At 43.8% G+C, this 551,569-nt stretch overlaps 2 protein-coding genes, 4 long non-coding RNA genes, 2 other non-coding genes and 3 pseudogenes across 23 annotated transcripts; 6 read left to right on the forward strand and 5 right to left on the reverse strand.

Moving 5' to 3' along the window:
* The first annotated feature begins 29,079 nt into the window (after nt 1–29,079).
* A330032P22Rik (RIKEN cDNA A330032P22 gene) lies at nt 29,080–42,829 on the forward strand. Its single transcript, NR_169108.1, has 4 exons — nt 29,080–29,109; nt 39,650–39,721; nt 41,019–41,109; nt 42,400–42,829. It is a non-coding gene; the product is annotated as an RIKEN cDNA A330032P22 gene (long non-coding RNA).
* Nucleotides 32,234–70,475, reverse strand: Gm30164. 2 transcript variants are annotated; one of them, XR_003948984.1, is made up of 3 exons: nt 65,999–70,475; nt 49,123–49,240; nt 32,234–32,448 (listed from the first exon to the last, which is right to left on the reverse strand). It is a non-coding gene; the product is annotated as a predicted gene, 30164 (long non-coding RNA). The 2 variants fall into 2 exon arrangements; XR_003948983.1 differs by lacking the exon at nt 32,234–32,448 and adding an exon at nt 41,223–41,413.
* Plekhg1 (pleckstrin homology domain containing, family G (with RhoGef domain) member 1) lies at nt 51,173–278,225 on the forward strand. Of its 7 annotated transcripts, XM_011243078.1 has the most exons (18): nt 51,173–51,462; nt 51,745–51,929; nt 113,662–113,722; nt 183,849–184,363; nt 214,479–214,579; nt 230,058–230,127; nt 241,129–241,175; nt 244,519–244,669; nt 248,772–248,903; nt 251,091–251,273; nt 251,360–251,455; nt 251,556–251,648; nt 256,813–256,846; nt 258,442–258,525; nt 260,589–260,627; nt 263,233–263,255; nt 267,468–269,127; nt 274,323–278,225. In XM_011243078.1, the coding sequence occupies exons 4-18, from the start codon at nt 183,956–183,958 to the stop codon at nt 275,372–275,374; spliced, it is 4,173 nt and encodes a 1,390-aa protein (XP_011241380.1). In that variant the 5' UTR covers nt 51,173–51,462; nt 51,745–51,929; nt 113,662–113,722; nt 183,849–183,955; the 3' UTR covers nt 275,375–278,225. The 7 variants fall into 7 exon arrangements, with proteins under 7 accessions (XP_011241380.1, NP_001153414.1, XP_011241379.1 ...); NM_001159942.1 differs by lacking the exon at nt 51,745–51,929 and having other exon boundaries at nt 51,299–51,462; XM_011243077.1 differs by lacking the exon at nt 51,173–51,462 and having other exon boundaries at nt 51,543–51,929.
* Nucleotides 179,994–180,548, reverse strand: Gm16149 (predicted gene 16149; annotated as a pseudogene).
* On the reverse strand, nt 257,113–257,988 carry Gm16148 (predicted gene 16148; annotated as a pseudogene).
* A 5,588-nt stretch (nt 278,226–283,813) lies between the features above and the next one.
* Mthfd1l (methylenetetrahydrofolate dehydrogenase (NADP+ dependent) 1-like) lies at nt 283,814–478,003 on the forward strand. 4 transcript variants are annotated; one of them, NM_001170785.1, is made up of 28 exons: nt 283,997–284,400; nt 289,556–289,640; nt 291,138–291,188; nt 291,273–291,326; nt 295,006–295,130; nt 296,488–296,588; nt 300,783–300,919; nt 318,664–318,775; nt 326,436–326,527; nt 327,646–327,743; nt 329,348–329,521; nt 339,317–339,453; nt 341,612–341,658; nt 343,154–343,261; nt 344,211–344,285; nt 346,138–346,240; nt 352,695–352,771; nt 358,753–358,893; nt 359,122–359,190; nt 367,672–367,783; nt 394,659–394,798; nt 399,156–399,197; nt 400,217–400,317; nt 400,918–401,095; nt 414,158–414,265; nt 417,299–417,451; nt 458,931–459,048; nt 477,403–478,003. In NM_001170785.1, the coding sequence occupies exons 1-27, from the start codon at nt 284,177–284,179 to the stop codon at nt 459,018–459,020; spliced, it is 2,934 nt and encodes a 977-aa protein (NP_001164256.1). In that variant the 5' UTR covers nt 283,997–284,176; the 3' UTR covers nt 459,021–459,048; nt 477,403–478,003. The 4 variants fall into 4 exon arrangements, with proteins under 4 accessions (XP_006512512.1, NP_001164256.1, NP_758512.3 ...); NM_172308.4 differs by lacking the exon at nt 477,403–478,003 and adding an exon at nt 466,464–467,052; NM_001170786.1 differs by lacking the exon at nt 477,403–478,003 and adding an exon at nt 466,572–467,052.
* On the forward strand, nt 303,016–305,906 carry Gm16074 (predicted gene 16074; annotated as a pseudogene).
* On the reverse strand, nt 386,585–400,221 carry Gm40591. 6 transcript variants are annotated; one of them, XR_003948987.1, is made up of 5 exons: nt 400,023–400,221; nt 395,502–395,619; nt 394,645–394,821; nt 392,284–392,677; nt 386,585–389,023 (listed from the first exon to the last, which is right to left on the reverse strand). It is a non-coding gene; the product is annotated as a predicted gene, 40591 (long non-coding RNA). The 6 variants fall into 6 exon arrangements; XR_003948985.1 differs by lacking the exon at nt 400,023–400,221 and adding an exon at nt 396,656–396,689; XR_003948986.1 differs by lacking the exon at nt 400,023–400,221 and adding an exon at nt 395,842–395,978.
* Gm25515 lies at nt 415,235–415,391 on the forward strand. Its single transcript, XR_003949122.1, has one exon. It is a non-coding gene; the product is annotated as a U1 spliceosomal RNA (small nuclear RNA).
* Nucleotides 478,004–480,808: 2,805 nt separating the features above from the next.
* On the forward strand, nt 480,809–480,940 carry Gm25369. Its single transcript, XR_003949074.1, has one exon. It is a non-coding gene; the product is annotated as a U8 small nucleolar RNA (small nucleolar RNA).
* Nucleotides 480,941–517,347: 36,407 nt separating this feature from the next.
* Gm30570 (predicted gene, 30570) lies at nt 517,348–524,042 on the reverse strand. Its single transcript, NR_152620.1, has 4 exons — nt 523,978–524,042; nt 523,516–523,865; nt 520,024–520,463; nt 517,348–519,149 (listed from the first exon to the last, which is right to left on the reverse strand). It is a non-coding gene; the product is annotated as a predicted gene, 30570 (long non-coding RNA).
* Between the last annotated feature and the right edge of the window lie 27,527 nt (nt 524,043–551,569).

Here is a 551,569-nt window from a genome sequence, read left to right on the forward strand (position 1 = left end):
GGCTATGCCACTCACAAGGCCACCAAAGCAGGATCACTTCAATGGGTAAAGCCCAACTCGTTCTACTAAGAGAGTGGTTCTCAACCTTCCTAATGATGCACCCCCACCCTTTAATATAGGTTTTTGTGTTGTGTTGATCCCCAACCATAAAATTATTTTTTCTGTTCTTTCATAGCTATAATTTTGCTACTGTTAAAAAAATCATAATGTAAATATCTGTGTTTTCTGATGGTCTTAGGCGTCCTTTGTGAAGGGGTTGCTCAACCCCCAAAGGAGTCACAACTCATAGATTGAGAACCACTACACTAAAAGTTCCAGACTCATAGCAGCTGTGGGAGCTTGCAGAGCAGGCAAAGGCTTTCTTCAACTCTAGAATCTCTAGTAATTTCACGGACCCCTGTCCACAATCTCTCTTCAGCTTCAAGAACAGTGATGAATGTAGCTATTTCTAAACACTTTTTATTTTGGTCTAATTTCCTATGAGATCAAAGGAAATCATTTCGTTCTTTTCTCTATTCTTCCTGGAGTTAAACTATTGGCAGGACATGACTATCATGAAGGTTATCTGCCCTTGTTTTAGCCAGCACCTGGTCTTCCTGTGTCTCTCACCTTTGCTCTGGTCCCTGCTGGTAAGCTTTAGCACACACTTGACATTTGACATCACCCTTTGTGGTGGCTAGTTTTATGTCTAGTCTTAAATCAGCTTGAAAAACAAACTAGAGATATCTGAAAGAAAAGAACCTCAACTGAAAAACTACCTTCTCCATAAGATGGTGCTGTAAGGCATTTTCTCTATTAGTAATCAACGGGGAAGGGCCCATTGCATTGTGGGTGGTTCTACCCCTGGACTGTTGGTCCTGGGTTTTATAAGAAAGCAGGCTGAGCAAGCCATGGGGAGCAAACCAGTAAGCAGCAACCCTCCTCCCAGTACTATGGCCCCTGCATCAGCTTCTGCCTCCAGGTTTTTGCCCTGTTTCAGTTCCTGTCCTGACTTCCTTCAATAATGAGTAGCAATATGGAAGTGTAAACTGAATAAACCCTTCTCTTCCCAACTTGGTTTTTGATCATGGTGGTTCATCCCAGCAATAGAAACTAAGGCACCACTTCTTAAAACCAGACTGCTGAGCCCCATTGGAACCTCATAAGCAAAAGATGATATAAAGAGTTGATATTCAAGAGACTACTTCAAAAGACTGTAGAGGAAGCACTTGTAGTACCGATATTAAAAGATTATAACCTAGTTGAAGTGACAAAATTAAGACCCATGAATTAGAGAACTCTGAAGTGAGAGTATAATCCATCTTTGCAAATAGCTTCCAATAAACATATAAGATAGAACTATAGAGTTCCATCTTAGCAAATAACTTATAAACATAGAGTCCATTTCAAGAAATAATGTATAAACATATAACATAGAAAAAGAATCCATCTAGTGAATAGCTTACCATAAACACCAACAACTTGACAAGTGTAACTAATTCTGATATCTATTGTCCCAACTTCTGCTTTGAACTTGTCCCTGCCTTCTCCACATTTGTTATTCTTGTCTCAGCTCTACAGGTTAACCACCACACCACCACTACCCACTTCCACCAAAGTCAGTGATGGACATGTTTGCTTTTGGTAGTCTGGAAATTGGCAAGTGCTTTCCAGTAAGACAAGGCAGTGAGGAATGGTGTAAATACTTCAATTGCATTACAGGTTGAATGGGCTTTTGTGAAATGACTATTTATAATCATGTCTTTGGAAAGGCTGTTCTGATTCTGAGTACAAAATGACCTGTTTCGGATGAAATTTCAGAGCACAGACCCTTCCTTTAGCTGAGAACACTCAAAAAAAAAAAAAAAAAGCACTCAGGAAGTGTGGCCTGCCAGTTTCCCTGATGTTCTTTGTACTCATTGAAAAGAATAAAGTATGGACAGGGTGGTCAACAAAGCATGATGGGGTTCATTTTCCTAGAGACAGTTTCTCTCATGAGCAAGAAGATCAAAAACATTTCAAGAGAAGCAAGAATGCAACAGACTGGCTTTCTGTATGCTCACAGCACTTGGGACCAAAAGACAAACAATAGTATTAGCCTAACCTGAATTTAGAATGTATACAATTCATACTTCAGAGGTTGCTGAATGACAGATTTAGAGCCAGCTTTAAGGATGAGCAATTCCCAGCGTGGTTTTTCTGGCATTATTCAGGCATAGCCATTGGACCTGTGACAACCTGGGAGGTAGTTAGAACTGCAGATAGTTGACTCACCCCCAGAATCTTTACAATCAGACTCAGTATCTCGGGCTTCAGCAAGTTTCCCAAATGATGTTTATGCACCTGAGAGAAGGGGGACTAGGCTTGTCTTCCTTCTCCAAACACAGTAGAAACAACAGTTGTGTGGCTCCTGGAGAGAGGTACCTTAACAGGTTGTGATGGGTAGTGGTTTGGCCAAGCTTAGGGCTGAATACCGACCAAGAACTCCATGGCTATAAAACGAGTAAATCCAGTTTGTCTCCATGTAGCTCCTGTGTCTTCTTCTTCAATATAATAAAGTTATATAATAGTTTGATTAAGCCACCACAGTGAACTACAGGCTGAGTTGTGTCATCTCAGAATTCATGGGTTGAAGTCATAGCCTCCAGGATCCTTTCTGTGAGATCATGTTTAGAGACAAGGTCATTAAAGGGGTAATTGAGTTAAAATGAAGTCAGTAGTATGAGCACTCACACAATATGGCTGGGTCCCTCAAAGAACAGAGCAGGAGGACACAGGCACACACAGAGGATGGCCTTCTAGAGAGAGAAGAAGACACTCATTGAGAGAGGAGGGAGGCTTAGGAAAAACCAACTCTGATGTCTCCTAACTTCGTGACCTTGAGGAAAAATTCCTGATATTTGAGCACCCCAGAGTCTTTCCATCATAATTTGTGGCACTTCATTGTGGCAGCCACAACAGGCTAACACAAGGCCCCATCTTGTTCCACCCCAGAGCTTTGTACAAAGCTCTGCCCAGACTGATTGCTAAGCTCCTACAGTCACAGTATCATTGACTATTCCAGAGGGAATATCTAATGAATTATTTTCTTATGGGTCATTTGTATAGAGCACCTGAACCCAGTCCTGACTCTGGTAAGACAATTGTATACCCTGCTGTCTCTCTGGGAATGGGGACTTGACAGGCCAAGAGCAGCAATGGTCTATCAGCCCAACACCCTAGATCCCAGGCTTCACCTGTTACCACAAACTATTTTCTATATGTCTGCTACAACGCCCTTTTAAGCTCACTGTGTTACATGTAGCATGGACATAATAACAATTTCTACATTGACAATTCTCTTACCCATGTGGACCAGATCAAATAAGATAGCATGTATAAGAACTATAAGTCTGTTATAAATAGAAAATGGATATGTGACTGCATCTGTGACTTTTCTGTGGCTGTGAAAAAATACCATGAAACTCGCTACTTATAAGAGGGAACATGTACTTTAGTTTACAGTTTTGAAGGGATTAGAGGCCATCATGGAAGGATGGAGACATGACAGCAAGAAGTAGGCATGGTGGCAGGTCCAAAACACATCTTTAACTATGGGCATGAAGCAAAGAAAGCAAATTGTGAGACAAGAGCTACAAATTCTAGTCTCCAGTGAGCCATCTTCCTGGGAGACTGCACCACATCACCAAACAGCATTACCAACTGGGAACGAGTGTTCAAACTCAGGAACCTATGGGAGACATTTTCAATTAAACCACTACAGTGGGCTTGTTGTTGTTTGTTTGTTTGTTTATTATCATTATTATTATTAATTATTGCCATCATTAACAAACATCCTAGGGACACATCCAGAGCAGAACAGCAGCTGGAAGTCATTGCAGAGCCTCTACTAAGTCACTTCTTAGAATTCAAGTGCCCCAGATTCAACCTGGCAGCCACACGCCTGGAAATTTGTCAGAGGGTCATGTAACTATGTATTTTTATGATCTGTTAGTCACTACATTGTCTTTACTCAACTTCAGATTGTAAAAGAGGGGGTTGGGTTCCAGAGGGTGGGAAGGAAGTTAGCTTTGGGGGAAAGATGCCAAATTAGGATATTTTCAGCCTGAGGTACCATCAGGTCAGTGAGAGCCATCTTGTAGGCAGCTGAGCACAGAGAATGAGATCTAACTTGTGCTGAGTTTAATTGAATTGAGTGGGAGACATAAAGGATTAACACTGGGTGATGATAAGTTGAGGTTGCCAAACAGATGAAAGGTCTTGGGAGAAGACAGGGAGAAGGATGAAGGCAGATAGTAGATACTTATAGGTCTCCTGGATAAGGAACAGGCACTAAAGAGAGCTTCAGGGTGGTGCAGGCTCAGGCAAAGGAAAGGGCCAAGAACACAGATGTGATTTTAAAATGTTAAAGACATAATTTTACTTTAAAGGCATAGCTATCAATAAGAATTCCATGACCAAAGGAAATATGAGAAGAATGATATAACAACCAACCCAGAGAAGTGACAGATACAGGGACAGAGTCAGGCAGAATGAGACAGAGTCTATGGTGAGAACAAGTTATCATGTGTAACAGACTCCATCTCTCTTGTTTCTTTAATTTGAGACACCACATTATCTCTTCCTCTCTGTTTTAAAATGCTTGTATCGTAGATCAATATGGATACAATTAGATTGAAAACAAAGCCATCCTTATTTCTGAGTTTAGGACATCAGGAAAAACAGCAGCAGCATCAGCATCACATCAAGACTCCTTTCAGCCAGGAAGCACAGCAAACCCTGTGCTAATTGACACCAGACAAAGCAAGAGATGCTCTTGAAAAAAATCACTGTGGAATTTCTACTCAAAGACTTCTATTTAATTCAAACCACATACAACCAATGATGGTGATATCATTAAAATAAATATCCCACATGGCCTGTATCTCTCCCTCCCATAAAACAGCACTGACATCATTTTTGCATATTATATTAATGGCATTTTCTGTATTCTGCTGAAAGGTCGCAATTCTATCAGTAATGAGATTCAGCCCCGAGTCAAGCTGTTCCAAGACACCGCCGCCCATTCCCAAAGCAATCTGGAAGCCAGCCTCCCGGCAGTATAGATCCAAAAAGCAGATGGCTCCTTGGGTGTGAACCCTGAGTTGAAGCAAAAGGAGTCCACTCTAGAATACTCTTGTCCCTGGCACTGTTTCAAGGCCACATAGGTGGACACATGGAAATATATGCTTCTGAGGAGTCTGGGCTTCTTCAGAAAATATGGCAGTAAATCACAAAGGGCCAAAGGGCACAGTTCAGGGCTGAGTTCAGAATCCCCAAGTGCCAACATGATTGTCAATTAATCCTAAAAACCAGACTAAGAAGAATCATGTGCTTAAAGATTAATAGTGTGAAGGTGTTCAATCCAAATCTTGTGGGCATTATGTGGCCTAGAGTAGCTATGAATGCAGCTAACAGAAAATAAAAAAAACTTGCTTAAAACATCATGAAGTGTGTGTGTGTGTGTGTGTGTGTGTGTGTGTACGTTCACACGCGTGTGCGCGCTGGAACATATGTATGATCAATTGCAAGGTTCAGGTAGATAACAACATTGTGTCACAATGTCACAATGTTGCACACACCTGGTAGAGTGAAGAACTAAATTAGCTGTGGCCCTGTCCCCTGCATATCAATGTGGCTTTAAGCAAATTGACAGCCTGTCTATGTCTCTAAGACAAGAAGCTAGTGGCTCTGTCTTCCTGGCATTGGTGGGTGCAAATTATGATTTATTGCACTTAACACTGTGGTCAGAAATGTCACCCAAAATTTTACTGTTAGCAAGGATGTTAATATTGTGCTGAACTCGAATATGTCCTATAAGGACCTGTCTTCCTCTCCTAACGCCTGCTAGGGTAGAAAGAAAGGTGTATTTGGAATGCATTGATCTTGCTGTTTCTCAGACTGAAGGGGGAGTAAGCAGGGGCACAAGGATCCTCGTGGGTTTCTGTTTCTTATTGCAAAATGTGGTTCTGCACAGAGATTCATTTCTGAGCTTGTTCAATGGCCTGTGTTGCTTACCCACGTGCAGCTGCACACCTCTAACTTTTCTATCAAGCACCCTTCTCTGCTTCTCCAACAACTCTCTCGCTCCCGCCTGAGTCAGAAAGGAGTCTGTTGGGTCACTAAGACTCGAGGGCAGATTAATGCGACTTGTTCATCTTCTTTGAGAGGGGAGGGGATTTCATTCTGAATGACAGCACTCGGGAAGGACAGAGGCTCTTTTAATGACTTGATCAGAGGAATGCTAGAGGCAGATACCTGGATTTCAGTAGGGGAATTGACAAAAACTCTCCAAACTCCCATCTGGAGAAATCATATAGCAAAAAAGAGCACAGTTCTATTTATAACCAACTCAATGGCCCTGGCATAGAAAATGCTTAGTAACAGAATAAGGATACAACGGGTTGGTGTCCTTGGATAGGGTCACAGGGCTCTTATCCAGCCTACATCCTGGTCAATGTTTTTATCAATAACTTCAATGACAGCATAGACATCATGCTGGCTGAACAGGCTCTTGGATCGTGGATCTGCAGCTGCTGCTCTTTGATGACCAAAACCATCCCATGCTCTTATTTGGGTTAATAATAGCATGGCCTGGCGGGCCCATCGAGTTTCTGCTCAGCCCAAGGGATGTGCCAGGCAGGCTGCCTACATTACTGCCATAACTACAAAGACTCAGTGTATTCTCTATCGTGATTGAAAAAAATCTGTGCTCAGCATGCTTAGGAAGATTGAAAGGACTCCACAGCCAAGGAGGATGGAAGAACCAATATTTGATGTACTGAGTGCATAGGCTTATAAGACCAGCACTTGAGAGGCTGAAGCAGGAGGTTTTGAAAGTTTAAGGCTACCATTGAGGGACTCATAGCAACCTCATGTTCCAACCAAAAGAAAGCTGCATAAATTTTGTATTTGCCTTTAATAGTCAAGTCACTGTGCTGTACAATGGAGGGAAAATGTCTCTAGCACAATTTCTGGCACTTAGATGCAGAAATATTTGTGGAAAGAGGGAAAAAAAGAGAGAGAGAAGGGAGGGAGGGGCAGATCTGCTTTAATCTGTGTTGGTAATCATGACCAGTGAAGGACATCTGAAGATATTCCGTTTGGCACATGAAGACACCCTGGTCCTCTCCAAATGCTTCAAGGACTGTGTGTAATAAGCATCAAACAGATTTCAATTCAGTGGGAGCTGGAACTTTCTAAAGTAATGAGTACTGTCTGTGCATGCAGGAGGCTGACTTCTGGGCTCACATCATGTCCCTGGGAGTCTTTTAGGCTGTATCAGATCACAGCTCACTGGAGGCAACAGAGAGGAGACCGAGGAAGGACGGGAGAGGCAGAATATGGGAGCCTTTCCTTTGGAAAACTGTCCCAGCAGCATCTCAGAGGCTTTAGACTGAACTTGACAATGTACTGGGAAGCTGAGGTTGGTGGAGTGGGATTGGTGGCTCTATTTTATTAAAGACTACCCCTTTCTATTTCCTATGTAAAAGAATGAGGATCCAATAGATATGCCTTACATTATGCCAAATGCCAGTAAAAGAGTGTTTCATTCTCCGAAGCAACAAGCTAAACAAGCTCAAGCAAGCTTGGGGGGTGGGGGTGGGGGGCGGCTGGGAGAAAACCCTCGAAAGTCCAGCAGGCACTTCTAAAGGACAGAATGAACTTTGTCTGCTGCTGCGAGGCTGAGCCAGATCAGTGAGGGAATGGAAAAAGCGCCCCAACACGAATGTTTATCACCCACACCATCTTGAACGGTTCACAGACGCACATATACAGACTTTCTTACTGGGGTACTTGTGGTGAGGAACTTGAGCTGTATAAAGTATTGTGGGCTTTTTTTTGCTTTCCTTTTAATCTTCAAGGCGATAAACCAGGAAAAGCTTTAGACATCCTCCCAGGAACTGGAATACTAACAATGAAAGCTCACCGAGAGTGCGGGCTGCTTGGTGGTTTCCTAACATTCTCTTTATGCTGCTTCCAGCCCAGGGTCCCTGCCAGATGCAGAACACTTCCCTCATGGCAGCACAAATAGTTTCCATTTCCCAGTTCAGAGCCAGCATCCAAAAGATCCTCTCATTTGAAACTGAATGAAACAAAAGATGGCCCAGAACCCAACTGTAGCCAGGAAACAGAGGAGCCCATGCCAGAAAACCCTGCAGTGTCCCAGAAATCTCCAGGGCCAGAGGGAGGATACACTGCCTATTCTAGGCAAGTAACCATCTTAGAGGATGGTGTTCCAGCTGTTAACCTATCTCAAATGCCTTCAGGGCTTGAGATTCTGTGTAGACACTTGATACTCTTAAGAGAGTGCCCTAGCCTTCTGACTTCTCATTCATCTTTTCAGGACTTCATTAATTCACCCCCTCAGGCACCTGGGTCTTTTTTTTTTATTGCCTTCTTTAATGGTTTTCAACACCGTCCATATATGCATCTTGATCCACTTCATATTGCTATTTCAAAATGTCTAAGGTTTAGCAACTTATAGAAAAAAAGGAACTTTACTTGGTTCCTGATTCTGATGAATCGAGAGTCCCCAAAATGTGATTCTGATACCCTGGCAAATGGTCTGGTTTTGACACAATGTGATGGAGAAGTGCCAAGGGAAATGACCACATGCACAAGGGACAGGCATGTAGGGTGGCCCCATTTCATAACTGCTCTCACGAGAGCTAAGCCATTTTCGCAAGCCCTGATCTATTTCCACAACATAGCACCAATGCACTCACGAGGGCAGAGCCCCTAAGACCCAGTTACCTCTTACTAGGCTTCAACTCTCTCTTTTAGCAAATACATAATTTTGTCCATTATAACCATAATCAAGTTCAGGGGGAGAAAATGTTTTCATATACATCTTCACATTATTTTTATTCCTTATTTGAGAATTTTATGTGAATGATGTATTTGTATCATGTCCACCCCTCCCACCCACTCTCTCCAAATCTCCCCAGGCCCGCCCAACATGTCCCCATACCAACTCTCATCTTCTATATTTTTGAATAACCCCAAAAGCCCAACTAGTGCTGTTCTTGTGTGCATGGGTGGGGCATCTATTGAAGCATGGGCAACCTACCAGTGGTCACATCCTCACAGGAAAGAAAAATGCCTCTCTCTTCAACAGCAGCCATCAACATTTAATAGCTCCTTAGCTAGGAGGGGGAACGAGCCCTCCCGCATTCTGCTGGACTAACTTGATCTAGTGCAGCCCTTACATGAGTAACCACAGCTCCTGTGTGTTCTTAAGAACAGGGTCTCTGTCAGGGTCAGAAGATGACATTCTCTTCTCCCCATCTTCCAGCTCTTATGTTCTTCCCACCCCACTCTTCTGTAATGTCCCCTGTGCCCTGCCTGGGGTTGGAGTTGATCTAGACATCTAGACACTCACAGTCTCTTGTCCCCTGCATTTTTGATCAGCTATTAATCTCTGTGTTGATTGATGCCCACTGCAAAAAGAAGCTTTCCTTTAGTAACTGCTTGTTTCTTTTGTCAAAAGATGAAGGTAAAGTTCAGAGACATGAATCCTGAATTTTAAAAATTATTTTATTTCCAGGATATGTCTATGAAGCAATAGAAATTAATTTTCTCAGTGGGGTCCAGTGTGGTTGGCCCTTTAAGGGCCTTCTTCCTGCAGACATCTGCTTTCTCACTGTGCCCTCAGAGGGTGAAGACAGAAAACAGGACTCTTCTGTGACGTCTAAGGGCATTAATGTTATCCAGTCACAGGTCTCCATCCTTGTGACATCATCTAACCTTTATTATTATAGCAAAGACCCTGTCACCAAATACAATCACATGGGAGAGTAGGTCTTTAACATGAAGATTTTTAGATTAGACATAAAATATTCAGTTCATAATTACTCTCCCTTTAGTTCTCTGCATGTGTCTGTATATGTGTGCATGTGTGTGTGTGTGCACACACATGCACCTGTGTGCACATGCCCCTGTGTATGTAATATCATCAGTTAGAAATACCAAATAACAGGGGCTGTGGAAACTTCAGTGAGTCAAGTGTTTACTTTGTAAACATAAAGACCTAAGTTCAGTACCCACGTGAAAAAAATAAAGAAGGCAGAAGATAGCCCAGGCTTGTAATAAAGCACTGGAGAGCTAGAGACAGGCAGATCTCTGGGGCTCACTTGCTGATGAGCCAGTGACCTTAGCCTACTTAGTGAGTTCTAGGCTTGTGAGAGATCCTGCTGTACACATACCGTAAATCAACATCCCATGAGGTTGTCCTCTGACCTCTACACCCCTCCCCACAAATTCTGGTACCTACCACAGGTGGATAGCTGGATACACTCGCAGGCATCCATGTGCACTTACACACACCAAAACCCCATGAGGTCATCGCTGGGACTCACAAGAGCTTTTGCTTTACTTGAGTCCCTGCTGTCTGTCTCTCTGGTCTGAGATGAGGAGATAAATGAGCTGCTCTGCCACCATAAATCCCCAACACACTATTTGATATGCTTCCTCAGCCTTAATGCTATGCTTTATAATATTGATAGCAAGTGGGCTTTATTTCATTTAATAATATCTTCTGAAAACAATTCAAAAGATATGAATATCTTCCTATCTTGTTCCAAGCAAAGGTGTTGGACATAGCCTACCAAAATGCAGATGGGACAACAAATTTTAAATTAAACTACAGAAGGAAAAAGATATCAGGAAAGAAGATAAAGTCACAAAGAAGGATAAAACATGAAAAATTGACAGAAATACCAAAGCAATTACCAGCGAAAAAGACCAGTTTAGAAGCTGAGCTCCCTAGCAGCAAAAGCAAATTAGGAAAGTAGCCTTATACACTAATGATTTCTAGCAAAAGCATGTTCTTGAATGGGAGGGAGAGGGAAGGAACATAGCTGGCATCTTTTAAGGAGATTATGATCCTAATTAAACGCAGTCCAGCCACAGGATACTGAAACTACAGCTATGACTAATCCCAATATTTTCTTATCATCTTTTTTCCTTTTTGGCATATAGTTGGGGCTCTAGAGTGTTTGTACTCAAAACAACAGCCTAGAGTCCATCTCTAGAGACCTATAAGGAGTTACACACAAATCTATGTTTTCCATGAGCCCAGCCTGGTGTAACAAGTTAATTCTGGTGGTCCACAAATCACCCCCTTTAAAAGATCACACCAAAGTATGGCTGTAAGAATTCTGTCAGGAGAAATGTTCAAACAAAATGCACTAATCCCATTCCCATAGTACACACACACACACACACACACACACACACACACACACACAGCTCAGCACAGAAATCTAACTTAAAGCGGTGCCACTCCCTGGCTAAGCCTCCAATATAAACAGGCTGTAAAATGCATCCATAGGAAGCTACACAAGTTGATTTTTCTATACGTGGGTATTGGAGAGAAGCCAAGTAAACTCCCCATCATCTTTTACATGAACTGCACTTGAGTTATTGATTTTTTTTTTCAAACTCAAACACAGAACTTTACATTGATTCTTGTTTCCATCCGGTGTGCCATCTGATTGGTTGGCCCGTGTCCATGAAGCTAGCTAGCCCCATTTGACCTATGCTCTCAACAGCTGAATTCATAAAGGAGAGGCCCGTCGTCTGAACTTGTGGAACCTGGAGTCGGTCCACTTTCATAAACTGGTAATGAACAACACATTTTCTTAGAGTTTCTTCCTTTCTTCCTGAGTTTAATTCCTTATCTGAAAATTCAGGAATAAAACAACGACAGTAAAGAGCTGCACATTGCTTAGAGACTCTGGGTGTTCCCCAGGGTCAGAGCTGCATCCCAGTCAGCTTCAGGTGTACACACCACACCTCTCCATGAGATAGCTCAGTGACTGCCGGATGTGGCCATAAAGGAGTGACCTCACGTCCAAATTTTCTGCAAAACAGAACTAAACTTTTGTTTTGTTTTGTTTTCCGATACAGGGTTTCTCTGTGTAGCCCTGGCTGTCCTGGCACTCACTTTGTAGACCAGGCTGGTCTCGGACTCAGAAATCCGCCTGCTGAGGTTTTGGTGTATGTTTCCTATTTATAAACATTTCCCTTCAGTCAAAACCAAAATTTACATATTGGATTCCCTATATTTGATGAACACACATGCCCTGTAAAATAGGAAAGTATATTGAATGACCTACTCCAAATCTGTCAGACATAACAGATCTTAGTGCATGTACGTACACTAAACTGGGGAAAGTATGTCAAAGGGCAACAGAACCAGGAATGGGGGGGGTGACGTCACCTTAAGTTTACACGCATGTTGTTTTAATTTTTTAGAATGTAGAAATAAAAAAAGAGGGAACAAAAGGCCTGGAAGCAAAAATATTAAAAACTATATTGACAATTCTGGATGAGGAAAATATGCCTGTAGCACATTTATTTTATCTATTTTTATCTATTTTTAGAACAAAAATATCTATATAAAATATAGGGTATAGATTTTAAAGTAATGAACCGTCTAAACTGAGAATATGTGAGTCCCAAAGAGATAAAGCCATTTTTCTGAGCCACTTTTAATAAAAGTAACACTTCCTTGAAATCATGTAACCACTGAATATGGAGACTGGATTGAAACAGACATGGTGGTCATATCCTCAGTCCACCCACCCACTGCTGGAGGGTGCCACCGGATCCCTTGCCATTCACAGTGCCATCTGTTATACTATTAGTGATGAAACAGGAAATCTGATTTATTTATGGGGGTGGGGGAGCATGAACGGTAGAGCTCCTGCACATCTGGCTAGGACAGCTGCAGAAATAGAGACATATCTAATGGGTCTGAACTACTCGGGAGTCCAATCTTTAAAATAGCACCTGACAAACAAGGCTGGTAGCTCATGAACTGGCTTGGATTCCCCAGTGTGGACTTTGGGGAAAGTCTAAGCTGGCCTTGGGCTCAGCCCAGAAGGATGCTCCCTTCAACACAATCAACTTCCTGGCCCCTGCCTGGAGATAAAGCCATCCTCAAGGAAGGATGCCAACAACAGGAAATCTTAAAATACAAAGGAAACCAACTGTTTACCCCAACGACATTGATCGTCTTAACAAGAGCCACCAGAAGAGAAGTGTCCCCTAAGAGAAGAGTCCTCCAAAATAGGGGGCATCAGAACTGCACCCCTGAGCACCTAAGAGGTGTTTTGGAGATTCTCCGGTATCCATCTGACCACATCATAACTCTATGCCCCCAACAGCTAGATATCAGCATCACTACCCTCTCTAGGCCTCACTTACTTTGACAGCAGCTTTTCACGCTGGGATTTACAGGCCAACACTAAGCATGACATTGTAGTTCTCTTCCTGTGTCTATGCTTAGATGTGAAAATGTAGAGCTAGTTGTTTACTTTGCCTGCTCAGCCTGGATGGCGGGTAAGTCAGAAATGAACAGGTTGACTCTCCAGCAGAGGGACACATCTTTGCTCCGGGCCCTGGTCAGCTCATTTAAACCAATAGTCTCTATACTCCTCCTGGAGTTGGTAGGGTAAGGCTGGACTCTAGCAAAAAAAAAAAAAAAAAAAAAAAAAAAAAAGAAAGAAAGAAAGAAAGAAAGAAAGAAAGAAAGAAAGAAAGAAAGAAAAAGAGACATTTATTCAGTGGGGCCATGTGTGGGGAAGAGGACGGTGATGTTCAGTGACTGCCTGAAGTCTGTCTGCAGGGTCCTGACATGAGGCTTAGGCTTAAAGCTAGGGGAGGCTACAGGTGTGCATAACTAAGCAGTCCCAGAAAAGGCGTGGCCCTGTGCTTATTTGAAGTGTCTTGTCTAAGCTCCAGTTTCTCCTGCAAGGTAGTCTGACAGGCTGTCAGAACTGTGTGACATCTTTTCCAGGAGATAAAAATTCCTCCTCTGGCTGGCATCAGGCACTGGTCTATTCCTTCCTGCCTTAGATTCCTGGGGTAAATTTGAATTTATTGGGGCTTCTATTGGTTTGCTTTCTATTGCTGTAATAAAACATTCTGGCCAAAAGCCACTCAGGGAGGAGGGGTTTATTTGGATTTCCTGTACCAGTCCCACTCAACCACCAGTGAAAGTTGGGGCAAGAGCTCCCTGGTATGTTTCTTGCTACTTTTGTTCCTGTCTCAGCTTCTCTTTCCTGAGTTATGGAAAAGAACGGGAAAGGGTCAGGGGAGTGAGAAACAGGCCCAGACTAGGAGAGCCCAGGAAATGGGGGGGGGGGGGGTGGGGTGGGGCAGTTCCTGATGCATCTCCTAAGCTGTTACTGTATTTTTGAATTCTGAGTTGTGACCTCGTTTTCCAGAGAATATCTCTGTGTGGGTTGTCCATGATTCTCTGGTGGGGTTCCCAACATTTCTAGAGCCAAAGGATCCAGCTAAGTGCTTTCTGTAGTGAGGCATGTCTTGGGGAATTCTTCTAGACTTTTCATATTGCCTTGGTAGACAAGTCTGGACAGACAAGAAAGGCTAAGCCACAGACAACCTCAATGACATCACCTAATGCTGGAGCCATCTTCTGAGCTATGGCTTATTTCCCAGGCCTGGTACCCTTGGTCACTTGATTTTTTTCTAAGCCTTTACCTTTGTTAAACATGTTCTGTTCTTAAAAGACCAGACTTGGACATCTAACCTATCCATGGATTGTTTTTGTTGCTCTCCAAATTCTTTCTGGCTTTAATGTCCCTGAACCAAAAGTAAATTAGCTAAGGACATAAGTGCACCCACATGTGCACACACTCGGACACACAACCCAAGCTCCCCTTATCAAGTGAGCCACCATTACTGTCATACTCACTTGTTCATTTTGTTGTTTGGCCAGAGAAGGGATTCTAATTGCATTTTCTTCAAGCCAAAAGGGCAGAAAGTCAAATGAGCTGATAGGAGACAAAGCCATTTGGACAGGTGAACTCCTTTGGTGCAATATTCGTTGCCATGTTGCTCTATAATAGCCAAGATGGGCTCGGGACTCCTTCCTGGAACCTAATTGATAAGGATGGTTATCCATTACTTCCATGGTCAGGTAAGATTAATTTATATAACTATCCTCTTAGCCCAAGAATCTTCATCTTATAGAGTTCAACTTCACGTTTTTGCAAAAGTGCTTCAAGTCAAGAAAGTTTTCATGGCCCGAAGGCAAGAAATTGTCTTCTTTCATTTCCCAAGATAACAAGACATCCTATAGAAAGGATGATATTAAAGATTTTTTTTCTTTTTCTGAAGCTGTCTTAGTCGGGGTTTCTATTCCTGCAGAAACATCGTGACCAAGAAGCAAGTTGGAAAGGAAAGGGTTTATTCAGCTTACACTTCCATACTGTTTTTCATCACCAAAGGAAGTCAGGACTGGAACTCAAGCAGGTCAGGAAGCAGGAGCTGATGCAGAGGCCATGGAGGGATGTTCCATACTGGCTTGCTCAGCCTGCTCTCTTACAGAACCAAGACTACCAGCCCAGAGATGGTCCCAACCACAAGGGGCCTTTCCCCCTTGATCACTAATTGAGAAAATGCCTTACAGTTGGATCTCATGGAGGCATTACCTCAACTGAAGCTCCTTTCTCTGTGATAACTCCAGCTGTGTCAAGTTGACACAAAACTAGCCAGTACAGAAACTAAACCAAAATCATTCTCTTGGAACTTCCAACCAGGTGCCTCTCTTAATTTAAAGGGTTTGATTTCAAGATCAGAGTAGAGTGTCTCTTTTATGGGATCAGCTTAGTCATCCAATCACTCAGTTAGTACTGCATATCGGCAACCAGGATTGAGAGAGCAAGACAGACTTGCCATGTCAAAGCTTGCAGTACAGAAATGCAACCAACAAAGAATTGAACAACTATTCAATTGGCATTCATTGTTCATGGAAAGTAAAGAGCAAAGAAATGGAAAAGGGTCCACCTGTCATAGGATGGAAGGAAAGGGGATTTTCCAAGCCAAGAGCTCCCTCAGCCAAGGAACCTACAGGTGTAGAGCACTGGAGAGTTAGAGAGTTAAGAAAATGAACCCCTGTGTGTGAGTTTCTTGGGCGTGGCCTCCCCCAAGATTCTTCTGGTTGCTATCCCTGTTAGCATTCTGTACAAACTCTATCCCACAATTACCTGGCAACAGCCAGGTAGACTCCTCCCCACAGTTAACTGGCAACAGCCAGGTAGACTCCTCCCCACAGTTAACTAGCAACAGCCAGGTAAACCTGACCCACTATAAAAGGGACTGCTTGCTTGCCTCCCTTTCTCTTGATCTCTTGATTCTCTTGCTTTCCCCTTCCCATTCCCTCCCCCCACCACCTCCAAGTGTTCATGGCTGGCCTCCATTTCTCTACTCTCTCCTCTTCTTTGCCTTTCTCTGCCTGTACTACCCTCTTAATTCTCCTCCCCATGCCCTAAATAAACTCTATTCTATACTATACTATACTGGTCACTCAGGGGGAAGGGATGCCTTGGCATGGGCCCGCTGAGATATCCCCTTCCCCATACCTCACACATTCCATACAACGTATCCCCCTTCTCTCCTTATCTTTGTATAAACACATCAACCCCTCTCCATGTTCTGTTTACTATTGGAAGTCTCTTTGTAGAGAGGGTGGCGTTTGGGTAAAAAGAAATGCAGGAGACTGAGCCTACCCCTCAGCAAGCTTGATGCCATCAATGTCCCAGTGAAACTTGGGCTTTTACACAAGATATTAAATTTGATATTGACAGTCACAACTATCTCATTACTAGTTGTTTTTAGTCATTTTCAGTGTTCTAAGTCGTCCAGAAAGTTCTGTGAAATTCTCAGCCTTATTAAAGAAATTCAGAGAGAAATTGAGTTGGGGCCTACTTTGGAATTTTTCTGAAGCTAGACCAAGAGTTTTATGTCTCCCCAAAAGCCAAAGTAGTGGCCACTTCCTGAAGTCAAGTGGACTGGGAGCCCATTGTACCTAACCATCCTCCTAGCCCAACAATTTCCATCTTGTAGACTTCAACCTCACCCCTTTGCAAAAGGATTATTCTAGCTGGGCTTGTGGTTTGCACCTCCTCGTGGAAGGCTGGGAAGAGTCACAGGACCCTCATCTTAGCATCAGCCTCTCCCCAGTTCCTGGTGTATATAATGCTTCCTTAATTGCATGTGGCCTCTGTAGCTTTAAGTTTTTCAAAGCCTAATTTTAATGATGGTTCTTAAATGCGTTAACCTCTCTTCTAGCCCACCACCCATCAGAGGTAGTAGGGAAGAAAGGATACGGAAGAAGTGGGCCTGTTTAGAAAGAATATTTGGAGCAACTCCTGTCTGTGTTGTCTGGAAATCAGCAGTTCAGTTCACAGGTCAGCAGCAGCAGCTTGATCCACTGAGAACTACTTCATGGATATGTCAACAGTCCAGTTCAGTCGTGTCAGAGTAGCAGCAGTGCTGGCACAACCTAGCACGAACAGCCAGGCCTCTGTCGAATTGGCAGAGGTCAGCAGAAGGGACTAGGGCCAACAGGAATGTCCAAACAGTACTTAGCTCTCTGCTGGTACAGAATTAACAATTGAATAATACAAAGACAACTGTTGTAGTAAATGTTGTTTTGGATTTTTTTAACCCCACTTAAACCATCTAGTTACCAAATAAGACACACACACACACAAAGCCTTTAAATTTATAATAAGCTTAAAAGCACTAGACCTTAGCAGATACCAATCCTCTACGATAGTTTGTCTACTTCCCTGTCAATAATCCTGAGGTATCACTTGCCGAGTTCCTCCTGAGCCGCACCTATTCCATTAGGCCCTCCTTCATGGCTATGCACTAACAATCCACCTACTCCTTGGCGACTTCGACCCTTCACTCTGTGCCCCACCCCCATTCTGCCCAGCACAGGCTGTGGGCATCTTTTTTAGCCAATTGGGGATACCTTGAGGGGCAAGGTTTATACAACAATAGCTGGTACACATGAAGAGTCACTCATCTGGGAGCAACCAGATCTTGGGGACCAGTATTTAGCATTTTAATACTTCACATAATACACAAAAATCTTACTGCAACACTAGCTGGAAGCTTTTGCGGGGAGAATACTCACATTCCTTAGGTGAGCCCTTACCTATGTTCTGTAAGTAAGATCAAGAAACTCACTGGTTCTCTACAGTGACGTTTGGTAGAATTGTGTCTTGGTTTGTCATTGGCACCTTGGGAGATAGGGTAGACATTGTTTGTCTCCCCCAGGAAGGAAATTTAGCAACAGAGCCTCATGGTTGATATATTCAGTAACATGGCATACTGACAGGCCGGGGATTGAACTGGAAAGTGAAGGTGCCTCAGAGGAGCTCAAAGATGAGGTATTGCAGAAAAGATATTGTCCAGAGGCTTTGCTGAGCGTCTCAGGTATAAAGGGGTCAGAGGACGGGTAAGGCCATAGTCATTCAATTTCTTCATTGAAGCACATGGCAAGTGCATTCCTCACTTTAGCTGCTTTTTTCTTCATTTCTATTTTTGAGAACCCTTAGCCCCAGTTGTCACCTTACATTAGAGAGACACTCCTGCTGGCCCTTGGGACTTAGTGCTGGGAATGATGAGGAACTTTTAGACAGTGTTTGAGAAGTGGGTTAGCTGTCTATTGCTACAGGAAAATCCCTGAGAAAATGCATCTGAAAAGACAGGATTTGTATGACCTGCTGATTTTGGAGGTTCTGGTTCATGGTCAGTTGACCCTGTAGCTCTGGGCCTGTGACAAGGGCACAGAGGGTGGGAGAATGTGGAGGAGCAACTCATCTCACAGCCAGAGAGCCAGACAGGAAAAGAAATAGGGTGGAGTCTTACAAGCCTCATCAAAGGCACAATCCTAGCCTACCCATGATCTCACCCTGGTCTCAATAGCATACACTTTGGGGACCAAACTTTCAACACACTGGGGACTGGAAGGTCCAAACTCTATCAAAAACTTTAAGACATTTTCAAAATTTAATTCCTAAAATATATTTAATTCTTTATAAGTGTTTTCTAACGGACTTAAAAAAAAAAAAAAAAGCAACTAGCGTAGAGTTTATAGCAAGATTGAATGAATGTTGGAGCACACTGTCCTCCAAACATCCCAACAATTGCCATCTTTATCAGAGCAGCTGTGTCTACCTGCAAGAGACTCTCAGGCGTGTTGACATTCCGCAATAAAGAAGCAGATGGCAAGGGTCATCAGACCCTCATCTTAGGTCCTAGCTGTGTCTTCCCACACCCCTCCTTTCCAGTTATATGTAATTCTATCCCCACTACCTGTGATCCTGTGGTCTCAAAGTAGAAGAACACAGCAAAGGAGGCTAGCTGAAGGGTAGACATAGTCTATGCTGCTACAGGGAAATTCTCACTCAATGAGAGGGGAGACTGTTCAGTGATGTAGGAAGAGCCAATCACACTTCTGTTAGTAACCTGACATCTGTGTGCCATAAGGAAGCCCAAATAAACTCACTGTTTCACCAAGTTGGACTGTGGTAGAATTGTTCCTTTGCTTTGTTGTGTGATGAGTAGACATTTGTCTGCATCTCCCAAGGAAAATGTCATGCAACTATGAAGTACACACAGTTTCCACGTAGCTCCCTACCACTGTGTTTGTCTCCTCACTGCATTCACGATCTCCCTACCATTGTGCACATGATCTTCCCACCTTATACACACATGATCTCCCCAGTACATGTAGACATGATCTTCCTATCACATGCACACATCATCTCTCTACCACATGTACACATCATCTCTCTACCACATGCACACATGATCTCCCCACCACATGCACACATGATCTCCCCACCACATGTACACATGATCTCCCTACCACATGTACACATGATCTCCCTACCACATGTACACATGATCATCCACCACATGCACACATGATCTCCCCACCACATGTACACATGATCACCTACCACATGCACACATGATCTCCCCACCACATGCACACATGATCTTCTCACCACATGCACACATGATCTCCCCACCACATGTACACATGATCTCCCTACCACATGTACACATGATCACCCACCACATGCACACATGATCTTCCCACCACATGCACACATGATCTTCCTATCACATGCACACATGATCTCCCCACCACATGTACACATGATCACCCACCACATGCACACATGATCTCCCCACCCCAAGCACGTATGACCTTCCCGACTGCACGTCACCCACAAAACACTGTAACGACACCTCTTTTTAAAGAAATCACGACTTGAAGAAAGAATGTTAAAGCTTTGGGTTTGCTTACCCCAGAACATTTACTTTCCCTTTCTGAAGAGCCACACAGCCACCATTTTCCTCTACTGAAATATTCTACCCAGGTTTACTTTTAACAAGCTAGAAGAGACAACAGCCCTTTCTGTGGTATCTGAGACACCCATAAGATGCCAGTGAGGATAAAGCTTGGGGATAAATGAGAATTTGAACAGTGTTTAGCACTTAGGGGAACTCTTGGGGTCAGACTGGATGCTAACATTCTGCAAACTCAACTGCTATGAGCATTTGAAAGCTAAGGTTTTTTTGGTGGGGATTGTTCTGTTATTTAATCTTCCTTCCCTCCCCCAAGACATGTCTCAGAAGACTGGTCCTGAATAGCCCCACATCTCAACTTTCTCACGAACCAGGGATGAAGCCCTCTCCAAAAACATAGTGCACTATTCTTATAACGAAATGCTCTCTGACTTGGGTGACACAAAAATGGGCTGCAAACAATGGCACTGGCTCTGGCCAGGGTTTCTGGACACTGCTTCTTAACATAAAGCTCACTTACAAAGCCCCGGCTTACATCTGGGAGGATATCAGATACTTTAAATACTGTACACTCTTGTGTCCACATATCCAAAGTCAAGCAGTAAATGGGGGCAATTATTCTTTCAGTCCCAGGGCTCCCCTCCCCACAGATGCAGTTTAGCTTTAATTATCTGAGCAAAGAGTACCCTTCCTCCTCATTGATAACATGCTTTATTTCTCTACTCTGTTCCAAGCACATATGTACATATAAAATCCCATCCTTCACATAGGTACAAATGAGGCAAGCATTTGCAAATCAGCTATTCTATAGTCACAGGTTGTTTTTCTCTATGACAATCCCCATATATGACTCCACAGGCAACAATACAGTTTACCTGGGAGGTCAGAGTTTCACCCAGGTAAGGATATCATGTCTTCCCATCCCCAGGTCTTGAAGAGCAAGAATTCTGGCAGAGCCCTGGGGATCTGACAGCAGCTGTCATCCAGCAGGCAGGAAGGCAATTCACCTGTGGCCTGCTTGCTCTTATCACAGGGTGTGTTGACAGGCTGGGGGATGTGGGATGATGGAGGTGATGCCCTATGCCAGCTGAGAAAAGGATAACAGGTTTTCTGTACCATCCAGCGGGTGCTGCTGTCAGCACCAAGGAATGGCGAGAGCAGTCCAAGTCAAGCACACGATTCATGGATGTTTTGTAGAGTCTTTCTGAGAGCTCCATTGTTGAATACACATACTGTGTGGTTTGTGCTGACCCAAGGCTATAGAGGATTCATCTGTTCTCCAGCCGTCTTTTCATGGTTGTGTGTCCTTTTTACTAAGCTATGAAGGAACCTTGTGGATCTCTTTTTAAATGGTGTGCTCATTGAGATGGTCCTCCTTTCACGAGGAAGGACCACAGTAAGGAAGAGGCACACACATGTAAGATGCATCAGTACTCATGTCCAATATGCTTGACCATGACAATGACAGAGGCCAGGATAGTCTTAAAAAACAAACACTCATACAACTGAAAGGAAATTATAGTTATTCACACTCGGGAGGCTCTATTCCTCTTTGCCTTGAACTTCTGATCATTTTGCGTCCCAAGTTGTGCGATTACAAGTGTATACTGATATACCTACTATTTATCTAATGCTGAAAAGCAAAACCCAGGGGTTCGTGCTTTGATTCGCAATAGGAAAGCCAGCTGCTGACTCTATTACACCCCCAACCTGAGACTTTAAAAGATTCTTATTTTCTTACTTCCCTTGACAGCAGGAGAGTTTGTTGATTCCTAAAAGATGGGGAGAGGGTGGAGAGAGAGAGAGAGAGAGACAGACAGACAGAGAGAGAGAGAGAGAGAGAGAGAGAGAGAGAGAAAGTGGTGACTCCTCTTCAGAAGTCACCTCCTAGGGCTACAGAGGTAACACAGTGGCAGAGAACTTGTCTCATATACACAAGGGCTCTCTGCAAAAGGGCTCAAGGGCTCCTTCATAAGCCAACTAATCATGTAAAAAAGATGCCTTTTATCTGTCAATGGGGAGTCTATGCAGCCAAACAGTCAAGAGATGTTACCAGGGTCAGTCCATCACAGCTCTTAAGGACATGGTGCCTGGGGATTGTCAGAAATTGCTGTGGCTAGCAGGATGAAAACATTATGATGTTGAAGTTTTCATTTTCTGATCCTAAATTGATTTGTTTATGTCAGTGTACCTTAAATGGAAAATTAAGTCACAGTAGACTTTTAAAAAGTGATTTACTGTTGCCTTAGTTCCAAAGTCTCAGAAGGCAGCCAAAGGTAAGAGACAGAATGAATCTTTGTCTGACCTGACATCACTCAATGTCAATATCAGAGCCAGTCTTCAGTTACTTCTCCTCCCTCAGTGATGTGAAAGGATCCTCTAACAACACCCTGCCCCTGCTTATATCTACTAAAGCCACCACCATCTAACCTCTGCGGCTCTGATTCTAAATCCTCCAGGCTGTGTCCAAGATCAGTTACTGTGTGTTTATCCAATTATCTTTCTTCAACCCTTGGAATTCCCATTTCCAAATCCACATAGAACCTGGGCCTTTAAAGTCTTCCACAGTGCCAGCCCCCCCCCCATCTTCTTCTTCCTTCTTCACCTCTGTCTCTGTCTCTCTGTCTCTCTGTTTCTTTCTATTTCTGTCTCTCTGTCTCTTTCTGTCCCTCTCTCTGTCTCTCTGTCACTGTCTCTCTGTCTGTCGGCCATATCTCTTACTTATGATGCCTCCAAATATCAACGTTTTGTATCATCCCTGTCCTTCATCTTCTTCCCAAGACTCTCATTTAATGCACAGCTCTACCTAAAATATCACTTCCAGAATAGCCCCTCTTCCTGCTACTTGGGCAACTCAACTCAGTTCAACATGGACTGGGCCTCCTCCCGAGTGCCCAGCTGCCTACAAGGTTTGTCCCAGTTATTGGCTGAAAATGCCTATACTGGACATCTTCCTCCTAATCGTTCCTCCTGGTGCTCACCTGGTACAACTCACTGCACTTCCTGTCTTTGAAGATACAACCACTGACTTCACATTCCCCTTCTCCAGTACTGATGCGCAAGCTGTTGTACCTATTGCTTCAACAAGTCCTAGTCCGTGACTTGTCCAGGCTATTGGTACATGGAGTATCTGATTGGCCAGCATCTTAACCCTAACTCTGAGTTGTAGGTTACTAGAGGTTTTATTACCTGCATATATCCTTATCCTATCATCCTTATAACAACCGTGTGTGGTGTAGCAAACATGTGCAGAAGTCAGAGGATAACTTGTTGGAGTGCGTTCTAGAATGTGAGGGCTAGGAATCAAACTCAGTCTATCTGGCTTGGCTGTAATGAGTAAACCAACTACAGCCAGATAACAATGCAAAGTCTAGGGTGACTCACTGGTGACTGGAGGAAGCAAACCTCATACCCCAACCCCAGCCTCGGGGACTTGTGTGTTTCCTTGTCACTTTCTTCAGATAAACAATGAACTTGGTGAAATCTGTGCTTTCTTGCTGTCTGCAAAATAGATGTGAATTTCTTCTCCATTAAAAACAAACACATTTATTTCATGTGATGAGGGGACAAGTACACAATGCCACAGTACATGTGCACAAGGATAACTTGTAGGAGTGGGATGTACCATGTGAGGGCTAGAGATCAAACTCAAGTCATTTGGCTTGGCTGCAAGCATCTTTACCTGCTAAGCCTTGGAGCCTTGCTTCCTTAGTCTGTCCTCATTCAAGGCAGAATTCCTTTGCTCTAGTTGCAAGCTGTTTACCCTGGTATAGTTCCTGGAAAGGTTAACCAATTCCCTCATTGTAGGTTTATATTTTTCAAAACCTGCCTTAATAATTGTACTTAAATGCTTTAAACCTCCCTTTTAGCCCACCACCCACCAAAGGTAGTGGGGGGAATAAAAGGTTAACAGGGCAAAGAAGGATGTGGACTTGTTTAGAAATAGTCCTTTGGAGCGATTCCAATTGGCATTGTCAGGATACCAGCAGTTCAGTTCACAAGAATCAGTAATCAGCGGTGGTAACTCAATTCACACAAAAACACGAGTCCCAAATCAGCAATGGCATTCTGATCCAGCAGAAACCGTGAGGCTCTGCCAATTGACCCAAGTTGTGGCAAGAAGCTGCCAGAACACCACCAGAAGTTCTCTGGTGTTTTTTCTCTATATGAAGTCATGACAAATGATGACCAGCAAAGAGTGGCAAGGTGAACCAATACCACAAGTCATCGTCTTGGTCTTCGTCGTCGTCCACTCTCGGTTTGGGTTATATTTATACCCTTTCCAAACGTTTCATATTCTCTCAAGTTTCTGCTCTAGCAAAATGTCACATGCTCTTTTTCCAGGCTACTTTCCGAAAAACACTACATGTATATTCTTAGCAAAATACCCCCTCCTAAGACAGTTTCCAGAAAAACATCATATGGCACAATTGAGTCTCCAAAGAAACCAGAAATTTCCACTTCAACTCACGTATGATGAGTGTATATGATATGTACTTCAGGGAATATATCCATGCAGCTCATCCCCCAGCTTCAGCTTCATAATCCGAGACCCTGAAAGAAGCCACAGTGATTTCCTACAAGTATGAGAAAGTAGCTCAGCCTGGAAGGTGTACACCAGTAACCCAGCATCAGGAGGCAGATGCAGGGGAATTGCTCAAGGGTCCATGAAGGCCTGATCTACACAGAAATTCTGTCTCAAAATTTTAAAGAAAGAAACAAAAGAAAACAAGAGAGTGAAGGAAGGAGAGAGGGAGTATTTCTAATTCAAAATGAAATGCTCCAAAATCCAAAATTATTTGACTATCAATGTGACACCACAGGGAAAAATTCCATACCATGAAATTTTACATTATTCACAAATGTACTAAAATATTAAATAGAACTACCAAGGCTCAGTGGTTAAGAGCACTTGCTTGTCTTGTGGAGGACCATAACTCTCTCTCTCCAGCATCTGCATGGTGGCTCACAACCATTTGTAACTCTATTTCCAGGGGATCCAATGCTCTGTTTTTGCCAGTGCAGGGTGTGCATGTGGTGTACATATGTATATGCAGGTAAAACCCTCATGTACATAATTTTTTTAAACTAACATTGAAGTATGTGAGTATAAAGTATACATGAGACCCAGGTAAATTTCACCTTGAGACTGGGGTCCATCCTCAAGGCAATCTGTGATGTATTTTCAAATATTCAAGAAGTCTAAGGATCACACAACAAACAAGAGACCTGCAGTCTGAAACATTTCTGGTTTTCTGGGCTAATTGGTAAAAGATACCAAAGGTAAACAGAGAGGGAAACTACCATTGTGTGTTGTTCCAAGAGAAGCAGAGAAGTAGATATTTTCTTGATTTACATTTCATTTCCCAAACCCCCCTATGCCCTACCCCCTACCCCTGCTCACCAACCCACCCACTCCAGCTTCCCTGTCCTGGCATTCCCCTACCCTGGGACATCAAGCCTTCTCAGGACCAAAGGCCTCTCCTCCCATTGGTGTCCAACAAGGCCATCCTCTGCTACATATGCAGCTGGAGGCATGGGTCCCTCCACGTGTACTCTTTGGTTGGTCGTTTAGTCCCTGGGAGCTCTGGGGGTACTGGTTGGTTCATATTGTTGTTCCTCCTATGGGGCTGCATGCTCCTTCAGCTTCTTCGGTCCTTTCTCTAGTTCCTCCATTGGTTGTGCTCAGACCAATGGTTGGCTGAGATCATCCACCTCTGTATTTGACAGGCACTGGCAGAACCTCTCAGGAGACAGCTATATCAGGCTCCTGTCAGCAAGCACTTATTGGTATCCACAATAGTGTCTGGGTTTGGTGACTGTATATCAGATGGATCCCCAGGTGAGGCGGTCTCTGGATGTCCTTTCCTTCAGTCTCTGTTCCACACTTTGTCTCTATATCACCTCCCTGTCTATATCCCCTCCCATGGATTTTTGTTCCCCTTTCTAAGAAGAACCTAAGTAGCCATACTTTGGTCTTTGTTCTTCTTGAGAGAAGCAGAGAAGTAAATGTGAAGGAAAGAGATTTGAGTAGTGGAGGTGCACATGTAACAAGCAGGAAGTGGGAAAACCAAAAAGGCATGGAGATTTCTTACCCTCCCACAGTACACACTGTTCTTCTGTTAGTCAAGCCCTTTCCTTGGGAAAATAACCTGGAGACTGTCCATGGTTGGTTTCAGATGACCTGGATCTCCATGTGCCCATTCAGAGTCCTGGGTGGCTGTGTGGGAACGGGGAGAGCTGAGCTATTGAGGGATGTCTATCTGCCATGTGAAGGGTCTGCTCTGCCAGGGCCCATGATAGTCAGCATTTTCCAGCAAGCCCTGCTCACATTGTTCTGACACAACCTGTGCTCCACCAGACAGAGCACTGACCCCTAACTAGCATGGGTCATATGTCCTCTCCCAGTGTCATCAGAGATCATTCTGGGTTGTGCACTGACCCAGGACAGAGGCCAACAAGCAGTGGTGTCCCCAGCAGGAGTGGGACAGTGCAGCAGACCCAGAAGAAAGCAAAAGCTGTGACAGAGCGTGCTCTCCAGCAGGAGTTGGCTTTGGCACAGCATCCCAGGAGATTCAGCTCATGCAAAAAGAGGGGTGCTGCTGGTTGCTGTAGCTGTACTGACAGTTGGCCAGCTGCTATGCTGGCTTCGTTCCTGCATATCCAATGCCAGTCATCTTTTGCCTTCACCTCCAGCTCACCTTCTCTGGTTCTAAAGCCCTCTACCTTCACTTCCTCCAATGTAAGGCAGTATAACTAGGAACCAGACATAAATTCTATAACAACAGAGTTCACAAAGGGAGCCAGATGACCCTTATACTCCAACTTTCCCATCTGCAGAATGGGTAAGAGACTATGCTTAACTCGTCACTGAGGATCCCCTTAAAATCACTGGGATACAGGTGCTGCTGATGATACAAGTGTTAGTGCCCTGCACCCTCCCAGTCTGCTCAGTTCATATTGTCCTTGTCTTTTCTTACCAGTTCCTCAACAAATTGTTTCCGATAGTAGCAAATGATGGTGTAAATGTGAAATTAGACCAAATAGAAAATGGTCAAAATCGCTGAAAATCGACTTTGAGCTTATGAATAACAACTAAAAGAAAGATGTTATTCTTGTTAAAAATTCCAAGATGTTATAGAACTCACTGAAAATTGGTGAGAAATGGGTCACATTAATGGCTTTTCAAATTCTCCTCCATGGGGTGCAGAAAATGAGTTTGTTCCATATATCTCGGCATCAAGTCTGGGATTTACAAATAGGGAGTATTGAGTCACTCTGTGGGGTAGTTCCAAGTGCCTGGAGGAATGGCTTGGGGCTAGCCTGATGCCTTCTACTCCTAAACTTCCATCTATCCAATTAGTAGTATCTACAGGGTATCAGTTAAGTAAATAGAGCATTCCAAACTATTGCTGATTTAACTCATTTCTCAGTAACTTCCAATAAAATGAGTCAGAGTGTATACATCTGGCATATAACAGGATCATTCAACTCACACACACATACACAGACACACACACACACACCATATAAAGAAGAAAGAACAGGGAAGAAGGGCTGGTACAACTCAAATCTGCAGCTGGCCTCAAAGAGCTCCTGAGGGTTAAGAGAACATGCCTGCTCCAGAGCCAGTGTCTGTCTGGTGTGGAGATCCCTAGCAAGACCCCTTGAAAAACACCTCATCCTGACCTATTAGTCAGACAGCAGAGGGGTTTGTTTGTTTGTTTGTTTGTTTGTTTCATCTAGTTGTGATGGCTCTTCTTGGTTGTCCAATTGACTACATCTGGACTAACTAAAACCCGAATGGCTGGACATACTTGTGACAAAGTATTTTTCTTAATTAAATTATTTGAAGTAGAAAGACCCACTTCTAATCTGGACCTTTGAGAGGGAAGATCCTTCTTTAGTCTGGGCCACACCTTCTGCTGGCAGTGTATTTAAAAGACATGGAAGAAGGAAGTTTGCTCTCTGTATGCTTGCTCTAGTTCTTGCTAACAAGACTATTTATTGTCATTAGAGCCTACTTCTTCAGGATTCTGGCATAGACTAAAAACCAATTGGGATATCCAGCTTCCTGGACTGAACGACTACTGGGTTCTTGGACCTTCAGCTGGTAGACAGCATTGTTGAACTAGTTGGACCACAGCCTGTAAGCCACTCTAATAAATGCCTTAGATAGATAGATGATAAATAGATTTGTGGTAGATAATAAGTATATGAATGATAGATAATGGATGATAAAAAATACATAATAAATATATGAATGATAGCTAATAGATGAATGAGAGGTAGATACATACATACATACATACATACATACATACATACATACAAAGTCATTCTTTAAGTTCTATTTCTCTAGAGAACCTGGACTAACACATTAATAAAAATGTGGGATTTCTTCAATCTTGCATCATATGCTAATTAAAGCTCTTTGCCTTTAAGGACCCCATAGCTGCTCTCTGAGGAGATCCAGTTGCTTCCCTGCTTCTTAGATAGGAAGATGAAACTGGAGTCCAGAACCTTTAAGTTAGCAGCTCAGGGATCTCAACCTGTAGAAGAGGGAATCCAGGATTCCAGCCCAGGTCCCTGGACTGTAGGCTCCACTCTCAGACAGATGCTGCCCCCACTCCTTGCTGGAGACCAAAGGAGGATTTTCGTTCTCTTGAGACCCTGACAAAGCCAGGAGTAGATCGTTGTTACTATAGTCTCTCGCTGAAGAGTACCACCCCTTTCCTTCCCACACTGAAGATCAAAGAGACTTTCCTGAAAGCCTACAGCAAAGAGCTACTCAGGGAAGGCTGACTCTCCACTCCGCTCTGCCTGGTGGGGAGCCAATCTCTAGGGCCACCACAGGAAAATCTAACAGGATGCCAAGGCTCTGTGTCCAGAGCCAAGCCCTTCCCATCTGTGTCACATGGGATGAGGACTTTGAGCACGGTGAGTTTACAATCGCTTCTCTTCAGATCCACTTGATCATACCTAAACGTGGGAAGGGAACTGGCCAGACAACAGTGACAGCTGGCCAAGAACATGGAGGGAGGCTAAACGCTGGTTCTGATATCAGAGCTGTGCCTTGAAGGACATGCAGGATCGCAGTAGGCAGAAGAACAGACATGCTGTGCTTTGGGGAGGTACGGAACCCTCAGGAAATTGGAGGGCAGTTCCTTCCGCTGGTGCTTGAAGGGTGCTGGTCACCTCGGACTGCGCTGAATGGGTTTGGGAAGCAGGAAGGCCTGAGAGCAGGGAAGAGGGGTTGCCAGCTTCCTTCCGTTTCTCTCCCCGACTCCTCTTCCTGTGGTTCTGAGAATCAGCTCCTCCTTCGAAGTGGATGGAGGGACTTTCCTAGCCTCCTATCTGGACTGAAGCTAGACAGACTGGAGCCTGCAACAATGGCTTTCAATCGAGAGCCAGAACTCGGACTTAGGGGCAGCATTCTCCATAGAGGAGGAAGGGACTGTATTGTTACCTATTTGTGGAAGGCCTCCACACAGAGCATAATGCTTCTAATTATAACCAGCTTCAGCAGGCTGCTTTCTCTTGTTACTGATATAAAACTCTGTTCAGGACACATATATGCATACATGTGTCGTACAAAATCTGAATTATTCAGCTGTACTCCTTGTTGGGGGTGAGAATAACTGGAGGGCCTATAGAGCAGTGTCTTGAAATAAGTCAGAGATTACAAACTCTTCTCTACGTAAAATGTGAACATGATATAAAGAAGGCTGAAGCCCCCTTGATGATATATTTATGTTGCAGGTGTGTTTCCCCACTCATCCCCCTCCCTTCTCCATTGAGTCAACTATTATTAGTATCGTGCTATATGTAATTCCAGAATTCTTTACTATATCTTTATGTAGCTGAACATATGTATCTGTGTCATATGTTCTTATGGACTTGGAGGATGAAGCATGCCTTCTCATAATATAGGAGACAGAAAGTTCATTCCGATACAATGTCCTGTCGTCCTCACTAAAGATAAGCCTTCATTCTTGGTAAACTAACTACTAGTTCTACTTCTTAAAGAGGCATGACTAGTTGAACCTGAGATGCCCTCATCTGAGTGTGAGCTAAAGGGATGCTGCTTTCCCCTGATAATTTGTCTTCTTTTTTAAAAAATTTCAATAAAATGGCATATTGGTGATTGTCAAATATTAAAGAAATTCTTTTGCCTTTGTTGTAAAGAACAAAGATAAATTTCCTTGGGATCTGGATTTATGGAGATGGTAAAAGTCCTCATAAATGGGTTCCAGGTGATAGACCCAACTGGCTGTCAGGCCACCCTTGGGTTACTACATGGATATTAGCATAACTCAGAAATATTGGCAGAACAGGTATGCTGATGTTTTTCTTCTACCATGTCTTTGGAAGGATTTCCACTGAAGTTACAATGCCCAGGATAACTTAGGAACAGGGAAACACTGCAAATCCCAACCTTCCTCCAAGATTTCTTTCTGAGTGATCACAATCTTCAGGATCAGTTTCTTCCATGACCTTGCTAGTACAGTGAGGAGGCAGCCCATCCCTGCATGGAACCAAGCCTCATGTCTCATCAGCAAGTGGGTCGCATGTTGTGATATTCTAACAACATGCAAAAGGTACCTGGCTCTGGATGTGAGACAGTCCTTGGCTTCCCAAGACCTACTTCTCCATCTAAGGAAGACGGAAGCTGTCTTCAGGTTAGAGACTCTAGGCTGTGATGTCACAGATCAATATCAAGAAATTCTGTTGTAAAAGAAAGAACACATACATGAGATAAAATTGTGTCCCCATTATTCCACTTTTGCAAATGACAAGACACCAATGTCACTTAACTCCTGCTTCTCTTTAAAACCCATACTAAAATATTGAAGATACATGTGGAATATTTATCTCTAGGCGATGAAAACCCTGAAGATCTAAGAGAATATAAGTTTAATTGTTACATTAGTCATGCCAGAAAATGACAGTCACAGGCAGCAGCACCCCAGAGTGTCTCACAGGTGTGATGGCAGAGCTCTGTTAATTCCCACAGCAGGGAGCAGAGACTCTGGGAGCCTCACCCTGCAGCTCTGCAGTTCTTTCTAGACAGTGCAACTAGAGACCTCACCCTTTGCCCAGGCTCCTCTCCACATCACCCCATCCCTGGCTAAAGGGAAGAATCAGAGGCCTGTTCCCAAAAGCTTACCCTAAGTGGCTTCTGACAGCCCCTCTGAAGTGTCAGAAGCCAGTGGTGACAGGGCTATGGAGTCACACCCTGTCAGAAGCTGGACCCCAACCAAGCCTAACCAAAGGGTCTCTGTGCATGCCTTGTTTGTCTGACGGAGTTTTCCTTTTCCAAAGAAAAGGCCTTTCAGTTTCTTTGGTTTTGAAAGCCCAGGGAGGTTGCAACACGCTACTGCATAGCACATAGGGGATCATTGGTTCAGTGTTGAGATGAGTGTTCCACTGGACCATTTACACAGCCTCTCTAGTACTCTTGTGTTTTTACCCAGAAGACTCAGGTCGTGTGAGGCTGATGCTGACAAGTTATGTCATTTGCATAGTATGTGTGGCCCTAAGTGAAATCACACAAGCAAAGCTCTCAGTAATACAGAAATCTCAATAGCAGCCATTAAGTGGTCTTTCTCACCACTCAGATTCTATTGCGTCCCATAATATTTGAATACTTGTAGGCCTTCTATGCATTTTTCAACTTCAATACAGGTTATTTTTGTTTGCTTGTGCATGTGCGTGTGCGTGTGCGTGTGTGTGTGTGCATGCAAGGTTCCTGAGGAGGCCAGGAGGGTGTAATGGGTCCCCCTGGTGTTGTTGTAAGCTGGACCGACCTACATGAACTGGGTACTCTTGGAAGGCAGGCTGGGGCTGAAAGAGACTAGACCTCGAGAGAAAATAATGAGGCCAAGACAAGTTTTCTCTGATCAAGGCCTGTGAGTTTACTAAGAGACTGCTTATAAAGGGGGAAGGCCCACCCTCTCCCTCCCCACCCCCCACACCCCCAGTCCATCCTTGGTGCTTTGTCACCATGCTGTCAGGACTTGGTCGCCAGGCTGTTGCTTATTCAGGAAGACAGGTTCAGCCTCTCAGCAGGTAGCAGCATCTCAGAGAAGAGCAGGGCAGTTGTCACTTCAAAAGGAAGCCAGCCAAGTAGGAAAGCTGCACGGCAGGTGGCCCCACCTCAGTGGCGACAAGGTCTGCACCAGCCTGCTTCAGGCTGGGGAGGCTACACCCTGGAGCTTGAGTAGCAGGTGTTTGTGAGCTGCTTGGTGTAAGTACTGAAGAGCAAGTTTGGGTCCTCTGCAAGAACAGGAAACACACTAAGCTGCTGAGACTTAATGTACCTGACAGCAGCTTGTTAGACCACGCATGTGTCCAACATCTGGATACTGAATAGTACTCAGTTTCATAGAATAACAATATATGTTACTTTAAGACAGTGGTTCTCAACCTTCCCAAGGCTGCGGAATATACTTTAATATGCTTTCTCATGGCAACCCCCAATCATAAAATTATTTTGTTGCTAACTTCATCATTGTAATTGTGCTACTGTTATGAATCAAAATCTAATATCTGATCTTTGAGATAGCTGATTTGTGACCTCCCACCCCCAAAGGGTTGGCAGCTCACAAGTTGAAAACTACTGCTCTAGGGGAAAGCAATATTCAATGAAATGCTTTCAGATAAACAGCATGCGTATTATTTAAATGGCCTACCCTCGTCACATTTTTAACATTACAATAAGAATAAATATGCTAAGAGATGAACCTGGGATATTACAAAGTCTGTACTAATGAAGAAAAACACCCAAGTACCTCGAAAAGATGGCTTAATGAACATGTACATCTAATGATCTTTCCTACATATTGCAGAGGAAAAAGAATTCTAGTGGACTCCCCCGAATTCAATAAGATATAACATCCCTTTTCACGAGACTTTTATTTCCTCCAGGCTTTATCGAATTGAATAAAGAATGCCTATGGACTGAAAGATCTCTGGCTGGGTGTGGTTGAACCAGCATACATTACATTTGTTTTCTATGTCTTCCTATGAGAGCATGTCATTTGTCATTATTCATGGCTTAGGTCCTGGGGTAGAGCACGAAAGATATAATTATCAAATAATGCACTCTATGCAAAGCATTTTTGTTCATACTTTAACCCTGAAAATAGGCCTCTGGGCATATAATAAATGCAGAAATGGCTCTGCCTTTTGCTGGACAGACAAGGGATAGACAATAAGCCCCTGAAAGGCTACCGACACCTTCAGCAGGAGGCAACCCTGTCTGTAATGCCGGTGTACAGGCCTCTGCTGACACCCCACCCCCACCCCCTCCTGTACAGCCTTTGAAGAGTTGCACAGAGCTGTGGTTCTGACTTCAGAGGGAATCAAACTGATTTAGGGGAGAATGATCATTTGGGGGAAGCAGTGCTTGGCCCCCCTGGCTGAAAGCACAGTGTCCCATTCACTGAGCTGATCCTAAAAGGACTCAAAAAGCAGCTACTGCAATTTAGGGCCAGTTGATGGATTTAAGGGCTGCTGGCTCTTTGTTGAAATGCATATTAATAAAGAAGAGGGCTTTATAAAAACTCACTGTTGCGTACAGGGATCCACAAGGGATCACAGTGCAATGATTATTATATTCACACAACTAAAGAGGTAGGTAGAGTGGGTTCCCTTGTGTTGGGCTTTGCATTCTTAAAAGGAAGTAGGCTTTGGAAGAACTTATCCATAAAATCTGCAGAATGAACTCAACGCCAGCAATTAGATTTAAGCCATCTTTTCTTCTTATCCACTACTGCTACCAAAAAGTTACTATTACTGTCAAGACTCTGCGTGTGTGTGTGTCGGTCCAGAAATTAACACACTAGGGCTGAATTGAATTCCAGAGAATTCTCCTTATCTTCAGATTCTTGGTACACGCCTAGACAAACTACACTCCAGCAAGGACAGAGAAGTGATATAGTAGCAAGGATCTCTGAGACAGCCTGAGCCATGCAAAAGGCAGGATTTGCCCCTTTTTTAATAGACTTGTGCTGGTGCTGGAAGTACTAACTGGGTTCCCAGTAGACAAAACCCAAGGGGAGAAGGCAGGAAGTGTGCCTTCACATTTGAGGTGTGTTTGTTATGATCTAGACACAAAGGCTGCCTTATTTAACTTAAAACATAATTGTCTATCAAACTATGATGGATGAGGAGACTCAAATGGAAAGAGGGTGGTAGGTAACATTGTCAAGGTCACTTTGAGCACTGTGGTAGATATCTACAAATGGCTCTGAAGAGCCCATGACCTAATCCCCAGAACTTGTGAGTATGATCTCACCTCTGACTTTGCTATGATGTATGGCCCTGCTGAGCTTCAGGTAAAGAGATTATTCACAAAGCCCAACTCCATGACGGAAATCCTTAAAAACAGAAAACTCTCTGTCACTGGAAGAAGTTAGAGAGATTTGAAAGTACCAGCTATACCACGGTTGACTGTAAAGGAGAGTGGAGCCTTTAAGAGCTGAGAATGACCCTATTTTAGGAACTCTTTCCCTGGGGAGATGCAATCAACCATTTATGCCCTCCTTATAGGTGCTAACGAAAAACCAAAGGACAATGCTTCCAAAGTCCAACTTAGAGAAGCTGGAAATGTTGGGGGCTTACGGAGTATAGATGAGGAGCTATTTACAGAAGCAGGGTGACTCCCAAAGCACACTGCCCAAAAGTCACACTGCGGCATGGAAAGCAATGTCCTCTCAGCTGTATATATGGCAGCGCTCCTTCAGTTCATCCCATAGACCGTGTCCTCAGGCACCTCCTGAGACTGAGAGTACCTGAAACAGCCAGTGAGTGTCCAGCAACTTTCCCCATCCTCTCCTTCTGAGAGGGGGTTTCACCAACCAGCAGGCCTCATCCCGGGACTCTCCTACAAGTAGCCACAGCTACTCCAACAAAGATGGCAGCTGTCATGCTCAAAGGACAGTGTTCTGCAGCAGACCCCAAAAAAGAAATGGGGACCAGAGACGTGAAACAGAAGCAAAGCAAGCTCTGTTGGCCATGTGAATGAGCTTGGAAAGCCTCCTCCCAGAACCTCAGATGGGGCCCAGCTAGTCAACACCTTGAACCTAAGGTACCTGACAGAGACTCCAGTTAAACCAGATCAGACCCTGGACCTGCTTGTGAAATACTAAATGCTTAAAAGGTTTTGTTATCTGGTATCTTTTTTTAAATTGTATTAATAAAGAATAGATCAATTTCAGACAATTCTGGAACCTGGGAGGTGCAACACATGGAACCAGCATAAGGCATGGGATTTCTGCTATATCATGACACCACAGAGAACATCCCTGGATGCTCTCAGCAGAGCATGCTCCAGCTGCTGTGCTGAGCCACTGAATTAATGGTACTATGTGGTGCAGTGATAGACAAACAACCACAGCAAGCAAGTGGACTCTCAGCTGCATTTCTATGCCACCAAGCAGGTAGAAAAACTTTGCTCCAGTCATAAACTGATTAAAATAAGTGAAGGCAGAATAAAGAAGAAATTTATTTCCAGAACAAGTTAGAAAAATTAGCTCGTGATTTAGTATTTCCTGCCAGCATACCCCAGATTCTTTCCTTACATCTCAATCTGTGGTCAGATGACCTTTCACAGGGGTCACCTAAGACCACTGGAAAGCACAGATATTTACATTACAATTCATATCAGTAGCAAAATTACAGTTATGAGGTACCAATAACTAATTTTATGGCTGGGGTCACCAGAGCATGAGGAACTGTATTAGAGGGCCACAGATTTAGAAAGGCCAAGAACCATTGCCTTAGATATCCATGGTTTGGCAGACCACACTGTGATTGCTGTTGTGTGCATGGTTTTGTTATGAATGTCTCATATCATGCTTCCCAGTGTTTTAGAACATGCTCGTTTGTGATCATATAAATTGTATTATTTCCATTATTATTATTAATTTATCTGTATAAGTGTGTTTGTCTGTGCTATACATGCATGAAATACCCAGAGGCTAGAAGAGTGTGTCAGATCCTCTTGGACAGGAGTTACAAAATGTTGTCAGCTGTTATGTGGATGCTGGGAATCAAACCCTGGTCCTCTGGAAGAGTAGCAGGTGATCTTAGCCACTGAGCCATCCCTCTAGCCCCATGTTCCTTCTCTCAAATCACTCTTTGTAACTACCCTGCCCAGGGGATTCGACGGGGATAGTTATACACATTCTCAAGATGAAAGATTAAAGAGCTAAGGACTTAACCAATTTTTCTAAGACTCACCCAATTTGTAGGTAAGAGAGCAGGGGCCAGTCCTGACTTTTATTTAGGTGCACTCTCTTGGTAGAGATTAAGAAACTAAAAGTCCTGACACTTATAGAGGAGAAAGTGGGGGAAAGCCTCAAAGATATGGGCACAGGGGAAAAATTCCTGAATAGAACAGCAATGGCTTGTGCTGTAAGATCGAGAATCAACAAATAGGACCTCATAAAATTGCAAAGCTTCTGTAAGGCAAAAGACACTGTCAATAAGACAAAAAGGCAACCAACAGATTAGGAAAGGATCTTTACCAATCCTAAACCAGATAGGGGAATAATATTCAATATATATAAAGAACTCAAGAAGGTGGACTCCAGAAGATCAAATAAACCTATTTAAAATGGGGTACAGAGCTAAACAAAGAATTCTCAACTGAGGAATACCGAAAGGCTGAGAAGCACCTGAAAAAATGTTCAACATCTTTAATTATCAGGGAAATGCAAATCAAAATAACCCTGAGATTCCACCTCACATCAGTCAGAATGGCTAACATCAAAAATTCAGGTGACAGCAGATGCTGGCAAGGATGTGGAGAAAGAGGAACACTCCTCCATTGCTGGTGGGATTGCAAGCTGGTACAACCACTCTGGAAATCAGTCTGGCAGTTCCTCAGAAAACTGGACATACTACTACCAGAAGATCCAGCAATACCTCTCCTGGGAATATGCCCAGAATATGCTCCAACTTGTAATAAGGACACATGCTCCACCATGTTCATAGCAGCCTTATTTATAATAGCCAGAAGCTGGAAAGAAGTCAGATGTTCTTAACAGAGGAATGGATACAGAAAATGTGGTACATTTACACAATGGAGTACTACTCAGCAATTAAAAATAATGAATTTATGAAATTCGTAGGCAAATGGATGGATCTGGAGGATATCATCCTGAGTGAGGTAACCCAATCACAAAAGAACACACATGATATGCACTCACTGATAAGTGAATATTGGCCCAGAAAATTAGAATACCCCAAGATACAATTTGCAAAACACATGAGACTCAAGAAGAAGGAAGACCAAAGTGTGGATACTTCGTTCCTTCTTAGAATGGGGACCAAAATACCCATGGAACGAGATACAGAGACAAATTTGGAGCTGAGACAGAAGGAAAGACCATCCAGAGACTGCTCCACCTGGGGATCCATTTCATAAACAACCACCAAACCCAGACACTATTGCATATGCCAGCAAGATTTTGCTGACAGAACCCTAATAGAGCTCTCTCTGGTGAGGCTATGCCTATGCCTGGAAAATACAGAAGTGGATGCTCACAGTCATCTATTGGATGGAACACAGGGCCCCTAAAGAAGGAGCTAGAGAAAGTAACCAAGGAGCTAAAGGGGTCTGCAATCCTATAGGAGGATCAACAATATGTGCTAACCAGTACCGCCACAGAACTGTGTCTCTAGTTGCATATGTAGCAGAGGATGGCCTAGTCGGCCATCAATGGGGAGAGAGGCCCTTGGTCTTGCAAAGATCATATGCCCCAGTATAGGGGAAAGCCAGGGCCAGGAAGCGGGTGTTGGTGGGCTGGGGAGCAGGGCGGGGAGTGTATAGGGGACTTTGGGGATAACACTTGAAATGTAAATGAATAAAATATCTAATAAAAAATGTATTTAAAAAAAAAAAAGAAACTAAAAGTCCTTGAGATGGAGCCACTAGTCTGGTGACTCCACGTTTCTACAGCATACTCACCTGGGAATCATCTCTCTCACTGCTCACTCAACCTGTGTCACCAATTACTCCAACCAAGCACCCACGGCCTCTAATGCAGGCCTTCCTCCTGCAAGGGTCCCATGGCTGCTTCCACTGCCTCAGAGCAGTACAGGTACCACAGGCACGCTCTGGGTCTCTGCTTCTCCTTTGCTGTGTTAGCTTTACTTATCCTTGAGATCCCGCCTTCCAAGTGTAGTTTCAAGGGCAATTTCCTGCCACAGTGCTAGGTTAATTTTCTGTAGATTGTCTCATATCACCCTTTACTTTGTCCAGTTACTAATTTATAATGACTCAGACATTACCTCACTAAGGTCTGCTTCCTCCTTTATGAGGAGAATCTATAAGGACAGGAACAGCGCTCCTTTGCCTCATACCATGTCACCTGTGGCTCAAGTAGTCCTGGCACAAGGGTGGGACTCATCAAATGTCGAATTGTTAATGGGCAAGTGGCCTGCTGCTGATGTTGTTTGAGGCAGGCTAGCCGTCTCTCCGGTAGGCAAGGGATGGCTTTGCCAAGCAGCCAACCTGTGTGGGTTCCCTTGGCAACTCTAAATGGCATACTTCTGCTTCCATTATCCCTACATCGAGCCCAAGACATGACCATAGGGCCTTCTCAGTGAAAACATGACATTGCCAGCCACTCAAAAGCCCTCCAAGTTTCTGCCTGGAAAGCGCCATCTACCACCATCAGGCTAGATCCACTTCTCCCTTGATGGGCTGCATGGACCAGTATCCCTCAGCTCCTCACACAGAGAGCCCTGTCCACAGAGCTGCTCCTAGGTGGCAGCTGCAACCAAGACAGCCAAGAAAAGCCACAGCTCCCCATGCCTTCTCACTGAAGAATTCAGTCAGCAAACAAACATCCTCCTCACTGCCATTAGGCAACCTGTTGGATTGTACGCTAATTTAAAAGGTGAGTTAATTAAAATGTCTTCGTAATTGAAAACCGATTAAGATAAATTCTAAGGCCACCAACTTGCCATCCATGAGCAGACACTTCTCTGATTTTCTCTTTTCTTTGGTTCTTCTGTCCCATTCTTTTCCTCCCTCTTTTAATTTAATTTTATCTCCTAGGAAAGAGTTACATGGAGAAAGGTTTGAGAAGCTGAAGGAGGTGCTCTGGGTTTCCCTGGGTTTGCACACAAGCTCAGCCCAACAGGGTAAGATACTAGATAGCAAAATCGCCAAGTGTTGAGGACCTGCTTCTCCAGAAAACAGATATGAAGAGGATGTTTCTTTTAATCTAGCCTAGGCTGATTTATCCCCTAAACATCTGCCAGTTGGCCAGCAGTCTGGTAGAAAACACTTTTGCAGAAAGACTTTAACTAGCAAATCCATCAATGAAGCACTTGGGTTTTATGAATAACTACCTTCAATTACATAAATTCTCTTTGCTGAGCCTTTGCAGAAAGCACAAATGTGTGTACTCGAAAGTCTCGCCATTATGAAATTAACTAGGTCTCACTTGCCTTCCTGTAGCACTGCCAATAACTACACAGGGAGAGTGCACGAGGCCAAGCCCCTTCGTCCTTGCTGCCATCACAAGAGAAGGTATGTAGCCATGGTATATTTTGGGCATTCGGATGGTATTTGGAGAAACCCTGATATGTTTCTTTGGAACTGGAGCATCTCCCTGGAGAAGGAGTCACCTCACAGAACCCAGGAAAGCCTACAGTACCTTCAAGAGCAGAAACGTGTGTGATATGTCCAGTGAAGGCTTATTCTACACTGGTAGGATTGGTTTGAAGTTTGGGTGAGGGAGAAACATTGATGCTGAAGAAATTAAAAATGAAAGGCTCTATGCCCAGACACCTGCTACATTAATAGACTCAGACTATAAGGTTAATGGGTTTGAACTTTATTCAACACTAGGAAGTCTCGGAAATGTGTGCGAGGGATATAGCTAATGCCTTCATTCATGAGGTCCACCTCAGCTCGTTCCTATACAAGAGCATGGAGGCATACCTTACCTTTTTAGCACCCACTGAGCTGACAGTGAGTTTTCCTAGATTCAAGTCACCTTTGTTAACAACCCTGGTGGGCCCTTTAATCGTACAACATTGTGAAGTCATCAAAGAAGAAATCGATTGAAAGCTGATGCAGTTGCTTTATGGGATGGCTCTTCAGGTACAGTTTATGCATCAGTGAATGAATACATGAAACCATCATAGCATAATAGACAGGCCAGCAAGCAGTTGCACCTTTATTACAAGAAATTTGTGCAACAAATAACTTAGGGGATGTGATCTCTTAAGGGTGATATCTTTATCCCTGACCTATAAAATTCAGCTTTCCATCTGAGTCTGGGTAATGTGAAACTGTTTAACATCTATTCACCTGAGTCATATTCCACAGTAATTGGCAATGGATGGATTATTTCCTTGCAACAGAGTTAAAAGAGGTTATAATTTAGAGAATTAATTCCCAATCAAGTCTGCATTTCCCTAAAAGGTGTAAGTGTCTTTCCCCAGTGGCGATTTTTTAAACTCAGTCACAAACTTAATGCCTGAGCAAGTCTGAACAATGTTACCATTTAATTAGGCGTATGCTTTTCCAATGCACACCCTGATAAACCACCTGCCTGGCTCACTGTGACTGGCCAGGAATAGCTTCCTTTCTGGCCAGGGCAGCATTAACTGGGAGGGTTGTATACTTTGCAACACAAAAGGGCTGCAGCCAGAGTTTCCAATGGGGACAGAAAAGGTGAAGGTGGCAGGCTTAGCCTGTTTCCTGGTAATGGAGAAGCCAAGCCCATGGATTCCCTCTTTATTCCCTGCATCCTATTGTCAGTCTCTGTACCACAGACTGGATTCGCACTGAGACAAATGGACTCACATGTGTATTATAGCTATGCAAGCGTATTCCAAGTGGGGACCTCGAACCACAAAGCTGGAGTAAGAGAAACAGAATGAAAGGAATACATGGCCGCATTTGAGGAGGTATGTTCGAGAAGGGATTTCATCTTAGGTGTTATATTTTGAATTGCGTGGTTACAAATGTGCTTGTAAACTTCATTAATCCCTATCAAGATTATTTTTCTCATTCTTTTTATTCTTTCTTTTTAAAATAAAAACTGGCAGAATAGTTTTAAAAGACTATTCTATTCTTGAAAATTGAAAGGGTCCATGTCCTAAAGGAAATAGGAGATCAAACATCTTGCTAGGAATGTGGCAGTCAGCTCAGGCAAGTATTGGGTTGCTGGAAATTGATCCTGTGCTTGGATTCTTCAGGACGGGAGTCTTTCTGTAATTATAGGGGGAAAAAAGGTTACTTTGAAACCAGTGTGCTGGGCGGGTCTTCGGTTAAAGGCATCCCAAAGGAATTCAACCTACACAGGCAGCTGGGGCCCACATGACTTGCAGGGTTGTCCATCTTCCCTCATATTCCTGACTAGATCTTTGGCAGATCGTTTATGCCAGTGTGCAAGTCACTTGTTGCATGATTGAGAGTCCCAAGAACAAGGAAGTTGACTGTTTCAAAGAGGGCTTGTTTTTTGTTTGTTTGTTTTTTGTTTTTCAAGGCAACAATTCAGGGAGGAAAAACTAAATTTCTTTTGCCTTAATTTATTTTTTAAAATTCCCAGAGTGAGTGGTAGTCCTCTCTGTACATAGGCACACATTGTGTGTTGAGGTTACAGAATCAGCTTTGCTGACTGAGGCTGGAAGAGAATTGTTAGTAAGATCGAAGATTTTGGTATTCAAAATAAAGTTAAGTTTTAGAGCAGTGGTTCTCAGACTTCTTAATGCTGCTATGACCCTATAATAGGATTCCTCATGCTGTGCTGAACCCCAATCATAAAATTATTTAGTTACTACTTCATGGCTGTAATTTTGCTGCTGTTATTAGTTGTAATGTAAATATCAGATATACAGGATATCTGGTGTGCGACCCCTGTGATAGGGTCACTAGACCCCACCAAAGGGGTTGTGACCCACAGGTTGAGGACCACTCTTTTATGGGGCTTGGAGAGGTAGGACTCGGAAATTTAAAGCCAGGAAGGAAAGCTGGAAGAACACAGACTGTTGAGAGGCAGAGATCCAAGAACAAATGTGACTATGGAAGGAAAAGATTTTATTTCTATCCTTTCAAGAATGATATACACCACTGAGACAGGTAATTCCTCCAGTCCTTAATTGATGTAAAATGAAAATGTAAATATTTAGGGTAAGTTCAATGAGCACACACTGAAGAATCGATCTATAGCCAAAATATTTTGTTGGACCTTACAGTGCAGGATTATATCAGCACTTGGGATGAACAAGAAGAAGAAGAAAAAGAAGGAGGAGGAGGAGAAGGAGAAGAAGGAGGAGGAGAAGAAGAGACCAGACTTTTGAGAGCAGCCTGACTGGCATAGTGAAACTGTATCTTTAAAAACAAGACAGAGAAATGTTTATATTTTTTTTATTTTCTCCTTTTATAGTTATATGTTATTTATTTATTTTTTAGAAAATATTTTTACATATATATACACATATTTATATATCTTACTCTCTTCTCTCTTTTGGCACCCTCAGGTTAGTATCCTTTGTTCTTCTAGACAGTATTACATATTTATTGTATGTACTTATTGTATTATATATTTAATGTGCATATATATGATTTCATGCAACTGTACAAAATCTAGGAATCACAAATTAAAGAAAACTTATGATAGTTACACATCATTATTCTTAGTAATTCCTAAGTGTATCAGATACTCTAGTTTAGTAAACATTTTGTATGTATAGACTCTATTTTATTGCTATCAGTAATATATGAATAACATTTTCTTGGGTTTCCTATGAGGAGATTTGGAGAAAATGAATCTGAAATATTTTATTATTAATTAGCACACATGACAAAATTAGGCTCAGTAGAAAGCAAATCAGAGAATGTGGCCGGCCGTTTGGATTGAGGAATGTATGTCATGGTTCAGTGGTGGCACCCCAGTGCTCACAGCAAAAACTTCCAACGTGGCATGGAGAGGGGATCTTTGTTCCCTCACGACTCAGTTTACCAACACTCCCCTGTTGCCATTCTGTTTCTCCAAGACCAAGTTTCACATACCTGCCAGTAGATCACCTCCTCCTTCATTATTAAGCTCTGTTTACATTTCAGGTCCTTAAAAAATGTCAGTAAGAGTATTTTTTTTCCATCAAAAGTAAACAGTCTGGTGGGTGGCAGTTAGTGAAATGGCTCAGTTAGTAAGTACTTGCTGCACCAACATGAGGCAACAAGCCCACATCTTTTCTACTCGTGTAAAACATTGGGCATGGCAGTGGGGTGGGAGGCAGAGACAGAAAGGTCCCAAGGGCCTGCCATCCAGCCACATGAGTGAACACGAGAGATGTTTGCTAGCCAACAAATCTAGCCAAATCCATGACCTCCAGATCCAAGCTGCTAGGGATGTTACCCAAGTTGACCCCTGATCCCCACACATGCATGCACATGCATACACTCATGCACGCACAGACACGTGACTGTACATCATAGACACACGTACCTAAACATTTGATTTTTTTATTTAAGTTCATTTTAAAAATCTTTTGGGCATGTTTTTGCAGGGTTGACCAGTAGTAAACTACATTTGAAAGTATTGTATTTGAACTTGCTACACATAGCACACACTAGGTCATTTCTTCCCTAAACGTTAATCAACATTTTGCGGTCAATGCAAGAGCAACCTTGAAAGCCTGGTCCCTCTGGCATCTCTCTGTCTGGAGTTTTCCTCTAGTTAATGAGTTGTCACAGAACAGATACCTTAGTGGCAGCCTCAGATCGTTATTTCTAAGATGTTTCTGGACAGACGCCGCCTCTTTTCAGTGGTCTTGGATGAGGATAAACACACAGTGGCCCCCACCCTGCTGGTGATTACTTTATCCTTTATGGTGACCTGTCCCTTTTCTTTTCTGTCTGCAGTGTGTACAGTAAGATCTTGAATGTGAACTTCCTTCTTTCATAGGACTAAGCCTGAAGACAGAGAGAGAACTAGCTAACCTCTAAATCTATCTGCAGACACAACATACAAGGGTTCTATGGACTAAAAACCTTTCTCTCTGTATTTGTGTCAGCCAATGTACAAACAAGCCCTACATATGTCCTCCTTGCATCCCTGCACTCTGGCTAGAAAATAAGACCTATATATCATGTGTGGGTTGAATAAGGAGATAGGGAGTTCAAGAATCCTCGTGGATAGACCACTGAATGGGACATAGCTCACTGGTCTTGCACCATCTCTACCAATGTCTTAAGGAGACTGGGCTTCACAATGGTCTTTGATGACCCACCTTTGAACAGTAAAAACCTCAGTCACACTGCTTATCTCTTAAAATAGAGACAAGAGAAGTAGGGAAGGAATCCATACAGCTCTCTCTCAGTGGGTGCAGGCTTGTCATGGTTGATCATCATTTTTGTAGCACTTAGCTCCCAGGAAAGGACCTGAATGGGTGTTCCAAGACCTCCTGCATTTAGGCGTTGGGAACTTGCATCTCAAACTGACACTTTTTATGCCTGTTCCTAAAAATCCTTACACTGGACCAGGTTCACACAACCCTTCAATAAGCCCAGTGTCCTATAGATCTCCTATTATGCCCCATCTATTGAAAGGCTTCTCAAAAGGCTTGGGACTAAGCCTTTAACATCAGGTCTTTAGGGAACACTTATTCCCAACCTTGACAGTCCCCTGCAGCTGAAGCTTCATTGCAAATGACTTGTCAAATGAATTTTGAATTGGGGTGGGGGGGCAGGAATCCCATCCCAATTGTAAGTCACTGGCTGTAGAACTGAAGATCAGAATTAATGTAAAGTTCCCATGGGTAAAGTAGTCTCGTCCACTCCCTCATTTCAGCACCATAGCATTGAATTCCAGGGGAGGGAAAAGCTCACCTCCCTCAGCCAACTGCACTGTCTGATTTTAAGAAAGAAAAGGATGAGGAGGAGGAAGCGGGCAGGAGCTGTGAAACCTTTTGTCCTTGTTTGAAAACGTACTCCCAAATGACTGGGAATGAAGGAGAAGTAACAAACTGAAGAGTTGATGTAAGGGTTGTTTGGTTGTTTTTTTGCTTTTGCTTTTCCTGCTAAAACACTATTTGAGGACATTTGAGCTCCCACTCCTTCATGTATGCTCCACACCCTGACAACTCTGACCTGCTAAGAAGATACTTGCTTTTAACTGTTCTGGCTTCTAAGGGCATTTACATTTAAGATGCCCATTTGAAAAGCTGCTCAGTATATGTTCAAGATGCTTCTGGAGTTTGGGTGAAATACCTCTCTGTCTTGAATGAGGGTCTAAATGATGTAAAAAGTTCAAGGGACCCTTCCATCCTACCACCAAACAACAGTAGACAAACCCTTCCATGTGGCAGACTCCCCGAATTTCCAATCACCCAATTGACACTAGAAGGTGTACTGATATTTCATGGGGGTTTCCTTTCTTTCTTTCTTTCTTTCTTTCTTTCTTTCTTTCTTTCTTTCTTTCTTTCTTTCTTTCTTTCTTTTAATTAGATATTTTCTTCATTTACATTTCAAATGCTATCCTCTTTCCTAATTTCTGCTCTGAAAGTCCCCTATACCCTCCCCAGCCCTGCTCGCCAACCCACCCACTCCCGCTTCCTGGCCCTACCATTCCCCTGTACTGGGGCATGGAATCTTCATAAGACCAAGGGCCTCTCCTCCCAATGATGGCCAACTAGGCCATCCTCTGCTACATATACAACTAGAGACACAAGCTCTGGTGTGTGTGTGTGGAGGGGGTACTGGTGGTTAGTTCATATTGTTGTTCCTCCTATAGGGTTGCAGATCCCTTCAGCTCCTTGGATACTTTCTCTAGCTCCTTCATTGGGGGACCTGTGTTCCATCCAATAGATGACTGTGAGCATCCACTTCTGTGTTTGCCAGGCACTGGCATAGCCACTCAGGAGACAGCTATATCAGGGTCCTGTCAGCAAAATCTTGCTGGCGTATGCAATAGTGTCTGCGTTTGGTGGTTGCAGTCTCTGGATGGTCTTTCCTTCTGTCTCAGCTCCAAACTTTGTCTCTGTATCTCTTTCCATGGGTATTTTGTTCCCCATTCTAAGAAGGAATGAAGTATCCACATTTTGGTCTTCCTTCTTCTTGAGTTTCATGTGTTTTGCAAACTGTATCTTGGATATTCTAATTTTCTGGGCCAATATCCACTTATCAGTGAGTGCATATCATGTGAGCTCTTTGTGATTGGGTTACCTCACTCAGGATGATATCCTCCAGATGTATCCATCATGGGGCTTTTCTAAACACATAATCGTTAAGGAAAGAAACGTAGAGGTAACATCTCCCTTTTACAAAGCCAATAGAGAAAATAGCTCCTCAGAAAGACTGTCAATGTCTTCCAAACAAATTGCTTTGGGAACAAAACATTAAGTGTGAAGCACAGGGTGAACTGTCCAGCCGTGCTTTAATAGAATCTCCTTAAGGACCCTGTCATTGGTTAAATGTGAAATGTCCCTGAGAAGCTTGTGTTTCGAGTGCTCTTCCCTGGCTGTGGAGGTTGTGTTATTATTAAGGAGGTGGGGCCTGGTTGTTGGGAGTAGCTCAATAAGGCAGGCCTTTGAAAGTCCTACCCATTTCTGACCTTGTCCTGCATGATGTGAGCAAGCCTCCACCACAGGTTTCCAATGCCTGTGTCCAGCGACCGTTGCTATCTTGCCTTCTGTACACAAATGACCCTATGAATCTGTGTACCAAAAGGTTTTCCTTCTTCGTTTCTGTCACTGGCCATGTTTCTGGACACTTGGTCTTTACCTTCTCGGTTAGCAGATTTGGGGTTTTAGATTCTTCCTAAACAAGGCAGGATAGCAGTGGAGAAGATTCATATGCAGTACGATTTCTAGGTTCCTCTAGAATCCAGATTCCAAATTCCTCTATCTGCTTTTAGGTTCGGCTCAGCAAGAGTGTAAGAACAACAAACATTTCTTATTTTATCTTTTGCTTTTTGAGGATAATACCGCATGTAAATCTATCCAACCACAGTCTGGAGAGAAGGAAATTCCTTCTGAATCTATCCACCTGAGTGCTACACTCAGTTGACTACCCTGACTGAAGAAGATTTGAACACACTTCATCTTATACACACTTGCGTACATTATTTCCATGAGACTGGTATTAAATACTTTCCTTCTGGCCTTGATGACAAGCTACATAACAAGAGCGACTTACAGAAGGAACTGTTTCTTTTGGCTCACAGTTCAAGGATGCAGTCTTTCATGGCAGGAAAGCCAGGGCTGCAGGAGCTTGGGGAACTTGTGCATGGCATCTGCCCTTCAGAAATGGCGCAAGGGATGCTGGTGCTGAGCTTGCTTTCATTCTTTTAACTCAGTGCAGGCATAAAGCCCATGAAATGGTGCTCACAGCTAGATTGAGATTTTGCACACAATTAACTATATCTAGATAATCCCCCACCTACATACCCTCCTAGCTGGTTTTTGACCATATGAAGTTGACACTATTAGCCACCACAGTACACATTCCTAAAGTGTCACCATAGGACACTTACCTTAAACATTTACATGGCTGGCCAAGGTACTCAGGAATGTACTTATCTTTGAGCTAGCAACATTCTCACCTCAGCCTTCCTACTGCTGGAACTACAGGTGCTATGAGTTTTAGAGAATTTTTATCTTTATTTTTTTTACAAAAGGGTTTTTAAGCCTCACAAATCTAAATTTGAAATTAAAATAGCTTTTACCATTAAAAAAAAAAAGGGCTTTCTCTGAGGTGTTCCATCTATATTCCAGTAGGCATGGTTTTTCTATCTTGCAAAATCATACATTCAATGCAGTCATTGTAAACACCATAAAAGTGAGTTGCAGGACAGCCAGGGCTATACAGAGAAACCCTGTCTTGGAAGAAAAAAAAAAAGTTATCATCCTAAGTCATAAAATTAAAGCATAGCATGCTGGAGCCATTAAACCCGGCGAAGTGTGCAAACATCAAGCCCCTCCTGGGCCTGGATGGGATAATCTACAGCAGATGCCATGCTGGCTGCCACCCCTCAGAACAGCTGAGTTAGTTGGTGAACTGGGAACCACATGCAGAGCTGTGTTTGCATTCTGCTAGAGCCAGTTAGCAGCGTCTGGCCACACCAGCAAGCTCCAGAAACTTCCTCAGAGATCTGCCACTTCATGGATTACACTGTCTGTGCCTTAATAGTTCTGTCTGAGGAATAAGTAAGATGCTACTGGAGACAGTTAATAATCTCAGAAAGCAAACATGTTTCTTCTGCAAACATCTAATTGACAGACCCGGTCTTCCTTGAGAGGGAACAAGGTATAATTTGAACATAGACCAGGCCTGGGCCTGTCACCCTCAGATCCTTCTTGCTCTTCTCTTTCTGCTGCCCTCTGTATCTGTGGGGGTTAGGGAGCATGCACATGTGTGTGTGTTTGTGTGCAAGTTTTCCTGTAGGTGTGTGCATGTGTATACCTGCATATGGAAGAAGGAGGTCAATGATGGGTGATTTCCTCAATCACTCTCCACCGTATTTTGGAAGCATAGTTATTGAACTCGTAACTCACAAATTCAGCTAAACTGGCTGTCCAGTGAGCTCTAGGAATCCTCCTGTCTCCACCTCCCTAACACCAGGTTTACAGATACATGTCGCCATGCCCAACCCTTTTGGGGGTTCTGGGGATCAGAACTCAGGTCTACATGCTTGCACAGCGAGTACTTTCCCTACTGAACCATTTCGCCAGACCTCCTTCCTTCTTTTCTCTTACTCAGTTTCCTCTGATGTGGGGCAATGGACTGCAGACTGTACCCCAAGTTCTCTTGTCGGTAGGGATCAGTCAAGGAGGACATTGGCTTAGAGAAAGCCAGTAAATGTCTCCTTTCTGCCAGGTTCTGTGGCTCAGACCTACAAGGGCCTGAGAGGAAAGAACCAGAGAGAGTGGGGAACCCCAGCTTTGCTCACTTCTTCTCCAAGTACCCCCAATACTCACCAAATGGCTTCTCTGAGTCCTGGGTCTTTATAGAATGATCAGTGACAACTCGCAGGCTTGATGTGGAATAGTCTTCATGAATCCTAGACAGGTATACTCTAAAACTCCAAGTCAGTACCTGAAGTCAACCATACACAATATAACATTTGCCATTCATACTTACCTACCGATGAGAGAGGATGATTTATAAAGTAAGTATATTAAGAAAATAGTGAGGGCCATTAATAAGATTAATTGTTATATATATATATATATATATATATATATATATATATATATATATTAGCTGGGCAGTGGTGGCGCATGCCTTTAATCCCAGCACTTGGGAGGCAGAGGCAGGAGGATTTCTGAGTTCAAGTTCAGCCTGTTCTACAGAGTGAGCTCCAGGATAGCCAGGGATACACAGAGAAACCCTGTTTCGAAAAACAATATATATATATATATATATATATTCAATTAACTGTTCTAACAATACAGTGAAATAAAAGGCCTATGTATCCTTACTCTTGGACACTTGGACATCAGGACCATCAATAAGTAAAGTAGGGATCACTGAAACACAAGCACTGTGATACCACGGCAATTGATCTGAAGAGTGAGACAGCTACTAGTGAGTTGTAGTGTATACAGTATATTTGTGCTGGCTTGTTTTATATCAATTTAACATAAGCTAGAGTCATAGGAGAGGAGGGAGTCTCAACTGAGAAAATGCCTCCACAGGATACAGCTTTAGGCAAGCCTGTAGGGCATTTTCTTCATTAGTGATCCATGCAGGAGGGCCTAGCCCATCATGGGAGGGTCACTCCTGGCCTGGTGGTCCTGGGTGCTGTAAGAAAGCAGATTGAGCAAGCTAGTAAGCAGTCCTCCATGGCCTCTGCATTAGCAGGTGACTCCAGGTTTCTGCCCCGCTTGAGTTCCTGCCTTGACTTCCTCCAATGTTGAATAGTGATGTGGACGTGAAAGCCAAGGGTTTCCCTGCCCTCTTGGCTTTTAGTTATGGTGTTTCATCACAGCAGTAGTAACTATATGTTGGACAAAAGAATGACTTGCATACCAGGGGGAAGCAGGCAGGACGGCCAGAGTTCATTATGCTACTCAGAATGTGGACACATTGAAAGGTGAATTGTTTGTTTATTAAAAAAGCAAAACAAGCAAAAAACAAAAAACCCTCTCACCCAGTACCATAAAACTTTATAATATGTGGTGTACTACAGGGAGATGAAGTTCTTAGAATCAAGCAGAGTGCGTGGCTGTGTCTTACTACGCCTGGTGAAACACAGGCATATCTGACACACCTGTTTGAAAGGTGCCAAGTGCTACCAAGAATGTCACCAAAAAGGCACCTGTGATAGAGGTCCTATTTTTTATTGTCCTACCTTATGGGTGCCTTTAAACATCTGGCTGTCGCAAAGGTCTCTGCCTCCTTTTCCACTTTTGCTTTCTCTAATCAAAGGTCATCCAGTATGTTCACTGGGGTGGTGGGGGTGCTGATGCCTGAACCCAGTAAGCACCCTTCTCCCATTTCCTAGTGTTGTGACATCATAAGCTACAGTGTGAAATTCGAGTTTGGATGCAAAGAAACGGTGTTGGATCCGATTTCAGAACACTCTGGGAAGTGGCCATGTCCAAGGCTTAGCTGTACCCCAACAGCCCAGAGAAGAGAAGAAAAAAGAAAGCGATGTGGCTGTTAACACAGTAGCAGGGAGTTTTTTTTTTTTTTTAAAGAAGAGAGAAGAGAGAAAAGAAAAACAAAAAGAAAAAGAGGGAAAGGAAAACGGAAAGAGAAGAAAAGGAGAAAAGAGAAGAAAAGGAAAGAGAAGAGAAGAGAAGAGAAGAGAAGAGAAGAGAAGAGAAAAAAGAAGAGAAGAGAAGAGAAGAGAAGAGAAGAGAAGAGAAGAGAAAAGAAAAGAAAAGAAAAGAAAAGAAAAGAAAAGAAAAGAAAAGAAAAAAGAAAAGAGACAAAAACTTTCCCCCCAGAGGCTGTAATTTGACTGCTGTCTTTGGCAAAGCTCCAGAGAGCAAGCTTAATCTCTTTCTGAGCTGCCTCCTCCTCTCTGCCTCTTTCCTCCCGCAGGGCCCCGTGGAGGCGGGCGGGGACCGCAACCCGCTGCAGCGGACCGAGGAGCGGGGCGGGGCGGGACACGCCGGGAGCAGAGTGGGAAAGAGGAAGTGGAGCCAGGCGAGCTGCAGGGCTCGGGGCCGCCGGAGCCGGCGCTGGAGCGCAGCGCACCGCGGAGCCAGCGCTCGGGAGCCGCCCCTCTCCCGTAAGCTCCGCCGAGACTATTCCAGGGACCAGACAAGGGAAGCCGGGGACCTCGGCCACGCGCCCCGAATCTGCAGGTGGGAAGAGCGGGATCGCAGTGCCTGGCCCTGGGCGGGGGGGGGGGGGGGGGGGGGGGGGGGGGGCGGGGCGGGGGGTGTCTCTGAGCGCTGCTCCTGGGAGGGGACTGATGGGGTCGTTGGCAGTCGACTGATGGGGTCGACTCAGGCAGGACCTGCTAGCCCGGCGCTCCCGCCCCTTGCTGCAGCCACCCGGGTTGCAGTTTGCAGCTCCGCGAAGTTTGCTCAAGCGCGCCGTGTGCCACCCGCGCCCCCAAGTCAAGCGGAACTATCCCCAAATAGGACAGTCTGGACAACACCCCAACAGCGGTGCGGGCGCGATGGCGGGGAGTGCTGTGTGCTCCAGCTAGGAGCAGTCCTGCGTGGGGCAGAAACTCGCGTGGGCGCCCCCAAATCAGCAAGTCAGCGCTTTATAGGAGTGACCCGGGAGTCTAGAAGCTGTGCCCCATCCGTCACCCGGACACACGGTAATACCTAGCTGGCTACGACTGTGTGGACTGTTGGCCAGAGGAAAAGGTTGTTGGGGGGCGGGCAGCAGGCCCCGGGGTGACTGCTAGAGCAGACCCCCTCTTTGTGTCCCCCATGGAGTCTCAGAGCTCTACAGTCCAGGACGCCCAGTGAGGAGAGGGTGGTTGGCTTCCTCAGTTTCACAATGTTCCTGAGAAACAATGATGTAGCTGATTGCTTGGATGTGTTGTATGAAGTTGGTATGTGTAAAGCTGACTGTGTGTGCAACCCTGGAATTTCATTAAGCTCTGGCGGCTCTTGGCGCTCTCTTTGTACCACCTTCAGGTGGCCAGAGCTTACTGCACCTATTTTGACAGCGATTTTATCTTCTCAGGAAACCCAGTCACCTCGGGAGGGTTGTTTTGGGGATTAGGGGCACTCTGGATACAAACTGAATACACATTGGATACAAAACCAGTAGGATGCCTTAAGTCTGGGTCAGATTTAACGTTTAATTGAATTCCAGGCTTAGATTGCGTTAAAACCTGTGGTCAGCCTGTTTGAATTCTCAGTTTCTGGAGTTCGCATACTTTCAAAGAATAGATGAGTTTTGGTTTTTGTTGTTGTTGTTAAACTGATGTTTTTTTTGTTTTTTTTTTTTGTTTTGTTTTGTTTTTAAAGTGTATCCAAGTCTATCGTGTCAGAGATCTAAAACCTCTCAACTTTAGCCTTACACTGTGTGGGACGTGAGGAAAAGCAATCCTGGTAGCTTGTACTTCCTCACTGTTAAAGCAGTGTATATGAACCACATAGTTTTAATTGGTTTTACCCCTTTCAGTCCAGGGTATTTATTTATTCTACAGTAGTTAACACTTCTATACAAAAGTGATGGGCTAGTGTTTGACCCTTTAACATCTTTGAGTCTGGCTTCCTGATTCCTGACTTAGCTTTTTGTCTCTTGGAATTGCACCCCGTCTAAGCCGTTAAAACCGACCAGGAAGAAACTTTCTTTTCCAGAGTTCACTGACCTCCCTGGCTTCCTCCGCAAGTGGGACCCCACCAGTAATCCTTGTGTGACCTTCCTTCCATTTCCCTTGCATGACAGATTCCCCCCAAAGCCTTTTGCAAAGGGATAAAACAGAGAGAGAACGGGAACAGCTGTTTGGTAGTCAAACTGGTGCCCAAATCTGCCTTTCTTTGATAAAATTTGTCTGCGCCTGTCCTTCCCCTGTGATTCCACTTTCCTCAATGCCTTTAGTATAGATGATTGTTAATATATATTAATATATTCTATATAACATAAATACTATAGTATATAAAATATAAATCTATACTATAATGTAAATATAATATAAAATACATGTAAATATATTGGTATATTGTATAAATATATTAAATACAAAAATATGTTATAATATATAATAACAAAATATGTGTAATATATTATATAATATATACATATATTCATTTATACATATATACCTTTTAAACTTTCCATGGGAGATTACAGCTATCATTCAAATGGGTTAAACAGTCACACTGTAACCCATAGAAATTGCCACTCTCATTTTTTCAAAACCAAAGACAACCAGTAGTATTTTACTCTGCTCACTTGTGGTTATGATTTCTTTTTGTGATTTAATTCAACTTTACTAATTTGTATTCTGACTTGAAAAAAAGATGGAAAAATAACTGAGTAGCTGCAGTCTTTGGAGCCTTTAGTAAACTAACAACAGTATCTGATCTATAGCCTGGGTGCTGCAATCCTCTTTGTGTGGCGCTTTCTTCTTTTTACTGCTGGTAGTAGGGTCTTTGAAACAATTGTCACCTTGTAATCCTGCTGCAGACATGATTAGATCTCCAGGCTCTTCAAACTTGGTTGGCTCTTGGATGATGTGGGCCAGCCTCTGAGTCTTGGAGATTTAGAGTGATTGGGAGCACACGTTCTAGGATTAGCCTTGAATTTGATGCTCCTGTCTGTGCCCCATGAGTTTGCAGACCGGGACCCTGCTAAGGCTCTGAGCTGACATGGATCATTTTATGACTAAGGAAAGTAACAATTATTTGCAAACAAGTAACCAAACAAACATTATTTGGCTTTTCTTATCTTTCCTTCTTCCTTCCCCTCCCCCCACCACTTCCTGCATCTATTTCAGAAAGAATGCCCCTAAACTTCAGAGCTGGGCTGAGGATTGAGTGGAGTAATCCATATTAAATGTTCCACACATGTGGTGTGCTTTGAGGATGAGACTTGCTGATAAGCTGACCCCTGGGGGGCGGGGATTTTGTTGGACCGGCTCCATTGGCAGAACTGTGATTGAACTCAGCTGTGACTGAGACCTGTCCTCTACTACTGCCTCAGAGTGATAGTTGTATAGGGACACATTTTCATAATTATAAACTATTTATTTGTTTCTTTGGGTTTTTTCCCCCTCAATTTTCTTAAGCAAGGTCTTTTTGTTTTGTTTTGTTTGTTTGTTTGTTTGTTTGTTTGTTTTTCGAGACAGGGTTTCTTTGTATAGCCCTGGCTGTCCTGGAACTCACTCTGTAGACCAGGCTGGCCTCAAACTCAGAAATCTGCCTGCTTCTGCCTCCCAAGTGCTGGAATTAAAGGCATGCACCACCACACCCGGCAAGCAAGATCTTATTATGGAGCCCAGACTGGCCTTGAACTCACAATTCTCCCACTTTAGCTGGCCTTACAAGTGAGTGTAACCACACCACTCTTTAAGGGAGAGAAATAATAATCTTTTGACATAAGAAAAATGTGATTTTAATGCAAAGCATTAGCATATTCAGGCACAGACAGAAAAACAAACAAACAAACAAACAAACAAACAAACCAAGACAACTTTTTTCTTTTTGACAGTCTCTCTGTGATGTGTAGCAGGCATCTGAGATGCTCATGTTTCACTCCAAACCTCCTGGATCAATCTCTCTTGATGAAATGAAAAGTTGAGTCCGATCCATTGGGCCATTCAGAGTCATGGGCAGCTGTGCCAAGTAGAACTCACTGACAGATGAGGGAGCCCCACGTGATTAGAATCTGGCTGACTATGTAGTTAGCAATGGACCGCCTCAGCGAGGATGATAGGCATGCCTGCTGATCTGGCAATGGGCCCTGCTTCATCACTGAACGGCTTATCTCTAGGGAACCTAAATGCTGCAGCTTCAGGTGTGTCCCTTGCAGTGACCAGGGCTTCTGTGCAATGCTAGCTCTCATGTTGGGGTCTGAGTATCTTTTCAACCTGTGTATACATAGGTTCCTGAATATTTTCCAATGACCTATAGACCAAGTAAAATATTTCCAAACCAAGTCTTCGTTAGGTGAGCAGAGGCAGCCTCTGTACCTGTGAGGCTTTTCAGCCCCCTCCCCCCCCCCCAAACCACTGGAAGGATGAAGGATTTGACTTTATTTCCAAAACAACGAGGGCCACAATGACTTTGTAGCCTTTGCAGTTCATTGGGTATTACAAGTAATGCAAGACATGTGAAAGTGATTTAAAGTATACAGGGATCCCCAGAAACCACAGAGTTGGTGGTTAAGAGCCCTTGCTACTCTTGCAGAGAACTGTAGTTCCATTCCCAGCATCTTGGGGCTCACAGTTAGCTATAACTTCAGATTCAAGGGATCTCACACTCTTTTCTGAACTCCTCTGGCACATGGGCACACACACACACACCCCTAAAGTATATAGGAGGCATTGAAGATGTAGCTCATTGGTAGAGCATATATTGAATTCTCATTCTGGCCTGGGCTCAATCCCCAAGTACCTTAGGCTCTAAACTGGAAAATGTGTATAAATTGAAAGTTTCATTCAATTTTCTCTAAAGGATTTGAACATTCATCGGGCAATCCCATCAGAATACCAAAAAACCATCTGCATTAAATTACTGCTTGACAGGAAGCTAAAGCCTGCTAGATCCATGATTCTATAGCCTTTCTCTTCCTCCCCCCCCCCCCCCCATACTATCTAAGAAGAAAGTCAGTTTGAAGAGTGTTGATGCTAGGGTAAATTATTTTTAAACAAATTCCAGCTATGCCTACTTGTAATAACTCGATGGTGATGGGGTGGAGGAAGAGCTGGGGTTTTCCATGAGCCTTTAATTAAGAACCCTGTTTTGGTAGCTTTAATAACCACGGTGCTACAGAGGCCACAGAAGTAGCTTATCAGCACAAGCCAGCCTGACTGTGATTTGACTAAGAGTTAAGCATCCCTTTGACTGGAGGAGGGGGGCAGCATCCTTTCAAAATGTCAAAGGGAAAGAGTTGGGTGAGTATGGGTCTCATGATAACTAAAGCTTCAGTAGGAATGAGCAGACCCATCGCTATCCTGCTATTGAGTTAGCTATAGCAGTTACAGTACTATGTGCAGGGGCGGGGCGGGGGTGGGGGGTGGGGGGAGGCCGGCGTCACAAAGGCACATAAGTGTGACCTGTGGGTAGACAGGCATAGAAAAGGACCAGAGAGGCTTTATGTAGCTAAATGTAACTTAATGGCTAGCCTGGGCTACATGAAACCCTGTGTTTAAAAAAAGATGAGTAGGTTACAGCAAATGAAGGGAGGAGTCAAAACTTAGCTTGGTAGAATGTCTTGATAGAACATTGATAGAGTGTCTACCAACAGGGATCCCATTTTTCTGGACTCTTAAAAGCTTCAGCTATAGGCTTCTGTATAAGCATGCTACATAAAGCCCTATGTAGTTAAGGGTGGCCTTGAACTTCTGATCCTCTTGCCTCCACCTCCCAAGGGCTTGGATTTCAGGGGTTCACCACACATTGGCCTTATTCAGTCCTAGGGGTCAGACTGAGGTTGTAAACATGCTGGTCAGTCACACTACCCATTGAGCTACATTCCCAGTCCCCAATTTTCCCTTCCTACAGTAAGTGACAATGGACTCTTGGTAGAAATGGCGGAGATTTCCTGCTGTAAAACATCCGTTTTCACATCAGTAATTTACCAGTCTCACATTAGTAATTGATCAGCGAGTGTTCAATTTTATTCAGCTCAGCTCCATTTATTGAGAACCTACCTCTACTTTTACATCATTCTGCTTTGCCTACAGTTGTGTCTGACCAACTCCATGGTCCCCATCATGTTGATAGTCTCCATGGAGACAGAATAAAGGTGATGGGAAATTCAGAGTGATGGATGGGCTGTTCTGCCTTGGTGGTCTAGGAGTCTTCTAGAGGAGCCAACATTTACTTTGGACCATAATGAGAAAGAGTTCTAGGTGTCTTTGAAATATACTGTATGATGTGCTGGGAATCAAAATGCTGGGCAGGCACTCCACCACTGAGCTGAATTCCCAACCTCCAAATTACCATTTTCTATTGTTTTTAAAATTACTGTCTGCGTTTAGGGTCTCGCTTTGTAGCCAAGGCAGCCTTAGGCTCTGTGCCCTTTCCTACATCCACCCCAGAATCCTGTAATGAACTGGGTTTTGATTTGTACTCTTTGCATATCTATGGCTGCCCAGTGACCCACAGTCACCTGGCATGAAAATGGAACTTTCACTTTTGTCTCTTAGCTCTCCCTGCTGATTTGGATTTGACAGAAAGCTTAATTCAATATTAGCATAGTAATTAAAAATATTATATCTATGACCTGATGTATTATCTTAGTAGTTTAAAAATTCTCTTTGGTCTGGCCAATGGGTCTCAAGTCACTCCTTCTTAAGTGACTTTGACCTACATGTAACTTGGAAAGGCTGAGGCTGAGTGGCTCCTACAGCCAGCTCATTCCTTTGGCAGATGTGTGCGAATCCTTCCTGCGGTGTAGCTGCCTTTCTAGAGCTCCAAAGGCGTGAGCTCCCAGCTGGCTTTGGCTTTCTTCCGTTTGTTTAGATTGTATTTAACACGAATTGTGCCTTTGGCCCTCCCTGTCCTGGAAGGCTGACTGTCCCTCTGATGGAGAAGGTTTCTTTGTACAATCAAGCAGAGGAGGCTCAACTTCACTCAGGCCTCCTTCCCTGCCCTGGCAAGAGCCTGGGGTTACACACTAAGCTGACTTCCTTCCAATAGAGCTCCACCCTCCTCCTGGTGAAGGAGCCATGTGCTGCTGAAAGGTTTGTTTCTCTGACCACCCTCCAAACTCCCAGCCCTGGTTGAGACCTTTGCTCTCCACTCCTATTGGAGCCTGCTTGGGTTCCCCAGCTCTTAGGAGTCTTTGAGTCCCAGTGAGCATGTGTGTTTCCTTCCAGCTGTGATCAAATGCACCCTTGGGCTGGTTTGTTTTTCTTCTCAATAGGTTAGCCAAGTCCCTAGCCCCACAGTGTACCTCCAACCACTCTCTCCTAACCTAGCTGCTGATATCAGAGCAAAGTCCCCTTCTTGTACCCTGTCTGACAGGGAGAGTAGATCAGTGCCTGACCTAGAAGGAAACAGAGTGCAGGGCTCTCTTATCCCTGAGCCACCCTTGCCATGTGATTAAAGGTCCCATGTCCCAGGAGGTCTTCGGAACAGACAACCAGTCTGACTAAAATCTGAGTCTTTGGAAACAAGTAGATTAAAAACAGAAGTCACTCCTAAGCATTTCGGGGATGCATGTGAACCACAGACAGGCCCAAATCAAGGTGATTTAAAGCTGTCACCAGCCTGTGATGAGAAAGCTAGGAAAGAGCTGGGGCCACCAGGAAAAGAGAAGGGGCTGTGGCTATCAGAACTCAGCTCCCATGGCTGTGTGATTACAGGCATCCTGCAAACCTGGCATTTGCACATCTCTGAAGTGCTGTGAGAGAGGAAGACTCTAATCTGAGGCATAAGTAGTGCCTTGAACCATGTAACCCTGTTATTAGCTTAAGTATCTATGTGGTGCTAACATGTTAGAGCTGCCTCAAAGGAGGATACTGCTCTCTTTCTGAAATAGTGTTAAACTATTCGGGGATCTCACACTCTTTAACCTTTGAAACCATTGAACACAAGAATGAAGGAGCCCAAGAGTGAGTCTAACTCAAAGATTTGGGATCACTGAAGGGAAAGATATGTTGGAGGGATGTTGTGGGGAGATGTAGGCTTTTTTAAAAAATGAACCAGTTGTATCAGGGACTTTCCCATCCTATAGAGGAGGCTTGGTAAGAAATAGTAAGGGTGGGCTGTGACATTAATGAGATAGTCTGGTGACAGATGAGACATGGGAAGGTGGCAGGGTAGATCAGTATTAGCTCTACCGAGGAAACTGCATTAGGAGTTATTTGAAAGCTTCTGGGACACGTTTACGGAGGAAAATCTTGATGGTCTTGGCTCTCATCTGCTTTTCCTCGCTATCTATATAAGATAATCCACGCCCACACCATACACATGTGCCCTTAGAAACTGGGAGTTTGAATTTGACTATAAAGAAGGCTGTTTAATCCCAGTCCTTCATGCTATCTGGCCTTCAAATTAATATCACAATGACATCTTGGTCCACAGGTGTGCCCTGCCCTGAGAATGCAGAGAGCCTAGCTGGCTTCTTAATGGTGTTTGCATCATGAAGGGCTCTTCCTTGTTCCTAACCACTTCTGTTTTGTGCTTACCTGGAATGGTGACAATACTATGAGGTTATAAAAACAGCTGGAATGAGTTCCATAATTAGCAACAGCTTTCAAAATCCACAATACCCCTGAGGGAAAATAAAAGGAAGACTCATTCTGTTTTTGTGATCTGTCAAGATTCTTGTGTCAAGATTCTATCTCACCTAGTGCTTAAAGAGTTTCTAAACTGGAAGTTAACATTTCTTTGCTCCTGAAGTCTTACAGAAGTAAGAGGACTGGAGAAATGGCTCCATGGGTAAAGTGCTTTCTGGACCGTAGTTCAGATCTCCAGTGACCACATAAAATATAGGTGTGGCAGTGCACACTTCTAACTGTAGGACTGCGGGAGGGAGGGAGAAAGGCAGAGACAGTTGGGTCTTCAGAGTAGCATGACCAGCCTGATTAGCAGACCAGTGAGCACAAGGTTCAGTGTGTGACTCTATCTAAAATAATAGCAATATCATCATCATTATCAATAACACAATGTAGAGAGTGATTCTAGAAGACAGACAATATCAACCTCTGACCTATACTTGTGTGTCTGCACCTATATGTATACATATGTATATTCAAGTATGTCTGCCCATGTCTACACATGCATGCACACACATACATACATACACACACAGAGAAAAAGAGAGACAGAGAGACAGAGACAAACAAGAGAGTCAGAAGGAGAGATTTCTGCACTAGCTAAAGACATACCAGCAACAACTGTTCCAAATTTCTACTCAGTATTAGGTTGCTCACATATGCAGAAAACACTTTGTAAATCATAAAAAAAAAAATCTTCCAGTAGAAAATTCGTATCTAGTATCATCTTGCTTTTTCCCTTCTTTATTGTAATCTAAATTTAAATACTGTTTTGGGGTAATTCACCACGAAGCCATTGTGTACATGAACAATACATGTGTGTCTTCCTAACATCTCAGTCAGAATTGGAATAAGTGATCCACTATGAAGTTAGGAAGGGTGCATATGTCCCTGGAAAGTTAAATGCCACCTAAACTAGAGGTTTACAACTATACAATAAAGATTTTATGAAGTTGGACATGGTGAAAAACAGTTGAAATCCCAGCACTATGGAGGCAGGAAGAATCAGTAGTTCAAGGATAGCCTGGGCTATATGGGAAGATCCTGGCTCAAAAAATATTGAAAGGAAAGAAGAAAAAAAATAATGTTATGAGTTCTAAGTGCACAATAAACCCATGGTAAGGAGTGGCAATCCTACTGCCTTTTCTACACATCATATTAGTTTTATGGTCTGTTACTAGATAGCTGGAGCAATAAACCAGCATGAAAGTAACCTGGCAAGGCTGTCTTGGTGTTTTATAAGATTGTGCCATGAATTTCCTGAGGCAGCAGTCCACCTTTCAAGACAAGGAAGTGCGTTTGGTTTGTTGTGGTAGAGATATTCAGGTTGCTAGTTCTGGGTGTACAGTGGACAGAAGAACAAACCAAGTCTGGGGTGAAAAGGTCGACTCCATATGAGTGTTTAAAAAAAAAAAAGTTGAACAGACAACTTGATGAAATTCAGTTTCAATTTGAGCATGGTGAGAAGGCTTGATTAGAGGATGCATATTACACAGCCATTATTCTAACTAAAACTTGAGATGGTCACCTGAGAAGGTCTGTGATTGGTCAGCCCATTCCTTTTTTACCTTTGTGGAAGTATGGGAGAAACCACAGGAACAACATGCCTGTGGAGCAAAACCATTCATTTCACCAGGAAGCTAAAGGAGCAAAGAAGGCTCACTTGTTCCTTTGAGGACATGACCCCAGTTACCCAGAGAGCTCCCACTAAGCCTTATACATGACATCCCCATCACTTCCCAGTAGTGTCAAGCTGGGGGCCAAGCCTCTAACCATCATGGGCCCTTTAGTGTTAGTCAGCTTTCCATCACTGTGACAAAATACCTAGGACCAGCAACTTATAAAGAGGACAGGTTTGTTTGGTTCACTATGATTGGCCTGTTGTTTCTCAGCATGTAACAAGGCAAAATACTGTAGAAATAACAACAGGGAAAGCTGTTCACATTACAGTCACTAGCAAGCAGAGAGGGGATTCCCCAATATCAGCTTCAAGGGCAGGTTTCCAAAAACCTCATTTCCTCCAGCTAGGTCCTAATTTCTAAAGGTTCTACTATCTCCTAACAGCATCAGAGGACGGTTGAGAGACTTACAGACCCAGTAATTTAGGGACTAAGCATCTAATACATGGGCTTTGGTAGGACACGATTATCCAAAAGATAACAGGGACTTTCTAAAGCCAAAGCACAGCAGGGAATAGCCTCTGAGTCAAAGTTGAGTCAGAACAAATGAGTGATTTTGAGGAGATCTGAGAAAAGAATGGTCTAGAGGGAAAGATAAGTATGGAGAATCTTATAGAGTGGGGGAAACACAGATGTGTGTGAGAAGGGTAATCTGTAAGGGAGAGACAATGCTGAGGAGAGAGGCAGAGGCTAAGTTGTGCCCGTTTGGGGGATATGCAAGATGTTTGCCGTGGTTCAGGATGTGACATCAGGCTATGGGAGGGTTTGAAGCATAAGAGTCACATACCCTAGTTAATGGCTAGTTATTTCTCTGGCTACTCAGAAGAGAGATGTATTAGAAAGTTCTGGATTCAGACAGAGCTACAGTGATACAGAAGAAGGTCAGTCACTGAGGAGTTGGTGAGGAGCAGGCAGCTTAGGAACTGAATGTGGTCCAAGATGGTTGCTCTAGAAGAGACGCCTGGGGTCGTGAGAAGCATTGTCACTAGGATTTGCTTTGCGTCCCCTACTCAGATTTCACTTCTGTTACCTTCTGTGTCTCATCTACACACAGTAGAGTAGCATATGCCTGACACTCTTCATGACACCATGAGCAATCTCATCTCACTGCCTACTCACAAGGCCAGTCCCCTTTCTTTCAGCTCTTAGCTCCCTCTAGCCCACCACTTAGGATGTGGTTGTATATGTACAAGTGTGTATGGTTGTATGGTTGATAAGTACATTTCATGTGCACACATGCATAGCAGGCATGTAGTGGTCAGGTTTTTGGGTAGAGTGGTTTCTAGTGTAGGTCTTTGGGTGCCTTCCACATTTGTTTGTTTGTTTATTAGCTTTCTCATTGGCCTAGAACATTGCCAAGCAGACTAAGTTAGTTAGCTGTGAACTTCCAGGATCCTCCTGTCTCTGTCTCCTATCTCCTGGCTATGATGGTGTCAGGGGCTCACACCACTGAACCCAACTTTTAACAGGGGTTCTTGGGATTCAAATTCAGGCGGTCATGTTTGTGAGGCAGATGTTTTCCTTACTGAACCATCTCCGCATCCCTTGATGTGTTCATCTTGATGTTCATTTAATTAATCATCTTCCCTCTCTAGATCACCAGCTCCTTGAGAGTAAATACGGGCCAACTCACTTTTCCTCTTACTAAGGAAATTAGCTTGATAAAATATTAGGGAAAACAAAGCCCCGTTTCTATTTCAGTTGAGAGCTAGAAATTCTGAGCAGGTAGCAAAAGATATAAATAAGAGAGAAGGAGGAAGAAGAGAAAGAAGAAGAGGAGGAAAGGGTTTAAGTGAGATAAGGAAAAGAGGAGACTAAGAGAGGAAAGAGAAAAAAGATGGAAAGAAAGCTTCCCAGGGAGAACTGAGCTACTAATTCATTAACAGTTCTTTAGAAAGTGGTTTTGATCTACCAATGTTCTTTCATGGGCATGCTCTCTCACTTTAAACATCTTGGGCGTCTGTAGTAAAGGCTGTGCTCTGTAAGCGTGCCTGTTCATTGCTGTCTCTCTTGTAGAACTCTGCCCTCTAGCCATGCTATGGCCATTGCCATTTACCCACAGGAGATCCTCAGAAGGTCATGCTTACTAATATTCCCCCATAAAAAGGGTGGAGGGCTCATGAGTTATAAATGATTTCTTTTCCCTAACAATTGCTGTTGGGGGAGTGAGGAAGACTTCCTCAGTAGTGTAGCTGACCATAAGTTGCCCATGATCATGTAAGCAGCCTCTAACTCCTGGTCCTTTGAATAACCAACCTTCACCAATGATCCTGTAAGAGACCCTTCACTGGTGCTCCCGTAGTCAGTCTCAATTAAACCCATTGAACCCATTGGTTCATCAAGATAGCCTTAAATGAAGTCTTTTTTTTTCCTTTTAATCTGTCTTTGGTGCCCTGTCTTAGTCAAGGTTTCTATTCCTGCACAAACATCATGACCAAGAAGCAAGTTGGGGAGGAAAGGGTTTATTCATCTTACAATTCCATACTGCTGTTTATCACCAAGGAAGTCAGGACTGGAACTCAAACAGGTCAGGAAGCAGGAGCTGAGGCAGAGGCCATGGAGGGATATTCTTTACTGGCTTGCTTCCCCTGGCTTGCTCAGCCTGCTCTCTTATAGAACCAAGACTACCAGCCCAGAGATGGAGCCACCCACAAGGGGCCTTTCCCCCTTGATCACTTATTGAGAAAATGCCTTACAGTTGGATCTCATGGAGGCATTTCCTCAACTGAAGCTCCTTTCTCTGTGATATCTTCAGCTGTGTCAAGTTGACACACAAAACCAGCCAGTACAGTGCCCCATCTGGAACATTTGTCTAACTCTGGTAGTCATACAAAACTGCCTGTCTCTATCTTGCTGTAAACTTGCAAACTCAACAGAGGATTGTGTCTATTTTGGAACAGAAGTAACTACCAGAGATACTGTAATAAAAAGAAATTTTTGTAATACCCCAAATCAGCTGAGTGACCTTTATATACTTCTAAATGAAGTATCAACAATGGCCAAAGATGACACACATCCCCTTTTGCATCTGGAGAAGCATCTTGAACCTTTCTTTGGTAAGGAATGTGTTTGTTGGGACATAGCAATCACACCCAGTTCATCCTTCTACTCACAGCAGAGACTACCCTGTTGACCTTGAATCAGTGGTTTGACCTTGAATTGTCACCCAGTCCTCTTTTCTTACTCTCTGGTAGAAGTCTGTTCAATGGCTATGCATGATTATAATGTATGGTAATGTTCAGACTGGAGTACAAGGTTGCTAGCCTGTGAATGCAATACCAAATGTGGAAAGGCTGCTTTTATTATTCTCAGGATCAGAATTAATCAGTCTTATTATAGGAAAAATATGCCTAGATCAAACTGAAGAATGTTAAATGGTACAGTAATTTCCTTACGATGAATAATCTCAGTTTGCAAAGGCAGGTCTAAGATGCCTATTTATATTAAAAGAGAATGGATTCTACTAGCCTGGTTTTAATGATTACACTGATTAGAAAAATCGTCAACTTCTGGAATATTCTGACAAACTTTCTGACTCAAGTAGTAAGGCTCAGTAGTGTTTCAAAATAAGTCAATAAAAAGAGGGAAACTCTGTGATGCCATAGGTTGGCCTGAGCCTCCAACTTCTATTCTAATCTTTTCTGAGATCTATCTATCTGGCTTTTATACAGCTGACTCAGTCACCCACTCACAGTCTCACTTCCAGACAGACCCCTAACTTCTTGCCCCTCCCCCACATCATTTTTGCAATTCTTTTTAACAGCACCACAATTCAACGATCATAGCAAGGCATTTTTTCTCTTTCCTGCATGCTCTAGCCAATAAGCAACAACTTATAAGGTCTTCAATCTATATTCACCCACCCATGTGTCTTCACCATCCTTTTAGAATCCTGCCTCTTAACTGAACTATTAGAATACCCTTTATGGTCACACTAAAGGTTGTACTAAGACCAAATCAGAACACTGAGTGCATTTCCAGGGGTCTCTTTTGTTGGTTTAATTCCTGTGAGGTTTGGTAGGAAACATAAAATAGAGATAGATATGCAAGTCCCAGATGTAAGGTATTTAGGGCTTCTTGGTCACATCCCTCTCTTATAGCTGAGCATGAGCCCATAAATAGGCTTTCTTTGCAAAGTCCCCAGATTCCAACTATTTTATCTGGTCTTCAGTGATTTCATTTGGTCTGGTCATGGTCACCTCTCCCTAGGGTATTGCCATAGGTCTAATTTGTCCCCTTGCTTACATCTCAATTGAAAACTCTCTGTTTTCTGTACAGCACCAAAGTGACCCTGTCCATTGTTAGTTATATTGACCTTATCTGTGTATCCCCATCTCATTCGGCAGAAGCTAGCTCATGGGGCATCATAAGATATACTCCCTAGCCTAGTCCTATACTAGGTCTCATCTCCTATTGCTCTCATCTCATCTCATCTCATCTCATCTCATCTCATCTCATCTCATCTCATCTCATCTCATCTCACCATCTCATCTCCTGGTACTCTGTTGTACTCTCCATTAGCCCACTGTCCTCCTTGTGACTCTTAGACATTCTAAGCTCCAGCCCATTTTTATAACCACTGCCTGGAACATTCTTGCCTGCCTACCAGGGCCTTGCTGTCCCTGTCTCTTGTTGGTCTCGTGCTTAGGTGTCCCCTTACTAAAGAAATGCCTGATCCCTTTTATAGAATTAGAGTGCATAAAATTCTCGCAAGTACATCCTTCTTGCCCCACTTCATTTTTATGGCTACCTTTTATCAACACGTATAATAGGAATTACTTGACTATTGCCTGTTTTCCTCACCTTTACCAGGGGAAAGGTCACAGTTGTTCACTCTGTGTTTCCAACACTTTAGTGCAGCACCCATCATGGAGAGAAGGTTAAATGTTTGTTCATTGAGTTGACGTTGCTTTGTAATAGATGTTGGGTTGCCATCTGTTTGGTATGTTCTAGTGCCCAATTCTTTTACATCATATTCTAGAACAGACACTAACAGCCTGGAATATTGTGAGTGGCTGAATAGTGATGGTGACAATGGAGGTGGTGGTAATGGTTGTGATAATGCTGGTGGGTGTGGCGAAATTGATGGTGATGGTGGTGATGATAATGGTGATGATGTGAGAAGGAGCTGGATATAGAAGTGAAAAAGAAGATAGAAAACCCCTCTCCCATGATTCCCCCTTCTCCATTCTTGGTCTCAATGTCTTGGGCTTATGGAGAAGTGTCCAGAGGAATACCTTACTCTTTGCTGGAAAGTTTACTTTCTAGCCTCATCTTATCTAGATTTTCTGTATCACTGTGCCCTACATCTTCCCTCTGCTCCATTCAGCTTCTGCCTTCTAGGTCCTCATCAAAGCAAGCAGTGCGGCATAAGGTGTGATAGTTGAAGATTTCAACTCTGGAGCTAGACCTGGGTTCAAAGCCAGCTTTATCATTCAGAGGTTCACTTGTCTTGAACAAAGTGGTCAGCCCCTGTAGGCCTAGGCCCATCGTCTTACACATGGGAAATACATAACAACTTCCTGGAGTTGTGCTGGGGATTGAATCAGTCACCCTTTAAAATGCTTGCAGAGCCCTGTCCTAACAAAGAAAAAGTTAGGTAAATGTTAGTCATTATTTTCATCAAATTTCATTAAAGCAACTTTTATAAAATTCAAAATATCCTCTTATTTCTCAAAAACATATGTATTTATTATTTTTATTATTTCTTGGGTATTAGCTCCTTACCCTAATATAGATTGTCAGCTTATCCATGTCTTGTATTTGACAATTATATAAAATAAATATCACATGGATGTGGGAAGGTTATGTTTATCTACCCACCTCTCGCCTCCCTTCTGTGATCTAATTGACATACCATAAATTGCTATTTGTTTATTATCTTTCTAAGTTCCTTGGAGGGAGGAATGAGTCCTCTAATTAGGGAAATTTCCAAGCAGAGGTAAGCAGAGAACACACTGTAATGAACCCCCACATTCCCGACCTCAACATTCAGCAGTCACAACTCCATGCCAGGCCTAGTTCATCCATTTTCCCTCCCCTACTTTAAATTAAAAGTAAATACTAAGACCGGGGTATAGTTCAGTACTAGTGTGGGCTTAGTGAGTGCAAGGACCAAGGTTCTGTTCTCAGCCCTTTCCAAAAAAGCAGTTTCCAGATGTGTTATTTTGCTTGCAGATACTTCACTTTCTGCCTGACACACTTGACTACCACTGCACAACTCTGATGAAAACAACACAACTCCTTACTACTCACTTCTACCCTGCCTTCAGTCTATTTAAGTCTCTAGGAGCAAGATCACTCATGTTTAGCTTACAGTTGTACCCCCAGCATATAATAGGTAAGGCAATGCTTAAACAAATCAATGAACAGTTATATTTAAACATAACGCTATTTAACAAAACAGTGTAAATGATGCTTGTGGTCTTGGGTTACTGGTTTTTGATTCTTTGGCTAAGATGAAGGGCGGGGGGGACTGGGGCTGAACTGATAATGTAGGCCACAGGACTTGTATGGTAACTGAGGCGTGGTTGCTAGGTCCTTCCTAGAGGAAGAAATGAAAGCGCAAAAGTGTACATACATGAGTTCACAAAAGAAGCCCAGATGATCCATAGCAGTATTGATATCTGCATGTATCAGACTGTCACAGATTCTGTGATCCTTCTAGGTGTGGTATTGGGAGTTAAGGTGAAGGGGAATTCAGTAGTGACAAAAGGAGAGATTAACATTTCCTCACAGGTCTGAATTAGTTCAGGGCTAGCAACTGACCTCTACCTAAAAATTCAAACTTCTGCTTTCCTATCCTGAGACATGACATCTCACTCATGAGTAGACACAAACCAAATTAAAATTAAGAGCTGTGCTATTGCAGAAGGAAAAGGTGACCATTTGGAAGGCAACTTGTCTGGCAATAGAGGAACAATGAATCTGGTAAGATGTGGCAGACCAGGAGGGACTGTGGCCACAGTCCTTAGGCTAACCTCTTCAGGTGCTTATGAGCTGGGTCTTACAGACCTAGCTGACTATGGAGGTGTTTTCTTCTGGGGATAAATCTGTGTCTAACATGTCTATCAGCTGTTGGGATGCCACACTTAGGGAATAGTACATGCTAGTGTTGACCTAAGAACTGGACACTTTCAGCTAACACTTCCAAATTCTGCCTGGAGGAGAAACCATTGAAGATGACAGTCATCAGAGGCTTGCCGATAATTCATGGTGACAAGAAGCACTTGAAAACCAATGTGAGCTTTCCCACTTGGGTAATGTCCTGTCAGAACAAGTTTCACCTGAAAACAGAAGTACAATCTCTAATAGCTCAAATTTGGATTGACCTGATGAATCAGAGGAATGACTGGATATTCTCAACCTACTACGATATAGTCAAAGCACGGGTAAATGTGGATGTTTAGAGTTTATGGCTTGAACAGAGGGAGGTACAGTTTGAATATTATTAAGAAGACAAGAAACCAAGCAGCCAAGATGAAAGAATTGAATTTTCAATGTGTATTTTCAGAAATGTTAATTCTGCCTTTTTTCTTCTTCTTCTTTTGCACATTCCCAGTGAATTACAGGAAATCTTTGTAACTGGGTCTCCTGGGTTTGGACAGCTTGTTAGTTAGAAAAACACTCATTTGGTGGTATGCTTTGGGTGAAGATTATAGCATCCATTATGCTCCACTGATTTTGAAGAAAAACAATCCATTTAATCACACTTGTTTTTGTGGTGGCCTTCAGAAGAATTAAGAGACTTCCTTTAAGGGAAAAAAAAAAAGTTTGTGTTAAAACAGTACTTTTATCACACCAGAACTGTTGTTGCTTCCGGAATTTCAAAATGTGATGTTCAAGTGAAATTTAAAAGCAATCAAGGACTAGTTAACCAGTTAATTGCTTGCCCGGCAAAATTGACTCATATTTTCAGATGTACCTCAAATGGCCCTTAGAAGGAAGGGTATCTATGTTTTTATCATGAACCTCTATACAGAATGCTGTATCTCTTTGGCAGAATTTCCCATAGAAATCAGGAAGGCTGGTCTGGTTTTATAGGTTATTTCTTTCTGAGCTGCCTAAGGAAGTTACAAATGTCAGTGTGGATGGTGAGCTCTGAATGCAACCATCCAACTGGTCTAAGTCAGCCTGTGAGGCCAGGCAAGAGAGTCAGGCAAGAGAGCCCTCCCCATGGCTTATAAATGCAGGGGATTTCCTTCCATTCTCTGAGCACAGACAAACCCATTGCAGCTCACTGATGGTCATATCAGCAAGCATTGTTTCATGGAAGGCCTGGGGTGTGGGAACAAGTCTACAGAGGGGAGGGAATTCATTCAAACCCAGGAACAGAAGAAAGTGGATGCAGAGAACAGAGGGAGTTAGGCGTGAGGTCTCTTTGTGTGATGTGCTGTGTATGGACAGTGGTTGTACACAGGAGACATACATATACATACACAAGGTTTACTATAAATTACACTGACATGTAATGCAATTTTGAAATAATAACATAAAGGGGGTGATTTTATGGATATGTCTACTGATGCTTGCCCAGCTTATATTTACATTCAACATAAATAAACAAATATAATTTCAACATGAATACTGTTTCATGTTTTCTGTTATATTAATGAGTAGGCCAATGAGCTGGGGGCAGAGCTTAGTTGGTAGAGTACTTGTCAACTGTGCACAGAGCTCTGGGTTCCATTCCCAGTGTTGTATAAACAAAGTGGAGAGGTACATACCTGTAATCTTAGCACTCAGGAGGTAGATGCAGTAGAATCAGAAGTTCAAAGTCCTCCTCTGTTGTACAGTGAGTTCAATGCTATCCTTGGATACACTGGACCTCCATCTCAAAACAAAACAACAAATAAGACAAAAGTGAGACAAGAAAAGTCTGTCTTAATGTGTTGCTCATTCATCAGCCACAGAGGCTGTTTTGAATCAGATAATTAGTGTCTAATATAGCATTTGATTTCTTTAGTGTAGCAACTCCATATACTACATTGTTTATATTTAATCTGTATTGTTATTTACCCTATTGCTTGCTAAGACATGAAGAAATCATGGGAGGAGGCAGACCTGTGCTCATTCAGATCTTTGACTGACCCTAGTCAGGTGCCAGACATCTGTGACACTCTCAGCCTAGCAAAAAAAGGTTGATTCAGGAGTGACTCAGTTCTGTGACTCCTGGTCACATTTAAGCCTGCTCTGGACAAGAGATTGCAGCAGTAACCTGCTGTCCTTTGTCTCTGTCCCCAATGCTCCTCCAGGATTTGTGCAGGAGTGTACAAGTCAATCCCATCGTCCCATTAGTGACCATTGTGTCTGCCCAGTTCTTCTTAACCTAAGGGAGGGGTAAACAGGATATAATATCATGTTTCATGTGTTTTTATTTGGTTGTTCTATATTTTTTAAGATAATCTGGCTATGTTGCCCAGGCTGCCATTGAGCTCACGATCATTGTCTCAGTGCCCCACATCAACGGGACTAGAGTTAGATACCATACAGTTGGCTTTTGATCATCTTTGAAATGGCCATTTCTTTTTCTACTTGGCTTCCCTATGGGTTTTTCTTGTTTATTCTAGGGCTCATCAATAGAGGCATAGATGCACATTTTTATTCATTAAGTTGTCATATATCTTCTTATTTCTGTTTAATCCATTCTTTGCCCTTGGTACCTGGGATGTAGGGCTGATTGACACTGAGACCACACCTTTTGGGACTTATGTTCTGTAGGAGACAGAGATAGACAAGATTATAACCATTATTCTCAGGAATGATCAGGACAGTGAAGAATGTAGAGAGGAGTAAAGATTACGGAAGAGAAGGCCAGGCATGATGGTGCATTCCTTTAATCCCAACACTTAGAAGGCAGAGATAGGTGGATCTCTGTAAATTTGAGGCCAGCCTGATCTACATAGTGAGCTTCAGGCTAGCCAAGGCTGCATAGTGAGACTGTGTCTTCATAAAACCAAAACAGAAACAACCATGATTAGGAAAGAGAGTTTCTTGACTTACCAATCCCACTATATCATGGATGCTGAATCTTATCTGTTGGTGTGTAAGGTGGTCGACAGCCCATTCATTCTGCTTCTGCCAAAAACAAGAAATCCGCAGACCCAGTGGATTAGACCTTTAACACCTTTGTTACTTTACCTCCCTTAGTTTTTGAACTTTAAAAGGAATTTAATAATTCTGGACTCCAAATGTAACTGATCTGTAATGATGCTCAAAATGTTTCTGATTTGGGGATTTGGTGCTTCATAGGGGTGCTCAGACAGTAGGGGTCATGCCATGCAAAATCCAAATATCCAAACAGCAGCAGTGAAAAAGACCTCCCAAGTCTCAAGCAGTTGTGGTCTAAGCATGTCAGATGAGGGAGTCTTAGTTTGCAGTACTGAGTTTGAAGAGGTGCTAAGAAGAATAATGGAGTCAAAACCTGCAAGGTACTCAGCCAGTGTCTGGTAGGCAGTCCTCACATGTTAATTCCAGTTACAAGTAATAGTGATGGTGGTAACTGGTGCCTTTGGCTTACACAGAGACCTTGTTCCAGAATGACCCATACTGATATTCTTCTGGAATCAGAAGAGCATGACAATCTCTCAGAACATCAGCTTCCCACTGAAAAATGAGATCATACTAACCTACCTACCTCAGATAGTATGCATGTGCATGCCTCTGTGTGTGTGGGTGTGTGTGTGGGTGTGTGTGTGTGGTGTGTGTGTGTGTGGTGTGTGTGTGTGTGGTGTGTGTGTGGGTGTGTGTGTGTGTGGTGTGTGTGGGGGGTGTGTGTGGGGTGTGTGTGTGGGGGGGGTGTGTGTGGGGGGGGATCTGGTAATAGCAGAGACCCAAACCAAGCAATACAGACTCTAATTTTGGATGTTTTTCTTTGCTTTTGTGCTCATTTCTGTTCTTGTGACATCTTATCAGAGGAATACACTGTGTGGGACTGTGGTTGACTTCAGGTGGCTGTTGACAGAGGCATATTGAATCTAACTCACATTTCAGTCTCCAACCTTCACGACCCACCTTGACACAGCTCCCTTTCTACAGTTCTGGCCCCCGCTCAGATCTGTTTACATGAGCCAGTCAAAGTTTCTTATTATTTGATGATGAACAGGCTGACGAGACTATCATGTTGTCAGGACTGGGCATTTGTTAAAGGAGCACATCTTGATAAAAGCAGACCACCACAGGGGTGTTGCTCTGGGCTCTATTCCAGATGTGGGAATGAATGTTTCCTTCAGCCCAAAGGTAAAGAATAAACAGTTCATATGTTTTACTACCTATTAACCACCAAGAGAAACATTCCTAGTGACAGGCTTGGTTTTGAAATGTATAAAAGATCAAAATGAGCAGAGATGCCAAGTTGTGCTCAACATGTGGGTAGCTTAGTAGGTTACCTATCCTGTCCTCTGTCTACTGCTCACCCACATGGGTTAATCTTCAGAACCAAAGCTTTTCAGGCCCACAGAGTGGTACCCCAAGATTCTCCTGCTGCACTGCCACTTTGAGACAAGTGAGAGCTAGAGCCACAGGCCCACTACCACATAGGCCATATGCATTCCTGGCTTCCCCTTTTCATAAAGTGAGCGCAAGACTCTGATCTGTCCCTTAGTCCTCCCAACTAGTTTACCTCCGGGAAGCTCTTCACTCAGGGCATGTGCTGTGAGGAACACCCTCTCTCTGCAGCCCCTGGTCACCCGGGGCTGCAAGTGCTTATCCCATCAGGAGACTGCACACTTTTCCTTTAGGTTGAATAAGACATCAGTGTTGGGTTCCAGGGACTCACACACATGCACACCTTGGCGCCCAAGCCTGTGCTAGGACCTTTTATGGAATAGAAAACAAAAGGGGAATTTTAGAGGCGCACCTGATTCTCTCAAGGAGGAAAGCCTGGCTACCCTGCATTGTTCCTTTTGTGTCCAGTAGACATGGATTATTAATTAACATCTTGATTTTTCCTGTGGGAAATGAGCAAGCGCCTTGTAGAGAGCACGTCTGTTATTTGTGTGAGGCATCCAGTGTGTCAGAACACATTCTCACAGTTTTGCTTTTCTTGACCCTGACCTCACTGCAGTGCCACTCCTCTGATAACTCAGAAGTCAGATCCGTCTGATGCCATCATCCTTTACACCACACAGGTGCAGACAAAAAATAAAAAGCAGGAGGGGAGGCCTTTTGTTCTGTTTTCCAAGTTGGGAGGCCTTTTGTTCTGATTTCCAAGTTAAACAGCCTTGAGAAGATCACTTGACCACTTTTGTTAGCTGTGTAGTGAGGCTCTATGGCAGTCCCGTTTGCTAGTAGGATTGCAAAGAGCTGGATAGTTGAGTTCTTCCATTGCCTCCTCATCAATGGAAGGTGGGTGTTCATCACATGCCTAACAAGTATTGCTTGCTTGGCCTGTGCCTAGCTTGTCTATCTCATTTCCCTATGATGGACTTGGGAGAAGAGATGTGAGCTGGCAAATAGCTCTCAACCTCAAGAGACTTCGGGGCATGGCAGCCATTGCTAACATGATGTCATAGCAGCTTCACTTCACTGGGCCTGCTCCAAACGAGACCTGTCAATAGCTAATTACTGATTGCGAAGGGGCTCGTAATCCCCCTCCGGACCCCTGCCACACACACTCTGAATTATTGTCAATGAGTAGATTCTGGGGAGGGAGAGTCATTGCCTTCAGTTGTATCCCAAGCAGTGGTGAACCCACCAGGTCATGACTAAAGTCAGAGGGTCACAAAACAAAACCAAATGAAGGGAATGAAAACAGGAGCCTGTGGGGAGGGAGTGGAAACCACAGGGTAATGAAAAAGAGAAGGTTCTATTATTCATGTACAAAACTGTCAAAGAACAGGCTTAAAACAATTAAGCAAAGTGGTGAGGAGGAAGGATAGGGAAGAAGGAGGAAGAAGAGAAAGGCAGAGGGGGAGCAGGAAGGAGGAGAGAAGAATAGAAAAGGATGGGGAAGGAGGAGGGGAAGGAAGAGGGAAGGGGAAAGGAGAGGGAGGGGCAGGGAGGGGGAGGAAGAGGAACAGCAGCAGCAGATTGTCTTCCCTTGTCACCTAGAGTGTGGCCATGGCTCGACTTGAGAATAGACAGTTCTATGAAGCCAGAGCCACCCCAGGCCTTTCCTGTTTGGGTGTGTGTATGTTCTGATCTCATCTGCTGTTACCTCTGGCTTACTCTCCAGCCCTGCCTGCGTGTCTCCTGACTTGCTCACTTTGCCTGGAAAGTGAGCAGTTTTCGATCCTGCCCAGTTTGGGTTTGGGTATTAGTGGTGTGTGTGTGTGTGTCTGTGTGTCTATGTGTCTTTATGTGTGTCTATGTGTGTGTGTGTGTCTATGTGTCTTTATGTGTGTCTATGTGTGTGTGTGTCTATGTGTCTGTATGTGTGTCTATGTGCGTGTCTGTGTATGTGTATGATTGTGTGCCTATGTGTATCTGTGTGTCTATGTGTGCCTATGTATGTATATTTGTGTGTGTGTGTGTGTATATCTGTCTGTGTGTCTCTGTGTCTGTCTGTGTCTTTCTGTGTATCTGTGTGTGTCTCTGTGTATCTGTCTGTGTGTCTCTGTGTCTGTCTGTGTCTTTCTGTGTGTCTCTGTGTGACTATCTGAGTCTGTCTTTGTATGTGTGTCCGTGCATCTGTGTTTATATGTATGTGTGTGTGTGTGTGTGTGTGAGAGAGAGAGAGAGAGAGGGAGAGGGAGAGGGAGAGGGAGAAGGAGAGGGAGAGGGAGAGGGAGAGGGAGAGGGAGAGGGAGAGGGAGAGGGAGAGGGAGAGGGAGAGGGAGAGAGGCGGATGTTTTTATCAACACAAAGGCTTTAATTCAAGAACAAAAGCAGATTTTTAAACTTGCATCTTAAACTTGTAACAAGGCTGAGCAAAGTCATCACAAAGTGCCCCAGCTGTTGAAGTGGATGGACAAAGACCACCTCAGCAGTTTTCCACTGGAAGGTTGTGCATGCTCTGTGCCCACATAAGTCATTCAGGGAGCACCTAGTATCTATAGAATTTCTCATGAATGTCTCACTTGGATCTTATTACCTGGGAAAAGACCCAGCCTCTTCTTCTGGGACTTTCTTCCAGTCCTGCTCCATCAAAGCCCTATGTGTACTCCAGGCAGACTGCAGGTGCTCAAGTCTTGACTCAAACACTCTCTGACTTAGCCCATCTCTCCCTCCTGTCCCCAGCCCCACCAAGAGTCTTCTAGTCTCTCATCCTGACACCTGGGCCTCACTTCCCTGCTTTGTAATGTTCACCTAGCATTACTGTGGAGAACAAATGAGTTTCTAAAGTACACAGGACTATGAGGGTTAATCTTCATTGCCACTGTGATTTAGAGTCACCATGGAAATGAATCCTTGGGCAAACCTGTGGTGACATTCCCACACTAAGCTTATTGAGATGGGAAGACCCATTATAGATATGGGCTGCACTATTCCCTGGGTGGTTTAAAATTAAGTAAAACAGAGAGGGAGCTGACTATGCTTCTCTTTCTGCTTCGTGACCGTGGTTGCAAGTGACCAGGCACTTCACCCTCCTGCCATCATGCTTTTCCTGTCCTAATGGACTCTAGCCTCAGTCTGTGAGCCACATGAACCCATCCTTTCTTAGGTAGCCCTTGTCAGGCATTTTGTCAGTACAATGGCATAAGCAACTGATACAAGACCTAACCCAATGTGAGTGCCACGAATGGCCTTCCATCACCACAAATGGAAGCATTTAACTATACGCTTATAGTCTTATAGACTACGTCATAGAAGAAGAACTTCTTCATAGAAGTCTCATCCACCTCATGGTACCACAGTGTTGTTGCTGTAGGGCATTGTCTGCGGAGGGTAATTTTACTGTGCAAATAGCAGTTGTGTACAATTGTTATGCTGCCACCAGGCGGAATGGTCCAGTGCTCACAGTGACTTCAAACACATTTTTGGATTCATGTATAGGTTAAGGAATAAGACAGGCAGTTACCAAAAATGTTCCACCCATTTATATTTATATTTTATTGTATTTATATTTTTGTTCTGCTTTTGCTTGATGTCTCTAATGAGAACACCGAAGCCCAGGAAAAGAGAACTGTCTTCTGGGTACCTTACACCAAGGAGGGACTCCAAATATGAAGTGTAGAAATCAAAATTCTCAAGACGAAGGGTTCTCTGAGGTGAAAGGGTCCTTTGAGCCATCACAGATGGTAGGTAGAAAAGGACCCACTTCTGAGACAAGTTCCCCCCTGGGTAGTAGGAAAAAAATGTTTCTCTTTAATGAACGTTGGAGGAAGGAAAGCATGTGTTTATTTAGGCCTGTGCTGTCTATGAGCAAATGACAAGGGGGGGTGGGGTTCTGGAAAAGATCCCGATCCATAAAAGGAGGGTCCCCATTCATAAAAGGAGGGTCCCCATCCATAAAATGAGGGTCCCCACCCATAAAAGGAGGGTCCCTACCCATAAAAGGGGGGTCTTGCTGCTTCTGGCTTACTGAGATTGGCAATATAGAGATGTATGTAGGTGACCCTGAGTGTCATTGCAATGGTATTAAGTCAACAGGACGTACTTTGGGGAATGTGAAAAGTCTCTTGTTGGCTTCCCTATCTCCCCACCCACAACCTCTGGCTCTTATCATTTATTTAAGACATGGCAGATATTTTACTGTTATCAAAACCCAAGTTGAATGAAATAAAGCCTGTGGGGTTTTTTTTTTTCATAAAAACTAATGTAATAAATGAACTTTGACTAAATCTTAGACCAACACCATCACTGCCATATGTGTAAAGCACAACTGACAGGCTGCTATTAGATCACTAGAGCCATCACAGAAAAGGACCAGAAGAAGGATGGCAGAAACCATTGAGATTTCTTCCTCATGTTTCTGGATCCTGGCACTCCAAGAAAAGGGTGCTGACAGAGTCTGTCTCTTTGTACACCACTCTGTTTAACTTAGCTCTTGTCTTTTTCCCCATCTTCCAGTCTTTTTGGTATTCTAATGTGTAAAAAATAATTAGGTTTTCCTCCCAACCTCTTAATTCCCAGAAATAGCAACTCTGAGACTAATCACTTAATAAGTGTTTAGGCCATAATCTTTGGCTTGTTCTCAGAGTTGTCCTTAACTTAGTGTCCCTTTTATTCTAACCTGGGTTCAGCTATGTGGCTGGTTTCCTCTCCTTGTCTTCTTACATTCAGCTCTTCAAAGTTCCTGGGGCAAATCTCCCCTTGGTTCTATCCTGAATTCAGCTACCTGCTGGTTTCTGCCTGTCTCTTCCTCAGAGTTCCAGGTGAATCTCTCCTTATTTTATCCTCAGAGTTTCTGCTCGATTATCTCTTGCCTCTAACTATTTTCCAGAATTTTCTCTATCCCTGTCGGATGTCTCACCTATCTTCAGCCTCAGCTCATTGGCTATAAGCTTTTTTATTGACAGGTGATGCATATGAGATATTCTCTCTATACTAATGTCTCCCTATAAAGACATCACTTATATTGGACTGGGGTACCCTAATGACTCCATTTCAGCAGGATTCCCTTTTAAAGACCCTATACTGACATATAGACACTGTCTCAGCTACTAGGGGTAAGAATGTCCTATGCAAAATTTGGGAGACTTAGTACAGCCCAGGACAGACAGATGGACAACTGCTAAACTATGAGCACAAATATTAAGTGGTAATATGGAATTCTTGTTAACTTTTCTAGGTGTAATCATGGGTCATGGTTCAGTAGGAAAGCGACATTTGTGGGGTTCATTGTGTAATGCATAGGGGGAGGGGGATGGAGAACTGCCCCTTACCTTCAAGTGTTCTCTACTAACAGAACTATTTATGGGTAGAAAGAAAACTGACATAATGAGATGGGATGGTGGGAAGGTAATAAAACAGAGGCAACAGACAAAAAATTATGCGAGGAGGGAGTGTTTTCAGAAAGGAAGCATGCGCAAAGACATTTCAGCTATAGATTTGCTGAGAGGAGGGGTGGCTGCTTCAGGGGGCTCTAGGCAGAGGTTCAGAGGGCTTTGGCCTGGCTGTGATCTATCTCTCTTCAAGGCAGGCTGACTGTGCCACTCTCCAAAACCGCAGTACTATCTGTGATCAGCCGTCAGTGTGCATTTGTGTGTCAGTCTGAAGTTCGGATTGAGGACTCTCTGAAGGGCACTGCCTCTGTTCCTTCCTGAGGCTCTCAGGTGAAGGTCACCATTCCCATGTTGAAAGAGCTACTCTGACTCCATCAGGCTGTACATGTGCTCACTGGGCTGTGTTTTCTTCTTTGGCTGTTTTGCTAAGCATTATGGGTTAGATAAGGAGAGGTCCAGGAATAGGTGCTTAGCAACTCCGAAAGGCTCATGCAGAATGCAAGTCCTTAGTTTAGACTCTGTAAGGAGCAATACGCCATTAGGTATGATAGGTAATCTTTTGTTTCCTGAAACAAAAATTAACCTATGTGTGTGTAATTTACCTATGTCTGTGTGTGTTTATAGTTTTTATCCCAATGTAGGTCAAGGCTATGTAGAGCTATTTGAAGTTAACAGTCCTTGAACTCAACTCTCAGTAAGTCCAGGAACACTTATGAAAGAAAAGGTAACGAATAACTGTTCTTTCTAGTGAATAGAACACGCTGAGGAGAGAAGATGAAAAGCCATCGTCTAGGCTCGGGGCATGGCCAGTTTGTTGTAATAGATCAAGGGAAAAGTTTGTTCTCAGGCTCTAGAACTGTGATAAAACCAGGCTAAGTCAGTAAGCCTCTAACACTTATCTTTAACATTTCAAATTTAGGACAAAATATTTATTTAAAAGATAAAAAAATATGTTATGTCTTGAAAGGTGTTTTTGTAGCAGTCAGAGATGGAAACGTTTAAATCATCTTTCTTCCTATACTGTAATTTTAAGCTTCAAAGGCTGCTCCTTAAGAGGCATGCGTCTGTGACAGGCTCCCAGGCCTTACTCCCTTCTGCATGTTTCTGTCTTTGTTCCATTTTCTGCTCTCACTAAATGTTTTCCTTTGTTCAAAAATAAGGGTATCATGTTTTGTTCTGTTAAGATGAATGGACCCTCTCACCATCTAGGGGGGTATCAGTCTCACAGTGAAGAGAAATTGAAATACAAACTAACAGATAACAGTGCCCTCTATTATTTTCAAATTTGTTTATTTATTTACAAGCAAAAATATGTGTGTATGTTAAAGCCATATGTGTCAGAGTACCCAAAGAGACCAGAGATATCAGATCCCTAGAGTTGGGGTTCTAGACAGCTGTGAGTTAGGAATCAAACCCAGATCCTCTGTGAGAGCAGCAACTGCTCTTAGCTGCTGAGTGATCTCCCCAGTCCCCTGTGTTATTTTTGTAAATTAATACTAATATAATTTTAAAGAAAACTTAAGTATTTCATTTCCCTCAGAAAATTTAATGCTTTTAATATTAAAACATTAATCTTGATTTTTAAAAGATCTTTATTATAGGCTAGAGAGATGGTTCGGCCATTAGGAGTGCTTATTACTCTTGCAGAGGACTCAAGTTCAGTTCCTAGCAGCAACATAAGATATTTCACGACTTGTCATAACTTTGACTCTGTAACATCTTTTTCTGGTTCCTTTGGGCATCCACATAAATATCGGTATGTATACACACATGCACATTCAGGCACATAAAAAAAAAAAACACCCAGAACATTTTTATTATCCTGCCTATAGGAAGATTCACTATAACCAACAATGGCAGGTTATTTCAGTACCATTACAGGGTTGACGATGATTGATATAGATTAGTACTTCCTTAGAGGAACTTGGTAAGCCCCCAAGTGCAACAGGCAACTTTAGGAGCAAACTAATATTAACACACCTCAGAAGCGGCTTGTCTTTTCCTTCTGTGAAATGGTGGCGAAATCAGCGCATGCTCAGAGGTGTTCCTGTCGGCCATCTTTGACTCAGTCAGTACGTGTCCCAAAGAGTTCCTGCCTGCCATGCTAACCTTTCAAACACATGCTCCATAGCCTTGAGCCAAGTACAGACCAGAATGTATCCACTGCCTTTCATTCTTGGACTATGACTTTCAACTGAACGTGCTTGGGAATATAGTCTTTAACTCTGCGAGCTTAGGAATGTGCTGGCTCCTACGGTGTTTCTCTATATAAATATTTATGGGCTCCCTTCATAAAACCTCCATACTTTCCATGGTGAAGGATAAACACTGCTTTGAAATACCTCCATTCTCTCCCTACCCACTGCAGGGAATAAGCCTATCTCCATTCATAAAAGAAAGAATAATAAAAAGGCATTTATGGGTCTACAGGTATGAACTTAGATTTACTGTGTTCTACACTAACACATAGATTTCATCTTTTAGGGCTGTGGGAAGTTCATGTGTCTTGTCTGGAGAGCTGCTTATAACGATCTGTGTCAACATCTGCTCCTGCAGTTAGGAAAGATCTCCGCCCCTTCCTTGAACACTATTAGTGTTTATTACCATCTGTGATCATTAGAAACTTAAATCCACAATTACAGAGATAATAGTAAAGAACCGCTGTCCTCCTGATTTCTAAAACATGTTCCTGTGTAACATAAGGCATTTTATGGGATACATGGCTCAAGCTTATGCACAAAGAAATGGTATAAAATTTATAAGTAGCCACACGAAGATGAGATTTTTATAGAGAACCTGTTCTTGTAAGGGTGAGTGTCCTAAGTTTAACTCCTCCTCTGTCTGCCATATGGATAGCAGATTGAGTCCAAAACAAATGTTTTAGGTGCCTGGTACTCCTGCAATGACCATCAGGGAGAACACTGTTGTTGGGGTAATGACTTCGGCATTTGAACTGCCACATTCAGAGTTTGAATGGAATATGGTTCTGGTCGTATTCTCCCCAAAGTTGGATCATTCTGTTTTGTGGTAATTTACCAACACTGGTGTGTATGTGTGTGTATGTGTGTGTATGTGTGTGTGTGTGTGTGTGTGTGTGTGTGTGTGTGTGTGTGTGTGTGTGTTTGTGATACGTTTCAAAGGAGATGTTGAGCTGATAGAAAGCCTTTGACTGTGAGAAGAGGGTAGAATGGTGGCTTTCTGTAGCTAAGGCTTCTCTTTAGAGCCCATTGAGATCAGTTTTTACAGTGCTCTCAGCAAATAGACATTTGTTTGAGGATGGTATGTAGGTGAGAAAACATGTAAACACAGACACACAGACACAGAGATAAACACACACACACATATTCTTGCTCTGATATGTTACATTATCCCCTCTCAGTCATAATTATGGCTTGACTTGATTTGTGGAATTCAGAGTTGAATTTGGCTAGTTCAATGGAGTTACATAATTTCCTGTCCTTACTATTGGTGATATTATAATTTTTCAGGGAGAAGAAGGCAGTTCTCAGACCATTAATTTATCTGAAGAATAGCAATATGTACTGTACCAATATCCCCCCAGGTGATTGACAAGCACCCTGGATTGAGAGAAGCTATGCCCAGCTGTGGAGCAAGGACTGAGCACCATCATCATCTTTATTCAAAGATGCTGATGGCTAGAGGGCTGGATGCCAGTGGAAATGGAGATATCAGGCTGGAAGCATACAAGAGGAAGAGAGAAGGGATCAGCTGAAAGGAGAGTAGGAGGGGAGGAAATCAGGGGAGAAGAGAGGAGGGCAGGAGATTTCTATTGAGACATTGGAGTGAAGAAACTGGAAAACTAGCCTCTTCTCCAGTGTTCTAGAATACAGACCTTGGGCTCATTTGCATGTGATGGGTAAGATTCTCTGGCACCAGTTTGGAGCTTGTACCTTCTGCATGTGTGAGCAATGCTTGCCATGGCCAATCTAAAAATAAGGACTGGACATAGATTGCCTGGCAAGGTTTGAAGTAAAACCTTCTCGAAAACCATTTACTGACTTTTAACCTGCTATTTTCATTTGGGGTAAACGTACTGAACAGAGGAAACTTTTGATACACTTGATCCTAGTTATGGTTTTAAGCCACCATAACATGAAAATAACCCAAAGTATCAACACTAGAGGACAAACCAACTAGAGGACAGTATGGCACACTCATACACACAATTGTATGTATAGTTGAGATTTTCCAGAAAAGAGCAATGCTAAAGGAAAACCTTTAAAGTGTGTAAGAAAGGGTACAATTAACCCTGAATAACCAACAATTTTTAAAAAGTCACTACTATATAAAATAATGATATAAAATTAACCAAAAATAGTAAGGAGACTAGTAGTTGGCTTTGGGATTTGACACTTGTGTTTGTTGTTTTGTTTGTTTGTTTGTTTTGTATTGTGTTTCTTGCTATTTTTTTTCAGGATTTCCATATTGTTTAAGATTTTTATGGTCAGGGGAATGTTACTTTATGTGTTCAGTACAAATTAAAGACACTATCTGGACAGCTTTTTCCTAGCAACAGTGCTTGGCCCGAGAGACCGTCTGAGAGAGTCTCTCTCCTCCCATGTAAACTAGTATCCTAGAGGGAGACAAGTGGAAGAGGGATACCAGGAAACAGGCTCTACTTAGCATGGTGGCTTTGCTCCAGGTACAGCAGCCCTAGAGAAGTCAGAAGCCATCATCAAGCATGATCTTGAATGTGAACAGAAAGCCACTGGCTTCTATGTGTCGCACCCATGTCAGAGATGCACAGATATCCTTCAGAAGCTATCCCAGGAAGTGGGAGGTGACTGTCACAGTCCAGAAGGAAAGGATGGCAGCTCAGGTCAGCAATGGAAGAGATTTTAACTGAGCGCAGAACTGAAAGGATTTGTCAATAGTTCAGTTGTAGAGAACATAACAAGAATAAATAAATAAATAAATAAACAAACAAACAAACAAAATAAATTTAAAGGGGTGAAGCCAAGGATGTAAGTCTGAACATCTGAGGGTTGTTAGCACTTCCGTTTGTGCTGTTTGCTGAGGCTGTGAATGTGGGAGAAAAACAGATTTGCAAGGACAAGGACTTAGGAGTCTGATTTAGTCATGTTGGCTCATAAACAGGCCTTCGATGTATGAACCCAGGATTTAGAAGAAAGCCAAGGCAGGAAGTACCCAAGAAACTATCAGCAAAGTGATACTTTCTATAACCCTAGTGATGATATCTCTGAAAGTCAGCATGGAGAGAGACTAATCCTGGTCACCTTAGCACCTCTAGGGTGGGATGGGAAGAAAGACCTTATCTAGTGGAGGGGGAGGGAACAATCAGAAAGAAAGGAAAGGCAGGGAGTGTGTCAAACTGCAGAAGCAAAAGAGACAGAGGGAGAGACAGAGACAGAGAGAGAGAGAGAGAGAGAGAGAGAGAGAGAGAGAGAGAGAGAGAGAGAACATTGTAGCAGCTGAAAGAAGAAGAAGAAAGGTGCAGGAAACCAGCCACATACTTTGCAGTGATGATGTCACTGGTGACCTGAATAAACCATTTCAAAGAAGGTGGGGGTAGCACGGGCCAGGGAGGATGAAAGGCTGATCCATTCCTCTTGCTCAGAAGAGAATATGGAAACTCAAAACCCAACTAAATATTATGACCCAGAAAAAGAAGCAAAGAAAATCTCTTCTGTCCAAAGTCTACAAGCTTATAGATTCTAGTTACTCTTTAGTAGCCACATCTTCAGAGTCCTGGACTCAGGTTATTGTGCAACATGCTTGAACTAGATGTCTACATGAGCTCCATATTTGCAGACACCTGCATGGTGCGGTATGGTGGTGGCAGGCCACCACAGTGTCTCCATCTAAGTGATTCCACCTGCCTTCCATCTGCCACCTGCTCACCAGGTCTGCTTTCTGAGATGCTTCCAGATGATACAAAAGACTGTGAAGAATGGTGCAATGGGTGTTGTTGGGCGTTCCATCCCCTACGCTCAAGGGATGTTAAAATGAAAAAGGACCCACATAACAGCCACACTGTCTTAGGTAGGGTTCTTGCTGCATGAAAACATGACCAAAAGGCAAGTTAGGGAGGAAAGGTTATTTCAACTTCTACTACCAGATCATAGGTCATCACTGAAGGAAATCAGGACAGGAACTCAAACAGGGCAGGAACCTGAAGGCAGGAGCTGATGCAGAGACCATGGAGGGGTGCTGCTTATTGGCTTGCTCCCCAAAGTTTATTCAGCCTGCTTTCTTTTAGAACCCAAGACCACCAGCCCAGAAGTGGAACCACCCACAATGGACTGGGCCTTCCTACATCACTAATTAAGAGAATGCCTTCTAGCTGGATCTTATGGAGGTATTTTGTCAAAGAAGTGTCCCTCCTTTCAGACAACTCTAGTTTGTGTATCAAGTTGGCATAAGAAGCCATCACACACACACACCTTACACCCCATGTGGTCTGACCAAGCATTGTGGTATGGACATTTATTCTATGATGGAGACATCTTTAGGCCACTTAAGATACCTAATGTAGCACAGACAGTAAGCGAACCAGAGAAATCCAAGTTCTAAGCTAATGTTTCAGATCACCTCTTCATCTGCTGTGATAGATTCCAGCAACCTTGCTTCTCCCCTTTCCCCCTTTATAGATACTTCAGAACTTGGTTAGAGGCTCCTAGAGAGGATTGCATTGTCTGGCTTTCTGTTACTCTAGCACATACCTGTGATAACTGACTGACATAGATAAAAGCTTCACTTGATTTCAGAGCTTTATGGGTGTCAGCCCATGGTGAGTTGGCCTTGTTGCTTTGGATGTGGCAGCCTGGTATAAATGGCCATAATCCATGGCAGAAAAAAACCACCTATTACATAGCCAGGGAGAAAAGAGAGAGACAGAGACAGAGGAGGGAGACAGGGTTCCACAGTGTCCCTCAAGTGCATCTCTGGTGACCTAGTGACTTCCCACTCTGTCCTACATCTTAATGTTTTCACCACCCCCTAATAGTGCCAACCTGGGACCAACTCTTTAACACGTAGACCTTTTGGTCATTACAGATCCAGATCCAAACCATATCAAAGTGGGAGGGGTGGGATGGGACAAGGCCAGAGAAAAGAAAGCGTGGCATGTGTGGGCTACATGGAGTATGCATAAAATGAGAGAACTCCTGGGACCTGGAAATATGGAACTCTCTAAAGAGGAGCTTTAAGGGGGAGATTTTCTGTCCAAGTTGTCACAGGGTGGTCCTTCGCTGCCATTGCTGCAAACCTGCCTTCAGAGTTGTTCTGTTCTCCTGCATCTGAGAATCAAGACAGCCCTACAGCCTCCAGAACGTTCTGCTTCTTAAGACAAGTATACCACACAGCTTCTATAACTCTGGCTCCTGAAACAAGCATGTGGTATTTCTGACATTCTTGAAGAATTTTTTTGTTGCAAGTAGCAAAAGGTCAATAGTTGAAAGCCCTCTTATAAAAATGCCTGTGCTATAATGTTCAGTGGGGAAAAGGTCAGACAACAGCTAACACTTCAGTTTCCATTATAAACAAATGAGAAAAAGTAGAAGGAAATTACCCAGAGATTAACCACAATCCTCTCATTTCTAGGTAGTGATGGCATTTTCTGGGTTTTCTTATTCTCTTTTCTTGATTTTCTAGAGTGTATATCTATTGTTTTTTGTTTGTTTGGTTGGTTGGTTTGTTGTTGTTGTTTTGTTGGTTTTGTTTTGTTTTTAAGTTAAATGATATCATTAAAGATTTCCTCATAGTTTGATTCTTTTTATCTATCTACTATCTATAAGTCTTGATGATCTGTATGCAAAGGGCAGCTCTTGAGGGTCTTAAGTGCTGTGGTAGCAACCAAGAATGGGAATGAACTACAGTCTTATGAAGGATAGAAAGTAAGAGGCTGGAGCTGCTGTACAGGCAGCAGCAGACTCAGAGACATCACTGCCCAGGATAGCCAAATCTGTCCCTCCCCCTCCTCCAACCCTCCTCCTCCATCCCCCTTTCCTACCGCCCTTCCCCCTGTGCCCCCTCCCCCAGCTCCTCATCCATGTCTTATCCCCAACAGCATGATGAGGGCATGCACTGACTGATGTAGAAGGAAGTCCTGGAGCCATTTTTCAGTAGTGATATCAAAGTCAGGACTTGTGTGGAATATCTCATTCTGTGTTCCAGCAGCCTGTAAGATAGATGAGAAGGGTGCTCCTGCTTCTCAGTTAGTTGTAAGAAAGCTGACTTCCAAGGGGTACTGCCTACTGAAAATTCAAAATAGAGACCAATGTCCTGACCCCTGGTAGATTTATGATAATCGGTGATGGGTATGTTACTTTTTTCATCAACTCCTTGTTCAAACCAAATTATATATGGGAAAATATACATAGATACAATAAAGTAAAGTTGAACAGATTGAGGCAGAAGTAAGAAAAAGGGTTCCTTTCCTCTTGAAGGAGCTAAGGGGGTACACTCTTCTTTGTTTTCAGATGCTTCAAGGAACAAAGATGGAACCTATTGGTTAAAGCTACCTCTGCTAGAAGGAATCAAAAGAGTAAAGAGTTAATACCAAACAGCAAGGATAGCAGGCTTCAGACAAGTTTAGCATCGGTGTCAACAACCAGAAGAAGCTTAGGCCAAGTTCAGCACTGTTAAACATTTTGGAGAGATCAAAGAGGGTAGGGACCAAATAAGATGTAAACTTAGAATAAAAGCAGGCCAGTGTAATGTGCCAGAGACATTGCTTAGTGGTCAAGAACACTGATGCTCTTCTAGAAAAACCCAGGATTGATCCCCAGCTCACACAAGATAGCTCACAACCATCTGCAACTCCAGTCCTAGGTAACCCAACATTTTCCTCTGACCTATGCAGATACCAGGCGTGCACATGATGCATAGACATACATGCGTGCAAAACATCCATGCACATAAAATTAAATTTAACTTAAACTTTTTACAGAGGTCACTGTGAGTTCTGGAGTTGTCTGGAATGGAAGGACACTCAGCTTAAGGAAGTGATGCCTAGGAGTATGTGGAGTTTTCTGTTCTGTACATGTAGATTCTGTACATGTTTTCCTTGAAAAAGGAAGAAAAACAATTAGCTCAGTTAGCAGGCATTAGAGGAGTGTGATCAAGCAAAGGAATAATAAGGAAGAAACCAGAGAGCTGTTGAGCTGATTAATGAGAGTGTATGGGAAGATGAGAGTGTCAGGTTTTTTGGAGTTTTTCATTTGTTTGTTTGTTGTGTTTTGTTTTTTCAAGACAGGGTTTCTCTGTATAGCCCTGGCTGTCCTGGACCTCACTCTGTAGGCCAGGCTGGCCTCAAACTCAGAAATCCCCCTGCCTCTGCTTCCCTGGGATTAAAGGCATGTGCCACCACTGCCTGGCAAGAGTGTCAGTTTTAACTGCCAGCCTGACAGAACCTAGAATCACCCGGGAAGAAAGTCCCAATGAGGAATTAGGTGGGTCTTCGGGCATGTTTGTGCATGGAGGGTGGAATAGGGTGTTTGTCCATTGAGTTAATTGGGATGGGAAGCCCTGCCCACTATGAGTGGTGCCATCCTCTAGAATCCTGAACTGCATGAGAGTAGAAAAAGATAGCTGAGCACAAACATGCATTCCTTGATCTTTGCTCCTCAACTACAGACACAATGTGGCCAGTTGTCTTGAGTTCCTCTCTTTGTGATTTCTCCATAGTGATGGGCTGGAACTATAATAATCTTGAACTATATAAACCTTTCTCTCCTCTATGCTGCTTTGGTGAGGCAAGTATTTTATCCCAGCAACAGAAATACAACTAAGAGTATATGCAAATCTCTGTGGTTTCAGAACCACTTTATTGAAGGGAGAAAGCCCTTCCTCTGAAAGGGCGTGTGAAGATAGGGCTTTGTTGAGGCAAAGTCCAGAGAGTGCAGCCGAGGGCAGCACCTTTTCTTAACTCAGAAGAGACCACATTAATGGAAGACAAGTACAGAGGAGGAGACAGGCAGATTCTAAGGACCAGGCTTCTTCCATGTGTTAGGAACATTGGGTTTATCTGCTTGGGTTGCCATTGAAAGACATCATGGGTTTGGTATTTTCAGCAAGAGAAATTTATTTCTCATAGTTCAGGATGATGAGAGCCTGAGACCAGGGAACCAGGATGGTCAACTTCTAGTGAAGGCTTCTTCTTGCCCTTTTTTGACCTCTAGTGACACAGGCATGGGTGGGGGTAGGGATGTGAGCATTTATGCTCCAATGTCTCTTCCTTTCTTATGAGGTCATTATTCTAATCAATTGAGGCTCTATTATTATGACCTACTCATCTCCCAGATTCTTCTTCATCTCTAAATACATACAGACAAATCTACAACAGACCTTTATCTATCTATCCATCCATCCATCTTCTCTCTATCTATATCTCTATCTATCCATCCATCCATATGTCTGTCTGTCTGTCTGTCTGTCTGTCAATCATCTGTTTCCTCTGACTATTGAACATGAGGATTTTATGTACAGTTTCCAAAGCTTCTCATTGGTCACCACCTCTTTCACAGTGTGGTGAAATCTGAGGTGGAAAGAGGCAATCCCCAAGAGCTCAAGAGCTGATCTCCCCCAAGCTTTGGCTTTAGTTAGTTAGTTAGTTAGTTAGTTAGTTAGTTAGTTAGTTAGCTAGCTATTGGTATAGTTCACTTGGTATGTATTGAGTTCCATATGTGTGCTGAGACCCTTGGCTCTTTAGCTTTTACAAGCTATCAGTTTCTTAACTCTCATACTAGTCCAGTGACTTCCTGACCTGTTTCTTTCTATCTGTGACTCTGTCTACATAGATAACATTTGGCTTATCAGCTACTGCCAATCCTCCAACTGACCTCCATAGTCCCCTGTCCTGAATATAAATTGCTGCTGTTGCCTACTCACCAGGGAGAGAGAGAGAGAGAGAGCTCAGTGAGCTTGTTCAAGGCTATCTCTAAGGTTCTGAGGCCTGAGAGTGCAAGAAGGTCAAAAGCCAATGGCAGTTTCACAGAAAGAGGAAAAAGGTATTCCTGAGAACAGCATCTGGAATGGCCTTTGCTCTTAAGTTCTAACAAAGAAAGCAGGAGTGAACCTAATATGGTGGCTAATCCTTGTCATCTCAGCACTCACAGGCAGGAGGATTGCTATGACTTCAGGACCAACCAAGGCTAAGTTGTGAGTGAGTTTCTTATCAACCTGAGCTATAGCTTATGACCTTGTCTTCAAAGAAAAAGGAAAAGGCAGAGGAAGGTTGAAGATGTGGCTCAGCAGGCAAAGGCTCTTGCCAGCAACCCTGGTGACCTGAGTTGGAGTTCTGGAACTCAGATGGTAGAAGGACAGAGCTGATTCCTTTACGGAATCCTTTGACTCCAACACATGTGCTGTACACACACACATGCATTGATTAGTTGATTGACTGACTGACTGATTAATTGATTGATTAAAGAAAAAGAAGTCAGTCAGTGTTTGGGGTGTATGTGATGGATGGGATCTATAAGGAGGCTGTGACTAAGAAGCTACTTCAGATCCAGAGGCCACAAATGCAGGCCAGCATCACCATGGTGTAAGCCAGTGCAGAGCTCTGAGTCACCTTGACTCTTCATGGGAATCACCCAGGGAGCTGGCTGAACTGTGAGCATGCTGCTTCTCTCTGGCTATGGCAGGACTTACCTCTGTATGTCCTGCCACCTCCCAAGGAATTCCAGTGATGCTTGTGGTTGAGTGGCCCTCTGAGTAGCCAAGCTCTGTGGGACAGACCTGGGCTGTGAGAGAGGATGACAACCTAAAACACAGTGTGTTTAGGACTTGTCTTAGGGTTACTATTGCTGCGATGAAACACAAGGGCCAAAGAAACATGGAAAGGAAAGGGATTATTCAGCTTATGTCACCATGTCACAAGTTTATCATCAAAGGAAATCAGAATAGGAACTCCAGCAAGGCAAGACCCTGAAGGCAAGAGCTGATGCAAAATCTGTGAGGAAGGGCTGCTTACTGTCCTATTCTTCTTGACTTGCTCAGTTTGTGTTTTTTTTATCAAACCCAATGTTGCCATCCCAGGCAAGGAACTACCCATAATGGGCTGGGCCCTTCTCTATCAGCCACTGATTAGGAAACTGTTCCACAGGCTTGCCCACAGCCTGATCATATGAAGGCATTTTCTCAATAGAAGTTCCCTCCTCTCTGATAACTCTAACTTATGCCAAGTTGACATAATGCTAGCCAGTGAAGGAGTCTCTGTGACAACGCAGAAGCTAATGAGGAAGGAAGGCTAGAAGCCAGGCATTGTGAGGCTAGAGCAGGAAAACTAGCATGTCTGAGTTTGAAGCCAGCCCGGGCTATAGTGTGAGATACACTGTTCCCCTTTCTGACCAAAAAGCATGGGTAGAGTTGGGATAAAGAAATCTTCAGGTATGTGATGTCAGCAAGAGCCCTTCCCTGGGGACTGGCAACAGCACACTCATATCTGCTGTGGGAGTTGGAAGAAAATCCTAATGTTAGTGTTCTTCACCCCAGCTATGGTTTATTTCTTTCTCTTAATGGTTCACGGTGCAGCTTATTGACTTTAGTTGGCTTCTGAGTTGAACCTCCATTATTTTGCTGAATAGTAATGCTTCTGTCAAGAGAGTCAATTTGGGAGTATAAAGAGTGTATTATTTGCTGGTGAGCAACTTACACATACTGGAAAAATACTGGCTACAAATTCCCTGAACTTTAAACCACTTGGCTTTCTGTGTCCAGATGTTAAGCTTTGCTTTGCCTGTGTATGTGTGTGTATAAGGCACAAGGAATGTTGGTGCTAAAGTTAATTTAAATGTCAGTCCAAAGCTTTCACTTGGACCATTTAGACACAAGAACATTGAAAACCTTGGGCTTATGTTTAAAGGTCATATTCTGAGTCTAAAGGATGAATGCAGCCTATACCATCACTTTGTCTTTACTGGATGAAGCTTTTGTCCTCTGGGCTTAAGAATAAGGTTGAATTTAGCTCTTCCATGGCCACTATTTGCTGGAGGTACAAGTAGGAACTTCAGTAATGAAAAAAAAAACTTTTTCATTCTTATAATTGCTTTTTATTATAAGCCTGTCATTATTTCAAAAATAAGAGTCATTTACTTGTGCATAGAATATGCATCTCGTGCTCTCTCCTCACTTTTTGGAGTGGCAGCCAAGACTTTCAATAGTCCCTGTTGAAGTAACCTGTTTTAGTAAACATATATGACAGACTGTTGAACAGTGGAAATGAAAGGAGCAAGGAAAGCTGCTCCTCTCTGGCAGCAGATGTGGACAGATGTGTGAGTCGCCCTCAGTCGATAGGTCAAGGTCTTATGAGTAAATTTACTAAGACAACAGAGTCACCTGAGGCTCCTGCCAGGCAAGAGAAATTAATGTTCAGAAGAGCCACCTGATTTAGGACCCAGGACCCACTGATCCTGCAAAACCTGAAGTCATAGAAGTCATACCCTTGACTATGTAAGCCTCCCTGACCACTGTACCATGGGCAGTGTTCATGGTTCTGTAATGTACTTTCACATCTGGTGAGACAGATGAGATTCTTGCTCATACATGTTGGTCTAACATGTTTGAGTATCAGTGTTGTGAGTGGCATTTGGGAATTACCCTGAGTTAACATTTATAACACTTTTCTCTAGCATCCAGAGTAGGATAAAGGATGTAGATCAAATGCCCCCTCTATAACCCGAAACAAAAATATGGAAGAAGTCGTCTGTGATATAGAATAAGAACAAAAAGCTTATGGATGCATTGGGGAGAATGGCTTGGTCAGTAAAGTGCTTGCTTTGCAAGCAGAAAGATCCTAATTCAATACCTTGGAGCTTATGTTTAAGAGAGAGGTGGGTATGGGCAGATATAATGGCACTCATCTGTAATCGTAGTTCTGGTAAGGCAGAGACAGACAGCTCCCTGGGTCTTACTGTCCAGCCACAAAAGTCAAATCCACAAGCCCCGGGCCAGGGAGAGACACTGCCTCTAAAAACAAGATGGGTTGCTCCTGAGAAGTGACACATAAGGTTTGCCTGTGTCCTCCACATATACATACACATATATGTGCACACAAGCATTGCACAAAGACATACCAAAGCAGAAGGAAAAGAGAGAGAACAAAAAGGTATATAGAAAGAGAATCGTGAGCAAAGCAACAAAAGAAGTCACCGTTGACTGAGGAGCAATTACATCCCTTGTTTCCTAAGCTTCCCTGTGAGAGAGACAGGATGATGGTAATCACAGGGGAGGAGCTAGGCCGGGTTTTTTTTGTTTTTTTGTTTTTTGTTTTTTTGTTTTTTTTTTTTTTGTTTTTTTTTGCAGAGGGGGCAGGACTTATAGAGGAAGGAGATCTTTTGCATGTATCTTTCTCCCAAAACCACCTTGATTTTCCTGCTCCAACCATTGCTGTCAACTCTACCAAGAGTCCTGCTTCTCAATCTTGGCAGAGACCTGCTTGGGCTTAAGACACACCCATTGGGTATCCCTGGGCTATCCTCATCTAACGAAAGCCTCCTGGCCTTATTACTTGTAAGTTCATTGAATGTTTCTATCTTCACAGCTACTGGGGAAGCAGAGAGCGTTACATACATGTTATGGGAGGGTATCTGCTCCAAACCCTCTGGATGAAGTGGTGGACGCTCTTACAGGAGCAAAGTAATCTATTTTCTGTCACTTGTCAGATACTGTTCTGAGCCAAAGGACAAGATGGTCACCCTGTTGGAGCTCTGAGCTAAGTGGGGAGGGTGGAGGGATTGTGCAGCATTCTAGAGCTAACAAGAACACTTAGCCCAACTCAGGCACTTGTGAGGAGTGGGGTGGGGTGGGAACATAGGTTCTTGGATGAAATCATATGTAGATGAAGTTTTAAAGTATTCAAGGCTAAATGATTTAAAATCTGTTCATAGGACATGTTGAACACAGTTAGAAATCCTTGTCAGTTACATATACACCGATGGCCTAGATGTCAATCCCTTCTCTGTGCTACCCTTATAATTCTCAGTCCTCAGAACAATGATCTCCCTCTTCTTGATCCGCTGAAAGGCTGAACCCAGGGCTTAGACTGATGCAAGGCTTCTTCCAGGGACCAGTGTGAGGAAACCAGAGGCTGTGCAGCCAGAAGTGGGATGCAACCTAGTCAATTGCATCTCGTTTGTCATTATTTTACAAATCCTCTGTAAAGTATGTGAGTGGTGCATGATGGTTGGGTTGATAGTTGAGGGAGGGAGCAGCCTTAGAGCCTTAACTCTCTAGCTGGAGAGAATTCCTTAAAACAGTTTCCTTTTATATCCTTCCAGATGTTTCCCTACGAGCATGTCTCCCCTCATCCCCTGGAAATCAGTTTCCATACCACTCCACAGCCTGCCTTTTACAATTAATACATGACAATGAGCACACAGAATGTGTCTTAGAGTCTCTGTCTTGAAGTTAGTTCCAAGTGGCAGTTTCATCTTGGCAGTTGGGGTACTTTGTGATCCGTGTCTCTCAATATCATGTGTGGAGAGACAAGAGAGAGCTGAGAGTCACCCTTTTTATTCTCTTGTGAGTAAGCCATGGGGACAGTAGGAAATACTAGTGATCCGAAGACAAGGTGGGGATCGTTAAGGAATAACTTACCTTTAAGTTCTAATTTAAAGAGTACTTTATAATTATACATATTATGCATATCACTACTTATAGGGGTGTGCAGGTAGAGGTCAGCCGTCTTCCTCAATTGCCTCTCTGCCTTAGTTTTTGAGACACCGTCTGCCATTGAACCTGGAGCTCACTCAGTTCAGCCACATTTGTTGGCTGGTGAGCTTTTGGGAGCCTCCTGCTACACTACCCATCCCCAGGACTGGGACTGCAGGTGTTTCCTGCCAAGCCTGGCTTTTTGTGTGTAACTTCTGGGAGACAGAGTTTAGGGCCTCGTATTTGTACCAGATTTTACTGGCTGAGTCCTTAGTCCCTAGCAAAAGCTTCAGGAGAACCAAGCTGAGTTAGAAGTTAGAGCATATCAGGCTAAATGTCCCATACATTTCTATTACGGATTCATTTGAATTCCTTACCCCCCCCCCAACCCAGTTGGCATATTGAAAGCATTTTCCTCTTTAGGGTTTTCAGCTACTCTATGGAAATACTATCCAACACCTTTTGTGGGGGGTCTGCATGCTGCTATTACTAAGCTAAAAGGTAGGCTCTGTATCTGGAACAGTTGAATAGCTAATATCTTGCTTTGAAGACTCAAATTCAGCTCAGCATTTTTGAATGAAGTCCCTGGACCTGGGATCTAAAGCTAAGCAGTGGCTTCTGCCTTTAAGAAGTTCCAGTTGTAATCAAAGAGGCAACGGTGGGAGGAAGCGCCCTACTCATACTTGTTGGGGCTGTCTTGAAGGTCAAGAATCAGCCAAGGGGAGAAGGCAAGACGATACTAAGAGAAGCACACCATATCAGGCAGAGACAGGAGCAGGATAGAGTCCAAGGGACTGTGAGCAGGCACAGCAGACAGGCCAGCAGTGCAGAAGGAAGGGCCTGGGGCTTGAGGGAGTCATGAGTGCAGCTGGCCAGGATCAGGCAGAATAGGGCTTTGCCCTGGGCAGTGACTAGCCAGGGGCATGGCCTGGAGCTGCTCTCCAGTCCCTGGAGATTCTTGGCTGAACGCTTTGGTTCAAGCTGCAGACTGAGGATAAGATAGCAGAGCCAGGTGTGATAGATGTCGAGTAAGGAGAAGATCCACGATGGTATCCTTGAGAAGCTGTGGTCACATTAGGAACACTGTAATAGTCTTTCAGCAACAGGAGTCCGAGGAGTATGTATGGGTCATGGAGGAGTGACCATAAGAGCTGCTGCTTAGGATGTCATGTGGGTAGGATAGAGCAAAAAGTCAAGGAAAGGGAGGAATTGAATAAATGGAAGAAAACAGTATGTGGCTGCCTGTCCCACTTCTCAGTCCTCATCCCCTATGCCCCAAGTCTAGGGGGGAATGGAGGACAGAAAGTCAATGCTATGGCTCCCATAGTTCCAGTTGTCAGGAAACTGAGTTCAGAAGATAGCTTGAGAGCTGCCAGGGAGAGCTTGAGCCAAGCCCTGAGAGTTTATCCATAGAATTGAGAAGGACGGGGCAGAGGGAGAACAGGGAAGGCAGAGGTCAGTGCAGACACAGAAAGTTCAGGAAGCTGAGTTTCCTGCCACTGACTTTACTTTCCTCAGCATGGCAAGAGATTCTGCGAATAAAAGGGATGGAGGATTTGAAAGAAGTGGAAGCTATTCCTGCTGCAGAGACAAAGCATGGAAGGGGATGGATACGGATAACACACAATAGTTATTCAATTAGCACCCAATAGTAACAATTAATGGCAGTGGTAAACCGTTAGTAGAGATTGTTGAAGAGCTTTAAGAACATGGCTAAGACTAATGGCCTGGGTTTATCACGGTGATTCATTCTGTGTATGTAGTTGGTCTAGAGTCTTCTTCAGCTGCTGAGATATGTAAGTTAAAGCAGAGACACAGACGGTGGTTCAGCATTGTCTATTGACATTCGTTCGTACTGGGTTCTTATGCACAATCACAAGCATACGAGGATGGAAAGAAGTGAGGGGACACTGTTGAGACTAGTGCCCAGGGCCTTCAGAAGCTAGATCAAGTGGGAAAGGAGAAATGGTGAATTAGCCACGAAATGTATAACCCACTAGAGCAAAGGGAGGTGGAGAAGGGAAGGGGGACTGAGGGGAAGGCTCAGCTGGAAAGACACTTGCCACACAACTATGAGAGCAAAGTTCAGAAGTCTAGCACCCATTTAAATGCCAGGTGCGCGTGGAGGCCTGCTTGTCATTTTAATACTGCAGAGATAGAAGCAACAGAAGCAGGAGCAAGCAAGCTTGTTTATATAGTGACAGGCTCTGAGGTTAACTGAGAGACCCTGACTCAAAGGCTAAAGTGGACTGCACATAGTATGACCTATTAAGCCATCTAGCACTATATCCAAGTTTTAAAAATTCATCGAAGCAAAGAACACCATCAAGGCAAAAGCTTCAGGAACAAAACTGATTTTAACTTACCACAAGAATAAACCATTTTCCCATCACTAGAGCAAATGGTTTACATACAGGCATATGGAAAGATTTAACTTTCAATCCCCAAGTCTAAGCCTACTTCTGGGAGAAACCCATTACAATAATGGAGTAATGAAGCAATTGGACAATAAATCTTGATTTTTGTAGAGAATATAGAAAAGGCTTGGAGGTATACCATCATTTCCGTGCTTTCTGGTTATTCCAAACGCCCATGTCTTTGCCCGTAGGTGGACTGTGGTTTGTAACTGATTTCAGGGAGTGGATGGAGTTTGTGGAATATTATCCAAACAGTTAGTTGCACTGGGGTGGATGGATGGGAATGCAAAAACTTAAAGCAATCCAGGTTTTAGAGCAGCTGAAGGACACTTCCCTGGAAAAATAACTAGGTCAAAATCCTGTCTGGTCTGAGTATTCAACACAGCCGATGGGTGTGGCTCCTCCGCTTCCAGCCCTCCCACCGGAAAGTTCCAAATTCACACAAATGTTTTACATTGTTTCAGCAAACTTACTCCAGCACCTTCAATTAGTTTCCTGGAGAGCCAGTAAACTGTAGATTTCACCAGCTTTTCTTTTTAATTCTCCCCCCTTCCCCCCACCTCCCCTTTCCCACCCCCACCCCCACCGCAGCACCACAGCTGTGGAAGCTGCAATTTTTACTTAAAATACATACTAGTGAAGTGTCTTAACTCCCTGATGATAATAATAACTGAATATGATTTTTAGTAGTTAACAATGTGAGTCCATGGATGGACATTGTAATCCTTCTGTTGTTTCTTAAAACTCTAGAAACTGGGGCTCAGTTATATGTAATTCATGGTTCAGCACACTCACAAACATGTGCTTGCTTTGTTTTGTAGTTTGAGCTTTTTTATTATATGTGTCTATTTGTTTATTGACCTATCTGTCTGTCTGTCTATCATCTATATCATCTGTGTGTTTGTTCATCATCTATCTCTATCATCTGTCAGATTGACTATCCTCTATGTTATCTATCTATTTATCTATCTATCTATCTATCTATCTATCTATCTATCTATCTATCATCTATCTGTCTGTCTATCATCTATCTGTCTGTCTGTCTGTCTATAGTGGGGCAGGGCCATGTGCCACAGCTTGCTCATGGACCTCAGCGGAGAACCTGTGGGAGCTATTTCTTGCCTTTCACCACATGGAAGGAAACTCAGGTTGGCCATCTTCCGGGCAAGTTTTCTTACTGGCTGAGCCATCTCACCAGTTCCCATCATGCTTTTTTGTCAGAGATTTATTTTAATTGTATTATATGTATATATAATATATAATAAAATTAAATTGTATATTAATTATATATTGTAATGAATATATTAAAATATATTGAGTATAACACACACACATTTTGCGTGTCTGGGTGAGTGTATATGCACATGTTCTGGGCCTCTCAGAGGCCAGAAGAGGGCATTGGATGCCCTGAAGCTGAAGCTGGTGTTCCAGGCATTTGTGCGTCACCATGTGAGTACTGGGAACCAAACTCCAGTTCTGTGCAAGAGTGGCACTCCTAACCACTGAGCCACCTTCCCCACCCTGTGCTGTCCCCCTTCCCTCCTTTTGCATGTCTGTGATCTGAACAGTCATTGCTCCACATACCTGCACTACAATTTCGCAAGCTCAGATATCAGAGTCATCAGCAGCCATTTGCAGTGAGCTGTGTGTGCGTGTTTTCTTTCCCCTTCTGTTTGGGGATTAGAAGTGTGGGACATTTAAGATACACAATGGGTTTAACAGCTTTATGGGGAACAGAGCGGCAACCAGTCACACTAAATTTCATGTTAATTATAAACTACATAGTGATTTCAGGTATTCTTTCAAGATGTTAGGTGTGCCTTAAAATTAGGGCGCTTGATGGATGTCCAGTGGTTTGGCTCCTCCTTTTATGCAATGAAGAATACTGGGATGGATTTTGATTATATGTTCCATAGTTGGTGATTTACAAAAGGCAGAGTTGCAGCATTTTCTAGAGGAGATTTAAAATAAACTTATCTTTGGGTGTTAACAAAGTGCAAGCTCAAGGGAGAAGGCATGAAACGGTTATCAGCTCTAGGCCTGAGTTATCATTTATAGATAAGCTGGTAACTGCCTGTGCAAACGACTGCCGACTCAGCACGCCTCTAAGATTTACACTCTCTGTTAAAGACGCACAGAAAAGTTATCTATATGACTCCCTCTTTGGGGTCATTAGACTTCAAAGTGTTAAGGCTCATGAAAAGAATCATGTTTTGTTTTGTTTTAAAATGAGAAACATTTTGCCCTAAAATGACATGCTTAGTGGCTATCTTTAAACCTTAGGCTCATCAGGGACAAAGGAGCGGCATGAGCATCTCTGAGAAGCTTCCACTCAGACGAGCTCAGGTTCTCCTAGAAGCAGCAGATGGTAGCATGGTCTGGGGACGCCATGTGTGGATTAACATGGTTCCTGTGACCATCCACAGTGACCACCTACAAATGTAGCCCCTGTACCACACAAGGGAACAGACCTTCCTGTCCCTGGTTTTGTGGATAAACTTGTTTTCCAGTGGTGTTTGGGTATTTTTTAATTCTCTACTTAATCCTTTTCTAGTTAAGTGGACATGTTTGGAGCAGAACATGACTCCAGTTTTTGGAGTATTCTTTTTGTTAGAAGTTAGATGCCTCACGAATAGAGGATGACTATTCCGAATAAATGTATTGTTTTAAAACTCGAAGTGCATTGGGTAGAGATAAAACCAAATGTGGAAAGCCCATTCTCCAGGCATACACAGGCCCATTCTGTGTTAATGTTACTTTCAGGCATTTCCTCTCTGAAGCACCTACTGAACTCCGGCTCAGACAGGAGAACATAGCTATAGCTTATTCATCTCTTCGGCCTGGTTTGCACAGGACTTTCCCAGTTTCACCTCTGAAACTCACTTCTGGGAACCCCCTGGCCCTAGGACAGCCAGTCACTCTACCTGTGACATGTCTGCTTGTTAGACTAACATGTTTTACAGTCTCACAGTGGAACACTATGGCATCAGGCCATAGCTTGATTATAATTGTGTGTCATTTTCTTTTGTTGCTAAAAAAAAGAAGGAGTAATTGAAAGCTAATTCACAAATGTGATTTGTTGTTAAGTCAAAAACCCACAGGGCCTCTTCCTTAGCCACTGAATTTTGCAAACTGAAAGAGGTTTTTACAGCTCGATTTCTTTATAGACCAAGTTCTACTTTGGGGTTCTAGTCAACATCTACTGTATCTTCTTCTTCAATTTCATGTAGAATGTTCTCTTGGACCGATTATTTTTTCAGTATACTATTCCTTTTGAGTTACTTGATAAATAATTTGCCTGGGTGGTAGGCTCTGCTACCATGTGTGTGAAAAGTATCCTGTCCTCTTGGTTAATGATTTCAGTCCTGGCTCAGAATGATTGCTCCTTAGCTTTGAATACCTTGCTTCTGAGACTGAAGACAAGGCCTCTGCCACGGGTATCATCTAGTGTAGCCAGTAAATCTGCTCTGAGAGTGACTCTTACAACCTTGTGTGCATGTGTGTGTATGTGTGTGAATGCACATGTGAGTATGTATGTTATGTGCAGTTAGGATTTTTTTTTTTGAGACTAGGTCTTGAACTTGTAGTCCAAACTAGCCTTAAACTGATGTCCTCCAGCCCTACTTCTGAGATTATAGGCATGTACAACCGTGACCAGCTAGGAAGCTTTACATTGGCCTAATTTCTGAAATTTCACCATAATTTTCACTAGTCTTTTTTTTTTTTTTTTTTTTTTTTTTTTTTGGATGTGGTGGTCTGCCATCTCCTTTAGATAAGGGTAATTCTCCATACCCACATCAGGGAATGACCAGGTCCACTCCAGGAGATAAGTGAGCCTCCTGGAGTCGATTCTTCTTTCTCCTTAATTTTTGCTGTATTTTATGAAGATCTTTTCTTTTTAGCTTAAATTTTGCAGCCTACTGGAGGAGACGTTGTCCTTGTAAGTGCTGTTAGTTCTCAGGGTCACTCATCAGAGATCTGTCTAACAACTGCCTCGTGCTCCTTTCTTCCCCCCAAGGAGAGGGCTGTGAGTGTCTCTGGGTTTCATTCTAGTTCTTGGGAAGATACAACTTCTTGAGAATGATCATGAATTGCTGAGACACGTTTTTGTCCAACATTGAAAGCACTTATCTCATCTGTTAATTTACACACGCAATGTCCTTTCATTGCCCCCACACTCCTAGCTCTAAGAGCACAGGCTTTTTTTTTTTTTTTTTTTTTTTTGCCTGCCTATGCTTTTTATAGTCATTGTTGTTGTTTGACTGTATTCTACTTGTCAAGTACCACCCCCCCCCCCCAACAAGCTCTTCTGATTCACACCTCCTTCCACCTCAAAGATTCTGGAACATTCCTCTTAGCAGATAGCACTCTTCCTTCTTGTTTCCTCTGGCCCTTGCTTGAACCTTTCTTGTCTCTCTTTCTCTCTCTGGCTGAGAGTCATCCCCGCTAGTTCAGATTCCTGAAATCAGGACAAATGAAAGTACTCAGAAGAACCATCAAGAATATGTATGGAATGGAGGGGGATTCCTGCTAAGCAGGTAGCTTAGAAAGGACTCGATGGCTTAAGTTTCTGCCTCTTACATGGATGTCTAATTTAATTGGATTGAAACTTAATTTCTGAAATTATTTTATGTTCCAAAAATTCTTTCAACAAGAATTAGTTAATTAATGGCTGAAACAGAAGCAGCGATGAAAAACTTATAGCAGGAAACCGACTCCTACCGTCTGGGTACATTCCTGAAATGTCACCGTGGTTTGGCTTCAGAACATTACTACTTTACTTGTGGCTTAAACAATATATTTAGACTTAGGTTTTAAGTGTGGGAGCCTCATGTGTAAACACCACCGAATACCATTCTTTTAATGGATGGAGGACACTATTTTCTTGCTTCATTTCCTCTGGAAAGCCCATATCTTTTGGGAAGGCTTAAACTCACATTGTACTCTCCTTAAAACACAAAAGGCATTCACTTCAGTATATTTTAACTTAGCCACAAAATTCCCACAATTGGCACTCAGATCCCGATGCTAGAGTGGGCACGCTGTGTAAAATCTAATCATCTACAATAGGAAGACCCAGAAAACATGCCCTTCACTAATCCTGTAAGACCCAAGGGTTGGAGATGCTGCTTAGTCAAATGAATTAAATGTGAAGGGTTTAACTGGACCCTGAAGTAGCAGGAGCCACCACTGAATCCCACAGGCAAGCTAAATGTAAGCACTGTAAATAGGCTTCATAAGTAAAGCAGTGTCCGTGATGTCTTGACTCATAATGGTCAGCACCAGCAAAATAATTTTTATGGTGGCAGGACTTGTACGGACCTTTGTTACTGGCTAATCAGTCCTGGTGTTTCCAAACGTGAAACAGGTAAGAAGCCTACTGCTTTTGTTTGATCTGTAGAAGCAGAAAACAATTTCAAACAAATGAAGGAAAGGCTACATCAGGTCATAGCAAAAGGGAACCAATTTCCAGGCTTAAGCCACTTACCCAGAACCCCTTGAATGAAGGGGCAGCCAGGCCATCTTGAGGGAAGGACCTTTATAAACTATGTAAGAATTTTACTGTTAGCCTTTCCTTCCCCAGTCCTTCCCCAGAGGAACCCACAGTGTTTTACAAGGGTGACTGTATACCGGGGCAAAGGAAACAATCTAGGTCTGGTGCCATGTATGTAACTCCAGTAGTGAGGAAGCAGAGAAAGATGGATCCCTGTGGTTCACAGGCGGGCCAGCCTGGTCTACTTGGCACACTCTAGGCCAACTCCCTGAGAGATGGTTTCAAAAATCAAGGTGGGTGGTACCTGAGGAAAAACACCCCAAGGCTGTCCTCTGACCTCCACACACATGTGCACATACAACATGCACACATTCAGGCAAGTTTTCTCTCTTCCTCTCTCTCTGTCTCTCTCTGTCTGTCTGTCTGTCTCTCTCTCTGTGTGTCTGTCTCTGTCTGTCTGTCTGTCTCTCTCTCTCTCTCTCTGTCTCTCTTAAATCTACTACAGTTAACATAGCCCACCTAAACTTACTACACAGATAAGAGACAATTCCACCAGTTTCCTGTGAAATAAATTAACAGCATTTTAGAAGAAGAATGATCTGTGAAGTCAGGGCTCCCTGAAGTATTTTTGAAATGATAATCATATTAAATGTAGAGCCTTGCTAGATCAGCAAACCCACTGTGCGCCTACGTGTCAGATAAAGAGTTCAGTAGAGTTAAAGATGCCTGGCTCTGGGGCAGGTTAAAAAGGCAGGATTTTCTTGCAGTAAGTTCCTCCTTAGTCTCTTTCTCTCCCTCCCTGGGAGTGAAATTATTCAAATTTAATATCTCCTTTCTTTTGGGAAGTGGAAAAGCCACATTCACAAAACTGGAGATTTTCAGGAAGTCTTGGTGGCCATGCTGCTGAAGGCCATGGGGATGAATAGTGACTGAGCAGTCACTGTGAGATGTACAACTGGATGTCAGTCCTTCCTCGCCATTCATGGTTCCTTTTTCTCCCAACCGCTCGCTGAAATCTCGAGACTGATATTAAGTAAATACTCCATGATGTATCTGGTAATTCACTTTTTCATGGCTGATATGTCAAAGCCTCTTTTCTTTGATGTGGAGAGGGGGAAGAGACCTCCAGGAGAAGGAAACTACCTTCCTTTCTAAAGCATTGGTGGGTGGTGGAGTAGAGTTTCCCATGCATTGCCTGAATGTGAGCAGTATTTGTACAGGAGTCTGCTTCAAATCAACCCAGCTCCTTGCCATTAAATACACAGCTGGATGGAGACTCAGGTAGCTGCAGCCATTCCCCTGAACATGATTTCATTAAAGAACCATCACAGGCAATCTCTTTGCTGTGTATATTTTATTTATGAAACAATTGAACTATTTGTGTTCCTGTACAAACACTGTTCTTATATGTGGTGTGCATATGTGTGTATGTGTATATATGTATATACGTGTATGTGTGTGTGTGTGCATATATATATGCATGCATGTGTGTGTGCACATGCTTGTACTTATACACATGGAGTCCAGAGGTCAACACTGGTTGTCTCCCTCAACTGTTCTCCACCACACTCTTTGAGGCAAGGTCTCTCCATGACCCTGCATCTCATCAATTTGGCTAGGCTGGCCAGAAAATGAGCTTCTGGGATCCTGCAGTCTCTCAGCCTTGTTCTCCAATGCTGTGGTTACATGTACATCTCCCCTCTAGCTTCTTTGTGGGTTCTGGGAATCTGAAACCGGGTCCTCTGCTTACATAGCAGGCATTTGACTAACTGAGCCACATCAGTGGTCCTGAGTAATTTTTAACATCATGCCCAGCTGAATCTTACTCATATGAAAGAAAATTTACTGTGTTCTGTAACACAGCTTGCCTGCCACCCATAGTAGGACCAACCAGAGAACCTGTCTTAAACATCTGGGTGTCTCGACACACATAGGTGGATGTGAACATGCATTCTCACACAAACAGAGACAGACCAACATACACACACACACACACACACAAATACACACAAACACACACACACACACACACACACACACTCCTTTTCGCCACTTGGCCACAGAGGCTAACTTGCTTCACATCATTGATCTCGTGAACTCTAACTCAGGAAAGATGGTTCTTCAGACATGTGTCTGCTAAGAAAATGGCTATCAAGTCCTGTGGCTCCTCCCACTCCCATGGTATTATGTATAGACTCTGCAAAATTCTCCCCTCCAAAGCCACCTCTCCTTTTCTTATTGAAGTCAGACTTCGATCTCTTGACAGTCTTTTCTTACCCACCCTTCTCCTCCACTGCCATGTTACCAAGACCCTGATTTTAATAATATGGTTGTACTAGTCTATGTATTCAGAAGTATACATGGCTTCAGTTGCCTTGGGCTTTGCCTCTGGCTAAATCCACTCTGACGTCCCACTGGTTGGAAGTTCCCTTAGAAGTACAAACTACATAAGGCTTAATCCTGACTGTATCCTTAGTCTCTACCTTGACAAAGTATCAGTGCTCAAATGTTGGGGATTTTGGGGTGTTTTAGGAGTCTTCCATGGGATACAAAGACAGGAGAATCCCTGGAAATCCCCAGACCAGCTTGCCTGCCACCCATAGTAGGACCAACCAGAGAACCTGTCTTGAACATCTGGGCGTCTCGACACACATAAATGGATGTGAACATGCATTCTTGCACAAACAGAGACAGACCAACACACACACACACACACACACACACACACACACACACACACACAAATTAATTTTGCTTAGAGCTCTCCTTCTTTGTGGAAATGAGAGAACCCTGCAGGGAATTTGAGGAAGAGTCCCCTACTGGAAACCCCAGCCCTCATTTCTGCACTTAAAGAAATAAACCCATGTTAAGTCAGTTTTCTTACCATTAGTCCATTTTGCAAAATAAATAAAAAATGGCAGCATCCGAATCTGTGACTACTGTAACTGTCTGCTTTTCCTTTCCTTTTATACAAGCCCACAGCCAACATACCATGAACTCTAACCCAGATTTGGGAAGCACCTCTATATTCTCAACTTAATGCCATTTATAGAACCTCCATCAGTTCCACCTGGTGCTCTTGAATGAGCCAAGAATTGACATAAACTAGAGGCCGAGCTTGCCTTAAAAGTTCAACTCATTTCATAAATATAATTTATGTATTGCATGCAGAGTCTGGCGAGGCATGCCGATCTGACACTTAATATCTAAACTGAGTGGCTAGAACCTTCACTTTGACAAATTGTTCCTAATATATCTGTCAAAAATGCCACAGAAAACAATCCAGTTTATTAAAAACTGCTTGATATATGTAGGTTTTCTAAGAACACATCCACTGTACTGGATGGTGGACTCTTCAGAGATACCAGGCTCCTCTCAGTGGGTAATCCCCTGGGCTGGCACAATGCCTGGCACAGATAAGGCATTCACTTCATAACTGGATTAAATTATGGGTGACGTTAATATATATCCCAGTTAGGAGACCAAGAAATATGAGCTCTTAAAAGGTTTCTGCATTTTCTAAAGACTCACTTCCAGCTTCTAGATGGCTGGTTAGTTTGTGAGTCAGTTTGAAAGTGATTGAAACTCACCAGGTTTTTGTCAAAAGAAAAGCCAGCCCACCAGAGACATGAAATTAAACACTGAGACTGAAGGAGGAGTATAGAGCTCTGTGTGAGCACAAATGTGTGTGTCTGCATGACAGAGCCTAAGCACACGCAAAGAGAATTAACAACACATTATGACATGGTTCATCAACTCTATAGATGAAAAACTTCAAGCACTTGTCAAATGTTCTTATCCCAAAAAGTATGATCATTTGAACTCCCTATCATACTTTGTTCTTGTCTACTGTGAATTCTATAGCTGCTGCTGTGAATTCTATAGCTGCTGCTGGGCATCCTTGCTTCTGTCCCAGTGACATGGGCATCTATGGAAAAAAAATACTAAAAATATCAGTCAACATTTACAACAAAAGAAGAGACAGGAAAAGAGAATATTCTTTGAATTCTACTTATTTTTGTAAGTTGTTGTTTATTTATTTTAGTCATTACCTTTATAGGAAAAGCAGGATGACTTTTAGGTGGTGGTGATAATGGTGGTGGTGGTGATGGGGTGTGTGTGTGTGTGTGTGTGTGTGTGTGTGTGTGTGTGTGTATGTATGTAAGGTTTGCACTTAGAGCCTTGTATATGCTATATTTAACATTAATTATTGGGGAAAATGCAAACTTAAGCCACAAAGACAGCATTTTATGCTCCTCTAGACAGATGGAAATGAAACATTGTGGTATCGCATGTTGGCTATACTATTTGAAGTGTTAGAACTTGCACATAGTCTGCATGGAATATAAACCAGTACAATCTTTCCAGAAAGGGTCAGTGTTCAGCATGTGCATGTTGAACAATTCAGCCAGCATATTGAACAAGGACATCCAGGCAAGTGCAGTATGGGAGGTCCTGGTTGTGAACACAGAGACACGTGTGATACATTACATTGAAGAAGCCCTGAAAACAAGGTAAAGACCCAAAAGTATATAAAGTATATAAAAAGATCCCAAGAATATATAATAAGCCATGTCATCGGAATGCAATCTGCCAACTGTAGCCAGGGCACACCCATCATCGCTGTGACATTGCTACCAGACATGCTACCAAACATGATTGTGTGGATCATCAGGGACAGCGATGTCATGATTCAGCGTGACTATAAAAAAGTCTGGAGTCTAAATTCTGTCTGTTCACATCTGTGGGAAGCAGGGGAATGTCTGTTTTCCAGGTGAGGCTTCATTGGCTTTAACTGGTCTGACTTGGGCAATGTGACTATCCATGAACTAACCAATCACTATAATTAGAAGGATCAATCGTAAATGATGGCATATCGCATGTAAAAACTTTATTACACATGGATTAAGACTAGGGCAAGAAAATGCTGGTTTATTTAAGGTCTATAAAGTGGGTAGCTGGATGTTAGGCATCTGTAACAACAGATAATATCATCCCACCTACTAGTTCAATGTTTTACGGCCTACAAATGAAATGAAGTTTTTCAAAGGACATAAAGAAGCAAAAAAGTGTTGCTATGTATAGAGTGAGAGAACTTGGAAGACTCAGTCCTAAATGAGATGTCTTCATCAAATCCCTCTCCTCAGGGCGCAAGGAGTTATGCGGAAGTGGAGGAAGATAGATTGTCAGAGCCAGAGGGGATGGATGACAGTAAGGAAACAGTGTCTTCCAGACACAACAGGACTGACACACGGCACGTATGAACTCAGAGACTGTGGCCACATGCACAGGGCCTGCACGTGGCCAAGGCAGATGGGGTCCTAAGCACTGAGAGGCGGAAATAGACACAAGTCCCTATGCCTAGCCAAGAGGCTATCTCCAAGTGACATCCACTTGGGAAGACAAAGATTAGTTTTCTCCAGTGGAGTCTCGCAGGGCACACAAACCACACTAAGGCTCAACTGTAGATGCCCAACACAAAATTAATTCAACAGTATTTTTGAGATGGGTTTTGTTTTGTTTTGATCTCATATTGCTTTGTTTGGGTTTTTTTTTTTACTTTACCAATCTTTCACTTGTGCATTGTAGTTTTTGATTTTGTGTTTTATCATGTCTGTGTGTGTGTGTGTATGTCTGTGTGTATCTATATAGGTGTGTGTGAGTGTGTCTGTGTGTATCTATGTGTGTGTGTGTGTGTGTCTGTGTGTATGTATGTATGTGTGTGTGTGAGTGTGTATCTGTCTGTGTCTGTGTGTATCAATGTATGTGTGTGTGAGTGTGTGTATCTGTGTGTATCTATGTATGTGTGTGTGACTGTGTGTGTCTGTGTGTATCTATGTATGTGTGTGAGTGTGTATCTGTCTGTGTCTGTGGTATCAATGTATGTGTGTGTGAGTGTGTGTATCTATGTGTATCTATGTATGTGTGTGTGACTGTGTGTATCTGTATGTATCTATGTATGTGTGAGTGTGCTTCCTCTGCTTTTCCTTACTTCTGATTCTGATTTGTTTGTTTGTTTGCCTGTTTGTTTTCTAAAGAGAGAGAAAGAAGGTGTGGCATTAGATGGGTAGGAGGTAGGGAGGGCCTGGGATGAAATGAGGGAGAGAAAACCATGATTAGAATCTATTATATGAAATAAAATTTACTTTCAATAAAAATAACAATTAAACAAACACAGTGTTTGTATGTTGCCATAGACCTAAAGCCCCAATATATTTTAGGGGTGTTCCCAGATCTTCAGAAAGAGATGAGACATTTGTGGAATGGTGCCCCAACATAGCAGGCTGGGGCAAGACTCTAATCCAAACAGAGAGTCTTTGAAGTTTTATGTGGTCAAATTTTGCATCCCCTCAAAAATACTGTCTTTGTCTACTTGATGAACCAAAGTGTTGGTTTAAAAATACTTTCTACAAATTGTATCTTGTATCTTGGGCATTCTAAGTTTCTGGGCTAATATCCACTTATCAGTGAGTACATATTGTGTGAGTTCTTTTGTGATTGGGTTACCTCACTCAGGATGATGCCCTCCAGGTCCATCCATTTGCCTAGGAATTTCATAAATTCATTCTTTTTAATAGCTGAATAGTACTCCATTGTATACATGTACCACATTTTCTGTATCCATTCCTCTGTTGAGGGGCATCTAGGTTCTTTCCAGCATCTGGCTATTACAAATAAGGCTGCTATGAACATAGTGGAGCATGTGTCCTTCTTACCAGTTGGAACATCTTCTGGATATATGCCCAGGAGAGGTATTGCAGGATCCTCCAGTAGTGCTATGTCCAGTTTTCTGAGGAACCGCCAGACTGATTTCCAGAGTGGTTGTACAAGCTTGCAATCCCACCAACAATGGAGGAGTGTTCCCCTTTCTCCACATCCTCGCCAGCATCTGCTGTCACCTGAGTTTTTTATCTTAGCCATTCTGGCTGGTGTGAGGTGGAATCTCAGGGTTGTTTTGATTTGCATTTCCCTGATCATTAAGGATGCTGAACATTTTTTTCAGGTGCTTCTCAGCCATTCGGTATTCCTCAGGTGAGAATTCTTTGTTTAGCTCTGAGCCCCATTTTTTAATGGGGTTATTAGATTTTCTGAAGTCCACCTTCTTGAGTTCTTTATATATATTGGATATTAGTCCCCTATCTGATTTAGGATAGGTAAAGATCCTTTCCCAATCTGTTGGTGGCCTTTTTGTCTTATTGACGGTGTCTTTTGCCTTACAGAAGCTTTGCAATTTTATGAGGTCCCATTTGTTGATTCTCGATCTTACAGCACAAGCCATTGCTGTTCTATTCTGGAATTTTTCCCCTGTACCCATATCTTCGAGGCTTTTCCCCACTTTCTCCTCTACAAGATACAATTTGCAAAACACATGAAACTCAAGAAGAATGAAGACGAAAGTGTGGACACTTTGCCCCTTCTTAGAATTGGGAACAAAACATCCATGGAAGGAGTTAGAGAGACAAAGATTGGAGCTGAGACGAAAGGATGGACCATCTAGAGACTGCCATACCTGGGGATCCATCCCATAATCAGCCTCCAAATGCTGACACCATTGCACACACTAGCAAGATTTTGCTGAAAGGAAAATCTGTCTCTTGCAAAGCTATGCTGGGGCCTAGCAAACACAGAAGTGGATGCTCACAGTCAGCTATTGGATGGATCACAGGGCCCCCAGTGGAGGAGCTAGAGAAAGCACCCAAGGAGCTAAAGGTGTCTGCAACCCTATAGGTGGAACAACAATATGAACTAACCAGTACCCCCCGGAGCTCGTGTCTCTAGCTGCATATGTATCAAAAGATGGCCTAGTCGGCCATCATTGGGAAGAGAGGCCCCTTGGTCTTACAAACTTTATATGCCCCAGTACAGGGGAACACCAGAACCAAGAAGTAGGAGGGGGGAGGGTTTGGGGGACTTCTGAGGTAGCATTGGAAATGTAAATGAAGAAAATACCTAATTAAAAAAAAAGAAAAAATACTTCAAGGGCTATGGAGAGATTTTTATGGTTGGCTGGCTGGCTGGCTGACTAATTGACATTATCACTGTTACACACTCTTGCGAAGCCTTGTCGTTTCTGATAGGTCATATGAGCGCCCACACTTGCTTCATTTCTTCATGCATTGCTTCACTTTGTTCTACTCAAGGAAGTCACAAGTGCACATGTGGGCTGCTATATGTCAAACACATGACCTCGTCTGGCAAATGCCATGCTCTAGGACTTTGTACAAGAATTATCCTAAGTAGAGTTGGTCTTCTTTTAAGGCCAGGCATTCACTGAGAGCTGTCTCTAGCAAGTCACAAAACAGCCCTTTCACTTTGTCCTATATATAAAAAGCAAAGTTGGTTCCTAACCCTGCGCAATTTTGTTAGCATCCATTGTGGACTCTCTAGATTCAATCCTGTGGTTCTTGCCACATAGCATTTCATCTCATGTCTGAATGTCGCCGAAAATTAAAGGTGTGCTAGCTTATTTTAGACTCTGAAGTTAAAAGGACATGGTGCTATATTGGCCACACAGTTCCTCTTTATGAAACCAACCCTGACATTTTATTTATTTTTATACATGAACTCACATTACCTGCTTTTGCCTTTGTGACTTACTTTAAACATCACCTTGCTTGCCTTCCAGACTCTAAGCTTAGCATTGTGCTTTGGCCAAAAGCAATAAAACGAGACCGTTTTGCTGTGACTCAGTGAAGGGTGATCAGCATTTTCATTCATTTTTTAATATTACATTGATGGCTATTTTATAACATTTCTCTAACCTTCCTTCTGAAGTGTAATGAAGGTTTGTTTTTGTTTTCTTACACCAAATCCTGTTTGTATTTAATGTCCTGACACACTCCATTAGTGGGTTTTGCACTTAAGGCCAGATAATCAAATATTCTTGATTTTTTTTTAAATCCCACATTGAATTTATAGAGCAGCCAATGAGGTTCCCAGGTGCCACCTATAAATAATCATGGCTGCTTGTAAATGTCCCCTCCCCCACATGCCTTGTATTCCTAGCAGGCCAAAAATACCAGTGTGCTAGTTTACCTCATATTGAATTTCCTGTCTGTACAGTGTTGCTGTTCTTTTGAAAAACAAATGCATCTATACTTTTCTCTGTTTCTCATGAAGAAACTTGTCTTGAACCAAAAGAGCTCTGTTACTGCCATCCATATGTCTTTTATGAGGTTAATTTTTTCTGACTTGGTCTCTTTAGGGATCATTCTCAGTCACTTGTGACTAGACATTGCTGTCATTGGACAAAACCCATTTTTTTTTTTTTTTGGCGTGTTGTGTTTCAGATTGCTTTGTGAAATGTCTACACTTTTCTACTATCTAATAAGGTATTTCTCTTGGAAGCCAGGCACAGTGACAAACCCCATACTCCCAGCACTTGAGAGGCAGAGGCAAGAAGGTCAGATCAAAGTCATTCCCAGTGACATAGAGAGTTCAAAACCAACCTGGGCTACAGAAGACATTTTCTCATAACACACTGCCTCTGTGGAGGGGTGGGGCAGGAGATATTCCTCTCAGGATTGAGGCTAGATCAGTGGTAGAGCACTAGTCACATCTGTGTATGAGGTGCTGGGTTCCATTAATTAAACAAACCCTATTGTGGCAAATAATCAGCCTTGTCACCTGTACATGATGGTCAGCCATCTGCTCATACCCTTTCACTGTTGTACAGTGGCCATCTATTCTTTCTTTATCTATATTTAAAGTCTTTCGTAAGGCTTTAAAAGGCAGTGGGGGATACTGATGCAGAACAATGTGATACATCTGAGCTCTTGTTGCCTATTCATAGTACACAGTGTCTCCGTGTTTAAATGTTTCTAGAATAATCTCTATAAGGATGTGGCATCCTCAGAAACTGGACTTCTGGATGTTGTGGTCGGGACTCTCATGTCTTATTTAAATGGAGAAAGCTTCTTACTTTCGTTGTACTAGATCCGGCGAAGAGGTTTCTGTATGTTCTTGGAGTAGATTAGACAGCCTCCCTTTAATCTACTGTTTGGAAATCTTTAAAATAAACCACATTCACCTGTTTTTCAGCATTAATATTTTGGATTCAGTTCTGATCATTAAATTCACCTTAGAAAACTGTTCTCCATAAGGTCTTCACACTGATTCCCGGAGATAGTTTTCAATGCTCTGCATGTTTAAACGTTTTGCACGCCTGTGATGCATTCCTTGAATAATTGTATTTTTGTGTTTTTGGTTTTAAGTCTACATTTTCCAAAAACAAGTCTATGTGGTTTCACAATTTGCAAAGAAGCAGCTTTTAATTCTAACTACATGTGTCACACACACACACACACACACACACACACACACACGGTACTTTTCTAACTTAAGTGAAATTAAATATTTAGTTCATTTCTTTGCTTTGTCCAATTTTTAAAAAATAAATAAATAAAACACCACCAGTTACTTGACTCACAGACAAAATGGCATTGTTTTGACTTCCCACATATGAAATAAAATTAACCTAGCCATTCCTCATTTTTTAATGGCATGAGATAGAATTGCATCTTCTTTTTCCAAAGGTCTTACAAGTTTGCATCGTTTTTGGACTTTTGTGTTATCTTTTGCTCCCACACCCTGCTTTCTGTGATGTTACATTTTTACTCTTACATTATTTCGATATTTCCTTCAGTTACCTAGGATAATTTCTATCATGTTCGTTAAGAGTGGAGTTGGGGGACTGGAGACATGGTTCGCTGGTTAAGAGCACTGGCTGATCTTCCAGAAGAGCCAGGTTCACTTCCCTACAGGCACTTGATGGCTCACAAACCTCTGTAACTCCATATACAGAGGAGCTAGGACGCCCTCTTCTGGCTTCTTTGGGCACTGTACACATGGTGCACATAAATCTGTGTAAACAAAACACTATGCACGTTAGATAAAAATAATTTTATTTATAAAAATACATAATTGATAAGTTTCTACGTGCTTTTGATTTTCCTTTGAAAAGTGACAATGGTGGCCTAACTTGGACAGCACATATATTGGATCTTCAAACACTGAAATGTCCACAGTTCTTCCTTTTCAAACACGGCGACGAGAGAACAAAAACAAAAACAGAACACAAATTCAAAATCTTCCATCTCACCTCTGGAAGCTTCCACCTTCCAACTGCCTCACAGAGATGGAAGCTGGGAAGGATTTGTAGGTACAGACATGGAGAGGAACTCAAGGGACATTGGCCATGGCCTTGAAAGGGAAATCTTAAAGGGAATGCAGCCTCTGGGACTAGCTGATGTTTTTTACTCCTGCTCTACTTTAAGGCTCTGGGTTCATCTTTCCTCTATTAGGAGAAACACTTCCTGGTTTGTGGGAAATGGTTGGAATTCTTTGCTATCAGAACTATTGAAAGTTCATGTCTTGAATTTTCAAAGACAAGAAAAAAAAATCAAAGCTAACTAGGCATTTGTATCCTGTCAATACAGCATCTTATAAGATTTGTGGACTTTTAATTATTTCTATGATTATTTTAGAATAGTTGTGACATTTTCTTGGGAAATTTTGGCCCTTTGTCAGCTAATCTTTACATTGCTGCTTCAGGTTTCCCATCCATTTCATCAATGTTCCATTAAGAGAACATTTTAGGGGCTGAGGAGGTGGCTCAGCATGTAAGAGCACTTATACAGGCAAGAAGACCCCAATCCATGTGAAAAGCCATGTGTGCCTCTAGCCTAGGAGGATCAGTCAAGGTCACTGGATTCCTCTCTCAAAACAATAAAATGGAGGTTGATAGAACAGGACATCCAGTGCCCTCCTCTGACCTGTATCCCTGTGCACATATAACACACATACACACACTGTACACATACAGACATGCACATACATACACCATACACGAGCACAGGCATGCATACACATATACACACCATACATGTATGCACACACACAAACATGCACATACATACACCATACATGAGTACATGCATGCACACACATATGCACACCATACATGTGTGCACACACAGGCATGTACATACATACACCATACATGTACACATGCATGCACACACACAGATATATATGTAATTCTGAGAAGTAGTTTTCTCTGTAAACAATTTATTTTTTGTGTTTCTACTATAGGTGAGGACTGACATTAGAAGCCGTGGTGAAGACATTAGAAACGTGAGCTTTAACTATAAAGGTGAGCTGTTTCTTCCTTTCCTAGTCTGATGGGTTTTTTGGCTACTTGACTGTGAAATATGTTGAAATATTAATATAGTTTATGTTTATTAGATATTTTTATGAATATATAGTAAGGCCATTTTAAAATTTTATGTAGTTAAAAAAAAAAACCTTGTAGTATAGTTTTAAGTACTTTCAATCCAGAATAACAACTATTGTTCTGAAAGTATATGAAGTGGATGACAGTGCTTAGTTCCCAATAATACACACAGAATGTAAAAATGGGGTCAAAAAAGCACCTATCCTAGCCAGACCTGCTTCTTCTGGTTAGCCTGCTGCAAACTAATGAGTTTGTGTTCCTTTGAGATGCTTTTCATTGGCCTGGAAAAGTTCTGTTTGTCCCTTCTAGCTTCTTTTTCTCAAGGTTTAAACACCCCACTCAGATGTTGTAGTGGTTGATGGTACTTGGATGCTGTAGTTTAAAAGGCAAAGGGAGGGCCCATGCTCGTTTGGCCTAGGCACTAGACTCTTCCTTCCCATACTGTTTGAACTCTCACCACAATTGAGGCTGTTTGTAAAGCGAAGAACACTGCTCAATCCCAGATCAAAATTCCATAAAGTAATAGGAATGTATGAGAATTTTTCTGAGCATTGGGTAATCACAGTGTGTGTGTGTGTGTGTGTGTGTGTGTGTGTGTGTGTGTGTGTGTGTGTGTGTGGTTTATGAAAAAAATGAAAGAAGAAAAGAAACTGAACTTCACCAATGACTTAGAGCAATGGTTCTCAACCTTCCTCATTCTGTGGTCTTTTAACACAGTTCTTCATGTTGTAGTGACCCCCAACCATAAATGTATTTTTGTTGCTTTTCCATGACTGCGATTTTGCTACTGCTATGAATCACAATGGAAATATCTGTGGTTTTGGATGGTCTTTGGTGTCCCTGTGAAAGGGTCCATTCAATCCCCAGAGGGACCACGACCCACAGGTTGAGAACTACAGGGATAGCTCTTCACAGCTTCAACCCACAACATAATAATGCTTCACAGGAGTTGTACACATATGATGTGCTGAGCACTTCTGGAAAAGTTCAAAGGTGTCAGAAAGACCATCTTTCAGTGGACCCAAGCCTGTGTCTGACCTCATCAGAGTTCATGAGACAATGAGTTGCCCCCTGGAAGTCTTCATCATTATCAGGAAACGTCCTATCAATTATTTTGCTTAATTTGTGTCTATCTAGAAGGCTCACTCAGTTAAAACAACAACAACAACAACAACAACAACAAAGGTTTGTGGTCCAATGTTGGTTTATCCATTAGGCACAGTTCCCACGGCTACCTGTAGTAACTTATGCAAATATTTTAGTTAACTTCTTCAAAGTATAAGAAAAATATAAATATATGAAGAAATATATAGTATTGGATCTGAATGACATTTGTCTTCATAACATAACTAAGATACATCATTTTAACAATTTTTTTATGAAAGAAGGAAGACAAGGGCCAACATGCCCAAAGCCTACAGGACCCAAATGACTAAGTCACACTCAGATACAAACATGTTTGTAAGAGTCAGTCATTTTGTGGTTTTGTTTGACATAGAGTAGAAATTTTCTTTTAAAAAAAAGTTTATTATTTATGCACATGCATATATATCCATGTAGGTTTATATCTACCATGTGTAACTGGGTGCATGTGGAGGCCAAAAGATGGCGGAACCCCCAAGAGCTAGAGTCACAAGTGGTTGAAAGCACCTGAAGTAGGTACTGAGACCTGAACCCAGATTCTCTACAAAAGGAGTGAGAGTTCTTATTGCAGATCTGTCTCCAGCTCCTCTGTCTTCATCCTTGCTGTCTTCTTCCTGCTCTTCTTCCCCCTCCTCCGATTCTTCCTCTTCCTCCTGCCCTTCCTCCTCCTTCTTCTCCTCCTCCTCCCCCTCCTCCTCCTCTTCCTTCTCATCCTCCCTCTTTGAAAGGATTATGTTCTCTGTTAATGAATTTATCATTTTCTTCTTAGAGTGATACTTGGCTATGTCTACAAAGACAGAAAAAATGACATATTGATACATGAGATAGTTGTGATTACTCAATTGATTTTCCTAAAATTAAATAACTATTTTCCCATCTGGTCTCCTATAGATATTGTTTGCTTTGTGATATAATGCAGACAGTAAGAGAAGAGAGTGACACTTAACTTGGGGTCCCTTGGTTAACCTTAGCTATATGCTCCTTGGGAACTGTTGGCCTACTGTGCCTCCTTGCTGTTTTGGAGAAGGAAGTCCAGAATTGCAGGTGTGGTGCCATGGATCTATATGGCTAAGTGCAAGTACTTTTCAGTGTCTGTGGCTCATCTGGTTTCATTTACTTTCAAAGCCACATTCTGGTTTCATAGAAACTAATTTTGTTTGTCTTCAACTTTGGTGACTATCAGTGATGCGGAGACCATCTCCTCAGAGCTACTTGTTAACTCAAACTAAGTTCGTTCACTATCTGGGAAATCTTCTTTCACAAAGATCAGCTCCCTGAAGACGGGGATCTTTATGTGCTGTGCTGACCTTAGGAAAAAAACAGACATATAAGAGGAGGTCAAATGTTTCCTGGAAGAATGAGATAATTTCCTGCTTTAGAAAAGTCAGGCCCTGCTCTGAAATAGCCTGTTGTTGAATTCAGTGGCGAACAGTACTGGTCAGTCTTTGTACTTTGATACCAAAGGGTTTTGGCAGGGACACAGAAGTGTATGTGGTCCCTTAGGAAAGAGCAGGAACTCGGGAGCCAGGTATAACAAACCACAGTGCTGTCCTCTTGGGGGCAGCACTTTCTGTCATATGCTCCTGTCTGACAATGTGGTTGCTACTTAAACAGAACAGAAGGGTCAGAGAATTGTAGACAGATGTGTTGCCTCTTTCTATCTTCTGCAGATGGAAGACTAGGAAATAAGACGGCTGACCATGATTGGCAAGATTAGATTAGGCAGTTCTAATGTACAAAAACTTCAAATGTCAGAGAAGGATAGGTCTGGTATATATAGAGTTTGTTTACTTGAGGATATCAGAAACCCATGCTCTTTCTGTTGGCATAATATGTATGTGTGTGTTCAGCTCAAATACTACAGTTTGGGGGGCACCATAAAAAAAACAACAACAACAAAAACCACATATCTGCCCCCTGCCCCTGTGAGTTATTTCCTCCAGCTTCTTGTTTAGGGTTTCTCCCACCCAAAATATTTGATGAAATGACCTTAGAATGGAGATGCTATAAGAGTATGAGGCTAAAGGGGAGCCTAAGGAACAGACGCATGCCCCTTACTGTTGCAAAGTCACACTGGGTATCTTTTCTTTTCTTTTTCTTTTCTTTTCTCTTCTTTTCTTTTTTTTAATATATATATATAGTAACATCAGATGCACCAGAAGAAGGCATCAGACCCCATTACAGATGTGGTTGCTAGGAATTGAACTCAGGATCTGGAAGAGCTGTCAGTACTCTTAACCACTGAGCTGTCTCTCCAACCTCATACCAGGCATCTTGATTGTTACTCTTCTGCTGGCATTTTCTGAGCCTCTTATACTATTGAGTTGAGTAACTCAACTCTGGCCAGAGAACTCCTTTTCAGTAAAGATGCCAAGGGTTCAAGATGACAGATTCCCCACATTAGTTAAGATTAAGCGCAGCTGTGACTGTGATCAACAGTACCCATGATCCTACCATGCACTGGGATCATCTCTGGAGCATCATTGTCATTTCTTACATCCCTGTATGAGGTGTTCCTCCATCATGAGAAGGAGGACCACTCACTGAACCTATCTCAGGTCAGTAGAATCCACTGGGATGCATCAGAAACCAATAATAGTCTTGTAGCTGAAATCTTTGTGGGATGTGAATTGTAGCTTTTTAACCACTAAAATTTGCACACAGTTTGGTGAAAGTATGCTGGCAGTAAAATAGACCCTGCATGCCTCACGGGACTTGTAGGTGATCTTACTACTGTGTCCCAGGGCCTATAAGTATCTGACTCAGGGTTGATTGATTTGTCGGAAGTCATCTAAAAAACAATAATCAGTGTCTACGTCATTAATGATTCATATGATGAATAAGTAACTCATTGTATCAGACTAGACATCGCCGATACGGCCATCCGGTAGGATTCTTGGCAGACTGCTGGAGCACAGGAACCAGAATGCAGCATGCTACTTTAAAAAGTCATGGAATCACTTTCCTTCAATCTCTTGCAGTGCGAAATCTTCCAACTTTCTCTTGGCCTGACCTGACAGCACTGTTAATGAGGATTTCTTAAAATATATCAATATTAAAAGTATTATGCAGACTAAATGTAGTAACTATAAAAAAATCCAATGGAGTTACATCATTCAGAAAAAGTGTCCATTTTTTACTTTACCTACAGAGTGGGCATCTGTTTTTCTTTAACGTGTATTTGTAGGAACTTTGCATGCAGAAGCTGGGGTACAGCCTGCCCCGTTGTAGACCTTTCATGGATGCCTAGGGATGGGTGCAAGGAGGCTACTGAATGTTCTTCATGAGAACAAAATGTAAGTTTAAAATGGACACTTAAGTTTAACATTCCCCTTTCTGTTGAACTATAACTTTGCTTGGAGCACTTATCCTTCATGTTGTCCATGTCTATCCTTTGCAGCATCTGTCTTATACTTATCATTGGACTTGGGGAGGAGTTGTTCACTAGAAATATTGCTTACGTGCTTGGGACTTTATGGTGTGGCTTAGTGGTAGACCACATGGCTGGCATGTACAAGGCCCTGGGTTCGAATCCCAGTAACACCAAAAACAAAACACTTGTCTTCTCATGAGGGGGATATCCTTGGGGGAAGGAATGCTAACACCTCCCCCTCTCCCTGGCTTTGAGAATCAGCAATTCTGGTGATAGATTTTGGGGGAAGTCAGGATGGAGGAAAGGGCAGGAAATTTATAGTTTCGTGGTCAAGTAAGTGAAGTGTATGTTAAAGTCAATCCCCTTTTCTACCCTCTCTACCATGCTGCTTTGAACTGCTTGTGCTAAACAAAGAGGTGTTATATAGGTACAGCAGCTCACAGTTCCTCGGTCCAGGCACTTCTCCCCCGCAGCTCCTCCTTTTTAACCCATTTCTATGCTGCTCTGAGGAACTGGTTTGCTTGTTACAAGTCAAGGTCAGGCTCCAAACAGACCCAGAAATGTGCTCCGGAAAGAAATTGAGCTGAATCAAAGCAAGGTCACTGTAGGGAATGGATATTTGGCTGGCAGTGCTCTACCCAGCAGCTAGCTCCATTTACTCTCTACTGGACAACCAATGATGGAGGGTTACCTTTTTGCCTAAGACTGACTTCATGCAACACATGTAAAATGTGGGGGGCATCTGGAAACATTTAGCTAAACCACTAGCTTCCGCAGCTGTGAAGGGTGGCATTCAGCCATCTCAGAGTCTATGAGAGTGTCCTCTTGCAACTGAAGTTCCTCCAAATCTGATGCCATTTTACAGAGCCCAAATGATTTCTTCTTCAGCTCATAGGTAGAGATGGCGTAAAATTACTTGGCCTGAGTTGTTATGGATCCCGTGTTGTAAGTGACCTGATTTTACAATCATAAATTCCTTCTTTATACTAAACACTGAGTTAAATATGAGAAAGATCCCAAGACAAGAATGATGTTTTCCATCCATGGCGAAGTTAGAGAGTGAATCTGGAAAGGGAGCACTTGCATGACCTGTCCAGGAAGCAGTGTGTGATAAAGGAAATTAGAAGTCAATCAGAAGAGGAGGCTAAATTAAACTTTAACATCAGTGGTGTAAGACAGGGACCTGACCACTCCTCATGCCTGAGTTGCTTACTCATGAATGTACTTATATCCTTGGAAATGAAGCAGCGTTCTGTTGGTCTGGCCTGGAGCTATCGACTAAATCAGAATTGCTTTATTCTCATTCCTGACACTAAGGTCCTTCTCTGTCTTATCTCTCAAGTCAGAAAGAGCCATTTATGGCTCTCCTTGTATTAGTAAACTGAATTTTCTTCTTTTCACTTCTTTTGTCTTAATGCACTACGAAGCTACGTTCTGAGTGAAACTTAGTGTGCTACTTATTTGTTTTACCCAGATACAAGGCTTAGAAAGCCTGAGAGAGTGTCATGGGCAGTTCTGCATGGAGTGGTGGCGAACCATAAGGAGATTTCCTTTTTTTTGACACCGGTAACCAATGTGACCTTGCATAGACCTGCTTAGGGCCTTGATGAGTAGCCACGCTAATAGGCATGGAGAAGTTATCACCCTCATGTCAAAAGAACCAGATGCATCCACTGGAACCAGAGTGGCTCTCCACAGCTGGAGAGTCGGATAACAAACAAATCCAGGCCTCCACCAATTAGCTGTTATATTTGAAAAAAACGTTGTGGAAGCCATTGGCCAGATTCAGATACTTTAGAAAGCAATAAAACAAGATCACTAGACGTTGCTTTTGGGAATCAAGTCCCATGGTTTTGGCTCCTCTGCTATGCCCCTTTCTCTTATCATTCCTGAACCTAGCCACGCCCCCACGCCCCATCCCCACCCTCCCCTCTACCCCCCACGTCCAGTGTCCACAGGGCGGGCATGAGCTTTTAGTAATCTGTGACTTATTCCTATCACCATCACGAGTTTCCTGGGCAATGCGTGATACGGAAAACTCTATGCTGTAGGAAAGTTAAGTGGTTGATAAGGCCTTTGTAGAGTTAAAACTAGACAGCCCAGCTGTCATTGTGGTCGAAGTTCAAAAAACACAGGATTGCAATTGATCTCAAGCCCCGAATTAAGTCAACTATATTCTTTTAATATTCTTTGTTTCTTCAAAATTCGGGATCTGTTTTCATCCAGTGTTGTAACTTCATACGTATGCCTTTGATTTAGGAGGCATAGTCATTCAGAGGGGAGTGGAGTTTAGTCATCATATCCCAAGTTCTCAGGGATGGAATATCAGAGCTACCACTTCTTAGCCAAACCTTCACCACATCGTGTTTCATCGAGTTTCATCGAGTTTCCCCCTTTCTCCCTAATCCCCGGGGTTCATTTCTAATCCCTTTTTCTGGGTATTTTTCACTGGAGATCTCCCAGAACCTTCTGGGATCATGTCTTCTTCCAACCGCCTCACTCCCCCACTTCCCTGTTGGAGGAAGTGAAGATATTTTGCATAGCCTCATTATTCAAGGCAAATGGGAGCCTTCATTCTCCATGCCCTCAGGACCAGCATTTGCACCAGATCTTACTAGATTTACCTCCTCCTCCTCCTCCTCCTCCTCCTCCTCCTCCTCCTCCTCCTCCTCCTCTTCTTCCTCCTCCTCCTCCAGTTCCCATTTCCACTGCCTTCATAAAAGATAAAATGAGCATTTAACCATTTACTGCAAGCTACATGCTGTTTGTGTTATCTGATCTGAGCCTTTTGGACTTGCACAATTACACCCATTATTGAATGATTACAGGGTAGAGGAAATTTTTGTAAACAGTATAAAATCAAAAGAAGAGTGACTGTGTGTGAGTGTGTGAATGTGTGTATGTGTGTATGACTGTGTGTGTGTAAGTGTATGTGATTGTAGACATGAAGAGTGTGTGTGTGAGTGTGTGTGTGCCTGAGAGTGTGAGTGAATGTGTATATATGTGTGTGTGTGTATATATGTGAGAAAGAGAGAGAGGAAGAGAGAACGTGTGTGTGTGTGTGTGTGTGTGTGTTGTGTACTAGGGATAGAATTCAGGAATAATATACTCTAAACAAGTGCTCTACCACTAACAAACACCCCCAGCGTCCTTCATCTTCAGTTTGAATGGGAAATAAATACCAAGTCCAACTCCAAGTGCAGCATCCTTGTCTCTGCTCTGAAGTGGCACATCATAGGCAGACCACAATGCTACACACATCCATGGTAGACACGGTTTCCACTTCTCTCTGGTGTCTGGAACTCACACATCCCTCGGCCCTTCTGTCTTCCACCCCTGCTATATCCTAAGTGCAGTGCAGAAGATTCAAATCTGGTCTGAAATTCACAACAAGCTCTTGTTACTTGTCCAACATGTTCTTTTATTTTTGAGACAGGGTTGTACTGTATCGTCCAGACCAGCTTGGAGTCATGCTTTCTTATCATAATCTCCTCCTTTGCACCACTGGTGCTTCCTCCGTGTGTGGGGAGGCTGGGGGTGGGGAGTTGTACTATTGTGCCAGGAACACAGGCCGGTCTGGATACAGCTGGACCTGAATCTGCCTCTCTAACTCATAGGGACGCCTCAGACCGATGATTGGCCACCCACATTCCCAAGAGCCTGATAATGAACTTGCCTTTCCAAGCTGCAGCAGGGGAGAGGGAGCACGTGCTGGGGCCTGCTGTGGGGAGGACGTGGCCTTGGCAAGCTTCAGTAGGAGCAGTAGACCAGCAGCAGGATTAGACTTTATCCTGCCTTTCAGACTTGGTCAGTTTCCTTCAAGTTTTAGTTGCTCTGGCCTGATTTTATCTCTAAGGTGCTAGATCACTTCACCTCTGAAGGATTCACTTAGCAATTTTAATCATGTGTTGTCATCGCCTGTCCCTTAAGAGCCTATAAATCTTTCTTGAAATGCCTCTGAGTGGCCCTTCCCTTCCTGTCCTAATGGGCTCAGACCACTGGATGACAGAGTGAGGCCCTTGGCAGAGCACACAGCCCAGGGTCTTCTATGTAACTGTTCCTAACACATAAAATGTATTTTTAAATACCAGCTGGCCCAAGACCATCAGAGGTAAAATAGCTGTAAAACTTGGATGTAAAGTTGCTGATTATGAATGGCTTTCATACCAACATTCGTCTGAATTTTAGGGCTTCTGTAAAACAATTTTTTTTAAAAATTGGGGGTATATCTTTTTTATTAATGTTCATTTGTATTCATAAGAAAATGATAATCTAGTTTTCAGTGCAGGGACTTTCTAAAATGATGCCCATCCACAGTGTGATTAGCCCAGATTTCTCGTTCTTCATCCTTCATACAGCAGAGCAAATATAAGGCTCCAGCAACTGCATCCAGTGTTTCTGAGCCAGCAATCTTTTAGGGTCCCGGTAACCATCAAATATGGCTCTGTTTGGAGCCGTGTGTTCTCAGAGCCACTCTTAATTAGATAACATGCTGCCTTTTCACCATTTGTATCTTCTAGGACTCAATTTTTGCTTCAAGTGAACTTCCATGGCTCTATTTTTGCCTCTCATCTAGAAAGGTTTTCTTCCCTCCCTTGCTAACAGAACCCTTTTGAAGAGCCTGGTGGAGAACCTGGTCTGAAAACATGCACCCCTGCAAAGGTGTACTTGTCTTTGTTAAACAAAAACAGTAGTGTTGTTCATGATAGGGTCCCTGGCTTTGCTTAGGACCCTCACATCCATAGTCAATGTTTAAAATTCCAACCTTTATAATTCTAACACGGTTCTCTCTTAATCAATGTGGGGATTTGCAATAAAAATCTAGGGCACATGCCGTCATGTTAGTTCCTTTCTGAAGCCTACGGATTTTTCCAAAGTCTATTTCTAAACAAAATACTTTTTATTAACTTAAAAATATTTTGTCTGTATAGGAAAGGTTATTTGTTGAAATATTTGCCTGAGGAGAATAGAAGCCCTCTTGATCTGCCAGGCTTAACATTGCTAAAATGAACTGTGCTGCAAGATCCTTCAAGGAGCCCCTCCCTGGGGAACAGCTTCCTTGCTTATTGGGGTCACAGAGGAAAGGGAAACCCTTTCCCCCATCTGTAGAAAGGACACCCTCCTCGTGATATGTGAATTCCTTGAGTAGAGACCTCAGCGGACTGGGTGCTTTTTGTAGAGCAAGTCTTAGAGTATAGATGAATAAACTTCAGGGTGGAATGGTTCAGCCGGAAGAGGTGCTGCAGACCGAGAAGGCCCGAGTTCAATTCCCAGGTCCCGCCAGGTGGCAGGAGAGAACCAACTCCCAAGAGTTGTCTTTGACTCCTAAATGTGAGCTGTAGCACGTGTATGCCTGCACCCACACATAAGTACATGAGTGAATAAACAGATAATAAATTTTGAAAAATGCAAACATTTGGAAAACAGTTGCATAGTCATCTTGAAGATTTGCAGGGAAACTGGGAGGCAGTCACTGAAACCCTGTGCTTGCATACCACCTAGGAGGTGCAGCTGATCTGCCGCGTGAGCCACGGTTATTTTCCAAAAAGTCACTTGCAAACCATTTTGGAGTATAGTAAAGCTATGTGTAGCATGTCCTTGAACAAATTAGGACTCTTTAATCATGGCATACCTGAAATATTGCAGGTCCATGAAAGAGGGTGGATTGTACCATTATTATTACTTTCTCATTGTTCCATGGGCGATTGAGATGCTGGCATTTGCAGGCTTTTAAAGTGTGACATTAATATGGCATAATGTGTCATAAGCATGTAGTATTAGGTTCTAGATATTCCCATTGGGGCCGAGAGATATACTTATTAGCTATGACATACAGTGATGTAGAAATGAGTAAACCTATGTAAAAATGACTCAGGAGATAAGTCCTAGGGCTAAGAGAAGCCCTTTCTTCTTATATAGCACTTTAACACTCTGCAAATGTTGATGTGTTATTCTAGTTTTACTTCTGAAACTCTTTTGAGATCCAGGTGCAAACATGTTTATTTACATAGGGGGAAAAAGCTGAGGTGGGATGCCTTGAAATAAATGGTAAGATAAAGCTCGAATCCTGACAAGAAGATGAGGGGATAATGGAAATGGCAACCTTGGAGGCCATCCATTTCAGGGGGAGAAAGAGAAAACTGTTGTTCAGAGGAGTGTTGTGTTTCTTATCAATGGGTCCTCCCTTGTCTGAGTTGGGCTTTCTATTGCTGTGAGAAAACACCATCATAATTGGAGGAAGTCATGACAGGAACTCAAACGAGGCAGGAACCTGGAGGCAGGAGCTGATCCAGAAACCAAGGTGGAGTGCTGCTTACTGGCTTGTATCCCTTGGCTTGCTCAGCTTGCTTTCTTATAGAACCCAGGACCACCAGCCCAGGGATGGTCCCACCCACAATGGGCTGGGCCCTCCCACATTTGATCACTAATGGAGAAAATGCCTTACAGCTGGATCTCATGGACGCATCCTCTCAATAAGATTTCCTCCTTTCAGGGAGCTCTAGATTTCATGTCAAGTTGGCTTAAGACAAGCCAGCACAGTCCCCATTCACAAATCCCACTCCAGTAGAGCCCTCAGTGTCAGCTACACGTTTATGTGGTAAAGGCTTGGTCTCTATGGAGGTACTGTTCACTGGGGGGGGGGGGGGGGGGGGAGGGAGCAGTGTAGAATTTAGTAGGTGAAGCCTAGAGAAGCTCTTTATGACTGTGGAGTGTGCTGTTGGAGTAATAACAGCATTCCAGCCCCTTGCTCCTCTCTTTCCCCATGTACTCCTGGTTGATACCATGCGCTGCCTCACCATAGGCCTTAACACAATGAAACCAAGCCACACCAGCACCTCTGAGACTGGAAGCCAAAACAGATGAATAATGTTAGTTTGAATGTGTTAAGTTGAGATCTTTGCCTTTTTCTTCTTGGACACCTAATATTCCTGGCTAGAGTTAACTCTTTAAGTACATTGTTCTAAAAGCATTGATAACTTATGGTTAGCAAGGTGAGGAATTTCTCCTCTCCCTCCCTCCCTTTCTCCTTCCATTCCTCCCTCTCCCTCACCCTCTCCCCCTTCCCCTGCCTCTCTGTATCTGTCTGTCTCTGTCTGTCTCTGTCTCTCTATCTCTCTGTCTCTCTCTCTCTCTCACACACACACACACACACACACACACACACCACTGAAATCTGGAACACATTTTTCTATACAACCATTTACAAAGATTTGGAACATTGTCCACTTTACAGTTGATTCTATCTTTGCTGTAGTCAAGAGAGACCGGGAAGAGACTGGTGAAGAGCTAGGTACTTAGGGGGCGTTTTGGGCTTTTCCTTTTTCTTTAAGATTCAGCAAACTCTTTTCTTATGCTGTTTATCTAGCGAAAAGTCTCGACTGGGCATTCTTTAGATTAAACATTTTACACCTTTCTTTTCTTTACAATTTCTTCTTACAAAGAGAGCTTTATTACCTGAGAAACTTATGAAAAAGATGCTCATGGTTCACTTCGCAGAAGGGAAGATAGTTGGTAAGAGGTGACAAAACCCACTAAACTCTTGTGACATGTTAAATGTGATCATTTCTTTTTCTTTTTAATTTCTTGACCATTCTTCTGATGATCTCTAAAGACAGGAAGAAAATCTTTTCTTCTGCTTATTGTGATAACTCTTCTAAGACCTAATTCAGACATAATTTAAAGTTCACCCATAGTTTGTGAATACTAATTTTATGCTTCACAAGTGCTTATGTGAGGAGAATTGTCATCCTTACCTTACTTAGGCTAAAGCTTTAGAGGCAAGTTAGTTTTATTTATTCTTATATACAGATGGTCATCCACACCCAGGTCTAAATGCATGGATTCCACCAACTGTGGATTAAAAATATATTTTTAATTGCACTATATACAGCATATACAGGCCTTTTTGTTGTTATTCCACTGATAATACTGTATAACATCTATGTGCATACAGTTTGCACTGTATTGGATTGCAATACAATGTACATTGAGATACTTAAATGTACAATGAAAACATGAGATAATTCCAAGTATATAGACTAGTTGTATAGGCTACATGTAAATCCCATGACATCTTTACATAAGGAACTTGATATCCTTAGATATGAGTGTCTCCAAAGATCCCAGAACTAACCCTCCATGAATACCAATGCTCAAATCTCTGAGTAAATGTTTAGTAAACAGACCAGATGATGTAGTCTCTTGATTCAGGAAGATGTGACTCACAAGTAAACCATCTCAGAGAGCATATGACATACTTGTGTCCTAAAGAGTTTTTGTGACCTAAAGATGTCACTAGGTGGTATGATACTTGCCTAGCATGTACAAGGACGTGCATTGTATCCCAATACAAAACCCAAAAATCAAAACAAACAAGCAAAACGCACACCCCCATACACACATGCACTTATCATACATACACACACATATACACCTATACATACACACATGCATATACACGTGCATATACATATACATACATAAACATGCATACACACATATATACATATACACATGTATGCATACTTATACCATACAAACATGAACATATATATACGCATACATACAGATACATTCACATATTCACACATATACATATGTGCAAACACATACATAAACATACACACATATACACACAGATATACACCATACATACACACACATACACATACACACATAAACACATATATGCATGCATACACAAACCACACACATGTACACATACACTGTACAAACACACACAAACACTTATACATACATAATATCAATACATACACACACATACACCACACACATACATACACATATACAGACATACACAAACATACACATGTATACACATAGACACATATATATACAAATTCACACACACACATATAATATATATATATACATATGCATACATACAAATGGATTTTATTTTCATAGATCACTATATATTTAGAAAGAAAAACTAGAAATATGAAAACCTCTTTCTAGCCTAATAGTTTAAATTACTGCTGAGGAGATGGTGGAGTGTTACTGATTCAATGACTCACAAACATTGTAAAGGATTCTCCCTATTATTCTACTAAGCCATGCTTAGAGTCGACCTCTTTTTCGGACTGTCTCCCTTCTGTGGACATACAATAACTGTTGAACACAAATGAAATAACACATTCCCAAGTCCATCTGTACCAGGAAAAAGGAAGTCATGTCCCTGGGGCACAAAGTAGGAACTCTTCATTCAAACTGATGGCTGTGACAGTGAAGAAGCCATGCACAGAGTGGCTTCAACTAGTCACAATCCTCGTGAAGAGCTGGGGATGGTGTGAGCCGCACCTCCATGTGTCAGGGAGAGGGGAGTGTATTATTAATGCCATGCGATCAACCAATGATGTCCGTTAGAATGGAGACATTACATTTAATTGTTGCATTCTTTTTATTTCTAAATAAAACATAGTATGTGATATGATCTTTCAGTGCCTCACTTTCATCCCTACCTACTGTTGCAAACTCTCTGTTATGTCTTAAACTTTGATGGGGAAATGTCTCCTGTTATGACCAAGTACAATATCACTTTTATCTTATGATCAAAGTAGATGCAGGCTCCTTGAACCAAAGGTTACTCAAATATAGCTATTACTGTATCCAGAACCTATTGTACCAAGAGCCTGGCCTAAGCCAGCAAAGTTTTGTTCTTTATGACCTGTGCCAGAGCCAACCTATATACCTTGTGTACAGCCAGGGTGATTCTTCATAGGGATATCTAATGATAGTCACCATCAGAAGGGCTCTCTATTCATCTATTTTGGGGGTTTGGGCATAGGCTATGGAAGCAGGGATCAAAGCAGGAAATCATGAAGCTTCCTGGGCTGGTTGGAGGCTACTGGCTCAGATCACAAGGTAGAACGAGGTTGCAGCCCAGAACAGACTCGTTACCATATCTATGGTCTGTGTAAGCAGCTCATGACCCTATCTTTCCCATCTAATTCTCTGCTGATGGGAAGATTCATTCCAGACTCCAGACACCAAATCTGGGCTCAGAGTGATTTAGGACACAGTCTTATGGGTTGGAAATTATTCCAGAAAGCAGCTCTGTTTCACACCCATCCATGAGAGGACAAAACTGTTGTCTCCCGTCCCCAGTGATTTATAGTATTAGATGAGAAAGCACTAAAACTTGAACTTTCCTTCCAGCCAGTCAAAGCTATAATGTGTTGGTTCAGTCACTGAAGTTGAGGTTAGAGATTTGGCTTTTCCTTCTTTTGGACTATGTTGTCTCAATTTCCTGGATGGACTCAGGAAAACCACTGCAGAAAGGTTGTTGCTGCCCCTGGCTATAAAATATCATAAACTGTCCAACTCTTCTGGTATTAAGGCTTGGCAAAGAGACATGCACCAAGGTAGTGTGGAAAGCCCTATCTTGGAATTCACTGAACGGGCAAGAAGCACAGTTAAGACTGAAGGAGAGGGAATACAGCCAACCCACTGGCCTGTCTGCTTCCAGAGCTGATGGGATGCAGAGTGGTTTTCCAATAGGTGACCAGCACCACCCACTTTTCTTCCTTTAAAGTCACAGTGGTCATATCTGAACAAGAGCTTCCTGTTATAAAGCAAATATAGGGGCTAAAGAGATGGTTCATCAGTTAAGAGCAGTTAAGGATGTGGGTTTGGTTCCCAGCACCCACATGACAGCTCATAACATCCCTAACTCCAGTTCTAAGGGACCCCATGCCCTTTTCTGACTTCTGTGAACACCAGGTACACATATGGCATACATACAAACATGCAGACAAAACACTCATGTGTATTAAATGAAGTAAATAAAAATTTTTTAAGCCAACAGAGGTCCGTGGTTCATTTGGAGTCTTTTCCCCATTCTAGATTCTGGATTAAAAACAACAACAACAAGTTATGTAAATAACGTGCAACTTCCTGAACAGAATATATTAAGAGGGTTAGATGGTCCACTTTCTGCCAGTTGATGCAATTGTCATCTGAAATCAACCAAGACACCCAAGTTGGACTGGTGCCCTGGCTGAAATCTAGAAGTTAAGCCCATCCCCCACAGACATATCCACAGGTCACAGGCCAGTCCAATGTAGATCATCCCTCATTGAAATTCTTCTCAAGTGATTCTAGGTCGGGTCATATGGACAATTAAAGTTAGCAATCACAGTAGGTTATTTAAAATTGATTGACTACATCAGTCTGTTTAAAACCTGGAGCCCAAGCCTTTAAGTCATCATCATGAAAACAGGGCCTGATTAAATGCCCTCTGGAGCTAGTTTATTTTATCTGTGCTTGCCTAACTCCTAGATTTTAGCCTTTTCATATCCCCCAAAATAGTTTAGGACTATAGCTTTTCAATACTGTGTTTCTATAGATACAGTTTTCAAAAAAGAATTTCTACAAATGAAATTCTCTTGACCAGTCATCAACAAATTGTGCCAGGTTGTGTCATGTTGTCCAAACAGGACCCTTAGAGAGAGTTTGAGATACACATTCAAAAGAGTGTTTCCATGGTGATCCTTAGCCCCATCAAGTCAACAGTGAAGATTAAACCACCACATCCAGTTGCCTGTTTCTATAATATAAAAAGAAATAAAAGGAAATTCTTAAAGGCTGCTTATAAATAAGGAAGTCACGACGCTTTTCAGGGGAGTAAAAGTACAGATTGATGCTGAAGGTCTAATTTCTGATTTTTAGGTGTGAGCTCCTGTGCCTTAGGGAAGCTCTGCACACCAGGTTATCACTGTGTCTTGGTGCCCATGAATAGACTGGCTAACTCTCATTGTTGTTTGCATCTGCTAAGGTCAAATGTAAAGCACTGGCTAGCCTATCTGTATTTTTTGCAAATAAATAGAAAAAGTATTCATGTGTGTGTTTGTGTGTGTGTGTGTGTGTGTGTGTGTGCAGATATGGAGAGAGAATATTATGGTTTTCTTGGAGAGCCCTTTGTTGAGTTTCTAGCATGTCTATGTGTGCAAGGACACGTGTGATCTTCTACAATAAACTTTAATGGTCCTTTTGAGACGTTGTACCCATACTCGGCCTAGTTTCTATTATTGGGAAGTCTGAGGCAATTCTTGAGCACTGAACTGTCCTTTGATCTGTAGAAAGAGTGGTTTCCATGGAGCTGTGCTGGCTAATGACCAGGCTGGAGTTCAGCATTCCAGTGAGCTGGGTTCTGTTTTCCTAACAAGGCCTTCCCTGAAGTATTTGCATAAAGACACAAGTTGTGATGTTTTCATGTGGGTACTACATGGGGGTAAGTTGACTAGTTAAGAATAAAAGTAGAGTGAGCCATTACAAATCTGTTTCATTTATCTAAATGTTAACTTATTTCTAGAAAAAAAAAGTATTTTAATATTTTGACAACACAGAATACACATTTCTCCAATACTGAATTTTGCACAAAGTAATGTAAAACATACTATGTCTCACTTGACCTTAGATGTGAGTAAAATGAAAGCCAAATTATCATGGCCAATATAGTCTCTACATCTGGCAATACTCGTTCTCAAAGCAATTGTTAATCTCAATTTATGTTTAGACATTTTAGGCTGAGCCTTCTTCTCTGGGCCTCTTTCTCCCCCACACAGTTCTGCAGAACAGCCTGCCTAAGGAGGCACACAGCCACACTATGGCTTCAGAAGGACAGGAGGTTCCTGATTTGACAACTTACCCTGACTGAGGGGAAAGAAAGTCTTAAACAAACAAACAAACAAACAAACAAACAAAGACTTGTAGATAAGTGGACAGTGTTTCTATTGCAATTAATAGGATTAAATAGGAGCCAAGAGAAAACATGACATCTGCCTGGGTCTACTGAAACTGCAAAGGCTTTGGAAATGACCTTTGAATTCTACAAAAGTCACCCTATGATGGTTAGATGCCTGGCTTCCTCTTGACTACATCTGCTGGTATCCAGAGGCCTTGGGCTATGAGGACATTAACCCTTTAGCTAATATGTGAAATAAAACATGAAACGCTCTCTAGGGTCAAAGTTGTTTTCTTGAGATAGAGTCTTGCTTTGTATCCCAGAATGGCCTTGAACATCTAACAATCCTCCTACTTTGGTCTCTTGGTGTAAGACTTGTGTGTGAACCACTGTGTCTGGCTTCAGGCTAAATGTTTACCTGTGTGCACCAGTTTCCTTGATGTTGCATTCTGTTGCTTATTTAGTCCTCTTGGCAACAAGTCAGGAAGCCCAGAGACTTCCAGCCTGTAGTCTACCCTCTCACCCTTTCTTCAACATGTGGATGTGGCTCTAACCCAGGTTGTGATCCGAAGATGTAATTCTGATTTCCTTTTAAACCATTCTTGGAATAACTGAAGGGTTCTGCATTCAAAGAAAACATTGGCATTATTTTACCCCTGATCCCTTAATGAGATAGTTATTTACTTTTGTTCATATATCTTATAGACTTTGGTGGAAGAAAAATATTGGGTTTTCCTTTGCATTTTTACACATATTTATGCTTCCAGAATAAATAAGCAAGGAGAGATCAAAATCCGTCTTCAAAAATCAGCAGTACACTGGGGGGGCGGGGGGGACGACTGCTAATAAAAAAAGGACTTAAGTAGATTTTCTTTTCATACATGCTCACTTTTCTTACAATGATGGGATATGATCCCTTAAGTCATGCCTTTATGATATGTAGGATAAATGTTAGGTTTGTAATAAAGAATTAAACCTAAGAGTAGTTGTGTGAATAACCCAGAAAGAACAACCACAATTCGCAAAGCAGAATGACCACCAGCCATTACTTAAAGTGTCAGCACCTTTTGTGCACAGCCCTGCTGACCTCAACATCTGTGAATGGTACCCCCTGGAGTTGGACAAACATGTCAGCCCTAGAACTAAGTGGCTTAAAATACACTTCTGCATTCATATGTTCAAAAGTTCAGTGAAAATTGTGGGCTCCCTATTCATCCTAGGAATGGTAGAGAAAGCATGGATCACGCAAGCAAACAGAACTCACAACCCTATTAGCTGTGGTATGAAATCGTTAGTCTGTTTGGCTTGAGAAATGATGCAGCAGAAACAGCTCTTCTCGCTACTTCTTTATCCTCCATCTAAAGAGGAAAGGACAAGAATACTGTGAGCAGAAAACAAAGCAGCAAACTATGAATAAATGGTCAAGTCGGGAATCAGGTAAGGCCCAAGCGTCCTCGGTCTTCCATGCAGGCGCATTGGTGAGGGGTCCATCACCCAAGTCCTGTGGTAACCTGTAAGGACCAGTGAGTCACACAAAAATATAACCCTCAAGAGCTTAGAGTCTGGTGGTGCTAGAAGACAATGGCTTAGAGCTTTAATAAGTGTGTGATTAACAGCAGCAGTGGCCATGAAGAGCACAGGAAAGGTCTTGATATGGGTTGGCAAGAGATTTGAGAAGGTCCAGGGGACATCAGTGAAAGAGAGAACAAATGGGTGAGTTACAAACCAGGGAGGCCAGAGATCCATAGTGATTGGTTTGGGAAGAGGCAAGGAATCTATACTGATTGGCTTTGTGGGCCATGCTAAGGTGTCTCACTTTTGTCTGAAAATACGGTGAGACCCTATGTATAGACTTTAAGTAGGAAAGAGATGAATACAGGTCAGCTTTTTGTAGATTCATGGTAGCTCTTGGGTGATCGTGTTAATGGCAGGGGAGTGGCAATGGAACAGAGTTAGGAGCCTTGTACTGTAGCCAGTCAGGGAGGTGATAATCTGATCACCTGAGAGGCTCCCTCATATATAAAGATGCACTTTATCAAGAACCCACCTCTTGGGTAATTCATAAAGAAAGTGTTATAAGAAGTCTTTACCTGTTCTTTCTTAGAAGGGGGAACAACATACCCATGGAAGGAGTTTCAGAGACAAAGATCGGAGCTGAGACAGAAGGAAGGACCATCCAGAGACTGCCATATCCGGGGATCCATCCCATATACACCCACCAAACCCAGACACTATTGCATATGCCAGCAAGATTTTGCTGACAGGACCCTGATATAGCTGTCTCTTGTGAGGCTATGCCAGTGCCTGGCAAATACAGAAGTGGATGCTCACAGTCCACTTGAATTGGATGGAACACAGGGCCCCCAATTAAGGAACTTAAGAAAGTACCCAAGGAGCTAAAGGGGTCTGCAACCCTATAGGAGGATCAACAATATGAACTAACCAGTAATTTCCAGAGCTTGTGTCTCTAGTTGCATATGTAGCAGAGGTTGACCTAGTCAACCATCAATGGGAGGAGAGGCCTCTGGTCTTGTGAAGATTATATGCCCCAGTACAGGGGAATGCCAGGGCCAGGAAGCCAGAGTAGGTGAGTTGGGGAGCAGGGCCGGGAAAGGGTATAGGGGACTTTCAGAGAGGAAACTAGGAAAGAAGAAAGGGGATAGTATTTGAAATGTAAATGAAGAAAATATCTAATTAAAAAAAGTCTTTACCTTAGTGTGTTTACTTCATATCACAACCTTTAAAAACAATATAGAACTATCTTTTCCCTTTCTCCATAACTTCAATTATCAAATAGTTCTGATACTCTCCTATATCCCCTAAAACCTACTATTGGTGAAGCAGGGTCAGTTTATTGGCTGGTAGTTACCGTAAATAGTTAATAAGGCCTCTTCCCAAAGGACAGAACTTCAAAAGCCATAGTAGAATCATCTTTAATCTCCATGTCCATGCATCTCTGCAAACAATGAACAACCCCTTTGGTACCTCCTGGGAAATTAGAAAAAGCAGAGAGGACGGCAGCAACTGTCAGCGAGACCCCTCTGTGGGGAGACCTGGATCTGCAGAGAATAAGAAAACCTGACTCTGTACATGGATGCCTTAATGGTACCAAGAACTGAAACGTGCTATGCAAAGTCTCGCTTAATTAACTATTTACTGTAACTACCAGCCAATAAACTGACGCTACTTCACCAATACTAGGTTTTAGGGGATATAGGAGAGTATCAGAACTATTTGATAATTGAAGATATGGAGAAAGGGGAAAGATAGTTCTATGTTATTTCTATAGATGTGTAAGTTCATTGCTACACTGGTGGAGGGGTTGCTGTAATGTGAAAGGAGGGTGCCTTTATTCACAGTAGGGAGGAAGGCTGTGCATGTGTAGGTATGTGGGTATGTGCAGAGGCCAGAGGTCTTTCTCCAGTCTCTTCTCCACATTTTTTTTTAGACAAGGTCTCTATTAAACCTGAAGATCACCATATTGACTGACCTTGCTGACCAGCCAAGTCCTGGGATTACCCTGGCTCTGCCCATCAGAGGCAGGGATATATATGCTTACCTACATACTCCAGTTCATACACTCCTGGTGTTGTGAGGATTCGAACTCAGGTCTTCATGCTGTAAAGCCCACTTTACCCACTAAGCCATCTCTCTGAGCAAAAAAGTCCTGGTTTTCCAAGTTAAGGTAAGAAAGAACACCATGGATGGATAAAGGAAGATAACAATAACTAGAATAAGAAGCCCCTTTGGCTCTGGTCCTTCTGAATTCCTGTACTGCAGGCCCTTGGCGTATCTGCTTCCAAGCACAGCAAACTAAGTATTTCAGCCCTCTCTGCTGCATATCGACTCTGTACTTATCCCCAAATTACACATCCTGGCAAGATGTGCACTTGTAAAGCACTTAACCATTGTGTTTGGCAGTCATGGCTGGCTGCATTATGTAAACAAACGCCAACTTCAAACACCGGGGTTGGTTTTTTTTCATAGTCTGCCAGAAAGCAAGATTATTTGATGTGCATTTGGACGCTCTGTTTCTGGTTCCATAATGTAGGTGTGGGAACAGGAATCTGGCTCGCTTCTGAGGTCCTAATGCCACAGGAAATTAGCCTTTAGCATCCTCAGCAGAACTGTAAATCACACAGAGATATGTTCCAAAGACACTCTTGATGTTCGCCCCATTCTAATGCTAGCTCTTTCTACCCTTTAAACATATATATAAGCACTGAATTATTTTCAGATCTTCTGTGTGGTTTGTAAACTCTGCAAAGTATAGCTAACATCCCACCATCTCATGGAAAGATTTCCAAGGTTTCTATGGAGTTCCTGGTAGACACAGTTCATTGTCTTCTTATCTGTAGACACTGATTGCTATCTAATGTCTAAATGTGATCAAGAGCACTTCTCAGCTCAGTTGACTCTAGAATATGCTATATTCCAGCACAGAGCCCTTAATGAACTAATGCTGGGAAGAGGGGTGCTGGAGTGATAAATCAGTAGGTAAAGAACTTGCCACATGAGGTCTTGAATTCAAACTCTAATAGCCAAGTCAACAGCATAGCTGTAATCCCAGTACTGCAGAATCTAACACAGTAGATCACCTGGGACTTGCTGGCCAGCCAGTGTAGCCAAGTCAGCAAGCTTCAAATTTAGTATGTCAAAAAAACAAGGTTTGCAGCCCCATGGAGGGAGCAGCAGTGTCAACAGGCCAGACCCCCCTGAGCTTCCAGGGACAGGACCACCAATCAAAGAATACACATGAAGTGACCCATGTTCCAGCCACATATGTGGCAGAGGATGACCTTGTTGGACATCAGTGGGAAAAGAGATCCTCGGGCCTAAAGGTGTTCGATGCCCCAGTGTAAGGGAATGCCAGGGAGGGAGGATGGTAGTGGGTGGGTAGGGGAGCATCTTCATAAAGGCAGGGGGTGGGGGGATAGGATGGGGGGTTCTGATGGGGAGACCTGGAAAGGAGAAAACATTTGAAATGTAAATAAAGAAAATATGGGGGGGGGGGCGAGGTGGGATGTGACATGGATCCCTGCCATCAACCTGACCTTGACCACCAGCCTCCACACATGCTCATGCACTTACACACATATGCACCTACATGTATACACATACACAAAAAGAACTACTGTTTAGTAAACTCCATTGATTTATAAAAAGCATCCAATCTCCTCTCTCCCTCTTCCCTAGAGTACTAGCCATGAGAATGTGATGTATAAAAGAATAAAAGCCTGCTGGGTGTCACCCTTTGTGTTCCTCCACCTGTCTTCTTGGAGTCCAAGTGTCAGACTCCTCCTTCCTGGAGCTGACCCTGAGGCTGAGCAAAAGTCTGAATCATCACAGGAAGGTTAAATTATAGTTCGGATACCATGCTTACTTATGGAGGTGAGAACTTGAACGACCCAGTTTAAAGAGAGAAAAATTAACAAGGGTTGCAAAGGGTTTTAATGGTAACCCTAAAGTTACCAGAAGGTTCAGATAGGTGGTTCTTCTCATCTTTTGAGGTATCTGGATTATTGTTTCTTTATTCTAATAAAAACAACTGAATACGATCAGAGAACAACCTCTCTCCCCTCTGACTTTCTCAGTACCAGCCTACCCCAATGAAGGGAAGGTAGAGTCAGGCTCTTCTTTGAGAACGGCACACCTGCCAGGATGGAGCATCACCAGCCAGCCAAGTTCCAACACTTACTATCTATGGCTGTAAATCAGTAGGGAGTGAGGTGCCTGGTTTCACTTTTGCTTTCAGTTGCAAATGCTAGCCTATGTCTCAGATACTCCTATAGAATGTGTATACAACTTGGGAATGCTTTACTGTTTGAAAATGTTGTGTCAAACTCAAAACTTACATGTAAACAGACATAATAAAGTGAGACGATTAGGTTATAATAACCCACAGGTGGTGTGCTGGGCATTCAGCATGTGTTAGCCAGCAAAGTGAGAGAAGTTCTTTGTGTGAATCTAATCTGACCCATATTCTCTCTCCCACCTGATAGCAACAAACCATTGGTGAGGTCCTCCATTCTGCCTTACCCACTTCGTCACCCGACTCCTGGTACTATTTAGTAATCCACAGTGGGCAAGGCTGTAGGGTGCAAAGACTTGTCTATGGTAACACAGCATGAGAAGTAGAACCAGGACTAGAGGGTGTGACACACAGCACACATGTGACACACAGTACCCGAGGCTGTGTGCAGCATCTGCAGTGTGGCGTGGAGGATTTGGCAGAAGACCCTGCACCTTCAGCCTCCCCTTTGGGTTTTAACTTACTCGCAAGATTGCAGAGGGTCTTGAATCGTTCATCCTTCTCCTAGGATAGTTTTGATCTCTTATCTCCAAAGATAAAACTTCATTTTTCTAGTGGGAAGTTAAACACTGAGAATTACTCAAATAAGTTACTGACACCAGGTATAATATAAAAGAGAAAGTATCTGAAACTGAGACTTCATGTCATGGATTGGAGGCCTGTGTGTGCTCTCTATAACACCTGTCCCTGTGGGAAAGACTGGGGTAATAGAAGAAGGAGTTCTATATTCTGAATAGTGTTGTCTACATAGTTTCTTTTCTATATAAGTCGAAACAAACTTGTTTAACATGTTTAGGGCCTCGATGAGCCACCAGAGTGATATCTTCTTTTATTATTTTGCTAATAGCAATAGCTACAGACAGAAATGTGCAAAAGTTAGAGCAGGTTTCGGGGATTGAGGTATTTGAGAACCACAACAGAAAAGGAAAGAAAGGAGAGGCATGGACCATTGGAGGTCACAGCAAAGTCCCTATAAAAAGGAATTAGCTCCTGTCTGGGATTGTCCAACTTTTGTTTGCTAGGAAATTCCTAGCCAGCTGTTCATTAATTAAAATGTCCATACCAAATATTTTTAAGCAGGAGTAAGGGGAGATGCCTTATACAGGTTTTCAATTTATTTCCATGTCCTTAAATGATGAATGTTGCTATGTGTGCTTGCTGCTGCATAAAGACAAAATGTAGCCCCCTCCCACCAAGAAAAGTAAATAGGGTTTCCACTCTTTGCAGACAAGTGTTTTTAAACCACCCCCAACAGAGCTTAAATTGTCCAGTGTCTAAATAAGCTTTAGTCATCCCAGAGAACAAGTAAAAAGAGACCCATTCCTTATACCTTAAATAACCCTCCACACATAGCAGACTCATGTTAACTTCAGATGTCCCAGCAAACAGGGTTTTTATATTAAGTTTAACCTGAATTACCCATCCTGACCCCGTTTAATTGTTGTAAGTGGTAGGAATTAATTTTGTGCAGGCAAGGATGAAGGCTAATCCCAGTCAATCAGCGCCTAGTAATTAATCCACATACTCTTAAAGGAGAGGGAGAGAAATTGGCACATTCTCTGGCTTACAGTTCTCTACCAACCTAACTGAGAGTCCCTGGGTTTTATAGGGTTCAAATTTCAGGATAGAATTACAATTAACAAGGGTTTGCTAGAGCAGATGGTTCTGTCCAGCTGCCAAATATTAAGGTGTTGTCTGAAATCTGTTCTAACCATGAGAGACAAAGAGGCATTTGAGTCAAAGACAAACATTCTCAGATGTCTTTGGAGTGTGACTGAGCAGGTGGCTTTATCCTGTGGGGACATCACTGTTGTCTCTGAAACCCTAAATCATTGAACACTCCTGAACTGTAAACCAATGAGAAATCTTAACCCACCCCCTTTCATTAGTGAGAAAATAAAGAATAAATACCCGAAAAAATAAAATAAAAAGGCATATTAAGAGACAGTTTCCTACAAAATCAATATCTCAAACAAGTTCTTACTAAATTTTATGTATAAGGGAAGGTGACATATTATACAGTCTTTTCCTTTGATATGGCAGAGAACATGGATGGAAATAATTTTTGTAATATAATATTTTAAAGGTTGGGCTGTGAGATAGCTTCATTCATATCCTTTATTTCTAAGTTTCTGTGCCTTTTAAAAGATGTTTATTTTTATGTGTGTTGGGGGGGATGTGCCTGCATGCATATATGTGATCTGTGTTTGGTGTGTGTGTGTGTGTGCCTGCATGCATGTATGTGTGCCGTGTCCATGTAGGTGCCTACAGAGGCCAGGAATGGGCGTGAGATTCCCCTAGGGCTGCGGTGACTGATACGGATGAATTATCTAACCTAAGTGCTAAGAAGCAAGTCTGGTTCTGCTGTGAGGACAGGACATATTCTTAGCCACTAAGCAACTGTTCCAGCCCACTGACATACTCCTTTCCTAAGATGAAAACTAAACAGTTCATCTGCTATGCTTTGATGTTACAATGAATATTAAGCCACAGTTAGATTTCACAAACTATGCCCGTGTCCATCAGTACAGCATGTCTAAGGACAGAGAAGGTACAAATATTCTACCCAAGTTGGAGATAAATATAGGCATCTCACACCTCACCCCAACTCTCTGAAGAAACCATAAAATAAGGAAACATCATCAAACAAATCATGATTTCCATGGGAATGATTTGAAAATTATGGACTTTCTTTACCAGAACTTAGTATATAATTATAAACAACAGTATGTTTTTTTTTAATTACTGTAGTGATGATAGAAATATCTTATTCACTAATTATACTAGTTTCTCATGCATCGTAGTTGTTCATTCATTCATTCAACAAGTTTTCATTGCATAGATACTAAATTCCAGGTACCAGTCCACAGTCTGAGAAAATGATGTGGCTAAATAAATGAATAAATAGAAGGACACTCAGTGTCCTTAGTGTATGCTAGACTAGTCAGGTAAATGACTAGAAACCAAAGAGTTATTGGTTTGTAGGGGGGAAAAAAACCCTCACCTGAGGAGGCAGTTTCTGAGGCAAATTCTGACAGATTAGCAGTATCGGCAGTGGGTACCAGTGATATGGAGAGAACGTGAGCGCTGGAGAATACTGGAAAGGAGTAATGGGTGTGAAGGGTCTTTGGATCAAAGCTGGGAAGGCTAGCAAGGAGGAATGGGTTGGGACACATTGATGGTTTTATCATTATCCAAGAATAAATGAGAAGGCATAGAATCATGCCCAGGGTGGTGTGACATCAGGTTTGCAATTTGGAAGATCACAGTGTAATTGTCTGTCCCATCCCGGAGACAGGTTACTAGACCATTCCTCTAGTACAGATACAAGAGCCTGGTAGAGAGTAATCATGGCCAAGTAGCTAATGGAGAATTAAGAAGTGAAAAGGTTGGGTGGGGGTGGTAAGGATTTGACTGGAGTGAAGGAGTAAATATACAGTGGTTGGCTCTTCCTGCAGACAGAGACCAGGTGGTGGTGCCAGTCTCTGTCTGGGACCCCGGGCTGTGAAGATGACTGTGTTCCATCGTGAGCATATTACATTGTCTTTTGCTTCGAAATCTCAAAGCTGAGATGTGGAGCAGTCACTTGGCTATCCCACCTCGTGCTCAGACACTTAAGCTGAGAATGGCTGAGTTCCAGTTGAGAAAGGATGCCAGTGGAGGTAGGAGGAGAAGCAGGTTAGAGGGGAACGGTGGCCAAACGTGTCAGATGCTGCCAAGAAGTTATATGAGAAAGAGAGTCATAAATACCAACTGGATTAGGCAGCAGCATCCACAGAGCTGTTGCAGTGGGGAAGCCAGTCGGGATGGAATTACAAAGAGAAGTGCTAACAGCTGGAAGAGGAGACCCTGTGTCAAAGGGAGGGAGGGTTAGACAGAAAGCTTTGATGGGCACACTCTCCCACCATTCAGGAAGGAGGGGAGATGCTTGTGGGCGAACTTGTCTGTGAGCAAATCTAAATGAACTTGCAAGTGATTCCCCCCGTCCCCCCAGATTGGTTCATGTGAGCAGAAACTGTGCACGAGTTCACATCTGCCCTGCTTTTCTCCTGTGTATGGCCGTTCAACACTGAAGGCTGGACTGTCTGTTGGGCCAGTAGGAGACAGTGTACCGATCAGGAGGACTTTGCATAGCACCTAATTCCAAACAGATCAGCCCAAGCTGTGCCTCACAGTTAGAGACAGGAAGTGATTAGGCTTCAGCTTTCTCTGTTTTGAAAATGCTGTGTTTTCTTCATGGATGCTCTTCACATTGAGAACTACATGCAGACCAATCGCTGCACATCTTGCTTTAAGAAGGCAGGTGTATTTCCTAGACCCTTTGCTCCAAAACCCATTGCCAAATCCAGGGCAGAACTGCATTGAGAGAACTCAGCAAGACAGAGGGATGTGTGGCCCATCGAGCAGGAAACCCACTGCCACAGATGCAGTTGCATCCTTCCTCAGTTTCCCCTGGCCCTGAATGCAGAACGGACTCCAACACTGCGCAGGCAGAGTTTGATTGACAAAGGCATTAACCATTTAAAGCCCAGAGCTTGCTGTAATGTGGACAGAGCTTGCTGCCTCGCCACACTGCCCATCCCTGGTGTCCATAAAGGCCTGTCAAAATCAAGTTTCTTTCTTCATAACTTCCTTACAGTTAATGCTAGTTCTATATCTGTCCCCCAAAAAAAAAAAACCCAGAGTCGATCAGGAACCACCCAAAACAGCCTGTCTTGTATAGCTATTTATCCCAGTACTGGGCCATACTGCCCTTGTGAAACCACTGGTGTTGTGCTTACAGAGTAAGGCCTAAGCCCTGCTTGAGAGAACCTTACAGTCCACGCAAGACACTCAAGGCAGGGCTCATCATTCAGGTCAATGTCAGTGTAAGCTAAAATCCACTGTGGAAGCTAACACTGCACCTGAGCTCCCCACAGGCCACAGCAGAAGCCAGCTGCTAGTGTATAAACACTCACTGTAGCTTACAACCATTCAGTGTAGATTACCATGGTAAAAGCAAATGGCCTATGCTTACTAGACAGTATCAGCCAGAAGCATTCATCTTCCAGAGTTACTGTGTTCCTCAGATACCATGTCCAGAAGCCAATCTGTCAGATGCTGGGGTCTGGTGTCAAAGCAGCAAAGACCTTTCTGTCTAATCAGATTTTGACCCAATTTGAGAACTGGAAACACAGAAGTAAGGAAGAGATTACATTGCTACCTTCATTATTAACTTTGACGGCCATGTCTTATAATAGGCAAGCATCAACATACTTCTCATCTCGTAGGCTGAGCTGGAGCGCAACCCCCTCCACACAGGAAAAGAACATTGGGAATTAAATCAAATTGTAAAACAAAACCTAGTTCCCTGTTTTACACACACCTGTCCAGCTCTTGATTAGGGCCTCTGAGAGATGTGTGTGGAAAAGGAGAGGTCAAATAGAGACCTGGAATGTATACAGTACCAGCCCAAGGGAAACAAAAGAGAGCATCAATACTGAGCCAGAGAGATTAGTGCTCTTCCGGAGGACCCAGGTTCGATTCCCTGAACCCACATGTTTGCTCACAGATGTATGTAGCTCCAGTCCCGGGTATTCAACGCCCTCTTTTGGCCTCTGCAGGCACTGTACACTTGTAGTACACAGATGTGCTTGCAGGCAAAATGCCCATTCACATAAATAATTTTTAAAAATCAGCACTGAGGGACAACTATACGTGCCCACAATCCTACCCTCAATCCAGCAACTTCTCCAGAAATAATAGAAAGTCAAATATTTGCTAGAGACAGCAGACCTACTTAATTCTTACAGCTTAGCACATGTTTTTTACAGTTGACAGCCACTTCATTCTGGCTGAGCTGGCATCCCTTCGATCAGCATTTGCCAAGTGGCCCCTGGTGTCCAGAGTCACATTAAGTTCTAAAGAATTTCCAAGAAGTACGTGGTCTGATTCAGCCCTCATCCCCTGCAGAGGGTGAGGCAGTACTTAGGTCTATAAATCTAAAAGGCTGTTAATAGCTCATTATCACTGTAGGAAATTAGGAGCAAATGCCCACAAACTAGTTTGTCAGCTCAGCACACACACACACACACACACACACACACACGCATTCATGCGCACACATGCGCATCTGTTCATAAAAAAAGTCAGCTCTGGGGGGAGCATGATCTCATGTCCTCACCGTATATTTTGGTAGAACTCAGCTCTGCTGCAGGGTGACCTGTTTAAGGAAGTACCTTTGTATGGACTGGGAAGGGTGGAGTTGACCTCGTGGGCAGGACATTACTCTTCTTCCTCTTCCTGTCCCTGTTTCTCACAGCAGTCATGGTCATTGCTCAGCTTCCTGTGGGGGAGGCTATGGATACTGAGGGTCTATTTGCTGCCGCCAGCAAGCATAGGCCAGCATCCTGCTAAGCGCTGAGCGACTGTACCTATGGGACCCTTCTCAGTGGTATCAAGAGTATCGTTCTGTGTGGGGCTGGAAGAGGTGGGACAATGTTGACAAAGTGTGTTCTGGGCTAAAACATCACAAGCAAGAGAACCATGGGAATGACAAGGGCCTGTGGAGCAGAGCAAAGATAAGTGATGCTAACAGATAGCACCTGCTGCTGGGGTAACACCTAAAGTGGAAGCAAGCAAGGGTCCTAGAGAGATAAAGGATGGGCGTAGAGAGACATAAGCTCTGTGTCCATGCACGTTGGACCATGGAATGGAGTCACTTCACACAGCATAGCATGTGCTAACTAGATGTACTATGCGGGAGCAAACACTGATAAAGACGATGGGTCCTAACACCTTGAAGATATTGTGGGCCTCCTGGCCCTGTGTCAAACATTGTCTAGAAGGAGCCCCTTGGGGAAAGTCCTGAGAAGCCCGTGAAGTCTTTCTGAGGCCCAGTGAGGCTGGGGAAGAGCCGGTTGATTAAGGCAGAGCAAACGTAACAACAGTTAACAGTGAGCAAGCACGGTTTAGTGTTTCTGACGGACTGTGATTCACCTGTCTCCTGGTGACAAGAGCACAGGAGGGTGGGTGGAGGTTAGAGAATTGTACTTGCCACATCCTCTGGCCTCATTAGTTGCCCTCCTCATGAACTTCTCCGTCCCCTCTGGTGGCTGTCAACAGTGGCTCTGCAGGGATCAGAATGTCTGAATTTGAGCCATTTGCTGTGCTTTTTAAAAACAGCTTTAACCACAAGCCCTATGTATTCTATGCCCTTTGGAGCCCAGCTCTCAATGATATAGCAGCAGGAATGATTAGAGAGGAGGCTCCTAGGAGGGAGTTAGTCATGCTCTCTGGGCTTACTACCTACCTTCGCTTTTAGCTCTGCTCTTGTCTCTTCCACTCACCCTCAGCACGGCAAAGATGACTTCTCTGTATATGGACAGAGTCTCTCCTGTGATGCTAACAGCTCCTTTCGCAGCCTATTCTGTCCATTACAGTTGGATACGGGGGTCACAAAGAGATATGTCTCCAGGTAACACACAGCCATATTTCTGCCTCCTTATCCTCTCCTAATGAGACACTGGACCATGCCTCAGGGCCTCCACCAGTGCCCATCCTGGCTCTAATGCCATCCTTCTCTGGAGGCCACCATACTTGTGCAGGGAGTAGCCCCATCTGAAGGCAGGTTAAGCCTGTCTCTGTGAGTCTGGGTGTGGTAGGAACTGAGATCTGTGGAAACCTCATCGCCCTTTTCCCTGTAAGAGAGGTAGCATTGCCCTATAAGTAGCTCTCTCTGAGCCCACCATAGCTCAGCTCAGTACTCTGTGACCAGAGCTACCCATAGTCCAAGGAAACACCATTCCAAAAAGGAATGGAGATGCTTACTGCCACAGGAGGACCGCGGGAGGTCCAGGAACCATACTTCCTATCAAATGCCCTTTCTACCCCACCATGGGACCTGATCTAACCCTGGGGTCAAGGTGTGGTGTGAATAGACCCCAGAGCTTCTCGTTTGCATACTATTATAAATTCCCATCCTCCATTTCTACCTCCGTTCTCTACAACAGATGCCAACATTTCATGACATTTTGAAAGGATTACACAGAAATGGCACAGCAAGAATTAGCATGTGGTAGTGACTATAGTGAAAGACAATAGGACAGGATTGGGTGAGAGTCAAAGTAGTACTAAGCTAACTAAGTATGGAAATGGCATATGTAAAGTGAGTACCCTTAAAACACTGATATGTGGTTATGGAAATACTGCCTTTAAACAAACAAATAAATAAAAAGCAATAATTAAAACCTTGTGGTCAAGTCAAGAGATTTGTGTAGTTTACCTATCTTCTGAACTACTTACCTAGTTCTCCCCTACCCCCAGCTTAATGCAGATTTTGTTCTCACCTGTGTGCACCTCACATATTGTCCAGTAGGGGGCACCTATGTCAGCATGGGGTATTAGTATGGTCTCAGTACTCTTAAAGAGGCCACCAGCCAGCTCATAAAAGAAGATGATCCCTCCATTGCAATAAGCTCATCTTCGAAAAGGCTTTGAGAATATACATGGCTGTGAACTGCTAAGTCTCTTAACCCCTCCATCCTAAAAGACCAATATAATGCTTAAAGTAAACACTCAGGTTGTAAACCAGGTCTGTTGCGGGGGAAGGATGGTCCCCCGGAAGTGAGATAAAGAAATCTCATACCCAGTATGGCAGAGAAAGATAGTCTGAGGCAAACTGGTAGACTCCACCTCACCTCTCTCACAGCCATTTTTCAATGCTGAAAATGTCTTTAGTCCTAAGGGAAAAAAAAAAATCAAAAGTAATTCCATATCATACATAGAGATAGGTGCTTCTATTTGCTTGCCTCTGTCCCTCAGTCTCATTTTTAAGTTTTGCTATTGTCTGCTGTTTCTTGTCTCCTCTCCCATACTTTCCCTGAGCCTCCTGAGAGAGGTCTCATGACACAGGCAAGATGCGGATGTGGGTGGAGGACAGAGGTGGGAGGAACTGCCCAGGCCTGTCTCCCTTGGGTGGAGCACCTCCCAGGAGGACATGATCCTCCTGCCTGCCGGTGGCAGCCAAGGAGGCTGCCCTTCACCCCAGCAAGACCATAGGAACATGTTGTCGACCACCATGGTGGGCACACTGGTCAGAGGGTGGAGGAATCGGAGCTCCCCTAGAAGAGCAGAATTGAAGCCAGCCGCCCCACAGAGACAAGGTGGGATTCGGATTCACGGTATGTGGTTAACACTTTGATGTGACTGGGTAACTTTTTATGAAGGGATTCAGGGAGATAGACACAAGCTTACTGGCTTACAAGTAACAGCTCTACAGTCTGGTTTTTTTTTTTTTTTTCTTAGCTTATATAAATTTTGGATAGCTTACTCAAGGGGCAATGTATTCCTTTTCCTCATCAAAGACCTAGAGACCTTCACAGGGCACAAAGCAAAAGCTATTTATTCCTATGTTCGTTTTCTTCAAAAGCTTCCATTTGAAAGTGGAACTGTGTTCAGAGGTTTGAGCGAGAAGGTATGGTACTGGCTTCTGGCATCTTTTAGCCTAGATTCTATTCCGTCGCCATTCTGATATGGGAAATGGACAAAGTGCTTAGCTCCTGATTTTCCCACTATCTATATTCATTTTCCATTTCATTACTATTGTTCTGGGGCAACAATAGAGCGGATGACGGAGATGCAAGCCTCGTGTTAACCTGGTTCAAAAGGTTCTTGTGGTTCTTTCTGAAATGCATGTTCACCACAAAAAAAAAAAAAAAAAAAGTTTTTTGAGATAAATACCTGACCTCATTCTATTCTGTCTAGACCTTGAACTTCTAAAGATGCTTACTTAGAACTCTCTGGTCTTGCTGGCCGACCTATGGAGAGACTCAGAGCCAGCTGCGTAAGCGAGTTGGCACCCAAAAGCAACAAGCTCCCTGGAGCTTCCAGAGCTGGCCGGCTGCCCCTTGAATGGCTTCTATCTGACCCTGAGTCCAGCGCTTCCTAAGCAGTAAATGGAATGACTCTTTCATCCCGGCACGTGTTGAAAGCGAAGGATTTCCAGATGTTTTTCCTAGATATGGTACGCTCTTGATCTACATAGCTCCTCTTCTCGTTTTGTTTTAGAACAGGTCTCTTGAAGTTGCTAGCTAGCCCAGGCTTGCCTCAAATTCAAGATCCTTGTCTGAACTGCTACTAACCCCCATCCTCCTGCACTGGTGTGGACCATCTGGTTCTATTTAACTACCAATTTACAGAGGTATAAAAGCTAAATGCTGTCATTTGTATAGCTGTGACAGTGACTTTGGCCCATGTTTCTTCGGTTAAGTATTTGCAAGAAGACTCGGACCAGGGTTGCAAATGTAGCTCCACTAGCACACAGGAAGCCTTGGATTCTAATCCCTGACATCACATTAACCAAGCATGGTAGGGCCTCCCTGTTATCCTTGTGCTTGGAAAGTAGGACAGAAGTTCATCTTCAGCCAGTTGGATGCCAGTTTGGACTATAGGAGACCCTGTCTTTAAGAAACAAAAACAAAACTACTTTTAAATAGTCTACATATATTTATTGTAAGAGAGAAAGTTTTTGTTGTAAGAGAGAAACTGTTTCAGCCAGATATCCAGAAGGTAGAAGAAGCTCTAAGGCCAGGCCACATTGTAACCTGCTAAAGGGGACTCATTAGGAACACGAATGTGAGTCATGGTGGTACAAAGGCTAAGCACCTGCCTTTGCTGCTTTGTCTCTCAGCCTAGGAAGCAGAGCTTAGAGGAGGAGCCTCCGGAGCTCCTTACTGGTCAAGCAAGCCCCAATGCAAGTTCCCATGTTCTAAGGCCAGCCTTTTCTCTCTTGTCCCAAACTCTCCTGGCAAAATTTCCTAACTTTCTGTGACAGTATTCAGAGCCTGTGAGGGAACAAAACACATCAGGGGTGGAGGTTTTTTAAATGAGTATGTGAAGATATTTAAATTTTTAAATACATAATTATATATATATATTTATTTATTTATTTATTTATTGGTGTATGTGACGTACTAATACACGTGGGTAGTATATAATGGTCAAATCAGGCTGCTGTGATATATGTATTAATATACACAGGTAGTATAGAATGGTCAAATCAGGCACTGTGATGTATTAATATGCACAGGTGGTATATAATGGTCAAATCAGGATGCTGTGATGTATTAGTATACACAGGTGGTATATAATGGTCAAATCAGGCTGCTGTGATATATGTATTAATATACACAGGTAGTATAGAATGGTCAAATCAGGCACTGTGATGTATTAGTATACACAGGTGGTATATAATGGTCAAATCAGGCACTGTGATGTATTAGTATACACAGGTGGTATATAATGGTCAAATCAGGCTGCTGTGATATATGTATTAATATACACAGGTAGTATAGAATGGTCAAATCAGGCACTGTGATGTATTAATATACACAGGTAGTATAGAATGGTCAAATCAGGCACTGTGATGTATTAATATGCACAGGTGGTTTATAATGGTCAAATCAGGATGCTGTGATGTATTAGTATACACAGGTGGTATATAATGGTCAAGCCAGGCTGCTGCAGCTGGCATTTCCAATATTTGTCATTGTTGTGCTGGCAACATTCACAATCCTCTCTGCTGGCTGTTTTGAACCCTGCACGTATATGTTGTCAATCATAGTTGCCATACTGAACACAGGACATTTACGCCTTCTCCTCCCACGCAGCTATGCCCTATTCCAGTACAGGTTTGGAGTCTGACTGAGGCGTAACACCCAAGCCTCGCTCATTCCTCACCCATTCGGCATCACTGCCTTCTGGTAAATGACATTGTTACTTTTTTTTAAGTTGTCATGGAACATACAGGAAATATAAAATTTGCCATCTTAACTGTTCTTGTGTATGTGTACAGTTCAGTTCCACAGCATCCATTATGTCCACAACAGGGTGTGACCATTGCTGTGATTTTCCAGAGTTTGCCAATATCCTGGGCCAGTGATCAATCCTGTCTATCCTCAGCTTACTGTGCCTTGGGTAACCTCACATCTGCTTCCTGTCTCTGAGTTCAGCTACTCTATATTTTTCATATAAGGATAATTGTCTATATGCACCCCTTTCTGGCTTATGTCACTTGGCTTAATGTTTCAGGCCCTCCACTTATAACAGAGATCCCTTCTCCTTCATAGCAACATGAAGACTCATTTAATTCACTGCCATTTCATTCTCTCCATTATAAATACTGCTTTAATGCTCATGCGGATTCTAACTACCTTAGTTTCATTTTAAAACTCCACTGATATTTTTATATTCAAAATGTAAAGAGGCTCATAGGTCTTTATTTTTAGTGAGTTCCATAAAAAGCCATAGATAAATCATTCTTAGTGTGTGCCGGAGTCAGTAGTGTGCACACATGTGGGGCGGGTGGATGCTGGAGGCTCAGTGGTGAGCATCTTTCTTCATCACGCTTGACCTTAGGGTGGAGGGATGGGAGCTGAGCTAAGTGGACAGCAAGCCCCCAGGGATCTGCTTGCCTCTACTGCCACCCCCTAGGGCCAATGCCACACTGGGCTTTTATGTGGACTCTGGAAATTGAACACAGATCCTCATGTTTGCAGCAAAAACTACCTTGCACCAACTTTCAGCTTTATAAAGCATCTCTTAGAATCTTTTTCTCTCTAATGTCTGTCTAGATTAGGCAAAATATTCCCTTTGAGATAAATTGATTTTTTTTTCATTTTGTTTGGCTTTTTTAAAGACAGGCTTCCACTATGTAGCTCTGGCTGTCCTGGAACTCACTATGTAGACCAACCTGAACTCAAACTCACAGGGATCTGCCTGCTGAGATTAAGGGCTTGTACTTCTATGCCTGGCTAGATAAAATAACTTTTAAAGCTTCTCTTAGGTGCCAGGAAAGATATTTAAAATAAAAGTGAATATGCTCTTTATGCTTCAGGTTTTCCTATAACAGTGGTATTTTCTTTTGACATGAAAAGGTAGAGTGGCCATTGCTTTACAGTAAATATAAGAAAGTTCTGAGTTATACAACATCAGTGTTCTACTGTCTCATATCAGAAGTCAGCCCAGGGTGGACCTTTGTTGCGTTCCTATCACACAAGTTGGGCAACTCATAGCTGCTTGATCTGCTGCCTCAGTCCCCTGTGTTCATGTGCACATGTACAAGATACACACACATGCACACACACACTCGAACACACATACGCACGTGTGCACGCATATATGAACACACACACAAAATATAAAACAAATCTTAAAAGGTCAACCCAAGAAATCTGCCAAGCTCTGGCTTATTTCTTTAGGACAGTGATTTTCAACCTTCCTAATTCTGGGACCCTTAAATACAGTCCCTTGTGTTGTGGTGAAGCACCACCCCACATAGAATTATTTCATAGCTATTGCATAACTGTCATTTTGCTGCTGTTATGAATCGTAATGTAAATGTCTAATATGCAAGATAGATGAAATGTGACTCCTAAAGGGGTCTCGCCCCACAGGTTGAGAACCGCTGCTTTAGCACCTAGTGCTGCTGGGTGGGGCGGATGGTGGGGACATCTGCGCTTCTGCGCTGTGCTACTTTTGACGTGCAGCCAGTTCTTCAGAATCATGCACCTGGCCCTGTGTACTGCTGCTCCTTTCTCAGTGCTAGACTTGGGAACAGTCACATTGAGACAGAATCTGCCACAAGCGCTGGAAGTCTTTTTATACTAAGTGGAATAAGGAAACTTAAAGCAATATTTCAGAAATTCTGTTTTCCGTCCTCAAGGTACCCTCTTCCAGGACCCCGGCCTCCAGTGAACACCCAAGTGGGTTGTGGGTTCTATTGCTCAATTTTAAATTCACTATATACAGCTTGAATTATTTCTCCATCCTGAAGTGCCCCTTGTTTTATCTAGCTGACAGGCCCAACCAAACCTCTGTGGCTTGATAGTGTCTAAATCCACCATGGCCAATGTCCTACCAGAGTGGGCACACAGGCGGCATTTGAGAGCAGCCTCTTCAGGAGCGTGAACTGTCAGTGGGTATAAATCCAGGGACCTGGGTTGCATAGATGACCTGTGTAATCATCTTGATGGTTTCTGAGTCACACCAGGCACTTAAGTCATTATGGCTTTTACGTTTCAAAGGCTTGCAGACTACTATCAGCCCAAGTATAAAATAATCAATTCTGTGCGCTCAGAGCTGTAGTCAGGGGGGAAAAAAAAAGCCCTTCCTTCCTCATTTTTAAGTGACAGCCTGTAATCATGTTGGAGCGATTTTTGAGAATTTTTTTTCCCTCTAAATCACTGTTTGCTTTTGCTTTTCTGGCAGCTGGGAGGAGTTTTCTCCTTGAGTCAATGGACTGGTTCTCCTTTCCCAAGCTCAGCCACCCACCTAGGGGAAAGGAATGGCTATAAATCTCAGCTAACAATTACACTAGGAGGAAAGTCAGAAGATAAAATCAGTTGATCCCCAGATGTTTATTGAAGACCTGGGAGAAGACCTCATTAAAAGAGTGTGGCGAGCCATTGTGTGTTCCTCCAAAGCTCCTGGCTTCCTTCAGTTCTAGGTAGGCTTAGAAGCAGAGAAGTAGGCATGGCCTGGGTTCCTGTGCGGCAGGCTCTGGCCTACTTCCTTCTTCAGGCCTGGAAGCCGGTTGGGGTAGCCCACTTTAGACATCCACAATCCAACTAGAGTTTTTATTTTTTTATTTTTTAATAGATGTCTAGAAACCTCAGACATAGGTGAAAGAAAGACAGAAAGATTATGTAATTGCAAGCTAATATTTGGCTTATTTATAGGCTAGAAGGATTTTTGTCTTTGTAACCCAAAAATTAAATTAAATTAAACTAACCCCATTTTATAATTAATAGTAATGACTAAATGTCAGAATAATGCTTCTAAATGATTTGCTATATCTATTACTATTTTCTGTTGGGATTTAATAGACATACTCTGACCTGCACTTATTTTTAATTAGTTTAAGCCTCGCTATATAATTCTTTTCCTGTATGTCTCATAATTAACTATGTAATTACCATTTGGTAAGAGCCCCTTAGTTTATCTGGAATAATTATAGGACTCAGATCCAATAAATATTCACTGAGCAACTGCTCAGGTTAAAACTAATGAGCCTAGGGGGCTGGTGAGATGGTTCAGCAGGTAAGAGCACCCGACTGCTCTTCCAAAGGTCCTGAGTTCAAATCCCAGCAACCACATGGTGGCTCACAACCATCTGTAATGAGATCTGACTCCCTTTTCTGGTGTGTCTGAAGACAGCTACAGTGTACTTACATATAATAAATAAATCTTTAAAAAAAAAAAAAAAAAAAAAAAACTAATGAGCCTAAAAGACAAGGATCCCTAAGGTTTCCTATACTATTGACCTCAAAGACCCCAAACCTCATGTTGCAGATCTACAGAAAGCAAATATAAGGACACATATATAAACATACTTATATTTGATACCTATAGATATAAATATATTACTGATATCTATATATTTTAATTTAATAATACATAATAAGTATATATATATGCACACATATACATAAATATATATACATCTATTAGATGAGTAAGCAATTAAATTAATGCTAAATAAATATCCAAGGAAGAAATTATTTTAAGAAAATGTATTTACCTTCCCAAGCAAGTAAAATTTGAATTTGGCCTTCCAAGTTATTGAGAATATTGTCAAGTTTGAAATTGGAGCCATCAGAACTTGCTTATTTACTTTTGTTTTGCTTTCACTAATTTTTGAAATCATAAAGGTTCTTAATTCTACTAAAAATTTTAAATTAATGTTGGATATTCTATTAAAACAATGATGTGGGACTGTGATAGGAAGCCTATTTTGGTTGAATGGGGCTTGCTCCAGTGACCCAAGAAAGAAATCTACAAGAGACAGAAAGGCGAGCCACGTTCCCAGAATCAGGTGCCTGTCCATAATTCTGTGACTATCAGTCATGCAATGTCCCAGTCTTCTGACATTCTGGCTAGACTCTGTCCCCATAGTTACCTGATGATAGCCAGGTATGCTCCTTTCCACAGTTACCTGGCAACAGCAAGATAGCTCAGCACCTATAAGAGGGGCTGCTTGGCCCCTCCTCATTTTTTTTAGCCCTCACCTTTCTTTCTCTCTAGCCCTCCTTCACTCTTTCCCTTCCCCCCTCTCTCCACGTGGCCATGGCTGGCCTCTCTCTACCTTCTCTTCTTCCTCCCTGCCTTTCTACAGTAAAGCTCTAAAACCATAGGCTGTCTCTGATCATGAAGGCCCACTATGCTTGAACGATGGGATAGGCGTTCTCCTAATGAGCAGTGTCTAACCTCCCGCCAAAAGGCCATCCTGTGCTCCAGCCACAGACCCGGCCAAGGACTGTTGCCCTTGTGGGAACCATCCAGCGCCCCACCCCCCCTGCCCTCTCCTCCCTTCATTCCCTGGGCCAAGTGTCGCCCTGAGGCCACTATTCTGTTCTTAGCTCCTCCACCGTATCCAACACGTGGAATGCTGGAGGCTGAGAACCTGGTACCTGGGGCTGCCCCTTGTCTACTACCCAGGGTGGGGTCAGTGGCTTAACACAGCCAGATACCCACCTGGGGCCTAGCAGAAAGCGTGCCTGTGCAGTCCTCCTGTGTCTGCCTGCCCAGAGCATCAGAACTCTGGCGGGATGCGGGTTCTCTCCCATTCCCCTCTTTCCCCCACACCCTTGCCCCCCTCCCCCCCCACACACACAATGATAGTATTAAGAAATTAGCACGAGAGCTGGTGGCGCACGCCTTTAATCCCAGCACTTGGGAAGCAGAGGCAGGCGGATTTCTGAGTTCGAGGCCAGCCTGGTCTTCAAAGTGAGTTCCAGGACAGCCAGGGCTAAACAAAGAAACCCTGTCTCTAAAAAAAGAAAGGAAGGAAGGAAGGAAGGAAGGAAGGAAGGAAGGAAGGAAGGAAGGAAGGAATCAGCATGTTCACAGATTCCAACTAAGTGGGCGGTACCCATGTCTACCGAGTGTGTTGGTGATTTCCATGTTTGCCAGCCATCTTTGAAAAGGGCAGTGTTCCAAGCAAAGATGAGGCGGTGTGAAGACCAAAGGGTTCTGGATCAGAACGTAGAAGGTCTAAGCACCAATGTAAGGAGCTTGGACTTGATCTCTAGAACTCGTGGGTTCCATCAAACCTTCCAAGCAAAGCAACGCACATTAGGAGTATAGGAAGGCAGGAGAGTGGAGTGGTGGCTTTCGGGGCAAGAGACTGGACTTGGCAGGTCTCACGGTGGAAGTGGGTACAAAACTGATGGAAGTAGGATGAGGGGAAAGGAGTGGAGCAAGCAGAAACAAACAGAGGGCTCTCCTTGGTGGCTTAAGAGAATGGTGTTATGGCTGTTGTTTGTTGTCTGTGGGGTTCGGATTTATGGAGAAGACTGAATAGCAAATGGAGATACTAATGCCTTTGAAAGACTTTTATTATATTTCTCAAAAAGACGAAGCATACCATCCCATCCCATACAATACCATAGGGTCACATTTAGGTCCCAGTGTCAGCAAACAAAGCCCAAATTACCCATGCCTCTGAGCTGCCTGGAAGAGACTCTGAATTTCTGCATCTGTGACCACCCTTCTCCTTGCACATTCTCCAGCGTAATTCTTTAGTCCATGCCAAATGGGGCCTTTTGTGCTCTACTGCCTCTGCCTGGCTTTGTTGTCTACATGTGACCACCTTTTAGCCTTTTAGCCTTCTGCATATAGTCACTAGTATCTTCTTCTAAGAGTCCACTGAGGGCTCAGCTCCTCTGCTCCATGTAGTATAAGTCACATATCTGTGCCTAGAGAGCATCTATCTGCACAGAGCTATAACAATTCCGAGCCATGAGGATCCCAGCTCAGGGATTCAGGGACCTTGTAACTAGCTTGAGAGGCAGATAAAAGGTGCAAACAGCCCTTCAGGAAGTCACTCCTGGCCAGTTAGTGCAGGCTTGGTGGATCGTTTAAGAGTTAGTTGAACCATCTGAGTTCAAATACCAGCATCACCACTTAATAATGGCAAAAGATTCTTCCTAGGTCAGGCATGGAAATGCATGCCTTTAATCCCAGAACTCCGGAGGTTGAGGCAGATAGATCTTCTTGAGTTTGGGGTTAGCTTAGTCCACAGACTTAATTCTAGAACAACTAGAGCAACATTGTGAAACCTTGTCTCAAAAAAAGTTACTTCCTGTTGAGTGTCTCATCTTTCTCAAATACAAAATAGGGATGATAGTAGCACCTGCCTCTGGGGATTCCTATGAAAATTAAAATGAGCTTACATAAAAGGGAAAGCTCAGGATGATTGACTGCACAGGAAGTCCTCAGTCCTGATGGGCAGCTACTATGGCACATCAGCCTATATCCTGTAAGTGTTCTTCTGGGTAATTCCTAGCAACTGGAGCAGCCTTGCCCTTGTAAATTACTATTTATTTATTATATTTCTCCCGATCTGGGGATCAACCCAGAGCCTCTCGCATGCTAGGCAGGAACTCCACCGCTAAACTGCACCAGAAGCCCGTAGTCATTCTGCTTGCATGCTAGTGAAATCCCTACAAACAGAGTTTACAATTCTCAGCAGAAGCAGTTCCTCTCGAATTCTAAGGCCAGGGGTATTTTATCATCCCTGCACGGATGTTTTAATAGCCAACAATGGCTTTTAAAAGAATTGGGAAGATGCACGGCCTGTCTGTCTCCCCTGTGCTCATTTCCGTGTGAACCATGGTAGTTGTTGTTGTTGGGTGTATTGGCCTTTGGCTCATAGTCAGTGAAAAGTTTCTGCCCCAAAGAACAGTATCTGTCTTACTGGAAAATCAACTTGACTTCCGTTTTCTTTACAAAATGATTATTCAGTGCTCTATGCTTCTGGACCTTGGACTTAGCTTTTACAAACCTACTTTTCCATTCTTGATGGCTCTGGAAAGATTTCAAATACCAAGTGACCAAGAGTTGGTTTAAATTTCAGATAAGGATGTAGAATACCTTAGGAATTTAATGGAGATATAGCTTAGTCCTTCAGACTAGGAGCCCCCAGGGCTAAAGGCATGTCTTCCTCATAGAGAAAGTGTTGGCCTGGTTTCCCTGACACTTTCAGATAAAGGATGATGACTTAGAACACTCGCACGAGCAGAGGCAGATTCGGGTGATGTGCTGGATCCTCTGCTCAAGACTGTATAACCTTGGACTTGTTACATAGTGTGCTGAGCTTTGAATTGCTCATCTTCACAATGAAGATTTTCTTCTGAGGACAGAATGGTCCTCTGTGTATCAGCTGCTTGCGTTGGTGCCCACACAGCCCCAGTTCCCAAATGTTCTTTAGTATCACCTTCTGAAGGTCTGAAACTAAAGTTTCTATCATGAATCTAGAAAGCTTGTCCCTGCAATTTTATCAGAATAAAATATGCCCGCCTAGAATAGAGGAAATGTTGTACATAAATTCTTATACAGAGATTAAGTATGTTTCATTACTAGGAAGGAAGGGGGAATTATGAACATAATACAAATTTAGGATCGTGGCCTTAAAATGTAGATTTGTCATTATCCTTAGCTGTGTTCACAGCAAGTCAGCAGGGGCCCTTCTCCGTGTTAGTTCTGCTGTGAGTACGAAAGCTCCTGTCAGTCTAAAATAGTGTCCGGTGTCCTGGCTGTCCATGAGACTTGCTCTGGGAGCACTCCGGTCAGTGTCCTAGAACATGCCTTCCTTCTATGAAGATGTTTAAAGTCCACATGTCCTTTAAATCACTTCTTTGACAGTTTACATGGAAAATCCTGAGATGTCTAGCAGAAGCTTTTAGTGAGATCAAGGATCAGGCACTAAGGCAGAGAAAAGGGGGGAGTGGAGTGAGTTCTCCTGGCGAGGATCATTGTCTCTGTCCCCAAACCCCTAAGTTGGGAGGCAGGGGGAAAGCCATAGGATGCTATTGAGACACTTGTTAACGATGCCATAAACCCTTTGAAAATCTAATTGCATGCTAGTGAGTGTGCCCATACTTTCTGCCCATGGAGGTTGGTGGCACTGAGTACAGTGGTGGCCTTTTCCTCAGCCCCATTGGCCTGGCTTTGTGGCTGTGTGTCTGAATAAGAATGTCTCCATGTCACGTACACTGGCTGCCTCTCAATAGTTGAGGGATGAGTGAGTCATGAGCAGAGTTTTGCAAATGCTTCAAATCCAGACATAGATGGTTATCTAGGAAGAGGGAATGTCCCCGAGTTTCTCTGTATGAATGAAGCTGAGTCCTCTAAGACCAAAAAGCTATTTATGGAAGGATTATTTACATATTGTGCATTCAATAGAAGTCTATTATATCACCAAGAAAGTATGAAAAATTATGCTATAGCCAATCAAAAGTTTCTTGGTGTTAATTATATTGGTTGTTTTATGTACTTACATATTTTCTATGTCTAAATATATATTTTATATGTCTAAAATTCTATACACACATATATGCATGTATACTATACACACATACATGCATATACATACACACATATATATGAATATACATACATTCATACTCACACACACATATATATGGTGGAAGGTGAGAACATGCTGCCTTTGGCTAAAGGTTGCTTGAAACGGTTGTAAGCATGTCCTGTGAGGAATATTTTTTAAATATGTGAATTTTTTAACGCTTTCAGATTTCTCCAAGCACTAACATAGAATACATGTGATTATTTGATTCTGAAAAATAGAGACCGTGGGCCAGAGAGAAGGCTCGGTTATAAAGGTGCTTGCCATGCAACCCGCTATAGAAGCTGCCAACTTGAGTTCAATCTCTGGAAACCATCTGGGTTAGAAAGAGAAAAGCAACTCCACAAAGCTGTTCTCTGGCAACCATATGACTTCCATGTGTTCATTCGCTTCCCCATTCCCTCCCACAGTAATATTAATATTTTTTCTTAAAAGAGTACAAACCTGTATAGAGAATGTGTAAATTCCTGACCCTAAAAAACAAAAATGAATCTAATAGTAAAATTTTAATTCCTAATGTCCATAGACTAGCTTAGTCTGTTGTAAGCAATTGAAAGTTTGCTGAACTTGGACATGGGATAGCTGCTCTCCCGTTCTTTAGCCATTGGTGAGTTATTGTAGCTTTCTCAGTTTCCTGGGAATCTTTGTGGGGTGTCCCAGCATAGGACATTTGACCTTTAGGAGAGAGATATGAGTGGGGACAGAGAGTGGGGGTAAGTTAGACGACACTCAAATGGGTTGTACTGTGACTTGATCCCTGGGATTTGGGGAGGGGGCACACTATAGCCCAAGATAAATTTCTAATTCAAACTCTCTCCTGGGGCTGGCCCTGGGATGGGGAGTCCTTTTATGAAAGTTGTGCTTGCTCATTGAGAATCCAAGTGGCCCCAGCAGGGTTGTCAGCTCTGTACAGCTGGAGAGGAGGTTGGCTTCTCCACCTATTGAGACATGTGTTTACCCTGGCCAGCCTCACTGGAGGGAGAGGATGCAGACAGTCCCCTAGAGTGTAAAGGAACGGGGCCATGTTTTGTTTTCTAATACCAGGGCAGCTTTCTTATAAGAAGGATCAAAAATGTCCCCACATTTTTGATCTGCTTAGTGTCTGCTTAGGAGTGTAATCCTAGAGTTTTTTATAATCAACTCTTAGGGGTCTGCTTCTTGTGAACACTTGAGGCATTTGTTCTGTTTCTTGTTTATCTTTAATATAATGTTATAAGTAAAGACTAAACATTGATAATATATCAAATGGAATTCTGTAAGCTTCAGTAATTAAAATTTTGTTATTATAGTCACTTTTTAATCTATAAATTGTTTCTAATCATCCTTACTGTTTCACAATAATCAAATTCTCATATAGATTCTTTGTTCGTTCTTAGGGAAACTGAAGCTCAACTATGAGTGACCTTATCATCAAAGCTATCAACCTTGACCTTGTTATGTCAGTGATGGTCATTAAAAATCATTAGCATAATAATGATTTGACTCTTTAAGTTGACTATATATTATGAAAATAAGACATACAGGAAAATCCTATTTATTCCAGCTCATTAAAATATCTAGTTTTATTATTCTCATACACAGTTCCACAAACACATACACACAAGAGTACATGTACATACACATATGTACACACACACACATGCACAGAGTATGCTCTAGCAAGCATGTCTTTATGTAATTTAGCAAATTGGTTAAGAAAATATATATGTAAATACTGTAATGGTAATTGCTAAAAATTACTTGAGCGTGTGTAATAACATACAAGCACCTGTAAATGCCACTGGAAGTCAGACAATATTCAAAGCTCTAAAGCCCCTTAGTTTGTTCTTCCCTGACAATTGTGTATGATTGGAGATGGGAGTACGTGAATTCTGATCCATGTGCCAAATCTTGGGTTCAGTTCTTTGAAGGTGTGAAATGGTTTCACTAATCACTCTCATTCCTAGAGGTGTCTTGAAAATAAATTCATTTGATCATGATTTGGTCATTATTATCAAGATCACTCTCTCCCCCTCCCTCCCCCCACCCCCACCAAATAAGTGTATTTTGGGCAATCTTTTTCCTATAGCTGGTATAATGGTACAGTTCAAAGTAATATCAGATAAGAAGGTGGACATGCTACCTTTTGCCCATTACGTGCTCTTGTCATTCATTACTCACAACCAAAGTGCAACTGGCATCCAACCCGGGAGAACATGATGTGCCCTATAGACTGGATTGTTACCAATGTCTGCCATTATACGTTAGCTCTGTGCGCTGTTGGGCTTGGACAAACTTAGTATAGGGTGTAAGAGATTCTTGTATATTATTGGGTTGGTTTCATGTGGGGACAGAGAGGGTTCCCTGATTTATGCTTATTTAAAAACAAAAGATACTAATCCAAAACTATTGTCTAGAACCTCAGGACTTTGGTACCTGGTGGATATTCAAGAAAAGATGTTGTGAATCAATGCAAAATGACTACCGTGTCTTCAATCCCTGGAGGCGTCTATGCACCCGGTAACTGCCTGGTAATTGAGGTATTTAGGTATATATCCGTAGGTATTCTGGGATGCTGCTGTACCTAAATCCCTTCACCACCCTGGAAGATGGTGGAAGTCATGATGTTTCTCTACTCAACTTGATTCATACCACTTGGTTCCTTCCAATTCATCCATGAAAATACCCCAGCCCTGGTGACATTCTGTCAGCACTTCGTATGTACCAGGCTCAGCCCATATGCCTCTACTCAGTAAGTCACTGTTGACTCAGAATAGTCCTTAAGGCCACAGAAAACTAAACAAGGTTAAACGTGACAAGCCTGAATAATAATTAAAGTATATATTAATTAAATAGAAAATATTAATATCACATTTTTGTTATTTTTAAAATGTTAAAAATAAAAACATTAAGAATAATATTAAAAGTATATATTAATAATCAAAACATTCCCATTTTTGAATATTTTATTAAGGATCTTAATGAAGGCAATGGGCCTTCACAGCTAACCAAATAAGCAAAAAAAAAAAAAAAAAAAATCTTTTGACTTATAATGTAAATAAATGAAAACTTTGAAACTGTCTAATTTTCCTCCCCTTCTGGGGAATGGATACTGGCATCTCTCCACGGCCCCTGCTAGTTTTGCTAACTCTTATGTTTGGCATTGATAGAGCCAAATTTTAGATCACAAGTTTTGATAAATAGCTCACAGTGAGAATAATATTTATCCTTGACAGTGAGCAGGTTTTTATTGTCTCATGTAGGCCATGTGCTGGGGAAGATCCAGAGGGTCTTGTGAAGGGCCAGTGTTAGAGTGGGTCATGGGACAGCAGACCAGAAGATGTCCCATGTGTCACACCCATGGGAGAGGTACCTATACTGAAGTAAGGTGTTTTCACTCTTGAAAACACTCTTGAAGGTGTTTTCGGCTTAGCTGTCTCCTTCCCATACGCATGGCTGCCATCCACGATCTATCTGAATGATCCCACTAAGTTGAGTCCCAAAGTGCATCCTTAGGATTACAGTGCATCACCCTTCTGGAGATTTGTTAGCAGTTCTGGAGCCCCCAGCCCAGTTCCTTGGAATTGCAGGCTCTGGAGTGAGACTGTCAACCAGCCAAGTCTTACGGGAGAGTCTGATGCCAGCTCAGGGTAAACCTGAGGGCCAGATGACCCAAGATGATCCTTTGCCAGACTTCAGTTTCCTTTATAAAATGAAACATTAATAGTAAGAAAGTTCACTCTAGGGCTGGAGAGATGGCTCAGTGTTTAAGAGCACTGCCTGCTTTTTGAGAGGTCCTGAGTTCAATTCCCAGCAACCACTCAGTGGCTTACAACCATCCATACTAGGATCTGATGCCCTCTTCTGGCATGCAGGTGTACCTGCAGATAGAGCATGCATGATGCAAACATAAAGTCATTAGAAAAGGAGGGGGAGGAGAAGCTTAGATACTATGGTTTCTAAATCTGTGGTTTTATGAGATTTCTGTTTGCTAGTGTGTGTGTGTCTCTGCTGTATGTGTTTCCTGTGCCTTTTTTTGGCTATTTGGTTTTGTTTGTTTTGTACTCTTCCGGTTTGTTTATTTCTATCTCCTCCTCCTTCTAGTAGATTCTTGTTTGTCTTTTAATGAGAAGGAGCGAGAACCGATGTGGATTTGGATGATGGGAAGTAGGGGAGGATCTGGGTGGAGTAGGGAGAGAGAGAGAGACATAGTCAAGATATATTAATCACCTAAAGTTGCTATGCACTGAGCCCTTGTTAATTAAAAGCGATCCCTCCCATGCCTAAAGAAGTTGGGAAAGGAGTCAGCCTGCGAGCACAGAGCAGAGGCTGAGCACCTAGGAAGTACTCATAGTCAGCTGGCTGCAAAGGTGACTTTCCCTAAAACATTCTGAAACTTCAGAGACGGAAATTACGACGTTTACAGCTTCGTTTCGCCTGCTTCTGTGACTCGTCTTTAATACATACTAAGGGCTTGAAGAATTGGCTCAGCAGTGGTGAAGATTATCTCTTGTTCATGCAGAGGACTCAGATTCAATTCCCAGCACCCACCAGGTGGCTCACAACTATCTGCAACTCCAGTTCCAGGGGGATCTGACTTCCCCCGCCCACCTTGAGACTGGCAGGCCAATGGTCCTCTGGGATCTGGCTGTCTCTGCCTCCGGTGCTGAGATTATAGACCTGAGTAATGACTCCCAGTGCTTTTACAAGGTTCTGTGGATCCAACTCTGGTTCTTACTCTCACAAGGGAACCACTTTACCCACTGAGCCAGCTAACTCCTTGTGGGAATAGCAGTCCTGTTGGATTAGGGCCCCCACCCTTGTGATGTCATTTAATTTTAATTACTTCCTTGGGTGTTAGGGCTTTGGCAGCAATGATTCAGTCCATTGAGGGTTAGATCATACCTGGAAGAAAGGCTGGTGGGAGTGTGTGTGTGTATGTGTGTGTGTGTGTGTGTGTGTGTGTGTGTGTGTGTGTGTGTGCCATTGGCAATTGCATTCATCAAGCATTTGGTTCATGGTACCATTTACAATGACTGACGTAACAAAATGTCTAAATAGGTTAAAATCTAAATGTCTACAAGAGAATGGAATGCAAGGTCCATTTTGAAGGTACATCATCGGCGCGCTCATTTTTACAGATTATAAGTGGTTTAGCTCGTCTTCAGAGGCAACAAAATCAAAGTGATATTTATCCATGAGGAAGATATAAAAAAGCCACCAGCCTGTAACTTTTTCTTGGCCACTGGGTTTCCCCTAGGCACCTGAAAAGGGAGCATGTGCAGAAGGCCAGGCAACAGCCTGTGTTCCTGCACTCTGAGTGGAGCTACCAGTTATTCTACTTTTGCCTTACTGTGTAAGAAGAGGAGGTACCAGGGCTCCCCAGAGGAGATGAGCTGGAGCCAGGTGGACTCTTTATAAACCTCAGGATTGGGGAGGGAAAATTGGTGTGCAGTAAATAGTCTGAAGTCAGACCAGTTTGATCCACAAGCCCAGAGAAGCACCGGCTTAGATCTCTGCTCTTTTTTTTTCTTTCACATCAGCATTAGGGGAAAGTCGTAGGGTTTGTTTTTCTACCCCCCTCCTCTCCTCCCCCTGAGCTCCTGAGGGGAAGATATCACATATCAGAGAGGGCCCTATGTCTGAGAAGCCCCTCAGAGGCCTCAGTGTATTCGGATTTTTATCTTCAGAGTTCAGAAAGATATAAACACGGGTTGGGGACAGGACCAGACTTTTCTCCTTTCTAGGGAAAAAAACGCTAATGGTGGACTGGTGCCTCCAGACACCCTCTGAAGTGACTGGAGACCAGACTGACAAATGTTCCTCCAGGCCTCTCAGGCCTCCTTTCTCCTTGCAGCAAAGCCTAGTTGTGCAACCCTGTTTGTTTTGATGGGATTAAAATCTCCATTTCTAAGTCTCTACTCTGCCTATTGTTTTTCAAAAGGGACAAGAGACTAGTGAGACAGGAATATAATGTGTGCCGATTCTGGCATTTGCAACCAGTGGATCTTGGCTTATTTTTCAGAAGAGCAACAAAACCAAATTCCCCTGCCTGTTATACTCTCAACAATGTTGCTTCCTTCTCCTGATTCTCGCAGTCTCTTTCACTGTTATCAGACAAACTCCTTGGAAGCTTCATCCAACCCAGACTCCCACGTAGAATCTATTATATGCACCTAAAATAAAAACCAGAGTACCACCTTTAGATATTGACAGAATTCTCTTTCCAGGGGACATTTTAGCCAGGCCCTCTGTAAACCAGTCTGAACCAGCTGCAAAAGCAGCTGTAGAGCGGGAACAGCTACAGTTTTCTAGTCTCAAAGACACCTTATCACAGTGACTTTGTTCTATCTAGACTAATGGGAGGAGAGTACGGACTCCCTGGAGGTCTTTGAATCGACCACACTCTACCTTCTGAGAACAATAGTTCTGAATTGCAAGCTGCATCTAGCACAGCTCCAAGGATAGACCAGATTGGGGAGGCAAGGCCCTGAAAAGCTAGGACTGGGTGGAGTGGCCTCTTTGATGGTGACACTGCAGTCCCACTGCAAACTCGCCATGTTTATTATATGCAGTTGAACAGGGAGGCAGAGTTGGTTTGTATGGCTGAACAAGGAGGCGGAGTTATTGCATACAGATAAACAAGGAAGCAGGGTCATTATATACACTTGAACAAGGAAGCTGGTTTAGCTAATCTTCTTAGGAACAGTCTCTGTAGGAAACAGTTGTCGGAGTGTTACACACCAAGGAGGAGATGTGGACATTCTTTATACCCACTAACAACATTCACACCCCCACAAGGAGTGAAGGCTTGGCCATTCCCTGAACCTAGCCCAGGAAAGACTTCCCACTTTCCCATGAGTCTTAGGCACTGGGGTCCTTGATATGGCTCCGCCCATGTCACTAAGACACACACACTCAAGCATGCACACTCAAGCATACACTCATGCATACACTCAAGCATGCACACTGGCTCCGGGCTCCCTGCACTCCCTACATTTGTTTTGCTTTACTTTTGAAACAGAGCCGGGCTAGCCCAAGCTGGCCCCATGTCTCAGCTTTCTGGGGCTTATGAGCATAAAGTTTGCAGTTGTGTAGTTGATTCAACTTCATTTTTCATTTTTTAAGATTGATTTGGGGGAGTAGGGAAGGTATGCAGTGCATGCCACATGTCCAGAATAACATTGGATTCCCTGGATGTGGAGTTCCAGGTAGTTGTGAGCTGCCTGGTGTGAGTTCTGGGAGGTAGCCCCTGTCTTCTAGTAGAGCATCAAATGCTTTGGTTGGGATGTAGCCACACATTATGACAATACCCCTGTGCTGAAATGAGCCCTTTTTTGCTCATCTACTTGATAATTTGGGTTTCAGAATGCAACTTTGTAGACATTGGGATGATGTTAATGAGCAGCCAGAGCGTGACCTGAGAGGCAGACAAAGTAGACTGTCAGCTGATGCTGAAACCTGGGGAGGGAGTTTTACCCTTGCTGAGAGCTGAATTAGGAGTTCTGCTTCCTGCTGGGTAAGGAATCATGGGGATTACAGAGTCCAGCATGTCCCCGATTCATGCATCAGCCCAGGGTTACCCATGTTGGTGGGACCACTTTTAAGAGGCTAAATTGTCTTAAAGCCTGAAGGAAGTCGGTCTGTGGAACTATCAAGTAGGTCATGATGCCATTGCATCACCTGGAGTTGTGGAATCTTTGATTCATACCTTTGGAAATGTGTTTTTGAAGGCAAGAAACTGTTGCAGGAGATATTTTAAAAGGCATTTTCCTGAGCTAATGCCAGCTCCTCTCTGGCCCCAGCAACCTCACTGCCTCCATGGCTAGCCTCATGTACTGAACTGCCCACCCACCTTGCGGTTCTCTTGGAGCGGATTCTGCTCTCATTCCCAGCCACACATCCACTGTGGTCAGTGGTCCCAAATCCCAGAAACCCAGTAAAATCCAAACTCTAGAGCCTTGTAATTTATAAGTCAGGTTTATATCAGTAAATTCTCACCCGACAAAAAGCCCACACAATGAACTCAGAACCAATTGATATAAATTGCCCACCTAGATAAGACAAACTGTCTTGTAATTATCCATCCCTTATAAGATATTCATAGCTACCTGTGGCTATTTAAAGCCACGTGGAATCTGGATCGTCTTTCTCTTCCTCCATCTTCCCTCCTTCTCCTCTCTGTCCTTTCCCATCTCTAAAAATCTCTTCCTGTCTTCCATTTCCACTGCCCAATCACTGGCTCTCACCTTAACTTGTGCCTGCCCTCACCTTCATATAGACATCAATTTCCAAGAAGCTCTAGATCTCTCATCTTAGTAGTTGAGGTATAATCTGGATCCAAGACATGGTAGCCACTCAGCCAGGATAACAAGGTCCAGGAGAGCTGGGACCCCACACATCCCAATCCCTGACCTTGGTTCCTTTCCACACCTCTTTTCATGCACAATAAAAGATGATGCTGATTGTACAAAATAAGTTTAGCTTTGGGGGTGCTTTGTATTCCTCAACCAGTAAGGTGATAACTGGGAGTAATGGGAGAAGCTTGACTCCTTTTTACTTTTGGAGTGGCTTAATTCACTGGATCTTACCGTTTTGCTATGACTAATTCATCTAGACCCTTAAGTCAGTGTTCCGTTCAAAGCCATATTAACAACTGGGTAATTATCTCTGGCTTCAGGTCCTATATATAGCACAAATGGCTAACTGGATACACGTGGTTACTTCCTATGGCCCCTAGAAGCTTCAAGACAGAGTAGACTCACCAGCTTCCCATCTATCAGCACATTCCTTTGTGCCTCCTTCTTTTAGATCGCTGATGTTCATTTTACTCTGAAAGTGCTGGGTAGGGAAATTTGAGGTGCAGTTTATATTTATGAAAAGACCCCATCCACGTGGCCAGACAATAACAGTCTCTGTCTATGCAGCTCTGCCCAGTGTTTAGAATAGGAGAATACACACGCACACACACACACACACACAAAGAGAGGGAGAGAGAAGAAAGAGAGAGAGAGAGAGAGAGATTAAAAAATAAGATCATTTCAGCTTAGAAAAGGACAGTTCCTGAAAGAGGACCTGTTAGAATAAGCATTGCCTTAACTATGCTGTGTAACTCTGTGGTCTATACACACAAGGGAACAAAATCAGCTTGGGTGATCGGCATCTGTATGAGCACCCTGGGCCCACAGGCAGTAAAGCATCCTGACAGGTGGGCCTTTTCTCCCCACCTCGCACCTCTTACCTGCTTCTTCTCAGATTTCAGATGCCAGTTCACACATCTCTTCCTCAGGAAAGTCCCTCCAGATTGCTACCAGCAAACCCCACCCCTTCTTCTGTCTTTCTGTGACCCCCTGAGCCTCTTCAACCAGATGCACTTCTCATGAGGTCACCTGCTCAGATCACCGTCCTAAATCTAGCTCCCTAGCCGAACTCTAGGTGGGCAGAGGATAAGAGTATTTATTACCTAGATGGGCTTTAAAAGTGGCATCTTCAGTATTTTACAGCAGTAAGTTGGCCTAAGGACTGAGGCAATTCTAAACTCCTATCGTGGAAGCAATAGCAAGCCAGAATCCTAAGGCACGGGGAGAAGGTGGCCACTGAGGGATACAGAGATAATACCCCAGGCTCCCCCAGAACCAAAAGGTACAAAGTAGCCTTCTTGCTCCTCACTGTGAAAGCCAGCCTCCAGGATGGCTCTAGTTAGTAGTTCTATCAAGAAGTAAATGGTTACCATTTCCATAAGAGAAGAAAAGTAAAGCTTAAGGCTCATGGTCTTCTGGGGAAAAAAAATGCACAGAACCCTGAGAGTAAATCTCTAGTAAGTAAAGAATCACATGGAGACAAAACAGGATTGTTTTTGTGTTTTCCTGTCGTGGGCATCCGCCCAAGGTGAGAATAAATAGGACAACTGAGGACTGGGAAGAGCCTAGTCAATAAAGTACTTGAAGCATGAAGACCTGAGTTTGGATGTCCAACATCTGGCGAAAAGCCAGCATGTAGCAGTGATAATCCTAACACTGGGAACATGGAGACAGAAACACCCATAGAGTTTTCTTGCTAGCTGATCTTTCTGAACCAATGGACTCCAGGTTGAGTAAGAGACCCTGACTCAAAAAAATCAGGTGGATCTCAATAGAGGGAAACAGTCAAAACCCACCTCTTACTCAACACGCTCACATGCGCATGTGAACACGTATGTATGTACACACATACAGTTGTACACAAACATACACAAAAGGACCTGAACGGCTTTGCAGGTAAAGGTCCTTGGTACAAAGCCGTGTAGGATCAATTCAACGCCTGGTATCAAGAAGGTAGAAAGAATGAATTCTCTCTCAAAGGTTTCTATCTGATTTCTACGTATACACCATGGCACTGGTGTGTCTACACACACACACACACACACACACACTCACACACACACTCACACACAGTTTTTCAGTATGAAAAAAACAAAACAACAACAAAAAAAAAGTAAATAAAGAAAACCACCAACTTAGAACTCTCTCCCAGTGAACAGGTAACCTGTGCAGGGATTGAGTGTCTGAAACATAGCAGGATTCAAGCAGTAAACCAGACCCTCATGGTGAGGTGTAAGTGGCCATCCAAACCAGATGAGGAATTCTGTTAGAACACCTCAACAGTACTTTTCTCATACTGATAGGACATAATCAAAGGATTTAGTTTGCCTGTCTGTCTCTGTCTGTCTGTGTTCTGCTAGAATATAAGCTCTGGAAAGGCAAGATTCTTCCTCCTTTATCCTCACCTGTGCCTTTAGTGCCTGAGATAATACATAGCCCATAATAACAACTCAGTAAGTCCTGGTGAGCAGACACATCAGCAGGTAGCTCACATGAAATACATCTGTGATAATTAAGCGTTTATTTCATTACCTAGACTCAAGCAAGTTAGAAACAGTACCATTTGGCATTAGACCTCAGAGTAAAAGCCCATGGATGATATTCTGAAGAAGTGTGTGAACGCAGACTGCCTTTGGCCTTTCAGACCAAAGATCCCAGAACAGTATGTCAACCCAGGAGCTGCAAGACACTAGACTCACATCCCTGGCTCACTGGAAGGATTTAATGGGGACTTCCTTCTTTAAGAAGTAGATGTGGCAAAGGGAACCTGGCCAGAGATGCTACAGCAGACTGCCTTTCCCTCCAACCCTAGACAACCCACTGGGACCCTAGAGGAACCAGAGAACTGCATTAGGTAAAGAGAGCCAGTCCCAGAGAGGAACTGCTCAGATGCAGTCACAGCTGAGCATCAAACTCTAGATCCACAAGCAGGTGGAAGATATGCGCCTCTTCCCCTCTCTTCTTGCTACATACTACTGGTGCTTCCAATTAGCAAAACCTGCCTGGACACCTGAAGGAAAGAGCACAAGGTATCCACCTCTAGAGACAGAATACCCTAGAAAGCTGGAGGTGGGGTGCAACTGTGTTCAGCACATAAGGATTGCCATTGTGTGGATTTATTTTATCCCTTTTGTGTTGTAATGCCCCAAACCATACTCATTAACAAAAAAATGTAGAGATAACATTCAAGGGAGAAATAAAAGAGTTGGCTGCATCCACTGCCTCACCAAAGGCTAATGTCTATATGTGGTCTCCCTCCCTCTTCTTTTTCTCTTCTTATATTTGCAAAGGATCTGATGGGGTTTTATTTAAGATGAACCACAAGAAATTTGGCTACACTTGTTTTGGGACCTAATTAAGAACGACCTGTCTTGAAACAGAGAGCTCTCTCCCCCTTCCTTTGTTCTGTTAGTGTAAACAAGTTACTTCATGAGCCCCTGTGGGAACTGGGATTAGGCAAGCACAAGGGCTCCCTGAAACTTGCAGCAGGTTTCACTCTCTCAGTTTGGATCCCAAGTCATTAACTATAAGATGAAAGATGAGCCCGGCCCCACCGAGTTTACTCTGTGAGGTTGCATGGGAAACGTGCATGAAGGCAGCCTAAAAGAACCGGATTTTACTGTCCAGAGTTTCTCTCTCTCTCTCTCTCTCTCTCTCTCTTGCTTGAAGGACAGATTGAGAACATGGGAGAGAGATGAGCTAAAAAAATAAATAAATAAGAGCAAATGTATACAATCATGATGGCTCCTATCTGCAGCACACCACACAGCGGGCTCTCCACCGCTCACGACACTTGTCATTACTGGATTTGAAGCTTGCCCCATCCTGCTTGTCAAGAGCTTCCAAGAAGGGGAAATTGGTGTCCAGGAGCAGCCTCCAGTGTGAAACCTGGGGCTGAGTGGCTGCCTCTAAGTGAAGGCCAGTGGCGGGTGAGGCTGTTAAAGCCAAGAGAGGGGGGTCCTCAAGCCCTTGCTATTTACACTGCTCTGCCTTCACCATGGTAACACATGGGCAATTCTGACTGTTGTGATTGCATGCTCCGATCTGTGGTCCTCCTGGCCTTTAGTTTAGAACAAAATCTCCCAAAGCCTGGAGCCATAGGCACTTCCTACTGAGGGAGTGCTTTTCTGGGATATGTGCTGTTTCTGGCCAGGTACACATTTTGCCTGAGTGGGATTGTTTTCATGGTCAAGATCAAATGAACACATGCTCCAACCATCCCTCTCCAGACCTAGAAATTAGTGTCCCCGGAGATAAATTCATTTGCTCATAGGCCATGCATCAAACTTCAACAACCCTGTGTCGTTTGTAGTTTGGGTGGTACAGGTCTCCCCTTCCCCCGCCCTGTGATGCTTGGAGGTGATATTAGTAAGGGCAACGTGTTGGAGTGGGATCCTGCACTGACTTACATTTGTTCCAAGTGGCTGGCCTGTGTCTCCCTGCAAGCTTATACCCTCACCTCTGCTGTTTTGATAACTGTCTCTGAAGCTACCCTCAATGGGTTTATGCAACAGCTGGAAACAGCTGGCCACAGAGTCTTCCTCTCACCCTAGTGCACCCCAGGGAGCTGTGTTGGCAAGGAGAGGGGGAAGCTAGCAAACAGGGGCGGGGAGGGGGTTGCCTCTTCTGCTGGGGCATGAAAACGGTGGCTCCTCTGAAACTGTACAGATTCTTTTATTTTTTTAATTTGCATTTTGGAAAGACAAAAACGTGGGATTTCAGCTGCACACCCAAGCTTCTGCTCAAGTTCAAATACATTGTGTCAGTGTTCGCAGAAGGAGAGATTGTGTGGAATGCCTCTGGCTATGAATGGATTTGATGTTTGTTATCTCCTGGGGGTGGGTAGGGAGGGATGTGTCTAAAAGCCAACTGCGTGCTCCAGGGATAATTCTTCCATTGTGCTTTGCACAGCGAGTCTTCCCGAGGTGTCCTTAAAGATGGGACTGATAGATAATTGAAAGCAAGAAGCTATTTGTAACATACTTGCTTCCTTGCTATCTGAACGCTGCTCAGTTCAGAAATAACTAAGACTTGATTTCAGTGCTCTGGAGAATAAAGGCCAATGTCCTAACAAAAAGAAAAAGAGCTAAGGCTCGTCTTCAGCCCAGAGACATGAACCAGTCGGGACACCTGCAACAGAGCAAGAGTTGAGAATCTGGAAGCAATTTGGCCATCACATTCCCTGCATGGCTGATCACGGTAGGAATACAAGGAAGAAACTAAATCCTAAATTGGTTTGGAGGGTGGGCTGTGAAAACCAGTGTTTGCAAAGAAGTGGGTGCTGCAGGTTTGTTTGCTCAGATGTTTGCTTAGTTTTGTTTTTTGAGACAGGGTTTCTCTGTGTAGCCAAGGCAATATTGGAACTCGCTCTGTAGACCCGGCTGGCCTGGAACTCACAGACATCCTCCCAAGTGCTGGGATTACAGAGAATCCTCCAGAGACGTCCCTAAAGATGGTGTAGCGGGGAGTTTGGGGGAATAACTAGACTTTTCTATTGATGGACTATGTAACTATGTGCGTAGTTCTGTTTCTCTCAGTGGATTTAGTTCTCCAGAGCAAACGGAAAAAGATTTTCACATTTCTTCTCCAATAGGCTGATGATTTACATGCACCTTAAACCACCATCTGCCACTGATAGTAAAGACTTTCTAACTAGGTCACAACAAAGACAGGTAGCTTTGAAATCATTTTGCTTACAGACAAGCCCTTTGGAAAGAAAATTGCCAGGTCACCCTTTGTTTGGCCAAGTGTGTGGTCAAACACCTGTGTAATGACCATAAGACAGATGTAGCTAGGGATATTCTCTGGGCTTAGAATATAGGCAGAGTATCTGCAGTGCACAGGGGATTAGTTCACTACCACTCCTCCTCAGGAGAACGTCCATGTGCCCTTCAAAGGGACTCCTAAGCAGATGTGGGCTGTTAGGGATATGCCATTGACTTTCATATTCATCACATTTTTCCTGTGATGTATTCAGAATATGTAAAATTACCTATCTCTGTGCTGAAGGAAAACTTCTAATAGACTAAACACAAATTGGGAATGCGTTGTGGAAGCCTGCGCATCAGAAAAGAGTTGGTTTCATTGGTTGTCTTAGGAAATGGGAGATAAGGACAGTATTTAAAACCAAAGAAGGTTCTTCTTCCCTGCAAGGCTCTCCAGCACTCAGCTGCTATGCTTTATATAGAAACTATGGCATATGCTTTTAAATGTCTCCTGCAATTTTCAGCTCCTTCATCTGAACCCATGATGCAACTTTATAAAGTTTTCTGACCCTGTATAATTTGAGGCTAACTCCTTCCTTGAGTTCCCCTTTTCCTTTCCTGCCATGTCTGGGGTATCCCTTGTCCAGTGTCTTGGCGCTGTTGGATGGCTTCAGAATTTGCAGTGTTTCAGTGGGACCAGCCTTGAAGTCCTGGTGGCTATACTGCATGCATACCTCCTCTCGTTATCCTAAACAACTAAACAAAACCACTGTAGTCTCTGCTAGCATCCCAAGGCAGTTCTTAGAAGAGGAGACAGGCTAACTCTTGGCACAGGGCAATGACCCTGTGACTTTCCCAGAGGAAGCTACAGTTTTCGCTCATAGCTTTTACCTATACCAAGAAAGATTTTAGGTATTTGGGTTTTTTTAGTGTGCACATGCATGCTCACATGTGCTCCTGGATGAGTTCATACCCAGGTGGATGCCAGAGGACCCCTCTGGGTGTCATTTCCTAGGCACTTTGCACCTTGTGCTTAAGATAAAGTCTTTTTTTGACCTAAAACTTGAGGAACAGCACCCAAGTAGGCTAGGGTAGCTCACCTGTGAGGTGCAGGGACCTACCTGTCTCCTCCCATCTCATTGTCCCTGAGATTGTGTGTGTGTGTGTGTCTGTGTGTGTGTGTCGTCGCCTCTAGGAACTGAACTCAGTTCTCATGCCTGCAAGGCAAAGACTTTCCTAACAGCCATCTCCCTAGCTTAAGACTTAGTTTCTAGCACAGAGTATACACCCTACTCTGAAAACCTGACTGAAAGACTGGGAAACCAGAAACCCACAGATCTCAGAGCACTTGGAGTGTTGACATAATATCACAAATGGAAAATTCCAGATGACAAAAACGTTGTCTCCTGCACCAATGTATAGCAAATGTTGTCATGAATTAATTTCATTTTATGTGCATAGGTGTATGTATATGCTATGAAAATGAAAAACACTGTGTCTATGCCCAAGATAGACAATGTATATATGAATATTTCAAAATCCAAAAAAATCTGAAACCCATCAATCCTGAGCATTCCGGCAAGGAATAGTCAGCTTGTGGTGGGATGGATTCCAGGCTGTGGCAAACTCTAGGAAAGGTTTGCATTTTTACTGACAGAGGACTTTCTCATCCTGCTGACTTTCAGGCCACCTGCTGGCTCAAGTTTTCTTTTCTTGCTAGCTTGTGTTCTAGTTACTCTAGATATGTCCCTGTTACATGATATTCCTCGGGGCCTCCATCCCTCATTCTAGATGACAACATGGGAAAGTCTCCTCCTCCCAATTGTACCAGTGCTACAAGAGGATTCAAAAAGAGTGACTTTGCAGCAATGTATCTTTATCCACGAAGGACGATACATGTGTATCTGATAGTGTGACTAATCTCACTGTGTTTGGAGAGGTTTGCTGAAAGCTTACTCTGCGTGTAATAAGTACCTGTTTGACCAGGAGGAACCACAATAATGGAGGCTGTGGAGACTTAGATAGGAAGATGGAGGGGATTTGTCAAAGTGGAAAGGAGGGTATATCTGGGCTCTGGTGTAGGTTCACAAACACTGATGAGAACAAAGAGACCACTATGGTGGTCGCAAAAGGAAAAGTAAGGCTGTTTCCACAGGCTGGGGCATAGGGGAGGAGGCTTCCTCTCACCAGGTCTCCTAGCATCCTGACTTCATGATGTCAGTTGATCTGGTGGACATGAGAGAACAAACATCCTACCACAGTGTCTTCCAAACATGCAAGGCTGTCTAAATTGATGAGTAGAGAAGCCCGAGTGTGCACAGACCCATTCAAAGGAAACAAGCATTAACACAAATTATCCTATTATGTTGTTAGCTCCAAATCACCTAATAGGCATGATAGAAATTGCTGTATTAAAGTTGATTTGCGAATGCCGGGTTGGTTTTTTTTTTTTTTTTTTTTCATAACCACAGCTGAAGGCTTTCAGTGGAATGTGTACTGAAAAGCGTCTGATGGTGTGAGATCATTAAGTGTAAGATGATGGAGATCCAGTCTTGGGTAATGGGCATTGGAACTTTATCTCAGGATAGTCATAGCGTTTTATTTCACTTTAGTGTGTGTGTGTGTGTGTGTGTGTGTGTGTGTGTGTGTGTGAGTGAGAGAAAGAGAGAGAGAGAGAGAGAGAGAGAGAGAGAGAGAGAGAGAGAGAGAGAGAAAGAGAGAGAGGTGTGACATTTTTAAAGACAAGTGGCCTTAGGAAAACTTAAAATCCCAAATGAGTCCAATTTACTGAAATGTGCAAATTAAATATAATAGAATTTAACAGTTTTTCAATAAAAAAGAAGAATCCTGCACATTTTGATTTTAGGCATTTGCCTACAGGCAGAACTTTTAAAACGCTTCTTTAAAGTCCAGTGCAACTCTGCGGACTGAGCTATCCAGGCTGTTAACTGGCGATTAAGGTTACCCAGGGCACCCTGAACTGGGCGCTAGTCAGTCCTGTACCCCCTTTAAAAGCTCTGTTAAAGTTGCATGATTCACTTTCAAACAAGCTTGTAAATCAGGAAGTGAACTTGAAAATCTCTGACCGCCAGAACTAACTCCAGCTCATTTTAATGTGAGGCTTGTGAAGAACTCTGGCCTGAGCCAGAAGGTAAAAGCCAAAGGGCTTTCAGGCTGTGGGCTGCATTTGATGTGCACAAAAGAGTGCAAGCCATAGGGTGTCTCTCAGAGAAGCTAAGTTTTCGACTAACCCACAGTGGGTGTCTATTGTCCTATTTCTCAATTGAATGATGTCATGTTTCATTTAGACTCTCTGCGATGCTGAAGTCTGTGGTCTATGCACGAGGGAAAGGCAGCCAGAAAGTTGCGAATCAGGTTTTTTGTAAAGCCTTTGTGTGTTGGGTTTGAAAGATAAAAGCTGACTCATGCAATATTTCAGCACAAGACGCTGCACAGACTAGTAAGGGCTTCTTGTCTTACCTGACTGGGCGCCCAGTGCGGCCACTGCACCAGCTGAAGACAGACATGTTCAGCCTCGGTGGAGAGCAGGTAGGTGCTGGTGGAGGTGTTTGCAGGGAAATAAACACTAGTTCCTTCCGTCTCTTAGCAGCTGAAGCAGCAGCAGCCAAGAAAGGGGAGAAACTTTCACAGGGGGTGGGGGGCTTTCTTTACAACACTGTATTGACAGAAGCTCGGAGTATGCAGCACACATGTCCTGGTGCAAACGCTATGCATGCCCTGAAGTTTTCTGACAATGGAATTCATCTAAATTATCCTTATCCCACCCCCTTGCATCTGAACTGAAGTCCATATTAAATTGTTTTTGCTTGTTTGCCTTTAGTTTGGCTTTGATCTCCCCTTAAAGTTAGTTTGAAATAACCGGAGAGCTCATGTTCCCGACTCCCTCCGGGGAGAAACTTCCAAGCACACACTGAATGCTTCACACTGTAATATTCTTGTTTCTTATTGTGGTTCTGGCGAGCTGAGCTGGGGAGAGGAATAAACACTTGCAGACTTTGCGCTTTGCAGCTGCATCAATGCAGCTTAGCCTGAGGCGCATGGCAACCAAAGTGAACTATGGAAATTCAGTTTGTTTGAGTGTTCTGTTGGTAGAAAATACTTTTATTAAAAGAAATTACTGGGATAGAGAGGCAGCTGGGCTTGTATTCAATGTTATTATCTACTGGAATTAACTTTATACTGTCTTACTAATTTTCTCAACTTTGTGATGTCGACATTTTTCATGTGTATAGATTTCACTTTATCATATTTTGTATATGAGAATCAAATTATGTTCACTTAAGATGTTTATGTATTTGACACAGATAGGGGCTGTGGTTTTAATTCTCTTAAGTAATTTGGGCAGATTTTGAAAGCTATTTGAAAGGTTATTGAAGAAAAAAGATATTTTTAGATAAACAGTCAAAGAAAATAACCCATTTATTTCTACTTGGGAAAAGTCATGTTAGTATTTTACAATATATCCTTTTTGTGGCAGTAAATTGGTATCTAAAATTTAAATTTCAGAGCTCATTCACATTTATTAACCCATTCGTCTTTGCTCAGCTATGTATTTTGAACACGCAGCTTCCTCTCCCTTTAAGGACGTTTTGCATTTACTCTGACCCTATTGTTGGCATTTCAATTTCCCTTCCAGCCCTCTCATGAAGAAAATGTTTAATGTACTTTGGGGAGGGTTTATTTGCCAAGTGCTATTGTCAATCCCTTGGAATTCTGTCTTTCCTCCTCCTGCTTTAAGATGTCATTTTGCTTCATGCCTTCTTCCAGACAGCAGAGATGTTCGGGAACAGCGTGAGTTCCACACAGATGAGGCTGGAGTTTGTGACTCTTTTTCACTTCTTGAGTCCAGAAGTTTCATACTAGCAGGAAAGTACTGTTCAAAGTGAAACTGGAACTAGTTATTTTTCAATTTAAATTAGAAACAAGGGTGGTGGTTTGTTTCATTTTTTCCATGGCAAAGTCAGCGATAAACTTTCCCGGCTAAAACCTGGCATCAGTACCATATAAGACATCACTAGCATGGAGTTGGTACTTGTGCCAGTTAGGAATGGACAATGTGGGCATCAACTAGTGACCTTCTGGTTACTTCTGGATTGGAGTCATAGGTTGTGTGGGCTTGGGAAGGCCATCTGGTCCAGCTACCTCACTATCATGGGATGAACCAATGATGTGGTCAACTAAAAGGACATGAACCAGAGCAAACACACGCATGCTCTGACGGGAAGAAAATATCATGCATGGTATTTCTACTCTACTGTCTGATCTCTATCGGTGGGAGATAGATTTATACATACATAAACATGTACACGTACACATACCGCACATATCACAAATACCAAATACAAATATAGGCATACACATACACACAAACACACACATATACCATATATACCATGCATACCACAAATACCAAACACACACATGCACACACACATATACACATATACACACACCATATATCACACACACATACAAACACATGCATACACACACATATACATACATCACGTATACCACACACACTCATACACACACAGACACATACTATATAAGCTTTCTGGGTACAAATACCAAGCGCTTTAGACAAGTAGCTTAGGTTGTGTTATTTTCTCATCTCCAAACTTCTCTTTGCCCTAATAGTTTATGTATCCCTGTGACAGACTAGAAATTAAACTGTAATCTCTATTTCATGGTCCAATTATGATTGCTGTGTACCTAATCTCTCTGAGGTTAGGATGATTTAGTTCTTCTTTTCTCTTTATGAAATCTTTTAAACATGATGAAATCCACAAATTTCAAGGTTTTTGTGGAGGAACGAAACCCTTGGAGGGAGGCTATGGGTAATTTTGATGTGTAGCTTTTATTACAGAAGGTGAATCTGCTTAGGTAATCTCTTACTACAAACCAAATCACTCCCAAACCTCGGGAGTTAGAAACAGCAATAGTCATTTATAACCTCTCAGGGTTCCTGTGAGCTGGGAACTCAGGAGACACTGTGCCCAAGTGCTTTTTCTGACTTGGGTTATGTGAGGCCGTTCATCTACAGGATGGGAATGCATGGGCTGAAGGCATCTCATTTGCTCCAGTAGCTAGGGCTGGAGCAGCGAGGGCTTCTGAACAGCCCTGGATTTCCCCGAATGGCAGCTTCCCCCAGCATGGCTGCCCCCTCCCCCAGCATGGCTGCCCCCTCCCCCAGCATGGCTGCCCCCTCCCCCAGCATGGCTGCCCCCTCCCCCAGCATGGCTGCCCCCTCCCCCAGCATGGCAGGTCAGGAAGTGAGCTTCTTCCTATGGTGATTCGGAGGTTCCAGCTCCCTTCCTGCTCACCATGCTGGAGGCTCTAGAGCCACTCTCCTGTCAGAAGCAAAGTCCCTTCTTATATCCAGAGTCACCAAGCCTCCATGACCCTTACAGATGCTTTTCCTCCAACCACCTACAAGCTCACCAAAAAAGAGCCTGGTCATGGCCTCTATGTGGATAAAACTGGCTTATGTCAGCCGGGTGTGGTTGCGCACGCCTTTAATCCCAGCACTTGGGAGGCAGAGGCAGGCGGATTTCTGAGTTCGAGGCCGGCCTGGTCTACAGAGTGAGTTCCAGGACAGCCAGGGCTACACAGAAAAACCCTGTCTCGAAAAACCAAAAAAGAAAAAAAACAAAAAAAACACTGGCTTATGTCACAGTAGTAATGGTCAAAAGATCTACCTGTGATACCCATGAGTTCTCCGACCCTATCTACTGTTAGCTGGCAATTTGGAATGTAGAAAGAGAAGGTAGCTCTGGGAAGGAAAGCAGAATGGTATACACATGAATCTTTCACTCAAAGCAGAATAAAAAGGTATCTGCCAGAGATCCCATCTGGGTCCATTTGTCATGGAAAATCAGCAGTTCCACTGTGTCCAGCAGTTTTATCTCCCTCTCTTTCTCCTTATCCCTAACATCATTTTACATGCATGGATATAGTAATAGAGGAAGGGTTTTGCACATCACTCACTCACCATTATTTGAACAACAATGGATAAGCAGATAACTTTAAATAGTCATTGTAATTTTAAGTTATGTGTATGTGTGTCTGTGTGGGGTTATGTGCACATGTATGCAGATGCCTACAGTGGCCAGAAGAGGGAGTCAGATCCCCTGGAGCTGAAGTTACATGCTGTAGAAATGTTTGATCCTGATCTGGGGGTTTCTACCCCATCTTTGATTATTCAGTTACTGGATAAAAAAGACACACAACTTTTATTATTTACAATAAGCCTTAAACAGCACCAGAGCTGGGTAGATATCTACCCTCTATGCTACTAAAATCTATTTTCTATCCATAACCCTGAGTTATTACTTACAATGTTTCATTTGAGCTGCTCTTAACTCCAACTGGTCAGACCTGAGTCTTCTTTTCTTGACTTACCTAACCCATGGTGACTTCCTCTTCTTCCTCTCCCTTGCCCTTTCCATTTCCCCCCTCCCGTTTCCCCTCCCTCTTCCCTGTCCTTTTTCCCCTCCTCCTCTCTCTGTTCCCCTCCAACCCCATAAGCCCAGGAACCCTCAATCCTTGTGTCTCTTCTGCCAGATTATTGGCTGTCAGCATCTTTATTTAGCAGTCAAAAATAACTTGGGGGCAAAGACACATAGCATCACTTGGGTCTACATTTGGACTCTCTCCTCTCTGGGGCAACCAGTTCTTAGCATTACAATACAGAGCAAATAAACCTCATAGTTACAGGTGGTTCTGAGCTATCCAATGCTATCCAATGTGGGTGTGGGGAGCCAAACTCAGGTCTTCTGCAAGAGCGGTGCATACCTTTAACCACTGAGCCTCCTCTCCAGCCCCTAAATCTTACAGATTAATGCAATTATCTAGATGACTTCAACATAAGCTTTGTTTGATAAAAAAAATACACACAGGCATACACACATAGGATTTAAAATTTGCTAGTAGTGACACAAAGGTAAAACAACACTGGCAATTTTTAATAAGATATTAAAAGTATCTCACTATTCTAAAATATCATTTCAACATATAATCAAAATTATTAATGAGGAATTTGATAATTTTGTTTCATACTTACCTTAAAATCCAGCATGTATTCTATACATTCTGCTCAGCTCACCCCATCTGCACTACCCCATCTCCAGTGCTCAATGGCCCCACAGAGCTAGTGGCTATGTTGAGCAGCACAGTTTTATAAATATGAATCACTGGAGATTTATATGAGAAAGAAGAGTCCAGACAATATAAATCATTGATTATTTTGAAGGAAGTGAGAGCAAGACGAGACAGTTGTTATGAGGCATGTTGCCTTGAATGAGAAAACTATAATTACCTTCTAAGCCACGAGTCAACATAAAAGACGCTACTCGTTGACACGAATAGCCTCAAATCACAGGCTAGTGTTTGACCTGATTTCAAATGTCTTCCTTCTTTCTTTCTTTCTTCTTCCTTCTTTCTTTCTTTCTTTCTTTCTTTCTTTCTTTCTTTCTTTCTTTCTTTCTTTCTTTCTTTTTTCTCTTTCTTTCTTCCTTCCTTTCTTTCCTTCTTCCTTTCTTTCTTTTTTCTTTCTTTCTTTCTTTCTTTCTTTCTTTTTTTCTTTCTTTCTCTCTTCCTTCCTTTCTTTCCTTCCTTCTTCCTTTCTTTCTTTTTTCTTTCTTTCTTTCTTTCTTTCTTTCTTTCTTTCTTTCTTTCTTTCTTTCAGCATTTAAAAATGTAGACTTTAATAAGTGTACAGGTCAGCTTGTGGGGCAGCTGACCAAGATACATAACGTAGGAGATACACGTGGCCACCTGGGGTTTCTATACTTCATTCTGCTTACAGAATATTTATTAAGGTTACTTAATGTATGACTTTCATTTGACTTTGTGGAAGTCCTTGATTGCAAAGCTAATCCTTCTGCCTGGTGACAAGCAGCAGCCAAGGCGGTCACTCTGGACCCCCACGCTGGATAAATTCCATTTCCTCTTGAGATATAGGTTTCCTTCTGTATTTCTGGGGTAATGATTTTATCATTTCTGCAGTGTCTGGTGGCCCCTGGTGTATCAGTAAATCCGGGGACGTACTTCCTTTAGAATGCTGTGAAGTGACAGAGGAGTGGGAGGGGAGCGCAGCAGACCACAGAGCTTCTGAGGCACTGAGTTTAGCTTTGTCTCTTCTGTTAGGGAACTTTATTAATGGAGCATGTGGCTTCACTACCTGCACGACCCTGGTGGTGGAAGCCATCTTGCTGCCCATCCTGACCCCGAGCAGGGGCCAAATGTCTTATTTCTGTCTTTGGTAGCTTTGGAAGATGTTTAGCCAAGATGTAAGCATGGCTGAATACTACAAATATCTGCAAGATTCTGTTGTATAAGGTATCTATCTGCAATTACAGAGTAGGTGGGTCCCAAGGGCTTCAGTGGTCTGGTTTAGGAGCATTCCCAGACCAGGACCCATTCATGTGTCCTTTTAAGAGTGACCCAGAAGCAGATCTGTTAACCTCATTGCCATGTTCCAATTTTTCCTACTTTTGAAAACATCTCAAAGGTGTTCCCATTCAGAGTGGTATAACTTAGATGCCAGAAACAAATTTATCTCCCTTGATCTCAGAGTGACAGTCAATAGAAAAAGAAAACGGTAAGAAAGAAATGGGACTGTGTGAAAGAATGGTTTCAGGAGCAGGGAGAAGACTTGCCTAGTTAGGAAGTAGGAACTGGCTCTGAAAATCACCCTGTGTCATCTATAGGGGCCAATTGTTTGACCTAGAACTGTCTAGATAGCTTGGCCTTTGGTATTGAACATATCCAACTTATGTTGACCCTAAGTCATAGCCTTGAGATGTTGGACCTTTAGGACCTCAAGAGAGTAGCCATTCCCTACATTGGAAGCACTATCAGGGTCACAATTATGGCAGATCCCACTGAGCGAAATCTTACTGCATCCACAGTTAATAAGTATAGAAATGTGTGTGTGTGTGTGTGTGTGTGTGTGTGTAAAACTGCATCTATTTGCTTGTATATGTTTGTGTGTGTGTGTGTGCCCACATTTGTATGTGAATGTGAGTGTATGTGTGTGTATATATGTGAATGTGTGTATGAGTATAAATGAGTGTGAATGTGTGTGGCATGTGTCTGAGTGTTTTTATATGTGTGAATGTGTGTATCTGTGTGTGTTTAAGTATATATATGTGTGTAAATGTGCATGTGTATGTGACTGTGTGTTTGTGTATTTGAGTGTATGTGTGTGTGCCTGTGTGTGAATGTTTGAGTGTGTATGTGTGTGAATGTGCATGTAGTGTGTAGTTTATGTGTGTGTGTGCGTGTGCGTGTGCGTGTGTGTAGTCTGTGTGTGTGTGTGTGCGTGTGTGTGCGCATGTGTCTGTGTGTGTGTGTGTGTGTGTGTGTCTGTGTGTGTGTGTGTGTGTGTTCCTGAACAGGCCAGGCTAGGTGGCCTGCAAGCTTGCAGAGATCCTTCCATCTCTACCTTCCATCTCACTATAGGATCTTCAGTGTTATGGATACCCACTACTGTGTCGAGCTTCATGTGGGTTCAGAGATTTGAACTCAGATCCTCAAGCTGCCACAGCTACTGTCTCTACCCACGGAGCCACCTCCCCAAACTATCACATTCTAGTTTTTCATAGCAGCAGCTCTGAGCTTTGCCAAGTGTACTTTGCAACAAGCATGTCTGAATGCATGGCCACTTCTTGGATCTTCGCCACACTCAAGTTGGATCAAGAATTTTAGGTCAAGTGCTCTTTAACTACAAACCGATCCATGTTTTATGGGCTATAAAGTTGTTACAGAGCAAGCAGAAAGCATATTTCAAAAGCTTTAAAAACTCACAGCAAACTCATACCAAGTGCTAGTGGCCGGCCGTCCTGAGTGTGCTCATTTCCTGTGTGTTTCTTACCGTTCCTTGTTGTCAACGAAAGTGAGGGTTGTATTTGCAGTTTTAATATTTGTTTTAATAAGTTGGCACTGATATCTTCTGTGCACATTGCCCAGGAAAAAGATAGGGATCCGAAGGACTTATATTCTAAAGAGATCTGTACCAGCTGTTTGATCTTTATTGTAAAGTCAAAGCTATCAAAAATGACCATTGATCTATATTCTTATATATCTGCCATATTGTAACCTTTCCAGTGTAAATCTCCCCATCTGCTCTCCCTGCCACCTCTCTTGTTTCTAATAAAACCTCTAATCTAAACAGGGATTTTTGGTAGTAAGATGCCCTGCCAATTTCATTATCAATCAAAGCCCTTATCATATGACACAATCTTATTAATTATGGGGCAAAAAAAAAACTAATTCTGCTTTGACAGCTGAGAAAAAACATCTGGATTCTTGCATGTTTCATAAGAATAATTTCGGAATGTCGAAGTTCAGATACAGCCCATTTTGAACCCAGGATAATTCTCCTTACCACCTCTCTGGTTGGCAGTCGGTCTCAGCTTGTGCTGTCTCACAAATGTTAACGACCCAGATGTGCTTAATTTTGCTATCATTTAGTTCCTAGTTTAAAACTGTTGTTTTATGGCTTTGGCGCATGGACTGTTGGAGCTATTCCAGTAGCTCTTGGATACTTGGATCACTTGAAAGATACGACAAGACCTTGTCTCTTTGTCATAGGCAGGTCAGTTTCCTCATGACACGATTGATTGATTGATTGATTGATTGATTGATTTTTAAGAGACAGACAACAGACAGACAGACAGAGATATAGGAAGAAAGACGCAGCGAGGTGCCACATGAGCATTTGAACGCATCTTCTAGGTCAGTTGGGAATGTGGGACAGCTTGCAGGAGTCAGCTCTTTCCTGTGATCCTGGCCTCAAAGTCAGATTGTCTGTTACCGGGTGATCATTACCAGCTAGCAAGCCTAGCATCCCCGCTTAAGGAAGGCTTTAGGTGAAGGGTCCGTCTTACGTAGGGTGTTGGTGGTATTGTTTAGTTTGGTTTTTGTGCCTTCCTATTAGGGAAAAAAAAAAAAAAAAGAGCCACCAAATCTCTATTTTCAGTGTTGTGCTGGAGTGAAATGTGTCACTCAAACCAAGTCTTCATGCCCCAGGTCCCTTGCTTTAAGATGGTGGAATTATGATGGAACAATTAAAATTTAAAACAACCTTTCTCAAAATTCTGTAAGACTCCCTCTCCTTTCTCAGCACTTAAGAACCACTTGTGCTGTTGATTAAAGTTGCCTGTTCGTCTTGTCCTGACCGCAGAGCCTTTAAAGTCGGTAAGCCTGGACTCACCTGCTTATATAAGTCAGTGCAGGTGGTCACACTTTTAATAAGAGTATGTTGTGGATGTCTTGCTTCTCACAGTCTGGGGCACCCCTGCTCACGCTGCAGTCTGTTAGGTTGCAGTTTCAAGGTCAGGAGGTCTGGGGCAGAGCCCGAGGCTGCATTTCCGGCAGGCTCAGAGGATGCTCAGAAGCAGAAACTCTCCTAGGCATCTCAGTCTGCCTTTCCCGGTTAACTTGCCACTGCTCTGCACCTGGAGCCGGTTTTGCCCTCCTTCTGTTGGGAGGACGCTCACTGACCTTCTTCTGTCTTTTCTATCCTCCTGCAACAGAAACAGATGGACACCGCCATTTGCAACTGGACGTGCCTTCAGCTGTAAGTCTAGTTCCTGATCCAAGGACCACAGCGGAACCCTCCGAGTCCCCAGAACCAAAAACTATGGAGCTTTCCGACAGCGACCGACCCATCAGCTTCGGCTCCACCTCATCCTCGGCCTCCTCCAGGGACAGCCACGGTTCCTTTGGCAGCAGAATGACTTTGGTTTCAAACAGCCACTTGGGCTTATTTCACCAGGATAAAGAAGCTGGGGCCATAAAGCTGGAGCTGGTACCAGCACGACCATTTTCCAGCAGCGAACTGCAGAGGGACAAGCCTGCCGGACCACAAAACATGAATGGGGTCAGCGAGAAGCAGCCTAGGACTCCATGGAGAATGGACACGAGTGGGACACCACAAACCACTGCAGACTCGGCCACCAGCCCCAAGCTCCTCTATGTAGATAGAGTTGTACAGGAAATCCTGGAGACAGAGAGGACCTACGTGCAAGATCTAAAAAGCATCGTGGAGGTAAGGCAGACTCTAAAGACTTCTTCTAAATTTGATAAGCAGGAGAAATAGACTTGCAAAACTATAGAGGAAAACCCGGGGCTTCGTTTGGGTTGGGAGTGGTGTCTTCTATGTGCAGGAGGAGAACTCTAAAACAAATGAAGAGAAACCTAATGCTGTCGCCTGGTCAAAGGAGCAGTTAATATTTGCATAGCCATCAGCTATGCAAATCAGCATGTGTCACGCGCAATGATGATGATACTGTGCACATGGTCAGCCAGCATACAGTTCCACAGAATTCCACAGCAGACATCTCAGGATACCTCTCAGCTAGTGGAGCAGATAATTGAGGGGAGGGGACCCCAAGCTTCTGAGTAGGCGGTAGATGTAACTGAACTCAACTGTTGTCACCTGTACCATAACAGTCTGTGTGTCTAGAAGTTTCTGAAACTGATCGCTGGATTCTGCGCGCGCGTGCGCGCGAACACACACACACACACACACACACACACACACACACACACACACACACACACACACACCCTTCAGCTGTGATTTCTGTGTCCCGGAGTGTGGGACCTACAAGGTAGAACTTGCAAAGACCACCAGCTGATTCCATGCATTACCCTAAGGCTTACCCTAAGGTTTGGTACCGGACCATTTGTTGCTTGGTGTTTGGAGGAAGAGAGTGAGTGAATCAGGGAAGGAAAAGTCCTGGGGCTTGTCTTATTTTTCTTTTCTGTTCACTTTTTTTGCATAAATTATTACCATACAAATTATTTGTATAAATTATTCAATGGGAACTTAGCTCAATTATATACAAGATTTCCCTCTGGTAATTCAGTTTTTAATTTGGCTATGAGTTATTGATCAGTTTCCATGGATAAATACTAGAGTTCAGATGTTATAGAATATTAGTATTTCTATGGTAAATCTATGTATTACAAAGTTACTCATTTTGCTGCCTAATATCAAATAGCTTCCTTTTTTCTTGTCTTTTCTCTTCTTTTCTTTCCTTTTTCCTTTCCTTTCCTTTCCTTTCCTTTCCTTTCCTTTCCTTTCCTTTCTCCTTTCCTTTCCTTTCCTTTCCTTTTCCTTTTTCTTTTTTTCTTTTTCTTTTTCTTTCTTTTTCTTTTTCTTTTTCTTTTTCTTTTTCTTTTTCTTTTTCTTTTTCTTTTTCTTTTTCTTTTTCTTTTTCTTTTTCTTTTTCTTTTTCTTTTTCTTTTTCTTTTTCTTTTTCTTTTGTACCTAAAGCCTGTTTTAGACTTTTTTCTTTATGACCTCAATTCCTGGTCTGAAACAATCCCCCTGCCTCAGTCTCTCACACTCTGGGATTTACAGGTGTGTGCCACATGCTAGCTTCTAGATTAGACTTTCCTTTCTTTCTTTCTTTCTTTCTTTCTTTCTTTCTTCCTTTTTTTCTTTCTTTTTTACAAAATTATCTTTTGGCATATAACTTAATTTTACAATTACTTTATAGTTTTGAAGATTTTGTTTAACATCATCATAAAGTTAGTTTACTTTTAATTTACAAACAATTACATTTTACTTGTTGATTTTTTTTTTTCTTTTAAAAAGAGAAAAGACTTATTTTGACTCACAGTTTCACAGGATGATAGATGTACTGGCAGTTTTATGTCAACTTGATACATAAGTCATCTAGGAAGAGGAACTCTCAGCTGAGGAAATGCCTCCATAAGATTGGGCTGTAGGCAAATATTTAGGGCATTTTCTTTTTTTTCTTTTCTTTTCTTTCCTTTTCTTCTTTTTGTAGAACATGATTTAAATATTTTCAACTGTTAATATTTAATAAACAGAATAGTTATTTTAAGATATATTTCATTGTTATGTCTCCCTTTTTATTTCTGATTTTATTAATTTGGATACTGTCTCTGTGCCCTCTAGTTAGTCTGGCTAAGGGTTTATCTATCTTTTTGATTTTCTCAAAGAACCAGCTCCTGGTTTGGTTGATTCTTTGTATAGTTCTTTTTGTTTCTATTTGGTGTATTTCAGTCCTGAGTTTGATTATTTCCAGCTGTCTACTCCTCTTGGGTGTATTTGCTTCTTTTTGTTCTAGAGCTTTCAGGTGTGCTGTCAAGCTGCTAGTGTAAGCTCTCTTCAGTTTCTTTTTGGAGGAACTTAGAGCTATGAGTTTTCCTCTTACCACTGCTTTCATTGTGTCCCATACGTTTTGGCATGATGTGTCTTCATTTTCATTAAATCCTAAAAAGCCTTTACTTTCTTTCTTTATTTCTTCCTTGACCAAGCTATTGAGTAGAGCATTGTTCAGCTTTCATGTGTATGTGTGCTTTCCGTTGTTTGTGTTGGTATTTAAGACCAGCCTTAGTCTGTGGTGATCTGATAGTGTGCATGGGATTATTTCAATCTTCTTGTATCGGTTGAGGCCTGTGTTATGACCAATTATATGGTCAGTTTTGGAGAAGGTACCATAAGGTGCTGAGAAGAAGGTATATTCTTTTGCTTTAGGATGAAATATTCTATAAATATCTGTTAGATCCATTTGCTTCATAACTTGTTAGTTTCACTGTGTCTCTGTTTAGTTTCTGTTTCCATGATCCATCAATTGCTGAGAGTGGGATGTTGGAGTCTCCCACTATTATTGTGTGGAGTGCAATATGTGCTTTGAGATTTAGCAAAGTTTCTCTTGAAATGAATGTGAGTGCCCTTACACTTGGAGCATAAATGTTCAGAATTGAGAGTTTATCTTGGTAGATTTTTTTTCCTTTGGCCAGTATGATGTGTCCTTCCTTATCTTTTTTTTTGATAATTCTTGGTTGAAAGTTGATTTTATTTGATATTAGAATGGCTATTCCAGCTTGTTTCTTGGGACCATTTGCTTGGAAAATTATTTTCCAACCTTTTACTCTGAGATAGTGTCTGTCTTTGTCACTTTGCATTTCCTGTATACAGCAAAATGCTGGGTCCTGTTTACATAGCCAGTCTGTTATCTATGTCTTTTGGGGAAAATTGAGTCCATTGATGCTAAGAGATATTAAGGAAAAGTGATTGTTACTTCCTGGTTTTTTTTTTTTTTTTTTTTTTTTTTTGGTTTTTCGAGACAAGGTTTCTTTGTATAGCCTTGGCTGTCCTGGAACTCACTTTGTAGACCAGGCCGACCTCGAACTCAGAAATCAGCCTACCTCTGCCTCCTGAGTACTGGGATTAAAAGCATGCGCCACCATGCCCGGCTACTTCCTGTTATTCTTGTTGTTAGAGGTGGAATTATGTTTGTGTGGCCATCTTCTTTTGGGTTTCTTGAAAGATTACTTTCTTGCTTTTTCTAGGGTGTAGTTTCCCTCCTTGTGTTGGAGTTTTCCCTTCGTAGGGATGGATTTATGGAAAGACATTGTGTAAATTTGGTTTTGTCATGGAATATCTTGGTTTCTCCATCTATGATAATTGAGAGTTTTGCTGGATATAGTAACCTGGGCTGGTATTTGTGTTCTCTTCTGGTCTGTATGAGATCTGACCAGGATTTCCTGGCTTTCATGGTCTCTGGTAAGAAGTCTGGTGTAATTCTGATATGTCTGCCTTTATATATTACTTGACCTTTTTTCCTTACTGCTTTTAATATTCTTTCTTTGTTTAGTACATTTGGTGTTTTGATTATTATATGACAGGAGGAATTTCTTTTCTGGTTCAGTTTATCTGGAGTTCTCTAGGCTACTTGTATGTTCACAGGCATCTCTTTCTTTAGGTATGGGAATTTTTCTTCTATAATTTTGTTGAAGATATTTGCTGGCCCTTTAAGTTGAAAATCTGCATTCTTATCTTTACCCATTATCCTTAGGCTTGGTTTTCTGATTGTGTTCTGGATTTCCTGGATGTTTTGGCTTAGGAGCTTTTGCTCTTTGCATCTTCTTTGACTGTTGTGTCCATGTTTTCTATGGTATCTTCTGCACCTGAGATTCTCTCCTCTATCTCTTGTATTCTGTTAATGATGCTTGCATCTATGACTCCTGATTTCTTTCCTAGGTTTTCCATCTCCAGGGTTGTCTCCCTTTGTGATTTCTTTATTGTTTCTATTTCCATTTTTATATCTTGGATGGTTTTGTTCATTTCCTTTGCCTGTTTGATTGTGTTTTCCTGTAATTCTTTAAGGAATTTTTGTGTTTCCTCTTTAAAGGCTTCTAGCTGCTTACCTGTGTTTTCCTATATTTCTTTAAGGGAGTTATTTATTTCCTTCTTAAAGTCCTCTATCATCATCATGAGAAGTGATTTGAAACCCAAATATTACTTTTCCAGTGTGTTGGTATATCCAGGACTTGCTGTGGTGGGAGAATTTGGTTCTGATGATGCCAAGTAACCTTGATTTCTATTGCTTATGTTCTTATGCTTGCCTCGTGCCATCTGGTTATTGCTAGTGTTACCTGTCCTCCCTATATCTGACTGGAGCCTGTCCTTCCTGTGATCCTGGTTGTGTCAGAACTCCTTAGAGTTCAGCTGTCTCTGTGATCCTGTGATTCTGGGATCCTGTGATCCTGAGATCCTGGGTGTGTCAGAGTTCCTGGGAGTCAAGCTGCCTCTGGGACCCTGAGATCCTGGTGTGCCCAAGCTTCTGGGATCCTGAGATCCTGTGGTCCTGGGTGTGTTAGAGCGCCTGGGAGTGGAGCGTCCTCTGGGTATTATGGGACTGGATGTGGAGTTCGCACCCAAGGTCTGCTCAGGACACCAGCCCAGACCAGAAGGAAGCCATGCCACTGGTTGGGAGTTCCTGGGTGCCTCTGGATTTGACTTTTAATCAAAAATATGTTTCAGAAATTGTGGAATATTTGCTGATGAGCACATTCTCCACCAAATACACACATGCTTCCAGCTTTAGAAAAAAAAATGACATTCAAAAACATGATCATGTGTTGAGTTCCACAGATGACAGAGCCAGACACTGTCCTAAAAACAGTTATGACATCACTCCCAGTAAAAATAGAAAGTTAACTGATGTTCAACCAAAACAATATGTGGTGCCAAATGGAACCCAAAGAAGTTCAATTTCTAACTTTCAACCATGATGTCATTTGTAGGGTACCTCCGAAACTGCCAACAGTTTTAAAACCTCTCAGGAAACTTAATGTGATTAAAGCTGTTGTTGCTTTATGGTAGGTTTTTTTTTTTTTCCTTACCATTTTCCTAGTAACTTTTCCACCTAAACAAAACTCATCTTACTGGGAGAGAAACCTGGAGCTACTCAACTATTCCATGAAGACTCTTGGTTTTGTTTTCTTTTAGGTTGCTTGATAAAACTGTGGAGAGAAGAAATATGATATGGATGAGAGAAACCAGATAGGGAGAGGTGTTTTTTCCTATCCAAGTTTCACCCCATCAATACTGATTGAGGCTGTCCAAGCGTTCTTGTCTCGCCTCTGCAGACACACGTTAACCCTCTCTGTACACAGGGAAGAGTCTCAGCTTTCTGAGCCCAACTCACGGTTTTATACACTTTGTTGTATCATGAATCAGTAGCATGCCCAGTTGAATGAATTTTTCTGGGCTGGGTACATGTTAGCTATATACTGTATAAACAGAACCTCTCCAGCTCAAGTTTAGGTTTTGTCGTTAGGATTCGTGAGCAGTGAGATTTTTGTGAACGTTATTGATATGGACTGATTTAAGAGAGAGTCACAGAATGCAGTTAGACTTGTCCCAGCTAACTGATTTCTAAGAAGAGAACCTTCTAGCCTGGGTGGTTGGGTTCTACATGCTGGTTGTATAGACAAAGAAAATACCTTCTTTACCACGCACAGAGACATTGTATTAAACTAATCCAAAATACATAGAGGATTTTTTTTCTCTTACCAGGTAGAGATTCAGTAATGATGACATCCACATGTCATTACTGAATCCTAAAGCTTTGACAACATGTGGGCTTTCTCTCCCTACTCTTATTTATTCCTTGCATCTTTATTTTCTCCATTATTCTCTGGACCCCTGTGCCATCTGCCATAGTGACCGTCCTATCCTCTGCAGCTTTCCTCTGAGCATCTTAGCCATTTTACGGCTAACAATTGAAAAGGAAAGATGCGATTTTGAGTCTCACCCACACTCTAAGGAGCAATGGGTGGCTCTTCCATTCTTTATATATGGTTCCTATATTTTCATTAGTCACCGATGACATGAGATAATAAACATGAAAACAAGTTGAAAGTAAAATAGCCAACCATACACTTTGTGTTGAGATTGGAATCCATAGCCAGAGGGTCTCTTTCATGTTTAATGGATCTTTGAGTGACTGGTCAAAGGTAGGATTCTTTTAATCTTTCTAAATGATCTATAAAAGAACCTTTGAGGGTCTCATGAGATTGGACCTCAGATAGAGCTCACAGCCTCTTTTACCCTTTTAGTGAATTTTAAAATAGTTCAGAATGTTATATAATGCTGTGTAATTGGGAGTCACATCCCCACCCCACCCCCTTACAAATGGTGTCTTTGAACTCTAAGGTAAGAAACTAGGGGATGTAAAAAGACATGTGTATTTAGTGTGGGGTGGGAAGTCAATAAAATAAGTATGACCTTTTCCTCCCTATTATCTACCAGAGACTTAAAATGCGTTTTAAGTACCTTTATTTGTAAAGTATGTTTTTAAAAAAAAAAAACCCTAAGTATTATAGTTTTAATGTCCAAAATGTTAACAGTCAAACCCTTGAAGTATTGTAAGGGCCAGTGAAATGAGTCAAACAACCTTACTCCAGTCTACAGGACCTACATAGTGGTCTACATATAGTGGACCAACATATAAAATATGCTACTGAGCATATGAACTAAGAAGTTTTACGATGTCATTTTCATACTTATATAATAATCTTCTTTGTTCATATTCCACATAATGTTCTCCATTACCCTCCTTTGTCTGCCTTTCTTTCCCCAAATAGTTTCTCTTTTAGTTTCACATGCGTGCCTGGGGGCAGGAGGTGGAAGTGGAAGAGAGAGATTGATTCTGCATATAGAAAAATTGTGTTATTTACCTTTCTGGCTCTGGCTATCACTTAGCATGATGATTTTTAGTACAAACCATTTCCCTGCAGATGACATCATTTTATGCTTCTTGTGCATATAGGATGCATTTTCTTTATCTGCTTATCTGTTGATGGGAATGTGGATTGCTTTCATATCTTAGCTACTATGCAATAATGTCACCATAAACTTGCATGCTGTAGGTAGCTCTAAACAGTCAAAGCTTAATAATACCTTCATTGGAAACTCTCAGCATTGCTCAATAGCTGTACCTCAGTGGATATGATGTGTACCTAACATGCATGAAGCCCTAGATTCAAGCCACATCATCACATAAAAGCAGATGTGGTTACATGTGCCTGTAATCCTAGCACTTGCAAAGTAATGGCAAGAGAATGCAGATTTCAAGATTCTTCTTGGCAATGTAGTGAGTTCAAGGCCAGCCTGGGATTCAAGAGATACTGTTAGAGAGAGAGAGAGAGAGAGAGAGAGAGAGAGAGAGAGAGAGAGAGAGAGAAATTGAGAGAGAGAAATTGAGAGAGAGAGAAAAAACAGGAAGGAGGGAAGGAAGAGAAGAGAAAAGAGAAGAGAAGAAAAAAAAGAGAAAAGAAGAGAAGAGAAAAGAGAAGAGAAAAGAAGAATAAAGTAAAAAGTTTTGGATGACCAAGTATTCCAGTGTCAACTTCTACTTATAGCACATTTGTTAATTGAGTAGATAGTGTCAGAACACGTGAAGAGTAAACACTGATTTCCATACCTTAATGATGGCAGATTCATGGAAAACTGCTCTGCTTGGCACTGTAGCTTAGAAAGGAGAATTGGTGGACTCACATTGGTCAGAAGGACAATGAATAGTACTCCTCTCTAGTTTGTACAGAATGAAAGAAGAAACCCCAACCCAGGCCTGGGGAGCTTGTTCAGCAAGTTCCATCCAGATGCTCTGCTCTGGGCCTTTCAAGGCATCTGTGACTGGGACAAATGGAATCTGAGATGGCCTTTGTTCTAGGACACCCTGCCCTTAAGGACAACAGTGTGTTGTAGAATCTGGAGGCCGTTTGTAACAAGGCTTGGCTCCCACGTGATCCTGGGGAAGGTAGACCTGTTGGGTTTGGAATGGCATGGTTTATCTCCATCATAATCAATTGGCTTTATGGAAACTCTCTAGACCAGCCATATGCCCTACACAGCCCCCAAAGGAGAAATGGCTACGGACTGAGGTAGAAGGCTGTCCATAAAGGTTGTCACAGATTTCCTTGTCATTTTCTTTGATTAGGTTCTCAGTGTATAACTCTCCCTTTAATTTATATAGCATTTATCATGCTTATACATTTTAATAAGGTTCATTAAGGTGGAAGCTTTTTGAATGCTGAGGAGGAAAGTCTGTTCCCTCCTAGATGGTAGGACCTACAAGGGATAATTTTTTTTTTTTAATGAAAGAGTTCTCTGTGGGTTAATTTAATAAAGAATTTGCACTGTAATACTTGATGTAATGCCATCAACGTAGCTTAATGTGGTATCTGAGCACCTTCGGGTGGGTGCCTCTTTTCAATCTGTCTTCTAAGAACTCTCACCATAATGAGTGCATGGGACCTTTGTTAAAATCATTTGAGATCTATGGTCCTTTAGAAGTAAGCAGATCATGTCCTGCTTGTGTAGAAGGTATTTCTTCAGTGGTGTTTGTCATAGAATGTACTGCACATAGACTTCACCTTGGCACATGCTTGTCCTTTATATTGTCACTGTCATCTGTACTACTGTCTGACCCCTTGTCCCCACCCTGCCTCACTCTCATATCTCAACATCTCTAGCAACACAGAGGAACTGTGAATGTCCCTCTCCTTTCCTCACATCTAGCCTGTGTGGGAAGGAGGCCCTTGTCGTATGCTCACACAAGACTCTGTAGGAAGAGGGACATATATTCTAGTTGTGGGCCCAAAGAAGGTAGAAGCATTTTTATCAACAACTAGTGTTCTCCACCATACATTTTATAGGTAACAAAGACAGTCTTACTGACAAACCTTCACCATTATATCTACCACCTCATCATCAAAAATATTAAAAAAGAAAATAGGACAGATGTCAATAATGCTTCTGTGATGAGGTAAATGCCTCAGTAAACCTGCTGTGTAACGACTGCTTCTGAATCTCCTGAACTGTGTCTTTGTAACACTGAAATCACTAAAAATGACCTTAGCAGCAACTGAAATGTGTTTATCAGATAGCAGGCATTATATACATATATATATATATATATATATATATATATATATATATATATATATATATATATATATATAAATTTTATATCCGTATCCTCATAAAATGATGTCTTCCTTTAGAGCTCAGATAAGATTCAGACCAATGTATGTTTTTATTGCTCTTCTTCTCTATCCTTTCCCATCATTTCTAATTTCTATACACCTGACCCCTCACACACACACTCTGCTTTCCTACCCAGCCCCATCCATTCAACTCACAGTAAGGCTATTTGGAAGTTGGCAGTATCATTAATCCTCAAGATTAAAATGAGGGTCGCTGGTACAGCCTACTTTAAAGGCACAGGCTGTGTTTATGTTGATAGCATTTTGGGAACCTTCTGGGTAGAAGGAAATCAAGGATCAGAAGGGACTAACCTATTGGCTACCAAATATTTACCAAATTGTTCATGGGAGTTATAAGGTTCTTGTCATATTGCTTAAATCCTTAAGGATTTTGAGCCTTACTCTTGGGTGGTGGCATACCTCTTTAATCCCAACACTTGGGAGGCAGAAGCAGGAGAATCTCTGAGTTTGAGGCCAGCCTGGTCTACAGAGTGATTTTCAGGACAGCCAGGGCTACACAGAGAAACAAACAGCAGCAGTAGCAGCAGCAGCAACAACAACAGAGAGAGAGAGAATGAAAATTTTATAGGCATTTTGGTGAGTATGAGTACTTGAAGAAAAAGAAAACCATGGGAAAAGGGATTGTTGAAATTGATTTAGTGTAAGGAGAAGCCATGTACTACCCAAATCAACATTATCATGGATGCATCCCATAGAAAACCCAGTCAACACGTATCTTTTCAGTATTGAGCTTCTCAGAAAAATACACTGTGTATGTTGTTAACCTTTACCAGGCTACGGTTTTTAAAAACCTGAAGAATTTGATAACAGTCACATAAGAATCACCAATGTGCAAAACAGTTATGCATGTACTAACATTCTAAAATCTCACTGAGAATGCCTAACTCTAAAACAGTGGACAGCTTGCCCTTGAGTTGCCGATGGTCCTGATTTGTTTCTTGAAACCTGAGGCTGAGATGAATACTTAGGATCAGCAGTCTCAGGCTATCCAGGGTGCTGGTGGTCCAGAGTCAGGTTCAGCTCCTAGGGCCGTCTTCCTTGTGCTCCTCTGGTTGTAGGTGTGCATGCTCTAAAGAAAGCTTGCAGTCAGGGATTGTTCTAGCCCCTGTGACTGAGATCTAAAGCCCAACAAAAGGAAAGGAAGTTGCTAGAGGGAGAGAGATGTAGAGGTTTTTAAATGCTTAACAGGCACAATAGAATGCATGTGTTCTTTAAAAACATTCTGTGTGCAGAATCTCCATGGGAACAGGAATTATGAGAGAATGAGGTTAATACCCAAAATCTCAATCAGATCATTTCAAAAACAAGGTATGTAACAAAAATTGAACCATCACTTATACATAATAGTTAACAAATACACGCTGTGGCACATATTATATGTGACCTTGAAAAAAAAACTTGATTGTAAAATTCACCAGATTTTTCCCCATCCCACCCTGTGTATGAAAAGCAGAAAATAGTAGGAAGCAAGAAAAGAATGAGAACCCAGGAACGTAGAAGAAGAACAAAAGAAAGTTGTCATTAGGCTCTGAGGATAGGGGCCTTGGAGGAACAGACAGAGATGCTGCTCAGGAGCTGTGACGGATGAGAACACACTGTGTGGAGAATAAAGACCAAGCTGACAGTAGCTCGTGGGTAGTCATGAGATGTGTTCATGTTTCTGCTCTCCTTCTAGAACTGGACAGCAGCTGCATGAACAAAGGAACCCTTGGAAATTAAAATTAAAATTAAAATGTTCTTTAACATATATGTAATTCATATATTGCAAACAAGAGGTTCTATCAAAGCTGACTGACTTGTTCTTTAGGATCTCATAACTTATCCTAAAGGGGTCTGACCACTCATCACCTAGACCTGAAGAGTGTAAAATATTCCACCTGCTGTATGGATAAATGGTCTTCCATTACTGTAAGTAAAGCACAAGGCTAAAAACAACCCCCACAACTATTCTTAATGATGTTTTCATTTCTACTGTGTAACAAAAATCAGCTTCCAATTATTTCACTTGTAATTGAGAGACTAGAGTGCTTGCTCAGTATACACAAAACCCCAACGTTCCATCTCCAGCTCCACATCAACCGGGGATGGTGGTCCAGAACTATAATCTCAGCATTTAGTTGGTAAAAGCAAGATCAAAAGTTCAAAGTGGCAAGTGGCAAATTTGAGGCTAGTTTGGGTTACATGATCCTGTCTCAATAGAAAGAAAAAAAGTAATATTGTACTCTATCTCCACAGCCTGAGAGTTGACTCGTTGCTGAAAGTGACTTGCTTGCTTAGAAATACAAATAATTTCAGGAAAGTTTTCTTTTCGGATTTGCCCAATTCAGTTGACTGTCCTTGGGTCAAGTACAGACTTTGCTGCCTTGCAAATTGTCGGCACATCACAGAGAGTAACATTACCAATGAACTTCTGATGACTGAATATTTCCCATATGCACTGGCAAATTCAGAGATAGATGAAGCGAAGGAAAAGATAGTCATGGGGGAAGTAGATATTGAGAGATGCTGTGCTGGTCTCAGACGTAACTGAGCCAGCCACGTGTTCTGTTTGCCCAATTAAGCACTTTACATTGCTTGGAACTAAAAGGTCCCTTTCTACTCTTTCTGTCTGAGCCTATATTTAGATTTTTTTTTCCTCCCTGAAATGAAAAGGTATCTTAAAAATGTAAGTTAATGCAGGCAACTGAGTAGCCACTTTACGGGTCTACGAAAGGGCTACTCATAAATTTCAAAGTCTGCCTGTGGGCAAAGTCCTACTACAGATCTGCTGAAACAAGTCCTTTCTTTTGGGTTAGAGTCAGGCTGCTTTTCTGGGTATGTGCCATCTTGAATATTCTGCTACAGCCAGTAGGGGAGAAAATTATAAATTTCAGATTATGTTCTGAACAAACCAACCTGCCTTTGGGAGAAATTTCCTATGGCCAGATGTGTCTGCCAAATAAAATGTGTTGCCTGCACATGGTAAAATGAATTATGGGAGAGAATTCACCCAGATCATAAGAAAGACCTGAAGACAATGCAGATGACCAAGCAGTCCCTCTCCACAACACAGACAAGAACAGCGTTGTCTATCTTGTCACCTATCTATGTGACCTCAGCATTAACTGCTCCACTGTGCCTTCAATTCCTCCCTTCTGCACAACGCTTGCTTTGCCCCTTAAAGCCAATGATACCACTCAACTCCACCTCTTGAATAGAACTGCTAAACAATCCTTTTTAAAGGTTAAAATACAAAATAAAAACAACCATGTTGCTTTTGTATGCACTCCAAGTAACTGCAGACAGGTTAAGGGGAAAAACAGCTGATTTGGGCTCACAGTTTCTGTAGGTATCAGTCTAGCATGGTGGCAGAAGGTGTGGCACAGCAAAGCCACTTAGAACCAAGTGGAAGAGAACAAACTAGAAGCAAACATCTCATAGGCACCAGTTAGGGTGAGGCCTCATGAATGAAACTTCCTGGAAGCAAGCTGTTTTTCTTGCTTAGTTCTCTGTGCTTCTGGCATTAACAAAGAAACCATACCGTGTAGGTATGTAAGAAAGAGTTTGCTGCCCCTGTCTATCTGTAGTGAGCCAATCCAGACTGTAAGACAGAGGAATCCTCATGTTAGGCTCACTTCCACCCCAGGATGAGGTAAAAGACATCCACAGCAACCGGGCATGGTGGCGCACACCTTTAATCCCAGCACTTAGGAGGCAGATGCAGGCGAATTTCTGAATTCGAGGCCAGCCTGGTCTACAGAGTGAGTTCCAGGACAGCCAGGGCTACACAGAGAAACCCTGTCACAAAACAAAACAAAACAAAACAAAAACAAACACAAACAAGACATCCACAGCTTACCCTTCCGCAGTAATTCTAGTATAGTCACTTTTAAGGTGAAAGGTTGACTTTCCCTCTCCTGCAAGACCAGGTCTTCCCAGGTTGGTCCACATGTGATCATTGGCCAACCAGTTGCTCCCTCCAGAGACCCATTTTTACGAACTTCTATTCTAAAATGGAAGCCGAGATCCAAGTCCTATTTAAAGCGAAATAAGGACAAAAAGGATACTGATGGAATATGTAGATTGGGCTGGAGAGATGGCTCAGGGGTCAAGAGCACTGACTGCTCTTCCGGAGATCCTGAGTTCAATTCCCAGCAACCACATGGTGGCTCACAACCATCTGTGATGGGATCTGATGCCCTCTACTGGTGTGTCTGAAGACAGCATATTTATATAAATTAAATAAATAAACCTTTTAAACATATATATTTTTAAAAAGAATATGTAAGGTTACCCATATCCAAGCCATTCAGAATGTTCAAAGCTGACTTTGTGTTAGTCCACTTAGAGAAAATTCCCACTTCAAAACTAGGAATTAATCAAACACCATAATGACCCTTCACGAGAAACAGGCAATTAATGGTCATCAGCCAGCTCCGTGCCCTCATAAACAGTTCAAAGGCGCTATTATTTGGGCAATTAAAAGCTATCACTTGAGAAATCTGACTTGGAGGAACAACAGAAACCTAGGCAGGGTTGTTCTAGTACAGAGGCTGCTGGGGAGAGGACCATGGGAGCGTCCTAGCTCCTAGTCAGACCTGTGCTGCCGCCTAGGCTGATGGGATACATCTGTGGAACTGAGGGAGGTCTTCCTTGATGATCCTCATATTCTAACAGCCATTCAACAGAGAGGCCCCTGGTCCTTGGGAGATTGTTGTTGGTGTTGTTGTTATGAAGCCGACAATAACCTTTAAAGGCAGTATAAATTACCTCCTCATGTTCATGGAGTGTAAAATAAAAATGATAAAAGCACAGGCTTTCAAAGCCACCAGAATGAGGCTGACCTTTGCTTCACCATCTGCCAATGAAACCCACGAGTTGCCACAAGTTTTAAAGGATACTTTTTTTCCACTTGAAAAATGGGATCAAGAGTTTGGGATCCTTTGTGTACAATGCTTACACAGTACTAAGAATATAATCAATGTTTTAGATAGGGTCATTGTTCTCACTAAATTATTAGTCATGCAATTAGTTCCTCTACAAAACCAATCATTTCTGGTAGATTTTAGAGATTTGTACATCTATATCAATTTTTAGTTAAGAAAATTATCTTAAAGCCAAGCACAGTGGCCTATGCCTTTCCTCTCAGCACTCTATAGGCAAAGGCCGATGAATCTCTGTGAGTTCAAGGCCAACTTGGTCTATGTAGTAAGTTCTAGAATAGCCAGAGCTACATAGTGAGGCCCTGTCTCAAAACAAAACAAAAATCTTAACTTTATACTTTAACTTGTGTGTGTGTGTGTGTGTGTGTGTGTGTGTGTGTGTGTGTGTGTGTGAATCACATGTGTAGAGAGGTCATAAAACAAGGAGTCAGTTCTCTCCTTCTGCTTGGGTCCCAGGGACCAAACAAACTCAGGTCATCAGTGAGTGCTTTTAGCTGCTGAGCTATCTCCCTGACCCTTAAAATTTGTGCTTTAAAAAGAGAATGTTATATGGGTTGGAAAGGTGTCTCAGTGGTTAAGAGCACATACTGCCTAGCACCCATGTTTGGGCAGCCTACTCCTGCCTATAACTACAATTCCAGCAGATCCAGTGTTCACTTCTGGCCTTCCAGAGAACCTGTAGTCACATGTACATGCCTACACACACACACATACACATACCTACCTAATTAAAAATAAAATAAAAGTAATTTTAATTGCTGGATATACCCAGTTTGCTGTACTTTTGCGTATATCTTACATGCCTGCATGTAATTGCGATTCATTTCTAACAGATGAAAAGGACTTCATAGTGGGATGAGTCCTTTCTCCCAGGGTGTTGATTTGAGCCAAGTTGAACTGGGGTTGATTTAATGGGACAAAGCTCTGGTCAAGACTCCAGGCTCATGTGACAATCAGCTGTGTATCCAGAAACAAATGACCAGTCTGATCTCAGCCTCTTCTTCCATAAATGAGTCTAATTCAGAAGGCCCCAATCTACAGATGACTGGCGATCGCGTCTCCACCAGCCTCAGCTCTCAAGAATGCAGCCCAGACACAAGTGTGTCTTTTGAGCTGCCAAAAGAGATATTTCAAACACTAGACAGTAAACCCTGTGTCTTTGCCCAAGAGGCCCGGGCTGTCACTAAGAGCCCATTTACCCTACATGTCTAAAATAAGCTTAATTACTTGGTTTCATAGCCTATGGCAAGTAGAGAGATGTGCCAGCACCAACAAGCCAGGGGAAAAAACTTCCTCTGATGACTAAAGTTACACTCTAGGGCAGTGGTTCTCAGCCTTCCTAATGCTGCGACCCTTTAATTCCACTCCTCATGTTGTGGGGACCCCAAACCATACAATTATTTTCATTGCTATTTCATAACTGTAATTTTGCTACTGTTATGTAATTGAAAGTATTTTGGAAGAGTGATAGTTGCCACAGTGGTTGTGACCCACAGGTTGAGAACCATTGCTGTATGGCCTGGGCATAAAACTATCTTGATATAGTCTTGATGAATTTTATTAGAGAATTAAAACCCAGACATAGCAAGTCTTTTCTCTCTTTTTTTTTCAAAAAAACATTGTTTGTTTCATTTTATGTGTGTAAGTGTTTTGCCTACATATATGTATGTGCACAACGCATATGTGTGCCTGGTGCCCAAGATAGTCAAACCAGGGCCAGCTCCCCTGGAACTGGAGTTTTGGATGGTTGTGAACCACCGAGGTGCTGGCAATCTCGCCTAGGTTCTCTGCAGCAATAGTAAAAGCTTGTAACTACTGTGATCAACCTCGGTTCCCAATAGCAAGTAATGACACTGTAGTGGCTGTAGTATCTAAAATATGTTGTCTGATGTTTGTCTCACATAAACAAAATTAGTCTTTTTAATTAACATTTTAAAGACTGTTTAGTGGTAGTAAAGTAGATACACCTGAATGTTTTATCCCACACTCCTCCCATGACAGCAGTAAGCACAGGTAGGCTGTTGTGTGGCCATCATACTGTCCATTTCCAGAACTTTCCTCTCATCCCGGCCAGAAACTCTGGGCCAGATAAACAGTAACTCCAGAGGCAGAGATGTCTGAGTGGGTAAGAAGGTTTACTCTGCGAATATGAGGACCTGAGTTTGAATCACCAAAGCCAAGCATAACTGTACATGCCTGTAACCCTAACACTGGAAAATGGAGACAGGCAGATCCCAAGGGCTCTGCAGCCAGTGGAGCTGAAGTAGCAAGCTCACATTTCAGAGATTGATAGAAACAGTAAAAGTGATAAAGGAAGTCACCCAATATCCTGCTCTAATCTCAGAGTATACATAATACATGCATATATACATATATCCACATATATACACAAATATACACATACATACACATATACATATATATACATACATACATATACACACATACATATATACATACATAAACACACACACACACACACACACACACATATATATACGTACATATACCATATATACACACATATGCATATATACATATATTTGCACATAAAGACATATGCACATACATATATATACAAACATACACACATGATACACATATACATACATGTATGCACACATGTACACATACCATATACATGCATGCATGCATATACACATACACACATATATATGCATATACATATATACATACATACACATGTACATACATACATTCACATTATATACATGCATACACATATACACACACATACACATACATACACACATTCATACACACATGCATATATACATACTTATACACATGTATATATATACATACCATATATGTATATTCATACAAATACATGTACACATTCATATATACATACATACATACATACATACATACAATCAAACAGACAGAAAAATACGTATGTACAACCTCTGAATCCATTTTTGTTGTTTATGTATCTATGGTTTCAGGGCTGCTGGCTTTGTATTGGATAGCCAAGGGACTCATTACCGGGCACGGTTAATTCTCCCTCCTCAACAGTCTGTAGTTGCCTGCAGTTCTTTGTCTAGAGGTGAGACCTGTGAGATCAAATATATTTTTATACACTTATTCAGCACCAAAATGAAGTGTCATCTCATAAAAAAGAAAAAATAAATTCCTCCATGGAAGGGAGAGTGGGTGCTGGCAGTAGGCACATCGTGAGAAGCTTTGCAGACAACTCCCTAATAAGATACAAAGACCAGCGCTTGCTGCAGAGGCTAAGGTTGCTTTAGCTAACTATTCTGTAAAGAAATCTACTCAAAGACAGGTCACAAAGGAATGGAGAATGGATGTACACTAAGTTTTCCCCATAAGGTCCCTTCAGAAGTATGTGTGTGTATGTATGTATGTATGTATGTTGTGTGGGTGTGAGTGTGTGGGCAGATGTGTGTGTGAATGTGTTGTGCATGTGTTATGTTTGTGTGTGTGTATGTATTGTGTATATGTGTGTATATGTGAGTGAGTATGTATGTGTGTATATGTTGTGTTTGTGTGTGTATATGTGTATGTGTTGTGTATGTGTTGTGTTTGTGTGTGTGAGTGTGTGTGTGTGTGTATGTGTTATGTATGTGTTGTGTTTGTGTATGTGTTGAGTGTGTGTGTATGTGTTGTGTATGTGTCATGTTTGTGTGTGTGCATGTGTATATATATGTATGTGTTGTGTTTGTGTGTGTGTATGTGTTGTGTATGTGTCATGTTTGTGTGTGTGCGTGTGTATATATATGTATGTGTTGTGTATGTGTTGTGTGTGTGTGTGTGTGTGTGTGTTTGTGTGGTATTGGGAGAGGCCATTCTTTACACTTTATAATATTTCCTTTTGTTATTTTTAATTAACACAGACAAACAGTGCCTGTCGCTGTAGATTATGCTTTCTGCATCACAGGAGTTGGTGATGTGGGATTGGAGCTGTGAAGTCCTTGCATTCACATTCATCTTTCTGGAACTAATTTCAAGAAGCCATTTATTGTGAAAATAAAACTACCTGTATTTTAGTCAGAAAGATTAATGAAACTTGTTCAGAGTTTTTGTTTGTTTTGTTTTGTTTTTTCTCTATCTGTGTCAACAAGAAAACCTACCAGTATCTCTTTTGTTTTTGAGCAGGCCTTGCCTTTGTAATTGTACCCAGGCTTCCAGCAATCCCACCCTGGGCCAAGAGAGTAAGGCTGGGTCTGTGAGCTAGCCCACAATAAATGCAGAGTTGCCAAGCACAAAGCAAGGGATAAATCACTCCCCCTGGGGTCTGTTTAAGGCCTGGACAATGGTGTTGCAAATGCAGAGAAAGGGTGGGAGTTAATCTACTTTTGATTAGAAAAGCATTTCTTTTCTTATGCAGAGGCCAGTGTAGGGGAAAGTTTGAGAGGAGAAGCAGGGCTAGCAGCCTCTTCCTGCTTTGTGACAAAGGAGGAATGTTGAGCTGGGTTGAAATTTTATGCAGCTTCTGATGCTGACACAGAGTGACAGGCCTTCCCTTAACCCTTCCCTTTCTGGCTCTCTTTATCCCCGGTAGCACAGGCTCACATTACAGAGACTCATTCTGTCCATCAAGATAGGTCAGCTGGAGCAGGGTTCCCACCATTGCTCTCGTTATTCTGTGAGAGAGTGAGAGCTCTGGAGAGACTTGCTAGCTCTCCTGAAGAATATTCTGGAATTGCTACAATAACCACTAAGGAGAGCTTCCAACTCCCTGAGACACAGGAGGACCTTGGAAGAATCCTAAAAGATGAGTTAACTAGGTATTGTAGTCGGCTTCCTCTTATTGCTGTGATAAACACCAGAAACTAAGTAACAAAAGTCAGGGCAGGGACTCAAGCAGGAAGCTTGACGCAGACACTGGAGCAGGGACCATGGAGGGGTGCTTGCTCACTGGCTCCTCCTTCCTCAGTCTCACATTCAACTACCTACCTTCCTTGTACCTCCCAGAAACATCTGTCCAGTGGTGGTACTGCCCATAGAGGGCTGGGCCTTCCCACATCAATCATTAATTAAAAAAATAAAAAGCTCCACTTACTTGCCTGCAGGTATCTTGGTTCTCAGAACTTAGAGACAGAGTGACAGAAACAAAGGTGGCGAGAGTGAAGAGCAGATCTGCTCACAGGACAGGGTTCTCATAAGTGATATTTTGAGTGATTAGATGGATATCTAGAGCAGTAATTTATTGTTTGTTTGCACTGCTGAGGACTGAACCCAGGGTTCGTGGGTGCCAGGCAAATGCTCTACCACTGGGCTCTATTCCCGGCTAGCTCTATTTTCTTTTGGTGATCTGAGCAAAAGCAAACTGCATGCTTTTCATATAACTGCAGTTTCCATCTTTTGCAAGACAGGAGATTTATGAGAGAATGAAGTTTGGCCCTTGAGGCCAGAAGGCAGGGTTCACTATGAAGGTCCCACTGTGTGTGGGTTCCAGGTACCATGTGATGCTAGCATGCCTGTTGGCCTGTCACAGCCTTCTGAGCCCGGGGGTATGCTGCTACTGACCGCTTTTCAAGACTCCATTGCCTTACCTCTTCAGTGGGAGCCATGCAAAGCCAAACCTTCCATAGCTGACCACCGCAGCTCTGCTCTAGGTGCCAGTACCAGGAGGCTTAGTACTGGCTATGACAGTAGCTCTAAGGTTCTAAGGTCTTCTGGCTCTCAGGTTCCTCCTCAAAAAACACTGTGAAGTATGGCAGACCACAGCCATTTTTGGTTCAAAAGCTAACAAACTCTATTTGCACATCGAAGATTTCTAATAAGCTCTGCCCCATACTCCCCTCGGCCACTAGTGCCGACAGCAGCAGTGGCGTACTTGCTATCAACCCTCTCTGGTAGTAGAAGATCCTATAGTTGTTGGAAAGACACAGCATAAAGAACCCTGTTGCCATCTGTGTGACCCAGTAAGTGGAAAGTTGGGCTAGCCTCTTCCAGCTTTTTCCTCTCTCTAAATAATTTTATTCAGGTAGCCCCTACCTTGGTAGCCAGTTGAAACCTTATTTTATGTCCGAGTTCCAAGATATTTAAGATGTTTTTATTTTGTGTATACTGTAGCTATCTTCTGCCATACCAGAAGACGGCATCGGATCCTATTATAAATGGTTATAAGCCACCATGTGGTTGCTGGGAATTGAACTTGGGACCTCTGGAAGAGCAGCCAGTGTTCTTAACCATTTATCTATCTCTCTAGCCCATGAGGCTTATTTTTAAAACCTGTTTCTTCTCCATCAGATGAACCCTAAGAAAACGCTCTTGGAGAATTAGCTATGTTGCCATCACGGGCTTTGTAGAATAGTTGGGAGGTACCCTAGTATATTATGTAACTGATATGACTCATCATTGTCTAAGTTAAGCATGTGATCATTGGTAACATGTATGTGGAAAAGTTATATCTATTTGAATAGGCCATTACTTGGTCTCTTTTATTTCAAAATTCCCAGAGTTAGTTCCTGGGTAGGTTGTAGGTCATTGTTGGGTTTGTGACATGGGAGTGTTTTTGCTTCTGAAATCACTAGTCATTTTTCTGGCTGGTGAAGCTTTGAGGCCACCCATGTAGCAAAGTGACGTGCAGAGCTCACAGAGAGAGTTGGAACACCATGAGAGAAAATATGAGAAGGTGAGAGGACTGCAAGTTCCAGGCCAGCCTAGGCAGTTACAGAAACCATGTCTACACGAAGAGATGAAGTTGACTCAGTTTTTAGAATCCTCTGCTCTGTGGACTGAGTTCAGCTCTAATGTTGTCCTCCTTCTCAATGGATCTGTTTTTAACAAAATCCATGTTCCCTCCTCCTCTCTGAAACCTCTTTCTGGGGAGAGCTGCTGGGCCCCTTTCCTCCCTACCCCCCAACTCCCACAGATCTGGTGTCTCGTGTCCTCACTGTGAGGAGACCTTGTTCAGGATAAAGAGAGACAATAGAGAGCCCTGAGCAAGCACAAGTGTCATTTGTCAAAGCTTGACTAGAGGGCCATTCCTTGCATTTTTTGCTGGTTTTGTGTATTGAAAAATCTTACAGAGCTTAAATGAGGCAAAACCTCAGGGTTTATTACTCTTTTATCAAAACATCTCCGAGTCCTTAGCAGATGTCCACATATTGTCAATGGGCCCAGCCTCTGTGCGATAGATTGGGAAGCCTGAAATGAGACCCGAGTTCCTGTCAGCAGGAGGAGGAGCTGCCTCTAATTCTAATGTTCAGTGTGACACCCTGCCCCAACTCTCCCCTCTTTCCCCTTTCTCCTCTTTCCATCACCCATCTTTGTCTTTCTGTTTTCCTGCTGTTTTTTTTTTTCTACCACTTTCTTCTGCTTCTCTTTCTCTCTCTTCCCTTTCTTCTCCCCTCCCCCCCCCCCCTTCAGAGACACTTACAGAAAGATCTTTGTGGTGTTCCACTGTCCACAGTGCTTCAAGCCACCCTGTTGGCGTATGCCATAGGCCTGAAGTAGCATTGTCTCCATCGTTCCAGCTTTTGTTTGGGGCCTGATAGGGCAGCTGTACAGGGTCTCAGCTCCCAGTATTTTAACAGTGTCCTCCTCCCACAGAAGCGTTGAGCAAAGAGAGACAGACATCAGCCTGAATATTAGAGCTTTCCAACCACCACAGGGATTTTTCACTATAAGATTTCAGTGGTGTATTTGAAGGAAAGATTAAAAGTTTATATACTTTGAAAATGGCTCAAAGCTCTTTGTAAATAATTCTTACCCCACTCAAATTACCATGCTGTGACTTACATTTTAAGTCTCTGTCTCTCTCTCTGTCTCTGTGTGTGTGTGTGTGTGTGTGTGTGTGTGTGTGTGTGTGTAGAACCTACAGAGATAGGGATAGTATTGTCATTTCTGAACATTTTCCTAACCCTGTACACAAGACATAAAGCATAGCACGTACCTCTAAGCCTTTACTGAATGCATTATAATAAAGTTATTGGATGGCATCTTAAAGTTTCAAGCTTCTTTTTCCTGCTTCCTCCTGTGTCAAGAGCCCAGCTGTGGATGCAAAGGTGACAGATGATGATGGGTGGACACATCCATCTCTCCACACACCCTCCTGCTCATACACCCCTTCTTATCTAGCAAAACCTTTCGATCTTCCCCCAATCTACTACCCTTCTTCCAAATCGATCAATAAGCCCTTCTAGTGTTAGGGTTAGACATCCATCCCTACCCAACGTTCCTAAGATTGTTTCAGGGGAAAGTAAGAAGTATCATGGCTGGCTCTGGACTTTCAGACCCTTACAGTCCACGCAATCGCCTCTTCCTCACCTTTGCCCAGGGCCTGATCTCCATGGGGTAGACACTGTATTCGCCACTACCCAAAGTCTTGCATCCCCAACACTCCTTGCTAAGCCTCTATTTGCCGGAGATGTTAGATGCTCCTCCAGGTAAGAAGACTCCTGAGTTGTTCTTTCCTGCCAGTGTAGGCTGCTGGTCTACTGAGGTTAAGGTGTGCTGGCCCTGGGATCCCACCTTCTCATGAACAGGCACTTGCTGTGCTCATTGAATCTGAAACACAGGATAAGCATTGGCTCCTGCTTTCTGTCAATAGAGTGTAATTAAGATGGACCTCAACTCTTCATAGATGGGCCAGAACTCCCTTGGCCAACTATTCATGGGTCACTCCTTCCTGGTGATTCCTCAGAGATGTCCCTAAGTCACCACAATCTTAACAGGTCCAATGTTTGTGTGTTATCTTTATCCTCAGGCTAATGCTGCCTTCTGGTCCATCCCCTTAGGGACAGAATGCTAAGGTGACCAAGTAGGGATTCAGTCAGAGGCCTGGGATTCTAAGCCAGTCTTAGCAGGCATAGCCATTCCCCGGCATGCTATACAGAGGACAGTGACTACAAAACAGAAGCCCTACTCAGAGCTTGGCCCCTGATAGGGACAGACTACAAGCCGGAGCTATGCAAAACCCTACTATCTGCATGTGACAGGTCAAAATAGGCATTGTTCCTCTCACCACAAATCTTCAGAGATGTTAGAGAAAGGTCGTCTTGGTTTGGAGACGTGTCCAGCCTGTCAAAAAAGTCTAAAACTACCTACTTTGGCCTCTGCAGGTCCAATACCTGGAAAAAAACTAAAAGGGAAGATAGAAGATGGTGGGTGCCTAGGCCCATAGCTCAGCTGCCTCCCTGATATGACCCAACAAAAGAGGAAGCCAAGGGTCCTGTGTACTCAGTGCCTTTCAACCCACCTGCTAGCCCAGTGGACAGTAAAGTGCCCTGTAGGGAGCTGAAGAACTGCTCATTCCTCCTCAGTGACAAAATGTGGAAAAAGGGAGGGGATCCCAGGCTTCCTCCTCTGGAGGCCTGCAATTACTAGACCAGGTGATCCAAGCACACCTCTCTCGGACGCCCTCCCTCCCCTCCCCCTCCTCACTTGTTAAATGTCCCTCCCTCCACTGCTTTCAGGTTCAGGTAGCGTGCTCCCATATGTAGCTACTCTGGTCTAACCAAACTCCCTATGGTTGCCTTTTTGGTACTAATGCTAGAGTATTTATCTCATTGCATCCTCTGGTTGCTACTACTGTTGCTAGGGAATTAGGAGTGGCCTCTTTTGGATTGTAGTCTGGATAGTTTTGTTAATAAAAGAACTTAGAAATAGACTTGGAAGGAAGCTCTAGGACAATATTATTAGCGGTTGGGAGAAAAACAGAACAGGCAAGCTGTAAATCTCAACAGCTGCCAGGGAAATGGAGACAGAGAAGAGGAAGAGAGGCATGCCATTTGAGTTAGGCCAGCAATCTGTGCAATGGAAGTCAACAGGCAGGGGCCTGGCAGAAGCCAGATGTGTGTGTGTCAGAGAGAGGGCAGCAGTGGGAGCTTCAGAGGGCAGGTGGGAAAGGCCAGAGTGTCTGGGAGAGCATGCTTAGACTTCGGGCAAGCATCCAAAAGAAAAAGAAATGGGGGAAAGGAAAGGGAAAAGTTACAAAAAAGAAAAAGTTAGGGCTCCTCTGTACTGCTGCCTGATGGAAGTTGCTTTGCAGCAGGGAGTTTTAGAGGTATGGCTTATATATATATATAATATACATCACTATATATCCTCATAAATATGTATCTTCACATATATCCACATACATACATACATACATACATACATACATACATGTGTGTGTGTGTGTGTGTGTGTGTGTGTGTGTGTGTGTGTGTGTATGATCCTGATCAAGGTTTGTCTCTGCCCGTCATTGATCCAGCTTTTGGGTGATGCCCTCTTGGGAGACAAGTTCCTCTTCTGGCTAATATCAAAGCCTTTCTCCTCTCCCCCATGCCCAGTGTGGAATTGCAGTACAAATGTTTTCCTTTGGAGTCCATTGTTTTTCAGTAGGGTAGCACAAGTGTCTCTCTTTAAAAAGATCTTCTCTCCTGCCAAGGGCTACAATCCGTTCCTGGAATGGACCACCTCTGCCTTTGCCTGTGATCCTTCTGTACTGAATATGTGGGTCCTTCTCTCCTGATCATGTATTGGTCTTTTAGCCAGAAATGTACATGGACCTGTTTGTTGATACTTGTCGTTTCAGCTAGCCAAGGAGGCAGCTCCTTGCAGGAAGGGATCCTGTGTGATTCAGCTTGTAAACAACTAGCTTGTAAAATAGAACTTGGCACCTACTCTTAACGCCCTCGGAAAAAACAGGAGGAAGGACTAGCTGAGTGGAAGGGAGTGTGCTTCTACACTGTAAATCAATATATCAATGTAGGTCATTCTGGTGTCACTGGCATCCTAACACAGTACCAGGTGGTGGCTTCTGTGAAATGGAGGAGATGCTCTCTCCAAAATAAAAGACCACCACCACCATCAAGAAAAGGGGAAACTATAGGCACTCTATTCAAAGACCAGGGTACAAAGTGCTAACAGAAGAGGCTGAACACAAAAACACTATAGAAGTCCACTGTGTAGGAGCTTGAAATACAAGCAAGACAATTAGGAAAGACGTTTCCAGTTTCCTTTGTATCTCCAAGCTAAAGAGAGTGCAGGATAAGATGGATTTAAACATAAGGAGGCACCATAGCTACATTTCATGTAAATAACTGCCTGTTCTTCATTGTGGTTTGTCTCTAGTGCCATGTTAACCAGGTTCTAACATTTTAAACATGATCTCAAAGAAGAGAGAGGATGGAGGAGCCACTGGCTAAGCTCCTTCAAGCACCTTGTAGAAATTGTCCCAGTGAGCTCTGTAGAGCTGTAGTATCCTTTTGTGTCTTTGCAGCATGATTATCTAGACCAAGATTTCTTTAACTGCTTCACGTGTGTGTGTGTGTGTGTGTGTGTGTGTGTGTGTGTGTGTGCGTGTGTGTGCATGCATACCATTTTATAGTTTGTTACTCATTATTGTTTTTGTAAAATAATGAAATGGGAAAGAATAAAGGTATGCTAGTTCTGTGGTTAGAGGTATGGTTCTGTTCCTGGTACTCGTGTGGAAACTCACACCTGCCTATAAGCACAGGTCCAGTGAAGGTCAGACACCCTCTTTTGATTTCTGAGGAATCATGGAAGCTCATGGTGCACAGACATACATGCAGGCAAAGTATTCATGCACATAAAATAATAATAATAGTAATAATAATAATACCAATGGGTTGGCGAGATGGTTCAGTGGGTAAGAGGACTGCTTTTCCAAAGGTCCTGAGTTCAAATCCCAGCAATCACATGGTGGCTCACAACCACCTGTAATGGGATATGATGCCCTTTTCTGGTGTGTCTGAAGACAGCTACAGTGTACTTACTTATAATAATTAATAAATCTTTGGGCCAGAGTGAGCAAGGCTGACTAGAGCTAGCAGAGGTCCTAAATTCAATTCCCAAGAACCACGTAAAGGCTCACAACTACAGTGTACTCTTATACATAATAAATAAATAAATCTTTTTTAAAAAATCTTTAAAAAATAAAAATTTTAAATAATTTTAATTTTTTTCTAGTTTTCTATCTTTCTTTTATATATTTTTTAATTAGGTATTTTTCTCATTTACATTTCCAATGCTATCCCAAAAGTCCCCCATACCCTCCCCCCTCCCCACTGCCCTACCCACCCACTCCCACTTTTTGGCCCTGGCGTTCCCCTGTACTGGGGCATATAAAGTTTGCGTGTCCAATGGGCCTCTCTTTCCAGTGATAGCTGACTAGGCCATCTTTTGATACATATGCAGCTAGAGTCAAGAGCTCCGGGGTACTGGTTAGTTCATAATTTTGTTCCACCTATAGGGTTGCAGATCCCTTTAGCTCCTTGGGTACTTTCTTTAGCTCCTCCATTGGGGGCCGTGTGACCCATCCAATAGCTGACTGTGAGCATCCACTTCTGTGTTTGCTAGGCCCCAGCATAGTCTCACAAGAGAGAGCTATATCAGGGTCCTTTCAGCAAAATCTTGCTGGTGTATGCAATGGTATCAGCGTTTGGAAGCTGATTATGGGATGGATCGCCGGGTATGGCAGTCTCTAGATGGTAAATACATAAAATACATATCAATTATAAAAACAAATTTATTAATAGAACCAAAATAGTCAAACTTATTATTAAGGTGTCAACCTGGTTACCTTCAGGTTCTGTCCTTACATTATTGTAGGGTCCAAAACAGTGTTTAAACTGTCTTCTGTCCACTGCCACACCTCGACTGGGCACTAAGTTAGACTCTACTTTGATATTTTCAAATAAAAAGCCAGAATAAGACGGGTCACATACAAGCCATCCAGTGAAGACAACCTTAGGGACATAAACTACTTAAAAACTAGACACTCCAAAGCACATTTACAATTGCAGTAGGAAAGCCGAGTGGGAGAAAGCTCTCTTTCTGAGGGTCTCTGTCAGTTTACTCCCACCTGATATAGAGTGAATGCCTTCTTAGCCTAGAATTCTTTCCCATGCAGACATCTTCTGTGGATTGGTTGTGAGCCGCGTAATGGCCATAGGTGCTGACATGAAGCCAGTGAAATTACTAGGCAGTGTGACGACGGGCTCTCAGAGGGCTCACTGATGTGCCCACTCCGTCATTTCGGCTGAGACGGAGCTGTTATTAGGCCGAGTTTCCAGCCTCTCATTTTGGCTGCGGATGATTACAGCTGCCAAGGCAGCACATGCTACAGTAGTTTCCAGTAACTGGTTCAGGGTTAACGTCCCCTATTTAAAAGACTTAATTATGGTCAGAGCGGGGAACCAGTTGTGGCCATTAAACTTTGATCTGTTATCTAGAGTGACCTACAAAAATGTGGACTCCTAGTGGCCTATTTTCTCAACAAGAAAAGCAAGCAACTTTTAAAATACAGGGTCTCTGCCATGGACTCTCAGGGTTTCAAAGCACTTTCCTTTAGAGATCTGATGGGGAGCAGGGGTCGGGGGGAGAGGCTTTATCTGTAACCCCAGATGAAGCTTTTTAAGGCTTTTGCCTGGGTTTCTCATTCACAGCCTGCAGCAGCTAGTCATGTGAGTCTAGCAACCCAGACCCCAACCCAACTGTACTCTCAGCTTGATGTGTTGGCAGGGGCCACATTCTCTAGTTTACTTTTAGTTTTCATGCAAAATGCCCCTTAGAATGTCTAATTAGGGTCTGGAAAGGTGTCTCAGTGGTTAAGACCATTTACTGCTCTTCCAGAGGACCCAAGTTCAGTTTCCAGTGCCCAAGTCGAGCAGTTCACAGCTGTTTGTAACTATAGCTCTAGGGGGATCAGATACATCCTGCTTCCTTGGACACTTATGTGTGTGCGCACACACATACAGACACATGCACAAATATAAAAATAACAAAGAACTCTAAATATCTATTGACATACTAAGCTACTATCAAATGTTTATATTTGATGGTAGTCATTAGACCATTTTTATGTCCCATGTGTAATTTTAACAGAAACATAAATTCCTTTTGTTTGGCATCTATTGGAAGATGACTGTATGCCATGCCTGAGCATGGAGGTCAGAGGAAAACCAGTGCGAGTTGGTTCTCTCCTGCCGTGCGGCACCAGGGTTCTGGGCAGGAAACTCAGGTCATCAGGCTGGATAATAAGGGCCGTTACCCACTGACCCATTCCGCTCAGGGAGGGGCGGGTTTTTTGTTTGTTTGGTTGGTTGGCTGGCTGGTTTTGTTTTTTGGATGAAGTTCAGGTTGTACCTGTTGTTCTAAGTGTACTGTTCCTTCAGGTCTGTTGTGCTTAGCTGCTCGTGGCTGGACATTAACTTCTCTGTACATACACAGCTTCTTTACCTCAGTCTCACCCGTGATGGTGACAGTAAGCTTTGCTTGAAGAGTACGGATTGATGCTAACTACACTAAAATCTCGTGAGCCCGCTTTCTTACGAGACATTCCAGAAAGAGAGGGAAGGAAGAACAGAGGAGAAAAGAAAGGCCGTACCAACAAAGCTTGCTTCAAAAGATAAGAAAGGTCATGTGTGACCAAGCTTTTAGGAGGAAATGACCAGAATGAGAGCCTACTGGGGGTAGACAGTGACCTGTGCTACTTCAGGAAGCTAACAGCAAAGCCTTTGCTTTTTTCCAAAGGAGCAAAGACGGAGAATGAACACGACTTAGGGAAAGACGTAAAAAATGAGAATCCAACGCATGCGAAGTCACAGCTTCTCCTTCTGTGGGTTCTTCCACATACCATCTCTCACATGTTGCTGGAAAATGGGATCCAGCCAGGAGCTGGCCTCTGAAATCCCTGTCACTTTGCACATGCACCCCACAATGTTGCCGCTCACCTGCCCCCTAATGCTTGCAGATTATATCTGGTACTTGAGAGGAAGTGGACCTGCAATGTAGCCTTGGGAAGGGACTGGGTTTTGCTTTGGGTTTTGTTTTGTTTTTGTTTGTTTGTTTGTTTGTTTGTTTTTGTTATATTTGGGTTTGTTTCTTTGTTTGTTTTTGGATTTTTTTTTTTTTTTTTACATTATTTCAGCTGTTCTCACTTTTTTTCTTTACTCTGTCCTTGTTTCCTACTGAGTTCATGCTTCAGGAATGCTGGGAGAGAGGAACACTGAGTTATGAACTCTGGAACACACAGGTTTCCCCTCTCCTGACAATTCAAACAGCTTCCGGGATATGTTGGTTTCACCCTTGTGGGTCTGACAGATGTGGGATATATCTGAGAACCATTTAAGTGCTAGACATATAAAATTATTCCCATTCCCAAATTCATTAATATAACTTAACACTTAACAAAAGTGAGTAATGTGCTTGGATTTTAAACTTTTCCAAATTATCTTTTGTAGGGGAATCTTAACCTATATATAAATCTGATACCTTTCTACTTTAAAGGCTTGTCTAATGCAACTCTATCACACTTTGAATTTTTTTTATTTCTTGATTTCCCACTGTATGCATTTCATATATGTTTGAGGGTGAATGGGAAAGCCAGAGATCAACCTTGAGTGTTGTTCTTCAAGTTCTGTCTGCTTTGGTTTTTGAAACAGGGTCTCACATTGGCCTGGGACTGGAAAGTCAGACTAGGCTGGTTGGCCAACAGACAAGCCCCCATCTCCACCTCCCCAGTACCGGGATGACAAGCGTGCATCACCATCACAGACATTTTCATGCTGGTCCCAGGGCTTGAACTCAGATCCTCACACTTGATCAGCAAGCACTTTCCAACTTAGCTATCTCCTGAGGCCTGTAAAGTTTTTCTTAATCACTTAAAGACACGGGGAATGGTAGCCTGTCCTAACTCTGACATTATCACGAACTGTGACCAGCACCCACAGAGAGGTGCTCTGGTGGACTGGGGGTAGGATCGATCCTTTAATGGAGGCCACACATTCTCCTTGTACTCATTCATGAGAGAAAATTTGTTTGTACCCCATGATAAAAGTGATAATTGCATTAGTATCACTAATTATTTAAAATAGATGCCAGTGATTCATCTTGCATATTAAAAATGTCATAGAAAAGATCAGGAGTCCTAAGGCATCCTTCTCATTGATTTCACAGGGTTACCTGGAATGCATACGGGACCAAACCAAACTTCCCCTGGTGACCGAAGACAGGGCTGCTCTTTTTGGAAATATACAGGATATCTACCACTTCAATAGGTAAGTTAATGCATGAAAGGTTGTTTTAACATAAGAATGTTGTGAATTTCTCTTGGGTGAACACACCTAGGAAACTTTGCCCATCATCCTTGATTTGGCTTCATAAATATTGTCACTGTCTGTTCTATTGGCTCCCTGATAGAGCATCAACATCTTTTGTCCATAACAGAATGCAAGCGGAGCATCCAAATATCACACTAGCTTGGTCTCCAGAATCTACCCCTATACTGGGTTTTCAACATGTTTTCTCCTGCCAAATTATTACAGTATTCTTGCATTTATTTGTGGGTGTGTGTGTATCACAGTGACAGAAAACTTTCAGGAATTATTTCCTTCTTTCATATAGGTTTCAGAAAAGGAACTTGGATTGCCAAGCTTTGTCAGCAAGCACCTTTACCTGCTGAGCCATCTTGCAATCCCCAGTTCAAATAACTTAATTCACATACGTATTAAGTAGGTCCTGGATGGTAAACACTAGGCTAGAAAATTATACTTGTAACCAAGGCTGGAAACTGCAGGGACTGGAAACAGATATATAAGCTATTATAACAGTTTGTAGCACAGCTTGGAAGACACAAACGTCAGGCTAAGAACACAGGTTCTGGTGTTTGTCATTTCATCTGGCCCGTGGGAGATGTCCACACTTTGATAAACAAATAGATTCAAATACCACAAAATGCCCCCTCCCGTGGCTGTGGTGAAGCTCTTAGCTGACATGCTTGAAGGGCCAGCTCAGTGGCATCATAGAGCAAGGACTAACATGTTCCCACTGGAGGTGTGCACTTGACAAAGTGAACTGCTGTTATAAAACTTGACATTTCTCCCTCCTCCTGTGACTCAACCGTACTACAAACTGAGTCCTATCCCTCATTGCTTATTCGGATCAATAAAGATGAGTTCCTCGGAAGCATGGTCTCCATCTCCTGCGGCCCCTTTGGAGCCTTGATATTTAGCACCAACCTGGCTTGTAGGAGACAGGATCCTCCCATTCTGACTACCGAGTTCATAGGAAACACCAAAGTTACATCAGGGTTTCATGTGCCTGATCCTGCAGACTCTGAGAGCCATTTTCTATGTTCCTACCCCATGCTTCTCCTGGGCCACCCATTGGGCCACCCACTGTGGCACCCACTGAAGCACCTAGGAAATTTCCTTTAAAAAAACAAAACAAAACAAAACCACAAACACACACACACACACAGTGAGCGTATTGTAAATTACATGCAGAGCAATTCTCAGCTCCAAATAAAATCATAGGTTATGGGCTCACCTGCAGAGATAGGCGGATCAGAAGTAAAACAGTCATCCTCAGCTATGCAGTGAGTTCAAGGTCAGCCTGGGCTATATGGCACCACATCTCAAACTAACAAACAATATCTGACCCTAAATGGAATCCTATCACTTCTTTTAAAGACTCGGGGTTTATAAAAGAAGACAGAGAGATTCTAAGAGCAAGAGGTGGTGGATGACCCCAAAGAAATAGCACTTTGCAGACACAGCAGGGCTGGTGCACATATGAACTCATAGACTGTGACTGTGCATACAAGCTCAAGCCAGCTAGCATGTAAGGGAAGTGGACATGATGTCCCACCCCTAGCCAAGAAGTTATTTGAAATTGATAACTGCTGGAAGGGGCAAAATCAGTTCAATGGAATCTTCAATGGAATGACACTGAGTATATCAACCACACTCCAGGGTGGACCCTGTGCTAAGTAGTAGTCAACCAACACAAATTGGACTCCATGGGCTTGTTGTTATTGTTTTTAACAGACAGAAAAAACTTGAAATTGGGTGGGTAGGGAAATGTTGGGGGTAAGGAATTGGGGAAGAGTTGATAGAGGGAAAAAGCTAATGAAATTTACTACATGAAATTCTCAAAAAATAAAAATATGATTTCTATTAAAAGCAATATCTGCACCCTATCCATAAAAATTGACTCATTGTTCTGTGATGGGACCACAGCATTAGAATTTTCTAAAAGGCCCTCAGGTCTTTATAATGTGAAGCCACAGCCAAGAAACACTATTGAAACACTATCTACATAAATCAGCCCAGCAATAAGATGGTGAGAACGACATCACAAACTGCAGAAGCCACATGTTCATTACTGATGTGTTGGTTTTAATGCAGGCTTCTATTTAGCAATTCCACAAGTCCCTGGATAGCATCAGCTTCCAGAGCCCGGTAATGAAACTGTGACCCAGAAAGATGCTAGATGCTGAGAGACCCCTGGCCTAGCTCCTCTGTGGTTTGGCTGTAAATTGATGATGACAAGAACTTGTGGAGTGTTTCCTTTGTGCCAGAGGCCAGACAGCTTTAGAGGCATCACCCCTCATACATGTCATCGGGGCTCACTCATCCATGTGCCCTCCTGCACAGTAGAACTTTGTTCTTCAAGCCCTTAATGAACACTGGGAGACTATGGCTGAACTCAGGAGAGATTTTTCACTCCTTGAAGCTTAAACGTTCATGTGTCTCCTAGTCTATGGAACCATAAAGGGAAACTAGCAACAAGGTACTTGGCAGTGAGGACCACTCTGCCAAAGCTTGGTGGCCAGGAAGAACTCTCTGGCCTCAAACCCATTCTCTGCTCTTTTCTGTTGGATGTCCATGGGCTATGAAAGCCATTCCTGTTTGAGATATGCCTGGGTCAGAGTGAAGGAATACACTGCTGATGATGTTGTACAAGGCATGGATGAGGTCACATGGTGGCAACCCATCAGGTTCATGCCAGTGGCTGTAGTGATCACATTTGCATAGTCGCAGTCCATGCGGTGCCTTTATCCTCTTAGCAACTCTGCAATGTGAACCAAACACAACAAGACACACAAACTTCATACATGTGAATCATCCTTTCAGGCCAGGAAGTCTTCTGCTCAATAGTCCTGAGCTACTTTGGATACTACTGTTAATTTCTAATATCTTCGTCTGCTTTGAAAAAATATCTGTTGTTTAACTTTACTGTCAAATTGTCTGGGTTTTGTAGGTTAGTTCTTTGCTTGCTTACTTGTATCTTTGTTTGGGACAGAGCTTTACTATGTATTCCAAGCTGACCCTGAACTCGTTAGGTAGCCCAGGCTATCCTCAAACTCACAGTCTTTGTGTGGTAGCCTCCAGAGTGGTAGGGTTATAGGGATTCACTACCATGCCCAGCTGCATACAGTAGGACTGTATGTTTTGTTCCCATCTGTTTTGATTTCCATTTTCTCAGACCTAGAATCTATATTTATCCTTTAGATGACCCTGTGGTTGTTAGAGTTGGTTAAGTAAGGACATTAATGCGACCTCTTATGTCATCACTCATGCATCTTTAATGATCCTCCAATTGATTTCCAAGATGCAACTGTCTGGCAAATCATGATGGAGCTTTAAATAACAGTCTCCAAAGGTCTCTTGTTAGCTTAGTTCTAGGTTTTTCTAAATAAAGTTGTAATATTGTGTCCAAGTTAGTAGAGCTTAAGTCTTCTGAATTTAAGGGGTGGCTAGATTAGCCTGAAATTTTCAGCTGAATTGGTTCATTTTTTCCAAAACACACACATTGGGCATCCTTAAACCTGAAAATCCAAAATGCTCCAAATTGGAAATCTTTTAAACAGTGTGGCTCACGTGAAAAATTTCCACATCTGACCTCAAGTAATGTGTCATAGTCCTAGCACAGATCCACTGAAAACTGCAAAATTACCTTGAAGCTACACGTATAACCTGCAGATGAAATAACAGAAATCTCTGTGTCATACTTGGGCTTCGTCTCCAAGATACTGCACCATTTTATGCAGATATATCAAAATTAAAAAAAAAAAAAAAAAAAAAAAAAGAACTTCTGGTCCCAAACATGTGGTTTAGGGAACTCTTGACCTGGATTTCCAAAACAGAGAAAAGTACAGAGTGATGTATAATAAACTCCAGCTCCTTCCAAGCTATCTTGTACCACGTTTACTTTTTAAATTCTTTCAGTTATAAAGGCATTAAACATCCCACTGAAAACCTCTTATGTGCCCTCCTCCAACATCATTCTGCACTGTGTAGAGCAGACACACACGTGCTGGAGAACCAGTTCTCTGCCATGGCATTAGGGGAGAAATCTGGGCTTGATCATGATTGCCAAGTTCTATGGCACAAACATCCCTATCATGTATCATCCCCTCATATAGTGAAAACCAGAGACACAAATGTCTTAGATGTCAGTGCTCTATGTCATCATTGAGGGAAGAGTAGGCGAGATGCGGAACCAGTTAATATAGACCAAGTTTTGGATCCATTTTGCATTGTAATCGACTTTCCAAGCTGGGTTTGTTTGTTTTCCTGGTTTGTTTTATTGCAGTGATAGCATCCATGTTTCTGGGGATAGTACCCAGGGTCTCACACATACTGCATATATGTGTTCTACCACCCAGCCTGGGGGTAGGAGACTTGGCATCATTACAGATGTGTTTATTTGAAACATATATGCTTTCTTTTCGTTCAGACATGGCATATATACTCCATATTTCTTTTCATTCAACATCATTTTTGAGCTTTAATCCTCTAGTTTTTGTGTGACCACAGTGTGACTCTTCCCAGAGTGTGCCTGCATTTTGCATTGGGCCAATTGCAACAAGGATGATTCTTTTTTCTTTCCCGTTGCTGGCCACCGATATTCTTCTGTGACTCTCCTGACCATATACATCACCTGCTCTCACAGTGGATTTTTCTTCTCTCCTCTCACGCCCTTATAAGGGTTGTTGGTAAATTATATGGCCCACGGGAGTGCCAAGTATTTCCTGGGGTGAGACATGCCCTTTGTCTATAATGTGGCTTCTCAGAAGACAAATCCCACAATTCACAACACAAAATACACTTCCAAAACTAGGATTCTTTGGGGGTGGGTATTAAAATTATCTCCCATTCTTGGGCGATAAGTATATTTTTTTCCCAGACTCCTAAAATTTTGCTTCTTATTGCATTTCTTTTTAATCTGCCTGAAACTGCTAATGGTGAACTCTTTGACAGAAGACCTAAGCTCTGATGTCACATGCCTAGCCAAAGGTCCCATCACAGCTGATTGAAATACACAAACTCTCCACACTAAGCTGCATTTCCTGTCCTTTGTATGCCGAGTTTACATAGGTGTGTCAGGATGAGTCTGGGCACTGAGTCCTCTTTAGTCTTCTTTTCCCACTGTGCTGGTGGCATGCTGCCTTCAACAGCGAGTCCTCAACTCTGATTTAATTTCTCTTGATTTAGCCCTATCAAGTGGTTTTGTTACCGTTTCATTAGTTTTCCAACATTCATCTAGTACTCCATTGGTAACTTTATAAGTCTAAGGTTTAAAATGACAGCTTTACATGACTCAGTCATTGCATCTATAGCCCTGTGCCTCTCTGACCAATTATTTATTTACTTACTTATTTTTGAGACAGAATTTCATGTAACCCAGGCTGGCCTAGAACTCAATATATAACCAAGGATGACCTCAGACTCCTAACCCTTCTGCCTCCACTTCCCACATCCTGGGGTTCCAGGCACTCACCAGATCCCATCTACTGTTTAAAGTGTCCCGTAAGAGTATTTAACAAGTTTTCTCCCATGTGATAACACGTAGTTTAAAAATTTACTCCTATGGACCTTAAAATGCTAATACCATTTTGACTAAAACAATTTCCTATTCTTTAACTGTGTATTCTCAGCTAGGTGCTTTGGATTCTTACATATGTTGTCATATCTCCAGGCTTCCCCATGATGTCTAACAATGGCTTGTAGATGCTGCTAGAACTCTATGGTGTCAATCTGAAAGTGAGGTGACATATTTTGTTTCCTTGTTCGGATCGTCTTCCCTTTGTGTCCTCTTCTTTCCCCACTGCTCTGAATTGACTCCCCCCCCCCCACACACATACAACTTCACTGCCTCATCTTCATTTTGGCATCTTCAGAAGCATTTTTCTATTTATGAACTAAGCATAATGAAACTTAGAGAGACACCTCTCCATTTTGCTAGAGCTTTTAGAAATATTGTGGGTATTGAACATTACTGAATTAAGAGTTTGGCTTTAATATATAGAATATTACTTTCCTTCTGTGCATATTGAGTGAACTTCATTGGCAGACGTTCTGATTTGAATCACACACATGTATCATTACTAGAATAAACTCCACGTGCCCGTGATGCTTTCGATGTTTGTATACTGATGAAATATTTTATGCTTGTACATAAATGATGATAATACTATTGTTCTTTTGTTATCTTCCTTTCTATTTTGATATATCATGGGGTTTAAATTTTTACATCTCTCATCATGAAATCCAACTGAGACTTCATTTTGGTCTACGTTTTAGTAGCCACATCTCTTACTATATAAACCTCCCACCAGCCCTGAAATTTTAGTCTCCAGTTTGGTATCTGGAACAAATCTCCAAATGGACAGAAACTAGGTTAGTTAAAAGAAACCACTTGAGCACAAAAATCCCAAAGCTTTTAAAAGATTGTATTGCCAACCACACACACACAAAATAAATAAATAAATAAATAAATAAATAAATAAATAAATAAAAGCCAGTACTCTTGGAATACAGAAAAAATTGTCTAAATTGTAACTTGAGTCTTTCTTTTAGGATGAATCATGAGAAAATGCAGGCAGTTCCTCCAACTTGGATTTTTATGTCTGAATTGATTATGTCTGAATTGATTAACATCACTAGACTCAATTCCCCAATAAAAAGACATAGACTAACAGACTGGCCACACAAACAGGACCCAACATTTTGCTGCTTACAGGAAACCCACCTCAGGGATAAAGACAGACACTACCTCAGAGTAAAAGGCTGGAAAACAATTTTCCAAGCAAATGGTCTGAAGAAACAAGCTGGAGTAGCCATTCTAATATCGAATAAAATCGACTTCCAACCCAAAGTTATCAAAAAAGACAAGGATGGACACTTCATACTCATCAAAGGTAAAATCCTCCAAGAGGGACTCTCAATTCTGAATATCTATGCTCCAAATGCAAGGGCAGCCACATTCATTAAAGAAACTTTAGTCAATGGTCTTTCTCTATACAAAGGATAAACAGGCTGAGAGAGAAATTAGGGAAACAACACCCTTCTCAATAGTCACAAATAATATAAAATACCTGGGCGTGACTCTTAACTAAGGAAGTGAAAGATCTGTATGATAAGAACTTCAAATCTCTGAAGAAAGAAATTAAAGAAGATCTCAGAAGATGGAAAGATCTCCTATGCTCATGGATGGGCAGGATGAATATAGAAAAAATGGCTATCTTGCCAAAAGCAGTCTACAAATTCAATGCAATCCCCATCAAAATTCCAACTCAATTCTTCAACGAATTAGAAAGGGCAATCTGCAAATTCATCTGGAATAACAAAAAACCTAGGATAGCAAAAACTCTTCTCAAAGATAAAAGAACCTCTGGTGGGATCACCATGCCCGACCTAAAGCTGTACTATAGAGCAATAGTGATAAAAACTGCATGGTACTGGTATAGAGACAGACAAGTAGACCAATGGAATAGAATTGAAGACCCAGAAATGAACCCACACACCTATGGTCACTTGATCTTTGACAAGGGAGCTAAAACCATCCAGTGGAAAAAAGACAGCATTTTCAACAAATGGTGCTGGCACAACTGGTGGTTATCATGTAGAAGAATGCGAAATGATCCATGCCTATCTCCTTGTACTAAGGTCCAATCTAAGTGGATCAAGGAACTCCACATAAAACCAGAGACACTAAAACTTATAGAGGAGAAAGTGGGGAAAAGTCTCAAAGATATAGGCACAGGGGAAAAATTCCTGAATAGAACAGCAATGGCTTGTGCTGTAAGATCGAGAATCAACAAATGGGACCTCATAAAATTGCAAAGCTTCTGTAAGGCAAAGGACACCGTCAATAAGACAAAAAGGCCACCAACAGATTGGGAAAGGGTCTTTACCTATCCTAAATCAGATAGGGGACTAATATCCAATATATAAAGAATTCAAGAAGGTGGACTCCAGAAAATCAAATAACCCCGTTAAAAAATGGGGCTCAGAGCTAAACAAAGAATTCTCACCTGAGGAATACTGAATGGCTGAGAAGCACCTGAAAAAATGTTCAGCATCCTTAATCATCAGTGAAATGCAAATCAAAACAACCCTGAGATTCCACCTCACACCAGCCAGAATGGCTAAGATCAAAAATTCAGGTGACAGCAGATGCTGGCGAGGATGTGGAGAAAGAGAAACACTCCTCCATTGTTGGTGGGGTTGCAGGCTTGTACAACCACTCTGGAAATCAGTCTGGCGGTTCCTCAGAAAATTGGACATAGTACTACCAGAGGATCCCGCAATATCTCTCCTGGGCATATATCCAGAAGATGTCCCAACCAGTAAGAAGGACACATGCTCCACTATGTTCATAGCAGCCTTATTTGTAATAGCCAGAAGCTGGAAAGAACCCAGATGCACCTCAACAGAGGAATGGATACAGAAAATGTGGAACATTTACACAATGGAGTACTACTCAGCTATTAAAAAGAATGAATTTATGAAATTCCTAGGCAAATGGATGGACCTGAAGGGCATCATCCTGAGTGAGGTAACCCAATCACAAAAGAACTCACATGATATGTACTCACTGATAAGTGGATATTAGCCCAGAAACCTAGAATACCCAAGATACAAGATACAATTTGCAAAATACATGAAACTCAAGAAGAACGAAGACCAAAGTGTGGACAGTTTGCCCCTTCTTAGAATTGGGAACAAAACACCCATGGAACGAGTTACAGAGACAAAGTTTGGAGCTGAGATGAAAGGATGGACTATTTAGAGAATGCCACACCCGGGGATCCATCCCATAATCAGCCTCCAATCACTGATACCATTGTACACACTAGCAAGATTTTGCTGAAAGGACCCAGATGTAGCTGTCTCTTGTGAGACTATGCCGGGGCCTAGCAAACACAGAAGCTATTGCTCACAGTCAGCTTATGGATGGATCACAGGGCTCCCAATGGAGGAGCTAGAGAAAGTACCCAAGGAGCTAAAGGGATCTGCAACCCTATAGGTGGAACAACAATATGAACTAACCAGCACCACCCACCCCGAGCTCGTTTCTCTAGCTGCATATGTAGCAGAAGAAGGCCTAGTCGGCCATCAGTGGAAAGAGAGGCCCATTGGTCTTGCAAACTTTATATGCCTCAGTACAGAGGAACGCCAGGGCCAAGAAATGGGAGTGGGGGGGGGGGGAGGCGTGGGAGGGGAGGGTATGGGGAACTTTTGGGGTAGCATTGGAAATGTAAATGAAGAAAATACGTAATTAAAATAAAATTTAAAAGTAAATAAATAAATAAAATGTAATTTTAATACAATGTAATGATTCATTGGAACATTTAACAAAGCAGAGAGAGGTGGGACAATTTCCATTTTAGTACATTTTCAACAACCCACCTCAGTGAGTCACAGCTTTGTACACTGGTGGGAATCCTTTTATAGACAGGGGTTCTTTCGGGCAGCTGGAGTTAAAGGCTAATGTATCTAGTCATTAGTTCCAGGACAGTCAGGGTTACAAAGAGAAACCCTGTATCAAACAAAGCAAACATCTACAAAAGCCTTATGTATCAGTGAGCCATTTTCCATTCTCATATACACATGAGTCTCTGTGGAAGCCACACATTAAAACATTGTAGTTAGGTCGTGGGGGACCTAAGTGTTGCCTGGAGTCTGTGCCAGGCAGAAGAGGAGAGGCCTGTTCCTGACCCTTCAACGTAAGGCAGTGTGACCTTGAAGTCACAATTCCTCCCTTCGGGTTCACAGCAGAGGTCAGAGAAAGCATCACAGAGAATACTTTCTTGAAAGAGAGCAAAGCTGTTGCTCTTTGTCCACTAGGGCAAGTTCATGGGCCTGAGCTCAAGAAGGAAATAATAGCATTTTCTTGTTCGTGATCCCATTCAAAAGAGAGGAGAGATTCAGAATAATTAATTACTCGGGCTAAAGAAAATAGACCCAGACCATGAAAGCAAGATGGCCGAAATCTGATTTTAACTCCAATAAAACTCTGACACTCCATCCATCCTTTGTCTGTCTCATGGCCCAAAGCTATACTGAGGCCATCTCTATGGTCATTAGCCCATTAGACTGTAAATTGGTAATTTAATTGTAAATTGTAATTGTAATTGGACTGATGGACTGGGTGACCAGTCCTGTTCCTGGTGATTGGTCCTACTAAACATACAAGCACACACACACACACACACACACACACACACACACTGTATCTTACAGTCTTTCATTCCTTCCTCACAATTCCTTGTCTTCCTGAATCCCCACATTCTGCAATGTTCAGCAACCCCCAGCCACAACAACTTCTTTCCTACATCTTACACAAGAACATACCAAACTCATTCTGTCTTTAACTTGCGGTCTCATTTCTTAAATGATTTCTCCCAAGCCTCTGCATGCCCTCAACTATCAATCAGTCACCTTCTCAGAACACAAACTTTATAAAGCCTCCAATTCCCCCTGCCTCAGTTTCTCTGCTTTATTAACTTCAGATTACATGGTACCAGGTGGCACTGGTTACTTTATTAGCACTGTCTAGGATCTAGCTCCCTCCCTGCTCTGTGGTTCTCAGGCAGTGAGTGCTGGTCAATTATTTACAAGTGACCTGTCTAGAGCCACGATGGGGACCCCAAGCACTTCCTCCTCCCAGTCAGTCCACTCTGAAAGTAAAATCGATGCTTAGAGGGAATGCTCAGAGCGCAGAGTTTAGAACGTGGGGAGTTGTGCATAACCAAGGAATAGTTCAAGTAAACTATGATACAGTGTGCTGGAAGCCTCTCAGAAGTCTGATCGCCCCAGAGAGAAGATTGATATTGATCGGCCCGGACACAGACCTTCCATACAGAGTAAGCTTTCCTTCAGTATCTAAGAACACCAACCCCAACAGCCTTGTCTTCAGCTCCCCTTTGTCTCTTACCTTTTCTCATCTCTGCTCGGTACTCAGAACACAGTGGTTGGCTTTCAACTGCTTCTCATTTAATTACACCCATCTCGCTATATAAATAACAATAATACAAATATCTGAATGACATTTGTCAAAGTAAAAATAATCTTACAAAGGAGATGTTTTAATAAGAATCCTGGAGGAAATGTTTGTAATTACGACTATGGAGCGGATTTGAAGGTGATAGGATGACTCATTCGGTGTGGTTTCTGCCTCCAGCAGACTATCAAAATATCGTCACCCTGCTCTGAAGAAGCCATTAAAAGATCACCTCCTCTCCTAATGATGTGGTTTTGTGTCTGCTGTTTTCAGTGTATTTTACCCTAATATATTACAGCAGGTTGAATTCAGAAGCAGGTAAGAGAACCCAGCTGGAGTTAGATATGAGAATCGAACAAAAATGTAAGACATGTTCTTCTGTTTTGTACAAACTGTCACAAATGAATATTTATATTCATATAATTATCAGAGTATAAATAGGTCATGCCGAATAAAATATTTGAATATCCCTACCTGAGAGTGAGAGTGGCTACCTGATAAGATCCATCTTTGCACAGAGGTCATCAGCATCATGGTGTCTCACTTGTCTTAGTGTCACTACAGCTATAACGAAACACTGCAGCTAAAAGCAAATTGAGGACAGGAGGGGCTTTGTTTTGTGTTTTTGTTTTTGTTTTTGTTTTTGTTTTTTGCTTACATAACCTGAGTTACTGTCTACTGAGAAAGCCAAAGCAGGAACTCAAACAGTGTGGGATTCTGGAGCCAAAGCCAGATCAGAGGCCTCCTTACAGTGGAGAATGCTATTTACAGGTTTGCTCATTGTGGATTGCACAGCCTGCTTTCTAATAAAACCTAGACTGCCAGCCCAGGGAAGACCCCACCCACCATGAACTTGACCATGCCCCATCAATCACTAATTAAGAAAATGCCCCAGAAACTTAGAATACCCAAGTTACAAGTTGCAAAACACATGAAACTCAAGAAGACTAAAGACCAAAGTGTGGTCACTTTGCCCCTTGTTAGAATTGGGAACAAAACACCCATGGAAGGAGTTACAGAGACAAAGTTTGGAGCTGAGACAAAAGATGGACCATCTAGAGACTGCTGCACCCAGAGATCCATCCCATAATCAGCCTCCAAACACTGACACCATCTCATACACCAGCAAGATTTTGCTGAAAGGACCCTGATATAGCTGTCTCTTTTGAGGCTATGCCGGTGCCTGGCAAACTCAAAAGTGGATGTTCACAGTCAGCTATTGGATGGAATACAGGGCCCCAGTGGAGGAGCTAGAGAAAGTACCCAAGGAGCTAAAAGGGTCTGCAACCCAGTAGGTGGAACAACAATATGAACTAACCAGTACCCCCCGGAGCTCGTGTCTCTAGCTGCATATGTATCAGAAGATGGCCTAGTCGGCCATCACTGGGAAGAGAGGCCCCTTGGTCTTGCAAACTTTATATGGCCCAGTACAGGGGAATGCCAGGGCCAAGAAGTGGGAGTGGATGGGTAGGGGACTGGAGAGGGGAGGGTATGGGGGACTTTGGGGATAGCATTTGAAATGTAAATGAAGATAATACCTAATTTTAAAATATTAAATAAAAATAAGAATAAAGAAAAAAGAAAATGCCCAACAAGCTTGCCTACAGCCCGTTCTTGTAGAAGCATTTTCTCATTCCTCCAGATGACATTAGCATCATGCAGAGGAACAAGAACTCAACACGAGACAAAGAACAGCCAGAAAGCATCACCATCACTGCTGCCATCAGCACCATCCCCATCAGCACCATCCCCACCATCATCCTATCCTTGTACTACCTAACAGAATATTCCGTGCATGTGAGATAAGAACAGAAGAAGCATAAAGACACATCCAAAGAGCAGGCTCAAACAAAAATGACCCCAAACCCTTCAAACTCAAGAGTATAGTGGTAGAAAATTTTAAAGGTGTCAATCGATGAGAAATTAAGTTAAGATCTCCTAGGAACAGACAGCCAGCAACAAGTTGAAGAAAAGAAGAGGAGAAAATGAGACAAATTAGAAAAGCAGACCAGCAGATCTAAATTGTGAGTAATGGAACCTCTGCCAGCCCCCAGCAGAATGATTCCACCTGATTCCAAAACAGTAGGCCTTGCTCTCTGCTCCCAGGATCCCTTGCATTCCTGTAGGTGGGTAAGATCCACAAGCATATTTGCCTGTATTCTATTGTGTTTTATTTATCATGTTAGGAACTAAAGCGCAGAAATGACTAAAGTATCGATTTATATTATAATAAAATAATCATAAACCCACACGTTTTGGCAGATGATTTTATGCCTTTATGCTTTTAGGTTTTGTTTGGGAACCATTTTCCATTTTTGAAGCTCTCCTTGCTGTTTAACGCTGTAGCACACACCTGCATCCCCATGTGTCTACTCCTGCTTTCTGTGAGGCAAGCCAGTCACACAGTCTCTGGCAAAGCTCGCTGTATTCTGAATGGAAGATGGAGTGGAAAACAGCATTTTTATGAATTAATGTCCTATGGGTGTCCTGAAGAAAGGAACCTTTGATGCTAAAGCTCAAGGTCAAATCCAGACTGGCTGTGTACACAATCAGATCAAATCCAGACTGGCTGTGTACACAATCAGATCAAATCCAGACTGGCTGTGTACATGATCAGAGACCAGACCCAAAGCTGACCTGCACAGAGCCTCAGAATTATGTTAGCAAAGACAAAGTCCTAAAAACCTTACAGAATAATAAGAAATCACATAGAGGATCAACTGGAGAGAAAAGTGGTACTAAATTCTCAACAGCAGAATTTTAATTCACTGGGCTCCGTGAACATCCTCAGAAAATCACTCCAGGCCAGGGTCCTGTGTCCCATGGTATTACCAGGCCAGCTGAAAGAGGACATTTCCTGAAGAGGAAGACTCTGAACACTGGCGTCTGGCCACCCTCACTTAGGAAGCTACCAGAAACTGCCTTCTCTCAAAGGAGAGAATCTGTGAGAAATGGTAGGAAGTAAGACAGCCAACACAGGAGGCAAACCAGGGTGGTAGATTACCAAGAGAGTTGCAGAACTGTGAGAGAATGGTCTGTGTTGGCCGAAGAGCAGACCACAGGCTCCAGAACAGAAGGCCCCAACAGCATACCCCTAAGAATGGTGCCATCAGAGAAAATGTTTGCTTGCCCTAAGTTACACACACCGTTTAGCAATGAATTAGCAGGGTAGTCAGAGAAACATGTGGAAAGGAGAACATTTTTGTGTCTTTTTTTTTTTTCAAATGACACGGTTATAGAACTGTATGAAGAAGTAACAGGTCTCCCTTTTCTTCAACCATGGTTTGTTTTCTTCCACCCATCTGCATAGAGGTAAATGATTTTATTAATCTCATAACTAATAATATGAAAACAAATCATCAGCCCTGGGGGAGATGATTTTAAGTCCAGGGACACCACGGATCTACACGAAAGGGAAAGGAATCCTGGTTCCTGCTGAAGCTAAACTAGGAACGCCATTTCCATATTACGCTCGTTGTCAGACTGCAGAATAGGAACGCCATTTCTATGGTATTCCCCTTTGTCAGACTGCAGAATACAACTGGCTAAGAAGATTACAGGTGAGAGTTTCATCAAATGAAAGAAACAACAGCTAAAACTGGGAAAACGACAACCCAGCAGCAGCAGACTCGGAAACAGTGAATCCTTCTCAGCAGAGGCCATCAAGAATGTGAAGCACAAAGCAAGGAACTGCTTTATTCTAATTCCTGTAGAACTGTTTGTCTCTAAACTGTTACTAAATATATAGCACATAGCATCTAAAAATAACCACCTGACTGATATTAAACTACACATTATTATAATGTATAAGGAATGTGACTTGGTAATGAGTCACTTGGCCAATAATATCTAATAAGCAAGCAATTCCACATTCAGAGTTTTGTGTAACACTGGGAGATTAAATGGTTAAACAGATAGCCATACAATACAATGATCCTGCCACCAGAACTTAATGAGTTTCCATTTGAGCAGAGATAGCTCCTCTCTTGGTATATCTGTCCTTTGAACAGTCTTTCCTATGAGCACTTCCTCTGTTGATAATTTCATTAGTATGAGTTGAGCATCTTATTTTTCAAATGCATCAGTAATTCATTGAGACAGGCAACATAGCTCACTTTGCTTGTTGATGGGTGTGGGTGTGGGTGGGTGTATGTGCTGTGTGCCTTAGACTGCATGAGTACCTAAGCACTTCTTCGATGGATGGATGTGCGTGAACATTCTGACAACTGATGACAGATGTCCAGGATACCTATCTCTGGTAGCCTAAACTCTGTGTCTAAACTCCTGTTCCACCCATGACCTTGAAAACTCTTATCTAAGCCTTGGTCAGAGTGGCAGTAGACCTGTGACCCTATTGCCTAATTCCTTGTAAATGCCATTGGAAAGGTCAATTTTAAGTTCCATAAAATGTCCTAAAGATAACAGCCTAATACTTCCTCTCTATGTGTTTTGTTTTATTAGTGAACTTCTTCAAGATCTGGAAAACTGTGAAAACGATCCTGTGGCCATAGCAGAATGTTTTGTGTCCAAGGTAAGCAGAAAAATTCATCTTTTTAGGGCCAACCAAGGCAGACAGAGAGTGCAATTTATTTTCATTTTAAAGTTAGAATAAATGTTGTTCTACATTGAATTAAGCTAGCCAACAAATCATGCACTTTTTGTTTTTGTTTTCATAGGGGAGTGTGTGTGTTGTGTGTGTGCTCACACACACACACAACACACACACTGTTATAGGAGAGAGAGAGAGAGAGATTAGCTCTAGTATACCCAGATTGTGTATAGTGATTGGGTAATGTTATTTATCTTTTTTTGGAAAGATTTAAAGTTTGAGAGGAGAGAATCCAGAGTAGAGAATGTAAAAAAAAAAAAAAAAAGATCCATATAACATACCTCTAAATCCATTCAAACACACACACACAAAAGAAACTACATGTTTTGTGTGTGATATGTGTGGTACCAGTATCACTGCTGTTACCCTTCAAGGAGTAAAGAGCAGTAAGGCCAACTTCCTGCAGCTTAAAAATGCCCTGAATTTCCTATACTTTCCTTATCTGTCATTGGTGGCTTTTAAAAAAGTACAAGACATGAGCTTGGCATGAAGCAAGTTCATGCTCTGAACTTGGAAGTCTGACACTCTGCAATATACTGGGCAGCCCATAAGATGCTGCCTGGTGTACGCACACAACCTCCTGTCTCATTCAAGTTTTCCTTCGGAGCTCTGGAAAAGCTTGAGCTAGAGGAACTCATCTTGCAGAAGAACCTCATGTGATTTCTGAGGATGTATGAAGGCCTGAAGTGGACCAGGTTGAGGCAGAGTTCATAGCAATGCTTTGGAACCTACTATCAATTGGCGCCTCATTTAGAGCCCTGAAGGCCAAGGTGAACTAAGATGTGGCTCCATAGGGTTAGTTCTGATGGCTGCAGACCCATCCACGTGGCTGGGAAGTCAAACCTAATAGCTCCTTAGGTTTGATGGAAATCACTAAAAGCTAATCGGCAGGTCTGTGTATAACTCCTCCTGTCTTTACAGCGTTGTGTGCGTTCCCATTTAAGACATCGGTGCAGACATGATTCACTGCTGCCGTCTTTGTAATGGATTCTTTTATAGGGAGGAATTTTTAGAAGACAAAGAAAACAAAAACAGGAAAAATGGTGTAAAAACAAAGAGATAGGCTGAGCCTTTCAAGGAAGGTATGTTAAAATAACTACTGTACATGCGCAACACTGACATTTCAGAAAACTTTCAGCTTTTACTACTAACTGCAATCACAGGCTGATTAAAGAGTCTCCAGTGTTCACTTAACTCTGGCTTAATTATTCACATAAATGTTTGTTTATGTGCCTCCCTGCCAACTCTCAAATCTCATTTTTCATTGTAATATTGCCAAGCTTAATTAGAAGACCGACTTCAGTACTCGGCACTTTCACATGGGAGCCAGAGTCGGGAGGGAGTGCCAGCCTCTGCACTGCCCGCCTCTCACTCAGCACCCTGACATTTACACGAGGTTATGTTTTGCTGAACCGCCACCAGCTGCTCTGCTTTGAGAGGAATGGAAAATTGCTTTAATTGCGATGTCATTAGCAGAAGACATAGAGCTGGCAGTCGATTTTTGCTCTTATCTGAATCACTGGGGCTCCCACACTGAGAGTCATCTTTGACCTGGGTTACTTTTGTAGTACGTGTAGGCTAAGGAAGTCCCTAACCAGAGAAAGAAAACAGTTTCGTCTTCCTGACTGCTTCCGGATGGCTTGAGGAACAGAGCGAAGCCTCCACTACTGGGCCTGATGCCCCACGTATACTGATCTATAATCAGGGTTCTGGACGCATCTTGAAAGGCCTGAGTCTGTCCTCGGATTGCCTCTTAGCCACCATCATGCTCATCCCTCATTGGACCGTCACTAGAGCTTACTCTGGGCAACGTGCAGGAGAGACTGAATGATTTCCCCTTAGCCTCTTCTCCCTCAGTGCCCCGTCGCCTCCCCTGAGGGCTTGCTTCCCTTCCTTCATAGCTGAGGAGAATGAACACATATACACAGAAAGATGCGGCAAACACTCGCTACATATAAATACGTGTATGTACACAGAGAACACACGCACGCCACATATTGGAATTATCATCAAGAAGTCACTAGTGTTGAAAACGTATGTCAAGTGACTGGCCCCATGTGCTACATATGTAGTGAGTCCAGGAAAACATCTTTGAAGTCAAAGACTATAAGGGAGAGGGAGATTTGTGGCAGAAAAGCACTGAAATCCCACAGACTTCTTTTCCCTGTCACCCATTCAGCCGCCATTAGGTGTCCTGTGTGCTCTGATTGGCAGTGCTGTATCTTATAGCTTGGGTTTTTGCATAATTCCCTCATTTCTGCATCCTCTCTAATTAGAATCTGAAAAAGCTGAATAACTAGAAAGCTGTACCTGCTTTTTCTAATTTGTATAATATATTCCTATAACTGCATCTTTAAAAGGATTTGGACTAGCATCATACAATGACTAATGACATTTAAGCATTAACAGGCCTAGGGGCTATTGGGTTGTTGTTGCTGCTGTAATAAAACCATTGCTTGCGAGGTGTGCTGATCCTGGAACATCTAAGGTCAAATCTGCATTTAATCCTCTATTAAGGATATGCTAGTGATGGAGAAATCTCTAGAACAGGAACAGGATCAACTGTGACAAAATTGGGTCTAGTATATATGTAGTAGGAGGCGGCCTGCGGGCTACACGAACCGGGTATTCCTGGAAGGCAGGCTGGGGCTGAAAGAGGGAGAGACTGGACATCAAGAAAAGAATGAAGCCAAGACAAATTTTTTCTGATCAAGTCCCGCGAGTTTATTAAGAGACTGTGCTTATAAGGGGGAAGGCCCACCCTCCAACACCCCCCCACCACCAGTCCATCCTTGGTGCTTTGTCGCCATGCTGTCAGCACTTGGTCAATTCTCACTTCAAAAGAAGCCAGCCAAGTGGGAAAGCTGCACCACAGGTGGCCCCACCTCAGTGGCAACAAGGTCTGCATCAGCCCACTTCAGGCTGTATATATAGGTTGACTATATGACTATATGAAATGTATCTTCATGAAGGCCATTTTTTTTTTCAATGTGGCATGTCCTGTGATCCTAAATGTCTCCGTGTGTGAGGAAAGGTAGCTGGATATTCTTCTATCCCAGAGTGAGAAAAGACCAGACACTCTGAGTTACTGAGGACTGCTGAAAAGCTCCTGTCTTCTGTACACTTGCTGAAGGACCTAGGCAAATCTCTTTGCTTTTCTTATCCCTGGAGCCAGGGATGTGCTGCACAGCCAATAAATGTCTAACTTAATGTCTTAGGGTTTCCATTGCTATAAAGAGATACTATGACCAAGGCAACTCTTATAAAGAACAACATTTAGTTGGAGCTGGCTTTTAGAGGTTCAGTTCATTATCATCATGAAAGAAAACATTTCAGCATGTACGCAGACATGGTGCTAGAGGAGCCAAGAGTTCTACCAAGTATCATATCAGACTGACTGAAATTCTGTCAGTTTATCCTTTGGGTAGCTTTCTGGAAGAAGGGCAGTCGGAAGGAGAAGACAGTCTTCTAGTCAACCAGGAGGAGGGTCTCAAAGTGACACACTTCCTCCAACAAAGCCACACCCACTCGAACAAGGCCATACCTCCTTATACTGCCACTCCCTGGGTCAAGCATATTCAAAACACCACACTCCATGTGGAGAAGCCATTTAGAGGGTACAGTGGTATAGGTGTTTGCCATATGACTTGTAGGTCCATGGTATCTATACTTTTACAGGAAAAGCAAAAAAAAAAAAAAAAAAAATCAAGCTATTTATATTCTCCAATGCTTAGAAGTTGACAACTGATTTAGAACTTGTGAAGTATTATACTGCAAAATTTGCTGTGTTTAAAATGCTGTTTAGGCTACAAGGGAACAGATTCAAATTGGCCCAGAAGCTATGAAGAAGAATCTATGCAAATCTAGTTTTTAGAAATTGGAATTTCACCCACCAATCCTTCTTCCAGAAAGGTACCCATAGGATAAACTGACAGAATTTCAGTCAGTCTAATATGATACTTGGCAGTAATAATGGGTCCTCCAAAGACTAGAGACAACCTAAACAAAAAGCTGCTTGAATAATCTTTTGTATATTCAACCAAATAATGAAGTACTGTGGAGCAATGTAAGCCAGTAAGGAATGCCTCCATAGACTGTTGGGGGTGGGGGACAGGCAGTTAAGTATGCAGAGCACAAGTGTCTCAAAGCATGGTCCCTAACTGAAAACTCCATGTTCCCTAACTAAAACCTGGATGGTGCTCCATCCAGAAATTTGTTTTCATAAGCCTTTCAGTGGAGTTCACTCAAGTTCAATCCTACCGTGTGATTTGCTTATCTGATAAAGGGATGTCTGTGTTTAAAAACAGTATAACAAATAAGATTAAAACATAAGAGGAAGGAACTGGATGTGGTAGCTTGAAGCTGAAATCCCCAGAGGATCAGCAGTTCAAGGTCCTCCTCAGCCACATAGCAAACTGGAGGCCAATTCTGGGCTCATAAGACTTTTTTTATTTTTTATTTTTAGTTTTTAGTTTTTTTATTAGATATTTTCTTTATTTACATTTCAAATATTATCCCCTTTCCTAGTTTCCCCTCCAAAAATCCCCAGTCCCCTATCCCCTATCCCCTCTCCCCCTGCTCCCTAACCCACCCACTCCTGCTTCCTGGGCCTGGCCTTCCCCTATACTAGGGCATAGAACCTTCACCGGACCAAGGGCTTCTCCTCCCATTGATGACCGACTAGGCCATGCTCTGCTACATATGCAGCTAGAGCCATGAGTCCCACCATGTGTTTTCTTTGATTGGTGGTTTAGTCTCAGGGAGCTCTGGGGGTACTGGTTAGTTCATATTGTTGTTCCTCCTATAGGACCACAAACCCCTTCAGCTCCTTGGGTCCAACTTGTAATAAGGACACATGTTCTACTATGTTCACAACAACCTTATTTATAATAGCCAGGAGCTGGAAAGAACCCAGATGTCCCTCAACAGAGGAATGGATACAGAAAATGTGGTACATTTACACAATGGAGTACTACTCAGCTATTAAAAACAATGAATTTATGAAATTCGTAGACAAAAGGATGTATCTGGAGGATATCATCCTGAGTGAGGTAACTCAATCACAAAAGAACACACATGATATACACCCACTGATAAGTGGATATTAGCCCAGAAGCTCAGAATACCCAAGATACAATTTGCAAAACACATGAAACTCGAGAAGAAGGAAGACCAAAGTGTGGATACTTCGATCCTTCTTGGAAAAGGGAACAAAATGCCTACGGAAGGAGTTACAGAGACAAAGTTCGGAGCAGAGACTGAAGGAATGACCATCCAGAGACTTCATACCTGGGCATTCATCCCATAAACAACCACCAAACCCAGACACTATTGCAGATGCCAACAAGATTTTGCTGACAGGATCTTGACATAACTGTCTCCTGAGAAGCTCTACCAGTGCCTGGCAAATACAGAAGTGGATGTTCACGGTCATCTATTGGACGGAGCATAAGGTCCCCAATGGAGGAGCCAGAGAAAGTACTCATGAGATTCTTATTTCAACAAACAACAAACTGAGAAAAGGAAGGGATTACCCAGAATGGAACAGAAAGAGTTAACTTCTCTGAACATGGATTTACTTGTAAAACCAGCTCTGCATCTATATAACTCAAAAACCCAAAGTATGGCTTTCTAAAACAGGCTCTCTATACCAAGAGAAATATGAAACAGACACAAAAGAATGTTCATACAGTTAGTAGGCAGCCATGCAATGGACATTCTAATTGATTTGGAAAGCACATGGTGGCCAAATGCAGTTAACACATATCTATGGTGACATTTCTGTTCTTCTCCTATGAAAATTATAGTGTGCACTATGGTATAGTGCATGTACACTGATGTCGGTGCCCTTGAGAAGTGAAATTGCCAGGAGAAGTAAGATATAGAAGTAGAAATGCTCCAGGCTAATTAAACCCCATGGTCCAAATGCTGGTCACCTTTATCCCATGTTACCCTGATTCTAAATGCTGAGAACCAGAAATATGTCAGATGCTTTTAGATTTTGGAACTTTTCATATATATAATACAGTATCTTGAGGAAGAGGTGCAGGTGTGGACTCAGGAAAGCTTCCATGGTGCCTAGGCTGAAGGGATTCTGTGCTGTGTTCTCAGTGCAGCGGAGTCTTGTGCTACTCATTGTATGAGTTCAGGTTAAGGTCACCTACTTGTTGTGTCATGCTCATTCTCAAAGATTTAGATTTTAAGCATTATGAGTTTTTTTATTGTATCAGTATGTATTAGTATGGACCGAGCCTCCTTTAAAATCACTTAGAAAAGCCTGGCATAGTGGCACATACCTTTAATTCCAGCTCTTGGAAGGCAGAGGAGGTGGATTTCTGTGAGTTCAAGGCTAGCCTGGTCTGCAAACTGAGTCCAGGACATCCAGGTTTCACTGAGAAACCTTGTCTTGAAAAAAAAAAACAAAACAAAACAACTCTTAGAAAAGCAATATTTCTAACTTTATCCATTGAAAAGCCCTAAAAACAATGATTAAGCCAGTAGCTAGAGCAACCCTAGTAGCAAGACATCCCAGACTGGTCTACAAATATTGCTTCCAACTGAGGATCAGGACTCTGGGAAGCATGGGTGTGGGTGGTTGGAAATACATAAGATGGTAAGGAATGTCTTATCACACATAACACATGAAGCTTCTGGAGATGACCAGTCATGTCACAGGCATAAAGAGGCCGGTATGAGAAGAGAAGAGGGATTTCCCCCTTAGTTAAATCATTTGAGCTGAGAAGACTCTGTTTTAATCCAGATCTTTTGAAGTGTGAAGATCCACCTTTAATCCGGGCTACATCTTTGTCTAGCAGCCTATGTAAAAAATATGGAAGAAGGAAACTTGCTCTCTTTGCCTGCCTGCTCTCACTCTGGGACAAGTCTATTCCTTCGCTGGCATTAGAACCTACTTCTTTGGGATTCTAGAGTATGCCTAAGACCAGTTAAGACATCCAGCCTCATGGGCCAAATAACTACTACATTCTCAGACCTTCTGTTGATGTTCAGACAGCCACTGTTGGACCAGCTAGACTTAAGCCTGTAAACCATTTTAATAAATCACCTTTTAATAGGTAAGTGTGTAGATAGGTAGGATGGATGGATGGATAAATAGATGATAGATAGATAGATAGATAGATAGATAGATAGATAGATAGACAGACAGACAGACAGACAGGTAGATGATAGATAATAGATGGATAGATAGATAGACAGACAGACAGATGATAGATAATAGATGGATGGATAGATAGATAGATAGATAGATAGATAGATAGATAGATAGATAGATAGATAGATAGATAGAAAGAAAGAAAGAAAGATAGATAGATAGATAGATAGATAGATAGATAGATAGATAGATAGATAGATAGAAGGATGGATGGGTGGGTGGGTGGATGGATGGATGGATGGATGGATAGATAGATAGATAGATAGATAGATAGATAGATAGATAGATAGATAGATAGATAGATAGATTCCTTATATAAATTCTGTTCCTCTAAAGAACCCTGACTAGCACAACCAATAAAGACAGTTAATTGAAAACAACTTAAGCATATGAAATAAATGTTTCTATTTATGAATTTATAGTGGCATTAAAATCAGACAGGCCCTTTATGGGCTATTAGGAAACCAACACATTATTCTGAGAATAATGAATAAAGAAGGAATAACCAAAATAGAAATATCACCATTATATATAGCCTCTGATAGACCTGTGCAGTAATCACCAGCACCTGTTACCATCACAAAAAAGACATCAGATGTTGCAGCTCCTGATGGGAGCATGGGGCAACCCTATGGTGCATCCTGCCAAATTATAAAACCTCAACCTAAGCAAACCTCTGTTGACCCTCGGGAGTACAGTGGACAGAGCGCAGAAAGGGGACCGTTGTGTGTCACCAGGAACCCAGAGACTTTGACCATGTGGTCAGAATGAATGGTCTGGTTTCTCCAACAACTAAATCGCAAAGGGAGAAATGGTGAAGAGGATGAAAAGATCAATGGAGGGCAGAGGATTTGCCTGGGATGCTAAGACTCCATCCAGTTCTAGAAAGCAAGCAAGCAAACAATCACACAGCTAATCAATCGCCTTTGCTTTGTATGAAACTTCTTTGGGCTTCAAATCAAACAATGAAACATAGAAGAAGAAGTCAGGAAAGGAAGGGAATGTCAGTAGTTACTGGCAAACTTTTTATCATAGAATTCTTTTAAGTATGATCAGAACATTGTGATGCCTATTGATTGAAATGCTTAGTGATAGGGCCCTAGAGAGATGGGACAGGGGTTAAAAGGTCTGGCTGCTCTTCCAGTGGACTGCCTCACAAACACCTGTAAATATTGTCCCAAGGGATCTAAGGCCTACTTCTGGGCCCAAAGGACACCATGCTCACATGTAGCATGTAAAATCCTTGCCGACAAAACACCCATACACATAAAAAATAAATCTTTTGAAATGCTTAGAGACATGCAGTAAATATTTATATGTTGTCTAGAATTTGCTTCAGAGTAATGGTATTGGGGACAAGAGGAATAGGTAGGATCTAAATCCTGAGGTAATGGTTATCAGGATGGATGGTGACTACCTGAAAAGTTACCATACCATCCTCTCCAATTTTATATATGCTTAAAATAATAATTCTATATATGCTTAAAATAATTTCCACAATGAATATATATGTATATATGTATGTATAGGTATATACACACACATATATAGACTTAGTACTACTTGAGTTTAACAGAGAAGATTCTAAATAGAGACCAGGATTAAAAATTAAAGCTAGCAACACCAGAAATAATTGTCCTAGAGTTACCTGTGAATCCTGCATGAAACAGTTTAAGAAGTTGGGAAATGTGGATTTCCAGCAAATACCCTGTGGCTCTTGGTCAGTTTTTGTAAGATCCAGTTACTCTTCGGCTTGAGTCACTCATTCTGACTGTTGCCCAATCAGAAGTTTGAAACCCTAACTCTCGCCTACACCTTCTGTGGATATATTTCTTCCTTTGGCAGTATAGACAATCAGAAAGAGAGAGAGAAAAACCAGATTGGTTAGTGGGTGTCACCGCCTGTTTTCTGGTTTATTCATCCCACTCTGTCATTCAGCAGGGTCCCTGCACTTTTCCCTGAGAGTGTATACAATGTTTTCCATCTTTGCCAATTTTATATAACTGAGAGAAGTACAAACGGTTCTTGCTGTAAATGAACTAGGGTGATGGGTTAGCCTTTGTTCTTCCTTCCTATTTATTCTTCCTCTCCTTTCCTCCCCCTCTTGCCCCTTCTTCCTTCAACACCTTCCTTCCCTTCCTTCCTTCCTTCCTTCCTTCCTTCCTTCTTTATCCCTTCCTTCCTTTTCTCTTCCTTTGCCTCTTCTTTTTTTCTTCCTTCCCTCTCTTCCCCTTCCTACCCTGACTCACTCCTTCCTTCCTTCCTTCCTTTCTTTCTTTCTTTCTTTCTTTCTTTCTTTCTTTCCTTCCTTCCTTCCTTCCTTCCTTCCTTCCTTCCTTCCTTCCTCCTTCCTTCCTTCCTTCCTTCCTTCTTTACCCCTTCCTTCCTTTTCTCTTCCTTTGCCTCTTCTTTTTTCTTCCTTCCCTCTCTTCCCCTTCCTACCCTGACTCACTCCTTCCTTCCTTCCTTCCTTCCTTTCTTCCTTTCTTCCTTCCTTCCTTTCTTTCTTTCTTTCTTTCTTTCTTTCCTTCCTTCCTTCCTTCCTTCCTTCTTTATCCCTTCCTTCCTTTTCCTTTGCCTCTTCTTTTTTCTTCCTTCCCTCTTCCCCTTCCTACCCTGACTCACTCCTTCCTTCCTTCCTTCCTTCCTTCCTTCCTTCCTTCCTTCCCTCCCTCCCTCCCTCCCTCTTTCTTTCTTTCTTCCTTCCTTTCTTTCTTTCTTCCTTTCTTCCTTTCTTCCTTTCTTCCTTTCTTCCTTTCTTCCGGGCGGTCTTGCGTTTTAGCCTAAGCTGACCTCCAGCTCTTCTCGGCCCAGTCTTGCATCATCATGATTGACTCAACAATTCATTTCTTCCCTTCCCCCAGTCCTCAGAAGGAAAAGGGCAGCTTCCTGTCTCTTTGTAAAATTCATGTCATCCTTCTTGAGCACACCTCAGTGTGCTCTCTTTCTTCCTCTTTTGATCCAGTGTATAGCACCTGTCTGATTTCCTCCTTAATAGGTGAAATAAGGTAAGAAACAATGCATGCCAGTGAATAGACTTTGTTCTCAAGTCAATAGATATTATCTGTCAGGCCCTGACACATTATGGCCATAGATGTTATGGCCCTGTCCTGACTACCATGATCCAGACAGATAAACAGAAAGCATCAGTATCATTTGGTCAGTGCTCCCAGACAGATAGATGCTGGGTATGGTGGATGTTCACAAATCCACCATAGAAAGAGTTGGCTCAACTCACGAGCTCCAGGAAGGCTACTTGGAAGAAATACAGCCTGGATTCATTCTCAAGGCAGGCCCAGTGACTATGCTGTAAGAAGGGCAAGAATGACCATGGTCAAGGAAAGGTACATATGTAAGGCTTAAGAGTATGTAGCAGCCTCCTGATCTCCCATACAAATTCCAACATATTCTTACTGAGTGATGTTTAACTATAACCTACCTATATTTTCCTGATGCATGCACACCCACAAGATGGTCATAAGCACCTTGGGGCAGAAACTTTATTTTCATCCTCTTCCTGGTTGTCTTCATATTCACTGGGACCCAGCAAGTGTTTATTGGACTTAAATGATTTCAAGATTTGTGGATTCTTGGTAAAGAATAATGAGCACGGATCTGGCCACATGGGTGCAAGGGGTAGACTAATGCAATTGGAATAATAAAAGCCTGATGGTTATTTCTTACTATGTTGTTGAATGAATGTTGTTGGCTATGCTTTGGGGCTCATGAAAATCTCTTTTGTTTCTTTGTAGAGTGAAGAGTTCCACATTTATACCCAGTATTGCACCAATTACCCAAGGTATGGCTTGGAAAGGAGTGGGGCTCTTTTCCATTGATGATTTTATTTGAGTCATAACATGAAGTGACATACTTCCTCCAATAAGGCCACACCTACTCCAACAAGGCCACACATCCTAATGGTGCTACTTCCTGGGCCAAACTTATTCAAACCACCATACCACCCCTTCTTTCTTCCCATCTTATAGATGACCCTGCTTGAAGGATCCATGACAAACTGACTCCACAAGGGTCCTACAGCTGATGAATGGCCCACTGAGGATATCAAACAACTTGCTCCAGCCTCAGGCCACCTGCCACCATATTTTTTAATGTTTTGGAGCTTTGTGTAAAGCCATGATCAGCAGGCTCTTACAACCCAGCCAGAAAGAGGGCTGGGGGATGACTTGCACACTCAGAGTCAATGCTAGCAGAGGTGGTCCACAAGAATACGGTATACGGTAGAATCCTTGTAACAGCCAAGGGAAGGATAGACAAACACCCCCAACCTCCAACACAGGAGTAGCCTAGAAAAACTAGTGTGTCCTAAGAAGCCTGAAGTTCAGAATTACTTAACAACAACTTCCCATTGTAATATTTTCCTGTAAACAATGGTCAGGATGTGACACCATGTTTATTTATTTGGATGGACAGCCATGCATTTCTCAGGTTTCTCTCTCTCTCTCTCTCTCTCTCTCTCTCTCACACACACACACACACACACACACACACACACACAGACACGCATATTCAGGCATATGTCACAAACCTCATCTATAGACACACCCATAGTTTGCAGGATTACACTTAAGCCTTGTTCTTTTCTAATACAATGTGAACTATAGAATGCCCCAACTAAATCTCATGGTCCTTAATCCAAAACACCACACAGCAGAGGAACTATAGAGTCAACTCACAGCCTCTACATAAAAGTTCTTCCAAAGCAAAAAGGAAGATGTTCAAACTGACAAATCAGTAAAGTTCTGGGTCTGGTGATCAGAGGGGCTAGCTTGGGAGGGTCTGTCTGTGTGCATTTCACTGTAAATATACTATCCAAAGACATAACCTCACTGTAGAAACTTTATTCCAATCACAAAGTCAGAAGATTTTTCTGACTTACTGATCAAGCACCATGCTTTGTCATTGTGGCTGTTTTGAGATCCTGCAGAAGCAGACTCCTGTGTGGAAAAAGGATTGTTAAGAGCTTGTCATTCATGTGGCGCTATCCCATACTTAGTGCAGATCTGCAGAAACTAGGAACCAACATTCAAGCAGTTTGTATGCTTTGGAGGAACAGAACCCAAATAAATACATCAGTGAAATAGCATGATAGGGGAGATTAGATACCTAATTGGAATTAATATGGAATAGACTTGGTGGCATGCCATGGAAGCTAGACACAAAATAATGAGAAATAACCCCAGTGGGGATATTATTTCTAAGCTAAGGACAGTTTCCTGGAAAGTGTGTGTTTTGATTTTGAGTCTGACTTTAAGGAAACCCCTGTTAGCATAAGGACGAACTTAATGCAGAAGCCATGCCCAGTAATTGCCCCGTGTGTGGCTTTAGTGTCCACAAAGAAATAATCCCATGCCTGTCCCCAAGTAGTTTGCTCTGACCCTGAGATTCTATCCTCCCTGTCTTAGCAAGCCAAGAGTGCTAAGCTTTTTTCTCTCCTCTTGAGAAGCAGGCTAGTGATTGTAAATGTGACCAGCATGCCTTGGCAAGTGACTTCTTTCTTCCTGCCAGTCACATCCTAGTGATTTCACTGTGAAGAGGCACATGTCCCTCCCTCCTTCCCCCAGGGAAAGGCACAAAGGAGGTCAAGCCATTGTCTTCATATTCCTGCCCTATTTCTAAGATTTCCAGGAACCTAGAGTGCCATGTGCCCTGATTTGTAGCAGATTCCAATCTTGAGCAAGAACTTGGGCAGTCAGTTAGCCACAAGGCTACTGGGTGGCTGCACTTAATGCCAAAGGACTTCAGAGAAATGTCCAGGTCACACGATGAAGAATTTCAAAATCAGGACTCAAGGGAGAAATAAGTCCGTCTGGTGGGCTATCTTCTAAAGCTGATGCACAGAGGGTTCTAACGGCTTAACGGACACCTTAACTACAAGACTTCCACTTAGCATCATTCTAAGGAGTCTTAGTTCGTTGTTTGACTCCATCTGATTGTCTCAATTAATTTTGAAAATATAGCAAAGACATGGAAAGACAAGAATAAAATGATTCCTGCCTGCATCCTAGTTATACCACATCAGGATTTTAATTTGCACCGGTGTGTGTGAAATCCCATTCTCTTAGCTAGCTTGATGTGGAAGAAGATATGAATTGTTTCAACTGTTGCTTTAAAATATATAACTAGCCTGGACCTCTGAATCACCAACCAGAGAGTGAGCATGGGCTGGACCTAGGCCTCCCGCACATATGCAGCAGATGTGCAGCGTGTTCTTCAACTGGAGCAGGGGCTGTCCCTGAATTTGTTGCCTGCCTACATACCTGAGGACCCTATTCCACTAACTGGACCACCTTGTCTGGCCTCAGTGGGAGAGGACTCACCTAGTCCTGAAGTGACTTAACATGGGTGGGGGCAGGAGATGCCAAAGGGGAACCCACCCTTCTCAGAGGAGAAAATGAGGGAGGGGGTATGTGAGGGGGTACAAAAGGTGAGGGAAGCTAATATTGGGATATAAAGTAAATAAATAAATTATTAATAATAAAAAGATGCACTGGGGCTGGGTATTACTCTGGGGGCTGCAGAAGGGACTCTAGCACCCTTTTGTGAGACTATCAAAGATAAAGGGGGGACATGTTCAGAATTTCTCTGAGAGAAGTCACCTCTGGGAAAGTTGTACAGTGGTCCACTTCACAAACCATATGGGCAGCGGAGGGTGTGGGGTGTGGACAAATGCCCTGGTGGGAGGCCAAGTCTATGCTACAAAGGAACTGTTTTGTCTTAATCCAGGGATGCTGTGCCTTAGAATCCCGATGTGCAGGATGAGCACTGTACAAAGACATGTGGATGGGGCATGTGTAGGAGCTAAAATCCAATGCTTGTGTCTCTTGCCCACCTCCTGATGTGGGGCTGCAAGTCCGTGGTTCTATATCTCTGAACTCAATTCCTTTTTCTAACTCAACCCATCCAAAGGACACCTTTTTAAAACTTGCCCCGAGGCATCCTAGCAGGGATGGATGACTCTGTGGGTCAATTTCAGTCAGGAGCTTGCATCTAAATTAAAAGCACATTCCTTCTCCCTGTCCCGCCCATTTTAGGGCATTTCCATTCGAGTCTGACATTTAAACCTCAAACACCCACCTAAAACATGGCGTCACCGTGATGAAAAACATGCCCTTCTCTCGCAGGTCTGTGGCCGTGCTAACTGAGTGCATGAGGAACAAGATACTCACCAAGTTCTTCCGGGAGCGCCAGGAAACTCTGAGACACTCACTACCCCTAGGGTCCTACCTCCTAAAACCAGTCCAGCGGATTCTCAAATATCATCTCCTTCTTCATGTAAGTCTCAGCCTGTGCTAGAACATCTGTCAAGGGGTGGGGTTTCAGGGTGTGTATATTAGGTATTTGGGGGGTGGGGGTAGGGGAACACCAGAAACTGCTGTGTTCATATGGAAACTTTTTTTTTTTTCTTGCTTTACAACTGACTGATTTTCTTTGACGAATGAGAGATCTATATATGCTGGGTCTTACAGCCCCACTGATGGCAGCCAAGATGAAAGGTTAATTTAAACTTGGAAAGTGACAGGACTGAGGGATGACTCGTGCTGGACAGGGTCAGTTTCAGGCAGGGAGCTAGCATCTAAATGAAGACCACATTCATTTTCCTGTTTTTTTTCCATGAGACCCAATTCAGCAGGCCTCTGGGAGGGGAAACTGTTGTAGATTGGTACCCATGTGTAAGAAAAGAAAGTGCTCAAGAGTAGGGAGGACAGATGAGCAGGGACAGGGAGAATCCCTGAGGGCTGTGGAGGGTCCGTGGGTGGGGCTTAGCCTCATTTCTGGCTGTTAACCTTTCCTACTACTTTTATAAAACTCAAGGAGAGGGCTGGAGAGATGGCTCAGAGGTTGAGAGCACTGACTGATCTTCCAGAGGTCCTGAGTTCAATTCCTAGCAACCACACGGTGGCTCACAACCCTCTGTGATGGGATCCAGTGTCTTCTTCTGGTGTGCAGGCATATATATAAGCAGAACATAATAAATAACTAAATGTTTTAAAAAAATCCCTCAAGGAGACTTTTGAAATAAGATGCAGCTAGATATCAGATTCTCCTTTCTCATCCTCTAATGAAGTTCGCAAAGATGGGGAAAGTTTTATTGAAGACAATTTGTGAGTTTGGTTAGCTTCGCAGTGGGGGAAAGGCGGAACATCAGGCTTAAGGTACAGAGCTCTGTGGCAAGTCTATCTGCCTCCAGATCCTATAGGCTCATTGTGGCCTATAGGATAGAGAGACTTGCACAATCAATTAATAAATAAATAAAAAATTTTAAATAAACGAATTTTAATCCAGAGTCCCATTTTATCAGCATGCCTGCTATCTCTCCGATACAGGTACTAATCAGGCCCAACCCTGTCTTGCTTCCAAGCTCAGACAAGACCAGGAGTGTTCGGGGCAGTATAACCATTGAGTGTGTGGTGTCTCTTTTGACAAGACCAGGCGTGTTCGGGGCAGTATAACCATTGACTGTGTGTGGTGTCTCTTTTGAAATGATTCCAGGTTTCTAACTGGGGCAATCATTCTGGTTTGCTAAGTTCACATGTGTAAAACTTTAACAAAAGTTTGTCTGCTTGCTTAAGTCTCTCATCCTTGGGAGGATAGCCTGTCGTCTTCTGAAACCACCCTGAAAAGAATTCCTTAATTTTTAAATTAATTCTAAGGGCCTTCTAGATTTAGTGGGATAAGTTTGCTAAATCAGTGTCCTGACAGTTGTTGAAAAAGGAACACCATCCTGAGAATACATCTCTCCTAAACTGTGTTAATGTGACTTATAAGATATGGTCTTCTAGAGGGTCAGGTAGCCATCAATCAAGGAAAAAACTAAGACCTCAGCTCCTGTAAGTAATCAAGATCCTTACAAGAGCTTAGTTGATATTTATAATTTGATATATGTAGTTTGATTTTTTTTAAAAGATTTACTTATTTATTATATGTAAGTACACTGTAGCTGTCTTCAGACACTCCAGAAGAGGGCGTCAGATCTTGTTACAGATGGTTGTGAGCCACCATGTGGTTGCTGGGATTTGAACGTCAGACCTTCGGAAGAGCAGTCGGGTGCTCTTACCCAACCCACTGAGCCATCTCACCAGCCCCTGTAGTTTGATTTTTACAAATGACTGTTAATGGAGGGGAGAGGGAAGGATGGAAACTGAACCAATTCCAAATTAACTTCTTGTTGCCCTTGAAGCATCTTTGCTTTTACACGTAGCTTAGAACATCCCTCCATAATTCATATCAATTCAGAGCTGAGCCACAGGCACATATTCCCCACGGGACTATCCCCGAGAAGAGATTCATTCTGACCTTAATTTTACAGTACATTTTCCTACAACATTTTAACAGGTGGGCCTGACAGTTTAGGAAGAAAATACAGATCCTGCCCCACAGCCAAGCTAGACAAAAAACCTTGAATATTCAGTGTTTAACAGTGTTACTATGGAGTAGTAAAATTAGTCCTCAGGATTATCCCAAAAGCTCTAGCGTCTGCTCTTTAGATAATTAGGCATGACAGAAGTCATAAAGCACCTAACGACAAATCTCTTACTTCTGTAGATAGAGCATCCTTTAGCATCTGCAAAGGATAGATTCCAGGTCCCTCCAAATACTGAACTCTGGAGATGCTCAAGTCCCTCATACAAATAGCAGAGAATGTCACAATGAAACCTATTACTGTAGGTACTATGTTTTTAAAAATAATAAAATAAAAAAGGGGGGCTAGAGAGATGGCTCAGTGTTTAAGAGCACTGACTGCTCTTCAGTAGGTCCTGAGTTCAAATCCCAGCAACTACATGGTGGCTCACAACCATCTGTAATGAGACCTGACTCTCTCTTCTGGAGTATCTGAAGATAGCTACAGTGTACTTACATATAATAAATAAATAAATAAATAAATAAATAAATCTTAAATGATTAATAATAACAATAATAATGAAATCAGAGAATTGTTTGCAAATAACTTTCCCCATATATGAGACTCTAAATAGCCTCTAGGTTACTGCTATTATCTAATATAATGTAAGTGCCATGTGTTCAGCTATTAAGTTCGCTAGGGAATATAATCTGCATTGATGTATGGGGAACCTATGGATATGAAAGCTCCCTATACTAAGTAAGATTACTCTTTTTAAGAGGTGGTGGCACACGCCTTTAATCCCAGCACTCGGGAGGCAGAGGCAGGCGGATTTCTGAGTTCGAGGCCAGCCTAGTCTACAAAGTGAGTTCCAGGACAGCCAGGACTATACAGAGAAACCCTGTCTCGAAAAACCAAAAAAAAAAAAAAAAAAAGGTATTGCTTCAAACTAGTAAGCATTTATTGAGGCTAGAGATGTAACATAACAGTAGAACACTTTTCTGGACCAAAACTTGGTCTCTACTACCAAAAACAGGAAAAAGAATTTTCTGACACCACTGGCCTGTTAGGCACAGTGGAGAAGATAAGAAAGAAGATAAGACTGGTGGTCTCTCAGTTTGGAATCTTCAGGAGTCTGGGGGCTTAGCAGGAATAAATAATTATAACATGGGTTGAATAGTCTCTCCTCTCCTTGGGATTGTGAAATTCTGTGGTAAGATGTATGACAATGCAAACTGCCCTGATAGTAGTCAGAGAATTTCCTCTTGAACCTTGAACTGTTTCAACACACTGAATGACTGTCAGAGAAGCCCCCTCTCTCTTTTCCTCCCTCCCTTCATTCCTTCTTCTATCTCTCTATCCCTCTTCCATCCTTCACCTCTCTTCTCTGGTGCTGAGGATCAAATACAGGACATACTGAACACATACTCTTATCACTGGGCTCTGAACATGATGTCCCCCACATAGTTCTAAGTACTATTTTTATGTCTGTGTGGGGGTTGGTTGGTTGGTTGGTTGGTTGGTTGGTTGTTTTCTTGACACAGGGTTTCTCTGCGTACCTCTGGCTATCCTGGAACTTGCTCTGTAGACCAGGCTGGCCTCATACTCAGATCTGCCTGTTTCTGCCTCTCAAGTACTGGGATTAAAGGCCTGCATCCACCCCCAACCCCTACCTTCTGGCTAAGTAATATATTTTTAAAAGAGTCTTGTCTTTGAGACTGAGAACTATATTACTGAATGCTCTCTTAAGCCGGCCACCACTGCAACTGCAATATCTTCATGTGACTTACTGAAGCCTCTGTATACTTTATAGTGGAACTGTAAGAAACTTTCATTATTCTTGCCCATTTTGAAATATGCGGTTAGGGTTAAACTTAAGGAATGATGGTGATACATAAATATAGTGTGTGTGTGTGTGTGTGTGTGTGTGTGTGTGTGTGTGTGTGTGTGTGTGAAACCAAACATAGGCAATCCATTTGCCTCACTGAGTACATGAAAAAAATCGAGTAAGAGTTTCTTTTTATTTTTTGAAAGGAAATAGAGAACCACCTTGATAAGGCCACGGAAGGCTACGATGTTGTGCTGGATGCCATAGACACGATGCAGCGAGTGGCCTGGCACATCAATGACATGAAACGGAAGCATGAGCATGCTGTCCGCTTGCAGGTGAGCACACAGTCAGACGACAGCACCAGGCAGATGCTCTGACACGTTGCTGTTTTCCAACATGTCAGATTACAAGGCTGCATAAGTAATGTCCCTCATTTATGATCCTCCCCACCAGGTCTCCCTGAAGATGGGTCAGGACATGAATAATGCCAACCGTCTGTTAGAGTAGCTACATAGGACAACTTTTATTACTTTTCAACTAAGTTTTCTTATAGCTCCTTTGATGAGTCTGAGTAAATATGAGTGTCCCGAGGCTTTATTTTATATATTGACAAATCAATAATTCTTGCTGAAAACAGTTTCCTCTAAACTACTTAAGGACTTCTAAAGCCCCTATTCTCTCTTGCTAGTTTATACAAAATGGTGGTGTACAAGGGAAGTCTTGGGGCAGGCGACTGAATTTCAGGGAGCTGGGGCAGCTCCTTTGTATTTCCCTTGACATGAGTCCCATGCACGTTGTTTCAGTCTCTTCAACTTTAAAATCTGACAGCCCAGTGACAGGCTTGCTAAGGTCCATCCAGCACCAATATGAACCCTAAATTCTCAGGAACTTTTCTCCCCACTCAGGAACTTTTGGTTATGTTCCTGACTCCAAAAAAAAAAAAAAAAAGAAAAAAGAAAAAAAAAAGAAAAAGAAAAAGAACCACTTAAAAAACAAGGGGTTGGAGAGAGGACTTGGTGGTTAGGAACACTTGCTGCTCTTACAAGGGATCCAGGTTCATTTCCCAGCATCCACACAGATGCAGGCTCACACCTGTCCATAGTTCCAGTTCCAGGGGATCTGACACCATGTTAAGACTCCATGAACGCCAGACTCACACATGATATACATACACACGCCAAGGGAGGCAAGACATGCATACACAGAGAATAAAAATAAATCCTAAAGGAGAAAGCACGTGGTCCAGCAGCTCATTCCAAACTTGTTTGGGAGCCTACAAGTAGGACAGAAAGATGCAGAGGGAAGCCATAGCAGAGAGCTCCAGTCAGTGAAGGGTGCACCTTTCTCCTCAGAAGTCAGAAGAAAGTCTAGATTCACCTGCAAACAACCAGAGTTCGGTGTGATGTCACTGCCTCAAGAAACAGCAACATTCTATTTCCAGGTGTTTTTGATGTTGTTGTTCTCTTTGAAGCAGTAACAAAAAATCTTATTGTTCAAGTTTGGTTTTTTTACAAATATAATATCAGACATCTTTTCTATAGTCAAAAACGACCAAATGGCTCATTTTTCATGCTGTCTTGATCTGCGTGACATTCTGAAGATCCCACTAAATCAGACCCTGTCTCAAACTTTATTCATACCATGTCAATTTGTAGCCAACAAAAGTAGTTTTGTTTGTTTGATTTTCTGTTTGGTAGTAAGACGACTCACTTCTTGACCTTTTGGCTAAGGTCAAGTGTGATAGTAAGACGAACCCAGGGACTTGCACAAACTACACATGCCACTGCTGAGCTACACACCCAGCTTCCCAGTGAAGACATTGACCATCTTGTGGCTTTTCTTAAGTAGTACTTGTGAATATCTTCAGTTTTCAAAGTCATTTTAGGCAGCTTCCTTAAAATGTTGATGTGCAACAAATCCTATAGGGCTATCAGCCGTATCACTAATTTAAAATGTTGATGTGCAACAAATCCTAAAGGGCTATCAGCCGTATCACTAATTCGTATTCCCTAAGTCCCATGGAGAGCTCTCAAACAGTAGCAAAGGCCATGTCCTTTCTCAATAAATGAATTCAAAGTTGGGAGAAATCCTGAGAAAATGTCTGTGGTTTTACAAAGGCTTTAGTTTTCAGTTGTGTATGGTGTGGACTCAGTTTGTGAGAGAACATCCTGAAGTTGGACATTGGAGGTTTTATAATCCAAAAAGGAGAGGCTGAGACAGGTTAGAGGAGGAGCCCGTCTAAGATGGCGCTCCATGTTGACTGCCTCGTGAAGCCTTTGAAAGGTCGAGCTGCAGCCACTGCCGCTGGTGGCTATGACTCTGGACCATTCAGGGATGACAATAACCCCCTGGCAATTCAGCAACTAAAAATTCAGTTCCTTTTGGGTGATCCTCGACGGATAGCCTCACCCCATAAACACAGATATGCCAGCCCCCATCCTTGAGATCCAACAACAGGCCACTGAGTGTGCAATGCAGCTTGCCTGGTGTTTCCTTCTGAGAATTTTTTACTTTGTATCCAGGAGATCCAGAGCTTGCTAACCAACTGGGAGGGGCCTGACCTCACCAGCTATGGGGAGCTGGTGCTTGAAGGAACCTTCCGCATCCAGAAGGCCAAAAAGGAGAGGACTCTTTTTCTCCTGGACCAGCTGCTGCTCATCACAAAAAAGAGAGATGACACGTTTACATACAAGGCTCACATCCTGGTGGGTCTTCACGGGGTGGCATGCAAGGCCTGGGGGTGGCTCTTTGTGTCCCATGTGTGCCTGATGCACTGTGCTCTCTGCTGCAGTGTGGCAACCTCATGCTTGTAGAGGTCATACCAAAAGAACCGCTCAGCTTCAGTGTCTTCCACTACAAGAACCCCAAGCTTCAGCACACAGTTCAGGTAACAGGGCTACTCCGAGGTCCCCAAAGGGGAGAGGTGTGCTGGACCCAGCCGCCATCTCTGTTGCCTCACTTCTGACAATTTAAATCTCCCATTGCAGGCCAAATCCCAGCAAGACAAACGTCTCTGGGTTCTGCACCTGAAGAGATTAATTCTGGAGAACCACGCAGCAGCAGCAAAGATCCCAGCTAAGGTGAGAGAGAAACGTCAGCCAGCACACCATAATGTAGAAAGGACCCAGGCGGGGGTTTGGGGGGGACACATGGCGGTGTGGGGTCTGACGAGGAAATAAGGCCTAGCTTCACAATGGAGCCTGAAATCCCAGCACTGAGGAGGCTGAGTCAGGAGGCTGGCCAAGTCTGCAATAAGGCATTTCAGAGGTTATATTGACATATAGACAAAAGAGAGTCAGTGGCACCCACTAGAGATTTAGGGGTGGAGATACACACATATATATAAAATAAGGAAGCTTATAGAGAATAGAAACTAAACTACTGGGAATCACTGCCACCCCCCATTCCCTACCCCCATCCCCCTGTGTTGGGTCCCGTGGGAACAGTGGAAAACCAAGCCCAGTTTGGCGGGAAAGGAATTTACCAGCAGAGAGCCAGCTGCCCGCCTAACCCAGATCTGTTTGTCGGCCATGGGGAAACAATAGCGTTGAAAGCCAGGTGGCCCCGGGGAGGGGGGGTGGGGTGGGGGGGTGGCAAAAGGACAAAGTGTTCAGGTCTAGCCAGTAAGGGCAGGAAGGAAAATACCTCCTGCTTTCTTGAAGGGTGAGGAATGTCCTTCTGAAGTTGGGGAGGGGGAAGGGCGGAACTAGGCTGAGACAACAAAGTCACAAAAACACAAGTGACACCCTGTTTGCCAAACACAGCTGGTGTTGGGACAGGAGGACCAGGAAATGGGGCAGGAATGCGGCTGGGGAAGTAGTCTAGGGAGCAGAACACAAGGCGCAGATGCAAAGCAGGTCACCCAGGCAAAGGGAACAGAAGTCACCTCTGACATTGTGCTTGAGTTGCGGGAAGACCTCTGGGTTGGGAGTTAGCCAGACTGGCTCACAGAGGTGGCCTAACTGGTTAGATGGGAGTGGAGGAGCATCTGGCCGGTGAATGGAGGTGGAAATTCAGGTTCTGGCAGCCCAGGATTAGGAGAGGCAGTGACTGAGGCCCTAAGGCTTGACAGGGCTAAGGCCCACAAGAATGTATAAAGGAAACAAGGTTGCCCCTTGCTCTGAGGAGACTGGGAGGGGTAATGGGGGAAGGGGCTTGTAATGTGGGGAAGCAAGGGGGAGGGGGAGGGGCTTCGATCGAGATGTAAAGTGAATTTTAAAAAAATTATTAGGGAAAAAAAGAGGAGTCTTAGGAATCTCAGCAAGTCACCTGCTGGGGGAGGGGCACCTGGAAGACCAGAGAGAACAGCAGAAACCCAGTAAAGAGCAGGAAGGGACAGCTGGTGAGGAAGGAGGGGACAGAAGAACCTCCACCTTGAGAGGGCAAAACAGATGCAGAGTGTGGGTTCGACAACTGGGATTTTTGCAATGGGTTGAAAGAAATTAGAGAACAGACTGGTACCGACTGCCCCACCCCCAAAGTTCAAAAAGATGCAGTTTAGAGAAAACTCATCAAAGCAAAGCTCACTATCTGGGTGGAAAACACAATATAGGTTTCTGAGTTGTCTGGGGAGACTAAGAGGCAGGATGCAACAGGATGCAGAAGAGCAGTTTGTCAAGGGAGGTGGAAGGAATGGGGCCCGTAAGCACAGGGATGGTAGAGAGGAGCCTTGGAAAGAGTCTGGCGGGGAACTGAGGAGAATTAGGAAATCATAAAGGATCAGAGACACTACTGTGAGTGACGACACAGGAAGAGGGTTTGTCCTTGAAAATGGAGAGAGTCAGATTCGATGCAAAGGAAGACGATCCTGTCACTGGAGGTGACTCAGGTCCCATCTGGAAGACGCCAAAGACCTGACTGGGGCTGTGGGACTGCTGTGTGAATCAGTTTGATGGCGTCATAACAAACCACTTAACAACTGCCCTAAGGGAGCATGGCATACAGGAGTTCCTCTGCAGGGAGGGGACAGGTGGAGCTGGGGAACAGAGAACATTGCACACTCATGAGCCTGTAGCTGCAGTGACTATGATTCCAGGCTGAACAGGGGAAAGAGACTTGCAGAAGTCAGCTGGTTCAGTGGGAAACCTGAAATCTGAAGTTGAGGATGGTCCCTGGTACCCTACCTGAGAAGCAGGGCAACGCTGGTGTGTGCATGTTCTGGGATGGCTTTACCATGCTGCTGTGGAGTAGAGGAAACAGTTATTAGAGATGACGTAGCAAAAGTCTAAAAGGGTTGGGTGTGAATGGCCATCTGTGAGGATGGTGGGATGTCTGTGATGGGACCAGGAGGAGAGAAGTAGAACAGGAAGTGACATCAGGGTCATAGAGTGGTACTGATGGGGAAAATCAGAAGAAATTCTGGGAAAGGAAAGATTTGTCTTTGCCTTTGGTTGGTTGGTTGGCTGGTTGAGACAGGGTCTCACTATATATATAACCCAGGCAAGCCTTGAACTTGGAACGCCCCCTGCTTTGGCCTCCTAAGTGCTGGGATCATATGTGTTTTGAAAAGACATCCAGGCTGGCCTCTAGGATCTGTGCAGAGAGGTGTGTGCTCAAGTGTGAGTTTTACTTTTTCAACCACTGTGCAATACAAGGGAACTCACGCAGAGCCGCGATCACCTTCTCCTGTGGTTACTCAGGCTGGACCCTTCTGCATGAGACATTGATATGCCCCGCCTACTGGTCCCAAGAATCCTGGGAAAATCCAATTGCTTAACAAGATTCTGAAAGGCTAGTTACCGAATGAGACCGCTCACTTTGCCTGTCTTCTTCCTTCCATCCTACATATTCCTGATGGCTCTCCCTTGATGTGTAAAACAGTTAAAACCGCCACAATAAAATTATTCCTTTCACCCTAGTTATTAGTCCACTTAGAATCTAAAATGGATTTTAATTTACAGCGTATTAATGTATTAACACATAACCATAGTGGTAAGTATACTGTATTCTTACTTCACACTCAGTAAAATACCTCGGAGACAGGTCCTGTTCTTCCTCTGATAGAGAAGTAAAAGCAAGAGTCAGAAACAGGAAGTCCACTGTCCACATTTTACAACCAGTGCATGGCCTAATTCAGATTCAAACCCAAACATCTGGCCTCAAGGAACCTCTAAACCGTATTTTCCCCACTAGAAAGGAAAGCGGACTTAATATACTCTATCCACTGAAATGTTAAAAATAATTCTTTTGCTCTATTTAAGTAGGGTTATTAAATGAAGGGTTTTTTTTAAAGGTCTTTCATCAAGACTACTCAATTGTTTTCTTAAGGCCTTCCAAATGTGTTTATTTCTGTGAAATCAAACAAATGTCTAATGGGGCACTTTAAACAACAAACGTGTATACCCCATCTTGTAATGTCAACACAGTGGCCGATGGGTCACTGAATTCTGCCAGCCTCCACCCAGACCTCTAGCTCCCGAGTGGTCCTTGGCTGACACCTAGTGGACAACGTGGAAAGAATTCTTTTCTGAAATAATTTGTAAGACTTAAGGGGATTAAGCTTTCTTATGGAATAGCTTTGTAAAGGAGTTTCTTGGAACTTGTCACATGCCCCATTTATATTCATAGTGTGCAAACTGAGCCACATTAATTGAGCGTAAAGATGAAGGGAGTGCTTCCATGTGTCAAGTGTTAAAATGGAACTAGAAAACCACTTTCCAGAGATTAAGCTGTCATTTGAGTTTGAAATTAACTCCAGCTATAACCTCAGTATATAGTAAGAAGATAAGTATACGAACTAGGTGACTATATTCCTCAAAATTAAAGTGACTGTTAATGTTTTCTTTCCTGTCTGCACCTCCATTTTTAATTTTTTTAATTAAGCGTGATTACCATTCAGCCCAAGTAGTTTTTCCATGATACCAGATTGCAGCAAATTAGAAATAAAATCATTTTAGTTAATATAATGTAGTGTATGTAGATCAAATTATAGTAGCCTTGGGGAAAACGTAAACAGCGTTGGAGAGAAAGGAACATCCCCTCAGCTGACTCTCCCCTACATCAGCTGCTAGCTTGATGGAGTAAGACAACCCAGTCTATTTCCAAGCATTAGCAACATGTGGCCACAGTAACAACAAAGCATTCTGGGTAGAAATGCTAAGTGTGGAGAGAGGAAGCCTCAAGGCATCAGGCTCTATTCCCCAGAAGGGTAGAGACAGGGGCTGTGGCTGTGCCTGTCAATTGATGCTAATGGTACTGGGAAAGGTAGGTCCTGCTGTCCCACCCTATAGCTGAGAGAGCACATCCCAAGAGGTGAGAGAGCTGCCCCACGGGTTGCGATTAGACACAAATGATTGACCTGCAACTGTACATAGTGGGCTTGGGTTGTTTTTGGTTTTGTTTTTACTCGCCTAAACAATACAGAATAAAACTATCTGTAAGGCCTTTACTAACTGTTGGGTGTTATAAGTAATCTAGAGCCAATTTAAAATTTATAGGAAGCCATGTACAAGCTCGGTATAAGTTATGTATCTCTCTATAAAGACTTGGGTACCACCATCTCGTTTGCTGTTGAGATACCCTGACGAAAGAAGCAGTTTGGGGAGGACGGGTTTATTTCAGCTCACCGTTCCAGGTTACACTCCATCCTAACTGGAACATCAAGGCAGGAACGTGAAGCCACTAGTCACATTCTATCCAGAGTCCAGAGCAGAGAGAAATTAATGTCTGTGGGCTACAACTGAGCTCTCTGCCTCTGGTGTAGTTTAGGACACAACCCCAGGGTTGTGACCCATACCAAATGGTCTTCCCATACAGGTTAACAAAAGTAAGATACCCACCCCCGGATACACCTACAGGCCAACTTGATCTATGCCCGAGGTTCTCAACCTGTAAGCTGAGACCCTTTTGGGGGTCAAATGACCCTTTCACAGGGGTCAGAAATCAGATATCCTGCATACCAGATATTTACAATATGATTCTAACAGTAGCAAAATTATAGTTATGAAGTAGCAAAAAAAAATTATGGTTGAAGTGGTCACCTCAGCATAAAGGACTGTATTAAAGGGTTGAGTGTTGAGACTCTCTTCCCAAGTAAGACTAAACTGTGTCAAAATCACTGTTAAAACTAACCATCAAGTCTTTGCTGTATTGTACCTAGGATAATCTTCGAATCTCCTAAACTTTGTATTAATGCCCAAAAGAAATAGTAAGGGTTTTGTTTTTCTTCTAGCATCCATTTATTTAGGTATGGTAGATCTCTGTCATACTTGTTCACTAGTTGTCTTTACATTTTCTCTGTTTCAGGCCAAGCAAGCGATTCTTGAAATGGACGCCATCCGTGAGTTGTTGTTGTTTTGTGTTGTTGTTTCCTTAGCGTTCTTTTTTTTTTTTTAAGCAGACTTAATTCATTTATTTTTCTTGTATAAAAACCTTTATGTGGCCGGGCATGGTGGCGCATACCTTTAATCCTAGCACTTGGGAGGCAGAGGCAGGCAGATTTCTGAGTTCGAGGCCAGCCTAGTCTACAGAGTGAGTTCTAGGACAGCCAGGGCTACACAGAGAAACCCTGTCTCGAAAAGCCAAAAACAAACAAACAAACAAACAAACAAACCTTATGTGGTAGCCACAGCTGGAGCCTGGGTCCTCTGAACAGAGACTCTGGTGTGGGTTTTCACAAGATGATCAGTGAACTCCTGATAAGGAGACTTGGTGAAGACAGTCTCTTTCCAGAGGTCAGGGTCAGATAGCTATAAAGTCTTGGAGATGGCATCAAAGATGGCCTTGGCAAAGTTGCCCAGGGTGGCAGTGCAGCCTCTGGCTGAAGTGTAGCAGTCATCTATACCAGCCATCATCAGTAGTTTCTTGGGCACAGGAGCAGAGACAATGCCAGTGCCTCTGGGGGCAGGAATGAGATGCACCAGCACAGAGCCACAGCGGCCTGTCACCTTGCATGGAACAGTGTGGGGCTTTGCCAATCTTGTCCTTCAGTAGCCTCTCCGCACAGGGACAATGGAAAGCTTGGCCAAGACAATGGCCGCTCGGATGGCAGTGGCAACCTCCTTAGAGCACTTAACACCAAGACCAATATGACCATTGTAGTCCCCAATGGCAACAAATGCCTTGAACCTGGTCTGCTGGCCAGCCCGAGTCTGCTTCTGCACTGGCATGATTTTCAGAACCTCATCCTTTAGGGAAGCACCCAGGAAGAAGTCAATGATCTCAGACTCCTTAGTGGGCAAGGAGAACAGGTAGATCTCCTCCAAGGACTTGATCTTCATGTCCTTAACCAGGTGGCCCAGCTAAGTGACAGGGATCTACTCCTTGTCTTCAGCTTTACCGCCACGAGCCCCTCGGCCTCCACCACGGCCCCGGCCTGGACCACGGCCCCGGCCCCGGCCCCTAAGACCGCTGCTGAATCCTCCGCGGAAGCCGCTGCGGCCTCCTAACCCTAGGCCCTCGGTCCTCTGGACCCTCCCGCTGTGAGGAAGAAGAAATTCCGTAGCATTCTTTGAGACACTGTTGTTCATTTGTGACCATTCCATTCTCTATCTCAAAGCTCATACATTGTCATTTATAAGACACTAGCAGCAGTTCACTCCACCTTAGCAGCTGGAGCAGAAGTGACACTCGTTCATTTCTGCTTTGAGTCTCTGGTTTGCCTGAGGGGCAGTGGATGGCTAGCCACACTTCTAGGTTTTTACAGATCCTAACACTGTCAGAACTGCCTCCATGAAGAACTCAGGCACTAGACCATCAATGCATTTATCCCTTTACCTACCTGTTAAAAACAAGCAAAAGTCCCTTTTGATTATTTATAAGAACCGCTAACAGTTGAGAATTACTGGTGTTTCTGACGTAGCACAAAATCCTGAAAATGCCAGCCACCCTGCGTGGTCACCATCCCCTCACTTGCTCCTGTGGTTCTCTTGGCAGACTATCCAGGCTTCTGTTACAGTCCTGAGGGAGAGATGAAGACACCATGTGGTTCTGCACCCCATCGGCTGAGACGGAAGTCAGGTAAGCGGGATGCGGTCATCTACTGTAATGCAGAGAGGAGCAGGAAGTGAGTGCTTTCTTACTGATAGGCATTTTCTGGCTGCTTGTCATTTGAATACATCTAAAGCTACCTTTAAATAGATAACAAAACAAAACAAAAACCCTCTAGCTTTTCTTTTAAATACCTCTCCACTTAACTCTCTCAGTGAATATAAAATATGTCAATCAGCCAGGTATGATGGCCCATGCCTTTTGTCCCAGGCAGAGGCAGGCAGAGCTCAATGAATTGGATGCCAGTCTAATAGTATATAGTAAGTTCTGGGCCAGACAGATCTCCACAGTGAGACTGTCTCAGATGGATGGATGGATGGATGGGTGGATGGATGGATGGATGGATGGATTGGATAATTAATAGAAAGATAGATAGATAGATAGATAGATAGATAGATAGATAGATAGATAGATACATAGATACATAGATAGATACATAGATACATAGATACATAGATAGATACATAGATAGATACATAGATAGATACATAGATAGATAGATACATAGATAGATAGATACATAGATAGATAGATACATAGATAGATAGATAGACTTCATACAGTTCCTTGCCATTGACAAATACCCCCTTAAGCCCTGTTTGCTGTCACTGGTGGAAAGTAAACCTTATGACTAACACACACAGCATACTCATGCCTACCATTTTGATATGTGTAAGTATTCCCTTAACTCTCAGATCCTGGTTTTATATGATATTTACTAAGCCCACTTTCCCTTGGTATAGGCAAGGAATGCCAGGGTAGATAACAGCTACGATTTCTGCTTTTAAGACCCACTCTGTGAGGAAGAACCAAAAAAATTATTTTAAGTAATAAATAAACACCAGTCTGTTTGATAAGGCTTTGGCATGTGTAGAAAAGAGAGTGGAAAGACACAGAAGAGAGAGAAAGTCTAGGAAGAAGAAAGACTTCACAGAGCCAAAGGCTGATTGATACCCATGACAGAATGTGAGGCTGAGGCAGGTAGAGCTGGGATCATCCATGCACCGGTCTAGGACCTGAGCCAACAGGGCCTCAGGACAGACAGGTCATGTCAGCAGCTCCACCTGGCTGGAGTGAGGGAAGGAGCAGAAGTGGAAATGAGGATAGAGGGCTGCAGATCAGAGCCTGGTCATGAAGGCTCAGCAGGCCATGGACAAATATGAAGGAGATAGCAAGGCGAGGGAGACCCGGAGCACAGCGGCCATGGTAGGCTGGAGAAGTGACAGAGGCCTGGTGACTTGCACCAGGCTTAGGATGCAGAATGGTAGCTCACTAAAAGCTTTTCGGAGCAGGGTGGGGAAGTGGGGAGGTGGGGAGGACATGAGGGAACAGTGAGGGGTGCAGAGAAACTGTAATGGCATAGTGGTCACTAGCTTGATAACTGAGAAGAAATACAGGTGAAAGTTCAAGAGGAAAATGTGAGCTCTGACTGAAAAGTGCGAGTTGGCGGTATCTGAAGCACGAGTGCACTGTGCAGCTTAGAACAGAAAAGTGCCAGTCGCCAGCTGAGAAAGAGGCGGCAGTGGGAGCTGAGGGAGTCCTTCTAGTGTGTGCTGGGTTGGTACAATAGCACCTGCTCTTCTCTTCTGGGACTCCTGACCCTTTCCACCTTATCCAACCACTTCAGCAGGGTGAATGGCTGGTACCCAAGTATCTCTGACCACTGATTATTTGGATAAATTAAACAGAGCGTTTCTACAGCTCAGGGATAGGGATGTTGCTTCATTGATAGTGTGCTTGCCTTTGTGCATAACAAAGCCCGGAGTTACTTCTCCAGCTCTACATCCATGGGGCTCCAGTCTGTAATCTTTCAGGTCTGCAGTCTCTGCACTCAGGAAATGGAGGCAGGAGCATTGCGAGTTCAAGGTCATCCTCAGCTACTAAGCAAGTTCAAGGCCAGCCTGAGATGCATGAGAACCTGTCTAAAACAAAAGGGAACATTTCCAGAGCTCTTAAAACGTCAATAAGCTACTAATTTATTTATGAGGGGAAATATTGATTTGCAAATGATGGTGGCTTTGTTCTCTCCTCAGAACCTTCCTCGAGATCACACAAAGTGTTGAAGACCAGCGGTAAGTCCAAAAATCGAGCTACATTTTCACTCTTGTTGGTTCTCAGTCAAACCATAATAACAGAAGATTGCGTGTTAGATGCATTGTAGATTGGTGGACTTTTTGCCAGACTGCAGGAAAATTAAATATTTCGGTAAGCAAAAGTGTCTTGATGCAAACAGTCAATTGATGCAACCTGATCTCACAGACATAAAGTTACCATCTGTCTTAGTCAGGGTTTCTATTCCTGCACAAACATCATGACCAAGAAGCAAGTTGGGGAGGTAAGGGTTTATTCAACTTACACTTCCATGTTGCTGTTCATCACCAAAAGAAGTCAGGACTAGAACTCAAGCAGGTCAGGAAGCAGGAGCTGATGCAGAGGCCATCGAAGGATATCACTTACTGGCTTGCTTCCTCTGGCTTGCTCAACTTGCTCTCTTTATAGAACCAAAACTACCAGCCCAGAGATGGTCCCACCCACAAGGGGCCTTTCCCCCTTGATCACTACTTGAGAAAATGCCTTACAGTTGGATCTCATGGAGGCATTTACTCAACTGAAGCTCCTTTCTCTGTGATAACTCCAGCTGTGTCAAGTTGACACAAAACTAGCCAGTACACCATCTATCAGGAAAAAAGAAATACTACCAATAAAAACAAGAGGAAAAAGACCCTTAAATGTATGTATGTATATATGTATGTATGTATACATGTATGTATGTATGTATGTATGTATGTATGTAATATATATGCTTTATATGTCTACACATATATATATACCCCGGCTTCACAGAATAAACAAAGTGCCAATGAAATTTAAAGTTTACAAAGTCATCTGCATCGGTACTTAGAAAATAAAACTATTCATTTAAATGAGAGAAATGGAGACAAGGAAGCTTATGAATTTGACTGAAAGATACTGCAAAACTCTTGGGGGGAGGATAAATTTTTATAGCTTCTTCCTAAGCAAAATTTCATAATTCCCATGTAAGTTCAAAGTGGAAATTTTCCCTTGACTCAACAATCTGACCTCTAGGCCCATATAGACTGATCAGCAAGTGTGACTAGAACCCTGCCTGAACTCTTCACAAGTCGGAAGGGCAAATTCTCAAGGAACTAGGCCTTGGTATGGCAGAGGTCAGGTCCCATTCCACGTGCTCAGAGCACCTGGTACCACTCCTGTGTTCCTCCTGGTATAGAACATTAACTGCAGAAATTATCACAACTCCTGGATAGACCACCACGCACTACATAATAGTCTCCTCTGCCTCATAGCAAGTTCAAGGCCAGCCTGAGATACACCAGACCCTGCGTAAAAACAAAAAGAAAGAGTATTTCTTCTTCCTTTTGCATAAAGATGTCTAGCTCTTTTTAATTTTATGCATATCAGTGTTTGCCTACATGTATGTCTATGTGAGGGTGTTGGAACCCCTTGAATGGAGTTACAGACAGTTATGAACTGCCATGGGAGTGACGGGAATCGAACCTGGATCCTCTAGAAGAGTAACCAATGCCCTGAACCACTGAGCCCTCCCTCCAGCCCTCTCTAGAACTCTTAAGATGTCAATAAGCTACTATTTCTTTATAATAATAATAAACTTGATTGAGATTTTTGCAACATTTTAGTAGCATAGCATTAAATGTATATATCGTAGAAAGTGGTCTGTTTATACATATGATAGGGTGTTCTGCTGTTGGAAAAAAAAAAGAAAGTCAGTCTCTAGCTACTAACAAGTGCCTATAGATTTAGCAGAAAATATACTGAGGTGTATTGCATCTTTATTTAGAAACAAACAGGGCATCTGTGCCTTGCAATAAGATGGGAGACGGTAGTTGTGGGATCCCGAACAGTGAACACCATGCTGAACTGTGCTACTATGGAAATGGTTCTCAGCCTGTGGGTTGTGACCTCCTTGGCGTCCCTCTATCTTCAAAGATACTTGCATTACTGTTCAGAACACTTGCAAAATTACATTTATGATGTAGCAATAAGAATAATTTTATGGTTGGGGTGGCAGTCACTACAACATGAGGAACTGTATTAAAAGGTTGCAGTGTTAGGAAGGCTGAGAACGCTGCTCTAGGGGAAGGAATTTGTGGGGAGAGAAGTCCTGTGTGAGTTTACATAACTAAACAACTTTTAAAGATGAGCTTTGTATCATCTGGGTATCCAGCATAAAGATACCAACATAAATCCTTCTCATTGACAGGGTCAAGGAGACCTGTGAACAAAAGCTTCACCTTCATTTAAAACCAACTCCCCAAAAGTCTAAAATTCAACAAAAGCCTGCTTGTGTCTACAGGAGACTCCCATGGCCTATGGCATGGGTGTTCTTTTTCATGTTTTTGTTCAGAAGTTTGGGGACCTATTTATTTACCACGAACTGTTGCTCTCGGGGATACAGAAGACAGCTTTGGCTCATAACATAAAGTGGCTCTGTTGTGGAAAAGGATATAGAATAGATACCTGAGGGACATTTTTGAAAACTGGACTCAAAAGGCTCAAAGCTCTTAAGTGCCAATTATTAGCAATATGTATACAATCCATATAAAAATATGAGTGCTTACCTAGAGATGAGATAAACTTTAAATTCTCGAACTTAAAACACTTTTCTTTATTTTTCAGAAACTTCACAAGATATCCAGAAGGTAAGCACGGCCATGTTTCTTCTAAAAGGCTTTCTGTGGGCTCCTTCCGCCGCAACATCTGTCTGTGGGCTCCTTCCGCCTCGGCATCTGTCCTTACTGGCCTCATCCCTGGCCTGAGTATCAACATTTCCTTTCCATTTTGGCATTCTTATTTGATTTGCATGTTTAGCTATTTATACTTGATTTAAGGGAAAACTAATTCTTTTCAACTTATTCCCTCTTGGTTGCAACTCTTTCAATTCAGGCAATTCTACCCATCCAGCCCTGTGCCTCACTTCTCTCCTTAGAAGCTGTGCCCACAGCTTAAGAAGTAACCCTTGCTAACGTGCTTGCTCTTGCACTGCCCAGCACCTCTATTCATGTTAAACCCAGCCTCTGACCTCCTAGGTATAGCTCCCTTCCCAAAGCACTGGCTCAGGTGACCTCTAGAAGAATATGGTCTAAGGCAGGTACAGTAGCACCCAAAGTCCCTGCTACATGGGAAACAGAGGCAAGAGAAGTGCATGAATCCAGGAGTTTAAGATCAGCCTGGGCAACATACTGAAACCTATCTCAAAAAAAAAAAAAAAAAAAAAAAAAAAAAAAAAACGCTAAAAACATAGTGCTTCTGCTGATATAGCAGATGTAATGTGTACAGTGAAACTTTGCTATGCCAAGTTGTATCAAGGAGGGGCTTCTGTTCCTCTGACAAAAGATTAGGAAATGGGAAACACTTCCTAGCAGAGCTGTGCTTGCAAACTAGCATGCCTGAGGTGCTGAGTTAAATCTCACCACTAGGGCTGGAGAGATGGCTCAGTGGTTAAGAGCAGTGGCTGCTCTCCTGGAGGTCCTGAGTTCAAATCCCAGCAACCACATGGTGGTTCACAACCATCTATAATGAGATCTGGTGCCCTTTTCTGGCATGCAGGCTTACATGCAGATAAAACATGTATACATAATACATAAATAGAAATCTTTTCTAAAAAAATCTCACCACTAAAGAAAAAGGAAATAGTTTTGTCTTATTGAATGTTATGTGCCCAGTTTTATTTCCTGGAAAGAGGAGCTGTTAGTATCCTGATTTGAGTGTCCACTGGTGAGCTGTCTTAATGAACAAACAATTCCTAGAGCATTTATTGTAGTTTCTTGTGTAAAGGCCAAGGATCTGTCTTCCTTATCCATAAGGATATGGTTCTGGAAATCTTTCCCACAAATCCCACTTCTATTATGGTTTAGCACAGCGACAGAGTGAGCTTGATAAAGGCTGTATCCTCGTTTAAAAACCCTAGCACTAGCTGGGCGTGGTGGCGCACGCCTTTAATCCCAGCACTTGGGAGGCAGAGGCAGACGGATTTCTGAGGCCAGCCTGGTCTACAAAGTGAGTTCCAGGACAGCCAGAGCTATACAGAGAAACCCTGTCTCGAAAAAAACAAAAACAAAAACAACCCTAGCACTCGGGAGACAGAGGATATCAGCGAGTTCAAGTGAATTCCTAGACTACAAAGTTGAGTTCCAGTCCAGCCAAGACTACACATTGAAGCCCTGTCCCAAAACAAAAGCAACATAAAAAAACGAAAACAAAAAGGACCTACTTCAAGATGTCTAGAATTCAGCTTCAACTTGTGAGGTGATTTCAGTGGCTCTGCAAGGGACTCCTGTTTATTTTCCAGATCCTGTTGGTTTTCATTTGGAACTTTGTAACTTGATTAATTTCCCCATTGTAAAATCTATTTTCTGATCTCTATTAATAACTTGGGCCACTGAAGACGGAACCCTGACCTTTGATGTAGCTGTGGTGATCCTGGAGCCAAGCCTCTCTCAGTCCCTAAGTAAAAGCTACAAGAAAAGTAAAGCTTTTCCTGCTAGGAACCTCTGCAGCAATGTTCAATCAAAGTGCACCCAGGAAAGTCCACTTCAAAACTACAATGCCATATGAAGACAACAGAAGCAAGCAAACTCAAAACAGCCAGAGTGTTGCTTCAGTAGCAAATCCCATCTCCTAAGCACAGTGTGCTGACTGTATCCTAGTGTAAGAACGGATAGTGCTGAGCAACACTTTGATACTTTTTCCAGAATGTGACCCCTCAGCCTCTGTCTACAGTGACTAAGCTTCTCTATAAGCTGGGGTTGCATGCCTGCCATTTATAAACATCTCTTGCTAGTCTTTAACATCAGCAGGACCTAGCTTTCTACTTTATAAAATGATTATCAAGACTCACTATGATAACATAGTTTTTTAGAAGTATTTATTCTATGTATATAAATACACTGTAGCTGTCTTCAGACACACCAGAAGAAGGGCATCAGATCACATTATAGATGGTTGTGAGCCACCATGTGGTTTCTGGGAATTGAACTCAGGACCTCTAGAAGAACAGTCTATCCTCTTAACTGCCGAGCCATCTCTCCAGCCCAGTAATATAATTTTTAAAGATGCTTAATACGAAAAAGGCAAATGTACCCACCATAAATGATAGCTGTTATCAGATGAATAAATACCCAAAATAGACATTATGGAAAAGCAAAGAGAAAAATGGTCACCTTGTTCCTGGTAAAGGTTTCTGACTTACATACTTGTATGCTGTGACCAACAAGACATTTATTATTTTTTAATCTTTGAACTTGATCAGGTCTCCAAATGACATATTGGACACAATGTTTTAGCTTCAAAAAATAATACTACCATCTTCATTCGTTTTAGGTATTGTTAAGATACATATTAACAACTAGAGTTTCCTAGCTCCCCAAAGCCTCTGGGATTTGTAGAAGATGGGCAAGCTCCAGGATCACTTTTGGTACAAAAAGCAAAGCTATTCTGTTAGGCCTTCAAAGGCTGCCATAACTTAATGAGTGATACTAACTCAGCACCAGCCTAAGCAGCTCCTGGTACCTGTAATTTACGAGCATCATCTCAGTGCATTGAAGGAAATGGAAGAGATGTTAAAATGTTGGATAAAATGATTTATAAAGGCAATGAAATGATACACAAATATTTTATGTGTAAGTGTAAATTTTTACTTTAAAAGATTAAGTGATTAATTAATTACTTATTAAATAATTAGGTGAAATTTTACTTCTGTGGTATCTACTCCTTCCTTTCCTGTTGTGCTTTCTACTATTATGGACTGACAAATGATAAGCAGTTCTTGCTAATCTGATGCGTTGTGCCTTAGTCGGGAAATGTGTCTCTGAGGTCCTATTTAGTTTGAACAAGCCCTAACTACTTCAGCTCCTTGAAGCTAGTTCTTTTGTGTATAGATAGTGTTGGGGCACTATCTGCTCCTGTCTGCAGCTCCCACTATAAGGCCCAGGGCCAGTCTATCTCCTCACACATTGTTGTCCTCAGGACATGGAGGTGTTAGGATACATGTAGGATGTAGGATACATTCTGCAGTTAGGATACATTTGGCATGTTGCTCTCATTAGGAGATGGGATTTTTTTAGGTGGTAGGCTCCATCAAAAAAGACCATAACTAACAGAATATTCTCTTGTTTTCTTTGATTAAAAAACATGGTTGTCTGGAATTTTACTTCCAAACAGATAACAAAGTATTAACTAAATATGTTTTTTTTAAATAAACATTAAAATACCATTATCTTAAACAGCCAGTTCGACTCCTGTAATAAAGCCTCCTTGCCTGGAATCTATAAATCAAGGTCAGGTTCACAGTGAGCCTTCAGGTTTAAGGAAACCATTGAAGTATGTATGTCATCAAGTTACCAGGAGAGGGTCTTGTTAGGATCAGAAACTATAAAGGCTTTCAGGAGCAAGGCATTGAAATAAAGACTCCCTGCAGTCTTACACGCAAGCGAGTGTTAAGGCGTCGGCCCCAATGCATACTCGTTTATACAATGACTATCCTGCACACTTGCTAGATATTAGCTTCTATCCTGTTTAGGAGCAAAGGGTTTGGAGTCAGGTAGATTTTAAGCTCTAGCCTTACCACTAACTAGGAAGGGAACGTTACTAGTTTGCAGCCTGGGTTTCCTCAATATAATACTAATATAACCATATTCTAGTTCATATACTGACCATGAAAACTAACTACAGAAGACATTTACAGGTTGCCTTTTCAAAAATCTGAAGTGCTTTTCAAGTCAGTGAAGACCAACAATGTCTATAGATCATTTTCTTTAAGAATGTGGCTGGCTGGCTACCACAGGCAACATTCCCCAGTCACGTGCCTTCCTTACGGTGCAATCATTCAATTGGTATGTGTCTGTCTCCTTCAGGTTTCTAGAGAGGAAAGCCCTTCCCAGCTGACTTCTGCCGTGCCTGCCCAGAGGAACTGCCAGCCCGGCAGCGCTGCCGTTATCAATATGCTTCGCGGGGGAGGCGGTGTTAGAAGCCCATGGACAGATCACCACATCAGGCAGCGGACGGATCACCACATCCGGCAGCCCTTGTTTCCAAGCCGCCGGTCTCCACAGGAGAATGAGGACGATGACGACGATTACCAGATGTTCGTCCCGTCCTTTTCTTCCTCGGATCTCAACTCCACCAGGTTGTGTGAAGAGAACGCTTCAAGTCGCCCTTGCAGCTGGCATCTGGGCCTCATCGAACCCACAGAGATCTCCAGCTCTGGTCACAGGATAGTCCGACGGGCCAGTAGTGCAGGTGAAAGCAACGCATGCCCTCCTGAAGTAAGAATTAGAGACTGTGATGACTCTCAGTACTGTCCCGGGAGACAGCTGCAGAACAGTCCTCGACCAGGAGGAGAGAGGGGGATGACTCCCTATGGGTCGTCTGTAGAGTTGACCATTGATGATATAGACCATGTCTATGATAACATAAGTTTTGAAGACTTAAAGTTAATGGTTGCTAAGCGGGATGAAACTGAATGTTCTTTCTCCAAACCATCCAGAGACTCTGTTCGCCCCAAGAGTACCCCAGAGTTAGCCTTCTCAAAGAGACAGGTTAGCCACAGTACAAGCTCTCTCCACTCAAGGAAAGAGGCAGGCCTCGGTGGTCAAGAGGCATCCACCCAAAGCGTACATGAACACCAGGAAGTGGAAGAAAACATCTATGACACCATAGGGCTTCCAGACCCACCATCGATGAACTTGAACCACAGCAGCCTTCATCAGCCCAAAAGGAGCACCTTCCTGGGTCTGGAAGCTGATTTTGCATGCTGTGACAGCCTGAGACCATTTGTCTCCCAGGATAGCCTCCAGTTCAGTGAGGATGACATATCTTACCACCAGGGACCCTCCGATACTGAATATTTGAGTTTGTTATATGACTCTCCCCGCTGTAATCTGCCTATTGCAGATAAGGCTCTGTCCGACAAATTGTCTGAAGAAGTAGATGAAATCTGGAATGATCTGGAAAATTACATCAAGAAAAATGAAGACAAATCAAGAGACCGCCTCCTTGCGGCCTTTCCTGTGAGCAAAGACGATGCACCAGAGAGGCTATATGTTGACAGCACCCATGAGCTGGGCAGGGATACAGGACATGCCACATCTATGCTGGCCCTTCCTACAAGCCAGACTTTCCTCCTGCCTGGGAAGAGCAGAGTTGTCAGAGCTAGCAGGGCCAACTGCTCCCTGGATAATGACATTATTTCAACAGAAGGTTCCTTCCTGAGTCTTAACCAACTCTCTCTGGCCAGTGATGGGCCTCCTGTGGACAATCCCTATGACCTGGCCAACTGCAGCCTGCCCCAGACAGACCCAGAAAACCCTGACCCCGGGATGGAGGTCACAGACAAGACTAAGAGCAGGGTCTTTATGATGGCCAGGCAGTATAGTCAAAAGATCAAGAAGGTAAATCAGATTTTGAAAGTGAAAAGCCCAGAGTTGGAGCAACCACCGTCCAGTCAGCATAGGCCCAGTCACAAAGACCTGGTGGCCATCTTGGAAGAGAAGAGGCAAGGAGGGCCCGCCATTGGTATGTTCTGTTCTGTACTCTGTTCTTCCTTCTCGAGAGTCACGTGTGCTTCCCAGTTCTAACTGTCCTTAGAAAGAACACCCTGTGAGGACGCTGCCATGCAAGTCTCAGGACACACAGGACACACAGCCACTGTGGGTGCTTGTCACTTGACCTCAGTTGGATCATGTCCACTGGGGCATGGCTGGGCCTCTGGGATGGGTGCACATGTAATATTGCTAGAGAGTTGGTACTTTTAGGAAAACATATCTCAAAGGGAGCCTGAAATGTAAAAGAAGCGCTCTGTTTGAACCTATGAAAGACACATAAGCACTTCCCTCTGAATCTACAATGTGTCAGCGAGCAGACGTTCCTCAAAGCTGCTAAGGTTCTGAATCAGCAAGAATGGGGCTGCTGCTTCTCACAGAGCTCACCCCTAGCACGAAAGTGAGGGGCACACACACACACACACACAGAGTGGGGGAGAGGGAGAGAGGGGGAGAGGAGGGGGAGAGAGAGAACCTTTTTAAAAAGAATTATTTACTTTTATCTTGGGTGTACCTGTGTACTACATGCATGCAGTCCCTGAGAAAGCCAGAAGAGGGCGCTGGATCCCCGGGAAGTGAAATTAAAGTTGTGAGCTGCCATATGGGCGCTGGAAATCAAACCCATTTGTATACATTTTCCCAAACTACCTCATCTGCAATTCGTTGGCACCCACATAGTTCAGCTACAACTGGCTTACTGTGTTCAAGAGCATCTCAGTCTGTTCCATCACTTAACACTTACAAGAAGTTTAATTCCAAAGTTGAACTTCCTTCGTGGGCATAACTGGGGTGACATGGGTTAGATCAGGGGTGCAGGGGCAAGCGGATCACAGTGTGACATGTTGAAGGACCGATCTAATGAGGAGCTCTGAGCCAGGAATCGATGGATGAGGGAAAAGCTATGTCAGAAATTAAAGAATGAATTATCGAGAGGTTTTTCTTTCAATACTTTCCTAGCAGACCAGGAAGCCAAGGCATGGACTTGGTTTCTGGAGGGTTTTCCAGGCTCTTTTGAATTCTTTTTTATAATTAAAATTCAAATAAAAGTTGATTTCCGTGTGATGATCAAAGAGACCAGAATGCATTTCTTTGTCTCCTGATAATGCTAAGTCGTTTACATCTTCTTTCCAATGCTTGTCTTGCCAAACAGGTCGTTCTATAGTTACAGGAAGCGACTTCAGGGGGAGTCTGGGGGCAGGAATAGGTGGCAGTGGGAGCAGTTGTGTGGTAGTAATTTCAGTCAATGGTGGAGACCAGGCTATTGTTTCCCAGATCCAGAGAAAATATACTATTAAAATTTCTGATGATGATGATGATGGTGGTGGTGGTGGTGTTGATGATGGTGATGATTGTGCCAGCAGACTACAATTTAGCAGTAATCTCCAGGGCTGGGCTACCTGAAATATGATCTAGCCATTAAGATGCAAAAACTTTTAAGTTTGCTTGAAGGAAGCCCTTCAGAACAAAATAATTGAGACCTACAACTTCTGTAAATAGATTTCTTTTTGCCCACCTTTTAAGTACTGTGATTGCTGGTTCCTTTTTTTTTAACTTCTGGTTTGTCCTGCTGTCTTCTTGGGGTCTTGTGCCTCTTCTCAGCTTTGGATCCAGGTCTTTTCTTGACATAGTGGGCTACTAGGCTACTACTGCCTTCCTCCTCCTCCATCGAGGAGCATTCCCTTCCCAAGGGGTCTTAAGAGTGATGATTTCCCTCCGTACCACAGGACGTCTCCCTGGGGCCTGCCGTCTCTCAGTCTTGGCTCCATCTGGGTGATCAAGGCCACTTCCTGTGCCCACCAGGCTTTCAATCAGTTGACCATGTGACTCCTTTTCTCTCTCTTGTTTATCTGGGCACAGGACGTCGTAATCGAATGGACCGATTCTCCAGACTTCTGCGCATGGGCCTTACCACTTTGCCAGGAGCTTGCTCTCGGTGTTGTGCGGAAGGAAGAGCACTCTATTCACCTGCTGAAACCCTCGAGCATCTTTATTGAACTCTGTTCCCGGGGTCTACAGGCCCCGGTCACATGGTCACCTATAAATCACCCAACCAGGTCCAGTTGCTCCCACCGTTTAGAGCCTGTAGTAGCATGTGGCCTTCTTGTTCAGCTGCTAGTATTTGAGACCAAGGAGGCTGCTTGGGTTTCTATATATTGGGTGATATTTCTATATAGGCTTGAGAACTTTTTATATAATGTAGGGAAGGCACACTTCTATGCTTCTGTCTACATCTGAGCAACATCAGAAATATCAATATCTTTCTAATCCTCTCTCTTGGAATCAGCATGTTTGATATTTCCCACCACAAGAATTATTTCAATTTTTGTCTTTGATGATAACAACGCCAACTTTAAAACCTTCAGAAAAATTATAGCCTGATATTACCATGTAATAGTAGTGTATATGTCCTATACAGACAGCACCAGGAATACAATCACAGTCAGACAACAGGACTTTCTCGGCTCAAGGGACCAGTGGTGGCCTCCCCTTTCTATGCATCTGGCTATCAGGGTCTTTTTAATCACAGCTTGAGCTCTGAACACCTGTCTTATTCATATTCGCATCATGCAAGTTGTAAACTCTCTCAAGTGGGAATATGGAGACAAGAAATAACTGAAATAAATTTTCCCTTCTAGTGAGATACATTATAATTGGCCCCCTCTTTTTATCTAAAGATTAAAGCTCCCGGTATGTGTCATGTGTAGGAAGCATTTTGATCCAAGGCTATCTCCCTGTTTCCCCTTTCCTGCTATGGCCTGATTTCTGTACTATCTTGACTAGTGGGTAGTCTCAGGAGAGGCCCATAAATCTGCAACCCTATGCTCAAAAGGAAGGGGCAAAAAAGAAAAGAAAATCTGTGTGATGAAATCATTGAGACCAGTTTCTTTCTAGAAGCTGTTTGCTTCTCAGAGCAAAGTGGACAACATTGTTGCAACCAAAAACTCTCTGCAATAAAAAACTAGCCATATGGCTTTTCTGTGTGCAAGTATTTGAGTATATACATATAAGACTTTTAAAATGTATTTATTTTATACATACATATAATATGTACCTACATATATGTATATACACCATGCGCATGCAGGGGCCCTCAGAGGCTAGGTGAGGGTGTTGGATCCCCGGAAACTGGAGTTTAAAGGCAGTTGTGAGCCGCCCAAAAGGGGTGCTAGGGATCAAACCTGGGCCTGCTGGAAGGGCAGCAAGCGCTCTTAACCACTAAGCCGTCTCTCTAGCCCCTTGTAGGACTTATGAAAGACGTTGGGGAAAGGGTTTTGAGTAGAGTAGGGATTGTGGGAGATTTTGAGGGATGGGTGTGATACCTGATCGAGCAAAGAAGAGGACGGTATGAGAGGGGGAGAAATAAAATAAAAGGCTTGAGAAATACAATCGGTATTTTAGACACTATGGACGTAAGGAGTCATGTCCTCCTCTAACACTTTATGGGTAAATTTATGCCAGAACACTTTTATTTGAATTATGAATTAGCCCCGTTCTCCTTCAAATTGTTGTCTCTGTGTCACCTTGTAGAATGCCAGTGCTCTCTGAGCAGTTATGGATCAGTTCACGGCTACATACAGCATATAAGGGATGGCTCGGGCTGAACTGTGTGGTTTTTGTCTAAAGCCCCAGTTCCCTGTGGTTGGGTCTCATAGGCAACATGCCAGGCTTTGTGAGAATGGCTGACATACAATGCTGCAGTCATGTGGCTAGGTAGAGTCTCTTAAGGTGCTGCTACATTTGAATTCGTGTTAGAAGTCTTTACTATGCTACTTGAGGGATGTGCCAAGGTTTTGCTTCTAAATTCTCTGAAGAGTAATCTCTGACCTTGAATGCACTCTGAAGTTTGAAACCTAAAGCATCTAACTATAAACTCTAATGAGAAGTTACATAGATGTTTTGCCTTGATTGCAGGGAGCAGGGGCCGAGGGGTAGCGTCTAAGAGCACGTGATACTAGTGAGGGGTTCTGTCTCCAAGGAAGGCAGACTGGAAGAATAGCAGAAGTTCCACTAAATGCATATCTCATTGTGATTTAAAGGATAGTTTACTAACAACAGGTTACCAACCATGTAAACTATATATATATATATATATATATATATATATATATATGTATATGTATATGTATATGTATATATATGTATATGTGTGTGTGTATATATATATATATATATATATACATATATATATATATATATACACACACACACACATTTATATAGTCATTTGCTCATTGTCATAGATTGGGTTGATTGACTCCCTTCACTGATGGCATACAGGTGAGATCTGAGCAATACAAGGTGTACGTGGTGTTCCTTGATGTTAGGAAAGTCATGTGTGCCAGGATCATAGCTGGTAACAGCTGCTGGACTGATGTACTGCTGGCCCACGAGAAGGACCTCTTGCCTAGCAAGATCTAGGTTATATCTTTAGAGACATCTACGCTCTGGAGTGAGACAACATGGAGAAGGCACGGCTGCATAATTTTAGGTGGCAAGTGTGTGTGTGAAAATGACTGTTGGATCCTGTCCTTAAGTCAATGCCAGACAGCATTCAGCTATGGAGTCTGTGAGCATCAGTTCTTGAGGGCTTTGAGATACTCTTGGCTTTGGAAGAATGGGCAAGAATACACAAAGTAGTCTTTACTTGTGCTAAAGGAAAGAACTCTGCTAGATGCCGGCTGCCAGGCAGTGGCTAGAGGGTTATCTGGAAACCAAGGTGTTCAAACAGCAGCCAGGAGCCAGGTTCTCGAAGAAAAATTTGCCTGAGGGCAAGCAAGGGTAGCATGAAGTCAGGGGAGGCTATTGCATTGTGGCTCTGCTTCTTGTAGGACATGAGGTATTTTTATGTATCAGGATTCTGGCATTCTCATTTGACAATGCTTGTTTTGGGGACTAAAACCATTTTGTGGATGAAAGGAATTCTCATGACATGCACTATATAATTGCAAATCTGCTGTTCAGATAAAATGATGTAAAATTCAACCAAGGAGAACAAACCATTAAAACATGAGTTATTTTGATTAGGGTGGCATTTAGTGACTACTCCCCTTTAATCTTAAATCTACTGTCTATTTTTTAATAAGTCATTTTGGGTGTTATATTCTTATATTTAATCTTCCAAGGCAAGGATAATTCTGTGTGCTTATTGTTTTGTTATCTGTCTTCCAGGTGCCAGGATCGCTGAATATTCCCAACTGTATGACCAGATTGTGTTCAGAGAGACACCCCTTAAAGCTCAGAAGGATGGCTGGGCCAGCCCCCAAGGACCCACCCTCCACAGGCCTGTGTCACCTCCCCAGGCCCAGGGCGCTGGTGAGGACTGGCTCTGGCATTCGCCCTACAGTAACGGAGAGTTGGCAGATTTCTCTCCCCAGACAGAACAAGACTCAAAATCAAAATACCCCATCACATTAGAGAGCACCACAAAAATTAGGCCCAGGCAGTTGTCGGGTGCTTGTTCGGTGCCGTCTCTCCAAGTGTCGGACCCTCTGCTGGGCTCTGTGCAGCAGAGATGCAGCGTGGTGGTCAGCCAGCCCCACAAAGAGAACTCAGGTCAGAGTCCTCTTTACAACTCGCTGGGTCGCAAAGCAATCAGCGCTAAACCCCAGCCTTATAGCAGGCCTCAGTCATCTTCCTCAATCTTGATAAACAAATCTCTGGACTCTATCAACTACCCCAGTGAGACAGAGACGAAGCAACTACTCTCTTCACAGAAAAGTCCCAGAGGCGCGAGCCAGCAGGATTTGCCGTCAGGGCTAGCAAACTCATGTCAACAGGACAGGGGCAAACGGTCCGATCTCACGCTCCAAGACTCGCAGAAGGTTCTCGTGGTAAATAGAAATTTACCCTTAAGCGCTCAAATAGCGACGCAGAACTACTTTTGTAATTTCAAAGATCCCGAGGGAGATGAAGATGACTATGTGGAAATCAAGTCAGAAGAGGACGAAGTGCGTCTGGATCTCTCTCCAAGGCGGGGCAGGAAGTCTGACCCACAGACCCCGGACCCTGACTGTTCGGATAGCATCTGTAGCCACAGCACACCTTACTCTTTGAAGGAGCCAGTGAGTGGCAGGCTTGGGCTTCCTCCTTACCTGACAGCATGTAAGGACTCTGATAAACTGAATGATTATCTGTGGAGGGGGCCCTCACCCAATCAGCAAAACATTGTCCAATCTCTGAGGGAGAAATTTCAGTGTCTTAGCTCAAGCAGCTTTGCCTAGGTTTCTAGAACTGTCCAAATTAGCTCCCTAGGCTTACAAATTACCATACGAATGAGGTTGTTTTTTCTGTATTTTCTTTCAGTATATGCACTGGTTTAAAACAATTTTGTAATAACAAAAGGGTAAAATGTGCTTTCGCTTATAGCACAACTCTTTGAGCTGGCCCACCATGACATTTACCGCCCCGACCCCCATGTCCTAACAGTGGTACCCACTCATAGAATACCTTCTCTCCACATCCCAAGGAGTTTTATACTGTGACTCAGAGGCACCACAAGTGAATCTCTCTCTCACGGTTTTTTAAAAAAAGAGACTAGAGTTATTTAAAGAGTCATGCTTATATGTGGCATCTCTATATTTGACAAGACTCAAGAATGATGCATGCCAGAGACCACTGGTTAGACTGTAGCCTTGTCACGTATTTTAAGGACACCATGCTGGTGTCCTGATCACATTTCCTTTAGATGCCAACATACTGTGACTATTGAAGAGGTTAAAATGTAGCCCTAGCACCAACTTGCTATTGGGAAAAACAAAATGTTTTTACTTGTGTTCCAGGACAAGGCCCAGATGGTGTGCCACTATTTATGATAAGTCTACAGTTTCCGGGGTAAAATATAAACTATTTCTTTCATGTCATAAAGAAAGCCAATCTTAATAAAATACAAGCCAAGTTGATTATTAGATAAGATAGGGAGACTTCTGAAAACACCCTATTTCTTCATATTACAAGTAAAGGGGAATTGCCTCTGTAAAGACAACAACAGGAGAAGACATGACTGTAGACACCTGCCTCCTATCAGTACAGGGTAAATCTTCAGGTAAAATAAGACAAAATGCATTTAAATGCCCCTGTCAAGAGCAGTTCTTCATTGGCACTTTCCTGGGCTTGAGGTTCAACTGAATGCCCACTTGAGAAGTCCTGGCCACAGTATTGGGCAAGAGTGTATTTTCTAAACAGCTAATAACCCAGGGCCTTTCGATGTTTTGGAATATACAGAACGGAGACTCTGGTTGCTGGATTCCGACTAGTAACTTCCCTTACCCTGTACTTACAGTCTCGTACAGCACCTCACTGTGATGCCACACCTGTCTAACTCCTTGTAGACAGGAATGGAAGATGAAAAGCAAGGCACTGTGATTCAAAGGAAAACGAGAGAAACGTAAAAGCGTCTTCCTGAAGGCCCCGTGCGTACAGTCAGAATAGGCTCTCTATTTCTGTTCCCATTTCTACACATTCGGGACTCCTCCTTCACTCCTTCACCCTCTCAGTCTCAGTTTTAACGTTTCTTTTTATTAGAATTAGGCAACCTGCTCCATTTCAAGAAGATATGATGATAAACACACTACTGAGTGTTGTTGAGTGTCCAGAGTGTGTTTCATCGCTTTGCACATCTTTGGCTACAGAGCTCAGTCCTACTTTGTGTTGTTCAAGTGTCTAATCTTGGGATTAGACTGGTGAGATTATCTTTCCTGATTTTGCTAAGAGATTTCTTCAGAACTCATAACTTGTGAGGAGAGCCTGTAAATTGGAACCTAATTCTAGAATAGCTTGTCCTTTTCCCACATCATCTGAAAGAACATCACTGTGCACATAACTCTTGGTTCCAGGTTAAAAGTAGTCTCTGAGCTAGTACAAGTATTAAGACTTAGGTGACCGACTTCTTCTGGATGGGTTTCAATGCCACTCAACCTCTGAAAAGAATCCCATAACAGATTTTTATGTGTAGAAGGCTCACTGCAAGAAGCATGTGAGTAATTGGAACACAGTCCTCTTTATTTCTACCCATCGCATCTACTCCACTGCCCACAACAGGGGAGAATGCCTCCATTTGTCTAGTTTCTGAAAGCCTGGTGGTTGCACATTCTAAATCTTGCTTACAAATCATTTTCTTATTTACCAAGTCTGACACATCTTCTGTTGGGGGTTCACTGGTCTGACTTATTACCAGATGTTTCTGAAGTGCACCTTGAAGCTGATCCGGAACAGCTTTCTCTTCAGGCAAATAAGACCAATCAAAATCTGGGCAAAAAAATAGCCAGGCTAAATTCCCTCTGATTCTGCAGTATCGATGAAGACTCTGACGACACTTCTCAAGCTTTCACATCCACTAGAGCCCCATCTGAACTTCTGTTCTCTTCAGTTTCGACAGCTTTTCTCCATGAGCTCCTGCTCTCAGTTATCAAGGTTTCTGGAGTCTGGAGAATTTGTTTCCTGGTTAAGAAGGGATAGAAATTAAAGTGTCAACTAGCTCCTCCAATTCGACTTCTTTTCCCTCCTGATTTTTTTTTCCTTTTTAGTCTCTATGGCCCACATCCCAGTACAGTTCATGTTACTGTCCTGTTTGAGTCTCAGAAATGAGTAATTCTTCACACCAGTGTTTCATTGCATGGTTTGGTGTCACCTGCAAAGGGGAATGTCACATTGTACAAAACGTCTTATGTAAGTGGTCCTTTAGGCTCTAGGATAAAGCTGTAGTTTTATTGATCATGTCTGTGGACCAGGCTGCAGACTTTGAGAGCCTGTGTGTGTGTGTGTGTGAGTGTGTGCTTAGATGTTCCCTCAATGTTATCAGTTCAATGCTTTTGTTTAAAATAGTTTCTTCTGAAGGTGGGGGTGGGGATGTACATAACTGGGAACGTTTTATGTACTTAAATGTTCTTACTGGGTTCCTGTACTGAAGGGTCCAATTTTTCTTTTTTATATAAGTTCACTTTTCACCTACTTTTTGTCTTCATGGGGGGGGGGGAAAGTTGTGCATCTTGGAAAACATACTTTAAATACTGTATATAAGACAATGAAACTTAGTAATACCCATTATTTAATAAAGTTTGTAAAGTGGAAAGTAAATTTTCATTGAATTAATGGGTTTGCACCGAAACATTCTAACGTTTCCACACTGCTTGGCTATATTACTCATTGCTTACTCATTACGTCATTACTCATTGATGTAGGAAGGTCCAGCCCACTGTGGGCAGCATCATCCCTAGGCAGGTCGTCCTGGGCTATATAAGAATGCTAGCTGAGCATGACCCTGTGAGCAAGGTAGCAAGCCACATTTCTCCAACGGTTTTTGCTTACAGTTTCTGCCTTGAGTTTCTGCCTTGACTTCCTTCAACTGATAGACCATGAGTTGAAAGTGTAAGCAAGCTGAGTTTTCTTGACAGGAGTCTAAAATAAATCAATCACTAAATTAAAAAATCTTTTCATTGACAATGTAAATGACAAGACGTCTCTATATTATTGAACTGAAAATTTAATCTCAATTTTTGCTACAAAGTCAGGCTTATTTCATACAACTATACATTCCAATTTTTCTTTGTTAAAATTACAGAGACAGAGCCAGGTGGTGGTGTCACACATCTTTAATCTCAGCACTTGAGAGGCAGGGGCAGGTGGATCTCTCTGACTCTGAGGCCAGCCTGGTCTACAGGATGAGTTCAAGGGAATCCAAGGATACACAGTAAAACCCTGTCTCAAAAAGCAAAACAAAATAAAATAAAATAATAGAAAGAGACAAAAGAGAGGGAGAGGGAGGAGAGAAGCATGCTTCTATAAATGGGTAATTATTGATGCTTTTTAAAGCAATCCACTTCCAAATATAACCATAAAGTCCTAGCCAATTGAGGTGAAAATACAGGCTGGGTGATTCTATCCATGGAGAAAAGCTGTTAAGATTCTTTCTCTAGAGTGTTTCTAGGCATTTCTCAGCACTGTGCTGAAGAGGTCCCCGATCTCCCTGGTTGTGACGACTTGCTGGAAGTCAAGAGTTAAATCCAGACAAGCCAATGGCAACAACAAACCAATGTTGTCTAGAAGTCCTCTGAATTAACTCTTCAGAAGAAACGGGCAAATATTTAAATCTCTATTAAGTTATCTTTTAAGGAAAAACAACAATATTCAGAGTAAATGTTAATAGTCCTTTATGCACCCTGACCTCTCTGTGCAAGCTATGGCTTTCTCTAGCTGGCCAGTTATGGCTACACTCAATTCTTTCACTCAGGAATGAGAATTCAGTAAAAGAAACAGTTGCTGCATTTCCACAACTTTTATGTCAATGTCTCTTTATCAGAAACCTTGCATGCACAAGATCTGAAGCCTTCTTGTATATATTAGTTTTTACTTTAAAAAAGCCTCAAGATGTAAATACATTCTCAGTTTTGTCTTCTCACCTTCCACCCCCATAACTAACGGTGATGGAACTCCGAAGCTACTATTGGTACTATATTAAATTTAAAAATTAGATAAAGCCGGGCATGGTGGCGCACGCCTTTAATCTCAGCACTCAGGAGGCAGAAGCAGGAGGATTTCTGAGTTCCAGGACAGCCTGGTCTACAAAGTGAGTTCCAGGACAGCCAGGGCTATACAGAGAAACCCTGCCTCAAAAAAAAACAAAAACAAAAACAAAAACAAAAACAAAAAACAAAACAAATAAAATAAATAAATAAATAAATAAATAAATAAAAATTAGATAAATGTAAAACCTCACTGAACAAGGTAGAGGAGAGATTTTCCTTGTCTCCCTCTTGATCCTTACCTGGATACTCCAAATGGATCTAGGGACCCAGTTAATACATAACCAATTAACATGAGAAAAATATTACTAGCTTTGAATAGACATGGGATACTTCCGGAAAAATAAAAACCAAAGAAACGACCAGAGAGCAGTAGCTTTTACCCATCAGTAACTTTGTGAAAGAATGCAAGCACGGACAAACAGATCTTCAGGCAGGGTAGAACATTTGAGAGAGATTAACAGATATGAGGTCAAAGGTCAGGTGGCAGATGTAAAGTCTGAGGGGAAATGAGGGCCACTTCAGGGCTTTCTGTAGGCTCACCAGTGAGCAGTCTCTGATACTAAGGTTACTCTCCCAAACAATCTAGGTGGCTTGTAGGTAACACAGGCCCAATGCACCCCCTTCTGAAGTTAGGAAAATGTCAACTGATTTTACCTTAAAATCATCAACTTGTCAATTAAGCATATTCTGGGATGTATATCCTTGGCTCCTTCCATTACCCTACATAACTAAACTAACTCAGGACGTTTGTTGTGCAATGCATTTGAAGGCTCTTGTGCAGGAGCTCAATGTTCCCTTGTAGATAAACGGACTCCGTGACAGCACATCTCGTCTTCTGATACCCTACGATGCTCTGCACCAGCTCTGCACAGAACGGGGCAATATGTACTGGATTGATGAGTTTTAATGATTGACTAACCAGAGTTCAAAACTCACAGAAGCCCAAAGCAGGAGATAGTAGTTAAATCAGGAGCATGTGGAGACAAGTATGGATAACAAATAATTAGCTTTTAGAAGCTCATATCTGCGCTGGAGTGATGACCCAGTGGTGACAAGCAGTTGTTGCTCTTGCGGAGGGCCTGGGTTTGTATCCTAGCACCCATATGGCAGTTCACAACTGTCTATAACTCCAATCCCAGGAGTTCTGGCACCCTCTTCTGACCTCCATAGTCACCAGGCACACATGTGGTATACATACATACATGCATGCAAAACAATCATACACATAACATAAATCTAAGTTTTTTAAAAATTTGTAACAGCATTAGTAATAGTGTCACACTATCATGGGAAGGTGGTGTTTCACGAGTCTTTGCTCTTTCCTGCCTGTTGACTTCTGGAGATGTCTGTTCTGTCGTGCTCTCAGCTAAACATCAGTGTATCAGGATGGTACCTCAAACCATCCCGGGAGTTCCATTTGGATAAAAGCCTTTCCCTTAGTTGCTTCTGGGGATATAAAGGAAGCACAGAGTAACCTATCACATAGATTCAGAAAGAGAAGTCAGGTCGGGGGCGGCGGGGGTGGGGGAGGGGGGATAACAGGAGGCTGGGGGTCAAAAGACATTGTTGCTGCCGGGCAGTGGCGGCACACGCCTTTAACCTCAGCACTTGGGAGGCAGATGCAGGCAGATTTCTGAGTTCGAGGCCAGCCTGGTCTACAGCATGAGTTCCAGGACAGCCAGGGCTACACAGAGAAACCCTGTCTCGAAAAAAAAGACATTATTGCCTACTTGACAATGTAGACCATACCACAGGCAACATCTCCTTTCTAGACTAGAAACAAAGCTTTGTTTCTCAGACAGTGGCTTTATTCATATACAGCACGCAATTGGAAAGGACAGGAAGCAGTCAGACTCACTAATTCCAAAGCCATGTGATTTAGCATAGCACAAAAGAACAGGGCCTTAAGAGTTATCAGAACTTTGGCTTGGTGCAGACACCCAAATGCCTTGTCGGCATAGCAATGTGCGGCTGTCCACAGAGCTCTCAAGGAACCCCAAAAAGAACGGTGTAAGCAAATCCCTTCTTCCATAGATGAGTTACGTTGGAGGCTATGAGCTGCTGGCCCACAGGCTGAATTGGACTTGTACAATGTGTAAAGGAGTTTAAAAATAAAAATCCGAATTTCCAACTTATCTAGGAGAAGGAGAGAAGAGCAGAGGGTGGGCAGGCCCAATTGGTCCTGGATTCTGGAGAGGCAACGTGGTGAGGTGTAAGGAGAAGGTACAAAAGGCGAAGTAGCATCATTAGTGATGGCCACCTGCTCTGACCACCGGAGGAGTCAGTTCCTTTAGGGCCTTGGTTGGCAGCTTGAGCATAGATGTTCTAGATAAGTAATGAAGGATACTCTCTCGAGGGAAGAGGAGTGCCTATCCTGCAAAGCATGAAGAACATGCAGCTCCTTTGAGGGAACTTTGCATCCAAGCCCACCCACTGACAGCTCTGCTCTGCCTGAACTCCTCAGCCATCCATAGGCTGCTAATGTAGGAGATCCAAGAGTCTCCCTGACTGCTAGCGAGTCGCAGGAGGGTTAAACTACTATTCATATTCTGCTTCCTAAAGTCCCCTCTTTGGCCCAGACTCCCTTCTTGAGGGACAGGAGGCTTTACATATTTCTCCACCTGAACTGTCCAAAACTGACGTCATTTCCTCGGACCCCTCGTGCGCTCCTCCAAAGCACCCTCCCTATATGCAATCTTTCTCTGAGACGACTGGGATTCCTCAGTGGCCATTGGGCAACTGTCTTCTCCACTCTTCTCGTATGCACACCCCTCCCCGTCCTGATTGTAGCCAGCATGGTATGTCTACACACAAGCACAGTGACATCGTCCACCCAGCTGTCTGTGGTCTATCTCTCTACCTGCTTGATACTAGCCCTGAACTCACTGCTAAGAAGCATGAAGGGAGTTTACAAGCTCGTAAGTCAGCCTGCCTTGCTTTCCCAGGCTAGAGGTAAGAGCCTTATTATCTATCCCTGCAGGCAGAGTGAGCTTCACATTTCCCACAGCTCTTGTTCCTCTAGACGCACCACAGTCCTGGGAGATGTCGCACAGTATTGAGTTTATTCCACAGATGAGAAATGTTGTGTTTAGGGATCCCCAATCTAAAAGGGACATCTATCAAACCTGCCCTAATAAATGAATGGACATGGCCAGAAGATAGATTCCAATATCCCTTCCATGGGCTCATCTCTAAGGGCTTAAATTCCTCCATGTATAAGCTTCAACTCTTAAAATATGCCTCCATCTCCCAGTAACCAAGAGGGTGACCAGGTTTTTAATATATGGACCTTTGGGACACATATCCAACCTACAGCAGTGAGGAAGGCAGAGGATATCCTGTAAACACTGTCTGACTCAACCTCATCGTAGGCACTTTTCATAGGGAGTAAGTTTCTGTGGCTCCAAGTTCCAACTAGATGTGTGTATTTTTTTTTTTCTTAAACTTTTTACCCTCTTTGGAACCTGCTTGTCCATGCATTTCAAAAACATGGCCCCCGTGTGTCAGTGAGGTGGCTCAACAGGTATAGTCACTTGCTGCCAAACCTATGAAGTTGAGTTCTATCCCTAGAACAATCCTTCTGCCCAGCACCTCAGCACGCCGCTGCTGACCCCAAGATAGAATCAGAGAACTGGTTTCTTCAGGTTGTCCTATCCTTTACTTGCTGCAAGCTCAAGGACACAAGTAAAACTTAAAAAGAGGAAGAGGAGGAGGGCACGTGGAATTGGGCAAGCTCACAGCTCTGCCAGCAAACCAAATGACTTCTCTTGATCGCAGGTTCTCCTGGTTAGAAATCAGACGAATGGCGTTCCATTTCTTACATCTGTTGGGGTTAATAAATATATCTTTCCAGCACACAAGACAGCGTGAGCACTCAAAAAACGGTCTCTGCCTTGCACAAATTCTACCCTACCTCATTTGTGGTCTACAAAGTTACTATGTTATTCCCACTAGCCTTGGAAATTATAAACTTGGAAGACTCAGTCCTAAAACCATTGACGTTAATCTGCTTAAGGCTACAAAACCAGCATTTGCATTGCAAACTCTAAGAACGACATTTAGCCCTAGGCCACCTCCCACGTAATAAACACTTCCTTCTGAAGGTCTAAACTGGACTTAGGACCACTACCTCCTGAGGAAAGTGAGCTGCATTATGAAGACCAAGGGTGGCATCAGGTTTTGAGGCAGAAGGGCTGGCCATACAATCTCAGGGCAAGGGCTCAGCACCACGCTGATGCCCCACCTCCTATGCCTTGACTTTCTGGCAACTCCAACCAAAAGCTTCACGTCCGCTGGCCCCCGCCCTGTTAACGTCACGGCCACTTGGTACAGTGCCCCCTAGGGGCCTCAGTTCCTCCCACGAGGAAGAGTCTAGTCTTTCCTGCTGCTGGCCCTTTACTGTGCCGCTTGGCTCTCTGGTGCCTCCCACGCCAGCCCGGGGAAGAACTTGCAGCCGCATCTCGGCGCCTGGGGATAACCAGTCACCCCGCACTCTGCAGCAGCATGAGCGTCCGCCTCCCTCTCCTGCTTCGCCAGCTCGGCCGCCAGCAGCTGCCCTCGGGCCCGGCGTGTCGCCTCCGTGAGCTGTGTCGCTCAGGCAGCAGAAGCAGCAGCAGCGGAGGTGGTGACCCCGAGGGGTTACGCGGGCGGCGGCTGCAGGATGGCCAAACCTTCAGCAGCCATGGCCCAGGCAATCCGGAAGCCCCCGGGATGGACTCCATCGTCAGGTGAGTGTCCTGTTTGTCTACAGGCAGGTCCCTAGCCAGGGACCCAAGGACCCAATGGCACTCTCGGCCGCTGGGAGACCCGAGGGACCGTTCGTAGGGCGGGAAACAGAGAATGCTTGGTTCCGACTTGCTAGAGACGCCTTGCGATTGGCAGAGAGGGCGTGGGGGCGAAGGGGAACGTCCGGAGTATGGGACCCGGTAGATGAGGGCATCCCCCCCAGCCGGCGCGCGCCTCACGGACCGCACGCCCCGCTCCACGTGCACCGCCCGCCTCCGGCTCTGATGCAACCGCGCCGGGCGTGGCGCCGACAGGAAAAGGGCGGTGCGGCCCTGGGCGGGAGAGAAGCAAGGAGGATGGCCCTACAATCCCGCCACTGCTGATGTCCCACTACTGAAGGAGGGGCGGGCTAAACCCCTTGCGGAAGCCCTCTAGGTCTAGGCGTACGGTCCGCTCCGGAGCATCGCTGCTCAGAGAGCACACAGGTTCCGGTGCAGCAGTATCTGGAAAGTTCATTCTATATCCGGTGGTGATCTGAGCAGAGTCATCTGGTCAGACCCTATAGTGAGTTTGCTAGGCCACTGCTGTGCAGAGGCACCTACCTGCAAAGGGCGGGAAAGCCCTTTTCTGCTTTGATTCCCAACTGGGGCTATGGAAACAAATGAGCAAAAATAATCTGCCCCCAGGGGCTGTCACACATATATCCCGCAACAAGTAGTCATTATTTTTACAATAAACTAAACTAAGCTCTACAAACTTGGTGTAATGAGCATGACAGTAAATACTTAAGGTTCAGTGAACTAAAAAGCAGAATTTAAAATGTTACATGGGTACGTTTGTAATAAGGAAAAACGTTCTCACAGTTTTTTGATAAAATCCAACATTTTATGGACACTGACATTTCAATTTCATGTGGTTTTCACGTGCTATGAAGTATCCTTATTTCTGTTTTTCTACCAGTTGTTTAAAAATGGAAGCTCAGGCTAGGGAGACTGCTCAGTTAAGTACTGAGTAAAAGTACTGGCTGGGGGAAACATGAAGACCTAAGTTCCATCCCCAGTACCCATGTGGGCATGGTGGCATACTCTTGACATCCCAGTCCCTGAGAGGCAGAGAAGGTCAGATCGTGAAGCTCACTGGCCAGCCCACACAGCATAATCCAGACCAATGACAGGTCCTGTATCCAAAATTAAAGTGAGCAACTGTTGAGGGACAGCATCCAGAGTTGACCTATGGCGTGTACACACAACACACATGCATCAGAACATGCATCCTTGAATATATAAGTAAAAACATATGTGTGCATGCACGTGTCCTTAGCTAAATGGGTGGCTCTGCTTCAGAACCAGAGGTCAGTGCTTAGGAATCGGATGCCTTCCTTCTGCAGTGTGCCTGTGTCACTGGGTGTGTGAGCAGGGACAAGCTATTGGTCTTACCATGTTCAACTGCAAATGGAGATCATAATGCCACCTACTTCAATGAAGCAATTCTAAGATTTATACTAACCCAGCAATCTGAATGTGTGTGCTGGAGACAGTCTGGGAGATCCAGTGGTCATGTGAGCTTGAAACCCAGAGTCTTATTACTGAAAAAGAGGAGTTGGGAAGACTATCTGGAGGAAGCAGCTGGGGTCGGCTTTATTTTCACAGCTATTCTGTAACATGTATCTGATAATGGCCAAAGCAAAGAGTTTTAAAACAGCTCTCCACTTCTTTGACCATGGACCCTTTCTCTAAACACTTCTGGCTGTCTTGTGTGGAGATGTCTGTAGAGAGTCGGCTCTGTATTCCTAGAAGGATCCTTTTACCTATGAAAGGGCTGAGAAGTTAAATGAGGACTTTAGTTAACAAGTGCTCTCGGCATTCTGCATCGGGGATGAGGATGAGTGTGCATTGATGATTTTCTCCTGTTTTCTCCTACACTTGGGTGTGGTCACAGCTAGCCTCAGGGAGAATGAGGAGAAATACAGTTGTTAGAACAAGGCAGCTTTGTGCTGAGCTCCTAGGCTTAATGCAGTTAGCCAGGCGGAGGTGACTAAGCCGGTGGTAGAGGCAGAAACTGTGACAGTATCACTAATAGGGGTCACGGTAGTGCAGTATCACTAATAAGGGGTCACGGTAGTGCCGAGCTAAGCTTAAACCTTTACCCACCTGTCTTCAGTAATAGGAAAATTTGAATTTTAGCTACACTGTTCCCAGTCAGAATTGAAGTTTTCTTTCCCAAGGGCATAGACTCATCTTTGGAAACATTTCTGCTACTTTTTGGATGTTTGGGGCCTAGGAATGTTCCCGTATTGTTTATCGCGGCAGGCATCACAGCAAGAAATGGAAACAACATGTGGCCAGTTGTGGGTGGCCAATTATTGCCTTGTTGAGCCCCTTTGTGTAGCTATAACTTCTTTCTGCCCCTTACTTCAACTATTTTAGGTCGGTTTATTTCTATTCTGTGTGTATGGGAGTTTGATCTGCATGTATGTCTGTGCACCAACAATGTGCCTGTTGCCCTCAGAGGCCAAAAAAGGAGGCATCTAAACCTCTGGAACTGGAATTACAGATAGTAGTTAGCCTCTATGTGAGTGTTGGAACTGGAACAGTGGCCCTTTAGAAGAGCAAGTAATGCCCTTAACTGCTGAGTCATTTCTCCAAGCCCTTGACAGCTAACTTAAACCAAGTGATAATTTGTCTATTGGAATATCCCTTTCATTTTTTAAAAATTGGGGCTAGCAATTTTTTAAGTGTAGTTTATGGAGGGTGGGCAAAACTGGAGGGGTTTCTGTTACAAATTCTTATGTTTAAGACCATGACCAGTACCTGACAGGGAGCACCCTGAGGGAAAGGTTTGAGTTTATAGTTCAAGTGGACACTCCCGTAGCAAAAGCTTGCTGCTAGGAGCAGAAGGCACTTGGGCACATTGTATCTGGAGTCAAGGGAAGCAAGAGTAAACAGAAGTCGGACCAGGCTATAAAACCTTCAGGCGCACTTCCTCCAGCAAGGCTCCGCCTCCTTAAATGTCCACAACCTTCACCGACAGCAGCAGCAACAGCAACTGGTTGTCAAGGGTTCAAACACATGATTATAGAGAGGTTGCATATTCATACAGGTAGTTTTAGTCATGGGAAAAAAAGAAAAAAAACCATCCCAACAATAATGAAAAGGGAAAGAGCCAATGAAACCTATTATACAGGTGAGAAAGTCGGAACCCATAGATTGCCCCCCACCCAGCAGTATACTGGAGGGTTGAGTGCCAGGTATGGCTGTTATCCACAGAATATCCACAGGGGTTCCAGAACCCCCTGGCACTTATTTAAAATGACACATTCCTGGACCCCAGCCAAGCATATTGAACCAGAATTTCTGAGATGGAATCTTGATTTTGATTATGCTTCCCAGGGGATTCTTAGAGTCAGAAGTGCTCGGTGCAGTACCTCCCGCAGACCAAGCCAACACATAGACCCAGCTTGGCCCAGAGCTCTGCCAGGCTGGGCGACAGTGCAGCAAAGAAACCTCAGCACCCATCCCAGGAGCCACAATCTCAGCTTTTCAGAATGGTTTCACCTATTAGGACAACAACGAGGTTCCACCCCCACCCCCGCCCCCACCCCCGCCTCCACCCCCACCCCAGCCTCCACCCCCACCCCCACCCCCGCCTCCCAGGGATTGAACTGTCTCGTCCCAAGTGTCTAAGACCAAAACCAAACAAATGATTTGCTAACAGTGCACAGTTGCCTGGCCACTGGCTCTCTTAGCCTCTGTGGCATTAGGAAAGTTGACTCCCATGCAAGTTTTAAACTCTCTGTGGTCTTGTGAGTACCCTGTTCCCAGTATCCCTTGGCACTTTCCACTTCACAGTTCCTCAGCCACCACACTGCAAGGTTTGGTTTTCTAATGGCATCTGCCTGAGGCTAATTCATTTTTGAAAGTTGTTGGGTGCATGTAGTCAATAAAGGCATCCTGAAGCCATCAGTGACTTGCAATACTTGTCTAGCTCATGTGAGACCCCAGGCTTACTCTGCCATCATTGGGGGGGGGGTGGCTGAGGGGAATAATGTGTTAACACTGAAACTGGGCACTGCTTGGGCCTTTCAATCTGCTCTGAGAGGTGGAAACGAAAAGCAGACTGACTGCTAGAGATGTGCCAGTGAGGACATAGCGTAGAGGTGATGGTAGCTTTCAGAATGACCCATCTAGAAGGTTCTAGAAAGAAAGTCTGTCTCTGCCATATTTATATAGGTCTGTTTCTCTCCCAGCCCTCACTGGGCGAGGGGTCAAGACTACTTGGAGAAGAACAAGCTGCCCCAGCAGGGTAACATTGTCTTTTAAAAGATCCCCCCACCCCCATTGGCTACAGCATCCTATGCCTTCCACACCTGCAACTTCCTGCTGTCCTCCCTCCTCTTCTGTCTTTGAATCCTTTCTTTAAACTCTGGGAGCTGGAATCTAACTGGAATTTAGACACCATTTCATTGTCCCACACTCACCGTCCACTTAGCCATCACCATTTTCACAGACCCCTCTCCACCCCCACCATTTGTTTGCTTTTCCCTTCAGACTCGTTTCTCCTGAGGGAGAAGTAAGGCAACGTGGTGAAAGAATGAGATTGTTTCGAATAGAAGCCCAGACTTTCTCTTCCTTCATTACATTTATTTGTTTGTGTGCATGTGAGTGTGTAAGTCAGAGGACAACTTGGGGGAGGAGAGGTCACCTCAGTACTCTTCTTTTACCAAATGGATCCAGGGCATGGGCAAGTGACAGATTGTCATCAAGCACTTTTACCCACTGAGCCCTCTTCACTGGCTCCAAGCTTGTCATTATAACAAACTTGGAAAACACAGGAGATAATTTTAATCTCCTCAGAAATGAATGGCCACGTTCAGTTCTTCTGAGTCAGGGTTTCACCGTGTAGTCTAGGCTGGCTTTGAATTTACAGTCCTCTCACCTCCACCTCCCTAGAGCTGGGACCACAGCTCTGTGCCAATACACACTGCCTGCATCAGGAGTTCTTGTTGCCTGGGTGCTCTGCTTTCCCTCACACTCTGATCAGTCTCCCTCTGTTGTCTGATTCACTTACATCAGCAAGCTCTGTAAGGACACTCATTGTGCCTGTCCTAACTAATCATTAACAAGGACATGACTGTGCTGTGTTTCTCTCTCCATATAGAGACGTCATTCACAATTCCAAGGAAGTGCTGAGCTTGTTGCAAGAAAAGAACCCTGCCTTTAAGCCAGTGCTTGTGGTTATTCAGGTAAGTTGTCAGCGTAGCACTCTTTTAGCTTTTTGTTTGTTTGTTTGTTTTTTGTTTTTTGTTTTTTTCGAGACAGGGTTTCTCCATGTAGCCCTGGCTGTCCTGGAGCTCACTCTGTAGACCAGGCTGGATGTAATTTAGCAAATGCTTATAAACAGAGGCCAGACGCATGGCCTGCCAGTGGCCAGTGCTGTTACGTGGTTTTCTTCAGCAGAGTTGCAGGTTAGACACAACTCTTTTGTAGTCAGTTATCTTTCTGAGGCATAGGTTACTCATTGAGGTCAGGAGGTAGGCACCGTAAATCACAGGACACAGAACAGTTCCTAACTCACATGTACTTAAGTGTACTTGATATGGCTGGCAAGTCTGTTCTCTCTTGTTTCTGGGGAAGACAAGTGGGCAATGGCAGGTGCACATTAATGTTTGACAACTTATGTGTCAAAAGCCATGAGTGTATCAGAGGACTTGGCATTATGTGTTTGTCCTTTGGCTGCTGCCCCTTAGTCCAGAGCTGCAGTTGGCACTGTGTCATTGGCATCCTTGTATGGTGGCAGGTGCAGGGAAATAACAGGATGAGCCAGGCCTGGAAGCGATTTGGCCCAGTAGCCGGCCTGTTATTGTGATGCTTGGCAGGCTGGTCCAGTATCAGGATAGCACACCATGTGGCCAATGGTTCCTTGGTTTGTGAGATTGTAGGACTGTGCTCATGTGACCTGCATCCTTTGGGAAACTTCCATATCCCCTCCTAGCAAGGGGACTTGGTTTGGGGACTTGGAATCCTGGGAATCTGTTGCCATTCAACCTAAGTACAAGCATCCAAACTCCTGTCTTTGGTGGTTCACACAGCATGATGCTGGCTTTGTGGCCGTTATGATGTTATTTTTATATATCCCATGTTTTAGTTACTTTTCTATTGCTGTGACAAAACACCATGACTGACCCTGGCAACTTATAAAAGGAAGCATTCGGTTGGGGTATGGTTTCAGAGACTTAAAGTTTACTACCAAGCAAAGACATGGAGGTAAGAACTACTGGGAAATAACATCTTGATCCTCCACTAGGAGGCAGAGAGAGACACTGGAAATGATGCAAGTCTATTGAAACCTCAAGCCCACCCCCAGCAATACACCTCCTCCGACAAGGCCACGCCTACTAATCCTTCCCAAACAGTTCCATCAACAGGGGACCAAGTATTAAAATCTATAAGCCTGTAGGGACCATTCTCATTCAAACCACCATACCCTATAACATGCAATCTATCGTTTTTTTTTAAAGGATATAATGTGTTAGTCTAAGAAGTTTATATGTACATAACTCCAGCTGTTAGCCCAGTTTCCATAGGCATTTAGAGTCTTTTCAGTAATTTTTTGATCATCTTTTTTATTCAGGCTACTTGTGTTCATTGTCTTTGCAAGTGTGATCTCTGTGTTGTGTTTGGTACACATTGTGAAGGTATCTCACATCATGACATTCTCCTTTCTGCTCCTTTGTCCTTAGGCCGGTGATGACAATTTGATGAAGGATATGAACCAGAATTTGGCCAAGGAGGTGAGAGCTGGCGATTCTAGCAATCCTTTAGAATACCTAATGATTTGTTCTCTTGTGATGACAGAATCTTACGTTTCCTTTCAGGCTGGTCTGGACATCACTCACATCTGCTTGCCTCCAGACAGCGGAGAGGATGAGGTAATGTCAGCCTAGCTCATTTCCTTTCCTCATCGGGACTATGGGCATCTTCTGGGGTGGTGGGCACAGATCCAGCCTTCTCTTGTGGCTGAGTTTCCATGGAGATCAGACATGAATGATGTTTAGACATCAGCAGTCATTGGCTAGGCAAAGCATCCCAAAGTCAGGAGAGCTGCAGCACTTCCTTCCTGCTAGCTTCTCTGCAGTATACTGCCAAACCAAAGATGGTAGGTCAGCTCTACCTGTCGCAGTCACATTTGCAGTAGGGTCAAAAGCCATTCCACTGATAATGGGGGTTGTTCAAAATGATTATCGATGGATACAGAGACTATTAGATGGGGAATGACACCCAGCAGATAGATAAAGTTGCAAGTAGTATAGACCCTACAGCACTGCATGGCTTCTCTCTGGCTTAACAAAGATTGCTGATGCTCTTAGGTTTTGGCACCACTATTCAGTCAAAGAAAAGTTACATAAGCACCAATAGTGTGATGCTACTGTCATGCTGATTAGGGAGCTCGTGACTCCTAAGTGACAAAGGAGCGGCCCCATATGCAGGTGTAGGTGTGCTAGACAAGGGGCTGATTCATGTCCGGTTGCTTCTAGATCTCACCGTGCTACTCAGTGAGGTGTACAGTTTCAAACTAATGAATTGTTTATTTCTGGAACTTTCCCTTGAGTGTTTCTTTTTTTTGTAACACAGTTGATGAAGAGTAACTGAAACCTTGGAGTGTGAAGTAACCTGTAGTCTCCTGCAGGGCTGGGCAGAAAGGTTTTCATTTATAAAGAGGAGTAAGCCTAGGTGTGAGATGAGATGAGGGAGCACCTTGGTGGTAATCAGCCAGCCTGTTCTCAGGGGTTACTGTCTGTGTGTTCAGCCTGAGGGTGCCCCAGGGTTCAGGCATCTGGAAAGAGAAAGCTTGACCAAAAGTTTGCTTTCAAACGTATTTGGTTTTGCTTGGTTAGTGGGAACTGGCAGTTGGTCCAGCCAGTGAGGAAATGGGGTTGTGCTCTTGTAGTCTGTCTTTCTATGTCCTTAGGAACTGTTATGAACTGAGTCTTCTCTAGATCCTATGGGGAAAGGTAATTCTCTGAAGTATACAGAGGTTGTGGGTGAAGGTCTCCACTGCCTCTTTTCCCCAGCATCTCAAGTAAAGTTTATTGACCTGACTAATAGGGAAAAGAATAAAGGCAGGCTCCATGTGCGTGCTCTTCCCTCTAAGGGTGTTTTCTGCAAACCAAAAATTTGCTCTGCTGCACCACTTGCATTGTCTGGCTACACTGTGAAAGGGAGGAGGGGAGATGAAGTCTTAATGCCATTTAGATCATTTCTAAGGAAGAAGGGAAACGAAATATTGGACAAACAGTTAATACTGTATTTGCCAGTTATGCTGTGTGCCAACCATGAAGGCACAAGCAGAGACAGAATCCAAAGAAGCAGGTCGGCCATGTCCAGGACACTCAGTGTATACAGGCACATCTTCATTTCTTTATACAGTTTCAATTGTGTAGCCCAGGCTAGCCAGGAAACACTATGAAGCCCAGTCTGGCTTTAAACTCATAATCCCCCTGCCCCAGCCTCCTAAGTGCCAAGATTATGGTTGTACACCCAACATATTTTTATAAGGATTTGTCCACTTCCACTGCTTTGTTGTAGGGGCTGAAATTTCAATGAGTCTGGCATTATTATGTTGAACATCTTAATTGATTAAGCTTTTATTTCCCCAGTTTTGTTTTGCTTTTATTAGTGCTTTCCCATTCTCGGTCCAGATAAAGCAAGATCCTTACTTTATCCTGAGCTCTGCTTCCATGGACCCACTGACCACCCTCATCCTGTGACTCTTCTCCCTTTGACCTGCTCTGTTTTCTCCTACATTACCGATCACTTTCAGGACATAGATTATTACAACAATTGGAGAAGGGGCGGGGCTTGCCGATTAGCATATCATGTCTACCAGAACAGTTTTGCTCACAGGTAGCTGGTAGGTCCCTTGCTTAGAACTCGTACGAAGCTGATGATCAGAACATTTTGTTTGTTTGTTTTATTTAAATATGGGATGGCTGGGTATGTACACATGAGTGTTGTGCCTAGGGAGCTCCGAGGTACCTGATCTCCTGGAGCTTGTGAGCCATCTGACATAGATACTTGGGACAGAACTCTGGGTCCTCCAGAGGAACAGCCCGCTGAGCTATTTCTCTGGCTCCCAGCTTCGCTGAGTTTGTTTTAGTGGCAGAACAGCAACAACAACAAAAAGTCATCGAGGCTTTAAAATACTTTGGTGAAGACAATGGGCCAGGAATGCCAGTCTCTGCTATAGACATCAGAGGCTCCCTGATGGCTGTTTTGAGACCTCTGTGTTGTCTGCTACAAGACTCTGCAGGCCTCTGGGGTTGTTGGAAGCTCCTGATGTGTTACTATGTTCTGAATGAATGTCACCAGCTAGTCAGGAGGATGTTAGATTAAATAAATCAGTAGGCAGCAAGTGGCTATAAAGGGAATTAGAGACAGCCCAGGATCATTTATTCCCAGATCTCCAACTCTCCACGATCATGATGTTCTAACCAGCCTTGTAGAATCTTTAACAGGTTCCTTTTTTTTTCCTAGAAACTTCCAGTTCACAGCTAAATGAATGAGGCAAATATTCTTTCTGTACCAAATAGCATTTTCCTTCTCTACCAGATGGTAGTAATAACGTAGATATTGTTGCCAAGCAATAAAATAAAAGGGGCAAAGTGACACCGTCTTTGAGTGGGATGCACATGCAAGGGATCTTTCTACTCCTGGGTCAGTGGTTCTGTTAAGTGAAATGAATCAGTCCGAGTGAGTTTCTGTCCGATGCCGTAGGAAAGGCTCCTGGCACGACACTTGGACCTAGTGAACCAGAGAGCTGTGACTGGTTAGAGTTACTGTTGGGAAACCTTTTGAGTATGTGATTGCTTGGACCCCCAGGTTCCATTGGACCTGGTTGAGGTACTTGGCTGCTTCCAGACCTCCCTTCACACTGGGATGTTTGTCTCAAATTGGTCATCGTCAGGGAATTGGCTTTTGTCTGCTAACCTGGAGTAACAGTGACGCTTTGGGTTTTTGTTGTAGTTGTTCTTTTCCAATGCATTGGCAGGACCTCAGGAACTATGAAGCTGTCGAAAGTTTTATTCATCCAGGTTTCTCTGGGGCTTCTCTAAGCTGTAAAGAGGGAACAGGCTCTTTGCTGTACCTCACCCCAGAGTCTTCAATAAGAAGTGAAAAGAACCTAACAGATAACAGTTTTAGGAATCTGGGTATGTGTGTATACACGCACAGGTGCTTGTGTGCACATCTGTATGCAGATGCACAGGCGTATCATAGCCAGAAGACAACCTCGGGAGCCAGCCGTCCTTTTCATTTGTGGTACAGGGTCTCTCATTGGCAGGGAACTCACTTTGCAGGCTAGGCTGGCTAGTCAGGAAGTCCCAGAGATCTACATGTCCCTACTTCCCGAGAGCTGGGATCACAGGTCTATACTATCAAGGCCAACCATTTTTTTATAGGTTTTAGAGGTCCAGCTAAAGTCATCAGTGAGCATACATGTCACCAATGTGCCATCTCTCTGGGTCTATGGAGAAATCCCTTTCCTACCCCATCAACTTTTTTTATTTTTACTAGTTCTCACTTTCACAAAGCTAATGTTTTTCTGTTTAGATCATAGATGAAATCCTGAAGATTAATGAAGACCCCAGAGTGCATGGCCTTACCCTTCAGATCTCTGAAGATTCATTGAGCAACAAAGTTCTCAATGCTTTGAAACCAGAAAAAGATGTGGACGGGTAAGAAATATAAAAGGAAATAATTAATAGTAATCAATCTTATTGATAAGTAACTGAAGTGATTTATCTAAATTTCAATTTTTTTGTTACTCAATAATTAGTTAGACAATCATTTTAAATAGGCTTAGGAGGTAGAGAATGTTTAAAATTCCGTGAATGAAAGTCCTGTATCTTGGAAAATACGCATCTGTTTGGAGAGAATCCTGCACTATCGTACTTACTCAGGAAGCTCCTGTTTGTCTGACTGAGTCTTTGGCTAGGAATAATCTTCCCTGGGTAATTCTACGGAACAGGGAAAGGAAGACTGAGATAACAACACATGTTTTTATTAATAATACGAGTTTCTAATTAAATGTAGAGGTGGGGGGAATTGTGATTGTTGGGTGTTTTGTGGAATGCCATGGTAAGATATAAGTATCACAGGAGAGTGAATGCCATCAGCCTACAGTGTGGGGAGAGAGTGTTTCCTAGAGAGTAGAAACTCCATTTTCTTATATGGAAGCATAGGAAATAATTTGTCCTGTAGCTGAAGCAATAGGGCTTATTTGGGACGATAAGGTCGGGAACAAATTTATAAAGTTAGATTTCTGTCTAGTGTATCCTTCAGCAGCTGCATTGAAAGCTTGGTAATCCTCTGAACTATGCTGGATTATTGCAGTCTCTCTTTTCTTTCTTACAAGGGGAAGACAGGCTCAAACAAGAGAATGTTATGTAAGGGCTGGGCTATAATTCAGGGGGAGGGTGTGTGTATAGGTAAGACACTTGAGTTCTCCGGAATATAGATATGGATGGATGGATAGATTGGATAGTTAGATGGATGATAAAACCTCCAATTCTATAGCAGAGTAATCAAAGAAAGAAGATGTAGTTGTGGACCAGGAAGCCCCAAGGTCTTATGAGGATATAGTCTCAGACATTTCATACAAGGACAGAGTCATAGAAACCTGAGTGTCTTCATTCTGCTACTACAGAATGAGGTAGAGGGCATCATCTTGTAAGTTCTTTGCTCTAGACTTGAGTGGAAGAAAGCACACAGAAGCCACTGTATAGCAAGCATGTGCTTTCTTGATGTTCTCCCCTCATTTCCCAAGGAAATAAATACTGAAGCCAAGTGGAAGTTGACCTGCGAGTCTCTAGATTGATAGACTCAGTCCTGAGGTCTGAAAGTGGACAGCTGATTTCGGGGACTGTTGGAGCCATTGAAAGTGTCTCTGAAACTAGGACGTGAAACATGGCCTTCTGCTGGGTCCTAGGGAGTTTCCTGCATCCTCCCAGTCATTCCGTGTTCCATTTCAGTCATGACTTGCTGTCCCCCTGGATGATTTGTGATTCACTGTTCTCTTGCGTTCGATTTCAGGGTGACCGACATCAATCTGGGGAAGCTCGTACGAGGTGACGCTCCGGAGTGTTTTGTTTCACCCTTGGCCAAAGCTGCTGTAGAACTTGTTGAAAAGTCAGGTCTGGAATGATCAGTTCTGTTTATCGGGGTTTTGGCTTTGTTTGGGTTTTCAATAAGGATTTGTTGCTGGAAGATTCTAAATGAAACATAAAGAGAAACGCTATTTTCTCCCTACTGCTATTTAGATAACTTTTTAAAAATAATAACTTGCTTCTGGAAAATTCTAATTGATGTCTTAAAGTGCTATCTAGTGTTGGCTTTGTTTCTCTCAGGTTTTAATTTGCATGTAAATAAGCTAACTGAAAGTATTTTCTTTTTTTTTTTCTTGTTTCTTCTTTGTTTTTTTTTTTGTTTTGTTTTGTTTTGGTTTTTTCTTGACATTTTTTTTTAATTAGGTATTTTCCTCATTTACATTTCCAATGCTATCCCAAAAGTCACCCATACCCTCCCCCCCACTCCCCTACCCACCCACTCCCACTCCCACTTTTTGGCCCTGGCGTTCCCCTGTACTGGGGCATATAAAGTTTGCAAGTCCAATGGGCCTCTCTTTCCAGTGATGACCGACTAGGCCATCTTTTGATACATATGCAGCTAGAGTCAAGAGCTCCGGGGTACTGGTTAGTTCATAATGTTGTTGCACCTACAGGGTTGCAGTTCCCTTTAGCTCCTTGGATACTTTCTCTAGCTCCTCCATTGGGGGCCCTGTGATCCATCCAATAGCTGACTGTGAGCATCCACTTATGTGTTTGCTAGGTCCCGGCGTAGTCTTACTACAGACAGCTATATCTGGGTCCTATCAGCACAATCTTGCTAGTGTATGCAATGGTGTCAGCATTTAGAGGCAAATTATAGGATGGATCCCTGGATATGGCAGTCTCTAGATGGTCCATCCTTTTGTCTCAGCTCCAAACTTTGTCTCTGTAACTCCTTCCATGGGTGTTTTGTTCCCAATTGTAAGAAGGGGCAAAGTGTCCACACTTTGGTCTTCGTTCTTCTCGAGATTCATGTGTTTTGCAAATTGTAACTTATATCTTGTGTATTCTAAGTTTCTGGGCTAATATCCACTTATCAGTGAGTACATATCATTTGAGTTCTTTTGTGATTGGGTTACCTCACTCAGGATAATGCCCTCCAGGTCCAACCATTTGCCTAGGAATTTCATAAATTCATTCTTTTTAATAGCTGAGTAGTACTCCATTGTGTAAATGTACCACATTTTCTGTATCCATTTCTCTGTTGAGGGGCATCTGGGTTCTTTCCAGCTTCTGGCTATTATAAATAAGGCTGCTATGAACATAGTGGAGCATGTTTCTTTCTTACTAGTTGGAACATCTCCTGGATATATGCCCAGGAGAGGTATTGTAGGATCCTCCGGTAGTACTATGTCCAATTTTCTGAGGAACTGCCAGACTGATTTCCAGAGTGGTTGTACAAGCCTGCAATCCCACCAACAATGGAGGAGTGTTCCTCTTTCTTCACATCCTCGCCAGCATCTGCTGTCACCTGAATTTTTGATCTTAGCCATTCTGACTGGTGTGAGATGGAATCTCAGGGGTGTTTTGATTTGCATTTCCCTGATAATTAAGGATGCTGAACATTTTTTCAGGTGTTTCTCAGCCATTCGGTATTCCTCAGTTGAGAATTCTTTGTTTAGCTCTGAGCCCCATTTTTTAATGGGGTTATTTGATTTTCTGGAGTCCACCTTCTTGAGTTTTTTATATATATTGGATATTAGTCTTCTATCTGATTTAGGATAGGTAAAGATCCTTTTCCAATCTGTTGGTGGCCTTTTTGTCTTATTGACGGTGTCTTTTGCCTTACAGAAGCTTTGCAGTTTCATGAGGTCCCATTTGTCAATTCTCGATCTTACAGCACAAGCCATTGCTGTTCTATTCAGGAATTTTCCCCTGTGCCAATATCTTCGAGGCTTTTCCCCACTTTCTCCTCTATAAGTTTCAGTGTCTCTGGTTTTGTGTGAAGTTCCTTGATCCACTTAGGTTTGACCTTAGTACAAGGAAATAGGAATGGATTGATTCGCATTCTTCTACATGATAACAACCAGTTGTGCCAGCACCATTTGTTGAAAATGCTGACTTTCTTCCACTGGATGGTTTTAGCTCCCTTGTCGAAGATCAAGTGACCATAGGTGTGTGGGTTCATTTCTGGGTCTTCAATTCTGTTCCATTGGTCTACTTGTCTGTCTCTATACCAGTACCATGCAGTTTTTATCACAATTGCTCTGTAGTACAGTTTTAGGTCAGGCATGGTGATCCCACCAGAGGTTCTTTTATCCTTGAGAAGAGTTTTTGCTATCCTAGGTTTTTTGTTATTCCAGATGAATTTGAAAGTATTTTCTAGTAAGATTGCATATAAAAGCGATGGCTCCAAACACTAGCATTTTAAACATTGGTTTCTCTCAAGGAACAGTCAAAATAACCGCAGTGAAAATGTCTCCTGGTTTAGCAAGCCTGTCACTGCAGGTGCAGCTAAATCACAGGTGGACCTGACTGAGGAGGTGGATTTTGCACGGAAAGAGTCCATCTGAGACCTAGTAACAAGTGGGTCTGCTTCGGTAATTTCTTACATTCTTTTAATCCTCACATTCCTGTGCCAGGAAAACGGACACAAATGAGTCGCCTTTTTGATTAACTAATAATTACTGTGTGTCCTGGCTGGTTTTGTGTGTCAACTTGACACAAGTTGGAGTCATCAGAGAGGAAGAAGCCTCAGTTGAGAAAATGCTTCCATGAGATCTAACTGTAAGGCACTTACTAATTAGTAATCAATGGGGTTGGACCCAGCTCATGACAGATGCTGCCATCCCTGGGCTGGTGGTCCTGGGTTCGATAAAAAAGCAGGCTGAGCAAAACCATGGGAAGCAACACCCTTCCATGGCCTCTGCATCAGCTTCTGCCTCTAGGCCTGGCCCTGTTTGAGTTCTGTCCTGACTTCCTCCAGTGATGGGCTGTGATCTCAAAGTGTGAACCCAATAAACCCTGTCCTCCCCAACTGGCTTTTTGGTCACAGTGTTTTGCCCCAGCAACAGAAACCCTAACTGTGAGATAGATCATGTATTTAACAGCTTAGCTAAGACACTGTGAGATAGCTGGTGTATTTAATGACTTAACTAAGACACTGTGGGATAGCTCAAGTATTTAGCAGCTTAACTAAGACACTGTGAGTTAGTTCCTAACTTGAGATCACAGAAGCTCAACTTGGCCCCAGTTTGCAGAGAAAAGAAGCAGATGCCCCTCCCTTAGCCTCAAACATTCAACAGTCAAAAGTCCAAAGATATTTCGGCGAAGTTCTAATAAAAGGCGGACTTTCCAGATGTACCTTTTAGTCAGCAGACACCAGAATAAGGTCTGTGAGATGATCTGATGTGTCCTGCCCTGCAGGTCTTTCTAGAAACTCCTAGAGGCAACTTACAGCTGGTCCTATATTTATAAGGAACTGTAGAAACAGAGGGAGCCTTAAGACTCAGGAACGAAGGGTGGATGAGGAAACTCTGGATAGCTACGGCCTTCTTGCCAAGTGCATGGTCAGCGCCTGTTTTTGTTTGTTTGTTTTGTTTTGTTTTGAGACAGGGATTCTCTGTGTAGCCCTGGCTGTCCTGGAACTCATTCTGTAAACAAGGCTGGCCTCAGAAATCCGCCTGCCTCTGCCTTCCAAGTGCTGGGATTAAAGGCGTGCGCCACCACCGCCCGGCTACTTTCTCTAATTTTTTAATGCTTATTCTATTTTGTTCAAGTCTACCTCTTATTCTGCTCTAACTCCTCTCAGACGCTCCACCCTTCAATCTTCCTTCTAATTGCATGTTCTTTAAGAAAAGAAGACCTACTGAGTACAATTAGTGTTCACTCAAATGCATGTGTGCTGTCCACTGTAGCATGGCCAGCCTACCAGGGGCCCCACTCCTGAAGAATACGGACTTGCTCTATCCTGGTAGCTATCAACCGCCTGTGGCTTCTTAACTAGAAGTGGGGCCTTGCAAGACCCCGTCCGTGCTGGACTGTTGAGTGGATTGGTCCTGTGCTAGCAACCACAGCTCCTGGGTGAAGCCGTCTGTCACCTCCAGAAGGCACTGTTTTACAGCAATCTTCCCTGACCTCTAATTTTTATCATATTCCCACTCTCTCTTCTGAGGTGTTCTCCAAGAAAAGCCACTTAGAAGATGTTCTTTCAGCTAAAGGGACCTGGGAGGAAGTTTTCGGTGGTGTGAGTTTTAATATCAGCTTTTCTTTGGTCGGTAGGGATCACTTTGGATGGAAAGAAGGTCTTGGTCGTAGGGGCGCACGGGCCCCTGGAAGCTGCCCTGCAGTGGCTTTTCCAGAGAAAAGGATCTATGACAATGAGCTGCCCCTGGGCAACACCTCAGCTTCCAGACAAGGTAGGTCTCTCGTGGGCCTCTACGACCTTGGCATTCTACACTAGAGAAGAGGGAAGGCTGGGGTGTGTAAAGTGAGCACTAGACAGGAAGCTAGAGGTAGAGGTAGATCTTGAAGGAGGAAGACAGTAAAAAGCAAAGTCTGTTATCGTGGCTCGTTTCTGCAGTCGAGGCAGGGGCATAACAAAATTGCAGAGAGAGTCAATGCTCGGACCCTTGCTTGCCAGCTTTCTCTTCTTACACTCTTCTGGACTCCCTTCCACTCTGCCTAGGGAATGGAGCCACCTATGATGGGCTGGGTCTTCATACACTAAGACTACATTAAAAAGCAGCAAAAGGGTGGTTACAAATTAGGGGTGGTTACGGCAAACATTTAGTTAGTGGTTGCTGTCTGGTAAAAGGCTTAGAAATCAATAAGACAGTGACAATCTATAGAAAAACAGCAGATGGCCATTTATAGGCATATGGTAATAGCTGCCTAGCTCCTTATGCTTATCAGCCATGCTAGCAATAAGTAATGACAAGTATTGGTGTTGGCAAGTTTGTGTGAACACAAGAACTGACATATCGCCGTAAAGATTTCAAAGAGAAATAAGCTTTTTAAAAAGTCCTCTAGGGGCTGGTGAGATGGCTCAGTGGGTAAGAGCACCCGACTGCTCTTCCGAAGGTCCAGAGTTCAAATCCCAGCAACCACGTGGCTCACAACCATCTGTAATGAGATCTGACTCCCTCTTCTGGAGTGTCTGAAGACAGCTACAGTGTACTTACATATAATAATAAAAAATAAAAAATAAAAAAATAAAGTCCTTTAATAGAGTTTAAGGAACTTTTTTGACCCTGACATTTTCCTGTCTGAAAATGTCATAGAAAAATTCTTAGTCATATAAACAAGAGGCCATAGTCAAGGGTTTGGGGAGCTAGCTTAATAGTTAACAGTTGCATAGTGTGCACTGACCCTAGAGCAGCATGTTTACTATACGAAATAGGAAATCTGAAAGCACACCCAGGGCCAAGAGGAGAAAGGAGGGGCCCAAGGGGACTTCTTCCTTTTCCTTTTAGTAATAAACTTACTCTTGTTTGTTCTTCTGTATTGAAAGCTCAGCTCTAAGGTTGGAGAGGTGGCTCAGTGGGTAGGACCCATTGCTAAGCATGCATGAGGGGCTAAGTTCCAAGTTTCAGAACTCACTTAAAAATCTGGGCATGATCCTGTGCACCCATCACCCCAGCGCTGTGGTGGTAGAAACAAGAGGGTCCTGCAGCCTCGCTGCAGCTTCATAGAGAGACCCTGTCTGAAGGGAATAAAGAGCAGCAGGATGGAGTGGGACAGCTATCCAGTGTCCCCCTCTGGGTCCAAGTGTGCACAACTGTGTGGTTGAGCCCGCATGCACACACACACCCCACTCATCCTAGAGTACCAGAGAAAGGAATGGCATAACAGTTCTGTGGGGTTTCTGTAGTCCTTCACATGGCGCTGAGAGTGAGGAAGGGAGTGACAAGCGCTCACCCTTCAGTTTGGGAGGGAGGGCTGGATGAGCTGCACCCCTGAGGACTGCGCCCCTCCTCTTGCTCTCCACCTCCATCTCTGTTCCTCCCAGAGTCAGTCAGGTACTCACCCCAGGGGAATCATTGCTGAGCATGCTTCCCCGGGTTACATGATGGTCAGGGGAGACAGTCAAGTCAGTGGACGGCACTTACCAGACTACCTGGCTCGTAATTAGGGCTCAGAGGGTTGGAACAATCTATCTTTTAATCTCCTATTTTCTTTCCTGTCTCCTTCCTTGACTTAGAGAGTTCCATGTGTAGTACCTTTAATATTTAATGTTTATGTTTTTTTACTTGTTCATACTGAAGGAAAATGCTGAGTGGTTTTTGCATAAGTTTGTCTATGTCTGGGTTGGGTGAACTTTAATGAAATAATATCTATTATAAAGGAAAATAAGGGAAATATGTAGCTCAGTTGGTAGAGAGCTAGCCTTAGCATACACAAAGGCCTGGATCCAGTCCCTAGTGTAGCATGCCTAGTGGTGCTGGCCTGCCTGCAATTCTGATGCTCTGGAGGCGGGAACAGGAAGATTAGACTTCAAGATCAGTAAGAGAAGGAGCAAAAGTGGGTCTTCGTGAGGCGATGGAGGCTTGCTTGAGTGGGTCTCCTCAGCGGCGGCTGGAGTCGGTACGTCCTTGCCTGAGCACATCAGCTGAGGCGTCTGGCAGCAAACTCCAGCTCCAGAATTTGGAAATACTACACACCTGGTTGGCACCAAATTGTAAACCACAGGATGGGTATTCAGTGGGCATGAGAGATTGAGAACATCCTACCACACCATAAACCTGGATGTAGATCACTTCCTTTTCTCTGGATTGAAGTCAGAGAGCACAATGAGGACAAGAAATCCTCAAAGAAAGCGGCGTGGTGCAGCCTTAAATTCCAGACAAACCCAGAAGCGAACTCGGGAAACAACTTCAACCCCTGAGGTTGCCTTGGAAACAGAACCCATAGAACTTATGGAAACTGTTGGAGATGAAATCGTGGACCTCGCCTGTAAATCTTTAGAGCCCGTGGTTGTGGACCTGACTCACAATGACTCTGCTGTAATTGTTGAAGAAAGGAGAAATGGGAGGAGGTTGCGCCAAGACCATGCTGACAGCTGTGTGGTGAGCAGTGATGATGAGGAGCTGTCTAGGGACAAAGACATGTACGTGACTACCCATACTCCTCGAAACACCAAGGATGATGGAGCTCCTGGACCCAGGCGCTCAGGTACCCTCAGGTGTCCGATCTGCATGGATGGATACTCTGAGATTGTGTAGAATGGGCGTCTCTGTTTCTACAGAATGTTGCCACGTCTTCTGTAGCCAGTGCCTCCGTGATTCCCTTAAGAATGCTAACACTTGCCCAACTAGTAGGAAAAAGATCAACCATAAGCAGTGCCACCCCATTCATATATGAGATGTTCACAACTGCTCAGGATAGACCAATGGACAGACAGACAGCCTGGCTTTTCTGCTTGGTATCTGCCTCCAGTTTCCTGAGCTCAAAAAGACTTTCAAAAATCAATGTCTGATGTAAACTGGTCTTTTGTTTCCCAACCCCTTAGATTCTTTTGTTATCTCATTTGATGCTATGGAGCACGGTCCAGGGATGCTCCCAGATCAGATCAGCATCTCTGCCCCTTTGGGTGGTCTGAGCCCAGAGTGGGAAAAAAGAAGTCGGGCATATTGGAGTTGAGCATCATGGCTCCAGCCTCTTTATGGAGCTTACATGTTGGCCAAGAAGTTTCCCTGTTGGGAACGTTTGCCCCAGCTCTTGTGGGTGCAGAACCTTCCCAAGGCACCTGTCTGTTAGCTACTCTGCCTGCCAAACAGTGACCTGGCCAGACAGCCCAAATAGCCCAAGGATACCAGTGCATAAACTGCCCATGAAAAGCCTAACTGGTGAACTTTTAGTTTTCCTTCCCATGAGAGCAGAGGAGACCTATGACTCTGCCTGAAACTTATCATTGGTGTACAGCGTTTTCTGCAAATCCAGTGACTCTGCAGGGCGATCCTGTTTCCTAAGAATGAGAAAGTGCAGTAAAACCCGTTCTTCACCTGCTCTCCAGCAGTCTGGAAGCTGTAGCACTGCTGGTATCCTCAGCCCAGTGTCGCCTATGGGAACAGTGCTCATCCCACCCCATGGCTGTTCACCAGCTGTTCTCAGGGACCTACCCATGCTCCAAAGTTCGTTTACTGGCACAGAACATTCAAGGCTAATAGGACAAGCAAGCGTTTGAGTGTCCTCTCTTTTCTACAAAGATGTGTCCTGCGTTGTCTACAGTGCCCTCCAACCCTCAGTTTTTCAGTTCCCACTGCCTAATGTCTGCCCAAGCATAGATAACAGGAGGTGGTAGCAGTAGCAATGGCCTTATCAGCTGTTCACTTACATGTTTTGCCCAAGTCACCGTTGCCCATGTGTCAGAGGAGTTGCCCTACTCAACCTACACTGCCCTAGCTTTCCCACACCCCTTGAATAGATAGGTATTCCCAAAGCTGCTTGTTCTTCTAGCCAGTTGAGCTTTGATCCTCTGGACTTTTAGTCAAAAGTAGGTTTTGGTCAGCAAAGCATGGTGGCTCTTCCAGTGGGACCACGTAACAATGTCTGCTCCACTATATATGTGTGGGAGACTCTGGTGCTCACGGAGACAGGTGGAAAATTGCCCCTGGGGACACCAGGCACAGGGCGGCTTGTAAGGGATAGGCCTTGAATGCCAGCCTGCCTCCACCTCCACACTACTTCCTTCAAGCCAAACCAATAGCCTTTTTGTGTGAAACATCTTTGAGGTGGGAAAGGGACCACTGGAGCTTTGCTAGCAATAACTGACTTTCAGTGTAATGTTCTGAAGGCGCGGGGACTCAGCACAGAATTCACTTTAAATGGAGCTGAAGGAGTGGCCCTCCTCTATGGGAAAAGAAAATAGTTTTATTCTTCATTCTGGCTTTCTAGCTGTTTGACTTCAGTTAGTTTGAGTGAGAGTAATAGGTTTTTCTACATGGACTCAGAGGGTAAGAGCATTGCTCTCATCATTGTGATGTGTGGTATGTGTTCTCCTCTCCCCCTTGCATGTCACAGCCATTGCGCTCCCTGTGGGCCTCATGGACTTGGTCTTGTTAGTTCTAATGATAGCCAGACTTCGAAGAGACAAGGCAACCAGGCAGCCAGTTCACCAGTAAATGTGGTAACACCCACTTAAAAATGTGTTTTCTCCTCAAGGACGGTTTATGAAGTTGATCATAAAAGTTCTATTACTTCATCCTAAATTAAACTGAGAACAAGATGTGTTCTTCTAATCAGAAACTGCATTAATAAGGAAAGAGTGGTATAGAAAAGATTTTCTTTCCTTTTTTCTTAATGTATATAGTTTAACTCTTTTCTTTGTTCCGTTTAAGCTATGCTCATAGGTATCAGTCTGTTTTGGACTAGTATTAAAGATGGAAATAAAACAATTCGAACTAAAAAAAAAAAAAGATCACTAAGAGAAACTTCCCAACTGCTATTCTTGATACTCATGAGTAACCGTTTTAGAGTATAAAACTGGAGCAAAAAGGTTGCCAACCATCAACCCTTAACCTGATGGTGATTGTCATCTTAGCCAAGCTCTTTACCAGGCTGAGTCCCACATCTAAACCTTTGGGGTAGCAGTTGACTGCCTTCAATGAGAAAGGGATGAAGAAGGAACTTGGCCAGGCACTGTGACCATGACTGTAACTCCAGTACTCAGGAGGCTGAGTCAGGGAGACTGGTTCAAAGTTAGCTTTGGCTGCATATATAAGCTTGGAGGTATTGTTTATTTATACATTTTAATTGAGACTTTAACATTACTAGAACATATATATTCAGAAAGGAAACGTGGCTTGTTTTTTTTGTTTGTTTGTTTTTGCTTGAGTGTATGTCTGTGCACTCCATGCACATGGTGCCTTCAGAGGCCAGAAGAGGGCGCTGTGTCCTATTGGACTGGAGTTACCGAGGGTTGTGAATCTCCATGTGGGTCCTGGGACTCTTGAACCCAGGACCTTTAGAAAAGCAGCCAGCAATCCTAATTACTGAACCATCCTTCCAACGCCAAGCATTTGGGTTCTGTTCTGTTTTGTTTTGTTTAAGAAGTATTTATGTATTTTATGTATATGAGTGTACTGTAGCATCTTCAAACACACCAGAAGAGGGCATAGGATCCCACTACAGATGGTTGTGAGCCACCATGTGGTTGCTGGGAATTGAATTCAGGACCTCTGGAAGTACAGTCAGTGTGTTTAACCACTGAGCCATCTCTCCAGCCCTGCATTTGTTTCTTTATCTTAAGAAATTGCTTTAAAATCAGGTATGGCCCCCTTGGCCTGTTTTCTTAATCTGGACATTCGATTTGTGTTATCCTCATGTAGTGAGTGACTCCATCAAATACAGTAGGGACAGCAGAGTCTTGATTGGAAGTTCTAGCTCTCTGTCAGTTACCGGGATCAGTGGCGCCTGCCGGTATTCAGTGGGAAATGCCACAGCAAGCTCTTGGAGTTATAGACGGCACCATCCTGAGTGGTACAGTGAACCCCTGAACCTCCCGTGCTTTCACTCTTGCATCCCACCCGAGGTGAATTATCTCTGTCTGGCATAGCTTCACACTGTGAGCCTACCCACCTGTTTGTCACTCAGAGGCTCTGTTGGGTCCGATCTAGTGTGGCAATGTGATAGCTAACCATTGCTTTAATTGATAAGAACCCCAAGACATGAGAGTGGTCAAGCTGGTAATTTGGATCTAGCAGAGAAGCCCAAAGAGAAACTCTAAATGGCTTCCTTTGTGTGAAAAAGTGCAGTTATACGTGTGCCTGTATACCGCGGTCTACATACCATGGTCTGATACCCATGGTCTAGATGTAATTAGTATAATCTGGCTTCCAGAACCGGTCAGGGGTCTTGGAATATACTCTTGTCCCAGAATAATGAGTGCTGCTACATGCAGAATGATAACTAAAAATACATATTACTTGTTCTAAGGGATAGGGAGTAAGGGGCAGGTTAGAGAGCCCTACACGGAGGGCAGGGGTCTTGCTGCTTTTAAGAATGCGCTCTTTGACACACGTGGAAGAAACCTGTGTATGTTTTCAGTAGTCGCCACACGGGGGCAGCCTACTCAAGCAAATTCAAGAACAACTGACTTGCCTCGCCCTGCCTCTCCCTCTCTCATAGACTCAAACCTTGTGCTTGCTTAGCTTGGCTATGACTGAGTTACAGCCCCTATTTTGCACGCTAAGACCTAGAGTTTCTGGTTTGGAAGCAGTCGTGGAAGAGGAAAATAAGCCTTGCCCAGTGTTGGACAGCTGCGGCAGGCAGAGAAGATGCCTTCGATGTTTTCACAGCTGGCCGGAGACTTTGGCTGGTTGTATCCGTATTTTTTGAAAAACAAAGACATTTTTTAAAAGTCCTTTTTTATTATGAAAGTAAATCACCTAGAGGCTTCTGTGGAGTGAAGCTCAACCCGACTCTGAGAGGATTCCAAAGCAGTGGTTTTTCTGGAGAATATGGAGACGGTGAACGTTCCGTTTTCTGCATATCTCAGAAGCTTCTGTTCAGTAATTGCTATGCATTTTCCTCCTTATTCCTTCACGTGACGGCAGAATCGTGGAGAATCAGAAACACTTGATTTTAGCCCAGAGGCCGCATGTGTGTTGATGTGTATGAGTGCGTGTGTGTGCGCGCGCGCGCGTGTGTACGCATGCGTGTGTGTGTGTGTGTGTGTGTGTGTGTGTGTGCCTGTGTGTGCGTGCGTGTGTGTGTGTGTGTGTGTGTGTGTGTGTGTGTGTGTGTGTATGGGTGGGTGTGTGTACAGACAAGAGTACAACCTTAGGTGTTATCCTCACAAGCCATCTGCCCTATGAGACAGTGTCCATCACTGACCTGGAATTCACCAGATAATCTGTTCTGGCTGATCATTGAGCTCCTGGGGAGTCTGTCCGTCTCCACCTCCTCCATGTGGGATACAAGCACGCATGCACCACCTTACCAGGCTCAAGTACTCAAACTTATGAGCCTATGGGAGCCCTTCTCATTCACATCACCACAGAGGCCTTCAATAGAGCTAAGCAGAAGCCAGCACCAAGCTCTTGAACCTGAAAAACTAGAAACCAACTCAACCAATCTCCAGTCTCGGGTGTTTCGTTACAGTAACAGTAAATGAACTGGAGAATGAAACTGAAAGGTAATGCCCTGCATCCGCTCCACGCTTTCAGGTGCATTGAGCATTGCACAGATATCAGAGCAAGGGGGGGGGGGTCAGCTGAAGGCTGTCCACGCTGCTTGTGTGCTAATGAGTGTAGACCCAGGTCTTGGCCATATGCATTTTAGTCAGGCCAAGGGGCTCCCTTCACCCCAGCCCCGCCTTTTCTCACTTTTCTCCACACAAGTGTATCTTCCCAGGTCCCTTGGCAGCAGAGGGACAGATCAGACAGACAAGGCATGTGTGTTTACATGTGTGTTGCATGTGTGTAATCCTATTGTTGGGAATTTGACTGGTCCCCTCTTCCCCACTGAGGGTCTCACCTTGGTCCCCAACGCCATCCAGAGCAAGAGATGCTTCTGCCTGGGTGCTTATGTGCAAGCGGACCCCGGTGCTTGGAAGAGAGAAATTGTTGGGCACTGCAGACTCTGCTCCCTTGAGAGTCACACTGAAGTCGGGGACAGAGAACAGCTGGAAGTTGCAATTGGAGTCACCTCCAGCTGGGTTGAGTCCACTGGATCCCAGCTGCATACGGAAGAAATGGTGTAGACGTCAGAGATGGGTTTGAATTTCATTTTTCTCTGGGAGTCTCATTTCTCTTCATTTCACAGAGACACTTAAAAACAACAACAGTATTTATAGAAAAAAGAAAACATGAGTCTTTCACATTTGAAGACTCAAACTCTTATGTCTGAGATTTTGAACCCAAACTACATTATTACATAGCTTAAATTTAGCGCACAGTATGCCTAATAAAGGGGCTTTAAAGTGAGCAGAAATTTCTAAATGTATTGTGGAGTGGGTGGATGTGTGTGTGTGTGTGTGTGTGTGTGTGTGTGTGTGTAAGGATAGGGATAGATAGAGCTGGGAACTCCCAGCCTCAAGTGGACTGGGTCACTGAATTTTACTAACTGATCTTTTCACATGTAGGGCAACACTGTAAACAAATATAATCAGTATGCTGCTTGCTTTTAGTTGAGTGGCTGCTCTCACTTTACTTGAGTGGCTGGTGACAGCCATGCACTGTCCTTTGCCTAGATTGTCTTCAGTGATTTCGAGGTTCATACCCTTTTGGACAGGACTAGCATGCCCACCATAAAGAAACTGAGACTCAAGAGAGACTTCTCCAGATCGTAACAGTTAAGAACAGACACTTGGGGCTGGCAGGATGGCTCAGCAGGTTAAAAGCCTGAGGACCCAGGTTCGGTTCCCCCCACCCCACACTCTTCTGGCCCACACAGATACCTGCATGCATGTGGTATTTGTGAACTCATGCAAGCACACCTACAGGCTCATAAATAAGCAAATCTTTCGGGGAAGAGAAGCTACCATATATACCCCCTCTGTGCGGTAGCATTTATTCCAGATGTTTCTATGAGTTCAATCTCTGAACCCAAACACTGCCCAACTCAGCCACCAGGACCCAAGCCTTGGGTTGAGCTTACTATTTTATCATTCCAGCTCTTTTTAGGGGGGGAGGCTGGGGGTTGAGACAGGGTTCTCCGTGTAGCCCTGGCTGTCCTAGAACTTGTTTTGTAGACCAGACTGGCCTCAAGTTCACGGAGATCCACCTGCCTCTACCTCCCGAGTGCTGGGATTAAAGGTGTGTGCTGCCACACCCAACTCCCCTCCTTCCAACTTTGTGATTCCCCAGAGACAATCTTGTAACATACGCAGTCTGAAGTAGCCTGAAGGTAACTCCTTCCCCCAGGCTTTGGGCTTGCCAGAGCTCTCAGGCTCTCTCTATTAGGAATCAGTGGTATGTGCCCTCTGAAGGGGTAGAGATGGCACCTCGTCAGGGGTGCTGACGTGGTGCCGGTGATGTGCAGGACGGGGGCCATATAACTTCATGCTAAGTGAACATCCGGTTTCTCAGGAGCATGCGTGGACCCCTGGGATGGTGGCCACTAAGCTGTGTTTAGCGAAGTGCATTCAGATGTTGGCATCCATACTTTTCACGGCGATGGCGGCCTGGTCACGTGACTTGTCAACACCAAAGAAGGAGCTGATTGGACTTCTTAAGCCAATATATCAGCCTGTGTTGGGAAGGGGATTTGTGAGAGCACATTGAAGCGAGTAAGCGTGGGCTCAAGTGGAACCCTGTAAATTAGGTTTGATCAGCTTTGGCTGGGTCAGAATGTGAGCCGAGACTCTGAAATGCAGGCAGGATTGCCACATTGACCTCATGAGGAATCTGTGGGGCAGGACCCGCTTTACAGTCACCCCCTACTCAAATGCCCACCCTACATCCTATAGGTAACTTATTCTGACTTCAGTCTTGGTGGGTGGTGCCGCAGAGGCTCGAACATGGAATGCCTTCTTCTCAGACGTAGAGTTAGAAATGTCGGCATAACGGTTCGCTGGCTTCGGAATACAGTTTAACAAATCAGGAGTGGAATTGTGTTGCTAGCGGTTGTCTCGTTCTCCGTGGGAAACCTGGATCAGGACCGAGATGTTTCTCCAGGCCGTGGTTTTGGTTCAGCTTTCAGACAGCCCGTGTCACTTTGCAGCCACCTGTGTCACACCCCGTGTCATCAGAGTGCACTGTGGAAGTGGGGCATACACAGCACTGCAGAGCCCCACTGCATCAGTCCTGCAGGGCTCTGAGCCTGTGATCTGCAGAAAACAGCCTGGGTGTGTCACCTTCAGTCTACTGGCACATGGGTTGTATTTCCCTCATCCACAAAGCGAGTGGTTTCTGAGGACAAAATAAGAAATCTAATGGCACACTCTTGTCTGTTTGTATGGAGAGTCCATGTCCTAGTCTTTTCTGTATGCATGTAAGTCACTAGAAACCAGAGCCTGGAGCCTGACCATTGCTGGTAAAGCAGGGTCTAGGCCCAAGTCCAGGTGATGTGACTCCACCTGCCCTGAGTCTGGATTCCTCACCTCTCAGGGGAAGCAGCTAAGGCCCAGAGAGCTCCTCCAAGAGAGCAGATGCAGAAATGTGATCTGCAGATGTGCAGTGGGAGACTGGGAACTAGAAAGTGTAAATGTAGAGGCTCATTCCCCACAGCCCCGGCCATGTACATGTGCCTCGTGTGTGCACGAAGACTGTGGTCCATGTACCAGGCCATGTACATGTGCCTCGTGTGTGCACGAAGACTGTGTGGTCCATGTACCGGGCCATGTACATGTGCCTCGTGTGTGCACGAAGACTGTGTGGTCCATGTACCAAGCCATGTACGTGTGCCTCCTGTGTGCATGAAGACTGTGTGGTCCATGTACCAGGCCATGTACGTGTGCCTTGAGTGTGCACAAAGACTGTGTGGTCCGCATGAAGGTGCATCTGAGGCCCACCCTGCTCTGAAGAGCCTTCACCACAACACACTCCCTCTTCCTCCCCTATCTTCCCCTCTCCCTCCCTCCCCTTCTCCCTCCCCCTCTTCTTCTTCCTCTCTCCCTCTCTCTCTCTCTCCCTCTCTCTCTTCCCCTTTTCCCTCTCCCTTCCCCCCTCCATCCTTCCTTGTCCCTCTACCCTTCCCTCTCCCTTTTCCTCTCTCTCCCTCTCACCTTCCTTTACCTCTCACCCTCCCTCTTCCCCTTTTCCCTCTCTCTCACCCTCCCTCTCCCAGTCTCTCTCTTTCCCCACCCTTCCCTCCTCTTTCTACTCCCCCTTTCCCTTCTCTGCACGACATTTTTTTTTTCCTCAAGAGTTGAAGAAAATAATCATTTTTATGATCTCTGAAAGCATATCTATTACTGAATTTGTGACCCGTTTTCCTTCTTGGTTTACATCATCTCGCCTGACTTTTATGGTGGTGGTGGTGGTAGTGTGTGTTCCTGTGTGTGTGTTCGTGTGTGTGTGTGTGTGTGTGTGTGTGTGTGTGTGTGTGTGTGTGTTTAGATTCATTCTTATGTTTCCCAGGCTGGCCCCAAACTTGCTTTATAGCAGCAGTTCTCGACCTATGGGTTATGACACCCTTGAGGTTCAAATGACGCTTTCACGGAAGCCATCTAAGACCATCTGCATATCAGATACTTATGATTCATAACAGTAGAATTACAGTTATGACTAACAATGAAAGTAATTTTATGGTTGGGGGTCACCACACCATAAGGAACTCTATTAAGGGGCCACAGCATTCGAAGGGTTGAGAACCACAGCTCTATAGCGAAGGGTGAACTTAAGCATCTGGTCCTCCTGCCTTTACATCCCAAGTTTAGGGTTGGAGATGTGTGCTACTATGCCTGATTTTATGGAACGTGGGTTCCCTGTATGCAGGACAAGCGCAATAGCAACTGACCTACATCCCCAGCCCTGTCTTAACTTTTGGATATATGACATTCACTTCGGAAGAGAGTAATTGTCTTTTCTAGCATTTTTGCACATAACTGAATAGCCTAGATATGTAATAAAACCATGAAGTAAGAGTTGAATTTGGGAACGCTTAGGAAAAGGAAGGTCATTTCTTATCCTTCGGGAGATGTTGCTAGATATGTCATAATTCCCCGTTGTCCGTTTGGCTCACAGTCATTCTGCTTTATGCAATAAGTCTTAAGATTTTTAAAAGCCAGTAGTGTGTTTTACTGATCACAAGAGAGAGTAGACAACTGAAATAAACTCAATTCCTGAAAGGAAGAAAATTCCTGCACAGTGAGATCACTGGGTGGGCATGGAGCGGCGGACAAATAGCTTCTGCTCGCTCAGTTTCCATCCTCTGTCCTGCCGAAGCCTGACCCTGAACGGAACCTCTTGCACACTGACACCCTGACATCTGAACGGAACCTCTTGCACACTGACACCCTGACATCTGAACGGAACCTCTTGCACACTGACACCCTGACATCTGAATGGAACCTCTTGCACACTGACACCCTGACACTTTAAGTCGTTTCAGCTCACTTCAGGATCCTTGTTTTACTAGTGCAGGAAACATGGTCGCTGACTCACTGACTGACGTAGGGCATAGCCTTTTGGTGTTTGATCAGCCTGCTTCAGGTGAGATCAGGCACGTTCAGGGTGGAATGGTGCTGGACTCAGCTAATTTCAGATGTTAGGCATTCTAAGTTTAAAGTTTTGTGAATAGTCAGGGACTCTGCTAATGAACTCTCCATATGTAGCCTGCGAGTGAGAAGTGTGCCAGTGTGGTTGCCATGGTAAAATTACCCATCAGTTCCTAGTTGCCAAGAATGTATTTTTGGCTTCTAGTCTGTGTGACTACTAGGGATGGTACACACCTCGGCCACGCCCCTTTCTCTTACCCTGCAAGGCCACACCCCTCCTTCATAACTCCATCCTGCACCACACCCTCTACATTTTCCCATCCTTAGCTCCTCTCTTACTAATTAGCATCAGTGACCCCCAAAGATCAGCCTTCTAGTTCTGCCTTTGCTCTGTGTGGAGGTGACTCCCACGTTTCCCTCCGTTCCCTGGAGAATCTCAGTCCCCTCAGATGTCTCAGTGTCACCTGATTCTACTTCCCTCCTTCTGCCCATCCTAATCCTGCCTCCTGAGAAATCTCCCTGAGACCCATCTCATACACTGTATACCTGTCCGACCAGTTTCTGTTACATTTTCTATGCAACAATGAAACATTTTAGAATTACACCTTAAGTGGAAAAGAAGCGAGTTTCGATACTTTGAAATCCCTGGCTTGCTGCTCTTTGAGAATAGGGCACAATAAGTGAGTATTCATAGAAATTTCAAAATTGTTGTTTTAAAGCATGAGAGTTGACAAGGAGGCTCAGGTCACAGGTCTCAAAGCAACAACAACAAATTTTTTGTCTCTTGCTGTTATCTTCTCTGTCCTGAGGAGATGGAGCAAATGAATTGTCCATCAGCAGGTGAATGAGTAATGAAAATCTGGTGTACACTCACACACACACACACACACACACACACACACACACAGGATGGGGGAGGGTGATTTCATTTCTAGATTCAAAGAAAAATGAAATCACAAAATTTGCAGGAAAATTTTGGATGGATTTAGAATATATAAAGCTAACTGAGGTCATCCAATTTCAGAAAGAAACCCTACATTTCCTCGCATGTGAATCCTAGCCTATAGTGTATACATGTATATGTAATGTATACATGTATATGTGTATATAATATATACATGTATATGTGTATGTAATGTATACATGTATATGTAATGTATACACGTATATGTATATGTAATATATACATGTATATGTAATGTATACATGTATATGTGTAAACAAATGTATGAGGAGGTACTGTAACGCTTAGAAAGGAGAAGAAGAAAGGGTAACTAAAAAAAAGAAAGAAATGCATACTAGTGAATTCACGGATATAATATACGTTGTGTATCCAAATCCCTGTCTGTTGTTGAGAAGGCAATAGCAATTTTGGAAATATTAATGTTTTCTAAAATAAAAGTGACACTTTAAAAAAACAAAAAACAAATTTGGAGTTCTTTTCAGGATAGTGCTAAGAGGTAAGGAGGGCGTGCCCATACCACAGTGTGCGGCAGGAATGCTGTGGTCACTGCTTGTCTCCTTACAATGGAGAGTCTAAAGTGGATCCTTACAGGATACGATCAAGTCAGAGGCCATATACATTTGGCTGGCCCTCCCTGTCCCCTTGGTGTGTGTGACAGTTGCTGGCTGCCACAGGTGCTGACTGGACACCAATGCCTGTCCAAACATTAAATAGTGGTAGGTCTTACATTGCAAATGCCAAGTGGAAAGAAGTCTCTGTTGAACACCTGTGTTTCCTCCCGTCTCAGTGGTTTGCCCTACGTCCCCAGCCTGAAGACCCCAGCTCTGCCCTGGGCACTCAGGGGCAGGTTCTTACCTTCATGCTACCTTAAAAAATGAAATAAGACGATTTTCAATGAAGATTTCTAAGTCCCATTTAGTCACACTATTCGTATAATTTGAAAAGTATGTTTTTGTTGGGGAAAGCGGTTATCTTTTAAAATAGTGGTCTTCATTGGAACTTTTATATTCTTCCCCGCCCCCCTTGCTTTTTCGAGACAGGGTTTCTTTGTGTAGCCCTGGCTGTCCTGGAACTCACTCTGTAGACCAGGCTGGCCTTGAACTCAGAAATCTGCCTGCCTCTGCCTCCTAAGTGCTGGGATTAAAGGCGTGCGCCACCACCGCCCAGCAAACTTTGATATTCTTAATTACACTGGTAACATTCAAGTGATGTAGAAGGATATTTCATAACTCTCAGGTACTAAAAGGCACAATTCTTCTTAAAAAAAAAAAAACTTTCAACTTAAAAAATTACACTCCTATTTGCTTATTGGTGGTGCCATGGTTGGGGGATGGGGGTAGGAGGAAGTGGCACACATGCCCCAGCATGCATGTGGAGGTCAGAAAACATCGTACTGGAGTCAGTTCTCTCCTAACATCATGTGGGCACCAGGAATTGCACGCAGACTTCAGGCTTGCTGGCAGGAGGGGCTACCCATTGAGCCATCTTGTCAGCCCATCAGCTGTTTGGGGCTTTTGTTGTTGTTTGGGGTTGGGGGGCTTTGTTTTGTTTTGTTGCAGGGAGGGCTAGGGGAGGGGGCAGCTTGTTTAGTTTTATTTGTTCTCACCTTAATCTATCAAACCCAAGACCCACATTTATTCTCCTTCAAAACACATTGCTAGAAAGACCTGATGCGTCCCTTCTAGCCCAATGATGGCGCTGTGGTTGCTGTGGTCCCCTGCCTTTAAATGTATTACGTCTGCTAAAGAGAGTGACCAAACCCTCATGGAACCTTCCAGATCACATCTGCCTTCTTCCCTCCTTATTTGATGCCCCTCCCCACAGGGATCACAGGAATAGTTTCCGTGTTACCTAAACCACACGGCACCCACATGCTCCCCGTTCATGTCCGTCTATCTGTGTCTTGCTATTGTTTTAACATTTGGTCCTCTGCCTGGGGAGTGGGTGGTTCTCTAAGCTACACCACTTCAGTCTCCACAGAGAAAGCAATATTTTGTTATGAGGTAAAGTTTCAAGCCAGGCCCTGGCCAGGACCTTTCCCATGTGGGGAGATGGAAGGGACAGCCAGGGAGACGGTAATTCTCCTTGAGTCTGAGCTCATTAAAACCTTACCCGTCCTCAGTGGGTTATTTATTGATCTAAGCATCTAGCACTTTTTCTTTCCAGAAACAATTAGCATCTATGCTGTGATTGTGGCTAGGGGTGGGGGTGGCTTTGTCCCATCTGTGCGGGCATTAACTGCCCCCTGGTTGCTTATTGGCACAGCTGCTTTAGAGATGTATATAGATGTATATATGTAGATGTATATAGATGTATATATGTAGATGTATATAGATGTTTATATGTAGATGTATATAGATGTATATATGTAGATGTATATAGATGTATATATGTAGATGTATATAGATGTATATATGTAGCTGAGGAGCTGGAATAAGATTCCCAAGATTTATGGGTAATGAAGAGAACGGGTTATATCAAAGACACCACGTGTAGGAATCAGGGGGCTTTAGGGGGCTGGTATGAAGCTATGATCCCTGGCTTCTCCCAAAATGAACACTTCACTGTGCTTCTACACATCCTTTCAATAGGTGTTTTAACATATTCTGGTCTTGCAGTCTTTTGGCAAGAACGCCTAGCAAAATGATGTTTCTTATCTGCTGCTCTGGAGCCAGGCTTAAACGTTTGCATTGCCTTTGAGAATCACTGTGGTTGAATTTATGACAGTCATTTAAGTATGTAAATGAGAAATGGCTTTTCAGAACAGATGTTTACAATCGTCTTTCCAGCAGAACACTTCCCCTACACATAACATCACCAGCAAGTCTAGCTGCTTCTCAGATCTGTCTGCAGGGATCATGCACAGCTTGAACCAGTCAGACTGCTGGGGCTGCTGGCTCCACGGGCCTTGGTGCTGTTTAACTGTGTCATGACTGTGTAGCCTGGAGGAGGAAGAATGGCTAGTTAGGCAATTGTTTCAGCAGAGATATCTCTTTTATTCTTTCTTTTTAAGTTTTTCTCACTTTCTTCCTCTTCCACTCCCTCCCTCCCTTGGTGAGCATGCATGTGTGGGTATGTGAGTGTGGGTGTGTCACTAGAGTGTGTTGCATGCTCATCTGAGTGTGAATGAAGCCACAGAAAGCATGTGAAGGTCAGAGGCTCAGTTTTCCCCTTGTTTGACATAGAATCTCTTTGGTCGTTTGCCAGTGCATGCCCCAGTCTCGCTCACCCACTAGGTTCTGGGGACCTCGCCCTGTCTCCACCACCTTACTCCTCATTGGTGCGCTTGGGTCACAGCCACATTAGCAGGGCCAGTTATGTGTGAGTTGGGGGATTTGATGTTGGGTCCCAGGTTTGCATTACAAGTTCTTTACTGACTGAGCTTTTCTCCCAATCCTCTTTTCTTCTGAACATAGATAATCCATAGAGGAACAATTCATTAAAATGATGCATATGTAGCCTATACACTGAGGTGGCTACCGTGATGATATTTTTAAAGCTCCGTTTTCTTTGTAAGACACGTTAGTCATGTTCTGCTTATCCTAAGATATGCTTGAGGGCTGGAGAGATGGCTCAGCGGTAAAGAGCACTGACTGCTCTTCCAAAGGTCCTGAGTTCAATTCCCAGCAACCACATGGTGGCTCACAACCATCTGTAATGAGATCTGATGCCCTCTTCTGGTGTGTCTGAAGACAGCTTCAGTGTACATAAAATAAATAAATCTTTTTTTTTTCTTTAAAAAAAAAAAAAGAAGATACAAGCCTGAATAGAATTGGTCCACAATTTTAGTTCACGTCCACAGTTTGGAATGAAGCTCAGGGTCTTTTATTAAAATTGTCTGTTACAGCCGGGCAGTGGTGGCACATGCCTTTAATCCCAGCACTTGGGAGGCAGAGGCAGGTGGATTTCTGAGTTCGAGGCCAGCCTGATCTACAAAGTGAGTTCCAGGACAGCCAGGGCTACACAGAGAAACCCTGTCTCAAAAAAAAAAAAAAAAAAAATGTCTGTTACTTTGGCATCATCGGACATCTGAAGTTACTCCTGTCTTTCTGCTATAGATTAATGTGTGTGATTTTTCTCTCTTTTATGCCTTTTAGCTTCGAGAGGCAGACATTGTGGTCTTAGGCTCACCTAAGCCAGAAGAGATTCCTGCTGTGTGGATTCCATCAGGAACCACCATTCTCAATTGCTTCCATGACTTCTTGTCAGGTAGATGTCTTCACCTTGATGGGGCAGGACAGTGACTAAGGCAGGTCAGATGACGGACCTTGCTTCTTTGGGAGACCACATTCTTGAGATGCTGGCTGCTATAGGCATGAGGACAAGAGACTGGATTGTTGGTGTGCCTACCTTTGGGGCAGAGGTTCTCAACCTGTGGATCACGACTCCTTTGGGAGTCCTATGACACTTTTTGAATCTCAGATATCTTGCATATCAAATATTTACATTGGGATTCACAACAGTAGCAAATTTACAATTACAAAGTAGCAGTGAAAGTCATTTTATGGTTGGGGGATCACTACAACAGGGGGAACTGTATTAAAGGGTTATAGCGTTAGGAAGGTTGAGAACCACTCCTTTGGAGTTTTTTGATACCAGGTTCATATTATGAGCAGAGAGAAACCAAGAAGTCAGTGAGGTGTCTGCCCCAAATGCCTCTGGTGACCTCTGGTACTGACAGACATGACAACTGGGACCTTAAGGACACGCGTGAGGTAGACTAGAAATGGTGTTCTTTATACTCTAAAGCACGGTGGAGTCTTTTCTTGTAGAGTATTCTTGGCAACAGCTCCTTGGGAAAGGGTTGGAGGAAATGGAGCTGCCAGGAGGACTAGCATGGTGATAAACGGTGTGTTCTCAGAGCTCTCCTCACAGGGTCCCATGAAACATTCTACCTTTAAAAGCACAGAGAGCAATGGAGAGGGTAGAGGCACAGGAGAGAGACAGCCATGTGTGTAGGAGCCCCTCAGTTTCTTCAAAACACACTCCTGTGGCGCAAGGGCACTCGCCACCAAGCCTGGTGACCTGAAAGCAGTCCCAAGGCCCTACTTGTAGAAAAAAGAATCACACCTCCACACACACAAACCACAGCCATGGTGCACGAACACATACCACACACACACATACTAAATACATAAATGTAATTTGTTTGTTTGTTTTTTGTTTTTTCGAGACAGGGTTTCTCTGTGTAGCCCTGGCTGTCCTGGAACTCACTTTGTAGACCAGGCAGGCCTTGAACTCAGAAATCCCCCTGCCTCTGCCTCCCAAGTGCTGGGATTAAAAGCGTGTGCCACCACGCCTGGCTATAAATGTAATTTTTAAAATTAAAAGTTAAAAGAATAAAATGCATGGTTTGCAAGACTGGGGGGTTGTAGCTCTGTGGTAGATGGCTTGCCTGACAAGCATGAAACTCTGAGTCCCATCCCTTGTACCCCAAAAACAAAAGCCCATAAAACACACATCCTATTACCTGCAGACATGCATACAGCTTTTATTTGTCCCCTAGGAAAGCAGTCTCTAGCCTATAAATCATGACAGAGGCTGATTGGGCTCAGAGTCCGAGTTAGATGAAGAACTTGGTTATAATACCCTCCTTCTCAAAGATTTTACATTTTCTGCAAGATTATTTACCTGCTGAGTTTTGTTAGTGTTTATATTGAGAACAGTTTGGACACAATTGTAGCTGGAGACAGAAATCTACTTCAATATTCTTTTGGACTATCTTTAAGCTCTGTAAAAAAAAATGATATATTTTGTGTCATGAAAACTCTTTATTTTTAATGTTTCTTTTAGAGCTCTTGGTCTTGATAATGCTTTTTCTAAAGATATTACATTTTTAATCCCAGCACTCAGGAGACAGAGACAGGTGGATCTCATACTTGTAGGCATGACTGGTCTGTGTGCCAAGCCAAAGGCCACCCAAGAACTATATAGTAAGACCCTGTTTCAAACCAAACAAATGAATGATGATGATGATAATAATAATAAATAACATTAGATTTTGTTGGAGAGTTGGCATGAGGTTAATTATAAAATTCTCTAAGAATAAACATTAAATATTTTATTAAAAAAAACATTAGTTTTCAATGTTTCAGTACTAGGAAGGACATAAAAGACTAGAAGCCTTCTACATTGATTTAATTTTCTATAAGTAGAATATTTGCAGCTAGTTTCTTTTTAGTTTGTCTGGTCCCTTTGTAATTGTTTCCTTGTTGGTTTTGGAATGTCACGTGAACAAGACAGCACTTGGCCCCGTAGTGAACACACAGTGGAGGCTGAGCAGTGACCATGAGCAGGTAAAGCCACGTAAAACTAATGGATGGATTGTTTGGAGTCATTTTTAAAAAGTTCTTTTGTTTGAGCGCTAGGCCAGAATTTTGAATACACTGTGGTTGGGTGAAGGTGAGCGTCTTTAATGAGGTTTTCATCCTCATTGTTATCATTGCAGACCCCCCTCCAAGTCCCCACATAGACAGGATCTGGGGGTTATGGTGCGGTAACTCTGCAGAGGCATCGATACCTAATTGATACCTACCCCTAGGAGAGCTTTTTCCTGATGCCTGATGCTGGTGACATTGTGTTCAGAAACCAGACCTGACAATCAGGTCTTTCATTCCACTGTCCAATGAACTGAGTATGTGAAATTTAGACACAGAAATTCTACGTTCTTATTCAGGCTATAAAATCAACTACTTTATTTATTACTTAAAACTATTTTTAAAAGAAGAAATGCTGTGATCTTGAAGCACTTTGACTGTGAAAAAACCGACTTTGCCCTAAGTATGGCCATTTTGTATGCCATGTTGGAAGATGTAGGAACCTGTGTACTGATTGGGATGGAGAAGCTGGTCTTTAATTTTGGGCCCAGAGAGCATCAAACAGCAGCATCTTTGGGTTTCAGTGTTATTTGCAGAGTCTCCTCTTGCTGAGAAAGGAGTATCTAGTGTGGAGTGAGAGAAGCCATGAGCTGTCTCCAGGGCTCGGTAAGAAACCGGGTGATCCAGAGGAACCAAGAGTTTTTTTCCCTTCTGTGGCCCTGAAGGGTGACAGTTTGATGTACAGGAAAGGAAAGGGCATATATGGATTTAAGGTTATGCCACTCAAAGCAAAGACAATCATTTTGTTGGTTGTGAGGTTTTATTTTGTTTTTAAGACAGAGTCTCATTGTTTAGCCGAGGTCTGCTTTGAACTCTCAATCCTCCTGCATCAGCTTCCAGAGGCTGAGGGTATAAGGATATACCACTACCAAACCAGACTTAGTGGTTTGGATCTTTTGTTAAGATTTATTTGTTTTTCTTTTATTTGTGTGTGTGTGTGTGTGTGTGTGTGTGTGTGTGTGTGTGTGTGTGTGTGTGTGCGTGTGCAGGTGCTCCCTGAAGTGTGAGACTTTAGATATCCCTGGAGCCAGAGCCACAGGTGGTTGTGAGTTATTGTGAGTTCTGGGTGTCATCAAAACCCGGTCTTCTGCCAGAGTAATACATGTTCTTGACTTCTGAGTTCCACCTGCCCACCACCTCCATACCCTGATTTTTTTTTTTAACTCTTATTTATACTGACCCTCTAGGCTGTGTGGCTTTGAGGAAATCACTTCAACTTTCCACTCCTCATAGATAAATAGAACTGAGAAACTCAGCTGGGAAGGACAAAAGGCGTGGTGATTTGGGGGCAGTGACTTTAGCATACTAGCTACCAGTGAATGTTGGTTCACGCTCTGCACCCCTCCCTCTCTACCATATTGCCAGCACACACAGGCCGTGACTTCACAGCTGCAGAATGTATGCATGTTCTTAGAAGTTATGTCCAGGGAAGTAAGCAGGGTGGGAGATTCTAAAATACTGTGGTGGCAGCTTCTGAGAAATTGGGCAGAGTCAGGCAGGCTTCAGTCACCCTGTGTGTTTGGAATGAGATGAGGATGCAGGCTTCTGACCCTTGAGCTTTATTCTGAGACCCATGTCTGTATTAGCTGGCTCTCCTCTTCTCCTAGGTCTGTCCCTGAGGTATCTCACCAATTTTCTAGTTCAAATTTCAATTTGTTCTCAGTACATCTATTTACTTTTAAGGGATGGGGACGTAGCTCAGTTTGTAGAGCTCTTACCAAGCACACGTAGGAGCCTGGGTTCGATCCTCACCTTGGCATAAAATCTGATGTGATGCACACCCAGAATCCCAGCACTGGGTGGTGGAAGCTGAGGACCAGAAGTTTAAGATCAGCCTTAAATACATAATGTCCTTCTCCAAACAAAACAAAACAAAAAACAAAAATGAAATAAACAAAAACAAAACCATTCAGGTTATGCATGTAGTGTATTGATTCCTCCTTAGTTTGTTTGGTCTTAGAGGTTGCAAAGTTATATAGGATAATTGTAATGTTTACATTATTTTCATTTCTTCAGAGCTTTCTCTTTAAAGAGTGTGAGTTGTATGCTCTGATGTGATGGGATTCACATGGTGGGAATGATGGTGGCCACTCTCAAGGGCACTGTCTCAAAATGGGGCTAGAGGGTTTCTTCAGAGGCAACTTTGGGTATTTGTTGCGTGTATTTAGGGTCAGGGCCGGTTCTCTGCAGAAGGAGAGGATTTGACCTGGTCACAGGCTTCTGTTATGTTAGCCCTGGGGTTAAGGCGCCCTCCACTCAGGCCTCTCATCCTTTCACTGATCCCTGCTGCTTTCTTCAAAAATTCCTCCCGATTTCTGGTCCCATCACGCCATTGTAGTCTTGTCTGGATTCATTTCTCTTCATTTAGCTGTCCGGAGACAGGAAGGAAGAGAGGGAAGGAGGGAGGGAGGGAGGGAGGGAGGGAGGGAGGGAGGGAGGGAGGGAGGGAGGGAGGGAGGGAGGGAGGAAGTTAGTTCTGCTCATACCTGTTTTTCACAGTGTTCCTCGTACCTTGAAGTCATCAACGGGTTGGTTTAAGCATACCAACACTTTTCCTAACCACATCACAGTCTCTCTTTCCCTGAGCCCTGTGTTGTGCAAGATCCTAAAATGATAAAAATCCTTTACTGTGCAACTGTGTCCCTTATGTTCTGGGACCATGCACTTACAGATTGATAGCAGTCCCCGGAATGTCGCTGTCTTAATTCCCCATTGCTAAAAGGCAGGAGAACGAACAGTACCTGTTTTTCTTCTTCTTCTTCTCCGCAGTAGTTGGACAGGATTTTAAGAACAGGTCTCTAGTGGTTAAAGGAAAGCAAAACAAATCTCTCCCATCTTCTGACTCTTCTGCCCAGATGTGAGTTATAGAGCTGAAATATTGCTAATCTTTAAACTATAGATGGGGGATGTGGTTTTTTTCCTACACCCTGATTGCATGTGACAACAGAACATTACAGAGCACATACTCTTAAGTGTTTTGTGCAATTTCTTGTAAAGAACTGTCAGCATAGTGGATAATTTAGGAGTCAAGTGGTCCCGAAACCCAAGAAAATGGTTTCTTAATTAAAAAATGTTGCTATTAGGAGTATTTATTTTCCCATTAAGAGATGATACAGGCCAAAGCATTTTACATGTGTGTTTTCTTTTAATAAATGTTATAATTGTTAACTAAAGGAGGGAAAAGTAAAATTCTTATTGATGCTTCCCAAATTTGAAAAACAGATGTATTTGTCAGCTTTCTGCCCCTGTGAAAAATGACTGGTAAGGAAGAAAGTCTATTTGGTTCATGGTTTCTAAGAGTTTATGCCATGTAGCTTTAGCCCTGTGGTGGCACACTACATCCTGGCTGGAATGGGGACAAGGAAACCAACAGAAACTGGAAGGGCCTGGTGTCCCAGTGTCTCCTTCAAGGCCATGACCCCAGCAACCTCGCTTCCTCCCACTAGGTCCCACCTTCTTAAAATGCCAACACATTCATTTTACCAGAGCCACAGGCTGATGAACCAGCCCAGACCCCAGACCTGAAACAGCATCACGTAATCCCTAAGATTAATATCCTAAAGCATAATTGCTTTTGATAGAAATTAGGCCGTATTTCTGACAGGAATTTTCTTTTGATAATTCAAGCAAACAAACAAACAAAACAAGCAATCTATGGACTGGGGCTATATCTCATTGGATAAAATGCTTGCCACAAAAGCATACAGGCCAGAATTCAGATCTCCATCACCCACATGAAAGCCAGGCGGGCACAGCAGGCACCTGTAATCCCAGCGCTCTGGAGGCAGGACGCTAGCCCCGCAGAACGAGTAGCTCTAGCATCAGCAATGCGCCCTGCCTCCACAACAGAGAGTGACCAAGGAAGACACTCGGTGTCAACCAAGCTCACGTGTGCTTGAACACGCACACTCGCATACCCACATGTGGACACATATGCACACACACACTCTTGCACACACATGTGAATACATATACATGCACACTGAAAAAAAAACCCACAGTTACGATTGGTATAGTGGCTTACACCTATAATCTCAGAAATTGGGAAGTAGAGGAAAGCAGATCTCTGTGAATTTGAGGCCAGCCTGTTCTGCATAGTGAGTTCAAGGTCAGCCAGGGCTACATACTGAGTCCCTGTCTCAAAACAAAACAAAAAATCCACAGTTATTACTTTGAAAACATGAATATAAATATAAAGTGTATATATATATATATATATATATATATATATATATATATATTTTTATATAATGTCTTCTTCCTCTGTCATTGTTTGATAAAGAATTCACTACATTTGATTTCATTTAATTGAATATATTTTACACATATTATATAAAGTTATTGTTATTGTTGTTGTTTTATGACCAAAGGAAGCTTGCTCTCTTCACAGCTTTAGGGTTTATCCTGTAGTTGTTTTTACTTCTGTGTGTGCCGTGTGCTTGCAAACAACTTCACTTCTGCTATTGCTTTACGGCGATACTGTAAGGGTTCTAGGTTCTGAAGCCCCACTGTGTCCCAAATTCAAATGTTGGGTAGCACATATGTCTGGTAGTTAAAATGAATATCCTGTATGGTACACCTCGTGGACCCTGCTACATTTCAGTTCACACAATCCTGGCCAGTTGATTTTATTCTTCGTAACTAACAACCCAAGTGGGGCTGGGTCAGAGGTAGAGATGTGAGTCTGTATAGGCCATGCTGCCTCTACAGTGAATATCATGGATGTCTTTGGGTGTGGGAGTGGCAGAGGTGCGGGGCCTTGGACCCAGGGCCTCAAGCAAGCCAAACAAGCACTCTGTCACTAAGCTGTATCTCCATTCCTCTTACTTTTAAAATTTTGAGACAGAGTTGGACTCTCTTCCTCAGGCTGGCCCTGAACCTGCAGTGCCCCTGCTTTGGCCTCCTGAGTAACTAAGATGACAGACTACCAGACCAAACTAGAGTTGTCTAAAGCCACCATTATCTTAATATCTCTCTATTCATTCTTGTGTATGTTTTTGAGACAGGGTCATACTGTGGAGCCTAGACTTTGTGGTGTAGTCTAAGATAGTTTCAAGCTGTCTATTTTCCTGCCTCAGTTTTTCAAGTGTTGGGTTTAGAGGCTGGGCTGCCTCATCCAGCTAATTGTATCTTTGCTTTTGTAGGTCACAGTGTCACACTTGGGGTACTTGACGAACCCATGCCTGGATGTTTTTGTGTCCTTCAGTGTGTGATATCTGTCAAGCATAGTGTGCCTCCGTTTATCCCCAGGTTAACAGCTTAGAGGGACATTGACATCCCTCTAATATAAAAATACAAAATAGCCCCAGCTGAGAGTCACAAGGCTGTGCCAGAGGTGACTTGCCTATAGACATTGATTTCCTGACCTCCCGACTAACTTTTTTGGTGATAACTGATGGACACCGTGATTCCGTGTGTGGGATTTTTACAGAGGGCAATTGTTTATTACTGAAAATATGTTATAAGCCTTTTTCCATTCAATGTGTTTGCAGGGAAGCTGAGCGGAGGTTCTCCTGGGGTCCCCGTGGACAAACTCATTGCAGAAGAGAGCGTGAGTCTCCTTGCTGCGGCTCTGCGCATTCAGGTTCGTTGGACGCAGCCATTTGAGTTTGGGCTTAGTAGTAGTTGCTAATGTTTTCCAAGTGTTTTCTGCCTGTCGGGTGGAGTTTTAGACACTGCACATCTGGGGTCAAAGAGCCTTCTGATGGGAGGAAATGGGTACTTACTTGCTTTTTACTTGCCTACCATCGCATGATGTGTGCATGGCAGATGCCCAAAGTCGTGTCTGTGGAATGCATTACCTCTCAAATGGACCAACACAAAAACTTGAAGCATGTATTGACAGAGACCTGGGAGCTGGCTAGCTTCAAGCCTTTCAAGTGGTTGAAATCAAGATGCCAGACGGGGCTTGGTCGAGGGTTGAGATGAAGAATCTATCCAAGAGGCTGGGGAGATGGTTCAGTCAATGAAGTGCCTGGTCCACAAGCACAGGGCCCGGACTTTGATCCCCAGCACCCACATAAAAAAGCTGGGAGCAGCGGTGTGAGCCTGTCTTCTCAGCACGGGGGAGACAGACAGGAGGATGTCTGAGACAGTACAGTTGTAGGTTCAGTGTGGACCAGAGAGGTGGCTCAGTGGTTAAGAGGCTGGGCTGCTCTTATAGAGGATGCAGATTTGTCTGCCAGATGGCAGCTCACAATCATCTGTAACTCTAGTTCCAGGGGATCCAATGCCCTCTTCTGACATTCCACACACATGGTGCATAGATGATACATGTAGGGAAAATGCCCAATTCCCCCCAAATGCCCATATAATAATAATTTAACAACAACAACAACAATAATAATAATAATGATGACATATTATAAACATATGTTGGAAAACATTAGAAGCCATCCATGTTGCCAGTTCTGACTTTTATGTATAAACACACAATAAATCTTTTAAAGAATAACCATATCTATAGTCTTGGTATCTCTTGTGAATAGTTAAGCTGTTTTAACAGTGCATGTGTCTACAAGCCCATAAACAAAGTCTATAAGGCTAATTGCATGTGTATCACATTGTTGCTTATAACCTGTGATAACTGTCTGACTTGGGGGTTCTTTGGCCTCTGTAAGCCCCTTGCAGTCTTCCTGTAGTTGATGTGGGGGCCCTGTCACCCTCACGTCTACACCATCTCTTTCCCCCTCTCTCCTGAAGAACATGGTGAGCAGCGGCAGGAGGTGGCTCAGAGAGCAGCAACATCGAAGATGGCGACTGCACTGCTTGAAACTGCAGCCTCTCTCACCTGTGCCCAGGTAGGTGATGCTGTGCTTGGCTGGTACTAATGGCGGCTCACCCCAGGGACACGTATCTTTGGTCAGTTGCTGACTGGCATAACACAAGGCTTTTGAGTGTTTCTTTATCTGAAACATGGTCCCAGGCTGATCTTGAGGAAGCCATAGGAAGCAAGCCAGTGAGTAGCACCCCTCCATGGCCTCTGCATCAGCTTCTGCTCCAGGTTCCTGCCCTGTTTGAGTCCCTGTCCTGACTTTCTCCAATGATGGATTATGATCTGGAAGTGCAAGCTGAATAAACCCTTTCCTCCCCAACTTGCTTTTTGGTCATGGGATTTTGTCACAGCAATAGAAAACCTAACTAAGACACTTTAGCCACGAAGATGAGATAAAACAAGATTCTAGAAGCTAAGGGGAGGTGAGAAGAGAAATAGAAAGGTCTATGATGGTGACCTTGGGGGGAGGGGAGTGGGAATTGCCTTAAAGGAAGCTCAGAGTTCAGCCTACACTGGCTTGAAGCATCACTTTCTCCTCTCAGCTTCTCTCATACCCTCTGGAGCAGGAGGGATGCAGCTTCTTTACCAATTATCCCCTATACCAAGGTCAGACTGCCCTGGTCCTCTGTTCTGAAGAGAATTATAGAGTTGTATTGGGGCTGAGCAGGATGTCAACAGTAGCAACAGAAGAGTTGCGACTGAAGAGTTGCCGTTAGCAGTGTGTGTGTGTGTGTGTGTGTGTGTGTTGGTGGGGGAGGGTGGTTTCCTTCCATCCTCAAAGACTGTTGTGTCTCAAGTTCAAGTTCATTGCCCTCTCTCGTGCAATGTTCTAGGCTCTAGGAATAAGTGTGTCTTCAGTCCTCCCTCTCAGGCAGATGTTCAGTGGGTTGGAAGAACAGGCTGGCCCCAAATAAGAGAGACAGGGCATGTTGGCCACAGCAGTGTTCTCTGGGTGGTCCACAGTACACACATTGGTGCTGAGAGCCCCTGTAATAACAGCAACGGTGTACTCACCTCAGTCAAGTCTGATGCCCAGCCATCCTCCAAATGAAGGTCCTGACTTTTTTCAGTCTGAGATTGAGTTTCGAGTACTGCATCCTTTCACGAGCCATTACATAATTAATAAAATATTCTGAACTATTATTTTTGGACTGAAAATGTGAAAGGGAGAAAGTATGGATGGAGATGAAACAAAAAAGCATTTCCATATTTCTGAATAGCCAAGAGACACTTTGGCTAGCCAGGTGAGAAAGCATCATGTGGTAGCCGATCTAGCCTCTGCCTCACAGAACTGTGTGCCCAATAATGGGTTTACCATAGCCATAGTATGAAGAACACACTTGGCCTCTGCCTGTGACATGGGTGTTAAATTTGTGCCTGACACCATTCTAGAGTCTTAATACTTTAATAATATTTTGTAATACTATCTCACAAAGAAAGGGAGGGAAGAGTCACTTTCTCATGCATCTTAATTGTTAGCAGTTGTGTTTAATTCTGCCTGGGAAAAGGGACCGCAAAGCAATTGGGTTGATTTAATGGTTGGCAGGGTGTGCGGATGCTTCTCCCTCGAGCGCCGACCACCTAAGCTGAAGCGACCACCTCCGTCACGCTTCTTCTCTCTCCCTCCAGTGATATTGAGATTTCTCGAGGACAGACTCCAAAAGCTGTGGATGTCCTTGCCAAGGAGATAGGATTGCTTGCAGATGAAATTGAAATCTATGGCAAGAGCAAAGCCAAAGTCCAATTGTCCCTGCTGGAGAGGTTAAAGGATCAAACAGATGGAAAATACGTCTTGGTTGCTGGGTAAGACTCTACACTGACTCTACCAAGGAGACGTGTTTCTAGAACTGTCTTCCACATTTATCCATATTTATCTCTGTCCACACACCCCTTAAGTACATTGCGTTCTTGGTTTTGACCCTGTTCCTTTTTGCGTCAATTGACAAGCCTCTGTTTGTCATGAGGTAAGGCTCCTCACGCCAGCAGAGCTGAGGGAAGTAATCTCTATTCTGTACATAGAGTAACAAGCTGCTAAGTTTGCTGTTTTGCTTTTTAATTTATTTTTTAGCTTGTGATGCTGAGACTCACACCCAGAGTCTGGTATACGACAGGCAAGGAAGGTCTCTACCACTGACCCACATCACCACCAAAACAGGAGTGCGGTGGCTTCTTTTGACGGTGCTGGGTCAGGACTTCATGTATGCTAAGCAAGTGCTGTACCACTGAGCTACACTCTCAGCTCCAGTGCTTTATTATTCTTGCCCTATATCCAGTATTGCTCCTCAGGGTTCTTCCACCTGCTACCAAGTCATGTTCTGTAGCTCAGGATGCCCTTGAATTCTTCATCCCCCTTCCTCTATCTTCTACGCGCAGGATTACAAGCATGTGTGGCCAGTCCCAGCTGTCCTAGACGTTTACATTTAGTTTTCCATGATTAAAATAACAATTAGAAGCACATTATTTTGAACTGTGTAAGGACTTGAGGAACATGTCATTTCATATTCTACTTAAAATTTAAGATAATTTTGGGAAATATATATTCCCTTGTTAATGTCCTTGGTAGTTCATTGTCATATGTGGACCTTACAAAACATTTCAAACTAAGGTTGGCCATTTTCCATTGTATTGATACATGAAAAACAAATTGATACTTTTTATGAAAGGGGAGGTTTTTGTTGTTTCCTTTTTAAAAACATATTTGCTACCTGAATTATTCAGCCAAGATATTTGAACTATTCTGACATTAAGTTACATATACTCTTGTGTGGTCTTGCAATTTTGTGTGATTGACTGTTGCAAATGATGGGTACGTGGATAAGTAGGTGGGTGGATGGATGGATGGATGGATGGATGGGTGGAACGATGCATGCATGCATGATATTTAGATAGATAGATAGATAGATGGATGGATGGATGGATGGATGGATAGATAGATAGATAGATAGATAGATAGATAGATAGATAGATAGATAGATAATGGTGAGGCGTGAAGCACAAAATCCATTTATCAGGGAGCGACATTTCTTTGCTGTGGATTTGACTTCTAGTTAACTTAGATTGACTTAGTTATCCACGTGATTGCTTTCTGCTTTCATGTTGTTGGTTGTTGTCCTGGTCGAGTTGGTTGGTTTGTTTGTTTTGGGGTGGGGAGGTTGTTGTTGTTGGTTGGTTGGTTTTGTTTGGTTTGGGGGTTTTGTGGGGAAGTTTACTTTTTTTGTTTGTTTTTTGTCAGCTAGAGTCATCTGGGAAGAGGGAATCCTCAACTGAGAAAATGTCCCCACCACATTGGCCTGTAGGCAAGTCTTTGGGGCATTTTCTTGATGAATAATTGATGTGGAAGGGTCTAGCCTCTTGCACGTGGTACCAACTCTGAGCCATGTAGTCCTAGTCTGTGTAACAAGCCAGCTGAGAAAGACAGTAAGCAGCATTTCTCCATGGTCTTTGGTTCACTTCCTGTCTTGAGGTCCTGCCTTGAGTTCCTGCCCTGATTCCTCAGTGATAGGGTGTGCCTGAGAGCTGTAAGATGAAGTAACCCTTTCCTGCCCCAATTGCTTTAGGATTTTATCATAGCAATAGAAAGCAAACTATGACAGTTATAAAAATAATGTAGTCTCACTATAAGATTTTAAAAAAAAATACTGAACATAAACAAGAGAATAAAATACCACAATTTTCACCACTCAGAGGGAACAGTTCTTCAGGTCAGGATAGTGTTCACACTGATAGGCCCCTCCTTAAATGAGGTCATACCATGTGTGTTCGGTGGTACACTTCTAACAGTGAGCCCGTACACATTACTCTTCTCATGGCCCTGTGGCAAGCATCCCAGTGTTTACATCTGAGTTCCCCAAATGCATGTGATGCATCTTTCTATTGCCTCTAGCTTCATTGTTCCCCCATGGTGAACACGTATTAATGACGGCTCACAACTACTAGTATAGAGTGTCTCTAATTCTTCTAGTGCAGGGGTTCTCAACCTGTGGGCTGAGGCCCCTTTGGGAGTCAAGCAACCCCTTCATGGGGTCACCTAAGACTATCAGAAAACATGGATATTTATATTACAATTCATAACAGTAGCAAAATTACAGTTATGAAGTAGCAACAAAAATAATTTTATGGTTGGGGGTCACCACAACATGAGGAACTGTATTTATTTATTTATTTATTTATTGGGTTTTTTTCAAGACAGGGTTTCTCTGTGTAGCCTTGGCTGTCCTGGCACTCACTTTGTAGACCAGGCTGGCCTTGAACTCAGAAATCCGCCTGCCTCTGCCTCCCAAGTGCTGGGATTAAAGGCGTACGCCGCCACCACTCAGCTAATGAGGAACTGTATTAAAAGGTCACAGCTTTAGGAATGTTACTAACCACTCTTCTGGTTATATTGAGACAGGAAAATGGCTTGACAATGTGACAAGGATGCTCTACAATTGACACCTCTACTGATACACATTTCCACTGTTTCCAAGTTTGAGGTCACTATAAACTGCTAAAGTGGATAACACTGGATATGCCTATCTGTGCCTTTGCCCCCTTAGGAATATTCTTCAGAAACTTCTGGATTCTCCAGAGGGGAAATAAGTTGTAGTCAACTTTTACAGTCTCCCAGGGGATTAGTTCCAGGCAGCTAAAGACATGGAAATCTGAAGTTCACGTCCCTCCCATAAAATGTCATAGTGTTTGTATATAGTTTACATGTAACCTTTTATAAACATTAAGCCACCCCTAGATTGCTTACAGTAGTTAATACAGTATAAGGGCTATGCAGATATTTATTAAACTCTCTTGTTTAGCGAATAGGACAAAGAAGTTTGTACTTGTTCCATACAGATTTTCTTTTTCTTTTTCCAAATAATTTGGTGTAGCCCCTCATTGTTTGTGGCTGCTTTGGCTGCCAGCGTTTGCACTACCTGGGTTCCTTTCTAACCTGAGAGCCCAGCCTTCATATTCGTACATCTGGGCATAGAGATGTCGATCCTACCCTCAGGTACCCTGGATACCCTACCATTGAGAGGAGTGGCAGGAAGGACTCGGTCGTTCCTTCCTCCTGCTTCTGAGTTTGGAGCATCTTCTACTCGTTTGCTTTTAGGCAAGTGTGCTTGATGGAGGCTTGCAATGAGTAAGCACATTATTGGACACTGAGATATTTAAAAGCATCTTAGAGATAGGAAAGGTGACATGTACCTGCGGTATATACAATCATCCGTGATCAAATGCTGCGTTCTATTAATTGTTATGCGCCGCGGGAGGAGCAGAAATGGCAGAAGCATATTGAGGGCCATTGCAGAGTTGATAGAAATTCTGTTCTAATCCCAGAAGTCTAATGACTGTTTTTAAATGAAACTCAAGTTAGCAACTCAAATAGCAATTTTAAAAAGCAAACACAGGGCTGGAGAGATGGCTCAGCGGTAAAGAGCACTGACTGCTCTTCCAAAGGTCCTGAGATCAATTCCCAGCAACCACATGGTGGTTTACAACCATCTGTAATGAAATCTGATGCCTTCTTCTGGTGTGTCTGAAGACAGCTACAGTGTACTTAGATATAATAATAAATACATCTTTAAAAAAATAATAAAAAAAGCAAACACTCTAACACAATACAACCTAAAGATACACCGACTTGATACTTATGCTAAAAATGACCACTGAAGTACATAACTTCCCTAAAGAAACACATACACCCCTTTAAAAATGTGTCTCTCTAATACATGGATTTGCCTCCGTCCTCCAGAATTTGTATAGCTTTGGTGGGTTTCACTGAGTTTTCTCGCCATGGTTCAGTTCAGGAGACTGGGGGCAGGAGTTGGCCCACAGTTCTAGAGCCCTTGCCCAGCCTGTGTGAGGCCTTGGGTTTACTCTCCAGAACCTTCGGGGTAAGATCCAAGGATCTCAGGAGGAATGTGTCGTCTGATAATAAAGGAAGATTCATGAAGCATTGTTTCCTCATGAAGTGGCAGTGATACACTTCATCTGGGACTTGTCTAATGTAGAAATAAAGCCCAGCTCTAGACGTGGCCCTGCCTTGAGCTAAGAACGGAGTTGACATGTCTTTAACCAAAGCTATGATGATATCGTTATCAAGTTCCCAACGAGGGAGTTAAACCATTAGGGCCTGGCCTCCAGCCACATGCTAGATCCAGCTTCTTAAGTCTGGAGTCATGTCTCAAAATGTGGCTTAAGAAAACAGGACAATAGTAAGGGATTTTCGAATGCGTAGCCATCAGAAATTAATTCAGCATAAAGCACATAATATACCTGACATGTCTTTGGCAGTGCGCATCCTTGCTCCATCGTGTGTCTTGAATGTACGACATCTGTGCTGGGCACACCATCACACCACACAACACCAGTTAAAATTCCTGAAACACGCGAGCTCACACTTTCAGCTATGTATACAGAGTTTAGTCTTATGATAGAAATGTGCTGGTTTAATTACTGGGGAAAGTAGACTTTTGATATTTAATATTTTCTTCCCATAATTTTAGCGTATAAGTACCAAGTTGGTGTATCTTTAGTTGTATTGTGTTAGAGTGTTTGATTTTTAAAGTTGCTATTTGAGTTGCTAACTTGAGTTTCATTTAAAAAACAATCATTAGATTTTTGGATTAGAACAGAATTTCCACTAGTTTCTACAATGGCCCTACATACCCTGCTGCCAGGTGTTTTGTATGACATATTTATACAAAGTACCATGTGATCACTGATGATTATTAAATCAAAATGCCTTTCAACTCTGAAACATATTAAAGATGCTTTGTGTTCTGTAGTATTAAATATTCATTGACTATTTTATATAAAAATTGGCACATCACTTTCCTTTTTAATAAATTGTAAATTATATATTCTAAAGAATTGAGTTTTAAGTTTATAATTTATTATTAATGTTTGAATGGCATACTCGTTTTATATACATAAGATTGCACAAAAAAGTCTTGGTTGAAAGAATTCACAACAAAAGTAGCATTAAGCAGCCTTGTGTTAAGCCATGCTTAGTACAGTGCACCTTTAGTTCACTGCTTGGAATGCAGAGGTAGGCAGATCTCTGAGTGAGTTCCAGGACAGCCTGGTCTACAGAGTGAGTTCCAGGACAGCCAGGGCTACACAGAGAAACTCTGTCTCGGACAGAAAAAGAGACAGAGAGACAGAGACAGAGAGACAGAGAGAGACTGAGAGAGAGACAGCCAGAGACAGAGAGAGACAGGCCCTGTGCCAGAGACTGCTGACCAGCATGGCTGCTCACACCTTCACTTCAGTCCATCCTCAGTACACATTGCTCTACTCCACACTAGCCCCTTGCTGGCATGACTCTGTGTAGCCCAACTGGAGCTAGCATACATGCCATGTTGTAAATACAACTGCAGGCTGAACTCTGAGTCCTCAAGAGCAGATTAAGCAGCAGAAGAGCAACTGTTCTTTTTCGGAAACTATGTCTTAAGCCCTCTCACTTCATACAACTGTTAGAGCCGCAGTGAATGGGGTCTTCCTTTCTCCTCTATTCAAAACCAAACCAAAGCACAAAACAGCCCATGAACTGATAGTGATGAGTGCAGAGCATCCCAGGCAGAAATCTACTGCCTCTAGAGAGCCAACACCACACTGTATTCTATATGAATAAACAAATTCAGGAGTCAGGTGTGCTGCATGCCTTTCATCCTAGCCCTTGGGAGAGAGATACATAGAGAGTGGAAGTTTAGGGCCAGCCTGCTCCACACAGCCAGTCCCAGGCCAGCCATGGCTGCATAGTGCGATCCTGTCTTAATGAATTAATTCTCCTTCAGATACAATACACAATGTATTCGTCAATGTGTTAAATAGCTTTGGCAGCTGACTGACATTAGACCTAGTTATAATCTAAAATAGAAACTAAATTTGACATAAAAGTCACCGCCCTAATTTTACTTTTAGTCAGATGAAAAGCCAGAGGAAAGTGATATTATCAACTATTACATGCACTGTTGCAGTTTTTAAATATATATATAAATGACCCCTAAATTTAGAAGAGAATTATTTCCCCCTTTTTGAAAATCTCTTTTTATTCTGAAAAATAATGTTGACGTATTGCATAAATGTAGCATAAAGAAAAATCAGAAGGCAATAACTTATCTCATTACTCGGGAGTGGGTTTTTTCTCTTCTATTTTCTCTCAGTATTTTACCTTTTTACCCATCCTGTTTACACTTAAAGGTCGACCTATAAATAATGTTTGTGTCCTGTCTTTTCCACTGAATTCTATAATGTGAATATTCTCCCACACTTTAGAAAATTCAGATACCCAGGGAAATTTTCAAGAAACCTAAATTGCCATACATCCCATACTGTACATCTCAATCTAATGTAAATGTGGGTTAAAAATAGCAACACTGAGATGCAAATATGAGAGTCAAGGTTTTATTTTTTAAATTGTTAATAACTCAAATGCAGAACAGATTCACACACACACACATCTATCTAAACCATCCTTCAGACTGTAGTGTTCATCTTCTCTGGGAATCATCTGTCTCTCATCAGATACACATCTCGTACTGTTTACACCTACATGTGGCTGCCTCTATTTGCTTCGCCTGACAAAATTAAAAGTCTTGGGCGCCCACGGAAATACGCCAGAAGATTCTGAGATGCTGAGGCACTCTTGAGTTTTTAGTATTTTCCCAGTTACCTTAGTGAAAAGGAATTTTGTGTAAGGACTTGACATGGGTTGCAGCTGGTGGCCTTTTGAGTGTATCTTGGGCCCTGTAGAAGATTCTAGAGTTTCCGTGAATTCATCAGACAGAGTCGTTTTTAAAAGTCCAAACTGCTCTGTGAATTTCTCACTGGAGGAAAATAAAGATCCATTGCCAAAGTTTTGTTTTCTTTTTAGAGTGCCAAATACCTGATTTAAATGTCTTTAGTGCTTCAACCTGTGTGTTGCAATTTAGAAATAACTACTGACTTTGTAAGAGGTTCCCTTTCTCCCTAAGTAGCCATCTAAGCATCTGTGCGGGGTTTTGTTGTTGTTGTTGTTGTCGTTGTTGTTTGTTTTTCAAGTTGAACTAATGGCAGAAGAGGAGTCGGGTCACTAGGAGAAACCAGTACCAACAGAGCCTTTGAACTCTTCCCCTCCGTCAGCTGTAGTGGGAAGCACAAGCAAATGGGCTGTCACGTTTATTGTCAGATAGTAAAGGCTTTTAAAACCCTTCCAAATCATAAAGATGCCTGGGGTGAGTGATATATTATATTTATAGCTGTTTGCACATGTAACTTTGGAGTTCATGGTCAGGCTATGGCTGGCTGGTGGTGCCCTGTTTGATACTGTTTGACAACATTCAAGATTTTAATTGTGCTTCAAATCTTCACCTCCTGTCTCTGCGTAAGAAGTCCCTCTGACATTTGAATAAATGTCCTTCCAGTTGCCACAAGAGCATCTTGATAAGTCTCTCCTGTCGTTCACAGTGAACAGTACTTAACCAAAGAAAAGGCTTCATGGTAATGTCAGATGCTTTTTGTTGTTCACGGGTGCCCTAGGCAGGGGACAGCGATGCAGGAAGTGTGGCCATTTTCCTCCCCTTAGCAACGGGACATGTCAGAATTCTTATTATCATGTCATCTGGAAGGTCATAAAAATCACCTGATAACTGTTGTAGATTTGGTCAAGCAACAAGAACTTGGAGCCGTTGAGAAGAACTCACAGTTAAATTCCCATATAAAAAAGAACCTTCACAGAGGCAGAAAGAAAACTGAGCTTGGAATTACTCCTTTTAAGACAAACTTGATGCTTTGAGCTCAGAGCTACAGATATGGGGAAAGAATTAAACCAAATTTTGATATCAAATACAGAGATGGGGCAAATAAATTTGTGTTATAGCTCTCCTTTTATTGCTTCCAATAAATACTTCCTACTTTGTGATTTTCCTGCCTTGTGTTCATTGGCAGCAAACTGAGCAATCCTGTGTTTCCAATTAAGAATTGGATGGATGGCTGAAGTTTGAGGTCATCCCTGGGCGTGTCTCCTTCTGCTCTGCCAGCGTATCCTTGGGAGAGAAAATGGAATCCCCCATGTGACATAAGGCACAGCACTGGTCCCTCCCTTGCAGAATCTTTAGGTGCATGCAGCATCTTTGCAGGATCTTTGATTCTGTGGGCTCCTCACCACTTTCATTCGGGTTGTATCTACAAAAGTATGAAGTTGACTCGGAGTCTTGTGTAACAGTTTCCACTTTGACTTCACTCAATGCTGTGCTATTTAGACTGTGACCTGGGCATTTCCAGCTTAGTTCATCAAGTAGCATGTAATTGGGTCATCAAAACTCTCTGCCATGTAGTGGTTCACAGTGGCCACCTCGTCATCCTCCTCCTGCTTTAGTCCTGGATGACTCTTCACCTCTAAATGTATTCTGTCTTTCTTAGCCTCCTTCTGAGCTATCATGCCCTGCCTCCTTCTCCATGTTTCTGTCTTTGACTTCTTTTGGTCTCTTCTGCCTATTTCCCTAAAGGAAAACCCATCCAATGGCTCTAGCCTTACTTTTGTCATTGCTGAGCGATCTCTCCCCTGGGGGAATCTTGTCCTTTGAACTGTTGACTATAGTCACAATTTCACAGACAAGGGCATAGAGAGCAGAACCTTGTCTTCAGCTCGCTCCGCATTTCATCTAGGCACCATTTATCTGGTGGTCATGTCCCAGCTTAGATGCCAGGTCTGGAGGAAGCTCCCCTTGATGTTCCAGAGCATGTGAAACCAAATGCTCTTAATACGGTGCCTGTCCTGATTCCCCAACTTGGTGTTTATCACAGTTGCTGTAATCACTGGGTTATCTCTGTCTCCCATCAGTTAGAAGTCCTGGGAGGGAGACATAGAGTCTGACATGATCGTCTTTGTGTTCCAAGGTCTGGCCCAGTCCCTGACTCAAGAGAGTGCTGAATAAATATTTACTATAGGAGTGACTGACTGATCGAGTCACCGGGGTGTTCTGAGGGATCTGAAGGCATGCCTTCCTCCTTTGATAACAGCACCAGATTTTGGAGGTTGGAAAACTCTGTCATTAGATTTGCTATGGCTGAGTTTCCTAGACACCCTGACTCATACCATTTAACTCTAAATGTATTCTGTCTTTCTTAGCCTCCTTCTGAGCTATCATGCCCTGCTTCCTTCTCCAGGTTTCCGTCTTTGACTTCTTTTGGTCTCTTCTGCCTATTTCCCTAAAGGAAAACTCACCCAATTGCTCTAGCCTTACCTTTGTTATAAGAGCTGAACCAACTCTCCCCGGGGGAGCTTGCCCTTAGAACTGTGCTCCTTAACCACTGAGCCATCCCTCCAGCCCTGGTTTCAACTTTGTTAATGGCTAGCTTTGTGTCACTCCCAAAAATGAACCTCATCAACACTGTTACCTAGTAACTTTCCTTTTGGTCATGTTGCCTTTCATTTTTGTGCCTGTGACATTAGCTTGAATGTGGTCTGTGTGCTATACCTGGGAACACTCCAAGAAACCATGGTATCAAGTACATTGGGAGAACGCTGCTCACTGCCTACAAACTCAAATTTGAATTTGAAATCTCAGCTTGGTTTTACTAAGGTTGTCTTGGGAAGACAATTCAATTCATCCCTCTCCCTCCTCCCCACCAAATTAGGATCACGCCCACCCCGCTCGGAGAAGGGAAGAGTACAGTCACCATCGGACTAGTGCAGGCGCTGACCGCTCACCTGAAAGTCAACTCCTTCGCCTGTCTGAGGCAGCCTTCTCAGGGACCCACTTTTGGAGTGAAAGGTACTTTCCTTCACGACTAAGCTAGTTCTCGTGGAAAAATTAGGGGAAGTAAAAATTCAAAATCAATATAATGTATAGGGATGGAGTTAAATGCTTTGCAAAAGAGCTGGGTGTTCATTCCTCTACGCCCCATGAACACTCAGGACATAGCAGATACCCCAAGTTGAACCTCTGAGTGTGTAAAGCCATGCAGAGGTTGCTGCAAGGTGGGGGCATCTTCCATGGAGCCCCCACCTACCCACCCCGGAAGCTGGTCCCGTGGCTTCATTACTCTGGCCTGCTGCCTCCAGCAGCGTCTCCTCTATCATCCCCACCTCCTTCACCAAGCGATTTGAAACATTGCCCATCTTATCAGGATCTTATCATCTCAGCCTCTTCCTGTACACATATGAGCTCTTCAGGTCTGGCCCCAAGTTGCAGTTCGTGGGAGTTGTTCTGTGGGGCCAAGGAGCTCTGGAGACGAAGCAACTGGCTGCGTCCAGGGCTGTGAGGAAATTCCTCCCTGGCTTAGCTGAACACTAAGTCTGGCACTTCCCTCCATTACTCGCACTCTGCTGATTTATCATTAAGTCACTCCCGGCCCTCGCCACGGCAATTACTGCGTGTTCTTGGCAGTTTGTGGTCTTTAACTGTATTTTATTTATATCGCTATTACAAATATTAATAATTCCTAACCCATTAAAAGTACTGATTCCTCCTGGTGGGCCATGCCTTATAGAGCTGACTGACCGTGAGACTTAGTGCTGAGTGGCCGAGGTTTTATTCGTGGCTGTGTATCTCACTTCTGCGAAGTCGACAGCCAGCCTTAAAGTCTATGAGCCACATCTGTAAGTGCAAAAGGGCTTCTAGTACCAGGCATATCTGGCTATGGTGAGACTTAGTTAGGATAACATGGAAAGGACAGGGTATAGTATAAAATGGTGTCTGCTTGTGAGAAACAAGTGTCTTCGATATAGAGTAACTAATATAATTTTTGTCTGAGGTATTCATGGCCGAGTGTTTTTGGTTTTGTTGTGGTTCGGTTTTTTTCTGTTCCTGAGGATTGAGCCCAGCACCTTGGGCATGGTCTCACTGTGCAGAACAGCCCAGCCTCAGGTTTGTAGATCCTCCTGATCTTGTCTCCTGAGTGCTCCACCATCTCCTGCGTGTTCTACCAAGCCTGGCAGGCAGTTTTGTTTTTATTTCATGTATGACTTATATGAAACATAAATATCCCGATGTATAAAAGGGTTTTTTTTTTTTTTTTTTTTTTGGTTTGGTTCTTTTTTTTTTTTTTTTTTTTTTTTTTGAGACAGGATTTCTCTGTATAACACAGCCCTGGCTGTCCTGGACTCGCTTTGTAGACCAGCGTGACCTCAAACTCACAGAGACCTGCCTGCCCCTGTCTCCCAACTTTTGGGATTAAAGGTGCACACCCCACACCCAGCCCTTTCCTTTTGCTTTTTGTTGCTGTTGCTCTTGTTGTTGTTGTTAATTACATGTATGGGAAGGCTGGAGTTGGGGTGTTAGGGGGCCTGTGCAGAGGTATTCTAGACTCCTGAAGCTGGAGTTACAGGTAGTTGTGACCCAGCTGGTGGAGGTGCCGGGAATCAAGCTAAGGTCCTCTGGAAGAGAGCAGTTCATGTCTCCAACCCCTTCACATATGTGTTTTATAGCACTGGCATTTGCTATATTGTATTTAGCCTTTGGGAATGTTTTTTTGTTTCTTTTCGGAAGTTTGTTTGTGTGGTGCTAGGAACCGAATATAGGACTTCATGAATACTAGGCCAATGCCCTTCCACTCAGCTATATCCCAGCCCTTTACTCACAGTTTTGAAAGCAGCCTTCTTGCTAAGTTGGCCCACGCTAGCCTCGAACTCACTCTGTTGCCCAATAGGTCTTGAATCAATGATGCTCTTCAAAGCTTCCGTGTAGCTGGGATTGGAGGCCTGCTTTCTTCAGAAGGCACAGGTCTTTTCTTTTTAAACAAAGAAACAGAAGGCCTAAAATGGCATCTCTGGAAACAGTGCCCTGGTTTTGTTTTATTTCTGTTCCGGGTGAACAGAATCTCTGGGCCTGAGCAGGCCTCCTTGTTGAGTGTGAGTAGCATCCTTAGGTCTGCATCTGTCCTGTAACTGAACTTGGGGACTCACTAAACTGTACTTGCTGTGTTCTCTAGGAGGAGCTGCAGGAGGTGGATATGCTCAGGTCATCCCCATGGAGGAGGTAAGGTCATGAGATGCCCAGCAGGACACCTGACACTGGTGGCTACGTACAACACCTATGTGTGTGCCACTTGGTGTGAAGATTCATGTCCCATTCATATGCATCTGTTTTCCTGTAGCAAATGGGTGCTAACCTAGTCCCTTTATAAAGTGTGTGTGTGTGTGTGTGTGTGTGTGTGTGTGCGCGCGCGCACAAGCATGCTCACACACATACCAATCATTCTGCCTTTCTAAATTCCATAACAGTTTCATGTTCCCAGGCTTCTGTGGACTCAAGCCCATTTTAGATAAGACAGTGAATGTTGTCCCGGGTCCCATCAGTCATCTCTTAGACTACCAAGATCAGAAAGTGATGCATGGTTGATTCTACCCAGCGAGGCCACAATAAAATCATCTCAGAGAAACTGGGCAGTAAGAATGGATGGCACTGATTCTTCTTTCTCCACGAACTCTCTTCATCTCCCCTGCCTCCCGTGCCTGCCCAGGCCTCCTTTCCCTCAGCCTTGCTCTTTGCATCAGCCGCATGGGTCAGTTCCGAGTTCCTCCTAGGCTCTGGTCTGAGCAAGACCCTGTCCTTCCTGCTACCTGTCTCTCAGGCATAGCAGGTCTTGCTTCCTGCTCCATATTCTCTCTGTCCTGTTTTCTCTTCTGTGTGGCTACCTGTGAGCGGAAATGAGTGGAATTTTGGAGTAAAGCAGAATCTTGGGCAGGGTAGTGAGGACGAGGAAGGGCAGAGAATTCCGTGCATGGGAAAAGTCTAGTCAAGAGGAATCAGGGAGCCAGTTCAGCTCGACATAATGGGCTTGCTTAGTGCTAAGGTTAAAGATGTGAAACCCATCAGAACTTTTCCTTGGAGGTTTGCAGGGGCCAGTAAGATGGTTTGACCACTAAAGGCACAGGCCAGCCAAGCCCAGAACCCAAGTAAAGGTGAAAGGAGAAAATCAATTTCGTGAGGTTGTTCTCTGACTGTCACACGCATGCTGTGACATGCTCACTTCCTCTCTCCGCCATATACACATTATACATACACGTTAATAAGTAAAACCTGAATGACTTCATTTTAAAACTTAAAGCTTCCAAATGATAGGATATGTCAATTCTATAAATAATAAATGTGTGTTAATACACAGCTAGATTTCAGTAGTGTTTGCTCTTGTTCCATTTTTACTGTTTAAGCCTTGTTTCCTTCCCTTGTTTGCTATAGTACAGTTTTCCAAATTTAAATAAATAATTGATAATGAAGAAATCATGAGAAAGAAACTTTTAGGCCCATCAGAATGTGTCATCTTTACCCAGAGGTTGGAAGAACTCAACTCTTGAGTTCTTTATCTATTGGCAAGTTGGAGGCCCTGACCTTGATTTTCTGATGTAGGCCATCTTGTCTCAGCTCATGATAAAGACAGATAATTAGCATACTGTTTTATTAATTCAGGCAGTTCCTGAAAATGTCCCTGGCTGTATGATGCAAATAGAAAGGTGTGACATTTGATTTCTAGTTCAACCTTCACCTGACTGGGGACATCCATGCCATCACTGCCGCTAATAACTTGCTGGCCGCAGCCATCGACACGAGAATTTTACATGAGAGCACTCAAACAGACAAGGTGAGTGGGTCCCTTGTTAGCCATCTCTGGGTTTTATCCTGGAGTCCCTGCATCCTTAAGGACTCCGTGAGAGACTCTTAGATCCCATCTGCTCTCTAAAATCGCATTCAGAATTTGCTGAGTTTTACCCATATCCTCACTTCCAGGGGAGGAGAATTAGACTTTAGTCAGATTCTCTGTTGGGTCTATGACTGTTGCAGAACACTGGGAGAGCTGTGGTATGCTGGTTAGGATGTTATTCGAGATGACTCTCCTCAGTCTCGAAGATCATCGGCACAAGCATTTGTTTTTCCTGTAGCCAGAAACACTGGTCCATTCTAACAGAAATGGAACTTGGGTTTGTTTGTTTGTTTGTTTGTTTGTTTGTTTGGGGAGAGGTTGGGACTTCCAGTAGCGAGACTTGAACCTAGAGATTTGTGTGTGCTATGCAAGAGCTGTGGCGGTAGACAGCCAGCCATCTGTAAGAGTGAACTCACATGCAGCAAGCCTGAACCAGATTCTAGCTTCACATGCATGATATCCACCTGAAAGTGACAGACCTCTGGGTGCTAACTCTTCACTGGCATCTGTCATAGATGAGGGGTACTTCCTCCTGGTTTGTAAGAAAGGCCCCGACTTCCTCAATTATAATCTCCTAGTTCATCTTCCAAACAGAATTCGGGTAACTAGTTGATAAGTTGTTAGGGTACAGATCAAGTAGACTTACACAAAGTGGTAACGTATATCATTACCACATACATAATGGTAATGTATATTATTTCCACTAGGATTTATTAAAATGACAGAATTTAAATCAAGGCTGTTTATATTAGCCTTAAATATTAATAGAACCTGTTTGGTAATAAATTTAATGAAGGTTGTCCATCTATATGTAATGAACATGTCCAGTTACCAAGTTCATGGCTGAACCTAAAGCTCTGGTGGGTGGGTGGGGTTTTTATTTTCTTAGGCTCTCTACAATCGACTGGTTCCCTTAGTGAATGGTGTCAGAGAATTTTCAGAAATTCAACTTTCTCGGCTGAAGGTAAGATTTGACTTTATAGTGGTGTTTTGTTTTGTTCGTTTTTTTAAGAGAATATTCTAGAACCTTGACTTAATCTGGGTTTTCATATGCACCCTTGGTTATTAACCTGTAGGTCAGGGATTTTCAACCATCCTAATGCCGCAACTCTTGAATACAGTTCCTCCTGATGTGACCCCCGACTATAAAATTATTTCATTTGCTAGTTTATAACTGTAACTTCGCCACTGTCATGAATAGCAATGTAAATATCTGCTATGCAGGATATCTGATATGTAACACACACCCCCCCCCCCATGGGTCATGACCCACAGGTTAAAAACCGCTGCTTTAGAGCATAATAACTCAGAATATCAGAGTGAAGTCTGTAGATAAATCCCGACACCAAAGAGCCAAGAAAACAATAACATATTTTTTTTAAAGATCACACGGTTGAAAAACATCATTTATATTTTGTTCTACTTATTCTGTGTGTATGTGTGGAGGTCAGAGGACGGCTTCCAGAAGTCAAGTGTCTCCTTCCTCCAGGCGTTGAACTGGAGTTGTTGGATTTGGCAGCAAGTACCTTTTCCTCCTGAGCCGTATTCCCACCCCAAAGAACTCCCTGTTTCCTCACGTGTGCAGTAGGAGGGCTGCCTTGCTAACACCCTAGAGCACCCTCGGTAACAGACACATCTGTTTTTATGTAGCCTTTTCCTTCTGGAGAGAAATGGTTTCCTGTTTGTAAAAGTTCTAAAGCAGAGGTTCTGGATCTTTGGGTCTCGACCTCTTGGGCGGGGGGGGGGGGGGGGAGGGTCACGTATCAGGTATCCTGTATCTCTGATATTTACACTACAATTCATAACAGTAGCAAAATTTCAGTCATGAAGCAGCAACAAAAATAATTTTATGGTGAGGGGCAGACCACCACAACCTGAGGAAGAGTGTTAAGGGGTCTCGGCATTAGGGAAGTTGAGAACCACTGCTCGAAAGACTGATAAGGCAGCTTTGGGTCACCCTCTCGCTTGTTTGGTTTTTTTTTATTTGTTTGCTTGCTTTTTTTTTTTCCTTCCAAGTCAATTGCTACTGCCCTCAGTTGAAAAAGCCATTTTTTCTTAATTCTTCCCATTTTGCTTCCTGATGCTATTCACTAATTCTGTCCCATTCATCATTGCTTTCAAAAGACAACTGGGGTTAAAAAAGAAAACAAAACAAAACAAAACACCTTTATGGCATAATTTATACCCATTAATTGGCATTAAATATATTTTAAGTACTTTTTAGGATATTTTCTTTACAGAATTAAATTGATTAAAAGCTTTGTGTTGTTTTGGCGTTAATTGATTGATTGATTGATTGATTGATTAATTGATTGATTGATTTGAAGGGTTTCATGTAGCCTGACACACCTGCTTCTGCCTCCCACATGCTGAGATTGCATGAAAAGCACCTCCTTCCCCAACTTAAAAGGTTTAATTAATTTTTCCAAGTAGAATGTATTCTTTTGAAACTAAACATATACTTCATTTGGTATATACGTATGAAACAACTGGGGGAGTAACATATTCATGATGACTGGGGCAGGGGCGGGTCTGAGCTCAGCGTGCAGGGCCATCAATAGGCACCACAAGCCACACACCACCAGGCCCATGTGTTCATTGCGTGCTCCCCACTGGACCCCATTTTCAGATAAGGTTTTAGGGCCTTCACAGATCCCCAGTACCTTCTGCTTGCAGAAGACATTTGCTAATAGAATTTCACCTAAGTCCCAGTTCACTCGAGGCCTTGTGTTCGTTCTCAGGGACTTCGCTAGTTAAGGCGATAATTTTGATTGGGCCTGTCTTCTGTTCTTATGACATCTCTCCCCAATCACTAGAAACTGGGGATACATAAGACTGATCCAAGCACACTGACCGAGGAGGAAGTGAGGAAGTTCGCCCGCCTCAACATTGACCCCGCAACCATCACGTGGCAGAGAGGTAGGTACTGGGGCAACCAGAAGGCATCCAGAGAATGGGTTGGAACCCTGTCTCTTACATGCCAGTCTTCGACACTCAACCTTCCGTTCACAAATTCAATGAATAAAAACTACAGTCTTACAGCCGCCTCTCCTGGCTTCAGAACCTTACCATCTGGCTCCATTGCTCTTCTTTTTCACCACCTCGCTGGGCACAATCCCATTCCCCCCATCCTCTTTCAAATGGCTGAGGACGGGCTGTGGTGGGAACTCAGTGAGAAGGTTCTTGATGGGCAGATGCAAGGCTAAATACCACAGAGCAACCCAGCCTTCGTGCAACTGTGTAGGGAGAATTCTCTCTCCCCTCCTCTTGCTGTTTTTAAGGCAAGATTACTCCTTGTCTCTGTGAGTTCTCTTCCCCCAAGCTTGGCTTTCTTCCTCTACTTTTTAAAAGAGAATATTTTAAAATAATATTTTATATTATTCCTTATTTACTTGTTACATTCAGGATCTCAATGGGGTTGGGGGTAATGGGGAGGAAAGAATTGGGGATAAAGCATACGTTTTTTCTTTTTTAAGATTTATTTATTTATTATATGTAAGTACACTGTAGCTATCCTCAAATACTCCAGAAGAGGGCATCAGATTTCGTTACGGATGGTTGTGAGCCACCATGTGGTTGCTGGGATTTGAACTCGGGACCTTCGGAAGAGCAGTTGGCGCTCTTAACCACTGAGCCATCTCGCCAGCCCCTTCTTTATTTTTTTAATCGTATGTTTTGCCTGCATGTATGTGTATGCACCATATATGTACAGTGCCCACAAACAGCAGAAGAGGACGTCAGATCTCCCGGGACTGGAGTTAAAGGTGGTTGTGAGCTACCATATGGGTGCTGAGAACTGAGCCTGGGTCCTCTGCAAGAGCAGTAAGTGCTCTTAACTGCTGTGCAACCCCTCAGCCCTCTTCCTAATTTTTGTTTTTTTTGGGTTTGGTTTTCGGTTTTTTGGGAGGGTGGACATGAGTGTGTCTGAGTGTGTGTGTGCACACGGAGGCTAACATCCAGTGTCTTTCTGAACCCACAGTCAGACCGGATGGCCAGAAAGCCCAAAGGTTCCTTCTACTCTTCTTCCCTGGTGCAGGGGCATTGCTGGGTTTGATGGAGCACTAGGGATCAAACCCCGCCTCTCATGGTATGTGGGAAAGTTCATCAACCGAGCCATCTCCCCAGTCTCTCTTGTTTTGAGGCAAACTCTCCAGGTAGAGCTCTGGCTGGTTTGGAGCTTTTTATGTAGTGGAAACCATCCTTGGGTTTGCCTTAATCCTCTAAGATGTCTTGCCACCGTGCCTGGCTGTCTTCTCTACCCGTTCCCCAGTAGCTCTGAGCTCTCTAGGTCGCATTTACAGCATAAGCTTTTTCTCCAGGGCTGGCAAGTGTCTCTAGCGGGGTCCTGGGTGCGGATCACTCTGGCAGTCACACTGCAGGGTGGCTCAGTGCCCTCTCCAGACTTCCCTGCCTCCCTCTCAGCAGGGACATCCCTTCCTTTCCTGCACTCTCATTAGGTCACTTCAATGGAACAGTGGGCAAAGGACTGACCGTGGAATTTGACCTAGAGAATGGCCACCACCCTGCTTAGCTATGTGGCCTCGAACAGGTGTTGGTGCTCCGTGTTCTGGAGTCCGTGGAGTTGATGGTGTCCGTACTTTACAGAGGTGTGACAGTCACACCTATGGGACGCAGAAAGGATGAGATGACATATATTTAGACCTGGCCCCCATTCTCCCATCTTCTTTTAGAATATATTTAACCAAGGCCTGAATCAGCACGTTCTCATGCTTCCGTTTCCATTCCTTAATTTAGTAGGTTCCTAATGCAGAGATAGTGGCTTCCTGCTTCCTCAGTCAGCAGCCTTGGTGCTCCCACCCGGGCAGTAAAATCACCATTAAGCAATTTGTCTTTCAGGACTAGTTTGGTGCCCAGTTTCTGTCTTCTGTCCACCAGAGGGCCTGTTTCATCCTCTCACCAGCCTTTTGGCCAGGCTAGTCTTCCTCCCAGGTTTAGCCACCATCCCTCACTTCCTGAGTTTTTTCCCCAATACCCCATTCAGTCAAGCCAGTAAGAACTGAGTGTCTCCCTGCAGCAGATCTTACAGCCAATAGACAAAGACCAAGCTTCTTTACACAAACCGCTTCCTAGGTTTTCCCAGCATAGCCCGGGTGGCATAGCCCGGGTGGCGTAGCCCTGATCCCGAGCACCCAAGACCAGCAGTGTTTCAAACTCCAGACATTTGGTGGTTTGGGCAGATAGCGCAGTAAGGACAGCCAAGTCTAAACACAAAGTTCATTTATTATATTTACGTCTTCCACACATAGCCTGAAGGATATGCTATAGATTTTAAAAAATAAATAAATAACTTTGTACATGGAGCTGTTTCAGGATATAGGGTTTTTCCACTAGCAGTATTATGTTAACACCCAAAAGGGGTTGGAGTTTGGATGCTGGGCCTGTAGTAATACTAGTCTCCCTCCAGGGAGGCTCCACTGAGAGAAATGTGAACGCAGGCAAACTCAGAAGTGCCTCCCTGTGACTCTTCGAAGGTAGCAGCTGTGTTATGTTGTCTCTCTGTGGTTTTGTCTCCTTCTAAGAGTGAGTTAAAATTCCCTTGAGCACTCTTGCAAGGATCTATTTTATTTTTTTAAAACAAATAATGTAAAGAATTTTGTCAAAGTGAAACATTTCACAACACTAATAACTGCTAATCATAGTTTTTGGTACATCTGATTTTTCTGTTTAGCTCTGTTACCATCTGTGTGTGTGAATTTTATTTCCTGCCCAATTCAATTACATCCTAAGGACATTCTACTTTGTTAGCTCTTTCTTAGGTTGGTTTTTTCTTTTTCATTTATTTTTTATTTCTCGTGGAGCTAAAGATTAAACCACAACCTTTGGCATGCAAAACATGTACCTCACCCTCAAGCTATATCCCCAACATTTACAGTGGTCATTTTAAGTGACTCTAGAATATTCCTTTGCAGGGGAGCCATGATTTGTATATACCACAAGTCTAAAATAGACCAACAAACAGTATTTTAAACAGCTAACATGAGTGTTTTCAGCATTTTGCCAGGCATTATTTTTTTTTTTCTACATTTTTTTTTTCTTTTAACCAGAAAGATCTGTTGTTAAAACACCATTGTTTGCAAAATGTGTAGTCAGCCTTCCCAGGCCTCTCTGAGCTCGTGTTACTCTGTAAATTGGCTTAAGGGGCCTTTTTGGTAAAATGAAAAATTAGGCAATGGAAATTAGTGTAGGTTTAACCATACTGAAAGAGAAACTTTCAGACCAGCTGGCATCCTCGCACCTCGGCCCCGGCCTCAGAAATCACCGCATAGTGCCTCTTCAGGGAGGGCCGGTGTGCGATCGGTTTCTCCATGAGAAGACAGGAAAGGACTGGAATGTTCTGCGGTTACAAATCAATTTTAATGAAAGTGACAGCTTTAAGAGTTATCCCAGAAAAATACAGACTTACATTACTGTTTGCAATGTTAAAGGGAAGCAAACTTTATTGCTTAGGACAAGCCACCTGGGCCAGAGGAATTCGGGCTGAAATTTGATAAGTAGTTTTGTTCCGATTAACGGGTTAGTATAATAATGAAGACTCCTCATGGATGAAGGTACAGGTAGCGTTTTCTGACTTTGAATAAGAACTAGTATAGCCTAGGCAATGATCGTGAAGGTTAAGACACTGGATTATTCCGGAAACATGTCACTGGCCTGGGGCGGGGCGGGGGGGGGGGGGGGAGGGGGTATCTCCAGACATGTATTATCCCCTAAAGGACAAGAAATAGGCTTTAAAATATTGAACACCCCAAAGCTCCAGTCTTTTAGGGAGCCCAACACCCCAGAAACCTCTTCCCCACATGTCCATCTCTCCATCACAGGCCAAGGCCACCAGTCCTGTTCACTGCCAGTCCCTGGTGTCTGCTTCCCACCACGAGCCCAGTGCCACTCTGACATCAGGATGCCGTAGCTTCTGTGGAAGCCAAATACTGGGCCTGCCGTGGTCCTGCACCTGTGCCTGGGCTCTGGCTCCTGGCTGGGATTGGTTAAAGGCTCAGGTGAACTCTGGGTGTTTCTGTGAACCCCACCAACACCATGGGCTAAAGAAACGACTTAGGACAAGTTACAAGTAAAGGAGACCACCCCAAGCCCCACTGCCTGCCTTCCTCCCGTGCAGGCACTCTGGTGCCCTCGCCATCTCCTCCCGGGAAATGTCAGGAGTCAAAGATCGGTGCCGCATGCACCTTCGTGACCCTGCCCAACCAGCACAGGACTAAGCACAGAAACAGTCCTCAGAACCTGCTCCAGATAGAAGCGAATCAGGATGTAGCCACCGTTAGCTCTGCCGCTTAGATGCCAGCTGTGTGTTTCTGTTGCTTTCTGTGGCGTTGGCCACATCTCTCTTGTAGAGTGGGTAGAATCTGGCGCTGAATTCACACAGCTCTTTTTCCCTGTGTGTATATACCCTGGTAGGTCACAATGCTCTACTCTGGCATTGTGAAAGACACCAAATCCAAGTGGGATCCAAAGTGCCATTTGGATGATGCTGTAGTTTGATCTTACCTCGTTTGCTTATCTTCCCTTTGTCAAACTAAACTTTGAATGGTTTGCTATAGACTTAAAATACATCTGATGGGGAAGTGACCTCAAAGTCTGTAGCCAACCATGTTTCTATACTACACGGCAAAAGAAAAAAAAAAAAAAAAAAAAGGAGATGGTTTATTTCATGTGACCGAGTGCCTAGCATCTCAGGAGTGAAGGTAGCTGTTAGCGCTACTGAGGTGCAGCCCGTTAACTTTGCAAGTGTTATTCTGTCTTTAAAAATAAAAGTTGGGGGCTGGAGTGATGGCTCAGCAGTTAAGAGCACTGGCGGCTCCTTCAGAGGACCAGGGTTCAAGTCCTAGTATTCGCGTGGCAGATCGCAGCTGTCTGTAACTCTAATTCATGGAGATTTGACACCTTCATACAGACATATATACAGGCAAAGCACTAGTACACGTGAAATTAAATAAATTTTTAAAAACTGGAAGTTTATATGTATTTGGCTGTGTGCGTGAGTGTGTGTGTGTGTGTGTGTGTGTGTGTGTGTGTGTGTGTGTGTGAGTTTGGGGGCGGGAGCAGAGACAGAGAGGCGGGGCCACGGACATGGCAGTGGCAGCTAGGGTGAGAGACCCAAGGGTAATTTGTGTATTATTAGGGTATTATGCGTTTAGTAAGTTGGATGGCAATTGTCACTGTAAACAGCCCTGAGGTTTTTAAGTCACAAAGATAAAGGAAGTGTCTAACCTGCCTTTGTTTCTTGGCATTATAAATGTGGTTTTTCAAAGGCAAACAGTTTCACAGACAAAAGTCTAATCCAGGACAGTTCACACAAGAAAGCACTTTACCTGACCTTTAGTCAGTCTCCTTCCATATTGCTGTTTTGCCTTTGGTTTCCTTTGTATTGTAGTGAACTGCACGCAAGCCAGCAGTCACCATGTTAACCACCCATAGCCGTACAACTGATAGCACTAACTCCATCCACCATGATTGCTCTGTCACCATTGCCTGTACCCAAAGCTTTGTCATCCCCTACACAAGTCCTAGACCAGCAGGTCTGCATCTTCCTGACGCTGCGGCTCTTTAATACAGTTCCTCGTGTTGTGGTGACCCCCAACCAATAAAGCTTTTGTTGTTACTTCATAACTGTGACTTTGCCACTGTTATGAATCATAATGTTAATATCTGATATTCAGGGTATTTGATATGTGACCCCAGAGGGGTTGCAAACCACAGGTTGAGAACCACTGCCCTATGCCCCTGATAAAATAATGTCCCTCTGCTGTTGGCCGTGGCTGCTCTGTGGATTTGCCTACTTTAGATCCCCCATTTGACCTCCTAGATCTGCATAACATTTCGGATGGGAAGCATATATCAAAACACTCGTTTGTGGCTGTGTAATGTCACATTGTGAGTTAGTCCATTCATCGATGGAATTTCCAGTCATCTCTAAGTCTCTAAGTTCACATTGTGAAAGGAGCTGCTATGAGCAGTGCGCTTAGGGGTTTTGAACAACAGGATTACTGGGCCATTTGGCTGTCATATGTATGAGAAACTAACTGACGTCTCCTTGTGACTTAGGTGTCATTGTAAAATACTTTCAGAACTACTTGTACTCGATACCCGAATCAGATGCCACCCAGCCCAGCCCACCCTCACCTGACACACCGTCATTAAGACACTCACCACTAGCATGTGCTGTGAACTGCACGAAAGCCAGCAGTCACCATGTTAACCATCCATAGCCGTACAACTGATAGCACTAACTCCATCCACCATGAAGCCAAACCTTCACTTTGGTTTTCAGCTCCTTTCTCAGCATTTCCCAGCACGGCCTGTCTATATTTGTTGATTAAATAACCTGCCTGTTCTCTTTCAGTATTGGACACGAACGACCGATTTCTGAGAAAAATAACCATTGGACAGGGAAGTACAGAGAAAGGATATTCCCGGCAGGTAGGTGGCGCCATCTTCCCGGAAGTATCTGCCCTTTCCTCACCGTGGTGTGCACAGTCTTTGCTTTTTGTTTCTGGTCCCCAGCTGCAGTGCTGGTGGCTCTCCCACTCTCTCAGGGTGGGTTTCCTGCTGCTCTGATGAGCTAGGACTTGGGAGAGTATCAGGATTGGTCTGGAAGTGACAGGTTCAGGAGACAGGAAGGTTCCAGTGTCCTCTTCCGTGTGTTTTTGGCTGTGTTTCTGGGTAGACTCATTCGGGAAAGTCCCATATAAAAGTACTGTATAATGATGGAAAAGTGAAAGTCTCTGATATATCACTCCAGTTTCATAAGCCCAAGGACAAACACCTACTTATTAGATTTAATAGTACTGTTAAAGACAACATGTGTGTGGGGAGGTGTGGGGGGACTTATGAGCTCTTCCATTTAATAGGTCTATGATGTGGAATAGTGGCACTTAGGAAATATAAATTCATTCCATAATTTTTTAGCCAGGCACAATAGCTCTCTGATTTTTTTTAACAGTAAACTCTTTCTTTGGAATTTTTTTTTAATTTATTGCCTTTACATTAAATTTTTATTAGTGGAAAAAGTTACTGTTATAACAGCCATTTCTCATACCAAATAGGTTTTGGGAACTTCTGATATTCTCTGAATTAAACGGTAAATAGGGGGAGATAGCTCAATGGGTGAAACACTTGCTGTCCAAGCGTGAAGACCAGAGTTTGGGTTCCCACACCCGCATTTATGTTGGATGGGCATGGTGACCCACCTGAAACCCAAGCACTTAGGAGACAGAGATGAGATACTCTGGGCCAGATAGCTCTAGTTGATAAGCTCTGGGTTCAAGTGAGAGGCTCTGCTTCACTGTATAAGATGGAGCGTGATCTACGAAGACACTCCTTCTTTAACCTCACACGTATGTACACATGCATAACACACACACTTGTGAAAGGAAGCCGAATATGGGCTTGGATCAAGAAGCTTGAACCTCCCTCCTTGCCCCAGACTCTAAAACTTTCACACACAACCAGATTTCATACAATCAGCATTCTCTGTACCAGAAAACAACAGTCATTCTTGAAAAGTTTGGGGAGGAATTGGATAAATGGAGAGAACAACCTAGAATATGGAGGAAGGACCTCTGAATGCAAAGGTGAGAGGCACCCTAGCTCTCAGACCAGGAGAAACCAGCAACCCTTTGGGGTTAGTGATTTGGGACAACACCTGGATGCTGCTGGGTGATGCCCTAACCGTGGCACTTACACACCTGGTCACAGCCTGGACATGGTGTAACTCGGCCTTGCGGTTCCTGAGTAGGAGTCCAAGGTTAGGGACGGGGCACTGCCGAACCCATAGGGAACCATTCATGTAGTAGTCACAGACTGTGAGTCCCAACAGGTGTCAGTCAAGTGTCACATTTAGAGAAAATGAACACATTGTGACCCCTTATTTGAAGAGAACCTTTGAAATGTGCGTGTTAAGCACCTAAAGGATAGCAATGGGCCTGGGAATGGCTCCATTGAAGGAGCCAATGGCAGGTCACCCTCCTAGGAGATGTAGGTACAGAAGCTAGACTTGTCTGACATTGTGTCCTCACATATATGAGAGAGAGAGCCTCAAGCTAGCCAGCACCTCACATCTAAAGAAATACATAGCATGAAAACTGGCCAGGCCTGGGAAGAGGAGCTCACATATCCACGGAAACAAAATAGGAGACCAGTTGACAGAGACTGAGCAGAGGGTGAATTCTCAAAGGGGTTAAAGAGCTGTAGGCCCAATGAGAGCTCACTGGTACTTCAAGACCTGTATTACGATATTAAAACTTATAACATGGCTATTAAAAACTGAGATTGTAGGATTAAGTATACTAGAGGTGCTTCTAGCTGAGGAAATCTTTAGAAATGATTCTCAGAGGAAACCAATACAAAAGCTTGAGAAACAGAAAGCACATATCTGGAAATCCTGAAGGCCATAGGTTTGATCCCCAAACCCACCCACCTTTGATTACAAAGATTCTAGCAGGGCGTGACAACGCAGAACTATAGTCAGCACTACTATAGGAGGCTAAGACAGGAGGAGTGCAAGTTTGAAGCCAGCCTTGGCTACATAGAGAGACCCTAGCTCAAAAGAAGTCCAAGTGGACTAGGGAGGTGGCTCAGTCAGTAAAGTGCTTGTTATCTATTTAAGCATGAGGGCCTGAGTTCAGGTACCCAGCACCCATGTAAGGATAATCAGGGGTGGCGGCATGGACCTGTAATCCCAGCACCGGGGAGGCAGAGACAGTGGAATGCTTGAGAACTGCTGTACAGCCAGTATAGACTAGTCATGGGTAAAAAAACATTTGAGGAAAACATTGATGCCAGCCTCTGGTGTGTGCACATGTATGTGCACACACACACAGGCAAAAAGAGCCACCTTTTAGTAGGCGTCTACAGAGCACTGGCCCTCAGAACAGTGGGCAATCTATTCAAAGAAGGGAACTTCTTGGCCTGAGGAAAGCAACATTTTTGTTTTAAAAACAAATACAGAGCAGAAAGTGGGAAGGAAAAAGAAGAAGAAGAAGAAGAAGAAAAAAAAACATTTCTGCCTGGAAACATCAGGCTGAAATTTCAGAACATGAGAAATAAAGAATAAACTCCTAAGTGCTGCCAACAAGAAAAGGTCCCAATTACTCACAAAGGAATAAAAAAATTCTCCATCAACAACACCAAACGCCAGGTGGCCTTGGGGAAATTCATTCCTCCTCCTGCAGGAGGAGGATAATAGAAGTTTCGGCAGGACGAGGAAACCAGCAGTGCTAACATGAAGCACATCAAGAAGAGCTTTAGAGAGCAGGAAAAATCCTCCCGGACTGACAGCCATTGACGGCCACCATAGAGCGAGGCCATCGCTGACAAAAGGCAGAGACTATGCAGGAAACAATACATCATTTTTGATATGTTTTAACATCAAGATCTTCAATATAAAACAGAAACATTAAGACTAGTGGTCATCTGGGACATATGACCCAGAGATTATTGTGCCTAAAATAAGATTGCTCAACCATTAATACTCAGATATGGCTCTTCCCCTGGCCACCTTATATCCCACCACAGTGTCCTGTCCCCAAATTCACCTCGCTTCAGCTGAATCCTGCACCTGAATCCCTTCCTGTCATGTTCTATCCCCTCCTTAAAGCAGAGTTTCGGGTTATGTATTCTATACTTAGGGCAAACATTTATCACAGTGAGTAGTTGGTGCCAGTAGATTGTTGAACAAATAAGACAAATGAAAGTTGAAAGATATGAAAATAAAATACCACTGTAAAATGGTATCTATGTTGCTACAAAGTAAGACAGTAGTGCTGCTAGCACCATGTGGGGCATCGCTGTAATCCTAGCGCTTAGGAGGCAGAGGCAGGAAGGTCCGTCCCGTCCCCCGGCCCCGTCCTCCCCCCGTAGGTTTGAGGACAGCCTAGTGTAATAAAGGGTTATGTTAGAGTGCTGGTTGCTTGATTTAGCCCTCAGACTCTATAGATCATCATCCTATATTAATAAAGGTAAAACTGTATGTCACTGGTTTCATTAGCTCATATAGATATATCAACCAGCTCACCAATTTCTGTTAAGGACCTGTGGGCTATTTATAGTGATTATCTCTCCTAAATAAATAGGCTGTAACAAACATGTTTGTGTTTAGATGTGTACTTTTCTGGTATGATTTTGAAGGTAGATTTCCAGGGTTGTAATTGCAGAGTCGGTGCACAAATGGCATGGATTTCTACATGTCTCTTCAGAAATGTTAAGTCCACTCACAGACTTAGCTGTGTTGTACACTGTCCTTTGTATTTAAATTGGTGGCTAACTGAGAAATAGTATAAACCTCATTTATCCAATTATATGATTGTAAAGTGTTTTATTTGCTAAACAACATTAAGATTCCTCTCCCAAGCACACTGGTTGGTAAATGAGCAACACTGACTCTCAGATAGCCTCAGTTGCTTAAATGATCCTTAGAGTGACTCAATTTGCATGTGAGTGTGTATATGTATAATCAGATTAGTGAAGGCTAATATGGAACTCGTAGGTAGCTCAGACTGGCCCCAAATTCATGATCCTCCTGCTTCAGCCTCCCAAATGCTGGAATTAGAAGCATCTACAATGATGCTGGGTTATAGTTTTAGAAATAAAACAATTCTAAGTGAAGTACTTGTATAACACATTGTAAATTCTACTTGATTACTACTTAGATCATATTGCAAAAGTATTTCTAGGCTCATGTTATGCAGAGACAACAGTAACATTTTGGTATTTTTAATGCAATATTTACAGTGTTATCAGAACCTAAAATTCATGCAGCAAAAAAATCACTTGTTTTAGAATGAGTTACATTGAGACTATAATCATTTAATATAGCTGTATTTAGCTTTCAGGCAATATTTTTTCAGTAAATCAGTGGTTAATACAATCTCAATCAGGAAGGAGCCAGCAAGCTCCTTCCTTCCTTCCTCCATTTCCTCATCTGTCTGTGATGGAAATAGGTAATAAAATGTCTCATAAGGTGATCCCACTAGTGCAGAGCTGTTTCCCCACCCACCCACCATCTCTCCCTCTCCCTCCCCCTCTCCCTCCCCCTCCCCCTCTCCCTCCCCCTCTCCCTCCCCCTCTCCCTCCCCCTCCCCCTCTCCCTCCCCCCTCCCCCTCCCCCTCCCCCTCCCCCCCCTCTCTCTGTGTGTGTGTGTGTGTGTGTGTGTGTGTTTGAACCTGTCTGACTCACACTCCCCGAGGGATCCAGAGAATTTAGCTAGAGCTTAACAAAGTGGCTTGGTGTAGATGCTTCCCCGGTGCCTGGACTTTTGCAAACTGAAAGAAGTACTCATTCCTTGTCTCTGCTCTTCGTTCCCACTGGACTCTGTACAGCCTGTTGTTGGAGCCAAGAAAAGACAGGAAGAAACCCTGGGAAGTTTTTGAAGAAAGTTAGAGCTCTCTGGCTGTTGTTGCCAGATACGATGGAGCCAGATCCTCACAAAACAGACACAGAATGGTTCCTCTCCCTTCCTGAGCTGCTAGGCTAAACCTATGCTGAGATTTAACTCTGAGGAAGCCAGCAAGATACTCTCTCTTTTTTTTTTTAAGATTTATTTATTTGTTTTATGTATATGAGTATACTGTCGCTGTCTTCAGACACACCGGAAGAGGACATCAGATCTCATTACAGATTGTGAGCCACTATGTGGTTGCTGGGAATTAAACTCAGGACCTCGTAACCACTGAGCCATCTCTCCAGCCCCAGCAAGTTACTCTTATCCTACCATCTTCTCATCTCTCCTGGACTCATATGCTTATAATTACATATCAATAGACCATGACTCAGTGGTAGAATGCTCTAGCATGCATAAGATCCTGGGTTTAATTCCTACCTCAACAAAAAGAACAGAGATCAGCAGGGCAGAGAGGAACAGAAAGTGACCTCCCTCAGAGACTGGTTGCTATGAATGGAACTAACTATTAGGTTACTGACTAGTTCATTCAGCATGAACTAAACACTTACTGGGTATTACAGGCTGCTGTCCCTGCTGGACATCCACAAGGAATCTTTCTGTGTGGTCCCCACCTTTGTGGCCAGACATTCTAGTGATAAAAATGCTCAGAAGACAGAAAATGACAGTAACACTCTTGGGGATGGGAGGGAACCAAACCTGGGGCTTCATATATATCAGAGCTGTGCCCCTGTTCTTCATTAGTACTTAATTGTTAGACTGAAGCAGACTACAGTGGTGTGTTACATTGTGCCACCAGTTTCACAGGCCTTACCCTGGCAACTCCTTGACAGAGGACAGTAGACAATGTGGGCAATCTAGAGAGGCCATATGCTGTGTCTCTAGGAAAGCCACTGTTCGTGTGAGCTGGCCCACAGGGGATAGCCCCCAACTATGACTGCTGGAAGTGTCCATCCAGTAACGTGCCTCAGCTGACCACAGGATCTGTTTTGCTGTCTGCAGGCACAGTTTGACATTGCAGTGGCCAGCGAGATCATGGCCGTGCTGGCCTTGACTGATAGCCTCACAGACATGAAAGAGCGGCTAGGAAGAATGGTGGTGGCCAGTGACAAAGACGGGCAGCCTGTGACAGCTGAGGACTTGGTGAGTGCTGCTGAGAGGCTCTGTCTCAAAATAAAAAGGAATGTATTTTATAAGCATAGCATTCTCACCTGGTTTGCCTTGACCAGCCTGGGGTGGGACAGACATGGGCAAAGATAACAATTCCAGGGGCGTGGTCAGTTTGGTGATGCTAATCTAGGAAACAGTAAAGGGGACAAATCAGCCATGGTCCCAGTTCTCCTGATTTACGTGTCTTTTTCTCACCTGTAGGGGGTGACCGGCGCTCTGACAGTTTTGATGAAAGACGCCATCAAGCCAAATCTGATGCAGACCCTTGAAGTAAGTAGTTTTCCTTTTATTTTTTTATTTATTATTTTTATTGATTTTTTTATGTGTATCTAGGGTGGGGTGCCACATGTATGTATATGCACATATGTGGAAGTCAGAGGTCAATCTCTGATATTATCCCTCAGCTTGGTGTTTGAGTCAGGTGCTGTTCACTGGCCTAGAGCTCACTAATAAGGTTAGATGACTAGCCAGCTAGCACTCACTTGGGTCCACCTGTCTCTGCCTCTCCAGCACTGGGTCCCTCTCCTCCCCTCCCCTCCCCCCCCCCTCTCTCTCTCTCTCTCCTCTCTCTCTCTCTCTCTCTAACTTCTGGAATTCAAACTCAGATCCTTCAGGTCAGGGACCTTACTGACTGAGGTATCTGCCCAGCCCTGTTTTTTGGTTTTTGGTTTTTTTTTTATGATTGTTTATAGCATAGCATTTGCCTTTGTCGGACTTACTGTAGATTACAAGGCAGTATGAATACTCCTGGCCAATGAGAGTCTAAATGAAAATTTATCAATTCATAGGGATGACTTAAACCCTGGATTTGGTTTCACTGACTAGAACAGGAACATCGAAAATAAATATCTGCCTAATACAGCCATGGGTGGCAGTGCCACATTTATGTGACTTTGTCTGTTTTAACTTTTGAAAATACTTCATCTATCATGTTAATTATAAATTGTTTGCTTATAACTATAAATTGTTTTTTTTTTCCAAGTAAAATACAGTAAGTACTAAGAAATGTTTTCTAAGAGCATATTTTCAGCTCAGTTTTGTGGTGACATCAGTTTTGTAATCTTTTATACAAACACTAAAATTTTATCTTATCTTCTTTGATTCAAAGTGTTTTCATCTCTCTCTCTCACAGACACACACACACCACTCATTACAATCTAGTTTCTATGTTCCTGACCATATTCATTTGACATAGCCATTGTTTAACCCTTTTCTTAGCTACCAGTTTTTAGGATTTGGACTCAAAGAGGTCCAAATCGGGAGGGAGTATCTGGATTGTGTTTAGCAAAGAGACAGGTCTGAGGCTAGAGATGTGGCTCGGCAAGTAAGAGCATTTACTGCTCTTGCAGAGGGATTCAGTTTGACTCACATATGATAGCTCCTCTTCTAGGGGATAAGATGTCCTCTTTGGCCTCCTCTGGCAAGAGGGTATACATATGGTACATATGCATATGTGCAGGCAAAACACTCGAACACATAAAATTAATATTTACAGAGAGACAGGGAGAGAGAGAGAAAGAGAAAGAGAAAGAGAAAGAGAAAGAGAATAGGTGTTGGGGTGAGAGATGTTAAGACTGGTGTTTTTACAGACAGATGCCAGGGAGGAAAATCCATGTCCACTTTGGTCAATGTTACTGGGCGGAATTTATGATTTGCGCTAGGCTACAATGGGAAAGAGGGATGGAGGTGTCCAGAGGATGAGTATTTGGGGAAAAAGCAAAAAGAGAAGTAGAATGCCCATAACCATCCATGTACTCGGCTGACAGAAAGTTGAGTTTGAATGGATGCTTTGTTGTTTGCCTTTGCGTCCTGGGCTGAACTATTTACCACCTCTACCTCAGCTTTCCCCCATGTAAAATGGTGTCAGTCACAGCTAAGCCAACAGGGTAATAGTGACGGTTCAACCATTGACTTCCACCTACCATGGATGCGTGCTGACGGCACCATTGGGAACATGGGCTCAGAGGTCCCTGCCCTCCTGAAAGTCGTGCAGTGGTTGAGGAGGCAGAGAGCAGACAAATAAGTTCACTACCTTCTCCTTGGTGCCATGGTTGTGGGCACGAGAGGGACGGCAGAGAGCATCCATCTCTGCGTTCACAGACTACTGGGCAAAGGCGAGCGGAAGCCAAGGGAGCGTGGGAAAATACTGCTCCCGGCAAGGAGGCCGAGCCCAGGGGCCTGGTCCGTGGCTCTCAGCCTTTCTACACAGTTCCTCACACGGTGGTGACTCACACCATCCAAAATAATTGTCAGTGCTACTTTGGAACTGCAATTGATCCCTATAAAAGTGTTGTTCCACAGCCTTAAGGGGTCGGGACCCACAGGTTGAGAACCACTGGCCTAGGGCGAAGAGAGAGCTACCAGCCAGCGTGGCAGGACTGTGAAAACTGAGCTGGTACTGAGTCAGGTAATTCCAAGGCATCCCTGGGCTCCTATTCAACAGATGACGGTGGCCCCAGTTGAACATGGAACAGAACCCTGAAAGTGCCAGGCCTGCCCCTCCCTAACCCTTCTATACCATCCTCCACCCTCCCCTGACCCTGTCCCCATAGCCTGAACTCTTTCTCTCTCTGACTCTCTCATGAGCACACAAATGTGCTGTAGTGTGTTGTCTTATTCCTGGGTATGGGGGTATGGGCACCTGTGATCCCAGAGAGACAAAGACAGGAGGATTAGAAAATTGAGGTCAGGGTAGACTGCACAAAGAATTCCAAGTCAGCCTGAATTCTATAGTGAGAGCCTGTCTCAAAAGAATCACAGTTGGGAGGTAGCTCAGTACTACAGTGCTTGCCTTGGTCTAGCAAAACAACTAGTAAGGAAGCAAATAGACACTACTGAACCTTTAAGCCATCCTCCTCTCTGTGAGTCTAATTTCATTTGTCCTAAGCAATGCTTAGTACATTTACATCGTGTCTAATTTTCATTTATGGTATTGACCGTTTTAAGATTATTTAGACAGAAAATGTATTTTTAAGAACAAAGCATAGAATTTGGTTAAGATGTTCTCATGCGTGAACTCTGTGAGTTCCTTGATTCTTAGATACACATTTGGGAAGGGCTTCTAGAATCAGTGACATAGGAGCCTGTATCCATGGACAGCCTAAGCATCTCATTTGTGGGCAGTGTCTTGTTTTGGACACCCCCTTGCTAGTGTCATAGGAGAGTGTTGGGTACCCCCTGCCTCACTACAGGTGGCCATGATGCCAGCAGTTTTCAGTCTGAAGACTTTGGTAGATTCTGGGATACTGATTGATATCATGTTCCACCATAGACTAGGAGGAGCAGAAGTCTTGGGGATAAAGGTATAAGGCCTGGAGATTCCCGGCAAGCCTTGTCCAGAGCCAGACTGTGAACCTACTGATGACTTAACACGGGAAAGTAATCCTAAGAGCTGAAAATATATCCCTGTGGACAAGCCACACACAGTGTTCGTTGATGAAGTCGCTAAATGCTCCATGTCTGGTGCCGTTGTGGCTGCAGGCTACATGTATTAATCCAAATTAAAGTTTAATAAAATTAAAGACATCTTTCAGTTGCTTAGCCACATTTCTACTGTTGTGTTTATTTAGATTTTGGGAAAAGGGGAACTAACTACATTTTAAGTACCTTGCAGCCGCACATGGACAGGGACTACAGTATCGGAGTACAGAAGTATTATACCCTGTTGATGCGCTGGTAATCAACCAAGTAATTGAAGTAATAAACATGGGAACTTTCTGTAAAGACCATTATGGAGACTATTCATCAGGAGAAACCAAGATAGTTCCTATGTTACATTCCAAAGAATTCTGCCTATGAAACAAAAATCAAGATAAATACACTTATACATAAAGATTGGTTCTTTTGTGTTTTTGTTTTGTTTTGTTTTACTTTGCTTTGTTTTTTAGTCAATGTGTTTATCTCAAAGTGCTTTATTTTATAGCTACATCCGCCATTACATATACGTTTTTGTTTGAATGTCTGATAGCAACATTTTGGGCATGAGTCTACTAGGACTCCAAACTGGGAGTTTCAGAACCAGGACTGTAATCTTAGTCAGGTTATTCATCTTCTCCTTGGCCTTGGAGAGTACCCCTTGCTTCCCTGGGCCTTGGGTTTCCTGGGTCAGGAAGAGGTCGGCTCTTGCTCTCACATTATTTGGTTCTGTGATCTCCATTTACACGGACTTATAAAGAGCAAGGAGACTAGAATGTGGGAGTGGGATTGTGATCACAGGCTGAAGAGAAGTTGACCAGGTGGTGGTTCCTGTTCCAGTTAGATGGGAGTAGTAAGGGTCTCCACACCAGTCAACCATGTTAACAGTTCACAGGAGGGTGGTATGGCAGGGCCTGCCAGCAGGCCTAATGTATAACCTGTTAGCTTTCTGTTACTGTAACAGCTACGTGAGATAAACCACATATAAGGAGGAAAGGTTTCTTTGGGCTCTCACCCTGTTGGCATTTTCGGTCTGCCTCTGGTTGCCCTGTTGGTTTTGGCGCTGAGTCAGAGCACAGTACTGAGAACCTATCGGAGATTCTGGTCAGAGAACACACCAGAAGATGCTGCTCTTCTCATAGCCAGGACATGAAGGCAGTACGAGACCATGGTCCAACAGTCCTTTTCATGGAGACGCCCCATCCCCAGGACCAAACTCCTCCCACAAGGCCCCGTTTCCTAAGACTTTTACCACCTTCCCTTGGTGCCAAGTCTTCACAGAGACCTCTGGAAGACAGCCGGCATCCAAACTCCAGCATAGCCTTTTATATTGCACACACATCAAAGCATCCTGTTGGACTCCTAAGTTACTTAATTGCCAGTTGAAGTGAAGTGAAGGCTGGGGAGAAGGCTCCGTGAAAAAGAACACTTGTTTTGTAAGCATGGGGAGCCTGAGTTCAGATCCTCGCTGCCCACATACAAATCTAAGCATAGTCGTACACACCTGTAACCCCAGCATTCCTGTGTGGACATGGGAGGCCCAGAAGGAGGACCCTGGATCAGCTAACCTCAGATGTAGGCAGTGAAAAACAAGAGCCTCTGTTCTGAATGAAATGGAAGGCTAGCACCCAAGCCTGCAGCTGGCCTCTGACCTCCACATGCTGACTGAGACCTGCATGTACCTGCAGTCACACACACACACACACACACACACACACACACACACACACACACACATTCTCTCTCTCTCTCTCTCTCTCTCTCTCTCTCTCTCCCTCTCCCTCTCCCTCTCTCTCTCTCTCTCTCCCTCTCTCTCTCTCTCTCTCTCTCAAGTGAAATAAAGACTTAAACCACAAAACTTTTTTTGTTGTTGTTGCTGACAGAAGAGTCGTATAGCCTCGCTAATAAAGAAAACTCTGAAATGGAAGATTTGCTTTAGATTAAACAGCAGTCCGACGGGATTATTCCAGAATCCTGAAGCCTGTGCTTGTTCAGCCACAACCTGTCACCTGTGTCCCCAGGAGACCAGGCCCCGTACCTCCCTGACAGATGGCAGCCATGAGGGTTACAGTCTGTCGAGGTGACGAGCCAGCTGCCATCCAGGGATAGAGTCTGTGACTTTGTCCTCTACATTTCTCCATGGCGGCCGCATGCCCCAGGCAGCAAGGTTGGAACACAGGAAGCTTCAGCGTCTGTAATATGCTTTTCTCAGCGCACTTGAGAGGTTGCATAGAAAGAAGAGATGTGTTAATAGATGTTAGGGTTACAGATAGCAGTCATCCGTACATGTGAACAAGCGTGCATGTTGGATTGTTAGAACCCTCCCATGCTCACGTCACTCTGACCTTCTTGGGACCTGTGTACTCTCTCTCCAGAGAACTTGGGGCAACGCTCTGTTGTGAACTCACAGGGTGGCTTTGAGACGCTGTCTTAGTCTCACACTGTCTTCCTGCTTTGGTTCAGCTTTCTCATCTTTGAACCATGTTAGATCATGGGAATTTTCCATGCTCCGCAGCTGCCCTGCCCCCACCCTGCATGGCTCCCTGCTCTCCGCTGTGTCAGCAAAAGGGCAGGGTGTGTTTTCACAGGTGAAGCCAAGCCTTCATCCGAGCAGACCTCCAATAACCTGGCTGGGCTAGGAATAAAGCCTGAATGTTTTAATAAGAAAATTATTTTCAGATAGACCTAAAGTCCGTTGTTATCATTAAAAGGAAGAAAACAAAACCACTCTAAAAATAACTATATTGACAGGGTTGGTTTAAAGACTTTGAAAGCCTAGAATTTTTACTAGTTCCTAATAATGGTTTTGTCTTATTTGTAATGATGCTGATTGGTTTGTTGTCAACTTGACACAGCTAGAGTTATTTTGGAAAAGACGACCATGTCCCCACCAGACTGGCTTTTGAGCGAGCCACTGATTGATGTGGGAGGGTCCACCTTACTATGGGTAGTAACATATTCAGGCTGGTGGTAAGCAGGCTGAGAAAGGCAGGAGAGAAAGCCAGTAGGCAGCACCCCTCATGACCTCTGCATCAGTTTCTGCACCCAGGTTCCTGCCCTGACTTCCCTTGCTCAGGGACAGAGTGTGACCTGAGAGTTGTTGCTAAAATAAGCCTTTTCCTTTCCAGGTTGCTTTTGGTCCTGGTGTTTTATCACAGTAATAAAAATCCTAAGTAGCATAGTAATTAGTAAGAACGTCTCATAAATAAAGTACAGTATACACATATTAAAATGTCATGAAGAAACCCATTTTTCTGCATGTTTTCTTTAAAAGAAAGTTTAATAGTAAACTTTAGTTGTATGTGGTGGGTGGTTGGCTGTGATTCCAGTGTTTAATAAATAGAGACTGGAGTATCAGGAGTTCAAAGACATCCTGGACTATAGAGCAAGTTTGAGGCCACCCAGGCTATATAACACCCAGCTTAAACAACCACAATAAATTGTTTCTATCATTTGGACATGTCACCCATGGTGGGTATTTTTTTTCTTTTTGTTTGTTATATTAATTGCCAGATTTCTAACATGTAAAGTTTTTAGAGTATTATTTAAAGATTTAATCAGAATATTTTATTTAAATGAGAAAGCAACTTTAGCCTAGAAATTGAAAACAAACAAACAAAAATAGCCTAAGCTTGTCCTTTATATGTAATTGGCCTGTCTGGTTTTCATAATTCATAAGTTATGTTTTTTTTATACTCAGTTCTTTGTAGGTTTGTTTAAGACAAAATCTTATATAAATCTATACTGACATCAAACTCCTAATCTTTCCTGCTTTAACGACCCAAATGCCAGGATTGTGGGATTTTTCTCTCCTCCTTTTCCTTCTCCTCCTCCTCCTCCTCCTATTATAGTCCACTAATAGTCTACTATTCCTCCATTCCTCTCTTTCTGCCTCCCTCCCCCTCCCCTCTTCTCACTATGTAGTCCTGACTAGCCTGGCACTCACTGTGTAGACCAGACTGGCCTTGTATTCACAGAGATATACCTGCCTCTGCCTCTGCCTCTGCCTCTGCCTCTGCCTCTGCCTCTGCCTCTGCCTCTGCCTCTGCCTCTGCCTCTGCCTCTGCCTCTGCCTCTGCCTCTGCCTCTGCCTCTGCCTCTGCCTCTGCCTCTGCCTCTGCCTCTGCCTCTGCCTCTGCCTCTGTCTCTGCCTCTGCCTCTGCCTCTGCCTCTGCCTCCTGAAAGCAGGAAGATTTTTGTTAACTTGACTATTTGTTCACTTTAAAAAAGCAAAATCAAACAAACAAACAAACAAAAAGAACATTGAAGATATTACTTAAACTATCACAGTTTGATTAAATTATTTTTAAATGTATAATGTGGAAGAAATAAAGTATAAAACTTATGTTATGATAAACAGGCAATGAGCAGTAACTTATCAAAATTATAATCAGAGGTGAGTGTGTTCTTAGAGATCTCTTGCTCAGCATTAACTATAGGCTCGTTCTGTCTAAGGAGACTTAGTGTGTGAGTCAATCAGGGTGTCTTTGGTTTCAGTTTGTTTTAAAGGTTTTTCTTCTGTCTTGTCTTTTTGTTTGTGTGTGTACGTATGTATTCATGTTTGTGTACTGTACATATATGCGCATACATGGAGGCCTCAGTATGACATTGGGTATCTTCCTCTGTCCATCACCACTTGGATTTTTTGGCAGTCTCCCACTGAACCCATGGCTCACCGATTGGCTAGAGCATCTGGCTTGCAACCTCTGTGCATCCCCCCACCCCCCTTCTCAGGTGCTAAAGTTACAGACTGGCGTCACCATAGCAGGCTTTTACGTGAGACCTGAGGATACAAACTCAGGTCCTTGTGGTTTCTTTGTCAAGCATTGACTGAGCCATCCCCCCAAGCCCTGCTTTTATCTTTAGGTTGAGCCCCTGTACTCCAGGCTGGTTTCTAACCCTTCTGTAGCTTGATGTGACTTCGAACTCTTTTACTTTTTTATTTTTTTGGTTTTTCGAGACAGGGTTTCTCTGTGTAGCCCTGGCTGTCCTGGAACTCACTTTGTAGACCAGGCTGGCCTCGAACTCAGAAATCCGCCTGCCTCTGTCTCCCGAGTGCTGGGGATTAAAGGCGTGCGCCACCACGCCCGGCGACTTCGAACTCTTAAACCTTGCACCACTACCCCCAAGGGTTGGAATTACAGACATGCTCCACCCTACCTGACTCACAGTACCTTTAGATCTCTCGGTGTGCTTTGACTATGCAGTAGAGACACAGAGTGACACCAGGCACACTTACACACCCAGCAGTCTGTGGCACCTTGTGTCCCCAAGTTAAGTTTGGTCTCCATTCTTCTGTTTCCTTTGGGGCTCTAATTTATTCTCGTTCTTCTGCAGGGAACACCTGTGTTTGTGCACGCTGGTCCCTTTGCCAACATCGCTCACGGCAACTCATCAGTATTAGCTGATAAAATCGCGCTGAAATTGGTCGGCGAAGAAGGGTTTGTGGGTAAGTGGTGTTGTTTAAAAGTATTGATTATAAAACATTGATGAAATTGGAAAGATAATGGCTGGGATTGAGTGTTGACATGAAATCTCGTCCTTTACACTTTTCTTTGTAGAGGGTCTCAGTGCTGGAGAACTCTTGTTCTGTAACAGCACAGTTATGTTGCTGACTGCAGTCAAGCACGTAGGCCTTTGAAAGTTCTAATACCCATCAACTGAATGACCTTGGATATATTTTAAGTATACTGAATCTTGGTTTTCTTATCTGCAAAATGTTAATGAAATTATTTTAATTAGTCGTCCAATGGCTATGTATTCAGAACATACCACATTCAAAGCTCAGAACTAGGGAATCCAGTGGTTAGCAGAGCAGGTCTAACAGCAGGCCTTGTGCAATCTTCTATCAGTGGTATGCACGGGAGGTTCTCCTCACTGACTGAGCAATTAGCAGCCATCAGAAGACTAATATTAAAATGATTTTTTTTTCTTCCTGGAATCCTGGTGTGTTTTCACAACCCAATAAAAGGGAAGTTTTCCAGCCAATCTACTCACATTTTATTTGCTAAATCCATACTGTCTGCTGTGGTCAGGGAGGCACCTGCCGTAGCATTTGCTCCACAGTTACTAGCCACAATCTTAGGCCTTAATAGTAAAGCTTTGACAAAAATGAAAAACCAAGCAAGGACTGTAGAAAAGTGCTTCACACTGCCATGAGTTTTATCAGATTCCCCCTGCTGCCGTAGACAGTTCGTTTTCATGTAAATGCCCATAATCAGGTACAGCACTTACTTCCTGCATACCTAACCATCAGCCTTGTATCAAACTCAAAAAGTGAGGTGGTTTTGTTTTGTTTTGTTTTGTTTTGTTTTTGTTTGTTTGTTTGTTTGTTTGTTTGTTTTTTTAAAAATCTGCTGGGCAGAAGAACCTAGATCTACACTTTCATGCTGTGGCATATTCAAGACTGATTTAAGAATCCCTTGTAGACACAAAGATGAGATCAAATGAGGATTAAATGTAATTCCACCCTTCAAAGATCTGTGTCATGCAGCAATCATGTACTGAGTCCCCAGCAGGAGTGGCGAGGCTCGAGGTCTGGGTGGATTTGCCTGGTTGAGCACGAGTAGCAGTAGAGCTAATGGCTGAGGAGGCTGGGGAAAGGCAGATACTGAAGAGATGGGCACTTAAGTGAGAGGCTTCTGATACATCGACTGTGGATAAAAGGGCTTCCAGGATAAAGCACTCTGTTTTATGCTGACAGAGCTCCCTGCCTTATATCATCAAGCAGGCATTTCCAGAGCATGCATCATCGTATCTTTAGAGATATATGCTGATGGTGTCTGCAAAGCATGCTAGCCCTCCTGTGACCTTAGACTCTAGGAGTGTTCTTTGAAGGTTTTCTTATTTAGACCGTGTGAAGGTGGATCGGATGAGGAGCGGGTACTGAGAGGTGGGACTGATCCAGGCTTTGGAGTTGTGGAATGGGAGCCTTCTTTTGGTAGCAATGAAGCAAGAGCTTTTCTAGGGCTCAGTTTCCCCTTTGTTATAATAGTCAATAATAAATTGATTTGTAAAACAGGAGAACTATGCATATGCCCCCCATTACTATTTCTCTGACCCCTTGTAGTCTGAGGGGAGATCCCCATGGTAATTATCTTGCCTGTAGAGAGACGCAGAACTCTCTTAACACCGTGTTAACTCTGTGCCCCAAATTCCTTGTTGGGAAAGTGAGGGCTTTAAAAATAGAAATTATGAGTGTGTGTGTGTGTGTGTGTGTGTGTGTGTGTGTAAGACGGGGAGACAAGGCAGCTGTGACACACATGTAGAGGTCAAGGGACAAGCTTGTGGGATTGGTTCTCTCACCACTTTAGTGAGGGTCCTAGAGTTTCCAGCTCAGGTCGCTAGGTCAGCTTATCAAGCACCGCTACCCATTCAGTCATCTCCCCAGCCAAAATCAGGCTCTTCACAGGGCTTTCTGGATGGACTTTAAAAGATGGGGTGTGGCATTTCGCCTGTCAAGGTCTGGCCTGACACCCACTCATCCTTAGCCAGTCCTCATGGTCTCTCTTCCCCGTTATCAACACATGGTTAATAAAAGTTAAAGTCCTGTTTTAAATTGAGTTTATTTTGGAGTGATAACAAATTTCATGTTAGTTATTGTATAGTGCACATCACTTAGAGCGGCAGTTCTCAAACTGTGGGTCATGACCCGTTTGCAGGGGTCAAAATAGCCTTTCACTGGGGTCGCATATCAGATACTTATATTCAGTTCATAAGAGTAGCAAGACTACAGTTATGAAGTAGCAACAGAAATAAGTTTATGGTCAAGGGTCACTACAACATGAGGAACATCAGAGCATTAGGAAGGCTGAGAACCAGTGACTTGGAGCCTTCCATCGTAGCAGCACAGCAAGAGAATATAGTCTGCCACTGCACCTCCCATCTCCAGAACTCTTCATCTTTGTATAAGACCTTGCCTGACTCCAGCACAATCCATCTGCTTCTAGCTTGCAGACACAGTTTTTTACCCTCTAGTAAATCGGGATGTGGTAGTGGAGACAGACCTTTAGAGTCTCAGCAGAGAGTGGGGTGCACTGTGGGAGCCAGGTTCTGTGTTGGATAACAGGAACCTGGAGACAGGCGGGGGCATCTCCTGGACAGGATCTTCTTTGTTTCCTGTCCTACAACATCATGTTCAGTTCTGCTTCTACATCTAGGCAAGGACTCCTTTTGTCTACCCAGAATAATTATTCTAAGATAATGGAATCAACAGTCCATTTAGCCTGACAACAGAGCGGTGTTTATTTAATCAGCTGCATGAATATGTCAGACGAGAGCAGGGCTTCATGAGAATTTTAGAGAAATCACCACAGCGACTGTAATGGCCCCTTTCTATTAGCCAGTGGTTCCCATGGGAGTCCACTCAACCTCCGTGTACCGCCGAAAGGCAGGCTGCTCTTGGGCAGCAAACACAACTCGAGGGTTATTTTTACAAAAAGAAAAAGAACATTGACATTCTACATTTTTAATTATTATTACTATCTCATTTAAAGTGTTTGTAAGAATCTCAAAATTGTGCACAAACCTTAGCTTTTTCTTTCTTGTTTTTATTCCTTTTTTTTTTTTTTTTAATTTTCTTTGACAATTTTCAGGTAAAGACTCATGTCTACTTGAAAATGTGGACCTGGAACTGTACATGCTCATAGCCAAGGGCTCTTATAGCCAAAATAGCCACAGCCACAGAAGTTCATGGATAGACTCTGAAGGTCTACTGCCCCCTCCTGTAGTTAAATACTGATAAAATAGACCAGATGTCATGGCATATGCTTGTAGTCTTAGAAGGCCAGCCCACCCTAGTCTCAATGACTCAAGCATCCTCCACCTAAATCAATGAATAAATCAACTTAATTATGATGCGATACCATGCTAATACATCTTAATATGTGTAGTAATAGGTTGTGTTTGTATCTCCCCCAATCGCCCACTTCCTATTGCTGTAGTGCAGTGCCGCAGACTATGTCTTAAAAGAAGTCCGATTGGACTTTTGTTCTTAGTGTGGGTTGGCTGAGGACTCACATCTTCTGAGGCCCTTCTGGCTGGCAGAGTTGTGAGGCAACAAAAAAACACACAAGAGTCAGAGAGAGAATATATGGGTGTGCATGCTGTGTGTGTACACGCACATGCATGAGTGTGGGGTATGTATATGTGCATGCATAGGCCTGGAGTCTGTGGATGTGTGTGCATTGCATGGATATGAGGTATATGTATGTGCATGTATGGGTATGGGGGTGTGTATGTGCATGCATGGAGTGTGTGTATCTGTGTGTGCACATGCATGTGTGTGGTATGTATGTATGAATGCATGCATGGATGAGGGATGTATGTACATGTATGTATGACTATGGGGGCTGCACATGCACTCATCTGTTCTTCTCTCTCCTTTTTTAAAGTTTCTTTGTTTTTTCTCTGGGTTTTTTGGGGGTGTGGGGCTGTTTCTTGCACATGTGAGTGGAGATGACTTAGCAGTCCAGAAGAGGGCATCAGATCCCATGAGCAACAGGTGGCTGTGAGCACACATGATATTGGTATTGGGAACCAAACTCAGGTCCTCTACCAGGGCAGCACACCAGAGCTCTTACCTAAGGATCCATTTCTCCAACCCAGGAGAGCTTTTTAAGACAGGGCCTCAGTTAGTAGCTTTATTTGGCCTGGAACTCACTGTGTACACTAGGATAGCAGAGACTCTCTGAGCTCTGCTTCCTGAGTCACAGCCACCGCCCCATTCCTCTTCTCAAAAGCCCGCCAGTATTCCATTACAAGACACCCACCCTGCTGGCCCCATTGAATCCCCACCAGCTCTGAACACCAGAGCTGGTGTCAAGCAGACTTCACCCTCTCGTGCCTCATAGCGTCTATTTAGATCCAATGGGAGTGCAGGGAGGAAAAAACAGTGTTCTGATACAGCACTCTCCTACCGGGAAATGTCTTTCTGATGGATTGCTGAGTCAAGGTCACCTTGGGTACCACTGACTTTAGGCATCTTTCTTTTGACTTTATCCCTTGTCCTTTAAGACGCTTGTAAATCTTGCCTCTTGAGTTTCAGAGGAATCCACTGAGTAGTTACACCCAGCTTATTCTCGCCATCTGTTTTATTGCAATGAAATGTTAAATACTCCATCATTTAGGTAGAAGAAAGCCAGACCAAACTAAACATTCCTATAATTTCATCCACCCTTTAAAAAAAAAAGATCTGAGATCTGAGTTGCAATAGTGTCCAGCTTCTGAGCTGAGGTTCCTGGAGCTCACCCTGTTGACATCTAAAACTCTGCTCTTGGTCAGGGGCCTCATTCTGTTATGAAGTTCATTCTTGGGTCTTGAGTAACCCTATACATAATCACGTCAGGGGTAAGAACTGCATTATTAGCAATCTGGCTGGAGGGGACATGCAGCCCCAGCCGCCGCTGAGTCCAGGGAATGGAGTTTTAGCAAAGCCACACTGTGGGGATGTTGGTGTGTGGTGTCCCTGGATGTCTGTATCCTGCAGCTCCTTGCCAACTCCCGTTCTCCAGCCCCTCTGTGCTGACCTCTCCCTTCTATGCATGCTTCTATACAGACTGACCTCTCCCTTCTATGCTTCCATACAGACTGACCTCTTTGTGGTTTAATTGTGCTTTTAGTTTCTAACAGGTAGTCTTCAGCCTTTGAAAAGAAAAAAAGAAAGAAAGGAAGCAAGGAAGAGAGGGGGAAGGAGGGAGGGAGGGAGGAAGGAAAACACTGAGAAAGACAGACAGACAGACAGACAGACAGACAGACAGACACTGAAGGAGTCCCAGTGGTAAAGTGCTTTTCTGGCATAGTCAAAGCTATAGGTTCAACCCCCAGCACAAAGGAATAACAAAGGCTAGACAGATGGCTTGATGGTTAAGAGTCACTGCTGCTCACACAGAGGACCTGGGTTCAAATCCCAGCACCCACATAGCAGCTCACAACTATCTGTAACTCCAGTTTCAAGGATCTGATGCCCTCTTTCTGGTATTAGTGTGCACCAAACATGTGGTGCATATACATGTACACAAACACTAATACATGTAAAAATGGAAAATAAGTAAAGAAGATTGGAATCTTTTGGTTATCTGCTACTTGGGAAAGTCTTCAGACTAAGTTACCCGATCCCCATGTTCCAGTCGATTTCCCCAAGTCTTGTTAGTTTGTTTGTTTTGGGTTTAGGTTTTGTTTTTTGAAATAGGGTTTCTCTGTGTAGCTCTAGCTGTACTATAACTTGTTTATAGATCAGACTAGTCTCGAAATCAGAGATCTGCTTGCCTCTTTGTCCCGCATGCTGGGACATACACACACACACACACACACACACACACACACACACACACACACACACACACGCATCTCTAGCTTCATCACATCTTAATGTGCTGTTTGTGTGTGCTTTAGGTTCAAGGGTTGATTGTTATAAGACAGATAGAGCTAGCCTGGAGATAAGAGTCCATGGCAGAGTCTAGCATGGCTGGGGCCTTAGAGTCAATTCCCAGCACTCGAAAAGAAGGCAGAGACATGAGATGTGATCAGAACCTCTGTGACTTTGCTGCTGTGACTTGAATCGTTGGCTGCCTAATTCCTCTTAGCAACAGTCTTGGGAGGTAGAGCCTAGTGGTGAATGGATTAAAAAGCCTTGGCTTGAAGTTGGCTCCTGAGCTCAGGAACAGACCTGATTCCTCTGACGTCACCCCTCCTGTCTTAGCTGTGTCTTGAAGTTGTCCTCTACATGTGTCTCCATCTTCTGTGGGTCGCCCTTCTACCGTGTCCCAGGTGAGTCTCACACAAGCAGAGCAGATGGTAACAGCTTGCTGTTTGACTTCTAGAACTGTCAGCCAAAATAAATAGATTTTCTCTAAAAAAAAAAATTACCCCATCACAAATGTTACAGCCACAAGGACCTAACCTCGCCTTAGTTGCATCTTTTTTTTCCTTGCTTCTCTAAAGGAAAGCACTGTCCAGGTGTGGAAGAGGTATCGTTTCCAGGTATGCAGTAATACTTCTACCACAAAAGATACAAAAGACGGACAGTGAAGCTTCTGAAACCTACTCTGTTTACAACATTAGGTTACAGTAATTTTTTGACAGCACCACAGATAAACCCAGAGTTACCAGCCATCTCCATTTATTATGTCACTAAAGGTCAAACAATGTAATGGGTATTTGTAACCTAATAAGTTATAGGCTGTCTGTGGGAATAGCACATAGCACTTGAAAATCTCACTGTGTCATTCATAAAGAACCTCCATCCCTCGTTAAGAAGGCACCGGTACTGGCCCCATGCCCGGCTCTCAGCTCCTGCATACAGGGCTGTCCTTCTTTGTCCCTATAGCAACTGTTCTCACTTAGATTCACAACATAATGGGTGTTGTTTAACAGACATGTCTCTTGGATCAGTGATCTGCATCACAGCAGTGGTGCCATGCCCAAAGGATGTCTCATACCACCTACTTACCCTCAAAAATGTAAAATATCCTGGACTGGAAAGAGGGCTCCCCGGTTAAGAGCACTTGCTGCTCTAATAGAGGACCTGGGTTCAGTTCCCAGCACCCACATGGCAGCTCACAACTCCAGCTGTAAGGGATCTGATACCCTCTTCTAGCTTCTGAGGGTACCAGGCTTGCATGTGATATACAGACATATACATGGAGACAAAAGTTCTATCCACATAAAATTCAATAATAATAATAAATAAACAATAATAATAGAGTTTTTCTTAATGTGAAGTATGTCAAGATGAGATGGTACCTACCTATCATCCCAGCACAAACCTCAGGCAAACTACCAAGACCCTAGCTAGCCCAAGGACGGGGGGGGGGGGGGGGGGGGCGGGGACAAAAGTATCTCAATTTTCTTCTGAGGTTTTTGTACTTTTTAGATTCATTCATTCATTTATTTATTTACTCATTCATTTATTCATTTATTTGTGTGAGAATGGCAAGGATGATGCTTACAATTCACACAGGCAGTTTCGGGCATTGATGCATCTTTGCTGAGAACAATCTGAGTTTACATTCTGAAAATCCACTATGTGCCCAGCACTGGACTAGAGCTTTGTGCCTGAGAACCCCACTGGCTTGTGGCAAGAGCCTTTGAAGGAGTTTAACACTGGCCACAGTTTCCACATGAGAGGATTGAGCCCCAGAGTGAAAGAGTTTGTTCCAAGGTGACGAGCAGCGATTTGAACCCAGTCCTTGGCCCTGATCTGAACTCTTGCTTCTGTGTCTTACTACCTGTGAATGTGTACTTGGGGTCCACACCACCATCGTCCAGCCCTGTGTTTGCACACAATGGGACTAATGTTTGTTGAATGAAAACCTAATAGTACACATCAGTTATATGAAATACTTCCCCAATGACAGGGTTGTCTGCAATGCCAATAGGCTTTTTAACAGTGAACATAAACATATCTACTGAATGGTTTATTGAAGTAGCAAATAATTAAATTAAAAGTAAATGAATGCTACAAAGGCATGTGACTGCAAGTCTAGCTACATAGGAGGCTGAGGCAGAAGGATGATTTAAATTCAGGAGTTCAAGACCAGCCTGAGAAATAGAGTGAGCTTCCCAAAGACCCCATGTCAGAAAGGGAGAAAGGGAGAAAGGGAGAAAGGGAGAAAGAGAGAAAAAGGGAGGGAGGGAGGGAGGGAGGGAGGGAGGGAGGGAGGGAGGGAAACAAAGAAAGAAAAAGAAAGGGAAGGAGGGAGGGAGGAAGGAAGGAAGGAAGGAAGGCAGGCAGGCAGGCAGGCAGGCAGGCACTGGAGAGATAAGCAGCTGATACAATGTTTCCTTAACATTCATAGCTCCATGGGTAGAAGCCCAGGAACCCCATAGAAACTAGATGTGGTGGTGCTTGCTTGTGATCTCTGGCCTCAGGAGGTGGATGCTGAAGATCAGAAGATCAGCATCCGCTTCAGCTATAATGTGGTCCGAGGAAAGCCTGATCTACTTGAGCCCCTGTCTCAAATTTTTAGTTGGGAGCTAGAGAGACAGCTCAGGATTAAGAGTGTTTGCCCCTCTTCCAGGGGACCAAGTTGGGTTCCCATCCCCTGCGTCTGGTGACTCACACCTAACTCCAGCTCCATAGGATCCAACACCCTCTACAGCAGGCATATGTACACACATGGTCTACACTCACAAACACATGTAACACATAAATAAAATAAAAAATTAGTCTTTTTTTAAAAGGAATTTTAGAAAGAAAGATGTTTTAAAAGACGTTTTGAACTGTAGGAATGTTCAGCCTGACCTTGGCCAGTTTCTTCATGCCCTACGTAATGCAAATGTGTTTAACATAAGCTCTGTGGCTCATTCCCGTTTGGATTTATGTATACCCCAAACAGCGTGCTTGGCATAGCATCCTGCTTATCACCATAAAATGTGGAGTTCAAATTCGGCCCTTGTCAAAACATCGGGGCGCAGAGATTAGTGTTGTGGCAGTTGACATAAAATGACTTTTAAAAGTGGTCCTGAGGTTAAGCTGGGGTTTTGTAACTCGGCGATTGCATGGGCCTTCTAAGGGATTTTCTTTAATGTCCGTTGCACAATAGGTTTTCAGATTACGTTACAGGCCTGCTATCTTAGCCCATCTGGGCCAAGCACATCTAGCCTCGGGATGCTGGACAGGGGCCAAATTGCCTTTTATAGTTGCAAAAATTGCAATTATGTGAGGTTGTTTGCTACATTTTTTTTAGCAGTATTTGATATAATTACAATATTGTACTGTTCCTATACAAGTCACATAATAGAATTTGAGACAAGGAATGCTGGGGAACTTGCAGTTCCTGAAGAAATATAATGTATTATATCTTGTCAGAGGCTTCTTTGCATCTTTAGGGAAGGGCATTCTGGAGGGAAAGCAGACCTCTAATGCGTTCTCAAACCCGCAGGCCTCTCGCCACCTGTAACTATAAATGCTCTCATCATTTCCCTACTAATGTTTTAGTACAAAGGCTGTTGTGACAAAATCCACATAGGGTTTGAGGTCCTGTGGGCTGCTTGTCTAGCTCACAGCAAAACAGGGTTTAAAAATCTTAGAGACGGGCTGGAGAGATGGCTCAGTGGTTAAGAGCACTGACTGCTCTTCCAGAAGTCCTGAGTTCAAATCCCAGCAACCACATGGTGGCTCACAACCATATGTAATGAGATCTGATGCCCCTTCTGGTGTGTCTGAAGACATCTACAGTGTATTTATATGTAATAAATAAATAAATCTATAAAAAAAAAACTTAGAGACAAAAGAGGTGTCTGAGTGAAATGATAAAGATAGACCTTCAGCAATAGAAGAATGAAAACCAAGTCAAAACCTAGAAAAGAGCATCACAGTAGATAGATAGCATCTGCCTTGGGCACACCTGGTCATGTGTCTATAACCTGACCAGGCTGTTCATAGACACTGTGGCTGTTCACAGCCTCTGGAGACTTCACCAGTGAGATAAAGAAAAGAGCAATATAAAATGCATAGATAGTAGTTTTAATATTTATGTATGATCATACAGAGGTAAAATTCAAGAAGCCAACTAAAAAATTTATCGTAAGTAATAAAAGTTTTAGTTTGCCCGGTTGGCTACAGTATAAGTACGTGAAAGTCAATAGCCTTCCTTTATGTGAAGAATAAACATATTATAATGTGGACTGTGATCCTGTTTATTCATCCCCTCCGTGCTATAAAGTACCCAGGAGTAAATTTAGAAAGACATGGACACAGAGAAAGAAGAATACGGCCATTTGTAAAGCTGAAGGTTACAGATCCAGTGAGACTGGAGTGAAGACCAGGAGTCCCCTCACTCTCTCCGACGACTAATCCCCAGGACTGTGCTGTCTTACACTGATGAGGGCAATGAGCCATTGAAAAGGGACTCCTTTTAATCTTTAAAGGGGTACTTTATTAATGTTTTCATCAATGGTGTCAGAAGCTCCTGAACCTGTTCATTTGCTATCTTACCCATGTGGGGGGAGGGGGGGCTGCTTGTCTGGCAACTGAACCCAGTCCTCTTCTAGAATAGCAAGTGTCCCTCGCTGCCGAGCTACCTCCCTAGCTCCCATTTTTAACTTTCCTTTTAGACACAGGACTCCGTGTGGCCCACGCTGGCTTGCAACTGAGGCTAGACAGAAGCTGCTGACCCTCCATCTGCTGGCACATGTCTGGCCTCAAATGTCTAAATGCTAAGAGAATTGGTTTAATATGAAAAAAATAAATAAAAGAGCAAAATTTACTAAATTTACTACCTCTCCTGGCTCCTTTGGGATGTTCTCAGCCTGCTTCTTGTCTTTATTCAGGATAAGTGAGTCTAGCATGAGGAAAATGGCTACAGCAGTGGTTTTCAACCTTCCTGTGCTGTGACCCCTTAATACAGTTGCTCATGTTGTGCTGACCTCAACCATACAATTATTTTCATAATTACTTCATAACTGTAATTTTGCTACAGTTCTAAATCATAATATAAGCTGGGCATGGTGGCACATGCCTTTAATCCTAGAACTTGAGAGGCAGAGGTAAGTAGATCTCTAAGTTCGAGGCCAGCCTGGTTGACAGAAGGAACTCCAGGAGAGCTGAGACTACAACAGAGAAATTCTATCTCAAAAAAACATGCACACAGACACACACACACCCATCAAAAACCAAAAGTTGATTGATTAATTATTTGAAATAATAATAAAATTACTATGAATCATAATGTTAATATCTGATAATGCAGGACCCTTATGAAAGGGTTGTTCAACACCCCTACAGGATAAGAACCACAAATATTATCTGTGTGGCATAGAGCACTGTGTGTATGTATAACATTTTATTATGAAGCTTATTATCCCAGCAAAAGATTACATTACAAAGATTGTTTCTTCTTTTCTTCTCTCCCTCCCTCTTTTCCTTTCCATTTTTTGTTTTGTTTTTGTTTTTTTTTTCCCCAACTGGAGCCTTGTGGTGTCCAGGCTGAGCTTAAACTCACTGTATAACCAAGGAGGACCTTGAACTTTTAATCCTCCTGTTTCTACCTCTTAGGTGTGGTATTACAGCTCTGCCCTACCACATCCAGTTTCTATATATAGTAGTTAGGATCAAACCTGCTACCTTGTGCATGCTAGGTACCTACCTACCTATTGAGCTACACTCCTGGTCCCCAAATCACCATTTCTTTTTCTTTTTTTTTTTTTTTTGTTTTTTGTTTTTGTTTTTGTTTTTTGAGACAGGGTTTCTCTGTATAGCCCTGGCTGTCCTGAAACTCACTCTGTAGACCAGGCTGGCCTGCTGGGATTAAAGGCGTGCGCCACCATGCCCGGTGTCAAATCAACATTTCATCATGCCTGCTAGCCTTGCAAAAGTTTGGAGCAAGCAAGGTTCATGAAGGGCAGGTTGAAGTTGTTCCCACAAAGATTGTAATTCCTTAGCTATACATTCTAGCTTCGACATAATGAAGTCCCTGTAAAGGCCAAGTTCACATCCTGATCTTTCAGTTAACTCAATGGGAAGAACTTTCCCTTGAGTCTGGCATTAAAACAAACAAACAAACAAACAAACAATCAAACAATCAAACAAAAAACCCAGCATTCCATCATGGAACATTTCACTATCAGAATAAGAAGTCTCCCCGATGTCTGCCTCACAAGCCAGATGCTCCTTTTCAGAGCCTCCACTTTGCTGTCTGTCTCTAGTGATGGGGCCTGTGCTCTCCTCAGAGTCCCTCTCGTCATCATCTTTGTCTGTCTCTCCTTAGTGTAGTAATAAATCCCATGTCCCCCACAGTCTATCTCTGTGACCCTCTTGAGCACCCCATAGACCTTTCCATGAGAAGTCAGGGGTCTGTCCCTCCCACCTCCTGGCCTCAAAACAGAAGGCAGAGAGACCTTGCAAGGCACCTGGAAGGGAGAAGGGAGCAGATCAGAAAGACTCAAGAAACTAAAGCAACTTCCAAGGGATGCTCTCGACTCTCACAGGAAAGCCAAAAGACAGCAAGCCCCTCACTGGGACGACATCTGAGCTGTAAACAGCCAAGCCCTGTGGTGGGTGTCTCTTTAGAAGAGCTGCCAGCATACTAGACAGTGAGCTCCAACGATGCAGCTGCCCTTCCTGGTCACTCCACTCATGCTGGAGGTGGGGCTGAGGGCGCTCCTCACTGATGCAGCTGCTTAAGAGTCCCCATGTCCCTCTAAGTAGCCACACCAAACACTCTTTGTTCCAACAACATGGGCTAGATTCTCTCTTTGGTTTACTGTCACTACCGGACCTACGGGAGATCCATGTTTGTTTGCAACTCTTAAGGAAAAGGCACAAGGCAGATGGTCACACAGATGACATGGCAGGAGCTCACTTCTGCCTGGAGAAGCATTCTTAACAGTGCTGCTTTCTGCTTGAGGGTGATCATGGAGACTCACAGAAGCGCTTAACTTTCCCAGTCTCCCATCCCCTCATCTCTCTGCATCTCTTTCTCTCTCTGTCTCTTTCTGTATGTATATATCTCTGTGTGCCTCTCTATGTGCATTTCTTTCCCTCCCTCTCTCCCTCCCTCTCCCCTCCTTTTCCCCACCTCTCCCTCTCTCCAAGACTGGCCTTGAACTCATGCTTGTGAGCATGACCTTGAATTTCTGATTATCCTGCCTCCACCTCTGGGATGCTAAGATTACAGACATGTGCCAACCCCACCCAATTTATGAGGTGCTGGGGGTAGAATCCAGGCCCTCTACCAACTGAGCTACATCCCCAGCCCATCCAGCAACTCTTCTGAAAGGGAGAGTGCCTTTCTTCCTCTCTCCCCACTGGTTAGGACATTTAGTTATGATGGCAGGGGCTCGGGCAATCATTCTGGACCCCTGGGTCGCGGCAGCTGCAGATGAAGGAGAAACTGGCACACCAGCACAGAGCGCCAACTGTGATCTTCTGTCAAATGAGAGAGAAGTACGCTTTCACTGGAACTGAGCCACTTCATAGCTCCATGTATTTGTGGGCAAACCTAATCCTGATGGGTTCAGGCGTGAAAACGGGGCCAGCTTTACAGACATCCTAGCATTTTCTTCACTTAGAACATTTCCTCTTGTGGATACTTGCAGGCTATGCAGGGTTTCCTTATTCTGCACAGCATTAACTCTGGGACTATAGTCAGGGTGATGTGTCTAATTGAAAAGAAATGTGAGGTTTGCCTCAAGTTTTCCTAATGAAAGAACTGAGCTTCCAAAGGCTGGAATGTGGTCAGAACTCTATGTGTCACATGTATGCATGTAGAGGTCAGAGGTCGATGTCCTGTGTCTTCCTCGATTGTCCCCAATATCTACTTTCTGAGACAGGGCTGTTGGGGAGGCTGGACCTCACCCTTCCATCTAGATTTGTTGGCCATTGAGTCCCCAGTGATCTACTTAGCTTCACTCTCCCAGTGCTGGGGTTACAAACGTACATGCCCAGCAGTGATGTGGGTGCTTGGGACCCGAACTCATGTCATCATGCTTGTTCCGCATGGAGCATACCCGCTGAGTCGTGTCTCCAGCCCCAGAACTCTGGGATTGATGCCTCAAAGCCATGACAGTGGGGAAATAGCTGTTGGTTCAAAAGTTCTGGATTCAGACTTGAATCAAGAAAGCAAAAACCACTATTTTCATGGTTATTTTAAGTACATGTAGAGATTATACCATGACATTGTTGCCTGCCCTTTAAAAGTAAAAGCCATGTACACTCATCTAAGATATGCATGCAATTTTATAAAGCAAACCAAAAAAAAGGGGGTGGGGATACAGATGCAGGTGGTGTTGAGATTGCTGGTGTTTGAACTCAGAATGTTTGTACACATAAACACCCAAACACATGATACGCATCTGGAAACTGTAGAACACAGCTCTCATCTTGGTGCTGAGCCAGGAGTTAGAGGGATGCATCTGCCACTCTTATCATCGCAGGCTAGACTGGAAACCAGTGAGAAATAACAGCTAGAGTCTCAGTTTTATTTGCACAGAAAAAGTCTCAGCCTTGATCGCACCTGCTTTGGCTATTGCCCGAATCTGTTCTGCTTCCTCCCAGGGGAAATGCAAGTATGAACTGCTGTCCACAAAACCTGTCAGCTTATGGAGCACTTAGGCACTGCCACTGATATTTATATTAAGCTCTGTGGACAACATACAGCAGCCAGTCTTGGCGTTAGCCATGCCCTCTAAAATTACCGACCATTTTCTTCCTTTTCCCTTTCACCAAGCACACCAGACTGTATCCTTGTCCTATAATGCGCCAGACACTTAATTCTGGTCCTTTCCTTCCTGAGTCACAGCTCTTAGGACCACAAGCTTTGTTCCAATTGTGTTTTCACACATTTTGAACATATGCACTCAGGCAGAAATAGAATTCAATATTGTGTGTTCTGTAGTAGACATACAGATGGTCCCTGCCTCAAGGTTTGACACAAACTTCTCAATAGTATGAGAGGGACCTACATTCAGAGGACAGCATCCTGGGAAATTCGGGGTCTCCAGGGTTTTTTTGGATTTTTTTTTTTTTTTGCTGGAGATAAGTGCCATGATGATAGGCCGTCATCTCCACTATCACCAAGGCAAGAGCTGATGGGCTACGGTGTGAAGTTCAGCTAGATTAGAAGCACACATGCACTATCAGCTTAACGTATGCTTGACTTAGTCTGCATGTATCAGGACAAGCAAGGACTGTCTGCATATACACAATGCTCTCCTGTCACACATCCGAAGTCTGGCCTTGTAAATTACCTCCCCTCCCAGAGTGTAGCATGAGCCCCTCTGACTGCCAGAGAGAGGGAGCCCCACATCAGTCCATTGTCACACTATCACTTAATCAGTAATCCACCCACTCAGTGCCATATTGAAATACCAACTTTACTGATCTCCGTATCATAGACTTGAGTGTTAAGGACACTTCACATGTGTCTTTGTCTGGTCCTCTTATGGCTGTGGCCAATTATCTCGTTTTTGAATTGTGTCACTGCCAGCAGACCCTCTGGGCCCCTTTGTCTGCGTGGAACGGGTCTCTAGTCGCAGGTGGGCAAAGCGTCAGATGGAATGACAGACAGATGCACACAGGAGAGGTTGTGTAGAATCTGAATGTAATTTGTCAAATCAAGCATCAAACTTTTTATACAGAAGAAAATAGGGAAATTGGGTGACACACCGGCAAGGTACAAAGAGGTTACTGGATTCTTACACAAAACAGAGGAATACAAACACAGAAGGTCTAAAAGGAACCACCTGGGATAGAATTCATTGTTAACAACCGGGATCAAAAACAGCTCCACCTAAGATCCACTTAATCTTAGAAGCCAGGGGTCAAGGGCTTCGTGCCCTTGCCATAGTTCCCATTCTAGTCTATTATATAGTCCACCTTCCCCCTAAGCCATTGTAAATACGTGTGTATGGGTGTAACTCAGCTATCTATAGTTCTAAGTATCTACTCTGGTTCCTCCTTAGGTCTCAAACTTCCTTCTTCCTAGATGATGGTAAATTCTTGTGTAGGGCAGTGACTTAGCTTTTATTCAAAGTGATAGTGTAATACCAGAGGCAATTTTGAATGTCACTGAATAGGCAACATTCTTACTGAATTCCAAGCCCATGGTCTGCTCAAGGATTTTCTAGGACGTTGGAACACTGGTGAAGGCTTGGCTATGTCAGAATTCAATCTTAAAAGGCACTTATAATAAGATAATACTAAAAGAGAGCACGTGGATCCATACACCAGACTAACGCGGAAATAGAATATGAATGTATGGGTTAGAGAGAACGCCAGCCTCCAGGAGGTGAGTTTCCGTAAAACTCTGCCTCGTGAGTGGCTTCCAGGCCTCTCGGCCTGTCAAGCTGACTCGACCACCTGTTTTGCTACAAGGTCAAGTAAGTCACCCATCAGTATTTTAGAAGTTCTCCTGGAAGTCAGCTGCTTGACTCTGTTCCCTACTAAGCTGTAAAGATAAACACAGGATTCAAATACTGGAGTCAGGGATGCTCCATGGTTTCCTCTGTCCTGGGTACCAGTGCCGAGCAAAACAGGCCAAAGCTACCGGGGTCTGCCGTGAGAAAGAAACAGGCAAGCCAGTTCTTTTGCTCCTTACATAAAGATTGTAGGTAGTAAATCCTCGGTCAGCCATGTGTGTTTAAGAGCCATCCCTAGGGTTCCGAGAGATGCTTTATCTCCATTGATAGAGCACCTGCCATACGTGTCTGAGGACCTGAATTTGGATCTCCAGCACTGGAGGGTGGGATAGGAGGATGCGGGCAGCCCTCTCTTGCTCATTCATCAGCTTGGCTGAATCAGTAGTCTCCAGATTCAGTGAGAGACCCTGCCTCAAAAATAGGATGCTGAGGGGCTAGAGAGATGGCTCAGTGATTAAGAGAACTGCCTACTCTTCTCAAGGTCCTGAGTTCAATTCCCAGCATCCACATGGTGGCTCACAACCATCTGTAATGGGATTTGTTACCCTCTTCTGGTGTGTCTGAAGAGAATGACAGTGTACCTCACATACATAAAATGCGTTTTAAAAAAATAGGATACAGAGCAAACAAAAAAAGACCCTGGACTGAAACTACTGATTTTCGTGCACACATAAGAATGTGTATACCAGCACACAAACATATACTCACCACAGGTGTTTAAATAAAAAGAAACCATGCCCTATAGCTTTCAAGTTTAAAATATTTCCCTTCTATCTTCATGGCTTCTGGGAATCTAGCAAGTGTAAAGGAACCTAGAGGAAAGCCAGTCTGTTTCCTTGGTTTTCACTCAGTGATCAGAGTTTTCTCTTGCTGCATTGATGTAGTTACCTGAGTCGAACGAGGTGCTGTGGCTCTGGGATACTCTCCTTCCTGCGGGGGCTTTATGATAAGATGTGAATGCCTTCACATTGGTTCACTCTTCTTCCTTAGCTGCACTACCATAAACTACTCTTAATAGAAAATGCCCTGCACCCCTCTTCCCATTTTGTTAAGACACATGTGCTTGTAGCCAAGCCAGGCAGAATTCTTCATTTTATTCTAAGACACAGCCTCACTGTGGAGCTCAGGCTGGCCTGGCTGGAGGTCTTTCTGCCTCTGTCTCCTGGTGCTAGAATTATGAGTGAGTGATCAAAGAATTATGAGCTTCAAAGTTCTTCTCTGTGTGGAGAAAGTTCACATTCTCACAAGCTGCAAGGGAACAAGTTTGCCCTATAACACTGGGCATCCAAAAGGCTAACTCTTCCAAGCCAGAACACAGGTTTTTATGTGAGAAATAAAACTACCATATAACACTGGGCACTGTGGCACACACCTTTAGTTTCAGCACTCTGGAGACAGAGGTAGATGGATCTCCCCAAGTTCAAGGCCATCATGGTCAATATATCAAGTTCCAGCCCAGTAAGGGCTATACAGTAAGACAGACCCTGTCTCAAAAAAAAAAAAAAAAAAAAAAAAAAAAAACAAAATACCTAACATGCATACCTCAATTTTTATCTAAGCCCTTGCCTCTAAACTTAAATTTCTCCTTGGCCAAAATCAACTTACAGAACAAAATTATTAGTGATGCTACTTAATGAGCTAACTATAACTAATTAACTCTGGGGGTGGTGCAGAAAGAGTAAGTTCTGAATCCTTCCTCCAAAATACATTGATACTTTTTAATTTTTCAAATTGTTGTTGCCGTATGCATACATTTATTCAAATGTCCCTGTATCCTATTTATTTATTATTGGCTTTCTGATACTGGATCTCACTCTGTAGCTCAGGCTAGACTAGAACACAACTTGAGACCAGGCTGGCCTTGAACTTCCCAAACATCTTGCCTCTGGTTCCCCAGTCTGGAGATGGAAGGCATGTGCCACCACCACCACTCTTGGCCCTCTAGACTCATTGTATGTTGTTAATGTTCTCTTTCCCTTCCCCCAGAGTACACCCAGAATAGTTTCTCCATGCTCTCTGCATCAACCCCAACCTTCCCCAGTGTGTGGTGACCTGGTCATGGGGCAAGCGGGAAGGAAGGGTCTTCAAAATACTGTTAATTTGTGGTTCCAGTGATCTCTTCCTCAGCTTCACAATATGTGCCCAGTAAGTTGATTTTTGTATTCTCTATGGAAATTCCAACTCTATTACATTTAATAAAATCAAGGGACCGTGGATTACATAAACAAAACCCACAGAGCAGAAAGGATTTTGGTTTTAGTAAAATTTCCTAGACCTAAAATGAGTCAGAGCCTTACAGTTAATCTGGTCTTAAAGCAAGGCGATTGTTGGTTTTGAAGCTGTAACAATAAGGCTGAGCTTCTCTTGTGGTTCATCTGATGACTCCTCCGGGTTTACTTAGTCTCCTTCCAGCCACTGAGAAAATAACTAAACGATCCTCAAAGGCTAGCCCACCTTGAGCATGCATGTGTTGCGTGCGGTGACTTTGAGCTGACTCTTCCCGAGTTCATCAGCAGGGAGCTGCAGAGAATAACTATTTACATAGGACAGAAGGGGCCGGGAAAGACTCAACTCTATTTCCTTTACCTCTGCACAGAAATTATTACCCACCATGCTTTAGAGCAAAGCCTAGCTCCATGCGCCTCATGTCTTTCTATACTCATGTCCCCTTGCGGTCTCTCATTTGTCGTGAGAAAGTAAGAGTGGTGGCATGAATCGACCAAATCTGTCCTGTGCCAAGCTGATAACAGGGACTAGTGCTATGAGATCTCTAACAGTTCATAAATCTAACTTCATGTCCAGGAGTAATGGGGAATTCAATATGTTGTATGTTATATGTCTGTTGCATGCATCACACAGAAAATGTATCGCTATCATAAAGTAGCTATGAAATCTGACATGACCGATTTTTCTTTTTATTGTCTGAGTGCATATAGAACAAAGGGCATTTTAGTGACATTACAAGGTGAAAATTCAGTTCCCAGTTCTGCTGATAATCTTCAGGTGTTTCAAGTATGAAAAACTCAAGGAAGACCTGTCTTGCTTTAAGAAGGGTTTCCCCTGTTGGAGAGAGAGAGAGAGAGAGAGAGAGAGAGAGAGAAAATTTTTAAACTAAACCAGTCTTCTTTCCCCAGTCTATCTGTACATTGGTGTAAAGACAATCTAAGCTAGAAAATTAGAATCACCCACTTCTCCATCCCATGGCGAGAAAGCTGGTGCCTGGTTTAGGGAGACCAGTCTTGGGGGGTCTAAGGGCTCAGTGGGGAGGTAGCTCTGGGAGACCACTTGGTTCTAAGGAGGGAACACTATGATGTGCTTGTGTGGCCTGCCTGCCCCTGGTGTTAGGAATGAAGTCCAGACAGACATGGTCCCTGAAGCATCCTCTCTGAAATCTTTCTTGATTCATCCAAAGTCTTATCTACTCTTCCTTGCCCAAGTCCCACCTCTGTTGGCGTGGCAACCAACAATTAGAAGGGTAGATGGGTAATCTGCACACGAATTGCTCCTAAGAGAAAACAGATTTCTGAATCCAAAGAATGAAATACCCTTGAAGCACAAGGCACTTGGATTTTTTGTTGCAAACAGTTCAGCTACAGAAATGTCTATGGTTGTCGGATGGATCAGCAAGTTGAGCCTGGGTCTCAGTCCAGCTTAATACCATAGTAACATAGAGAACAATTATTGAAACCTTCCATCCTTCGAATCACGGGCTTTAAGCAGAGGGCTATGCTGGTCATCTGGAAAGAGGGAAGGAATTACTCAGATCATATTGCCCTGTGCTCATTGTCTTGGTGCAGGAGGGCCCATCCCCTGTGGCTGACACCACATAGGCAGGTGAGTCAGATATATAAGAAAACTTGCTGAGTGTTGGCCAATGACTGAGCCAGTAAGCAAATGCAACTGACTCCTCCATGCCCTCTGTCCCAGGCCCAGCTCGAGGGAGTCCCTGTTCTGCCTTCCTCCAGTGATGGGTCATGACTTGGTATTTGTGAGCTGAAATAAACCCTTTTGTCTTCCCAAGTTGCTCTTGTTCCGAGTGTATTAGTGCAGCAAGAAAATAAAACTAGAAAAAATGCCCAGGTAGAAATGTTCAATAAATGTTCCATTTACCTTCACCTTCTCATGCCCAGTTTGTTAAATAGTTGCCTGCCTTCCAGCAAATACACATTTTAGCAGGAAGGCTGACAACCCAACCACCATCACCTGCACCTTCTCATGTTGATCGGTGCCCCCCTCCCTCCTTCCTCCTCAGGCTACTAAGTCCGGACTCACCTTTGTCCCCACTTGCCAAGTTGCACTGACCCCATTATTGATGCAATACATCAAAGCTCTGCTGAGCAGAATTTTTTATGTGGATAATTCAGACCCCAGCATCTCAGTGGATGAGGTTACGGTGATTAACATCCTAAGTTTGTGCAGCCTTGTAGTCTAGCCTCTGGTGCATCCGTAATATTCTCAGAGGGAGTGTCTAGAGAGTCCAGGGTTCCTTTGTTCTTCTTGACTCATAGCCAGCTGCTAGAGTGCGGTGGAGGGTTTATTTTTGGTTTTGTTCTGTTTTGTTTTTGTTTTGTTTTGTTTTTGTTTTAGTTTTGAGCATTATAAGATGCTATGTCTTAGTTAAATGCTACGAGTGGTGACCAAAAATATCTCCAGAAACTGCTGAGTTTCCCCTCACCTTCACTAGTGGGAGGGGATGCAGGGACGAATATCACTTCACTCAGGAGGAACTCAATGACATTTTATGGTTTGCAGTGCCATAGGGTGGGTAAAGGCGGGTCAAGCACGAGAACAGCCAGCTCTAAGGATGACACAGGGTAGAATTCAGATTTACCTGCATAAAGTGAATAAATACGATTTCAATACCAAGTGCAAGCCTTTAATCTCAGCACTTGGGAGGCAGAGGCAGATGGATCTCTGTGAGTTTGAGGCCAGCTGGGGCCACATAGTGAATTTTAGGCCTGCCAGGGTTACATAGTATGACCCTGTCTAGGGGGAAGGGGGAGAATTGAAGTATAGAAATCATTTCGAGAAGAAAAGGCCACATCAATATTCCCTCACGGATGGAATAGTGGCTGGTGACAGCCCCACCCAAAAGGACCATAAGCGGTTAATGGTTGCTTCAGAGGAGGTAGTCTTATTCCTAGGTGGTATAGCACTGCTAAGTCACCATTGCTTGTGCAAGCAATCATAATGAAATGAAGTGGGCCCCAAGACAAATAATAAAAATGGTAACAAGACAGGAGGGAGGGAGGCTTGCTGGGAAGGGGTTTGGTGGGAAGGGAAAAGGGGGAGGTAGATAGATAATAGGGAGGAGCAGAATGTGGACTTTGAAAACAGAAGGCAGGCAGAGCCATGCTGCTTGCTCATGGGGCACTTTAGAGCAGATAAGTGCAATTATGGGCTTGCTTTCATCACTAAATGAGGACGTCTCCTACAGGCGATTGCACAGGCACGCCACAGAGGTGTAGAGGCTCAGGACTTGTCAAGTGAGGAAAAAAAGTGAAAGTTTTTCCAAAATTCCGAGACGTACACAATTATTGAGAAGCGTTGTGTCATGGGTCACAAAACATGCAGGAAAGTCAGAGCCACTCCTGTCCAGGCAACAGAGGAGCCCGGATCTACAACTGGGTTCCTCGTCCGATCTCCAGAAGGTGCCTGAGGCTTAGGAGCCAGAAAAAGACTAAGAATGTCATCCTAAAATTCCTCACAGTTCCAGGCTTTTTATGAACCTGTATCTGACAGGACTTCTCTAGAAAAAGGTAATATTAATAAAGATGGTGTGTACTTTGAAATCTGAGAGTTGTCACCCTGTTTCTTCATTGTATATAATGAGCCAGAGATAACATAGGGAAACTTGGCAAATACAAACTCCCTCCTTCAGGGGTGGTGTAGAGAGCACATGGCATGCCTCTGTCGCATTTTTGTGGCCGTCCTGGTCATTCCTTCTCTATGATCTTTACACCAGGACTCTTAAGTGCTCTTGGGGATTGTCATGGCCAAGACAGCTGCCTGCACTTCAACCTCCTTCTGCACCCAGAGTTCCAAGTCCCTCCTAGCCGGGACCCAATGCCCCCGGCCCCTTTTCTGAGCTGCTTGTAGGTTTCTGACATTTGAATCAAGCCATCCTGCAGGATCATGCCTGTGCTTACTCAGTGAGCCCATCCGTCAGCATTTCCTGTTTCCATTCATGCTGTAAGTGAAAGAGCTGTAACAAAGAGATTGCCAAGACAAATCATGGCTGAGGCTTACACAAATAATTTTTATCACAAGCCTCTTTTAAATAGGCAGCCTTCCGAAACCTGCATTCCACGCTTTTCAGGAAAGCCAAGTCATGCTAAGCAAACTCGATTCATGATTTAAGGCTATGTCTATTAAATTCAATATGAGATTGATCTTTGGCTTGGCTCTTGAACCTTCTACTAGGGATAGCAAGTAAGATAAGGGAATAAATTGCTTCTTTTAGGTCACCGTGGAGGTTTTAACTTGTTGGTCATTCTCAGGAAGTCGTGAGGAAGTGAAACCTACAGGAAGAGCAACTTGTCCTTTCTCACAAGGGTGGGCTTCTTATCAAGGCCCATGGGGTGGGGCTAACCCTGCAGTCGTCAATCTCCAAGTTAGTCACTGTTGGTGCCTTAGCAAAGCGCTTCTTGCTTTACTTTAGTAAAGGCTGATCACCCATCAGCTCACCTTCTCCCTTGGCAGCCTGCAGCCTGGAGACAAATGACCTTAGAATGGTCACGTGCTCAGAAAACAGAGCGGCTTTCAAAGCCTGGGAATCTGGCTCTTCCGTTTCCTGCACAGCGTTTTGGCAGCTAGCCTTCCCAGCCGCCGCCCACTTCCTTCCCCTAGCTGAAGCTCTCTTTTCTCCACTCTTGTTTATTTCCAGTTTGTGTCTTAAAGAACGGAATTGATCTTAATTTCTCTATTTAGACACTCGAGGCGATGATCTCATTCATTGTCAGATGCGAGTGGCGTTTACACCATTGCATCTAGGATTAAAATTGTCAAAACAGTTTTGTAAGGAAGAAAGAGGGTAGGTAAGACAGACATGGTTTTCTTCCTATTTTTAATGTCTGTCCTGTTGAGTTGTGACCTTTGCATCGGCTGTTGAATCGCACGCTATTCGTTTATGCACTTTTATGTCAGGGACTGTGTTAGGTGTTAGAGACAGACAAGTAAGGCTGTCCTCTCCTCTAAGGAAGAGCTAGCAGACTGGGCTCATGTGGATGCAAAACTTGGGAATGGGGGCGGGGAAAAACAACAGCAGAGGTGGAAGATGCCCACGAGGACAAGAAGGGAAATTCCCCTGCCTGAGATTCAGGCAACCTCCTAGGATGTAAGCCCTTGGACTGGGGTTTAGATGCTGTGTCTAAGAAGCAGGGAAGGAAAGAAAGGAATTTTCTGGGTGGGAAAGAACAGCAGAGATGATAGTAATATAGTAGGGTTGTTTTAGGAAACTTGGTAGCTAGATGCTACTACAGAATGAGGGGTGTGTGTGTGTGTGTGTGTGTGTGTGTGTGTGTGTGTGTTCCTGCATATGTGCATCTTTGTATACATTTGGGATGTGAATGTGTGCAGAGGTCAGAGGACAACCACAGGTGTCAGTCCTCAAAGTGTCACCCACCTCACCCTTCCCCTTTTTGAAGACACTGTCATATAGGTCTGAAACTGAACAATGAAGGCTACACTGGCTGCCTATCCAGCCCCAGAGATCGACCTGCCTCTGCCTTCCCAGTCTGGGATTATAAACATAAGCTACCATGCCTGGCTTTTTAGAACATGGGCTCTGGGAATCGAACTCACATTCCTATGTTTATGCAAACATTGTACCAAACTGAGTACCTTCCCTGCCCCTGAAGTGTGGGGGGAGACAGAGCAGGGATGGTTTACATGAGCAAAGCTTTAAGGCTTCATGGTAAAGATGATCAGAACTTTTTCTCCTTAAGATGACAGCAAACTTATGAATGGAGGAGAGTGAGGGGACCATGCTGAGAGTTAAGACAGCAGCTGATACTAAGCAGAGGAGTGGTTATAAAAGAAATCCTGTTTCTCTGAGTAGGTATCTGAGGACTTGGTATTTGTGTTACTTACTTTTCCTGCTGCTGTGATAAACTACTGAGAAAAGCAACATCAAAACAAATAGTTCTTCTGGCTCCCAGTTTGAGGCTGTAGTCCACACGGTATGGTGGGCAAGGCTGGTAGCAGGAGTGGGTGGCATTGCATCCACAGTCAAGAAGCGGGGAAAGAGAAATCTTCTTCTTAGCCCAATCTCTCTTTCTCTCTGTAGTCCTCACATCTGCAGCATCCTAGAATCGCCTTTGCATCTTAAGCTTTATCTTCACAGCCTCCTCACAGTAGCCTCTCAGGACCTCCTTGCAGGGGAGTAGAAATCACTTCTAACTTTGCCCACAATAGATGGAGTCATGAGAATGGTCCCATCTGCCGTGAAAAGGAGGGGTATTCTTCCAATTGTTCTGCTATAAATCTTTGCAAAGAAAAATTCGTTAAAAAAAAAAAATTCAGGGAGAGCGAAGCTATGAAACCTATCCTTTTCTATAGTAAGTTAAAACATTAATTTCAAACCATAAAATTGACTTGTCAAATGCGTATCAGTGGTCATAAAAGATGTTTTATGTCTATTGCCCGTATCCTTACCCCTGGAAATTTATTCTGAGAATATACTTTGAAAGAGATTAAAGCTCATATGTAGCACAAATTCAGTGTGTCTTTCTACATGCTGGTGACGGCCCAATTGTTCAGTAACAGGGGGACTGTTTTACAGATTTTGTCACCCTAATTAAATTATATACTCTGTTTTTGTAATCACAAATTCTAAAAGGTTGTAGTACAGAAATAAAATTATACTTTTAAGATAAAGGAGACTATAGAATTATGTGTATTCTATAAAAATAGGTGTATGGAATGCTAAAAGAAAAAGCAAGAATTAAGTGTATATATAGTTTAAAATAACATCTGAAAAAACTATTTCCACCAGTTCTTGTTGACATTTCTATTTCCCATGAATCCTAGGGCTACATCTTCATTTGTTTGCTTTTTCCTTTTTTTCTTCTGTAGCTGCTGAGAATTTGAACTCAGGAATTCCCTCATGCAAGGCAAGCATTGTGCTCTCCGCCTTCAACAGTAACCTTTAGGATTTTTATAAGACCTTAGTAAATAAATTCATGTACTTCTACTTCCTATCTGTACCATTATTATGGCCTTAGTCATATTGTCAGTAGATGGTCCATATTCCAAAATAATTTTTACATTAGTAGTATTCTTCCCAAATGATAATGGACAATCACTGCACATGAGTGTCTTGTTAAAATACTGAATCTGTTGGGGCTGTAGAATTAAGAGCACTGGCTGTTCTTCTACAGGACTGTGTCTGATTCCTAGCACCCACATGGCTTAGAACTATCTGTAACAGGGGACCCATGGTCTCTTCCTACCTCTGCAGATACCAGACACACAAATGGTACACAGATATACAAGCAGGCAAAACATTCATGCACATTAAATCAATTCAAAGTTGTTGTTTTTAATGCTAGTTCTGATTGAGTAGATCTCATGGGTCCAATAGTCCACTTCTTTAACAAGGTCTTAAGAGATGCTGTTGCTTGCTTTTGCTCCATGGATCTCACGCTAAATACCAAGGCCCTGGAGCTCTCTCTTGAGTGGAAGACAATACTATTGACCCAGTATCTATCGTGGTTTTGGAAAGCAATACTCAAGTTCCATCTGTCACCTCCACAAATAGCACAAAAGCCACGTCTGAGAGGAGGGGAGGTGCGGGTTTGTATATGTGTGCTCATGCGCACACAGAGGCCAGAGGAAGACATGGGATGTCTGATTCCATCACTTTCTACCTTCTTCTCTTGACTCAAGATCTCTTTTCAATGAACCTGCAGCTAGGCTGTTGGCCATCGGACCCCAGCAATCTTGTCTCCCCACACACACACACACACCCCACTGTGCTGAGGTTACAGGTGCACACAGCCATACTAAGATTTTTTTCATCAATGTGGAGATTTGCACTCAGTTCCTCATGCTTGAGCAACAAGGGTTCGCTCTCACCCACTGAACCCCCACAGTACCATTTCTGTCAACTGGAAAGAAGTCTAAAAAAATGAATATGATTCTGGAATCCAGCTGCCACCTTTCTCACATGCCCTGATCAGTATCCTTAAGCCATGCCTCCAACTTGAAATCTGCTCACCAACAGAATGGATCAGGGGCCCAAAAATAAGAAAGGATAACGTATGCTTGACCCTTTGATAAAGTTTGGAGCACATCTTCCATTATGAGGGAGGTGCCAGGTCACCTCTATGTAGGCATGGGATACAGCACCTTGTAGTGGCCTTGTGTGGCAGGGGTAGGGGCCGTTGTGAGAGCTTGTACTTTTATTAAACATTGGTTGCTGTGTTCTGATGATAAGAGCTCATTCCCTACCTGTTTCTGTACAGTGACTGAAGCTGGCTTTGGGGCTGATATTGGGATGGAGAAATTCTTCAATATCAAATGCCGAGCTTCTGGCCTGGTGCCCAACGTTGTCGTGCTGGTAGCCACCGTTCGAGCTCTGAAGATGCATGGAGGCGGGCCGAGTGTAAGTTCTTGTTTTCTTCCTAGCTTAAAAAAAAAGCCGAGGAGTGGAGAGATGACTCTGTGGTAAAAAGCACCTGCCAGTCTTAGAGGTCCTGGGTTCAGTTCCAGGGGACCTTACACCCTGTTCTGGATTCCACAGGCACCTGCAAAATCACAGTGCTCATAAACATACGGGTTTCGTGCACACATAACACATAAGTAGTTAAAACATTTAAAGCCATATATGAGCTGTAGAATTGGCTCCATGGTTAAGAGCACTCACTGACTGCTCTTCCAGAGGCCCTGGGTTCTATAATAACCAAATAGTGTCTCACAGCTCTCTGCAGCTTCAGTTCCAAGGGGTCTGACAACCTCCATACAAACAAACATGCAGGCAAAACACCAGTGCAAGCGAGCGAGTGAGTGAGTGAGTGAGTGAGTGAGTGAGTGAGTGAGTGAGTGAGTGGATGAAAAGTTATATGCATGTATGTATAATTTGAAATGTTCTCTTCCTCTTCTGCCATGCCCACATTTAAATTTAAACAGCTTTGATCCTCTAAAAGGTTTAAAGTCTGTTTGGTCTGATTGGATCTTTATAAAATACAGGAAGAAATCTTGGAGACACATAGAGACCAGCAGTGGTAGCATCACACCTCTGCTGAGGAAACTGGTCAGACCTAGAATTGAGTCCAGAGTTTTTCCAGACCTCCAGACTATAAAAATACCTGGCATGATGTCCAGTCCCACTGCACTTCTCCTTGACGTGTGCGCCATGTTGCCACACTGTGATTTCTTCCCAGTTATTCCTTTCTGCTCTTTCCTTCCCTTCTTAATCCTGTGGTTCTTTGGCAAAGAAGATAACACAAGGTTAGGGACCATAAGTAGAAATGTCAATCGTTAAGTCAGTTCCCATTACCAAAATGAATACCTGATACTCAACTCATAAGGAGATGCGATTTATTTTCACTCACAGCTCTGTACGTTGTAATCCTCTGGTCAGCATTTGTACATGAAGCAAGGCAGTAAGTATGTCAGGCTGGGAGCCCAGGACAAAACAAAACTCACCTCCTATGTAGGGGTTGGGCGCAGGGGCAAGGCTCCCTGTATTTCCCCTGACAGCTCCCATTAGGCCTCTCCTTCTAAGACTCCACCACCTCCCACTATGCTCCAGGAGAGCATAGCCTCATAAATGTCTGGGGAACATTGAAGGACCAAACTGTTGCATGAATGAACAATAGTAACCAGGGAGGGCTGTAAAGGCTGGGCTTGGCCTCATGGCATTTTATGACTGTCTCTCCTCTTCAGGTTCTGAATCCCTTGCTCTCAGGAACTGTCTAATTAGTTACTGGGCCCCGGGGCCTGGCATATTCCATATCCAGAAAATGTTTTCAGTAATGGAGTAACAAATGAACTTTGATCTTCCAATCCGACGTCCCTCTGAATTCTCATCACCCACCTCGATGCATTTGCCTCTTACTTGAAACAGTTCCGTGGTGATATTTTTGATTCAGGATAATGTCTGCTTCTCTTCAGCAACATTGCACACATAGCCACAGCTGCCTCGTGTGTGTTCACTCAGCTGAGGTTTGCATTTTTTAATCCATTATTTGAGCAGTGGAAAATCCTGTGACCTTTGAACCTGCCCATTTTAACACAGTTCTTTTTCTCGCCACTGTGACCTGATGAGAAGCAGCTTAAAGGAGGAGGGGCTGGCTGGGCTTACAATCTGAGACCACGGGGTAGGGGCCATTGGTGCCAGGAAGGAACAGTGACTGGAGCATGAGAAAACTGTCTTAGTTAGGGTTGTACTTAGTTAGGGTCAGACACCATGACCAAGGCAAGCCTTATAAAGGACAACATTTAATTATGGATGGCTTACAGGTTCAGAGGTTCAGTCCATTATCCTCAAGGCAGAGCATGGCAGCATCCAGGCAGGCATGGTGCAGGAGGAGATTTCTTCATCTTCATCTGAAGGCTGCTAGCAGAATACTGGCTTCTGAGACGTTTGGACAAAGTCCACGCCCACAGTGACACACCAACAACTCCAACAGGGCCGTACCTTCTAATAGCACCACTCCCTGGGCTGAGCCCATACAAACCATCACAGCAACCAATCACACAGTCTGCAGTAGGAAGCAGAGACGATTCTTGTATCATCTTGCTTTGTGCTTTTGTCATGGGCCCCAGCCCATAGGATACTGCTGCCTCCATCCACCATAGGACTTCCCTTCTCTCTGGAAGCACCCTGACAGACATACCCAGGGCTACTTCTCATTAATGCCCTGGGCATTTCCTAATGCATTCAAGATGACAGTGAAGATTTTTTTTAATTATTTTTTTTTACTTGTTCACTTTACATCCTGCTCACTACCCCTCCTTCCTAACCACCCCCTTCCACAGTCCTTCCCCCATCCTCCCCTCCCCTTCTCTTCTGAGCAAGTGGGCCCTCCCCTAGATATCCCCAACCCTGGCACATCAAGTCTCTGGAAGGCTAGGAGCTTCCTCTCCCACTGAGGCCAGACAAGGCAGCCCAGGTAGAAGAACATGGGAGAGCCCACACTTGAGTTGTTCAGGACCCACATGAAGACCATGCTGCACCTCTGCTACATATGAGTGGAGAGGCCTAGATCCAGCCCATGTATGAATATTTAACTGCTATGCCACTGGCATTTTAAATCCGTAGCCTGTCTTCCAGCACACTAACCGTTCTTGGTGCGGTATAAGAACTGACATTCGAATATTCTGAATCTACACAATCTTTTCCCAGTTAACCCTTTAATTGCACTACAGTAATCAGGTTTCTCAGGCAGCAGAGGTCACTGGGTGTGTAGATGTGTGGTAGGAGGTAAAAGGGAATAAGGAACCAGGTCACGTGATTATAAAGCGTGCCAGTGCAGAATCCAGGATCTACTTATTCCCCTGGGAACTCAGGAGCCATGGCTTGTGTAGGTCCAGTCCAATGGCAGTCTGATGGAAAAGTCTCCTTGGCTTAGAGGAGGCCAGTCTATGTTATATATCCATAAATCAGTAGATCTCATCAAAAATTATCCTTACAAAAATCACATACAATAATGCTTGACCAAATAAATATCCAGATACCCTAAATTCTCCACAAGTTAACACTTGGAGTAAACCACGTGTTTTGGAGTGTAGGGCATTGACAAAATTTAATATCAAATTTTTTTTTTGACCCAGGGTGGAATGACTGCATTTTCCCAAATATGTGCAAACCTCTTTCTGGGATCTCCCTTCAGTTGAGCTGGCCTAGTTAGGTCTCTTTGTGCCAACGTACTGCGGAGATCCCAAGCCAGGCTGTTCCTTCACATTTGACCTACAAGTGACCCTTTTCAAGGATATCTGCATTTTACCAATGGACTTATTTTACTTTTTGAGGTTTGCAGTATCCAGCCTACATAAGACTAGCTCTATTTCAGTGAACTACAGGCTCAAAACCCTGTGTGTATTTGAGAATTAGCTTATAGGTTCTGCAGTCTCTTTGGGATCTCTATTCAAAGGACGTTAGACACCTCTTCATAGTTCTGTTTGAATATATTCCAATGGAAGTTATTGCTTATTACATAAAGATCTTCTATATCTTCGTACAGATCTGTTCCCGTATATGCTTTCTATCTTTAAATAACAGATTATTTCTGTTTTTATATGTTATTTTGTCACTATCCTGTCTGAATTCACTTAATTGTATTGATTTAGCCTACCACATCTTTGGGGGATTCTGGGCTGCCATTCATTGCTCAAAATGAGTTCCTTTTTTTCCCTTCCAGTCTGTATGGTTTCTTCCCTTGTCCCTGGCAAGGGCTTCCCTGGTAATTGCAATGCCGTGTTGGATGTAGGCGTCTTCTTAGTCCTCATCTTCAAGGGGGTTGTTTAAACAGCTCATTGCTGAGTGCGTGCAAGGCTTGGGATACATTTGTAATGAGGCCTAAGGGATTACCTTCTATTTTTAATTGGCCAAATTAGCATAGAAACTGATGCAGGCTTTTCTTCCATCTTTTAAGATGACAATTTGAGTGTTCTCTTTGAGATTGTAAGGCTTGCTTAAATTTGTGCCTTGCCAGAACAAGCCTGGTTTAGGCAGCTATATCTGCTTTACAAATAACTGGATTTTACTAGTCAGTTTTCTAATGTTTTGAGTCGGGTCTCCCCTCCCGCATTTATATGAGTAAGATGTTAGATATACAAAAATTAAAATTTTGAACTTTTTTTTCTTAACTAGGGAAGGTTTGTGTAAAAATTACAGTACTTGATTTATTCAAAGTTGAGTAGACTTCTCCTTTTAAAGCAGACCTATTGCTATAGGGAAGAACTTTTTTTTTTCCTAATTCGTAGGATGGATCTTAATTTCTGTCTCTTTATTTCAGGTAACTGCTGGGGTTCCTCTCAAGAAAGAATATACAGAGGAGGTAAGAAGAACTAATGGTCCAGTGCAGCCAGTGAGTAGCTTCCAGTTGACTGTCCGTGAGTGTACAACTTAGAAATGTACTTCTCTGGACGGAGGAGATGGCTCAGTGGGTAACCACCTCGCAAGCGTGAGAACCTGAGTTCCATCCCTAGCACCCGAGTAAAAAACAAAACATAGTGACAAACACTTGCTTTCTCAACGCTAGGGAGGCAGAGACAAGTAGGTCTCCGGGGCTCGATGGCCAGCCAGCCTTCTTCATGAGCTGTAGGCCAGGGAGAGACTCTGCCTCCAAAAGAAAGGTACCTGAAGAATAGCCAAGGTTCGCCCCACATGCGTGCGTGCATGCACACACACTAGAATTTCATTTTTAAAAAGTCCCATGAAAATGGATGGGATAAAAGGATGAAACCCTTTCATTTAACTCTTGAAGCTGAAGAAAAGGTAAATATAGACTTATTTGCTGTCCTCTACTCACAAGACAGCTATCCGAGCCCAGAGATGAGGGAAGCTTTTACCTATGTCTCCTTTTGTTGTAGCAAAAGTTGTCTCTTGGGAGATGCACACGTGTTTTTATGACTTATAGGAATGCAATCAGTATCTGTCCTGCAGACAAACTGGTTAGATGGTGACAGTACCACTTAGCTCCTACAGGTGGTGCCATGGGTTTAAACCAGAAGAGGCAGGACCCCTTCAGCATCCCGGGGTCTTTTGCTCCCTAGCTGCAGAGAGTGGGCTTGCCTACATTCTGTTAGTCTTACATAGCAGTAGTTGCCTGGCCCCAGTCTCAGATACATGTGCTTGGACCCAGAATAGTTTTAGAACCTACCTTGACCATGAATCACCTCTATCTGTAATCATCTTTCTTGGAAACACAAGGTGACTTGGGTCTCCTTTTAAACCTGTCTCCGGCAAAGAAAAGATAGAAACAAAAGTTGTCAGTGTGGTGAGGCTGGGTCTAGCTTGGGGTGGGGGGGGGTTAGGTAAGACATAATGACACAGCTGCTGGTGGTTTCCTTCCAGAACATTCAGCTGGTAGCTGATGGCTGCTGCAACCTACAGAAGCAAATTCAGATCGCTCAGCTCTTCGGGGTGCCGGTGGTGGTGGCACTGAATGTCTTCAAGTGAGTCCAGCTTTCTGTGAAAGACACAGAATTCAGTTTGTTTGATTTGGTTTCATTTTCCCCAATGTGTTCTCTAGTGTTACTGTGGAAATTAAACACACAGAGTCAATGAGCACCTGTCTGGTTTTGGGGGAGGGGGTATTTTGGTTTTTCCTGTTCTACCCAGTGATTCTGTCTGATAGACTGAATGAATGATCAAAAGGAGGTGTTATGTAACTTCTTGATTAAAAACCCATAATAAGGTTGGGTGTGGTGGTGCACATACCTTTAATCCCAAACGCTCCAGAGGCAGAGGCAGACAGCTCTCTGTAAATTTGAGGCCAGCCTGGTACTACAGAGCAAATCCAGAAGAGCCAAGGTTTACACAGAGAAACCCTGTCTCAAAAACAAATCAAAGAAAACAACACTTGAGTCATGTTAAAGGGGATTCTTTCTACATGCTTTTTCATCGTGTCTGATTTATTTAAACACGTGACCACTTTTGATGTTCTCAATATATTCAGTGTTAGGGAGTGAAGTTCTATATAAACCGTTAGTCTTTCTCTCAAAACATCACTAAGTGAATACAGATGCAGAATCCACAAACGTTCTCATCACCAGGACGGACACCCGTGCAGAGATTGACTTGGTGTGTGAGCTCGCTAAACGGGCCGGTGCCTTTGATGCGGTCCCCTGCTATCACTGGTCGGCTGGAGGGAAAGGATCTGTGGACTTGGCCCGGGCTGTGAGAGAAGCTGCGAATAAAAGAAGCCGCTTCCAGTTCCTGTATGATGTTCAGGTAAGTCGCATCTACCAGTGGAGTGGCAGCTCTCGTATCTTGTAGAAGGCCAGCGCTTAAAGCACTGTTTATATGACCCATCTTATGTGGTCTTCTTGGAGATTCAACAGTGAAGGAAGCTCATGACTAAAGGCGTTAGCCATCTGATGTGCCCTTCTGCTTTCAAACATTGGGCCCAAGGGAGGGGATGGCTCTGGGTGGGAAGCTATGCTCACAGGGATTGACCTTCCAACAACAAGGCTTTTGAACAGTATCAAAGCTACTCAATTACAAGGCATGCTTCTTGTATCTCCTATGGTTCTTTTGTGTGGTGTGTGTGTGTGTGTGTGTGTGTGTGTGTGTGTGTGTGTGTGTGATATGTGTGGCCACACACAAGTCACAGCATGCATGCAAAAATCAGAGGTCAGTTTGTGCAAGTCAGTTCTGGCCTCCCACCACGTAGGTTCCAGGGATGGAACCACGAGCAGGCGAGACTCAGCAGCAGGCACCTTTGTCCACAAAGTCATCTCATCAACCCTCACAGTGGTTTTCTTGCCCAATATCTTACATAGCTTTTCCTTGTAGTAAAATATGTTACCATTTACAAATCGTGATATTGAGTACATTCACATCATTATGCAACCGGTTTCTAGGGCTATTCTCATCTTAGAACACTGAAGCTTGGTATCCATTTAACAGTCCCCCACCCCCACCCCCCCTTCCAACAGATCCTTCAGTGAACCACCATCCTACTTTATGTCTCAGAATTTGACTTTTTAGATACCGCTTATGAATGTGATCTTGCCAAAATAGTCGTTTCTTTTTTATCTGTGGCTTGTTTCACACAGTCCATGGATGATGTCATAGCACATGTGAGAATCCTCATTGCTTTTAATACTGGATATTGTCTTTACTACGTGTATGCTCTGTGTGTGTGTGTGTGTGTGTGTGTGTGTGTGTGTGTGTGTGTGTGGTGTTGGGCTGTATAACCAGCAATGGGAATACTAGGTTTTCTGGCGTGGTTTCTCTCTTTCTCATGGGGGCAGGTAGGTTTTGGTGTTTGGTCTTCTAAGACAAGCTCTCCTATAATCCTGGCTGACCTTGTAGCTAAGGGTGGCCTTAAATTTCTAATCCCTCCTGCCTCTACCTCCTTAGTTCTTGGATTGCAAGCATGTGTCACTATATCTAGCCTTATAATTCATTTTTAAACTAATGTTGGCACTCAGCCTTGGTGGAAGAGGCACATTTGGGAATTCAAAGTTGATCTCCAGTCCATAGTAAGTTCAAAACCAATGGTTCTGTTGTTTTGGTTTTTTGAGACAGGGTTTCTCTGTATAGCCCTGGCTGTCCTGGAACTCGCTCTGTAGACCAGGCTGGCCTCAAACTCAGAGAAGAGATCTGCCTGCCTCTGCCTCCCATGTGCTGCGAATAAAGGCTCGTGCCACCACCGCACAGTCAGAGCTACATGGGACCCTGTCTCAGGAAAACAAAAATCTGAGTTCTACAAAGCTTGACCCACCCCACCCCCACTCTCAAAGGAGCCCTTCCTTTTTGTATGTGTGTTTCACTTTTATTTTAATTATTTTTCTTTCCTAAGTGTCTATACCTTTTTCAAAATTGTCATATGTTGACATATCAGAGCTGTATTTATTTGTAAGGTACATAACTGATACACCATGGACTTCAGGCAGGGTCCCGTTAGACCACACTTCCCTCTCTGTGAGGCTCAAGAGCTGTGAGTGGAATCATAGGAACTCATTTTTGCAAAGGGATGACCCTGAAAGCAAGCCTTGCTCTCTCCATTGAGAGTTAACATGAACGGTCCTCCGGTGCCCTTCCTCTGAGTTTACACACATTTTGAGGTGCGACCTTCACAGCGGGGCAGGCTCACATTTGTTTTTGTTAGGTCTTTCCTGTTACTTATGTAAAACCATAGAGCCTTTCTCTGAGTTGAAACTGGGGCTGCATGGGAAAAAAAAATCAAAGCACAGCCAGCCGTGAGTTTATGACCTGGGACAGTCACAGCCCCTCCCCTAGTTTAGGCTTGGTTTCTACTCTGCAAGTCATTTTCTTTTTTTTTTTTTTTTTTTTTTTCCGAGACAGGGTTTCTCTGTATAGCCCTGGCTGTCCTGGAGCTCACTTTATAGACCAGGCTGGCCTCGAACTTAGAAATCCGCCTGCCTCTGCCTCCCGAGTGCTGGGATTAAAGGCGTGCGCCTCCACGCCCGGCGCAAGTCATTTTCAAAGCAGAGTGTATTGGGGGTTGTTATTGTTGTTGTCGTTGTTTTGGGGGTGTTTTTCTTTCTAGTTGGTTTTGAGAAAATTACTTCATTTTTTTCTTCAAAGATTCAAATTTGAATATATTCCAGTTAGATGTGGCCACTGTGACTTTTCTTGTCATCGAAATTTAAGGCATTTGCCACCAGATCCTCAAATTTTATAGGCATAAATTTAAAATACATGTATGCATGCACATGTGTTTACGTCTATGTATATGAAGTAGGGATTTTTTAGAGTAGAGGTGTGATTAATTCAAAGTCATTTCATTTTTTAAATATCCTTAGGGTTTTACATACATTACTGTGCATATGGGGTTGAATCTGTAGAATTTTAAATCTTCTCTGTATCTTACTCACTTTGTAGCCATTAGGGGAGTGGGGGGAGGGACATACTCAATGAGAACAATTACGAGCCCCTTCTTATTGTCCATGTCCCTGCCCCTTCTCTGTCCTCTCTCCCTTGGTCACCTGTGCCTGCATGCCCTTTGCCCTGTTTCTCCTTCCTCTTTTGTAGGTCCTGGGCCCTTTGGGTTGTCTGTGACAAGCTGCCTGCACATGTCCCATTGAGTTTCTTGTTGGTGACTCTGCTTTTCTCACTTCTGTGTTGTTTTCTTCTTCATTTCTTATCCAGCATGAGCTGCCTTAGCAGAGATCGGTCTTCCATCCTGCCCGTCACCAGCCTCCTCCAAGTGATTCATACCCAGTTCCCCACAACAATATCCAGAACAGATCTTGCCCAACTCTCGCTCTCCTGAGTCCTCCTTTGACCTGCATGCACCTCCATAGCCCACCCAGTGCATCATTCCTATGTGCAAAATGGCCACGAGAGATCTGAGCCTCACTCGAGAGTCACCCTGACTTTTGAAGCGTCCCCTTCACTGTCCCATTTGCCCCCTCCCAGCCCTGTCTCGCCGATGAAAGAAACAGCATGGGGGGGGGGGGGGCAGTGTGTGATTTCATTTACATGCCCTGTGAAAAACGGAACATCATTGCCATGGAAGTTTCTAGAAATGCATTGTTCCCACTAACACTATGAGGGAATCTCCAGTGGCAAGCTATGGAGGTTCCACTACAAGTTGAGAGGCCACCATCCACCTCATCCTATTCTTGCAGGACGATATCATAGTACCCTCGTTGTAGCCTCAAAGTGGACCTTAAAGATACCAAATATTATAAAATATATCTCAAGAGAACAGTTCCCTTCAGGTTCAGGGGTGACATCTCAGTGGACATGAAATAGCTTTGCTGTGCAGTTAGGAGAGTCTAACACCAAAAAGTACCCAGGCTCCTTGAACATGAAAGTAAAATGACTTGTGCTTGCACTCTTATGCGCGCACACACACACATTTCCAAGGAGGTTTGTGAGACACGAAGATGATGCATCATGAAAATACCCGCTCGGGCAGGCATGGTGGTAATCCCAATACTCGGGAAGCTGAGGCAAAAAGTGAAAAGTTCAAAAAAAAAAAAAAAGGGAGGGTGGGGGGGCCAAGTAAGTATTGGTAGTCCCTACAGAGTACTGTTTGCGAGTAATAACGAAAAATATTACCCTTGCACATTTCTTATTTTCAGTGACGAATGCAGGTTTTCTAACTATGAGACATCTATTTACTTCCCAGAGCCCAGTCACTGTTGCCCGTCACACATGGCACTTGCCTTGGAAAGATGTTTCTCAGGGGATCTCAAGTGAACCTGCTGCTCAGGGTGGAAGCTCAGGGTCCAGGCTCCTAGAAGTACACGCTCACCCCTAGGTAGCTCACTGTGCTTGTCTCTGGTGCACAGTGTGCTTTGTGTCAGAGATACAGACCCCTGATGTCCCTGGTAACGATGACATCTGTTCCCAGGGTACCAGGTAGTACGTGTGTCGTGCAGCTCTTGTACCTGTGAGGTCTGATCAGTGCAAATGAACATGGTTGGTTTCCAGTTATATGTCTGTCTGGGTTACCAGAAAGGGTGCCTGCCAAACTACAAGTCCGTCATTTAAAATTCAGACTTCATTTAAAATACAAACTGGAGTAATTACCATGCACCTGGAGATTTATATCTGACTTGCAAGTTATTAATTGATCCTTCTCTTTGAATATTTTATGGGCCTCAGAATACATGACTTCAGTATCACAGAATAAAAATGATTAACCTATGTGCTTTCAGCTCCATGGCCTTGGAGACACAAAAGAACGCTATCTTTTATTCAGCGCATCTGGGATGCATACCAATGACTTTATTTGGTGCAGAGCTGAAACAATAGTGCGGCCTTGCTAAGATATGGTCAGGGTTAGGTAGCAGAATACTAGGTAGTATTTTTAATCAATCACTCAGAAGGGATTTTTTTTTTCCAAGCTGCTACCATTAGCATCTGATCTCCAAGTGAGCAGAAACGTAACCATTTATAAGCCATTGGCTTGGTTTTATTATGTTGTTTTACATTTTTCTCCCTTTCTTTCTGGCGTATGCCCACATGTGTGTGTGGCCACAGGAGGGGTCCACATTCCCATATGCACTTGAAGGACACAGGAGAACGTTCTAGTCCATCACTCTCTACCTTAGTGAGCCTGGAGTTAGACTGGCAGCCAGCAGACTCCTTCAACCTTTGCCTCTCATAGCACTGGGTCTGTACACACGTGCTTTTGACATGGATGCTACAGAGTCAAACTCAGGTCCTCACACCTGCTTAGCAAGATCTCTTGGCCACCAAGACAGCTCTCCAGCCCCACAAAGCCTTTTTACATGGTTATTTCTAGCAGTCTTGTTTTTTAACCTTTAGTTCTGTTTCACTTTGTTTTGTTTTGTTTTGTTTTGTTTTTTAATTTTACGAAAGCATTATTACACCTCTCCCACCCTGTGCTCCCTCTGACCCTGCTTATGCTCCCACTTACTCTCTCTAATTAATGACCTCTTTGTTCTTATAGTTGATGCATATACATATGGAGGGATGCATAGATATATAAATCCTATCAGCTGAGTCCCTTTTTGCTTGTGTGTACATGGTTTCAAGGCTGGCCACTTTATATTGGATAATGTATTAAAGGGCTCATCTCTGAGAGAAGCTATTTCTCATCTCAGTAGTCATTAGTTGCCTGAGATTTTTATCTGAGGGCAGAAGTCCCTCATCTCACCCTCCACATTCGAATTGCTATTAAAATTGTTATCGTTTAGGCAGCCATTTTGAGGCAATACGGTCTCACAGGAATGTCTCCATCTTCTGGCTCCTACGATCTTTCTCCTCATTCTTCTGTGATGTTTCCGGAGCCTTAGGTACAGGAGGTGTGTGTGTGTGTGTGTGTGTGTGTGTGTGTGTGTGTGTGTGTGTGTGTATGAATGAATATATACATATTCATTCTCTGGGTTTATCCTCTGGGGCTGGGTCCCCACAAGCCGTTAACCTCTGTGTTGGGGCCAGTTGTTGTTTTCTGTAATGGGCTGCATTTGTCTGCTGAGGAGGGCTGAGAGCTATACTCCCCTGTGGTTATAGGATAAGTTTTAGTAGAGGTAGGAGTTTGCTGGTCTGGTAAAGTACATTCTCCTCTGAGATCCAAGATCTCACGAGGCCTGGATAATTGGTCAGGTTTCTAGTAACGGGCGTGATTTCCCTCCCTTTGAGCATAGCTGTGGTGATCCAGGCTGATAGAAATATTATTCTGAAAAGATTCTGAAAATACTCAAAGAAGCTATAAAATCAAACTATTGAAAAGCGTGTCTTTTTAGTGGAATAAAGCAGCCAATACACCCCCAAAAGTTTTTACTTAACCTTTGTACATACTTTTGTGATACACACACAGTCTGGGCATGGCGGAGCGGGCATTCAACCCAGCACTGGGGAAGCAGAGGCAGAGCTCTGTGAGTCCAAGGCTAGCCTGGTCTACAAAGCAAATTCTAGGCCAGCCAGGGCTATTCAGTGGTATTAACGTGTTGGCAGTCACCAACAGCTGTCTAATTGTCCTTAAAGGTCCACGGCTGTGTGGGCCCAGGCTCCTTCTGCCTTCCACTTCCTGTGCAGTCATCATTCTTCCTTCTGCTTCTTGAGATCTTTCTTGTACTTCCTTTAGGACACCGTCAAAGTTGTTTGGGCTTTGTTTTGTTTTTCCATACTGGGGGTCAACCCCAGAGCTTTGTGCATGCCAGGAGAATGCTCTGCCATCGAGCTACACCCTTGGGAGTTTCCTTTAATGCCTGGCCGGCTTTTACAGATCTCCATGCAATCTGCCCCTCCTGACTGTTTCATGTTTACCCAGAGCCTTGACTGTCAGGAGTGTCTCTCCTTCCCACATGTTTATTGTGCCGTGGCTTGCACTCTGTTAGGAATTGTTACACGAAAGGTCCCCAAAACTTGTGCATGACACCTCAGCACTGCAAAAGTACTTTCCATTGATGGCTGTTTTCATATTTAGCACAGGCTTGGACAAGGCCTACTATGTGTGAGCCACTCTGCTAGACATGAGGCCTACCAGAGGAAGGGAATAAACAGATTCATCCCCTGTGCACACAATCAGGGGAATGCTGATAAAAGAATAAACACTCATAACTTACTTTATCATTTTATTTGTTTTTATAAAAGCTATCATTTGCCTCAAAGCAGCTTAAGTGAATCTTAGTTCAGCAGAAGATCACTTAGACTGGCTTGCCCCCAAAGCGTGTAGGCCTCTCTTCACAACCAAGCAAGGAAATTATAGAAGGTTCCTTTGCTGAAGACACAGAGTACGCACACTACCCACAGGGAGGGTAGCGCTCATATGGGACTGTTTTCACACTAACTCTAAGCGGTAAGCTAACTGAGATGTTTTCATTTATTTACTTGTTAAACACTGTAGGAGAAGTCTTTCAGAACCTTGGCCTGGGGCTTCCAGCTCAGTGGATTGGAGTGCCTGCTGAGGCCATGCGGCTGTGACAGAGAGAACCAGAGGGGAAGAGACTATCCCAAGGCTTACCTCTTCCTGTTTTGCCTCCCACTATGGACTCTGTACGAGTCCCATTTAGTACAGGTCACAAAGTCAGCCTGGCACGGGAGTGGTATTCCCAAAGCACTTTCCAGTAAACACTAGCGAGGAAGACATTAGCTATCAGCAAAAGATATCCGCACTTGTGCTCACAGAAGGCTGGAGTGGTGCTGAGACAGGAAACATCGGGAGCTTAGCAGAGATGGAAAGATGTATAGGAACTGCCTGCTTAGGGACTGGGGCTCCTATGATTGCCGTCCTCCACCAGGGTATGGTCCTTGTTGTGCTTGATGAGAGAACCCTTTCCTGCTAGAAAGATCTTCTATCATCTCATGAAAGCTTTATTTATCTTGGAGTGGTATGTGCTGTGTCTGTGTTTGCACGTGTGGAGGGCAGAGAACAAATGTGAGGAGTCCTCACGTTGCTACCATTTGGGTCCCATGGATCAAACTCCAATCGGGCTTGTCGACAAGTCTCTTTACCTGCTGGCTCTGGCTCCACGATACGGTTGACCAGCAAAGACAATGGTGGTAGCTTCGGTACAGCGCCTGGAGCAAGCCTTCTTTGCGTGGTGATGTGCTGTGCAGACGATGAGATTGTCAGTTCATGTACAAAGTCCTCTGTCACTGTCACCCCAGCACCTCCTCACCTGAGCTTTCCTTTCTCTTCTGGAGCTTGTGCTTAGCTGACAGGAAATGTGTAGTCCTTTGCTCAACAGAACACTAAGGGTAGTTGCCCCCATAGCCGCTGGAGTAACTTTGGTAAATATATGGTATGATTGCTAATAATGTCAACTTGCCAGGATCTAGAAGCACCTAGGAGACATACCCCTGGGCGTGCCCATGAGGGAGTGTCTACATTGGGTAAGACCACCCAGGCTAACTGTTCCGTGGACTGGCATCCCAGACTGAATAATAATGAGAAAGTGAGCTTGGTGCTCGCATCCGTGGATCAAATGATGCACTCCATCACTGTCCTTTCCTATGAGAGAATGTATGCCCTCCAACTGCAAGCCAAAAGGAACCCTCCCTTCCTGCTTCTTTTCAGATACTTAGTCACAATAATAAGAAAGTACCACTGGGCAGTGGTGGTACACAGCTTTGATCCTATCACACAGGAGGCAGAAGCAGGTGGATCTCAAGGCCAGCCTGGTCTACAGAGCAAGTTCCAGGACAGCCAGGGCTACACAGAGAAATCCTGCCTTGAAACAAACAAAACAGAGGGGGTGGGGGGAGAAGAAGGAGGAAGAGAGGGAGAGGGGGAAGAGGGAGAAAGATACATAGATAGATATATAGATAGAATAGATACATAGATCGATACATAGATATATAAATACATAAATAGATACATAGATAGATACATAGATGGATGGGTGGATGGATGGATGGATGGATGGATGATGCTTGAGAAAAGTATGTGCTACAACCCTTGACCTCAGAGACCTGTAGCCCATCTTTACTCTTCAGCTAACATTAGCTTTAAGCTGTGTATGTTAGAAGTGTGTTGAGCTTCCTGCCATAGTCCTTTAATCTCAGCTACCCAGGAAGCTGAAACAGAGCTTGCAAGTGCAAGGCTAGCCTAGGCTACCCATAAGTTCAAGGCTAACTAGAGCAATTTATTGAAAACTTGTCTGAAGAAAAAAAGAAAAAGAAGAGAAAAGGAAAAAAAAAAAAAACAGGGTAGGGGCTGGGGATATAGCTCAGTGGTAAAGCATTTGTGTCCTGGGAGCAAAGCCCTCTGTTCAATTCCCAGTACTGAAAATAATGGCATCCTCAAGCTTATGTCTATCTGCATTTGTGCCCTAGCTCTTTATATTAACATTCCCACGCCCTCCCAAGTCTGTGCCCACATGGCAGCTGCGCTAACTGCAGCTCAGACACAGGGATAGAAACTTCCCTGACCTCTTGCTTGTGGTCCACATTCTGCCCTGCTGGAAAGTAATTAGCAATTAATAGTTAGTTGTCCCTTTTCAGAGATGAACTCTCACATGGGATTTCTCATGTGAGAGTTCTTCATGTGGTTTATAAAAGGCACCTTGCCAGCCAGCAGATTTTAGGATTAAAGTTACGTCCAGCCACTAGAGTCTATTGGTACCTCTGAATCCATCGGTACTTTCCAAAGCAGCATGAGCCTTGCCAGCAGCCCCTCCTTCAGGGAAGAACACTACAGGTGCTCCCAATGTCAAAGAAGGGAAGGCTAATGCATATTAATACTGTCCCTAATGCTGTGGTTCTCAGCCTTCCTAACACTGTGAGCCTTTGATACACTTTCTCGTGTTGTGGTGACTGTCAGCCATAAAATTATTTCATTACTATTTCATAGCTGTAATCTGCTACTGTTATAATTTGTAAGAAATATCTGATACGAACCCCTCCCCCAAAGGGATCATGACCTACAGGTTATAAACTGCTGCCCAGTGGGAGATGTGGCCTTTGGCATAGACCTGAGAGCTTTAGAGAGCTTGATGTTTGAAGAGGACAGGGAAAGAGATTTCATGAGTGAATCCCAGAAGGAAGAAGGAAGCAAAGACATAGGGTGCAGAGGCTGAAACACCTCAAGCAGGGTTGTCTCTTGGCAGACCTTACAGTGCTGTAGTGCTGGGATTTTTCTTGCTGAGGTGTGTATTGGGAAGGTCGGACTTGCAGTGGAGACTGTTCAGAGTAAAGAGAAGCTACCTCAGTGGTGAGCCAGTTGGTGCCCTCCCCAACCCTCCAACTGCTGCGAGAACATGTCGCGTCCTGCCTCTTCCCTTGCAGGTGGCATTTGATGAGTAGGAATCAGGGTTCGTATTTTTGTGGCCAGTGTGGTTTGTTTCTTAGATGAGGGTGGGAGGAAGAGGGCTTACACTTGCACACAGGTGCACCCACCCATGCATGCTCCCCTGAAGGCCAGAAGTTGACCTTGGGTGTATTTCCTGTCACCTTCCAGCACTGGTGTGTCTTCACACAAACCACAGGGTGGAAGTCAGAAGATGGCTGCATAAATGGTCCTCTCCTCCCACCACATGGGTCCTAAGGATCAAACTCCGGTCAGTCGTTGGGCTTTGCAGCAAGCTCCTTCACCTGCTTAGCCATTTTGCCAGCCCTCTATCTTGTTTTTTCAGAGTCTTTTGCTAAAGTACAGGTCGCTCTTTACCTAAGCTGGCAGATAGACTGAGCCTGTCTCCACCTCCCCAGCACTGGTGCATCAGAGCCATAATTGTGTGAGAGCTGGATCCGAACTTGGGTCCTCAAGCTTGTGCTGCAAGCTCTTTAACCACACAGCCGTGTCCCTGGCCCACGGCTTTTGGTTTTTGGTTTTTATCATTTTAATAACTATTTTCTTGATTACTAGTGAGACTGTTTTTTATGTAGTTATTAGGTTTTGCCCATTATTAAATGCCTTTTTATAGACATTCAAAATTTATTTTAGTACCAATATTCTGGCTTTTAAATTATCCAAATCGCCAGGCGTGGTGACGCACGCCTTTAATCCCAGCACTTGGTTGGCAGAGGCAGGCAAATTTCTAAGTTCGAGGCCAGCCTGGTCTACAGAGTGAGTTCCAGGACAGCTAGGGCTATACAGAGAAACCCTGTCTTGAAAAAAAAACAAAAACAAACAAACAAACAAAACTATCCAACTCTTTATCTTCTCTCGCGTACCTGTATCCCTTTACTTTCTAGGTTTTATGTTTGTAAATTCGGAAGTTCCTGGGTCTGATGATACACACTCATAATCCCAGTGCAGGGGAGCCTCAGTCACCCTGCCTCAGGGGAAAAAAACAATTGTTTTAATTTCATGTATTTTATGCGTATGCTTCTCCAAACATGTGTGAATGTTTCTGCACCATATGCACGCCCTGTGCTTTCAGAGGCCAATAGCGGATGTCTGATTCTCTGGGACTAGAGTCACAGACAGTTGTGAGCTGCAATATAGGTGCTGGGAATGGAACCCAGGTCCTGTGAAAGAGGTTCTTAACCACTGACTGAAACTATCTTTCCAGTCCCTAGGGAAAAATTATGGATCTATAAATCATTTCTTTTGTGACTTATTCTGGTATGTGTGTGTGCATTGGTGTAGGGGTATAAATGTGAGTGGATCGACAGGGTTTCACGTAGTCTAGGCTATTCTTAAACTCACTAAATAGTCAAGGCTTGACTATCTGTGAATCTCCCAAGTGCTGAGAATGCGGGCATACATGACCCATGTCCAACCTTATGACCTTCTGTTGCTGCCATCTTTAAGAAACCCTTCCCTCCATTGGGAAGACAGAATCCTGTGATATTTAGAGTTTTTGTTTTTAAATCTCTCCCATATTAGATATTTTGCAGGGAGAGGGCCTGGTGTGGTTTTATTTCTTTCTAATCAAAAGTCCACTGGGTCACTGACCCTTCCTTGTCTGTTATAACTACCTCATGTCTGTGGCAATGCCCTTCCCAGTCCGTTCATCTCTTCCTGTGTTGTTATCACGAGGAATTGACTAATATAGTTTTGAAGTATTGTTGATACTTGATTTGTGCCATGACTCTCTCTTCCTTATGTATTTTATAGCCAGTTGGTCACATTCCAGAGTCCCAGGTGCTCTTGGGTTTTCATTGAAATTGCATAAAACTAATAAAGTAAGTTATAAAGAGCTGATGTGTGAATAACACTGAGTCTCTTCATTCATGCGCACAGCATTGGTCTCCACCACTTATGGTCCTTTCTGTATTCTCCAGTGAAAGCTTACAAATACATGCACCTGCTGTGTATGGTGGCTTGTGACTTTCATACCTGCACTCAGGAAGCAGAGGCAGGCAGAGCTTTGTGGCTTTGACATATAGTCTGCATTGCGAGTTACCAGTCCAGCAAGGACTACATAGTGAGGTCCTGGCCGGAGGCGTGTGGCAGCGACAGCGGTGTGGGGGATGGAGGGACCTACATTTTCATTTCTGTTTTATTTGTTAAATGTCCAATATTTAAGTTCCAGTCCACAGAACAACTTGACAATATCACAATCTGCTGTACTGAAAAGTGTGATTCTAAGCAGTTTGTGGCTTTATCAGGGTTGGGAAGGTAGCAAGAACTAGGTTTTCGTATGTCATCATTGCATAACTCTCCTGCCTGTAGAATATACCAAATGCCCTTGCTGTGTACGGTCTATAGGGTCATCTGCACAATGAGTAATGCTGTCCTTACCGCAGGGTCACACCTAGGTTTCCTGTCCAGTGTTTTCCAGATAGCATCACACACATTGATTTACTAGTTTCCTTCACTTTGTTTTTATCTGGTTGGGGGTGATTCATTGGTTGCTCTCTTTGGAAGGAGTCGGGGGTTTGTTTCTGTGGGGTTTTGTTGCAGTTGTTAAGGGTTTCGGCTCTGTGAGATAGACTCCCTATGTTGCCCAGGTTGGCTTAAACCTTACAGTGCTCCCTCAGTCTTCCCGGTGCTGGGATTTGGTGCTGTAGTGTACCACTACAGCTGTTGTCTTTTGCTAATCTCTAGTCTTCTCAGAGCTTCTCCCACACTGCCTGATTTCCCAGCGCTAGCTAATGTGACCGGAGAGTCATGTCCGGCATCTCCGATGTAACACCCAAACGTATCAGCATCAATGTCTGCGAAAGCCGACCGCTCTTAGGAATGTTTTTGCACGGCATAAATCATTATTTTAACGTTGAAATGGATAAAAATGGTTAACTAGGTTGACAGGCTTCCCTCCTGCCAGCTGATGTCTGCTGTGAGCATTTCAGTTCCTGGATGACAGAGCGAGAACGGATGGCTGGCTTTCAATACTATGCTTGTGGGGGAATTTTCAGTCAAAAATGTAAAACTTTGCCAAGCTTTGCATCGAATTGCTGTACTCTTCAAGCACTTGAAGGCCAATGATTCTGTTGCCCTTTGTGTTTCTCCAGCTTCCCATCGTGGAAAAGATAAGAGTCATTGCCCAGACTGTCTATGGAGCCAAGGACATTGAGCTGTCTCCTGAGGCGCAGTCCAAAATCGATCGCTATACGCAACAGGTAAACAAGATCCCCCCACTCTTCTTAGGTAGGGTATCTGCCGTTATCTCAAAATACACACCTTGATTTTAAGTTCCGTCTCCTAGTGAAGCTCTACTCAATTGCCAGAGGACCAACAGAGATTAAAGGTTTGGAAGTGTTGGCTAAGTAAACCATCATAATAAAGACATTTACTCTCTGACTCAGGTATCCTTGATCTCCGAGATCATGAATGCGGCTCTGGTTTGCAGAGCTGGGGATGGAACCCAGAGCCAGGCTCTTGTACTAGGTCAGCACTTTCCCACGGGGCTCTATCCGTATCCAATGTATGCGGTATGGCTGTCATCAGAGTTCACATGCACTCCCAATCCCTCAGTCAGAAGCACAGGGAATTGTCCCTTTGGTATGCAGAGGGGAGTCAGCCTTTGATTCTTTACTGCCCTTTTGGCTCTACTGTCTTAAAAATCCTTGCATACGACCAGTGAGGTGAACGCAAAGGGAGTGTTCAGTGTTCAGTGAGGTCTGTATGCAGGTAGTTCATTACCTTGTTCTCAGGAGTTGAAGGCTACACCATCTTCTACCTCTAGACAGGGACAAGGGCTGGAGGGGCTATAGCCCAAAGGTCCCTGAGCCTCAAATACTTCCACCTGCTTTACCCTTGCTACACAGAAGTCAGCATCTCAGTTCGATGTCAGGATCACTACATTACAAATAACATTGTCGACTTTCCCCCTCCAACCCCTTTGTCTTATTTAGAATATGTGTGATATTTTGTTAAATACTATCCTATCAGTGCCAAGTTGAATGCTCTCTGGGGTCTGATAAAAATCGTTTTCTCAACTGGGCAGACTGGTATCTCAGACCTTTAATCTCAGGGCTCAGGAGGCAGTGGCAGGCAGATCTCTCTGTGAGTTCGAGCCTGGTCTACAGAGCTAGTTCCAGGACAGCCAGGGCTACACAAAGAAACCCTGTCTTAAAAAAACCAAATGTCTACTCACCTGGCATGGGAGGCACCACAGTCATGAAGTCAGTTTTTGCAGGCGAGGCTTACCCATTGCACCCGGGATTTGCTGACCCTGCAATATCCCCAAATGTGGGAAACCTGACTGCCTAGTTTGTGGTAGTGGAGGACCCCACTCACCCTCTCCCCTGGAGAAAAGAATTTTTTTCTTGAAGTCTGAACTTGTATTCTTTTGGCATGGCTCGTTCGTTTCTATTTTCTGTTGTACTGGCCCTGGATCTAAAAGCCTCTCTCACATTCTCAGCCAGGGCTCAACCCTAGCCCCAGCTTCTCTGTTTTTTTTTGGGGGGGGGGGTGGTTTGGTTTTTTTTTTTTTTTTTTTTTTTTTTTGAGACAGGGTTTCTCTGTATAGCCCTGGCTGTCCTGGAATTCACTTTGTATACAAGGCTGGCCTCGAACTCAGAAATCTGCCTGCCTCTGCCTCCCAAGTGCTGGGACTAAAGGTGTGCCACCACCACCCGGCTCTCTCTTTCTTCTTTGTGTGTATGAGAGAGTGTGTGTTTTGCACACATGTGAGCATACGGGTGTGTGCATGTGTGCATAGACATGCAGAAAGCATCATGGTCTACCTGACTGCCTTGAAATAGGGTCTCTCACTGAACTAAAAGTTAACTGTCTTGGCTGGGTTTTTTAGTCAGCATGCTCTTGGGATCCTCCTGTCTCTACTCATCCCACTCCCATCATGCTGGAGTTACAGACATGCACAGCCACATATATATATAAAATATATTCATATATAGTATGTATAATAAGTATTTATTTTATATTTTATACATTGTATATTATATAATTATATATCTATATTATATATACTATATGAGATATAGCATATATGATTTTATATACTATATATTATATATAAATTTTACATGTTATATATCTTGTAACATATATTTATATTATAACATATATAAAATATGTTCTATATTTTAAATTATATGTAATAATTTATATTCTTTAATGTTATAATTTATTCTAATAGTCTTTTTTCATTTTGAAATATGACTTATGGTAGAATATGTTAATGGGATGATACATTTTTTAATTTATAGTAAATTTTCAAAGGCCATGCATATAATTTTATAGGAATTATTTCAATACTTATTCATTTTACAAAATCAGAAATTCTAGGTACCAGTTATGATATTTTTTCCTCGCCAAAATCCTCATTAATATGTAAAAGTAGGGATTTCAAGAATATAGTACCCACTCCCACCCCCGCCCCCACAACTGATATGGCTCTAAAATGTTCTAAATAGTTGTATGTTGAATCATAAGCAATTACATTCTGTCATCTGTCTGTCTACCACGGGAATATTCCTTAAGCATTAGTGTCAAGTATGTGGTTGCAATTAATTAGTAAGGTCTCTGAAGGAACACTATGTGCTGTGTAATTACAGCATCCTTCCCAGACACTGTTCTTTTTGTAAGTTGCTGCACGTGACTTCCTCCCCTTTCACCTTTGGAATTCTGGGTCAGGCACAGACTTTGGTCCTTAAAAATAAAAGAAGCTGAAAAAGTGACCTCATCTTAGTTCCTAGAATGTAATCGCAGATCAAATAGCCATGATTCATGAGCCAGCACAAAGGGCCCTTTGCTTCCCAGCAGACCCCAAGAAGGGCAGAACAATGGCCCTAAGAGCCTCATCAGGAGCCTTGTTCTGGTTACCTTTCTCCTTCCTGGATATCAATAGCCTTGGAAAGTGCTTTCTACAGCATGTCCAGTGCTGTGTCTAAAAATAGCCTTGCTTATACACACACACACACACACACACACACACACAATGCAAGTGCCTCCTCTCTAGGAGAACCTTCAGAGTAAACAAAAAAAACCTCACAACCGCTAAATAATGGCCTTAAGAGCAGAGGTCTTGTCCTCCCTCAGCTTCTAGCTGAACAAACAGCCACGCCCACTAGCCTCACCTGCTGGAGTCTGTGCCCAGACACAATTGCTGCAGAGCTCGTGTAAACAAAGATCCAGTGCACGAAGCCAGCACTCATGGCAAAGAAAGTAATTCCTTTTCATTCCTGCAGGGTTTTGGAAATTTGCCCATTTGCATGGCGAAGACCCACCTCTCTCTCTCTCATGAACCTGACAAAAAGGGAGTGCCGAGGGATTTCACTCTGCCCATCAGTGATGTCCGGGCCAGCATCGGGGCTGGGTTCATTTATCCTTTGGTGGGAACGGTGAGTACCAGACCTCAAAGCTATTCCTAGTTTGTGTTGCTGTCACGTCTTAATCATGCTCTGCCAACTCTACGAATCACACAGCAGGATGGAATTGACAATTTTTGCTGGTTTTCTAAGCACTCTTCCACCAATAACAGGGTGAAAATACACCTCTGCCATCTCGGGCCAGGCCCTTCTATTTTCAGATCATGTGTTCAGGAGCCACAGAGGCATAAAGTGAATTTCCTTCTGGGAGAGAGAAGAGAGTGAGTGGTCTCAAGATCTGTCTGCTGACTCAGCAGCAGTGTGGCCCAGTGACCGACTTCTGCTGCAACTCAGAGTTACGATATTGTATTTCTATGGGCAAGTTGGGGCTGGCTGCTCACAGTAGCCAGGACCCTAACAGCTACCCCAGGGGTGAGGGGGAATCAGTGGCCCACCCTCTGTTTCCTTCTTCAACACATCTTGTGTGTCCCTTTGGGATGACATTACACATACATCTTATTCCCAACATGTTATTGAAAAGTATGAAATAATATAAAATTGTCAAGTGGGGACATTTCACATTTAAACATAAAAGGAAACATTTTAGTGTAGTGGCTTTCAGGAGTCACACTATTATTAAGTAAAGTATTAGAAAAAGCCAGTGGTGTATACCTTTAATCACAGTATTGAGGAGACAGAGGCAGACAGACCCCTGTGTGTCCGAGACTAGTCAGTCTAATCTACATACTGAGTCCGTGCTCTATATAGTGAGACCTTGTCTTATGTGTGTGTGTGTGTGTGTGTGTGTGTGTGTGTGTGAGTGAGAGAGAGACAGAGAGAGACAGAGGGGGGGTGAGAGAGAGAGAGAGAGAGAGAGAGAGAGAGAGACCTTGTGACCCTGAACATAGGGAAGAAGCTGATTGGTAGACAGAATTGAGTCTAGTGTTAGCTCATTTGAAAGGTTGTCGGGACATAGGAAATAAGTCTCTTAGAAACATAGATGAAGCCAGGAAGATGGTCCTGTGGTGAATCTCCCACCCCACCCCACCCCCACCTCCATGGCCAGGCTAAGACCAAAGCTGTCCTGTAAAATCAGCGTGGACTCTTTCCCCCAGCCTGTTCCTGGGCCTGGCTCTCTGACTTATGACCTGTAATAAATGAATGCATGGAACAGTCCTGGAGCAGCAGCAGCTACTCACAGGTTTCCTGGAGTGAGCCATCAGTGACGTTATCTCAACGCAGAAGTTCCCCTGGTGGCTGCTCTCAGGGACAGAGGGAGTGTCCCTGCCTGCCCGAAATCAGGCCTGAGGAATCAGGAAGGAAGTGAGGCCTAAGTAAAGGGGGTCCAGGAAGGCAGGACACTGTCACTTGGAGGCACTCTGTGACAGTACAGGAAGCCATATGCAAGCTGGGCAAATTCCCCCAGGAGGCCAGGATCTCCTAATAAGGGTGGAATTTACTTTCTTTGTCCGCACTCTGGGCCCTCCCACAGACTTGCTGGAATGCATCAAGCATTCATCACTCCTCTGAGAGACATTGTGGTAACTTCCTGGTGGGATGACTAAGGAGAAGGAATGGGGGGTGGGGGGCGGGATGACACTCAGGGAACTGACCCCTGCAGGTGGGAAAATTCTAGCTGGATGAAGCAATGTTATGCTTAGTCATTCCACATTCAATTGCTATCAGGCATCGGAGATACTGAGATACAAGGCTAACCTCCAATCCCCACTCCCTGACGTCCACAATCAGAACTGTTCTCCATTCTTCAATAGAATTCATTCATTCATTCATTCATTCTCTTATTCAGCAAGTCATTAATGGTACCTCCAGCATGCATGGGGAAGAACGCGGTCCCTTACCTCCCGTGTGGGTTTCTGGTACAGAGACTCTGGTAAATAAATGTCCAACATGGACAGAACACTGTGAGCTTTAGAACACAGGGGCAGGTCCCCTCTTGGTGTGTCCTGAAGGCAGGCAGATAGCCCTTCTGTACCTCTGCTGCTGCTTAAGTCTTGAAAACAAAGAATTCCAGCATAAGCCAGTCCACCCGCGAGTGGTAACTGGGGTCAGCTTGACTGGTGTTGGGAAATCACATGGGGAATGCTGGAAAGGCGTCACCTCTTTGTCCTTCTGGGTATTAGCGGCTGGACACCTACCTGAACTTCCTTCCTTGCCTAGCTGTCGCCTGTGTTTTTGGGGCTGAGCTGTCACATCGCATTCTGTTTGGTAATTGCTTTAATTGGTGCTGATTAACACTTTCTAATGGCTAGTGTGGAGGCTTCTCTGGCCCATTTCACCTCCCCACGATTGATTTTTTTATAGAAACCCCTCGGCTCACCATCCCGAAGACTTTCTGGATGTGTGAGGGTAGCCAAGTATTTTTTCTACAGTCACTTTCTTTGTCCCTATGTAAAAATGCATTCCTGGGCTGGCAAGATGGCTCAGTGGATAGAGATGCTTGCTACCAAGTCTAACAACATCCCAAGTTTAATCCCAAGGACCCATATGGTAGGAAGAAAGACCCTGCTCCTAAAAATTGTCCACAGAATGCCACACATGCATGCACACACCCATACACAAAATTAATTATTGTAAAAGAATTTAAGGAACGTATTCCTGGGTGCCCCTGCTTCTTTAGGATGACATTACATATACATATTCTCCCCAACATATTATTGAAAATTACGAAATAATAAAAGATTGTCAACTGGTATAGTGCACACCTCAGTGCCTCTTTTCCTAAGAAATCATTTGCCAAATGCATTTTTTTTTTTTTGAGCAGGGGCAGAAGGAGCAAATACTTTCTTATAATTTTCCCAACCTCAAATTTTATAAACTACTCTATTCCTTGGAGCTGGTGATTTATAATAGCCAATAAACCCAAGAGCCTGTGTAACTTTTCAAAAAATAATCTCATGATGAAAGAGATTCGTGATATATATATCAGGTGTTCTCTGTCCTATCACATTGGTTCAGCCTTTAATTATTTACAAAGCCTCTTTAATCACTTGGCATGAAATATTATTTACTCTGTAAGCCATATATGTGAAGTAATGTTGGAACATAAATTCCTTAGAGAAAGGACCAGAAAGACCACACCAAACCCTTAGTGTGAAGTAGCGTATATCACTTTTATAACATAAAAAATATGATAAATGGGGAAATGATAAACCATAAGCACTTAGAACAATATTTAACTTGGGCCAAACACTTTCAGGAGAATCAGAGTTCCCCAGCGTGTGGGATCTGACCCCATGTCTCCGTCTTGCCTGTTTGGGCTGCTGGTCATGTTCTGCAAGCGGCGCGCTGCGTTCAAGCAAGGGGAAGGAGCTGAAGTGGCCCTAAGAGACATGTTCTCTGAAGGTGGTGTGTCTGAATGTGTTCCCTGTTTTTGCAAAAGGGAGAAAACCCAGAGATTTCTCCCTGTTAATTAGTCCCGTGCTCTTCTTACACTCGGTGTTGGGGTGGAGACGGGGGCAAAGGACTTCTTTCTTCTCAAAGAGCTTTCCTAAGCAGTTACACATTTCCAAAACAGCATGGAGAGGTATCCAACCAAGCTTGAATTCTTAACAGATGTCCATTTGAAGTTGGCTTTTTCTGTGACTGTTTTTCTTTGATATCACATCGAGGCTTCGAACAAAGGACTCTGAAGGAATTTACAGTGGGAGTTCTTTCTAGGTGGCTTTCTTGGTGGCTGGTTGGTGGGTCTCCCTATACATCCCAGGCTAGTCTTGAGCTCACAGTTCCTCTGCCTTCTAAATGCTGCCGTTGTATGAGTTACTATGCCTAGACTGAATTCTTTTTTTTTTTTTTTTTTTGTTAAGTCAGGTTTATGACATACAGGGCTGGGTTTTTGGTTTTTGTTTTTGTTTTTGAGACAGGGTTTGTCTGTATAGCCTTGGCTGTCCTGGAACTCACTTTGTAGGCCAGGCTGGCCTCGAACCCAGAAATCTGCCTGCCTCTACCTCCTGAGTGCTGGGTTTAAAGGCGTGCACCACCACGTCTGGCAGGGCTGGAGGATTTTATGATAATCTTGACTGGAATCTTGGACTTTAACAATCTTACAATTCATCCAGAACAAATTAAGCCATCTAGTGGTATTTATGGGGTAGTTAGCACCATATAGGGTATCTCTAAGAGTTGCTGGGAATCTGTCTCAAAGACTCATGAGGAAGGCATACACTGAGGCAGGGACATCCGTGACACGCAGTGGCTGTCCATCTGGTTCCTTCTGTCTTCTAGTCCATTCCCTCGGCGACCTGCCTAAGGAGAATCCTTAAAAGATCCTAAAAGATGATTCTGTATGCATGTGCACACTCCTTTTTTATTCTCTCCTTGTGGGGAGGAGCCAAGGTGGACCTACCCCAAAGTGGAAGTCTCCGGGACAAACGATTAGAAGATCAGCTTCGTGCTGGGCTGTGGTGGCTTACGCCTTTAATCCCAGCACTAGGGAGGCAGAGGCAGGCAGATTTCTGGGTTCGAGGCCAGCCTGGTCTAAAAAGTGAGTTCCAGGACAGCCAAGGCTATACAGAGAAACCCTGTCTCAAAAGAAAAAAAAAAAAATCAGCTTCAACTTGCTATGGCTTTTGTCTCTCCTATGGGTGACCTGATCTGGCCACACCGTACCACTACCAGGTGCACCCCTGACATCATTGCCCTAGCTGGCCCCCAGAAAGCAGGAAGCTGCCAGAGCCAATGGGGGAATCAGTGACGTCATACCCAGATGACGCTGGGTGGAGATTTACTGGACCCGGTACAGGGGTTGCGGGGTAAACACAGCAAGCCCCGGCCTCACCCTCCAGAGGCATTGCCGGTTTGTTCTTTCTCACGTTCCGTTGAACTCCTTCTGTTTTCCCTCCTTGCTCTCTAAGTATGTACTGAATGTAGAGCTGCCTGCTGCGCTGATTCAGGTCAGCTTGCTGGGATGCATCCCCACCCGCCACCCCCTCCACTTCAGGATGCATGGTTAGCCAAGCGCTTTCTAAATTCCACTGCCCACCGGCGAAGGTGAAGTCATTCAGACCTTGTAGATTTCAATCGGAGGGACAGTTTGTGCCATTTTCCAGAGATAGACTTTTATTTACACAGTGAGAAAAGCAAACACTCCCCAAGCCGTGCTCTAAGTGAGACGTACAAACCATAGTAAAGCGGTGAACTCCACCAGCCCAGGTTGTCCATCGGGGGAGCTCACACACAATGTACTTCCTGCAAAATCACCTACACCCCTCTCCCTTGCTCTCCTGCCCCATAGTTCAGTGGAGAAACTCCCAGCCTGCTTCACAAAAGTTTCAACAAAACACGTTCCCCTCTGTGGTGCCCCTAGCTCCTGGCATCTGTAACACCCTGAGTTGGGAATGATGCAGCTCCGTGTGGCCTGTGGCCCCTGGCTGAGCCCTTGGCAGTTCCCTCCTCTTCCCTACCTTGTGACGTTTTGCTTCCCTATCTAACATCAGAGTTTCCTGCTTTCCCTCAGACATGGCCCTTACATCAGCAGCTTCCTCTTGACGTGGTGTACTGACAGGGGGTCCTCTGCCTGCATGGCAGCGTGCCTCCGTTCAGGGAAATCCCACGTTCTGCCCAGAAACAGAGGAGACCTTCCTGTCCATTCAGCATGCTATGTCCAAGGGAGAGGACGGTGACTGGTGTCCTCAGTTTCCAAAAACTATTGACCAACAAGAGGAGAAAGCGCTGTGTGACTCACCGGGCCAGTGCCTTTCTGCTACAAAAGGTCATCTGGGTCCCATCCCCTTGTTTCAATCTTTTCCTCCCTAGATGAAAGCCAAATTCTTCTCTGCATAAACCCAGAGTTAACTTAAATGAAAGCAGTCCCCATGTTACCTGTGTGTGGTGGCACATTCCACCACTTAAGGAGCAAGAGTGGGAGAGAATGGGAGTTCAAGGCCAACCTGGAATGTGGGGGAAATGGAAAGAGCGAGAGGGGAGAGATGATGCCTCCTGAGTGGCAGGCTTCTCTTTCTGTGATGGGTGGAATGCAGCCTTACACTTGCTCGCCCAGCCTTCTCCCATTGAGCTACAATCCCAGACTAGAGTTGAACCTTGTTCTTTTACTTTCTGCATATTTAGCCGCTCTCTGCCCAGCCTGCAATCAGCTTTATCAACTTATTGTTTTCTCTAGCGATTGATACGATCTGATTCCATTCTCTCCCACCTCCACGTTTGGCCTCCTTGTTTTCATTCCCGGGGGTTTTGGTTTGGATTTCAGGCATAGGAATGTTAGCAAAAATACACCCTTGTTCACTCGAGCGCCTGAGAGACACCCGTCAAGTCATCTTGTGCTTCCGGCATTTGTCATAGTCTGTCCCTCTTTATCACACTTCCTTACCCACGGGCTTTGCCAAGAATCCTATAATCAGAAGCAGGGGACATTTATGCAAATGAAATAAAATTAAAGCCAAAATGCTAATGTTGCAAAAAAAAAAAAAAAAAGTAATAGGCCACCCTCAGAGTCTGTCGGAGGGCTCAGTGGGAAGAATAAATGAGAAAGAAAAGATAAACTTGTAAGAAAATACCCTTTTGTAAAACTCAGACGGCAGTGTGCAGAGAAATTTAACTGATAGAATCTGGACTTCATAACCGTTTACAAGATAAACTGAGTATGTGTCTGCTAAATTAGCCAGCCACGAATACTGGGTTGAATGGGAATGGGAAATGCGCTAGACTGCTCTTGAGAGAATTGGTAGCGCTGCCTTCTCTGAGAATCGCTGAGCATTTAATTTGATGTAGGCTGGGAGTTTAAGGTGCTGAGCCCATTGTGACGTCAGCCTCCAGTGGAGACTGGGCACTCCCTCCCCAAGAATCAATTGTGGGCAGTAGTGTAGTACCCATGTCTGTCTGTACCTCCCAACATTCACCTTTCATTTTCCAAACATATCTGTTTCTCCACTGAACACAAAGCAACTGCAGCTCCCAAGCTTGCCCAGGATGAGATAGAGAGTGGGCAGGCTTGGGCGAGTGCCATGAGAATATACATGTTCTCTGAATGCTCCATTTCTCTGGCAAGCACACATCATTCCTGCCTCTCGCTGCACCCAGGTGAAGCACATTGCCTGTGCTTCCCTTGGGTAGCCTCTTAGTCGACCAGGTCATCGATGCAATGTCTCTTGTTAATCCAAGCCCCGCTCCCCCTGTACATCTCTTGGTTTCAGCTCTGTGTGCCTTGCTGCAGTGAGACACTCCACGTAGAACAGCAACTTGACTGCTAGCTACTGAGAATAAGCTCACAGCAGATGAGGGAGCCTTTAGGAGTCTTCTGCCATTATGAATTCACCAGCACTACAGTTCTCAAAACCGTCTATAATAGTCTTCTAAAGAGTTAGGAGTACAGCCTCAGAGGCTCACAAATCCTGTCTGACCTGGTAGTCCTCATCCAGCTAAGTGTTGCCATAAAACCAGGTCCTGACACATCAACCTTACTGATGTGTTCAGACAGGGAGTTACATATCGAATATCCCACTATAGAGGAAGAAACAGAATGAAGTATGTTGTCATCCTGTTTCCAAAATAAACTCTATGACCAGCTATAAGAACGTTCATGACGAGTTCAAAACCAGGGAACACCAAGTACAACTCCATCCCGTAACTCCGTTTTGATACTCTCTACCTATAGATCTTGTTAGATGCTATAGGCTAAGGCTCAGCCACTTGTGACTGGGCTACCCATCCTTCTGAATGACTGGCTCACTGAAAACCATGGTTCTTACTATCCTCTTCCCGGCTTCACTTAATCTGCCTGGATGACTTAGAACTAGGGGTCATGGCTGACTGCTTTGTTCTGGTTGCTGTGAATGAGACGGGTGAAGAAGAGATAAGTCAGGTGCTGTCTGGAGCGTCCTGGCTGCTAGATCTTCTGCCCCCGTGGTATTCACCACACTCAAAGCCATCAGAGTTTCTTCCAGAGGGTTTGTAATCAATCCCACCCTGCCTTTCCTGGAGATAAGTGGGTGGATGGGCTGGAGGTTCCAGTCTTGCTCCCCTCCTTTCCAGTGATGGGGACCAACTCATGCAAATATTCTACAAACTAGCTCCACCCCAGCCTTCCAGTCCTCTCAGAAGTATTTCCTGAGCAGGCCCATGTCAGCCCATGTTCCAGAAAGTCTCTCCCTACTAGAGCGATTGTAAATAAAGAGAAGGGTGGAAGAGATGGGAGCCCTTTGACTCAAATCTGTCTCCTCTGAGATGTTGTTTAGAGACATTTATGGCAGAAGAATCAGAGTGTGTGGCCTGGAGAGATAGCTCAGTGGTTAAGAGCACTGGCTGTTCTTCCTGAGGACCCGGGTTTGATTCCCAGCAACCACATGGCAGCTCACAACTGCCTGTAAGTCCAAGAACTGACATTATCATATAGACATGTATGCAAGCAAAACACATAACATAAAGATAAATTAATTTAAAAATAGAAATAAAAAAGAATCCTAGTGTGCTGAGACATGGAGAATGGTGGTCAGAGGGAGGAAGAGGTGAGGAACCCAACTCTAAATGGTGCATTAGCATCTCTGCTGAAGAAGTTTGCCCTCTGGTATCAATAAGTTAGCCATGGAGCACTTTTACAGGACCAGTAAGGGTGTGGGGGACAGTGTTTCAGCCAGTAATGAGCTTGACAAGGCTTGCTGAAGATCAGTGTTACCAAGATAAGTGTGCATGAAGACTGTCGTTACCTATGGCATCGTTACCTGGGCCCACTACGATTGTCCTGGCATTTTAAATGTAGAGAAGTGATTTTCATTTCCTGAGTTTTAACTAGAAAGAGAGGATGTCTCAGGCTTCTTACAAGAGAAAAAAAAATGTCAATTTTCTTGGAGAGTTGGATCCATAGCATTTGATTTTCCTTATGACCAGATCCTTCCTATACCTATGACCCCAATATAGTTGCTTTGTTAACGTGAAAGCAGGCATTAATGGAAGGACCTTATAGGAATATTTTAACTAAAAAAAAAAAAAAAATGTTCCTGTCACCCTGGAAATTCCACGGGTTTTAGGAACCCTCAGGACTACAACTGAGGATAGCCACCAAATATGTGTAAACTTTCACATTTCCATGGGTGGAAGATACGGGTTGGGGGTGGAGGTAGGTGTGGGGGAGGATCCAACACCATTTCATAGACAACTTAAGCATCTATGGATTTTGGTATCCACAAGTAGGGATCCAGTAATGTTAGATGATGTGTTTATAAAAAGATAAAGAGAGGGGGGATAGTTCTGTGATGGTGTGTAGTGAGGTATGGGGGAAGAGGAGTTCCTTGGTGGGCCCATGCTGAGGTATCCTTTCCCCCTGAGGGACCAGCCACAGGACAGCATAGTATAGAATAGAGTTTATTCAGGGCATGGGGAAGGGAGTCAAGAGGGTAGTAGAGGCAGAGACAGGTAGAGTGAGAGAATAGAGAAGTAGAGGCCAGCCATGAGCACGTGGGGGGGGGGGGGTGGGAAGAGAGTTGGAGCAAGAACAAGAGAGGAACAAGTCAGAGAGGAGGGGGCAAGCAGCCCCGTTTATAGTGAGTCAGGCACACCTGGCTGTTGCCATGTAACTGTGGGGCAGAGCTTAGACAGAATGCTAACACTAGAGACAGCAGCTCTGTCTGGCCTTCACAGATGTGCCTGGGATTTCTAACTCAGAACCACTGATCCATCATAGATCAGAAGCCTCTAAAGTTGTCTCAGACTGTATTAACATTAATAAGTAGAGCTGTCAATGAAGAAGAAATTGCATCTGGTTGAGGCCCTTCTAGTTTGTCTGCTCTGTACAGATATTGTGATACATTGTAGCTCCCCATTCTCAACTCTGGCTGTGATGGAGGCTAGCCCAAGACACTGGAGCCCTTAACCTGTTTTTCTGTCAACTCTACCTTCTCTCTCTTATATGGTTAGAGAGATGCCAAAGGCTGAGAGCGACATCCAAGCTGTAATATCACAGTGGGAGGTGACAACTTTTCTTCTCTGCCTATATTTACAAAAGCAGTGCACATTTCTTCCATGCTGCTCAACTTAAACACAAGTTTTACATGTCATCCCAGGCAGGGCAAGTTTCACGGCCAACATGAACTACCTTGTGACGCCCCATCTCCAAAAAACAAGGGGCAAGTTCTAGTTGTGACCTGATTTTTAGTGTGTCCCCTCAGTCCTCTCCATTGAGGTTGGTCAGCATAGCTCCCAAGTCCATGAGGTCATTGGTATTCCTTCCCAAGTTACTAAGTGTCTTTCACACAAATAAAAGTCACTATACTGGTAGCTATAAGTTCTTCACTTCTCAGTGTCATTATAACTGACTTTCCCCCCAAAACAAAGCTGTTTGACAGCTGGAGTCTGTTTTCATTTTGAGGTTTGTCATAAGGAGTGGAATGTGCTTCTGTTTAAGAGTTGGGAACATTTTGGCAGGGAGAGAGAAGAGAAACTACACCCCACATAAGGAAGGGAGTCCCTTTCAGCTTTTATAAAAAAAAAAAAAATTCCTGGTTTTCTCTTGGGGCATAAGCTAGAAGCTTGTGTCTTTGGGGTAGAAAAGATTTCAGGAGAAAAATCCATTACTGGAACTATGTAGCTAGAAAAAGAGATGGTTTTGTGCAGGAAAATAGAGGTAACTTTTCCAGCCAGAACTTCAGAGTTCTTCCTCTCCTTGGGCAGTAAGTAGTTAAGGGCACATCTCAACCACGGTAGGGAATGTCTGCAGAGCTTTCTGTAAAATATGCCCATAAATCCTCCCCCAGAGCTTCTGAGATCACAGATCCGAGCTGAAGACAGTGATGGAGTAGTAGCGCAGTTCATGTGAAGTGCACTGGTCCACTTCAGCGAGCTGGGACAGCCAGCTCCCCGTCCACCCTTCCCCCCACCATCGCTATACAGCCTCAGCTCCCCATACAGTTCCTCTCAGCAGAGACTCTGCCTTCTACAGCTCCGTGATTCCTAAGGTCTCCCATGGAAGTGAGCTAGCTAGCTTGCTTGCTTGCTTGCTTGCTTGCTTGCTTGCTTGCTTGCTTGCTTGCTAGCTTGCTTGCTAGCTTGCTTGCTTGCTTGCTTGCTTGCTTGCTTGCTTGCTTGCTTGCTTGCTTGCTTGCTTTGTATCCTTTTTTATTTATTTTTAGTGTGTGTTGATGGGGTACTATAGCACCAAGTAGAAGCCAAAGACAACTTTAGAGAGCCAGTTCTCTCCTTCCACCTTTGGTTCTGGGGGTTAAATTCAGGTCATCAAGCTTGTGAGCAAACACTGAACTACTGCTAGCTCTTTACTGAGCCCGTGCATGATCTCTTTCTGGCTCCAAAAGAATCTTTTTTTTTTTTACAAATATAATATATAACTTTTTTTAGATAGCTTCCAGCCAGAAATTATTGTAAGTACATCTTATGATTCCATGTCTAAAATGTGTTATGACTTAGAAACCTAATTTGTGCGTAGGGATAAGGTTTCATGGTATAAACTGTCTACAATATAAGAATGCATACAAGTGGCCAGGTGCGGTAGTGCATGCCTTTAATCTCAGCACTCAGAAGTAGACGCAGGCCTGATCTATATACCACATTATGGGCTAGCCAGAGCTACACAGTGAGGCTCTGTCTTATTAATTAATTAATTAGGTAATTAAGTGGGCTGGAAAGGTGGCTCAATAGTTGAGAGCACTGGCTGATCTTCCAGAGGTCCTGAGTTCAATTCCCAGCAACCTCATGGTGGCTCATGACCATCTATAATGGGATCTGATGTCTGTTTCTGGCACGTAGGTGTACATGCAGGTAGAGTATGTATGCATATAAAATAAATAAAATTAACCTTTATAATTAAATAAAATGCAATGAGTGTATAGACCCACAGGTCAGTAGCAGAGCATTTGCCTCACACTGAAGAGATCCATCTCTTCAACACATCCAGGAAAAAGGGCATAGAAAAGGCAGGGAAAATAAGGAGTCGCTTATACCAATCATGATAAAAATAAAAACTGTCCTCAGAACTAATGTTTATGGAGCACTTGAAGTGTCGGGCAGTGTTCAGAGCCATTTGTGTATAGCTGACTCTTTTGCTGTTCCCAGTGTCCTTTCGGGAGAATCGCATCTCTGTTCTTGTTCTGAAAGCCCAGGGGACTTAAGTCTCTTACCCAGCCATAGATGGCAAGTGGCAGGTCAGGATTCATCATTGACTTTCCTTCTTAGAAAATATTCCCATTTTTCTGCTGGGGATGTGGTCCTCTTTTCTGTGAATTAGTCAAATTAAACTTTGCTTCTGCCAACCAATTAGAAAGGGCAACTTCAAACTACTTGCCCATTTTGTGGGCAGATGATGTCCAAACCTTTGTGCCTGGGCGTTTGATATTTCCATACTAATTAGTGAAATGGACCAGCAAATTGGCTCAGCAGGTAAAAGAGCTTGCCACACCAGCCTGAAAATTTGAGTTCAACTCCCAGGCTCCTTAGTAGGAGAGAGCTGACTCCTGAAAGTTGTCCTTTGACTTCTACAGAGTCAAATGCCTTCAGAGGTCTGGGGAGATGGTTCAGTCATCCAACTACTTACCAGGCAAGCGTGAGGACCTGAGTTCAAACCTCAGGAGCTTACATAATAAAGTGAGCATGGCAGTAGTCACCTCTAACCCCAGCACTGAGAGAGCAGAGTCCTAGAGGTCAACAGATAGTCAGCCTTACCAAACCAGTGGGTTCCAGATTCAGTGATAGACATTATCTCAAAATAAGGGCAACTGAGGAGGACACTCTAGCCCTCTAGCTCCACACGTGTACCACAGATAGTCACACAAATAAATTTCATTACTAGCGAAGCTTTCTCAAGCTCTTTGTTGAAACCCCACCCCCTTCTGGGACTGACATCTGAAAACAAAACAAAACAAAGGGGCAACGTGCAAATGGTAGTGGCACTTTTACACTAAAGAGACAGATTCTCCTCACCAAGAAAAACACCCATCCATACACAGCGAGGTGGCGCTCTGTCCTGCTTTCACTCTCCACAGTAAATTAAAACATGCCAGGGAACCTTCACACCTATGAGGACAGCTGGACAGAGAATGTTAATTTCACTGCGTGTCAGACACAGCCTGTGGCATATTTATAATGGGCTGAGGTGAAACCTCTTGTCTCACTTCATTTCCATATGTAATAAGAGAGGCCTAGCCAATCTCCCACATTGATTGAATAAAATAAATAGCTTTTTGCTACCAAAGAATAAGACTGGGGAAGGAGGGCTCGAGAGATAGCTCAGTGGTTAAGAGCACTGACTGCTCTTCCAGAGGTCCTAAGTTCAATTCCTCGCAACCACATGGTGGCTCACAACCATCTGTAATGAATTCTGATGCCCTCTTCTTGTGTGTCTGAAGACAGCTACTCATACACATATAAATAAATAATTCTTTGGGGGAGAAGAAAAAAGTAGGGAAGGTCCATGGCAGGAACCAGCATGGGTGGCACCAAAAATTCGAACAGAGCAGCCCATGGGGACACCAATGGCTTGTATTTTGCATGGCCTGCACTCTTGGTCTTCCAAAAGTTTTGGGTATGTATCATAGAAACATGATTCATTTTGCTTTAGAAATGCCCTGACAGTGACAGCCAACCAAAGTCATTCTTTCCATTACAAATTTACACAGTTTTCTGCAGGCTGGATGATATTGTGCCTACAGAGTTTGTCTCATGGATCTCACAGGATATCGTAAAAATAATTATTTATGGGCGTACATATAATTTTAATTTGCCCTTGTGAGAAAGGAGAGACATGATTCAGGTGTGCCCTTAACCCCACTCCCTTAATTCCCTAAACCCTTGCCACACCTGTAGTGAGGCCATGGATTCCAGTGTTGAAGGACACATGTCCCCACCTGGCTATCTTAACCTGCAACAGTTCAGTAAATCCCTACAGGTCTCCTAAGATGTGTGTGAGTGTGTGTGTTCCTGTATATTTTTCCTAAGCCACCATTTCCTGGACCCCCAAATTATTATTTTCTCTAGTGATAAGCACATTGTGAGACTCGAGACAAATAGGATACCTAGGCTTAGCATCCACCCTTATATAGCTGGTACCTTCATCCCTGGGTACACTGATGCCCTTCCATTCCACTTCTGTCTTAGGCTTCTGTAATTCTGAACTGGATATAATTGGTATTATTATAAAATCAAACTAGGAACATTGGTGAGTGCTGGAGTTTTGTTGTGGCTGGTGGTTTTCGTGACAGTTGACAACCTCTTGAGGCAGAAAATGCTCCCCACTTCCCATTTTGTTGAGTACACCTCATACTAAATATTCTCAGTAGTGGGATGCTGTTGCTACCCGGGCCACCTGGTGATTGGCATGTCCCAGAGCACTTTCTGGAGCATGTGCACTGCTGCACACTGTACCGTTCACTGGAGGCAGCTGTGTGCAGCACTTGTGAGCACGCCCAGCTGTCTTTTGGCACAGTGAGGACGGACGCTTCCTCGGGATATTGCATAATACGCAGGGGAATCGTTGCTTTCAGTGGATGTTTGGCTTTACTGCGTTCCAGACTGAAGCCTTTCCTGTGTTGCAAAGGAAGGTTCTCTAGTCACTCAAGGAAAGACATAGGAGTTCAGCACAGGGCAAAGCAGGCCACAGTTCGCAGGGAGACACCACCTCCAAGGTAAGGCAGCACAGCATTCATGGAAAACGTGCTGAAACAACTCAAGCAATGTATTTAAATAGTAGAGCCTTCCGAGTGTCTCCTTGGCATGGAGTATGCACCCCAGAGGGAACAATGGAGATTTTGGTTATTGCCAAAAGCTCAGGTGCTAGAGTTCTCCCCAAAGGAAACGACTAGCCCTCTTCTATTAGGTATCCTGTCCTAAGGCATGTGGGACCATTCATTAAGCCAGTATAGCCTACTGAAGGCACCCTGTTGCACACAAAATGCCAGAGGTCTGATTCACCTGTTCAGCATATATAGAGGAATGTTGGGTACAAAGCCAAGAGAAAACCACAAAGGCCCTTGCCCTTGAGGAATGAACAAGCTAGTGAGAGACACAAGCCTGCAGAGTGGATGGCCCTGAAAGCCATAGAGAACTTAACCAGGTAATACAAGACATAGAGGCAGAAGATACAGACCTTCAAGGCCTGAAACAATATTGCTGATGTCCTTTAATATGGCAAGCCTGTATAAGTGGTACAAGAGTTACAATGTGTTATGACACTGGGCAGGAAGGCATGACCCAGGTCACATGAAATTGAGTGCCAAGCTTGGGAATTAGAGTTTATCTTGCAGAGCCTGAGAATCTTAAGTGGAGCAATATAATTAATTATGTTCACATTTTTAGAAAGATCACTCAGGTGGCAAGATGGATGGAACAGAGGGAGGAGGACTTAATCTTGTTAAGATGGTAACTGTTATGGCGGGAGGGAGTGCCACACACCCTTAATCCCAGCACTGGGGAGGCAGAGACAAGCGGAGCTCTGTGTGTTAGTTAGAAACCAGCCTCATCTACAAAGCAAGTTACCAGACAGTCAGGAATGTTACAAAGAAACTCTGTCTCAAAAAAACAACAAACAAACAAAAAGATGGTAACAGTTACAAAGACAAAGAACTACATAAGGTTGAGTGAGCTAGAGACAGGAAATCAGGTAGGAAGATACAACAGTACCTAAAGTGCGACATCAAGGAAGCTCATTAGACACTCTGGGGTCTTTACTCTTACCTGGTCCTTGAGCACAAATAGTTGAGGGCAAAGACTTTGCGACATTTCTCTTTTCTTCCTAGTGGCTAACAGTACCTGGAAACATTTAAAAAGTGTTGGCCAGGCAACAGGAGAGAAAAAGAGTGATCTTAGTTATCTTAAAAAAAAAAACAAAAAACAAAAAAACAGTTTGGACAGAGTGAGCTTGTATGCCTACTTAGGGACTCATGGGAGCCCCGCCCTCACCCACACCCCCAGCATCCTCTCTGCAGGCGGGGTTTCATGAGGACCCTGCTCTCCCACCTGTTACATTATCCCAGTCCTGCACAGTGATGAATTTGTTTTTTTGTTTTGTTTTTTGGTTTTGGTTTTTTTAATCATGTTAAGGAAAGCAGTTTTACAAGTTCAAGTGCAGACACCAGGACACTTTGTATCGGGTTTAAGGTTCAGTGGTGAGATCCGTTATCAACATAGGATTCTGGAGACAGGAGCGTCTCCAGGCATTGACGATTACTGCCGCAGACCCTCTTGGTTCCTTGTCTGCGTGGAACGAGTCTCTGGTGCAGGTGGGCAAGGAGTTGGTGGGAATTGACAGGACTGGACACAAGGGAGTGTGGATCTGAATGTAATTTGTCAAATCGAGCATCAAACTTTTTACACAGAAGAAAATAGGGAAGTTGGGTGACACACTGGCAAGGTACAAAGAGGTTACTGGATTCTTACACAAAACAAAGGAATACAAACATGGAAGGACTGGCAGGAACCAATTGGGGTAAAACTCAATGTTAACAACTGGGATCAAAAACAGCTCCACCTAAGGTCCACTTAATCTTAGAAGCCAGGGGCAAGGGCACGAAGCCCTTGCCATAGTTCCTGCTCTAGTCTATTTATTGTATAGTCCATCTTCCCCTTAGGCCATTATAAATACTTGTGTATGGGTATAACTCAGCTATCTATAGTTCTAAGTATCTACTCCGGTTCCTCTTTAGGTCACAAACTTCCTTCTTCCTAGATAACGGTAAATTTCTGTGTAGGGCAGTGACTTAGCTATACATGCCCAAGGTCAGATCAAAGACTACCTAGAATCTAACTTAGCTATATGTCAAAATATCAATACTTAGGAACACTTGTAATAAAACAATATTGTCGCGTCCCACTCGACCAGCAAGAAAGACGCAACCACCAACCACCGGTTCTTCTTTAAGCAGTTTACTCAAGCAGCTACTTTCTTCAAATCCCCCAGCCTCTCTTGTTACAAGTGTTTTTCTCCACTCCAGCCACAACCACACCCCCACCAATCACCACAGGTCACATCACCTCACCAGGCAGGCTTGCTCAGCCAATCAGGGATTAAGGGCGGGCCATCCACCAAACATGGGCTTGTTTACTACCTGGAGCAGATCTCCATCCTGCTGACCAGGGAGCCCCAATGGCTTCCTACACAATATTAAGGGAAAGCACACAGATCCCTTTACCAACTAAAGCAAGGACATTGGAGCATTCTTTATACAGGATGCCACGGTTCCAGGAGACTAAGTTTCCGTGAACTTTTCACCTTGGGACAGTGCCCAGGTTTTCAGGGCCTGTTGCGCTTGTCACTACTGGAGTGGGTGTAGCAGATTACACTGGGCATTGTGGTACACTATGATTCTAGCACTCAGGAGCCTCTGGCAGGAGGAGTCTAGCAACAGTCTCTCCCAAACCAGTCCCACAGAAAGTCCAACTCCATACCTACCTCCTCTTCAGGCTGGTTTGTTAGAGATGGTGTAAGAGGAAGAAGCTTAATCTCTGCCACCTGGCTTACACTGTTCCACGTGGCTTACACCATTTCTTACTTCAAAGAGCCTGCTCCTCAGACTTTTCCCAGGAGAGCTGGTCACATCAAGGCTCCCACCTGGAAGGATTTTCTACACAGCCTTTGAAGTCAACCATTCATGTTCAATCAACCTGGTTGTCAAAGGACAGTAGATAACTAAGATCGCTCTTCTTTAGTCTTGTTGGCTGGCCAACACTTTTTTAATGTTTCCAGGTACTGTTAGCCACTAGGAAGAAAAGACAGCTATCTCAAAGTCTTTGCCCTCAACTATTTGTATTCAAGGACCAAAAAAGGAGATGCAACATGCATCTCAGTAGTATGTTGAGAACAGAAACAGGGTGAGTGGCCCTTTGATGCAAAGAGGAGAAAGATCAAATAAAAGCACGTGAATTTTTGCATAAAACTCTGTAAAGGATACAGTTGAACTTGAAAACTGAAACCTCTCAGTGGGTAAGGGGCTTGCCCTGTGCAAGCTTGAATCCAAGTGAAAAGCCAGGTGTGATGGCACACCCTTGTAATCCTAGCATCAAGGAGGCACAGACAGATCCCTGGGACTTGCCAGCTTATTTGATGACTTGCAGGCTAATAAGAGACCCTGTGCCCCTCTCCCCAGAAAAGGTTGGTGGCATGCTGAGAAAATACACCCAAGTTTAACTTGTGACCTCCACACATGCACACACACACTCACACATACATACACACACTCACACATACATACATACACACACACACACACAGAGTCTGAAAAGGGAAATCACTATTTGTTTATTTAGTTTTGAATTTCATTCTGGGTGGCTTTAACTGGGATGGAAGGCTTAGAAAGCCCCATGACAGTTGTTCTTTAAAATGTCCATCTCAGCTAACACGTGGAATATAGCTCTGTCTTTGGTCTCAGGAGTTAATGTTAGGACCTAAAGTGACCTTGTAAGCTGGATGCAGTGGTGCTCACCTATCTGTCTCAGCCACTCCAGACACAGAAGGAGTTCTAGGACAAGCCCGGGCAATATTGTGAAACTGGCCTATGTGGGCCCCTACTTGCACTTAATTACATGTGTGTGTGTGTGTGTGTGTGTGTGTGAGCACTTCCATATCCTACCCTTAGTGATGGTGGGTAACACCTTGCTTTATTTTAAGTGTCTCAGGGGATAGCGTGAAAACTGTGCCAAGTCAACTGTAATAGTAGAAAAGTTTTCAAACAAATTGCAGGTCTTCTGTATCGTCTCAACGTCTATGTTTTAAAAACTAAGAATTCTCCCTTTGGGTCTTTTTACTCCTCTCTCGCTTCCTTTACCGTCACCCGTCACCCACAGCCTTTGTTCTCGTAGCCTTCAAACAGGATTAATTGATGCCATGCAGCATCAGGAAAAGCCTGAATATTTTGTAAGAGGATTCATCTCGCTAAATGCCCATCTTTCTTTTCAACTTCGCTGACAAACATGGTTTATGCAGATGTAGCGCAATTTGTTTATTTCCCTGTTTAAATTTGAGGCTCTTTAGCATAGCATGTTTCCTTTGCGAGAGGCTAGCCAAAAATAATATTGACAAACCTGTGAAGGCTTCCATCTGATACTATTGCAATCTTATGCAAATGTATTTAGACAGTTAAGTGAATAGAATAATTAAACATCCAAATGTCAAGAAAGGAGTGGAGGTGGGGGGGATGGGCGGCAATGAAGCATTTGAAAAATACACCTTTAAAACTAAAAGGTCTGGCTTGCATCTGGTTTGTTTATTATTGTTGTTTTGTTTATCTTGATGTCATTGCTGTTTTCAGACTTAAACAGAGCACACTGTAGCAATAGAAAATGATTGGCATTTTAGAGGACCATACTTTCCCATCAGAAGCTTGAAAGACCCCTGTCCTAATGCTTCCACTGGGACCAGGCCACTCCTGGATGAATTCGTTCAAGAGGGAGAGGCTCTCAAAGCACAACACTGAATTGTTTGTCTTTAGAAATATGCTTCTTTAAAGTCTCCAGAAAAATCCAAGAATGAGAAGAGCCTAATACTTGGCAGAAAACGTCCAACTGCAGAGTTGTGTCCTGAAACTCTGTCTTCTCTAACAAAGCTGGCTTCCAAAGAAAGTCACATCGTATGTGATAAATTTGAAATGTTCCCTCTATGACATCTTTTAAATTCCTGAGAAATATCCAACTTTGAGATGGAAACCTTTCTTTTTCCAATTTAGCAAAGATTGGTTTAAGATTCACTATTATCCCGCGTCCCCGTCCCCGTCCCGTGTCCCCCCCCCCCCCCCCCCCCCCCCCGTCCCGGGGAGAAAAAAAAACTTTTAATATTAATATAAGTGATTGCCTATTCCTTACCAAGGCAGCAAATGTCTGCTCACTTTCTGGCTTTGTGCTATCATTTTCAGGGGAGCAGGTAGTGTTGTTTCCTGGGCTGTCTTTTCTGAAGGAAAGGTCTTGTAGAACCCAGGCCCAGCCCTGCCCTCCAGCCCCAGGCTGCCCCACCTTACTCCTGACTCCTTGCTGGCCTGCTCCAATACCGCCTCTTCTCCAAGCTGCAAGGCCGGGTGAGAGCTTAAACTAGACCTGTTTGTCAGAACTCTCCTGTGGTTTCAAATAACAGAAACTCGGCTCAGACTTGGACAAAGAGGAAGAACAAATTGGCCCACATAAAGGAGAAGTTCTGCAGTTGATCGGGTCTCAGCCACTGCTGTAGGCAGACTGATGGCTTCTGTCCTCCTTTCCTTGAGGTGGCTCTGCCCACTCCGCCCCCTGTGCCTGTCACAGAGGCCCACCTAAGATAAGACTCTGGGAGAAGGACCTCTCCTCTACCATTGCAAACAGACCAGTACTCAGCGGCCCTGTTTGTCAGGCCAGCCTAGCATCATTGCTGTGACCCAGCAGCAGGGATCCACCTGTGCCGGAGAGAATGGCCTCCAAACTCAGGACATCAGGAAGCACAGCAGTGACTGTCACTCATCAGAGACTTCCCACTGGCAAAGGCTACTGTGTGCTCTGTTGGGGGCAGGGCGGTTGGGATGCAGGAGATAAAAAGTCATTCAATGCATAACTTAGTATATAGCTGCAGCTCCTTCTCATGGTGTGTTTTGTGTTGCATGGAGTCTTCTCTGTGAGACTTCATTTTCTTCTTCAAACACAAGTTGCAGACATCAATAGAAAGCCTCCCTAAGACAGGGAGCTCTCTCAGACTTGAGCTGATTCTTGTACATACACAAACTTCCTACTGTTGCCCATATTGTTTCTTGCTCAGCACATACAAACAGTGTGGGTAGATCAGTGCACTCCATTTTAGTGTTAAAACTAGGAAAGCAAATTCTACTAGTTTGGCCAGTTAAAAAGACCATATGCCATTCCGCCATGTTTAAGTCTGTGTAGCTGACAACTTTATACATGTATGCAATGTCCTTTGTTCGCGCTCACTCCCCAGCACTGTCTCTCATCCATCGGCCATCTCCACCAAGCCCCTTATTGCCTTCAGATCCCCTCAGATCCCCCTGCTGTCTTCCTGCCTGCTTTCTGTTTGTTTTAGTGTGTGGGTGTGCGTGCATGCGCGTGTAGGAAGGGTGTGCCCGAGCGTGCGCTGGTACATGAGTTTTACTCAGCTTAATTCGGGTTGCTTGTGTGAACGTTATTAGGGAGTTATTTATTGGAACATGGACAACTTAACAGTGATGGCATCACTAGAACCAACCACATTTAAACATTTATACTTTCCACTCCCCCTTTTCCCTCCTCTCCCTCCCTCCCCCCTTGTTTTTGTTTGTTTGCTTTGTTTTGTTTTAGCTTTGACTATTTTTTAACTTTCTATGTAGACTATACTGGCTTCAAACTCAACAGAGAGATCTGCCTGCCTCTCTCTCTACCGAGAGGTGAGACTAAAGGCATGCACCACCACACTCAGCAACTTTTTATCATTTTTATAGGTAGTAGATGCCACATTTTAAGTCTGAAAACATCAGAAAGAAATAATGAGGTGTGGTGTCAAGCGGTGTGATCCGGGTGCCCAGGAGGCAGGGGCTGGAGGATCAGGTATTCCAGGTCACCCCCACGTACAAGAATCAGCTGTGGTACCCAGAAATGTGCTGGCAAAGGAAAGGCCTTAAATTTGTAATTTTACATGTATTTATTTATTGAGTGTGTGTGTGCATGGTATGGGAGTGGAGGGGCACCTGGTTGCTGAGGCATATAGTGAGATTGAGGCTGGCTTGGGATACCTGAGATTTCATCTCAAAGGAAAAAAAAACAATAAAAAAAAATAAGTGGTACAATGCCTGCTGGGTAATTCAAGGCCCTGAATTCAATCTTTAGCACTGTAGGATGGATGGATGGATGGATGGATGGACGGACGGACAGAGGACAGACAGATGGGTGGGTGGGTGGATGGATAGATAGACTAGTAGATGGATAGATGGCATAGAAGCTTGCATTGCAGATAGTGACATATAAATGTGTATTTTCATTTATTTATTGATTCATGGTCTGCAAGCCATCCAGTGGCAGGGCATTGCTGTGTGGTTAATTCTTTACCCCACACTGGAACCGGATGGCAACCTGCCATCTAGGATTCACCATTCACTCCTTCCTGCTTGCCAGAGCTGTGGAGATACCAGCCAATGTACTCCGTCGTACCCCATGTTTTGCTGTCTTTTTGTGTGCCTGAGGACTGCGGGGGCATTATAAACGTGGGAAGACTTGAGAGTCACATGTGCCTAGTAAGCTTGTTCTAGAGCATGACACCATGAAAGGGACGCGCAACATTAACCAGACAACTCAGCCCTGACTGGGGCCGTTGGCCACAGAGGAAACTTCTGCATAACCTAAATGACAGCTACAGTACAGATCCGATGGCAGCCCCCGTGTTTGGTTAAGAAAGCTTATTGTGGTCCTTCTATGCACAGTAACGGGCACGCTTGCAGGACCACACTGGAGTAGAAAGCTCCATTGTGGTTTGAGGAGGAGGATGCCTTTTGTCTGGTGACCCAGCTAAGGGAACCTGAGCCAAGATCATATCGGTGATGGAGGTAGAAACACCTCAGGATCTTCCAGTGTTGTTTTTCACTTTTTTTTTTGTTCTTGGAACTGGTTCCTAATGCTAGCAGATCTTTGGAATCCTGAGGCATTTCCTCAGGGCTCTGAGTTGCAGCTTTGGGTCAGCGCCCTCTTGAACTGCCGGTTTCATTACAACAACCATATGCTTCCCTACTCACTCCCTGACCTCCCCCCCTTCCTCCTCTCTCCCACACCCTAACCCTTCCCCTCTCTTTTTCTGGACTCTTTTGGCTTTTTTGTGTCTCCACCCACTAATCCCAGAAGAGTCTCTTAAGTGTTCAGAGCAGATCGCCCAATCATTTCTCAAAAGCTAACTTAGTAGAAATTGCTTAAGCTTTTTGATATTAAGTGGAGTAAACATTTTAATTTGACCCCATATCCCACGACAGCTTAACATGACGGTATAGAAAAGGTAGGAAATTTAAACTCTCACAAGTTGGCAAGAATATTACCATTTTGCCCGCACTTGGCATTGTCAACAAGGGTCCATTCACTGGAGGGGTCATCGGTCTCCATAAAGACAGGACCAATACTTGTCTGCAGCTGCGTTTCCTTTGAACTCATCTACGTGTCTTTGAAGCAATGATCACGGTCTCCAGCTTTGATTCTGACTCTGTGGACCTGCGCCAGTTTTCCTGATTTCATTAAATTTTTGGAAAGAACTGAAACTATGGTATCATTTTATTGCAGCTTTGACATCAATCATAATTTGGGGCGGTCTTGGTGAAAGACAAGGAATTCAGACTGGGAGGCTGGGGAAAGCGGGTCCCAGGGCAAAGGGATAGAATGCACTGTTTACTTCATACAAGTTCAGCCACCTCGACCTTGTGGATTTTTAGCTGGCTTTATTCTAAAGCAGCTACAGTCATATGGCCCAAATCTAGTTATATTTAAAAACAAAAACAAAACAAAAAAAAACCCGCATAATTTTAGAGAGGCCTCTCTCTCCTTCCTTCCCGCCTCATCTCTCTTCTTCTCTCTCCTCTCTTTCTCCTTCCATCTTTTCTTTCCTTTTCTGTCTTCTCCCACTAGCTTTCTCTCCCCAGCCCCTTCCCTCTTTCCCTCTCTGCTGGCTCAATAGGCTGGAGGACCTGTGTGTGCTGGTGGTTCATGGCAAATCTGAACCCAGAATCTATTCAATAGATTCTCCCTCGCTCCACTTTCTCCTCCCCCACCCTCCTTCAACCAAGTCTGCCACGATGGTGTTTTCCTCTGCTCTGCCTTTGCCGCTTTATCTTTGGAAGCGCCTTCCTGTGAGACGCCCAACCCCATTGCCCCAAGTACTCCTCCCCTCAGCGGGCCCAGCGTTGCCTTCTTCAGCATCCTCTATCCTTCGTCCTATGCACCAACTTGTCCAAAATCATTTTCCTGTCCAAGTGTCTTCTCCAGGGACCCCCTCACCCTGCAGTTCGTGAAGGCATTTGCTTATGTGCCATTCAAAGGGGCAGGAATTAGGGACAGTGGTAAGGACAGGGCCACCCCAGGCAGGTCCTGCGGATGTCCTGAGCATGGCATGGACTTGCTTTCCCTCTTCCAGCCAATTGTCCAAACAGCAATTCCCAAGACAGCCAACAGAAGCCACCACGTGGATGTCACAAGAGAGCCCAGCTCTGGACTGATGCTTTGCAACAGGACACCATTCTTCCCATGCTCAGATGACTGAGATATCACCAGACTTACTGTGTCTGGACAAAGTGACATGAAAATCGCACAGTGACACAGAGAAACCCTGTAAAAAAAAAAAAACTTTTTAAAATTCATATATATACACACACACACACACACACACATATATATATACACACATACACACATACATACATAAAAATGTTTATGTCTTAAACCCTGCAAATATATTATAATGGAAAATACCTCGGAGGACTCTCACATGTCCCAAGATACCCCTCTGCTCTACCAAGCTAACACCTCTGACAGTTGCCTTGCTAGGATGTGTGCTGTGTTGAAGCAGTGTTGGTGGACATCTGCACTTCGATTGGCCATGGCATCTTTTACCCATATTCTTCCCAAGTTCTTCCACCTCTTGGCTTCTGTCTGTAACACTGTCTCTTGACACAGAGGCTGAGAAACATTTCCTCTAAAGGGACCAAAGCAGCTTCATGGATCAGGCTTAGACCCACCCATACGGTCTCATCAATGTTATCCCCTTTCCTAGTGTCCCCTCTGAAAACCCCTTATCCCCTCCCTCCTTCTCCTGCTCACTCCCACTTCCTGGCCCTGGCATTCCCCTAAACCAGGGCATAGAGCCTTCACAGGACCAAGGGCCTCTCCTCCCATTGATGACCGACTAGGCCATCCTCAGTTACATATGCAGCTGGAGCCATGAGTCCCACCATATGTATTCGTTGGTTGATGGTTTAGTCCCAGGGAGCTCTGGAGACACTGGGAAGTTCATATTGTTGTTCCTCCTATGGGGCTGCAAACCCTTTCAGTTCCTTGGGTCCTTTCTCACGCTCCTTCATTGGGGGCCCTGTGCTCCATCCAGTGGATGACTGAGCATCCACTTCTGGATTAACTGGCAGAGCTCACAGGAGACAGCCTCACCAGGCTCCTGTCAGCAAGCACTTCCCAGCATCCACACTAAGTGTCTGGGTTTGGTGATTGTCTATGTGATGGATCTCCAGGAGGGGCACTACGATCTCCATCTTACCTGCTCAGCTCCACTGTGAACTCGTAAAACAGCCACATGGCCATATCCAGTGTGTGTGCGCACACACACACACACACACACACACACACACACACCACTGTCTATATTCTAATAAAGCTTTATTTGTAAAAAACAGACAGCTAGCCAGATTTAGTTGTGCAAGCCTTACCTTATGTTATTGTCTTAAGAGTTTTCATTGCTGTGAACAGACACCATGACCAGGGCAACTCTTGTAAGGACAACTTTTTTTTTTTTTTTTTTTTTTCGGATTTTCAAGACAGGGTTTTGGCTGTCCTGGAACTCACTCTGTACACCAGGCTGGCCTCGAACTCAGAAATCCTCCTGCCTCTGCCTCCCAAGTGCTGGGATTAAAGGCGTAAGGACAACTTTTAATCCGGGCTGGTTTATAGGTTCAGAGGTTCAGTCCATTATCCTCAAGACAGGAGAATGGCAGCATCCAGGCAGGCATGGTGTAGGAGGAGCTGAGAGTGCTACATCTTCATCTGAAGGCTGCTAGCAGAATACTGGCTACCAAGCAGCTAGGATGAGAGTCTTAAAGCCTACACCCACAGTGACACATCTACTTCAACAAGGCCACCCAATTCTAATAGTGCCACTCCCTGGGTTGAGCATATACAAACCATTACAATAACTGACTCAAAAGGAGATTCCTGTGATGTTGTGTTTCAGTAGCAACTATGTAAAACTGCTCCAGAAAGGCCCAGCATACCCAGGTACAAGATGAAAGAGGCTAAGAAAGCTTTCTTAAAGCAGAGAGCCGGCCATGTTCCTTTGCTGGTGGGCTTTCCTAGCTCCCGGAAAAGGAGGTAAAGCATTGGCAGAGAATTGTTCAGAGAATTCCAAAAACTTTTGTGTCACTTTCCCTAAGTTCCAAAATGGGACAGGGGATGGAAGAGATGCCTGCCACATCTAGAAGGCACACGTGGAAGTGACATGTTTCTGTGCGCACCAGATTTGCTGTAGGCATGTGTAATAATACGTCACAATGACTGAAGTGGCTGGTGGTGGACTGGAGGAGGCAAAGGAAGTAAAGTGGCGTGTTAGTTGAAGTTGAATACCATTTAACCACCATCCCAAGTTATGGCAGGAGGCGTACTGAGGGAACCCCTACACCCACACCCAAAAGAGCGCTGACGTTGGTAGTCTGGGCCTTATGTATAAGGAAAACTCTAGCTTTATCAGCCTGATTTCTGTGGGAAAATACCTAATAGACTGATGGCATCCGTCTGCGTCAGCATGCTAGAGAGTTAATCAGATATGTGTCAGATGCCTGAGCTATGTTAGAGAATGCGCCCTGGTAGGAAGCTGTCAATCATCAGGGTCACCGAGAGGGCAGCAGAAGGAGGCACAGTTTATAGCTCAAATAGAACATGAGTGCACCCTTGTCTGCCTGCTCATTCCTACAAATGTTCTTAGGGGCTTTTTAGTATTTTGAGACAGGCTCTCACTCTGTAGTCCTGGCCAGCCTGGACCTCACTATATATATATAAAGAAACCAAACTGGCCTTGAACTCACAGAGATCCACTTGCCTCTGCCTCTCACGTGCTGGGATTGAAGGTATGCACTATCACACCTGGCCCTAAATATTATTTTTTCTTTTTTAGGGATACATATTATTTTAAACTACATTTTAAGTAAAGACTCTCTTGTGCCTGTCTTAAGTATTATAAACATTTTATCTGAGAAGATTGCTTTCTTGTGTTTATGTGTTAGTTGGGTGTTACATAGTGGAGCTTATTAATGTAATTTTGTTCTTGGGATCCTTATCTTAACATCTAATTTCCCAGTGTATCATGTTTCTGATAACATTGCTCTCTAATTGGTGGGTGGAATTATAGTTAACTTGAAAAGTTCTGCAAGCCTATAAAGTTTGCACGCACATTTGTAAGGCAATATTATCTCCCTTGATGAGAAATAACACTCTTCAGGGTACACTGCATGCTGTGAAACGTGGAGTCACAGGAATAAACTGAACCTCTTCTTGAAATAATTAAAAGCTTGAAAGAAGTTATGAAAAAATAATACCGAAGCCACCGAGTGTGTGCTGGAATAGAACCCTAATCTTCAAGAGAGTAGGAAGTCGGCGAGGGGATCCCCAGAACGAGTGGTCCTAGTGTTATCTGGAAAAGAGCTCCAGGCTAGTGTACAAGGAGAAGAATCCCAGAGGACAGAAGAAGCTCAGCTTGTTACCTTGCTGAAGACACAGAGAGGGTGTGCGTCCGGGAAATCAAGGCAGCTAGCGTTTGCATGGAGGGTATTTATCCGAGAACAGCCTTCCTTGGGCACTCAGGATAGTCTGGTCCACACACTACCTGGTAAAGCCAGGGGAGGGCTCACCTAGAAGGATTAAGGGAATCGTGTGTGGCTGCCGTGAAGGCAGGAAGAGGCAGAAAATATTCAAAAGTCTTGCCTTGGCGGGAAGGATAAAATTAATCCCAGAGTAAACACGACTCTAGCTCTCCCTCACAAAGATTAAAAGCAAAGCCCAAGAGAGTCAGCCTGGGCTAGAGGGACTAAAAGTGACTTAACTGTCCCAGAACAGGATATAAGAATCCGTATCCGGGCCAGTGAGGTGGCTCCTCAGGTAAAGTCGCCTGCAGGCGAGCCTCACAACCCAAATATTAGCCTCAGGACACACTTGGTAGATGGAGAGGGCCAACTCTCACAGTTTGTCTTATTGTTTCTATATACATACATACATACATACATACATACATACATACATACATACATTCATGGAACAAGTTTTCAATAAACAGATATAAAAGCAATGTATACATAATAAAACGTCCAGCTTTCATTCCAACAAAAGCCTAAGAAGAAGTAAGAGTATGTCTTATGATGAAGAATCAAAATTAACCCATTTGTTTTACATATGTTAGAACCAGTAGACACTGACCCTAAAAACAGCAGTTAAGAGCACTGGCTGCTCTTGTAGGGGACCCAGGTTCAATTCTTAGCACCCTCATGGTGGATCACAACTTTGGGGAGCTCTAGCTCCAAGGAATCCGATGCCATCTTCTGGCCATCCACAGGCACCAGGCATGCATGTGGCACGTAAACTTACATTGAAGCAAACCACCCACATGTATAAAACTTTTTTCTTAAGTTACATGAACATGGACTCACTCAAAGGATGTACTGTGTAAGAGAAGGGCGGTGGGCAATCACTAATACTAATCCAAAGGCGACTGGGGTTATAGAACTCCAGTGGAGAACAGCATGGGAGGCTGCGTGAGATGGCTCAGTGGGTAAGGTGTTGCCCACACAAGTGTGGGAGTCCGAGTTCAAACCCCAAAGCTCATTTAAACCTGGACACAGTATGTGTCTGTAATCTGAGTGTTCTCACACTGAGACGGAGAGTGGAAACAAGGAGACTCTCCAGAAACTTGTGGGACACCTGCCCTGTCTCACACGGCAGTGCACACCAAAGACAGTGTCTCAAAGACCATGGATGGTGAGGGCCAGCTCCTTAATTGGGGCTTGCTTACAGGTTCAGAAGTTCAGTCCATTATCATCAAGGTGGGAGCATGGCAGTGTCCAGGCAGGCATGGTGCAGGAGGAGCCGAGAGTTCTGCATCTTCATCTGAAGGCTGTTTAGCAGAATACTGGCTTCCTGGCAGCTAGGATGACAGTCTTAAGCCCACGCCCAAAGTAACACACCTACTCTAACAAGGTCACATCTAATCTAATAAAGCCATACCTCCTAATAGTGCCACTCCCTGGGCCAAGCATATCCAAACCATTACAGGCGGCATGATGGAAAATAGGCAAATCCCCCACGGGGGTGGAAAAAAGACTAAAATCAATAAAGGCTTGACTAATACTACAGTTGCAATTGACCTAATTGGCAGGTCTAGAACATTCCATCCAACTGCAGCAGAGCATAAAACCATTCAAAACCATTGCAAATGTACATAGAGCATTTGCCAAGACTCCAAGACTGGCTATAGTCTGGGCCAGAAGATTGGTCTCAGTAGATTTTAAAGAATTCAGATCGCAACAAGTATGTTCACTGTGGAACTGAATGAGAAATCAAGATGAAAAGACATCTGAGGAGTCTCCAAGTATTTGGAAACCAGACATGTGAGAGCCTGTACTCACCAGCCATCTCTCTCGTAAGGACAGCTATCCTGGAATGAAAGGAAGTAGAACTCAGTGCAGTGAGAACCTTTGGAAGTGATTGTCTTATTTCTTGTTGATAGTGCTTTCCTTTGTTTCTTTTTGTTTTTTGAGGCAGGGTTTCTCTATAGACTATGTTCTGTAGACCAGGCCTGCCAGATGCCCTTAGCTCTGTACTGGGATTGAAGGCTTGGGATATCACCCTTCTTTTCTATTTTTATGGCTATGGGTGTCTTGCCTGTAGGTATCTCTTGTGTTTGGTGCCTGTGGAGGCTAGAAAAGGGTGTCAGATCCTCTGGACCTTGAGTTATTCATAGGTATTTGCCACGGTGTCATATTGAGAATCAAACCCTGGGCTTCTGAAAGAGCAACAGGTGCTTTTACTCTCTAAGCCATCTATCTCTTCCTCCCTTAAAGAGCGTTTAAGCAACCTGGGGGAGAAAGGGCTTGTTTCAGCTTATACTTCTGCGTCACAGTCAGTCATTGAGGGGAGTCAAGGCAAGAGCTGAAGCAGAGACTGTAGAGAAGCATCACTCACGAGCTCCCCCACCTCATCCCACCCCTTCCCCAGCCCCCGCTCTGGCTTGGTCAGTTATCTTTCTTCTATATCCCAAGCCAACTTGCCTAGGAATGGCATCCGCCAAAGTGGGTCAGGCCCTCCTACTTTGATAATCAATTAAGAAAATGCCTCACAAATATGGCCACAGACTAGTCTGATCTGGATACTTGTTCAGTGGAGGTTTTCTCCTCCTAGGTGACTCTACATTTGTGTCAAGGTGACAGAGAACATTAGATGCTAAAAGTCCATCCTTTGTGAACTTAACACACACAAAAAGTTCACTATTAAGCGATAGCTTTTCCTTTCTTGTTTATCTCCAAGATTGCATTACAATATATAACATAGTAGCTTTAAATGTTCACGGTATTTTAAAAATTCAAACACTCTAAAAGTTTGATTTATCTTTAAAGTATCCAAAGTTTCTTTAACTGAGATTCCATATAAAATGAAAAACAGGTAAATACCTTCCTACTCCAAGTGGGGAAAACCAGGACATAAGAATGTTCAGTTATGCAAATCCAAAATCCAATAGTATAGCTCCAACTTGTAGCTCAGTGTCTAACATCTAATGTATGGGATGGACTCACAGTCTTCCAGACTCCAAAGATCCCGGGCAGCTCTTTTTCCCTGGCTCTGCTGTCTGTAACATCAACAGTTTATCTTATAAGGTAGGCTAGCTGCAGTCTACACCTCTCCTATTCTTGGTGCTCAGTGCTAGGATCTCCATTGCAACTGGGACTGTATCTTTACCCATGGCTTCCTGTCCTGCCTTCAGGGACGCTAGCCTTGCCACATCGGGCTAAGCTTCAGTTTCTCTCCATAACCCCTTCAGGTCTAGTTTTTCTACATTAAAATGTTTACTATTAGTAATAGTTACGAAAAGCAATTCAGGGCTGGTGAGATGGCTCAGTGGGTAAGAGCACCCGACTGCTCTTCCAAAGGTCCGAAGTTCAAATCCCAGCAACCACATGGTGGCTCACAACCATCCATAATGAGATCTGACGTCCTCTTCTGGAGTGTCTGAAGACAGCTACAGTGTATTTACATATAATAAAAAATAAATAAATAAATAAATCCAAAAAGAAAAAAGAAAAAAAAAAAAAGAAAAGCAATTCAGCACGCCTTTAATCCCAGCACTTGGGAGGCAGAGGCAGGTGGATTTCTGAGTTAGACACCAGCCTGGTCTACAGAGTGAGTTCCAGGACAGCCAGGGCTACACAGAGAAACCCTGTCTCGAAAAACAAAACAAAACAAAAAAAAAAAAACTGAATCAAGAAATACAAATCATAACAACAGTGGATTCCTCCATATACCTTTGAGACTTTCTAAACATTTTTTAAATTTGTTGTGTTGATTGATACAAGATCTTACTGTGTACTTTTACCTGTTCTAGAATTTGATATTCTACTTAGCTGGCCTTGAACTCACAAAGATCCACTTGTCACTGCCTCCTGAGTGCTAGGACTAAAGGCGTGCACACCATACCTAGAGAGAATGTCTACAATTTAAAAAGACTCATTATACCGAATGCTAGTGAGTATGTAGAAACGGGAACTCCCAGACTCTGCTGATAGTAGTAGTAGTAGTAGTAGTAGTAGTAGTAGTAGTAGTAGTACAAGCCACCTGGAAAACAGTTGGTAGATTTTTTTTTTTTTTTTAGCATGTAGAAAAGGAGTGGGGTAGGGCTTGGATGTATTGTTATTGCCTGACTTGTATGAGACCCCCAGGTTCAACCTCTAGCATTGAAAACAAAATAAAATCACAAATATATACCTACCATATGACTATTCCATTTCATCCTCTTTTTTTAAATATTTTTATTAGGTATTTTCCTCATTTACATTTCCAATGCTATCCCAAAAGTCCCCCATAATCTCCCCCCCACCCACTCCCCTACCCACCCACTCCCACTTTTTGGCCCTGACATTCCCCTGTACTGGGGCATATAAAGTTTGCATGACCAATGGGCCTCTCTTTCCAGTGATGGCCGACTAGGCCATCTTTTGATACATAGGCAGCTAGAAACAAGAGCTCTGGGGTACTGGTTAGTTCATAATGTTGTTGCACCTATAGGGTTGCAGATCCCTTTAGCTCCTTGGGTACTTTCTCTAGCTCCTCCATTGGGGACCCTGTGATTCATCCAATAGCTGACTGTGAGCATCCACTTCTATGTTTCATTTCATCCTTTTTACTTACTTACAAAAAGAATGAAGTCTAGACCAGTGTAAAGACTGTACATATGAGTGTTCATAGCAGCTGTTTGTCTTATTGTGTGTACTAGGATGCAAACCTAAGGTCTTGAGCATGCTAAGGAACTAGTCTACCATTGATCTGCATCTCCATCCCAGTACCAGTTTGTTTACACACTAGTGAACCTTACCTTTATATTCAAGTGCATGCAGTTTATTACATGCCTAGTTTACCCAATAAAACTGTTGATGGTGCAGTTGGGTTTGCAAGCGAATTACAGGAAGCACTCGGGAGGCTAAAGCAGGAGGATTAGTCCATGTTCAAGGTCAGCCTAGTGTACATTTTGTGAATGACCCAGCTTTTAAAAAAAAAAAAATCCATATTAGAAGGACAGTCTAGTAAACCTAGTATTCAAATAATTAAAATTCCAAATAGGCAGTTGAAACTAGAAGGGAGGGATGGAAGTCTGAATGAAATAATCCTCCTCTAGTCTTTAAGATACCTTATCATGAAGTACTAAGGAACACTGGGCAGAGAATACCAAAGCTCTTACAGGAGAATAAAATCACAGTGGCATGCATCTCTCAACAGCAGTGAGGAAGACAGACTACAAAAGAGCATCGTCTTCACACTCAGGGGGGAAAAAAAAAAAACACTTACGTATATCTTCATGCCCAGCCAAACTATCTATCAATGTTCTAATCATTAATGTCAGCCTTTGAGCCCTCAAAATGATGCTAAAGGAGCTGATGAGTAAATGTGTTTCTCTTCTGCTGTTAACAGATGGCCACAGAGTAAGTAGTTAAGGCAGCAAGAGTCGAAGGTAGCCATAGCCTGGAACTCTGAACCCAGCCTGGCTGCCTTCTCTGCTTACAGCCTCAGTATTGGCGTCAGCTGGGGGCAGGACCTCATCTGTGGCCTGGGGTCCTTTTTTATGCTCCTGGGTTATTCACAGAATCCTCACCCAGTTTTTGCTGGCTGCCAGCCACCCTTGAGTCCTAGAGGACACAGGTAGGATTTGTTTTGCTAGTTGGCTCCTTTGTTCCAGTTTAGTTCCTGAAAGCCAACAAGAAAGACTTTCTGTTGACTGTTATAAAGGGTGGTGTCCCATTGCATGTGACCTATGTTATTGGTTAGACACCAGTCAGCCTCCATCAAAGGCTGGGGCCAACTGGGGTCATCATGAGCACGTCCGCTACAATCTGGGTCAAGGAAATGGAAACTCAGAGAACAGAAAGTTTCTATTGATTGTGGAACAGGAAGGGCCCACTATGGGGATTGTTTTAATAACCCTACAGGGTGATGCCAAGGATGGATGGCGCCAAAGAAAATGCATCTTTTTCTTGAATGCATTAAGAGGTGGGTTGGAGGACTGGAGGGATGGCTCAGTGAAGCCTAAACACTAAACATTAAAGCCACACATGAGCTTAATCCAAGCACTGAAGAGGCCAGAGATGAGGAATTGATTCCTGAGCAGCTAGGCAAGTCAAATTAGCACGCTTGCAGGTGTCGGAGAAAGCCTGTCTCAAAAGACAAGATGGAGAGAGATTGAAGAAGAAACCTGAAGCAGACATCTGGCCTCTGCATGCACATAGTATGCACACAAAACAGTGTTGGGGCAGGAGTGGGGGGATGGGGAGGGGTGATGACCTTTGGCCTCCCAGAGAACATGTTGATATATAGAAGGCAGATGTATAGGAAGCACCAGAAAGCATTAACTCAGAGACAGAAGAGGTACAAGGGGACATGACTGATATGCAAGATGGCTTTGCTGTACATATTTGCGTATCCTAATCAATTCTGACCTAAGATAGTTCTGAAGTTAAAGACACAAGAGACCAGTCATGGGGCATGTGGAGTGCTTGATCCTCCTCTTCTATGTTAGAAAGCAGAAGATAAAACCTGAATCGGCAAAGCAGAGTAAATAGAGGAAGAGGAAGATATCTTAGGGTTTCATTGTTGTGAAGAGACACCATGACTACAGCAACCCTTTTGAAGGACAACATTGAATTCGGGCTGGCTTACACTTTTAGGGGTTTAATCCATTATCGTCATGGTGGGAATCATGGCACCATGCAAGCAGACATGTTGCTAGAGAAGGAGCTGAGAGTTCTACATCTGGATCGGCAGGCATCAGGAACAGAGAGTAAGCCATTGGGCCTAGCTTTATGCAAGCAAATCATTGTATTTTTCAGCCAAGAATCTGAAGAAAGTTAATGTAGGGTGGGGAAAAACGTGTTGACATTTCCCCATATGATGTACAAGGACTGGAGATGATAGAAAGACTGCTGTCATCCCATCCTGAGGAGGCCAAGGCCAAGGATTGGAGTTCAAAGCTAGCCTGGGCTAGATAGTAAGATCCTATATCTATTTTAAAAACAAGTATAGAGCAAGTAACTCAATCCTGGACCCAGACTGGTATCTTAAAAAGAAGGCTGCAAGCCAGGTGTGGTGGCGCACGCCTTTAATCTCAACACTCAGAAGGCAGAGGCAGGCAGATTTCTGAGTTCGAGGCCAGCCTGGTCTACAGAGTGAGTTCCAGGACAACCAGGGCTATACAGAGACACCCTGTCTCAGAAAAAAAAAAAAAAAGGCTGCAAGGTAATGTAGACCTCCTTCATCTTTGACATAGTTAAGAGGGGCCATAGATGGTCCTGATCCAGCATGTGTTGGCTAGCCAAGCTTCCAGTTGGTAGACATGCTCTGGGTACTCCCAGCTTTCTTTCTTTCTCTTCATCTCCACCAGGCCTACACACACACACACACACACACACACACACACACCCTCAACTCCATGAGCATGCAGAGCATCAAGGATGATTCAATACTATGGACCCTCTCTCTATCCTGTAAAATCTGTTAAGATTTAGCAGCTTTTAAAATCTCCACAGAGGAGCTTTGCATCAGTCTAGAGGACAGAGGAGAAAGACAAGGGGTGGGGGGGGGGGGGGAAGAGAGAGAACTTAAACTGCTCAGGAGCTGTGGCTCCCTGGTACAGTGCTTGCCTGGCATGTGTAAGGCTCTAAGTTCAGCGCAGCAGGGGGGAAAATAGTAAACTTCCCAGCAGAAACAATGTCCTCACCCTTCCTTCCTTTCTTCCTTCCTTCCTTCCTTCCTTCCTTCCTTCCTTCCTTCCTTCCTTCCTTCCTTCCTTCCTTCCTGCTCCTGCTCTCCCCTCCCCAAACAGGATGGTTGGTGATTTGGTTACCAAAAAGATCTATCTCTGTTACTTTGTTATCTCTGTTCTGAGGCACTCCTCAGAAACCAGTTATTAAGTCAGTTTGTGTCCCTAGAGCTGGCGGAGAGTCTCAGGGCATGCCATCTGCAGATCAAATGGCTGGTGACTGAGTTCGGTGCCAAATGACAGGAAAGACCCACGAAGGGGGAGAGGTGCAGCCCTGCTGGGTGTGCAGACAGCAGGCAACTCAGTTTAGGATCCCGCTTCGTCTGGTTTATAATTCCGTTTCTGCGGGGCTGCCTTGATCCCCATTGCCTTAGATATTTTGTATCTTGGCTCTTGAGTTTATTGTAAGATTTGACTGTGGTAACTGGAAACTATAAAAATTAAGGAGTTTGGAGCTATATCTTCTGCTGAGGGTGACCTTTAGATAGCTGGTAACGCAAGAAAAATTTCCAGGAATGTCTCAAAATCAATAAGCCCTATTGGTCCCTGTAAAAGAAATGCAGTCATGGACCAGATTTCCTTCTGCTTTTCTTATTTCTGTCTCTGATAAAAGTAGCAGTCTTATTGTCATGTGTGTGTGTATGTGCATGTGTGTGAGAGAGAGGGAGGAGACAGATGATAAGGACCACACGTGTTATGACATGATGTGGAGGTAAGAGGTCAACCTGAAAGAGTCATTTCTCCCTTACCTTCACCTGGCCCAGGGATAAAACGTAAGTCATCAGGCCTGCACAACAAAGCAGGTACTTTTCTACCTGCTGGGCTGTCTCTCTGGCTGCTCATTTCTTATTTCAACACAAGTAATAAAATAACAAAGTACTGTGTCCTGAATGCCTAACTGGGCCCTGCTCTTACCTTAGTTCATCTTAACTTCAAAATTATGTCCATAATGTACACTGTGACAGTGTACTTATGACTATTGAAGGCTCAGTGAGCTAACTGCTCAAGGGCCATGTGACGCAGAAGTCCTGATCTGGTTCCCATTGTTGCCCACCCCTCAGACAATCTATTCACTTAGTACCTTGGTTCTAGGTGAATGGGCAGTCTAGTCAAGGTACTAGATCCTCCTGGCTGTTACCAGCAACATGATACAACCGTAGTGAGCATCATGGCATCTATGTCTGCATCTAGAGACGGATGGAGGAAAGCCTGTCAGCCTCTGCCTACCTCAGGGCTCTGAGAAGTTCAGGAGTGGTGCCCATGGTGGCATAGGGAAAGGCCAAAGGGGTCTCTGTAGCGACCCAGGGGTCCATGGGAAGAGCCACATGTAAATGGCTTACCGTTGTATACCGGAAATCTCTGTGTATCTCTTGGGGGAGTGATCAGATCCAGCACATGAGCAACGAAGGAGCAGTTAGCTCGTTAGTGTGAGTGGCCTCGCTTCAGAACTTTCGTGCTTAGGTTTTGCTAACGCTCTCGAGGCAGTTGGCAAAGCAGCATTGCAGCCCTAATAATTATAACTCCTTCAGCTTCCCAAAAAGGTTGTGTGTAGGGGTGATTCGGGGAGGGGCAGTCAAACCCAGGGCCTCAAGGATGCTAGCCAGGGAAGCACTCTGCCACTGAGCCACATCCCCAGCCCGGAAAAGTTTAACTCAGTGTGTAGGTTGTGTAAATGAAAACTGTTTACAGAATTCTAGATGGTATCAATAATCCATACTTGATCTAAAATAGTAACAGGGAAGGTCTGGGTAGTTACTCTATACCATTTTAGAAATATTTTTTTTTTCCAGATCTGAGGACCAAACCCAGGGCCTCTACCACAGAGCTAAATCCTTAAGCCCTTTAGAAATGTTTTCTACTTCTAAGGCAGTCTCTGCTCCCTGCTGGGACATGTTTCTAAAGATGACCTTTGTAAAAGTTCTAGCCCTATTGTAAGCTAACACCATTCTCTTGTTGGGGGAAGGGAGGGTGGTATTTTTGAGACAGGGTCTCTGTAGTCCTGACTGTCCTAGAACTTGCTATGTAGACTGGGCTGGCCTCAGACACACAGAAATCCACCTGCCTCCGGAGTGCTGGGATTAAAGGTGTGCACCACCATGCCTGGCTGCTAACACCATTCTTTTTTTTTTTTTTTTTTTTTTTCAAAGATTTATTTACTTTTATATGAGTACACACCAGACATCAGACACACCAGAAGATGGCATCAGATCCCATTACAGATGGTTGTGAGCCACCATGTGGTTGCTGGGAATTGAACTCAGGACCTCTGGAAGAGCAGTCAGTGCTCTTAACCATGTTACCACTGAGCCATCTCTCTAGCCCACTAACACCATTCTTTTTTTTTTTTTTTTTTGGTTTTTGGTTTTTGGTTTTTGGTTTTTGGTTTTTGGTTTTTTTTTTCAAGACAGGGTTTCTCTGTATAGCCTGGCTGTCCTGGAACTCACTTTGTAGACCAAGCTGGCCTCGAACTCAGAAATCCGCCTGCCTCTACCTCCTGAGTGCTGGGATTAAAGGCGTGCACCACCACGCCCGGCAAAAAATTAGTTTTTCTTTCTTTTTTTTTTTTTTCTTTTTGGGTTTTTGAGACAGGGTTTCTCTGGCTATCCTGGAACTCACTCTGTAGACCAGGCTGGCCTTGAACTCAGAAATCTGCCTGCCTCTGCCTCCCATTCTTAAACAGCCATTAAATTTGAAAAGGAATCAAGACTAAAACTATAAAGTAGAACTTCCTTCCCTGGTCTGTCTCTGAGCACGGTTGCCCTCCTGTTTCTCAGCAGCTTATTTTTTTCCCCTAATAGATCATATTTGCCAAGGAGTGAGCCCATTGGACTTATATACAGAACGGGCCTATGGCAATTGTTCCTGTCACTCTACTTCCCTTATTTAGAAAGCATCCCACCCCCGAGTTACTAATTTAAACTTACAATCTCCCCAAAAATCAAATTCCAGAATTGGGCGTGTGAAACAGGAGGCTACACGTGGGGGTGCCCATGTAATCCCAGCACCCAGGAGATAACTCATGTGGTTTCTCCCTCATGTTTGTGCATAGAGCAGAGTGCAGTCTCTGGTGAAGCCTGAAGCCTCTAGGTTCATCTGCTAAGGGGTTTTCCGTGCCTTGGGCAATTGTTAGGTGGCGCAGGGTGGGGCTGGCGAGTTCTTTGAGTATTTTTATTATGTATATGTCATCTCTGCATGTATGACTGTGTACCATGTACCTACCTATATCCATGGAGACCGGAAGCAGGCATTAGATCCCCTGGAACTGGAGTTATAGAAAGCCATGAGTCACCCAGGTCCTCAGACTTAGCAGCAAGCGCCCTTACCACTGAGCCATCCCACCTGCCCTCACATATGTTTCTAAACATTGTTGATAGAAAGTGTGGTTCCTTGTGGTCCAGAAAAATTTGAGAGATTAGTCGTAGTTAAAATCAGGTTCTTGAGCGGGTCGTGGTGGCAAACGCCTTTATTCACAGAGGCAGAAGCAGGCAGATTTCTGAGTTCGAGGCCAGCCTTGTCTACAAAGTGAGTTTCAGGACAGCCAGGGCTACACAGAGAAACCCCGTCTCAAAAAAAAAAAAAAAAAAAAAAAATCAGGGTCTTGAAGACAAAAAGCTTTTTTTTTTTCCTTCAACCTTTGCACAAGAATCTATTAATGTGGCATGACACGCCCAGAGATTTAATGGCTCCTCGTTTATTTTAAGCGGGACAGCACACAATTAGCACAGAGCCCCACTGACCCCGGGCCTGTAGCCAGAGGTCAATTCCCAGGCGCTCTTTCTTCTGTAGGGCTGTAAGGAATCTAGTCTAGGAGCTGCGCCCTGATGGCCGTTTGTTACTGGTGGAGAAGTTGGTATGAGTGTCACAGTTTTGCTTACCATAACTCCACATCACTCTTCCTCAGCAGGGGAGCTCTTGCTCTACAGAGCCACCTGTGGGTTCTGGTCTGTTGTCCCTTATCCCAAATAAGTAGTCTCAGAAGCGATTGCTGCATCGTTGGGAAGGAATGTGGTAATTTTGCCATTCCACACATGTCTCTCCTACTTAAATAAGCTGAAAGTGGAAGAAAGACATCTCTCACTTCCTGACGCTTAATATCTTGGCTAGTTTTATGTCCCAATACTGTGACCGAATTACAAGACACATGTCCACTCTCCTTTCAATAGAGTAACGCAGTAGTAACCAGAGAAACTTTGATTCCGTGCTAGGAGCCTGCCTTTTAAGAAAGCAACCTTTAAAATACAGCAGAGCCCCAGCCACTAAGTCAGGTGCCACAGTTTACATTTAGTTCATTGTTTGAGATCCAGGGTGTCATTGCCCACTCGTGTGTGACAAAGGGCGCCTTATTCCCGTCTGTGCTCAGAGGCCTTTGTAGCCGTGATACTCCTACACTGCAGTCCTATCTACATAGCACCACGTGCTGGGCCTTCTCTTTGCCCTGCTTCAGCCTCCACACTCCAGGGCCAATAGGGCAGAGTGGTCAGTGAGAACTGCAGGGGGGCCCATGGGTGCCCCACCTGGCCAGCATATAAAGGAGATTGGCACTAAGGTATTAGGCTCTTCTGAGATGAAGGAGTCACAAGGAAGGACTGTAGGCACCATGTGAAACATGGTTTCTAAGCCATGCTGTGTATCTGTGTCGCTGGGGGCTTGCTGTGGTCCCAGGCTCCCATCCAGCAGACCTATGGCTCTGAGTTCCCACCAGGCTCCTGGGCTACTGCTGCTGCTGCTGCTCCACAGCCCTGGCTAAGTGAGGAGAGTCCGTAAGCAGAGACAGGAGTGAGAGAGGGCAGCACGGGGTAGGAACCACATTCCACCTTAGTAGTTCTCTGCAGAGAATGGTGGGACGGGAAGAAGCAGAGCCACTCTGCAGGCCATCTTAGGAAGAGTGTCTGGGGACCAGCAAGGTTTCTGCATGACACAGAAGTCAATCTGGCCTCTGAAGAGCCAGAAACCAGCTATCACCTCTGCCTGACGGACAGACAGATGGGACCGGAAGATGGGTGCCTGTTAAAGCAAGCGCAGGAGACCCCGAATCCTGAGACACACAGCACAGATCCTGCGAGCAGTGTGTTAATATGGTAACCTGCGTGCTTTCTTGATACACTTGGGTCTTCTGCCACAGGGGACAAAATGGCAGCACTGAAGGTCTTGGTTTAGCAAAACAGTAAAGAACCGGATTCTGCCCTCCGCTAGCCATGGCCAAGAGTACTTCCCTTGATAACTTAATGTCCTCTCACCTTGCTGGACATAGACCTGTGATCTGAGGACTTGGGAGATAGTCACAGAATGATCAGGAGTTCAAGGTCGTCCTGGGCCACATGAAACTATTTGGGGGGGGGGGGACAGTTCCTGGCAACCCACATACAACAAAAACAACAAAATTTAAAAATCTATAAAGTCAGATGTAAGAAAGTGTCTACGTCAGAGGGCCCTGGAAGGACTGAAGCTGGCTGTCATCCATGTAAAATACACAGAGCACCATGAACATGTCGAGCAAAGTCCAAAGGCTGTGTGGTACTTAGTACCTTAGCCACCTTGACAGTATAACTTACCATCCCTAGATCTCACCACCTCCCCCATGTGCCATGGAAATCATATAAATGCCTCTTCAAGGTTGTTAAGGAAGGAAAATGGGGGCTCAGTGGTTAAGAGCACTGACTGCTCTTCCGAATGTCCTGAATTCAAATCCCAGCAACCACATGGTGGCTCACAACCACCCGTAATGAAATCTGACGCCCTCTTCTGGGGTATCTGAAGACAGCTACTGTGTACTTACATATAATTATAAATAAATCTTTTGAGGGAGAGAGATAGAGAGAAGGAGAGAGAGAGAGAGAGGAGAAAATGCCCAGTGGTGCAAAGCATCACTCAACACAGGAGTTCCTGATGGAAGGTAAAGCCAGCTGCCTGCTAGCTAAAGGGCAAGTTTGCACTGTGCCCAGCCTCTAGTACAGTTTGCAGGCTTTTGCTTTGACAAAAATATGTGCATGGTCTTGGTGAGGAGGCAACTCTGGCCCCAGCCACAGGGGCTGGTTTTGGGCTCTGTAATGCAAATTGGAATAGGAAGAGAAGCTTTGAAAATCACTGGTGGCTGCTGTGTGCCCGTGGGACCACAGGGAATATGAAGAAGCTACATTTGGGGGTGAGGGGTGGGGTGACATGCTTTCTGTCTGTATGTGATTTCTTTGCAGAGTGTGAAGGCAGGGGGCAAACTGACAGGACCGCCTGTGTCCATAACGGAATGTTATATGTGGCTGTCATGAATTGCGTGGTTGGTTTATGGCTAGTGGACCATGCCGTGATTAATCACCTCGTGAACTTTGCTCACGTGCAATGTTTTGTTTTCTCTTTCAGATGAGCACAATGCCAGGACTGCCCACCCGACCCTGCTTTTATGATATAGACCTTGACACAGAAACGGAGCAAGTTAAAGGCTTGTTCTAATGGAATGAAACCCACAGGACTGGGCAAGGTGAGCTACCATGATTTGGGTCTTGTTGTCAACTTAAATGATGTCTTATGTCATTTTTTTCTTGGGTTTGTTATAAATGCAATCAAACAAGTAAATTGTTCCTAGGTCACTACACAGTCATACCTAATAGCTGCCTGTGACTTGGGGCCCCTCCCAAGCGCAGGCATGCCCTCTGTGTATCTGGAGTGAATCCTATAGAAGTTGGATCATGAATGTGAACTTGAGCAGAGCGCCTCTAATTGTAGCAAAAGCTGGTATCTGCCTTCATTTAAGACTGACTTCCACCGGGCAGTGGTGGCGCACACCTTTAGTCCCTGCACTTGGGAGGCAGAGGCAGGTGGATTTCTGAGTTCGAGGCCAGCCTGGTCTACAGAGTGAGTTCCAGGATAGCCAGGGCTACACAGAGAAACCCTGTCTCAAAAAAAAAAAAAAACAAAAAAAAAAAAACAAAGACTGACTTCCTACTTTATTACCCCACATCTGGGTACAGAGTTACAGTTGTGTTAGGGAAATCTTGGGTTCATTTCCCAGGGCTGCCATAACAAAGTACCATGAACTGGGTGGGTTAGAACAGAGCTGTGTCTTGTTGTCCTGGAGGCTGGAAGTTCAGGGTCAAGGTATCAGTTGAGCAAGCATCCTATGCCCTCTGAGGATGTCACCGCATAGTCACCACTATATAGGTGTGTCCCTACCATCTCTGCCTCTTTGGTCACTGACTTTCTCCTGTGCCCCTGGCTTCCTGAGGCTTTCTCTTGTTCTTTTTAGTTTGTATGTGTATGTGGTGCAGCTGCTGGTTGTTTTCAGAGAGATTTGGGTTTTTGAGATGAGATCTCACTAAATCGCTCAGGCTGGTCTTGAACTCCTGATCCTCCTGCCTCACCCTCCCAAGTGCTAGGCTTACAAGTACCCACCACCACACCTAGCACTTTGTCCTCTTCTAAGGACCCCAGACACATCAGATTCAAGCTCTCTAAGACTTTGGGGGTGAGGGGGAGAGACAGGTTTTCTCTGTGTAGACCCAGAACTCACTTTGTAGCCAGGCTGGTCTCAAACTCAGAGGCCCACCTGCCTCTGCCTCCCTAGTGCTGAGATTAAAGACATGTACCACCACAGACTTTAAAGACATCTTGATTATTCTGCCAAAGACCCTGTTTCCAAATGCAGCCAATCACTATCACAGGTGCCCAGGGATAGCACTCCTACATACCTTTGGGGGAACATAATTCAGCTCTTGACTGTGGTTGGTTGGGGCTCTTCTGCCTCTGGAAGGACTAATACAGACGGGCACGGGTCTCCCTAGACACCGTGCAGGGCAGGGTATTAGAACCCTTTCTGGACTCTGGCCCCTCAGGTTAAGAAGGCAGACTTTTTTTGTTTGTTTGTTTTGTTTTTTTGTTTTTGTTTTTTGAGACAGGGTTTCTCTGTGTAGCCCTGGCTGTCCTGGAACTCACTTTGTAGACCAGGCTGGCCTCGAACTCAGAAATCCACCTGCCTCTGCCTCCCAAGTGCTGGGATTAAAGGCGTGCGCCACCACGCCCGGCAAGAAGGCAGACTTTTATTCTAAGCTTTTTACATCACTGAGAGCAGAGGGATGTGGGCTGTGGGCTGTGCTGCTGTGTGTCCCAAGGTGTTGAAACACTACCTGCTGGCTTCTGCCCTGGCTGTCTATATCAAGAAAATAATACGAATCTTCCTGCCTGCAACTCATAGACAGAAGTTGTGATGGCTTGGAGCTCCGTTTACATCCCATAGATCAATATGTCCTCACTGTATTCCCAAAGTCCAGTCTCCATCCCCCACCCCCACCCCCGGCCCAAACGTTCAATTTCATCCCTTAGCCCAGAAGGGGCTTCTTGGCATCAAACCCTGTCCTGGGCCTTTGGCCGGGTTTCTTTGACCTAAATGTGCTTCAACACCTGTGTGTTGGGACCCTAGGTGGGATGCAGAGTTTCTTCTCCTTCGGTTGCAGCTAACAGTTTTATGGCGTTTAGGGAGCTCATGCTTGTCCAAATGAGAGGACAGCCTCTGAGATCCTCTTCGGGAGTTATGTAGTTTAGCTATTGTTTATTTTAGGTAGGGTCTCCTACTGACCTGCAGCTCGTTAAGCTAACTAGACTAAGGGCCAGGGAGTCCCAGGGTTCCTCCTATCTCTACCTCCACAGCCCCAGGATTACAATCACATAGCACTATATCTGGAAATGTTTGTCTGTAGGTTCTGGGACTCGAACTCAGATCCCCGTGCGTGCAAAGCAAGGACATCATTGAGTCATACGACAAGTCTCCTCACTGTTTCAAGTTTGGGGAAGTTCCTTCTTTGGCTTTAGATTTTTTTCCTATAAGATTTTTAAAATTAATTTAATGATGATCTGGGCTCTGGTGCAAAAGATTAGTGAGGAACCACTTAAATGGCCTCATGTTGAACTGAGGTGGGAAATGCCATGAGAACGGCGTCGGTGCCTGCGTGTTTCTTGTTGAGAGGTGGGAGCTCTTGTGACTCTCAGTCACAGCCATGTGGCTTGTCTTCATCATCCTGGGAAAGAAAACCCCAAGAAGGAAATCAGATGAGTATTGAACAAAGGGACCATGAACCTAACCTTTGGTAACAGTGCTATTCTTGGTCTTTTATTGTGGCTCTGGTCTCCCAGCAAGGCCTCTGGTAAAATGACAGTATTGTTTCTTTTAGACCAAAAGTTGAACCTTCCCCTGACTAATTTCTTTCCAAGTAAAGGATCCCATATATGGCACATCTGCCATTTGTCACCAGAACAGGTGTGCGCAGATCTGTCATCTCTAGTGAACGGTATTTTCTCCAGACTTTTGGTCAATTTTTATTTGTTCTCCAAGTAAGTCATATACTTTCATTAATATGGTTAAGACTGAGGTAATGTCAGGGATTCTGTACCAATACATACACCTAAATAAATTTCTTGTGACTTGTCACCCGTGTCTTCCCTGGCAAGCATCCTTCCAGATTTTTTGCTGAAGATAAAGCAATCCAGGAACTCAAGGTATTAGTCCTTGCACTCTTGGAGGTGGAGGCAAGATGATCAAGGTTTCAAGGTCATCATCTTGGCTATGTAGTGAGTTCTAGGTCACCCTGGGCCACACAAACCCTGTCTAAAATAAGTAAGGAGCTGGAGAGGTAGCTCAACAGAGGACCTACGTTTGGTTCTTAGCACCTATATTAGAAGGGCTCAAAAACACTTGTAATCTAACTTCAAAGGTCTGCTGCCCTCTTGTGGATAGGATGGGATGGGATGGGATGAACACACAAATAAAATGAATCTGAAATTACATAATTAAAATCGATCAGGGGTCTGTGGGGATCTTCTGGCATGCCAGATACTGTACTCAGTCCTAGCACAGCGAGTGTTGTCCCAGTAAATCAGAGGCTTCAAGAAGATTGGTCCTCCCGACATGGTCTCAGAGGGATGGTGGCTGAGGACAGCCTGCATCCCCACTGCATAGCACTGCTCTCTTAGCCACCAGCATGTATTGTTTTGCCACACCAGTCAACTAGCATGGAGAGATCCAGCCAGTGAGCCCTTGTGTTTCAGGACTGCAACATCAGACCCAGAGAGGTCAACATACTGCACAGCTAATGGCTACAGAAGCTAAGATCCAACCCAGATTAGCCAGCTTACAGTGTGACACAGCCCTTACACCCATTCCCTACAGGAACTTAGGCCCATTCCAAAAGATGGTATCAGCTAGTTAATACGTTTTTGTTTTTGTTTTTTTAAATAACCGAAGGTAAGTATTTGGATATTCAACTCTCGGTCTAAAAAGGACTTCAGTGTGGTGGGACAGCCTCTTACCTCAGCCTCTACTTGAATAGCATTGTTTCTCATCTCTCCAACACTAAATGTGAAATGACGAAACTTCATTCTAGGCTTGCTGGGCAGTAGTTCAAAACCCATCATTTGACCCTGCTGGAACAATTGAAAAGGGATCTGGTGGCCTCAGATAAAAGCTTTTACAAATAACCACTCCTCTCCTTGGCTCCTGTAAACATATTTTCTGTTTTCCATGACTCTCCAAAGTGGCAGTCCAGAACCACCTCTATGAATATCCAGAGAGGGCTGTGGCTGGTGAAAGTGCATAAATAAAAAACGTTTCGTCTTGGACAGCACTCCAGCGTCAGCAATGAACACGCTTTGCCTTGTCATAATTTAGTGGCACAGCGACACAAGGTTGATCATTGTAAAGCCTCAGCTGCAGTGCAGAACAGTCACCATCCTTCGAGGAGCATGGTAGACACTTGCACCTGTGCCCCTCTTGGGAACAAAGGGATGCTAATGACTACTTTTGCTTCCTCCCCTTTCTTGCCCTTCCTGCCTCCCTCAATTTCCCTCCATGAGATATCATGAGACTGAATGTGAACGTGAGATCCAAGGAGTCCCCAGGACTTGAGCTCAGCCTCCTCCCTTTGTCCCAAGACTTCCCTGTAGCTCTTTTGCTATTGTTAGCATGAGCTGTGACTCATTCTTTTGGATGTCACTAAATAGAAATCTTTCAAATAAGGTTTGGCCTCATGAAATCCATCCCGTGCTTGCAATCTCTTGCCACGAGGTGTTTGTGTTTCATGGGGAGGGGTGCTGTGCTCCCTTTCTTCTGGGTTCTTGTTCTCCACCTTGATCATATTTCTGAGCCTCCAAACGATCCATACAAGAAAGTCCAGCAACTTACTGAAGAACCAGGGCTGCCCTCCCTCCAATGCGCTGTGTGATGTTTAGTATGCATTGGGATTCATTGTGGTCCCACTGGAGATGCCAGTGTCTCACCAGAAGTCTCTTTTCCAGAGTTCTACCCATCGAAGGAAACCCCATCTCAGCTCGCTTCTTCCCTAATATGCCTTTAGGGAGGAGAATTCCCAAGCTAATGACTGATCAAAAGTTCCTCCTGAGTCAGGTGGCCACGTGCATTCCTTCCTGTGGACAGACCTGATCGACCCCAACTCCTATAGCAACGGGGAGCCCATGGCAACACCTCAGCCCTATGATTTGGGTTTTGAAATTTATCTTTTTGCTCTACCACTAAAGTAAGCACACATTTATTCTTTTCCCTTCCAGGCAGGAGTCCAAGGAAATAGCAGCCCTTGCTACTTAATCCTTTCTGGCATCTGATAGCTATTGTGACTAAGTCTTCCATATCTAGGTTAGGTACCAACTCTTACCTTCTTAATCCTCCTTTAGAGGAACCTCGAGGCACAATACACTTACTGAAATGGGATAGCTCATAAATATTTTGGACTGGGGATGTAGCTCAATAGTAGACCACTCACTCACCCAGCATAAGCTAAGCCCCAGCTTTCATCTCCATCATCACGTGTGCAGAGTACTTTATGTATTTCCTACTTCTTCAGTATGTTCCCAGTGGGAAAACTTCCAAGGTTGTTTCTCCTTAAATTAGTCTCTTTTTTGTTGTTTTTTTGTTTTGTTTTTCAAGACAAGGTTTCTCTGTGTAGTCCTGGCTGTCTTGGAGCTCACTCTGTAGACCAGGCCGGCCTCGAACTCAGAAATCCACCTGCCTCTGCCTCCCAAGTGCTGGTATCAAAGGCGTGCGCCACCACTGCCCGGCATATTATTCTTATAATGAATTTTTTGTTTGTTTGGTTTTTGTTTTGTTTTGTTTTTTCATTTCAAAGCAGGGTTTCTCTGTATAACAATCCTGGCTGTCCTAAATCTTGATTTGTAGACCAGGCTGGCCTCAAACTCACAGAGTTTGATCATGCACTGTCACGTCCAGCTAATAATAATTCATTTTTACATTTTCACCTTAGCTGTTGCCCCACTCTCATTTTATCTTTAATTAGACTTTGCATGGTTTTACCAACCCATAAGCTTTCCATACACGCGGGACCATTGCAGAGGCCGTGGTGCATGTCTGTAATCCACATCTTGAGGAGGCTGAGGCAGGAAGGTTGCAAGTTCAGGCCCAGGCTAACATTGATCCCATGTTTCACAAAAGAAGCACGGAAACACAGACTCTTCTAGACACAGAACCATAGGGCACAAGGGCACTGGGTTAGCCAACCAATCTTCCATTTCACACCTCAGCAACCTCAAAGTTCTCACAGCGCTGAGGGTGTGCCCCGCCCACAGAACCAGCCCCCTCAGCCCAGCAATACCTTCCCCTCCTCGGGACTCACTGGTCACTACAATAAGGCTGCTGTGTCCCTGGGTGAAGAGCCAGGACCTGCACCAGACAGCCCTCTTAATGGGACGTTTTCTTTTCATTCCTGGTTGTTATACTGACTGTGTTTCTGTCTTCTGTTTACTTGCCTGACTTGGACCCTGATGTCGAGAGGTATTTGAAGTTCTGTCCTCCTCTCCATCACTGTCTTCTGTCTTTAAACTGCCCGGGCATCTCCCTGTCTCCAGTCTGCAGTTATCTGTGGGAGGCAAATCTACCCAGTGTCAGCAGAGTGAACTCTTTTGGTCCACAAATAAACCCCTCCGTGTGTAAACTCAGATGAAAGGCTGCATACTGGCATTTACAGTTTTCCCTGGAGTGGGAGCCTGTTTTCTTCTGGAACTTGGTTGTTTTGCTTGGTTATTGTTTTTCAGATATAGTCTGGTCACTTTCTCTCTCTGAAAGATTGCAGAGAGCTGGGAATGTGGTGCATGTCTGTAATCCCACAGCTTCAGAGGTGGAGGCAGGGGGACTGGGACAACAGCCTAGACTATGTAGCAACTTCAAGGAGAACCTGAGTTAAATGAAACCCTATCAAAAAAATAAAAATAAGATAAATGAACACATTTTTTAAAGTTAGAACTTGTTCTCTATGCTCTCTGTATGAAACAGGAGCAGAAATCTAAGGCAATCAGATTGTCCCTCTAACACCTGTAACAGTCCCTGGATCTTGCATAATGTACAGCACAAAATCTGCAAGTCATAGAAATTGTGGAGTGTCTTGGAAAGTGGAGAGGCCGCCTTGAGGGACAGCACTGACTTGTGGTTGTGGAGCACTACATCTGAGTCTCGCTGTGTGTCTGTTTGGGGGTCCACTTATATGTGTGCTTATACACACATGTGGACGGGGAGTAGAAGACTAACGTTGGGTCTCATTCTTCAGGTGATATACCAGGGTTTTGTTTTTTGGTTTTTTGTTTTTTGTTTTTTTTTTAAGATTTATTTATTTATTTATTTTATGTAAGTATACTGTTGCTGTCTTCAGATATTCTAGAAGAGGGCATCAGATCCCATTACAGATGGTTGTGAGCCACCATGTGGTTGCTGGGATTTGAACTCAGGACCTTCTGAAGAGCAGTAGGTGTTCCTTACCACTGAGCCATCTCTCCAGCCCTGATATACCAGTTTTTGATATTGGACTGAAGCACACTAAATAGACAAGGCTGACTGGCCAGGAAGCTCTGCCTAATTCTCTGCCCTAATTCTCATTTCTTACACAGAAAACAGCTCACACAAGAATCCCAGCCTTTAAAACCACAACACAAGTAAGAGTTTAACACCAGAGGAAAAGACGACTTGGCTCTGAGACCCCACCCCCTCTTTTTCAGAGTCTTCAAACAAAAAACGTCTCCTTGCCTTTTTGCTGCAGTTGGAGAAGAAAATGAATTTTGAAATCTTGTGATGCAATGCTGGAGCAATCCTGAGACAGGCCAAAGACCGCTTCCTCATACAAGATTAACTCTGTTTCCAGCCAAGTGGTGTTCAACAGAAGGACCTGCGCCACATCTGGAAGGAGTGAAGTTACTCTTGGTTCCGATAGTGTTTACACCATTTCTGCTGCTTATACTTTAGAAAGTTTATTTTATGGGGACTAGGGCTTTGCAAGAGTGTGAACTAAAAGCTAATGCTTCCGTCTTTGGAGTTTTCTCTTTCATCTTTTTTATTCTTCCTTTCCTCACCTGTGTTGAGGATGGGATGTCAGGCCTCTGCTTGCACCGTCCAGCGCTGTGCTGCCAAACTGTATTTGTTTTTGTCTTTGAACTGAAAATAAACATGTGTTCTAGAAAACCGTGTTCAGCTAGTAAAGCCACTCACTGATGTCACTGTCCTTGTGAAGCCTTGGGTTGTCACCTGGCACATTTGTGGCAGAGATTGCAAGTGCATTCGGAGCTTTATAAATGACAAGAAGACAATCATATTGAGAGAAATGTCTAGGCAGCCCAGACTGTGGAAGCCTGGCTGGTCTCCTGGAGCAAAGTGCACTACCTATCCACAATGACTTCCGGGTCTCTGTGAAGTCTCTTTCCCTAACCCTAACCTCTTCCACCATGAATGAATATCAATGGCCATTCAACTTTCTGGTCCCACGGGGGTAGAAGAGTGCCTCTTAAAGGTCAGGTGTTTGGCAAATGTTTTTCCTTTGGCCCAAATGAACACAAACTAGAGAACGTTCTATGACCCGTTCCCTACTTTTTGACCCTTCCTTGTCCCTCCATTCCCTGCCTTGCAAAAATATAAAATTATGTAGAACTTAAAACAAAACCAAGGATTCAGAAACAAACAATAAGTGATTGTCCTCGAAGCAGCATAAGTAAAACTGTCACCATAAATATCCTAAATATCCCGGGGCACATCCTTCGTGATCCTTCCTGTCTGCCCTTACGATACCCATTCCAGTGACCCTGCTCAGCTCATAATGTGTCTTTATGTACAGTTTTGCTTGTTCCAAAACACTGTTTGAAAGCCAAAAGGCCCACTCAGTGCCTTTCCTGAGTGTAATTTTGCTTAGCGATTCTAAGGCGTCCTTCCTTGTCTCTGCCCTTTCTTAGGGAGTCCACCTCTCCAGATTCACACTTACCCTGTCTTCACAATACTTACACCCATGTGATGGGTAAGTTCTCTACAGAAGGTACCCAGAAAACAGCAGCTCCTGGTGAGCTCATGTTTAAGGAGTCCCAGTCACAGAGCTGGCAAGATGGTTCAGTGGGTAAGAGCACTGACTGCTCTTTGGAAGGTCCTGAGTTCAAATCCTGACAACCACATGATGGCTCACAACCACCTGTAATAAGATCTGATGCCCTCTTCTGGCATGTCTGAAATCAGCTACAGTGTACTTATGTATAATAAATAATAAATAAATAAATCTTCTTTGGGACAGAGTGGGCAGAGGTAGGTCCAAAAAAAAAAACCCAAAACATCAATTTCCAACAACCACATGAAGGCTCACAACCATCTGTATAGCTACAGTGTACTCACATAGATAGATAGATAGATAGATAGATAGATAGATAGATAGATAGATAGATAGATAGATGATAGATAGATCTTAAAAAAAAAAAAAGGAGTCTTAGTCACAGGCTCTCCCCCACCTCCCAATATGGTTGGTCACCTGCAGTCATGCCTTTCCTGCTATATGAACTGTGATCCCTTCAACTGTAAGCCACAATACATCCTTTCTTTTTCCTTAGGTTCCTTTGTTTGGTGATTTAGTCACCAGGGCAAAAGAGGTAACTAATCCAATCTCCTATATAGAAAAACAGTTTGGAGTCAAATTGAAGAGCTAAGCAAAATGTCCATAACTTGCCAGTTTCCTAAATGCAATTCCGCAATGGAAGAAAGAAAAGATGTCACAAATCAGGAGACCTCAGCTGCACCTTCAAGGTGAAAACTAAACCAAATCCGTAGCTCGGTCACCCACCTGTGGTCTCAGCTTTGTCATCTGGAACCCCCTGCTCTCCTTTCTCTGTGCTACTTGAGCCTTAGTTAGGCAGTTCCACAGGTCCAGTGCTTAGCCTCCAAACCTAGCATGGCCGCCCCGACTCCAAGGTTATGTGTCTTCTGTTTTAGCTACAGTGGTCTGCAGGAGGCAGCAATAATTAATCAGGCTCTGTATATTCAAGCTGTTTGCCCCCTATGTAGTAAGTGAATATAGATAATCTTTCTGCACTGTTAATAGTAGAACCTTCCCCCAAAACATTTGGGCTAATATTTACATTTTCACAAGCTTTATAATCATTACATTAGAAAAGCTGGTTCTAAAACCATCTTTATTAGAGTTACCAGAGAAATCCTTTTTTTTTTTTTTTTTTTTTTTTTTTAAATAAAATGAAGCTTTTTCTGGGGATGTGACTCAGCTGATAGTGTGCCTGCCAACCCATTCAGGAAGCCCAGAGCTCCATCCTCAGCATCACACAAAACCAGCTCTCAAGAGGTAGAGGTGGGAGAATCAGGAGTTCATGGTCAACTTCAGCTAATTTAAGGCTAGCCTGGACTACGTGAGACTGTCTCAAAGATAGATAAGATAGATGGATAGATAGACAGAAGATAGATAGATAGATAGATAGATAGATAGATAGATAGATAGATAGATAGATGGATGGATGGATGGATGGATGGAGGGAGGGAGGGAGGGAGGGAGGGAGGGAGGGAGAGAGAGAGAGAGAGAGAGAGAGATAGATAGATAGATAGATAGATAGATAGATAATGAAGCTTGCTTCTCCTTTTTGAAGTCCATATGCCCCTGGGGATTTTTATTTTTAACACATTTACTAGATAATTATTCCCCAAGCTAAGGATTAAGAATTAACCTGACCTCCACTTTCACATCATCACTGAGCCAGCACAATACTAAACACACAGGAGGTCTAAGTAAATACTCCATGAAAGGTTGAATGATCACTGATGGCAGCAATGTCTGGCCCAGCGCCACCCCTGCTAAATGTTCCTGTTACAGCCCTGTCCCTTCCTCTCTCCCCTTCACAGCAAGTAACTCAGCCGATCGCCCGAGCTTTCTTCCCTAGGATCCCAAGTCCCCCAAGCCTAATTCCTTTACCTGTGTTTGACATAGGGACTCACTCTGTAGACCAGGTTAGCCTGCAACTCGAGATTCTCCTGTCCCTGCCTCCCACTGTTGCCCATACCCAGCTCCCAACTTACTTATACGACTCCTTAGAAAGATTCATTTAACAGCAATGGAGAGATGAGGTCATATGAGTTCCATAGCTCCCATCCCCACACCTCCGAACCTTGTCTAACAAGTCACCAAGAGCTGAGTAGACAGACACTCAGACAAGACATCAACACAGCTTGGAGGATAAAAGAGAGAAGGCTGAGGAAAGGCTCCCCAGAAATGGCTCTAGAAAGCATGAAGGGAGGCAGCAGGAGCTCCCTCAAAGAGCAGACGCTATATCTACAAGCAAGGCTTTGCGCCTACCTGTCAAGGGCTTCCCTCTAGGTTTTGCGTTTAATTTTTATAAAAATCAGATTCTGGTAAGGCTTCCCACAACAGTCTAGCCAGGCCTCTTGAGTACTCATCTCGTGATTAAGATGAGACTAAAGGCAAATTTGTTCCAAAAATGGGCCTGTGCCCCATCTCTGGTTTGGGACAATCCAACTCGGAGGAGAGCAGCAAGAGCACTCTGCCCTTGCCCGAGGTTACAGTGTTTATGTAACAAATCAGCTCAACTTAAATATTTCTCATCGCTTGTCAGGGCTGCAGACCTCTGCCCGGCACATCAACATGAATGTCATGTGTTTATGTAGCCCTGTGTGGGCATCTATGCTTATGCAAAAGGACCTCAAGGGTTCAAAGCCAGTTAATATTTTCAAGCATGCATCATGCCGCTTGCATGTTTGCTATAAAGATGGCAAAGAGACAATTTCTCAAAACCACCAGACTGAGTCGATTTGTGCGCACACTTGAGAGCAGAGTCATTTAATGAATGTGTGTTTGGCAAAGTCTTACAATTAAGGAATTTTTCTTCCTCGGTAATTGCCTGGGTCCTGATAATTCTCCTCTAAGTCAGTCTCCTGATGAGCCCCCGCCTTGAAAGAGACAATGTGTACCAGACAAAGAGCAGAGACAGACACGGTGAGAGAACATACAGGCTCTCCTGGGCTCAGAACAAGCCAACTAGAGAAATGCTTTCCAATTTCAGCATGGAGTTTGGAGCCAAAGGAGTTTACAGGGACCAGGGGGAAGTGGTGCACTCAGCACAGCATCCCCTCCTGCATCCTCCCTTTCCTTTCGGATGCATTTAGGGCCTCCTTTGAAGATCCGAGTTCCCAGAATATCCCAAGTACCTCCAACCTCAAACAGAGTGCAGAGATTAGTCCAAAGCCAAGAAGAAATTATTTTTAAATTATTCATACTACCTTGTTTGTCATTAGAACAGATAATTGAAGTAACTGTAAATATGTATACACAGAAGTTGACAGAAGAGAATTATCCACAGCAAACTACAGATGGACAGAGAAGCCCACTTAAGTACTAAATAATTAGAGAGGCTGGGAGCCAAGGATGGTGGGAGGTCACTAAGGAGTGTGGAACTGGGACAAAGCTGGAAGCGGCAGGACGTGGGACACAGGAGAGGGACGCTGGTGGTGGAGCAGGGGCTGGAAGTACAAGCCAAAGAGCCCGGCTTATGCAGGGAGAAAGCCGTGCACAGTGGGTTCTGGTTTCTGACAAGTCTGAACTCTGAGAGGCGGAAGTGACAGATAGAGCCTTTGACAAAAAGCAAGTGCAGGCTGTAGGAGACATCTCAGCTGCCCAGCCTGGACTGGCCGCACTGCAGAGCTAGATGCAAAGGTTCCCCGAGGCATGGCTGACCTTGCTCCGCTCTGCCATGCAGTCAGCGTTAGCGACTTTGTTTCATATCACTAGTACCCAAAGAATGGAGTGTGGTTGTGTGTGTGTGTGTGTGTGTGTGTGTGTGCTCGCTTCATGCATGCATGAGTGTGTACGTGCGAGTGTGTGTGTGTGTGTGTGTGTGTGTGTGTGTGTGTGTGCATGTGGTTTGTTGTTTATTTTTCAAGACAGGGTTTCTTTGTGTAGCCCTTGCTGTCTTGGAACTTACTATGTAGACCAGGCAGGTCTTGAACTCAGAGATCCAGAGACCTGTCTGCCTCTGCCTCTGGAGTGCTGGGATTAAAGGCATACACGACAACTGCCTAGCTTACTTAAAAAGTTTTTTAAAAATAATTTTTAAAGCTAATTTGTTCCACGTTGTTAAAATTCTTTTAAGTTCATAAATATAAGTCATGTAGATAAATGTTAGCTATGGCCATTCCTATAATGTAATATCTCCACTTTCCCCAGCTGGAAAGGAGGGCTGGGGAGGGCAGGGGTAGTAGACTGGGTATAGGGAGAGTTGGATAAGGGAGGGGAGGGGAGGGGAGGGGAGGAGAAGGCTGAAGAAGGTGGGATTGGGTATTGAACCCAGAGCTTCATGTGTTCTTTTTTTTTTAAGACTTATTTATTATATATAAATACACTGTAGCTGTCTTCAGACACTCCAGAAAAGGGTATCAGATCTCGTTATGGATAGTTGTGAGCCACCATGTGGTTGCTGGGATTTGAACTCAGGACCTTTGGAAGAGCAGTCAGTGCTCTTATCTACTGAGCCATCTCACCAGCCTGCCTCATGTGTTCTAAGCAAGCTGTACTACTGTACTACTAAGCTACCTGCCCAATAATAGCAGCATCAGAAAGCCACTGTCTAAGGGGCTCGATTTGCCTAACATGTTGATCCAGTCATTGTGCATTGAAATGAAGGGTTTTACTGTATGCCACAAATATGTATGATGTTTGATTCAAAGTAAAACTATACAGGTTTTTTAAGTCCTCAAAAACGACTCTTTCCTATAGTGAACAAATGGTGATTTGGAAAAGGAAAGATGCAACTGGCTACGGTTTGGCATTCTCCTCTTTAAAAGAAAATTAAAACTTGGGTTAGGCATGGCAGCACAGCGCAGCCCATGAGAGATTAAGAAAAGAAAACGGAGCCGGGCGTGGTGGCGCACACCTTTAATCCCAGCACTCGGGAGGCAGAGGCAGGCGGATTTCTGAGTTCGAGGCCAGCCTGGTCTACAAAGTGAGTTCCAGGACAGCCAGGGCTACACTGAGAAACCCTGTCTTGAAAAAACAAAAAACAAAAAAAGAAAGGAAGGGAGGGAGGGAGGGAGGGAGGGAGAGAGAGAGAGAGAGAGAGAGAGAGAGAGAGAGAGAGAGAGAGAGAGAGAGAGAGAGAGAGAGAGAGAAAGTAGTCATTTAGTACACAAGTTTTAAGGGTAAAAGAACACTGTGGCCCTCCAAGTTCTCAGCCTCACCCAGGACCTTTGCCCACTACAAAGTGTTCCCACTCAACAGACGAATGTGATCAACAAAGAGAAACCCCACTGTACCCCAGCAGAATGGGCAGACAACCTGAAAATGAAGTCCAGGATTAGCCAGTGGTATTGATCCATCCGGGAGGACAAATGAAATCCAAAAGGCTGTGCTTTTAAAGATTTTTGTAGTGGCAGCAGAGCTTCAGGCAGCTGTCCCTCACTGGCACAGGTATCTGATTCCACAGATACCCAGAGACTGCATACCAGGAGCAGTCTGCACAGAGAGCTCAGGGCCTACAAACACTAACAGGAAGCAGGAAGCAAGCGATGTCCATGGACAGCTATTTCCTTAGTGCCTCCTAATAACATTACTGATAAATAACATTACTGAACGATAACCTGCCAACCATTCAGACATTTTACACATACTATTTACAGAAGTAAATACAAGGTTCATATTTTTTCCCATTTTATAGTTCAGGAAATTGAGTCTTGCACAATAAGGGGACCTTACCTCACAAGGGGCCCAAGACCTTACAAGTGACACTTCTGGGTCTCAGCATGGTCTCTCTGACCCTAGAGCCATGCTCAACCCCACTGAGCACTTACTGCAGCCTGGATCCAGGTTGGGATAAACGTGTTCAGAGAGATGAAATTTCGTTAAGGTGCTTGGACCAAGACCCACCCAGCAGCTTCCAGGAGGAGTTGGAAACTGAGAGGGAAAAGCCACCTCTCCACAGATGATTTGAAGTTGGCCTTAACTACAGAAGCCAGGTATGCTGACATAGACATGTAATCCCAGCACTGAGGCAGGAGAATTGCTGTGTATTCGAAACCTGGGTGCTGCCAGGGTTACATAATAAACAAAGGAGTGGGGGGAAATTTAAAAATCACCATAGCGTGAACAGCAGTACAACCCCTTACAAGGCCTCCGGTCAGTGCATGCCCAAGGAACCAAGCTACAACTGCCAGATTGTCTCTGCCATGCCCAGGCTCCATGCCAGGCACTAAAACAGAAAAACTTTTAAGGACTAATCACTCTTGCTCTCTTCTCTTCTCCTCTTTCCTGCTCTTGCTGCTTACCCTCTTCAATCTCTCTCCCCATTCCCCTCCCCCTTCTCTCTCCATGTGCTCATGACTGGCCTCTCCTCCCCCCCCCCTCTCTCTCTGCCTTTCTCTGTCTCTACTCCTTCAATCCCCACCCCCATGCCCATGCCTTAAATAAACTCTATTCTATACTGAAAAATAACAAACTTTTAAGGTTAATAATCACTGGTTATAATCAATTTGATTCAGCCTAATTAAACTGAAATTTTAATAGGGTTTCACAGTCAATTAGTGTGTGTGTGTGTGTGTGTGTGTGTGTGTGTGTGTGTGTTTGTGTGTGTTATTGTGTTATAAAACTAAAAATACAGGGTCAGTGACCTGGCTCATCAAGGTACTTGGGAAGGTTTTAATATCAACTTGCTGCAAGTTAGAAACTCTTGAGTAGGAAACCTCACCCGAAAAATTGTCCCAATTGCCTTGATTGACCCACCCCAGTTCTGTGCAGCACCTTCTGGCAGCATCTGTGATAAACTCCCTTTTAATCTCTCCAGTTGCCTGCTTGGCCCTGCCTCCTACCGCCATGTTTGATTTGCCCCGTGGCAGCTGCTGCCGCTTTCCCAGGTAACAGAATCAGAATTCCCAAGCTTTCCTTGTGGGAATAGGGACCACCGGCTCTCCAGGAACTTTCTGGGGTTTCCCATGACAGCCTGGGACACCTGTCTTGTGAACTGCATAACTGTGGGTTCTATTTCTGCAGAGAACCTGCCCAAACACTGACGACCCGAGTTCATTCATAGTCAGAGAAAACAATCAGGTTTTGCAAGCTGCCCTTTGACCTTACTTCTGCGCTGTGCCATAAACATGCCCCCCCCCACCATAAGTTCATTAATTTTTCAATATTAAAGAAATAGTAAAGGACAGTGACTGCAAGCATCTTATCTCAGCATTTAAGAAGTAGAAGCAGGAAGATCAGGAGTTCAAGGCAGCCTCAGCTACCTATGGAAACCATGCCTCAAAATAACAGGGGAAGAAAAGATTGAAAATACATGGCCAAGAATATAATTGACAGCCGAGTTGATGGTACAAGTATGTAATCCCACCATTCAAGAGGAAGATGTGGGAAGATTTGAGATCAGTCTAAGCAAACAAAACCAAAAATCTAACCAAATAGCAGGGTGGTGCACACCTGTAACTGCAACACTTCTGAAGTTAAAGGCAAGATGGTCAGAACCTTATAGAGATCTCTGACGACATAGTGAGTTTAAGGCTAAACTCAAAACACCAGAATAAGCCAGGTGCTGGGCACGCACCTTTAATCCCAGAACTCAGGAAGCAGAGAAGCGGGTGGATCTCTTTCAATTTAAAGCTCCAGCCTGGTCTACAGAGCAAGTTTCAGGACAGCCAAGGCTACACAGGAAAACCCTGTTTAGAAAAAAAACAAAAATAACAAACAAACCAACAACAACAAGGGAAAAATACAAACATCAAAATAAAAAGAAACAAACCAGGGGCTTTGTGTACCCACTGAGCTCCGTCCCCAAGTCCTGTTCCAATGTTAAATTCCTTTCTCACTTAGCAGACGTGACCAAGCTAGCGGTAGTTCGGCTAGGAATGATCTCCTTGGGGAGAACAGTGCCAGATCAACTGGCAAGGCTAGACTTGGACTCAAACCCAGTTCCTTGCTTCCTGTCTTTACACTCGAGCAGATGTTTATCCTGAGAAGGACGTGGCTTCCACACCGCCCAGTGATATGAATGCTTTGTAGGATTGGCAGGGACTACAGAGATAAGTGTCCATAGGAAGCTATTGCTTATTTTCTAATTAGGGACGGGTGGGGTTGGGTATGTGCACTGGAGTTACAGATGGTTGAGCCTCCTAACGTGGGTGCTGGGAACCAGACTAAGGTCCTCTGCAAGAGTAGTACATCCGCTTAACCAGTGAGCCATCTCTCCAGCCTCAAACTATTATTGCAATCAGAACAAAATTGCATTATTTCAAATGAGAGACTGGGTTTTAGAAATCACTTTTAAAAGAGAGAGAGAGGGCGAGCCAGGCAGTGTGATGCGCATATGCCTTTAATTCCAGCACTTTGGAAGCAGAGGCAAGTAGATCTCTCTGAGTTTGAGGCCAACCAGGTCTACACAGTGAGTTCCAGGATAGCCAGAGCTACACAGAGAAACCCTGTGTCTAAAAGGAAAAAAAATCTCTATAAAAATAAAAAATGACTAAGAACAGCTAACAGTTCCAATGACAGATGGGAGGAAGAAGGCCTCCATAAGAAGAACACCGCACTAGATCTCACTCCGTAGCCCTGGCTAGCCCAGAACTCATTATGTAGACCAGGCTGACCTTGCAATCCCAGACAACCACTTGCCTCTGCTTCCAAAGTACAGACTTGGGAGTTTGTAACTTCCTCTTCCAGCATCAAAAACTTTAGAATTTTAATTATCCAAGCTTTTTGCTTTTTGATTCTTCAGAGACAAATTTGTCTCTCTGTGCTTAGCAGCATTATTGCCAGGGTTTGATTAACCATGTTTCTGGTGTGTGTGTGTGTGTGTGTGTGTGTGTGTGTGTGTGTGTGTTTGTTGAGACAGGGTTTCTCTGTGTAGCTCTGGCTGTCCTGGAACTCACTCTGTAGACCAGGCTGGCCTCGAACTCAGAAATCCGCCTGCCTCTGCCTCCCAAATGCTGAGATTAAAGGCGTGCGCCACCACCGCCCGGGATAGCTATGGTTCTATTTATGGGGTTCTAACTCAAGCTAATGAAGCCGCCTTGAGTAAGTCACCTTTGTGAGTAAGCCTCCTTTATAAAACGAGGAATGCCTGCCATGCTGCCAGTAGCAGTGAGATTCTTGATTCAACTGCAACTGCCATTTACTGGGTGTCTGCCTCATGCCAGGGTTTCTCTTACATGTAGTATCAGCAGGCTGTCCCTCACAAAGGGCCTATGACTGGGATATAGACAGCCTCCTCTGAGATACAGGGAGCCAGACCCAGAGAACTTTGTCGACTTTCCCATGAGCAGCTATCAGGTGGATGAGGCGGGCTCCGGGCTGGGGGACTCCAACCCATAATCTTAGCTGTTCCTTGGTTGGTCAATAGGAAGAATACCAGAATCAAACTAGCCTACAGCTTTTTCTGAGCCAGATCTGCAGCATAGACTTCCTTATTTTGCTCTAAGCACATTGAAAACAGCCCTCCCAAGACTAAGCACTTCGTTATTTAATATAATGAAGGTGAATATGAAGACACGGGGCTTGATGTAATGCTTACCCTGTTCCTACAGATGCGGTCAAGGCTGGACCCCTTCTAGCATCCAGGCCTGGAAACAGACATCAGCTGACTCCCAGGCATGCAGTGAAGATCAGATCAGTGGACCTCCAAATATTCTCTTTTTTTTTTTCTTTCTCCCTAAACCTCATCCAAAGTCAGGTCTCGTAGCGAAAAGCACATGGGACATGTCCATGTGTTACCCAGTCACACCCACAGAAGAACTGAGGCAAGACCACGAAAGAACCACTGATCTCTGGTGCACTGTGCAGAACAAAACCATGGAGCGTCTACTTCTATTGATTAAAATTATCAAATTAGATAACAAAAAATAAACCACCCATATTGAGATATTTTATACCCATGAAGAATGTGTTAGAGCTATCATTGGTCAAAACAATGAAATGAGCTTTGGAAAATACGTCAATTTGAAAAGCATTCATCTGGATGTAACAAAGACAGATCTGAAAATTGTATTAACATGCTTAACCAAACCAGGAGTACTGGGGAGGGGCACACCTAGCATCCCATTGAGATGGAGGCAGAAGGATCAGGAGTTCAAGGTCACACCAGCTACACTGTGAGTTCCAAGTTACAGAGAAAAACCCTGTCTCAACAAAGAAAAAAGAAGAAGGATGGAAGGAAGAGAGGGAGGGAGGGAGGAACGGAGGGAGGAAGGAAGGAAGGAAGGAAGGAAGGAAGGAAGGAAGGAAGGAAGGAAGGAAGGAAGGAGACAGAAAACGTGTGCTGTGGCCCACTTTCAGAAAACCTGGAGCCAGATGGGCTCACAAGGGTGCCCCAAGAGCATTTTCTGCAGAGATTACCATCAAGGATAGATTGGAGAAAGGCTAGCAAAGAGACCTGGCGAGCAATAGGAAGAGAAACACTCTAGGTGAAAAGCAGTCTAGACAGTGGCATTTGTCTGCAGCCCTAAGGCTCCAGTCCTGGACCATTTGTCTATTTTTTTTTAAGATTTATTTATTATTATATCTAAGTACACTGTAGCTGTCTTCAGACACACCAGAAGAGGGTGTCAGATCTCATTGTGGATGGCTGTGAACCGTCATGTGGTTGCTGGGATTTGAACTCAGGACCTTCGGAAGAGCAGTCAGTGCTCTTAACCACTGAGCCATCTCTCTAGCCCTCATTTGTCTATTTTAGTTTCTGACTGATTATAAAAGAAATTAGGACCCAGACAGTTGCTGCATCTAATATGAATGAACTAAATAGAGTTTTAGTCTGTTATTATTTTTTATTGTTTTCTGCAGCCAGGAGAATTGAACTCAAAACTTCATATATGCTAAGCAAGGGCTGAGGTATATTCCCAGCTCTTTCTTTATTTTGGTGTTTTGAGATAGGATCTTACTTAGCTTCCCAGGCCATCTTTAAACTCATTCTGTAGCCCAGGCAATCCTCAAAGTTGCAATTCTCCTGCCTCAGCCTCCCAGGTAGCTGGGATTATAGATATATGCCAAGGTGCCCCACATGCAGTTTTTTTTTTAATTTATCCATTTGATATATAGTTTTGTACTTGTGAGAATAAATATATCACTGAAAAAGATTTGCCTAAAAATTGTACTTACCCAACATGAGGCTATATATATATAGTTTTATAACGCATTGATTTTTGCTCACAAGCCCCATCATTTTCCTCCTGCTGTTTATTGGGTTTGTTTTTAATGTTTCATTCAAACATATGGCTTTGATCCTTCTGTCCTTTGCTGCCTCTGATTGACCCCTTAGCGTAAGTCAAATATCAGCGAGCAAACTGTGTCCCTGACTCTCTGGCAAGCATGACAGCAGGACTGCAGGTTGAGCTACACTTCAGAAGTCTGGGAAAATCATGGGAGAGAGGGGATCACCCCAGGCACCCTGAGGAATGTGAGAAAAACTCGCATGGGAGTTTGTTTTCTCTTGAACTGAGCAATAGCTCTGGGGTAGTGATCTGCATCCCCGGGGCCCTATGCATCAGAGTAAATCCTTACCTGTTAGGTTAGAGTGCCCACGGGCCAGCCTGGCTCCTGAGGCACCCCTTCATCCCTTTGAACTTCAGGGTCTCAGAGCAAGAATGATAATGAGCAGACACACGCTGGAGGCCATGCTCTGAGGTGCTGGCCATCTGCCCAGTCAAGCCAAGACAAGAGAGCATGCCCTTTCACCTGGCCCTTTTGAAGGCACAGTGACAGTGGTGACTTGCAGATTAGATCAGTTTCACTTTGGTTTACTGAATTTACCTGAATATACAACAATCTAGTTATATAAATACACCTCTGCTTTTCAGATTTGCTGTTCTTTCTAAAATCCTCCTCCTCCTCTTTTTTTTTTTTTTTTTTTTTCCTTCTGAAACAAACTTTAGAGTCTAGACTTTGTCAGGTTGATACATGAGCTTGGGGACTGTTTATACTGAAACCATATACACATTCCAGAAGCCTGCCTTGTTACTGATCTGAAACCAAGGTGATGAGCCTCAAACTCATACAAGAAACACCCGAGAGACCTTATAACCTGTAACCCCTGAACTACTGTAAAAAGTGGCACAGAGAGACATCTCAAAACTCACACAGTTGCTGGAGAGAAGATACATTTTAGAGAGAATAGCTATAGATCAATGTGGGAGAAAAGCATGTCATATGTATAGTGCAGGTATCTGCAGAGTCCAGAAAAAGGCATCAGACACCCTGGAGCTGAATTACAGGCAGTTGGGAGCCACCCAATATTAGCGCTGGGAACTGAACTTAGGTCCTCTGCAAGAGCAGTACTTTCTCCTAACTGCTGAGACATCTCTCCTGCCCCCGCCCCCAAAGAACACATTTCTAAGCTTTGAAACAGACAAATCATGCTCATTAGATCAGGGCTGGGTAGCTGCTGCTTTCTAGTGCAGAAGAAAACAAACCTAGAAGCGTCGATAGTTTGCTCTGCCAAGCTGCCAGACTGCAACTCTTTTTTTTTTTTTTTTTTTTTTTTTTTTCCTGAGACAGGGTTTCTCTGTATAGCCCTGGCTGTCCTGGGACTCACTTTGTAGACCAGGCTGGCCTCGAACTCAGAAATCCACCTGCCTCTGCGTCCCAAGTGCTGGGATTAAAGGTGTGCGCCACCACACCCAGTAGACTGCAACTCTTAAGAGAGGTCTTCAAAAGTTCAGGCCTGATGAAATCATGCAAGAAGAGGTGGATATGCACATGAGAACCCCACCAATCCTAAACCATGATGGCGCCTATACATCACAAGCAAGCCCGACTACCCATCCATGATCTCGCTGGGAAGCCAGTATGGCAGTTTATGCCTGTAACCCCAGCACTCTGGAGGCTGAGGCAGGCAGAATGCAAGTTCAAGGCTAGCTGGGGCCTCATCTCAAACCTCATTTAGAATGATAAGTACCTGACAAGGTCCAGAAGCTCTACCTCCAACCAAAAGCAAATTAAACATTATATGGGACAATCTTTACGTGTTCTTCTTTTGGGAAGGTGGATTAGAGCTTACTGCTTAGGGTTGCCTTAGCCTGTGATTATGACTCTGAAATCAGGACTTAGAACATCCTGATTCTCTTACCTGATTTCTCTGTGAAAAGAAAAAAGAGAAACATGTGCATATAAAATTGTATGTGCACATATTTACTTATGCACAGATCTTATTTTTGCATCGGTGAATTTCTTCCCTTTGGACTACTATAGTGAAATTACAGACAGTGCTTTTCTGCTTCTTTTCTGCTTATTACCCATTCAGACTCTGCCTGCCCAGCATTCAATACTCTTCTTCTACCATACTATACCTTTGAGAAACCACGTTTCTACCCTCGAGTGACTCCGGTAAGGCAAACTCATCCCTTGATCCAAAAGGGAGCTGGGACTGCCAGGCACTAGTATTATGTTAAGGGAAGAAATGTCACACAAACCGGCAGAGTATAAGCCAATCTTAAAACTTTGGTGGTAGCAGGGCTTAGAGAATGAAGGGCGGCAAACACGCCATATCTGCAAGCTGCACAACCAGAGATCCAAACAACCACGAATCAGAAAGACTCAGGGAAATGATGGACCTGGCCTGCCATGCACACTTTGCCATCATTCTTGAACAATACGGCAGAACAAGGATGCCCATGGCCTTCGCACATTCTAAAGAACTGGAGAGAATATCACAGATTATGTGTATAGACAATGCCCTTGACATAGGGACTTGTGTGCCTGCAGATCTGGGCATCCTGGAAAGGCCTGGAACCCTCCCTGTGGAGAGGAAGGACAGGTGTTTTATCTCTGAGGCTGCTGCCTTAGTGGGAATCAAGCCTGCATTCACCAAGTACCACCTGGTAAGAGGCTTCCAGAGCTAGGAGCCAGCATAAGACAAAGGAAAGTGAAAGATGGAGAAAGCAGCCATGCTACAGGACGTTTCTTTAAGCCACTGGATTCAGTCAAGACTAAACCAAACCATTTCCAAAGCTTCTCAGTTCCTGAGCCAATACACACTATTGTTAGACTTGAGCTTTGTTCCTGTCATTTGCTGTCTCAAGATACTTAAAATTATAATAGAAGTCAAGCTGCCATAGCAATTGTGGAGGACCCATCCTAGGGCTTGGGAGTTAGGGGACATCATGCCACAGGTTTGGCTGAGCTGTCTTAGGCAAACCTGATGAGAAATAATCAATCAACCTGGTGATAACTGTTTGGGGGTTTTGATGTTGGTTTTTCAAGACCTAGTGTCAAGCCAAGTGCATTCCTGGCAATGCTTTACCACTCAGCTACCTATCCATCTCAGGAATATAGTTCAGTTCGGGCAGTATTTGCTGGACATGCACTGTGCCTGGGCTCAGCCCTCAGCATTAAATAAACGGAGTATGGTGGGGCACATATAATCCCAGCAACCCAAAGATGGAAAGGGAGTATCTTGAGTTCAAGGTGAGCCTTGAGCTCAGCCTAGGTGGTGTGAGATCCTTTCTCTAAATAAATAAAATAGTTTTCTTTCCAATGGGAAAGGTTCATGGGTACTTGGGAGTTTGGTCTGCTTAGAGATTTTGGTGAAATTTACTTGTTTCCAATAGGTGATACTAAATGGTTCACTTGATAAGGGTCATTGACTTACCTTCCCTAAGTATTGGTCCTTCTGATTTGACTTTGTAAAGGCACACTGTTAAAGCATGTATCATCTAGAGTGAATTAGGGTGGACCCAGAATGACCACTTCTTGCTCTTGTGTTAGCTTGTGCATACTGGGAGTACTGAAGTCACTGGAGACAAAGTGTGGAGAACATTAAAATACCATCTTATACTGGGGTCTAAGGCAACTGGTTGACAGTATCTAACATTTGGAGACTTGTTTCTTCAAAGGGATTGGGGAGTTTCCAACTTCACTTTTATTTAGCAAGTGTGCATATTTAACTTGCATCCAGTTAGAGCAGCAGCCCTCAACCTGTGCATCACAACCCCTTTCACAGGGGTCGCATGTCAGATATTCTGCATATCAGATATTTATATTACAGTTCAAAACAGTAGCAAAATTACAGTTAGTAAGTAGCAATGAGAAACAACTTTATGGTCATCACATCATGAGGAACTGTATGTATCAACTGGTCACAGCATTAGGAAGGTTAAAAAACACTGAGTTAGGCAAAGCTAGTTTGAGCCTGGAGCCCTGATTCACTAGTTGGGAGATCTGAGTCTGGGGGCACACACAACAGACATGGCTCAGATAAATGCATTATAATTGCCCCACTTTAGAAACTGGAGCACATTCTCTGCAGTTTAAAGCTAGGGGACTTTCCATTGCTATCTATGTAGTTCATGAAATATTCAACATTACAGATCTGCTGCAGACCAGCTCTTCAGAAACATGCTTTTTTTATTTTTTATTTAATGGCAGAGTGATGGGGTCAGTTTCACATTGTGGAAAGATCACTTTTGATGCTGCCCCAGGGGATGAACTAGGGGAGAGCAGATGGGCCAAGAAGGCAACATTTAGGACAAGCCATCTAATAAGTGACAAGGGCAGAGGATGTCAGATTGCAGTAGAGGGTCCCCAAGGGACACTTGATTGGTGGAGTGCTGAGAATGGATTGAGTATTGGTCCCTCAAAAGAATCTACCCAGAATCAGATGAATGTAGCTTTATGTGGAAAAAGATCTCCAGAGAGCCAACCAAGTTAAGGATCTTGATATGAAGCCACTCTGCATTAACTATATGTCCATACAAGAGATGAGAGGGAGATTGTAGACTCACGCAGAGGAGAAAGCTGTGAAGGAAGAGAGGCAGATACTTTTATCACAAGCCTAGAAATACTTGGAAGCAAAATAACAGAGGCGTGGATGAGATCTCTGCCATCTATAGAGACATCACTGTCCTCCTGACAGAGCACATACAGACTAAGGGTGTCACTGAGATTGTCCTAACAAGAAAAAGGGCTAAAATCCCAAACAACACCGACATAAGAGTTGGTAGCTGTATAAGAGTCCACAAAGGAAACAGAAGATCTAGGAGTGTTTCAGAAACCAAGAGCAGGCAAAGCTGTCAAAGGAGACCAGCCTGAAGAAGAAAACAAGGACAAGAGGAGAGGTATGGAAAATACATACTGGGTTTGGTCACCGGATGCTGACTCGTGCGCTTGACAACTGGGAATATTGGGTGAGGCTGGCCCTAGTTTGTTTTCTATTACTGTGATAAGCACCATGACCAAAAAGCTACTTGGGGAAGAAAGGGTTCACTTGGCTTACACTCATGATCACAGTCCACCAAGCAGGGAAGTCAGGGCAGGAACTCAAGGCAGGAACTGAAGCTGACACCGTGGAGAATGTTCCTTACTGGCTTGCTCTCTGTGGCCCACTCAGCTTGCTTTCTTACACAGCCCAGGACCATCTGCCTGTGGACAGAACCACCTACGATAGACTGGGTGCTCCCATATGAATCATTAACTAAGAAAATCCCCCTACAGACTCACCTACAAACCAAACTGAGATAGGCAACTTCTCTGTTTGAAATTCTCTCTCCCCAGATGACTCCAGCTTGTATCAAGTTGACAAGGAAACCAAACCAGGCCAGGTGCCATGGAAGAGGCTACGAAGCTAAAACACCAGGGATACGCTTGAAGAAGGGTGGACTGAGAGGGAGAAAGACTACCTGAGAATGTTCAGGAAGACTTAACCTTGAATGCCAATAAATCACCCTTTCCAAGTCTCAGACTGGGGAGGCATTGGAAGAACTGTGTGGGCTTAGACAAGTTGGGGTGGAAGAAGTTGGACTCATCAGAGGAGGGAGCAGGAAACTGAGAGTCTACACAATAAGGATGCTCTTGGTTTTCACACAGGGAGCAAGACTGTGTTTGTTTCTGAAGGCTGCTGTAAGAAAGCACCACAGGCTGTGTGTGTGACAGCAGCAACGGGAACACGGTCTCTCACACAGAGAGACAAGCCAGACCTATGCTTCCTCTGAACCCCCAAAGGAGAGTCCTTTTTGTCTTTCAGCTTCTGGTGACCCAGCACTTTTTGGCTTATGGCCATCATTCCAACCTTTGCATCGTTGCTCATTCCCGCTCCCCCACCCCTGCATAGCTATCTTTTCTTATAAAAGCTCTAGCCATGTTCAATTAAAGCCCACCTAAAATTGCTTCTACCCTCAATTATGATGTGATTGCCTAGTCCACCCCTACAGCCTGCATTTTGTAGGGTGCCCTAAATCTGTGATGTCTGTACATGGCTGTTGAATCAAGATGAGGTCATCTGGATGCTGCCCCACTCCCACTCCCACCCCCACCCCCACCCCCAATCCAATAAGGCTAGCTGGCATCCTGATAGAAAAGGGCAATTTAACTATAGGCATGCATACAAAGGAGTTGAAACAATACAAGGTGACAGTCATGTAGAATCCTAGGAGAGAGCAAGAATCCGACCCTTCTCTCAGATCTTCGAAAAGGAGCCACCCCTGCTGACACCACGCTGTCAGACTCTCATCTGCTAGAACTATAAGATGACTCATATCTGTCATTTAAGTTATATATGAAAGCAGCTGCACATGGCTGCAGCTGTTCCACAATAGCCAAAGGGAATTGCGTTCAGGACCCCGCTCCCCATCTCAAACTCCCTTGATGCTTTAGTCTGTCATATAACATGGTGAAGGATTTGCATTTACCCTATGTATGTTGAATCTTGTACTGTCTCTGGGGATTCTTGGAAGACAGCACAGTGCAAATGACATATAAATAACTGTTTGCCATATTGTGTACGAATTAACAAGAACAAAGCCTGCTCGAGATCAAAACCTTTTCTTTCCTGACTATTTTGACCAGGTTGGTGAAAAGCACAGATGTAAAGCTTGGAGAGCCACAGGGTTCCCTGCACAAAGAACCCACAGAGAAATCATCCACAGGCTTCCTGAACTCTCTCCACATTCCTGGCTCCACTCTCACCTAATTAAAAGAATTAGCCTGAGGCAACTTGGCAAGTCACTGACCTGGTTCTCAGGCCTCTTCCTCTTCCTCTTCCTCTTCCTCTTTCTCTTCCTTCCTGGCAAAGAAGAATCCAAACTACATGCAGTCAGAGAGAGGGCGGCCCCAGAGACATAGCAGTAACCACACACAAGATGCTCCAGCAAAGCACTCAGAAATAGTCTCTATTCTTTCAGAAAGTGGAAGGAGGAAACGGCCCACAGTCTTCTCTGGGAGTCGGAACAGAAGTACCCCAAGCACTATTTTAGTGAAAACCTGGTGTCTTCACTCCTATAAGCTTGGCTGTGGACCAACCGTCAACTGGGTTGCCCCACTCCATTCCTCGCCCTCTCTCTCCCACACTCTTCTGGTCAAGGAAGCCAGACGTGGAAGGGTCTTGAGATGATGCAATATATAGGGCCCAAAGGCAGGCCCTTCCTCCTCTCAACCCCCACTCGGCTCTTCCAGGCCCCTTGTCCTTTTTTAAAGTGGCCCGAGAGCTTAAAGGCCACACTGAAATCTCACAGCATTGGCTAGAAGAGGAGAGGCTCTACAAATTCCACCAAGAGAGACAAGGAAGCAGGTTTGTAGCCTAGATCCATGTGGCATAAGAATTATGAGCTAAAGATTGACAGCTCACAGCTAAATGTGCCACATACTAAGCCTGGGTTTATTTGGTTTGGTTTGGTTTTTTTATTGATTATTCACACAGACCGTTAGGGAATTGATAAAAAGGACATTGAAATACCTGTAGACTTATGTACTACTGTAATCCCAGTACTGAGTAGAGAAAAGCAGGCCCAGGCCATCCTGGGCTGCATAGCTATCCCACAAAACCAACGACTGGGGCTAGAGCTCAGAAGTGCTTGTCTAGGATAGAGAGCTGCCTGGGTTCCGCCCTTGGTCTCCTGTCTATTTAGGGAAGCAGCGGAGTCTTCAAAAGGTGCAGCCTTGCCGGGCAGTGGCACCGCACGCCTTTAATCCCAGCACTTGGTTGGCAGAGGCAGGCGGATTTCTGAGTTTGAGGCCAGCCTGGTCTACAAAGTGAGTTCCAGGATAGCCTGGGCTATACAGAGAAACCCTGTTTCAAAAAACAAAAACAAAACAAAAACAAAAAACAAAACAACAACAACAAAAAAAAAAGGTGCAGCCTTGCTGGGGGAAGCCTATCACTAGGGGCGAACTTTGAGAGTTCACAACTTTACCCCACTTCCAGTTCACTCCTTATTTTCTGGGTGTTCTTGAAGAAGGGGTCATTCCACTCTGGCTGCCTGCTGCCGTGCCTCCCTTGTCACGATGAACACTCTCTCTGCAATCATAAGCCCAAATAAACTCTTCTATTAAGTCTCTGTGGGTCGTGGTGTTTTATCACAGCAACAGAAAAGTAACCAATGTTCAACCCAGCTCCACAAAAAGAAAGGGAAAGGGGCAGAAGGGTTAACTGTACTTGTGACATGTGAAGCTCTCTGTATGCTGTAAATCACCTTCATGAGCTGACACTGCTCTTCTCTGCACCAGCCATCTTCCTCCCTCTGTGTCTTGCTCATCTTGAATACTGTCTACCTTCTATTGAATACTGTATCTCACCAAGAACCTGGAAGGCAATTTGATAGGCGTATCGTGTCCACTTAACAAAACAACATCAATAGTTTGTCCACTGGGACTTGTGACCTCCCCCATTACAGACTTCTGATTACGTTTACAATATAGATGTAAACTCCTCCTAGAGTAGCAGATGTCAACTACAGTAAGAATTTGGTTGGTTAACCCAATAACAGACTTGCCTCCATTGCACATCCTGTAGTATTAATATTGTAGCACACAGAGTCCACAGCTGAGTAAGATTATTATTGACAATTCTCCCTCAGCTACCTTACACAGTACCCTCAGGCACTAGGAAGACTGGCTTGTGGGAAGGAAGCTTCCAGCTTAGTTCCAGTTTGGTCTGTGTCCTGTGATCAAGGCATGTGCCATTCTCAGCAATAGAGTCTTACTATCTTGTTCTGGTGGGCAACCAACACAGTGGCGATTGCCTGTGTTGTTTGGGAGCTTTAGGCTTCTCAACCTTACCCATGGCATTGGGATTCTCATGTAATAACCTCGAGCTAATTACCTAGAGCTTCAGTGACCAGCTTTATCTACCAATGCAGAGTACCTCTGTTCAACTCCACTTCTTTTTAAAGACTTATTTTATTTATATGAGTACACTGTCCCTCTCTTCAGACACCAGTAGAGGGCATCAGGTCCCATTACAGATGGTTGTGAGCCACCATGTGGTGGCTGTGAATTGAACTCAGGACCCCTGGAATAACAGTCAGTGCTCTTAACCACTGAGCCATCTCTTGAACCCCTTATTTTGTTTCTTAATTAGCCTATCAAGTATCAGCTGTCTTCATGGCTTTTTTCACGTGTCCTTCATGTTGGTTGGTCTTTGACACCACCTCTTCTTTTCTTAAACCTTTCCATTCCAGATAGTTTTTTCCCCTTGCCTAAGCATACCACTTGATTCTAGCTTAACAGCACTCAGCTCAACTCACCACATCGACAACTCTGCATTGACCCTAGCTCCAAATAGAGCCAAATGATGTTCCCGGGAAGATGTGAAATGAGAAGTGACACTATTCAGTGTATCTGGACAGCAGCCATCGTGTGAAGGGATGATTATAGAAACAGTGTGTGCAGAGTGGCTTCCATCATTTTTAAGTTCCCTTAATTCTATGCTTTAAATGTAAACATTTTTATAGCTCATTTTGGCAAGAGTCTTTACGGCACCTTATTTAATTTGAACTTTACCACAAGTCTATAATTAGCCTCATTTTAAACACGAAAGAAAGAGGCTGCAGAAACCATATATAAAATTGCCCCAAGTCAAACAGAAAGATCAGTGGAGAAATTGAGAGAAAAGCCAAGCTCTCCCTCCCCAATATTTGGCTGAAAGAGCTAGGCTTATATTTGAGTGATCCCGGGGTCCCAGACTTCATCTTTTCTCTCTAACCTTTGCTTCCTTCTTTCTTTCTTCCTCTCCCTGCTTCTCATTCTTTGAGATGAGAGTCCTCACTATGTGGCATATGCTATAGTCAGCATAGGCTGACCTCGGACTCACCATCATCCTGTCTCAGCCTCCCTCGTAGCTAAAGTCAAGGTATTTATCCATCCGCTATTTTTTTTTCCATGAAACTGATATACAGAATAGATTGCCATGGTCCAGGCACCATGCTAAGATAGATGTCAGGTGAACCTTTCAGACTGTCTGACCTACCTTGTGACGCTCAAGGAGCCAAAGACCAGCAGGAAGCTGGTAATTAGAGCATTGTGTGTTCAAGGAAGTGGCAGGGTGGTGAAGAGACCCAAAGGCCACCAGGCCATGTAGCCAGCTCAGACGTTGATAAGCAGGAAAGACTTCCACAAGAAGTCACAGCTGGGCTTGATTAGGAATTGTCAGCCAGAACAAGGACACTGGAAGAAGTACAAACTTCCAGACAGCCATCCCTTCTTCAGGGCCCCACTACCTTTCAGGTCAGCAGAGTCAGTCTCTGTCACCAGGGCCTTCTGCAGGCAGCCATTCTCTAGACCTGCCCTTCAAAACGATGCCTTAGGGGAGAGATCTAGTGAGAAGACAAGAGGCCCAGGTCCTCCAGACCAGAGTGGAAGGTTGTTTAATGTTCACATCCCCTGTTGACATGGTATTGACATCAGAACTTGGACCCTGTCTCTTAACAGCTGGGACCCCCCCCCCCCCAGTACTCACCCATGTACCTAGTAGAGAAAACCATGTGATTTCACAGGGAAAAGGACTTAGCTGCCGCTCCTACTTTGACACTGGCCATTTCTACTCACACCAGGAAGGATGAGGAGGAAGCCTGTGGTTGGGAAGCTACCATACCTAAAGCAGCTTTGGAAGCCATAGAGTTCCCCCAAAGATGTCCATAACTATCTCTTACCACCAGCCCCCAGAATTTACAAGATGAAAGCACTGCTGCCCAAAGCTCATTCTTCTCTCAGGGAAGACATGTCTGGCTAAACCCAAAATACAGAAAATGGGGCCAATCCAGCATCTCCAGTGCTTATCTGCTAACTGGGGTGTCTGCAGTCAAAGCCACACTTGCTCTTGTGTGGTGCACAATCACCTCCATCAATCAGTGACTGCCGATTGATAACGAGCTGTGCGAAACATCTGGGCCCCTAGGGGAGAGTTTAAGACTAAAGCCCTTCTCTCTGAAAACTCCCAAATGACAAGGGAGGTTGTTCATTCTCTGCATCTTCCTTCTCCCAGATAACTCCTCCCACCGCCCTTTGCTTCTGAGCCAAAGTTGAAAGCCAGAATTGCTGTAGTTGGGATGCCTCGTGAGAATGGCCACCGTCCAAACCTAAAGCTACCTCCAGCTGGTCTGAATGTTCCAGATGTTTCCCTGCAGCATACCAAATCCCAGAGACAGGGGATCAACCCACACATGGTACCTCAGGGACTCCTGATAAGACCGGCCAAGTGGAATCTCATCTTCATCCATATGACCCAGCCATGATGGTCTACAGGGAGAGATGTAGCTCTCAATCCAGAACATCCATTGCCAGGGAAAAACATTTTTTTGAAGATTGTTTAATAAAGACTATAACCCAAAGCAACTTGGGGAGGAAGGGTTTATTTGGCTTGCACATTCAGAGCCCAGTCCATCACTGAGGAAAGACAAGGCAGGAGCTCAAGCAGGGCAGAAATTTGGGAGTAGGAACTGAAGCAGAGACCATGGAAGAACACTGCTTCCTGGCCTGCTTGTCATGGCTTTTCTCAGTCTGCTTTCTTATACCACCCAGGACAATCTGTCCAGGCGTGGCACCGCCCACAGTGGGCTCGGCCTTCCCACATCAGTCAAGAAAATGAATGTTCCACAGATTTGCCTACTAGCCAATCTGATGGAGACAATTTCTCAGGTGAGGTTCCCACTTCCCAGATGGCCCTCACTCATGTCAGGTTGACAAAAAACTGACCATCACTAACTAAGCATCTATTATGTACCTGGCACAGCAACTCACTTAATGACAACACTTAAGAAACAGATTAGCATCATTGTCCTCTTTAAAAATATGCAAAAACTGATTGCAGGGATATTAGGTCACTTGTCTACAAGGTAGCAGAGCCAGACTTGGTGCAGGTTGCTCAGCGAGCAGAGCTAGCACACCAGTCAGTAACACTGTGCTGCTCTTGGCCTACTGTGCATCCACTTTCTGTAACTATAACAATATGCCTGAAACAATGAATTTACAGAAAGAAAGGGTTCTGTTTTTTTGCTTTGTTTCAAGCTCAGCATTTCAATGATTCCAATCCAGAAACCATTGAGCTGGTTGCTTTGGGCCAGAGAACAAAGACAAAAAGGAAGTCCAGGAACCTCAAAAACCCATCTGGGGTACACGCCACCAGTGACTCAAGGGTGTCCCACTAAGCTCTGTCTTCTCAAAATTGTACCACTTTCCATTACTAGCATCCTACAGGCCAGGGCCTTACAGACAGTCAGCATCTGAACAGCCTTGTTGTGACCATTGTTTTGCCAGCATAGGAAAAGGTCAGTCCTTAAAAGGCACTAGAGTCCTTCAATCTAGGAATGGGAACTGTCTTGGCAGCCACTGTGCATAGATGCTCATCATCTTGTTACTACATAGATGCTCATCATCTTGTTATTATAACAGATAACCTGACAAAAGCAACCCAAGGCAGAAAGGGAGGTTTATTTTGACTCTTGTTTCCATGGCACCGTCCATCATGGAGGGGAAGAAGGCAGTGAAGTATGAGACAGTTGGTGTATTAGTCAGGGTTCTCTAGAGTCACAGAACTTATGGGTCGTCTCTATATAGTAAGGGAATTTGTTATGGTGACTTAACAATCCAACTCCCCAACAATGATCAGCTGTGAATGGAAGTCCAAGGATGTAGCAGTTGCTCAGTCCCACAAGGCAAGCAGGAGGAGAAGAGAGAATCTTCCTTCTTCCAATGTCCCTATGTAGGTCTCCAGCAGAAGGTGTGGCCCAAATTAAAGCTGTGTACCTGGATCTGAGACTTGCTTTGTCCCAGATGACCTTGAACTCAGAGATCTCCTTGCCTTAGTCTCCTGGGATTCATAGCCGCTATGCCTCAAGATCTCCATGCCAAGATCCAGTTCAGACACTTGTATCTCCCAGCCTCAAGATCTGGATCACAGGTGAGCCTTCCAATTCTGGATTGTGGTAGTTCATTTAAGATATAGTCAAGTTGACAACCAGAAATAGCCATTACAATTGGGTTGCACTGGATCTGCAGGAAGTAGAAATGAGTACTAGTTAGTACTCAACTTGCTTTTTCCTTTATTGTTTAGTCTGAGACCTTCTACCCAGGGGATGGTGCCAGCCACATGTACGGTGAGTCCACCCCAATCAACCTGATCCAGGAAAGCCTGAACAGACATGCCCAAGGGTTTATTTCCTCAGACATGCTAGGTATAAAACTTCAGACAAAGGAGTCTGACTTCACCCAACCAGTCGCTCTGGAAACAAAGAGAGATTGTTGAAACTGCAGGGCCATAAGATCAAGGGGGCTTAGACTGGACCAGGGGACAGAGGTAGACATCAGGACCAGTTTGTGCCATATGCAATTGCCATATGCAATGGATGTCAACCTGTTGCCAAGGGCTCTGCCTCAGAATTGCCTAGGTTGCAAACAAAGAAACTTCTGTGCCTCAGGATAACCGATTGTTATAGAGCCAGGGAACCAGGTGGACAAGCTTGCCTGAGAGAGATGACCACACTGTGTGGGCTTTAGTGGTGGAATAGTTAGCATCCAAGAGGACTTCATCATCCCATTCTAACACATACTTTGTTCTTGCCCTTCTCTCTCCCTCCACTCCACTGCTGCCCTTCTCAAATTGCCCTTACCCTCCCCCTCCCCCCTCCCCCTCCCCTGAATGTCCTGCAGTTTAGAAAATGGAGATCATCAGAGGAGGAGCTTGAGGAAGCAAAGTGCAGAGAAGAGTGTACCCTGTTGCTCTCAGGCTACAGAGGAACTGGCCTAGCCCTGCAGGGCAGTTGGGGTCTCTGGGGCCAGATGCACAGGTGACAGCTGCTATGGAGTGAGGAGAGAGATGGAGTCAGAGCCATAGAAAAGTATCTATCTCCTTTGCAAAGGACTGTCCTCCCACCCAATGTCCCCTGCCCTGTAGAGACAGGAAGGACAACAAGGAGAGGAAGGGCCAACAGGAAGAAGGGAGGCAACAAAGGCCAGGACTCTAGCTAGGAACAGGGCTCTCGGCCATAGGACAGGAAGTAAAATACAGGAGTTTTCTATCAGGGCAGGATGTCCCCTTGCATTCCTTCAGGAAAGGGCCCCCCTGTGTCCTGTACAGGGTGAGAGATGGCATCCAGCCCCTGCCTCTGTGTGTGTGTGTGTGTGTATGTGTGTGTGTGTGTGTGTGTGTGTGTGTGTGTGTGTGTGCTTGAGCCCTAAAGGGCAAAAGAAGAGGTGTGGAGAGGGATCCAAATACATGCATTTTCAACGGTTAATTTTTCTTTTTCTCTTTCTGGAGACAGGGTTTGTGTAGCCACCACATAACTGAGGAGGCCCTGCACTCCTGATCCGCTGCCTCTACCTCAAAAGAACTAGGACTGCAGACTTGTGCCTCCATGGCCAGTTTAGGAGTTCTGTATTTAACCCTATGCTCAGTTTGAGCAAGAAAGAGGAAACTGGGTAAGTCCCCTGATAAGGAAGCAGCAGTTTGCAAAGGGTGATCTGGGAGGCCCTCCTGCGTGCTGAGGTGAACACTTGCATCATGGGAAATGGCAGTGAGCATGAGATTTATTCTCTCTCCCTCTTTCCCTCTCTCCCTCTTTTCCTTTCTCCCTCTTTTCCTCTCTTCCCTCTTTTCTTTCTCCATCTCCCTCTCCTTCTCCCTCTCCTTCTCCTTCTCCCTCTCCCTCTGTGTATGTGCATGTGCACATGTGTGAATCGAACCCAGGACCTTACACATACGAGGCAAGTGCTGTACCACTGAACTATACCCTCACACCTATCAGGCTTCTCTACTGCCCTCCAGCATTCAGACAGAAGTCTTAGTCAAACGCTAGGTGAAATCATATCCACTGGGCACTGCCTGTCCTCTTCTGCAGTCTCATGTAATGGTTGACTGCCACTTCACCCAGGAGCCCTTTAACACTGCTACAACTTCCTGAATTCAAACACCCCCTTACCCTTAACCTTACATTTATCCCTTACCTTACCCCTCCCCCTACACCTACAAATAAACCTACCCCTACTTCTACCCCAACCCTAACTCCTACCCCATCACTACCAGTACTCAAACATGGATCCCTACCAAAACAACCTGTACCCTCTGCCCCTTGTCCATACTGGCGCATACTGTCAGAGGACACCGGCAGTCTTATTTGTTCATGTTCATTTGAGTGTGTGGCTCCAATTCACTCATATCCACTTAAAGCACCTAGTCTCCTCAACAATATATAAACTGAAAACTGATGCCCTCGGGACATGTCCAGGTAGTTTTGTTCCTTCCTCGGTTGAACTGTCTTTTGTCAAATAGTATTGTCAAATGCCTCAGTGTCTGTACTGGACCACATGTGTCCCTAGCTCCATGGTCAAGTAGGATGAAAGGTATTTTATCTGATGTGAACTGGATGAAGAAGACTCTCTGTGCAGAGGACTCCGAAATGTCCTGCAGGTGTCCCACTACCATTCCCATTTTCTAGATCACTTTACTCCAGCCCCCCACCCCCGTATCCCTTTTTGTCCCAGGAGCCAGACCCTCCTGTGGCTGAAGCAGTCAGTCTCTCTAAACCCATCCTGCAAGAGACAAACAATAGCCCCTTGTGCAACTTCAGACAGTTCTTAGGTGCATTCTTTCCTCCAAATGGAAGATCTTGCTTTACATTTTCTTACTGTTACAAGTATATTTCCAGGGCTGTCAGAGAAGAGCATCAGATGCTCTTTCAGAGGACCCTGGTTTAATTCCCAGCACCTACATGGCAGCTTACAACTGTCTGTAACTCCAGTCTTGGTGGATCCGGCCTCCTCACACAGACATACACGCAGGCAAAACACCAATGTACATACATACATACATACATACATACATGCGTAATCTTTTAAAAAATCACAGTACTTTTCATTATTACTATAAATTATATATTAACTATGGAGAACCTAGAAAGGGAAGCAAATGGCCAGAAAAACTCATTCTTTTAAGTAAGAAAAGCCACCATTAACATTTCCTTTTAGACCTTTCTGTAATATACACAAAACGAGCATCTGTATGTCTTGATAAGATCACACCATGATGTATTTATATGCACGTAGCAATCTACTTGAATATAACACCTCACATCAATGGTTGCATTTCTGTGACATTATTTATTGTGTGCATGCATATATGTGTTCATGTGTGAGTGCACACGTTTGAGTGTACATGTATGCAGAAGCCAGAGGTCAACATTGGGTGTCTTCTGTAAACTCGACTTTTTATTTTTTGAGATGGACTCACTATGTAGCTCTGGCTTGCCTTGGAACCCTCCATATAGAATAGGCCGGCCTACCCAGTTGTTTGGCCAAATCCCTCTTATCTTTTGAGACAAGTTCTCTCATTAGGCCTAGAACTCACCAAAGTAACCAGCTTCGTTGGCCAGCAGACCCTAAGGATCCTTGTCTGCTCCTCCCCAGTGCTAGATTACAGGTACCCACCATCACACGTGGTTTCTCACATGGGCGCATTGATGAGCTGAACTCCCGTCCTCATGTTTGTGAGGGAAAGGCCTTTATCAACTGAGCCATCTTCCAAGGCCCTCACTAACAACACTTTAATGGCTGCACATGGTCCTTTGGTATGCCCTCACAGAGCTGCTTTAACTGAACCCCTGTGCCAAGGCCTTCATTACAAACAGGACTTTGACAATCCTTCCACTGTAAAAAATCATGACACCCCTCTAACACAAGCTGAGAAGGTACCAAAGATGTGCAGGTCCTGGGGTGGGCTTGGAGATGGTCAAGCCTACCATTCCCTTCTCACAGACATGCTTAGGCCAAAGGCTTTTGCTAGTCCTCTTTGGCTGCTGTAACAAAAGACCCCGAACATCCACACTCTAATGAGCTCAGCATCAAGCCTAGTCATTCAGAAAGTTTTTTCTATCCTTGCTGGCTGGAAAGCCCTAACCTGAGGGATCTCTGATGGGGATGCGAGCTTGGAGGGTTATCAGAGTCCCCGGTCTAGACCCTGAGTCTCACAGAGCTCTCAGGCTCTGAACTCGGGCCACCTGGGCATGGAAGGCGGGACCAGTAAAAAGAGAAAAGCAGAGCACGGTGTGCAGAGGCTCAGTGTCAGGGGGTGTTTCTGAGGAGGCCAGAAGTATCTGCGATGTAGCTTGTCACCAAGCAGAAAGTGGCAAAGGGCCAATAATTGAAGTGTGTGTGTGTGTGTGTGTGTGTGTGTGTGTGTCTGCACGTGTGTCTCCAGAGGAAGTTGTAAGACAAGCATGCCTTTGCTGCTGCCATCCAACTAATGATAACTCAGAGGCTGGGTAGAGACCATGGCCTGGGGCTGCTGGGACAGTGCTCTACTGACTGAAACAACAGAATTTCTCTGTCAGTCCTGGAGTTCCCACGGTTCTTATGTCTGGAAATCTGATATGAGGGGTCACCCGGGTTGGGCTCCCTCTCCTTCCATCTCTTGGCTGGCAGCTACATGGCTCTGTTCTCTGCCTCCCCTCCTGTACCCGTTATTTACATGGCCATCTCCTTGGTTATGTGTCTCCTCTCTTCAAATAAAGACACTCATCATCTGGGATTCGAACCTGTCTTACTGACCTCATGATCTGATGCTGTCTACAAAGCCCCTACTTTCAAACAAGGTGAAGAGACTCAAGATGTCAGTATTTCCTACTGGAGGACAATTCAATCTATACTTGTTCTAATTTTATTTTTGTTGCAAAATATATATATAGAAAAAGCAACTAAGGTAGATGGTGTTTATTTTAGAGTGCGGTTACAGCCCGGTCTACAGCTTGGAAGACCAGATGATAGAACGCATCATGCCCACATCAAGAGGAGAAGTGAATGCATGATGCATGCTTACTGTGTAGCAAGCTTTCCTACTCTTCTGCAGTGCAAGGTCCCACACCAGGGAATGGTGCCGCCCACTTTCAGACTGGGTCATCCCGCATCAATTTAGGCAATCAAAATAACCCCCGAAAGCATGCTCATAGGCCAAGCTGACCCTCACAACTGAGGCTCTTCCTGGCTGACTCTGGGCTGTGTCAAGCAGACAAAACTAATCCTTTCCTTCAAAGAAACCAGCAATTCCAATCACTCTTGGAAAAATCCTTTCCGATATGTGAAGCCCTACAATGTCTTAAGGGTCTCATGCTAAGGCCTTTGGCCAGTGGTTCTCAAACCTGTGGGTCACATCCCCCACAGGGGTTGCTTATCAAAAATTTACAATGCAATCATAACAGAAGCAAAATTACAGTTATGAAGTAGCATTGAAATCGTTTTATGGTTGGGGATCACCATAACTTGAGAAACTGTACAAAAGAGTCAGAACCACAGCCTGAGGCTAACCTGGAACTCAATAGAGATAGCTCAACCTGAGCTCACACTCTTGGGTTTTTTTTTTTTTTTGATTTAGTTATTTATCTTATGTATATGAGTACACTGTAGCTATACAGATGGTTATGAGCCATCATGTGGTTGCTAGGAATTGAATTCAGGACCTCTGCTCTCTCCAGTCCCACTCACTCTGACCCAAAGATTATTATATCTAAGTACACTGTAGCTGTCTTCAGACACACTAGAAGAGGGCATCAGATCTCATTACAGATGGTTGTGAGTCATCATGAGGTGGCTGGGAGTTGAACTCAGGACCTTCGGAAGAGATCTTAACAGCTGAGCCATCTCTCCAGCCCCTGACCTTACACTCTTAATGATTCTCCTGCCTCAGTCTCCAAAGTGCTGGGATTACAGGCAGGAACCACCATACCTGGCTGTTTCTAAATTTTAATAAGCATCAACATTGATGAGTACACAGGCACCATAGCAATGAATTCACACGGGGTAAATGTCTGTCTACCCACCCATGTCCAGAAAGAAGATGATAGGCTGGGATTGTTTGTTTATTTGTTTGTTTGTTTTGTTTTTTGGGTTTTTTGTTTGTTTGTTTGTTTGTTTTTGAGACAGGGTTTCTCTGTATAGCTCTGGCTGTCCTGGAACTCTGTAGACCAGGCTGGCCTCGAACTCAGATATCCGCCTGCCTCTGCCTCCCAAGTGCTGGGATTAAAGGCGTGCGCTGCCACCATGCAACTGGGAATGTTTTAATGAGTGTTTTTCTCTTGAAATTCTCCAACTGACCTTGTAAGAATTATTAATCTGGCCTACAGATGATGATACGACTACATAGCATCCTGTAGCTGAAAGCTACAAGGTCCAGACGGACTCCGTACAGTGTGCATCTTCACTCATCAACTCTGGTTGTAAAGAGTGACATTTGCCCACCCATCCAGACAAGGGCATAGAAAGCGCCCCAAGTTCAGAATCAAAGGTTATCAGAAAATCAGCGTAAACTAGGAATAGGGAGCTGGCTCCATTTTTCTGAGACACAGGGTCTTGATAGGAGAATTTGGCAAGATTTGGGGGAGTCCCCATCAATCTGGACTTTATTTTGGGGCCAAGTAAAGAGCCACTGGAATAAGCCAGGCCTGATAGCACCAGAGACTGAGGGAAAAATGGCCAGGTCAAGACATGCCTGGGCTGCAGAAACAGTTCAAAAATCAGCCTGAGAAACTCACTGACACCCGCCTCAAAATAATCAAAAAGAAGTAAAGAGGAGAGAGCAGAGCCAACAAGATGGCTCTGTGGATAAAGGTGCCTGATGCCAAGCCTGAGGACGCAGGTTCAATCCCCAAGACTCACATGGTTGAAGGAGACAACTACCTGGCACAAATTTTCCTCTGATTTCTACAACATGCACTAACTTAAATATATAACAGGCAGTGGTGGTGCATGCCTTTAATCCCAGCACTTGGGAGGCAGAAGCAGGCAGATTTCTGAGTTCAAGGCCAGCCTGGTCTACAGAGTGAGTTCCAGGACAGCCAGGGCTACACAGAGAAACCCTGTCTCAAACAAACAAACAAACAAACAAAAACAAACAAAAAAAAAGAGTTTATTTACTTTGGGGCTGAAGAGATAGCTCAGCGGTTAACAGCACCGACTGCTCTTCCAAAGGTCACGAGTTCAAATCCCAGTTTGGCCAACTGCTCCAAAGAGCTGGGACTTGATCCATGGTAGCCTTTTGTTCCTACTTCCAACTTTGGACCCAAGGAAAGCCAAATGTATACAGTCACATGGGATGCCCACCCCTCCCCCATTTTCAGTAGCATAGCAGCCTACGGTCAACATGGACTGAGGACCAGTGGCTTTCTAGAGACGCTCCAGGCCTTCAGCCCCAGATTGAGTCCAGCTTCATGGACCGAACAGTCCTTCCAACATAGAGTCAGACTTTGGCTAACTCTCTAGTTCCCATCATGTAGGCCAAGCTAATAAATTTTACTTCATATATGACATTCATTCTTCTGGTTCATTCTAGGGAACATTGGCTAGTCCAGCAAAATTCCTAAGAGCACTAGGCACTAAAATGGATGCTTTGTCAAGGCCATGAGGGTTAGAGGTAGACTCAAACACAGGCATTGAATGGAGGTGTTGGGGATGTAACCAAGGCGATGACATTTTTAGGACAGTGGCTCCTCAATCCTTGTAACCCTCAAATCACCTTTGAGAAGCCCTCTGGATTCTTAAAACACCCCACCCTGTCCCCAGATGTGCTGACTCGGCTTCTCTGGGAGAGCCTGAAGTCATTTCTTTAAAAGCCCCTCTGGTGATCCTGATGTTTAGCCTTGGCAAGGGCTGCTGCCTGGAGCGGAGTGCATGATTCTTGGACGGGTGCCCGTAGGCGGGACCAATGGAGATAAAGAATCCCAGACCTCTGCTTCATCAGCAAGGACCAAGGCAATGATGTCTGAGGGAGGGAGAACTTTGAGGCAAGTGGTAGCTGCTTTGGCATGCCGGGTAACATGCAGACCTGCAGGCAAGTGAGCATGGCCTTCGAGCATCTGGGAAGCTGCTGGAGCTGCGGAGAATCTAATACTGACGACCTCTAGACTTTGACATTCGGGTAGGAAAGAGAAGTCCCTCGGCGCCATCCCTCGCTGTGTCCTTCATCTGGAGGATGTGAAAATTACTGTCAGCGACTCTAATTGATTTAGCCGGGCAATCAGCAGTGATCATCTGCAACAGATATGTCTGTGTCCTGGAGTGGCTGAGCATCTGCAGCGCAATCAGCCTGACCCTCTCACACTCAAATGCTGGAAGAAAAGTCTCTAGCGGTGTCTCCTATAAACCCTGCTCTTTGACAGTGGTCACCGTTAGACTCCTCCAGTGGGTGATGTTAACTGACTGGAAAGCCTGTTTTCACAAATACATCCTAATCCATAAAATATACAAGGATCTTTGACCCTCCCCCCTCCCCCAACTCCCATATTCCCAAAAGGCAAAAATCACGTCTGTGAAAATGCCTGACCTAATCAATTTTCAAATTAACTTGAAATTGCTATTTAAGTTCAAATGGAGTAACTGTCAGAGGAGTCGTGACTCTGGAACACAGACATGAGCCTGATCTGGTAATTGGCACAAAATAGAAAACGGAGTGATTTTATGGTGCACAGGGACAAGCATAGGCCCATCTGGGCAATTTACATGAAAATTCGTCTCCCTTCAATCCTCCTGCTTCTCCTTGAGGCATAGACACCATAGGCACTGCCTTATTTCTGAGTGTCGGGGCATCCTGTGCTCTCTGCTGGGAGCGCTCTCCTACCTGGGCCATCAGCCCTTAGGATCTAGCATAGAAGGCAATCCTTTTCCTTTTTTTTTTTCTTTGTATTTATGTATTGAGGTGAGGGTGTGGCAGACTTGGAAGCCGATGTTACAGAAGGATTGGCTGAGATCACCCTGGCATAGAAAAGACAATATCATCTGAGAGGAAAGAGACAGAACAAAGGATGAAGATGGTGGCAATACTGGACAGAAGGTGGGAGGAGGGATCTATGAGCCCAGGATTGGCGGTAGACGTGACCCCCCAAACGCCCCCAGCTCCTCATCCTGCCCGCTGCCCTGGCCACATTGTCCTCAGGCTTCCAGGGCACATGGCTGAAAGGGAGCTGTCAGACTTGTAGACTCAAGAACAGTCAGGCTGTTGAGAACTGCACGGCTTCAGGAATTGATGGAACTGGGGTCCTGAGGGAATGAAGGAAGGACAGACACACGTACAGAAAAGCTGGGGACAGGTGGTGGGCTGTATTTCTCTGAGAGAGGGCACCAGCTACAATCTGGAAGCCTCGTTTATTTTGTGCACATGAATAGAGGAGGCAGCTTTATTGGATACAACTGAATAAGGAAGGAGGTAGGTTTGTAGCATAGAGCTGAACGAGAAGGCAGGTTTAGCTAATCTTAGTAGGAGGTCCCTGGTGGGGAGCAATCCCAGCTTGCAGTCACCCAGGAGGAAGAACCTGTGACCGATAGTTTCTTTACACGCTGTCAACATTCACCTTTGGACCGAAGGACCTGAGGACGGAGGACCGGAGGATAGCTTTACCATCCCTTCGAGCCTCACCTGAGGAAGGCTTTGCCACTCCATGGGTCTGAGCCAGGCCCTGAGGGTCTTAACATGGCTGTGTGGGTGTGTCCATGCCAAAGATACACATCCACATTGGCTCCTCCATCCTTACACAAGCACTCGAGACTTGGTCTACTCCCAAATCAGACAGTCAACATCAGCAGTCCCTCTCCTCTGTGGGAGGTGGTTGCTGGGCCCCCTTCATTGACAGACCATGGATACTGTCTCTGGAGACCCCGATAGCCTGTCTCTCTGTTGTGTAGCTATGCTGCTCTTAGAAGTTTGCACAAAAGGGCGACAAATTCAAAGGTCTTTTCCTTGCTCTGCTTAGGAAATCAATGTTTAAATTAAGGAGACTGGAAGGATCAGCACAGGAAAGCAGGGCTAGGTGTAGGGAGACTTTTCATGCGGGACCTTAGAGCCAGCAACCAGCGCTCCAAAGGAGTAGGGAATTATGGGAGTGCTTTGGCCAGCAAGGTTAGCTCTCCACCAGAATCCATGAATTCTAGCAAGCACAAAGAGAAAATACTTGGAGAGAGATGTTAGTCTGTACCTGTAGTGGCTATTCCTGGTTGTCAACTTGACAATATTTGGAATGAACTACAATCCGGAATTGGAAGGCTCACCAGTGACCCTTATCTGGAGGCTTGGAGATCCTTATCTGGATCTTGGTTTGAAGATCTTGAGCCATAGTGGCTATGGATTCCAGAAGATTGAATCTCCGAGTTAAGGAACACACCTTTAATCTGGGCTATGCCTTTCATCTGGGATTAAAGGTGTGGTGGAACACACCTTTAATCTGGGCTACACCTTTTGCTGGAGACAATATAAGGACATTGGAAGAAGGGAGTCTAGCTCTTGCTCCTGCTCCTTCGCCTGCTTGCTGCGTGAGACTGAGTAACTGCTAGATCCTTGGACTTCCATTCACAGCTGTGACTGAACGATTGTTGGGAATTGAGCTGCCGACTGTAAGTCATCAATAAATTCCTTTATTATCTAGAGACTATCCATAAGTTCTGTGACTCTAGAGAACCCTGACTAATACAGAAGTTGGTACCAGGAGTGGTTCTAGAGTAACAGAAGTACAAGGATGAATCTTTTAAAATTCTGGAATTGGCTTGTTGATCCACCAGCACTTTCAACTATTGAAACCTCTACAGATTCTCTCCCTCCTGGGAGCTCAGAGAATTTTGAAGACCCATGGTTGAAACTATATTCCGAACTTAAAGAAGCTAATGCCCTTGATTTTCTTAATGAATTAGGTGATTCAGTGCACAAAGCTTTCTACAAGATGGGGAAAAAATCGAAAAATGATTTTACTGGCTGGCTGCTCTTAGTATCTGTGGAAAAAATGATGAATGAAAGGAAGGAGTTGTGTGATAAAATCGAAAGGCTCCAGACACAAGTAAACGATCTAAAAGTTGCTAAGTGTGTCCTTGAGGAGAATCTTCTCTCTTGTAGCAATAGAGCTCAAGTTGCAGAAAATCAAACAGAAACTCTCATTGTAAGGTTGGCTGAACTACAGCGAAAATTCAAGTCTCAGCCTCAGAGTGTGTCGACAGTTAAAGTAAGGGCTCTAATTGGCAAAGAATGGGATCCTACAACATGGGATGGGGATGTGTGGGAAGACCATGTTGAAGCTGAGAATTTTGAATCCTCAGATTCTCAAGGGTTTGCCCTACCTGAGGAAGTAGTACCCTCAGCCCCACCTCTTGAAATAATGCCTTCCCCACATGAGGAAATTAATTTTGCAGAGTCTGCTCACGGCCCACCAATAGTTTCTTCTAGACCTGTAACCAGACTCAAAGCAAAACAGGCTCCTAGAGGGGAGGTAGAAAGTGTAGTCCATGAGGAAATTCGCTACACTACTAAGGAGCTTAATGAGTTTGCTAATTCATTCAAGCAGAAACCTGGTGAATATGTGTGGGAATGGATTTTAAGGGTGTGGGATAAGGGTGGAAGGAACATAAAACTAGAGCAGGCTGAGTTTATTGACATGGGTCCTCTGAGTAGAGATTCTAGGTTTAATACGGAAGCTCGCATAGTTAAAAAAGGTGTCAAAAGTTTGTTTGAATGGTTGGCTGAGGTGTTTATCAAAAGATGGCCTACTGGAAATGACTTGGAGATGCCTGATATTCCATGGCTTAGTGTTGATGAAGGGATTTTAAGACTTAGGGAAATTGCAATGCTAGAGTGGATAATATTGTGTAAAGCATAATTGTCCACAATGGGAAGGTCCAGAAGATATGCCTTTCACCAGCTCTATAAGACGCAAATTGGTGAGAGGGGCACCAGCACATTTGAAGGGTTTTGTTCTTTCCCTTTTCCTTGTGCCAGATCTTAGCATTGGAGATGCTTCTGCTCAATTAGATGAATTAAATTCACTGGGTTTAGTTGGATTCCGAGGTAACAAGGGCCAGGTGGCAGCATTGAATCGCCCGAGACAAGGTGATTCTAGTTATTATAATGGACAGCGTAGACAAAAGAATGTTTATAATAACATACCCAGTAATGGTCAGCACAGGAGAGGTGAAATTTATAATGGCATGACTCGGTTGGACCTTTGGTACTGGCTAACCAATCATGGTGTTTCCAGGAATGAAATACATAGGAAGCCTACTGCATATTTGTTTGATCTGTATAAGCAGAAAAATTCTCAAACAAATGAAAGAAAGGCTACATTAGATCGTGGTAAACAGCCAAATGAAAGAAAGGCTACATTAGATCGTGGTAAACAGCAATCTCGGCCAGTGAATCAATTTCCAGACTTGAGACAGTTTGCAGATCCAGAACCCCTTGAATGAAGGGGTGGCCAGGTTCCACTGAGGAAGGATCTTGATAAGACACTCAAAGGTTTTGCTGTTACCCTTTCTCCAGTTCTTCCCCAGAGGGACCTACGGCCTTTTACAAGGGTAACTGTACACTGGGGAAAAGGAAATAATCAGACTTTTCGGGGTCTGCTGGATACTGGTTCTGAGTTGACACTGATCCCAGGGGATCCCAAGAAACATTGTGGCCCTCCAGTTAAAGTAGGGGCTTATGGAGGGCAGGTGATTAATGGAGTTTTGACTGATGTCCGACTCACAGTAGGTCCAGTAGGTCCCCGGACACATCCTGTGGTGATTTCCCCAGTTCCAGAATGTATAATTGGGATAGATATACTCAGAAATTGGCAGAATTCTCATATTGGTTCCCTGAACTGTAGAGTGAGGGCTATTATGGTTGGAAAGGCCAAATGGAAGCCTTTAGAGTTGCCTCTGCCAAAGAAAATAGTGAATCAAAAACAGTATCGTATTCCTGGAGGAATTGCAGAAATTACTGCCACTATCAAGGACTTGAAAGATGCAGGGGTGGTGGTTCCCACCACATCTCCGTTTAACTCTCCTATCTGGCCAGTGCAGAAAACAGATGGATCATGGAGAATGACAGTTGATTATCGAAAACTAAATCAGGTGGTAACTCCAATTGCAGCTGCTGTACCAGATGTAGTTTCGTTACTTGAGCAAATTAACACATCTCCTGGCACCTGGTATGCGGCTATTGATCTGGCAAATGCCTTCTTCTCAGTACCTGTCCATAAGGACCACCAGAAGCAATTTGCTTTCAGTTGGCAAGGCCAACAGTATACCTTCACAGTTTTGCCTCAAGGATATATTAACTCTCCTGCCCTGTGTCATAATTTAGTTAGAAGGGATCTTGATCGTTTGGATCTTCCACAAAATATCACATTGGTGCACTATATTGATGACATTATGCTGATTGGACCAAGTGAGCAGGAAGTAGCAACCACTTTGGACTCATTGGTAACACATATGCGTATCAGAGGATGGGAAATAAATCCAACCAAAATTCAAGGACCATCTACCTCAGTGAAATTCTTAGGAGTCCAGTGGTGTGGAGCATGCAGAGATATTCCTTCTAAGGTGAAAGATAAGTTATTGCACCTGGCCCCTCCTACAACCAAGAAAGAAGCACAACGTTTAGTGGGCCTATTTGGATTCTGGAGACAACACATCCCTCGCTTGGGTGTGTTACTTAGGCCTATTTACCAAGTGACTCGGAAAGCTGCTAGCTTTGTGTGGGGCCTGGAACAGGAGAAGGCCCTTCAACAGGTCCAGGCTGCTGTGCAGGCTGCTCTACCACTTGGACCATATGACCCAGCAGATCCGATGGTACTTGAGGTGTCTGTGGCTGATAGAGATGCTGTTTGGAGCCTCTGGCAGGCCCCTGTAGGTGAATCACAGAAAAGGCCTTTGGGATTTTGGAGCAAAGCTCTACCATCATCTGCAGACAACTATTCTCCCTTTGAAAAACAGCTCTTGGCCTGCTATTGGGCCTTAGTGGAAACTGAACGTCTGACAATAGGACACCAAGTCACTATGCGACCTGAACTACCCATCATGAGCTGGGTACTATCAGACCCTGCAAGTCATAAAGTGGGACGTGCACAGCAGCAGTCTATTATCAAATGGAAGTGGTATATACGTGATCGGGCCAGAGCAGGTCCTGAAGGCACAAGCAAGTTACATGAAGAAGTTGCTCAAATGCCTATGGTTTCTACTCCTGTTACAATGCCATCTGCTGCCAAGCATGCACCTATAGCCTCATGGGGTGTTCCCTATGATCAACTGACCGAAGAGGAGAAGACTAGAGCCTGGTTTACTGATGGCTCTGCACGTTATGCAGGCACCACCCAGAAGTGGACAGCTGCAGCATTACAACCCCTTTCTGGGACAACCTTGAAAGACACAGGTGAAGGGAAATCTTCACAGTGGGCAGAACTTCGGGCAGTACACATGGTATTACAGTTTGTTTGTAAGAAGAAGTGGCCAGATGTACGATTATTCACTGACTCATGGGCTGTAGCCAATGGATTGGCTGGATGGTCAGGGACTTGGAAAGATCACAATTGGAAAATTGGTGAGAAAGACATCTGGGGAAGAAGTATGTGGATAGATCTCTCAAAATGGGCAAAGGATGTGAAGATATTTGTGTCCCATGTAAATGCTCACCAAAAGGTGACTTCAGCCGAGGAGGAGTTCAATAATCAAGTAGATAAGATGACCCGTTCTGTGGACAGTCAGCCTCTCTCCCCAGCCATCCCTGTCATTGCTCAATGGGCACATGAACAAAGTGGCCATGGTGGTCGAGATGGAGGTTATGCTTGGGCTCAGCAACATGGGCTTCCACTCACCAAAGCTGACCTGGCTACAGCTGCTGCTGATTGCCAGATCTGCCAACAGCAGAAACCAACACTGAGCCCCAGATATGGCACCATTCCTCGAGGTGACCAGCCAGCAACCTGGTGGCAGGTTGACTACATTGGACCACTTCCTTCGTGGAAAGGACAGCGTTTTGTTCTTACTGGAGTAGATACTTATTCTGGTTATGGATTTGCCTTTCCTGCACGTAATGCCTCTGCTAAAACCACCATTCACGGATTGACAGAATGCCTCATCTATCGTCATGGTATTCCACACAGTATTGCTTCTGACCAAGGAACTCATTTCACAGCCAGAGAAGTTCGACAGTGGGCCCACGATCATGGAATACACTGGTCTTACCACATTCCCCATCATCCTGAAGCAGCTGGGCTGATAGAAAGATGGAATGGCCTTTTGAAGACGCAGTTACAGCGCCAATTAGGTGGTAACAGCTTGGAAGGCTGGGGCAGAGTTCTTCAGAAGGCAGTATATGCTTTGAATCAGCGCTCGATATATGGTACAGTTTCACCCATAGCCAGGATTCATGGGTCCAGGAATCAAGGGGTGGAAAAAGGAATAGTTCCACTTACTATCACTCCTAGTGACCCTCTAGGAAAATTTTTGCTTCCTGTCCCCATAACTCTAGGTTCTGCTGGCCTAGAAGTTTTGGCTCCAGAGAGGGGAGTCCTCCTACCAGGAGCTACAACAAACATTCCATTGAACTGGAAGCTCAGACTTCCCCCTGGTCATTTTGGGCTTCTAATGCCCTTAAACCAACAGGCTAAAAAAGGAATAACAGTGTTAGGAGGGGTGATAGATCCAGATTACCATGGAGAAATTGGATTACCTCTTCACAATGGTGGTAAGCAAGATTATGTCTGGAGTGTAGGAGATCCCTTAGGGCGCCTCTTAGTACTACCATGTCCTGTGATTAAAGTCAATGGGAAACTACAACAGCTTAATCCAAGCAGGATGACAAAGAACGCAGATCCATCAGGAATGAAGGTATGGGTCAATCCTCCAGGAAAAGAGCCAAGACCTGCTGAGGTGCTGGCTGAAGGAGAAGGAAATACAGAATGGGTAGTAGAGGAAGGTAGTTATAAATACCAATTAAGGCCACGTAACCAGTTGCAGAAACGAGGATTATAAAGTAATATGAATGCCCATTGTAAATTTACTAATGCGTTTGCGATTGTACGAGGGATAGTTATATCATGTTAGGCGTATTTACAACCTTGTTATTGTTTCATGTGAACATGAGATATTATTTGTGTCAAGTTGACAAGGGGTGGATTGTAGTGGCTATTCCTGGTTGTCAACTTGACAATATTTGGAATGAACTACAATCCGGAATTGGAAGGCTCACCAGTGACCCTTATCTGGAGGCTTGGAGATCCTTATCTGGATCTTGGTTTGAAGATCTTGAGCCATAGTGGCTATGGATTCCAGAAGATTGAATCTCCGAGTTAAGGAACACACCTTTAATCTGGGCTATGCCTTTCATCTGGGATTAAAGGTGTGGTGGAACACACCTTTAATCTGGGCTACACCTTTTGCTGGAGACAATATAAGGACATTGGAAGAAGGGAGTCTAGCTCTTGCTCCTGCTCCTTCGCCTGCTTGCTGCGTGAGACTGAGTAACTGCTAGATCCTTGGACTTCCATTCACAGCTGTGACTGAACGATTGTTGGGAATTGAGCTGCCGACTGTAAGTCATCAATAAATTCCTTTATTATCTAGAGACTATCCATAAGTTCTGTGACTCTAGAGAACCCTGACTAATACAGTACCAAACAGTTCTTTTTTAAAAAATTATTATTATTATTATCATCATCATCATCATCATCATTATTGAACAATAAATCCACAAATTGTTTATATGCCATTGTCTTAGGGTTTCTATTGCTGTGAAGAGACACCATGACCAGGGCAACTCTTATAAAGGACAACATTTAACTGACATTCAGTCCATTTCATCATGGTGTCAAAACGTGACAGCACAGGCAGAAATTGTGATGGAGAAAAAGCTGAGAGTTCTATACTTTGATCTGCAGGCATCAGGAGACTCAAAGCCTAACTGGCCAGACTTGAACTCATAGGACCTCAAGACCTGCCCCAACAGTGACATAATTCCTCCAAGAAGGCCACACCTCCTAATAGTGCCACACCCTATGGGCCAAGCATTCACACACACACACACACACAGCACACACACACACCACACATGTACGTGCAAGCACAGGAGTCTATGGGGGCCATTACTATTCAAACCACCACAGTCACTTATGCTGTATTGTGTGTTGTTAGTAATTTAGATGATGTAGAATAAACAACAGGAAATGTCCCAGTTACCCACACCATTTCTATGGGATGGGTTACACACAAAGTAGGTTACATGCACACCTCCCTCCCCTCAATACCAACTAACACAAAGCAGACCCTCCAAAGGCCGCTTTCCTCCTGCACTTGAGGGAGGGATACTGAAGGGAGGTTTGCTGTGACGCCCTGCGGCCCCAGCCCAACCCCACAGGGCTTGCTCTGACTCATGAAGATGTTCTGTCAAAGTGCAAAGATGTAAAAGGTCTCCTCTTCCCAAAACATGCACTCAGAATGCCTTGCTTTATCCAAAACACAAAATCCCTCTTGGTTTGTGCTGTGTTATCTCAACCACAGAAGAGCCCAGTTGGAAAAAATTATATATATATATATATATATATATATATATATATATATATATACCACACACACACACACACACACACAGCTGCTGCCAGTTGTCCCAGAGAGCAACTTCTCATGCTTTCTCCAGTGTTTTGTAAGTGAAGAGGGATCACACACACCTTTGTACAGCCAAACGTGGAGAGTGTCTGTGTGGAGGGGGGCAGGTATCCCTCCTGTAGCTCACTCTTTAAAACCCCTGCTTTGTAATCCACTGCAACACAGGGAGCTAACTGGATGTATTTGCAAAAAAAAAATAATGTGATTTTCAACAAGCTGGGTGTCATCCACGCTGATCAGGAGTAAGCTTGCTGAAAATACAACAGCTTTAAAAAATAAGGGGGTGGTGGAGGGGGAGAGACCTTGATGCAATTACTGAAAGCTTTATCTTTCTATATAGTTGTATTTTTAGTAAGAATACAAAATAATGAGTCTTGTATGGCACTTTCATAAACACACACATTCACACAAACACGCACACACTACCTAGCTCTTATTTGTCTCTCCCTAAGCCATCCTGCATTTTTCCTTTCCCCTTGATGGCGGTCTCTTTTCTTCTTCTAGGGTTCACTTCATGCTACATGTGTGTGTATGCAATATAGCTAAGTCGAGATTGAATATATGAGAGAACACATGTGACATTTGCCTCCACTCCCCCAGACTCTCATGTTCCCCCTTCCCCTCCTTTAGACCTCACTGCCCCTCCCTCGAATCATCCTTCTGCTTTCATACATAAATATAAATGTACGTGTCTCATAGGAGAGAGAACGTGCAGTATTAGTTTCTCTGAGTCTGGCTTATTTCCCTAGTTAAATCTATTTTCCTCAAATGACATAATTTTTGTTCCTTCCCCAAGGCTAGATAAATCTCCATTGTGCATACGAGTTTATCACATTTTTATTATCTATTCCCTTGCGGATGGTTATCTAGGCTGCTCCCACATGTTGGCGGGTGTGAACAGTGCAGCAAGGGGTATTATGGTGCGTATGTGGGGGAGGCGGGGTGGGGTACAGCTGGGTCAATGGTACAACTAATTTCGATTTGTTGAGGAGTCTCCACCCTGACTTCCATAATGGCTGCTCCAGTCTACACTCCAACCAAAAGGGGTCTAAAGGTCTCCTTTCCCCACACGCTGGCCAGTGTTTCTTGTCATTGGTTGTCTTGCTGACTGCCTCCCTTACAGCCGTCTTCATGTACCTTCCCCTGGATGGCTATCGGTGTCAAACATTTTCTCAAGATCTTACTGGACATTAGATGTTTCTTTTTTTCCCTTTGAGAATCACCTATTTGACTGGTTTGCCCAATTACGGCTTGCAAGCTTTTTCTTGAGGATTCCACTGTATTTTTAAATTTTATCTATGCACGCTCATTTTCAATATTTGCATTTGTTTCTGATCGTGTCGGGGTTTGGTCCTTTGTGACTGTGTTTGGTTTTAAATCTCGCTCTCCTTATTTGAAGTTGCTCCCATTTTGCTAGCTTCTGGCTTCTCTCTCCAGATGGCGAGTTGCTTTCCTGTCTTCATCTGGATAGTTCTCTGTGTCCTCTTTGAGTTCACTGATTATTTTCCTGAAGATGTTTTTATTTATTTTACGTCTATGTGTGGGAGCCTGGGTGAGTAAGCGGGCATCGTGTGCATGCCAGAGCCAGTGGTGGCCAGAAGAGGGCATCGGATTCATCCCCTATGACTAGGGATTGAAACTGTTGGGGGGCTCTACTAGGTGGGGGCTGGGAACTGAACCCGGAGCCTCCATAAAAGCAGCAAGTCTCTCTCTCTCTCTCTCTCTCTCTCTCTCTCTCTCTCTCTCTCTCCCTCCCTCCCTCCCTCCCTCCCTCCCTCCCTCCCTCCCTCTCTTTTGGTTTTTCAAGACAGGGTTTCTCTGTGTAGCCCTGGCTGTCCTGGAATTCACTTTGTAGACGAGGCTGGCTCTGTATAGCAGAGAAACCCTGTCTCGAAAAACCAAAAGAGAGAGAGAGAGAGAGAGAGAGAGAGAGAGAAAGAGAGAGAGATTGGGGGACAGGGAGACAGAGTCTCACTATGTAGCCCTAACCAGGATTAGCCTGGATGTTGCAGTCTAGGAGTTGCCCCACAAACCACAAGAGCACCGATCTCAGTCAGGCAGGTATGGTTTAGTGAACAAACACCTAAAGACTGATCGACCAGGGCAACAGATTAGGCTCAAGAGCTCAAAGCTGTGTGCTGGACATTTCTCAGGGCCACCTTATAAAGGCTAAAACCACAAAACCACAATGAGTTCATATGCAGATGCTTCAAGTGCTGCCCAGTGGTCGGCCCTGACTCAAGCTGTTTTAGACATGACAGTTCATATTGACCTTTAATTTGATGGGTCCTACATGAAGCTTATGGTTGTGGAATTCCTTAAGATTAACAAACCTCATAGCATACAGAACACAACAGGGGCTGTGGTCAATATGACCCTGCTCTGAGTCAAGTTATTTTTTTTTGCATCAGTGACTGCCAGGCATATTACAGCAGCAGTATAAAATATCTGGTGGGCATGGAACAAAGTGGCTGCAGCTATGCTAGGGCGGGCAGGCCTCAACACTGGAACTCATTTCATAGACCAGTCTAGTCTTGAACTCACGGAGACTAACAAATCTGCCTCCCAAGTATTGGGATTAAAAGCAAGGAGTGCCTGGCCCAGACGTTTCCAACTCTTTGAACCTTGTAGGTGAGGACTTAATAAAGCGCGTCTCTTTAAAGTCTCTTGTCTTCTTTCCCATGATTCTTGTGTTTTGTGTTGTAACTTGTACCTCTGCTGCCTTGGCTACTTTAGGCTTTTATTCTGGCATCTCTTTAGTGAACAGCCTATTCCTGAGGACTCAGTGTTCCATCATCCCAGTGGGAGAGGAGCCAGCCAAGGCTATGAATGAGGCCTCTGCCTTTCCTCCCGACATGGCACTGGAGCTGGCTGTCTTGGTTTACACCTCTCTGCAGCCTCTTTATTTGCCCTGTTGCTCCTTTGTGGGTTTCCAATGCGCTGTTTCTAATCTGCCATGGTTTGGTTTGGTTTGGTTTGGTTTGGTTTGCTTTGCTTTGCTTTGCTTTGCTTTGCTTTGCTTTGCTTTGCTTTGCTTTGCTTTGCTTTGCTTTGCTTTGCTTTGCTTTGCTTTGGGACAGTTACTGTCTGAGTAGCCCTGGCTGTCCTGAAACTCACTCTATTGATCAGGCTGGTCTCAAACTCAAAGATCCACCTGCCTCTCCATCCTGAGTGCTAGGATTAAAGGTGTGGCCCACCAATGCCCAGCCGAATCTGCCATCTTCACTAGAATTCCTTAAAGCTTTTTTAAAACTTACTTTTACTTCATTCCAAAGTAACTAAGAAATGAGTGTCTCAAGTTAGTTTATTGAGCTTCTTCTAGAGAATTCATTCAGTGTCTAGGGCTGCCATAATGTAAAACCATAGACGTGACTGCTTAAACAACAGAAATTAATTTCCTTACAGCCCTTGAGGTCACTAGGCCAAGCCCATGGTATCTAGGGTTGGTCTCTCTTGAGGTGTCTCTCCTTGGTTTGTAAATGGTCTCCTTCTCTCCACTTCATAGGTTCTTCTGTGCTTGTGTGATTCCCATTTCCTTCTCATATGGAGAGGAACCACACTGGATCTGGGATGTCGAATAGTTTATAAGTAGCCAGTCTTGGACTCATCCTTCACCAAGACCCTGCAGACCAGACCAATTTAGAACGGAGTGTGTATCAATTACTTTTCTTACAGCTGTAGCAAAATGGCAGACAGAGGCAGCTTAAAGAAGGAAGGGTTGGGCTGGTGAGATGGCTCAGTGGGTAAGAGCACCCGACTGCTCTTCCGAAGGTCCAGAGTTCAAATCCCAGCAACCACATGGTGGCTCACAACCATCCCTAGCGAGATCTGACTCCCTCTTCTGGTGTGTCTGAAGACAGCTACAGTGTACTTACATATAATAAATAAATAAATCTTTAAAAAAAAAAAAAAAAAAGAAGGAAGGGTTTGTTCTGGTTCATGGCTTAAGAAGAGATAAAGCCTTTCATAGCAGGAAAGGTGGCATGACAGGAGCGTGGGCAGTTGGTTGAATTGCATCCACAAAGAGAGATGAATACTACTACTCACATCTGTCTGTCTGACTGTCTTTCTCTTTCTTAATTCAACCTGGGATTCCACTCCATCACTTTGTACTAGTCACATTCAGGGTGGGTGGCTGGGGTCTCCTTGCTTAGTTAGACCCTTCTGGTTTATAAATATACCTAGATGTGTGTTTCCACAGTGATTTTGCAAGCAGTCAAACTGACTTTAAAGATTAACTCCACAGAGTCGCTCATGAAAGGAGAGGTGTGTATTCAAACTGGAATTTACAATGGACCATGTTTCCTAAAAACCAATGAATTCAACATGATGAGGATGTTGCCCCACTCTGATTCTTACAGTGAAAGCTGCCTGTGGTAACCTGAGTTAACCAATCAACATTCTTGCCCATTGTTGTGTTTTCCTGTTCTCACCTTAGAAACCCCAATTGTCCCCCTGTGGCCACTACCCCGTGGGAGTTTTCTCCCTCCAATTTGTAGACTAGAGGCTGTCCCCATTCATAAATTGGGAGTGAAACCCAGTTAGATCTTTGACGAAAGCTGCTGTAAATTCTCTTTTGACAGAGTTTGCCCTGCCGACTCCTCTGTAATTCAATTCCTTCTTTTGAGCCCTTACCTCTGAAGAGAGGAGCATAGCTCAGTTGGTAAACTACTTACTTATCAGGTACAAAACCCCACTGTGAGCTCCAGCACTGTATGAACCACGTTGGAGGTGCAAGCCTGTAATCCCAGCACTTGGAAGGTAGAAGCAGGAGAATCAGTTAACCCTGTCTCAAGAGCAAAGCAAGATCCTAAAAAGACCCTTCTTCTTCACGTGTATCCATGTTGGGTCTTCAACACACTTTTACCCCATAATATAAAATCTTGTAACATAATTTGGTTCGACTCTGGCTTGGTAGTTGCTGTGTTGAACTAAGTCATCCCAGCAGGCTCATGCATGAAACTTGTTCTTCAGCTGGAAGCACTATTTTGAGAGACTGTGGAGCCTTTAGGATGTGATGCCTTGCTCTTGAATTAAGTGACAGGACTTGGGGTTGGGGTTGGAGTTGGGCGGGGACCTTTGAAGTTTACACCCATCTGTGCTAGCTGGCTTTCTGTTGCAGTGATACAATACTAACCAAAAAGCAACTGAGAGAGGAAAGGGTCTATTTGATTTACAATTCCAGGTCACAGTGCATCATTGAGGGAAGTCAAGCAGGAATTTGAAGGCAAGCCTGATTGCTAGTCTACACTGCATTACCTCAGACCAAGGAACTCACTTGTAGTCTCCCCTCCCCCAGCCTGAAACCTCAGGGGTGGAGCTTCCTGCTCATTCGTTCTGCCACGCCCACTGCTGGAACCTGCCCTTTGCTGTTTGGAGCCACACACGTGTTCACCTTTCTACTGGACCAGAGATTATTCGGCAGGAATCGGGTCCCCTCCCCCTTCCTTCATAACTGAGTGTCGCAACAGTAAAATTTGAGCTTTGATCAGAATAACTGTCTTGGCTACATTTCTTTCTCTCGCCACCTAGCCCCTCTTCTCTTCCAGGTTTCCAAAATGCCTTTCCAGGCTAGAACCCAGGTTGTGGTCTGCTGGCCGGACACAACACTCACTCACAGCCAAAGATATACAACAGAAAGCCTAGAGGAAAGAATGCCCCTGGGTGGTCTATGCAGGCTCATGCTTAGTGACTATACCCAGCTAGCTTTCTTATATAGCCTGGGACTATCTGAGCAGAGAACTGTGCTATGCAGATGCTTGCCAGGTAGGGGACAACCTGTGAGAGTCAGTTCTCTCCTTCCACCATGAAGAGAATCAAACTTGGGTCATGAGATTTTGTGGAACTTTCCTTTACCTGCTAAACCATCTCACCAGCTTAAAGGTCAAATACATAAGGAAGGATTGGGAGGATTGGTTTTTCTTTCTTTCTTTCTTTCTTCTTTTCTTTTCTTTTCTTTTCTCTCTCTCTCTCTCTCTCTCTCTCTCTCTCTCTCTTTTTCTTTTTCTTTTTTGAGACAGAGTTTCTCTGTGTAACAGCCCTGGCTGTCCTAAAACTTGCTTTGTAGACCAGGCTGGCCTTGAACTCACAGAAGTCCTCTGTATCCCAAGTGCTAGGATCAAAGGCATGCACCACCATGCCTGGCCTGATTTTGTTCTTATGTCTAAGAGATGACTGATTGGAGACCTGCCCATGTTGAACCAATTATTGACAGCCTTTGTATAATTTCATCAGGTCCCAACGGGAATTAGGTAGAACTTAATCTTTTCTCAGAAAGAGAACAGCCTGGGGCTGGGGGGTGCAGCTCAATTGGTAGAGTACTTGGTAGAGTACTAGCTTGCATGAAGCCCTTGGTTTAATCCTTAGCACTAAGTAAACATGGCGTGGTGGTGCTCACTACAGCTCTTAGGATGAAGTAAGAGGATTCTCAGTGTAGAGTTCAAGACCAACCAGAGCTATCAGAAATTCTGTCTCAAAAGGGGGGGTGGAGTGGGTGGGAGGGGAGGGAGGGATAGAGAGAGGGAGAGGGAGGGAGGGGAGGAGGAAAAAGAGGAAGGAAGAAGGGAAAGAAGAAAGGAAGGAGGGAAGGAAGGAAGAAGGAAAAGGGAAGGAAGATGGAGGAAGAGAGGGAGGGGGAAGGAGAGGAGGAGGGAGGAAGAAGCTGGTGTGATAGCTCAAGCTTTAATCTCAGCAGGAGTAGGCAGATCTCTGTGAGTTTGGCTTGGACTATATAAGGGATTCCAGGCCAATCAGGGCTACATAGTGAGACCCTGACTTAAAAAAGAAGAAAAGAAAGAAAGAAAGAAATCTCTAGAATTAGGGGATTAGGAAAATAACTACAACATTTAAAATGTTATAAAGCTATAATAATTTATATCACACATAACCTATCCTCTAACACTTTCTAACACCACATTGTTAAGTTTTTATAACAGAGCAATGTGATAATGGTGTTCAGCTAGACAGATCAAAAGAACGTAGTCTAGTGACAAAGTTTTTGAAAGTTAAATGTATGATAAAAAGTCATCATGAAAATCAAAGGGAAGGAAAGAAAAACAGAGCATTCTTTGAAAATAACAAATAAGTCATGTGGAGAAATGAATCTTATTCACTGCAAACCTGCAGCCAATAAGTTCCTGATGACATCCGTTTTCAAATATAACAAAGGATAAAGTAGAATTGGATACGTAGTAAACATGTGGATAGAAAAATGATGTTTTACACTAAGAAACAGCTGAAGAGATTTTAATAGCTATGATGTCAATTTGCTCTAGGTAAAAAACAAAAATAAAACCAATAGCCAAAAATAAACAGGCACATTTGAGGGTGGGGGTCGGAGGATGCACTAAGAACAATATGACACAAGGCTGATCTCAGTTTCCCAAGTTTTTGTTTGGTTTGTGGGTATGTTTGTGGTATGGTATATGTGCAGTTGTGTGTGTGTGTGTGTGTGTGTGTGTGTGTCCAGGGGCGGGGGGGGGGGGAATATGAATCTTGTGCACACATGTAGAGACCACGGCAGGATGTCCAGTGTTCCTCTACTGTGGGTTTTGAGATAGGACTTTCACTGAATCAGAAGCTTGCTTGTTAGCGGCTAACCCATCAGCAAGCCTTGAGGTCTGTTGCCTATATGCCTCCCTGCCCCCAGCCTGGGGCCACAGACACCCCCAGCCACACATCACCTTTATGTGGGTGCTGGTACTGGAATTCAAGTCCTTTGGAAGAACAGGAAGTGCTCTTAAGCACTGAGCCATCTCTCTAAAATCCCTTGTTTTTATTCTTTGACGATAAAGCTCATGTAGCCGAGGCTTGCCTCAAGCATACTATATAGTTGAGGAAAATTTTGAAGTCCTGATCCTCCTGCCTCTGCTTCACAAATTCCAAGATTAAAGATATGTGCCTTTAATCAATTAAAGTTTAATTCATTAAGAAGATTAGAATAATTTCAAGATCACCTCCCTAAAAATAAATAGGTGAATTTAGCAAATAAAGTTAATGAACACAGCCATGGAAAAATGACTAAACAAAATCAGGCTAAGAGTTACAGACAACGCCAGGCAGTGGTGGCACAAGCCATTAATCCCAGCACTCTGTAGGCAACGGAAAGCTCTCAGGTAGCTCTCTGAGTTTGAAGCCAGTCCGGTCTACAGGGCCAGTTCCAGGACACCCGGGACACAGAGAAACATTGTTTTGAAAACAAAACAAACAAACAAACAAACAAACAAACAAACAAACAAACTAGAGAATTACAGGCATAAGCACTCTTTGCCATTCCAGTCAATTAAGCCTCAAAACAAATTCTCGAAGAATTCCAGCTAGCCTAAAAATAAAATACTATTAGATATCTATCCTAGAAATAAAATGATGGCTGTGGAAAAAAAATTTCAATTTACTAAGGACTTTAAGGTGGTATAAAATTAGCAAAAAAACCCAAAATGTAAATGGATATACAAATAAATCCACAATTAAAGATTGGTTAAATAAAATGTCAGCCCAGTGGCAGATTGTATATTAGCTTACCTTTTGTTCCTACATTGAGTGTTTTGTCTGCATGTATGTGTATGCACCATGGCTAGTAACAGAGCGGGTTTCAGATCCCTTGGAACTGAAATTAAAGGTAGCTGCTAGCTAGGGTGCTAGGAATCAAACGAGCAGCAGGTGCTCTTAACCACAGAGCCATCTCTCTAGCTTATTAATTTTGCATATAAAGTGATGTAAAATAATTTTATACTGAGCAGAGGCCCAGTCAGATATATTCTAAGACTAGGGGTTTGGTTCAGTTATTGAGCACTTAACTTGCATGTTGAGGACCTGGGCTCCACCTATTAAATCTATAAATAAATAAATAACCCACAGAGCTTCTGACCATTTGGAATGCTTGGCTCCATGCCTGTTCCATAGGAAGAAGCATGGACATGGTACAGCCTTTCACCATCTGAAGCAAATCCTGCATAGAGATAGAAGAATGAGAAGGTGCATATGAAGAAGTTTGACCTAATGAAGCAGGCATAAATCTCACCATTCAGCTAAAGTAAGAGGGTCACAAATCCGAGGTCCCCCTAGGCTGCAAGTGTTCTGGAACAACATGGGTAAGTCCATGTCTCAAAACAAAGAGTTAAGAAAAGGCTAGGGGGAGCCTTTGATTCCAGCATTCAGGAGGCAGAGGCAGGCAGAACTCTGTGAGTTCAAGGCCAGCCTGCTCCATAGCGCGAGTTCTAGGACAGCCAGGGCTACATGGGGTGGGGCAGGGGGAGGAGGAGAAAACAGAAAAGAAAAAGAGAGGAGGGGATGTAGCCCATGTTGGCCTGCTTGCCTATCATGTGCAAGGCTTGGGTACCATTCTCTGTAGTCTCCCCTCCCCCAGCCTCAATGGTTCCAGTGTTTACACCTGGATGGAGCTTGCCGCTAAATCGTTCTGCCATGCCCACTGCTGGAACCTGCTGCTTTGCTGTTCGGAACCATACACGTGGTCACCCTGCTACTGGTCCCCAGGACTATTTGGCAGGAATCGGCGCCCCCTTCCCCTGCTTCATACTGCGTGCGGAACAGTAAAATTGAGCTTTGATCAGAATCTGCTTTTACTTAGCTACATTTCTTTCTCTCGTCGCCTAGTCCCTCTTCTCTTCCAGGTTTCCAAAATGCCTTTCCAGGCTCGAACCTAGACCTGTGATCTGCTGGCCGGACACAATAATTCTCAGAGCTGAAAAAGAAGTAAACCTATATGTAGTGGGTATGGGTATGAGTGGGTATGAGACAAGAATGTATATACATGTATTGGTAATTTAGGAACTATACTTTTACTATTAGCTACATTTACTTCCTGTCTTTGGAAAAAAAAAAAAACTGAAGAAGCCATGTCCCAGATATTCATGGAAACATACTGACACTGTTTATCAAGCTTTATATTTAACCGAGGATCTTCTATTTTTATTTGCTAAATCTAGAAACCCTACTCAGTATCCAATTTGATTGCCTTATAATTAATGTTTTCTACTTGTCAACAAACCACTTTCCTTGGGGAACACTTAACTGCAAATATATGCCTCTTTTTTCATTCTGAAATATATTGGTTTGTTTTGCTTTTTTCTACATAGAAAATGCACAAAGAGAAAAATCATCTCAAATCTCACTACTGTTGAAATCTGTCATTCCCATGTTATATAGGACATGTTATGCATATGTATGTAGTTACACATTTCTATATCATTTTATGTGCAGTTGGAATCACATCATATATGCTTTCCTATAATCGCCATTTTCAGGTTTTCCTTTTTAAAACATTTTTATTTTTATTTATGTGTATGGGTCTGTGTGCATACACCTGAGGGTTTAGAAAGTAGATTTTGAAACAATCACTAGAGGTTACTATGTGCAAATCTCTGTTCACTTTCATGTATTTTGACTTATTTTAGCCATCAAACCAACTGGAACTATTTATTTTATCTTGATAATTACAAACTCCCCAACTGATCGTAAAGACCTTGTAATAAGGGTGCCAGGGAAGACGATGCCAAGGGCACGCAGGATTGCGCTCCATTTTATAACTGCCGGTGATAAACCGAATTCTGCCTCACCTGAAAATCAACGAGGATCTGATGCAGCTTTTCAAATCTGCGTTCCCACGTCCAATTCCATGGTCATACTCAGATATATTTATCTCTGGGCATATCGCCAGGAAATTTCGGTCGTGACTGATATATGTCTGTGCACAGGTGAGCAACAGCCTCAGCCTCTTAAATATATAATTGAATTGCCTCCTCCATCGACAAGAAAAATGTGAGCACTTTGGCTTCAAGCACCGAGGAGGTTTGACGTGAGCAGATTCAAAAGCAGTAAGAGAGAACCTTTTAAAACGGGATTTCAGGGCTGGGGAGAAACGCCCATGCTCACTAGCATGCCCTGGTATGTGCTTCAGGTCCCTGGAACCCAGATGCTCCAACTAACTACAAGTATTGAGGCTTCTCCGGGGTGTGGGTGCCGGAGTGCAACTTAATTTCTTCTTATTCTCTTCTTCCTGTCGAACAAAATTAATCATAAAGTTGTTATTCACGTTAGTGTATATACTAAAAATAAATCGTATGAAGTCACAGGTGTAATGAAATCAAAACGCCTGTATCACAAATAATGTACAGATGCGCTACTAAATCCATGATTTGGATCCGACCTTTTAGTTGGGCCAATAAAAACAGACTTCAGGCTCTGGGGAAAGGAAAGGACAATGGTATATTTTGAATGACAGCTCTGGGTCCAGCCTATTATTTCAAGGTCCATTTCTTGGCACACTGTGGAGTGTGTGCCCAGGTTGCCACACAGAACAGTGAGCACTAGAACTTCCTGGAGTCCTCGGGGCTCCGGCTATGCTTGTGGATTGTGAATGGGCATGCGAGGAGCCGGGCGGTGGTGGTGCACTCCTTTGATCCCAGCACTCAGAGGGTAGAGGCAGGCGACTCTTTATTAATTTGAGGCCAGCCTGGTCTACAGAGAGTTCCAGAACAGTCAGAGGTGCTACACAGAGAAACTGAGTCTCGAAAAACTAAAATAAATAAAATGCAAACATTTTAGCTTACAAAGGTGCTAAGCATGGTGGCATACTCCTGTAAACCCTTGGGAGACGAAGATAAGTGGGCTATATTATAAGACCCTATCTCAAAAGAAATGAAAACAGGCAGAAAAGAATGTACAAGATGTACAAAGAGTACTTGCCAGGCGTTGTGCCTCAGAGCTCTTATCCCAGCACTAGGTAGGCTGAGGTTAAATGACTGTCAGGAGTTCCCAGCCAGCTTGAGCTGCAAAGTGAGACCCTCACCTCAAAACCCCAAAGAAGAAGGAAAAGAAGGAAAAGAAAGCGACGGGGGCAGGGAGCCCTGTGCAACTTTTTCTTGCTTGCAGGACCAGTCTGCTCTGGCGTGGCCAGGACACATGGGTTTCTGCCCTGAGCGCTCACTTGTAAGGAGCTCTTGTTCCGAGTAACTTTAGACGCGGCGGTTTCAAAACAGAATCCGCCCAACACTGCCAGGTCGGCAGCAGGAGGTGGGCTGTCTTCTAAGTAGATGGAACGAAGGATAGGGTTCCCAAGTTCCTACCGTCAGACAAAAGGGCAAGATGTCACCCCGGGACCACCCAGGGAAAATTAAATACAGATCAACCCTTGATGGCTTATGTTAACGGAGGGAGATGAGAGTTTTGATCTCTACGAAAACAAACAGCAAACTTTCCCCCATAAACCACTGTTTCTCACACCCTAACCGAGGGTAGCAGGGTAGCGGGAGCTGCTAAGGACTCGCAGACACACATGAGTGGGAAGGAACTTCTGTTCTTCCCATCCCTCCGTCTGTCTTCCTGGACTGGAGAGCAGCGCGCACTGCCAAGAGAGCAGCCTCAGGGGTTCCCAGCCATTGAGCGTAGATGATGAGGACAGGGGAGTGGGGTGCGGGGGGGGGGTGTCTTCCATGGGTCAGCTCCCTTTCCCAACTCCGGAGCCCAGATCAGAGGCCACCCTGCCTGAGCCAGGATTGGGAGGCAGCCCACCCACCTCCACCACCCACACTGTGGCAGAGGTCACTAACAAACTCTTACCCACCTGAGGATTACAGGTGGAGTGGGATTTCCTAACTTTAGCATCAGCTGTTAACTTTCTAAACATTTTTATGAGAAAAACGTCACGCACACTCACAAGTAAAGAGTGTATTGGAGTGGACCCCACAGGCAACAATAGTTCTGCATCTCTCTTATTTCCTCTTTTTCTCTAGCTAGTTTCTGACACAGTGTAACTTTATCCGTTCATCCTGCAGGATGTTTCTCTAAAGCCACAGGTGTTTCTTCCATAGACATGATACCACCTGTCTGTGTAGCACTGGTAGCTGTTCTCAGATAGACATGAGGCCACCGGTCTGTGTAACACTGGTAGCTGTTCTCAGATAGTCATGAAGCCACCGGTCTGTGTAACACATGTAGCTGTTCTCAGATATTGTCTAAATCACAATCCACATCAGAGTTCCTCTCACCTAAGTTGTTTTCAGTTGGTTTCTGTGAGTCAGTGAGTTTTAACAGTCACTTGACTGTTAAGAGTTTTAAGATACACAAGTTTCCTCGGGTGGTTAAGCCTCTTACGGAACTTAACACATAGCAGTTAGAGGCAAGGGAAATAGTTCAGCTGGTAAACTGCTTGCTCTCTTTGAAAGCAGGAGGATTTAGATTCGATTCCTAGAACTCAAGAGAAACCCGGAGTGGTAACAGGTTTGTAATTTCCAGAACACACGTATGTAAATGTAACTTTTAATCACCTGTTGTAAGTGGCATCTCTGAGGCTTACTGCCTCTGTCTGCTAACCTAGCCCTAGTCATGGAAGCTTCTAGTCTTATCTAGGCCTAGAATGCTGTCAGCTTCTAAGACTTATGCTGAATAAGTCACCCTTTCTTATTCTTTCTGATCTCTAGCTGGCTGATTCAACTCAGCTGTTCTGACCCAAAGTTCTCTCCTAACTGACTGATTCAATCTGGCTTCTCTCGGTTTCTTACTGAATTGCTCTGCTTGGCCTCATACTAACTTTGGCAATATGTTCTACTGGCTCCTCCTCACTCTGGCTTGTTCTGTCTTTGCCTGTGTCTAGCTTATTCTCTCTGCAACCTGTCTCTGTACAACTGTCCCAGGAAAACTGCCTCCTCCCCTCTTTCTCTGCACTGCTCTCTCTTGTCACCTCTCTTCCCTCGCTGTTCTCTGGAGAGCTGGGCAGATCCTGTTCTGTCCAATCTTCCTCTGACTCATCACTTTGTCTGCCTCTCAATTACACATCTGCTTACAGGTGCTTCCTTCTACAAACAAACTTTACCTTCCACTATGTGGGTCCTTGTTTGGGATTAGCGGTATGTGCTAAAGGCTGAGCCACCACACAACTAGGAACAGGTTTTTTTTTTTCAGTATGTAACACAATCTTGGGGTTCACAGTGTGATCAAATATCCTGCAACACATGTAACCTATTTGGGGAGTTCCAGGCTACTGAGAGGCTCTGTTTCAAAACAAAACAAAACAAACAACAACAACAACAAAAATCCAAGGTGGGCCTCACCTGAGGAAAGGCAGCCAAAGTTGTCCTTTCGCTTTCACACCCAGAAACATGTTATCAGGTCATTCTTCACTGTTAAAAATTGCATTATTACATTATTATTTATTTTGTACATGTATGTGTGTGAGTGTGAGAGAAAGTGTGTTTGTGTATATGTGTGTGTGTGTGTGTGTGTGTGTGTGTAAGCACCACCTGTGGTCATCAGAGGATAAGTTCTCTCCTTCTACTGAATGTCAGTGAGGACGGTCATCCTTCAGCCTTCGTCTTTTCCTCTACCTCAGAGATCCCCGGCTTTACCTCCTATACTCCGACAGGAATGGACTTGACCAAGAAGGCATCAACTGTGAAAACCCCTAATCCAGGAGAAAGAAACTTAGCACCATGTTGTCCCAGTTTGCCCTTTCTCAAATAAGACCCACAATAATCCACCCAAAGGCTTCCACTTAAGGCTAACCTGGAACTCACTATGTATAACAGGTTGGACTCCAGCTCTGAGCGAACTCCCGGCCTCTGTCTCAAGTGCTGGGGCTAAGGATGTATATCACCACACCTGGCCTTAACATAGGTCTTCAGCACAGAGGAGAATATAAAGAGACGAGACATTCATGGGAGAAATAAGATTTACTTTGTGGGTAAGCGAGAACCACACCTTAACTGTCTCCACAATGGCTCGATCAATGATCTTGTGCATTCTAAGTTTTTGTTTTGTTTTGTTTTGTTTTTTCATTCAGAGAGTATAATTTACAAGGCTTATAGGTTAAAGAATGTTCTTTTGTAAACAAAGTTGTAAGATGAATTTATGAGGGGTCTTGTCCAGAGGGAGGGAGGGAGGTGTAAGAAACTCGAGGTTATAGGTCTAATTTTGAGCCCAAGGTAAACACAGTCGATTTATTATCTTTGACGTCTTTGTTTGAAGTGTCTTTAGAAAACCATGTGTTGTGTCTATGAGGCAGTTTTGGCTTTTTCAGTAATGTCTAAAGCTTCCTGCCTCTGTGAGATCCCGACTTAGAGCATTTCTCCCTAGAAGGTAAATTCCCTGGACGTTCCCCAAGCTTGTTTTCCCTGATCTCTAAATATACAGCCAGAAAGAAGCTCTTTGTTCCCTATAGCCAGCAAAAAGCCCCCTACTGTTAAACTCCTGTTCCCTAAGCAGCAAAAGGAGTTCATCCTCAGCTAGCTGACAATAAAGCCTCTTGCAGTTTGCATCAGGTGTGGTTTTCTCTCGAGTTATTGGGGTGCCGGCCAGCTCATCCCGGGACTTGAGCAGAGGTCTCCCCAGTTTCAGGGGTCTTACACCTCTAACAGCAGCAAAATAGACCAGATCCTGGGATGTGGTTTCTTTCCTATGCTTCCTTCCCACGGCATCTTAACTTTCCCTGTCTCTTTGTCTTGCCTCATCTCCAGTTGTCAGTAATGCATGTCTTCGAAGCCAGGAGTGATGGTGTAAGCCAGTAATATCAGCACTCAGAAGGGGGAAGGCTGAAAAGTGGCAAGTTCAAAGCTGGCCTAAGCCACATGTGAATTCAAGTCTCAAAACCACAAGAGCTGAGGATGGAACTCAGTGGCAAATGCTTGTGTGTGAAAGGCGTGAGTTCCATCGCCACTACTGGAATGAAAATTAATATGGGGGAATTAAGGTGCCAACAATTGAATTATATAGACAAACACTCAAATCACAAAACTCCCTCTGTAAGTGCCGAAGGTGATTTAGAACACTTAAGAGGAAGCCAGGCATAGTGGCACATGCCAGTAATCCCAACACTCAGGAGGTAGAGGCAGGAGGATGAGTTCAAGGCCAGTTTTTGTTACATAGTAAATTAAGGGCAAACAATAAGCTACATTTTTTAGGCTGGGAGCCCTGTTCGCCCCTGCACAAGCTGGGAAACCCCGTCTACTCTTCTTCCCTCAACTCTGCCCACAAGGGAGAAAACTCTCCTGCCCACAGGAAGCCTCCAGCTAACGCAGCATCACTCCGTGCCTCTGCATTTCCGGCAACCCACCCAAGAGTGCCTGCCAAGGGGCTCAGGTTTTGACGATATAGTGACACAATCCCAGCTCCTAGCTAAGGGGTTATCACTCCTCACCTAAACTCTATAAGACCCCTTCCTTTATCCTGTGTATGTAACTCCATTGACCTTCTCCTCCTCCTGTGAGATTAGTGAACCCAACAAGAGCTGGCTTCTAATAAACCTGCCTTTGTATTTTTTTTCCATTTTTTATTAGGTATTTAGCTCATTTACATTTCCAATGCTATACCAAAAGTCCCCCATACCCACCCACCCCCACTCCCCTACCCACCCACTCCCCCTTTTTGGCCCTGGCGTTCCCCTGTACTGGGGCATATAAAGTTTGCAAGTCCAATGGGCCTCTCTTTCCAGTGATGGCCGACCAGGCCATCTTTTGATACATATGCAGCTAGAGTCAAGAGCTCCGGGGTACTGGTTAGTTCATAATGTTGTTCCACCTATAGGGTTGCAGACCCCTTCAGCTCCTTGGGTACTTTCTCTAGCTCCTCCATTGGGAGCCCTGTGATCCATCCATTAGCTGACTGTGAGCATCCACTTCTGTGTTTGCTAGGCCCCGGCATAGTCTCACAAGAGACAGCTACATCTGGGTCCTTTCAATAAAATCTTGCTAGTGTATGCAATGGTGTCAGCGTTTGGATGCTGATTATGGGGTGGATCCCTGGATATGGCAGTCTCTACATGGTCCATCCTTTCATCTCAGCTCCAAACTTTGTCTCTGTAACTCCTCTGCCTTTGTATTCTTGATTCAGTTTGAATTGGCTTATTTGGTGGAGAAAACCTATTATCTTTGAGACCCTGTCTCAAAACAAACAAACAAAACAAGCAACAGGGGTTGGAGAGATAACACAGCATTTAAGAGTTCTGAGAATTCTCACCTGAGGAATATCGAAAGGCTGAGAAGCACCTGAAAAAAGGTTCGGCATTCTTAATCATCAGGGAAATGCAAATCAAAGCAACCCTGAGATTCCACCTCACACCACTTGTACTGGCTAGTTTTGTGTCAACTTGACACAGCTGGAGTTATCACAGAGAAAAGAGCTTCAGTTGAGGAAATGCCTCCATGAGATCCAACTGTAAGGCATTTTCTCAATTAGTGATCAAGGGGGAAAGGCCCCTTGTGGGTAGGACCATCTCTGGGCTGGTAGTCTTGGCTCTATAAGAGAGCAGGCTGAGCAAGCCAGGGGAAACAAGCCAGTAAAGAACATCCCTCCATGGCTTCTGCATCAGCTCCTGCTTTCTGACCCGCTTGAGTTCCAGTCCTGACTTCCTTGGTGATGAACAGCAGTATGGAAGTGTAAGCCCAATAAACCCTTTCCTCCCCAACTTACTTCTTGGTCATGATGTTTGTGCAGGAATAGAAACCCTGACTAAGACACCAGTCAGAATGGCTAAGATAAAAAATTCAGGTGACAGCAGATGCTGGAGAGGATGTGGAAAAAGAGGAACACTCCTCCATTGTTGGTGGGATTACAAGCTTGTACAACCACTCTGGAAATCAGTCTGGCGGTTCCTCAGAAAATTGGACATAGTACTACCGGAGGATCCTGCAATACCTCTCCTGGACATATTTCCAGAAGATGTTCCAACTGGTAATAAGGAGACATGCTCCACTATGTTCATAGCAGCCTTATTTATAATAGCCAGAAGATGGAAAGAACCCAGATGTCCCTAATCAGAGGAATGGATACAGAAAATGTGGTACATTTACACAATGGAGTACTACTCAGCTATTAAAAAGAATGAATTTATGAAATTCCTAGGCAAATGGATGGACCTGGAGGGCATCATCCTGAGTGAGGTAAGCCAATCACAAAAAACTCACATGATATGTACTCACTGATAAGTGGATATTAGCCCAGAAACTTGGAATACCCAAGATACAATTTGCAAAACACATGAAACTCAAGAAGAACGAAGACCAAAGTGTGGTCACTTTGCCCCTTCTTAGAATTGGGAACAAAACACCCATGGAAGGAGTTACAGAGACAAAGTTTGGAGCTGAGACGAAAGGATGGACTATCTAGAGACTGCCATATCCGGGGATCCATCCCATAATCAGCCTCCAAACGCAGAAACCATTGCATATGCCAGCAAGATTCTGCTGAAAGGACCCTGATATAGCTGCCTCTTGTGAGGCTATGCTGGTGCCTGGCAAACACAAAAATGGATTCTCACAGTCAGCTATTGGATGGAACACAGGGCCCCCAATGGAGGAGCTAGAGAAAGTACCCAAAGAGCTAAAGGGATCTGCAACCCTATAGGTGGAACAACAATATGAACTAACCAGTACCCCCAGAGCTCATATCTCTAGCTGCATATGTAGCAGAAGATGGCCTAGTCGGCCATCACTGGAAAGAGAGGCCCCTTGGTCTTTATATGCCTCAGTACAGGGGAACACCAGGGCCAAGAAGTGGGAGTGGGTGAGTAGGGGAGTGGGGTGGGGAGGGTATGGGGGACTTTTGGGATAGCATTTGAAATGTATATGAAGAAAATACCTAATTAAAAAAAAAAGAAAAAAGGAAAAAAAAAAAGAGTTCTGTCTGCTCTCGCAGAGAATTTGGATTTGATTCTCAGCTTGTGTATGGTGGCTCACGACAGTAACTCTACTCTAGTTCAAGCGAATCTGACACCTCTTCTAGTTTCCTTGGGCACTGTACATACATGATGCATAGACATATCGACAGACAAAAATATCCATATATGTAAAATGAAAAGCTACAATAATACCACAAACAACAAAAAAGCAAACAGAAAGTACAGAAGAGAATGTAGTAGTTAGATGCTAATACAGCCCCTTCCCATATAAGACTTGAGCATCTGCATATATTAGCATCCGACATGGTCCAGGACCAAAGACTCAGAAAGGTACCAAGGGCAACTGAATTAAGATGGATAAAATGGACCCAGGTGGCTGGAAATATGGCTCACCAGTGATAAGCCCTTGCTACTCCTTCAGAGGATTCATGCAGCCATGCAGTTCCCAGTACCCACAGTGCTTAGCTCACAACTGCCTGTACTTAGCTTCAGGGAATCTAACACCCTCCTCTGGCCTCTGAGTGCATCTATGGACATGTGGCATACACTTGTAAAAAATGTTTTAGAAAAATGTTTTTAACAGAGCCAAACATGGTAGCTCATATGAGGCTGATATAGGATGAAGCTACACAATGAGTTTCAGGCCAGCCTGGACCCAGCGTGAGACACTGCCTCAAAAAAGAAAACACAAAGAAAGATGGGTCCAGTATAGTAAGAGCATGTTTGGGATGGGAATGGCTGAGGCTGGCTAGAACTTTTATGTTAGACTTAAGTTTGAAGAACCCATCCAACAGCTTTGGCAGTGTCTATCAATGTGTCTAGAAAGTTCTCGGCCAGTCTTCAAATGGCATTCACAGCCAAAGACAGCTTCTTGAGGTCACTGGGCAGAGCTATAGAGGAGACACAGAACCCAGTCTGTAAATACAGGGAGGAACTAGCGAGGACCCTGAGAAGAACAACTGAAAGCCAAAAGAAAGACACGCCGAATTAGCCAAGGCTTCCCAGTCGATGGTGGCACAGGCCTTTAATCCCAGTACTCTTGAGGCAGAGGAAGGCAGATTTCTGAGTTCAAGGCCAGCCTGGTCCAAGATAGCCAGAGCTACATAGAGAAACCTAGCCTGGGGGATGAGGGTAGGTGGGAGCCAAGACCTGGCTGCAGAGGGCTCTTTTCTTTTCTCTTCTCTTCTTTCCTTTCCTTTTCTTAGATTTATTTGATATGAGTACAAGGTCGCTGTTTTCAGACATACCAGAAGAGAGCACTGGATCCCATTGCAGATGGTTGTGAGCCACCATGTGGTTCCTGGGAATTGAACTCAGGACCTCTGGAAGAGCAGTGCTCTTAACCTCTGAGCCACTCCTCCATCCCCCAGAGGGTTCTTTTCTACAAAGAGACCACTCAGCCGACTGACCTCAGGTTTGGGCAAACAAGGAACTTTGACAATGGTAACTTCAGTGAGTTGAGAGGATAGTGAAGCAGGTTGTATACAGTCAGTCTTAGGGGCACAGCTCAGTAGAACCAACCAGAATTTCCTCATCACTTTAAACAGAAAGTCCGTTAGACAGCCTCACTCCATTCGCACTTCCTGGCCCTCAGCCATTTCTGTTCTGGTTAGCTACACACTGGTGAGCTTGTTCTAGTTAGCTACACACTGGTGAGCTTGTTCTAGTTAGCTACACACTGGTGAGCTTGTTCTAGTTAGCTACACACTGGTGAGCTTGTTCTAGGCAACATTTGCTACTGGCTTACTTCATTTAGCACAGTGTTTTTGAGATACATCGTGTAGTTAACAGCAGAATTTTGTTCCTTCTGATCATGGCTGAAAAGTGCTAGATTGCTCGAATATGCCATATTTTACTTACCCATTAATTTGGGGGGAGACTATGTTTGTGTGAGACAGGTCACAGTTAGCCCAGGATGACCTCAAATTCTCACTCTGAAGTTACTGAGGGTAACCTTAAACCCTTGACTCCCGACCCAAGTGCTGAGGTTACAGGCATGCACAGCCAGCATGGGCTTGACCTTCACCATTTATTTATTTATTTATTTATTTATTTATTATATGTGTGTACACTGTAACTGTCTTCAGACACTCCAGAAGAGGCCATCAGATCTTTGATAGGGATGGTTGTGAACTACCATGTGGTTGCTGGGATTTGAACTCAGGACCTTTGGAAGAGCAGTCGGTGCTCTTAACGGCTGAGCCATCTCACCAGCCTCGGCCTTCACCTTTTGTTTTGTTTTTTTTCTTTTGAGACAGGGTTTCTCTGTGTAGCCCTGGCTGTCCTGGAACTCACTTTGTAGACCAGGCTGGCCTCAAACTCAGAAATCCGCCTGCCTCTGCCTCCAGAGTGCTGGGATTAAAGGCGTGCGCCACCACCTTTTAATGAACATTTGGATTGTCTCTGTTTTGGGCTCTTATGAATGCCTGTTTGAATTACTGTTTCAGAAAATGTGATACATTTGTCTAAAAGTGATAGCATTGAGAGCCTGATTAGTTGGTTGACTGACTAGTTGATTGGTTCTGAGTTCAAGGCCAGCCTGATCTTTTAGACAGGATTTTACTATGAAGCCTAAACTGGCTCTAAATAGCCATGAACTCAGGATCCCCCTGCCTCTGCCCACTGTGTGCTGAAATTACAGTCAGGAGCTACCCTGCCCAGCGGAAAGCCTCTAGTTTTTCTTTTTCTTTCTTTTTTTTTTTTTTTTTTTTTTTTTTTTTTTTTTGGTTTTTTGAGACAGGGTTTCTCTGTGTAGCCCTCGCTGTCCTGGAACTCACTCTGTAGACCAGGCTGGCCTCAAACTCAGAAATCTGCCTGCCTCTGCCTCCCAAACGCTGGGATTAAAGGTGTGTGCCACCACCCCCCACCCCTTGTTAATTTTTCTTTAATACAATACCCCACAGACACAGTCTTCAGGCTGGCCCTTGTTCCCTTCCCTTTTCCCTCTGTGTAAATTTGTATGCTCTCAGCTTTAAGACAGTCCCCCACCCTGACAGCTTTCGCTGTCATTAGGGTTGGTCTTCCACATTAGTGCTTCAGTGTCAGGTTCCAGGCCTTCTCTACTATGATTTCTATAGAAGAAAATTCCTGGCAGGTGCCTTTGGAGACTGCTGGCTTCAGTGTAGCGCTTCATGTACATGCCTGTATGGAAACTTTCTCTTTTTAAAGACAGGGTCCTATATCACTCAGACTTGATTTGGAAACAAACCTAGTCTTCAGGTTTTTTGTTACTGTTGTCCTCTGCTTGTTTGTTTTTTGAGACAGGGTTTCAATATGTAATCTTCCCTGGCTGGTCTGGAAGCTCTCTTTGTAAACCAGGGTGGTCTCAAACTCAGAGATCCACTGGCCTCTGCCCCTGAGTTCTGGGATTAAAAGTGTGTGCAACTATTGCCTGGCTAACAAAGATGGTTTTGAACTCAAAGCTGTCCTCCTGCCTCAGCCTCCCGAATGGTATGATGACTCGGAACCTAAATTTGTCTCCTGAAGTTGTGTGGTGTGGAGAGACGTTCCCAGCTCAAACCCTGGCAGCAGTGCAGACTGTGTGGACCTTAGGCTACTTTGAACTCACCAAAACGTAACACTTTAAGAGAGGCTGTTGGGATATCTTCCCCCCCCCCCAATGGAGCTCACTCTGTAGACCAGGCTGGCCTTGCACTCAGAAATCCTCCTGTCTCTGCCTCCCAAGTGCTGGGATTAAAGGCATGAGCCACCACGCCCGGCTAGAATGTCTTGATAGAAAGGTGGGGCTGGGAATTATTTTTCATGAACAAGTGAAAACAATGTTTTAGTGAGTCAAATTTCCTGCCTGCCATTCTGGTCCCAGGACAGCCCCTTTAAGATAGAAAATTATCTCCCAAGTCCCAAAATAGCTGATCTGAGCATTGTTTCCATAATGTTTGCTTTAAAATAGAATCTTACTGTCCTTGTAAAATGTGCTCTGCGTGACTCTTCAGGACTTACCTCTATTTATTGTTAGTCTCTGGAACGAGGAATGACTAATGACCCTAGCGGGATGGGGGTGGGGCGGGAGGAGGAGGAAGGGGATTAAATTTTTTAAAAATTAAAATAAAATAAAGGGGCTAGAGCGATGATGGCTCAGCAGGTAAGAGCCCTTACTGCTCTTCCAGGGGACTTGAGTTTGTTCCCAGGACCCATATTAGGTGGCTCACAAATCCTGTAACTCTAGCCCCAGAGGGGCTGGTACCTTCTTTTGACCTCTTTGGATACTTGCACTGAATGCATACACTCACACAGGCAAGCACATATACATATACATATACATATACATATACATATACATATACATATACATATACATATACATATACATATACACATCCATACAACTTTTAAAAGTAATTAAAATAAAAACTAAGTTATTTTGTTTTTGTTTTGTTTTTTTTTGTTTTTTTGTTTTTTGTTTTTGTATTTTTCTTTGGTTTGGTTTGTTTTATTCGAGACAGGGTCTCACTCTGTATCTCTGGCTGTCTTCCTTCCACCTTGTATGTCCCATGTCATCAGCCTTGGGGACCAGTACCTGTACCTGCTAAGCCACCCAGCTGGGCTCAACCTTACTTTTACAGGGTTTCCCATTGGCCAAGAACTCTCTGAGTAGCCTCACTGCCTGGCAGGAGAGCCCCAGGGACATGCCTGTCTCCACTCCTCCTCCCAGTATTGGAATTCCAAGTAGATGCTCACCAACCTGGCCTGTCAATCAAACTCCACTCCTCAGATTTACAATGCAAACATTTTTTCGACTATACCTTCTCCCCATTCCTTCTTCATTTCTTCTCTGAGCCTTGTTGGCTTTTACTGCATTGCTGGGGATTAAGCCCCAGGATTTGCACATACAAGGCACAGGCTCTACTCCTGAGCTATGTGCCTGGGCCCCTCCCATTCCTCTGAGATAAATATCATCATTTTACTTTTCAGGTTATATTTTCTTGAACTTTCTTTATAAAACTCAGTCTTCAAAAATCTTGTCAAATAGAGGATGAACCATTGTTGGGTTTCCAAATACTTGCATTGGCTTTGTGTTTCCATTCTCAGTTCTCTGGATTCCAGACGGTCAGTGACAAATATTGCAGGTGCGTACCTTCTATTACATGCTTGCACTGAAAGACTCTTCAGTTACCCTAGTGAAGGACTCTCTATGGTATTGTATCAGTTATTTTCTCATCACTGTGACAAAATACTGGAAAAAAAAATTTTTTTTAATTTACTTGTTTGTTTTATGTATATGAGTACATTGTAGCTGTCTTCAGACACACCGGAAGAGAGCGTCAGATCCCATTACAGATGGTTGTGAGCCATCATGTGGTGTCTGGGAAATGAACGCAGGACCTCTAGAAGAGCAGTCAGCGCTCTTAACTGCTGAGCCATCTCTCCAGCCCTGACAAAAGTATTTTTAAGTTAAGTTTTAAGTTACAAAGGTAACTTAAGAAAGGAAGCGTCGGGCTGGCGAGATGGCTCAGTGGTTAAGAGCGCCGACTGCTCTTCCGAAGGTCCCGAGTTCAAATCCCAGCAACCACATAGTGGCTCACAACCATCCATAACGAAATCTGATGCCCTCTTCTGGAGTATCTGAGGACAGCTACAGTGTACTTACATATAATAAATAAATCTTTAAAAAAAAAAAAAAAAAGAGACCATTGGAATGTATGGTTTATATTTAAGAAAGGAAGTGTCTTCGGGTTTCATTGCTGTGAAGAGACACTGTGACCACAGCAACTCTTATAAAGGTGAACATTTAAACGGGGCTGACTTACAATGTCGGGGGGCGGGGGGGGGGGGCTAATCTTTTCTCGTCATGGTGGGAAGCATGGCAGCTTGCAGGCAGACATGGTGCTAGAGGAGCCTAGAATCCTACATTGTGACCTGGAGGCAACCAGGAGGAGACTGTTCCACTCTGGGAGGAGCTTGAGCACTAGGAGACCTCAAAGCCCACCTACACAGTGACACACTTCCTCCAACAAGGCCACAACCCCTAATTAGTGCCACTCCCTATGGGCTAAACATTCAAACACATGAAGTCTATGGGGGTCATGCCTATTCAAACCACCACAGGAAGGGTTTATTTCAGCTCAAAGTTTGAGGGTATGGACCAGCATAGTAGGGATGTCACTGTGGCAAGTGGTCATATGGCCTCCATAGTCAGGAAGCAGAGAGAGCCGAATGCTGGTGCTCTCTTTCTCTCGAATGTTTGGTCCAAAGGCTGAGGTGGTTTGACAGGGATGTATCCCATAATTCAGGCATTGAATCCTTGGTTCCTAGTTGGTGATTTGTGAGAATACAGTCTAAGATCAGAGTCATGGTCCAAGAATGGCATTATGGGAGGAGAATTCTGAATGCTTGTGAGAGAATGACAAGAAAACAAGGCAAGAGTCTTGGGAACCCCGTTTCTTCAGATAACAAAGTCATTCTTAGAGTGTGCTTCCATGCCCCTCTCAGGTATAGCTGATAGGAGGGAGTTCACTTCATATATTTATTATAACTGGCTATTGTTATTTGTTTATAAACCTCTACAGAAAACATGTTTTCGCTGTATGTGGCTTTCGTCTGTCACATGCTGCTTACCCTTGTGATTGTATACTTTATTCATATGACTCTCTCTTAACCATCAGAGCATAAATTATCATATGCTCTGAATAAAGAGGGCTATTACATGAGACCTTAGTTGGCCTCGTTTTTAGGCTCAATTCTCTCAGTGTCTTAGTTTGGGTTTACTGCTGTGAACAGACACTATGACCAAGGCAACTCTTATAAATGACAACATTTAATAGGGGTTGGCTTACAGGTTCAGAGGTTGAGTCCATTATCATCAAGGCAGGAGCATGGCAGCGTCCAGGCAGGCATTGTGCAGGCAGAGCTGAGAATTCTACATCTTCATCTGAAGGCTGCTAGTGGAAGACTCGCTTCTAGGCAGCTAGGATGAGGGTCTTAAACCCATGCCCACAGTGACACACCTACTCCAACAAGGCCACACCTAATAGTGCCACTCCCTGGGCCAAGTATATTCAAACCATCACACTGAGGTTCCACCATCTTTAAAATGATAAACAGTGGTAATTGGGAAGGCCTCGAAAGTGTGGCCTTCCTGGAGGAAGTATGTCACTCTGAGGTAGGCTTTGAGATTTCAAAAAACTCTCATTATTGAGTTGTCTTTCAGTTTCTGGCCAGCTTGAGGTTTGAAATGTGAGCTCTCGTGTCCATGTGGCCATGCCTGGTGCCTGCTGTTATGATTCCCCCAGTGATGGTGATAGGTTACTATCCCCCTGGAGCTAACACACACACACACACACACACACACACACACACACACACACACCTTCCTCCTATAACTTGAGTTGGCCATGGGGTTTTATCACAATAATGGAAAAGTAAGACTGGACTTCACCCCACGGAATGTGGCTATCCACATTTAGGGTGGATTTTCCCACTTCAGTTAACAAAATCTAGGACCCTACCACAAACACACACACACACACACACACACACACACACACGCAGAGTCATCCCCAGAGTTTTGTTTCCATTGTGACTTTAAGTTCTACTGAGTTGACAATATTAGCCACCATAGGTTTAAATTATAATTATGGAAGCCTTTAAAATAGCACTTGTTTAGCTGGGAAGGTAGAGCAGGCTACTTGGGAAGATGAGGCAGGAGGATTGTAAATTCAAAAATAACCTGGGCCAGGCGTGGTGGCGCACACCTGTAATCCCAGCACTCGGGAGGCAGAGGCAGGCAGATTTCTGAGTTCGAGGCCAGCCTGGTCTACAGAGTGAGTTCCAGGACAGCCAGGGCTATACAGAGAAACCCTGTCTCTGAAAAAAAAAAAAAAACCCTGGACTTCATGAGTCAGTTTCAGGCTAGCCTTGGCAGCTGAGAAAGATTGCTTCTAAATACAATGTGTCTAAAGTTCTTAATGGTAAGATGTTTGCCTAATATGGAATAAGCCCTGGTTTTAATTCTCAATACTGAGAAATAACAACAACAACGCTTATAAGTTATGACTGCTTCTATAATGTGCTCTTTTCTACTGAAGTCGGGAATAAGGTAAGAATGGACCTGTACCAAGCAACACACTTGTGCCAATTATTCTAGAGCAGAGAAACAAAGATCCTCAAGTATATAAAGAAAAGATTTAAAAGAAGAGAGGAGGGGAGGGGAGGGGAGGGGAGGGGAGGGGAGGGGAGGGGAGGGGAGGGGAGGGGAGAGGAGAGGAGAGGAGAGGAGAGGAGAGGAGAGGAGAGGAGAGGAGAGGAGAGGAGAGAAGAGAAGAGAAGAGAAGAGAAGAGAAGAGAAGAGAAGAGAAGAGAAGAGAAGAGAAGAGAAGAGAAGAGAAGAGAAGAGAAGAGGCAAGATAGCATCAGTGCGGGGTTGTACCACCCTGGCAATATGTGCATAGTATACACAGACCTTGGGCTCCATACCTATCAACAAGCAACTAGTCCATCAATAAGGATGAGTTTGGCCTGATGTGGCCCCTTTAATCCAGCACTGGAAAGACAGAGGCAGTGGATCTCTGGGAGTCTCAGGCTAGCCTGGTCTACATATTGAATTCCAGGCTACAGGGGCTACAGACTGAGGACCCCACCCCAACCCCGACTAATCCCAGATAATTCAGGAGAAGGACTTTATTGAGAGAGAGGGAGAGGAAGAGGGAGAGGGAGAGAGAGGAAGAGAGAGGGAGGGGAGAGGTTTCAGCAGTTAAGAAGGTCAAGTGTGGTAGTACACAACTTTAAGGCCAGCTCTCAGGAGGCAGAGGCAGATGGATCTCCATGAGTTCAAGGCCAGCCTAGTCTACATAGTGAAGTGCAGGACAACTAGACCTACAAAAAGTGATACTATCTAAGAAAAAAAAAATGAGCCGGGCGTTGGTGGCGCATGCCTTTAATCCCAGCACTCGGGAGGCAGAGGCAGGCGGATTTCTGAGTTCCAGGCCAGCCTGGTCTACAAAGTGAGCTCCAGGACAGCCAGGGCTACACAGAGAAACTCTGTCTCGAAAAAACCAAAAAAAAAAAAAAAAAAAAAAAGAAAAAAAAAAAAAGAAAATTTCCTACAGACTTGCCTACAGGCCAATATAATGGAAAACCCTCTTCCCAGATAACTCAAGTTGTATCAAGTGGACAAAAAAGAACCAACAAGGTAAAGGTCATAAGAAAATAACACACCAGGTTTTACCACAGAAAGCCTCCAGTGGCCTTCCTGCTTCTTCTGTTTGTGGCTTTCTGGACGGTGCTGGGTGGAACCCTGGGTGCTAGGCAAACTCTAGAACACTAAGCTGTGCCACAGCCCTCTACTGGGGGCATTTATGGTCTGTGCTGCCTTTCTAAAAAATCTCACATACTCTGAATCCTGAAACACAAAAGGTCCCAGGATTTTGACATTTGGCTTTGGAATTATGTATCTGTAACACACACATACACACACACATACACACACACACACACACACACACACACACACACACACACCCGGAGGACGGAGGGACAAAGGTAGGAATACGAACTCTACAACACTGGAGCCCCCAGCCAAATGAAGCTGACAAGGGATGTGCAAGAAACATCCCTTTCAATTTAGCCTTTAAGCAAACATATCGTCTCGGTTTGCATTGGCAGGAACAGATACACGGTGTCAGCTCCCAGATCCTACAGGGTTCTGTGAGAGACAGTCTGACCTAAGACACAGAAGATATGTGAGTGACAAGGAGAAGGGAAGATTCTTTCTGATCTGTTTATTAGACTCTCAATTGCATGAGTCAGCAACTGCACACTTAGAAGGAGCCTCTCGGCCCCTAAGAAAAGGGCAGACATGGCGAACCCCCCAGTGCTGGGCTTACAACCCTCCCAGTCCAGACTCTGCCTGGGTTTCTCTCTCAGGCAGGTTCTTTCTGCAGAAGGCCATCGGGAATGCCCAGTTTAATCCCTGGGTGCTGCCATCACATCTTGGAAGAGAACATCAGCCATGCATCCATCTTCATCTCAGGCTCTGGGTGTGACCCAGCCTGCCCATGCTGAAATGGTGGCACTGAGCTGCAATGATGCATACATGAGTCTTGAGGGAGACTCACCCACATAGCTCACATGTTAATGATGAGGATACAAGGCTTCATCATTGACAGTCAACGTCACAGTCACATGGGATAGAAGAGGAATTCTAAAGTCAGACAGCATTAGGGCAGGTTGGTTTTAACATGGAGCAGATGTTTCTAATGTCCCTCTAACACTTTCCTCTTAAAGGGGACCCTCTTTCTAGACATGGTCACAGGACAAAATCAGAGGCTGTAGGAAATCTGAAGAAATTATCACTCTGTATTTACAGTGATGAAGTTTCTGAATATGAAACAGATATGTGATCCACAGGTAGACACAAAAGAGAAGGCATCAGGTGTGGATCTCTCTGCAAGCGCCTTTGCTAAATGAGACTGGTCTTAAAATACTGAAAGATGCTGGATGGTGGTGGCGGCTGCATATTCCTTCAGTCCTTTATCATGAGGCATAGGCAGATGGATCTCTGTGAATTTGAGGTATGTCTGGTCTACAGAGTAAGTTCCAGGACAGCCAGGCCTACACACAGAGAAATGCTGTCAAAAAAAAAAAAAAAAAAAGACAAAGGTACTGAGAGGCCGCCTGAGGATGCGGCTTGGTGGTAAGAGGTTTGCTTAGCACACAGGAGGCACTGGCTCAACCTCCAGTGAGACAAAGGAAGAAATAAAGAAGGAGAGGGGAGGGGCAGGGATTGTAGGCAGCAGATGTTTAAGCAAATCCACACTTGACCACATCAGTTGCAAAAACCTTGGGAGTAGCTCCTGTTCTAAGAAACTTCTGACTCTATTGTGAATGGTAACAAAGCTGTCACAGATGGACACAGCCCTGACTGACCTAAACTATAGAAAGGACGCTTTGGCAAGGGAAAAAAAATCACAGGATCATTCATACTCCACATGTGTTAGATGCTTCTCAATGCTCCAATAATAGTTAAGAATATCTAAGAAAAAAAATCAACTATTGTCCGCCAGGGTTTTTTGTTGTTGTTGTTTGTTTGTTTTAAAGATTTATTTATTTGTTTTATGTAAGTACACTGTCACTGTCTTCATCTTCACACACCAGAGCAGGGCATCAGATTTCATTAAAGATGATTGTGAGCCACGTTGCTGGGACTTGAACTCAGGACCTCTGGAAGAGCAGTCAGTGCTCTTAACCACTGAGCCATTTCTCCAGCCCCCTGTCTGCCAGGTTTTGTGGTGAATGCCTATTCTCTTGCACTTGAGCAGCAGAAAATGGGAGTTTCAAAATTCAAGGTCATCTTCAGCCACACAGTGAGTCTGAGGCCAGCCTAAGATACACAGGCCTTGACTCAAAATAACTGTAACAGGGATAGAGAGACGGCTGAGAGTTAAGGGCACTTGAAGCTGTTGCAGAAGACCAGGTTCAGTTCCTAGAACCCACGTGGTGGCTCACAACCATCTATAACTTGAGTTCCAGGAGATCTGAGGCCCTTCTTCTGACTTCCAAGGGCACAGTATGTACAAGGTACATGGACATATATGAAAGCAAAATGCTAAGTACGCAAAATTAAAATCTGAAAAGATAATCTATTGTCTCAAAGAAACTGTAAAAGAGGCAGTTAGAATTCTCGGTTTCTCCCATTACAATTGTGATGTCTTGGTTACAGCTTTCCATATTCACACGGTAATAACTCTCGAAATAACTTCTTGAAAGTCTCTGAGGAAATAATCTGTGATGCTTCAGAAAAGGGAGGTGCACAGGCACAGAGACAGTTCCCGGAGTGTTCCTTAATAGTGAAACTATTGCTGGTATTTGTAAGCCACTGTGCAGGGAAAGGGTCCAAGAGATACAGCTTCCTAGTCCCCTGAGTGAAGCGAACTGCTTCTTGATAACGTTGTGACTCTATTTGGAACCATGCTTTGTTTTCCTCCTAAAGGACAAAGACTGAATCTTAAAGGCCAACGTTATAGCAAGGAAGACATAGAGTAACCTCCATCTGCTGAGCTGGACACACAAGGACTCTGGCATGGAGAGATGGAGAAATGGCTCAGAAGTCAAAAGCACTCATCACTCTGCCAGGGGACCCAGGTCCAAGTTCTACCACCAACATGGTGGCTCACATTCATCTATAACTCCCATTCCAGGGAATCTGATATCCTCTTCTGACCTCTGTAGGCTCCAGAAACGCATGTGATACACATACATATATGTTGGGCAAAATACACATACTCCAGGACTGGAGACGTGGCTTCCTGAGGACTTGGGTTCGATTCTCAGCATATGTATAGAGGCTTACAACTGTGTGTACCTCCAGTTCCAGAGGAGCTGCGCTCTCTTCTGGTCTCTGGGGGCACTGTATACACATGGTGTATATGCACACATGAAGACAAAACATTCATACACATAAAATACTCTGGGTTTCTTTCCTCTCCTCTCCTCTCCTCTCCTCTCCTCTCCTCTCCTCTCTTCTCCTCTCCTTTCCATTCCTTTTCTCTCCTTTTAAAGAAAATAGACTCCAAAAGCTGAGACTTGGTTTTCTATATCCATCAATTTCTGAAAGGCAAATTTAGGATTCTAGAACTGAACTAACTTCTGAGCCTTCTAGCTGCCTCAGAACATGATCAAGCAGCTGAAAGTACAGGTCAGGGGCATTGAGTTATAACATGTACACATTGAGTTATAACATGTACACATTGAGTTATAACATGTACACATTGAGTTATAACATGTACAAGGTCTTGGATTTGATCCCCAACACCAAAATATAAAGTAAAATAAAGTAGTTGGATAGAAAAACAGATCAGGAGTTAAGAGCACATACTGCTCTTGAAAAAGACCCAAGTTTGGTTCCCAGCACCCATGTCAGGCAGCTCACAACTGTAACTCCTGTAACTCCAGCTACAGGAGAATGACCCTGGTCTCTGACAGCACTGATACACACACACACACACACACACACACACACCACACACCACACACCACACACCACACATGCACACGCACACACCACACACACACACACACATAATTAAAAATAAAGTAAACCTTTAAAATGAAATGGCGCTGGGCGTGGTGGCGCACGCCTTTAATCCCAGCTCTCGGGAGGCAGAGGCAGGCGAATTTCTGAGTTCGAGGCCAGCCTGGTCTACAGAGCGAGTTCCAGGACAGCCAGGGCTATAAAGAGAAACCCTGTCTCGAAAAAACCAAAAAAACAAAACAAAATAAAATGAAATGGCAGCAGAGGCCATCACAGAGTGAGACAGCCAGCAGGCTAGCTCAGATTTCTCTTCTTACAAAGCCACAAACGCCATCATCAGAGTCCCATTTTGATGACCTCATCAAATCCTGATGAGAAAGGAGGAACGATGGTGACCAACAAATGAAATCAGCAGCCAGCTTTGAAAGAAGTCAGCCTCAGACAGGGACTCCAATGGGGAAAGAACAGTTTCTTTCTTCCCTCCCTCTTGCCTGCGAGCGCTCGCTCTGCATGAGGTACATTTGGAAGTGAGTCACCCTCTGTGTGGCATTCTAAGAAGGAAGAAGCCCTGTGGGAATCTATGTGCCCAGGTCACACCTTTGCCATCTGGCTGCCACCTTCTATTCTGGGGGAAGGAAAAGTTAAACACTCCCTAGGTGAGGCCACCGTGCTTTGGGAGGTACGCCCATGGGTTTGCTTTTTATTCATTTGTCTGTGTGTCAGAGAGCAGGAGACAACCCTTGGGAGTTGAGTTTTGCTCCCCACCTTACTGAGGCGGGGCCTCTTGTTTCTGCCATCGCATGGCTTGTGCCCCAGGTTCTGGGGATTGAACTCGGGTGGTCAGGATGTTCGTGCCCAGTGCTTTCTCAGACACTGAGCTGCCCCCCAGTCAAGGCTCAGTTGTATGGGCTATTTTCCCTCCCAATCCAGCCATGTGACCGTCAATAAGTAACTTACTGTTTCCCGGACTGGCAGATAGAACCTTGTGAGATAAGAAGAGAGGCCTGGAGAAAACACGTGAACCATTGGGCCATAATGCCAAGCATCGCTGGGAGGGGAGAGGCTGACGCAGGGGAATGATGAACTCAGAGTCTCTGTGGGTCTGACAGTGTAGCATTTATGGGACAACTAAAACTCTGTGTCCCAGATAATCAGTTCTCTGACAATTCAGAGGCCAGAAAGCCTTGTGCGCAAATAAACGATAAAGGGTACAGATACGTGATGTACAATGGAGACCTTGAGGAGTAAATTCAATCAAGTATTTAAGTCGACATCTTTTACCTGCAGGTTATGGCTTAAGGGAAAATGAGCTTAACCCTGCTCCAGAAAGGAAGAAGAGGTGAAGAAAGGAGAGGGCAGGGAGGGGGTTGGTGGTTGGATTGTGTGGTTAAAAGAACTAAAGGTAAAATCGGGAAAAGCTGGCCAGCACCATATGTCGTGCCACGAGGGCATAGCTTTGGCTCTGCTTTCCCGAGCTCCATGCATTTCATAAGCTGAGAATAACTGCTAGTGCTGTGGATGCGAATCCCATCAGCTTGGTTAGCAGCCCAGCAGAGAAGGCCCCCTCCACAGGGATAGAGCATGCATTAGCCCATTCCACCCCCCAACACACACACATTAAAACATACACCCACAAAGACACACACACGCACACAGACACACATATACTCCAGCCATTATTCATGTGCTCAGGTACAGAAAACCAGTAACAGTTCCTGGTTCCCCAAAACTGCTAAAGCTACTCAGAGCAGCTAATTCTAAACTGCTAATGTGGCCTCATGTGGGTCTTTTTTTCCCCCTCAGAAACCACGTAAGAAACCACAGCTCCAGCCCGGCAGTGGTAGCACACGCCTTTAATCTCAGCACTCAGGAGGCAGAGGCAGGCAAATTTCTGAGTTCAAGGCCAGCTTGGTCTACAGAGTGAGTTCCAGGACCACAAGGGCTACACAGAGAAACCCTGTCTCAGAGAGAGAGAGAGAGAAATAAAAGAAACCACAGCTCCACCTCAGCCTCCAACAGCTCAGGTGCATCTTCACACTCACCCTCCCACCGCATGGCATGATGCAACCTGCCACTTGGATCTGTGAGGACCATTTTAATAACACACACATTATAATCTCTTCACCTTCGTGTAAGCTCAAACATTCCAGCAAAACACTACACACACATACACACAAAAACACACACGGAGACACGGAGACACACAGACACATAGAGAAACACAGACACAGAGACACACAGAGAAACACACAAAGAGAGACACACAGACACAGAGACACACACTCACACACACACACACACACACACACACTCGCACAAAATCATAGGGCTCTTATACACTTGATGCTTTCTTCCTAGCCTACACAGCAACTTCCAGAAGGCTGTGTGCCTTTCCCTATCAGGAGATAGTTTGTTGGACATACCACAAGCATGCATTATATTTATCTCCAGACTGGAGGCAATTATGAAGACAGGAGAAAAACTGTCAAGCTCACAACGAATGCTGCTTAGCCCAAGCACGATCGTCTTTTCATAAACGGATTTTACATGGAGCTCTGTGTTTGTTGGAGATGACACCTGCTAAGGCAACAGGGCCAGCCAGCAACACTTTTTCCTTCCTTCTCAAAAAGGCAAAATGAAGCTGTGTGTGCTAGATATCTGTGACCCCAGCTCTTGGGAGGTGACCGAGGGTTCAAGTCTTAGCCTTGTTTACATAGCAAGTTTGAGGTTGCTATGTGTGTTTGTGTGCACATCTTAACACAGAATCTCACTGTGTAGCCAGGCTGGTCTTGAACTCCTGGGTTCAAATGTTTCTCTGCAGGTGTGTATTACTAGACCCAGTTATATACTTAATATATCTATAAGAAACATCTCATTGTTTAAATAACAGAAAACCTAATTTCCATCAAAAAGGAGGCAGGTTGTGAGCTGAGAGTCAGAGCAGGGCTGGTAAAATCCTGAAGACCCAGTGTCTCCATCTTTCTCTTCCTCTCTGACTTAGCACTCACTCCCAAGACCCAAGCTTCCTCCATCCAAGCAGAGAGAAAAAGACCATGTACGGCTCAATCCGAGGCTGGTAAAGAGGAATTGGCAGCCTTAGCCCAGGAGCTCAAGCAGGCCTCTTTGCACGTGGCCACCCTTGATTAAGAAATATGTTATGTCAGTGAATCTGGACCTGAGCCAAATGACTTCGCTGGATTCACCAGGCAGCCGGCTTCCCAGATAGCACGTGGGCAGGGAGGAGCAGGTGTGGGTGCCTGAGTGGATCTCTGTGAACGCAGCAAGAAGGAAGGGGTGGAACGTGTGCGTTGAAGGGCAGGGTGATTCCACTGTCCTCACAGAACAGCAAGGAGGCAGGACTGAGTGGAAGTAAATGGTGGTCATGATTTCAAAAGAGAGGAGGCTGCAGAGATGGCTGTATCCAGAGATCTTGGATTCTATTCTCAGCATCCACATGGAGGCTCAAAACTGTCTGTCCCAAGAAACCCCTCAGTCTCTTCCGGTTCAAACACAGACACAGTGCGCAGACACACGTGCAGGCAAAACGCTCATACACATAAAATAAAATTTAAGAATTGTTAGAAAGGGAGAAGCACAAAGAAACAGAGACAGGAGAATTACCACAAACCCAGGCCAGGCTGAGCTGCAGTAAAATCTTGTCAACAACAATAAACAATGAAAGGAGAGAGGTGACCAATCTGAATGCTGGCAAAAGATTCCATATTTGCAAGTAAAATCACCTGGCTTTCATGGGTTTAACTATAAAATTCTAATTTTGAGGTGACCATATAAAGGAAGGTCACTACGTTTATTCTTTTCCATTTCTGTCTCACATTTCCCTTTCTTGTCTTTGAAGATTGTAAAATTGATGAGCAAAGAGGTTATGTGCTTTTATAGCATAATGGTATTTAAAATGTCAAGAAGAAAAAAGGGGAGGGGGGCATGTAGCCTGACATTCAGATCTCATGGTTTGTCTTCAGCAGCTCCTGCACTGCACACGCATACAGATACTTCTTCACACACGTGTGCACGGCTCAGCCCAGCATCAAACCAGAAGCATTGGATGCAGGAAAGGCTAATGTAATTGCTGTCTAGTCTGGCAGTATTGACAAAACAGACGGAAGTTACTTATAGTCTGTGTTTTGAACAGAAAAACTCTCTTTTCTTCTTCCTTCTTCCTTCCTTCTTCCTCCTCTTTCTTCTTCTTCCTGGAACTCATTCTGTAATCCAGGCTGGCCTAGAACTGAGAGTACCTAGTACTGGCACTAAAGACTCTGCCCCACTACCCAGCTCAGAAGAACCCTCTTGATTTGCATCTCCCATGTTCTATGTGACAGAAGCTACCCTCCCTTATGGAGCTACACGCAGTCACTGGGCTCTTGTATACACCACACTCCCTTCCTGATCTACACAGCAACTCCCAGAAGGCTGTGTGCCTTTCAACATCAGGAGAGAGTTTCTTGAACTCTCTTTATTTCCATTCCACAAGCATGGAAATAAATGTGATTATTTCTTTCCAAACTAGAGATAATCGTAAACACAGAAGGGAATTTATCAAATTCATAAACTATGTTGAATAGCCCAAGCACAGTCATCTTTAATATATGGATTTGCCTGTAATTTTTCTTTTGTTTGTTGGGGCTAACTTCCCATGACAACAGAGCTAGCAAACAATATCTCATCACTACTGCTCAGAGAAAGAGTGAAGTTGGGTGTGGTACATATCTGTGAACCTAGCTCTCAGGAGCTGGAGACAGAAAGATTGGGAGTGGGATGAGGTTCCAGATCTAGCCTTGGCTACATAGCAAGTTTGAGTGGGATGAGGTTCCAGATCTAGCCTTGGCTACATAGCAACTTTGAGCCCTGCTTGAGCTCCATGAGATCCTGACTCAGAACAAAACAAGAGAACATGAATCTGACAGCACATTCAAAATCCTAGCACAGTATATAGATGTGTTTCGTTCTCTTTTTAAAAAGATTTATTTATTATTATATGTAAGTACACTGTAGCTGCCTTCACATACACCAGAAAAGGCTGTCAGATCTCATTACAGATAGTTGTGAGCCACAGTGTGGTTGCTGGGATTTGAACTCAGGACCTTTGTAAGAGCAGGCAGTGCTCTTAAGCGCTGAACCATCTCTCCAGCCTGATGTGTTTCTTTCTGACATCATTGTTTGCACGTTGTTTAGAAGGTAAAAAGGATCTGAGCCCAGTGGGGCACACCTGTAATCCCAGCATTTGTGGGCAGAAGCAATTGGACCGGAAGATCAAGGCTGTTCCTAGCTACATTCTGTATTCAAGGCCATGCTGTGCTACATGAACCCAGATTCAAAATTCAAGCAGAAAGAAAGAAGAACAAAAGAAAATCAAATAACCCCATTAAAAAATGGGGCTCAGAGCTAAACAAAGAATTCTCACCTGAGGAATACCGAATGGCTGAAAAGCACCTGAAAAAATGTTCAGCATCCTTAATCATCAGGGAAATGCAAATCAAAACAACCCTGAGATTCTATCTCAAGATATAAGATATAAGATACAATTTGCAAAACACATGAAGCTCGGGAAGAACAAAGACCAAGGTGTGGATACTTTGCCCCTTCTTGGAATTGGGAGCAAGGCGCCCATGGAAGGAGCTACAGAGACAGAGTTTGGAGCTAAGATGAAAGGATGGACCATCTAGAGACTGCCATACCCAGGGATCCATCCCATAATCAGCCTCCAAACGCTGACACCATTGCATACACTAGCAAGATTTTGCTGAAAGGACCCTCATATAGCTGTCTCTTGTGAGACTATGCTGGGGCCTAGCAAACACAGAAGTGGATGTTCACAGTCATCTATTGGATGGATCACAGGGCCCCCAATGGAGGAGCTAGAGAAAGTACCCAAGGAGCTGAAGGGGTCTGCAACCCTATAGTTGGAACAACAATATGAACTAACCAGCACCCCCCAGAGCTCATGTCTCTAGCTGCATATGTATCAGAAGATGGCCTGGTCGGCCATCAGTGGAAAGAGAGGCCCATTGGTCGTGCAGACCTTATCTGCCTCAGTACAGAGGAACACCAGGGCCAAGAGTTGGGAGTGGGTGGGTGGGGGAGGGGGTGGGGGAAAGTGTGGGGGGCTTTTAGGATAGCATTGGAAATGTAAATAAAATAAATACCTAATAATAAAAAAAAAGAAAAATGTCCAAAAACAAGTGTTATGACATCATAAAGTATTGGAAAGGTCTTTTTGTTTCTAGGTACTCTAACACATTCAGGAGGAAAAAAAATCTCACCTTCATGAGTGTTTCCACTGTCCAAAAGTCAGTCTACTTTCAATTCAATTTTTAAATACAATTTAATTAATGTGTGTGTGTGTGTGTGTGTGTGTGTGTGCACATGCACATGTTAACTTGCCCTTGGAAGCAGAGAGACCTCTAGTCTGACCTGGGCTTCACAAAGAGACACTTAAATCTTTTTCAAGTTGGATATGTGAGCGAACCTTGCATCTCTGGGTTAAAACCAATGTGGTCATTTGTATGTTCTTAAATTCAGCTTGTTAATATCTGTTTTGTTTTGTTTTTGAGACAGGGTCTCTCTACATAGCCCTAGATATCATGTAACTCACTCTGTATACCAGGCTAGACTCAGACTCTGAGATCTGCCTGCCTATGCTTCCAGCATACCCTATTACAGGTGTGCACTACCATACCTGGCTCTGACTAGTATCCTGTTGAGCGTATATGCATCTATGTTCATCAGCAAGATTGGCTTGTGCTTTTGTTTTATTGTAATGTCCTATGTGATGTCAGCATAATGTTAACAATGGTCCTAGAATAAGTTTAGCTATGTTTAATCCCTTTCTATTTCATGAAGCAATTTGATCTGTAGTCGTGTGTGATCATCCTTGAACTGTTGGTAGAGTTCAGCAGTGAAGCCATCTGACCTAGACTTTTCAAGAGGGAGACTTTCAATTCCACACTAATCTCATTGCCTGCCATGGGTCTCTATAAATTGTCTAATTTCCTAGGTTTACATTTGAAAAGTCTTGTAGCCGGGCGTGGTGGCGCACGCCTTTAATCCCAGCACTCGGGAGGCAGAGGCAGGTGGATTTCTGAGTTCAAGGCCAGCCTGGTCTACAAAGTGAGCTCCAAGACAGCCAGGGCTATACAGAGAAACCCTGTCTCCAAAAAAACAAACAAAAAAAAAAAAAAACAAAAAAAAGAAAAAAAACAAAAAAAAGAAAAGAAAAGTCTTGTGTGAAAGACCAAGCAGTTCTTTTAGCTTTTCCAGCTTGTTGGAATATAAGTATCCAAAAATTCTCTAATGGTTCATTGGTTTCTGTTGTAACAATTCCCTTCCGTCTCTATCTTTATTAACTTTCTCCTTCTCTCTCTTTCTTTTGGCCAGTTGGCTAGAGACTGACTTTTTAGTCCTTCCAAAGAGATTGCTCTTTGATTCTCTGTACTGTTTCCCCAGCCTCTAGTTCATTCATTTCCGTCCTGGGCTTTATTATCTCTTGTCGTCTGGTATTCAAGATTCTTGATGAGTGGCGTTTGCTTCTCCGTATCATTGAGGAGGCAATTGCTTGAACTGGTTGAATTCCTAGCAGTTCTGTTCATCCTCCCCTGCCCACATTAGGAATTTGCTGGCTTACTGTGTTGGATGTGATTAATATCTTCCCAGTTCTTCTGTTCATTGGCTCCTCTCATGAGCAGTATTCTTTTCTGTGATGTCATAGATAAGCCTATCTTTCTTTCTTCTTCTTCTCCTTCTCCTTCTCCTCCCTCTCCTCCTCCTCCTCCTTCTGTGTAGAATACACCTTCAGTGCTGACAAGGTTATTGTAATTTGCCTTGATTTGGGCTCCACACACACTCACATGCACACACACACATTGTAAGACAAGGTATCTTAGTTACTGTTCCATTGCTATGTAGAGACACCATAACCAAGGCAACTTACAGAAGAAAACATTTCATTGGAGACTTGCTCACAGTTTCAGAGGGTGAATCCATTATCATCACGACAGCTTCGTGGTTAACAGCACTTGTAGGAAATCTTGCACAGGACCCAGGTTCAGTTCCCATCACCTATATATAACTCTAGTTCCAGGGATCCAATGCCTACTTCTGGTCTCTGTAGGCACTACACACAGACAGACAGACACACACACACACACACACAGAGAGAGAGAGAGAGAGAGAGAGAGAGAGATGCATTGATACACATACATACATTCAGGCAAATATTTAAATAAATAAATAAAATTCTAATAAAACTCACTCTTTAAAAAAAAAAAAAAATGCGGGCTGGTGAGATGGCTCAGTGGGTAAGAGCACCCGACTGCTCTTCCGAAGGTCCAGAGTTCAAGATCCCAGCAACCACATGGTGGCTCACAACCATCCGTAACAAGATCTGACGCCCTCTTCTGGAGTGTCTGAAGACAGCTACAGTGTACTTACATATAATAAATAAATAAATCTTTTAAAAAAAAAAAAAAAAGCAAAAACTGATCAAGGGCTGGTGGGATGGCTCAGTGGTTAAGAGCACTGGCTAATCTTCCAGAGGTCCTGAGCTCAATTCCCAGCAACCCCATGGCATAGCACAACCATCTATTCCTATAGATTTCCCTAGATCTGATGCCCTCTTCTGGCATTCATACTTATAGGCAGCAGAGCATTCATACATTAAAAAAATTTTAAAATTTTTAAAAAGTTTTGAAAATCTATTTTCAATTTTAAGATGTCATAATAAAGCTGGGCGTGGTGGCACACACCTTTAATCCCAGCACTTGGGAGGCAGAGGCAGTCAGATTTCTGAGTTCGAGGCCAGCCTGGTCTACAGAGTGAGTTCCAGGACAGCCAGGGCTGTACAGAGAAACCCTGTCTCAAAAAAAAAAAAAAAAATAATAATAATAATAATAATAATAATAAAAGAGTGGGTGTGCCAGGCAGTGGTGGTGCATGCCTGTAATCCCAGCACTTGGGAGGCAAAGGTAGGCAGATTTCTGAGTTCGAGGCTAGACTGGTCTACAGAGTGAGTTCCAGGACAGCCAGGGCTACACAGAGAAACCCTGTCTCGAAAAACCAAAAAAAAAAAATAATAAAATAATAATAATAATAATAAATAATAATAAAAGAGTGGGTGTGCCGGGCAGTGGTGGTGCATGCCTGTAATCCCAGCACTTGGGAGGCAGAGGTAGGCAGATTTCTGAGTTCGAGGCTAGCCTGGTCTACAGAGTGAGTTCCAGGGCTACACAGAGAAACCCTGTCTCAGAAAACAAAAAAAAAAAAAAAAAAAAAAAAAAAACAAAACAAAAAAAAAGAGTAGGTGTTATCTAGATACGATGATATGCCCATTAGAGGAGCATTTGGGGGCCCAGGGAAGGAGGATTATCATGAGCTACTTATGCATTCTAACCAAGGCTGAGCTACAAAGAGAGATGCTGTCTCAAAAAACAAGGAACAACTAAAACTCTTGTCTTCTCATCACACATACACACACACAACTATGTGAGACTATTAGCTGTATCATGATGGTCAGTTCACCATGTATAGCAAACATCTAGCTGTATGTGTGTTGAGATAGGGTCTTACTGTGTAGCCAAGGCTGGCTTCGAACACACAGAGATCTACCTATCTCCATCTCCTGAGTGTGAGATTAAAGGCATGTATCCAGCTACATATAGGACTTCCATAAATTAATTATAGGAAGAGGAGACAACAAAGGAGATCACTGTTTTGATGCTGGCTCAGTCAGGACTCTGTAAGAGGGAGGAGGGGTGGGGGTGGGGGCAACATCTGAACTTGAACTAACTAAGGCCAAACATGGAATTTGTTTGCTCCCAGATGGCAAAGTGGGGTTGAGCAACAAAGCTATAGAGGAGAAGGCACACAGCTGGCCCGCTGTGAAGGGAGCAAATTTCAACATCTCAGGGGGCTCCTTCCATCTTGCGGCTGTCCAGTCATCTCAGTCCTGGTCACTGCAATGGTTTTTTTTTTTTTTAATTTTGCAAGAATAAAACAGAATCTTTTCATGTTACCCTGCCCAAAGTCTGCTTCTGAAGGGGGGGGGGGTCCCAAAATGTCTAGTCCCAAATAAGGGTGCAGTGCTGACTGGTGGGTGAGAGGCTCCTTGCTTTTGTGGCTACTGAATCTTTTCCTGGAAGGAGGCTCCTTTGAATGAAGCTCTTGGCACTATGTTCCCTAAATCGACCACACACACAGGAGGCCAAGTCATTTGGGTGAGGGACAGGAAGGCAGCCCTCCAGGGTGGTCAGCTTAAAGCGCCCGGAGAGGCTCCTGACAAGAGATTGGTGCATGCCCCAAGTGCCTACTCTGACCATATTAAGGATTTTGATTTCCAAAGTTTTAAATATTGCTAGTCATTAATAATTAATTCATGTCAGTACTTGGGAGCTGGAGTAGGGGGATTGCTTGGAGTTCAAGGCCAGCCTGAGTGACATAGAAAGACACTGTGTCAAAAGAGGTTTTTAAAAATTGTAGGGGCTGGAAAGATGGCTCA

This window comes from Mus musculus, chromosome 10 (assembly GCF_000001635.26).
Source record: "Mus musculus strain C57BL/6J chromosome 10, GRCm38.p6 C57BL/6J".
NCBI classification, from domain to species: Eukaryota; Metazoa; Chordata; class Mammalia; order Rodentia; family Muridae; genus Mus; species Mus musculus.

Coding starts and splice junctions, on each gene's coding strand:
- Plekhg1 (XM_006512439.4), top strand. CDS start 145,815: ATGATCCTCCTGCCTGCCGGTGGCAGCCAAGGAGGCTGCCCTTCACCC. Junction 244,670..248,771: donor AATATCATCTCCTTCTTCAT/GTAAGTCTCAGC, acceptor ATTTTTTGAAAG/GAAATAGAGAACCACCTTGA. Junction 263,256..267,467: donor CTTCACAAGATATCCAGAAG/GTAAGCACGGCC, acceptor TGTCTCCTTCAG/GTTTCTAGAGAGGAAAGCCC.
- Mthfd1l (NM_001170785.1), top strand. CDS start 284,177: ATGAGCGTCCGCCTCCCTCTCCTGCTTCGCCAGCTCGGCCGCCAGCAG. Junction 400,318..400,917: donor GTGGCACTGAATGTCTTCAA/GTGAGTCCAGCT, acceptor TCTCATCACCAG/GACGGACACCCGTGCAGAGA. Junction 417,452..458,930: donor TTTATCCTTTGGTGGGAACG/GTGAGTACCAGA, acceptor TTTCTCTTTCAG/ATGAGCACAATGCCAGGACT.